Source organism: Heterodontus francisci, chromosome 17, assembly GCF_036365525.1.
Source record: "Heterodontus francisci isolate sHetFra1 chromosome 17, sHetFra1.hap1, whole genome shotgun sequence".
Classification (NCBI taxonomy): Eukaryota; Metazoa; Chordata; class Chondrichthyes; order Heterodontiformes; family Heterodontidae; genus Heterodontus; species Heterodontus francisci.
This window is the reverse complement of record NC_090387.1, coordinates 35778756-36355471: the sequence shown is the minus strand read 5'-3', so window position 1 is coordinate 36355471 and position 576716 is coordinate 35778756. Positions and strand designations below refer to the sequence as shown.

The 576716-nt window shown below is 42.2% G+C and overlaps 8 protein-coding genes and 1 long non-coding RNA gene across 17 annotated transcripts; 2 read left to right on the top strand and 7 right to left on the bottom strand.

The window, feature by feature from the left end:
* Window positions 1-130355: 130355 nt before the first annotated feature.
* LOC137379179 (thyrotropin-releasing hormone receptor-like) lies at window positions 130356-142051 on the bottom strand. Its single transcript, XM_068049891.1, has 2 exons — window positions 141254-142051; window positions 130356-130778 (listed from the first exon to the last, which is right to left on the bottom strand). Exons 1-2 carry the CDS (start codon window positions 142049-142051, stop codon window positions 130356-130358), a joined length of 1221 nt encoding a protein of 406 aa, XP_067905992.1.
* A 27494-nt stretch (window positions 142052-169545) lies between these two features.
* Window positions 169546-194015, bottom strand: map1lc3b (microtubule-associated protein 1 light chain 3 beta). The gene is made up of 4 exons (XM_068049277.1): window positions 193824-194015; window positions 179353-179408; window positions 176417-176523; window positions 169546-172069 (listed from the first exon to the last, which is right to left on the bottom strand). The coding sequence occupies exons 1-4, from the start codon at window positions 193861-193863 to the stop codon at window positions 171895-171897; spliced, it is 378 nt and encodes a 125-aa protein (XP_067905378.1). The 5' UTR covers window positions 193864-194015; the 3' UTR covers window positions 169546-171894.
* Window positions 194016-200107: 6092 nt separating this feature from the next.
* tcf25 (transcription factor 25 (basic helix-loop-helix)) lies at window positions 200108-231063 on the bottom strand. Of its 2 annotated transcripts, none has more exons than XM_068049275.1 (18): window positions 230842-231063; window positions 229583-229786; window positions 228839-228928; window positions 228501-228619; window positions 227786-227851; window positions 227428-227510; window positions 226215-226345; window positions 224264-224363; window positions 222915-223008; window positions 221883-221975; window positions 220564-220669; window positions 218515-218674; window positions 215052-215139; window positions 207884-208042; window positions 206593-206683; window positions 205596-205675; window positions 201174-201246; window positions 200108-200403 (listed from the first exon to the last, which is right to left on the bottom strand). In XM_068049275.1, the coding sequence occupies exons 1-18, from the start codon at window positions 231001-231003 to the stop codon at window positions 200239-200241; spliced, it is 2064 nt and encodes a 687-aa protein (XP_067905376.1). In that variant the 5' UTR covers window positions 231004-231063; the 3' UTR covers window positions 200108-200238. The 2 variants fall into 2 exon arrangements, with proteins under 2 accessions (XP_067905376.1, XP_067905377.1); XM_068049276.1 differs by having other exon boundaries at window positions 228854-228928.
* Window positions 231064-243019: 11956 nt separating this feature from the next.
* Window positions 243020-247762, bottom strand: LOC137378848 (uncharacterized). The gene is made up of 3 exons (XR_010976671.1): window positions 247608-247762; window positions 247086-247170; window positions 243020-244966 (listed from the first exon to the last, which is right to left on the bottom strand). It is a non-coding gene; the product is annotated as an uncharacterized lncRNA (long non-coding RNA).
* A 7429-nt stretch (window positions 247763-255191) lies between these two features.
* On the bottom strand, window positions 255192-350627 carry spire2 (spire-type actin nucleation factor 2). Of its 2 annotated transcripts, none has more exons than XM_068049273.1 (15): window positions 350126-350627; window positions 342437-342480; window positions 310549-310902; window positions 291867-291944; window positions 287215-287379; window positions 283559-283645; window positions 276101-276227; window positions 272265-272440; window positions 270933-271146; window positions 267424-267563; window positions 264169-264306; window positions 263004-263071; window positions 262193-262220; window positions 260580-260695; window positions 255192-258393 (listed from the first exon to the last, which is right to left on the bottom strand). In XM_068049273.1, the coding sequence occupies exons 1-15, from the start codon at window positions 350409-350411 to the stop codon at window positions 258189-258191; spliced, it is 2226 nt and encodes a 741-aa protein (XP_067905374.1). In that variant the 5' UTR covers window positions 350412-350627; the 3' UTR covers window positions 255192-258188. The 2 variants fall into 2 exon arrangements, with proteins under 2 accessions (XP_067905374.1, XP_067905375.1); XM_068049274.1 differs by lacking the exons at window positions 342437-342480; window positions 350126-350627 and adding exons at window positions 337358-338480; window positions 341288-341302.
* Window positions 350628-367942: 17315 nt separating this feature from the next.
* On the top strand, window positions 367943-457056 carry LOC137378842 (Fanconi anemia group A protein-like). Of its 4 annotated transcripts, XM_068049269.1 has the most exons (44): window positions 367943-368241; window positions 368524-368548; window positions 370643-370752; window positions 370895-370988; window positions 373294-373436; window positions 374345-374440; window positions 376861-376934; window positions 378322-378428; window positions 380646-380728; window positions 383040-383073; window positions 386120-386189; window positions 391181-391293; window positions 395016-395092; window positions 399427-399568; window positions 402061-402194; window positions 408107-408217; window positions 408994-409089; window positions 409344-409403; window positions 409816-409904; window positions 411284-411344; window positions 411516-411565; window positions 412844-412920; window positions 414264-414374; window positions 416089-416222; window positions 417409-417479; window positions 418610-418709; window positions 419122-419321; window positions 422399-422489; window positions 423486-423656; window positions 424935-425008; window positions 425653-425781; window positions 426362-426452; window positions 426981-427150; window positions 429231-429336; window positions 433403-433462; window positions 439262-439366; window positions 440603-440715; window positions 442566-442707; window positions 445705-445767; window positions 446773-446878; window positions 447670-447745; window positions 448243-448402; window positions 454893-454982; window positions 456689-457056. In XM_068049269.1, exons 3-44 carry the CDS (start codon window positions 370714-370716, stop codon window positions 456794-456796), a joined length of 4221 nt encoding a protein of 1406 aa, XP_067905370.1. In that variant the 5' UTR covers window positions 367943-368241; window positions 368524-368548; window positions 370643-370713; the 3' UTR covers window positions 456797-457056. The 4 variants fall into 4 exon arrangements, with proteins under 4 accessions (XP_067905370.1, XP_067905368.1, XP_067905367.1 ...); XM_068049267.1 differs by having other exon boundaries at window positions 367943-368548; window positions 414267-414374; XM_068049266.1 differs by having other exon boundaries at window positions 367943-368548.
* Window positions 455595-524164, bottom strand: znf276 (zinc finger protein 276). Of its 3 annotated transcripts, XM_068049271.1 has the most exons (12): window positions 523920-524006; window positions 511048-511150; window positions 509974-510292; window positions 507962-508032; window positions 481419-481973; window positions 468924-469005; window positions 467907-467987; window positions 466504-466593; window positions 465704-465779; window positions 463047-463164; window positions 461812-461911; window positions 455595-459548 (listed from the first exon to the last, which is right to left on the bottom strand). In XM_068049271.1, the coding sequence occupies exons 2-12, from the start codon at window positions 511106-511108 to the stop codon at window positions 459290-459292; spliced, it is 1812 nt and encodes a 603-aa protein (XP_067905372.1). In that variant the 5' UTR covers window positions 511109-511150; window positions 523920-524006; the 3' UTR covers window positions 455595-459289. The 3 variants fall into 3 exon arrangements, with proteins under 3 accessions (XP_067905372.1, XP_067905371.1, XP_067905373.1); XM_068049270.1 differs by lacking the exon at window positions 511048-511150 and having other exon boundaries at window positions 523920-524163; XM_068049272.1 differs by lacking the exons at window positions 455595-459548; window positions 461812-461911; window positions 511048-511150 and adding an exon at window positions 461927-462738 and having other exon boundaries at window positions 523920-524164.
* A 408-nt stretch (window positions 524165-524572) lies between these two features.
* Window positions 524573-530850, top strand: nip7 (NIP7 nucleolar pre-rRNA processing protein). Of its 2 annotated transcripts, XM_068049888.1 has the most exons (6): window positions 524573-524657; window positions 526279-526375; window positions 528806-528892; window positions 529159-529297; window positions 529531-529671; window positions 530159-530850. In XM_068049888.1, exons 2-6 carry the CDS (start codon window positions 526311-526313, stop codon window positions 530276-530278), a joined length of 552 nt encoding a protein of 183 aa, XP_067905989.1. In that variant the 5' UTR covers window positions 524573-524657; window positions 526279-526310; the 3' UTR covers window positions 530279-530850. The 2 variants fall into 2 exon arrangements, with proteins under 2 accessions (XP_067905989.1, XP_067905991.1); XM_068049890.1 differs by lacking the exon at window positions 526279-526375 and having other exon boundaries at window positions 524576-524657.
* Window positions 530851-539478: 8628 nt separating this feature from the next.
* dpep1 (dipeptidase 1) lies at window positions 539479-568551 on the bottom strand. Its single transcript, XM_068049265.1, has 10 exons — window positions 568415-568551; window positions 564485-564611; window positions 561733-561865; window positions 555129-555279; window positions 554613-554682; window positions 553225-553401; window positions 547879-547963; window positions 544907-544982; window positions 543753-543888; window positions 539479-540290 (listed from the first exon to the last, which is right to left on the bottom strand). Exons 1-10 carry the CDS (start codon window positions 568549-568551, stop codon window positions 540129-540131), a joined length of 1254 nt encoding a protein of 417 aa, XP_067905366.1. The 3' UTR covers window positions 539479-540128.
* Between the last annotated feature and the right edge of the window lie 8165 nt (window positions 568552-576716).

The following is a 576716-nucleotide window of genomic DNA, read 5'->3' as shown; positions in this document are numbered from 1 at the left end:
CCCCTTTCCTATCCTGAGTGGCGTGAAACAGGGCTGTGTTTGGGATTTTCTTCTCCCTGCTGCTCTCACACGCATTCAAGTCTTCAGAAGAAGGAATTTTCCTCCACACAAGATCAGGTGGCAGGTTGTTCAACCTTGACCGCCTAAGAGCGAAGACCAAAGTACGGAAAGTCCTCATCAGGGAACTCCTCTTTGCTGACGATGCTGCATTAACATCTCACACTGAAGAGTGTCTGCAGAGTCTCATCGACAGGTTTGCGGCTGCCTGCAACGAATTTGGCTCAACCATCAGCCTCAAGAAAACGAACATCATGGGACAGGACATCAGAAATGCTCCATCCATCAATATCGGCGACCACGCTCTGGAAGTGGTTCAAGCGTTCACCTACCTAGGCTCAACTATCACCAGTAACCTGTCTCTCGATGCAGAAATCAACAAGCGCGTGGGAAAGGCTTCCACTGCTATGTCCAGACTGGCCAATAGAGTGTGGGAAAATGGCGCACTGACACGGAACACAAAAGTCCGAGTGTATTAACCCTGTGTCCTCAGTACCTTGCTCTATGGCAGCGAGGCCTGGACAATGTATGTCAGCCAAGAGCGACGTCTCAATTCATTCCATCTTCACTGCCTCCGGAGAATCCTTGGCATCAGGTGGCAGGACCACATCTCTAACACAGTATTCCTCAAGGCAGCTAACATCCCCAGCTTATACACACTACTGAGTCAGCGGCGCTTGAGATGGCTTGGCCATGTGAGCCGCATGGAAGATGGCAGGATCCCCAAGGACACATTGTACAGCGAGCTCGCCACTGGTATCAGACCTACCAGCCGTCTGTGTCTCCGCTTTAAAGACGTCTGCAAACGCGACATGAAGTCCTGTGACATTGATCACAAGTCGTGGGATTCAATTGCCAGCGATTGCCAGAGCTGGCGGGCAGCCATCAAGGCGGGGCTAAAGTGTGGCGAGTCGAAGAGACTTAGCAGTTGGCAAGAAAAAAGGCAGAAGCGCAAGGGGAGAGCCAACTGTGTAACAGCCCCGACAACCAATTTTTTCTGCAGCACCTGTGGAAGAGTCTGTCACTCTAGTATTGGCCTTTATAGCCACTCCAGGCACTGCTCCACAAACCACTGACCACCTCCAGGCGCTTACCCATTGTCTCCCGAGACAAGGAGGCCAAAGAAGAAAGAAGATATTATTGCCATGGCAGAGGAATTGAATTTTAATGTAAAAACACAGGGTATATTTAAATTTTTTAATATTAAAATATATTTAATTGACTAAGAAACTGACTAGTGTATACCACTGAAATTAATGAATGGTTCTGTATTTTTTTAAAGTCACTTTAAGTTATTTAAAATCAGGTTACTCACAAGTAATGGACTAGACACTCTTATTAAAAGCTCTTATTTCGTGAGAAACCCAATTCCAGCTGTATCAATAGAGCTGCACCAGCCTCTATTTGTAAGTAAATCCTAGGAGATCTGAATCTTGAGACAATACGACACAATGAGTAACCTATTTAGCTTTTGTTGGACAACAAACACTTGTCCCTCTCCACCTTCACTCTGCACCTCACAGCATTGCCACTTTGAACTTAGAATCATAACCTGGTGGCTTTTGCCTCCCTGAGGCGTTTGTGATGATGAAGGATGTTGTGCTGTGGGAGTTTGTTTGGAGTGTCCAGATTCAGACTTTGAGTCTTCCTTTACTTCTGTGAGCCTCAGAAATCCCTTTTGTGGCAGCACTGAAAGGACATGTTCTGCTGAATGGTGCTGCTCTTTTCATGTGTGTCTTCTTAAGCAGTCCCTTGGGATCAAGGATGACCTGCTTCCACTCCGGTTCGATGGGTTCTGAGATGGCTGATAAGTCCAATGCATGATCTGCAGATTCTGTCACATGAGAGGCAGGTGGTACTTGAAAGGTCAGGTCAATGAGTAGTTTGGAGGTTTGTGTGCTCCCTCCGATGCCTCAACTTCACCCCTGCATGATCCTGACGAAGTCCCTCGAGGTGTACGATGGCTTCCATAGTGAGATTTCTGCATCTGGGATGGTCATGTGTCTCAAGTGTGCCAGATTAGTTACCGGCAATGTTTCCCAAAAAAATCATTGTAATACAAGCTTTCAGCTCATATTTCTTCTTACACCACTACTTCCTATGCTCTTTCGAATTTTTCAGCCTGTGATGTTCACCATTGGCTGCTTCTAGGGATATAATATCTTAGCTAGACCCCTACCAGCCTGCAGTTGCAATTAACTGCCAGCTCTTTTCCCATCAAATAGGAACAGTGTGCATTAAGTGGACGTACTGCAATGACTTGTAGGTCTGCAACCTACTGCCGCAGACATCACAGACAAGTCATCTGGCATTGCTCTTCCAATAGGTTACAAGTTACAAAGGAGCTGTCAGCTCTTTCTTTGCTTCTAGGTTTTGAAGAATATTCTGTTGGTTAGCTCAGCTGCATTTTGCTTTTCTGTCCTAAAACAGCATTTAGTCATATTTTAATCTGCAGTGTCACATACCTTTATGTTCCCATGGGAACACTTAGCTTGCTAACTTCCTCACAACATATATACAGACAAATCCTTTGCACAGCTGATGCTTTGCCTCAAGTCTTATGATAGCACGTAGTTGCATTTTACCTTAATCTGCATATTGAATCCTTTCTATCCTCATAGGAACCCTTGACTTGTTAATTTCTGCAAAAGGACTGCCATGCAAAAGCTACATAGGAAAATCCATTGCTTTGCTGACACTTTAGGCTGGAATTTTCCTCCAGGGGCAGGAAACAGAAGTCAGGACCATTTCCGGGTCACAAACCTGCCTCCCGGGAGCAAACATCTAAGTTCATCTGCCTTACCTGTTATACTTCTCGCATTGAAACAAATGCACTTCAGACCACCAGTCCCGCTGTGCTCCGCAACATCTCCCTGCCTGCTCTTCCTCTTAGTCTTACTGGCCTTATTCACTAGTTCCCCCTCATTTATTTCACTTGCTGTCCTACTGCTCTGGTTCCCACGCCCCTGCCACACTAGTTAAACCCTCCCGAGTGACGCTCGCAAACCTTGCAGCCAGGATATTTGTGCCCCTCCAGTTTAGATGCAACCTGTCCTTCTTGTACAGGTCCCATCTGTCCCTGAAGAGATCCCAATGGTCCAGATATCTGAAACCCTCCCTTCTACACCAGCTGTTCAGCCACGTGTTTAGCTGCACTATCTTCCTATTTCTAGCCTCACTGGTACGTGGCACAGGGAGTAATCCCGAGATTACAACCCTAGAGGTCCTGTCTTTTAACTTTCTACCTAACTCCCTAAACTCCCCCTGCAGGACCTCGTCACTCTTTCTGCCTATGTCGTTGGTACCGATGTGTACCACAACCTCTGGCTGTTCGCCCTCCCCCTTCAGAATGCCCCCTGTCTGTTCAGAGACATCCTTGACCCTGGTACTAGGGAGGCAACATACCATCCTGGAGTCTCTTTCACGTCCACAGAAGCGCCTATCTGTGCCCCTGACTATAGAGTCCCCTATAAATATTGCTCTTCTGCGCTTTGTCCCTCCCTGCTGAACAACAGTGCCAGCCGTGGTGCCACTGCTCTGGCTGCTGCTGTTTTCCCCTGATAGGCCATCCCCCCCCCAACAGTATCCAAAACGGTATACTTGTTAGAGAGGGGGATAGCCACAGGGGATTCCTGCACTGACTGCCTGCCCCTTCTAGCGGTCACCCATCTATCTGCCTGCACCTTGGGTGTAACCACTTCTCTAAAACTCCTGTCTATGACGCTTTCTGCCACCTGCATGCTCCTAAGTGCATCCAGTTGCCGCTCCAACCGATCCATGTGGTCTGTGACCATCAATGACCTTCCTTCAATTATAAGGTCAGAAGTGAGGATGTTCGCAGATGATTGCACAATGTTCAGCACCATTCGTGACTCCTCAGATACTGAAGCAGTCCATGTAGAAATGCAGCAAGACTTGGACAATATCCAGGCTTGGGCTGATAAGTGGCAAGTAACATTCACGCCACACAAGTGCCAGGCAATGACCATCTCCAACAAGAGAGAATCTAACCATCTCCCCTTGACATTCAACGGCATTACCATCGCTGAATCCCCCACTATCAACATCCTAAGGCTACCATTGACCAGAAACTGAACTGGAGTAGCCATATAAATACCGTGGCTACAAGAGCAGGTCAGAGGCTAGGAATCCTGAGGCGAGTAACTCATCTTCTGACTCCCAAAAGCCTGTCCACCATCTACAAGGCACAAGTCAGGAGTGTGATGGAATACTCTCCACTTACCTGGATGGATGCAGCTCCAACAACACTCAAGAAGCTCGACACCATCCAGGACAAAGCAGCCCGCTTGATTGGCACCCCATCTACAAACATTCACTCCCTCCACCACCGACGCACAGTGGCAGCAGTGTGTACCATCTACAAGATGCACTGCAACAATGCACCAAGGCTCCTTAGACAGCACCTCCCAAACGCGCGACCTCTACCAACTAGAAGGACAAGGGCAGCAAATACCTGGGAACACCACCACCTTCTCATGGGCAATTAGGGATGGGCAATAAATGCTGACCTGGCCAGTGACACCCACATCCCATGAATGGATAAAAAAAACTCAGTGGGTCCTCGCGCACATTTAGATTGAATGGTACTGGGTGAGAAGGATGGCATTACTGTGCAGGAGGAGGTGGCAGAGGCCGCTGTGGCCAGTTCCCCTCCAAGGAGGGAGGACAGACACAGCCCTGCTCAGCTGGGCACAGATGCAGGGCCTCAGAAGTCACTGGAAAGCAGACTCTACCTGGAACAGCAGCAACAGCTGTGCTCCCACATGTCGGAATTCCCTGAGGCAGTGCAGGGTTACGGACAGAGAATGGAGGAGTCCATTCAGCTCATGTGTGGCACAATGGCTCAGGGCTTTGAGCGCATAAGCTCCTCCATGGAAGCAGTGGCCAACCTCATGGAGAGCCACATGCAGCAGGACGTGGAGTGCATGCAGGATCTGCTCACTGAGGTACAAAGGATGCATTGTTTTTTTATTCTTTCTTGGGATGTTAGTATCGCTGGCAAGGCTTGCATTTGTTGCCCATCCATAATTGCCCTTGAGAAGGTGGTGGTGAGCTGCCTTCTTGAACCGCTGCAGTCCATGTGGTGCAGGTACACCCACAGTGCTGTTAGGGAGGGAGTTCCAGGATTTTGACCTAGTGACAGTGAAGGAATGGTGATATAGTTCCAAGTCAGGATAGTGTGTGGCTTGGAGGGGAACTTGCAGGTGGTGGTGTTCCCGTGCGTCTGCTGCCCTTGTCCTTCTAGTTGGTAGAGGTCGCAGGTTTGAAAGATGCCGTTGAAGGAGCCTTGGCAAGTTGCTGCAGTGCATCTTATAGATAGTACACATTGTGCGTCAGTGATGGAGGGAGTGAGTGTTTAAGGTTGTGGATGGGGTGCCAATCAAGTGGACTGCTTTGTCCTGGATGATGTCGAGCTTCTTGAGTGTTGTTGGAACTGCACTCATCCAGGCAAGTGGAGAGTATTGCATCACACTCACAGGGTGTCTTCATCATTCTCAGCCTCCTTGGCTCCTCGGACAGTGGGAGTGCCTAAGCAGCAGGGCCAAGTGACAGAGGCTGCCTCTGCAATGATGCAAGAGCAGGAGCCTCTGAAGATGCCCCCATTGGCACCTCCATGCCCCTCCACGACGTGTATCTCCACTGCAAGCTGAGACAAGTGAGCATGCTGCCCCCAACTCCTCCAAGGCTACAAGGGGAGCACTGTGTAGAAGTGGCCGAGCGCAGAGGCCACCGCGTTTTGTGAAGCACTGAGTGGGTCCCTGGCGTGTCTTTTTCCTGTAACTGTGCACTGTTTTCCTTTCTGAGCATTATGTAAATTGTGACACGAAGCCACACATATGAGATTCCTTTTATTTATGACAGGGCAAGGGGGATGAGGTGGTGAAGGAAATCAAGGGTTCCTCGATAGTGACAGCAAAACCTCAGGGCAATGTTCACCCTTTATTGGCAATAGGAATTTACATTTACCAGGCTGCATCTTCAATGGAAGCGTTCGCACAGGCACCTCAGTGAATTTCATACCATGCCCTCCATCCTGGGTCAGAGGGGCTCAGTTGAAATGTTCTGACATTCATGACATCCTGATGTGATCTTTGAACCCCGCGCCAGGCCTGGTCACCTCCCTGTGCAACCGGAACACCTCGGTGTTCTGCACCTTCTCCCTCCAATGATCTGTCTCCTTTCAGAGCTTCACCGCCCTCAAGGTTTACATCTCTCTGGAGGGCTATGTTATGAAGAACACAGCATACCACCACAATGAGCAAGACCCTTACAGAAACCCAATGGCCTGTTGAGTGGTGGATCTGGTGAGCAGATGGCTTTGGCTGCATCATCTCTGTGCCTCTGTCTGGAGCTTCCATAGAGGGGTGAGTAGCCATGTTTTCAAGGGATATCAGTGGTCCTATAGGATCCATCTACAGACTTTGAGAGTTGGAGTGAAGCTCTGCGGCAGCCTGGACTACTGGAGGATGAAGGAGTCATGGCAGCTGTCAGGAAAGTGAGCGTGCTCATGGAGGATGCTCTTGTGGTGGCTGACCAGCTGAATGTTGAGGGAGTGGAAGCCTTTCCTGATGAGGAATCTGACTGGCTGGTCAATCAGTGCCTTGTTGGCCACATGGGTGCAATCAATGATGCCCTGCATCAATGAATCAATGAATCCAGTGATGGAGGCAAAACCCTCTGCCCTCTGTGCCTGTGCAGGCTGTGTCTGTCTGGGATTGAATGTAATGTCCAACTCTGGCAAATAAGGCATCAGTGACCTGCGAGATGCAGTGGTGTGCAGCTGTTTGCAAGCTGCCCCCAGTATCTGCACTGATCCTTGGAACCATGTTGGTTCCTGGTTTGGCAACATCTCAATTTTAAAACTTTCATCCTTGTTTTCAAATCCCTTCGTGCACTTTCTCCTCCCTAACTGTGTAACCTCCTCCAACCCTATCACCCTCTGAGATCTCTGTGCTCCGCCGATTTGGGTCTCTTGCACATCCTGATTATAATTGCTTGACCTAGGCCCTAAGCTCTGGAATTCTCTCCTTAAGTATCTCTGCTTCTCTACCCCTCTCTCCCCCTTTTAAAACACTCCTTAAAATCTACTTCTCTTGTCCAAGCTTTTGGTCACCTGTTATAGTACTTCCTTAGGGTGGCTGTGTAAAATTTTGTTTGATAATACTCCTGTGAAACGCCTTGGGACGTTTTCATAGAGTCATAGAGAGATACAGCACTGAAACAGGCCCTTCGGCCCACCGAGTCTGTGCCAACCAACAACCACCCGTTTATACTAATCCTACATTAATCCCATATTCCCTACCACATCCCCACCATTCTCCTACCACCTACCTACACTAGGGGCAATTTACAATGGCCAATTTACCTATCAACCTGCAAGTCTTTGGCTGTGGAAGGAAACTGGAGCACCCGGTGGAAACCCACGCTGTCACAGGGAGAACTTGCAAACTCCACAGAGGCAGTACCCAAAACCGAACCCGGGTCGGTGGAGCTGTGAGGCTGCGGTGCTAACCACTAAGGTGCTATACAAATGCAAGTTTGTTGTATATAGCACATTTATGTTATTCATGTCTTTTTTCTTCATGTCAGACATCTTTTCCCAAATATCTTCCCTAATTGACCGGTTAGTTTCTCCGCCATGTTGGCCTTGCTCTGTGATTATTGACAGGGCACCTTGCAACGTATCGTTGTAGCATGATGTTCTTAATCAGAACCTTGAGCCTCATCGCTGAAATGCGCTTTCCACTGTCTCCTGCACTCAATGGACACATTTACTCTTGCAAAAGATAGATTGAACGTCATAAAACAGTTAAGTACCGATTTCCTCCTTAGCTAATACCTATTTGTGAATGTAATCGAATTGCCTATTCAACTGTGATCCATTTACGATATATTTAATCTCGTGTGGTTCCAATTGGGCAAGGCAGTATGTTTCACCCAGAAATTTATTCCCAGAAATTAAAAGCTACTCCCATTGAACCAAATGAAAATTTTGTTTAATGAAGTTCTCCCTTTACAGTATCAAACACATCTAGCCTCTACCCTCTCATAAGACTGATTTCACTACAACGGCTTTAAAAAAAAACCTTCCAACCATGGGCAACCATTGTGTCAAGACCAGAAAATACTGGAAACATTCAACAGCACTGGGGGAGAAAGAAAGAGTAACATTTTGGAGTTATTTTAGCCAGAGTTCAGATAAAAGGTCATCGACCTGAAACATTAACTCTGGTTCTCATGCTGATGACGTGCTGAGTACTTCCAGCATTTTTTGTTTTTGTTTCAGATTTCCAGCATTTGCAGTATTTTGCTTTTCACCCACTGTGGCTTTGCCAAGGAATAAATTAAACGTATGAGGGAATTTCTAGCCAGTCAAGCATGACTGTGGATCATAGTGTTTAGATGTTTCATCCAAATTCATACTGACATGGCACGCCAGAGTGATATATACATGTCCCTATTAACTGGTAGTGAACTGTCATAAAAGTGAACATAGCACTGTGATGCATGTCACACTTTCTGCTGACATTAAACTTTCTGATAGTGAACAGGTCAAGGATGGAATTGCAGCATTTCAGCTTCTTCAGACTTGTCCTGATTCTGTCTTGTCAACTAGATTTCATCAGTAGTCTTTGGTCCTCAGTATCACACTCCTGCCAGTTATCCTCCTTCATCAGCTGGGCAATTCAGGCAAACAACAACAAATAAACTACAGTGATCAAAACAGTTTGCATAGCTGAAAGGCTCTAAGTTATCAAAAAGCACTGAAAAAGTAATCTCATTAGTAATTAAATATTACTACTTAACATAATAATGGTATGAATTTTCAGCCTTTATGTGCAATCTTAATTTTAATGAATGACCTTCAACATCATAACTATGGCACATGATGCACCAAATTATGGCAGCGTTTAGTGATGTAAATGGTCATCAGTAACACACATGCCTAATGATGCCTAACTCACAGGATGCCTAAATACAAACCCGTTACATTCCTGCTGTCAACTGTCATTTTATAAATGCAAACGGAGACATAGATTAGCACTGAGGAAACATTTCACCAATTAAACAAGCATTGGATGTCATGATTAGAAAGCCACGTGAATTGAGAAGTATTGTGTTCCTTGCCTGCATTGAACTGATAAGTAGAGAGCCATAAATTTCGGATAAGAGACAGCAGTGATATGAGGAAATATCAAGAGCTTGTAGCTGCCTATAAGCACAAGTGCATTTGAATGTTAATTCTTTTGTTCTTTAATATAATGAGGCAAAATCATCTTTTACTTGGTTTTGAAATATTCTTTTTCCTCAATGTTTAATTTCTGGGGAGAGATCATTGACGTTAGGTTGCATTTTGGGGGTTAGGCCGCAGGTCCCGACATCAGGCTTGGGTGGGAATCAGCCAGCTGCACACTATCTTTCGGCGGCTGGCCAATTAACAGTCGGGAGCTGAGGGATTAGAGACAGTGTCGGGCCACGCCGCAGCAGGTGCTGGCACTGTGTTTAAAGGGCTGCCAACACTGAATATAATGGGGACTGCCCGGAAACCTTAAGAGAGGAAGGAAAGCAGCAGCGAGAATGGGAGAAGGAAGACCCTGGGTGGCCCAAAGGCTCAGGGATGTCTCGATGTAAGAGTAAGGTGGAAGGCGGGATGGGAGGAGAAGACCTGCATGACTCACCAAGCCTGAGTGGAGATTGCTGAAAAGATCAACAGCCATAGGGTCACCCCCAAAAAGTGGATCCAGTGCTGCAAGCGTGTCAATTACCTTATTCGGTCTGCCAAAGTGAGTACTCCATACCCCTTTTCCCTTTGGGCTTTGCATGTGGAACGCAAGAGGGTGAACTTGGTAGAGAAGGAATGACCACCCAGTCAGTGGCAATGGCGTCAGGCAGCAGCATATCCTGTCAGAGGCTTGGCTGCATCTTGTTGAGAGGTGCCCGTCTGTGATTGCTGACTCCAGCAAGATGCCTCTAGAGTGGCCACATGCAGGAGCCATTTGTGTGCCCCCATCATTGACAGCTAGGCTGTCACCAGCACAGACATTGTGTTTGTCCTCATGGGTAGACTAACAGTGTGCATCTCTCTGCTTGCAGAAGACACCCCATAACTTCAGGGAACAGGCCAAGCTGGCAGAGAGGTTCCGTTCCTGGCCATCCTGACCCCACCCCTGGAGAAGGAGGCATTCGAACTGGCAGTCCAGCATGGCGACTGCTTCATCACTGATGGTGTGACAGGAGTGCAGACACAAGAGAGTGAGTGACCAAGTGCAAAGGCACAAGGAGCCTCTGGCATACACAAGGCCAAGTGCTCATGTGTCCACCACTGCACACATGGAACTCCACATTGAGTAGTTGGAAGGACACAATGGGAAGCCCATAACCCTTTAATCTACCTATTCTCTCATTCAGGCCAGGCTGAAGAACAGAAAGCTGGAGCAACCAGGACAGCCACCCACGGATGAGTGAGCCTCAGTGGGTGCACCGTCAGATCTTTCCCCCGCACCCTCCACCGGCACAGATATTTGCATGTTCGTGGGTATCTGTTGGCGCTTAGATTCGGGGGCACAAGCTGGTGAGCACATCATAGTCATGCCCAAGTAGCTGTCAGAGGCTGTGACAGTCGAGGCCACTGACAGTTGGAGGACTGTGGGAGGCCAGGACCATGCTGAGCCTTAGGCTAATGGCGTGTCTCTGGAGTCATTGGCAACACAGCAACTGCCGGAGCTGCAGTGTGAGATAGGGAAACATCTGACGGAGCTGCCAGAGGCTATGGACACCCAAGCGCAGACGATGGAGGAGTCCATCCAGGTCTCAAGTGCTGCCACATTTCGGATGGGTGTGCACTTGGCTTCCTCCATCAAGAGATTGGCAACCATTATGGACAGCCAGATCCAGCGAACCACTCAGTTGATGCCGGAGATGCGCGTGAACCTGCATGCCATCACCTTGTCTGTGAGCTCTGTGCAGCAATGGCTGGAAGAGAGGGGGCGCAGTGTCTGGAGTCTCCTCCAGGTCAGCAGGGAGGTACAAGTGTGCCTTGCCTGGGAGGACAGCAGCTGCCTTCTGCATCTGGGGGCTCCTTTCAGGGCGCTGCTGGTGTGGACAGCAGCTCCTCTGCCCTTCTACCAGTGACAGCAGTGCCTTAAGTTACCATGACCACAGACCAGGGTCCCGCACCTGTGCAAGAGCCCCTCAGCATGTAGGGGCTCTCCACACCTCAGACTGCCAGAGGACCACCGCCAAGGTCAACACAAGCCATGGGGCAGCATGGTTAGCATCCTGTCTGTACCTCAGCTGCAAGCACGGGGGAGCATCATGTAGGAGCACACTTTAGAAATTAAGAAGAGCACCTAGCTGCACTTTGGGTTTACGTGTGAATAGAGTATCACACTGTGAAGCCTCGCATATCTTCTGCTGTTTAATAAAGGATTAATGCATTGGTGCCACATCGCCTTCCATTTTTTGCTGTGCTTTGGAACTTTCATTATACCGTGTCTTCATCAAGGGGCTGATGGCAAGGGACCATGCCGTCTATGGTCAATGCTTCACCCTTGCTGCTGTGTGATGTGCACCAGGGTGCAGGGCGCTGGAATGGTAAATGAAGAAGGCGACAGCAGGGTTGCAGAAAGGTAAGGCTCTATTTGTATCAAACTAACAGCTAGTCAGGTCATGTGAAATGTCTGTCGTATTGGCACATCCCAAGCCTCCCATGTACGTATTTCATTGCATCTTGCCTGTGCTCCCTGGGGTCCCTCATCGGGCCTCACCTGGTCATGAGCTCCTCCGCATCCTCATCATCAGAGGAGACATCACGGTCCACAAGATCCTCATTGTGCAACGCCTCCCTCCTCTACAGTGCTAGGTTGTGTAATGCACAGCAAACCACCAGAATATGCGAGACCCTCACTGGGGCATACTGAAAAGCTCCACAGGATCGATCAAGGCAGCTGAATTGCATCTTCAGAAGCCTTATGGCCTGCTCGCTAGTAACTCGCATTATACTGTGGCAGGTGTTGTTTCCTCTCCTCTGCATCCCTGCATGGTTTCCGCACAGGCGTTAATAGCCACGTCCTCAATAGGTAGCCTTTGTTTTCGAGTATCCATCCCTGAAGGTGCATGGGAGACCAGAAAAGCCGAGGCACCTGGCATTGCCAAAGTATGTATGCGTCATGGCTGCTTCCCATCTGAGATGGTCGCAGACCAGTTGGACATTGATGGAATGGAAGTCTTTCCTGTTGGTGAAGGCTGATGGCTAGACTGTGGGAACCTTGATGGCCACATGCATGCAGTTGATCACACCCTGCATCTGGGGGAATCCAGCAATGGCCCTACACCCATTGGTTCTCTTGGCTTGACTGACTGGATTGGTGCAGAAACATACCTGCTTGCCGGCACTCCTGAACAGGGCATTGGTCAACACCTTGATGCATCGATGCACTGCAGAAGGTGAGATCCCACACGTATCTCCAGTGGATCCCTGGAAAGATCTGGAGATCTAGAAGTTCAATGTCACGGTGACCCTCAGCGCCACTAGCATTGGGTGGGCAACACCTCCCATGGGGCTCAGCACCTTCTCTACCATGGTACACAGATCAGTGATGATCTCCATGGAGAGGTGCACTCTCCAGAGCCACTGTCGCACGGAAGTTTGTAGGTAGCCGAGCCTTGGACAGTGGACCCTCTCTGAAGGGTAGCCTCTTCTGCACAAGGAGGCTGCTCTGGTGTCCCTGTGCGCCCTTCTCCTCTGTCCCCACCCCTCCTGTTTGTACTGAGGTTGTTGGATTCCCACTACCTGTGGCTCCCTCCCTCTCTGTTGCTCTGCTCCTCACCAGTCCTGAAGCCTGGGTGAATGAAGCCCACGGCATGTGCCCCCTCTCAGTTTCCAAGACCACTTATGCAAACAGACCCTGACCTCCCCCCGCCCCCCCCCCAACTACTTCCCCTGTGTTTTGTGCTCAAGTGCAAATGCCAAGATGGGACTGTGGTGGCATGCCCCCACAGGGCTGGCACCTTTCCCCCACTCCTGCCTTCCTTTGCCAGTGCCCACGCTGCTGCACCCTCCCTCACACGCCACACAGGCTCTCTCAATAGCTGCCGGATGAAGCCAGCACTGAGCTCCTTCTTGCTTGCCACTTTCTTTAACCAGGCGAGGCTCTGAAGACCCGTGGTTCCCGTGCGCCATTTGTAAAATTAAAAATCCTCTGTGAAATTGCTCTCAATTGGCCAATTAATTGGCTAACTTACCTTCCCGCTGCCTTCACGCGCAATGTCCTCCCATCATGTCGGCTGCTGTCAGGAATATCCAGCAGCAATGTGAAGGCATCAGGCTTTCGCTCCCTTGAAAAATTCTGGCCTTTATTTCAAGGCTTGCGCATTACTCCAGCAGTTCTTTCTAAATTAATGTTGTCTTGGCATTTTCTTAAAGCACACAGCAGCACCTGGGGTTTTTTGTCCAGAGACAGCAGGGCTGAGGCACACTACATTTTCTTCACTCTCGCCTGCATGCCTAATTACAGCTGCTCAGCCTGCCTACTCATTCAATTCCCAATCACCTTCCTGCCTATCCTTATCTGCTCCTCTGAATCCTGATCATTTTCCTGTTTCCCCCTGCCTGCTCAACTGATTTTTTAAAAACTCATTTGTGGGATGTGGGCATCGCTGGCTAGGCCAGCATTTGTTGCCCATCCTTGATTGCCCTTGGACTGAGTGGTTTGCGAGGCCATTTCAGAGGGCATTTAAGAGTCAACCACATTGATGTGGAGTCACATGTAGGCCAGACCAGGTAAGGACAGCAGATTTCCTTCCCTAAAGGACAGGTAGGTTTTTACAACAATCGACGAAACAACAAGCAATGGTTTCATGGCCATCATTAGACTAGATTTTTAATTCCAGATTTATTAATTGAATTCAAATTTCACCATCTGCCATGGTGGGATTCAAACCCATGTCCCCAGAGCATGTCCCTAGTTCCGAAGAAGGGTCACTGACCCGAAACGTTAACTCTGCTTCTCTTTCCACAGATGCTGCCAGACCTGCTGAGTGATTCCAGCATTTCTTGTTTTTGTTTCAGATTTCCAGCATTTCTTGTTTTTGTCCCCAGAGCATCAGCCTGGGCTCTGGATTACTAGTCCAGTGATATTATCACTACCCCACTGCCCCCCATTCCTGATGACCTGTCAGTGTCTGATTGCCAGATTTCCAGTAATCAGACTCATCAAATCCACAGTTCTCAGTTTCCCAAGCTGCACTTCCTTAATCCAGCAGGTACAGGTCCCCCTCGGACCTTAGTATGTGAATGAAAGATGTTCTTTGGTGAACCTACATCACTGATATGCAAAGATCAGCCAGTTCCTAATTTCACAGCCCCATGGAGAGAGAATTCAGTTCAGCTGTTTCAATGGCCTACTAATGGAGACTAGCTGTGGGCCATGTTCCATCTTTCAGTCCTTCCCAGTTGCCTTTGTTTTGGTTGAGGCAGACCCACTGTTAGAACTTGTCAGCTGGTGACCTCCTTCTCTACATTTTCAGCATGTTCAGTCAGTCAATTCAAATTTCATATGTTCCAGGAAGCCATTGTGACTGATGAGGAATGATGCTGCAACAACCCTGGTAAAGGCAATTATCTCTGATTAGAATTCATTAACACAGAGCTGTTACTGTATCTACTCCCCTGTCCCAAGATGATACCTTGGGTTGTAGCTAATTTTCCTTCTGCAGGAAACACTATTGCATTGATAAACTATTTCACAGACTCGTGTTGCTACAGTAGAGACTTTTACATTAATAAATGAAAGCATTGAAGTTGTTGCTCAGCCTTTGAGCTGTATATGTATTTGTTCATTTTGTCACTGACCAGTTCTGAATTCTGATGAAAGTCTAAAGGGCTGTGGGCAAATGTGCAGCTTTTACAGATTACTGTATGGCCTCTTGCAAGCTTTCATTTGATCACTCACTGGCTCTGTGTACTCACAGCAATGACTACCAATGGATGTCAAATTTGATTCTTCATAAGATCTGCTGGTTTCTAACTAACTAAAATTATCCAGTCCTGCACCCAGTCATGGGTGTTGGAGATTATAAAGAATACAGAGCACCATTTCCCTCAGCTCACTTCATGTAGTAAGCTAAATTCTGGGATGTATCTGTGAAGTTCACTCTAAAAAGACTTGGTGCAAGATAATTCATACTTACTACTGCTCCAAGAATCAGTAAGCCTCCGTTATCAAGCAACAGATGAAAGACCCCAACAGCATTTTAACTCAGGCCTAAGTGGAGAAATCTCTGCAGCTTTCCCGCCAGGCTGCAGCAGGTCTGAAGATGTTTGAGAGATGATTGGGTCCTGACAGGTAAGTATTTTTCTTTTGAGTTACAAAACCATGAAATTGATGGCTGGAGCCTCATGACAAAAAAACTCCCTACCTGTCACCCACCCCCACCGTTCCACTCCTCCCTGCAGTCACGGAAAAGCGACAAAACTTAAGACCAATAAAGCAGGAAAAAACTCTGGGGAAAAAGTACTCTGGGAAATTCCTCATCGAACCCCTTTGATCAAAACCAGTCCAGGATACCACGTGGGCCAAATAATACCTATAAAGACATTTACTTTCTATATAATGTCATCTCTGTCCCGGTCCAGCTCCCTCTTGAAGCCATACAGGGAATCAACTCCCACCATAACAGCCAATGTATTCCAAAGGCTCACTACTGTCTGGGAAAAGAAGAACCACCTAATATCCAGCCTATTACTGCTCTTACGTAGTATAAACTCATGTCCCTTGGTCCTCCGCAATCTGTTAAACAGGAATCATTTATCAATAGGCATACAATACAGCCCTTTATTTATTTTAAAGAGCTCTATCATGACACTTCTAAGTCTATGCAGCTCTAAAGTAGATGGACCAAGGTCCTTGAACAAATCTGCATTGCTGAATTTCTTTAAGCTAGGAATCATTCTTGTAGCACTCCCCTGGACTTTTCCAAGGCCACTGTTACGTATCGATATCACAGAATCACAGAATTGTTACAGCACAGAAGGAGGCCATTTGGCCTGTCATGTCTGCACTGGTTCTCCAAAACAGCAGTTTACCTAATGCCACTCCACGGCCTTCTCCCCGTAGCCCTGCACATTCTTCCTTTTCAGATAATAATCCAATTCCCTCTTGAATGCCTCAATTGAACCTGCCTCCACCATACACTCAGGCAGTGCATTCCAGATCCTAACCACTCACTGCATGAAAAAGTTTTTCCTCATGTCGCTATTGCTTCTTTTGTCAATTATCTTAAATCTGTGCCCTCTTCTTCTCTATCCCTCCACCAATGGGAACAGTTTTTCCTATCTACCCTCTCCAGATCTCTCATGATTTTGAATACCTCTATGAAATCTCCTCTCAGTCTTCTCTTCTCAAAGGAAACAGTCCCAACTTCTCCAATCTATCCATGTAACTGAAGTTCCTCATCCCTGGAATCATTCTCATGAACCTTTTCTGCACTCTCTCCAATGCCTTCACGTCTTTCCTAAAGTATCGCACCCAGAACTGGACACAATACTCCAGTTGAGATCGAACCAGTGTTCCATACAAGTTTAACATAATATCCTTGCTTTTGTACTCTATGCCCCTGTTAATGAAGCCTAGGGTACTTAATGCTCTATTAACTGCTCTCTCAACTTGTCCTGCCACCTTCAATGATTTATGCACATATACACATAGGTCCCTCTGCTCCTGCACTCCCTTTAGAATTGTTCATAAAGAGTTAAGAACCAATTGTATGTGTCAGTTCCAGGGTGCCACATTCATTGCTGCATTGCAGTCATGTGATACGTAACACTGCACCAGTCAAAACCAGTTTTAACCAAGCAGTAAGAAGAGCTGTCTGAAAATACACAATGAGCTAAGTATTTCTAAGTCTAAAGTATGATTATTTCTAACTTATGGGAACCAGAAGACATAGTGGCAGCAGGTGTTTCTGAGTAAACCTAAAACATTTTAAGTTAATTCAATACTGAATTAGATGGGGGGAAAATTAACCCAAATTAATGCCAGAAAGAGAGAGAGAGAAAAGACTGTGTACATTGTGCAAAAATGAAATTGCTGCTGCCACAGCAATGAATGCACAGCCACAGCCTATTATGAATTGGGCAGCTGATGATGTTGTAGAGGCATTTGAGACGTTTAAACAAAAATGCAGGCATTAGTGAAGAAGAGAGGGTCAGCTATATACTTCTATAGGCAGGTGATAAAGGATTACATTTGTTTAATAGCTGGGAGCTGAGTGAAGAGGACAGCAGAAACCCATACAAAATTTTTGAAAAATTCAGCACCCATCCCCATCCAAAATCAAATCATCGGATATACCAATGTGAACTTCAAGACCTCAGACAAGAACTAGGTGAGCCTATTGACAATTTTGTAAAAAGATTAAAAAATATAGCCAGAAAATATAAATCTAAGGACACAGCTGAAAGGCTGATAGATCAACTAATTTGGGGTTCTGCACATCCTGAAGTACAAAATGCTCTAATTGGGAAGGACAAGCTCACAATTTCCCAGGCCGTAGACACTGCCAAAGCACAGGAAGCCACTAGCAGACAGATGAGGACATGATTACCCAAGCAGCTAGCCTTCAGTTAAGTCAAGAGAAAGACAGCAGGGTTGATGTAGTGAAACAGAAACAAAAGAATGCACACCAGACAGAGAGAAGACATGCAGGAGCTGTGGATGACCACATGAATTCACAGACAGAAGGAAATGTCCCACATATGGATCAATCTGCAGAGCTTGCGGAAAGACCAATCAGTGGGAAAAGAACAATGGAAGTAAAGAAGGTAATTGCCAGAGTCACAGTGCCTACGGATTGGATAAATGTGATCGTGGTGAGAGAGAGGACAAATGAAAGACTAAGTTGACTGGATTCCTAAGATCTTAATCAAGCAATAAAGAGGAATCACTACCCTATTCCAACACTGGAAGAGATCACACCAGCACTGGAAAGGGAAAATGTTTTCAATAAGCTTGACGCCAGAAATGGCTATTGGAACATGAAGCTGGATGAGGAATCTTTGCCGTTGACAGCATTCAACACACCCTTTGAACAGTACAAGTTCCTGCCCCTACTTTTTGGCCTTAAAGTGAGCCAGGATGTGTTCCAGCAGAAAGTAGACAAGACATGCTGAGGATGTAAAGGAGCAGTCGGCATAGCTGATGATATCCAGATATATGGTGTTGTAAGGCATTTGGATATCTTTTGTATTTTTGTTATGCTGTGAGGTATTTGTTAATAACACCTGCATTTCTGTTCAAAAGTGAACAGAAATGCAGGCGATATTAACAAAAAACGTGGAAGCGAAGGGCATCGGGATGAAGGGAGAAGAATTCTGACTGAAGACATCATCGCTAGGGTTCATATTGGACTTTTTAAAAATAAAAGACAGCGTAACTGAACAAGGACCCTCATATACACGCACAGACAGATAAGTCAGGATATGCCACTGATGTGGTAGCCTGGGCTGTTACAACTTCAAACAGCCTGTCTACAACCACTCTCATGGACATTGGCCTTTTGAAATATGTGTGAATGGTTTCCTTCTTGCCTTATCCAGATGCAGATATCACATCCATGGATGGTATGCACTTAAGAACTCCCCCTGCTGAGGGCTGGATATGACCACATACATAACCAGGGTGGGATTGCTAAGGCACTGAAACCCAATCGGATGACCCAAATCAAAACATTACCTTATATGTAGATGGAAGCCACAGCTCACAAGGACATTGTTGCTGCAGCCGGGCAATGTGACTTGGTCAGTTACAGGAAGTCGTGCAGGAGAAGTCCTGACCACCCGAGAATGAGCTCCTGAATGCAAGTCTACTAAGCAACTGGTGTTGTAAGTATATACTGTTTCTTGGTGAGTTAATAAAGGTGTTCCACATAAAGTGGAAGTTACATCCAAAATCTGTCCCGTGCGATTGATACTCAGTACGGAGTCAGTACCTTAGAGGGAAGTGAGATCCCATTTTTAAAAGTCTTACAAAGCAATACCGTGAATTATATTTTTAGAGAAGAAAACAAGCAAAAGAAGACTCTAAAATCAGTTCAGTTATTCCGAAAAGTCAATTGTTAACCTTTTTTAGTTTAGTAAAATAGTTAATGATTAGAACAGTTATATTGATATAGAGGCATTATGTTTTAAAGAAAGATGGAAGTTATATATTGTATTATTCGTAAAGAGCTAGGAACTAATTAGCTAAGAACTAACTGTTATGCATAAGTGTGTTCCAGGGTGCCACATTCACTGCTGCACTGCAGGCATGTGACACACTGCACTAGTCTAAACTAGTTTTTACCAAGCAGCATGTAGAGCTGTATGGAAATACACTATGAGCTCCAGCATTTTTAAGTCTAAAGTGTGACTTTTCTAACTCATGGGAACCAGAAAACATGACAGCCATTGTATCGCCCAGCAAGTGGGGGGGAACGGACCAAACTGGGCACAGAATGGAGCGGAAGTGCTCATCCCAGGCACCACAAGGAAAGTTTATCCCCCCACCACCACCCCCCTCCCACCTTGTACTCCTCCCATTCCCTTGCCAGACCCTCTCAGAAATTCCTTCTCCATAACTACCTGCAGCCAGCAGCTGCTCCCAGCCCGCTCCTGCCAGAAGTTGAATGGTAGCATGGTGACAGGCAGTTAAAATTGCTCTGCCTCATGTTGCTATCTAACAGATTGGAAACTGACTGGCTGGAAATCCATGGGGAGTTAAAGTGACACCGAGTAATTAGTTTTAGAGCATGGCTGCCCGACCCGAACCCAATGGGACCCGATGACGTGTGTCGGTGTCAGGTTTGGGTCAGGTCGCACTTCCCAGTCCGGCATTTGGGCTTGGGTCAGTTCGGGCTGGGTCGGACACACTCTAACACCACCTCCGGTAAGTGGCTCCAATGTTAATGTACTTTTTGGACTTGAAAGGTTGTTTAGTTACAGTTTTTTTAAGCTTGTGCAGATAAGCAACAAAGTGGAAAAACAGAAGCTAGGTTAACTGATGGTTGGGTCGGGACAGGTCGGGTGCGGGAAAAAATGAAATGACTCGGGCCGGGTCAGGCTCGGGGTCGGATGTTGTTCTGTCGGGCTCAGCTCGGGTTTCATTTGCAGACCCGAACTGGCCTTTAATTGGTTGCTGCTCAGTCCCAGCTTTTTAATTTTCAAAATACCAGGCAATGACCAGCTCAAGCAAGAGAGAATCTAACCGTATTAAAAACAAGAAATGCTGGAACCACTCAGCAGGTCTGGCAGCATCTGTGGAAAGAGAAGCAGAGTTAACGTTTCGGGTCAGTGACCCTTCTTCGGAACTGACAAATATTAAAAATGTCACAGGTTATAAGCAAGTGAGGTGGGGGTGGGGCAAGAGATAACAAAGGAGAAGGTGCAGATTGGACAACGCCACATAGCTGACCAAAAGGTCATGGAGCAAAGGCAAACAATATGTTAATGGTATGTTGAAAGACAAAGCATTAGTACAGAATAGGTGTTAACGGACTGAATATTGAACAGCAGCAAGTGCAAACATGAAAAAAAAGTGGGTAAGCAAACTGAACAAACTAAGATGAAATGAAATAAATGCAAAAAAAAGGTTGTAAAAAATGTAAAAAAGAAAAAAAGAAGAAAAAAGAAAAAACAACTAAAAATGAAAGTAAAATGGGGGGCTGTCATGCTCTGAAATTATTGAACTCAATGTTCAGTCCGGCAGGCTGTAGTATGCCTAATCGGTAGATGAGATGCTGTTCCTTGAGCTTGCGTTGATATTCACTGGAACACTGCAGCAATCCCAGGACAGAGATGTGAGCATGAGAGCAGGGGACAGTGTTGAAATGGCAAGCAACCGGAAGCTCAGGGTCCTGCTTGCGGACCGAGCGGAGGTGTTCCGCAAAACTGTCACCCAGTCTGCGCTTGGTCTCCCCAATGTAGAGGAGACCACATTGTGAGCAGCAAATACAGTATACTACATTGAAAGAAGTACAAGTAAATCGCTGCTTCACCTGAAAGGAGTGTTTGGGGCCTGGGATAGTGAGGAGAGAGGAGGTAAATGGACAGGTATTACACCTCCTGCGATTGCAGGGGAAGGTGCCATGGGATGGGGACGAGGTGGTGGGGGTAATGGAGGAGTGGACCAGGGTGTCGCGGAGGGAACGATCCCTTCGGAATGCTAACAGGGGAAGGGAGGGGAAGATGAGTTTGGTAGTGGCATCACGCTGGAGGTGGCGGAAATGGCGGAGGATGATCCTTTGGATATGGAGGCTGATGGGCTGGAAAGTGATGACAAGGGGAACCCTGTCGCGGTTCTGGGAGGGAGGGGAAGGGCTGAGGGCAGAGGTACGGGAAATGGGCCGGACACAGTTGAGGGCCCTGTCAACCACAGTGGGGGGGAATCCTCGGTTGAGGAAAAAGGAGGTCATACCAGAAACACCGTCATGGAAGGTAGCATCATCAGAGCAGATGCGTCGAAGACAGAGAAACTGGGAGAATGGAATGGAGTCCTTACAGGAGGTAGGGTGTGAAGAAGTGTAGTCGAGGTAGCTGTGGGAGTCGGTGGGCTTATAATGGATATTAGTAGACAACCTATCCCCAGAGATGGAGACAGAGAAGTTGAGGAAGGGAAGGGAAGTGTCAGAGATGGATCATGTAAAGGTGAGAGAAGGGTGGAAATTGGAAGCAAAGTTGATAAAGTTTTCCAGTTCGGGGCGGGAGCAGGAAACAGCACCAATACAGTCATCAATGTACCGGAAAAAAAGTTGGGGGAGGGGGCCTGAGTAGGACTGGAACAAAGAATGCTCGACATATCCCACAAAAAGGCAGGCATAACTAGGACCCATGCGGGTACCCATAGCGACACCTTTGACTTGAAGGAAGTGCATGGAGTTGAAGGAGAAGTTGTTCAATGTGAGAACAAGTTCAGCCAGGCGGAGGAGGGTGGTGGTGGATGGGGACTGGTTGGGCCTCTGTTCCAGGAAGAAGCGGAGAGCCCTCAAACCATCCTGGTGGGGGAAGGAGGTGTAGAGCGATTGGACGTCCATACTGAAGAGGAGGTGGTTGGGACCAGGAAACTGGAAATTGTCAAAATGACGTAGGGCGTCAGAAGAGTCACAGATGTAGGTGGGAAGAGACTGGACCAGAGGAGAAAAGATAGAGTCAAGATAGGAAGAAATAAGTTCAGTGGGGCAGGAGCAGGCTGACACAATGGGTCTGCCGGGACAGTCCCGTTTGTGGATTTTGGGAAGGAGGTAGAAGCGGGCTGTCTGGGGTGGCGGGACTTTGAGGTTGGAAGCTGTAGGGGGAAGATCTCCAGAGAAGATGAGGTCAGTGACAGTCCTTTGGACGGTGGCTTGATGTTCGGTGGTGGGGTCATGGTCCAGAGGGAGGTAAAAAGAAGTGTCTGTGAGTTGGCGTTGAGCTTCTGCAAGGTACAGGTCAGTACGCCATACAACAACAGCACCACCCTTGTCTGCAGGTTTGATGACCATGTCGGGGTTAGACCTGAGAGAACGGAGTGGCTCAAGTTCAGAGGGGGACAGGTTAGTGTGAGTGAGGGGGGCAGAGAAATTGAGATGACCAATGTCTCGCCGACAGTTTTCAATGAAGAGATTAAGAGCGGGTAAGTGGCCAGGGGAAGGGGTCCAGGTAGAGGGAGAACGCTGGAGGCGGGTGAATGGGTATGCTGGTCGGGAGGAGGACTCCTGGTCAAAGAAGTGAGCCCAGAGGCGGAGGCGACGGAAGAAGAGCTCAACATCATGCCGAGCGCGAAATTCATTGAGGTGGGGGCGTAAGGGGATAAAACTGAAACCTTTGCTGAGTATAGAACATTCAGCATCAGAGAGGGGGAGGTCAGAGGGTATAGTGAATACACGGCAAGGGGTCAGATCAGAAGGGGTGAGTCAGAGGGAAGTGAAGCGGAAGGAGGATCTGGAGGAGCATTCGTCCCCATCAGCTGCTGGAGCTTGCGTTCCTTGACACCTGAAAGGAAGAAAAAAACTGTTTTGTTAATGCGTCGGATGAGACGAAAGATGAAATGAAACTGCGGAGTAGAACAGCTTTGAGATAAGGTGAGGCGGTGCTGCTGGAGAGAGAATCTAACCATCTCCCCTTGACATTCAATGGCATTACATATTGCTGAATCCACCACTATCAACATCCTGTTGGTCACCGTTGTCCAGAAACTGAACTGGATCAGCCAGATAAATGCTGTGACTACCAGAGCAGGTCAGAGGCTAGGAATTCTGCTGCGAGTAACTCATCTCCTGTTGCTGCAATGCCTGTCTACCATCTACAAGGCACAAATCAGGAGTGTGATGGAATACTCTCCACATACCTGGATGGGTGCAGCTCCAACAACACTCAAGAAGCTCGACACCATCCAGGACAAAGCAGCCCGCTTGTTTGGCACCCCATCCACCACCTTCAACATTCACTGCCTCCACCACCAATGCACAGTGGCAGCAGCATGTACCATCTAAAGATGCACTGCAGGAACACACCAAGGCTCCTTCGACAGCACCTTCCAAACTCATGACCTCTACCACCTGGAAGATCCAGGGCAGCACATGCATTGGAACATCACCACCAACAAGTTCCTCTCCAAACTACACACCATCCTGACTTGGAACTATATCACCCCATTCCTTCACTGTCACTGGGTCAAAATACTGGAATGCCCTTCCTAACAGCACTGTCAGTGTATCTACACCCCAAGGACTGCAGCGGTTCAAGAAGGCAGCTCACCGCCACCTTCTCAAGGGCAATTAGGGATGGGCAATAAATGTTGGCCTATCCAGCAATGCCCACATCCCATGAACAAATAACTCAAACAATTTATTTTATTCTGAACCGATTTAAACCCAAATCTTACACTCAGTATAAGTGATATTTTAGATACGAGTTTCACTGCATAAATACCAAAATGAAAAGCTTCCATTTTATTCTATAACGCAAATTGTATTTTCAGTCTGCAATGACATAAGTAAGAAAACATGTATTGCTGCAAGAGTGCTATCATGAAATTTGTAATGTAACACTGCTGGTATACTCCTCTGTATAAACAGGAGATTGGTTTTATCCTCTTACTTTGATCAGCATCTAACTAAAGTTAATAACTTAATTATTAAAAGATTTACAGTATTTTATTGATCAGAAATTATGAAAGTACATTTTGGAGAAAAGTCAATGTGAATTTTTTTTTTAATTCATTCATAGGATGTGGGCGTCGCTGGCTAGGCCACCATTTTTGCCCATCGATAATTGCCCATGAGAAGGTGGTGGTGAGCTGCCTTCTTGAACCGCTGCAGTCCATGTGAGGTAGGTATACCCACAGTGCTGTTAGGAAGGGAGTTCCAGGATTTTGACCCAGCGGCAGTGAAGGAACGGCGATATAGTTCCAAGTCAGGATGGTGTGTGACTTGGAGGGGATCTTGTAGGTGGTGGTGTTTCTATGCATTTGCTGCCCTTGTCCTTCTAGTTGGTAGAGGTCACAGGTTTGGAAGGTGTTGTCTAAGGAGCATTGGTGCGTTGCTGCAGTGCATCTTGTAGATGGTACACACTGCTGCCACTGTGCGTCGGTGGTGGAGGGAGTGAATGTTTGTGGATGGAGTGCCAATCAAGCGGGCTGCTTTGTCCTGGATGGTGTCGAACTTCTTGAGTGTTGTTGGAGCTGCACCTATCCAGGCAAGTGGAGAGTATTCCATCACACTCCTGACTTGTGCCTTGTAGATGGTGGACAGGCTTTGGGCAGTCAGGAGGTGAGTTTCTCGCCCCAGGATTCCTAGCCTCTGACCTGTTCTTGTAGCCATGGTATTTATATGGCTACTCCAGTTCCGTTTCTGGTCAATGGTCGCCCCTAGGATGTTGATAATGGGGGATTAAGCGATGGTGATGCCATTGAATGTCAAGGGGAGATGGTTAGATTCTCTCTTGTTGGAGATGGTCATTGCCTGGCACTTGTGTGATGTGAATGTTACTTGCCACTTATCAGCCCAAGCCTGGATATTATCCAGGTCTAGCTGCATTCCTACACAGACTGCTTCAGTATCTGAGGAGTTGTGAATGGTGCTGAACATTGTGCAATCATCAGCGAACATCCCCACTTCTGACCTAATGATTGAAGGAAGGTCATTGATGAAGCAGCTGAAGATGTTTGGGCCTAGGATACTACCCTGAGGAATTCCTGCAGTGATATCCTGGATCTCAGATGATTGACCTCCAACAACCACAACCATTTTCTTTTGTGCTAGGTATGACTCCAACCAGCGGAAAGTATTCCCCCTGATTCCCATTGACTCCAGTTTTGCTAGGGCTCCTTGATGCCATACTCGGTCAAATGCTGCCTTGATGTCACTCTCACCTCACCTCTTGAGTTCAGCTCTTTTGTCCATGTTTGAACCAAGGCTGTAATGAGGTCAGGAGCTGACTGGCCTTGGTGGAACGCAAACTGAGCATCACTGAGCAGGTTATTGCTAAGCAAATGCTGCTTGATGGCACTGTTGATGATATCTTCCATCACTTTACTGATGATTGAGAGTAGGCTGATGGGGCGGTAGTTGGTCAGGTTGGATTTGTCCTGCTTTTTGTGTACAGGACATACCTGGGCAATTTTCCACATTGCAGGGTAGATGCCAGTTCTGTAGCTGTACTGAAACAGCTTGGCTAGGGGCGTGGCAAGTTCTGGAGCACAGGTCTTCAGTACTATTGCCGGAATATTGTCAAGGCCCATAGCTTTTGCAGTATCCAGTGCCTTCAGTCGTTTCTTGATATCACGCGGAGTGAATCGAATTGGCTGAAGTCTGGCATTTGTAATGCTGGGGACTTCAGGAGGAGGCTGAGATGGATCATCAACTCAGCACTTCTGGCTGAAGATTGTTGCAAATGCTTCAGCCTTATCTTTCGCACTGATGTGCTGGACTCCCTCATCATTGAGGATGGGGTTATTTGTGGAGCCACCTCCTCCAGTTAGTTGTTTAATTGTCCACCACTATTCACGGCTGGATGTGGCAGGACTGCAGAGCTTAGATCTGATCCGTTGGTTATGGGATCGCTTAGCTCTGTCTATGGTATGCTGCTTACGCAGTTTGGCATGCAGATAGTCCTGTGTTGTAGCTACACCAGGTTGACACCTCATTTTGAGGTATGCCTGGTGCTGCTCCTGGCATGCCCTCCTGCACTCTTCATTGAACCAGGGTTGGTCTCCTGGCTTGATGGTAATGGTAGAGTGAGGGATATGCCGGGCCATGAGGTTACAGATTGTGGTTGAGTACAATTCTGCTGCTGCTGATGACCCACAGCGCCTCATGGATGCCCAGTTTTGCATTGCTAGATCTGTTTGAAATCTATTCCATTTAGCACGGTGATAGTGCCACACAACACAATGGAGGGTATCCTCAAGGTGAAGGCAGGACTTCGTCTCCACAAGGACTGTGCGGTGGTCACTCCTACCAATACAGCCATGGACAGAAGCATCTGCAGTAGGCAGATTGGTGAGGACGAGGTCAAGTATGTTTTTCCCTCGTGTTGGTTCCTGCACCACCTGCCGCAGACTCAGTCGAGCAGCTATGTCCTTTAGGACTTGGCCAGCTCGGTCAGTGGTGGTGCTACCGAGCCGCTCTTGGTGATGGACATTGAAGTCCCCCACCCAGAGTACATTTTGTGCCCTTGCCGCCCTCAGTGCTTTCTCCAAGTGGTGTTCAACATGGAGGAGTACTGACTCATCAGCTGAGGGAGGGCAGTAGGTGGTAATCAGTAGGTTACCTTGCCCATGTTTGACCCGATGCCATGAGACTTCATGGGGTCTGGAGTCGATGTTGAGAATTCCCAGGGCAACTCCCTCCCTACTGTATACCACTGTGCCACCACCTCTGCTGGGTCTGTGCTACCGGTGGGACAGGACATACCCAGGGATAGTGATTGCAGTGTCAGGGACATTGTCTGTAAGGTATGATTCCGTGAGTATGACTATGTCAGGCTGTTGCTTGACTAGTCTGTGGGACAGCTCTCCCAACTTTGGCACAAGCCCCCAGATGTTAGTAAGGAGGACTTTGCAGGGTCGACAGGGCTGGGTTGCCGTTGTCGTTTCCGGTGCCTAGGTCGATGTTGGGTGGTCCGTCCGGTTTCATTCCTTTTTATTGACTTCGTAGCGGTTAGGTACAATTGAGTGGCTTGCTAGGCCATTTCAGAGGGCATGTAAGAGATAACCACATTGCTGTGGGTCTGGAGTCACATGTCGGCCAGACCAGGTAAGGACAGCAGATTTCCTTCCCTAAAGGATATTAGTGAAGCAGATGGGTTTTTTCAACAATCGACAATGGTTTCATGGCCATCATTAGATGAGCTTTTAATTCCAGATTTATTATATTAAATTCAAATTTCACCTTCTGCTGTGGTGGGATTCGAACCCATGTCCCTAGAGAAATACCCTGGGTCTCTCATTTACTAGTCCAGTGATAATACCACTACGACACCGCCTACCTTGCATCCCTCAACTAATATCACTAAAATAGGTGCTTTTCACCGCTTTGCAGCAGTGACTACACTTTAAAAGGACCTCATTCACTGTGAAGTATTGTGGGATGTCCTGAGGTTGTGGAAGGCACCATTCATATTCAAAATATTTATTTATTGTCAAATATTATTAATTTGTACCTAGCCAACCTGTTGTGTATTTCCTTTGATGATTCAGTAAATTTATCAAGTGATTAACTAAGAGATGCAGGTAAGAAAGGTTTGATCAATGATCTCTGCTGATTTAACTGATCGTAGTTGGAATAATATTGGAATGCAGTGATTGGCCTTTGTGCTCCTGGATTATGAAGGGAATAAGCTAGCCTGTGTTCCCATTTTGCCACTCCTGCCGGCAACCCATTCTGGAAATGCACAACTGGGCATCAGATGAGGCAGCAACATGTGATACTGCCTGTGGCCAAATAGCCTGTTAACATTCAGTCGAATCTAGCCCCTACATTGAGACCTAAATGTGAATAGCAGCCACCTTGCCAAATTAGTAGAAGATGACCAACACTTGTGGAACATGAATCCTTGAAAAGTTAAACAGCTTCGGGAGAGAAGGAGAAGAAATATTAGCAGATAAGAATAAGCAGCTAGTTATTACCTTCATCAAATTTCAATGAGTAACAATGCCTTACCAATAGAAATGAAAAACAAACCAAAAGAAAATATAAACATTTATCCAAAAAGCTCATGTGGAATACAGGAATTTAGCCGTATTAATTATCCAGTAAGGTCACATTTTATGGTTAAAGTATAGGATCAGAATATCTCACTAACTTGAAGAATGTCTGTTTCAGAAGGTTTATGCTTAAACAGTGTAGTTTATCAACATGTCTGTAGAACATGAACAAAAATGATGGAGATTGGTCGAATGTCTGCGCACAGAGAACGGAATCTCGGGGCTTTGTTACTTTTACAATTTATTCATCACACATTTCTTTCTCGAAAAGTTCTTCATTTCTCAGAAATGGGTTAAATTGCATTTCTTCCTCATAAAGTGACAGGTCACATTCTCCTTTCAAAAGAATATGTTTAAATGGCAGAAATCCTAAAGCTTGGGGTAATTGAGTATCAATTCAATCATTGCTCGGAGATGTATTCAGTCTGATTAGGGATGATTTATTCAAGGTCTCCTGTGTCCCTGCCCCTCAATTACAAGTAACAAGTGCTAATTAAACAGACTAATTAGGGAAATGTCACATTCCCCAGACAGTAAGGTCTCAATTACACGCAGCATGCCACCATCTAAATTCCCTGGTAGGCTCCCTCTTGATTAGAGGAGTGCACACTAACTGACATGGGGGAGGGAGCTGTGCTTTTACCTTTGTGAATGATCTGTTATTTACAAGTAGCCAGCAATTACTCCGAGTTTTGTTTTAATATAATCCCATAGAACTATCTTGCAATTGTCAGTCACTACAAACAAAATATATGAACTGGAAACTGATTTTGGAGCATAAAATTGACATTCCAAAAAGTTAGATTTCTACCTTAATGAGATGTTAACTGTTACAGTAGCTGTGTCCAATCGTAGGTATCAATATAAGAAGAGAAAGTTATTGGGTGAGGGCTGTGCCAAAGTTGGAGGTCAGCACAACCAGGAGTCAGTGAGCAAGTGCAATCATTCTATTTAAGAAGATTAAAGCCAATCTACAATGGATAAAGAAAAAAGGAATTGATTTAGATAATTGATCCATACAGAATTTTAGAAATGCTTGGTGCTGTCGTGAGGTGCAGGGTTTTCAGCTCTGGGATCTTGGTCGAATCCAGCCCGGACATAGAGACTGAATGTTGTCATTCTCTTTCTAACAAGTAATGTTCTTCCTAAAATCCTTATAGGAACATATAAAATATGAGCAGGAGTAGGTCATTCAGCCCCTCAAGCCTGCTCCATCATTCAACTAGATCGTGGTTGATCTTCTACTTCAGTGCCATTTTCCTGCACTATCTCCATATCCCTTGATATTAATTTCTAGAAATGTATCGATCTCTGTCTTGAGCATACTCAATGACTGAGCCTCCACAGCCTTCTGATGTACAGAATGCCAAAGATTCACCACCCTCTGAGTGAAGAAATTCCTCCTCATTTCAATCCTAAATGGCCTACTTCTTATTCAGAGACTGTGTCCCCTGATTCTAGACTCACCAGTCAGGAGAAACATCTTTCCTGCATCTACCCTGTCGAGCCCTGTAAGAATTTTGTATGCTTCAATGAGATCACCTCTCGTTCTTCTAAACTCTAGAGAATATAGGCCCAGTCTCTTCAATCTCTCCTGCCATCCCAAGAAACAGTCTGGTGAATCTTCATTGCACTCCCTCTCTGACAAGTATATCCTTCCTTAGGTAAGGAGACCAAAACTGGGCACAATACTCCAGGTGCGGTCTCACCAAGGCTCTAAACAATTGCAGCAAGAGTTCTTTACTCCCGTACTCAAATCCTCTTGTAATAAAGTCCAAAATACCATTTGCCTTTCTAATTGCTTGCTGCACCTGCATGTTAGTTTTCAGTGACTTATGAACAATGACACCCAGGTCCCTTTGGACATCAACACTTACCAATCTCACCATTTAAGAAATACTCAGCATTTCTGTTTTTCTTACCAAAGTGGATAACTTCACATTTTTTCCACATTATATTCCATCTGCCATGTTCTTGCCCACTCACTTCGCCTGTCTAAATCCCCTTGAAGCCTCTTTGGATCCTCCTCGCAACTCATATTTCCAGCTAGTTTTGTGTTATCAGCAAACTTGGAAATATTACATTTGGTCCCCACATCCAAATCATTGATATAGATTATGAATAGTTGGGGCCCAAGCACTGATCCTTGCAGAACCCCACAAGTCACAGCCTGCCAACCTGAGAATGACACGTTTATTTCTACTTTCTGTTTTCTGTCTATTAACCAATTCTCAATCCATGCCAGTATATTACCCCAATCCCTGATTTTGCTTACTAACCTCCTGTGTGGGACTTTATCGAACGACTTCTGAAAATCCAAATGCACCGCATTAACTGGTTTCCCCCTTATCTATTCTGCTAGTTACATCCTTAAACTCTAACAGGTTTTTCAAATATGATTTCTGTTTCATAAATCCATACACTACATCTACTGCATTCCCTCCATCTACCCTTCATGTATACCGATGCTATTTCCTTCCAACCCCTTCTAGATTACCCTGTTCAGATGAAGATTTAAGATTGTGAGTGATTATTGTACATGCGTGTTCCACTGAATCACCAATTAACTGCGTGCTCCTTCTAAACAAAATATCCAGAATAAATCCAGTGAAAGATTAAAGCTAATCATTCCCCTCTACTCCCTTAGAGACTATTAAAATTATACGCTTTTGTGTTGTGTCAAACCTTTTTTAAAAATTAGATATTTGATTGGAGTGCCGCCATGATGATTCAGAGTCTCTGGTGCTCCTGTCTTAGATGGCTTACATGAAGCCCTATGTTTATTGGAGGCATTTATAGCTTTAGTTTTTGCTATACCTAAGCAGATAATGCTTTATTTTAAATAGAAGTCTGTAAATGGAGTTCAGGTACCATGGAACATCCTCAATAAGACATAGCTTCACTGTGTACTTCATCTCTTCAGAGAAAGAAAGCTACCCAATTTAACTGGGGAGAGGGGTTAAAGGAGCAATGTGCACTTCACATGGTCACTGTGAGATATCCTACAACATTCTCAATATGGAATCAGTAGGAAATTCAGTGTATTATTCCTGACACATCTTTCTTGCCTGAAAGTTTATTCTGACATTGGATACACTAGGTCTGGGTAATTCAGCTGCAACCTATTGATGTGCGCTTTCAGCTGAATGAATAGTCTGTCACACTGAAATTTAAACTGGGCCCAGTGATCTGCAAACACCACATGCAGTTCAAGCAGGGAAAAAAAGCAATTTGAAATTGTGGAACATGATTTCAAAAGTTGGACCATAAAAGTACAAATCTAAAACTCATTTATTCCTGTCTCCTGTTTAACATAGGATTTATTGTTTCCTCTCTAAACTCCAGGGTTAGTCTCCAGCATGTCACTGCAAGACAAGATATTAACATGCAATTATCTGGTAGGAACCAGATACATCTTATTGGACTATAGCAGTCTATTCGAGGAAAACTCCTGCACAGTTGCAAATACTTCTAGAGATTTTTCAGGAGAAAACTTTACAGTGTGTTTGGAAAAGAGCAACGTGAGGAATTATTACTGAGATTGTATCTCAAGCAAAAAAGAAATATTAATTAACAATAATAAAATTTACAACTCCACACACATCTCCAGATTTTGACAAGTTGCAGAGATTTTTAGTTAAAGAAGTGAAGTAAGATGCTAAAGAAAAAAATGTTTGTTTCACTCAATACCACTCTGAAACTATCATACAGGTTCAAGCTGCTGTAATAGCTGATGTCTACTACATGACATCCTGCATTAGGATTTCTGATTTGAAAACATAATCTCTTTGCAACTATTTCTAATTCTAATCACATCTTAATTTTTCACAGTTAACTGAGCATAGAAATGAGCCTTCTCATTCAGATCTAATCGAGCAGTGTGAAACTCAAGAGAGAAATCTCACTCAGCAAACCATCTGTTCATTCAATTCCAACGCATATGTTTAGTTTTTATTTTTAGCTTAGTTACAGATCAAATTTGACGTTATGATTTTGTGCGTCAGCCTGACATAAAATTACTGCAATCAATGCCTGACTGCAGCAATTATACATTGAAATAGAAGAAAAATCATTTGTGGCCATTCGTTGTAATTTATTGTTGCATTGGTTGGTGACCCATTTCTGGCGAGGGGAGCCAGCAATGAAGCTCAACTCAGCAACTGAAGGAAGCATTGAAACTGGAGATCTCTGAGACAGACCTTGGAAATTTACACCATAGAAAATTAGCTGTATTGGTTACCTTAATCACTTTGAAATGTTTATTTTTTATGTGTTTGATATAACATGCATGTGGATATAAACTGTCTGTTCTGCAATCAAGATGGCACCTATCAAAATGTAGCAATATTAGCATTTTGCAAAATGTCTAATGAGAATAATCATTTATAAGAAATTGTACAACAGGAAATGCAGATTCTCTGTAAATACATTCATGACTGTATTTATGGTTTCCTTGCATAAAACAAGCCAGCAACTAGATACATAGATTGAGGAAACCAACATTCAGAAGATGAAAATATACAAGATGTGGAAGAACAGAACAGAAAGTGTTGGTACTCAGCACTGAGTCATCTCACAGTGTGAAGGAAGGGATCCTCTAACATGAAACAGTGGTCTCGATAATAACTGCAAGGCAGGAGGGGGCATGGGGATGGGGGAGTACTGGGATTTAGCAAGCAGGAAACTCGGAAGTATCGGTTTCCTGGAGGTCATGCTGAATTTAACAGCAGGACCTGACTGAATTTATTTGGATTGGTGTCCGGGTCACAGCCAGCCAAATTGAAAGGCAGCCAGGAAGCAGAATGGAGGTGAGAAGGACATGGGGGAGGGGGGGGGGGCGGTAGTGGGTAGGGGGAGGTGTTAGACTTCGGAGGTCTGGGGTGCATCAGAAGTTGGGGGAGGAGTTGAACATTGGAGGACAAGGGTGGAGGTGGCAGTTAGAAATGGGAGGAGGGGTAGGAGTTGGACATCAGAGGTCAAGGGGTGGAGAGTTGGACATTGGAGGTCACCGAGGGATGTGTTGGTTATGGGAAAATGGGTGGGAATTAGACATAGGAGGATGGGTGGAGCAGGACATCAGAGGGCAGCCATCATGTTCAAAATCCTGGGGGGCATTCAGCTGATCCAGGGGTCAGATTGCGAGATGGTCGGGAAGCACTCCTACTTCTCCTGGTCCACAAACAGTACTAAAATAGCACTTGTCTATTTCATCAAGCCATTCTCGCCTCCCTTCAGCTGCCCTGGCAAACCTGTGCTGGAGATGTTAACTTTACAAATCAGTGGAATTCAGTTTAAAAAGACTAAATTAACATCTCATAATGACGTTAATTGCTGCCATAAGTACCCGCATGCCTACACTAATTAAGGTCCTAACTGCGACAAGTAGGATACTCACTGCTAACCAAAAGTGTCTCCATTAATCCTGGAAATACATGCATTGGAGCTGGATTATGGTCACAGTCCAAAAATTAATTATTTCAACTACTCGCCCGCCCCTAATAAACCAGTTTTTGAGAGTTAAAAGTCCCCCAGTATCTTTCACTTGAAAATATCATTAAAAATTAGTTAATATCACTATTTTTTCCAGAAATAATTTTACCAAATACTGATTAGGAAATTTGAGGGGAGGATGAGTTACCAGAAGTCATTCCACAGGGGCCGTCTTTGAATTAAATCAAGGACCAGAATTTATGGTCAGCAGCGAAGTGACAACACTCGCCGTTGATCTCGAAGAAGGATGCCCACAAAGATCTCTGTGGTGTGGATTTCACCTTTGCTGATGCTAATTTGAATTTGGCAACAAGTCAAGAGGATCTTCGGGCATCCAGTAATGGCGATGTTATCAAGCAGGCAAACAGCCAATCACATTGAAGAATTCTCACAGACAGCAACCCAGGAAGTAAAATTCACTGATTATCATAAATTTTACAGACAGTGAAATAAAGATTGAGACAAGTGCATTGGGAATTGAAAACTGAAATATCATAAACTTTAAAAAAAATTATGTTAAACTATGGAATTTTTATCATAATGGAAAACAGTTGCATGAATATAAAATTAGTTTTTCAGGGCTGGAGAGGTTGTTCAGTAATAGATATAAACTTGGTATGGTCTTAGAAATCTAGTTACACTTCATTAACAAGGCGTAACCTTTTTGGGGGGTTTTAACAGCGATACTACAGCATAAAAGAGGAAGTTCTTGTCAGTTCAGTGATTTCTAAAAAAATGCCATCTGCAGGGACTCCACACAATGTGGAGGAGCAGGGAATCACTGACAGCAACTTCTGGATTTCTGTGTTTCACTGCACATGTGCGGATACTAGAAGTTGCAGTCGGTTTCATTGAACGCTGACAGTTTTGCCGTCAGAACAACTGCAAAATCCGGTCTGATATATCAGGCAAATGTTGCACTTCAAATTGCCTTAATAATCCCACTGATGTGACCCTCAGAGAGTTCCTGGTGTTTTGAGAGTGACGTCCTTAAGCAGTGTGGAGGCGGCCTAATGGTGGAGGCTGAATATAATCAGCAGTTTGATGGTACAGCCAGTATGACCTTTAAAGAAAGACATTATTAAGCAGGATCTCTCTGGACCCAAATTATAAACTCAAAATGAATGTTCATAAAAATATCAACTTAGATCAAAATCCATTTAAAGGCTGTAGTTCGGGGGCGGACTGGACAGACATCCAGCTGTTGGAAGGCTGGTCCATCCCTTAACAATGCCACTGCGACAGATGCTACTGATTCAGGGCAGAGAGGCACATAGACACTCATTCTGCATTGCATCACGTTGTGGGTGACATTTATAATAGTTTAAATGTATTATAGTGAATATGCCTAAAGTTAAAGCAGAAAAAAACAAATATTGCTTGTTTAAAAGAGGTAAATTTGATAGGATATGATAATGGCCTGGAGTTTGTGGTCAGTGGCAAAGCAAGGGTGCTGGCCACTGACCTCGAAGTAAGTCTCACTGAGAGATCTAGCAATCTGTCTGATAATAATTGCATCTGTATCGCTGTGCAGTGGTACTGCAACAGATTGCAGCATTCTTTACTGGGATATCAGAACGTGGAGCTCAAGTAATGTCATCAGGATCTCCAACAGCCAATCACATTAAAGGATTTTCACAGACACCCCCGCCAAACAGGAAACAAAAGGCACAAAAATAAAATTATTTTTAAAGTTTTTTACATAGAACAATTAAAGATCAGGGTGAAAGTAGAAGCTAAAATACTCTGAAAAAACTTTTCAAAAAAATTTAGCTTAAAATATCATTTTAAAATCATTTAATGGCACTCCGTGATTATAATATTTTTTCAGGGCCTGTTCGATTCATCAAATTTTATTAATCACATTGCTGTTAAAAATCCAATACAGCTGGTTGAACAAGGTGTAACTCTTTATGGATTTCTAACAGTGATGTGGGAGCAGGAAAGTTGCAATTCTCACAGTTCTGTGTGTGCCAGCTCTGGGGGAAGCTACAATAAAGGCCTGCTCAGGTCTGCAAATGAGACCCGACCCGGCACGAGTCCTTCCATTTTTTCCCACGCCCAACCCGACCCCGACCGTCAGTTAACTTACTTTCCGTTTTTCACTTTGTTCCTTACCTGCACAAGCTTAAAATAACTGTAGCAAAACCACCTAATCAGTCAATCAGAAGTAGTGATTAAATGATGTTAAGCTTAGGATCCACACCCACCCACATACATTTTGTGCTCAGTCTGAAGCTCTTAGTGCTAAATAGTATGAGCCCATCTTCTTGGGTCCTGACTCTTTCATCTGTGTTATTAGTCATTCACTGTAGCCTGCACCCATTGTTACACACAACACACTTAGAATTACGGCAGATTGCACCTACAGAAATGATAAGCAATGCTGAGCCTGAAATAATAGCTTGATATCTATCTGTGATATTGATTAAGACCCTCTACCTATTTAATAGTGAGCACTGAGTACTCTAGTCCTTTGGTCCTGTGAATTCAAATTATATGGCTCTTACAGTCATAAATTATGATAAGTGATGACATTTCTATTGAAAAGATGTGAAACCATACAAATGAGTATTTTGAATATACTCGAATACTGGCTCTTACTTCAACGAAAGAAAGAACTTGCATTTATGTAACACCATTCATGACTTCAGGATGTCCCTAAAGCACTTTACAGCAAAATATTTTTGAAGTGTAGTGCAGGAAACGGGACAGTCAAATTGTGCACAGCAAGGTCCCACAAACAGCAATATGATAATGATCTGTTTTGGTCAAGATTGTAAAGTACAAAGGAGATCGTGGTCGGACGGTAAATGGTCCAGACTCCATGCCGGAAAATGCCTCCGGGAGAGGCCCACCACAGACCTCGACGCCGGGAAGGCCTGGCCCCATATTGCCGGCAGCAGCAAGGTGTCATGGCGACCCCCACCCCACTCAGCAACAGGAGCCCAATTAAATGTGTAAATTAATTTAAATTAATTAATTAATTACCGTTGCGTTCCCGCCATCCATCCCCCAGCAATATTGGTGCCAGTGGCCAGCACTCCCATGCCTTCCGATACCCGTCATCACATTGGGCAGTTCACCCCGGCTATTTAAATGAGCCGCCGCACTTAAAAGCACGGCAGGTCTGTGACATTCGGCCCATGCAGGCGGACTGTCATTGTTTACATAATTGACAGCAGAAGTACAAATTTCAGCCAAGTGTTTTATAAAGATTCACCATAACTTCCTTGCTTTGGTATTCTCTGCCTCTATTGATAAAGCTCAGGATCCCATATGCTTTATTAACCATTTTCACAACCTGCCCTGCCACCTTCAATGATGTGTGCACCTATACCCCCAGATCCCTCTGTTCCTACAACCCCTTTTGAGTTGTATCCTTTATTTTATATTGTCGCTCCTTGTTCTTCTGACCTAAATGTATCACTTCACACACGCTGAATTAAATTTCATCTGCCACGTGACCGCCCATTCCACCAGCTTGTCTCTGTCCTCTCGAAATCTGTCACTATCCTCCTCACAGTTCACAATACTTCCAAATATTGAGTCACCTGCAAATTTTGAAATTATGCCCTACACACCCAAATCTATGTCATTGATATAGATCATGAAAGCCAGCGGTCCTCATACTGACCCCTGGGAAAACCCACTATATATCTTCGTCCAGTCCAAAAATCAACTGTTCACCACTACTCTCTGTTTCCTGTCACTCATCCAACTTTGTATCCATGCTGCCACTGTCTCTTTTATTCCATGGGTTTCAGCTTTGCTGACAAGCCTGTTATGTGGCAATTTATCAAACGCCTTTTGGAAGTCCGTATATACCACATGATATCAAGAAAAGACTGAAGGCACTGGATACTGCAAAGACAACAGATCCTGACAACATTCTGGCAATAATACTGAAGACCTGTGCTCCAGAACTTGCCGCACCCCTAGCCAAGCTGTTCCAGAATAGCTACAACACTGGCACCTACTCAGAAATGTGGAAAATTGCCCAGGTACGTCCTGTACACAAAAAGCAGGACAAATCAAACCAGGCCAATTACCGCCCCATCAGCCTACTCTTGATCATGAGTAAAGTGATGGAAGGTATCATTGACAATGCTATCAAGCGGCACTTGCTTAGCAATAACCTACTCAGTGACACTCAGTTTGGGTTCCACCAGAGCCACTCAACTCCTGACCTCATTACAGCCTTGGTTCAAACATGGACAAAAGAGCTGAACTGAAGAGGTGAGGTGAGAGTGACTGCCCTTGACATCAAGGCAGCATTTGGCCGTGTATGGCATCAAGGAGCCCTAGCAAAACTGAAGTTAACGTGAATCAGGGGGAAAATTCTCTGCTGGTTAGAGTCATACCTAACACAAAGGAAGATGGTTGTGGTTGTTGGAGGTCAATCATCTCAGCTCCAGGACATCACTACAGGAGTTCCTCAGGGTAGTGTCCTAGGCCCAACCATCTTCAGTTGCTTCATCAATGACCTTCCTTCAATCATAAGGTCAGTAGTAGGGATGTTCACTGATGATTGCACAATGTTCAGCGCCATTTGCAATACCTCAGATACTGAAGCAGCCCAGGTCAAGATGCAGCAGACCTGGACAATATCCAAGCTTGGGCTGATAAGTGGCAAGTAACATTCACGCCACACAAGTGCCAGGCAATGACCATCTCCAACAAGAGAGAATCTAACCATCTCCCCTTGACATTCAACGGCATTACGATCGCTGAATCCCCCACTATCAACATCCTGGGGTTATCATTGACCAGAATAGCCATATAAATATCGTGGCTACAAGAGCAGGTCAGAGGCTGGGAATCCTGCAGGGAGTAATTCACCTCCTGACTCCCCAAAGCCTGTCCACCATCTACAAGGCACAAGTCAGGAGTGTGATGGAATACTCTCCACTTGCCTGGATGAGTGCCGCTCCAACATCACTCAAGAAGCTCAACACCATCCAGGACAAAGCAGCCCGCTTGATTGGCACCTCATTCACAAACATTCACTCGCTCCACCACCAATGCACAATGGCAGCAGTGTGTACCATCTACAAGATGCACTGCAGCAACACACCAAGGCTACTCAGGCTGCACTTCCAAACCCGCGACCTCTACCATCTAGAAGGACAAGGACAGCAGATGCATGGGAACACCACCACCTGCAAGGTCCCCTCCAAGTCACACACCATCCTGACTTGGAACTTTATCGCCATTCCTTTCACTGTCACTGGGTCAAAATCTTGGAACACCCTTCCTAAAAGCACTGTGGGTATACCTACCCCGCATGGACTGCCGCGGTTCAAGAAGGCAGCTCACCACCACCTTTTCATGGGCAATTAGGGATGGGCAATAAATGCTGATCTGGCCAGTGGCGCCCACATCCTATGGATGAATAAAAAAAAACCACAACAAATGCATTACCCTCATCAGCCCTCTTTGTTACCTCATCAAAAAACTCAATTAAATTAGTTAAACATGATTTGCCCTTAACAAATCCATGCTGGCTTTCCTTAATCCACATTTCTCCAAGTAACTTAATTTTGTTCCTTAAAGCATTCCTACCATTGAGGTTAGACTGATCGACCTGTAGTTTTTTTTATTCATTCCTGGGATGTAAGCGTTGCTGGCTAGGCCAGCATTTATTGCCCATCCCTAATTGCCCTTGAGAAGGTGGTGGTGAGCTGTCTTCTTGAACCGCTGCAGTCCATGTGGGGTACACCCCCAGTGCTGTTAGGAAGGGAGTTCCAGGATTTTGACGCAGCGCCAGTGAAGGAACGGTGATATAGTTCCAAGTCAGGATGGTGTGTGACTTGGAGGGGAAAGCAGGTGATGGCATCTGTGACAGGCAGATTGTTGAGGATGAGGTCAAGTAAATTTACTCTCTAGTTGGTTCCCTCACCACCTGCTGCAGACCCAGTCTAGCAGCTATGTCCTTTAGGACTCAGCCAGCTCGGTCAATAGTGGGGCTACCGAGCCACTCTAGGTGATGGACATTGAAGTGCCCCACCCGGAGTACATTCTGCATCCACGCCACCCTCAGTGCTTCCTCCAAGTGGTGTTCAACGTGGAGGAGTACTGATGCATTAGCTGAGTGGCGGGGGGTGCGGGGGTGCGGTAGGTGGTAATCAGCAGGAGGTTTCCTTGTCTGTGTTTGACCTGATGCTATGAGATGTCATGGAGTCTGGAGTCAAACTTGAGAACTCCCAGGGCAGCTCCTTCCCGACTGTATACCACTGTGCCGCTACCTCTGCCGGGTCTGTCCTGCCGGTGTGACAGGACATATCCGGGATGGAGATGGCGATGTCTGAGACATCGTCTGTAAGATATGATTTGGTGAGTATGACTATGTCAGGCTGTTGCTTGACTAGTCTGTAGGACAGCTCTCCCAACTTTGGTACAAGCCCCCAGATGTTGGTAAGGAGGACTTTGCAGGGTCGACAGGGCTGGGTTTGCTGTTGCCGTTTCCAGTGCCAAGGTTGATGCCGGGTGATCTGTCCGGTTTCATTCCTTATTGACTTCGTAGTGGTTGGATACAACTGAGTGAATTGCTAGTCAACCACATTGCCGTGGGTCTGAAGTCACATGTCGGCCAGACCAGGTAAGGACAGCAGATTGCCTTCCCAAAAGGGTATTAATGAACCAGATGAGTGTTTACAACAATCGACAATGGTTTCATGGCCATCATTAGACTAGCTTTTAATTTCAGATTTTTATTAATTGAATCCAAATTACGCCTTCTACCGTGGTGGGATTCGAACCCATGTCCCCAGAGCTATACCCTGGGTCTCTGGGTTACTAGTCCAGTGACAAAAGCACCACGCCACGGCCTCCCCTAAGTTGGTAGGATTCTACTTACACTCTTTTTTTGGCACCACCTCTGTATCTAAAGAAGATTAGAAGATTATGACCAGTGCCTCTGCAATTTCCACCCTTACTTTCCTCAATATCCTTGGATGCATCTGATCCAGTCATGCTGAATTGACTTTAATAACAGCCAGTCTTTATAATACCTCATCTTTATCAATTTTTAGCCCATCCAGTGTCTCAACAACCTTCTCTTTCACTACAACTTTGATTTTATTCCTTGGTAAAGACAAAAGCAAAGTACTCATTTAGTGCATCAACCATGCCCTCTGCCTCTATGCGTAAATCCCCTTTTTGGTGCCTAATCGCTCCCACTCCTTTTGCCACTCTTTTACTATTTATATGCCTATAGAAGACTTTTGGATTCCCATTTATGTTAGTTGCTAGTCTCGTCTCATACTCTCATTTTGCTTCTCTTATTTCTTTTTTCACTTCCCCTCTGAACTTTCTATTTTCAGCCTGGTTCTCACTTGTATCATCAACCTGACATCTGTCATAGGCACCCTTATTCTGCTTCATCTTACTCTCTATTTCTTTTGTCATCCAGGGAGCTCTAGCTTTGTTTGTCCTACCTTTTCCCTCGTCTCTCAACAGTACCTGAATGATCTCCTCTTTAAAGGTAGCCCATTGTTCCATTATAGTTTTGCCTGTCAATCTATGATTCCAATTTACCTGGGCCAGATTTAATCTCACCCAATTGAATTGGCCCTGATTCAATTAATTATTTTTACCCTGGATTTCTCCTTGTTCTTTTCCATAGCTAACGTAAACCTTGTGATACTATGATCACTATCCCCTAAATGTTCCCCTCCTGACACTTGAACAACCTCATTCCCCAGAACCAGATTCAACAATGCCTCCTTCCTCATTGGACTGGAAAAATACTGCTCTAGAAAATTCTCCTAACACACTTTAGAAACTCTTTCCCATTATAAAATTATCTTGGCATCGTTTAGGCATTTGTTTTGGCTCATAGAAAAAAAAATTAAAATATCTAGGTTTTGTTTTATTATTTAATAGTGTGTAGGTGGTTACAATGCCATACACTATGGGGAGATTATTATGATGGGAGATGTTGAAATATCATAGGGCCGAAGGGCATCACAGCCCAGTATAAATGCGGATGGAGGCTTGAGACTTAATACGTGCAGAATTTGCTTGTCGCTGAACAATGTGGACCCAGAACAACCTGTACACAAAGGACGGAATTTAGTGAGGCCATTTGGAGGTGGAATCAAGGCATGGAGGACGGGAGAATAGCGATGGACACATCCGCCCAGAAATCCGACATCAGTTCTGGACTTAGTCAATGGTGGGAAAGCATCAAGACAGCTCGCCACCCTGATGTAATAGAAGTGCAATTTGAATCGAGGCGAGGCCTCAGTGCCATGAAGAGAAGCCATGAACAGTTTTGGATAGGGGAAGAGTGGGGGGGGAGCGGAGGCTATTGTTGGCCTGCAGTGCTGAGCACTCTGCGCAGGTAGGCTTGGTCTTTGCTGGTCAGCACAGGTGTCCATACAGCTTGGTGAAAGAGTCAGATGGCCATACTATCAGGTAAGAGGGTTGGCTGTCAGTAAGGATGGGCACTGAGGACCATCAGTGCGTAAACTTAGAGGAGTAGCAAAGGCAAAGATGCAACATTGTCTCTGCAAGGACAGCACTCTGGAGGCCTACTGATCCCCTGGCATGGGTCTCATGCACCCTGGCTTTGTGGGCCCCCATAGCATGATACAGCGCCACCCCGAGGGAAGGCCAGGAGGCAAGGGACAGTCTCACACTTAACTGCTTCCAGCCACCATGCTTGCCTCTCAGAGTTAAAACAATAGAAACTTACCATAAAGCATTCAGTCTGTCTCCTCCTTTCTGTTAGGGTTCCGTGCATGGTGCCCAGATCACACATGTGCTCTGGCATGTCAGAGGCGCTTACCAAAGGAGGGCTGAGCCGAGATTGGCAGCTCACGATGGGACAAGGGTGATATCAGCATCTCATATTTAAGACATGAAGGAATAAACATTTTCCACAATGAATGTTAACTTCAAAAATGAATAAACTTTATACCAGAAAACAAATGACAAATTGCAAGCATCCATGAAAATACAAATTTATCTAGGTTTTTTTGACATGTTTTTGAGTGTTTCTACATGGTGTGACCACTCCACTCGCAGCTGGGCTGGAGGCAGGCTGCTGATCAAGTTGCCCCTTGGCCTGGGATGACTTTGGCAGCCGTCCTCTGGCTGCTTGAAGCCTGGAGGGCCCCGGCTGCCTGAGGGTTTCCTGCACAGCTGCAGGACTCTCCTCAGCCATTGCTACTGGAGCTGGGCTCAATGGCAGAGGGGCTGAGGAGCCACTGTCGACATTCAGATCACTCTGAGGGGAGTCCACAGCTGTGGAGGTCAGCCTTTCAAGGCTCACTTGAATCTCCCTGCTGACCAAGAAGGATCAGGAGCTGGAGAAGACTCCAGGGGCCTTGTCCTTCTCTCACTTTGCCACTGCTGTGCTGAGCTCATGGGCAAGGCAACGGTGTTCAGGTCTGTGTACATCTGTGGGATCTGGTTCTCCATGAGGGTCGCCAACCTCTCGATGGAGATTACCATGTACTTACAAACTTGAGACATGGCAACACTTATGGTGTGGATGGGCTCCTCTAACATCCATTCACAGCTGTGCATTGTCTCTGACATCTCTGCCAGATGTTGCCTTACCTCCCTCTGCAACTCCAGCATGCCCTGTGCTATAAACACCACGATCTCATCATCAGCCGGGGGTCAGCATGGGCCTGACCACCCACAGTCCTCCAACTATCAGAGGCCTCAGCTGTCTCAGTCTCAGCCAGCTGCTCGGGCGCGTGTGGTTCTCTCATCAGCTTGTGACCCTCATTCAAAAGGCGAGCAGAAACCCACCAAGGTGAAAGTATCTGCGCTGGTGGAAGGTGCAGGAAAGTCACGAAACAGTGCAGCCTCTGACTGTTTATCCTCAGAGGTTGACAGCTGTCCCTTTTGGATTGATTTTCTTGTGGGTGCCGACCTGCATGAGAGAGGACAAAAGTGTAGGTTAGGCATTGCAGAGCTTGCCATGATATCCATGCATTATGAAGATATCCCGAAGTATGCTGGATGTCAATGGAAGACACTCCTCACTCTCTTGCGTGGAGACACCAGTCTCACCATCCCTGATTGAGCATCTGCCCTGGGTCCCCCCAACTCCAGTATTTCACTTTCAGTTGCTGACAGAGGTTGTATGTCAGCAATACTCTGTCAGTTCATGAGGTCTCCCTGTTGTTATGGGCCCAGACTGAGTGAGACCAGTGGTGTTTAAAAAGTGCAGTGGCAGCGGGAAAGAACGAGACTGAGTGAGACCAGCGGTGTTTAAAAAGTTCAGCAGCAGCGCGCCTGAGTTTTGAAAAAAAAGCCAACAGTGACATCACAGGAGAGCGGCAAGGTGATTGGTTGGTGAGTCACTGCTGTTAGGGAATAGCTCTAAATAGCTGGGTAAGAAAAAAAAAGGGGAAAGTTTTTTTTGTTGAGAAACAAAACCTCTGGTGATAAGGTGAGTACTACTAAAGTGTTTTTTAAAAATTCAGTGTAGCTTATTAAGGACTTTAGATTGTAGTGGGTAGAACAAGGCCCCTAGTGTAATTAGTATTTTTTAAAGGGAGTAACTAATTAATTTAAAGGTAAGTCACGGCAGGAGAGCTCAACCCCATGGTATTCTCCTCCTGCGCTAAGTGGGAAATCAGGGATGCTTCCAGTGTCCATGATGACCATGTGTGCAGGAAGTGTATCCAGCTGCAGCTACTGACTACTCGCATTACGGAACTGGAGCTGCGGGTTGTTTCACTGTGGAGCATCCACAATGCTGAGGACGTCGTGGATAGCACGTTTAGCGAGGTGGTCACACCACAGGTAATGGCTGCACAGGCAGAAAAGGGATGGGTGACCACCAGATGCAGTAGTAGGCGCAGGCAGGTAGTGCAGGAGTCTCCTATGGCCAGCCCCCTCTCAAACAGATATACCGCTTTGGATACTCTTGGGGAGGGATAACCTTCCAGGGGAAAGCAGCAACAGCCAGGTCTGTGGCACCATGGAGGGCTCTGCTGCACAGCAGGGGAGGAAAAGGGGTGGAAGAGGTAGAGTGATAGGGGATTCTATCATAAGGGGTGCAGATAGGCGTTTCTGTGGCCGCAAACGAGACTCCAGGGTGGTATGTTGCCTCCCTGGTGCTAGGGTCGAGGATGTCTCGGAGCGGCTGCAGGACATCCTGAAAGGGGAGGGTGAGCAGCCAGAGGTCATGGTCCATATTGGTACTAATGACATAGGCAGAAAGAGAGATGAGGTCCTGCAAAGTGAATATAGGGAGTTAGGCAGAAGGTTAAAAAGCAGGACCTCTAGGGTTGTAATCTCAGGATTACTCCCTGTGCCACGTGCTAGTGAGGGTAGGAATAGGAGGATAAGGCAAATGAATGCGTGGCTGAAGAGCTGGTGTAGGTGGGAGGGCTTCAGCTACTTGGATCATTGGGATCTCTTCTGGTGCAGAGGTGACCTGTACAAGAGGGACGGGTTGCATCTGAGCTGGAAGGGAACCAATATCCTTGCGGGGAGGTTTGCTAGTACTATTCAGGAGGGTTTAAACTTGTCTGGCAGGGGGGTGGGACCCAAAGTAGTAGTCTCTCCAATGAGATAGTTGAGACAAATGTAGAGGGTAAAGCAAGCAAGTCCAGTAGGCAGGCCTGGCAGGGGCAGGACAGGGAGCGTGGAAGGTCTGGTAGGCTAAACTGCATTTACTTTAATGCAAGAAGCCTTACAGGTAGGCAGATGAACTCAGAGCATGGATCAGTACATGGGATTGTGATATTATAGCTATTACGGAAACATGGTTGAGGGATGGGCAGGACTGGCAGCTCAATGTTCCGGGGTACTGATGCTTCCGGCGTGACAGAGGTGGAGGTAAGAGAGGAGGGGGAGTTGCGCTATTGATTAGGGAGCACATCACGCCAGTACTTAGAGAGGATATCGCGGGGGGGATGTCCAGCGAGGCCAGATGGGTAGAATTTAGAAAGAAGAAAGGGGTGATCGCTTTGATGGGATTATACCATAGGCCCCCCAATAATCAGAGGGAATTGGAGGAGCATATATGTAGGGAAATCACAGATAGGTGTAGGAATTATAGGGTTGTAATAGTAGGTGATTTTAACTTCCCTAATATTGACTGGGACTGCCTGAGCGCTAAGGGATCAGATGGGGAAGAATTTTTTAAGTGTGTCCAGGATAGTTTTCTGAAGCAGTATGTGGATGGCCCTACTAGAGAAGGGGCTACACTCGACCTCCTCTTGGGAAATGAGGCTGGGCAGGTGGTAGATGTGTCAGTGGGGGAGCACTTTGGGACCAGTGACCATAACTCTATTAGCTTCAAGATAGTTCTGGAAAAGGATAGGACTGGTCCTCAGGTTGAAGTCCTAAATTAGGGGAAGGTTAATTTTGATGGCATCAGACAGGAACTCTCAAATGTTGAATGGGAGAGGCTGTTTACAGGTAAAGGGACATCTGGCAAGTGGGAGGCTTTTAAAAGTGAGATAGGAAGAGTTCAGGGCCAGCATGTTCCTGTTAGATGGAAGGGCAAGGCTGGCAAGTTTAGGGAACATTGGTTGACGAGGGATATTGAGGGTCTGGTCAGGACAAAGAAGGAGGCATATGTCAGGTATAGGCAGCTGGGATTGAGCGAGTCCCTCGAGGAGTATAGGGGACGCTTAAGAAGGAAATTAGGAGGGTGAAAAGGGGCCATGAGATTTCCCTGGTGAATAAGATAAAGGAGAATCCTAAAAGATTCTATAAGTTTCTTTTGGGCCTCCTTATCTCGAGAGACAATGGATACGCGCCTGGAGGTGGTCAGTGGTTTGTGAAGCAGCTATAAAGTGTGGCTATAAAGGCCAATTCTGGAGTGACAGGCTCTTCCACAGGTGCTGCAGAGAAATTTGTTTGTTGGGGCTGTTGCACAGTTGGCTCTTCCCTTGCGCCTCTGTCTTTTTTCCTGCCAACTACTAAGTCTCTTCGACTCGCCACAATTTAGCCCTGTCTTTATGGCTGCCCGCCAGCTCTGGCGAATGCTGGCAACTGACTCCCACGACTTGTGATCAATGTCACACGATTTCATGTCGCGTTTGCAGACGTCTTTATAACGGAGACATGGACGGCCGGTGGGTCTGATACCAGTGGCGAGCTCGCTGTACAATGTGTCTTTGGGGATCCTGCCATCTTCCATGCGGCTCACATGGCCAAGCCATCTCAAGCGCCGCTGACTCAGTAGTGTGTATAAGCTGGGGATGTTGGCCGCTTCAAGGACTTCTGTGTTGGAGATATAGTCCTGCCACCTGATGCCAAGTATTCTCCGAAGGCAGCGAAGATGGAATGAATTGAGACGTCGCTCTTGGCTGGCATACGTTGTCCAGGCCTCGCTGCCGTAGAGCAAGGTACTGAGGACACAGGCCTGATACACTCGGACTTTTGTGTTCCGTGTCAGTGCGCCATTTTCCCACACTCTCTTGGCCAGTCTGAACATAGCAGTGGAAGCCTTACCCATGCGCTTGTTGATTTCTGCATCTAGAGACAGGTTACTGGTGATAGTTGAGCCTAGGTAGGTGAACTCTTGAACCACTTCCAGAGCGTGGTCGCCAATATTGATGGATGGAGCATTTCTGACATCCTGCCCCATGATGTTCGTTTTCTTGAGGCTGATGGTTAGGCCAAATTCATTGCAGGCAGACGCAAACCTGTCGATGAGACTCTGCAGGCATTCTTCAGTGTGAGATGTTAAAGCAGCATCGTCAGCAAAGAGGAGTTCTCTGATGAGGACTTTCCGTACTTTGGACTTCGCTCTTAGACGGGCAAGGTTGAACAACCTGCCCCCTGATCTTGTGTGGAGGAAAATTCCTTCTTCAGAGGATTTGAACGCTATAAGTATATTAAGAGTAAAAGGGTAACTAGGGAGAGAGTAGGTCCCCTTAAGGATCAGTGTGGTAAACTATGTGTGGAGCCACAGGGAAATGGGCTTAAATGAATACTTCTCGTCCGTATTTACCATGGAGAAGGTCATGGAAGCTAGTGAGTTCAAGGGAGGGAACAGCGATATCCTGGAGCATATCAACATTACAAAGGAGGAGGTGTTGGAGGTTTTGAAGTGCATTAAGGTGGATAAATCCCCAGGGCCTGACCAGGTGTATCCCAGGATGCTATGGGAAGCAAGGGAGGAGATTGCTGGGGCCCTGGCAGAGATTTCTGTATCATCGTTAGCCACGGGTGAGGGACCAGAAGACTGGAGGATAGCTAATGTTGTGCCTTTATTTAAGAAGGGCAGCAGGGATAAGCCAGGGAACTACAGGCCGGTGAGATTTACATCAGTGGTGGGAAAGTTATTGGAAGGGATTCTGAGAGACAGGATTTATATGCATTTGGAAAGGCATGGTCTGATTAGGGATAGTCAGCATGGCTTTGTGCGTGGGAAATCCTGTCTCACGAATTTGATTGAGTTTTTTGAGGAGGTGACTAAGAGGATTGACGAGGGCAGGGTGATAGACGTTGTCTACATGGACTTTCGCAAGGCCTTTGACAAGGTCCCACATGGTGGGCTGGTCCAGAAGGTTCGAACACATGGGATCCAGGGTGAGCTAGCCAATTGGATACAAAATTGGCTTGGTGATAGGAGGCAGAGGGTGGTAGAGGAGGGTTGTTTTTCAGATTGGAGGCCGGTGACCAATGGTGTGCCGCAGGGATCGGTGCTGGGCCCTCTGTTGTTTGTCATATGTATTAATGACTTGGATGTGAATGTTGGGGGCATGATTAGTAAGTTTGCAGATGACACCAAAATTGGTGGTATAGTGGACAGTGAAGAAGGTTGTCTAAGGTTGCAACAGGATATAGATCAACTGGGAAAGTGGGCAAGGGATTGGCAAATGGAATTTAACGCAGACAAGTGCGAAGTGATGCATTTTGGGAAGTTAAACCAGGGCAGGACATATACAGTGAATGGCAGGGCCCTGGGGAGTGTTGTTGAGCAGAGAGACCTTGGGGTGCAAGTACATAGTTCCCTGAAAGTGGCAACACAGGTAGACAGGGTGATGAAGAAGGCATATGGCATGCTTGCCTTCATCGGCCGAGGCATTGAGTACAAGAGTTGGGATGTCATGTTACAGTTGTACATAACGTTGGTTAGACCGCACTCGGAGTACTGTGTGCAGTTCTGGTCACCGCACTACAGGAAAGATGTGATTAAGCTAGAGAGGGTGCAGAAAAGAATCACAAGGATATTGCTTGGTTTGGAGGGCTTGAGTTGTAAAGAGAGATTGGATAGGCTGGGTCTGTTTTCCCTGGAGCGAAGGAGGCTGAGAGGGGACACAATAGAGGTACATAAAATTATGAGAGGCATAGATAGGGTAAATAGCCAGAGTCTGTTTCCCATGGTAGGGGTGACTAAAACTAGAGGGCATAGATTTAAGGTGAGAGGGAGGAGGTTTAAAGGGCATCAAACGGGTAAATTTTTCACACAAAGAATAGTGAGTATCTGAAATGAGCTACCAGAGGAGGTGGTGGAGGCAGGAACAGTAGCGACATTTAAGAGGCATCTGGACAGGTACTTGAATGAGCAAGGCATAGAGGGATATGGAATTAATGCAGGCAGGTGGGATTAATATAGATAGGCATTATGGTCGGCATGGACGCGGTGGGCCGAAGGGTCTGTTTCTATGTTGTACGCCTCTACGACTCTATGACTCGTCCTGCAAGTGGAACGGGGGAGATAGTCATACTTCACAGGAGAGGTACAGGACAGATGTGCTAGTGGCAGCCCCTCGTCCCCTGCGGTGCTTTCCTATGTGGCTCCTCCCCACCACAACTCTCAGGGGAGGCAATGGGGGTGATCTGTGAAAGAAGGCAGCCTGTGTGCAAGATGCCATCATGTATCTGGCAGGATGTGTTGACACTTAACCCCCTTTGCCAGTGCCTTTGTGGTGCTTCTGTCCTCATGTCGTGCAGCCTCCTGTGTAGTCACATGCAATCCCCCAAAAAAGGAGAACAGTATGTAGCACTCACCATGGCAGACCGAACAAGGTCTTTCTCTGGACCCATGTTCGGGGTGGGGGGGGGGGGGGGGGGTGCGGGGCGGGGGGGTGACCCTGTGGCTGCTGACATCCTCTGCGATCTCCATCCAGGCTTGCTTGGTCAAGCGTGAGGACCATTTCTTGCCATCCCTGAGAAAGAGGACCTCCAATCCTTCCCTTTCAGCCTGGAGGAGAATCTCCAGGGAGGCATCGTTAAACCGTGGGGCCACACAGCGTCTTTCCTGAGCCATCCTCCAGTTTCCTTTACAGGAGTCACTGCAGCACCAGTTAAAGCAACAAACAACAAATGTCTCAAAGGCAGCAATGCAAGCAGAGCTGGTAGGGCTTTAAACATGGTGTCAGCACCTGCTCTGGAGTCATCCGACACTGCATTCAGCATCTCAAGTCCCATCCCGTCACGTGATTGGCTGGGCACCGTGCCTTCATTATTATAATTGGCCACCTGCTGCATGATTGTCACTGGAAGACGTGACGTGAACATTATATCCAGTTCAAACTCTGCACTTGACTCATTCATGCCCATAATTTGCATAACTAAGCCCAGTACTCCATTCTCTCAGCCATTGTGAGGGAAGGTTGGTGAAAATTGTTTCCCTGCTTGTAACTGTCCTTCCTGTAGAGTCATTTAGCTTATCTGCTGCTCCACTATTTGGTCTTAAAATGGCAATTCTACTTCGGCAACACCTGCCTATACCTTAAAGGTGCTTGAGCTCAGAGATGCCAACTGTTGTTAACTAGCACAGAAAATTCTGCCCCTGTAAGTTCAAGGCTTTCCAATTAAGTCACAAGCAACATAGTTTGAAACTGTTTGGCAATGTAATTTTTGCAGATTTTTATGAATAAAGTATATTTTGGAAATAAAAAAAAAACAAGCAACATCATGGGAGCAATATTTATGTAGTGAAATAAGCTGTGGCAAGATCACATTACCATTGTGTGCAGTGCAGTGCATGCAACAGAGTGTATGTGTAATGAAGAGTCAATATGTATGAGACTGCGATAGGGTTTGAGTGAGACAGACGGTGGCATCTCTCTGAAACTGTGGATCAAAACATTAACTTTAAACTCAAACTTTTGAGAGAGACCGAGACATTTATGGAAAAACATTAATGAAGCCATGTAAAAGAAAACTTTGTAAGTATGTTTATATGTGGTGAATTGTGAAATATGTAAGTTTTTCATGTTTTTGTTACTTTTAAAATTATCTTGGGTATTAGAATGAACAACTACTGAAAAGAAATGGCAGATATAATTATTCAAAAATTTGATTGAATGACAGCTAAATTGTATAGGCCCCAAATACAGGCACAGGGTCACCCTAAAAAACAGTGGCAATAAAGTGGCGATGAGACTTGAAAGGAGTGGTAATTCCCCCACTTGGATTTTAACTTGCACTTCACTTGGTATTCACTGGCTGAAGAGAGTTATAGGGCTGGACCTTAAGAGCCCACGGTGAGCTCATAAAATGGCGGCCCCCTCGCACATGCCGCACGTCAAAGAGCTGCCGCAAACTCAAGCGTGGCGACTCATTTCAACAGCTGGAGCAGCCTGACCCCCCAATCACATGGTGGGGGTGGGCTGTTCGTCCCCGGCAATGGCGTCAGCTGCCTATGCGCTGGCGCTGATACCATTTTTAAAGGGCAACTTCCTAATTTAAATTTTTAACCACATACCCCCAAGATTAAATGAATAAATTTCTTCTGACCCTTTCCCACCAGCCCCCAATAACAATAACATTAACTATTTGCCCTTCCCCCATCCTGCAGAACACTTAACTTTTACATCTGACCTTCCCCACCACCTCCCCCCGCCCCCCCACAAAACTGCACAAAGTTTGAAGTTCAACACTTCCCACCATCCCTTACACCCATTATGTGCATTTGACCCCCTCCTCCCCCCACACTGAAAATCTTACCTCCTCCCCCCTCCCCACCAGTGTCGCGCCACCTTTCCCCGGATGGGAATTTGAAGGCACGAGAGTGCCAACTGCCACACCATAGATCACGGTGGGCCCTCAGGATTGCAGGTAAGTCTATGTTAATTCATTCATTTGAATATTTTAATTGAGGTCCCATCGCCCAGAGGCGGGGGGCCACTATGGAGCCTCACGACCACCAGGAGCATCGGATCAGGCCCTCCCGGTGTCGAGGTCCGTGGCAGGCCTCATCCGGGCCCATCTTCAGGACCCACCCGCCACAGAACCCGACGCCAGGGGAGATAACAAGATCCAACCCATAGTATGAGATAGGATGAGGCTGATGGAAGTTTGAATAAGTTGCACTTTTTGCACCTAGAAGAGGAAAGAGTTAAGTGGTTAAAATTGGAGGTAACCAGGGCAAGGATTAAGATTTCAGTACTAGTAAAGGCAGGTGATGTTACAAATTTGGAGAACAATGATCTTGCTCATTGCTAGGATGTAGGGTTTGATGCTTAGTTCAGGGTCAAGTAGGATGATGAGATTGCGTACTGTCAAGTTCAAGGTGACCAAGCAGCTATTGAGGGAATGTAATCAGTTGAAGAAAATTCTTGTTCATTCATGACTTGATGTCAGATATGCAGTTGTCATGCTCATGCAAGGAGCAATTATGAACTTTTTGAAAAATGAACTGATGAATTAACCTTCCAAAAAAATGGACGCACTTTTGCTACCGGACAGGTGACCTTTCCTGTACTGTGAATACACATAGTGACTGCTGGAGACTGAAACCATTATGATGTCCGGGCCAACCTTGAAGAAAGTATTAGAAATGCTAATGGCCATTCCATGTTCATGGCTAATGGCTACCTATTCAACTAGTTGTACTAAGCATGACCTTTGCAGACATAACGTCTCCAGACCCAAACTCTGGATAACAGGTGTGACCAAACACCACTTTAACAAGATGAGCAACATTCAAACACCATTGTCGCAATGGCCACACATTCAGAGATATTGTATGAAAACATCAGGGAAACAACTTTGGTCACCTGACGGGAACCAAGCCTGATAAGATTTTTTTTTTTACAAAGAGAGTTTTCTGTGCAGGCAGCCAGCCATCCAGGAGGCTGAGTGAGTTCTATTCCAGCCAAGAAGGAGACCCTGCCAAATACCATCTTAAAAACTTCCAAAAGACAGAGACGAACAGGTGACTTTTGAAAGCTCCCCATCTGAGAGATTGAAACAGGATCTTCGTCATCAGACTGTAACTGAGATTTAACCAAAGAAGAAGTCCCAGCCAAGCATCCGTCCACTTGAAACTCTCCAAAGCTTGACACCAGTGAACCAGGAGAAAAGGAAGAACAGGCCTGCATCATATAAATTTTCCTCCCGGAAACACCAGACCTAAATGTATGTTATCTTTTAAGCTCTTTCTTTGCTCGTGTGCGTGCATTTGTGCATGTGTCTGTGGGTGAAGTTGTGAATTTTTAGGGTTTTGTTTAATAAACATTTATCCAGAAGTGTAAGCATTTATCTTTCTTTAAACCCGCAAGAAAAATGGTCATTTGTGTTTATTGGCCATTAAAACACTCAAAGTTAAAACATAATTCTAATAAAAATATTGCGGTCAGTTGAGAGGTGAAAAGGGAAACCAACCCTATCATTTCCTACCTGTCTGTAGCATAGTGATGGGCATGGAGTCAAGGGTGGAGAAAAGGGCTGAATTTTTTCAGTTCGTATTGTAAGGCCAATGCAGGTACATTGGGTGTGATCTTCCTGGAGGAGGCTATGAGGGGATAAAGGCCAATAATGAAACATCTGGAGAATAAACACCAATTTAGACTGGTTGGACTGAACAGCCTGTTTAGAGTCATCGAGTCATTTACGGCACAGAAGGAAGCCCCATTTGGCCCATCCAGTCCATCTGTTTTTGTCTTGTAATTTCTATGTAATTGTATGAAGCAATGTTGGGGCAGGAGGAGAAGCCATTGTGGGTGTTCTGGCTATGTTGGAACAGGTAGAAATGGAATTAAGTGAGTGCAGTGCTGTAGAGGTGGATCAAAGAAGATGGTGTGGTCAACCATGTCAAATAGTGCAGAAAGTGAGAAGGACAGGATGGATAGCACAATGTGAGGTCTATTTACAGTCTATTGAAAATGATTACACTTCTGGAAATATCAACTTACAACTTTTATGTGCGTCAAATTGGTTTTTGACATCTCCAATCCTATCTGTAGGTTGAAAAGAAAAACATTAGAGACTAAGGCTGAGTGCAATGATTTTTTTTCCACATCAATGATCGTGTTATTAATGAGTGCAATGATTTTTCTTTTCCTGAATGGTAGGTGATAAATGCCATTTACACAATACTTGATTTCTAAGAAGCCAGAGTAATGAACAATTTTCTGTGACTTTTATTATTCACTTCGAGCAGGTTTGACTCACCATCAAGGTTCTAAAAATTGATTTGATCTTTTGAAAAGGTTTTGAATAGAGGTTCTGTTGGATTATTCAAATGATAGAACACTTTATATTTCTGACCAAACGATCCTAATGTTAACCTAGTAATGCAAGAGTTTCAAAGCTACAATGCAACTGGTTAAAGATGAGAGAAGCTGAAATTGAGCTGATGAAGGGAAATCTAGTAATAAATTTACATTTTTAACAAAATGTTCAGAAGAAGTAAGATTTATGGTTTTGACTGAAGGATAAAACATGGAAGGAGTAAACAAAAACAAGAAATGCTGGATTCACTCAGCAGGTCTGGCAGCATCTGTGGAAAGAGAAGCAGAGTTAACGTTTCGGGTCAGTGACCCTTCTTCGGAACTGACCCGAAACGTTAACTCTGCTTCTCTTTCCACAGATGCTGCCAGACCTGCTGAGTGAATCCAGCATTTCTTGTTTTTGTTTCAGATTTCCAGCATCCGCAGTATTTTGCTTTTATGGAAGGAGTAAAATTGGTTATTGGTGACAGCCCATTTTACACCATGCCCGATTTCCTTTTCCATTGACTTTTGGTGCGTGATATTTTTTCATTGTTTCTCCTTTCTAACAGTGAGTCTGTTTTTCAATGGATAACTAGTCTGGTGCTTTGTCTAAGTCATTCCCCTGAGGCAGAGAAAAGGTTAGAAGGTTAGACGATGGCAGCTGTGCAGCAGTCTCAGGCTCCAGGATTTGAGGGGACTAGCTTTAACCTAACTTGCCAGGTGGGAAAATGGTGGTTTTGGGTCGGCTGCCCATTTTACACAAGCCTGATTTTACTCTTCATTGACTTCAATGGTGCATAAAATCGAGGCAGCGTATGAAACTGTCCAGTACCTGCTCCATTCCTTTTGGTGGGGGTGCTGAGATTAAAATTACCCCCTGATCTCTGTGTGCTCACATCAGATGACCCAGCTTCAGGCTGCAGCTCATCCATTGCTTCAGAGACAGTATGGTCTGCCTGCTTTCTGGCTCATGTGCGGTCAGGTAGGGGGAAGAGAACCTGATAACTGCAGAGGTGGAGCAATCTAGAGAGAGAGCGCCAACACCCACGGATGGTTTCAGCCTTTTTCTATTGGCCTCTCTGCCACATTGTCCATTAGTGTGAAGGTTGTTAACACCAGTGACAGAATTGGCAGGTTGCATGGTGGACAGTATTTCCCTCCTTGTTTGTGCTACCTCTTCAGGGAGGCTATCTATGGAGACTGCCACAGTGCAGCCAAGGGCTTTTACTGCAACAGTCTGAACATTTATGAGGCAGCCTAAGAATGGCAACCAACCTTCAGCTGCTTACTACATGGCCCTGGAGCTGCCATTCACTGCAGAGTTGTCTTGGAGTCTCCAGGAATTAGACGTTAATCTCTAGGACACTGCAGCATGGATTGTCTTTGAACACTTTTGCTTATTAGTGAATAACAATATTGGTGGTGACAAAAAAAAGCTGTTTGACTGCCAGTTGAGATTCATCCAATTGGGTAACAGAGTCTGATTCCTTTCCAATAGGTGTGAGAAGGCAGTGCACCACGAGGATGGATGTGTCTGACGGCCAATGGCAGGAGCGTGGGATGGGGCAATTCGAGGCAGGTAGTCACTGAAAAATGATGGCAGCATTGGAAATTCAACTCCAGGCAAGACTTTCAATACCATGCATCGGCACCTGCAATATGCAGGTTGGGAACTTCCCCAGACTTTGGGTGGCACAGTGGTGCAGTGGTTAGCACCGCAGCCTCACAGCTCCAGCGACCTGGGTTCGATTCTGGGTACTGCCTGTGCGGAGTTTGCAAGTTCTCCCTGTGACTGTGTGGGTTTCCACCAGGTGCTGTGGTTTCCTCCCACAGCCAAAGACTTGCAGGCTGCTAGGTAAATTGGCCGTTGTAAATTGCCCCTAGTGTAGATACGTGATAGGAGAATTGTGGGCATGTGGTAGGGAATATGGGGTTAATGTAGGATTAGTATAAATGGGTGGTTGTTGGTCGGCACAAACTTGGTGGGCTGAAGGGCCTATTTCAGTGCTGCGTGACTCTATGACTTGTTGCCACATTGTGAAAGCTGCTAGGCATATCACCCAAGACTGCAATGATCCCTGCTGAAGCTGAAAGTTGCCCCTATTGAATGTTGCCAAGCCTTCTTTATGGCTTCTGCAAAGATGGTGGAGGAAGTCACTGAGATGCTAATCCACCTTTATCTGTACTGAGAGATTGGGCATTGACATGCTTCAGGGGAGCTATGCCTATGATGGCAGTATTGTGGATAGCTTTCGACATATAAACTTGCCCAGACATTATTCTTGAATGTATTCTGAAATTCTATGCGCATGAAAACTGCACTAAAGAGTTGCAAAAGAGGCATCTTATCCACCTTTCCTGTCGGGAGACAAAGCAGCTAATCACAGGCAGATCTAGAACTGAGAATGCAAAATTGTCTGCTTCCACTATATTTGATTTCCTTATAAATGTTTAAAATTTACACAAATCACAGATACTAATTCTGAAAATGGCATAAGATTGAAAATTGCAATAAGAGAATTGATTGTTCTTTAGAGAACATATAATGGATACATAATTACTACATTTTCATTGTAACATTTTTGTACTACTGAATATAGAAATGGAAATGGCTTTCTCTAGACTACTGTGGCACATGAACTGCCTTTGGTAGGTAAAATCTCTTGGGATTGCAAAAAATAAGGAGGCTTTGGACAAAGCCTTGAATTAAAATTCCGAAGTGCAGCTATTATGAAAATGTAACCTTTCCCAGCTACAACGATAAACGGTGCAGGTGAAGTCGATAGCTACCTTTGTGCGCAGCTGTTCTAATCTTCAGACATACAATGTACCTTAAATCGACTGAAGATGCTCAGTAATAGAGATAAATTCACAGGATTAGACACAAAGGTAAGTCATTTTAAAACAAAAGAGATTTTTTATTTAAAAATGGAACCCTGTGTTGAAATCATTTTAGCTCTCATTCCTGGTCAAATAACCATATCGTGGAAGAGATGAATGTAAACAAAACTGTTCCTGACATTATTGATTTATTGCAATGAATTCACCATGCAAATAACCATGGATGAATAAGCAGCCTATCCCTCCATAGCAGAGTGTCTCATTAACTCATAGAGTCATCACACCTCCTTCTCTTTTTGTTTATGTCATAACTGTAAGAGAAAATGAATAACTGGTTATACAAGAGAAAATTAATAGAAAACGTAAAAGGTTACTGAAAGTACTCAGATTTGAGAAAAAAGAAAGATACCTAATTATAATCAACAATATTATAATTGCATCCTATCACAATTTAAGCTATTGCCTTTCCCTTATAGGAACACTGGGATTGATAGCCTGACACATATATGCTAAGGAGTCAGGTGAATTCATCACCCCCGCATTTAGAAATTACCTGTTTTTTTTATTAATTCTTGGAGACCATAACATCGATGCTCTTGTTCTCCTTGTTGATTGTGGACACAAGAGAGGTAATGTTTGAAGTAACCTTGGTGAGTTGCTGAAGTATAATCAGCAGTTCAAATCATATAGAATTTACAGCATAGAAACTGGCTATTTGGCGCAAAAGGTCTCTGTTGGTATTTGAGCTCCATAAAAATCTCCTCCCATTTCATCCAATTTTCATATTCTTCTATTCCTTTCTCCTTCATGAATTTATCTAGCTTACCCTTAATAACATCATTTTGGAGCATATTTAAAGTTATATGGTTGCAGATGGTGGTGGTGGGTGGGGGAATAATGTTTTACTCTTTCTAAAGCTTTAAAATGGATTTAACATATTTATCAGCTTTAGTCAAGACCATGAGGCTGTTTAGGGAAGGTTCCTGCAGAAAAATGAAGTAAAAGGAAAAGAAATATGGAGGTACAAAAAGAATTCTGTGGATAAGTGACAGTCCTTGATGCTCGGCAAAGTGGATGCATCACAGCATGGGATTGATGCAAGGAAGTTTACTCTCAACAATGGGGCATGGCTGCAATGGGCACAGGTGATGTCAGTGTCCAACAAGACAGCAACACATCAGGAGCCTCTTGCCAGCCCCTCTAATACCAGCTCATATGCCAGAAAGTCTACAGGACCAGGCAGCCCAGCAATGACATCTTGACAATCACACTCAACACAAAACAATCAGAGCACCACACTGCTAAATCCCCCCAAATATTATTCACTTTTTAAATTATGTTAAATAAATTGTTTTTATTTTGAAGTAGTTTCAGAATGGTTAAGATCCATGCCAATACTATTGAAAGCAAAAACTTACAACTGAGTTTTGATTGAGGGCCACACCAGGCTATATGTAGATTGAACTGTCTTTTTCTATTTTGAGGAATCTATGATCAAGCTGCTCAACATTTTGGCCTATAAATTTGGTCATGTAGAATCCATTATGTTCCCTATGGTGGGCAGGAATCACACAAGTACTTCCATCTGGCAGTATGCACCACCCACCCCCAACCATATTGGTAGAGGACGTCATGCTGGTAGGACCTGATTAATGTATGTAAATTAGGGTCCTGCACGTTTTCCATTTTTGATCGCTCCAACCCCTCATCATGTGTCGACCTCTCACAGTAAAACTTGGGGGCCTTCCTGCCAGTTAGCGCCAATCCAGCACTGCTTAAAGGCGTCATGCAGTATTTGCAGGTGAGTTGCTGGTTTTGTACTTTTAATGTGTTGTATCATTCTAGGAAGTTCACTTTTTCTGCACAGAGGGATGTTTTTCTAGTCTTGCACTGTTGTTGCTCTTTATCTCACAAATATCCTGGCTGCAGATATGGCTGCTCTCCTAGGCTGCCTATGAGGCTGGAGGATGAGGGGAAGCAGCAAGGAAGACATGACAGAGCAGGAGAGGCTGCCAGAGGAGAGAGGATGAAGGCACTGAACAGGAGGCAATATCCACAGAGGGTCTTCATGGAGCACTTCTATATCAACTTGACTGAGAAGCAACATATGAGACACCTTCACTTCATCAAGGAAGCTATCACTGAACTATGTCACACACTGCAGTCATAATTCCAGCCTCAAACGAGGGCATGGACAGCACTCCCTGTGGTTGCCAAGATCACCATCAGCTTCAGCATCTATACCACAGGCTCCGTTCAGGCTACAACAGGTGACAACCTCTCATTTCTCGCAGTACACCTATGTATCAGAGCTATCACTGAGGGTCTATACACCAGGAGAAAACACCTACATCTCAGCCATTTAACAGAGGATCGGATGCTGGGATGCTCCATCACAGGTTTGCAGCTTCGCCTTCTTGGAGAGCTTAACTCAGAGAGCACCTTTCTTTTGAATTCTGCAAATAACCTTTCAGGCAATTCTGCTCATTTTAATGTTGGCTCCTTCCCTTCTCATGCTGGAGCAGGTGTTTCACTGCAGACTGGCAACATTTCCCTTGCTAGCAGTGATGGGCTCCCTCGGTAGAGTAGAATCGCTCTGAATAACTAATAACCCCTGGCCTAGGAAAATGAACTAGGATCACAACGGAGTGGGAACAGCAGGCAGAGGTCCCACTTGATCCTCCTTTGGGTGCAAAGCAGCCTGGAGGTGAATCCACCACCCTGTTTACAGTTTGCCAAACTATTTATGGACAGGCATTTGAGTCATCAATAGTATATAGTTCATTTAGAAACAAGGGCAAGATTAAAAAGGAAAAACTGCAAATGCTGGAAATCTGAAATGAAAATAGAAAATTGCTGGAAGTCAGGTTCATCAATATTTGGAAAAGGAAAAGACAGTTTATGCTGGTTAACTTGTGTACCCATCATTTATTTTGGGAATAATGGTAATTTTCATGGTGAAAATGTATTTCCTATCTTAGAAAAGTTAATTTAGCATATTAATATTGCAAGGTTATTCTGAGCACACAAGATACCAGTACACAGAGTTTGTTATTCCTTTTTCTGAAAAAAACAACCTATTACCGTTGGGAACATCAAAGTAAAAGGTAGGATCTTCAAAATTTTCAAACAGAAAAGACAGAATAGTATTATCATCCTGATTCTGTAAAAGTATTTCTATTGTACTCTGTATCTTTGTAAATGTCACACAGTTGTCTGTAGCACAGAAGGTGGAGTCTGATCTTTTCTATGTACCATGAGGACCATTAAGCTAAGCAAGCACCTTTCTGCTACACGCAATTGACCTTTCCACTCGTACTCAACAACAGCTTGCTCTTACTGAAGGGATCACTTTGCTGTGGAATGATCCATTTATCTCCACTATTCTGAAATGAGGAATCAATGTCAAACTCTGTATAGCAGCCTATTGTTCAATTGCTGTTACATAACTGCCAATATAGTCATTTTCCACTTGATAGCATTTCCATAGAGGTCCTAAGGCTTGAATAAAGTCATCTCTCTTTGAATTCTCAAGAAGCGTGACAATAATTTCATTTTATCTGTAAGATGAAGTCAATTTGGATCACTGTGAGCTCAGTAAATTTGTTAACAGTTTGATGAACAGATAATTCTCTCTGAATGACAACACACTGTGACGAGTTTGTTCATAATCAGGGGTGTCTGTCACTTGCATTCATTTATCTTGTTTGGTTGAATTTAATCAGTTCTCATTGAGGCAGTAGGATGGAGCAGCATGTGAGGCAAAGTTATGTTGAGGAAAAAACTGAAGCTATCCCACCTGAGTCCTATCCTGTAACTAGGTTCTTCTCACTTATCATCTCACCCTTGTTGACCTGCACTTACTTTCTGTCCCACTGTTCATTAATTACAAAATGCTCATTCCTTTTCACAATTCTCTTTCTGGCCTTACTTAACCTCCCTCTGTAGCATCATCCTGTCTTGTTGCATCCTTTGCTCCTGGCACTGGCCTGCTGTGTTTCCCTCTGCTCTATTACTGGGAATGAGTCTTCCATCACCATAGTCCAGCACTCTGGAATTCTCTTTTGGAACCACGCTGCCTTGTTACTTCTCTCCTCACTCGTAAAAACCTCCTTAAAACCTATTTCTTCAATCACATTTTCAGTTACAATCCTTAACTCTTCTTTTGCTCTTGTTTAGTTGTCCTTCATTTCCTGCTCCTGTTTAGTTATCCTTCAACCTTCCTCCTTTTTATCAAGTACTTTAGTTGGCAGAATACAAATTGCATTTATTGAAGCATGCTTCTAATAGCCTAGCGATACAGGTTTCTGGAGAAGACGACCGTTTAGCTCATTCCATTTTACTGACTAGAACAGGGCATGTGATTGCAAATAAAAACAGAAAATATTGCTCAGTCAGCATGTGCAAAGAGAAGAGACAGATGATGGCATTTCTGCTGTGTGTTCTTAATCAAAACTGTAGCCTAGGGAATAAACAGGCATTTTAGTAAATTTTAGACCTGTGCTCCAGAACTTGCCGCACTCCTAATCAAGCTGTTCCAGTACAGCTACAACACTGGCATCTACCGGCAATATGGAAAATTGCCCAGGTATGTCCTGTACACAAAAAGCAGGACAAGTCCAACCCGGCCAATTACCGCCCCATCAGTCTACTCTCAATCATCAGTAAAGTGATGGAAGGTGTCATCAACAGTGCCATCAAGCAGCACTTGCTTAGCAATAACCTGCTCAGTGACGCTCAGTTTGGGTTCCGCCAGGGCCACTCAACTCCTGACCTCATTACAGCCTTGGGTCAAACATGGATGAAAGAGATGAACTTAAGAGGTGAGGTTGACTGCCCTTGACATCAAGACAGCATTTGACCGAGTATGGCATCAAGGAGCCCTCGTAAAACTGAAGTCAATGGGAATCAGGGGGAAAACTTTCTGCTGGTTGGAGTCATACCTAGCACAAAGTAAGATGGTTGTGGTTGTTGGAGGTCAATCATCTGAGCTCCAGGACATCACTGCAGGAGTACCTCAGGGTAGTGCCCTATGCCCAACCATCTTCTGCTGCTTCATCAATGACCTTCCTTCAATCTAAAGGTCAGAAGTGGGGATGCTCACTAATGATTGCACAATGTTCAGCACCATTCGCGATTCCTCAGATACAGAAGCAGTCCGTGTAGAAATGCAGCAAGATCTGGACAATATCCAGGCTTGGGCTAATAAGTGGCAAGTAACATTGCGCCACACAAGTGTCAGGCAATGAACATCTCCAACAAGAGAGAATCTAACCATCTCCCCATGATATTCGACGGCATTACCATCGTTGAATCCCCCACTATTAACATCCTAGGAGCTACTATTGACCAGAAACTGAACTAGAGTAGCCATATAAATACCATGGCTACAAGAGCAGGTCAGAGACTAGGAATCCTGCAGTGAGTAACTCACCTCCTGATTCCCCAAAGCCTGTCCACCATCTACAAGGCACAAGTCAGGAGTGTGATGGAATACTCTCCACTTGCCTGGATGGGTGCAGCTCCAACAACACTCAGGAAGCACAACACCATCCAGGACAAAGCAGCCCACTTGATTGGCACCCCATCCACAAACATTCACTCACTCCACCACCGACGCACAGTGGCAGCAATGTGTACCATCTACAAGATGCACTGCAACAACACACCAAGGCTCCTTAGACAGCACCTTCCAAACCTGCAACTTCTACCAACTAGAAGGACAAGGGCAGCAAATGTATGGGAACATCACCACCTGCAAGTTCCCCTCCAAGTCACACACCATCCTGACTTGGAATTGCCATTCCTTCACTGTTGCTGGGTCAATATCCTGGAACTCCCTTCCTAACAGCACTGTGGGTGTACCTACCTCACATGGACTGCAGCGGTTCAAGAAGGCAGCTCACCACCACCTTCTCAAGGGCAATTAGGCATGGGCAATAAATCCTGGCCTAGCCAGCGATGCCCACATCCCATGAATGAATTTTAAATTTTTTTTTAGTAAAGCTGGAAAAGATAGAGAATTATAGGGGGAGGGCAGTGGAAGAGAAACAAAGGATATGCCAACCACAGGGAGGGAGTTACTGCATTAAATGACCTGAAAAATGCTTCATAGAACGTAGTTAGGCAATTTATAAAAACACATCAGTGAGATGATATGAAGGTATAAAAAGGACAAACAAATGTACAAATTGCGAGGAAGATGTGAAAGATGTAGTAGATGTCCACACACAAAAGTGAAAAAATAAGGAAAAATAGAAAAAGACTGAGGAAATAATACAAGCAGCAAATGTAACAAGTCTGCAATTAAAACAGAAAATGCAAGTGAAACATGGTGGGTCCACAATTTGCAAGAAGAGGTTAAAACAGGGTTTTGGTGTTGACAAATGGTTGCTTCAAGTCCTATTGTAAAGCTTGAGTACAGGAAACTAGGCTAACATGTTAGTGCAGTCATAAGGCAGTGCCACAGTGTCAGAGGTGCCAACCTGTCTGCCTCTGATTCAAAGGTTCCTTAAAGATCCCATGGCACAATTCAAAGAAGAGGGGAGTGTCTTCAGTGTATCCTGGCCTCAACCACCACCACAAGAAACAAATGATCTGGTTGATCACTTTGTTGCAGTTTTTGGGATCTTGTTGTGCATAAATTGGCAGTTGTGTTCGCCTCCATAGCAACAGTCACTCCAATGTAATTCATTGTATGTTTAACTCTCTAGGGTGTGAATATGCACTACCAAATAGCTCCCAAGCCATGAAAATAGTGAACATTTCCAGATTTAAAAAAAAAAATTAAATATTTTCATTTTACTTTTTCTTTCTGTTTCTTTTCCCTTTCTGTCTCTGGAAATGTTAATAGTATCAGGCATATTCCCGGCCCCGGGATGGCATACTTGGAGGCGGGGGTGGAGGGGCTGGGAAAATAGGGATAGCCACGTCAGGATGGCTCCCCGACATATTCCCGCTGCCAGGCTGGGAATCAGATTGGCTGCCCCCTCCACAGAGGACAGCCACCAATTACTCTGGTTAAAGCGCTAATTAGAGGTGATTTTGCAGCCTTTCCAGCATTTTGCTGCAGTGGAGCAGCACCCACCCCCACCCCCCCACTGCGCCATATGTGGAAGCCACCAGCTCAAAGGAGGCACCCTCCCTACGGCAGGCCGGTGGACCATTGGAGGCGAAGGCTCCATGCACCAATGACGGGTCCACAAGCATGAAAGACTGCAATCTCGGCCAAGCCCAATCCAGCAGAGCAGTTTCCCCTCCATCCCAGGGACCTGCCAGCCTAGGTTTAGTTTATTTCTTCACTGCTGTGTAGGCCAGTGAGTGTGCCTCCATGTCTTCGACCTGCCTCAGAAGTGCCCACCTCTCCAGGTGGAGCTGCATAGGCTCCTGAGCTGCCGGCCCTCTGATTGGGCCTGTAGAATCGAGAGGCCACCTCCCTGAAGATTGCTGAGCCGGTCTGGCTGCTGGAAAGTGCAGGCTCAGGGACCTCCATTTGGTCCCGACGTAGTGGTCCCGAAGCCCACTGGAAAATCCAGCCCATTAAATATATCAGAAATATAAGATTGGAAAATATTGCAGAAAGCAAATATTAAGATCCAAAGAAAATGAAGAAAAACTTTTAAAAATTAAAAATACTTCTAATGATAGCAAGCATGTTTCCTTTATATTTGGCATCCGCCTAATCATGGTATCTGTGGTAATCATGATCAACGTGCTAATTCAAGAGTTCAATAGCAATTGAGAGTTCAGATTCAGATTCATTATTTTCTTTTATTCCTATTACATGATAGTTAGATTGTTTGAAACAAAAAAAATCATATTTAAAAATATTAACCCTATGTGATGAGTTGAAGAAAACCTCCTTACCAGACTATTGGGAATAGATGTCTCAATGGCTATGGTTCTTCATAATGTTAAGATATCTAACCAGTGAATTTCATACCTCCACTTTGGATAGATAATCTTGAGGTCACATTTGCAGAAAGTTCTATAAGCCAGAAGCACTTTTCACAGAATGAAAATAAATGAGACTCTCCAAGTTATATCATAATCACATCTCTTCATAAACTATGCCCTTGCTATATATATCCTCAGGAGAAATAAAGACTTGCTTAGCTTGAACCAATTCATTTCTCCAGGTACTGTCACTGAAGAGAAAAGAGATAATATTAACAATATAGCAGAAGGAGAAATGTTTAGCTGCCTTTTTAAGCCAAGGAGTAGCTGGAGAGAATGGAGAGGAAAGTGTATAGATAATACCTGCATTTATCAGACGGAAACACTCCCTTGCTTTTCTTGCTACAATGCCCCCCAATGCTCCATTGTAGCAGCAATTGACAGCTGCTTGAATCTTGAGTTAAGGCCTGCCATTGTGTAGTCATTAAACTGCATGAATAAAAGCTGTGCATCCTTGGATATATGGGCCCACATTTTGCCGACAAAATTTTGCTGCTGTTAGAATTGCCTTTGCCCATTTAATATCAACAATATTTTGCGTTGCAGGTTGCTTGAAGTGCAAAATGGAAACAATGTGGCACCCTTTACAGGGCATTTGGGATCTGTGTGAACACAGAAGGCAACTGTGTATCTCTTTAACCAATCAGATTGAAGTATTATGAAATTAACAGAGCAAGGACTGAGAAGGAAGTGTCAGGTGAGCTCATTGTTAAATTAAGTACAGATATAGAAATAAAAAGAGGGAAAGAAAGATTGGATTGAGAGACAGAAAGAGAAAAGAAACAGAAAGAAAGAGTAAAATGAAAATATTTAATTTTTTTTTTTAATCTGCAACAATTAAAATCTGAATGAATGAAACTATACAATTGTAATAATTAATTTTCAGTGCCGGAGAGGTTGACTGGCAGTAATTAACACTTGTCACATCATTAAAAGGATGCTTGGACTTGAAATGACTTAACTTAACATCTACTATGCAAGTAAAGGTACTTCACACCACTCAATGCATTTGAATGGGGAGCTAGACAATGAGATGCCAGTTTTTCAAGATGCTAACAGCAGTATCTCCAACAGCAACTTCTTGACTTCCATGTTTAAATACTCATCTACCCTTGCCTGAAGTTGCTGTAGCATTTCTGTATAAATAATGGAAGTGCCATTAGCCTCGGTGTTATTTTGAAGGCAAAATTTGGGTCATTATAGTTAATTCAATGTGATTCTGTAGTTCTAATCAGATAGCATATGATTTCCAAATCACAGTTATGGATCCTCAAATATGGCTGCCTCCCAGTTTCAACTAGGACAAGGACAATATCTCCAATCTGAGCATAAAAAAAGTGGGGGTAGAAACTGGACCTCATTGAACCCATTTTACAGGCAGAAAGCAGGTGCACTGAGGTCCAATTTTGTGGACCAATGGATTGTGGGCTAAGGATGCCTGAAAGACGCCCAATCTGAAACTGGGCCAGATGATTTTTCAAGCACCCTGGAGGCTGCCTACAGCAGGCGTCAGGCTTCTTATGCAGGTAAATATGTGGCCTAGCAGCTGCTTTAGGACCTCTTGGGAATTTGGTGTTCCGAGGAGTGAATCAGTTGCCAGGCCTACTTTGCTCAGCTTCACCTAATGGGGATGCAGTCTAGGGATCAGCCACTACCAAAAAGGTGAGTTTTAGGTAATTGGTTTTAAATTCATGTGGATCCAGAAGGTGTAGGAGTGCTCCTCCCAGATCCACAGCACTCCTGGCAGCCATGAACGCACCCACCGCACCCCTCCCCCCTCTCCCCCCTACCTCCCTCTGTTCTTCCCTCTAGCTCTCACCTGAAGCCACTGCTAGCAAAGCAGGTGGCCTAAAATCCATTAATTGGTGAGCAGCCTGGGGGGACCGGTGCAGGAGGGGCCGGCAGCTCAGCCAGATTATTCAGATGAGGTCCAAGGACTCGTGAGGGTTTCCCCTGTTTGGTATTTCATTAGAAACAGCAACCAGAGAATTTTCTTCTTGGATGCATTTCTGATGTTGCTGTATGTAAAAATATAGTAACCGCAGGAATTCTGTCCTCCAGATGTTTACCTGGTTCTTTTTGGTTCCTGCAGTGCTCAATATTCCCATTCAAGTACTAATCAAAGCCAACCCTGCTTAACTAGAAGCAAGAGGAGGTATGGGGCAATCCAGCAGTTCACTTGCAAAAGCCAATTTTACAAATGTGTGCTCCTGGCGTAGAGCCTCACCCAGTGGAAGCATAAAGCCGGGAAGTTGTGGGTGCGCTGCCACAATTTTCCACCCATTTCATTTAATACTCACAAAATTGTGAACAGTATGCCTCATGATTTACCGATTATGTACTCGTGGCAAATGAAGCCCTCTGTTGGGAACGCAACTGTGTAAAATTGGCCCCATAATCTCCAAAGCATGAAAATAACAGTACAATAAACCACTGCTTGCATTTATTACTTTAATTAATGGCATAAAATTGCTAATGTATTGCAGAGGTGTAGCTGTCCCAATCTTGTTCCAAACCAATAAAAATAATAATTTGTAAAAATTCCCAAATTTTTGTGGTACAACAGGAAGTGTGTCAAATATGGTTCTTTTAAAATGAATTATGAATTACTTGAAAGTTAGCTGCCAAATTTTTACAGGAAAATTTGTTTAGCTTGGGTTCAATCAACTTGCCAATGCTCATTAAGATTGGATTACCAGATGCAGTACCACTCTGGCCAGTGTGTGATTTTCTGCAACCCTCTGAGAGTTTGATTTTTCCTTTGTTAGGAAATATCAAAATGGTCCAAGAGGCTGACTTCACACAGGGATTAGCAGTTAGTGCAAGATTTCCACTTACTCATAAGTGGTTTTAACAGCATGGAATAGTACAGAGAGAAGACTTTAAAATAAATTGTATATAGATTTTAGATTTACCTGCTTTTTGTTAATTGCATTTAGTTCATTATTTTAAAATATAATACTCTTTATTTTTGCTTGCTTTATTTTTCTTCCAGGGTGTCTAACAGTAAAGGGCATCTAGATATTTCTATTTGTAAGTTACTGTAAAATGGAACTCCTCATGGGGGTTTTATTTTGCATTTTGTTTAAGTGACTGCGATAGACTGTGATAGGGCATCAAAAGTATGGAAGTCAGAAGGAGTGATGTTATTTTATTGGTTAGAGTGTGTGTCTCATACTCTCCAGATTGACTACTTGGCTTTAAACTAGGCATTGGATTCGGACACGACGGAGGCACACCCTGCCCAGTTGACTCTGCAAAACCCTCCTCAGTAACATCTGGGGACTTGTGCCAAATTTGGGAGATCTGTCCCACAGGCTAGTCAAGCAAGAGCTTGACATAGTCATACTCACCGATTCATAACTTACAATGTCCCAGACATCACCATCCCTGGGTATGTCCTGTCCCACAAGGCAGCATCCTGGTATACAGTCAGGAGGGAGTTGCGCTGTGAGTCCTCAATATTGACTCCAACCTCATCAAGTCTCATGGCATCAGGTCTAACATGGGCAAGGAAACCTCCTGCTGATTACCACCTACGGCACTCTGTCACCTGATGAATGACTACTCCTCCATGTTGAACACCACTTGGAAGAAGCACTGAGGGTAGCAAAGGCACAGAATGTACTCTGGGTGGTGGACTTCAATGTCGGTAGTACCATCACTGACTGAGTTGGCTGAATCCTTAAGGATATAACTGCCAGATTGGGCATACGGCAGGTGGTGAGGGAACCAAAACAAGGGAAAAAACCTACTTGGCCTTATCCTCACCAGTCTACCTGTTCAAGATGCATTTGTTCATGACAGTATAATGGAGACAAAAGACATATCTTCACACTGAGGACACCTTCTATTGTGTTGTGTGGCACTATCATTGTGCTGAATTGAACAAATTCAGAACAGATCAAAAGACCTCAAAATTGGACATCTCCAAGGCACTGTGGGTCAGCGGCAATAGAATTCTATTCCAAGGCAATCTAGAACCTCATGACCTGGCATATCCCTCACTGTACCATTACCATTAAGCCAAGTGACTAAGTGTGGAGACTAAACAAAGAACAGGAGGAGGAGACTCTATGAATACCCCCATATCCAATGATGGAAGAGCCCAGAGCATGAGTGCAAAAGAAAAGGCTGAAAAGTTTGCAACCATCTTCAGCCAGAAGTGCCAAGTGGATGATCTATCTCAGCATCTTCCTGAGGTCCCCTCATCACAGATGCCAATCTTCAGCCAATTCAATTCACTTCACACGATATCAAGAAATGGCTGAGCACACTGTATACAGCAAAGGCTATTGGCCTGACAGTGTCCCAGCTGTAGTGCTAATGACCTGTGTTCCAGAACTAGCCGTGCCTTTAGCTGCTCCAGTACAGCTACAACACTGGCATCTACCTGACAAAGTGAGAATTCCCCAGAGATGTCCTGTCCACAAAAAATAGGACAAATCTAATCCAGCTAAATATCATCCCATCAACCTACTCACAACCATCAGCAAAATAATGGAAGGGGTCATTGACAGTGCTATTAAGCGGTACTTACTCAACGATAATCTGCTCATCAATGATCAATTTGTGTTCTGCCAGGAGCACACTGCTCCAGACCTCGTTACAACTTTGGTCCAAACATGGACAAAAGAGCTGAATTGCAGAGGTGAGGTGAGAGTGAGTGTCCATGACATCAAGGCAGCGTTTGACCAAGTGTGGCATCAAGCAGCTGTAGTAAAATTGAAGTCAATGGGAATCGGGGGGAAAACTTTCCAGTGGTTGGATTCATATCCAGCAGAAAGGAAGATGGTTGTGGTTGTTGGAAGCCAACAGACCCAGGACATTGCTGCATGAGTTTTTCAGGGTAATGTCCTAGGCCCAACTATTTTCAGTTGCTTCATCAATGGCCAGCCCCCCCATCATAAGGTCAGAAGTAGATATATTTGCTGATGATTGCACAGTGTTCAGTTCCATTTGCAACTCATCAGATTATGAAGCAGTCCTTTCCCACATGCAACAAGTTTGGGACAATATCCAGGCTTGGGCTGATAGATGGCGAATGACATTCACATCACACAAGTACTAGGCAATGACTACCTCCCCTTGACATTTAATGGCATTTCTGTTACAGCATGCTCTGGATGCCATTTTGGTGAGGCCATTAGCGCAGGCATTAGGAGCGTGCGCCAGAAGTATGCAGAGTAGGTAGATTGTGACATCTTCAGCTTCTAATACTGACTTGACGCTAGCGCTGTCATTTCTGACCTCGCTGCTCCAGCTAATGTCTTCTCTTAAATATGCACAGTTGTACATGTGTTCAGCTGCAGGAAGGACCCCACACCAGCGCTGTAAAAAGATCAAGTTCTTTCAGGTCGCTGACTATTTTCTACTGGTCCTGTCTGACCTTGTAGAGGCGCTGTGAGTTTTCTATTGCTGTTTGAAGTTGATGAAACCGATACGACACTGGATGTGGAGAAGACCGTGAGCTGGATTTTCCCCACAGGCTTTGAGACCCCAATGTCAGGACCAAATGGGGGTACTGAGCCCGCACTTGCCGGGAGTCAGACGGGGGAGGGGGTGCTAATTTCCCAGTGGCGGCCTCCTAATTAGCCACCTCCGCACTCGCCATCCAATTAAGGGCTGTGGGTGGGCTCCTGATGCTACAGGTCCAATCAGAGGGCCAGCAGCTCTAGAGCTTTGGCAGCCCTACCGGCAGAGGTGGGCGCTGCTGAGTCAGGTAGGAGGCCTCGAGAGCACCTCAATATGGAGGCACCCTCGGTGGCATAAATTTAAACTATGAATTCAGAGGGTCAAAGCAGGCAGAGCCCTTGGAGCAGCGGGCAAAACAGGGAGGGGTGGGGGGGCTTGTGAGGGAAGGCAGCGCTGTTGCCGTGGAGGCAGGCATTACCACTGAGGGGCCCCCTCCATCAGCCAAAGAGTGCCCGAATAGGAGCGCCCCCACACCCCCGAGCCAGTTGGGAGGCAACCAGGGTTTACCTGGCAGTTTCTCCACTGGCGGAGGGCCCTTCCACCGTTGGTAAAATGCCAGGGTTGGCCACCTAAGTGATTCAATTAGCCTCTCGGCAGGATGGATGTCCGCCATCTTCCCAGCCACTGGCAAGACGGCACGGCAGCAGGAAAATGACAGGCCCTCCACCCCCACCTTCCTTCACCATTTTGCGGGCCCCTCTCCGCCCAGCCTGGCCCAGAGGGCTGGTAAAAGTGTGTGTATCATCTCTGTTTTATGAAGGAGGTGTTCACGGAAATCTGTCATCTCTTGCAGGCAGACCTGCAGCCTTAGAGCAGGGAAAGGACAGCACTGCCCGTGACTATAAAGGTGACACTGGCCATAAATTTCTTTGTGTTGAGTTCCTTCCAGGTTGGAGCAGATGACATCTCTAACATCTCCCAGTTGCCATCCACTGCTGCAGAAGGGATGTGACTGACTATCTTTATGTCAGGAGAAAGAAGTAGATTTTTTTTGCCTTCTCCCTGACCAGAGAGACACAGGCAAAGAGTGCGTTTGGCTTAGCCAGGATCGCATGGTGATCCCTATGCCCACTTTCAGGCCTTATCCAATTTTTTCCCCTCTTTCTTTCTCTTCTAGTGAGGTTTCTGTTATAAATCTAAAATGGGGCAACATGGCCCCCTCAGTCAACACCACCAACAATTCAACTCATTGCTATTTGTAGGGTTTTGCTGTTTGCGGCACGGTGACACAAAGCTCCAGAAACTTAAAATAATCCATTGCCTCAGAAGCACTTTGAGATGTTTGAGAGAGTGGTGACACCACAACATAACATCATGAGGCCATAATGCACACATGCTGTTCTCTCTGTTATGACATCCTTATGCACCATCATGTTTCCTATCTGATGTCTATGCATGCACATTGATCAATATGGCACAGCAACTCATCCCATGCCAAGAATGTCAGACCCTCAGAGTGCAGGGGATTTACAGGAAGACCAGTGCCACATTACTAGGGCCCTACCAAATTCATGGCCGTGAAATCTCTGGTCCTCTGCGAAATCAGCCATTTTGTGAACTTTACATGTTTAATTCATTGATACAAAGCTCACCTTACTGATTGGTAGATGAGGGAGGGCTTCCCGGGCAGTTTTGAGAGAAGCAGTCTCAAGTATTAGCAGACAAGTGAGAATTCCAGAATGAGCAAATCAAAAACAGCACAACCATTACTGCAGCACATTGAGTGAAAAAATTCAAGTGAAGATGATAGCCATTACAGAGACGTGGTTGCAAAGTGACCATGGCTGCGACCTGAATATTCAAGGGTATTTGACATTTTGGAAGGACAGGAAGCTAGGAAGAGGTGGTGGGGCAGCTCTGTTAATTAGTAGAGTAATGAAGGATGATCTTAGTTCAAAAGATCAAGATGCAGAATCAGTTTGGGTAAAGATAAGAAATAGCAAAGGAAAGAAGTCACTTGTGGGAGTCATTTATAGGTCCCCTAACAGTAGCTACACTGTAGGACAGAGTATACAGGAGGAAATAAATAGGGCGCATAAGAAAGGTACTGCAATAATGATTTTAATCTACATATAGATTGGACAAATCAAATTGGCAAAGGTAGCCTAGAAGGTGAATTCATAGAGTGTATTTGGGACAATTTCTTAGAGCAGTACATTTTAGTGCCAACCAGGGAGCGGGACATCCTAGACCTGGTTATATTCAATGAGACAGGATTAATTAATGGCCTCATAGTAAAGGAGCTTTAGGCAACAGCGATCATAACATGATAGAATTTCACATTCAGTCTGAGAGTGAGAAGTGTGGGTCTAAGACTAGTGTTTTTAACTTAAATAAGGACAATTATAAGGGTATGAAGACAGAGTTGGCCAACGTGCACTGGGAAATTAGGTTAAAAGATAGGACAGTACAGAAACAGTGGAAGACATTAAAGGAGATATTACATTTCTCTCAGCAAAGATAAATTCCAATGAGAAAGAAAGACTTTTGGAGAAGGATGCATTATCTGTGGCTAACTAAGGAAGTTAAAGATAGTACCAAATTGAAAGAAAAAGTGTACAATTCTGCAAAGATTGGTGGAAGATTAGAAGATTGGACAGATTTTAAAAACCAGCAAAGAATGACTAAAAAAGGGAGCAATTAGAGTATGAGAGAAAGCTAGCTATAAATATAAAAACCCATAATCGGAGTTTCTGTACGTATTTAAAAAGGAAAAGAGTAACTCAAATGAGCATTGGTCCTCCAGAGAGTCAGTCTGGAGAATTAATAGCGGGTAACAAGGAAATGGTGGAAGCATTGAACAGATATTTTGTGTCGGTCTTCATTGTAGAAGACACAGAAAACATCTCAAAAATACTTGAAAAACAAGAGGTAAAAGGGAGGGAAGAGCTTAAAACAATCACAATCACCAGGGAAAAGGTACTGGGAAAACTATTGGAACTAAAGGCTGATAAGTCCCCAGGACTTGTGTCTGGCCTGCATCCTCGGTTCTTAAAAGAAGTGGCTGCAGAGATAGTAGATGCAATTGTTGTGATCTTCCAAAATTCCCTAGATTCTGGAAAGGTCCTAGTGGAATGGAAAATAACTAATGTAACACCTCTATTCAAGAAAGGAGGGAGACAGAAAGCAGGAAACTATAGGCCACTTAGTCTAACATCTGTCATAGGGAAATTGCTAGAATCCATTCTTACGGAGGTTATAGCGGGGCATTTAGAAAATCAAAATGCGATCAGGCATAGTCAGCATGGTTTTGTGAAAGGAAAGTCGTGTTTGACTAATTTATTAGAGGTTTTTGAGGAAGTAACAAGCAATGTGGGTAATGGGGAACCTGTGGATGTGGTGTACTTGGATTTCCAAAAGGCAGTCGATAAGGTACCGCATCAAACGTTATTGCATAAAATAAGAGTTCATGGTGTAGGAAGTAGCATATGAGCATGGACAGAGGATTGGTTAGCTAACAGGAAGCAAAGAGTAGGGATAAATGGCTCATTTTTGGGTTGGCAGAATGTGACTAGTGGAGTGCCACAGGGATCAGTGCTAAGGCCTCAACTATTTACAATCTACATCAATGACTTGATGAAGGGGCCAAATTTATTTTTGCTAAATTTGCAGATGACACAAGGATTGTTAGGAAGATAAGTTGTCAAGAGGACATAAAAAATCTGCAAAGGGAAATAGATAGGTTAAGTGAGTGGGCAAAAATTTGGCAGAAGGAGTATAATGTGGGAAAATGTGAACTTGCCCACTTTGGCAGGAAGAATGGAAAAGCAGAACATTAAATGGAGAGACACTGTAGAATTCTGCAGTACAGAGGGATTTGGGTGTCCTGGTACATGGATCACAAAAAGTTTGTATGCAAGTACAGCAAGTGATTAGAAAGGCAAATGGAATGTTGTTGTTTATTGCAAGGGATATTGTTAGCGGGAATGAATCTAGAAGAATCACTCGACACTCAGGTCTGCTCCAATGTCAAACAGTTTATTTAGTTACGCCAGCGGGAAGCAGGTCACTGGGCTGTCCAGATGCCTCTCCACTGAACAAAGGAAAATTATCAATACTTAAACATTTTCAAACAGTTACTCAGCCCATCCTGGCTGGACATGGTCCAATCACAACGATTATAGATCGTATACATTGATTATTAGAGCCAATAGAAGTGGTTGCTAGGCATGGAGGGACTGCACAACCGGCCCATAGACAGATAGGGGATTACTCATGATGTTTTCCATTCCCTCTTATCCATTATCCTTGGTTCTCATGTACGCATACCATCTTATCTTGGCTTCGTTACAGCTGGTACCTTTGTCAGCATTCCACAAGGACATCTGCTTTCCATTTAATGAGTCTTTGTTTGAATTTATGTTACTCAGCTCCTGTGTGGAATGTGGTCAAGTTGGCTAAACCCCATGATGCCTTGCAAACTCTTCATTGTTCACTAAGATTATATGTTACTGGTTACTCAAATAACATTTAAACAGTATGATATTTACTGCAGGTGCCTCTGCGCTTGGGAATACCCTACAACAGATATAGAATATAAAGGTAGGGAAATTTTGCTATAGCTGTATAATCATAGAAAAGAATCATAGAAAGTTTAAGGCACAGAAAGAGGCACTTGGTCCATCGTGTCTGTGCCGGCTGAAAGACGATCCACCTATTCTAATCCCACCTTCCAGCATTTGGTCTGTAGCCCTGCAGATTACGGCACTTGAGGTGCATATCCAGAGTCCTTTTGAATGCGTTGAGGGTTTCTGCCTCAGCTAACCTTACAGGCAGTGAGTTCCAGACACCCACCACCCTCTGGATGAAAAAGTTTTTCCTCATCGCCCCTCTAATTTTTCTACCAATCACTTTAAATCTATGCCCCCTTGTCACTGACCTCTCTGCTAAGGTGAATAGACCTTTCACCTCCATTCTATTCAGGCCCCTCAAAATTTTATACATTTCAATCAGATCTCCTTCTCTGTTCCAAGGAGAACAACCCCAGCCTATCCAATCTTTCCTCATAGCTGCATTTTTCCAGTCCTGGCAACATTCTCATGAATCTCCTCTGTACCATCTCTAGTGCAATTACATCCTTTCTGTAATGAGGTGAAGAGAACTGCACACAGTACTCAAGTTGTGGCCTAACCAATGAGTTATACAGTTCCAGCACAGCCTCCCTGCTCTTATATTCTGAACCTCGCCTAATAAAGGAAAGGATTCCATATGCCTTCTTAAACACCTCATCAACCTGTCCTGCTACCTTCAGGGATCTGTGGACATTCACTCCAAGGTCCCTCACTCCCTCTACACTTCTCAGTATTTTCCCATTAATTGTGCATTCTTTGGCCTTGTTTGACCTCCCAAAGTGCATCACCTCACACTTCTCCAGGCTGAATTCCATTTGCCACTTTTCTACCCATCTGACCAGAGTAGCCGACAGCTATTCTCTGCGCTATCTACCACACAGCTAATCTTTGTGTTGTCTGCAAACTTCTTGATCAGACCCCCTACATTTATGTCCAAATCATTAATATATACCACAAAAAGCAGAGGACCCAATACTGAGCCTTGTGGAACGCCACTGGAAACAGCCCTCCAGTTGCTAAAACAGCCAGCAACAATTACCCTTTGTTTCCTGCCACTGAGCCAATTTTGTATGCTCCTTGCTGCATTTCCCTGGATCCCATGGTTTTTTTTTAACCAGTCTGCCATGTGTGACTTTGTCAAAAGCCTTGCTAAAATCCATGTAGACCACATCAACTGCACTACCCTTCCTTGTTACTTCTTCAAAAAATTCGATCAAGTTGGTCAAACAAGGTCTTCCCTTAACAAATCCATGCTGTCTATCCTTTATTAACCTGTGCCTTTAAACTGGCAAGTCATGCTGCAGCAGTACAGAATCTTAGGCCACACTTGGAATATTGCATACAATTCTGGTCGCCACACTACCAGAAGGATGTGGAGGCTTTGGAGAGGGTACTGTAGAGGTTTACCAGGATGTTGCCTGGTCTGGAGAGCATTAGCTATGAGGAGAGGTTGAATAAACTCGGATTGTTTTCACTGGAACAACGGAGATGGAGGGGCGACATGATAGAGGTTTACAAAGTTATGAGTGGCATGGACAGAGTGGATAGTCAGAAGCTTTTTCCTAGGGGACATAGGTTTAAGGTGCAAGGGACAAAGTTTAGAGGCGATGTGCGAGGCAAGTTTTTTACACAGAGGGTGGTGAGTGCCTAGAACTTGCTGCCAGGGGAGGTGGTGGAAGCAGGTACGATAGCAACATTGAAGAGGCATCTTGACAAATACATGAATAGGATGGGAATAGAGGGATACGGACCCCGGAAGTGCAGAAGGTTTTAGTTTAGACAGGCATCATGATCGACGCAGGCTTGGAGGGCCAAATAGCCTGTTCCTGTGCTGTACTGTTCTTTGTTCTTTGTTCTTTGTTCTTTCTAAGTGACAGTTTATCCTGGCTCTCAGAATAGATTCCATTAATTTGCCCAATACTGAGGTTAGACTGACTGGCCTGTAATTATTTGGTCTATCCTTCGCTCCCTTTTTAAACAGAGGTACGTTAGCAGTTCTCCAATACTCCGGCACCACACATATATCCAGTGAGGACTGGAAAATGATGGTCAGACCTTCTGCTATTTCCTCTCTTGCTTTTTTTTAACAGTCTAGGGTACATTTCATCTGGCCCTGGTTATCAACTTTCAAGGATGCTAATCCCATTAATGCTTCCTCTCTCCCTATGTTTATCACATCCAATACTTCACACTCCTCCTCCTTAACTACAATATCTGCATTGTCCCCCTCTTTTGTGAAGTCAGACGCAAAGTATTCATTAAGAACCATACCATTCCGCCCCTACATAGGTTACCTTTTTGGTCTTTTATGGGCCCTACTCTCTCCTTAGTTACCCTTTACTCTTAATGTATTGATAAAACATCTTTGAATTCACCTTGATTTTGCTTGCCGATATTCCTTCATGCCCTCTCTTTGCTTTCCTAATTTCCTTTTTGATTTCACTCCTCCACTTCCTATAGTCCTCTCGGCTTTCTGTAGTATTGAGTTCTCGGTGTCGGACATAAGCTTTCCTTTTCTGCCTTATCTTACCCTGTAGGCTCCTTGACATCCATGGGGTTCTAGATTTGGCTGTCTCACCCTTTTTATTTGTGGGAACATGTTTACTCTGAACCCTTTGAATCTCCTCTTTGAATGCCTCCCATTGCTCTGACACTGATTTATCTTCAAGTAACTGTTTCCAGTCCACTTTCGCTAAATCACTCCTCAGTTTAGTAAAATTGGCCTTGCCCAAATTGAGAACTCTAACTCCTGTTCTATCTCTGTCCTTTTCCATAGTTATGTTAAAACTGACTGAATTATGATCACTACCACCAAAATGCTCTCCCACTGCCACTCCATCACCTGCCCATCTTCATTTCCTAAAATTAAGTCTAAAACTGCGCCCTCTCTTGTTGAACTTGCTACATTTTGGGCAAAAAAGTTCTCCTAAATGCACCTCAAGAATTCTACTCCCTCAATTCCTTTCACACTAAAATTATCCCAGTTAATATTGGGGTCGTTAAAATCCCCTATTACTGCCCTATTGTTCTTGCACTTCTCAGAGACTCACCTACATATCTGCTCTTCTATCTCCCTTTGACTGTTTGGGGGTCTATAGTACACTCCCAGCAGTGTGATTGCCCTTTTTTGTTCCTTAGCTCAATCCATATATCATCCCTCCTCACAGCTGTAATAGTTTTCTTGACCAAAATTGCCACTCCCCTCCTTTCTTATCCCCCTCCCTATCACATCTGAAAACCTTGTAACCAGGAACGTTGAGCTGCCATTCCTGTCCCTCCTTAAGCCATGTTTCTGTAATAGCTATGATATCATACTGCCATGTGTCTATCTGTGCCCTCAGCTCATCTGCTTTATTTGCTATACTCCTTGCATTGAAATAGGTACCCTTGAGCACTGCCAAACTCTTTTATTTATTTTCAAACATTTGTTTTCTCTGACATCTAGACTCATCCATTAATTTTCTGCCTTCCATTTTAATTTCTGGTTATGTCCCAACTGAGTTTACTCTCAGGTCCCCATCCCCTGCCAAACTAGTTTAAACCCTCCCCAACTAGAAAAACATCCCTCAAGGAACTCAGTCCTGGCTCTGTTCAGGTGCAACCCGTCCAGCCTGAACGGGTCCCATCTCCCCCAGAGTCAGTCCCAATGTCCCAGGAATCTAAAGCCCTCCCTCTTGCACCATCTTTCCAGCCATGCATTCATCTGTCTTATCGTTCTATTTCTATACTCACTTGTGCATGGCACTGGGAGTAATCCAGAGATTACTACTTTTGAGGTCCTGCTTGCTCATTTTCCTACTTAGCACCCTAAATTCTGACTGCAGGACCACATCCCTCTTTCTACCTATGTCATTGGTCCCGATGTGGACCATGACTGCTGGCTGTTCACCCTCCCCCTTCAGGATGCTCTGCAGCCGCTCAGTGACATCCTTGACCCTGGCACCAGGGAGGCAACACACTATCCTGGATTCATGTCTGCGGTCACAGAAATACCTGTCTGTTCCCTGTACCCCACTGTGCAGCTGAGCCACCCGTGGTGCCATGGACTTGGCTCTGGCTGCACTCCCCAGGTGAAGCATCATTTTCCTCAGTATTCAGAACTGAATACCTGTCGGAGAGTGAGATGCACTCAGGGGTCTCCTGCACTACCTGCCTGATTCTTTTTGACTGCCTGGTGGTCACCCATTCCCTTTCTCCCTGCATACTCTTAAGCTATGGGGTGACCACATCTATAAATGTACTATCCACGTAGCTCTCATCCTCATGAATGTACTGCAGTGTCGCCAGCTGCCGCCCAAGTTCCAAAACCTGAAGCTCAAGCTGCTGCAATTGACAACATTTCCTGCGCAAATGGTTCTCCAGGAAACGGAAAGTATCCTGGAGCTCCCACATAGCACACGAGGTGCACTCTCAAGGTTGAAGCACCCCTGTCATTCCTTTATTTATTAGTGGACCCTTTGTTACTGCTAACAAAAGGCCTTAATGAGATCACATCTGGAGTACTCCGTACAGTTTTAGTCTCCTCACTTAAGAAAGGATAAAATTGCATTAGAAGCAGTTCAGAGAGGGTTCACTCATCTGATTCCTGCTATGAAGGGGTTACCTTATGAGGAAAAGTTGAATAGGTTGGACTTGGACCCATTGGAGTTTCGAAGAATGAGAGGTGATCTTATTGAAATATATAAGATCCTGAGGGGACTTGACAGGGTGGATACTGGAAGGATGTTTCCACTTATGGGTGAGACTAGAACTAGAAGCCACAGTTTAAAAATAAGGGTTCTCCCATTTAAGATGGAGATGAGGAGAAATTTTCTCTCAGTGGGTTGTTAGTCTCTAGAATTCACTTCCTCAGAGAGTAGTAGAGTCTGGGTCATTGAATATATTCAAGGCTGAGTTGGATAGATTCTTGATAGACAAGGGAATCGAGTGTTAAAGGGAGCAGTCCTTTGAGAGCACCTTCCAAACCCGCCACCTCTACCAACTAGAAGGACAAGGGCAGCAGATGCATGGGAACACCACCACCTGCAAGTTCCCCTCCAAGCCACACACCATCCTGACTTGGAACTATATCACTGTTCCTTCACTGTCACTGGGTCAAATTCCTGGAACTCCTTTCCTAACAGCACTGTTAGGGTGTCCCAACACCCCAAGGACTGCAGCAGTTCAAGAAGGGAGCTCACCACCACTTTCTCAAGGGCAATTAGGGATGGGCAATAAATGATGGCCCACCTCCCCCGAATGAATGAATAAAAAAATGACAGGAAAGTGGAGTTGAGACCACATTCAGATCAGTCATGTTCTTATTAAATGGCGAAGGAGGCTCAAGGCTAAATGGTCTACTCCTGCTCCTAATTCATAAGTACATATGGATGTATGCTTGTATGTCTGTAATTTGGAAGCCAAAGTCTGCATGCTGATGGTGGACTACTGTTTTGTACAAGCTGCAATATTTCGTTGGATCACACATGGCGGGCAATGGTTCAGTGCAGAGTCCAAAAGCCACCGCAGCAGAAAGAGAACATCTGACACTGCACTGTTGGAAAACAAACACACAAAAAAACAAGCAACAATTTCATTTCTTTTTAAGAAGTTGACAGAGAGCTCCGAAAATCATCCGTTGGTTACAATAGAACTTGTGGGTGCTTTTGCAAGCGCCAAACATACCATTGGGAAAACCTGATCACCCAAAGCTACAGATATTCATTCAACATAATGTGCTAAATGGTGGTTGCTTGCCAAGTGCAAATAAACTATGACAGGACTAAATACCAATGGTTTTTACTAAACATGGTGAAGAGATGAAGTCTCAGATTAACGCGTGTGAGTCTTTTGCATTATTTGTGATGAGTCTACCGATGAGCAAGACAACTATGTGCTGCATGTTTTGTTTGATTTTATGTCTGGTAAGGCGGAAGATGTACAGTCAGGAAAGCTAACAACAATGCTCATAGCCTGCATCCACTTAGAAGCTGTTAATTACACCACAGTTTCCCAACCATTTCAAAATACGGTGCAGATTTCAACATAGTATTTGCTTTCATTAGTGACAATGCAACAAATGGGATTTACAGACATTGTAACCCTTTTAAATGGTGCTCAGGAGGTTCAGTTTGTTGCCAAGAATGCCACACGACTGATGGATTTAATCATTTGGTTGAATCTCAACATGTCACAATAAAGTAATGGATGCACTGTTCTTGGCTGAAGAACAGTCAAAAAAACAACACTCCGATGACGCTGAATTAAATATCTGTGCTCAACAGGTGTTTTCTTACATGGCAACGAAGCTTAAACAATATTACTGCTACAGGGAAGAGACAAACAGTGAAGAAAAAGTGGCTCAGAGGTTTCAACAACCTTCTGCGGCATTCCTGAAAGCTATGTGTATCTTTGACCCGACACAAATACACCTGTTGATGGTGGATTTAAACTCATTTGATGCAGTTCCTGGCTTTGACAAGAACTGGAGGCTGGAGAGGCCTGCTTATAAAAGCATTGCAAAATAAGCAAATTGTACTTTGCCTGTGCTGCAGTTTTGGGACTCTGTGGAATGCAGAATCCCGCACCTTGCAAGGCTAACATGGCTGATAATCCCAACAAATTCTGTGGATGCAGAGAGAGCTGTGTCTAAGCACAAACAGGAGTTCAACGTGCAGAGACAGGGAATGAAGAAAGAGACAGTTGAAGGTTGCTCCATGCTCACATTCAACCACTAACTTCCATGAATATAGGTGCTGCACCTCCCCGAGCCCAAGGTCGCTGCTCACTGCCGCTCCGGGCCCCCCGCCTCTCTCCCCTATCCAGCCAACGGGGCTCCACACCCAGGGGGAGCAGCAGCCAGCGCCGAGGAGTGAGCGGAGCAGGGCGGGCTTTGTGCGGAGCAGCCCTGGGGGACCGGCTAGCAGCAGCGAACTGGCCTGGGTCAGGAGTTTACCCCACAAACTGCACCTGAAAATCTCCTCCGGTGGTGGCGCGGTCTCAGCCACCTGTCCACGGGGCCGTGAGCCCGGCTCAGGAGCTGCAGAGCCACGGAGACAGGTGACCCAGAGCCCGAGCCCTGGGAAGAAGCTGCTGCTGCCCGTCTTTACGGTGAAAATACCCAGCTCCATCCGCACTGGGCTGCGCTCCCCGCCGAAGTGAAGCTGCTTCAAACTCTGCACCTCACACCTGCTGCTGCTGCTTGGAGGCTGGAGCCCACTGGACTTTACACCTAATGTGACTTTGTGTCTGTTTTTACTGAAATTGTATTTATACATTTTATTTGTAGAGCCCTGTTGGCTTCCAGTGTGACCGTGAGCCCGGCCGGTCTGGGAGTCGCGTTTCGAGGGCTCAGAGAGCCAGGGTGCTCCGGGTGAAGGTGGATTCTCTTCATTCGGCACTCATTTGCCTTGAATTATGACCAGGGGATAGCACGGGCTCGATGGGTAGAACGGCGGCGGGTATTCGGGGCTTTTGCTACAACTATTGTGGATGGTGGAGGGTATCTCAGCATACAGTGTGTACTCTACTTGTTAGGGCCCCTGCTCAGGAATATGAGCTATCAACCCCACTGCCTTGTGGGCGTCTCGGGCGAGACGAAGGCTAAGGGAGTAAACCCTAACAGAAAATCCAGAGTGGAGCCCCGAAGGTGGTCATGTGTTACCTGCAGTTCCTGCAGCCAAACTGGTTCCAAACGTCGTGCTCTGCACTCCTTTGGACCCCACTAGGAAGGCCGAGAAGGGGGTTTTGATGCTTGGGCAACTCACAACCTCCATACATTCCGCCCAGGCATGCGCCATGGAGAGGTCACTCTATAGTCGCCTCACAGCAACCAAAACAACATGGAAGGCAGCAGTTACGGGTTTTAATTCCAGCTCAACCGGCGTAGAAATTGGGCGCCACGGATTGCCTTTGGCGGTTGGAGAGGTCGTCGCATCTCATTGGACAGCTACCACCCGCCTGAAACCGGGCAGAAAGGTTCTGTCCCGCCACAGTTCACCTGCTTCAATGGGTGCTTGGAGCTCAGGGTCATTACCTGACAAGTGAACTGTAATACCGCACCAAACAGCATGACAAAAAAGGAAAGAAGGTACCAGCCCTTCGCTTTGCAAGCTGGAACATCAGAATTATGTGTCCTGGCCTGTCGGAAGATCTTACACATATCGACAACTCTCAGAAGACCGCCATCATTAACAACGAGCTTAGTAGACTCGATGTGGACATTGCAGCACTTCAGGAGACACGCCTCCCTGCGAGCGGATAACTAAGAGAGCAAGACTACACCTTCTACTGGCAGGGTAGGGATCCAGAAGAACCAAGACAGCATGGTGTGGGCTTCGCCATCAGAAATTCTTTGCTCAGCATGATAGAGCCACTTACAAATGGCTCTGAACGTATACTGTCCATCCGACTGTTCACAGCTCCTGGTCCAGTACGCCTACTCAGTATCTATGCTCCAACGCTCTGCTTCCCACCTGAAGTTAAAGACCAGTTCTACGAGGAACTCCATAATATCATTAGTAGCATTCCTAATACCGAACATTTGTTCCTGCTGGGGGACTTAAACGCCAGGGTTGGGGCCCACCATGACTCATGGCCCTCCTGCCTTGGGCGCTATGGCATTGGAAGGATGAATGAGAATGGACAGAGACTGCTGGAGATGTGTACCAATCACAATCTCTGCATCACCAACTCGTTCTTTCATACTAAACCCTGTCACCAGATTTCATGGAGACACCCAAGATCACGTCATTGGCACCAGCTGGACCTCATCGTTACAAGGCAAGCCTCCATAAACAGTGTTCAAGTCACACGCAACTTCCACAGAGCGGACTGCGACACCTACCACTCCCTGGTGTGCAGCAAAGTTAGACTCAAACCAAAGAAGCTACATCACTCCAAGCAGAATGGTCGCCCGTGCATCAACACTAAGAGAGTTTCTTACCCACAGCTGTCACAAAAGTTTCTCAATTTGCTTGAAAAAGCCCTTCAAAACATTCCTACAGGGGGTGCAGAGACCAAGTGGGCCCACATCAGAGATGTCTTTATGACTCAGCAATGACCACCTATGGCAAACATGAGAAGCAGAATGCAGACTGGTTTCAATCTCACTTTGAAGAGATAAACCCAGTCTCTGCCAGTCATGGACGAGCTGGACAAACAGCCAACAAAACCGGAGCTCAGTAACGCCACCGATTCTCTAGCCAGCGAAAAAGCACCTGGAAGGGATGGCTGAAATAATTAAGTGTGCCAAGCCTACTATACCCTCAGCACTCCATGAACTGCTTTGCCTGTGCTGGGATGAGGGAGCAGTACCACAGGACAAGCACGATGCCAATATCATCACTCTCTATAAGAACAAGGGTGACCGCGGTAACTGCAACAACTACCGTGGAATCTCCCTGCTCAGCATAGTGGGGAAAGTCTTCGTTCGAATCGCTTTAAACAGGCTCCAGAAGCTGGCTGAGCGTGTCTACCCTGAGGCACAGTGTGGCTTTCGAGCAGAGAGATCCACCATTGATATGCTGTTCTCCCTTCGCCAGCTACAGGAGAAATGCCGCGAACAACAGATGCCCCTCTATGTTGCTTTCATTGATCTCACCAAAGCCTTTGACCACGTCAGCAGACGTGGTTTCTTCAGACTGCTAGAAAAGATCGGATGTCCACCAAAGCTACTAAGTATCATCACCTCATTGCATGACAATATGAAAGGCACAATTCAGCATAGCGGCGCCTCATCAGACCCCTTTCCTATCCTGAGTGGCGTGAAACAGGGCTGTGTTCTCGCACCTACACTGTTTAGGATCTTCTTCTCCCTGCTGCTCTCACATGCGTTCAAGTCTTCAGAAGAAGGAATTTTCTTCCACACAAGATCAGATGGCAGGTTGTTCAACCTTTCCCATCTTAGAGCAAAGACCAAAGTACGGTAAGTTCTCATCAGGGAACTCCTCTTTGCTGATGATGCTGCATTAGTATCCCACACAGAGGAATGTGAGCAGAGACTCATCGACAGGTTTAACGAATTTGGCTTAACCATCAATTTCAAGAAAACAAACATCATGGTACAGGACGTCAGAAATGCTCCATCCATCAATATCGGTGACCACACTCTGGAAGTTGTTCAAGAGTTCACCTACCTGGGCTCAACCATCACCAGTAACCTGTCTCTCGATACAGAAATCAACAAGCGCATGGGAAAGGCATCCTCTGCTATGTCCAGACTGGCCAAGACAGTGTGGAAAAATGGCGCACTGACACAGAACACAAAAGTCCGAGTGTTTCAAGCCTGTGTCCTCAGTACCTTGCTCTACGGCAGCGAGGCCTGGACAACGTATGTCAGCCAAGGGCGACATCTCAATGCATTCCATCTTCGCTGTCTCCAGAGAATCCTTGGCATCAGGTGGCAGGACCGTATCTCCAACGCAGAAGTCCTCGAGGCAGCCAACATCCCCAGCATGTACGCCCTACTGAGCCAGCGGCGCTTGAGATGACTTGGCCATGTGAGCCGCATGGAAGATGGCAGGATCCCCAAGGACACATTGTACAGCGAGCTCGTCACTGGTATCAGACCCCCGGCCGTCCATGTCTCCGCTTTAAAGACGTTTGCAAATTCGACATGAAGTCTTGTGACATTGACCCCAAGTCGTGGGAGCCAGTTGCCAGTGATCACCAGAGCTGGCAGACAGCTATAAAGGCGGGGCTGAAGAGAGGCGAGTCGAAAGAGATTCAGCAGTTGGCAGGAAAAGAGACAGCAGTGTAAGGAGAGAGCCAACTGTGTAACAGCCCCGACAACCAACTTTACCTACAGTGCCTGTGGAAGAGTCTGTCACTCTAGAATTGGCCTTTATAGCCACTCCAGGCACTGCTTCACAAATCACTGATCACCTCAAGGCGCTTATCCATTGTCTCTCGAGACAAGGAGGCCAAAAGGAAGAATGTGACCTGTTTATAGTCAGATTTTTACAACACTTATTAAGTATACAATAAATGCCATTTGAAACCAGAAACCTCCTTTGTCTTTTGTTTTAAATAGATCATTTTCATGGTTTCTTGTGACAGCGTGAAATCCACGATTTAAATACGTGAAATCATGAAATTCACAATTCTTAAAATGTTGTGACTGTGTGTTACGACCAGGTGAGAAAGGTGTCTAGGGGTCTTTTACTGTCTTCACCTAGTCTTATTGTAGCAGGGTTTAATTTTAAACACACTGTGTTTTGAGCTCCCCCTTTGTGAATCCTTGTTCACAGCTTTCCAATTATAAGGAAAAGAAATGAGCACACCAGGTTTTCTTTAGTTTTAAAGAAGAAAAGTGAAATTTATCAAACCTTAAACTTAAACTCTAATTCAGTCAATGCCTATGGATACACGGCGCGCCTATGCTAGCATGCACAGATGATACGCACATGCAAATAGAGACAGAAAAGAGGAGAAAAAATAAATGGAGAGGTTTGCAGTAGTCTCTAAAAGGGGGTTTCTTGTTACTGTTTCTGTGTTTCCAGCTCACCGTAGAGTCCTTGATTGTAGACAGCTCTTATTTTTATTGGGGCCCAGTATTCTTCTTGAACCTTGTTCACTGTAGGAGACTTTTCTTTCTTGGGGTTCATATGTTTCTGAAGCTGGTGAAAGTGAGATAAGAGCAGATAGGAGAGAGGGTGTTCTCAGTCCAGGAGATAACAGCCTTCTCGGTTCAAGAGAAAAGTGTTTTCTGATTTTAAATCTGTGGCAAGTTCAAAAAACCAACAGCCAGCTACTCATGTGACTAAAACTGGTCTGGTCCCTTCTTCTGTGTATTGGGGAAGCAAAGACTGGGTCCCTTTGTTCCAACACTATCTGTCACTATGCAAATGTTTTTTTCTAATCAGGGGCTTGCAATTTTAAGTTTTAATGTTCACGTGACGAAATAATGTTTGCCTCAGTCTTGGCAGGTCGGGGGCTTGCCTGCCACTGTGAAATTTGTTAAATTTGATTGTGAATTTAGTAGGGCCATTGTGGGAAAACAATGCAGTAAGCACACTGACTCAGGACCCAGGCTGCGACATAAAGGCTGGGATTTTGCAGCCAGTGTTGAAGCAATGATGCTCGAATTCACCTTGAAGAAAGCTACCCACAAAGATCTAGCAATCTCTGTGGTGCACACTTTCCTTTTCTTGACAGCCGTTTAAATCCAGACATCCAGTAGCAGTAATGATATCCACAGACAGAATAAGCAGCCAATCACATCGAATTATTTTCACAGACATCAAACTAGGAAGTTAAAAGCACTTTATCCTTTGCTTTTAATTTTAAATTTTCAAATAGAAAAATAAATGATTCTGATTGGATTTAGGTAAAAGCTAAAATATCAACCCAAACAAACTTTTTTTTTAAATATGTGGATTTTTTTTTATCATAATGGAGAAATTTGACATTCCACAAATAGAAATTAGCTTTTCAGAACTACTGAGGGTGTTTAGGAGTAATTATGAAGTTAGTACGCAGTTAAATGCCCAGTTACACCTCACGCAACAAGACATAACTTTTTCAAGGGTTTTTACAGTGTAAGAGTGTATTTGTTCTTGTCAACTCATAGATTTCCCATTGACCGCAGTCTGGGGAGAAGCATAGAATCACTGACAGCAACTTTCCTGTTACTCTGTGCATATGAGGATTCCTGGAGTTGCTGATAGTTTCAGTGGAGCAATGACCCAAATGCCGACACCTTCACTACCATTACCACCACCAAATCTGGACCATCATAATTTTGCAAAAGATTGAGGTACAGTTTCTGGTGAAGGATTACACCTGAAGCCTTAACTTGTTTCCTTTATTACAAATTCTGATACCTCAACTCTACTTGTAGCATTTTCTGTTTTTATTGCAGGTTTATAGCGAGCATCTATTCCAGTTGTAACAAATTATCACTTCAGACTGGAACCTGTGTAAACAGATCATCTGTTATTAAAGACATTCTAAAGTCAATCATACAGGTGCTGGCAAAAGAAATGTCAAACAGTGACAACATTTTTATTTGTTTAAATTCTAGTGCTGAAAATAAATGATCGTGCATGTATTGCTGGCTTCCCTTTTAATCTCATTGTGTTTCTAAAATTTATTTTAATTTTCATGGATTTAAACTGACAAAATAAAAGCAAGTCATTTCAATATAGAGCTCTTCTTCATTGAAAAGCTTATTGTGCTTTTATTTACCAGATTATATTGCATTCCAGCTGAACTAGACTGAAGCATTTTCATTTTCATGAAGCCTACAATATATTAATCAAATTAAATGATTTTTGACTGCAAGGCATCTTTATTTTAGAACTATAACATATCTGCTTTTGGAGGGAATTATTTTTTTGAGAAAAGTATTTAATAATGATTTATTGAGTTTTACCCAGAGTGCCAGTGGTTGCTGTGATAATTATATTGATAAATGCTCAAAAGTGCTACTTTTACATCTTTTTAATTATCATTAAAATGAAACTTTCTTTCCATTGACAAAGTCATTAGGTGGAAGGAAGGGATTCAGCAAAATAATTACTTCCCTCATTGCTAAATATGCTTGTTTATATCATAAGTAGAAGGAGTACTATAAGGAGTAGAATGTCGATTGTGCTTTAAAGTCTTGAGGGCTGACCTTCTAAGGTAGGGTGTATCATCTGATGATCACACTTTTTAAGAAATTCCAGACATTAATTTACTGGACAGAAAACTATTGGCAGTAGGCCCACTATTTCCGAAAAGGCGTGGCCAACAGGTGAGGCTCATTGTTTGGAGCACAAACTCAGAAGGCTACCTCGTACGTCCATTCATGTGCATCACTAATTAGATGACAAGGCATTTGACTATTTTACTAACACTGCCTGGAGTGCCCAATCAGAATTTTCATATGGTCTGTCCATGTTCAAATTACTATCCAGGAGTGAGCACAACCGAGGGAACTCAACTCTAAACCAGAGGAGGACCAGGACCAGTGTGATCTGATTTTGTGATACATCCATGCCTTCAATGTCTACCAAGCCTGAAACACCACACCAACAGAGACACAACTTAACTCAGGTTCATGGGTTAGCAGTCTGGAGACCTACCCTTATATACATCATCTGATTCATTGTTTTTTTGACAAACCAAACAACATCACAAAGAGGAACAACAAACAAGAACAAATAATTGAACTCTCAACATTAATGCCTGGAACCATACCCACCCACTGGGGCTCTGAGTAATGGAAGTATAATCGAGATGGTCCCGCAACATGTGCTGATTACTTCCAAGTCCAAAAGTCACCACTGAGCAAACAACTTTAGTAAAGTCCACAGGATCCAGATTCATGATGCCGTCTAACATTCCCAGATTCCTTACTTCAGTGGAATGTTGGGCTCTTGATAGATGTTAATTTGTCAACACCTTTCAGCCAATGTTGTAAGCCAAGGTCGCATGTCCCCTCTGGCTGAAGCCCTCTTCAATGTTTTTTGCTTAACAAGAGCCGTCAGGGCTTAATCTCTGCAAGTCACCCATCTGCAGCTTCTTTGCACAGTCACTCTTTAGCATCTTTATGTGATGGGAGATGCTTATAGCCGGCAAAAGGAACCATCTGGGTGTAACCTACTGTGACATAGAAGATGCAAAATGGTGGCAGCTATGATAACCAGATCCCAGTGCCAGCTCCTGGAGTCTTATGACATTTATTACCGGATCCGACCAGACAGTCTACATAGGCCTTATGGACCTACCAGCACGAACATCAGACCAATTAGATTGGAGCATGAAATCAAACTCAAGGTACTTGAGTAAACTATGCGTCAATCAAACACTCAACAGTTAGATCATTACGGCCAATTGTATTCAAGCCATCCTGCTCACTGGCCAGTTGCTTTAGCCAACATAAATGGCTGAAATTTTTTCGCGTGCCGCGAATCATGGTGGTGCGCTCTGATCTCAGTAAAATGACTGCCCCCGATGACGTAAAGGGGGTGGCCATTCCATTCCCAGCAATGGCATCCAGCGACTGCGCAGGTGCCGGCACCATTTTTAAAGGGCTTCAAGCCCTTCAGGTGAACTAACATTTTTAAAGATACATTCATTTGACCACACGCTTTATTTGTGGGCCATTCCCACCAAAAAAAAACTTTTTTTCCCACCCTAAATGGGGATCAGAAGGGACGTTCGCCCAGTCCAGATATGTTATTTTACAATTATTATAATTAATTTGATTACATAAATGAAGGTTCCGCTGCCAAGCGGTGGGGGGGAGGGGGGGTTGCACCGAGGCCTCACTACTGCTGGTAAAATGTGGCGGGGCCTTCCCGGCATCAGGGGTCATGGTAGGCCTCTCCCAGAAGAATTTTCTGGGCCTCCCTGCCACAACCCCCAACGTTGGAGGGCTAGTAAAATTCAGCCCAAAATGTTGTTGCCCTGGCAAGACCACATGTAGGCGCGACTCACTGCTATTTAGAACAGATAAGATCATCGCAGCTACAGTAACTTGACAGCTCTCGACTGTGGGAATGATATTGATTGCAAAAGGTGGAACCGGCTCTCATCAACACTAATCGACTAGGGACTACTGCCAAACCAGGCTTCAGCTTTCAGGGAGCCCAACCTGACGCGATAGGTCACCTGAAGAGAGTCATAATTACTCCCGCTTTTACCCACGCCTCATTGAATTTCTTGACTTTGACATTCAGAGCACGAGGCAGAAATCACATCATGTCAACACCCGCCTGCGGCCTAAGTTTTAATTATACAGTTGGATTCCCCTGGTCCGCACCAGTTCTAAGTCAGTGGCCGAGGTTCTTCGCCCGCCCGGAAGCCGACGAGCACCGCAGCTGGGGCGATCCACAGGAAGGGCCCAGTGCACATCCAGAGTCGCCACTGTCCTGTAGGGTGGGGTGTTGTCCAGCTGGGGCACATGCCCAGCCCTGCTTCGCACCCCAGCCCGACTGACCCAGCCCTTAGAGCCAATCTTTATCCTGAAGTTACGGATCTGACTTGCCGACTTCCTTTACCTATGACACAGTTATATAAGGAAAAGGGACTGCTAGCATTTAGCCAATAGCAATTCCATAATGAACCCTGTCTAATAATGTACAGAGTTACTTCTTTAAAGGTCTATTAAAAGTGTTATTACACTGGGCTTTTAGCAATGTGGAGATTTTATGATCCATCTTTTAATTATTTTCTAATGCCAACCACTTTCTAAACATCTGCCTATTTGCAACGTTTTAGGAGTTAAGACTACATACTGATGTCCCCAAGAAGGTCAAAAGATTCCAAAATTGTTATAATGCCAGCTTATATTTATATCACACAGTAAAACATCCCAAGGTGCTGCACATAATCAAAAAACAGCTTGTTGAACATTCATAGATGTGTTAGGGGAGGTGACCGAAGTGGGCAGGATTTTATTTTGGTGATAGGGGTCCCAGTGGCAGCCTGGAAGGCAGGGTGAGAACCCCCTTGGCCCCTCATTGGACCCCCATTGCAATTCCATAGTGGGCAGCCAATTATTTGCCCACCATTGGGGATACTGTTCCTTTAAGGGGTGAGCTCCTGCCTCCAGAGCTGCCTGGATTGCCCCAAAAGAGGGAACCATACCCCCCTCTCCCCCCACCGACACCACCAGAAGGCTGCCAGGCTTTACCTGGCAGCATCTCCATGCAGCAGCAGGCCTCTGAACTTTCAATAAAATTGAAGTGGATACGGGAAGAGGCCCTTAAAATTGGCCTAGGGCAGGAAGACACCCTTTGATATTTTGTTTCCCCCCCTCCCCCTCTCCTGCCTTCATGGGTTTAGGAAGGGAGTTGCAGAGTTTGAGGTATTAATGACTGAAAGTCATGTCACCAAAGGAGGACTGGAAAGAAGGAGGTTAGGGTCATCATCGAGGAATGTGCATGTCAGCATGAAAGGCTAGAGAGAGTCACAGTGGTAGGGAGGGGCAAGATTTCACTGATTGTTAGAAATTACAAGCATCTCTTTGGAATGAGAAATCCTGTGAACCCAGCTGAAAGAGTGATATTATAGTATTAATAATTACTCATTTCCTGCTCCAGAATTATTGTGCATTGAAGTTTCTTCAGTACATAGGATCCGATAATCCTAGGACCACAATCCCAGCTTTTACACAAGGATCGTATCTATGGATGAGCTCTGCTGCTAACTTTGCAGTATTATACAGGGTCAGTGGAACATCACCTCATTTATGTAGGAGCATCAGGAGTCCATGGTGCTACAGGCACATCTTAGGCATTTATTGGACCTGTGATGCTGCAAAATGTGGCCTTATTGTCCCAGGTGAGGTGTCAAACCCTGCCCACGGATATGGTTATTTTGAAGCCACAGCAGTCCTCTTTAAACTAAAAATATAATCTTAAACTTGCATCTTCAGGTGTCCAAGCCACTTTGGTTTGGGATCACTAACATGATCTCCATATTTGCTGTGGAAGATGCTTAATTCCTCTTCTACCTGGAATACAGGCCTCTGGCGAAGTATCAAACTTATGGGCTGAGTTCAGGGAATTTCTAATGTTGGAATTTTAATTGGAAACTCCAGTGGAGCACTTGACATATCTGGGTCACAGTAGATATCTATGGATGTTCCATTAGTCCCCCACCTGCATGTCTGTCAGTACAGCTGAGCTATTCCAAGGCCATAGCAAAGAATTTAAGTCCTAAGACGGATACAAACATACAATCTTCAGATTTAACAACAGAAGTGTTGCCAACACATTGGGATCTTACTGAATTATAGAAGCGTGATTTACATGGTTTAACAAGGCTCTCACTTGTTTCCTCCAGCAGCTTGAGCTGGCTATTTCAAGGGTCCCACCAAAATGGCAGTGACCCAGAAGTTGGCAAGAACACAGGGTGGTAAATGCTGCACTGCCATTTCATCGCACCAACACCCCGTTCCCACTGACTTGGTGGGGTGGGGGGGTGCCGACAGATGACAGTAAAAATCAGCTTCTGGGTTCATAAATCAACAATAAAACAGGCTTTACTGATCCTTATGAATCAACCAAGAAGCACATATAAGAATACTTTTAAATTTTCTCTCTACAACAGCAATAATAGGCTATTGTTCAATCACACATAGAGAACTTTTTAGATAATTGGGAATTACTGCTAATATATTTCCAATCTATGGAGAAGTGACAGTCATAGCAGTGAATTTCAGAGCCAATCTACTCCATGAGGCGTGCTTTGCTGATATTAGTCAGTGTTTGGGAAGTTCAACCAGTAGAGGATGGACTCATATTTGGCATTCAGAGCAGTGCTTGTCTGCACTTTCCCCAAACATGCATACCTCTATCTCTCGCACTTACTAACCATCAATATCCTGGACAGTGTCTCACTCTGCATTGTTAGATGACTGAATTTACACAATGTAAGGAAAAAGTGGTCTATTATATCCCATAAAATATATTAGAGGAAAAGGATCATAAGATCATAAGAACTAGGAGCAGGAGTAGGCCGTCCGGCCCCTCAAGCCTGCTCCACCATTCAATAAGATCATGGCTGATCTTTTCGTGGACTCAGATCCACTTGCCCGCGCTCCCACCGTATCCCTTAATTCCTTTATTGTTCAAAAAGATATCTACCTTAGCTTTAAAGACGTTTAATGAAGAAGCATCAACTACTTCACTGGGCAAGGAATTCCATAGATTAACAACCCTCTGGGTGAAGAAGTTCCTTCTTAATTCAGTCCTAAATCTGCTCCCTCTAATCTTGAGGCTATGCCCTCTTGTCCTAGCTTCACCTGCCAGTGGAAACATCCTCTCTACTTGTATCTTATCTATTCCCTTCATAATTTTATATGTTTCTATAAGATCCCCCCTCATTCTTCTGAATTCCAATGAATATAATCCCAATCTACTCAGTCTCTCCTCATAAGCCAACCCCCTCAACTCCGGAATCAACCTAGTGAACCTCCTCTGCACCCTCTCCAGTGCCAATACATCCTTTCTCAAGTAAGGAGACCAAAACTGCACACAGTACTCCAGGTGCGGCCTCACCAGTACCTTATACAGCTGCAACATAACCTCTCTGCTTTTAAACTCAATCCCTTTAGCAATGAAGGACAAAATTCCATTTGCCTTCCTAATTACTTGCTGTACCTGCAGACCAACCTTCTGCGATTCATGCACAAGAACACCCAGGTCCCTCTGCATAGCAGCATGCTGCAACTTTTTACCATTCAAGTAATAATCCTTTTTACTGTTACTCCTACCGAAATGAATGACTTCACATTTATTAACATCGTATTCCATCTGCCAGACCTTTGCCCACTCACTCAATGTATCTATGTTCCTCTGCAAAGTTTCACAGTCATCTGCACACTTTGCTCTGCCACTCATCTTAGTGTCATCTGTAAACTTTGACACCCTACACGTGGTCCCCAACTCCAAATCATCTATATAAATTGTAAATAATTGCGGTCCCAACACCAATCCCTGAGGCACACCACTAGTGACTGATTGCCAACCAGAATAGCACTCATTTATCCCCACTCTCTGCTTCCTGTTAGTCAACCAATCCTCTATCCATGCTAATACTTTACCCCTAACGCCATGCATCCTTATCTTACGCAGCAGCCTCTTGTGCGGCACCTTGTTGAAGGCCTTTTGGAAATCTAGGTACACCACATCCACTGGGTCCCCATTGTCCACCTTGCTCGTAATGTCTTCATAGAATTCCAAAAGATTTGTCAAGCATGACCTGCCCTTCATGAACCCATGCTGCGTCTGCCCAACGGGACAATTTCTATCGAGATGCCCTGCTATTTCTTCCTTGATAATAGACTCAAGCATCTTCCCCACTACAGAGGTTAAGCTAACCGGTCTATAATTCCCCATCTTTTGTCTACCTCTCTTGTTAAACAGTGGCGTTACATCTGCTGTTTTCCAATCTGCTGGGACTACCCCAGAGTCCAGCGAATTTTGGAAAATTACCGCCAGTGCACCTGCGATTTCTCCCGCCATCTCTTTTAGTACCCTGGGATGCATTCCATCAGTGCCAGGAGACTTATCAATCCTTAGCTCCATTAGCTTGCCCAACACTACCTCTTCCGTAATAATGATTGTTTCCAGGTCCTCACCTACGTTCGTCTCTTTGTCAATTACTGGCATGTTATTAATGTCCTCCACTGTGAAGATCGATACAAAATACCTGTTCAATGCCTCGGCCATTTCATCATATCCCATAACTAAATTCCCTTCTCATCCTCTAAAGGACCAACGTTTACTTTAGCCACTCTTTTTCGTTTTATATATTTATAGAAACTTTTGCTATCTGTCTTTATATTCTGTACTAGTTTTTTCTCATGTTCTATCTTACTTTTCTTTATAGCTCTTTTTGTGGCTTTCTGTTGACCTTTAAAGTTTTCCCAATCTTCTAGTTTCATGCTGTTTTTGGCCACTTTGTATGCCTTCTCTTTCAATTTGATAGCCTCCCTTATTTCCTTAGACACCCATGGCAGATTACCCCTTTTTTTCTAGTCCTTCCTTTTCATTGGAATATACTTTTGCTGAGCACTTTGAAAAATTGCTTTGAAAGTCCTCCACTGCTCGTCAACTGTCCCACCATAAAACCTTTGTTTCCAGTCTACTTTAGCCAAGTCCTCCCTCATTCTATTGTAGTCTCCCTCGTTCAAGCGCAGGACCCTGGTATTGGATTTTATCTTCACACTCTCCATCTGTATTCTAAATTCAACCATACTGTGATCACTCCTTCCAAGAGGACCTCTAACAATGAGGTCATTAATTATTCCTGTCTCATTACACAGGTCTAGATCTAGGATAGCTTGCTCCCTTGTCGGTTCCATTACATACTGTTCAAGAAACATCTGTAATAGCAACATCATCATAGTTCCAAGTACTAATCCAAGCTCTACGTTCATCTGCCTTACCTGTTATACTTCTCGCATTGAAACAAATGCACTTCAGACCACCAGTCCCGCTGTGCTCTGCAACATATCCCTTCCTGCTCTTCCTCTTAGTCTTACTGGCCTTATTTACTAGTTCCCCCTCATTTATTTCACTTGCTGTCCTACTGCTCTGGTTCCCACCCCCCTGCCACACTAGTTTAAACCCTCCTGAGTGACGCTCGCAAACCTCGCAGCCAGGATATTTGTGCCCCTCCAGTTTAGATCCTCAATTATGGGGAGCCCAGCACGGAGTGATCTGGGAACAAAGTGCTTTGTGGGCTGTGTGCTCAAGTCGGGAATTTGTTGCATGTGGGATCTCCCTGATCAGTATTTCTTAAGCTGTAATTCAGATTAACAGTCAGACTCTGATTTAAAATTGTAAAACTGCAAGCTAGTTAAGATACCTAGTTAACAGAAACCATCTGGCAGTGGCAGTTAACTGTCAATCAACTGAAAGTGGTTGCCTGAATAAGTATTAATTACTGTAACTGGAAGCTGACTTAGCAGTTGGAACTTGGGCATGAGTCAAAAGCTCCCTATAAAAGTGGACAGTGTTTGCTACCACACAGAGTGATCTGGAAACCAAGTGCTAAAGTAGGGAATTTGGTGCAGAAGGGGAAGGAGGTTTTACTCTAGTAGCTGGCAAGTGTTCTTCTTTTGTCCCCAAGCTGGGAAACTATAACTTGCTATTACTTTAGCTAACTAAATTAGTAACTAATTGACTAATCAAATAAATAATAAGGTGAGACAGACATGACAGAGATGGTAATAAAAACAAAATACTACAGATGCTGGAAGTCTGAAATAAAAACAAGAAATGCTGGAAATACTCAGCAGGTCTGGTGGTATCTGTGGCGAGAGAAGCAGAGTTAACGTTTCAAGTCAGTGACCCTTCTTCAGAACTGACAAATATTAGAACTATGGGTACCCACATGAGTCCTAGTTATGCCTGTCTTTTTGTGGGATATGTCGAACATTTTTTGTTCCAGTCCTACTCAGGCCCCCTCCCCCAACTCTTTTTCCAGTACATTGATGACTGTATCAGTGCCATTTCCTGCTCCTGCCCCAAAACTGCAAAACTTTATCAACTTTGCTTCCAATTTCCACCCTTCTCTCACCTTCACATGGTCCATCTCCGACACGTCCCTTCTCTTCCTCGACTTCTGGCACAGTGGCGCAGTGGTTAGCACCGCAGCCTCACAGCTCCAGGGACCCGGGTTCGCTTCCGGGTACTGCCTGTGTGGAGTTTGCAAGTTCTCCCTGTGTCTGCGTGGGTTTTCTCCGGGTGCTCCGGTTTCCTCCCACAAGCCAAAAGACTTGCAGGTTGATAGGTAAATTGGCCATTATAAATTGTCACCAGTATAGGTAGGTGGTAGGGAAATATAGGGACAGGTGGGGATGTTTGTTGGGAATATGGGATTAGTGTAGGATTAGTATAAATGGGTGGTTGATGTTCGGCACAGACTCGGTGGGCCGAAGGGCCTGTTTCAGTGCTGTATCTCTAATCTAATCTTCTCTGTCTCCATCTCTGAGGATCGGCTGTCTACTAATATTCATTATAAGCCCACTGACTTCCACAGCTACCTCGACTACGCTTCTTCACACCCTGCCTCCTGTAAGGACTCCATTCCATTCTCCCAGTTTCTCCATCTCCGACGCATCTGCTCTGATGATGCTACCTTCCATGACATTGCTTCTGATATCTTTTCCTTTTTCCTCAACCGAGGATTCCCCCCCACTGTGGTTGACAGGGCCCTCAACCGTGTCCGGCCCATTTCCCGCACTTCTACCATCACCCCTTCCCCTCCCTCCCAGAACCTTGACAGGGTTCCCCTTGTCCTCACTTTCCACCCCATCAGCCTCCATATCCAAAGGATCATCCTCCGCCACTTCCGCCACATCCAGCGTGATGCCACAACCAAACGCATCTTCCCCTCCCTTCCCCTGTCAGCATTCCAATGGGATCGTTCCCTCCACGACACCCTCATCCACTCCTCCATTACCCCCTTCCCACGGCACCTTCTCCTACAATCGCAGGAGGTGTAGTACCGGCCCATTTACCTCCTCTCTCCTCACTATCCCAGGCCCCAAAGTGTCCTTTCGGGTGAAGCAGCGATTTACTTGTACATCTTTCAATTTAGTATACTGTAATTTGCTGCTCACAATGTGGTCTCCTCTACATTGGGGAGACTAAACTCAGATTGGGTGACCGCTTTGCGGAATACTTCCGCTCAGTCTGTAAGCATGACCCCGAGCTTCCAGTTGCTGGCCATTTCAACAACCCCCCCTGCTCTCATGCTCACTTCTCGGTCCTGGGATTGTTGCAATGTTCCAGCGAACATCAACGCAAGCTCGAGGAACAGCATCTCGGACTGAACATTGAATTCAATAATTTCAGAGCATGACGGGCCCCCCATGTTTAGTTATTTTTTCTTTTTTTTCTTTTTCATTTGGTTATTTTATTTTAGGTCTTTTTTATTTGGTTATTTTATTTTAGGTTTTTTAGTGTGTTTAGTTTGTTCCTACTGTGCCTACCCACTGTTTCTGTTCTTTAAAAATTTTTTTAATGTTTGTGCTTGGAGTGCTTTGTGCTTGACAGTCTATTCACACCCTCTCTGTACTAACTCTTTGTCTTTCAGCACAGCATTAACATGCCATTTGCCTTTGCTCCATGACCTCCTAGTTAGTTATTCTCTGTGACCTTGTCCTATCAACACCTCTTTTGTTATCTCTTGCCCCACCCCTGCTTTACTTGCTTAAAATCTTTTATATTTCTAATATTTGTCAGTTCTGCAGAAGGGTCACTGACCTGAAACGTTAACTCTGCTTCTCTCTCCACAGATGCTGCCAGACCTGCTGAGTATTTCCAGCATTTCTTGGTTTTATTTCATGACAGGGATGGTGATGTGCTGTGACTGCAACATGTGGGAATCTGTGGAATGCATTGCAATCCCGAACAACCATATCTGCGGTAAGTGTCTGCAGCTTGAACAACTTTGGTTCAGAGTTGCTGAGCTGGAATCTGAATTGCGGGGAATCAGGGTGATTAGTGTTACCTGGACACTTTGTTCCAGGAGGCAGTCACACCCCTTAGGTTAAGTAGAACTTTAGAGTTGATCAGTGGTCAGGGACAGGAGGGTGTGACTGCAAATTAGGCAGGTTGTGGGGATCCAGCACATGATGATGGAGGAGCCTCTGCCCTTGACTTTGACTAGTAGAGACAAGGTACTTGCTACTTGTGGAGATTAGAACAAGGACTGCAGGGTGGATGAGGAAACTGACCATGGCACCTTGATGCAGGATTCCAAACAAGTGGGAGGAGCAAAACGGAATGTGGTAGTGATAGAGGACAGTATAGTTGGGGGATAGATACAGTTCTCCGATGATGCCACCAGGGGCTCCGAAGGTTGTGTTGCCTGCCCGGTGCCAGAGTTAAGGACATCTCCTCATGGCTGGAGATGAACTTGGAGTGGGAGAGGGAGGATCCAGTTGTTGTGATCCATGTAGGAACCAACAAAATAGGTAGAACTAGGGATGAAGTTCTGCTGCATCTGAGGAGTTGGGGTCCAAACTAAAACAGAGAACTTTAAAGGTGATAATCTCTGGATTGTTTTCTAAACCATGCATCAACTCGCATAGGGGCAAGCAGATTAAAGAATTAAACACGTGACTCAAAGTGTGTTGTGAGAAGAAGGGGTTTTGATTCATGGTGCATTGGCATCAGTACTTGGGAAAGAGGGAGCTGTTCGATTGGGATAGGTTCCCACTTAAACGGGGCTGGGACCAGTATCCTGGCAATTATATAACCAGGGCTGTGGATAGGGTTTTAAAATAACAGGAGGGATGGGTGGGGGTGGGTGGGACAATTCACGTGAAGGTAGATTTAGAAATTCAAAGAGAAAAGTCAGGACAATAGAACTGCGTAGCAATGTGGGTAAAGACAAGCAGAGTGGGACAGGAAGGGACAGAGTTTAATGGTAATAGTGCATCAGTGAATAGGTCCAGGCAAAGAGTGGTAGTAAATAAAAATTAAATGCTCTTTATCTGAATGCAGGAAGCATTTGTAATAAGATAGATGAATTAGTGGCACAAATACAGATAAATGGTTTAGATCTAATCGCCATTGCAGAGACATAGTTACAAGGTGAACAAGATTGAGAAATAAATATTCAAGGGTATACAACAAAATAAAAAGACAGAATGGAAAAGGAGAGGAGTAGCCCTGATAGTAAAGGATGACATAAGGACAGTAGTGAGAAAGGATTTTGTCTCAAAAGATCAGGATTTATAATCTGTATGAGCGGAGATTTGGAATAGCAAGCATCAGAAAATGCTGGTGGGAGTTGTTCATAGGTTCCCGAACAGTAGTTTTATTGTTGGTCAGAGAATTAAGCAAGAAATTGGTGGAGCTTGTAACAAAGGCAATGTAATAATTGTGGGGGACCTTAATCTTCATATAGACAGGATCAAACAAATTGGCAAAGGTGGTTTGGAAGATGTCTTTGTAGAATGCTTTTGTAACAGTGTTCTGGAACAATTCATTCTGGAGCAAACCAGAGACAAAGCTATTTTAGATCTAGTATTGTGCAATGAGGCAGGGTTAATTAGTAATCTTATCATAAAAGTGTTCAGAATACAATTGAATTCCATATTAAGTTTGAAAGCGACATACTCCAGTCCCAAACATTAATCCTGAACTTAAACAAAGCATATTACTTAGGTATGAGGGGAGAGCTGGCTAAGGTTTTTTAGGTAAATAGACTAAAACGTATGATGGTAAGTCAGCAGTGGGAAACATTTAAAGAAACAATTCAAAATGTTCAACAAAAATACATTCCATTAAAAAACAAAAACTCAGCAAGAAAGATTCATCTGTGGCTTACTAAGGAAGCTAAGGGTAGTATTAGATTAAATGAGGAGGCTTTTAATGTTGCAAAGGATAGTAGGAAGCCTAAGACAAAAACAAGAAATGCTGGAATCACTCAGCAGGTCTGGCAGCATCTGTGGAAAGAGAAGCAGAGTTAACGTTTCGGGTCAGTGACACTTCTTCGAAACTGCGCCAGTTCCGAAGAAGAGTCACTGACCCGAAACGTTAACTCTGCTTCTCTTTCCACAAATGCTGCCAGACCTGCTGAGTGATTCCAGCATTTCTTGTTTTTGTTTCAGATTTCCAGCATCCGCAGTATTTTGCTTTTATTGTAGGAAGCCTAAGGATTGGGAGTGTTTTAGAATTGAGCAAAGGGCCACCAAAATGTTGATAAAAAAGGGGAAAAAATAGAATATGAGAGTAAATTGGAATTGGAATAGATTGTAAGAGTTTTTACAAGTATATAAAACGAAGGAGAGTAGTTCAAGTAAACTTTGATCTCTTAGAGGCAGAGACAGGAGAAATTATCATGGGAAATGAGGAAATGGCAGAGACATTGAACAAATATTTTGTGTCTGTCTTCCCAGTAGAAGACACAAGTTAAGTACCAGAAATAGAGGGTAACCTAGGGGCTAGGAGTGAGTAAATTAAGGTAGTTGATATTAGCACAGAAAAAGTACTGGAGGAACTTAAGGGACTAAAATGCAACAAATTTCCAGGACCTGATTACCAACACCCTATGGTTCTTAAAAAAAAAAGGTAGCTACAGAGATAGTGGGTGCGTTGGTTATGATTTTCCAAAATTCCCTAGATTCTGGAATGGTCCCAGCAGAAAGGAAGTTGGCAAATGTATCACCGCTATTCAAGAAAGGAGGGAGAGAGAAAACAAGGAACTACAGGTCAGTTAGCCTGACATCAGACATCGGGAAAGTGCTGGAATCTATTATTGAGGAAGTCTTAACAATGCTCTTAGAAAATAACAGTATAATCAGATAAAGTCAACATGGTTTTAAAAAAGGGAAATTGGGTTTGACAAATTTGTTAGAATTTTTTGAAGCTGTTACTAGTAGGATAGATAAAGGGGAACCAGTAGATGTAGTATACTTGGAATTCCAGAAGGCATTCAATAAGGTGCCGCACAAAAGGTTATTATGCAAGATAAGGGCTCATGGAGTTGGGAGTAATATATCAGCATGGATAGAGAATTGGTTAATGGACAGTAAGCAAAGATTAGGGATAAATGGGGCATTTACAAGTTGGCAGGCAGTCACTCGTGGAGTGCCAAAAGGATCAGTGCTGTGGTCTCAGCTATTTACAATTTATATTAAGGACATAGACGAAGAGACAGGGAGTAACGTATCTAAGTTTGCTGCTGATACAAAGCTTGGTGGAAATGCAAGCTGTGAGGAGGACACAAAGAGGTTGTAAAGAGATATAGACAGGTTGTGAGTGGGCAACAAAGTGGCAGGTGGAGTATAATGTGAGGAAGTGTGAGGTAATTCATGTTGGTAGTAATAATAGAAATGCAGAATATTTTTTAAAAAGCATGAAACTTGTAAATGTTGGTATTCAGAGGGACTTGGGTGTACTTGTACAAGGAACACAGAAAGTTAGCATGCTGGTACATCAAGCAATTAGGAAGGCAAACGGCATGTTGGCCTTTATTGCAAGGGGATTGGAGTATAAGAATAAAGAGTCATAGAGTCATAGAGTTGTACAGCATAGAAACAGGCCCTCCGGCCCACTGTGTCCATGCCGACCAAAAGCCTATCTATACTAATCCCACCAGCCTGCATTAATTCCATATCCCTCTATGCTTTGCTCATTCAAGTACGTGTCCAGATGCCTCTTAAATGTCGCTACTGTTCCTGCCTCACCACTTTCTCAGACAGCTCATTCCAGATACCAACTATTCCTTGTGTGAAAAATTTACCCCTTTGATCCCCTTTAAACCTCCTCCCTCTCACCTTAAATTTATGCCCTCTAGTTTTAGTCACCCCTACCATGAGAAACAGACTCTGGCTATCTACCCTATCTATGCCTCTCATAATTTTATATACCTCTATCATGTCCCCTCTCAGCCTCCTTTGCTCCAGGGAAAACAGACCCAGCCTATCCAATCTCTCTTTATAACTCAAGCCCTCCAAACCAGGCAACATCCTTGTGAATCTTTTCTGCACCCTCTCTAGCTTAATAACATCTTTCCTGTAGTGCGGCGACCAGAACTGCACACAGTACTCCAAGTGCAGCCTAACCAACGTTATGTACAACTGTAACATGACATCCCAACTCTTGTGCTCAATGCCTCAGCCATATGCCTTCTTCATCACCCTGTCTACCTGTGTTGCCACTTTCAGGGAACTATGTACTTGCACCCCAAGGTCTCTCTGCTCAACAACACTCCCCAGGGCCCTGCCATTCACTGTATATGTCCTGCCCTGGTTTAACTTCCCAAAATGCATCACTTCGCACTTGTCTGAGTTAAATTCCATTTGCCACTCCCTTGCCCACTTTCCCAGTTGATCTATATCCTGTTGTAACCTTAGACAACCTTCTTCACTGTCCACTGTACCACCAATTTTGGTGTCATCTGCAAACTTACTAATCATGCGCCTCACATTCACATCCAAGTCATTAATATATATGACAAACAACAGAGAGCCCAGCACCGATCCCTGTGGCACAACACTGGTCACCGGCCTCCAATCTGAAAAACAACCCTCCACTACCACCCTCTGCCTCCTATCACCAAGCCAATTTTGTGTCCAATTTGCTAGCTCACCCTGGATCCCATGTATTCGAACCTTCTGGACCAGCCTACCATGCGGGACCTTGTCAAAGGCCTTGCTAAAGTCCATGTAGACAACATCCATCGCCCAGCCCCCGTCAATCCTCTTGGTCACCTCCTCGAAAAACTCAATCAAATTCATGAGACATGATTTCCCACGCACAAAGCCATGCTGACTATCCCTAATCAGACCATGCCTTTCCAGATGCATATAAATCCTGTCTCTCAGAATCCCTTCCAATAACTTTCCCACCACTGATGCAAGGCTCATCAGTCTGTAGTTCCCTGGCTTATCCCTGCTGCCCTTCTTAAATAAAGGTACAACATTAATTATCCTCCAGTCTTCTGGTACCTCACCCGTGGCTAACGATGATACAACAATCTCTGCCAGGGCCCCAGCAATCTCCTCCCTTGCTTCTCATAGCATCCTAGGATACACCTGGTCAGGCCCTGGGGATTTATCCACCTTAATGCGCTTCAAAACCTCCAACACCTCCTCCTTTGTAATGTTGATATGCTCCAGGATATCAGTGTTCCCTCCCTTGAACTCACTAGCTTCCATGACCTTCTCCACTTTAAATACGGACGAGAAATATTCATTTAAGACCTCGCCCATTTCCCGTGGCTCCACACATAGATTGCCACACTGATCCTTAAGGGGACCTACTCTCTCCCTAGCCAGCCTTTTACTCTTAATATACTTATAGAATCATTTAGGATTCTCCTTTATCTCATCTGCCAGGGAAATCTCATGGCCCCTTTTCGCCCTCCTAATTTCCTTCTTAGGTGGAGTCCTACATCCCCTATATTCCTCGAGGGACTCCCTTGATCCCAGCTGCCTATACCTGACATATGCCTCCTTTGTCCTGACCAGACCCTCAATATCCTTCGTCAACCAAGGTTCCCTAAACTTGCCAGCCTTGCCCTTCCATCTAACTGGAACATGCCGGCCCTGAACTCTTCCTAACTCACTTTTAAAAGCCTCCCACTTGCCAGACGTCTCTTTACCTGTAAACAGCCTCTCCCATTCAACTTTTGAGAGTTCAACTGTCTGATGCCATCGAAATTAACCTTCCCCCAATTTAGGACTTCAACCTGAGGAGCAGTCCTATCCTTTTCCATAACTATCTTGAAGCTAATAGAGTTATGGTCACTGGTCCCAAAGTGCTCCCCCACTGACACATCATCCAACTGCCTCATTTCATAAGAGGAGGTCGAGTGTAGCCCCTTCTCTAGTAGGGCCATCCATATACTGCTTCAGAAAACTATCCTGGACACACTTAACAATTTCTTCCCCATCTGATCCCTTAACGCTAAGGCTAAGAGGTCTTGCTACAATTGTACAAGGCTTTGGAGAGACCACACCTGGAGTACTGTGTGCAGTTTTGGTCTCCATATTTAAGGAAAGACATACTTGCATTGGAGGCAGTACAGCAAAGGTTCACTAAGATTAATTCCTGGGATGAGAGTGTTGTCCTATGATGAGAGGCTGAGTAAATTGGGTCGATATTCTCTGGAGTTTAGAAACATGAGAGTTGATCTCTTTGAAACATACAAAATTCTGAAGGGGCTTGACATGGTAGTCATTGAGAGATTGTTTCTCCTGGCTGGGGAATCTGGAACACAGAGGCACAGTCTCAGGATAAGGGGTCAATCATTTAGGACTGAGATGAGGATCAATTTCTTCAATCAAAGAGTTGTGAATCTATGGAATTCTCTACCCTAGAGATTTGTGGATGCTCCATTGATGAATATATTTAAGACTGAGATGGACAGATTTTTCGTCTCTCAGGGAATCAAGGGATATGGCGGAGCGGGCAGGAAAGTGGAGTTGAAGCCGAAGATCAGCCATGATTGTACTGAATGGCAGAGCAGGCGTGACAGGCCGTATGTTCTACTTCTGCTCCTCTTTCTTATGTTCTTATGGCTAAAGCATTTGCAACCATCTTCAGCCAGAAGTGTCGAGTGGATGATCCATCTCATCTTCTCCCTGAAGTCCCCAACATCACAGATGCCAGTCTCCAGCTGCAACAACAGTCAAGAACCTTCACATCATCCAGGACAAAGCAGCTTCCTTGATTAGTATTCCTTTCACAAAGTTAAACATTCTCACCACCTCCTGCACACAGTGGCAGCAGTGTGTACCATCTACAAGATGCACTGCAGAAACTAGCTAGCCTCCTTTGACAGCAACTTACAAACCCACGACCTCTACCATCCAGAAGGACAAGGGCAACAGACACATGGGAACACCACCACCTGCAAGTTCCCCTCCAAGCCACACACCATCCTGACTTGGAAATATATTGTCATTCCTTCACTGTCGATGGGTCAAGAACCTGGAACTCCCACCCTAAAAGCACCGTGGGTGTACCTACCCCACATGGACTGCAGCGGTTCAAGAAGGCAGCTCACCACCACCTTCTCAAGGGCAATTAGAGATTGGCAATAAATGCAGTCTGGCTGGCAATGCTAACTTCCCATGAATGAATAAAAAAGAAATCCAACTGGGAGTAGTGTGACTAGAAATCTGTAAAAGAAATTTTAAAGAAATTAATGGAATATGTAGCAATTAGTTGTTAGTTAAAACTAACATGATCAATTATGTATATTTTGTTATGCATAGTGGGTTTAAACAATTGAGATATTGATTTGAACAGTTGAGCTTTCAAGTACATCGGATGAAATGTGAATTTAGTATTGATTTAAACATATGATGGATTACCTGGCTGCACTTAAAGCTAGTTTCCCTCCACCAAAAGAAACATACTCTACATATCACCACTGAAAGCCATGTCACCTCCAGATTCAATTTCTCTAATGTGCTCCTTGTCAACTTTCCAACCTGCACCCTCCATAAATTTCAACTCAACCAAAACTCCACCGCCTGCGTTCTGATTGTCATTAAGTCCTGCTCACCCAGCACTCCAGTCCTTGCTGATCGACATTGGCTCCCAGTGCCCTACCAATTCAAATTGTACATCCTGTTCTGTACTTGAAAATTGCTTGAAGTCTCAACCTGCCCACATCCTATTCCGTGCTTTCTGTTTATCCGCCTCTGGCCTTCTGTCTATAGTACTGATGGGCATTTCGGTGACAGTGCAATACATGTGTTGTGATCATTTTAGAAATGGTAAGTAGTTAAAAAAATATATATAATGGCATGCCGGCAACTGCTTTCCACTGATTTCATTGGGAGTGAAAATCGAGCAGTTACTTTAATGAGAGGTCAATCTGGAACACCAAATCTACAGTCAGGTGGCAACTTGAAAATCTCCCCAATGAGGCAAAACCAAATTCAAATTCAAATAATCCACAAATGGTACTACTAAACTCACTGCTTTTCTTTTGGGCCTCCTTATCTCGAGAGACAATGGATACGCGCCTGGAGGTGGTCAGTGGTTTGTGAAGCAGCGCCTGGAGTGGCTATAAAGGCCAATTCTGGAGTGACAGGCTCTTCCACAGGTGCTGCAGAGAAATTTGTTTGTTGGGGCTGTTGCACAGTTGGCTCTCCCCTTGCGCCTCTGTCTTTTTTCCTGCCAACTACTAAGTCTCTTCGACTCGCCACAATTTAGCCCTGTCTTTATGGCTGCCCGCCAGCTCTGGCGAATGCTGGCAACTGACTCCCACGACTTGTGATCAATGTCACACGATTTCATGTCGCGTTTGCAGACGTCTTTATAACGGAGACATGGACGGCCGGTGGGTCTGATACCAGTGGCGAGCTCGCTGTACAATGTGTCTTTGGGGATCCTGCCATCTTCCATGCGGCTCACATGGCCAAGCCATCTCAAGCGCCGCTGACTCAGTAGTGTGTATAAGCTGGGGATGTTGGCCGCTTCAAGGACTTCTGTGTTGGAGATATAGTCCTGCCACCTGATGCCAAGTATTCTCCGAAGGCAGCGAAGATGGAATGAATTGAGACGTCGCTCTTGGCTGGCATACGTTGTCCAGGCCTCACTGCACATTCTACGATATAATGTACTCATTTTTCCTAATGTGGATATGATTTTAGTAAGAGAAAATCAGGCCTGAAAACACAAAGCTCCAAAGTAATCAGAAACAGTTAAAATCCCTTCATGTTATCTACTATCTTGGAAAACTGTAATGTCGTTTGGCCTTTTAAAGTAAATGTTTTGCTTCTGATTCCTGGCATGAAGCCTTACCCACCATGACTGCATAAGCAAATTGCATATGCCCAGCCTGATTTTAATGGGTGGCAGATCCAAGACTGGGCAGCTATAATATTAGTTTATGCACTGCAGTCAGATGAGGCTTCCCACCAGAACAAATACCACCTTATAACTAAAGTTATCCCAAAGTTTGTCTGTTTGCACTTTCATTTCTCAAGTGGGTGTTTTTCCCAGCAAAATCCTGCTGTAAAAATAACCAGCATGTCATGATATATAGTGAGATACAGTAAACAGGAAATTACTGATCTCAATCGAGTGCATTTTCACTCTAAAGGGATCACAAAATTCTAATGTCACAATTTCTAATGGAGAATAAAGTTACAGGATGAAATAGAAGCACTCAAAAATAAAAGCTCCAATGTCCCAAGGGCATCACAGGCAGAACAAGTGACAGCTTGCCGGAGGGTGAAGTCGCACACAAGTTCTGCTGCAGAGGACTCATATGAGCACTGCAGGCTGAGCACAAAGGCTACTACTTAGAGTCATAGAGTCATAGAGAGATACAGCACTGAAACAGGCCCTTCGGCCCACAGAGTCTGTGTCGACCATCAACCATCCATTTATACTAATCCTACATTAATCCCATATTCCCTACCACATCCCCACCTTTCCTCAATTCTCCTACCACCTACCTACATTAGGAGCAATTTACAATGGCCAATTTACCTATCAACCTGCAAGTCTTTGGCTGTGGGAGGAAACCGGAGCACCCGGCTGAAACCCACGCAGACACAGGGACAACTTGCAAACTCCGCACAGGCAGTACCCAGAACCGAACCCAGGTCGCTGGAGCTGTGAGGCTGCTGATACTTCTTTATCCTGTTTTACTTTCCCTTTGCTAGCATTTATGTTCTACAGCAGCCTCTAGAGTACACATTGCAATTGCAAAACACCATCTCAAAACACTACAACATGACACTACCCTTGTCCCCTGCCCTGGCTGCAGGCCAGTTGTGCCCAGTGTCTCACCACGTGCAGATCCTACCTCTATGCTATCCTCGAAATTACGTGCAATGTCAGTATCTGAGCTGGTAGCTGCAAGTGTGAAATCAAGTGACGATGTTTCTTCTTCATTACTGTCTTCTTGCTCCTCCACTGCTGCCGAGCAAAATATCAGTTCTTGGGTATCTGAAAGGAGAAAAGCACAAAGGTAGGGTTGTGGTGAGGGGAGAGGTAGAAAGCAGGAGCTACATGCTTACACCATCAGCAACTTGTAAATCAGAAGAGATTGTGGGATGAAGGGGAAGTGGGACATGAGAAGGAGGATTAGGTATGAGCACAATGTTATTTTCAATGGTTTCAGTCCTGCCGCTGGCCATGGCCTCAATCATGGCTGCTCCAACGATGGTGAGCATCTTCTCCTGCATTAGTGTAGACATGCAGACTCGCCTTTCCCCCGCCAGTTAACCCCTGCTGTCTCTGGTTATGCGCCACCTTATCCTGCAAGAGAGAGGGAAATGTGTCAGCAATTGTGGTGCAATCTGTTTGAGTGATGTGGCTGTCATGGCTGAATAGCTAGCAGTGTGTGCCAGCTGTGAGATGTGGGTGTGAGGCTTGCAGCAGTGCTAAGTGTGTGCAGGTGGAGCTATGAATGTTAGGTATGAATCTTAATTAATAAAAATTGTTGGTAAGTGTCTGACGTGGTTGTGATGCATTGAGCAGTGTGTGAGGTTAGTGTTGCAGTTGGTGGGATATGGAACATACATTCACTGACCTTAATAAAAACAGAAAGTGCTGGAAATACTCAGCAGGTCTGCCAGCATCTGTGGAGAGAGAAAAACTAAACTGAAACGTTAACTTCGCTTCTCTCTCCACAGATGCTGCCTGACCTGCTGAGCATTTCCAGCACTGTCTGTTTTTATTTCCGATTTCCAGAATCTGCAGAATTTTGCTTTTATTTCACTGACCTTGACCACTCATGTGAAGTCATTGAACTTCTTGCAGTACTGCATCCAGGCCTTCGGGGCTTGACCGCTGGCATTAACCTCCAAGGCTAACTCATTCCAATATCTTGTCTGGAGGGCTTCCTGATGGCTTGACCCCTCAGAAATTTTCTTTTAAATTTTCACCTCCATGTTGAGGCACCCTCAGAGTCCCCGACCTACCTCAGCAGCGCCCTCCTCTCCCGGTTGGGCTGCCAGTGCTCTAGAGCTGCCGGCATTCTGATTGGGTCTGCAGCATCAGGTGCCTGTGAGTGCAGAGGCAGCCAATTAGGAGGCTTCTTGTTCCTTCAGATATATAACATCTCTCCTCCTGTCTACCTCCTCCAGCAAGGCCTCCAGTGCAGCATCGGAAAACCTTAGAGCCCACTCTCTGCCATGTTGTGCCATTAATGAGTGTTCCCCACATCAAAATCACTTTTAGAATGAGTTTTAGCCACTTGTTCTAGCCACAAGTTGTCCAGGCTGACTTTAAGTAGTGCAGGCCAGCTTTAACTCATGTTAGCCTCTCACATTTTGTGCCCACTGCTCAAGCATGCAGCCACTCAACAGTGCACTTTAGCTCTGACTGCACATTACAATCATTTAAATCAGCAGGCAGCCGAAGTTTTTGGGCTGCCTTCATCAGAAACAATAGGTGCAGGGTGGTCCTACATCGCGATCCCCTCATCCGCTTTCAGGCCCTGTCCAATTTTGCCCCCAGTAACGCTGCTGTAAGGAACCAACTTCGTCGGGCCAGATGAAGAATTTGTCATACGTCCATTTTATATTGGAAAACTCATCAATGAGGTGGAGCCTGCTGTAAACAGATGAAATCTGGCATAGGATCCATTTCTCATGCACACAATCAGGCTGTACGGCTCATCATATCTCGTGTTAAGTGCCAAATTCCGTTTGCTGCAAAATGTGACTTTGGCCTGTAGGGTTTCTGGTCTAATTGTAGAACTACTTACTGCCACTAGTGAACTCCTGCATTGATTGTGGAGCCTCACAAAATTAGTCTATATGGACTGGATTTTATAAACTCACCGCTGTTCTCGAGCTTCAAAAATGACAGCCCGCCCTTGCCGGCCGCAAGCCAGCAGCAGCTCATTTAAATAGCCGGGGCAGGCCGTCCACCAATCGCGTGGAGGGGGTGGGCTGACTGTCCCCAGCAATGGCGTTCACTGCCTGTGCGCAAGCGCTGATGCCATTTTTAAAGGGTAGTCAGCTCTACCGGCTTATTTTAATATTTAAAGAAATATTCAATAAAATTACATAAATACATTTCTTTTTCCCCTCTCCCCCCCCCCCCCCAACAACAAGTAAATTAACTATTTGCCCTTTTCCCCAAAAACCTTTATCACCTGACCCTCCCCCCCACAAAACTGCACAAAGTACAACCCTTCCCACCATCTCCTACATCCATGATGTTAATCTGATCCCATCCCCCATTCCCCTGCACTGATAAACTTGCCTCCTCCCCCCTCCCCACCAGTGTTGCGCCTCGCTTTCCCGGACGGGGATCGGAAGACGCTGGAGTACCGACCGCTGGACTGAAGTTCACAGCGACAATCAAGATTAAGGGTAAGTACAGATAAATGTAATAATTTTATTTATTTGCATATGCTGATTGTGGTCCCGTTGTGGAGCGGCGGGAGGTGACGCCACGGTGCCTTGCTATCGCCAGGAGGATTGGGCCAGGTCCTGCCAGCATCAAGGTCTGTGGCAGGCCTCACCCGTCGCCATTTTCTGGTCCCCTTGCCACGGATTCCGACATTGAGGGCTCCTTAAAATCCAGCACTACGGCTTCAAAGTTTACAGCAAAGATTCAAAGATGTAACATTCAAGTTGCCGCCCACATAGCTGACATAGCAGCTCAGTCATTACCACTTACTGAGGAGAAAATCATGCTAACTGTAATGTCAGAACAATTTAGAAAATTAGACGATGGCCCCTGACTTGCACCTCAATAAATAAGAAGCACAACTTTATTCAAAGCATACAAGAAAACCAAATGAAAATACAAAATCCTGGAAATACTCAACAGGTCAGGCAGCATCTGTGCAGAGAGAAACAGAGTTAACAAGCTGAATTTTTCCAGCCCCGTAGCATTGGGCTTGGAAAAGGTTGGGGGGGGGGAGGGCGGGAGGAGGCACGTGAAAATAGGTGGGGAACTGCATTGAGATGGCTCCCTGAAGCATTCCTGCCTCTTGGGGAATTTTTCTAGGTGTGGCCTGGAAAATGGATCAGCTGCCCGCTGAACGGAAGCAGGTAACCAAATTTAATGATTAAGGCCCCAGTTAAGGGCAATTTTGCGGCGTCCCTGGCAGAGTGGCCCCTGCCGCATTTGTAGTATGCCAGCTCCATGGAGGCGGCCTTCCTGCAGCAGGCCAGGGAGGGTGCCATTGAAGCCAGGGGCTCCATGTCCTAAAGAGGTGGCTGCCAGTGGGATAGGCCCCAATTGTGGCCCAAATGTTTCTGCCGGAGGGGTTTCCCCTCCTCTCCTAGGGACCTGCTGGCTTGGCCCTTCAGAAATTTTCTTTTAAATTTTTGCCTACGAGGTCACCTCCATGTTGAGGCACCCTCACGGACCATGACTTGCCGCAGCAGTGCCCACCACTCCCGGTAGGGCTGCCAAGGCTCTAGAGCTGCCAGCACTCTGATTGGGCCTGCAGCATCAGGAGCCCGCCCACCATCCTTAATAGGATGCAAGAGCGGAGGTGGCCAATTAGGAGGCCGCCTCTGGGAAGATTGCTCCTGCGGTCTCGTTCCTAGTGAGTGCGGGATTGGGACCCCCATCGCCGACATGTCCTGAATCTCGCAGGGAAATCCAGCCCAATATTTCAAGTCAATGGTCTTTCATCAGAATGAAAATCAAAGTTGGTTCCTAAGTAACATTTTGTACAAAAGCTTATCATTCAAATTATGGAAAGGGTCCTACATAAGTGAGATTAATGAAGCTGAAAATGGAATTGTAATCAAAAAGGGAAAACTGTGAAAAATCAATAATGTGCATTGCAATATTTAAAACCAGTTTCCTACAAAAATTATGTGGCAATTAAAAATATATCTTTTTAATTTTCAACATGCAGTTTCTGTCTATTGCCAAAAAGGTGACACTTATTTCACAACAGGCAAAATGCCATGTCATTCTGGCAGACATTTCGGCCATTAATCGTGTTGACCTGTTACTCTGTACATGAGAGTTTACATCTTCCTTTCATTGTAATTAGGCACTGTATTGCCTGTGAGTCACCTACTGTACTGTCTGCACCACTAGCTAACAGCAAGTAAGTTATTCCGTGCAATGAATAATTGCTAATTAATAAAGGTCACTGCAATACAACATACTGTTCTAACATATCTGTGAGTACAAGGGACAGGCATATTTTAGGATCAACGTGTAGGAAAAGCCTGATGCACAACAGATTAGCTCAATATTCGAGACAGGTTCTGCTGGGCTCAATTCCAGAGTAAGATTACAAATCAGTTTAAGTCCAAATCAGAGGAAATCCTGGCACTTTTATTTCTATTCCAAACCTTTTGCTGCTAATCCTAACGTTGTCGGTGCACTCATGTGGTGTATTTAATGTGAGTTCAAACAAGTCATTTTCAAGCCCAGCAGAGCAATGAATGGAAGGAGCTCAGCAGATGTCAGCTGCTTACTCCCAGTACTGACAGGAAAATCAGAAGATGAGTTAGGCCTCTTGCAGCTCAGTGGCTGCTTCAGGAGTGATGCATGGAAAGTCACGTGACCAAGATGTGCAGGAGGGGAAAATCTGAAGAGGAAACTTAGATAGCTAAAAAAAATGGGATTAGCCTATAATTTTACAACCTAAACCATGCACCCGAACACTATTTGCCTCTTCTTTAACAGCAACAGCTACAGCTACCTATTCCTGTCTTTTGCGTTCTGAACTTTGTGTTCATCAGGGTGAAAGATAACTGCTGAAAAAGGAAGTCAATTCTGCTTATGGTATGCAGTGCTGCAATCAAGCATATGAAAGTCATGAAAAGTATAGGTTGCTGTAGCTCCCTCTACATTGCCCCAGAAATGTTGCTATATCCCAAACTCACAGAAATAATCCCACTAGTTGGACATTTCTCTTTCTCTTATGAGCCATCGTATAAGTTAATCATTTAGCAGCTGTTGTTTTTATTTGTTATCTCAGATACTCTTAGAAAATCCATTTTCAGCATATATTGTAAAATAAACAATGCAAAATTTCACTTGTCATACCACTAATCCATTTACAAATTTTACAGCTGCCATAATAGATTATCTGGTAGTGTATCACATTGCTGTATGTGAGATTTTATTGTGTGCAAATTGGCTGGAATGTTTATCTACATTATAATAGTGACTGCACTTCCAAAATATTTTATTGGCTATGAAGTGCTTTGGAATGTCCTAAGAATGTGAAAGATGCAATATAAATACAAGTTCTTTCTTTTATCAGGCCTCTGCTTTTCAGCACCTATATTCCAATACTTCACTGAGGACTAAAGAGAAATAGGAGTAGGCAACAAGGCAAAAGAAAAAGAAATGAGGGAAAATAGATTATCCTGGATCTTCTGGCTTGAAAATAGCAGATGGGCTGAGACTCAAAATAGAGACCTGCAGCATACCTACCCACGTGGGCCAATAATATTAGATTAGGAGAACTATTGCTGTAAGTTTATGAAGACAAACTATTGAGAAACATGAAATAGGAAATCAAAGAACATCTAGGGAAATCAGAGAAATGTATGTAAAAAAAAAATCATTCTTATTTACATCCAGGAATCTCTAGGGGAACAATGGAAATGTCCCACATCTCTGCATAAAATGAATATGATCATCTCCTCTGAAGCAAAATGGACATCATTGATCCCAACTGAGACTGACATAGTAACAATCACACACTATCCTGACTTGGAAATATATTTCCGTTCCTTGACTGTTGCTGGGTGAAAATCCTGGAACTCCATACCTAACAGCATTCTGGGTGTACTTACACCACACAGACTGCAGCAGTTCAAGAAGGCAGCTCACCACCACTTCTTAAGGGACAGACAATAAATGCTGGCCTTACCAACAACTCCCACAGCCTGTTAGTCATCTGAGCCCATGGTTGGATGACTGCCACAAATTCTCCAGCTACCATTCTGTACTCTTACATTTCATATAAATGCTTTTTTTCTTCTAACCTCAACTGCCGATGCCAGTTCTTTAACATTATTATTATGTAATGACACAGGACCTCACAGAATGCCAAATTGGCTGTGCATAATGAGATGAGATCTCACAAAACATCTTCAGTTGGTAAATTACAAAGGAATGACATATTCCATAACATGTATAGCATAACACATAGCAGGCAGTGACAGTAGTACAGTGTTAACACAACCTCAAAACATGTTCCTGGCTGAGAATGCACCATAAAGCGTGGCAGTATTTGTAATAAATGGAAACCCAGTCATTTATCGTGATGGTTCACTGTTTGCCATATTTGTGTCCTGCTGGTAGACACAGTGACAGGCACTCATTCAGCTACCACTTATATCCCACATGATTCAACCATAAGTGATAACGTTTATTTGACTGGATGATACAGAGGAATAAGTTAGCTGACATGCATTATATCACAGGGGATACCAAAAGTAACCCATGCAAAAGAAACAACAACAACTTGTATTAATTTAAAATGTTCCAAGGTGCTTCACAGAGGTGTTAAACAAAATGTGACACTGAGCCACATAAGGAGATGTAGGGCAGTTGACCAAAAGCTTGGTCAAAGAAGGACATTTTAAGAAACGTCTTAAAGGAGGAAAGCAAGGTAGCGAGGTGCAGAGATTTAGGGAGGGAATTCCACACATTAGGGCTGAGGCATCTGAAGGCATGGTCACCAATAGTAGAGCAATTACAATCGGGATGCTCAAGAGGCCAGAATTAGATGAGGCCACATATCTCATAGGGTTGTGGGGCTGAGGGAGATTGCAGAGATATGGAGGATTGCTTAACTGGGAGTCAGAGTAGTTCAGCGAGCAGGGGTGATAGGTGATCAGGACTTGGTGCGAATTAGAACATGGGCAGCAGAGGTTTGGATGACCTCAAGTTTGCAGATGGTAGAATGTTGGAGACTAGCCAGGAGCACATTATAATAATTGTCTGGAGGTAGATAAGGCATGAAACATAAACATAGAAACAGAAAATAGGAGCAGGAGTAGGCTATTCCGCCCTTCGAGCCTGCTCCGCCATTCATTACGATCATGGCTGATCATCCAACTCAGTAACCTGTTCCCGCTTTCTCCCAATACCCTTTGATCCCTTTAGACCCAAGAGCTATATCTAACTCCTTCTTGAAAACATACAATGTTTTGGCCTCAACTGCTTTCTGCGGTAGCGAATTCCACAGGCTCACCACTCTCTGGGTGAAGAAATTTCTCCTCATCTCAGTCCTGAAAGGTTTACCCCGTACCCTTAGACAATGACCTCTGGTTCTGGACTCCCTCACCATTGAGAACATCCTTCCTGCATCTACCCTGTCAAATCCTGTTAGAATTTTATAGGTTTCTATGAGATCCCCCCTCACTCTTCTGAACTCCAGCGAATATAATCCTAACCGACTCAATCTCTCCTCATACATCAGTCCCGCCATCCCAGGAATCAGACTGGTAAACCTTCGCTGCACTCCTTCTATAGCAAGAACATCCTTCCTCAGATAATGAGACCAAAACTGCACACAATATTCCAGGTGAGGCCTCACCAAGGCCCTGTATAATTGCAGGAAGACATCCCTGCTCCTGTACTCGAATCCTCTCACTATGAAGGCCAACATACCATTTGCCTTTTTTACCGCCTGTTGGACCTGCTTGCTTACCTTCAGCGATTGGTGTACGAGAACACCCAGGTCTCGCAGCATATTCCCCTCTCTCAGTTTATAGCCATTCAGATAATAATCTGCCTTCCTGTTTTTGCTACCAAAGTGGATAGCCTCACATTTATCCACATTATACTGCATCTGCCATGCATTAGCCCACTCACTCAACTTGTCCAAATCACCCTGAAGCCTCTCTGCATCCTCCTCACAGCTCACCCTCCCACCCAGTTTTGTGTCATTTGCAAATTTGGAGATATTACATTTAGTTTCCTCATCTAAATCATTAATGTATATTGTGAATAGCTGGAGTCCTAGCACCGATCCCTGCCATACCCCACTAGTCTCTGCCTCCCATTCGGAAAAAGACCCATTTATCCCTACTCTTTGTTTCCTGTCTGCCAACCAATTTTCTATCCATCGCAATACATTACCCCCAATCCCATGCACTTTAATTTTACACGCTAATCTATTATGTGGGACTTTGTCGAAAGCCTTCTGAAAGTCCAAATAAACCACATCACTGGCTTCCCCTCATCAACTCTACTAGTTACATCCTCGAAGAATTCTAGTAGATTTGTCAAGCATGATTTCCCTTTTGTAAATCCATGCTGACTCTGCCCAATTCTACCACTGTTTTCTAATTGCTCTGCTATAAAATCTTTGATAATGGACTCTAGAATTTTCCCCATTACTGACATCAGGCTGACTGGTCTATAATTCCCTGTTTTCTCTCTGCCTCCCTTTTTAAATAGTGGGGTTACATTAGCTACCCTCCAATCTGTAGGACCTGCTCTAGAGTCTGTAGAATCTATGAAGATGACCACCAATGCATCCATTATTTCTAGGGCCACTTCCTTAAGTACGCTGGGATGCATACCATCAGGCCCTGGGGATTTATCGGCCTTCAATCCCATCAATTTCCCCAACACCAGGGCGGCACAGTGGCGCAGTGCTTAGCACCGCAGCCTCACAGCTCCAGCGACCCGGGTTCAATTCCGGGTACTGCCTGTGTGGAGTTTGCAAGTTCTCCCTGTGTCTGTGTGGGTTTCCTCCGGGTGCTCCGGTTTCCTCCCACACGCCAAAAGACTTGCAGGTTTATAGGTAAATTGGCCATTAGAAATTGCCCCTAGTATAGGTAGGTGGTAGGGAAATATAGGGACAGGTGGGGATGTGGTAGGAATATGGGATTAGTGTAGGATTAGTATAAATGGGTGGTTGATGGTCGGCACAGACTCGGTGGGCCGAAGGGCCTGTTTCAGTGCTGTATCTCTAAAACTAAAAAAAACTAAAACTAAAAACCATTTCTCTACTGATACTGATTTCCTTCAGTTCCTCTCTCTCACTAAGCCCTGTGATCCCCACATTTCTGGTATGATATTTGTGTCCTCCTTTGTGAAGACAGAACCAAAGTACGCATTTAGTTAGTCAGCCATTTATTTGTTCCCCATAAAAAATTCCCGTTTCTGACTGTAAGGGACCTACATTTGTCTTCACCAATCTTTCTCTCTTCACATACCTATGGAACTTTTACAGTCAGTTTTTATGTTCTCCACAAGCTTGCTCTTGTACTCTATTTTCCCCTTCTTAATCAATCCCTTGGTCCTCCTTTGCTGAATTCTAAACTGCTCCCAATCCTCAGGTCTGTTGTATATCCTGGCAAATTTGATTGCTTCTTCCTTGGATCTAATACTATCTCTAATTTCCCTTGTAAGCCATGGCTTGGCTACCTTCCCCATTTTACTTTTGCGCCAGACAGGGATAAACAATTGTTGCAGTTCATCCATGCGCTCTTTAAATGTTTGCCATTGCCTATCCACCGTCATCCCTTTAAGAAACGTTTCCCAATCCATCATAGCCAACTCGCACCTCATACCTTCGTAGTTTCCTTTACCAAGATTCAGGACCCTAGTCTCAGATTCAACTACGTCACTCTCCATCTCGATGAAGAATTCTATCATATTATGGCCACTCATCCCCAAGGGGCCTCGCACCACTAGATTGTCAATTATTCCTCTCTCATTACACAATACCCAGTCTAGGATGGCCCGTTCTCTAGTTGGTTCCTCAGCGTATTGGTCCAGAAAACCATCCCGTCAACACTCCAAGAATTTCTCCTCTATGGTTTTGTGACTAATTTAATTTGTCCAATGTATATGCAGATTAAAGTCACCCATAATTACAGATGTATCTTTATCACATGCGTCTCTAATTTCCTGTTTAATGCCATTCCCAACATCACCACTACAGTTTGGGGGTCTATATACAACCCCCACTAATGTTTTTTGCCCTTTAGTGTTTCTCAGCTCTACCCATACAGATTCCACATCGTCAGAGCTAATATCTTTCCTCACTATTGCGTTAATTTCCTCTTTAACCAGCAATGCAACTCCACCGTCTTTTGCTTTTTCTCTGCCCTTCCTAACTACTGAATACCCCTGGATGTTCATTTCCCATCCCTGGTCACCTTGCAGCCATGTCTCCGTAATCCCGACTATATCATACCCCTTTACATCTATTTGTGCGATTAATTCGTCCAATTTATTGCGAATGCTCCGCGCGTTAAGACAAAAAGCCTTAAGGCTTGTCTTTTTAACATTACTTGTCCCCTTCCCACTATTTTTCACTGTGGCCCTGTTTGATTCTGGCCCTTGATTTCTCTGCCTATCACTTATCTTATTCCCCTTACTGTCTTTTGTTCTTGTCTTTGATCCCCCCTCCTCTGACTCCTTGCAAAAGTTCCCATCCCCCTGCCATTTTAGTTTAAACCCTCCCTAACCACTCTAGCAAATATTCCCCCTGGGACATCAGTCCCAGTCCTGCCCAGGTGTAACCCGTCCAGTTTGTACTGGTCCCACCTCTCCCAGAACCGGTCCCAATGTCCCTGGAATCTAAAACCTCCCCCTCACACCATCAATTCAGCCACATATTCATCCGATATATCCTGCTATTTCTACTCTGACTAGCACGTGGCACTGGTAGTAATCCTGAGATCACTACCTTTGAGGTCCTGCTTTTCAACTTACATCCTAGCTCTCTATATTCTGCTTTTAGGCCCTCATCCCTTTTTTTACCTATGTCATTTGCACCAATGTGTACCACGACCACTGGCTGTTCACCCTCCCCCTTCAGAATGTCCTGTAACCGCTCTGAGACATCCTTGACCCTAGCACCAGGGAGGCAACATACCATCCTGGAGTCTCTTTTGTGGCCACAGAAACACCCATCTATTCCCCTTACAAGTGAATCCCCTATAACTATTGCATTCCCACACTCTTTACTCCTCCCCTGTGCAGCAGAACCAACCGTGCTGCAACGAATTGGGCTGTTGCTGCTTTCCCCTGAGAGGCCATTCCCCCCCAACAGTATCCAAAGCAGTATACCTGTTTTGCAGGGGAATAGCCACAGGACATTACTGAACTGCCTGCCTAGTCCTCTTGCTCTGCCTGGTGGTCACCCATTCCCTTCCTGCCTGTGGAGTCTGAGCCTGCGGTGTGACCACCTCTCTATACGTGCTATCCATGATACTCTCCGCTTCGTGGATGCTCCACAGTGTCCCCAGCCGCCGCTTCAGCTCCAAAACCCGGGCTTCCGGGAGCTGCAGCTGGAGACACTTCCTGCACAGATTCTGGTCCCGGGCATTGGAAATGTCCCCAGCTTCCGACATGGAGCATGAGGAGCACACCACGGCTTTCAGCTCTCCTGCCATGACTTAACCCTTTAAATTAAACCTTTTGGAAGATCTTAATATCAAATATCAAATAATATGAATCAGGGTTTCAACTGCAGAAGAGCTGAGGCAGAGGCAAAGCCGGCTGATGTTACGGAGGTGGAAATAGGCAGTCTTAGTGATGGAGTGGATATGTGTTCAAAGCTCATCTCAGGGTCAAGTATGACACTGAGATTGCGAACAGTCTGGTTCCACCTCAGACAGTTGCCAGGGAGAGGGATGGAGTCGGCGGTGAGGGGGTGGAATTTCTGGTAGGGACTGAAAATAATAGCTTCAGTCTTCTGTTACAACCAAGGTGGGAGGAGTACATTGTCTTTTCTAGTTCCACTTCTCCACAGGTCACAACATATATTTAAATGTTTACCCAGTTACCGATATGGTCAACCATAGACTCGACTCTTTATCTCAGAATAAAATATACCAACCAGGTTCCTTTAATAAACAACAAAATTATCAGTTTATTATAAAACAAGACATAACCAGTAATGAAGCAAAGCATTAACACAGAGTGAAATATAAAAGTTCCCTTGTACCTTAGCCCCTCACACACAGACGTACACACAGACACACATACCGGTTAACCGAAAGAATAGAGATTTTCTCTTTAGAGCTATGTTACAAAAAAAGACAAAAAAGAATACTTTGGCCAAATACTTGCTAATTCTTGAAGAAGAAAAGAGAAGATATGGAAAGAAGTCAGTTGTCCCTTTTTGGTTTGGTGTCCCAAATACGTGTAAACGGCTGTCACTGGGATCTTGCTCGAACAGTTCTTTTCAAGCAACGTTGAAGATCAGTTTGGCACGCTTTCCCGGAGGAATGCATCATCAATTTCTCTCTTGCTTACACTTGTTTATAAGAGTTTCTCAAAGAGATGGAAAAGGCTGAGCTGGCATTTTGTCCTCAGCAGATTGATTTAAAACTCCTGTCAAAAACACTCCACACCCCAACTGACTGTCCAAAGCAAAACCAAAACAATATCTCACAAGTCAAGCTTTATGACCCCTATAAATCTTGACCTGTCACTTCTCTGTAAACATCTCCGCCAAGTCCAAAAGCCACTGCTGAGTACTTATCTGAAGACAGGTGACTTCCAGTAAATGTCGATTATTTATCTTGGCAGATAATCTCCAGTAAATGTTGTTTACAAACCAAGTCCAAAAGCCTTCCGATGACCTTTTTTCAATGATTCCAGTGAAAAAACATCCATGAAATCCTTTTCAGTTTTCCTAAATAAAAAAATGTCCATAATTCTAAAATATATGAGTCCTCAAAAAATACTTACATTTCTGCTCATCCGGTACTTAAAGAGTGAAGAACTAACATAGGGGATTAAAGAATTGTAGCAGGATGAGGATTTTCTATAAATGATATGCCCTGATATACTCACTAACACTCTGACCCTGAAACAGCTCCTGGACTCACTGCCACACCTGTCTCCAACTCGGACATCAGTTTGTCAGTGCTCCAACTGACTCCACCCTATCTTTAAGTCGACTTCATCCCACCATGAGCCTATTGACATTAACTTTGAGCTCTCTCTTAATGTCTCCTTCCTATTCTCTGTATACAACCAGGACATATCTATGCTAATCTTTGCTGTGCCTATGTAACCTGAATTTCCTTGTTGACTATTTTGGCTCTAAACCCGAGCCCATTACTTCTATTGCCCTTTTATTTTTTCTGCTGTGGTTCAGTTGGTAGCACTCTTGCCTTTGAGTCACAAGGTTCCAGGTTCAAGTCCCACTGCAGGGCTTGAGTGCAAAGATCAAGGCTGACTCTCCAGTGCAGTATTGAGGGTGTGCTGCCCTGTTGGAGGTGTTGTCTTTTGGATGAGATGTTAAACCAAGGTCCTGTCTACCCTTGATGTAAAAGATTCCATTGCAGAATTCAAAGAGCAGGGGAGTTATCTCCAGTGTCCTGGCCAATACTTATTCCTCAACAAGATGATCTAGTCATTATCACATTATTGTTTGTGGGACCTTGCAGTGCACAAATTAGCTGCCTCAATTTCTACTTTACAATCGTGACTATACTTCAGCTAAAAGTACTTCATTGGCTGTAAAGCACTTTGAGATGCCCGACAGTTGAGAAAAGCATTATATAAATGCAAATTTGCTCTTTACCCCTCTTCGGCCCTTCTCTCCTGTCTTCTCACCTCCTTTTCACAGACTCATGCCTCCTTTCGTTTCTCCTCTCTTTGGGTGGTTCACCATCCCCCCCCCCTCCACCCACCACCAGTGTTAGCCCCCACCCCATCCCTATGTGAATCCTTCACTATTCCTCTACCTTCCTACTCCATTGCTGCCTTCTCAGGCCTGACACCCTTTTTGAATAAACCACAGCTTTCCTCTGTGCCTCTCTTGGCATTCCTGAAAAACCCCATTGAGGCACTTGTCACTGACTCCTTATGAGTAGCAACCCTAACTGCCCGATCCTCTTGTCTCATTGACTTTCCCACCCAACGCGCCAGCTGGGGGCTAATTTTTGCAAACTCCTTCTTGTCCCAGTCATGCTGCTCCTGCTGAACCTGTGAACTCTGCCAATAATCAGCAATCATCGCTTCTCTTAGCATCTCCCTCCAGAATGTCTGTTCACTTGCCGGTGGGGCTTTTGTCATCCATGACCTTATTGTGGATGATTGCATTGCATTGTGGTCTTGACAGAAAATTGACTCGCAGATGGTACCACCTTCCCCATTACTGATGGCTCCCCACTTGGCTATACATTCCACCACCTGTGATCCTTATTACCAAATCTTATCTCTGTCGCCCTACCCCTCTGGCACCTTCCTTTCCTTCAAGCATCACCTTTTTCCACCTTGCTCTCCTTCTTTAAAATCCATATTTTCTACAACCCATCCAAACCTGAGATCAGGTTTTTCACAGAGATATCCTCCCTACTTTCTTCCTCGATCTCTGCACTGAGCGACTTATCCTCACTGATTTCAACCTCTATCTTAACTCACCTTGCCCTCTCTCCTCTGAGTTCACTGACATCCTGTCCTCCCTCCATATAAACTCACCTACCCTTATTCACAACTACCTCCTTGTCTTTGCCATCTCATGGGACTGCTACATTGCCGTGGCCTCAATCACATACATTACTCTTTACGTCTACCCAATATATATTTTCAAAATGTATGCTGTTACAATGGGAATAGAGAAACATTGTTCTTTATTTTTAAAACAGCATCATCTCTATGAAAAATGATTTATAAATCTGCTAATATTTGCTGCAAGCACATGACTTACTGATGTTAACCAGATAAACACATCATTGTGCCACTCATACTTGATGTCAACCTGTTGAAATGAAGTATAGTTGTTTGGGTTCATTGTCCTTCCCAAATATAGAAGGTTTCTCAAATACATTTTCATGAAGGTGTTGACTTCCTTCACTGCTGTTATTTACATAGTGATTTATGATCTTTACCCTGCACCAGATATAAATTGTGTCTGTTCATTATTACATTATGAAAGGTCATTTAGATTCAGGGCTCCAGCTATTTACAGTCTGAAAGCAGGCAGAACTATTGTCAGAGCTATTATTTTCTTGTTGCCTTAATTCTGTTTCTGTATTTCAACCAATGATTAGACAAGGAATCACTCAAATACCAATCAACTGCACTGAACAGAACTTATTTCAATACAGCCTGAGGAATGAAATAAACAAGATTAAATTTCAGGGAACTAAAGAAAAGCCAAAAAGTAATTTCCAAGTAGAAATTTGTCACCATCAAATGAAATATCTATGCAAAGAATAAAAGTGACAGTGAGTTATTGTGATCATCTGTCTAAGGTCAGAAGGTTCCTGCCTTAAGTGCAGCATGGAATTTACTGGTTATATCAGAGTCATTCACTCAAACCACCCAAGAATATTCTGTTGAATTTAATTTTTATTCATTCATGGGATGTGGGTGTCGCTGGCTAGGTCAGCATTTATTGCCCATCCCGAATTGCCCTTGAGAAGGTGGTGGTGAGTTGCCTTCTTGAACCGCTGCAGTCCATGGGTGTAGGTACACCCACAGTGCTGTTAGGAAGGGAGTTTCAGGATTTTGACCCAGCAACGGTGAAGGAATGGCGATATAATTCCAAGTCAGGATGGTGTGCGGCTTGGAGGGGAACTTGCAGGTGGTCGTGTTCTCATGCATCTGCTGCCCTTGTCCTTCTAGGTGGTAGATGTCGTTGGTTTGGAAGGTACTGTCAAAGGAGCCTTGGTGAGTTGCTGCGGTGCATCTTGTAGATGGTACACACTGCTGCCACTGTGCGTCAGCGGTGGTGGGAGTAAATGTTGAAGGTACTGGATTAGGTGCCAATCAAGCAGACTGCTTTGTTTTCTTTTGTTCTTGGTGACAGTTCAACACCGGCAAAACCTTTTAATGGTGATCGGTCCTGATGCACTAATTTACAAAGTTATTCTTTGCTGCTTAACTATTTTCATACTTTATGGGATATATGCGCACCTGAAACAAATATCAGCAGTTGAGTCCAGTAGCATACAATTTGAGGCCTTTTCTTCATATTGTGGAAATGAATTCAGTGTCAGTAACTGTTATTACCTTGTTCTAAAAAAACAAATCTGCTTTTAGGCTGAAGACTAGGAATTATGTAATTGGCAAACCTTACTATGTCTGTTATCTTAACCTATCACAAGAGTTATCCTCTGTTGTCTGTGCCCTGAAGCCATATTTAATAACCCCCGGTGACATAACCTCACCTGCAGCTGTTATTTGTGAGCCCAGAGAGTGAATGGCTGTTTGACAACAGAGAAAGGGACGGAGACTATTCTCTACTGATATATAGGGCTGAATTTTATTAGCACGTCGCACATTGCGATATGTCGCACATTGCGATATTTCGCACGGGGGCTCATTTGAATGAAGGGCGCCAAGCGGCTGCCCCCGATGACATAGGGGGACGGCTGCTCCGTCCCAGGCAGCCACGTCCAGCACCAATGTGCAGGCGCCAGCACCATTTATAAAGGAATTCAGGCCCTTCACTTTTATTTGCATGCTTAAAGATGCCATTTCGGTAGAAAGTGCAGAAAATTTTAATTTATCTTTGGTTACCCTCTTCCACCTCCCCCCCCCCCTCCCCCCCACTGAGTTCTCATTTCATAAATTGACATTTCCCCCCCAGAAAACCACTTTGAAAAATGCCGATCTTTAACCCCCCCACCTTCAGAACATTTGACCCTCAACCCCTTCCCACCATCCCCACAACCAACCGGAGCGGTTTTCCCCAGTCCCACATCCCTCCCAACCGGAAAAATAAACTCCTCCCCACTCCCCACCAGTGTTTTGCCTTGAATCTCCAAACAGGGAACGGAAGGCACGGGACTTCCAGCCATTGGCCGGAATATCGGTTTGGGACGGCATCCCGATCCAAGGAAGGTAATTAACATGTATTTGCATAAGTTTTATTAGGCAAATGAAGGCCCCGCCACTTGGTGGTGGGGGGGCTGCACCAAGGCCTCGCCTCTGCCAGTAAAATGCGGCAGGGCCTTCTTGGCATCAACGGTTGTGGCGGGCCTCTCCAGGCCCCCCGACCACGACCCCCAACACCAGAGGGCTCATAAAATTCAGCCCATACTATCAGCTGCAACTCAGTTTGTAGCGTTCTTGTCTCTGAGTCAGAAGGTTATGCGATCTAGGACTTGAGAACACAAAGATAGGCTGACACTCCAGTACAGTACTGAGGGAGTGCTGTTTTTTGGATGAGATATTAAACCAAGACTCTGTCTGCTCTCTCATGTTGATGTAAAAGATCCCATGGCACTATTTCAAAGAAGAGCAAGGGAGTTATCCCAGTATCCTGGCCAACATTGATCCCTCAATTAACATCACAAAAAACAGATAATCTGGTCATTGTGGGAACTTGTTGGATTCAAATAGGCTGTTGTGTTTCCCACATTACAACAGTGACTACATTTCAAAAGTACTTCATTGGCTGTAAAGTGCTTTGGGACATCCCGTGATCATGAAAGGCATTATATAAATGCAAGTATTTTTTTTCTTTCTTGCAGCAAGTGTGATTGGACGGTATCAGGAATGGGAAATCTGTTCAACCTAACCAATGGATGCTGGAACCAAGCATAGCACTCTCGCCATTGCCATTCTTAAAGAATGGGAATGAAACTAAATTAGAATCACCAGAACAAACAACATTTGCATGTTTTTATTTTTTAAGACAAAGTAACATGAGATCCTCCTTGTCATACTCAAACATGAAGTTCATGTTACATTACACCCCCAATAGCACAGCATTTAACACAAAATTGCTTTATACTACAGTGGTACAATAAAAATCATTTACAAATCTATAACACATTTGTAGCAAACAACACATCTGGTTAAAACAGTTGTTAATTCTTTTGAAAACTACAGCAAGGTGAGAGTGTGCTAGCAACGTAACGTACCTCAGTTATATAGGATCAAGTCTGAAAAAAGCAAACTAGATGTAAACTATGCAAGATTCAATTCTTTTTAACAATGTATATACAGAATGAATGCAAAGCCCCACTGCAGTTAACTCATTCGTCACGACTAACTCACCAAAGCGCAATGTTTTTGTATCTCGGCTGCTTCTAGGATAAATTGAAAAATATGTAATTAATTAGACAGTCTAGTGACCTATTGGTAATAGTCTTAGCTTCAGTCCTATGCTAAGCAGTTCTCAGCAGCTCACCAGCTCGACTGCCTCATGAAGCATTAGTATTCTGACTCAAAGGGAGCAATAACAAAGATGTTCATCTCAGCTTATAACCAGCGATCAAGGAGCACTGGAAGTAGATGTAGAAGCTTGGACTTCCTGCCATCTGTGTTAAAGGAAGCCATGTATGGACAACAGGCCTTTGTGACAGGAAAATGAAAGCACAAGATTGAAACATCTCACCAGACTTCACAATGTATTTTTGAAGGACTGTGACTGTTCCATGTAGTCAAAATAAATTGTTAAAAACATTTTTACGCATTTATAGCTCGCTCGCTTGCAGACGGAATAGGGTAATAAATAAATGCAGTGAATGCAAGCTGTTTCACTAAACTACGTAATTATGTGAAACATATTTATCCAACCTATCCTATCCTGCCGCGCACACAATGCAAGCTGTATCCTTTTATACTTCCTCCTTAAGGTGGTAACTCCAAAAACAGGAGACATGTCACAGATGCAACCATATTAGTGCCAACACTGTTCCATGTTAAGCTGCTAGATGCAGCCTAGACTAGGCAATTACAGCAGCATGATGCCACTTCTTTAAATGTTACATTATACTTCCTCCGTCAGTTGGTAACAGAAAGAGCTGCAGACATATAGGCTAAAGCTATTCCATGTTAAACTGCTGGATTCGACCTAGACGAGGTAATTACAATAGTATGACTCCAGTGCTTTAAATACTACATTATCGGCCAAACAGATTCTGTACAAACTTTTCATGCAGTAAGACGCAATATCATATATCAAAAGATACTTAGCTGTGATTTATAATAAACAGCTTCATAACAAAAACCATTTACCACTGCATTCAATTTTCTCTGTCAGTATATATGTATGCATGTAACTGAACTGATGATCAGCTTAATACCTCACCTATATGAATGTATTCTGGCACATTGTTATACTGTTGCAAACATTAACTTTGCATTACGAATTGGCACCACTGATATACATCACTATCGAATGGATTTAATTACACAAGATGCTTGCATACAATAAAATAATTAAAAAGTAAATTTCTGAGCAAGTAGCAAGCACCTAAACAAACTGATATCTGAAATATTTCTGTAAATACATGATAAAGTATACAGAATATATACACAGTTACATTTAACATGCTATAAAATCACCTTAATAATCGAGTAAAAATCAAACAATTTATCATTAAACTCGAGTTTTGGTACAGGAACAAAGTAAAATAGGTCACAGTACCAGACAGCATGCCACATGGCATCAGCAATTAGCAGAAAAAGAAGCTCAGGAAAACAGGTATATTCTCAAATTATAAGATTGAAGAGTGGTTTCGAAATCTTGATCATAGCAGCCCGGAATGAATTTCAAACCATTTTCTGAAACTGTAATGTAAAATCATCTATTCTTTGATTGAGCTGCTATTCCAAATGCAACAATAATATTCGAATAAGGATCCAGCAAGAAATATATTTAAGCAGAAATTAAGTATGCTAAGGGACTCAACTTTTGCATGGAAGATTTTAGGAGCTCTTTTTAAAATAAAAATCGGCAGGCCTTTTCTCATGTTCCTGCACTATGCACTTCTAATTTCCAGTGCCTTTTTCCTGGGCTCCTGTAAAGACCGATCTAAACCGATTACTTGTTTCCCTCTAGCTTTTTGTTTCCCTGTGGAGAAATTGCTGGTGACAGCATTCTCTTCACTCTCTATAGCAGCATGGCTGTGATACAGAACCAGTGAGAACATGGATCAAATCAGTGTCCCACCCTCCATTGTATCTATTCTAAATGAGTATATGCATACACTTCCTCATTTCAAATGAAGAAGCAGCAGTGTTGTCAAGGAAGCAGTGAGAAACTGAGAAATCCAGCAATGGACCCTGATAACATAAAAATCAGAGCTTTAATGAGGCCAGTGGAGTTTTTTTTTAATCTTCATTGCAAAATGCAGCCAATTTTAAATTTTTTTTGTAACCTATGGCCCTGACCATTTGGTTCCACACCTGTAACATTAGTCTTCTTCTCTATATAGTGAATTGAGAAAGCTATCCCTCATGGTGTATGTTCCACAATTAAGAAAACTGTGGAGTTCACATGAATGAAGTCACTCGGGTAGAAATTGGTGCCTGTTTTCTGGATGAAAAACAGTGGCCAAAATGACCATTTTACAGAGCTTCGTCCTGTGCCCTAAGGACACCTGAAAAATGAATTATAGCATATTAGCCTTTCATATGCTAATGAAGGGACCTAGGTCTGCTTTCGGATCCCTCGTGGAAATTGGGCTGCCCTGAGTAGAGCATAGGTGTGGTCTAGCCACTAAAACGGTATGTTTAACTGTTTTTTGAAATTCATATGGAACACTGCTGCTGGCCAATGACAGCTATTGTCAACACCGCCAGACCCTGCTAGCCCTCGCTGAGCCCCTCCCCCCACAAAGGGCTGAATGCCCTCAAGGCAAACAGCCCAAAATTCATTTTCTGAAATGAACAAGTTGCCTCTGGAGATGTGACAGGCACTAACAGCTCACCTCAATTATTGTAATAAGGCCTAAGCCCCAATTGGCAGGGGGTGGGGGTGGGGGTGGGGCGACCTTGGACTTCTCAGTTAAGGTGCATGCTGCATGAGTGAAGTAAACACCAAAACCCTGTGTCCAGGCCCATCCCACCAATTTCCTCGGGCCATTTGGGTCAAAATCATAGCCTGCATGAAAGGAGGTGTAACCAGGGGGAGGGGACTTTCAGGTTTGGTGTTTGCTCAACTCTGGCCTGATAATCCTCCAGCAAAGCCAGTACACACAGTGAGAAGAGGTGTAAGAGCCTGCAGGATAGTGGAAATGCTGACCATCAGTTCTAGGATGCAACCTGGACTCCCAGAAATTTGGAAACAATTTTTTTAATTTGGCCCCTTTCTAAAAGGAGTTGATGGGGGACATATACATGTTTTCAGGCAGCACTCCTGTTCCGAGCAGCGGGCTTCCACCGGAATTATTAACATTCCCAACTTGTGGGGTCCCGAGATGTATCCCTACTGGCCCAGGCACTTGCCAGGATATTTTAATGGGCAGGTGGGGGGGCTCCACTGAGCCCAGAATGACTTGCAGGGTTAGGAGTGGAGGGGCCCAGTCAGCCAATCTTGGCACTATACTGGGAACACAGGGCTACAGATTTTCAGGACCACGGTTACTATGGTTTCGGCTGAGCACTGCAATTCCACTCAGGAATTGAAACTGTGTCAGATGATTTGTAATTATGGAAAACAGTCCTAGTGGTCTGCTGAATAAAGTGCTTTCATGGACAATACTTATGTCGTCAAAATGTTCTACATAATCCTTGGTTGATAGCCAGAGACACATTTTCTCTATCTTACCCTATACCATTGTACTTCTGATTCAAACCATCTTAAATAAAGGTCTTATTTTAAACAACACTAAAGTACATCTGGTCTTTTGCTGTAGATTTATTTTCTTCCCTTTTGATGTTGCTAGCTTCCTCCTGTTGAGTTTGCTTTTCACCTTGTTGCTTGCCATTAACTTCAGAGCTCCCATTGATTGTATCTCGCACCACGCTGTAATGAAGAGGAGTTGTGTACAAAGGGCGCTGCTGAGTGTCATGTCGGCTACAATTGCAAAGTTTTTTGAAAGCAGATCTAAATTTCTGAGACATTAGATTATAAATGACAGGATTGATAGCACTGTTGGCGTAAACACACAGTCTGCAGAATAAAAGGAACCAGGCATTCTCGTATTGCTTGTCGATGAAGGAATTAACCACTACAATTGTTCTGTATGGCATCCAGAGTAAGGCAAATAGAATGACCACCACTGCCAGCATCTTAGTGACCTGTAGGGAAGCAAATTCCATACATTGTGTTGAGCCTTTTTAGGTTATCTCGAATAAAATTTATTTTTCCTTCAAGAATATACTTTTTTACAAATCTTCAATTATTTCAACACAATTTGGTGACAAATACCATTAATTTCCTTTTCTAATAAACTGCTTCAAGCAGGATTTGGATGGATTTTATATTTCTGGTCATTGTACTACAATGGGGACACCAAGGTGAGAAATTCGTTTACGTAGCACTGCCTGCCCCCAGAAAATCGGCCTTAGTCTGCATAAAACGGTGCTACGCAGACATATTTCTCCCCACATCCCAACTTTGGAAAGGGTAAAAAGAAAAGCAATAAATTAAAACTGGGGTTTGGGAACCTAATATTCAAGGATAAACTAAGGAAGTTGGAAAAAGAAAGCTCAGGAGAGAATGTTTTTAAGATTCTAAGGGGTACAAATAAACTAAACCTTAACAAATCCTTTGTAATTTTGTAACCTAGGGCATGGACGCCTAGGTGAACAGACAGTTTTGATTTAATTGCTTTATACAGAGAGTGGCAAATTTCATCAAATTTAATCAGTTAAAAGGAGCTTGATTTGCATTTCAGGTCAATTTAATCTCAACAATAACAACTTATATTTAGATAGCACCTTTAATGTAATAAAATATCCCAAGGCGTTTCACGGGAGCGTTATAAAACAAGGTATGAACTGAGCCACATAAGGAGCTATTAGGTCAGAAGACCAAAAGCTTAGTCAAAGAAGTAGGTTTTAAGGTGTGTCTTAAAGGAGGAAAGTGAGGTAAAGAGACAGAGAGGTGTAGGGAGGGAAATTTTTGGCTTAGTGCCTAGGCAGCTGAAAGCATGGCCACCAATGGTAGAGTGATTACAGAGATGGGGAGGGTGTGAGGCCATGAAGGGATTTGAAAGCAAGAATGAGAATTTTAAAATTAACCCTTTGACCGGGAGCCAATGTAGGTCGGAGAGCACAGGGGATAGGGGAATGGGATTTGGTGTGAGTTAAGACACAGGCAGCAGAGTTTGAGATGACCTCAAGTTAACAGATGGTAGAATGTGGGAGACCAGCCTGGAGTGTGTTGGAATAGTCAAGTCTAGAGGTAATGGCCGGAATTTTACGACGCCCCAGCGGGTCAGATGGTGGCATGGGGGCGGCGTAAAATTGAGCAGCAGGCTCCGGGAGGCCTACCCGCCCCAATTCCGCCTCTGGACATGTTTACGAAGGTCAGGCAGGGGGGCAGGGGATTGGAAAGGGTGCCCGATTGAGGGCCGCCCCCACCTCCCAACCCACCCCCGGGATCCAAGACACCCCCTCCCCTCAAACGACTACTCCAGCCTCATCAGGGAAGGACCGATCCCCCTGGTGAGGCATGCCCATACTTACCTTCCCTCCTCGATCCATGGCTTGGCTGCGGTCCCAGCAGTGGCCACCCACTCCCGGTGGATGCGGGACCTCCTCCCTCAAGTGGGTGGAAATCCCGCCTCAGGATAATTAAAGCCTGGGATCCACAAAATACGGCACGGATCCCCAGGCTAGGCGGAAGCGCGTTCACCACCGACTTTCACGTCGGAGTCTGGCTCCCATCCATCCACTGTAAATCTCCGGCCAATGAATGCATGAATGAGGGTTTCAGCAGCAGATGAGCTGAGACAGGGTGATGTTACGGAGGTGGATATAGGCGGCCCTAGTGATGGCGCGAATATGTGGTCGGAGGTCCATTCTGGGTCAAATTTGATACCACAGTTGCAAACAGACAGGTGTAGTCTCAGACTGTTGTCAGGGAGAGGGATGGAGTCAGTAGTTAGGGAATGGAGTTTGGAGTGGGGATCAAAAACAACAGCTTCAGTCTTCCCAATATTTAATTGGAGGAAATTTCTGGTCACCCAGTACCAGATGTCAGATAAGCAGTCTGATAATTTAGCAACAGTAGAGAAGTTGAGAGAGGTGGTGAGGTAGACCTGGGTGAAAACTAATGCTGTGCTTTCAGATGTTGTTGCTGACAGGCACTATGTAGATGAGAAACAGGAGGGGCCCAAGGATAGATCCTAAGAGGACACCAGAGGTAACAGTGTGGGAGCAGGAAGAGAAGCCATTGCAAGTGATTCTCTGGCTCCAATTAGATAGATAAGAATGGACCCAGGTGAGAGCAGTCCCATCCAGCTGGATGACAGTGGAGAGGTGTTGGAGGAGGATGGTGTGGTAAACCATGTCAAAGGCTACAGACAGATTGAGAAGGATGAGGAGGGAAAGTTTACCTTTACCACAAGCACATAGGATGTCATTTGTGACTTTGATAAGAGTTGTTTCGGTACTGTGACAGGGCAGAAACTGATTGGACAGATTCGAACATGGAGTTGCAGGAAAAATGGGAACGGATTTGGGAGGTGACAACATGTTCAAGTACTTTGGAGAGGAAAGAGAGGTTGGGACGGGACAAGGTAGTTTGCAAAGTCAGTGGGGCCAAGGGATGGTTTTTTGAGGAGCAGAGTGATGATGGCAGATTTAAATTAGAGAGGGACAACACCTGTAGAAAGAGAACCGTTAACAATATCAGCTATCATGGGTTCAGGAGGGAAAGTTGGTTGATCAGCAGTTTAGTGGGAATCGGATCGAGGGAGCAGGAGGTGGGTCCCATGTACAAGGCGAGCTCAGAGACCGCATGAGCAGAGATAGGAGAGAAACTAGAGACAGACGTGAGTTCAGGGCTAGGGCAGGAGAGCATTAGTGGAAGGTTGGCCAGGTGGACTAGTGGAAGAGAGGGATGCGACAGAGGCAGCTGATCAGGTGGCCTCGATCTTAGTGACAAAGAAGTCCATTAGCTTTTCACACTTATTGTTGGAGATGAGGATCGAGGGGACAGGGGAGAGGGCTTTAAGCATTATATAAGCAAATATAATTGGGACATCAGACTGAGTCTCCCAATATCTTCAAGCCAGTCTCCTGAGTTCCACCTACACCATCTCTAACTCATCCAGAACTCCACCACCTACATCCTAGTCCATTCAAAGTCTTACTCCCCATTATCCCAGTCTTCAGTAGACTACTTTGTGTCAGTCTGTAGCACTATCAAAGGTGCTGTATTTCAGGTGAAACATTTAACTGCCTGTTCTGGTGAAGGTAAAGGTCCTATGCCCAATTGGAAGAAGAAGAGGGGAGCTTTCCTGGCTGACATTTATCCATCAATCACCACTACCAAAACAGGTAAATTCTCATTTGAATGTGGGACTTTGCTGCACATTATTTTTGAAGAACAGTCACTCTTGTTATGTAGACAATACAACAGCAAAATTGCACATCCCAAGATCTTACAAATAGCAATGAAATAAATGTCAATGTAAATCTGTTTTTGGTGGCGTTGGTTGAGGGACACATGTTGTCCAGGAGACTGGCAGAACTCTTCAGCCCTATTTCAAATAGTGCCATTTCTTTTGTATCCAACTGTAGAGGCTGACAGGGCCTCATTTTAATATCTCCTTCAGCAATGCAACACTCTCTCAGTATTGAGGTGAAATGAGGAATTCAAGGAAACTAGTATTAGTAAAGAAATAGTACTGGAGACATTAATGGTACTCAAAATCAACAAATCCCCTGGATCTGACAGGCTACATCTTAGCGTTTTAAAAAAGGTAGCTGCAGAGATAGTGGTTGCATTAGTTTTGATCTTCCCTAGATTTGAGAACAGTCCTCATGGATTAGCAGATAGCAAATGTAATTCTGCTGTTCAAGAAAGGAGGGAGAGAGAAAATGAGGAACTATAGGCCAGTTAGCCTGACAGTAGTAGTAGTAGGGAAAATGTTAGAATCTATTGTTAAAAACATGGTAACAGGCCACTAAGAAAATCAAGACATGATTGGGCAGAGTCAACCTGGATTTCTGAAGGGAAAATTGTGTTTGACAATCTGTCAGAGCGTTTTGAGTTTGTAACTAAAATGGTGAATATGGGGGAACCAGTGGATATAGTGTGTTTAGAATTTCAAAAAGCATTCGATAATGTGCCACACAAGAGGTTATTACACACAATTAAGGTTCATGGGATTGGAGGCAATATATTAGCATGGATTGAGGCTTGGTTAATGAACAGAAAACAGAGAGTAGGAATAAATAGGTTGTTTTTGGGTGGGCAGGTTGTAACTAGTGGGGTGCCATAAGGATCAGTGCTTGTGCCTCGTCTATTTACGATCTATATCATTGACGTTGATGAGGTGACTGAGAGTAATGTATCCAAATTTGCTGATGATACAAAGTTAAATGGGAAAATAAGTTGCACGGAGGATGCAAAGAGGCTGCAAAAGGATATATACAGGTTAAGTGAGTGGGCAAGAATGCGGCTGATGGAATATAATGTGGAAAAATGTGAAGTTTGTAAGAAAAATAGAAAAGCAGAATATTTATTAAATGGTGAGAATCTTGGAGTTGTTGGAATTCGGAGGGACCTGGGTGTCCTTATACGTGAATCACAGAAAGTTAACATGCAGGTACATCAAGCAAAGGAAAGGAAATGGTACATTAACCTTTATTACAAAGGGATTGGAGTAAAGAGTAAGGAAGTCTTACTGCAATTGTATAGGGCCTTGCTAAGACCACACCTGGAATGCTGTGTACAGTTTTGGTTTCCTTACCTAAGGAAGGATATACTTGCTTCAGAGGGAGTGCACCCAAGGTTCACCAGACCAATTCCTGGGATATGGCAGGATTGTCCGATGAGGAGAGATTGAGTAAACTAGACCTACATTCCCGGGTGTTTAACAGAATAAGAGGTGATCTCATTGAACCATATAACATTTTTCAGTGGATGACAGGTTAGATGCTGGGAGGATGGGCTGGATTTTTAAAGGCTGCTGGCTGCGGGGTCGGGTGCCAGCGCAATTCAAAGACTGCATTCTCAGAGTTCGACACGAGGCCCCACTGCCTCCGGAACGTGAAGCCATTTTTAAAAGGGCGTCGGGAGGGAGGGAATGGCAACACTGCACACCTCCAATTAAGTTCCTGTTGAGCTCATTATGGAGCTCATTAACAGGCTTGTTATCAGCAGTTTGGGATTTTTAAAGGTAGAGAACAGGGAGAACACCATGTGTGGAACACAGCAGATTGCACAAGATGTGAGCACTACGAGGAACCATGAAGCCTATGGGAAGGGATGATTAAAATAATGCTGAGGCACCATAAAGCTCAGCTGCTCCAAAAGTGTCACAGAGTAGCCATTGCTGCAGCTGTGATATTTGCTTTTCTCAGTGGTGAGTGGCAGGAATCTGGAGAGGGACGTGAGCCTGCTGGCATCATTTGGACACCTGGGGTTGGCAGGGGAAGGCCTGGTGAACATACAAAGTCCAGCTGAGGGAATTCAGATGGGAACAGGCTACTCTGACATTGGACAGAGCAGCCAGGATGAGTTTCCTCCTTGTAGATGCAACCTCCTGGACAGCATGAGGCCAGAGGAACATAATGGGGGTTGCAAGGGGAAGAAGGTGCTACCCAACACACCTGAGTCAGCCACCTGCATATGACAGAGCGCCAGTGCCGTAGGAGACTGTGCCTATCCAGGCAGACGGTTTCGGTCCTGTGTGCTCTGATTCACAATGACCTGAGCCCTCACGCTCCCCCATGGCAGTCCCTTACCTGCAGCCATCAAGGTCACCATCGCCCAGAATTTCTATGCAACTGGGTTGTTCAAGGGATCATCTGAGGACCTCAGTGGCATCTTGCAGTCAGCAGTTCATTACGCCAAAAGACAGGTCACGGATGCCATATTCCGGAGGGGTGGGACTACACTCGTCTTGACGCAAATGGGCCTGCACAGACACAGAGGGCATTGGCTTTCGCCTCCATTGCTGGATTCCCCCAGGTGCAGGGCATTATTGATTGCACCCATGTGGCCATCAAGGCACCCAGTGATGGACCAGTGAGAATTGTCAACAGGAAGGGCTTCCACTCCCCCAATATCCAACTGGTCTGAGACTGCAACAAGAGTTTCCTCCACGTGTGCACTCGCTTTCCTGGCAGCTGCCATGACTTCTTCATCCTCTGTCAGGCCAGGTTGCCTTGGATCTTCACTCCATCCCCCAAAATGGCTGATGGATCCAGGAGACAAGGGAAATCCCTTGAAGAGAGGGCTACTCACCCCTCTATGGGAGCCCCAGACAGAGACACAGAGGCGATACAACCAATGCCACCTGCTCAGAAGGACAGCGATTGAGCAGGCCATTGGGCTTTTGAAGATGCATATCTAGTGCCTGGAATGGTCGGGTGGTGTCCTCCAATGACCTCATGCAAGGATCTCGGTCATTGTGGTGGCCTGCTGCGCTCTCTATAGAATGGCCCTCCAGAGAGGTGTGGACCTGGAGGACGGTGAGGCCCTGGAAGGAGACAGCTCATCGGGGGAGGAGCAGGAGGTAAGAGAGGAGGAGGAAGAGGGGATGGAGGAAGATAAGATTCAACAGAGATGCCCCTGCTGCATGACAAGGTGGCCTCCTCCTGTCACTGTCTGGAAAGAGGACCTCCCTCCTCTCCCTCACAGCCTCCAACATGTGATTCAGGTCAGCATCAATGAAGTGAGGGTCTGCCCTGCCCCTACTGTCAGGCCTCCAACTCTCCTGTGACATTTTGCTTCCCTCTGGTGCTGTGGAAAGCAGATCTCTCCCTCTGGACAACATACTAATGACATCAAGGGATATGGGGATAGCGCGGGAAAGTGGTGTTGAGGTCGATGACCAGCCATGATCTAATTGTATAGCAAAGAAGGCACGACGGGCTGAATGGCCCATTCCTGCTCCTATTTCTTATGAAATTCCTGAACTGTGGACTCAAGTCCTAGAGTGGGACTTGAACCATGATCTGATTCAGAGGCAAAAGTGCTATCAGTGTGAGCCGATAGAGGTATTTAGGGAAACTGTTTATTGTATCTGACTTATGCCACAACTGTGCGAATAGTGTTTGTGCCCCTCAAGACACAGGTGAGAAAAGTTTCTTTTCACAGTAGTGACAATCACAACTTAATTGCACTAAAATTCACCCACAAAAATAGGAATTTGACATAAAAAGGAGAACAAAAATGTGCTGTCGACATTACATTTTAGTTCTTGTTGAGCTGGAGATGTCCATCACTGAAGGGTGGTGTATTAATTAAAGCCCAACAAAAAGCTAAAATTCCAAACCCAGGAAGGGCAAATTTCAGATTAACAGCATTAACTTGCACTTATATAGTGCCTATAACATAATAAAATGTCTCAAGGCACTTCGCAGGGACATTATCAAACAAAATGTGACAGTGAGCCACAAAAGGAGGTATTTGGCCAAATCAGCAAAAGCATGGTCAAAGAAGTAGCTATTAAGGAGCATCTTAAAGTAGAAAAGTGAGATAGAGAGGCGGAGAGGTTGAGGGAGGGAATAAAAGAGCTTAGGGCCTTAGCAGTTGAAGGCATGGCCACCCATGATGGAGCAATTTAAATTGGTGATGCTCAAGAAGGTAGAATTAGAGGAGTGCAGATATCTCAGAGGGCTATAGGGCTGGAGGAATTTGAAAGCAAGGATAAGAATTTTAAAATTGAGGCATTGCTTAACTGGGAGCCAACGTAGGTCAGTGAACATAGGGGTGGATGGGACTTGGTGCAAATTAAGACCACAGGCAGCAGAGTTTTGGATTACTTCAAATTTATGGAGGGTAGAATGTGGGAATAATCAAGTATACAGGTATAAAAGACATTAGTGAGGATTTCAGCAGCAGATGAGCTGAGGAAGTGGCAGAGACGGGTGGTCTTACGCAGGTGGAAATAGGCAGTTCTGGTGATGGTGAAGATATATGATCAGAAGGTCATCTCGGGGTCAAATATGACAATAAGTTTGTGCACAGTCTGGTTCAGCCTCAGACTGTACCCAGGGAACAGGATGGACTTGATGGTCAGGAAACAGAGATTGTGGTGGGGAACGAATACAATGGCTTCTGTCTTCCCAATATTTAGTTGGAGGAAATTTCTGTTTATCCGAGTACTGGATGTTGGACAAGCTGTCTAACAAATTCCGAAGAAGGGTCACTGACCCGAAACGTTATCTCTGCTTCTCTTTTCACAGATGCTGCCAGACTTGCTGAGTGGTTCCAGCATTTCTTGTTTTTATAACAAATTTGGAGCCAGTGGAGGGATTGAGAGAGAAACTGGGTATCATCAGAGTACATGTGGAAACTGATGCTGTGCTTTTAGATGAAGTTGCCAAGGGACAGCATGTAAATGAGAAATAGGAGGGGGTCAAGGATAGATCCTTGGAGGACTCCAGAAATAAAGGTGCGGAGCGGGAAGAGAAGCCATTGCAGGTGATTCTCTGATTATTACTGGATAGACAAGACTGGAACCAAGCGAGTGCAGACACACCCAACTAGATGAAAGAGGAGAAGCAATGGAAGAGGAAGGTGTGGTTAACTGTGCCGAAGGCTGCAGACAGGACAAGAAGGATGAGGAGGGATAGTTTATCACTGTCACAGTACCTGAGTAGAGGAAACAGTTAATAATATCAGCTAATATGGGGCACAGGAAAAAAAGTTTGGTGGTCAACAAGGATAGTCGGAATGGGATCAAGGGACAGAAGTTGAGTTTGATGGACGGGTTGAACTTGGAGGAGATGGAATAGGATCTAGAGAAATATGTGAGTTCAGGCCTAGGGCAGTGGATTCATTAGGGGAAGCAGAGGCAGCCGAATGGAAGGTCTCGATCTTTGTGACAAAAAGTCGAAGAGCTCCTCACACTTGTTCTTGGAGGTGTGCGTGGAGGAGGCATTGGAGGGTAGTTTAGGAAGATGGTTTGTGGTGAAAAAGAGAAGCCAGTAATCACCTTTGCATTCCTGGATGATCTTGGAAAAGTGGGCAATTTTAGATTTTTTTTATTCATTCATGGGATGTGGGTGTCACTGGCTAGGACAGCATTTATTACCCATTCCTAATTGCCTTTGAGAAGGTGGTGGTGAGCTGCTTTCTTGAACCACTGCAGTCCATGTGGGGTTGGTACACCAACAGTGCTGTTAGGAAGAGAGTTCCAGGATTTTGACCCAGCAATAGAGAAGGAACGGCGATATAGCTGCAAGTCAGGATGGTGTGTGGCTTGAAGGGGAACTTGCAGCATCTGCTGCCCTTGTCCTTCTAGGTGGTAGATGTCGCGGGTTTGGAAGGTGTTTTATAAGGAGCCTTGGTGCATTAGTGATGGAGACTAGGATCCAATAATGCTTTATGTTTCCAGCCAGATCTGGCGATGGATGGTTAAACCAATTGTCTGCCAAAGACATTCAAACCTGCATCCCTTGGACTTAAGGGAATGGAGAGAAGGGTAAACCGGGAGAATAACTAGGGGGAGAGAGAGAGAGGAATGGTTTTAATAGGGCCAAAGATGGTGGAGAGGGTGTGATTTAGCAGACTGGTAGCTGCAGAAATGCCATGATGAATTGTGGGCCAAAGGCTAGATAGTTGGAAATTGGAAAGTGCAGTGGTAAATGACTTAAGGGAGTGATTTTCTAGGGGTTAATGCAGAATGTAGTGGGATTGGGAACGGAAAAGGGCATATGGAAGTGATCAGAGATTGCCTTATCAGTAATAGTTACAATGGGAATAGCAAGGCCACATGAGATGGTAAGATCAAGGGGGTAGCTGTAAATGGTGGGGTGGGGGGGAGTTAATATGTAGGGGGAGATTTATGGAGGAAAGGAAGGGAGCGAGCTCAGAGAAGCGAAAGCAAGACGAGTTGAGATAGAGGTCGAAATCACAAAGAATGAGAAGCTGTCTTGTACGCAGGCTGAGGGAGGAAAGCAGAGAGATACCTGCTGAGAAACTAGCTGTGATATTGGGTGGGTGTTAGAAAATTAGGATTTTAATTAAGTATGAGGGATGGAACAAGGGGAGATGCTCAAAGGAGGAGAAATTGCCAGAGGTGTAGAGAGATAGGCCAGGGTATGATTTAGAGATAAGTGCTATGCCTTCCGTTGGAATGGGGCGAGCAGTGGAAAGTATAGCCAGGTGGAGAAGCTTCATTCAAGGAAAGTGTTCCTTATTGCGTAATTTGTTGAAGGAAGGAAATTCCTATATAATCGTTACATGAGCTGCTCTTTATTTCTCTTTTTTTTCCCCACTGAACTTCTGATTGTTTTCTTTACTTTGGATCCAGTCTACTTTCACCAGTTTCCCTCCCTCATTAAAATAGTTACCACTACGATACCAATGAGGGTGGTGGAACCGAAAACAATTAATGATTTCAAAAGGAAATTGGATGGGCACTTGAGGGAAATAAACTTGCAGGGCTACAGGGATAGAGCGGGGGTATGGGACTGACTGGATTGCTCTACAGAGAGCTGGCATGGACTCAATGGGCCAAATGGCCTCCTTCTATGCTGTAATGTCTCTATGACTAAAGCCTATGTTATTTCATTTTGTTTTTCCAGACAAATAACAAAATCTGAAGCTGCATCGTGTCAATTTCACTATAACACTACATTACCTGTTTTCTGGACGAGATGGCCCCCTTGCTTGTCCGGCTGGATGATTGTGAACTGTGACTTTCTGTCCCAGGGCGCTCCTTCCAACGCTCCGTTCCTGACTCAACTTGGTTTGGAATAGGACTGAGGAAAAGGACCCGCCCAATCAGACCATACAGCACTGTGGCCACAATCAGGGGAATCACATAAAAGATGGTGAAATCAATGAAGTAGATGGGCAAGTATAGATTCCTGGAGACTTTGTAGCCACACTCAGCATTCTGCCTGCTATTTATGTTGATATCCACCAAGAAAAACCACAGCATGCAATAGAAGGAGGTAATTACCCATAAAAATGCTAGGATTTTCTTGGCTCTGGAGACAGTGCACATGGACTGGGCTTTTATTGGATGGCAGATGGCGATGTATCTTTCCACAGTGAATGCTGTGATGGAACAGGATGATACATTGATGCCCAAGTATTGGAGGTAGGTAATACCCAGGCAGCCTGCATGCCCATAGATCCATTCCTCAATCAGACTGTCAGATATATTGGGTAACCCTGCAGCCACCAGGACCATCAGATCAGCCACGGCAAGACTGACTAGGTAACAGTTGGTTGGGGTTCTCATGTGTCTGGTGGTCAGGACCACCAGGACCACCATAATATTTCCGATGATTCCAGTTCCACAAATTGCCAACACCAACAGCACTGAGGCAGCCTTGTACTCTATGGATTTGTAAATTAAATCAGTCCCAGCAGAAGCTGGATTTGCCAGGGAGATATTAGTGGGGGTCAGAAACCTACTCACGTTTTTCATAGTAGAAAGAAAAGTCTTTCTTTCTCAAGGTTAAGAGGAGATAAAGGGTTTAACTTGGATGATGATGCTTCTGCGGCCCCACTGAGTATTAATATGCTGAAAAATAAACAATTCCCATTACTTATAGTCACAATATATTCTGTTCAATACTCCATTATTAACATACGCACACCATAGCTAAATTGTTCACTTATTTAGCACAAAAGATACAGACTGGTTACTTAACCCTTGATGACTGAAAGACTCTCAAGCTTTGAAAAAGCGTACTCCCATTTTCTTGAAAACATCTTGAAAATTGATGCTTCACAACTACCTAAAGATTGATTTTATTTAAGCAATACTAGCGAACTATTAACATCCAAAGATTAGTTCATTTGTAAAGCTTTTGGAATCTTTTTTAAAACATAATCTTGTTGCATTTTTCTTTTATTGCAAAAATGCTACTTCATTCATCAAGTGGTTAAATACTGTATTAAATGTATCTATTCCATTGCTATATAATACGGTACATCTTCAAATTTACAAACATTCTTCTATTGAGCTCTTTTAACCCTTTGCAATTTTTAACATAATCTTTCCATTCCAGGATCTTTAATATTATTTGAAGTTTCCTATAATATATGATTAGCTAGTAAACTATTACTACGAACATCCATAGTGAGTTATTGCTTGAAAATAGCAACTTTAGCATACAATCACGCATAAGCACCTCACATATAATTAACCGTTAATTGGATTACATTTAAAACAAAAAAAAATTAACGCAGATTAGCTAAAGCTATCCAACATCTTGGATTATCAACTTCCTTTCATGCTGTGAGAAAATGCTAATACATTTGAAAATATTAACCATGCCCTTTTGTAATTGTCTTCCTTTTTGCTTTACGGTCATTACAGTTAACATTTCAATTAAGCAAATAAGAAATGTAATCTAAATAACGAACATGGTCTAGATTTTCAAATTGTAAAATATGTTTACTTTATGTATTTTGAAAGCTTCATTAGTCTTTTATTTACAGTAAGTGCTTTACAATGAATATTTGATTTTTTAGTTTAGTAATAAAAATTCTAATGAGTTTCCTTCTTTTCAAACTTGCATTTTTTTCCAAAATAGTAATTTTCTAAGTAAGTAACATACCTTAAAATAAGATCAACTGCATTGGTAACAGTTGCTTTCTGAGAAGGTTTGTGTGTGTATCCTTGATTTCTGTATCTGATGAGGCAGAGTTCTATGGAGAAAGACTGCAGAGCCCCCTGTAGAAGACTTGTTACAATATTGTAGACAACCAGCTCAGAAGCAGGTTGATATAGTCCCCTTCAATCAGCCACTAGTCACGTGCTTTTGATCTGAATTTATGTTCGTAACCATAGTTACACTGCTTATATGTTCCCATGGTTACACTGCTTATATTCTTAGGTGTAATTCAACAATTTAGTCATCCAATGCCCATCAATTTCAAAACACACTGTCTTTAGAACATTATAGTTACTAAGTCCTTTTTTTCCTTTTGCTACTGTTCTGCAGCTTGTTTTTGAACATATTGTTTAGCTGCAAATTATTATGTATGCATTATATAGTTATCTTGGTAAAATCTTTGAAGATACTTCTATAAAATGCTTTCAGTAAATAGACAACCTGTTGAACTTGTTGAATGTGCAGCTTTGCCTTTTTCCTCGTGTTTTGCAGATAATTACATGGTGCATAGACAGGTAACATTTATCATCCACTATTTTATTTCACAGAACTTAATTAGTTTATAAAATAACTATAAATGGAGTAACAGCAATAAGATCCATCTTTCACCATTGAATAACTCAGTATATATTTTTCTAGCCTTTTTTGAGATCTATTTTGAAAGGACTTTGTGGTGGCATGAATTTCTGTTGTTAAATTCTTTCACAGGTTGTTTAACTCTTTTGAGTACTGCATGCTATTTCTAGCTTTCAAAATATGTGCATGTTTTCTATCATATTGTAATGTATTGTACCTTTCATTATGGTAGCTGCAGTTGAAAGAAATGTTAAATCACAAAAACTGGTTCTCTATCAATATGAATAATTCATTCTAACATTCAATTCTGATCATTCAGAAGCTAATTAAGCCTCCCAGGAAAGTGTCCTCATTCTCCGATGCAGAGTGTCCTAATGAGGAATTCCTGGTGTGCTTCAGCACTATTGTTTTGTTTGTACATGTAACTTAGTCCCAATAAAAATCCTCCCAGTCTTAGTGCATACAAACCCAACACAGATTGGCCTGGGTCGCTCTAAAACAGCAATTCACAGGGCCATGATGAGGATCACTCAGGCTGTCCGCTTCTCTTCCACAGTCTTGTCTGTGCCCGAGTGACCCTGAAGAGGGAGCGTGCAGTGTCTGTGAGAATGCTCCAAGCCTTCCATGAACAGTGAGCGCTGCAAAATGTACATTGTATAACTGACAGATGTAACAAAATACTGATTTAGTTTGGATCTCTGTTAGCTTGATTAGACCTGGTTAAGTTATTGTTAGTAATGTCCTCTTAAAGAGGGTACTTTCGGAATGGATTCTTTGTCTGGTGCCACCTTTATCAGTTTAACTAACAAAGGCAGAACCTACTGGAAACTGGAGTTTAAACAAAACCCTTTATAGGACTGAATAAAACAGAGAGCGGGGAGGAGAACAACAGCTGCAAGATGATCTTCTCTCAAGGAGGGAATTAATGGATTTCATAGTCTGCAAACAGGTTTTTTCTTTTTAATCTCTATTTAATGGGATAAATCTGCTGGTTTTAACCAGGATTTGTCTTCAGTAATTTTATTCTTTTATTAAAATAACATAATGATGCAATGCTTTAAATATCTTATGTTTAATCAATTTAAAATTCAACTTTTCTATTTACTTCTATATTATTCAAATATTACATTCTGAAATTGGACTTTTATACTTGCGATTGCTCCACATTGTTATTTGTTCCTACTCCAAAAGGCCATCGTATACTTACACCACAGATGATTGAAATCAAATCTATTCTTCTGTTATTATTTTTCAGCTGTTGGCTTGTTTCTTACTGACCTTTTGCTGAACAGCACACATTTCACTGGCACACATTCCCCAGAGTTTCCCACTGCATTGGCTGTAATGTCAGTGGCTGACGGATACCAAGCAATAGATGGAAAAGCTTAAATACAGTGAGTGTGCTTGGCCATACATTTCCTTAGTCTAGTCCCCAGTGAACTCGGATCACTTAGTGCAAAAGAAACAAAAATCTGGCCCTAATATAGCAGCTTCTGTTTTTATGATGAAAGGAAGTTCTTCTTGGGACCATGGTAACAAGGAAAAGAAAGCAAACTTTTGTGCATAATCTAAGTAAACTTCAAAGGACATTTCCTACGGTGTACTGCATGAGGTCTGTTGTTCCATTTCTACATTTCACCAAGGCTCAGAAGGCTGCATATGGATTTATATCCAACATGGGTCACTGCACAGAGAATCACATGAACTTGCATCAATCATCATCTGCAATGGTTACGACTGAAAGAAGTTAAAAATATATATATTTGCTGTTTGTTTTATTAGTAATAAGTGAAATATTCAGAAAAAGCTTCATTTATTGTAAACAAAAACAATGAATGAATGTTACTCAGTTGTATTAAATGATTTCTGATTAACACCTGTGCACAATGTCTCACGTCTAGAAGTTAATTTTACTGTTTCAACAATTAAAGTATCACTATGCTCTATTAAAAGAACTGCATTAACCAACCATTCAATTACACTTATCTATCTCTGTGTGAAGGATGTCAGTGAAAGTATTATTACCAGGTGTTAGCCTTGGCTCAGTGGTAGAGCTGTAGCTTCTGAGTCTGAAGATTGTGTGGTTATGTCCCACTTCAGAGACTTGAGCACATAAGTAGCGCAATCCAGTGCAACACTGCTAAAGGTGCTTTCTAATGAATGAAATGTTAAACTGAGGCCCCACCTATCCTTTCAGATGGATGTGAAAGGTGCTATTCAAAGAAGGAGCAGGGAAATTGTCCTGGCCAATATTAATCCCTCAACCAAACAGGTTGGGGGCTAAATTGTTGCCCCTGAAAATAAGTGCAGGGATTGTGATGTGTGCTTTCGCTGTGCCTGACCAAAGCTATGCAGGTAGCACACATCCTTCATGCTGCCTGCTAATTATAATGATTATGGTGTACAGCCCAGCACTGAACATACTGTTGAGTGGTTGCACACCTCAGCAGGCAGCCCTTGTTCATGTGAGGCTAGCATCACTTAAAGCTACTGTACAGAGAGAAACAGAGTTAACATGCCAGGTTGATGACCTTTTATTCTGATTCGCTGTTTCTCTCTCCACAGATGCTGCCTGACCCGATGAGTATATCCAGCATTTTCTGTTTCTATTTCAGATTTGCAGCATTCACAGTATTTTGCTTTTGTATCATTTAAAGCCAGTCCGCACTATTTAAAGCCAGTCTGCACATCACTGGCTGGAAGTGGTTACAGAAGTATTGAAGACCTGCATGAACATATAGAAATGGCACAACAGGCCAGAGAGCATGGCCCAAGGTTCTTGCATGCAACGCTGGAGGTCTTGATACGAGGAGAGAGGTCTTCCCTCAGGGGGCCAGGAGGCCTTCCAGAGAGGTACTGAGAAAGCAGTGGGAACAGGCAGCTGTTGAAGTCAAAGCCAGCAGTCTAACCCATGCATGCAGTGCCAAAAGAAATTCAATGACCTCACACAAGCGGCCAAGGTCAGTGACTGCATCTTCAAATGCCACATCCCACCAACTGCACCACTAACCTCACACACTGCTCAATGCACCGCAGCCCCATCACTCAGCTACCAACAATCTGTGTGAATCGCAACTCATACCTCACATTCATAGTCTCACCTCATCCTCACACACTTAGCACTGCTGCCAGTCGCACAATCACATCTCACAGCTTGCACACACTACCCCTATTCCATGGTAGCAGGCACATCACCTAAACACTGCTCCACACTCACTGGAACTTCCCTCTCTCTTGCAGGACAAGATTTCCCATCATAGGTTACAGCAGCAGCTACCCAGTAGGGAGCAGGCATGGTTATATGTGCTGATCCCCATGGAGGAGACAGTGCTGGTAATAATTGGAGTGGCTGTCACTGATGCAGAGGCCAGTAGCAGGACTAAAACCATCGAGGATGAGGGTATGTTCCAGCCTAATCCATCTTTTCGCATCCCACTTCATCCTCATCCCACAATCTGTTATGATATACAAATTGCAGATGGTGAAACCATGAATCTCTTACTTTCCCTCGTTCCCACACACCAACCCTGCCCTTGTGCTTTCAGATACCCAGGATGTGCCACCTGGCTAGCCAGTGGTGCGGGAGGCTGAAGGTCTGGAGGGAGTACAGACTGAGGAGGAAGAAACGTCGTCACTTGACCCAACAATCGCAGCCACCAGCTCAGATACCTGTATTTTAGAGGATAGGATAAAGGCGGGATCAGCACGTGATGAGACACCGGGCACGAGTGGGCTGCAGCCAGGGCAGAGGAAAAGGATGGCGCATATACCAGCATACCAGAGGGCGAGGTCACACACGAGTTTTGCTGCGGAGGACTCAGATGAGATCTTTAATGGGTCAGCGTACAGTAGAAGTGCTGATGACAATTCATACAGAAATGCTTGGTGCATTGGTAGGACTATCAGAGAGCTTGCTTGTCACTGTCAAGGAGCATGGAGGTGTCCTGCACCATCTTGACACAGGGCTTCGCACAGAACTTGGAGCTCATCCTTTCCAGTGTGGATGTAGTGACCAACTCCATTAGAGCAATTCTGAACCCAGCTGTGATGCAGCATCTGGTGGCAAATGTCTCAACTTCCATTGCAGCACAAACAGAAGCCACCCAACGGCACAGTGGGCGGCACAGTGGCGCAGTGGTTAGCACCGCAGCCTCACAGCTCCAGGGACCCGGGTTCGATTCCGGGTACTGCCTGTGTGGAGTTTGCAAGTTCTCCCTGTGTCTGCGTGGGTTTTCTCCGGGTGCTCCGGTTTCCTCCCACAAGCCAAAAGACTTGCAGGTTGATAGGTAAATTGGCTATTATAAATTGTCACTAGTATAGGTAGGTGGTAGGGAAATATAGGGACAGGTGGGGATGTTTGTTGGGAATATGGGATTAGTGTAGGATTAGTATAAAATGGGTGGTTGATGGTCGGCACAGACTCGGTGGGCCGAAGGGCCTGTTTCAGTGCTGTATCTCTAATCTAATCTAGTCTGAGTGTTGCAGTGGAAATTCTGACTGAGTTCCTGAAATCTCAGCTTCTTGCCATGCACCCTCAGACTGCTGCCATCATGGCTGCAGATACCAGTACTCAAAGAGGCTTGCAGGCTCTCATTGCAGTGCAACTATCTGTCCTCCAACTGATTACTAGGATTGCTGAGGCACCGCCCCGGGGGAGTGGCAGCGGCTCCAACCTGTTGTCCTCTCTCAGGATGACAGCGTTCGTGCTCCCATCCACAGCCACTCCATCAGTGCCTAGACTGCTGCCGCCAATGTCAAGATGGTGCAGTCCGCAGCCAGGCCTTCAAGGACAACAGCTGCTTGTGGATGTGCAGCCTCCTTCATTAAATGACAGCAGCCTTCCACTGGCCATGCTGCAGCCACTTAGGTAGCACTGGGCAGGAGCATGAGGCCAAGCAAAGGCCCGCAAGACAAACTCTAAGGAAATGCACAAGGGTGAATTGCTCACTTTTGTATGGATTATTGGATATTTTGTGCATGGAATGGTTGTTTTGTGGTGGCTTTTATTTGCAGGAATTTGACCAAGATGGTCTGTTGGATAATACAGATCTGGGGTTGCATTCAGGGGAACCAGAGTTGAATTAGGCACTTGCAGAGAGCCCATCTGGAACATGCTAGCTGCCTCCTCCCTTCCTCCTTCTCCTTCTGCTCCTCATTCTCTTCCCCTTCCTCCTGAGGTTGTGATTGAATCCATGGCGGCAAGGTTTGTGCCTTCATGACCACGAATCAAGACACTCACTCTGGAGAGTACTGGAGGGCTCCTCTAGAGGAACCTTTGCTTCAGCAGCCCAATCATCAGCTTGATGAAGTTTCTTGTGGCAGCATGACTCTCATTATATGAGTGCTGTCACGAGTGTTTGGGCTGGGTAGGGAAGTCATCAGTCAGGTCTCAAGTACTTATTGCTGAGCAGCCACCCTCTGGTTTAATGCGGTAGCTGAAAGATGATTAGAACAGTGAACTGGCACAGGATGAAAACATCATGATTGCTGCCAGGATAATGGGCATCCACCAGAATGATGTGCTGGGTTTGGTCACACACCAACTGCACATTGAGCGAATGGTAACCTTTGCAGTTACGGTACATCTCAGCATTGAGATGCAACACCTGCAAAGCCACATGTGTGCAGTCGATGGCTCACTGCGCCATAGAATCATGGAATGGTTACTGCACAGAAGAAGGCTATTCGGTCCTGCGCATCTGTGCCATCTCTCTGCAAGAGCAACTCAGCTAGACCCACTCCTCCACCTTTTCCCTGTAGCTCTGCATTTTTTTTTCTATTCAGATAATTATCCAATTCCCTTTTGAAATCCACGATTGAATGTGCCTCCACCACAGTCTCAGGCAGTACATTCTAATTCTAACCACCTATTCATGTCCTCGTGTCGCCTTTGGTTCTTTTGTCCATGGGAAAACGGGGAGCCCGCTATTCTGGCAAAGCCATGTGCGGGCTCCTCCTGTTTCTCTCTGTTCAGAGAGAAGAGAATGACTTCCCTTCTCCTGGCATAAAGAGCTCAGTCACCTCCTGGATGCAGTGACGGCAAACTGTAAGATGGAACATGGATACCAATCTTACCAGCATCAACTGGAAAGCTTTGGATATCTTTTCCAAGTTCAAACTGTTCCAACAAAGAATGCAGTTATGCTTTACAGACCAAGTAATTACAGAACCAGAAAAACAGTCTGTAAAAATACTAATAGCAGTTGGAAATGAGGGATTGCACAGAAACAAAACCTCTGGATTATCTGAACATGACCAGAAAGATCCTGCAAAGATATGGAAAGTGCTGGAAGATCAGCTCCAATTGCGAGTGAATGTTCCAATTCACCACCTGGAATTGATGCCCTACGAGCAACAGCCACAGGAATCAATAGACCAGTTTTTCACTATATAACGAAGTAAGGGCAACGAATGCGACTTTTCACAATCTGAGCTGTCAGACCGAATAATGTAGTTGGTGATTGTATCAACATCCATTGAAGCATTTCAGACGGACCTCTTAGGGAAAAAGAAAGGTCACAGCATTGATGCACTGCTGGAAGATGGCAGGAAATATGAAGCCATTGTAGCTGGACAACAGCACCTGCAAGTACTAGGGGCAGCCAACAGTATCGGCACCATAACCAGATCGAAAAGAGCAATCAAGCTTTGTGGTAAGTGTGGTCTGTCCCACTCACAGTGAAATTGTCCTGCATTTCGAGACCTGTGCAAGGCGTGCAGTGCAAAAGGACACTGGGCCTGCCTATGCAGGAATTCTGGCTCCAAAGACGTAGCCAAAAGCCACTGTAGCACACATGCCAACAGAAGACAGGTGCAGCAACAGAGCAACAGCAGCAAGGAAAACGCCAGAGACCTGCATGAACGCAAGCCGATACATGAGGTCCGCACACCTAAGACAAGACTCAGAGAGATGTAACTCTCAGACAGAAGACGAACAGACATTCCACATTGTGAACCTGACACATCACATTGATGAAGTACAACAACTGGAAGCTTTCGCCACTATTGACATCATGTGCCCAAAGAAAGCTGGCAAACATACACTCAAGGTCAAGATTGACACCAGAGCTAGTGCAAATATCCAACCAGTCCAAATCCCCAAAGATATGTACTGGAATCTTGGAGATCAATGATACAACCGACAACTGCCAAGTTATCTGCATACAACGGGTCAACCATCCCATGCAGTGGCACATTAACAATGCAATGCAACTATGGCAAGTCGGCATGGAAACCAAAAACGTTCTAACTAGTAGAGACGAGCGGACCAGCAATGGCAGGACTACCAGCGTGTAAGGACGTCAACATCACAACCATCTACAAGAGCACTGCCAAGGGGAAATCTCCAAGGACCAGAACCAGCTTGCAGACTGGTCAGCATCAAATGATGCAGTCTGGAAACCCAGCAACAGCACAACTGTGCCGCGCCTTCACTTCTGCCGTCTAGAGAACTGCCAGCATAACAAAGAGCCAGAACAGACAGGTATCTCCATCAGACCAAGTACTCTTATCCCAACAAGTCCTTGACCTTGAGCCCCAAGCTTTCAGACATGGAGGATGAGGAGAGGTGAAGGACACACAATGTCCTGAAGAGGCAGAGGAGGAATGAGCTGAAGCATTGTCTATTGGCTCTTTGAGATGAGGTGCCAGAACTTTCCAAGAATGACAAGGCCTCAAATGTGGTCATTTTGTATGTTAACAGGCTGAAGGCAGAGCAACAGAAACTGAATCCAGAGAGGGAGAAACTTCAGAAAGAATAGCAACAGATGAGACATTAACTCCCCAAGCAAAAGTTGTCAAACCACTGAGACAATATATGGACTTTTGAGCCTCTATATTTGTAAAGTTCACAATTTCTATCCATGTGTAAATAAGTTTGATGTTATCTAATTTTATATGTTCTTACTTTTAGCATTCAAGACTTATCTTTGGAAAGAAGGGGGATGTTGTGTGATTTCCTTTAAGAGTGCTGTCCCTTTAAGATGCTAATGAGCCAAGTGCCAGGTTGCAGTGATGTGACTACATGCCAGTCTCACTCTGTACCTGTAACACCAAGAGGCAGGTCCTGTAAATAGAAAGCTCTGCACTGTATATACTTGTTAGCTGTTAATAAATCTGTTTGAGATCTTCAATCAACTGAACTCCACACATCTCATTTATGTTACATCAGACAACGTAAAAAAGCTTCTTCTTACAGAAGGATCACGACGCATAGAAGTGGAGGATCATGGTCACCTTCGCATGGCTCTGAGGCTGCAGGTCTGGTCCCAAGAGGAGGCAGAGTTCGATGAGCACCTCCTTGGTTATTCACAGATGCTGAACACACGGCTCCTGGCCTAGGTGGGAGAAGTGCTCCCGGAAGACCCTTGGTCTCTAAGGCCTCCTGCTGAGAGCCCTTCTCATCTTCCAATTCCCCCGTCTGTGAGCAGCTTCCCTGCTTTGCTGCCTTTGCATCATCTCCCTCTCATGCTGCAGCCCAAGGGGGACTGCTACTGTGGCACCACCAAGTGGCAGCAAGTGGTGTGCCCAGAGATCTTGTAGTAGCAATCAACAGTTTCCCCACATTCAGAACCACTCCTGGTAGTCTTCACTAACTTTATGAACTCCTCTGAATACCCAGTACTTCCACAAACTCAAACAGAGCCAGTAGAAATGAATAAGCAACTAACCTGCAAGTTAGATGATGATACCTTCAATTGACACTGGTGGGGGATCCTTCATGCTGCTGAACATGAATTCAACTGTGCGTACTTAAGAGAGGGCGTTAACTAGAGCAGCAAGGTCCAAAATGACAGCTCTGGCGTCAAATCAGCATTAGACTCTGACTGATGCCACAAATTGCTTACTCAGCATAGGTTTGGCACCTAAATAAAAGCAAAATACTGCAGATGCTGGAAATCTGAAATAAAAACAGAAAGTGCTGGAAATACTCAGCAGGTCTGGCAGCAGGTCTGTGGAACACCTCCGCTCAATCCAAAAACATGACCCCGAGCTTCCGGTCACTTGCCATTTCAACACACACCCCTGCTCTCATGCCCACTTCTCAGTCCTGGGCCTGCTGCAGTGTTCAAGTGAACATCAATGCAAGCTCAAGGAACAGCACCTCATTTTCTGATTAGGCGTCCTACCGGACTGAACACTGAGTTCAATAATTTCAGAGCATGACTGGCCCTTTTTATTTTTATTTTATTTTATTTTGCTCCTTTTTTTATTTTGTACCATGTGCCCGCCTACTGTTTTTTTCATGTTTTTGCTATTGGCTAGGGCTGCTCATTATTCTGTCATTAACACTCCCACTGCATTAATGCTTTGTCTCTCTCCACCACCATTAGCACTCTCTCTTTGCTTTTGCCCCATGACCTCCTTGTCAGTTAATCTCTCCAGCCCTATGTCCTATCACACACCTTCCTGTTTGTTCTCTTTTCCACCAACCCTACTTTATTTCCTTAAAACCTATTACATTTCTAACCTTTACCAGTTCTGATGAGAGGTCACCAACCTGAAACATTAATTCTGCTTCTCTGTCCACAGATGCTGCCAGACCTGCTGAGTATTTCCAGCACTTTCTGTTTTTATTTTAGTGATGGCACCTGTCTGTTAGGCCTGAATGAATGCCCTCAGCAGGATGGTGTTGGGCGCAGGCCACGCTGGAAGTGGGCAGAATTGGCGCGGCTTGATTTTGCATCTAAACTGGTATCTGTAGCGCCAAAGTACTGGTACTACGGAGCTGAATTTTGTAGCCATTATTTGGCACTTATCCCATTGCTGTTTGTGGAACTTTGCTCCATGCAAATTGGCTGCTGTGTTTCCTAGATCACAACAATGATTGCGTTTCAAAAGTACTTCATTGTCTGTAAAGCACTTAAGCCCTGAGGTTGTAAAATGCACTATAGAAATAACATTTTTATAGTAAATTCTAGGGATAAACATTTTCCCTATATGTCTCCTGCTTTTTTTTCTGAAATTGTTTTAAAAATAAAATATTTGAAGATTCCTGTATAGAGCTCTATGAGAAATCTATGTTCTGTGCTTAAAATCCAAGCACAAGTGCTCCAATAATGTTTGTGTTCAGTTTTGTCTTTTAATATTAAGGCAAAAAATTCTTGAAGTTGGTTCCCCCTTTTTGTTTGGAATAAATATATAGGTTAAGTGTTTAACTTACAGAAAGTTGGAAGAACATCAGGGTAGAGTAGACTGATATAGAATTACTCCACATAAAAGAGAGCAAATAAAGAGTTGGCTGGTGCCACGTGCATGTTATTGGGTGCAGAGGCCTGAGGCCTACTGCATTCCTAATACTCTGCATCCCCTGAGGTGGCAGGACAATTTACTTAAGTAAGGGTTGCTTCTTATAATGTGCCAGGTGCCTTATCAGCACTGATCCACAGAAAGTCCTGAAGGGAGGCCCAAAAGAAAAAAAACAAATGACTTGTGGCTCTTTTACTGGGTCCAATCAATTTATTGTTGAATCAAATGTTTGGATTCAAATTTTCTTTGAGTTCCAGCTACTTCTCTTTTCCACCATATTGTCCTTTAAAGGTGGAGGTACCTGAGAAGTCCCACATTAATGAAATTTGTTCACTCCAAGTACGTCATGCACTATGTGAGGGGAGTAAAGTTTCAATATTATAATGGCTGCTCTTGCATTATGAGGTAAGGTCAGTTCGTACAGGAAAAGGTGAGGTCCTGGTGCTACAGAGCCAGGATCATAGTATCAGCCAACAAATGTCTGATGGTGGCTGAACAGAGGAGGCCATGAAGAAGTGATGTTCAGAAAAAGTAACTCTGTGCCAGAGGAACATCCTTGCCCTATTTCCTATGTAATGTTTTCGATGTTGATTTCTAGATACTAATGACAACAAGAGCTATGGGGATAGTGAGGAAAAAATGGCATAGAGGTAGATGATCAGCCATGATCTGTTTGAATGGCAGAGCAGGCTCAACGGGCTGAATGGCCTACTCCTGCTCCTATTTCCTATGATCCTGCGTTCGTGACTGCAATAGCAGAAGCTAACGGATAATATTATAGATGGTAAGTCGGCAGTTAAATCAGTCTGGCCATGAGCAGTTAAGCTATGCTATGTCATTGGTCATTACAGATCCTAAATTTGGCCTGAGTATATTGCAAAGCAATACATAACATCTTTGGCACCGTGGCTCAGAATGAATTATCACCATATGGAATATAAGATTTCAAATGCAACCTGCAGCAGGTCCACAATGGGATCCTGAGGGACCTCATGCGGTCTGTAATTTTCTGAACTTTTCTGTTGCTGTTGACTGATTCCACAGTGATTGCATTGTTTTCCTTTGGCTAACTGACAGCGTCTTTCAGAGGTTATTATTGGGTGGATGTGGGGAATGGCAGATCCTGGAAATATGTGAATATTTTCAAAGGGGGAGGAGGGTCTCTCACGCAGAAATTTTTGAAAGCCATTGATTTTATATAAATATAACCATTCATAGTGACAAAAAATTTGATTTAATGACTATTGGAATAACTTCATATCACAGTTATGGAACATAACTGAAATTATTCCTAACATGTTGACCTTGTGCACATACAACTATAATATTATAATATAACAACATAATAATGAGTAATTGATTGTGAGATGCAAAAGAATGCTGTGACACTACAATTTCCATTTAATATTAAAAAACACTTTGAGAAACTGTGTGGGGGAATAATGAATAATTGGCTTTGACAATCTAGAATAGCTTCTCAAACTCCATATTCAGCGCTGCAGTGCTCCTATTATATGGAAGGATGATTGCATGAGATCACAAAACATTAAAAGTGCCTAAAATTTGTTGAACTTTCATTTATTTTTGCTTTTTTGCTCCGCTCTAGAAAGAATGTACATTTATACAATATTGTCTGTCATGCAATTATGTTATAAATTTATTAGTAGTAAAGGAGTGGGTGGCAAACCGTCACCACTCAGAGGAGATTGAAAAAGATGATTGGTTGCTTTTGTGGTAATTACTATGATTCAGACTTCCTTGTAACACTTGTAACTCAAGTTCACTGCAAAAAGGCAGTTTTCTTCAGCAGACCAAGTCTTTTTATGCATGACTTCAATGGGATAGCATGTCACAGGACCAGCAGTTACCTAGTTATTGCATTATAAAGCACCACCTACAATTTCCAAACTGCTCTGAAGTTTACTCTAAAAAGCATTAAATTACTGTCCAATCATTATGTCCCCTGACCAACAGGGAGAATCATATTAGAGCTGGGTGCTAGCCCATATTGTGGGTCCACCTAGGCAGAAATGGGACTTGTGCACTCTCCAACCCTAGGGGTCTCTGGGCCATTGTGTTCCATAACCATTTTGATACAATGTTTATATGTAGGTGAAGTGATGTTGCTGCCCACTAAATGAAGTCAGTGTCAAATACAGAAAGTGGATCGGGCAAGACCTGAACTCTGCACTACAACACTGAATGGAAAATTATTAGTAATGGCAATGCTGAAAAAAAACTTTATTGTCATACGTATCAAACATTAATTGTCTTCTCTTCAAAGTAATTATTATGGTAAGTTTTAGAGATAATGAATTCTATTACTTCCTTGAGTCTGCAAATTTATATCCATTAACACCTCAACAGGGACTGATCTAGATTTCAAGTAACCTTCAACACTTAATTTCTGAACATAGGCAACAACACAAATAAGGGAAACCATCTATGACTGAAAACTTTGATTGAAATAGAAACCTTATAAAAACCTTACCTCGGGGATTCACGGTCTACATCCAGGGAGAAGACTCGGAGGGCGGAATTCCGGAGCGGTAAATATAAAAAACTTACATCGGGGATTCGCGGCCTCCATCCAGGAAGAAGACTCGGAGGGCGGAGTTCCGGAGCATTAAGTACAAAAACCTTACCTCGAGGATTCACGGCCTGCATCTAGGGAGAAGACTCGGAGGGTGGAGTTCCGGAGCGGTAAGTATAAAGACCTTACCTCGGGGATTCGCGGCCTCCATCCAGGAAGAAGACTCGGAGGGAGGAGTTCCGGAGCGTTAAGTATAAAAACCTTACCTCGAGGATTCACGGCCTGCATCCAGGGAGAAGACTCGGAGGGCGGAGTACCGGTGCGGTAAGTATAAAAGACTTACCTCGGGGATTCGCTGCCTGCATCCAGGGAGACGACTCGGAGGGTGGAGTTCCGGAGCGGTAAGTATAAAAGACTTACCTCGGGGATTCACGGCCTACATCCAGGGAGACGACTCGGAGGGCGGAGTTCTGGAGTGGTAAGTATAAAGACCTTACCTCGGGGATTCGCTGCCTGCATCCAGGGAGACAACTCGGAGGGCGGAGTTCCGGAGTGGTAAGTATAAAGACCTTACCTCGGGGATTCGCTGCCTGCATCCAGGGAGAAGACTTGGAGGGCGGAGTTCCGGAGTGGTAAGTATAAAGACCTTACCTCGAGGATTCGCGGCCTGCATCCAGTGAGAAGACTCGGAGGGCGGAGTTCCGGTGCGGTAAGTATAAAAGACTTATCTCGGGGATTCGCGGCCTGCATCCAGGGAGAAGACTCGGAGGGCGGAGTTCCAGTGCGGTAAGTATAAAAAACTTACCCCGGGGATTCGCGGCCTGCATCTAGGGAGAAGACTCGGAGGGCGGAGTTCCGGAGTGGTAAGTATAAAGACCTTACCTCGAGGATTCACGGCCTGTATCCAGGGAGAAGACTCGGAGGGCGGAGTTCCGGAGCGGTAAGTATAAAAAACGTACCTCAGGGATTCACGGCCCGCATCCAGGGAGAAGACTCGGAGGGTGGAGTTCCGGAGCGGTAAGTATAAAAGACTTACCTAGGGGATTCACGGCCTGTATCCAGGGAGAAGACTTGGAGGGTGGAGTTCCGGAGCGGTAAGTATAAAAGACATACCCCGGGGATTCACGGCCTACATCCAGGGAGAAGACTCGGAGGGTGGAGTTCTGGAGCGGTAAGTATAAAAAACTTACTTCGAGGATTCACGGCCTGCATCCAGGGAGAAGACTCGGAGGGCGGAGTTCCGGAGTGGTAAGTATAAAGACCTTACCTCGAGGATTTGCGGCCTGCATCCAGGGAGAAGACATGAAGGGTGGAGTTCTGGAGCGGTAAGTATAAAAGACTTACCTCGGGGATTCGTGGCCTGCATCCAGGGAGAAGACTCGGAGGGCGGAGTTCCGGTGCGGTAAGTATAAAAGACTTACCTCGGGGATTTGAGGCCTGCATCCAGGGAGAAGACTCGGAGGGCGGAGTTCCAGTGCGGTAAGTATAAAAAACTTACCCCGGGAATTCGCGGCCTGCATCCAGGGAGAAGACTCGGAGGGTGGAGTTCCGGAGCAATAAGTATAAAGACCTTACCTCGGGGATTCACGGCCTGCATCCAGGGAGAAGACTCGGAGGGCGGAGTTCCGGGGCGGTAAGTATAAAAAACGTACCTCGGGGATTCGGGGCCTGCATCCAGGGAGAAGACTCGAAGGGTGGAGTTCCGGTGCGGTAAGTATAAAAGACGTACCCCGGGGATTCGCGGCCTGCATCCAGGGAGAAAACTCGGAGGGTGGAGTTCCGGAATGGTAAGTATAAAAAACATACCTCGGGGATTCGCCGCCTGCATCCAGGGAGAAGACTCGGAGGGCAGAGTTCCGGAGCGGTAAGTTACCTCGGGTGGAAAAAAAACTGAAAAAAAACTTTAAAAGTGACGTCACAGGAAAGCTGTGACCTGATTGGCTGTTAGGGAATCTGTACTGAATTTGAAAATAAAACATTGATAAAAATTGATTACAACCCTAATTAGCTAATTAATTAATCAGTAGAGGAGTAACTAAACCAGAGGCAGGAGATTACTGTATTTAGCATTTGAAATTTATAGTAGAAATCTAGCACTAGGGACCATATAGTTAATTGTAACTTAATTCAGCAAGGATTTAATAAGTATTTAATTATTTATTTTAAATTAATTTATTAAGTAGTGCTAGAAATGTCAGTCAGAGGTCCTTGACGCTTCCAGCGTTCCGGACGACTACATCTGCAGGTAGTGTACCCAATTGCAGCTCCTCACAGATCGCATGGATCGGTTGGAGCAGCAATTGGATGCACTTAGAGCATGCAGGTGGCAGAAAGCATCGTAGACAGGAGTTTTAGAGAAGTGGTTACACCCAAGGTGCAGGCAGATAGATGGGGGACTGCTAGAAGGGGCAGGCAGTCAGTGCAGGAATCCCCTGTGGCTATCCCCCTCTCTAACAAGTATACTGTTTTGGATACTGTTGGGGGAGATGGCCTATCAGGGGAAAACAACAACAGCAGCCAGAGCAGTGGCACCACGGCTGGCACTGTTGTTCAGCAGGGAGGGACAAAACACAGAAGAGCAATAGTTATAGGGGACTCTATAGTCAGGGGCACAGATAGGCGCTTCTGTGGACATGAAAGAGACTCCAGGATGGTATATTGCCTCCCTGGTGCCAGGGTCAAGGATGTCTCTGAACGGACAGGGGGCATTCTGAAGGGGGAGGGTGAACAGCCAGGTGTTGTGGTACACATCGGTACCAACGACATAGGCAGGAAGAGTGATGAGGTCCTGCAGGGGGAGTTTAGGGAGTTAGGTCGAAAGTTAAAAGACAGGGTTGTAATCTCGGGATTACTCCCTGTGCCACGTGCCAGTGAGGCTAGAAATAGGAAGACAGTGCTGCTAAACACGTGGCTGAACAGCTGGTGTATGAATTACTAGATTATGCAGCATTTCATCTAACACAAGATCAATTTCTGACTTCTTGACTTTAGTTTTGGCCTACCTGAAAGTGTGTGCTTCCTCTGTTCCCAGGTTTTGCTGAAACGCTAAGAGTGGTGCAGTGAGTCTATAAATCATTAGCATGTAATTTGGCATATTATATGTATTCACTGCAAGAATGGTATAATTTCCAGCACCAGACTTGATTAGGACAGTCTGTTAAAGTAGAAATAAACAGTGTGGTTGTGACATATTTGCTCCAAAAGGTTTTTCAACATTGTTTCAAGTTGTTTTACTGTCTGAACATTTAAAAAAATGCTTCAACTGAAAAATCTAAATATGCTACAAAACTCAATAGTGCCATCTTCTGTCCGGGATTACGATAGTCAAAGTTATTTAATATATTGTGAAGTGTGTTCTTAAGGTTTTAGTGGAAAAAATACATCTGATCTACTTCTATGATCTTCTTATCCTGACAATGATTTTATGCTAAGAAATTCCCTTTGAAAATCAGAACATTAAGACCACTGAAAATACATCAAAGCTAAATCATACACTGAAAATCTTTATAACTCTTCACTTTCTTTCCAAATGCTGTCTTTTGCTGTGTTAAAAATATGAATTTTACTCTCCACAACTTTTGCAGATATTCATTTAGTTGGTGGCTGTTCAGCCCATAGTGTCTGTGCCAGCACTTTGTAAGAGTGATCCAAAGAGCATTCCCCTGCTCTTTCCCCATTGTTCTTTCAGTGTTTCCACATCAAGTAATATGAGAAAGAAAATAACAACCTGGAAAACAATGAGGTTTTGGGTTCTTGCTATTTTCTGCCTAGTTCAAAAATGGCATCATGACTTGTGTGTATAATTAAACAGAAACTGCATCTATATAGCACCTTCAGCATGATCCAAAGCACTTCACAACTAATTAATTATTTTTGAAGGGCAGTCGCTGTTACAATGTAAGCAAATTCAGCAGCCCAAACAGCAAATGAGTGATCAGATTGCATGCATTCAGTGGTGTTGGATGAGGAAGGGATGTGTGCCAGAACAACTCCTGCTTTTCTTCAATTAGTGACACACGATCCATTTTTGAGCAGGGAGGTGAAACACAGTGTTATCTTTCACCCAACAGATGCACCTCAGTACGACACTAAAGTGTCAACTTAGATCATGCACTCAAGTTTGTACCAGGGCTTGAATCTGCAATCTTGTGACTCAGAGGCAAGTGCATTCACTGAGCCAAGCTGACTCTTAAATTACTATCACAAGATCACCAGATATCGACAGATGAGGAAGGTCATTCAGCCTCTCTGAAGACATTCATACGGAAATACCCTTCACTTCCCTCATTGCTGCATCTGATTGTTTCTTAAAAGATTCTGTCAGGCAAACTCCACACCCCCCCCCCCCCCCCCCCGCCCCCCACCTGCCAAGACTGAGGCATCTCATTATTTCACCACATGAACATTAAAACTTAAAATTGCCAGCCCCTGACATGAAAGACATTTGAATAGTAGCAGACAATGTTGGAACAACGGGGACCCAGTCGTTGCTTCCCCAATACACCGAAGAAGTGGTCAGACGAATTTTGGTCACATGACTGACTGGCTGTTGGAGGTTTTGAATTTGAACTTCCAACAGAGGATTGGAACTGAGAAAGCCGTGTGCTCCTGGAACTGAAGCAGAATCTTTCCAGTCCTGCTGGCCTCCATCTCTTTCCCACGGAACTGAATCTTGTGAAAAAACGTGAACCTCAAAAAGAGAAAAGTCTCCTATGTGAACAAGGTTTAAGAAGAACACTGAGCCCTGACGAACAGCAAGACTGCCTACAATTAAGTGAGCTCAAAGCACAGTAAACAAGAAACTCTTATGATATTGCCTCGAACCTCTCTCTACTATATTTTCCACTCCTCTTTTCTATCCCTATTTGCATGTGTACATTGCATGTGCATGCTAGCGCGGGCGCGTCATATATCCGTAGGTGTCAACCATATTAGAGTTTAAGTCTAACTTTTAATAGATTTCACGTTTCTCCTTTAAACCTGAGTGTGTTGGTTTCTTTGCCTTATAATGAAAGCTGAGAACAAGGATTCACAAAAAAGGAAGGAGCTTACAAAACAGTGTGTGTAAAAATAAAACCCTGTTACACTAAGACCAGGCAAAGACAGTAAAAGATCCCTAGATACATTTCTCATCTGGCCATAACAGAAATTTGGGTGCTAGCATCCGGAATTTTACTCGCAGACAAAAGAGTGAAATTGGAAGGGGGAAGCCAAATTGTTCCCAATCATGAAGAGCAAAATATCAGTACAGGTTTTCTTGTGGTTGTGTGTGATTGAATACTAACATGTCTGCAACTGAAACGAGTAGCTCTCCAAGCCAGGGTGAAGTAACTTGGGATAAGTTAAAAGCACTGTCTATGGAGGAGTTGAGGAAAATGGCTGAGCAGTGTGGGATCATTGTACGTGGCAAGGCTAGGAAGTCTGAACTCCTAAGGCTAGTGGCCAACCATTTTTCCCTTGAATCTGAAGAAGCAGTGTTAGAAACAGAATCCGACAGGGCGTTGTTAGCAAAGATACAATTGGAACAAAGGTAACTTGAACTTGAAAAGGAAAAAGAGAGAGGCAGGAGAGGGAGAAAGAGAAAGCCTTCCAAAAGGAACGTGAAGAAAATGGAAGGCTGGAGAGAGAGAGAGAGAAAGAATATTCCAGAAAAAATCCGAAGAGAGAGAGCTGAAGCAGCTTGAGTTCGCTCGGGGGACGACAGAGTAACCCTAGTGAATGTATGGCCCATATGGAGGAGCACATTTCAGGGCTGGGTACGAGTTTGCTAAAACTCGATCAATTATTCCAAAATTCAATGAGGAAGATATTCAAGTCTTTCGAGAAACTGGCAAGGCAGCTAAAATGGCCATCTGAGACCTGGTCTCTTTTAATGCAAACTAACCGGAAAAGCCCACAAGGTTTATTCCTTGGTGCCAGATGAGAGTTCATCAAATTATGAACTGACCAAAAATGCTATCCTCGGGACATATGAATTAGTACCCGCAGCCTATCGCCAAAAATTTAGGACCCTCAAAAAGCAAGTTGGTCAAACTTATCTGGAGTTTGAAAGAAGCAAGCAGCTGGCTTATGACCAGTGGCTGAGGGCTTTAAAAATACAATTCAGCTATGAGACTGTCAGAGAAGTAATCCTGTAAGAGAAATTTTAAAACTCTTTCCCATTCTCAATAAAAACCCTCGTAAAAGTGCAGCAGGTTCGGGGAGCCCAGCAAGCGGCCATTCTGGCCAATGAGTTTGCTTTAATTTATAAGTCAGTTTCCCGGGGAGAACCTTTCCTGATTACCCCCACAAATCCAAAAAGGACAAAGGGTGGGAAGGTGATAGAAGCCAAGGTAGTCCCGGAAGAGAAAGGAAAGCAGAAGACACAGGGGGCCCTCCTCCAGCCAAAAAGGAAGGTACTGTGAGCAAGAGTGAGATCTGGAGATCTGTGTGCTTCCATTGTAATAAGGCAGTTAAGTCTGCACAAATACCTGCAGGTAGAAGTGTTCCAGAGAACAAAGGGGAGAGTAACAAAGACTCCTCCCCCACAGTTAGAAGAAAAGGGAATGACCCATCCCCTGAAGTCAAAAGTCATTGCATGACGTAGAGAGTTCAGGATAGACCTGTGCACTCTCCTGAGGAAAAAAAGAGGAACTGAAAGTAGCCCTGGAACCCAGAAAAGACCATTTTTAATAAGCTTTAAGATTGGTGAATGAATGGAAATGAATGAGAGAAATGCATGTTTTTTCTTTCTGTATCTTATATTTCTTTCAAACCCTGTAATGAAATGCACCGTTTTTCTTCAAATCGCATTTCATTCCAATGCCTTAAGTGTTTTGATGTCTTCATTGTTTCTTGGTAACCAGAACTGAGCACAGTATTCAAGGTGCAGTCGAAAGCATCTGATTTCATCTGACTTGTATTTGAGTTCTTGCAATGTAGTTCAACATTCTACTGACTTTGTTGATTACTGCTTTGCATTCATTGGACTTGTGCAAGTGTCGAGACTATTAAGACTCTTAGGCCTCTGAATTATTTAACAAAGATTGCAGTATTTCTTCATGGACTTTTGCTTAAGATCTATGAAAACAACCAACATCCTGCTAAAACAGAAAACAACAGCAGCTTATATTTATATAGCACCCTAAACATAATAACATATCCCAAGGTTTTTCACAGGAGCATTATAAAACAAAATATGGCACTGAGCTACATAAGGAGATATTAGGTCAGATCCAAAGCGTTTTAAAGGAGGAAAGCGAAGTACAGGCGTGAAGAGGTGTAGCAAGGGCATTCCAGAGTTTTAGGGGCGAGGCAACGGAAAGCACAGCCAGCAATGGTGGAACGATTAAAATCGCAGATGCTCAAGAACCCAGAATTAGATGAGTGCAGATATTTTGGAGGGTTGTGGGCCTGCAGGAGTTTACAGACATAAGAAGGGGAAAAGCCATGGAGGGATTTGAAAACAAGGATGAAAATTTTAAAATCAACACGTTGCTTGACAGGGAGCCAATGTAGGTCAGCAAGCACGGGGGTGATGGGAACAGGACTTGGTGCAAGTTAAGACACAGGCAGCAGAGTTTTGGCAGGCCTCAAATTTATAGATGGTAGAATGTGGGACACCAGCCAGCAGTGTATTGAAAGAGTCAGATCTAGAGGTATCAAAGGCATGAATGTGGGTTTCAACAGCAGATTAGCAGAGACGGGGAAAAGTCAGGCGATGTTACGAAGGTGGGAATACAGTCCTAGTGATGCCGCTGTTACGACCAGGTGAGGAGGGGGTCTCAGGCTCCCCTTTTGCCCCTTCTCTGGTTTGACCGCAACAAGGTTTATTTATTCTTTTCTAACACAGTGAATGAATTTACCACCTCAGTGAGCGCTTGCTCCTGTTCCTGTAATATAATTGCAAAAGAACCAGTCAGACAGGTTTTCTTGAGTTTAAACAAGAATGATGTAAGTTTATTACTCTTAACACTCTAAACCGATTAAAATGACTAAAATACGCTTTGCATTCACGCACACATTCACACGCGAGTCACACACACACACAAATCGACTTGGTTGGAGTAGAGTCCGGAATAAATGAAATTTAAATATATATTTAAATCTCAAGTCCACAGCTGAAGTTGTATTCCTAAAGTCCTCGCTGGGCCACATGCACAATGGTGGGCTTGCTTCTTTCAGGGCTCCTGAAGGCAGAAGAGGGATTCGATTTTTGTCCCCTAGTTGCTGGCTGTGGCGGTCTGTAAGCTTGACGAGCTTTACCAGTTATAGCCGGATCTTCTCTTGATCTTTACTGGGGAGAGAGAGTGGCTTTTCAGTTACTCCTGTCTGTTTTCTGTGTGATAAAGCTTACAGTTGCTCCAGCTGCACAGTCACATGACATTATCAAGCCCCTTTGCTGTTTTAATGAGGTCTTTCTGGAATCTTCTCTGAGATTCAGGGTGCCACACCTCAAGCTGTCCAGTCACACTTGGAGGGGCGGGGTGGGGGGGGAGGGTGGTTGGTACTTTCAAAGTTAATAGGTGTAGAAAGCCCCTGACGACTGTGCTGATAAGGCCATTCCAGTTAATTTAATCACCGAGAGAGCCCCATTGTCCTGATTAGGTTGAGTCAGATGAGTCGTCTCCTATCTGGTCTTTTGGTGTTTCAAATGTAAATTGCAGTGGCCACCTTGGCTTCCAATTTAATTTTTTTTTAAAGTTACGAGTAAGAATTTCCAGTAAAAGCAAAGTTCCAACCGATGAAATTAATATTTCCCATTTGGCATATGGGATTTTCATGACACCACAAACATGTGGTTCGAAGCTCATCTCAGGGTCAAATATGACACCAAGGTTGTGAACAGACTGGAGCATGGACTGAAAACAATGACTTCAGTCTTCCCAATGCTTAATTGAAGGAACAATGAAAACAATGAAATGTAAGGGTCCCAATTATACTCTGTAAACTGCAGTTAAAATCTGCATAAACGCAAAGATATAGATGAGGATGACCATTCAGCCCATTTGCAAACTTATTTATTTTGTTGGATATTTGACTCCTACTACTGTCTCGCCCTTCAATTTCAGAACTCATTCTTACAAATATTCTATAGCTGGGGACAACCCCACACCCTTTTGACTTTTGATGTTTAATACTGTTTGATAATTTGCCATGTTTATCTGGAGATTAGCTTCACTGTCACTGGTCTCTTCACCCATACTTCAGCTAATGGTTCTGCTAAACATGTCATCCAGCAGCATAATGTTTTATTTAAAAATTCATTTAGATAGTGGAGGATTTGAACATAAAATTATGTCCCAGTGCTGGATTATGAAAGCAGCATTGTCCACTAAACTTTATTTATAATTTCTGTACAGAAATTCGACCTTATACAACATATAAATACTTGAAGAAATGAATGCAGGGATATGGGAAATAACAGAGGAGGAGGACTAACTGGATTGCTCTCTGAAAGAGCCATCAGACTCAATGGACTGAATGGCCTCTTCAATGCTGTAACATTCTGAGATTCACATTCTGTGATTATAACAACATGACAAATAAAAAAAATCTGTCCTTATCCAGGCTTTGAAATACCTGAAAGTTAAAATGGATATTGTCCCATAATCTCAATTATAAATTGGCAGTCAGAGATTAAGCGTGGGAATGCAGACCTGATAAAATAATTCTTTATAATCTGGGAGCTAATCTACAGATGCCAATATGCACAGTTTGGCAGTGGTGAGAACAATCTCAATCCCTCTAAATCATGCATGTGAAACAAAGCCCAGTGGAAATTTACAAAAAAAATTACAACATTTTTTGACCATCTTGTGCATTTCAGCTTCAGCACAAACACATTTATATGTTTGTCAATGTGGCCCTTTCCACTTTAATTTATGGAGAATGTGACAAACATCCCACATATTCTCTAATAAACAATAGATGACTTGGGATAATTGTTAAATGTTGGCATACTATCCCATATAGTTACAACCAAGCAGTTTTCCAGTTTGAGACTGCTCATGGAAACTGCTGTCTATTCATGAACACACAGAAAAGGTGTTAGGGAGAATGCACAAATGGCAGGTGCACTGTAACATGCAGTGGATTACTTTCTACTCAAGAATGTAACATTGTCAAGAAACCCCCAAGTAAAAGAGATTACAGTACAAGCATCCATTTGGCTGATCATGGCTCTGCTGCTGTTTGCTAGCTGTTCAACTACAGCTATATGCTCATATCCTATGTTCCTGCATCCATTCTTTACAAATATTTACTCAATTCCCTTTTAAATGTCATAGTTTCTGCCTCAAGTCACACAAAATATTCCACATTCGAATAATCCTGTCGGGGGTGGGCGGGTGGGTGGGACTTGCTTTTGGGGATTACAAAAGATTATCTAGTGGCTCACAACAGAGTTCCCAATACAGTTGTCAATCTGGAAAACGCTTCAACATTTTCTGTTGAAGCTCAATTCTTTTATCTAATTTGATCAGAAGAGGCTTTCCATTCCAAAACTGGGCCAGAGGCCTCTGTACCAGAGTGCATCAAGCTCCATTACAGTCAAGGTTGCTGATCAATGAGCATATCACACAAGGCAAATCTTAGCACATTGGAACTATTACAACAATGTACTCTGTTGACTGATAATTTTCTTTAATCCTGGAGATCTGAATTTATATATATATTTTTTTAAGGTCATTTTAAAAAGACCAGCTAAAAGGATAACTTTGCCAGCAGCTTCAGATGGCTACCAAATTTGCAACACTGTGCCCTACACTGCAATTCTTGTCAGGAGGGAGACGAAACATCTGCTCATGCCCCAGCAAAAACCAATACTCGGGAAGTTTAAAGGACCTACCTGCTCATTTTAGCAAGAGAAATACTGCTAACTGCTATGCTGAATGACTGATTGTCATGTAACAAGCCCTTCTCATCTGTGGTTTTAAGCTTGTGTCTTCCTGCAGCAGAATGAGAAGCAACTGGACTCTTTCACATGCAGACTCAAATTGGGGGGGGGGGGGGGGGGGGGTCCTCTCTCTTCATTCCAGCTTGAAAGCTTTCAAATCCTGCTCGTTGACTGATCATCTCTGCATACTCCGGCTACAATCAGAAACCCGTTGGAGGAAATCAGCCGCATCGCTGTCTCCAAGAGACTCACCAAACCAATCATCTACTTTTTTAAACCAAAAGCCTCAGGACCACCGAATTCAGCTAGAAGCCAGCAACATCACCAAACCCCACAGACTGTATACCCCTTTATTCTAACTCAGCCAATCTACCTTTCCTCACGCTGTAACCTATTTGTGTGTGTTGTCAGGCAAGCCCCCCGCCCCCCCACCTGGCAAGAGCGAGGAAAATTAACTTTGCCACATGAACATTGATTTTAAACTATTGTTGAAGAACTCGCTTTAAACAATTGGAGCCCCTGACTGGAAAGACATTCGCGTATCGCCAGACAGTACGTCAAAGGACGAGGAGGCTATTCCCTGCTCCAATTTAATCCACAATGGACTTTTGATTACCAGATGTTGAAGTGGAAAGGCTAGCATTCCAGGTTAACTGCTAAGATGGCCGAATACACAAACAGATGTGGTCGGACCAGTTTGGTCACATGACTGGCTGATTGTTGGAGTTTTTTGATTTTGAACTCAGAAAGCTGTTTTCTCCTGGACTGAACACCTCCCTCCAGTCTGCTCTCATCAGCTTTGGAAACCATTGAAGACACATGAATCCCAACAGAGAAAAGTCTCTGACAGTGAACAAGGTTTAAGAAGAATACTGAGCCCCAACGAAAAGCAAGACTACTTACAAAAGGGCTACAGTGAGCTCGAAGCACAGCGAGCAAGAAACTCTTCTGATATTGCCTCAAACCTCTCCATTTTATTTTTCCTCTGCTCTTTTTTGTCCCTATTTGCATGTGTTTATCGTGTGTGCATGCTAGCGTGGGCGCAGCGTATAGCTGTAGCCGTTAACTGTATTAGAGCTTAAGTTTAAGGTTTAATAAATTTCACTTCTCTTCTTTAAAGCTAAAAAAGCCTGTTTGTGCTCATTTCGTTGCCTTATAATTAGTGGTGAACAAGGATTCAGCAAAGGGGGAGCTCAAAACAGTGTGTTTAAAAATAAACCCCTGTTAAAATAAGACCAGGGGAAGACAATAAAAGACCCCTCGACACCTTTCTCACCTGATCGTAACTGTGTAAACATCCAGTGTGTGAATGAAAGTTGGCGCATTATTATTAGTTAGGTTTAAGTACAATAAAGTTAACCTCTGCTAACTCAAGAAAACCTGTCCGATTACTTACTTGCTGTGATCATAACAAGAACCAAACACCTACTGAATTGGCCAGTACATCCACTTAAAGAATTAAGCCTGTTGTGGTCAAACAAGGAGGGAAAAAAGGGAAGCCCTTCAACCCCTCCTCACTTGACTAACAGAAAAAACAAGTTCCACATTTTGAAATTATGCAACAGGGACACATCTGATACAGAATTTGAAACCTGGAAGCTAATACAAGTTGCTGGTTAAGATTTAACCAATATTAAAGGACTGGTAACAGAACAATTTAGCACTATGAACATTATAAACTTCTTCATACAGTCGAAGAGTTTAGGAAGAGCCTTTGGATTGTACAAACAAAACTTTCAAAAGAAACTGCATGGTAATCCAGGTCTGACAGCACAAAAATCTAGGGCACTGACCAAACATTACAATAATGTTGGCTGGACCATATGTGGTTACAGTCACATGAAGATAGCACCCCCATCCAGGCAATGATGGCAATTTTTTGTGTATGCAGATATTTGAATAGTTTTAATACCACTTGAAAATTTAGCAAATTAAAGATTTCCTTGATTGCAATAAAAAGGGCACTGCAGTTAATGTGTTTTTAAATCAGAAACAATAGTTACAGATGAGCAGCAGGTTTTACTGTGTATATACAGTTGTATACATATTGCTGAAAAAAGCAAACATTCCATACCTTTCCCATTTATTTTGAAAAGGGCAAATGCATCTTTCCATACAGGCACACATCTCAAAACAGTATCATATACAGTATATTTACAAGTCGTCAGTTCAGGTTGTCAACAGCAGATCTAAAGTAATACAATTTTTAAAAATGTAGTTCTAAATTACAAAATACATAAATCTGCTTTATGTACTCTTGAGAATATACATTAGAAGATCTTTAATGACACGAAAGTATTTCCAGAATTTATGCAAAAGTAAAAAATTAAAATGACAATTAAAAACCTAAAAGGCACTGTTGATCATTTTTGGACTTTAGTTGCATTCTGGTTTCAGTGACTTAATGTCATAGTCAGAGCGGAGTGTACAGTGGAGATGTTAAGTGAAATACTGGTGATAATGGAAAAATCTGCACCAAGTTCCTAAAGACAACATTGCTTCATTGGCTATTAATTCTCATTAATGAGTGACTTCTGTTTTAGGACAGATGTTGGAATGTGGATTAACAGTTGTGAATATTCTGATATATAATACTGCACATTCATCAAACCTATTAGAATTGTCTTGAATAAACTTGCAGTATTACATCAAGAATTCCAGAATGCAGCTGATATCTACCAAATGTCAACAGTGCCAGCAGTAGTTAATTTTACAACTAAAAATGAACAGTGCCAGGCAATATTACCCATAAACCTTATTAACTCTTTCACTGGCTCAGTGCCTGTAACTCTTTACAGTGTGATAATTTGAGGATGCCATAAAGCATTATCTGTAATTATTACTCCCTTCTATTTAATGTATGCAGCAAAAGCATAGCATCAGGAAAGAGACTCCCTCCAATAATAACACATTAACAAATGAAGGTATGCACGACAAGTCATATTTTAAGCTGTAGTCAGCTTCATATTCTTAAACTTCTCGTCCCATTGGTCTTCCAAGAGCTTCAGAACAAGTTTTGTTTAAATACATTTTATAGTACAAGGATAAAAATTAAAAGGTACTTAACATCAAAAAAAAAGAGAAAATCTTTAGATGTACAGATAAGACATGAAAAATTTAAGTTATGACTGGTATTTGAATTTACAATCTGGATGCCTAGTTATACTATGTTTCCTGGCTAATTCCAAATTTATGGTCCAACAGAAATATTGGTATACAGCAGAGAAAGTGTTAACCAACTTATTTTGCAATAAAATCAAGTAAGCAGTAGTTTGAGAACAAGTACACGCCCAAAATAAAAGGCAGGGCTAATTTAATTTCATGACAGGTGAAAGAAAGTTCAAATGAGGATATGAAGATCTTACACACATGGTATGGCATGTTAGGATGCGTATGCATATTTCTAATGTAGACTAGAGTATATTTATGGCTCATTTTTGTACGTTATTTCAAAACTTTTTATTCTGATACTTAGCTATCAGTTTCACAAAAGACATATTCTAGATATATTTAGAATGTAGCCTGCAATTTCTTAATTAGTAAATCCCAGCAAAAGCAGTGATAGCTAACAGATTTGATACATTTATGAAACAGATTAGAAATTAATCTGAAAGTAAACAAAAGGCTGTTCACAAGAGAATGTAATTTTTTTTTTTAAATTGGCCTGGATTGGTGACACTGAATGGAGAAGAATGTTGAGAGATAGGTTTACATTGTAGAATTTCCTGAACACAAATTAAGAAATTGAAGCAGAGGACATTGTAAAATGAAATGATCGTCCTTTCCATTTTAGAACCTGCTATAAGCATTATTTTGTGGCTGCCCCTTTTAGCAGCTCATTCACAAAGAACAGCACTCCTGTTTCACTTTAATGCTGGATGCTTATTACTTCTTACAGTATTTTCACACCCATTTAAATTTCAAACCAAAGACAATATTGAATGTAGGTGGACATATTATAGTGATAGATAAACGTTAGAAACACAGCCTACTCTCCAACAATGGCACTTTAAAAATATGAATTAAGTAGGGTTTAAAATTTTATTTTTAAGATGTAATTTTTGATAATCTCACTCAAAGCAAAATTGTCTGCTTGGTCAATGTTGCTTTAAAAAAAAAAGCAACTTAAACTTAAGAGTTTGTAGCCAATGCAAGATACCTGATGATCTCTGAACACGATTAGAATTTGGCTTAAAATTGCTGCAGATAGCATTTGCAAGAATACAGTAGTCCAGTTTGAGAATCTAAGAAGCCAAAGACTGCAGTTACACTATCAACTTTAATATCCAATTAATTTTATGCATCACCTCTTCTAATTCCTGGCTGAGCTGGGTAAACCACCTTTTGTTTTGCAATGCATTATGTCAGGGGCACTACAGGAACATTGAGGGAGGTATTCCAAACCAGGATTATGGTTACAGTGCAGTGTCCATTCCGAACGTCTCCTGGGATGCATAGACCATGTAGAGAAAACCATCTTCATCCTTCTCACGTTCATAAACCTCAGATATGGGTGTAGAAACACTAACCATGCTGTGGCCATTCACCAACAGGAAAAAGGCCTGATTTGAATTTAGCTGTAGACGTCTCCTATAAAGCACATGTAAAAAAGCAGATTTCAGATTCTTGTAGAAATTAATTAATTCATTTATTTAGCAATTTCTCTTCCAAACATGCCAAAATGCAACCTTAGCATTTGCCCATCAGCAAAATTATAATTTACCCAAATTTTGCAAGTGCCATGAGCTGAAGTCTTGATAATTGAAAGTTCACCTTACAGCAAATTCCAACAACAACTTCAAGTCATAAACCAAGGGAAAAGGCACTGTCTGGCAATATACTAAACCACACACGTGAAAAGGTTTGCGTAAGTTAGTGGATTTCATCAGTTTAGGGTGAAGTCAATTACAGCAGCCCATCTGAGGCAGTAGAATAAAAAAGTCCACCAGTGCTCCCATTCCTGCTAGAAAGCACTCAAATAGACGACTGAGCACAGGATCCGGTTTGGCTAAATTGCTTTCCATGACAAATGTCAAAAGATTTCTAGATAGAGGGCACTGTTTGTGGAAGTCTGAAAATTGATGTCCGTGCAAGGGTTTCACTTGAAGCAGCGAATGGCATTATGGTTTCTAACTACACTTACAAAAATGAGCAGTTAGTACACATCAAGTAATTCCTGAAATTTGGAAGTGTTACTGCACATGTGTGTTCTTTCCCACTATCTCATCTGCTAACCTTTCTCAAATTTTAATCTCTGCTTTGGGGAGAAGGCAGGGAAATGGCACGAAGTGAATTGCTCATTCTGAGAGCTGGTGCAGACATGATGGGCTGAATGGCCTCCTTCTGCGCTGTAATAATTCTATGATTCTTAAATACTCTACCAATACACCATTTAAGTTCAATTCCCCCACAGTGACAAAGGCTAACTACAAGAGAGGGATAAAAAATGTAAAATTAATGTGCAGACACCTTTTTTATAAAATTGTGCTTGGGATGTGGGTGTTGCTGGCTAGGCCAGTATTTATTGCCCATCCATAATTGCCATCGAGAAGGTAGTCCATGTGGTGTTAGCATACAGACAGTGCTGTTAAGGAGGGAGTTCCAGGATTTTGACCCAGCAAAAGTGAAGGAATGGACAATATAGTTCCAGGTCAGAATATGTACCTTGGAGGGGTACTTGCAGGTGATAGTATTCCCATGCGTTTGCTGCCCTTGTCCTTCAAGGTGGTAGAAGTCACGGGTTTGGAAGATGCTGTCGAAGGTGCGTTGGTGAGTTGCTGCAGTGCATCTTGTAAATGGTACACACTGCTGCCACTGTGTGCCGGCAGTGGAGGGAGTGAATGTTGAAGGTGGTGGATGGGGAGCCAATCAAGCGGGCTGCTTTGTCTTGGTGATATCAAACTTCTTTAGTATTGTTGGAGCTGCACTTATCCAGGAAAGGGGACAGTCTGAAGGGGAGTTACTCACCAGAGAATTCCCTGCCTCTGAGCTACTCTTGTAGCCACAGTATTTATATGGCTGGTCCAGTTAAGTTTTTGACCAATGGTGATCCTCAGGATGTTGATGGTGGGGGATTCAGCATGGTAATGCTGTTGAATGTCAAGGGGAGATGATTAGATTCTCTCTTGTTGGAGATGGACATTTCCTGGCACTTATGCTGCGAATGTCACTTGCCTATCAGCCCAAGTCTTGCTGCATGTGGGCACAGACTGCTCCAGTATCCGAGGAGTCACAAATGAGGATGAACACTGCAATCATCAACAAACATCCCCACTTCGAATCTTATGTTGGAGTGAAGGTGATTGATGAAGCAGCTAATGATGGTTGGGCCTAGGACACGACCTTGAGGAACTCCTGCAGCAATGTCCTTGGCTGAGATGATTGGCCTCCAACAACCACAACCATCTTCCTTTGTGCTAGGTATGACTCAAGCCACTGGAGAAATTTCCTCCCGATTCCCACTAACTTCAATTTTGCTAGGGCTCCTTGATGCCACACTCTGTCAAATGTTGCTTTGATGTCAAGGACAGTCACACTCACCTCACGAGTTCAGCTCTTTTGTTCATATTTGGACCAAGGCTGTAATGAGATCTCAAGCCGAGCGGCCCAAACTGAGCATCAGTGAGCAGCTTGTTGCTGATTAACAGCCACTTGAACAGCACTGTCGCCAACACCTTCCATCACTTTGCTGATGACTGAGTAGACTGATAGGGTGGTAACTGGTTGGATTTGTTCTGCTTTATGTTGACAGGACATACCTGGGTAATTTTAACTTTGTCGGGTAAATGCCTGTGTTGTAGCTGTACTGCAACAGCTTGGTTAAGGGCATGGCTAATTCTGGAGCACAAGTCTTCAGTACTACAGCTGGGATGTTGTCAGGGTCGAGAGCCTTTGCTGTATCCAGTGACTTCAGCCTTTCTTGATATCATGTGGAGTGAAATTGAATTGTCTGAAGACTGTCATCTATGATGGTAGGGACGTCAGGAGGGGGCCAAGATGGATCATTTCTGAAGACTATGTTTTTTTTTAAAATTTCTGTACTTCCATAGTGTTATTAGTGAAACAAATAAGTTTAAATTAGAAAAAAGGCATTTGATTCTTTTATTGTTTGCAATGGAATCAATCCTTCATCCCTTTTACATTATCCTTCCAGTACCAATAACAGCATTATTTGATGTCAAAGAAAACAAAACAAATTAAAATTTACACTTCACAGATTGAAAGTTTTGGGCAAGAGGTGCGGGGGAAATGTGAGGAAGAATTTTTTTTTTTTACACAGCGAGTGATAATGACCTGGAACTTTCTGCCCACAAGGGTGGTAGAAGCGGAGACAATCAATGATTTCAAAAGGAAATTGGTCGAGCCCTTGAAGAAAAAAAATTTGCAGGGCTACAGGCACTGACTGGATTGCTCTGCGGAGAGCCAGCATGGGCTCGACGGGCTGAATGGCCTCCATCTATGCCATAAAAGACAATGACTTCCTTACTTTCCAAGGCCAGTCTTGTAAACTGTACTTAATTTCCATCTGTCTAATCATGTTTACCAGCATTTTGTTTAGTTTCTTTTTAAAAAATCTAAAATTTTTGTATGTATTAAAAAATATTCTGGTACTTCTAGCATGAAATAATACTTTAGTATTTAAAAACTGTGCAAAAGGTGTATATAATCAGAAGTTGGGTGTGATTTTTTTTTTTTAATAACTGCGAAATTTATACAATCTGAATTTTCCCCACTGTGCCCACATTTCTGACCAAGCATAAAGCTCAATATAAATTTAATGAAGTCTAATAGGTCAGAAGCCACTCTAAGCATGCAAATGTAAGCAGCTCTCATTCCAATTCTAAAAGCTGATAAAAAAAAAACCCTAGTGGGTAGGGAGGAAATTGTGGTCTCTAAGGTGTCTGGCCCAACAACCTGGCAAGATCTCTGTGCTCCTCCAATTCTGGCCTCTTCCAATTCTGGCCTCTAATGTATTCCAATTTTAGTTGTTCCATCATTGCCTAGACCACAAGCTCTGGAACTCCCTCCCTAAACCTCTCTCTCATCGTCGACCAAGCTGTCCTAATATCTGCTTATGTGGCTCAATAATGTTCTTGTGAAGCACTTTGGAACACTTCACTACTTGAAAGGCAAGCTAATGCATTAATGAGCAGGGTGGTCCTGACTGGACAAGCAACAAAAAGCTTACTATCTGGTCAGATGCATGGTTTTAGCAGGGAAAATTTCAGTCAGACCTTTGCACATACTTGGGTCTTCCCAAGCCTTAACTCTTGCTAAAGTGTGGCCAATCTCTCTGGAATTACTTCTGTGTAAGCACATTAAACAGAAAGTTACTTGCTATCGATACTTATTTCTCAGTAACTTTTTGTTTGGTGGGTCAAAAGTGATGATATTTCAGGAAAAATCAAGACACTTGGCAGAGGAAAAACACTGATGAATCAATCCTACTTAAATCTGCATCAAATGCAATATTCTTTGGACCAAAATGATGGCTGAAAGGGAAAACAGAGATCAAGAATGCGCAATGCCTAAAATGAGTGCCATTCCTCGGCAATGATCATTTCACTTTGAAGAACAAAAGCTTAATGACCTCATTTGTATTTTACACTAATAAAAAAAATTCCCATCTCAAAAAGAACTTGCAAAAAGAAACTTGGATTAAATCTTGGGAGTATTTTAACAAAGCTATTATTTACCATCTTTTGAGCAAGTTGGCATGCAGCAAAGCAGTTCACAGGCCCCAGATAGCACTGTTCATAAATCACTAAGAGGTGTGCAGTAACTTGGAAGCCTGAGCTCAAACTAACATTACAGTCCAAATAATCATATTTTTGTTGATTAAAAATTGTTAGCATTTTGCAGTAACAATCGCAGAACACTTTTGATGGATGAGGCAACAACTCAGTTCTTAAATATGAATTTAAAGTAAAAGCTTACCGTATGATTTTGATCAGTTCACTCATGTTTACATGGTCAGGGACAAGAAACTTGGTCTTGTCCAACACAGGCAATTGCTTTTCTCCCTTATACCTTTCAATTATGACCTGAGAAATGGAAAACAATGTACAATACAGTTCAGTAAATGTGTCTTGTGTAAGCCTCTAAGCCAGAATATCCTGAATTCAAGCCCCATTTCAGAGGTAAAAACAAAAAACGCTGGAAACACTCAGGTCAGGGAGCATCTGTGGAGTGAAGGGTCTATGACCTTTCATCAAAACTGGGAAAAGTGAGAAATGTAATAGGTTTTAACCAAGTGAAAGGGGGGTGGGTAGGAAAAGGGAAGATCTGAGATAGGGAGGAAGGGAGGAGAGATTAAATACCCAAAGAGTTCATGGTGTAAAGCCAGAGAGTGGTAATGAGACAAGAAAGCAAACAAATGGTGTGCAGAGAGGATGTGTGAATGCCAGAATCATGAACAGCTGCCATCCAAAAGCAAACGAAAAAAAGAGAAATACCAAAACTAGCAAAGAAAAAGGAAACAAAAAACAGGGGCAGCAGTTGTGATCTAAAAGATTGAATGCAATGTTGAGTCCAGATGGCTGTAAAGTGCCTAGTCAAAAGAGGAGGTGCTGCGCCTCAAGCTTACATTCAGAGACCTGAGCATGTAACTTAGGCTAACACTCTACTGTGGTAAAGATGTAGCAATACACTGTCGGAGTTACTGTCGTTGGGATCAGACATTAAAACAATGCCCCATCAGCCTTCTCAGGTGTATGTAAAAGATCCTACTGCACTATTTGAAGGATAGCAGGAGAGTTTTCCTGCCAAAAATTAAATCAACCCCTCAACCAAAATTGAGAGAGAGAAACTGGTCATGTATCCAGTGCATAAACTGGCTACCATATTTTCCCACCCAACATCAGTTCCCTCTTACCTGTGTGGGTGGGTAGCCACGCAGCAATCTGGAACGTATCGCACACAACCAACCAAATGCTCCCTTTAAGATGTGCGCATACATGGCTGCGTGGCAATCTTAAAGAGACTGTGCAGTGCTACGAACAACCACAAACAGCAAAACGAAATTAGAGGAACATCGGTGATTATACTTGTTAGAGGCGAGGTGGGGGTTTGAAGGAGATGGTGATGGAGTAACGAAGCCGAGGGTTATGCTTGCTAATAAGAATGATCGTGGCGTGTTGAGCAGTTTTGCAGAGGACATTGTGGCCCAGCCGGATCTAGTCACGATAGCTAAGCCTATTGTGTGACAGATTTGCTTAAGTTTGCACCCCTTAGACTTGAGGGAAAGCTTCTAAAGCTAAGAGTGTGGTTGAGCAGATTGACAGCAGAAATAGTATGGCAAATGGAAGGCCAAATATGCTAGGCAGTTGGGAGTATTAATTTTTTTGCATGGCAGATACAGAAGGAGGTGGAGTGAGGGTCATTAGATACACAAGTGATTGAGACCATGCAAGTGGAGGGGTCACTGAGATGGCAACTTTGAAGGGGTTGCAATGAATATGGGTAGAAGAATTTATATGGAGGGCGAGATTTAGGGAGGGCAAATCAGAGGGCACGCCAATTTGAAATGGAGATGAAAACCACCAGGGATGAGGAACTAGTCAGTACTGAAACTGAGGGAGGATGTTGCAGGGACAAACTCAGGATGGGGAGCATGTAAACAACAAGGATTCTAAAGGAGGGAGAGAAGTGGAACAAGATGAGGTGCTCAAAGGATGTGAGGGCACCAGGAGTACGGGTAAGAGGTTAATTTGTAATTTGTGGTTTGGGTGGGACAGGTGATATATAGACAGGCTGGAAGCCTTCAGTAAGGGGCAAGATGTCACCACCCATGAGACACATTTCATTCAAAGCCATGTCAATGCAATCATCCACAATAAGGTCTTGGATGGTAAGGACCTTGATAATGGGTAAAGGGGAGGGAAATGTAGAAATCAGCAGTAACTGTTGATCCATTGGCACAGTCTGCTGAGGCAGCAGGATGAGAAGGAGGATGATAATAAGAGGATGGAACAGTTGGTGCTACTGCTCATAAGGCGGCTCAACGAATGTACAGACAAACCTTCTATAGAATGCCAAGATATGCAGAAGGTAGCTGTGGGCTTATTCAAGGGAAATTCAAGTTTGGGATGGCAGAACAGCAGTAATGGGTTGGGGTAGGGATGGGAGGGGGGGAAAATGGGGTTGCAGCGGCACAAAGTACCTGAAAGGATTTATCAATTATATATTAAATTACAATTTGTCCCACCTAAGTGGAGTAAAAAATATACCAACACAGCACCAATACCTTTGATTTGACAGTGTTAGATCGAGTATGGCTTTCAGTGTATAAGGTTATCATAAACCTTTTGTATGAAAAAAATTAGTAGGAAAAGATAATGAAACCTGTAAACTCAGAACACCTAAAGAACTTGCATCGTGTCCCTTATTTGCACATCATCTTATTTTCAAAACTGTTATTGACAGTAAACCTGATGAGCCAAATATTCCAGGATTGGCTGCACATCTTGCAAAATTCCTTCTTTTTCTCCCCACCATTCCTTTTTTCCCCATCACCTGGAATAGTGTTGAATTCTGGAGCTCTGCTAGTAGGATGTGATGTGATTTCAGTTCATTTTCGGTTTGTTAGGTTTCTTAGTTTATTGTCATCCCAGGGTCCTTTTCCACTGACAGTTATTTGGGACTGTTAGTAAGTATTTGTGTTTTGGGGATGTCTTGTATTTACAGTGAAACTTGTACAAAGAATTTACTTGACCAAACTGACCAAATGCAAGTTAATGTCACAAACAGCCAATATATGTGCTATATTAAAAACAAATGTTCAATGGCTATTTTACAGAACACTATTTTACAACTTAAAATACTATTTTGGAACAAAAGCCATTTTAGTTTTGAATTCAACCAAAAATACTCACAGGGATTTTGTTGGGATGCTGTTCTCGAATAAGATGCACATCTTCCACTCTCTGCTCTGTAAAATAGCACAGTAATGATTTTAGAACACCAAACTGCAGAAACCTTGAACTGAGATTTATTAATAAAGTCACATTACCCTCCTCCCCATACTTTCTCTAGTCCAGAATAGTTTGGCAATCCACAACAGACCTCCAACAACTCCTTTCTATTCACATGGCCATGGATTTCCTATCTGAGCAAAACCAGAGAATGGGCCAAAAACTAATTATGCAATAATGCAATCCCCTATAGACATACCACAAACAAGATGCCCTAAAGGAAGACCGTCCATACACAACAAGCTACACTCCTATAAACAAAAAAGACCTAGAGTAAAACATCCCCCATAAAAGAGATCCTAACACATGCAAAAAAGCCCGATAGAGAATAAGCCCTCAATACACAGAGAGACTCAAACACACAAAAAAACCACAACTGAGAGCCATGTACACCAAGCAAGTCTCCACCACCCACCCCCCCCCCCCCCACCCCCACATATACACAAATAAATACAAGGTTTCTCACACTCCTCCTGTGCCGTAAATCTCTCAATGTTTCTAAACGTTCATGCCCCCAAACCTGAAAGCTTCAGCTCGTAGGTCTACAAGGAACAAAGAACAGTACAGCACAGGAACAGGCCATTCGGCCCTCCAAGCCTGCGCCGATCTTGATGCCTGCCTAAACTAAAACCTTCTGCGCTTCCAGGGACCGTATCCCTCTATTCCCATCCTATTCACGTATTTGTCAAGATGCCTCTTAAACGTCGCTATCGTACCTGCTTCCATGACCTCCCATGGCAGCAAGTTCAAGGCACTCACCACCCTCTGTGTAAAGAGCTTGCCTCGCACATCCCTTCTAAACTTTGCCCCTCTCACCTTAAGCCTTTGTCCCCTAGTAACTGACTCTTACACCCTGGGAAAAAGCTTCTGACTATCCACTCTGTCCATGCTGCTCATAACTTTGTAAACCTCGATCATGTCACCCCTCCACCTCCGTCGTTCCAGTGAAAACAATCTGAGTTTATCCAACCTCTCCTCATAGCTAATGCCCTCCAGACCAGGCAACATCCTGGCAAGTCTCTTCTGTACCCTCTCCAAAGCCTCCATGTCCTTCTGGTAGTGTGGCGACCAGAATTGCACGCAATATTCTAAGTGTGGCCTAACTAAGGTTCTGTACAGCTGCAGCATGACTTGCCAATTTTTATACTCTATGCCCCGACCGAAGAAGGCAAGCATGGCGTATGCCATCTTGACTACCTTATCCACCTGCGTTGCCACTTTCAGTGACCTGTGGACCTGTACGCCCAGATCTCTCTGCCTGTCAATACTCCTAAGGGTTCTGCCATTTACTGTATACTTCACACCTGCATTATAAAAAGATCATAAGAACTAGGAGCAGGAGTAGGCCGTCCGGCCCCTCGAGCCTGCTCCGCCATTCAATAAGATCATGGCTGATCTTTTCGTGGACTCAGATCCACTTACCCGCGCTCTCACTGTATCCCTTAATTCCTTTATTGTTCAAAAAGATATCTACCTTAGCTTTAAAGACGTTTAATGAAGAAGCGTCAACTACTTCACTGGGCAAGGAATTCCATAGATTAACAACCCTCTGGGTGAAGAAGTTCCTTCTTAATTCAGTCCTAAATCTGCTCCCTCTAATCTTGAGGCTATGCCCTCTTGTCCTAGCTTCACCTGCCAGTGGAAACATCCTCTCTACTTGTATCTTATCTATTCCCTTCATAACTTTATATGTTTCTACAAGATTCCCCCCTCATTCTTCTGAATTCCAATGAATATAATCCCAATCTACTCAGTCTCTCCTCATAAGCCAACCCCCTCAACTCCGGAATCAACCTAGTGAACCTCCTCTGCACCCTCTCCAGTGCCAGTACATCCTTTCTCAAGTAAGCAGACCAAAACTGCACACAGTACTCCAGGTGCGGCCTCACCAGTACCTTATACAGCTTGAACATAACCTCTCTGCTTTTAAACTCAATCCCTTTAGCAATGAAGGACAAAATTCCATTTGCCTTCCTAATTACTTGCTGTACCTGCAGACCAACCTTCTGCGATTCATGCACAAGGACATCCAGGTCCCTCTGCATAGCAGCATGCTGTAACTTTTTACCATTCAAGTAATAATCCTTTTTACTGTTACTCCTACCGAAATGAATGACTTCACATTTATTAACATTGTATTCCATCTGCCAGACCTTTGCCCACTCACTCAATGTATCTATGTTCCTCTGCAAAGTTTCACAGTCATCTGCACACTTTGCTCTGCCACTCATCTTAGTGTCATCTGTAAACTTTGACATCCTACACGTGGTCCCCAACTCCAAATCATCTATATAAATTGTAAATAATTGCGGTCCCAACACCAATCCCTGAAGCACACCACTAGTGACTGATTGCCAACCAGAATAGCACTCATTTATCCCCACTCTCTGCTTCCTAGTCTATCCATGCTAATACTTTACCCCTAACGCCATGCATCCTTATCTTATGCAGCAGCCTCTTGTGCGGCACCTTGTCGAAGGCCTTTTGGAAATCTAGGTACACCACGTCCACTGGGTCCCCATTGTCCACCTTGCTCGTAATGTCATCATAGAATTCCAAAAGATTTGTCAAGCATGACCTGCCCTTCATGAACCCATGCTGCGTCTGCCCAACGGGACAATTTCTATCGAGATGCCCTGCTATTTCTTCCTTGATAATAGACTCAAGCATCTTCCCCACGACAGAGGTTAAGCTAACCGGTCTATAATTCCCCATCTTTTGTCTACCTCCCTTTTCAAACAGTGGCGTCACATCTACAGTTTTCCAATCTGCTGGGACTACCCCAGAGTCCAGTGAATTTTGGAAAATTACCGCCAGTGCACCTGTTATTTCTCCCGCCATCTCTTTTAGTACCCTGGGATGCATTCCAACAGGGCCAGGAGACTTATCAATCCTTAGCTCCATTAGCTTGCCCAACACTACCTCTTCCGTAATAATGATTGTTTCCAGGTCCTCACCTACGTTTGTCTCTTTGTCAATTACTGGCATGTTATTAATGTCCTCCACTGTGAAGACCGATACAAAATACCTGTTCAATGCCTCGGCCATTTCATCATATCCCATAACTAAATTCCCCTTCTCATCCTCTAAAGGACCAAAGTTTACTTTAGCCACTCTTTTTCGTTTTATATATTTATAGAAACTTTTGCTATCTATCTTTATATTCTGTGCTAGTTTTTTCTCATGTTCTATCTTACTTTTCTTTATAGCTCTTTTTGTGGCTTTCTGTTGACCTTTAAAGTTTTCCCAATCTTCTAGTTTCATGCTGTTTTTGGCCACTTTGTATGCCTTCTCTTTCAATTTGATAGCCTCCCTTATTTCCTTAGACACCCATGGTAGATTACCCCTTTTCTTCCAGTCCTTCCTTTTCACTGGAATATACTTTTGCTGAGCACTTTGAAAAATTGCTTTGAAAGTCCTCCACTGCTCGTCAACTGTCCCACCATAAAATCTTTGTATCCAGTCTACTTTAGTCAAGTCCTCCCTCATTCTATTGTAGTCCTTGTTCAAGCGCAGGACCCTGGTATTGGATTTTATCTTCACACTCTTCATCTGTATTCTAAATTCAACCATACTGTGATCACTCCTTCCAAGAGGACCCCTAGCAATGAGGTCATTAATTATTCCTGTCTCATTACACAGGACTAGATCTAGGATAGCTTGCTCCCTCGTCGGTTCCATTACATACTGTTCAAGAAACATCTGTAATAGCAACATCATCATAGTTCCAAGTACTAATCCAAGCTCTACGTTCATCTGCCTTACCTGTTATACTTCGCACATTGAAACAAATGCACTTCAGACCACCAGTCCCGCTGTGCTCTGCAACATATCCCTTCCTGCTCTTCCTCTTAGTCTTACTGGCCTTATTTACTAGTTCCCCCTCATTTATTTCACTTGCTGTCCTACTGCTCTGGTTCCCACCCCCCTGCCACACTAGTTTAAACCCTCCTGAGTGACGCTCGCAAACCTCGCAGCCAGGATATTTGTGCCCCTCCAGTTTAGATGCGACCCGTCCTTCTTGTACAGGTCCCATCTGTCCCTGAAGTGATCCCAATGGTCCAGATATCTGAAACCCTCCCTTCTACACCAGCTGTTCAGCCACGTGTTTAGCTGCACTATCTTCCAATTTCTAGCCTCACTGGCACGTGGCAAACGGAGTAATCCCGAGATTATAACCCTAGAGGTCCTGTCTTTTAACTTTCTACCTACCTCCCTAAACTCCCCCTGCAGGACCTCATCACTCTTCCTGCCTATGTCGTTGGTACCGATGTGTACCACAACCTCTGGCTGTTCACCCTCCCCCTTCAGAATGCCACCTGTCCGTTCAGAGACATCCTTGACCCTGGCACCAGGGAGGCAATATACCATCCTGGAGTCTCTTTCACGTCCACAGAAGCGCCTATCTGTGCCCCTGACTATAGAGTCCCCTATAACAATTGCTCTTCTGCGCTTTGTCCCTCCCTGCTGAACAACAGCGCCAGCCGTGGTGCCACTGCTCTGGCTGCTGCTGTTTTCCCCTGATAGGCCATTCCACCCCCCCCCCCCCCCCCGCAACAGTATCCAAAACGGTATACTTGTTAGAGAGGGGGATAGCCACAGCGGATTCCTGCACTGACTGCCTGCCCCTTCTAGCGGTCACCCATCTATCTGCCTGCACCTTGGGTGAAACCACTTTTCTAAAACTCCTGTCTATGACGCTTTCTGCCACCTGCATGCTCCTAAGTGCACCCAGTTGCCACTCCAACCGATCCATACGGTATGTGAGGAGCTGCAACTGGGTACACTTCCTGCAGATGTAGTCGTCCGAAACGCTGGAAGCATCACGGACCTCCCACATCTCACAGGTGAAGCACTTCACCCCTCTAACTGACATTTCTAGCACTAATTAATAAATTAATTTAAAATACTTATTAAATCCTCACTAAATTGTTATAATTAACTATATGGTCCCTAGTGCTAGATTCCTACTATAAATATTAAATGCTAAATACAGTAATCTCCTCCCTCTGGGTGGTTCACCTCCTGACTTCCCAAAGTCCCTCCACCACCTGCATGGCATGGCACAAGTCAGGAGTGTGATGAAATACATACATTAGCCTGGATGGGTGCAGCTTCTACACTCAAAAAGCTCAAACCATCCAGCATAAAGCAGTCCACTTGATTGGCATCTAATCCACCAGTTTAAACATGCACTCTCTCCACCACCAGCATACCACGGCTGCAGCGCCTACTACCTACAGGATACACTGCAGCAAGTCACCAAGGCTCCTTCAATAGGACCTCCCAAATGCATAACCTGCACCACCTAGGACAGGAGCTGCAGGGGAATATTATCACCTCCAATTTCCCTTCAAGTGACACAGCATTCTGACTTGGATATAGATCAGTGTTTATCGTCACTGGGTTTAAATCCTGGAACACACTACCTCATATCATCACGGAAGCACATTCACCAAATGGGCTGCAGCAGTTCAAGAAAATTCACTGCTGCCTTTTCAGTGGCAACTTGGGACAGACAACAAATACCAGCCTACCAGCAACATCCATATCCCAAAAATGAACTTGAAAGCATGCAACAGCACCTCAAGGAACTGCAATAACATTTTGCCTGTTTTTCCAGCAGAACTTGTGATACAAAACTGTGTACTTTTTCCCCCCCTGTTGACAGAGTAGAGTACATCTTCCAAAGTCTGGTAGCTTAGCAACAGGTTTCATAAAATCACAATGTTCATGCTTTTATTTTTTTTTTAAATTACTATAAAGCAAGTAATTCAACTTGGAGCTGAAAATTTGAATGTCATGTTGGCATTTCCTTTTTCCAAAGCAACAAGCAAAGTGCAGCTTTATACAGAACAAATCCGCAAAAATAAAAAACTTGCATTTATATAGCGCCTGTAATGCAAAGAAAGCATCCAAAAGCAATTCAGAGATGCAAGGAAAAAACAGTTGTCTAGACAAAAGGGAAAAAAATAGAAGCTTGGTCAAAGGGGTAAGTTTTAAGAAGCTGCCTAAAAGGAGGCGAGGTGGCAGAACACTGGAACCTAGGCAGTTGAAAGCATGATCAATGGTGGGGCAAAGGGTGGAACGAGAATGCAAAAGAGGCCAGATTCAAAAAAAACTGGAGATATTTTGGTGGTGAGGGGGGCTGTAACAGGTTAGAGATAGGGAGGGGTGAGGCCTTGGAAGTATTTCAGCACAATGAGAATTTTAAATTTAAGCTAAGAAAGAGGATTAAGGAGGCATTTGGGAGTAAAGGAACCTGGGCTGAATTTTGGCCTCCAGGACGATTCTAGAGCAGTGGGCAGTTTTTGCAAAGGAAAGGTCCAGAAGAACTTGCTGTGATCAATCTAGATCTCATCATGGATGGCTAAGCCACTTGTGGGGCAGGTATGTTCAGGTTTTGTCCTTCGGCTTGAGGAATGAAAATAAGGACCATCATCCAGGGATGTGGGGGGATGGAGACGGCAGGGATGGGAAGAGGCCAGCAGGAAAGAGTGAAAACTTTGCCAGGAACGAGGACAAAGCTAGAAGTAAAATAGTTGAGCAAACCAACAACTGCAGAGGTATCATGGCAAATGGAACTAGGCAGTTGGGAGGTTGAATGTGCAGTTGTAAGGAAAGTTCCTCCCTCCCCAGAGACAAATTCAGAAAGAAAAATCTACGTCTGCTGGAAACGCACAGTAGGTCCATCAACATCTGAAGGGATAACCTAACTCGGCAGACTAGTAATACATTTCCAGTATATTTTTCTTCACTCCCAAAAAAAGTTGGGACCTTTTACATTACCAACATAAGTACAATGGACCATCTTGTCAACTCAACTCTGTGCAGGTGTGTTCGATAACTATATTTTTATGCCAATATAAAACATTGTCAACTTCACTGCCAATGCCAAATTTAAGTTTTCTATTATGAATATAAGGAAGATGGAAGTCACATTTGAGAATGGGCTGAACCTGCCTTTCCTTAAGATACTCTCCTTAAAAGCTAGCTCATTTACCAAGCTTCCGGTCACTGGCCTAATATCTCCTTAAATGGCTCGGTGTCAAATTTTGTTTGATGTTTCTGTGAACTGCCTTGAGACAGGTTATTAGGTTAAAAGCTGCTATACGAATACAAGTTGTGCTTACTAATGTTACACATGTGTAATGAGACAACATTCCAAAGATTATGAAAATATGCTTTATCCCCTTCCCACACCAATTTTCTCTCTTTTCCCCCCAAAAAACTGAATGTGTCAGCCTCTAATACTTTGCCCCAGTAGCTATTATTCACGTGTACGCCTTAAAATCATACATGTTTACAGCATAGAAGGCAGCAATTTGACCAACAATGTCTGAGATGGCTCTTTTCCAGCAATCCAACTCCTGGCAATCTATACCGTAGATTATGGTTTCAATGTATTTTGATATGAAGTCTGCAAAACAGCACACATCATTCTATTTGTGGCCTAACCAATGTTTTGTATAAATTCATTATTTCTTTAATCTTGTACCCATTTTAAAAAGCTATTGGCCATTATGGTTTTATCTACTTGAGCTCATTTTCAGAGAAGTATTTATTTGCTTCCATAGGTTTCTATTTATCCAGATCCTTCAGTAGTTTTTCACCACATATACAACCATTTTGTTTTTTCTTCCAAAAATCATTACCTCACACCTGTATCCACATTAAAATGCATCTGCCAGCTGTTTGCCGGTTCCAGCAATTAATTCTTCCTGAAGTCTCGAGTCCACTTTGACACTTGCCAAAACCCTTTTTGAGATCATCTTCCTCTGTGCCTAATCCAAATCATCTGTATACACACTGGAAAAAAAAAGTGGGACACAGCACTGTGTGGGGACACCACCCCACCCCGAACATCATTTCTAACTCTCTCCAATCTGAGCAACAGCCATTTACCACGTGTTTCCAGTCAATTTTCCTATTCACACTTCCAAATTTCCTTTTACAAATATACATTTGAATTTTTCTAACAAGCTGGGACAAATTAAATATCTTTGAAAATCCATATAAAACACATTTAATGCACTCCCTTTACCTCACCAATCATTTTTACAAACTATTAGCTTTGACAGTGAATACTGGAGGGCTATTTAACGATAAGCCCTTCATTGCTGTGTCACACGCCTTGCCTGCACCTGACAAGCATACAAGTATGCGCCCAGTAGAGGCTACAGCTTAGGCATTGCTAGCACTATAAACACAAAGATCTCAGATTTGTTACCCAACAAAGTCTTATATATATATATCTTTCTTTCTTTTGGGCCTCCTTATCTCGAGAGACAATGGATATGCGCCTGGAGGTGGTCAGTGGTTTGACAAGCAGCGCCTGGAGTGGCTATAAAGGCCAATTCTGGAGTGACAGACTCTTCCACACGTGCTGCAGAGAAATTTGTTTGTCGGGGCTGTTGCACAGTTGGCTCTCCCCTTGCGCCTCTGTCTTTTTTCCTGCCAACTACTAAGTCTCTTCGACTCGCCACTACCACTTCCAGAGCGTGGTCGCCAATATTGATGGATGGAGCATTTCTGACGTCCTGCCCCATGATGTTCGTTTTCTTGAGGCTGATGGTTAGGCCAAATTCATTGCAGGCAGACGCAAACCTGTCGATGTATATATATGGGATTTTAATAGCACCAAAATGCAATAATGCACAAAAAAGTAAAGGTTACCCTGATTTGATTCCGAGATAACATATGTTTGCAACAAATACTAGCATTACTCATGCATTAACATTTGAAATGCCTGGAACATTCTCTTCTCTTTCTCTCTCTTCTCTGTGGCCTCCTTGTCTCGAGAGACAATGGGTAAGCACCTGGAGATGGACAGTGGTTTGTGAAACAGCACCTGGAGTGGCTATAAAGGCCAATTCTAGTGACACTCTTCCACAGGTGCTGCAGATAAAATTGGTTGTCGGGGCTGTTACACAGTTGGCTCACTCCTTGCGCTGTCTTTTTTCCTGCCAACTGTTAAGTCTCTTTGACTCGCCATGCTTTAGCCCTGCCTTTATGGTTGCCCGCCAGCTCTGGCGATCGCTAGCAACTGACTCCCATGACTTGTGATCAATGTCACAGGACTTCATGTCGCGTTTGCAGACATCTTTAAAGCGGAGACATGGACGGCCAGCGGGTCTGGTACCAGTGACGAGCTCGCTGTACAATGTGTCCTTGGGGATCCTGCCATCTTCCATGCGGCTCACAAGGCCAAAGCCATCTCAGCCGCCGCTGGCTTAGTAGGGTGTATATACTGGGGATGTTGGCCGCCTCGAGGACTTCTGTGTTGGAGATATGGTCCTGCCACCTGATGCCAAGGATTCTCCGGAGGCAGCGAAGATGGAATGAATTGAGACGTCACTCTTGGCTGACGTACGTTGTCCAGGCCTGGAACAATACCACTTACTAATGCAGTCAATTACTTATAGCCTGAAGTCATCAATAAAGGCTGCACTTAACCTCCATTCATACTGACTTTTAATTTGTATTCCAGGAAACAAATGTCAGTGTTGGTTGTGTGTGCCTACAATGTTAAATGCGGCTTCCTTACCCTCATTTCATATTTGTAGATGCAAATTTTCATGGTTCAAAAGTCTGCTGCTAGGATATATAGTTTGGATTTAGTAGCATAAATGTAGGGAATCAACTTACACACTCTGCTTCCCAAACTAAGTGCCAACCATACTTCGTAGACTGTAAAGTGCTTTGAGTCTCCTGAGATCATGACAAGTGCTATATAAATTCAAGTTTTTTTTTGTTTTTAACTGGACCAAAAAACGCCACAAGCGACATCTTTTTAAATATGTACAAGCAATAGGTAAGAGCAGAAAGGAAGGGATGGAACTTCAAGAAAAAGTAGTTTGCCTTTTTCAGACTACACACCTTGGTGCAGTATGAATTCAATTTTCAACAACCATGTATGGAGCGATGTATTTACATAGTTGATATTAGGTGGTGGCACAACTGAGCACATGTGCAAACTTGTAGGTGTTTGAAAAAAGTTGGAATACCTTTTCAAATCATTTGTCTAAAGTAATTTTTTTTTCATGCCAGGTACATTTATATCACAGTCATGCATCATTATTAGTGCAAGATCACCTTCAGGCTAGTTGTACGACCAGTAAAAAAAATTGTAAGAATGGTCTATACCCGCATACTTCATTTATACTACAAGCTGATGTTCAAAATGACATGGGGTTTTGATACAGTAGAAACTGTTTCCACTGGGAGAGTCAGTAACTAGAGGACACTGATTTAAGATAATTGGCAAAAGACTGGGCGATGGTGAAATACTTATTTTAGCAAAGAGTTACAATCCGGAATATGCTGAAAGGTCACTGTGAGCAGATTCAATAGTAAGTTTTAAACTGGAATTGGATACATACTTAAAACACAAAAGTGCAGGGTTATGTGGAAAGATCCAGGCAGTGGGGATTAACTGGATAGCTCTTTCAAAAGAGCCAGCACAGGCATGTTGGGCCAAATGCCCTCCTTCTGTGCTGTATCATTGTACTGCCTGACCTTTAGAAGACAATCTTGCAGTAGTGGGTTGCAATCAAAATCTGCATCAGATATATGAGTAATGATGCTGAACTTTCAAAAGTTTTGTTAAAATAAGGTATGGATGTGCTAGGACAATTGAAAGGAACTACAGTTGTTGTTCCTAAAAGAGACAGCACTACTTAACTGATATAGTATTAGTTTTAGGCTTGAAGATGGTGTTGCAGAATTGCCACATGGGCTTAATTGCTTAGACATCCAATTCTGCCATTATATCAGTCAGAGATTTATTCCAAGATAGTTGCACTGAAAGATCTTGTTTTTCTTTTATAGGTTATAATTTTTTAAAAACGTAATTAAGCATGGACGTTTGATGTAATCTTGTTTTCCCAATCAATACAATAGCTATAAAAACCACATACACAAAATCACCAAAACCCCAATTACCCCCTCAAATTAATGTAGAAATATCTTCAAAAATCAAATTCTTACAGGTTATTAACTTTTTTTAAAAATGAGAAGCCTTAAAAATGTACATCACTAAGATCATTTAGCAAATTTAATATCCAAAATGAAATAAATCTCATCATCCAAAAACATTCACTTTAGCAATCGATCCATAAATTTTAAACTACAGTAGCAATAAACTCCCAAGCTTTTTCCAAGAGATAAACTTTGTCATCAATCCTATATATTCCTTTTGGGCCTCCTTATCTCGAGAGACAATGGATACGCGCCTGGAGGTGGTCAGTGGTTTGTGAAGCAGCGCCTGGAGTGGCTATAAAGGCCAATTCTGGAGTGACAGGCTCTTCCACAGGTGCTGCAGAGAAATTTGTTTGTTGGGGCTGTTGCACAGTAGGCTCTCCCCTTGCGCCTCTGTCTTTTTTCCTGCCAACTACTAAGTCTCTTCGACTCGCCACAATTTATCCTATATATTACCATAGAAATATATTGCTTATACTTCAATGTAAAGAACTTTTCCTGCCCACCAGCCAGAGACCACCTACTTCAGTTCTCAAGACATAAGCTGCTTAGTTCTTGGCTCTTACATTCCAGCTGCCACTAGCTTCCTTTTAATTCCTGCTCAGTGGCATCAAGAGACTTTGCAGTTGAATAACAGTAAGCCATATTTCCTGGCAACTCCTTTAAAATTCAACCTGGCTCAGATGAACAAGCTTGACAGGGACTTCAGATGAAACAAGACCAATGTTCGCAAGGCAAGATATGGAATGGTAATATTACCAAGTGAACCCAAGAACAGCAGCTGTGCAACACAAAAATATTGTTGATTCTGCACTTAAATGCGTTTCTACATAAAGGACATCCATTACAATTCATTTCATTTTAAAAATCGTCCAGTTTTTCCCCATCACTTCAAAATTCCTTTTCCCTTTCATAACATGCCTACCAACAACTTGTATTTATATAATGCCTTTAACGTAAGAGCATTTGCGTTTTCCCCAATGACTGGAAAAAATAGCTGGATAAATCAATCGAATTTTTATGTTGCCAAACAACTGAACATAAACACATTCTTGAGGCTGACTAACTGGAAGAGAACTGATCAATTTGAGTGATGCCAATCATCTATTCAGGTCTCATTTATTCTATAATACTGTAGAGGAATCTCTCAGTTTTCCACAACTTTGTTTCACTTTCCCTATATATCCCGCCATTTCTGTTTATCCATCATCTTGGTAGGCCTTGGTAGGTTCATAAATGTGGCAGTGCAGCTTGCTACAACAATGCTATTTACGTCACCTTGTTACTTGTTACTCAACTGCAATACACAGAGGGCAAAAGGTTACTTAAAATACAGCCTTGTGTCGCAATACTTTCCATATATAAAAGATTAAGCTATTGCAATTACAGACACGAGCTTCGACAAGCCAAATTGCTTTTTCTCAGATGCAATACACTTGTTTCACTTAGTTCAAAAGATGAATTTGAAAATCAAGATCAAGCAAAAAGTGTTCTGGTTGTAACATGAAAAATAAAACACTGATAGAAAGGTCAAAGCAAAATTTGAGAATTACAACCGTCAAAAACAATGAGAGAAACGCACGGTTACATCCCTGACCTATTTTCAGGCCTGAAATGAATGACAATCCGGCAGCTCCCCTCCCTCCACCCAGCCCCGGAGACTAAGTGCGAGCTCCGGGTCCGCCCCGGTAAACGAACGGCTCCATCAGCTTGTACTGCAGGAAACCGAACATCCACGGCCCCAGCCAGAGGCCGCAACCTTCTCTACCCTCACAATAACGCAGCGCCGCCCAAAAAGGACCGGGACAGCGGGGCCTCACTTCCCCCCCCCCCCCCCACAATCCCCGGGACAGCGGGGCCTCACACTTCCCCATCCCCCCCCCCCACAATCCCCGGGACAGCGGGGCCTCACTCCCCCCCCCCCCCCCGGGACAGCGGGGCCTCACTCCCCCCCCCCCCCCGGGACAGCGGGGCCTCACTCCCCCCCCCCCCCCGGGACAGCGGGGCCTCACTTCCCCCCCCCCCCCCCCGGGACAGCGGGGCCTCACTTCCCCCCCCCCCACCCCACCCCCGGGACAGCGGGGCCTCACTCCCCCCCCCCCCCCGGGACAGCGGGGCCTCACTCCCCCCCCCCCCCCCGGGACAGCGGGGCCTCACTCCCCCCCCCCCCCGGGACAGCGGGGCCTCACTCCCCCCCCCCCCCCGGGACAGCGGGGCCTCACTCCCCCCCCCCCCCCCCCCGGGACAGCGGGGCCTCACTCCCCCCCCCCTCCCGGGACAGCGGGGCCTCACTCCCCCCCCCCCCGGGACAGCGGGGCCTCACTCCCCCCCCCCTCCCGGGACAGCGGGGCCTCACTCCCCCCCCCCCCGGGACAGCGGGGCCTCACACTCCCCCCCCCACCCATCCCCGGGACAGCGGGGCCTCACTCCCCCCCCCCCCGGGACAGCGGGGCCTCACTTCCCCCCACCCCCCCCACCCCACCCCCGGGACAGCGGGGCCTCACTCCCCCCCCCCCCCCCGGGACAGCGGGGCCTCACTCCCCCCCCCCCCCGGGACAGCGGGGCCTCACTCCCCCCCCCCCCCCCGGGACAGCGGGGCCTCACACTCCCCCCCCCCCCCGGGACCTCACTTCCCCCCCACCCATCCCCGGGACAGCGGGGCCTCACTCCCCCCCCCCCCGGGACAGCGGGGCCTCACTTCCCCCCCCCCCCCACCCCACCCCCGGGACAGCGGGGCCTCACTCCCCCCCCCCCCCGGGACAGCGGGGCCTCACTTTCCCCCCCCCCCCCGGGACAGCGGGGCCTCACTTCCCCCCCCCCCCCCGGGACAGCGGGGCCTCACTTCCCCCCCCACCCATCCCCGGGACAGCGGGGCCTCACTACCCCCACCCATCCCCGGGACAGCGGGGCCTCACTTCCCCCCCACCCATCCCCGGGACAGCGGGGCCTCACTCCCCTCCCCCCCCCCGGGACAGCGGGGCCTCACTTCCCCCCCCACCCATCCCCGGGACAGCGGGGCCTCACTACCCCCACCCATCCCCGGGACAGCGGGGCCTCACTCCCCCCCCACCCATCCCCGGGACAGCGGGGCCTCACTTCACCCCCATCCCCGGGACGGCGGGGCCTCACTACCCCCCACCCCCGGGACGGCGGGGCCTCACTACCCCCACCCATCCCCGGGACAGCGGGGCCTCACTCCCCCCCCACCCATCCCCGGGACAGCGGGGCCTCACTCCCCCCCCACCCATCCCCGGGACAGCGGGGCCTCACTACCCCCCACCCCCGGGACAGCGGGGCCTCACTACCCCCCACCCCCGGGACGGCGGGGCCTCTCTCCCCCGGGCTCGATTAAACAAGACCGCTATTTGCTGGAAGCCAATCCCAGCACCTACCGAAAGTCCTCCTCTGTTTGAAGGATTTTTCTGATGGCATTATTAGCTGCGACTGCCTTATTTATTGATTTCTTTAACGACAGCAACGAGGCCCCAGGGTAGGTTTATAAAAACAAGCCGAACGAACTAGGTTACTCTCCCCGCTCCGCAAACAGCCTTCCTCCGACTATCAGCAAACTGCGCGCACCCAAACTTTACAGCTCATCAACACCGCCCTCCATTCGCTCAGCCTTCGAGTGACGTTCCAATCAGCCAATCACTAACAGGCATCACGACCCGCCTCGTTATATTGATTGACAAGCGTCTTTCACCTGTGAATGGCCAATGCTGGCTTCCATAACTTCTGCAAACATAATTCTACCTGGTAACTCTTCCGATTGGTTACAATGGCACAAGATCTTTGATTAGCGCTTTTTGTCATCAAGTTAGATTGAGTAAATTCGAGGAATCCAGACGTAAACAAGAAGGCGTCGCATGCGGGGCGGAGCTGAGGAGTGAACTGCGGCAGAGTGGCCGCCATACAGGGCGGGGAGCCGGGCGTTGCCGCTTTCCAGATGTTAACTCTGATTTACTATTACTTACCTCCACTCACCTCTTGCATAACTTGTCCCCTAAACCCCCTTACTTTCATTCCACTTTTTAAAAATTGTACAGCTCCCTCCACCTCGTTATTGTGATAAATGGACAATACGTACCAACTATGTACAAGTTCAGCGCATGAATGGAAGAGAGGACATGAAAAGATATGGCAGGTTAAATCAAGGAAACCCCCCAATGTGTTTTATAAATACATAAAGAGTAAGAGGATAACTAAGGAAAGAGTAGGACCAAATAGAGACCAAAAAGATAACATGTGAGGAAGCAGAAGACAGGGGCAGGGCTTTTAATAAGACTGCGTTTGCTGACAACAGGAATCACTGTTTCAATAAATACTTTGCATTTGTTTTCAGAAGGACCGTGTTTAGTGCCCTTGAAAGTGGATAAATCATCAGGTCAAGGTGAAATATATCCCAGGCTGCTAAGGGAAGAAATGGCAGAGGCTCTGAGCATTTTCCAATCCTCTCTAGCGACAGCTGTAGTGGCAGACGGCTGCTAATGTTATATCATTTTTTAAAAAGAGAGGAAGGGATAGTTTGAGTAATTACAGCTAGGAAAATTATTGGATTGAAGGGCAGGTCGTATCTGACTAACAACTGAATTTTTGAGGCAACGAGGGAGCATGAGGGTGGCACAATTGATGTAGTCTACACATTTTAATAAGACTTTTGATAAGGTCCCACCCACATGGCAGACTGGTCAGAACATTAAAAGTTCATAGGATCCACAGGGGAAATGGCAAGTTGGATCCAAAATTGGCTCAGGGACAGGAAGCAAAGTGTTCCAGTGGGTGTTCTGCAGGGGTCCCTTGCTGTTCATGGTATATACCAATCAATTATTTAGCCACGTGTAGGGGGCAATGATTAAGAAGTTTGCAGATGATATGAAAATTGGCCATGTGGTTGATATTCAGGAACAAAGCTGTAGCCTGCAAGAAGATATCAATGGATGGCAGGTGGAAAAAGTGGCAAATGGAATTCAATCTGGAGAAGTGTGAGGTAATGCATTTGGGGAGGATAAAGAAGACAAAGGAATACCAATATATACTCAAGTATAGAGGAACAAAGGGACCTTGGAGTGTATGTCTAAAGATCCTTGAGTGTAGCAGGATAGGTAGATAAGGTGGTCGAGAAGGCATGGGGATACTTTTTATTGGCCGAGGCCTAGAGTACAAGAGCAGAGAGGTTATGCTGGAACAGTATAAAACACTAATGAGATTACAGCTACAGTTCTGGTCACCACATTACGGGAAGGGTGTGATCACACTAGAGAGGGTAAGAGGAGATTTACAGGATTTGCTAGGAATGGAGAATTTGCTATGAGGAAAGATTGGATAGGTTGGATTGTTTTCTTTAGAAGAGGAGGTTGAGGGAGATTTAATTGAGGGGCTTAGATCGTGTGAAGAGACATCAATAACCAGGGGGCACAGATTTAAAGTAATTGGTAGGATTCGAGGAGAGTTGAGTAGTTTTTTCACCCAGAGGGTGGTCAGGGTCTGAAACTCACTGCTTGAAAGGATGGCAGAGGCAGAAACCCTCATCATATTTAAAAAACACTTGGATATGTACTTGAGGTACTGTAACCTACAGGGCTACAGACCAACAACTGGAAAGCTCTTTTTCAGCCGGTGTGAACATTTGGGCTGAAAGACCTCCTGTGTCATACATCTTTCCATGTTTCTATATTTGTGGTATGTTATTAGCCTGTAATACTCCATTACATCTATAACAGTCACTACACTTCACAAAAGTACTTAATTAGCTCTAAAAGCACTTTGTGACGTCCTGATGTGTGAAAAGGATTATAGAAGAGCAAGCTCTTTTTTCTGAACAGAGCTCCATATCTTATAATAACACAATTGTCACCTGTCATAAAATGCACTCCTTTTAAACCTATATTTGCCCACAAAATGGATAACAAATTCTCTGCATAGCTACAGTTGTCTGTTTCAAAGCTACACAGCTTGGAGAAAATCACCCATTATCTATAACCAGCATTATACTACTGCTTATATATTCTGCTATGTGAACGTTATATGCTCATATTTATAATCTCTACTGCAGGCTATCCTACCATTTCACTATATTGGATTGTACACCGATTACTGTTTAATATTGCACAATTTAATAAGACATGAGAAGTAAATTTATTGAATCACAAAGACAACAAAAGACCTACTTGTCCATCTAGTCTGATCCATACATAGGTGAAGCCTTCTAACCCCCACACCTGGGAGAGACAAAAAATATATAAACCCAGACCAATTAATGAGGGAAAAACCTCAAAATTCCTCTCTGAACCCCCATTAGGCAATCAAAACAAATCCAAAAGACTCTGCAACCCTGAATGACCCTACAGGGTCCCTACCTCACATACAAGATGCTCTCCACCCCAGTCAGAAACAGGTCCAGCATTTGTTTGAAAGAATTCAGTAAATCAAAATGTTCACCACATGACCTGGCAACCCTCTCCATGGGTCCACTATTCTCTAGAAAACAAGAACCTAACATCTAAGGTAGACCCCTAGTCCTCCCTAACCTATTTAGTTCAAATAATTTGTCTACACAAACACAATACCTCCATTATGTTTATAAACCTCAATCAAATCACCCAAGTCAAGACTTCTATAAAGTATAGGAACTCAGCTCTTTGAGCCATTACCCATTATGTCAGGAAACCAAAACTGGACACGGTTATCTAACTGAGACCCAAGGTCTTGAATAAGGACAAAAAGGTATGCTTTATTTTATATTGAATGGTCCTGTAGTTACAGGATCCTAGAGCCCTATCTCCTTTAGCTATAGGTTCACAGTATTGGCCATGAACCATTAAAAAGTGGTACACTAAAATGACCAGGTCTCTTTCGCCACTGATTAATTATTTTCCCTCAAGCATGTATGTATAGTCACTGTTTGACCTATCCACATGCACAATACTGCTCTATTCGAAGTTAAACATAATTTGCCAATCACAGGCCCTGATCTCCCAACACACTGATAACTGCTTGTAGGTGTTCAGCATCCTCTACAACCCTAACACATACCTTGGTATAATCTGCAAACTCAACATCTACATATAGATCATGAATGAAACTAGTAAATTGCACAAGTCCTAGCACCAATCTCTGCTGGACACCACTGTTGACTGGTTCTCCAAGCAGCGCCAAATCTTGCCCACAAGCAGCCAATACTCAATCCAGTGCAGCAGATTACCACTAATTCCAGTTTATTCTATCTTGTAGCAAAGCCTCTTACGCAGCACCTTATTAAAAGCTTTCTGAAAGCTCACGTAGACAATGTCTACTGGGTTTCCCTCATCCACTATCCTGGTGAATTCTTCGTAAAACACAATCTCCTTTACCAGGATCATGTTGGGTGTCCCTGATATGGCCTTCTGTAAGTAGCCATATAATGCATCCCACCCATTACTGATGGCAAGCTAATGGGTCAATGGATTTCATCAACATTCCAGTCAAAGGGAACAGTCCCAGATTTCAGTGAGCCATTAAAGATACGAGTAAGGGGCTCATATGGCATTTGCCCCATCTTCTTAAGGACCCTTGGATGGATATCATTCAGCCCGTAGCCCCAGTTATTTCAAGCTTCCCCTTATTATTTCTAAAACAATATGTTGATCTCTTTTACGATTAACAATTTTATTGCTCATGGCACCATTTACTGATTTGAAAAATGTCTTCTTTCCAGTATCACTTGTTATGCTTTGGCAATTGGGAAAAAATATTCCAGTACACAGCATGCAGAGAAAAAGATGCTTTGCAATAACCCACTCAATTCTGAATTTAATTTACTAGCATTCAATCACATTAGATCAATGAAAACAAGTTATGCAACGCCGATGCAACTAATTTGTTGGATGAGTTTGACTTAAAAATGAAAGCCAAGAAAAAAAATCTGAATACTCATTCCTACATAGGTTCTTGGTTCAAATGACAAATCAAATCACAAATTTCATTTTTGAAAAATTATGTCTCATCATATCCACAAATGTCACTTGTCAAGGTGTGAAAGGGCTATTTACATAAAAAATATAGTTAAATCCGATACTAATGAGAATGTAAGACATAAGGATGAAGAATTACTCATTTCAATAATCATTTGATAATGCATTAAATTACTATTGCTGGTTTGTATTCCTTTGGCGAGAGCTCAGTTTAGGCCATCTTGGTTGACAGCTCTTTTTCCTGCTTTTCCTTTTTCTTGAATGTAATCAAGTCACTACATAAAGGCCACTGCTTCCCACTGACCAGTATATCATTAAGAACACAGTATTATTTATGTTTAACATCGAACTAGAAATTCATAGAATATTACAGAGCATACTTTATAATAACCAGTAGAATAAATGTGAAAGCAATCCAGGATACCCAAATAGTTAAAAAAAAATGGTGTTACCTTAAGGAAAGAAAATAGAAAAATGGAGAAATAATTTCACAATTCTAAATAATGAACTCCAACAGAAATAGTAATATATGAAGATAAAATACGTTCATGTGTGCATCGTTAGTAAAACTGAGCAACAGTAAATTAAAACTAAAATAAAAACTGAAAATGCTGGAAATACTCAGGAGGTCAGGCAGCATCTGTGGAGAGAGAAACCACTTCAGGTCGATGACCTTCCCTCAAGTTAAAATAGTATTTTACTCTTTGGACCTCGAGTTGTTTTCACAAATTTATCCTACCGATTATTATGAAGTATGCTCTATCATTTTCTACGAATTCCTAGTTCTATTTTAAACCTAAATAAGTTTCCTTAATTATACACTTGTCAGTGGGAACTCTTGGCCTTTTTATAGTGACTGAGAATCCTTGATTACAGTTCTGACAAAAGGTATTGACCTGAAACGTTAACCCTGTTTCTCTCTCCACAAATGCTGCCTGACCTGCTGAGCACGTTCAATTATTTCAGATTTCCAGCATCTGCAATATTTAGCTTTTTTATTTGTAAATTTTTATTGTTGCTTTAATGTGTTCAGAATGACTTTGACCTTGGTTCTCACACTTCTCCTAGTCTGATATCAATGGATTTAGCTTTTTAAGATTCATTCCTTTATCACACTATCACAAATTTGACTGCTGACTGATCTATGGCTCCACATACTATCAGTAAAAAGTATGCATGCATTCTGCACATTTAGGCAAAGGAGACTTGTCAGTTTGCTCCTCATGCCTTCCAAGTGGAGATGTGGCACCAACTTTGAAAAAAGGAAACGATAGCCTTCAAATACATACCTAAGCAGCTCAGACAATCAGCCTTCTCTGCAAATCAAAACTATGAACTTAATAGTGCAAAGCAAGCACATTGTGGGAAGGCAACTGAGCTGCCTCATGTATAGTAATGGCATTTTCTCATAATGGAGCACTTGTGTAAATTCTAGACCATGTTAACTTCATTTTGCTTAATTACATGCTTAAATTAAGACTGCAGTAAATAAAAAATAGCAGCTGCTCCTGTAATTTAAAGTTTTTGGACACTATCGATTCTCCTTTAATGTTGACAGCATCTTATCTTACTAAGGTTTATAAACCAAAAATGAACTTTTGCCATATAAGAAGTTGCAGCTTATCATTTTTTTGAGTTACTTCTAATTGTTTGAAAATTACTGTAGCTAAAGTGCTTTCTTTCACCTGTGTTAGCACTTTTAAGTAGTCAATAATAATTCAAGGAACTGAATACAATATGATTGCATCTTTTAATAAGTGTTTCTATATCACTTTGGTGCAGCTTTGTTAGCGGTCATAGAATGCACTATTATTACAGTTGAAAATTAAAGTTCACTGAAGATTTAGAGCATGAAATTTTAGTCCCATTCACCATCACCATCTTGATAATCGTCCTGTGGTGGCTCCTGAAAGTGGATATTTGCCAACATATCCCTCATTGCAGCCATGAGTCGGTTTACTCCCTGGTTCAATTCATGTTGGACCTCTGCACCCTCACCTTCCATGTTCTGTCTCCTGTCCTCCTGAAAAACACATTATTCCAGGAATGTATTTTTTGAAAGGGGGAAGGGTGGGGTGTTGGGAGAAGGGGGCATGTGGAGAGAAGAGAAAGAACAAAATTACAAAATCTAGTTAGCAAGTTAGGTCACATAATGCAACTTCAATCCAGCCCAAAATAAATGTATTTATTCTCATTCATTTCTAACAATTTTTGTAAACCTGGTGGTGCTTAGGATCATGCCTAAAAACAGTTTGGCATTGGATTATACTTCATTTGGATGCTGGTATCAAAAGCTTTACAAAAAATAAAAAGTTAAAAACTTGAAAGCCATGACCATCTACTTTCTTGTTGCCAACAACCCTATATGGTATGGACACTGAAAAATAAAATATTTGTTTAACAGCTTTTCCTTTTTCAAACAGAATACTTTCACACCTACACTAAAGAGAGGACTTTGAAGTTTTGGGGTATTGTCCCAAAGAATTTGAAGCCTCAGTCTCTGGTTTAAAACTGTGTATAAATATTGTAGTGGCACTAGAAAAATATTTATACAAAAATGTAAAGAAACAAAGAACTTTCGACAGAATAAAACAATTTCTCTCTTATGTAAGCATTAAGAATTCCTAGGTCAGATAACTGTTCAGAACTTGCTGCACCTGCTTCAACACAGTTATTCATGTAATACAAAAAGGACATACTGTTTCATATATTTTACCATAATGTTCCAGATTTCAACACAGTAAAACTGATTTTTAAAAAACAATCACAACCTCCCTCTTTATTAGCACATACCTGAAGATTAAAATTTGGCAACAAAGACCGAAAGAATAGTGACAAGCTACTTCCATCTGCTGCTCGATTTACCCTGAAAGAAGAAACACTTGCTCAGTAAACTCAATTGTAGTCACAGATGAGAAAGAGGAAGGTAAGCACATTAAAAATTGAGCAAAAGCAAGGACAAATAATGACTGAAAACACACATTTGAATAAAATATCTTTAGGCTTCAATTACAATTAAAACTAACTTTACAATCTCAAAATGAATCACTCTTCCTGCTGCTTAAATCTTCAAACTTAAAAATGCAAAGGCATTTTCATTTAAATACTGTTTCTCACTGGGATCTAAATCACCTTTCTGTAAAAACTACATTGCAACACATTGAACTGCTTTTTGAATGATTGGTGGTCATCCACTTACCCTACCTCAACAGTATTCTAGGTACCAGTGTAAAGAAGTGCTTTCTGACCGTAATCCTGCACTTGCCCTTTACCAGCTTGTACTTAAATCCCATGGTCCTGCTTCAAATAGTGCTCTGCATTAATCCTTTTCTATTTCACTTCATATTAAGTATATTGCTGTAGGACCCCCCTCAATCACATTCATTCAAGGCCAAAAGGTCTGAGATTTGCTAACCTCTCCTCAAAACTCAAGCCCCCAACACTAGGGACCAATTCCATTTCTGGCAATCAGATATTCCCTTTGTGTTTGGTGACTAGAACTGAGTGCAATATTTAAAGTGCAGTCTGACCAAAGCAAGAAGCTTCAGCAGGACTCCTCAGACTAGAACCCTATTGATCTGACAATATAAATTCTGAAAGTGACTCTGTTCTGTTAAAAATTATTTTTAAAAAAAAGAGATTTATAATTAAGCTAAAAGTATATGTTTAATATCAAGAGGACAGTGAGGGCTGGATTGGCAATAGTGTTACAACTTGTCACCTGGTTCGGTCTAGGTTTAGGGCAGAAAATTGACAATTCTCCTTTGATTGGACAAGTCTAGTAGCAGGCACAGCACTTCTGGGTGGGCTAAAACTGCCAAGCTGTTCGACTGTTAGTCAGTGTGTGTGCGTGTCATGCCTGGAGGAGAAGTCAGAAAGAACAGAAGACTAGAACCCAGCTTCGATTTCCAATATCTCTGAAGGATCCTGTGAAGTCCACCGTGAATTCATCTTGTTTCCTGTATTTCAAGAAGGCCTGCTAAATTACTTTCAATGCCGTTTGAAGATAACCAATTTCTGGAAGAATCTAAAGATCCTACCAATTAGTGTGCTTAGAAGGTTGGACTGTGTGCTAGTCTGGAACAACATATCTCATCTGCTGTTTACTTCAAAAAATGAGCAAGTGATCTATTTGTGTTTTTTTGTCTGTCACAGAGCTCTGACCTAAAAATCCTTTTTCACTTTTTCCGGTTAACTTATTTATGTGTAGAAATATATATATGTGTGTGTGAATGAGAGTGTGAAATGACGAAAGTAAAAAGGGCCTTTAAAAATTGGTTTAGAAAAAGAGGACTTTAAAAAAAATTCTCGGATTCTTTTAAAATTTGATCTACATGCTATTGTTTTACTTCATTACTAATTAAGGCTTGTTTTATAATAAACTGTTAATTTTGTCGTTCAGTAAAGAAACCTGGTTAGTGTGTTCTATTCTGGGGGAAAAGTGTATCCTATTGACTGTTTCAACAAGTGGAAAATTTGAAGAATATGTTGTGACTTGTGGGGAAGTAGGATTGAATTAACAGTGCACTCCCACCTTGGTCGTAACAAAATCAACATTCTTTTTACTGTTCTGCAGTGAATGGACATGATAATTATTGAGTCTGCCAGATATTTCAGCCTCTCCTTAGTTGGTTCCACGCTGTTGAGTAACTGTGACCCTTATTTTTTCCTTCCAATGTATAACACATTGTATTTTTTCTGTACTGAATTTCACCTGAATAAATCCGTCCACTTACAGATTCTGTCTCGGTCCTGCTGTAGTGCCGATACAACTGTTCCCTCCCTTCCCCCTAACTTAGCTGAGAATCTGACCAATTTGAATTGCCCTTCTGAAATAAAAACAAAATGCTGGAAATACTTAGCAGGCCAGGCAGCATTTGTGGAGAGAGAAACAGAGTTAATGTTTCAAGTCATCAGAACCCTGAAACCAGGTCATTTTATGTAATTTAGAAACAGCAGGGAGTCCAGCAACAATCCCTCAAATACTCCACTCAGTAAATCTTCCCAATGTGACCTAATTCCCCTGACTAGAGCAGTACCCAGTGTCCTCTTTTACAGTCAATTTTATCCACCTCCAAAATCAGTGACACTTTATTCAAGGCTTTCTCAAAGTTTAGATACACTCGAGTGCTTCCCAGCATCACCTTGTAATGCTACTTACTCAAAAAAGTCAAAAAGGGGAGGATGGGATGGGATGTCCGTCCTCCCCCCCCAAATGCTGGCTGCCATTTACCAAGTTTTCCTCAAACAGGCAGCCTTCATGTTTATTCCATTATTTTGCTGATAATTTATGGCAAACTAATGGTCTTTAGATACCAGAATTTCTTTTGTTACTTTAATAAAAAGATATACAATGGTTGATTTCCAATTGGGACCGCACTTTATATTTATTGACTCCATCAAGGTGATTATGTGCACTTTGTAGATTTTGTTTCTAGTCTCACTCAGCACTATTAGGTATAGGCCACCCATCCCTGTGGATTTTTTGTTTAACTCATCTGGGATCTCCATGCAAGTAATGTCAAAGTTATGAAATGTAATTGTAGCTCCATCTATGTTGGGTGACTTACTATTATCTTCTCACGAGTGCTACCAGAAACTAATCATTTAGTATCTACTAAACTGCTTATACTTAATTCTCAATTTCAACCTCACTTACATTGTCAAGGAATCTCAGTTCTTCTCTGATAACCTTCTTATTCTTCATTTTCTTTTCAGAACCCTGTATTTTTCCCAGTGGTGTCCCCAAGTCCAAAGTTGATCCAGTCTTTCCTCATAACTCATCACTCTGACACCAGGGACCAATCTCACAGCACTTCTTGACTGCCTCTGGGGATTAAGTGTCTCCCTTATGTCTTAGGGACTAGAATAGGTGCTCTCTAGGTGTGGTCGAACCAAAGTACTGCATTATAACCATAGCTTTCTCCAGTGACTACTCGTGATTTGCCTACATAGTTCAGCTGCCTGGTTACTCATTATTCTATAAAGACTAGATATGCTGGGAATCGAACTGACTGAAACCCCGAGATTTTTTCAACTTCTGCGGCACCCACTTATTTTCTTTCTACTTGTAGTAATTTATACTTGTCTGATATAAATTTAATCTGCCACCATTTCAGCCACTTGCACATCTTTGTCAAATGCATTGTGTAATTCTGTGCCACATGTAATTATCATCACCTTTCTACATCCAGTTTAGTATTCACTACAAGTTTGATAAATTTACTTGAAATTCAGGTGCTCCAGGTAAATTAAAGTTAGAAAATCCCAACACCAATCCACGGGGCAGTCAACCCACCATTCTTCCCCAGCTCACCTTCAATAATTAACAAGTGGCCACTACTTCCACCCCATAAGCAATTTCTTTAATCTATGCACAAGTTTCACCTTGAGTCCCCCACTGCTTTTAAACTTATATATCTGCAGATCTTTATCAAAGCCCTTTCCACAGACCACCTGGGACATCAGCTTCTCAAAACAGCCAAGAAGATTGGTTAGGCAGGACTTTTAACTTCTGAATCCATGTTTGATGTTATTTCCTATGTTATTGTGCAAGTAATCCTCAAGTTTACTCCTAAAATGAATACTATCGTTTTGCCCCAGCATTAAAGTGAGGATAATGGGTCTGTAGTTGTCTGGCTCTTTGTCACCCTTTTTTTTTTAAGTAACATTAAGCTCAGCTGTTTCTAATCCAGCAGGACATTCCCAGCATGTAGCTACACCCTCATAGTAACTAGCCAGACCTTAGAAATCTCATTAAATGCCTCTCCGTATCCTGGGTGCATATTAAATTATATTTTTCCACTGAAAAGCCCTGCTGAAATATCACATTTATGATTTTGCTTCTGTGTCGTCCTGTTCATCAGATTAAAGAAACATGTTTATACCACTATTAATTTTATTTCACAAAGTTTTCACTTTCCTTACAGGTGTATGTACTAAACAACCCAGGGAAGAGGTGTACAACCTGCTCCCTGCTTCACATTCTTCATACATTACTAACTAGCTTGTATACTCTATGCTCCAGTAACACAACACAAATCATTTTCTGGATTTCTGTTATCAATATGCTAACTCAATTATTTGTTATGGAAAGATGTGAAAACTGGTACAGTAAGCAAACAAAGCAATTTAACAAAGCATAGTTACAAATCTTAATGTTCATTCGACTGGGAGACAAGTTTTAATTTTTAAAAAAATCCAAATGATTCATACCTTTCAGGTCTAGTATATGTGATGATGCCATCTAGTGGAGGAAGTGGATCATAACCCATCACTGGCTGAGCAGTTACTTCCTTTAAAAAAAAATCAATTTATAATCTGTATATTTATCAACTGTGTCGCAGTGGTTGTTCTTCATACAAAAGTACCCATTAAATGTAATAACTGTCTGACTTAGGGATGGGCAATAAATATGATCTTGCCAGTGTTGCCCACACCGAGAACAAAGTACCTCAATGAGAGTCAATGGTTTTGAAACAATCAACATTCCAGCAACCTGATAGCTTGCCAGCAGTTTGGTTTCTGGACAAATTGTTCAGCTTAGCCAGCCTTAATTAATGCTCTACAAAATTTTAAACCCTCTGCTAATTCACCATTTGGCAATTTGTGAAGAAACTCCTCTTTCTTCCACAGTCCAAAGCCTGGAAGATAATTGGAGTTGATCAGATTTTCATATTCCTTCCTCTATAAGCATCACCTAGACTTAGTCAGGCACTTGCCTTTCTACACAATTATGAACAGAATAATGCCATAAGACAATTACCAATACCTGCTAAAAGTTCTAATTTGAGCTAAGAAACATGAGATTCTGCAATACCACCTGCAGAATAGCAGTGTTTCTACTCTAACTCATTGCATCCCAACACCTCAAAACTATGAAATTCCTTACCTCATTCAGTCTTTCCTTTCTTCTACGATCTATAGGTTTTTTGATTACCTGACCAACCACTTTTAAAACCTAAACTTGGCATCACTTGTTCACTACTTATGACATACCTATTCTTTTCTCCTACCCTTTTCAATTTGGTGGTGTCCTGCAATACGAGCCTTGTCCCTTCACCAATGTTCTTTAAATTTTAAATATATACTACAATACTATTTTTGTGCTCTTGGTAGCCCACTCGTGGGTTGAAGAGTTAAAAATACAATTTAATAAACCAAAGTTCAATGATTTTCAGAGTAAATACAGAATTTATTTAGTATCACTCACAGGTGGAAGTGTTGCAATAGCTTCCTTTATCTCAGACAGAATTATGTGACGACAGATATTCCTGGGAACATTCTGGTATCTAATCTTTCTCCTGGAATGGAAAAAAAAAGACATGCATAATCTCAGACACAAAAGATACTTAAGCTTCATATTCCAGGTTGCGACATGATTAGACTATGATTCTACAAAAGAATAAAGGGTAAGGGCAAGAGATTGGGGCTAAGCAAGTAGTTTTTAAAGAGCTGGTATAGGTATGATGGGTGGAATGGCCTCACTCTATACTGTAAAATTTTGATTCTAAGATGCAGCCATTTACGTCCTGTGGTTAGGAGGCTCCCTGAATTTTACAGAACAGGAGAGGGAAGGAAAGCAAATTATGTACGTCAATGTTATAAATCTAATCTCAGCAGCAGTACTTTTTAGCTAAAAAATAAAACCAAATACTGAATTTCACTTGTTAAAAGCAAGATTGAAGAAACTCGATGGGATAAGAACCTGCAATGTCCTTATTTTTAAAAGTTAAAAGAACATGCCTGATTATTTTTTTTAAAAATTCAGTTCAACATGAAAATAAAGTTTTTCTGGAACTAGAATTAGGAAAAATGGCATTCTGTTGCTGAGCCTCAACTCCCACCAACTTCAGCTGCTCACTATATTTCTAATGTAGCAAGTTAATCTTACTTTCTAAAACTGAACACAGGTCTAGGTTTTTCAAAACCTTCAGTGGATAAAGTTTCTTTTTGTTAATTGATATTTATCTGTATTTTTCTAAAATATATTAATTTCTAACAATTGAAATTCAAAGACAAAGAAAGGTCTCTAAGATAAAATATTAAACATACAATTAGAAAGAGGAACAGTCATGGAAATGGTGCAAACATTTCTCTGTACATGCATAGTTTCTCATGCTTTGACAACGAAAAATGATAGGCTTGACAGACAGCCAGATAGAAGAGTATATAAAATGTGATTGAACATCCGCACACACAGCTGGGACACGATGAGACGAATGCCCCAAAGGAAATTGCTAATCAGAATGACTACCGGCTGATGCACTGTAGACTAAAGTTTACAATAGACACATTAACTGAATTAGACTTGGAGAAATAGTAGTGAATAGCTGTTCATCTGTCCTGCCAGGGTTGGTCAGAACAATATTTTTTGTATTTATTTCTTTATCTCTCATTTAACCACACTGCTTTAGTTACGCAAAAATATATTACCAATAATTATTTTCAGAGTTACAATACAGCTTCAAATTTCAGAAAATGCAGTTTCATGAAGCACCTACTTGCTCTCAGACTCCTGTACAAGTGGGTCTTTTGCATCTACTCGACGTAAAACCTCCTTCACATTCTCTTCCAGCCATGCCATGATTCTTGCTTCTTTCCAGAGCATCCAGTTTCTTCCAATAAACAGTGCTACTAACTGCTTCAATGCACTTGGCTGCCTGAAGCAGGAGTTGGGAGAGTGAAGAGAGGGAGAGACATGAAACTTATCAGAGAAAGTTATCAGTGAATGGTTACAGCTCAGGAGGACATTCGGCCCATCCTGTCCATACCAACGCTCTGCAGGACCAACTCAGCGAATCGCATTCCCCAGCCCCCTCCCCGTAACCCTGCAAATCCTCTCTCTTCAGGTGCTTATCCAATACCCTTTTGAAAGCCACAATTGAAGCCACGTCCACCACACTCTGACAGTGCATTCCAGATCATAACCACTCACAGCCCACAGCGTAAAAACGATCATGCCATCATTGGTTCTTTTGCCAATACCTTAAATCGGCCTCCTCTGGTTCTTGACCCTACCAAGAACAGTTTCTCTCTACCTACTCTGTCCAGACTCCTCATGGTTTTGACCACGATCAAATCTCCTCTCAACCTTCTCTTCTTGAAGGAGAACAACCTCAGATTCTCCAATCTATCCACATACCTGAAGTTCCTCATCCCTGGGGACATTCTCATTAATCTTTTCTGCACCTTTTGAAAGCCTTCACATCCTTTAAGTGCAGTGCCCAGGACTGGACATATTGCTGCAGTTCAATGAAGAGTGCAGGAGTGCATGCCAGGAGCAGCACCAGGCATACCTAAAAATGAGGTGTCAGTCTGGTGAAGCTACAACACAGGACTGCTTACATGCCAAACAGCGGAAGCAGCATGCAATAAACAGGAATAGTGATCCCACAACCAATGGATCAGATCTAAGCTCTGCAGTCCTGCCACATATAGTCGTGCATGGTGGTGGACAATTAAACAACTAACAAGAGGAGGAGGCTCCATAAATATCCCCATGCTCAATGATGGGGGAACCCAGCACATCAGTGCAAAAGACAAGGTTGAAGCATTTGCATCAATCTTCAGCCAGAAGTGCCGAGTGGACGATTCATCTCGGCCTCTTCCTGAGGTTCCCAGAATCACAGATGCCAGTCTTCAGCCAATCCAATTCACTACACGTGATATCAAGAAATGGCTGAAGGCACTGGACACTGCAAAGGCTATGGACCCTGACAACATTCCGGCAATAGTACTGAAGACTTGTGCTCCAGAACTAGCCGCACCCCTAGCCAAGCTGTTCCAGTCCAGTTACAACACTGGCATCTACCTGGCAATGAGAAAAATTGCCCAGGTATGTCCTGTATAAAAAAAGCATCACAAATCTAACCCAGCCAATTACTGCCCTATCAGTCTACTCTCAATCATCAGCAAAGTGGTGGAAAGGGTTGTCGACAGTTCTATCAAGCTATCAATGCTATCATTACTTGCTCAGCAATAACCTGCTCACTAACGCTCAGTTTGGATTCTGCCAGGGCCACTCAGCTCTTGACCTCATGGACAAAACAGCTGAACTCCAGATGTGAGGCGAGAGTGATTGCTCTTGACATCAAGGCAGCATTTGACCAAGTATGGCATTAAGGAGCATGAGCAAAACTGGAGTCAATGGGAATCAAGGGGAAAACTCTCCACTGGTTGGAGTCAGAACCTAGCACAAAGAAAGATGGTTGTGGTTGTTGGAGGTCAATCATCTCAGTTCCAGGACATTACTGCAGGAGTTCCTCACTACACTGTTCCTTATCACTCAGCCAATTTCGTATCCATGCTGCCACTGCCCCTTTTATTCCATGGGCTACAACATTTCTGACAAGCCTAGTATGTGGCAATTTATCAAACACATTTTGGAAGTTTATGTACACCACATCAACCGCATTACCCTCATCAACTCTCTCTGTTACCTCATCAAAAAACTCAATCAAGTTAGTTCAACAAGACTTGCTTTTAACAAATCCATGCTGGCTTTCCTCAATTAATCCACAATTGCCCAAGCAACTGTTAATTTTGTCCCAGATTATCACTTCTAAAAGCTTTCCCACCACTGAGGTTAAATTGACTGGCCTGTAGTTGTTGGATTTATCCTTACACCCTTTATTGAACTAGGGTCTAACATTTGCAATTCTCCAGTTCTCTGGCACCACCACTGTACCTGAGCAGGATTGGAAGATTGGAAGGCACACTACAGCCTGCCGGACTGAACATTGAGTTCAATAATTTCAGAGCATGACAGCCCCCCACTTTACTTTCATTTTTAGTCATTTTTAGTTATTTTTTCTTCCTTTTTTTTGCATTCCTTTTTACATTTTTTACAATCTTTTTTTGCATTTATTTCATTTCATCTTAGTTTGTTCAGTTTGCTTACCCACTGTTTTTTTCAGGTTGTTTTTCTTCAGGTTTGCACTTGCTGATGTTCTATATTCAGTATATTCACACCTAATCTGTACTAATGCTTTGTCTTTCAACACACCATTAACATATTGTTTGCCTTTGCTCCGTGACCTTTTGGTCAGCTATGTGGCCTGGTCCAATCTGCACCTTCTCCTTTGTTATCTCTTGCCCAACCCCCACCTCACTTGTTTATAATCTGTGACTTTTCTAATATTTGTCAGTTCCGAAGAAGGGTCACTGACCCGAAACGTTAACTCTGCTTCTCTTTCCACAGATGCTGCCAGACCTGCTGAGTGAATCCAGCATTTCTTGTTTTTGTTTCAGATTTCCAGCATCCGCAGTATTTTGCTTTTATTATATTGGAAGATTGTGGCAACTTCAAGTATCCTCAAATGTATCCCATCCAATCCTGGTGACTTATCTTTAAGTACAGCCAACCATTCTAATGCTGCCTCCCTCATCAATTGTTAGCCCACCCAGTATCTCAACTACCGCCTCTTTCAATATGACTCCAGCAGCATCTTCCTCGGTAAAGACAGATGCAAAGTACTCATTTAATACAGCCATGCCCTCTGCCTCCATGCATAAATCTCCTATTTGGTCCTTAATTGGCCGCACCCCTCCTCTTACCACACTTTTACTATTTATATGCCTACAAAAGACTTTGGATTCCCTTTCAGGTTAGCTGTCAGTCTCTTCTCAATCTCTCCTTGCCTCTCATTTCCTTACTGAACCTTCTTTAAGCTGTCTGGTTCTCGTTTGTATTAACAACCTGACATCGGTCATATGCACCCTTTTTCTGCTTCATCTTACACTCTATCTTTCATCATCCAGGGAGTTCTGGCTTTGGTTGCCCTACCTTTCCCCTCATGGGAACATGCCTTGAGTGTACCTGAACCATCTCTTCTTTAAAGGCAACCCATTGTTCCGTTACAGTTTTGCTTGCCAATCTTTGATTCCAATTTACCTGAAACAGATCTATTCTCATCCCACTGAAATTGGCCTTCCTCCAATTAAGTATTTTTGCTCTAGATTGCTCCTGGTCCTTTTCCATAGCCAAACTAAACCTTATGATATTATGATCACTGTTCCTTAAATGTTCCCCTAATTACACTTGATACACATGACCCACCCCATTCCCTAGTAACAGATCCAGCAATGCATCCTTTCTCCTTGGACTGGAAACATACTGATTATGAAAATTCTTCTGAACACACTTAAGAAACTCTTGTCCCTCTCTGCCCTTTACGCTATTGCTACCCCAGTCTATATTAGGATAATGCAAGTCCCCCATTATCACAACTCTACATTTTTTGCACCTAACTTTTTTTGCAAATTTGTTCCTCTACACCTTTTCCACTAGCTGGATACCTATAGAATACACCCAGTTGTGTAATGGCATCTCTATTGTTTCTTAGCTCTAACCAAACGGATTCTGTCCCTGACTCCTCCAGAGCATCATCCCTCTCTAGCATTGTAAAATTCTCCTTAACTAATACTGCCGCTCCTCCTCCTTTTCTTCCTTCCCTATCTTTCCTGAATACCTTGTATGGGACAATAATGGAACAAATGAGGGCACAGTTCAGAAAAATAGGGGAGGACAGGGGAATATATAAAATTTAAAACAGTACACTATATGCCACTCTAAGAATCTAGCAGTTAATACAAAAACATGTTTTTCTTTTTATATATCAGGTTTCATGTGTTCTCCATAAATTTCAGTCCATAGAAAATTATTTGTGGCAGTACCTCAATCGTAAATGGCATATTTGCCCAAGAACTATAAGCATCTCAGTCATAACGGCACAGAAGGAGGCCATTCAGCCCATCAAGTCCATACCAATCCAATCAGTCCCATTCCTCGGCTCTATCCCTGTAAGAAATTATCTGTACAGGAATCGAACCCATAACCTTGGCGTTACTAATACCACACTCTAAACAACTGAGCTAACCGACTGCCACACAGCCTGAGTTACATTCCGTGAATCATTAGTACAGGCTAATAAGTAATAATTTTTTCATAGTAGGAACAAACTAAATCAATGCCATACAAACAAATGTGTGTAAAAGTATCTTGGCGATCGCAGTTCTCATTCAATGCACTTGTTCCTTTCACCTTTAGCAGTAATAGTACAGGAAACTGGGCCACATCATGAGTGACTACTGTATTCCAAAAAATAAAGGTCAAAGTTTCACTTTTTTAATAATTCATTCATGGGACATGGGTGACACCGACAAGGCCAGCATTTGTTGCCCAAACCTAAACTGCCCTCGAGAAGGTGGTGGTGAGCCGCCTTCTTGAATTGCTGCAGTCCATGAAGGTATTCCCAGAGTAGTGGTGGGGAGGGAGTTGCAGGATTTTGACCCAGTGACAATGAAGAAACAGCTGATATAGTTCCAAGTCAGGATGGCATGTGACTTGGAGATGTTCCTATACATCTGCTGCCCTTGTTCTAAACTCACCATATAAAGTTGTGTCTTGCCCACTTCAGGCCAAGACCCTATAAACGATATGAGGAGTGGTAATTACTGCCAGTAAACCTCTCTGGCACTAAAAACTATTACATATGCAGGGTCTCTTTCCTTCAGGTTAGAATTGCTGTTTTGAAGATCTTCAAAATGTTATATTATTTTAATTTTATTTTACTTTATCTGTCTCTTTTCCCCCATTTAATCCAATCTTTCTTTCGTACCTTGATTTGACATTGAATTCACCCATTCTAATTTATACTTCCTTCTCAGTCCTCGTGATGTTAATTTCACAATCCTTCAATCCGTTTGGTTAAGGAAATACAGTTGCCTGCCCTGTTCATTAAAGTCCCAGGTGCCTATTTTCCTCACTGCATCATTATCAACTCACATTTTCAGCAATGTGCACAATTAAAGTTTTTTTAAATTTATTGTGTAACAAGGGCAAGCCTAAGTAATGGCAGAGCTGTTAAGGTGCCCTGCCACTGCAAATTATAGCCCATTAAGTGTTTTACACAGATACATAGTATGTACAACACAGAAACAGGCCATTCAGCCCAACAGCTCCATGCCAGTGTTAATGTTCCACCCATGCCTCCCACCAGGCTTCTTCTTTTAATCCATTTAACATATTCTTCTATCTCTTTCTCCCTCATGTGTTTTTCGAGCTTCTCCTTAAATTCATCTATGCTAGTCACCTCAACTAGTTGTAGCGAGTTCCATATTCTAACCACTCTTATGGTAAATAGGTTTCTCTTAAATTTCCTATTGAATACATTCATGACTCTCATATTTATGGCCCCTAATTATAGTCTCCCTCGCAAGTGGAAACAGCTTCTCTATGCCTACCCTATCAAAGCTTTTCATAATTCTGAAAGCCCCCTTCAGTCTTTTCTTGTCTAGAGAAAAGAGCCTGTTGAATCCTTCCTAACAGGTAACTGCTATCATTCTAATAAATCTATTTTGCATCTTCTTCAGTGCCTGTATATCCTTTTTATAATATGGAGACCAGAACTGTATACATTACTCCAAGTATCGTCTAACCAAGATTCAATGTAAGTTTAACAAAACTTCCCTGCTTTTCAATTCTATCCCTCTAGAAATAAACCCCAGTACTTGGCTGTTTTTTTTTTAATGGCCTTATTCATTTGCTTTGCTACTTTTAGTGATTTGTGTAACCCCAGAACCCTCTGCTCCCAGACCCCATTTAGACATATTTTCCAAGGTGTATGTAGCCTGCTTATTCTTCCTCCAAAATGTACCACTTCATACTTATATATACTGAAGTTAATTTGCCAATTAACATGCCCATTCTGCAAGTTTTTTTACATGTATTCCTGTATTTTGCTAGTCCTCCTCTGTATTAACTACACCAATTTGGTGTTGTCTGCAAATTTTGAAAATGTACTTCTTATTCAAGTCCAGTTTTGTTTGCATCTTGCCTTCATTTCAGTTTAATATTTTCAATCTTTTTTTTAGGCTTGCCATTCTTTAAATTTAAACAATGTATGACTATCTCCACAATTCACAACATTTTTTTATCCTGACCAAATAAAGTCAACTCTGCATACTAGGTTGATGAGCTTATGAAAATAAATCTGGAATTAATGTTTTTATTATCAGGACTACAATCTCAAACAAGGATTCTCATTAGAGAACATTAGAGATGTTATCCCATCTTTTACTTCCAGGAATTCGCGGTGCAAAAAATTTGAGCTGAAGGATGAGGAATAAAATCAAACTCATGCGGCACACTGCACGATGCCCCACTCCAGCAAATTTTGGGCCTATGTCTTTGACTTCTAATTCGCTTGAAATTTTCTTTATAGCTCTGAAAATTTAGTAGTTCTTCTGCAGGGGAAAGTTCTATGAACTAAATCCATGTACTCTTAGTAGCAATCATCAAAACTCATTCTGAAGTGTGCTGCTGGGGGGTAGATACTCAACCGTATGCAGTAAGAAATGTGCATACCCCAGCTGATAAATACATGGTGGAAGGAACTATTTCAATCAATTTTATTTTGGTGTAGCAAGTTTGGGGATTAAGGACAAGTATATTTGGACAGTTACACATACTGAACAAAGTGAGCTAGAGTTGTAGTTACAGTCTGTATTGCTAGCAGGTGGACAGCTTCCTTGTTCCAATTTCTGATCGAAAATAATTCTAATCAAGTCATTATCTCACTTGCACAGAATTTATTGAAATTGGTACCTGCAAAAAGTTGTTAACTTTACAATGTAAATCACTCAAGCAGTTTCTTTCATGACACATACCTTATCTGTACTTCAAATCCAAAATACTTGTGTGACAACACTGCCTGGTCTGCCTGCACACCACACTGATCCAGTAATGGCATTAGTACTGGAAAGGAATACAAAGACATGCTCAATGTTTTTGAGGTGAATAAGGGGTGATTTCTGGACATACTTGTTTCAGCTAACAACAGCTATTTTTTAAAAAACTGCTTATTCCTATGGTGGTAATTTATTACTAACTCATCACCAAGAGATTGGATAGAATACCAAATTGGAGATTAACTGTTGGTCTTATGTCACAGAGCCTGTATTTATTGAATAATAACCAAATAATAACCAAAGCTACTAAGTATCATCACCTCATTCCATGACAATATGAAAGGCACAATTCAACATGGTGGCTCCTCATCAGAGCCCTTTCCTATCCTGAGTGGCGTGAAACAGGGCTGTGTTCTCGCACCCACACTTTTTGGGATTTTCTTCTCCCTGCTGCTTTCACATGCGTTCAAGTCCTCTGAAGAAGGAATTTTCCTCCACACAAGATCAGGGGGCAGGTTGTTCAACCTTGCCCGTCTAGGAGTGAAGACCAAAGTACGGAAAGTCCTCATTAGGGAACTCCTCTTTGCTGACGATGCTGCTTTAACATCTCACACTGAAGAGTGCCTGCAGAGTCTCATTGTCAGGTTTGCGGCTGCCTGCAATGAATTTGGCCTAACCATCAGCCTCAAGAAAACGAACATCATGGGGCAGGACGTCAGAAATGCTCCATCCATCAATATTGGCGACCACGCTCTGGAAGTGGTTCAAGAGTTCACCTACCTAGGCTCAACTATCACCAGTAACCTGTCTCGAGATGCAGAAATCAACAAGCGCAAGAGAGTGTGGGAAAATGGCGCACTGACACGGAACACAAAAGTCCGAGTGTATCAGGCCTGTGTCCTCAGTACCTTGCTCTATGGCAGCGAGGCCTGGACAACATATGTCAGCCAAGAGCGACGTCTCAATTCATTCCATCTTCGCTGCCCCCGGAGAATACTTGGCATCAGGTGGCAGGACCGTATCTCCAACACAGAAGTCCTCGAGGCGGCCAACATCCCCAGCTTGTACACACTACTGAGTCAGCGGCGCTTGAGATGGCTTGGCCATGTGAGCCGCATGGAAGATGGCAGGATCCCCAAAGACACATTGTACAGCGAGCTCGCCACTGGTATCAGACCCACCGGCCGTCCATGTCTCCGCTTTAAAAGACGTCTGCAAACGCGACATGAAATCCTGTGACATTAATCACAAGTCGTGGGAGTCAGTTGCCAGCTTTTGCCAGAGCTGGCGGGCAGCCATAAAGACAGGGCTAAAATGTGACGAGTCGAAGAGACTTAATAGTTGGCAGGAAAAAAGACAGAGGCGCAAGGAGAGAGCCAACTGTGCAACAGCCCCGACAAACAAATTTCTCTGCAGCACCTGTGGAAGAGTCTGTCACTCTAGAATTGGCCTTTATAGCCACTCCAGGCGCTGCTTCACAAACCACTGACCACCTCCAGGCGCGTATCCATTGTCTCTCGAGATAAGGAGGCCCAAAAGAACATCACCAAGAGATTGGATATAATACCAAACTGGAGATTAACTGCTGGTCTTACGTCACAGAGCCTGTATTCATTGAATAAATTAAAATCAATCCCTATTATAGTTTTAAATAAACTTATTTAAAAGCAGGACAGTCCAACCTTTAATTGAAAAGGTATTTATTGTTCGGTTTTCATACACAAAGCTGCTTGCCTTTCTTAGTCTATTACCATAACGACATCCAATCACTTCCCAAATCTGTCATTAATTCTGACTGTTTCCCCATAGAGACCAAAAAAGTCCATTCAGCAACAAATGATCGAGTCTGTGCTTTAGCCCAGTTCCCTCAGTTCATAGCCCAGGCAATCTATGAACACAAGTACCATTTCAACTGGACAAACATGAACCAGACCTTCACTGTAACACTGGCCAGCTGATTACCAAGTGCTAAATTAGCACCGAAAACACCAAAAAGAACCACCAAATTTGGGATAGGGCAATTATACTACACCATTTGCATTGATACACATACATTGTATCTGCATCCAAAGAAATCTTGTAGTAACAATGGGGTGGGGAGAGAAATCATCTCAACAAATTTCAAAGTTCTCACCTTGTCAGTTTTCACCTTTTTAACACCATCTCATAGTGCTCAGATTTAATCAGCAATTCTATTCCTCTGGCTTGTGCCAAACAGCCAACAAAGCCCGCTAGCCCTACAACACTGTTGAGCAGCCATCTCATACAAGGGACACAAGGGTGCACAGTACTTTAGTGCATTATAACTCTAACATGCTGCTTTCCAGAGGATATTTGTGTCTGCAATTCTACAATCTTAACCATGATTCCTTGGAAAGATGTGTTTCTCCATTTAGGACGGAGATAAGGAGAAAACTTTTCTCTGAGGAATTCACTTCCTCAAAGAACAGCAAAGGCTGGGTCATTGAATATATTCAACACTGATTTAGATAGATTATTGATAGACAAGGGAGTCAAGTGTTATGGAAGGGGGGTGGGGGTAGACAAGCAAGTGGAGTTGAGGCCACATTCAGATCAGTCATGATCTTATCAAATGGCAGAGCAGGCTTGAGGGGATGAATGGCCTACTCCTGCTCCTAATTTGTATGTTCAGAGTAGACATTTTCACCACAGTCAGTGAGAGCTTCTGAGTTTTAGTTATCTCAAGTTGCTAAAGGTGCTTAAGAACATTAGCAACGTCCCAGGGGTAGGTCTCCAGCTGCTTTGTGTGTCAGGCAGAGGAAAATAGGAGGAAGCGTTCCCTCCCATCACATGAAGCACACTGATACAGAAAAGAATACTCATACATACAACTGTGGAAAAAATTTCATTTAGCACCACCACAAAAAGAAAATCACAAGGAACTCTGGAACTGTAGAGCACAAGTTTCAAACTATTTTTGAAAAATAAATTATCAAGACCAATTTATAGCAAGACACCATACACTCCCATATATCAAATTACACAATGCTGGCGATAAGCATCACACACATCCACAAAATAATTTCTATCAGTTAAGAACATATTCTCATGCCAACTTTACGCAAGTGCATAGTTTTATGTATGTTCAGCACAAATCTTTCTGCTCACCACTTAAAGGACCAATTTGAAGATTGACAGGCATTACATCAGTATTTTCTCACGTCTTCCTTTTGCTTCTTATATAATAAATACAAGCAAGATAAAAAATATTTAAGAGTTTGTAAACAAGAAATAAATCACCATTCTTAATGCATGTATTTTAATTGCCAATTCATGCCTCATCTTCACATTGGTTGGGTAAGAAGTTTATAAAAATGATGGCAGAAAAGATTGGCACTGAACAGGTTCTAAAGAAGATATCTTTAATATATAGCTGTTGAAATTCTCAGTTGAAGCACAAGGTCAGCACTTCACAACTTACCACTTGGAAACTCTATGAGAGCTTTTTGCATCAAATGCTTAGCTCGCTCCTGCTTTTGAGTGCGTTCAGTATCTGATAGATCTTCTCGTTGACTAAGATGGTAATAAGCCAGTGGAACAGAGAATGCAAAATTTGGGAGCTGAGACAGATTTAAATGAAACTGAGAGACAACAGAAAAGGAATAAGATGTTACTGACAAAACTAAGACCAAATATGATACAAACACTCAATAGCATCAATCATGCCGGCAATAGTGCTGAAGACCTGTGCTCCAGAATTGGCCGTGCCCCTAGCCAAGTTGTTCCAGTACAGCTACAACACTGGCATCGACCTGACTGTGGAAAATTACCCAAATATGTCCTCCACACAAAAAGCAGGACATATCCAACCTGGCCAATTACTGCCCCATCAGTCCACTCTCAATCACCAGTAAAGTGATGGAAAGTGTCGTCAAGTGTTTTAAGCGGAACTTACTCAACAATAACCTGCCCACAGACACTCAGTTTGGGTTCTGCCAGGGTCACTCAGCTCCTGACCACATTAAAGCCTTGGTCCAAACATGGACAAAAGAGCTGAACTCAAGATGAGGTGAGAGTGACTGCCCTTGACATCAAGGCAATATTTGACCAAGTGTGGCATCAGGGAACCCTAGCAAAACTGCAGTCAATGGGAATTAGGGGGAAAACTCCACTGGCTGGAGTCATACCTAGAACAAAGGAAGATAGGTGTGGTTGTTGGAGATCAATCATCTTAGTCCCAGGACATCACTACAGGAGATCCTCAGGGTTATGTCCTAGGCCCCTCAATCATCTTCAGTTGCTTCACCTATGAGCTTCCATCCATCATAAGATCAGAAGTGGAGATGTTCGCTGATTGTACAATGTTTAGCACCTTCCACAACTCCTCAGATACTGAAGCAGTCCATATCCATATGCAACAAGACCTGAACAACATTCAGGCTTGGGCTGATAAGTGGCAAGTTACATTTGACCACAAAAGTGCCAGGCAATGACCATCGCCAAAAAGTGAGAATCGAACTTACTACTTATGATTACTGAGTTGGATGATCAGCCATGATCATAATGAATGGCAGAGCAGGCTCAAAAGGCTGAATGGCCTACTTCTGCTCCTATTTTCTATGTTTCTAAGAGCTACAAATCACTGTTGCTATATAACTTACTTTGAAATATATTTTTTCCTTTTGCAAAAATTAACTTGTTGGGAATCACAATACATTATTAATAAAAGTGATTACACATTCACATATAAAAGGAGAAATTAATTATGTTTTCATATTTTTACTGCATGCAACCAAAATTAAAGTTGGATTTTATTTTTTCCTGTAGTCACTTGCACTCCATACTGATCCACTCAATTTTAATTAGGACAATGGACTGTATGCTAAAGATCCTCTAATGCCTTTGCTACTGCATATATTGACCAGCACCACAGCAACAGAACAAGATGCAGAGCTTTCAGTTTCCATTCACCAATACTAAAACATAATGTGAGTGCAAGTCAAATCAGCCACAAAATGTGACTTTTACCAGCTTGTATTAGTTTTGGTGTTGCACTTAGTGCTATTACAGATAATGCAACACTCAAGTTCAAGCTTTGACCTTGCTCTGTTTAAAACCACGTTTCCCTATTCAGTACCATGTTTCTCAAAAGGATTGAGATCTCCACAAAGCACCCCTCTCCTGAACTAGGATAGGGATGAAGGATTGAGAAGAAAAAAACCTAGCCAGTATTCCCATTCCTGATTCCAATGAGTGATTCCTACTGGAAAGTGCATGTATTTTGATAGTTGGTGAAGATCAAACTTGGCTATAATGTCCCACAAATACCTTGCCACTGCTCATATTTGGGTCAATAAACGTAGGGTAACAGGCACCCATTGAATTGCACTTCAGCACAGTCAACATCATCAGGACTGAGGGCGGGGTGAAATAAGCATTGAACACAAAAACATTATTGTTAATTCAGCTGTTTGTATGCAATATAAATTCAAAATTGTAACAAGCAAACCAACCATGGACATGTTCTCACCTCCCATTCCTCGTAGAGTCGTATCAGGAAAGCATATTCCCTTGCTCGCAATGCCAAAAAATCAATAATCAACAAAGCACATAGTGGATCTCTCTCAGGGTCCAGGCTACAGAGACAGACATTATGAATTAGATTGCGCCAGCAGTAAAACAATATTTTTATTGAGCCCGAGTTCCTACTGTATGATTTTCAATTACTTCACAATATTTCCTATTTCCCAAAGTCTTTAGTGTACTTAGTTCACTGGTTTAGTTTGCAAAGCTCTATTTTAAAGAGTAAATTTATCTTTCCATTTTAGTGTCAATGAAATGTATCTGTGTACTCTGGAATAGAGCGATGAAGAGCTCCTTCACAGAAATCATAAAATGGGCTGAACATTCATTTTTTGAGGCCTAACGTAGGTTGAAGGAGATTGGTTCTTTAAAACTGAGCACTGAATTGTTTTCCCCTTTTTACTGTTTGCAAAACTCAATCAACTTCTATTGTTAAAGAGCTTAAGCAAAAGGAACGATAACACATTGTACTTAACTATTAATATTCTATTAAAAACAGGTTTCAAGGTAACAAAAGATGGAATACTGTGGGGGGGCGGGGGAGGTGGGGGGAGACAAGTTCAATCACTCTTTCCATTCAGTTTCCAATCTGTCCAGTTCCAATGACTGAGATGGTACAAAGGATGTTTGTCAATGGGCTTCTGATTGTAGGACTGCTATTAAATTGTAAATAGTTTATTCGCCTCAATTTTGGCCACAGGAGGCTCAAGACCTACTCAGGAAAGAGAGGAAGCAAATTCCATTGACAGCTAGGAGAAAGTGTCTTCAGTTCACCAAAATGTTTATATTTTGAAGTTAAGAGCAAGAAAATCTGCAATTTCTCTCTGCAACGATCTTGTCCAGAGGTTTTACAATTAGAATAGGCAGCTTGGCATGAGAGTGTTTCACATTTGATACACTTATCTGCTCAGGAACTGTGGCAGCATTTTGTTTCATCATGTTGTCACTTAAAAACAGATTTTTAAACTTCACAGTACTTCATAATTTCAACTTTCTTCCCTCTGAAGACATTCCATACAAGTCACTTTAAAAAGTTATTTTTTATTTTGCAGCAATGAAAAGTGGAGGCTTGTGACATAAGCATACAACCTGTACATTTTCACTGCAAAACTAAATTTGGTCAGGCTAGTAACTTGACAGATATTTGTTTCTGCTCAGTCATAGAAGTTAATTTGGTGATTTTTTTTTTCTCGATGAGCATTTCAGCCTCAAAAGTGACAAAGTTATCAACAGGATATGTGCCAACAGGTAATTTCTGATTCTTACCAGCGGATGAGCTTACAAAACTCTAGTGCTGTGCGTGGACAACCCCTTTTTTCCAGAAATATCATATGCTTGTACAGTGCAAGGAAGAACGACCTGTGCATGTACAAAGAGGGGAGAATCTGCATCAGATAAAGGAAATATAAGTAAAAAGTTCTCTCATTTGGGGAGGCGGGAGGAGAAAAAGGTGGACAGTGCCGTAAGCTACATCAATGGAATTAAACTCGAAAGGCATACTTAAGACTGCAAGAAAATGCATGAACAAATAAGTGACTATTTCCTCCAACTCCATTATTGTTGATCATGACTGCAAATTTCCTGGTGTACAAATACTAATACATATTATTCAAAAATGTCAAATTATATTAAAAGAATACTTCAAGGAAGACTCACAAATATCAGTTGGCCTTCCATTTGTACCTGCCAGCTTTTAAGAACAAAAGTGAAATTAAAATTTGCCTTTGATTAAATTATCTAAGCTGTCCAACATACCCAGAGAGCAACAGCCTGTGCCCTGTTCGAGTTCATTTCGCAGCAGCATATGAAAGGGACAAGGTGCTGAATTCAGCACTAAGCTGAAGAATAATTAAAAGATTACAGCAGTATACTGCTTTCTCACCATGTCATGCTTGCACTTTAGTGATGCAGTAATTCATGTCCCTGCTCAACTGTTTGGCTAAACCTCAAGACTAATCCCAATTTGTCTCATCACAAGATCTGCTGTACTTAAAAATTTATGTGCAAGATTGCCAACTGCAGGCAAAGCATTAAGCATAGCCCCTCATGTTGCTAATATGGTAGGCCAATATGAAGGTCATTGATCTGAAACCTTAACTCTGTTGCTCTCTCCACACACGTTGCCTGACATGAGTATTTCCAGCATTTTTAAAGTTTTTATTTTAGGCCAATATTTGTATGTGTTACAAAGAGACTACTACAAAGAACCAATACAGAAAAAGCACAGCTTCTAACAATTCAAGGAGAAGCTCGCTATACAAATATTAAATCTAACGCTTTAACAAGTGTAGTACAAACCTGTTCTCAGCTCGGCAATAATCTAACCGGCTAGTTCCATTGGTCAGGCTAAACACTGGGTGAAATGCACTTTCAAAACAGTACAGTGCTTTTTCTGAATGGAAGAAAGGGAGAAAAAATAATTTACTGATGCATATAATCTTTGGCATATTTGAAAAAACATCCCAACTCTTGTAAGAGATTAGAAAATCTTCCCTATATTTCCATAACGCAATTATGAGGGAACTAAACTTGCAGGTCTATGGGGATAGAGTGGGGGAATGGAACTGACTGGATTGTTCTACAGAGAGCTGGCATGGACTCAATGGGCCGAGTGGCCACCTTCTGCACCATAATGACTCGGATTCTAACAGTGCAACTGAGCACTTCTCCATATATTGATTTAGTTAGTGCCAGCTAGAAAACTCTGATGAGGTATTCAAGATTTATGAAGGTATTGTTTCTACTAATATATGAGACAATAACAAGAGGACATAAATTTATGATCATAAAAAGAATTAAAGGTGAGGTTAGAAGAAATTTCTTTGGAGGGTGGCTAAAATGTGGAATTCTATGACACAAACTGTTGTTGAAACACAGTCCATACATTATTTTCAAAGCAAATTAGATTGTTGCTTGAAAAATAGGCTATTAAAGAGCATGGGGAGTGAGATGTTTACAAAAAAAACACTAGTGCAGACTTGTTGGCTGAATGGCCTGTTTGTGTTGTAACATTTTGCAATTCTACATCAATTTATGTACACTGAGCAACTATATTAAACCCAGCCAATTAATTCACAAGCCTTTAAAGATAGAAATATGATTACCCCAGTTTGCTAATGAACAGTAACTTCAGTCAAGTTTGATTAGACCAAAAATGATCAGCCACAACTTGAAACATCGACAGCATTTACAAATAATTCAATACCTAGAAACATAAGTTTATCCAACACATTGCATTTATGGCAAAGTAACCCCTATGGGAAACTGAAGTACAAGATCCCACAATTAGATTTAGAACTCGACAAATTTATTTAAGTAGCTTGATTGTATCAAGTGGCTGCATAAACCAACAACCAGAAATTAAGTCCTAAAATCCCAAAGGGAGACTAGTTCAAATCCTAGTTTAAACTGCCAATTATGTTTAAGAAAGGAAGCTTTTCTAATTTCAATCAAGTAAGTTGTGAATGGCAGCCAGATATAAATAGGCAGGGACTATCCTATCCTCTTGACTGCAAATCAGACCACAGGTGCGAGATACAAATTTTGTTGGGGGCAAAGGGAGAAAATACTGCTGACTAGTATGAAACTATGCCCTTCAATGGATATGCATTCACAATTCTGTTCTGAAATTACTGCCTGCCTCTTACCAATTAGATCACGTGCCATTTCCTGATCCTCTTGCATCCGACAGATGTCACTTAGTTGCAGTAGTGAGTCGATGTGATGTGGATTCAGACGAAGCAATGCCTAGAATCAGGTAGGAAAGAATCACTTGTGTTGATAGCCACTAACGACTTTGATGATTAAAGTGCCCACCATATGCAACTGTGGCTTAATGACGACTTACGTTTAGTAGAGGATCTAGCTCCTATTCATTTTCGGGAAAGCCGCATGCAGTAAGAAGCACTAGTGAAACAGGGTTTTCGGGGGGGCTTGTTTTCTCCTGCCCTACAAGGAGGTTTCGATGCCCGCACTGTCCACAAGGTGCCACATAAAAGATTATTGCGCAAAGTAGGAGCTCATGGTGTAGGGGTTAACATATCAGCATGGATAGAAGATTGGCTGGCTGGCAGGCAGGCAGAAAACAGAGTATGCATAAATGGGTCCTTTTCCGATTGGCAGGATGTGACATGTGGAGTCCCGCAGGGGTCTGTGCTGGGGCCTCAACTGTTTACAATTTATATCAATGATTTTGATGAGGGGAGCGATGGCATGGTAGCTAAATTTGCAGATGACACAAAGATAGGTAGGAAAATATGTTGTGAAGAGGACATAAGGAGGTTGCAGACTGATATAGATGGGTTGAGTGGGCAAAAATCTGGCAGATGGAGTGTAATGTGGGAAAATGGGAAGTTGTTCACATTGGCAGGAAGAATAAAAAAAGCAGAGTATTACTTAAACGGAGAATGACTGCAAAATTCCGACATGCAGAGGGGTGTAGGTGTTCTAATACAGGAGTCACAAAAGGTTAGTATGCAGGTACAGCAGGTAATAAAGTAGGCTAATGGAATGCTATCCTTTATCAAGAGAGGAATTGAAAATAAATGTAAGGATGTTATGCTAAGTTATACAGGGCATTGGTGAGACCACATCGCGAATACTGTTTGCAGTAGATCCTGAATGGTCTTGACAAAGTGGATGTGGAGAGGACGTTTCCTCTTGTGGGGGAGTCCAGAACTCAGGGCACTGTTTTAAAATTAGGGGACACCCTTTTAAGACAGAGATGAGGAGTAATTTTTTTTCCTCAGAGGGTTGTGCGACTTTGGAACTCTGCCTCAGAAGGTGGTGGGGGCAGGGACATTGAATATTTTTTTTTTTAAGGTCGAGGTAGATAGATTCTGGTTAGGCAAGGGAAATTGGGGGTAGATGGGAATGTGAATTCGAAACACAAACAGATCAGTCATGAGCTTATTGAATAGCGGAGCAGGCTCGAGGGGCCGAATGGCCTTCATCTGCTCCTAACTCGTATGTACGTATGTAAATTTCCATGAAATCAGAATCCAATCAAATAAAGCAACTTCAATTTCTGTTGACCAAGTTTAACAGAAAATCACACTTTTTTAGGCATCGGCTTGGGGGTGGGTGTGAGGGAGATGGAGAGGCTGACTCCAGGGTCTTTGCGATTTTAATGTTCACAGACTGTATTCTGCAAAACTGATATTAACACTTTCACTGCCTTATCTCTAATTTGAAGAGGGATTACAACTTTAATCAATATTTCTGGAAGTCTGCAAATAGATTTTTTTTAATAAAAAGGTAGAATATATAGCTCTTGTTGGTTAGATGCTACTGCTGTAATAGCAGAATTGTGGGCGTACCAATTGGATATTTTTATTAGTAGAGCATAATATTTGTGAAACAACCTATTTGCAAAGAGTTCTTGTGCAACTGGCTAAAAGAATAAGTAGCTTTATCTTATAAAGAATATTTTCGATTTGTTGCTGACTCAACAGTACAACTGTAGATATATACAATGACATCTTTAAAGAAATTTAGAGACTGGTTACAGGCTAATTTTTCCTTTCCTACAAAAATCAGGCAATTTGATTGCCATGTATTTAATTTCTGCTTGTTCGACACAATCTATTAACAGCCTACCAGAATGTTATTTGGGTCCATAGAGTCTACTGCATCCAAGAACTTGAACTGGGTCTGTTGATAATCGCGGCTGTGTTCAAAGGTGAAATACTGAGCTCCTCCCTTTGCCTCTAGCAGCTGCATAGAAATCCCTATAAGTGGCAAAGCAGAAGTTAAGTTCTGGATTGATTCTGATTTTGGACACTAAGGGTAATAATGTGGAGTATCATATTATAGTTAAAAAAGCATTTTTTGGGTGGGGGAGGAAGAGAGGAGGAAAGAGCAAACATTAAAACTATGGGCTGAATTTTCACCTTGGGGGCCAGGACTGTTTTCCAAGCCCGAACCCGCCCCTGGGGGAGCATGGGGCAACAGTCACTGACTTGGAATATTGACCGGGGTTCCCTCTGAATTGGCATGGAGACAGGTCTAATTAAGAGCGGCAGGCAGGCTCTCTAAGCTGGAGGGCCAGAGGTCTTCCAGCTTCAGAGGAGCACCCAGCTGCAATGAATGGTAAGTAACTAAGGCACTTCAACACGCAAGTGCACTCTCAGCCATGCCTTCAAAAATGTAATTAAGAAAAATAGAGAAAGCAGCCAGGCGACCACTGTTTGGGGGGGGGGGGGGGGGGGTGGCGGTTGATGGGGTTGGGGGTGCCTCTTTACAGTGCAGCCTTTGGCTGTAACCTGACTCAAGCAGGGAGGGAGACAGGGAGGGCGGGCTTGTAGGCCTGCCTAAAGCACTGGCACCTGATACTGCAGCTGGATGCCAGCCTTCAGGCAGTTAACCTGCACCTTCCCCATGCCCATCATGTCAGGAAACTGGTGGTTGACTGGAAAATCCCAGTTGGCCTCCTTTTTCCCTACTTAACAAGGTTCTTAATGAGCCTAATTGTCTGCCTGGAGAGAGGGCGGGCTGCCTTCCTGGGCCCCAAAATCATTTCAGGAACGGAGTCGCAAAACTGACACGCTGACTAGCCTCATAATTTTTGGGCCCCGTCCACCTCTGCTCCTGACCTTGGACCTGAAAATTCAGCCCCAAAACAAAGTACTTTCTAAAACCTGCTGGATTGTTTTACCAGTTTCCATTATTGCAGTACTCATATTTCAGTAGCTAGGTAGATATCTATGTTCTTCACTATCTGAACATAGCCAAGTTGAATCAACTCTAAACTGTTGCACCATGCAGCCTCATGTGATAAAACAATATCACCATATAGGTAGCATATATTTACCTGTTTTAGTGTACCGTGGCCAAGTATCTTTTGGTGTTGTGAGCCACATACTCCTGTGCAATGAACGATGCCGCTGCTTTGACCTGATTTGAAAGATTTTAAGTGGAAAAAAAAGTGAAAGCTTCCATTCTTAATACGCTAGTGAAAAACCTTTAGTCAAACAGCATAGAATTAAACAATTCAAGCAGAAATCAAAACTTTAATTTAGAATTTTTCCCCATTAAACAAAAGACACTGAATTAAACACTAAGTAGAAATCAGTTAAAGCAAGATTATATCACATACTATCACAACTTAAATAGGTTGAAAACAATGGCCATCTTTTAGTTCCCAACACCTGCACAACAAACGAGCTAACCTTTGTTCTCCAAGAACTGCTCGCGCCCCAAAATATCTCTTTAGTTCAGTCTCTGGATTCAGATTCCTGCAAGAAATATGTTAATTTATGATAAGCAGGAGATAGAGAAAAGCAAATATTGAATAAAAAAGGAAGACTTGCATTTATATAACGCCTTTCACAATCTCAGGATGTCTCAGAGTGCTTTGCAGCCATTACGTGCTTTTGAAGCATTGTAATATAGGAAACACAGGAGGCAATTTGTACATAGCAAACTTCCACAAACAGCAAAATGATAACAGATAATCCGTTTTAATGATATTAGTTGTGGAATAAATATAGGCCAGGACACCAGGGAGAACTCTCTTCCTCCTCCTCTTCGAATAGTGTCATGGGATCTTTTACAGCCACCTGGGAGAGCAGATGGGGCTTCAGTTTAACGTCATCCAAAAGACAGCACCTCTGACCATGTAGCACTCCCTCAATACTCCACTGCTTTTGTGTTCAAACTTCTAGAGTGGGACTTGAACCCACAACCTCCTGAATTAAATGAGTGCGCTACCACTGAGCCACAGCGTATACATCAATTAAATTAAATAGCTTAACCTCAAGTAGTAATTGTTGCTTTTTCATGACTCAATGTACACAAATTGATGCTACCAATCTATCAAAATGCCAAATGGCCAAAACTGATGTTACCACTCCTACATGATAAAAATTAGATTTTATTGCTCACCTATGTTCAACATACAGCAATGGTCTTGTTTCTGCACTGACGCTGTGAGTTTGGTACTGGAAACCATTGGGCCCCTCAATCTCTTGTAGAATGCTATCAATGTCATCGACAGCACTTTCCTGGAAAGAGGACAAACACTAAGATTTTATAGGACAACTCAACTTTACTTATTGTTAAGAGTGAACAGAAAGGAGGCCTATTCAGGTCTGTCATTGTAAGTTCAAAATCATCTAATTTGATTACTTTTTGCATTATAAGCTAACATTACATTCACTTTCCTTTGTTGATACACTTTACATAAATAGAGAAAACAGAATTGCAAAGTACTGCTTAATCACCATTCGCATCATCACCTGGGCATCAGCAGGAGTATTGTTCCGATTTTTCTTTTTCTTTTTTTTCCGTTTGGGCTTGTTATTTGAATTTGTCTAAGAAGCAAAAAAAATGTGTCTTCAGAAGTATTCAATTAAATAGAAACTAATATTCTTTAACAAATATAAAGCAGCCAGATTTCATGTGTAGCAACCATTTAAACAGTAAAAGGAATAGGTGGATAAGACATTTTGCACTTCATGTGCATCCACCACACTTGTTACAGGTGCGAAACATTCTTTTTTTTAGAAAAAAAGTTAGATTCTTGAGCTGCAGTGGAATTTACAGGCAATTACAATGACCTGAATTTAAAAAGGAAATATATTTAATTTGCTTATTTTGACAACTTCCGAATAGGAAATTACTTAAGTGGTGTCTTTAAAGGTACAAATTGGGTTAAAACATCCCCATCTTTGGAGGACATCATAACCATGTTCCAGAATAAACATGAGCAACACCACTGGAGATCTACCAGTTGTAGTTAAGTTTGGCACAATGGAATGAGACAAAAGCTTTTGTGTTAGAGTCCAACAAGCACAGTGAATTCACTTAGATTTAAGGTATTTTTCTACTAAACAATACGTGTGTACAAAGCAAAAGTTCTACCCCGCAATTCCTTAATAACTCAAGGATGAAGTGCAATGCACAAAAGGCACTGTAAAGTTTGAAATTAGTTGCTAAGCCCCATGCATGAAATACTAAAAGTTTACCTGCAAAATGTCAGATTCATTTTCCAATTTTTCATTTTTCTTTTCTAGTCCTTCATTTTCTATATTCTCTATAGTTTTAATTTGATCATCCTCCCCAGCCAAAGGGACTTTGAGCCTCAAATCTATACCATCTGATTCTTCTGTAGGATATTCCTCATTAGTTGCATTAATTTCTGCATCATTCTCAGCATCAGCTTCACTTGTCTACAGAAATAGAAAATAAAGCAAAAACTTATACAAGGACTCTATTGACCTCCAGATATTACAATTGCCCCTTACATTTCTCATTCTTCAATGGTAAGTGCTTTTCCAAGTACTAGAACTACATATACTGTAATCAGTTTAATCAGAATCACTGGACTCAATGTTTACATTTTCATGTATTTAAAAGAATAATTTGAAATAGCCACTCAAGTACTGAATCCATGGCAATAAATAGTTTCCTAATGATACTCAAAGTACAAGGCTTTTATGGAATATACCAAAATTATACAATAACCCAGCGCAATGTTTTCAATCCCTACTTTCATTATCAGAAACAGGGTAATTCAAGTCAAGCTTACTCTGTGCATGTGGTTACTAGACCTCTCAATAAACAGCGACCACCCCCACTACAGCTGTTTACACCTTCAAATAGGTAAACTTATTATTTTGCAGTTACAGTAAAAAAATACAGACTATCCCAAGTCAGAAAAGGGAGGAATAATACAGTTGTATCATACAGTATAAAAGAAAACTTGACTATGTTAAAGAAAAATGCTCGGTCCCTCCACTGGTCAGGAAAATAAATGATTAGTTCTTGAACGTGCACAATAATTTCTGCAATTTAAAATACAGAAATTATTTATTGGGCAAGACATTAAACATACGCCATGCCCTTTTACTCAGTTGGGCATAAAAAGGTTGCACAGCAATTACAGAATAACATGGAGTTCTCATAGTGCTCTGGTCCATATTCATCCCTTCACTCAAAAGTGAGACCTTACTTTGCAAATGCATTGACCTGCATAACATTCATGACAATGCAAAAGTAATTCATTAATTATAAAGTGCGTTGACGCATCCTGGCATTGTGATAAAGTACAAGTGCCAGTATCCCAACTCCAATCTCGAGACATAAACATTCTCCCAACTTGCCATAACAGCCCCGAGACTCACTGCTTTAAGCTTAAGTTGCAGGGGATTTGTTTTGGTAGTTTTTTTTTGAAGTCAAGATTCACCAAACCCTCCCCCTCCTCCCGGGGCCCCCGCTCCCTCACCAGCTGGTGCAGGTTGCTAGCCGCCGCTTTCTTTTTCTTGTTCCTCCGCTGTTTTCGAAGCGGTGCAGGCTCCAGCGGCCGCTCCTCCTCCTGGTCCACAAGGTGATTGAGCGGCTCCTGTATCCGCTCCCCGCGCAATTTCCGCAGGCTCCGCGATGACATGATACCGGTGCCAGCCGGGGCCTAGGACCTGCACCGCGCCTGCGCCACTTCTCACCGGAAGCCGGTGGCCGGAAGTGGAGTGGCCTGGACGGGGGGGGAAGGAGTTAGGCGGGGCGGGGGAATGGAATTGTTGAAGTGTGTCAGCACCGCAGGAATAGAGTGTCAGTGGCATGATTTATATTTCATGCTTTATCATTACAGATGGTATTGTATTTAGTTTGTTTTGCAAAACTTTATTTTCCCCCTCCCTTACCATTGGTTATCACCCCTGGATGTTTTTGAATCTTTGATAAATTTCCCTCTCCTGTCTCTTTTTTGATATCTTTGTCTGTTATCTGAATTTCAAGTATTTGTAATTTATTCTGCTGTAATTTATCTTGCATTTTACTTTCTGTTTCCACCTGTTTTCTGTGTTATATGTTCAGTAATCCAGTTCTTTTCCTCTTCAATCCACTCATAAAAAATATAAATTGCCCCGAGTAGGTGGTAGGGAAATATATAGGGACCGGTGGGGATGATATTGGAATATGGGATTCGTGTAGGATTAGTATAAATGGGTGGTTGATGGTCGGCACAGACTCGGTGGGCCGAAGGGCCTGTTTCAGTGCTGTATCTCTAAACTAAACTAAACTAAACTAAAACAATGCCAGATAGTGTGGCAACACCATACACTGGTATATTGGGAAGCTTTGATCAGGTTGGGATTTTTAAAATGTTGGTACTCACATTCCCAGAGTTCTCTCGTACCATTTTCACAAGTTGACCCTTATATTTTTCATGTATTGCATTCACAATGAAGCAAAAATATACTTCAATTCTCTTCCACTATATTTCCCTTCTATTAAAATCCCTCTTTATGTTTCTTGAATCACACACCAATTCTTCAACTAACAGATGAATGGTTAGTGGAATTAGATGAGATTACATAGGCAAACTCTTTCAAAAGTTCTGCTAATACCCTGGTAGGAGAACAGTAACAGCTATAAGTCTGATCTTTTTGCCCTCTGTTGCAAAGTGCCTTATCTCTGCTGAGCAAGGCCAAAATTAAGACCTTACAATTCTACGACTCCACCTATGTGCATCAAATGAGCTGGATCACAAGGTGTCCAAACAGATTAAGATTGTCACTTGGCAGATCTGTAGCTTTTTATCAACCCAAAGAGGAGATTGCCAAGGCATTGTGGTTCTTGGTGGATACTGGAGAGAGGATGATCTGGACAAACTTGTTTTTTTTTTAAGTATCACTATTTTGAGTTATTTTCTTCTCTTTGAGTATTTCTTTTAGTGCAACAGGCTTTTAATTTTTATAAGTCAACATCTTTAAAGGGAATAAGGCTGCTATTATGCTGTGCTAATTAGTTTCAGTTACACTGCTGCTTGTATTTCTCTGAGTAAAGGGTAGCAGAGATCTGAGCATATCTTCACAAATGTGGGTGCGGTAGAGATATTAAGAGACCTGGTTAACCTATACTATCATTGTTGAGCAATTTGTGAAAGTGCTCATACGGTTATTGCAGTTAGCTGTGTCTCCACTTAATTCCTCTCCTCTCTGAAGGCAGAAGCATGATAGCTTATGGTTTCGTACATTGAAGCTGGCAAAATCATCTGCGCTAGTATCAGGTACTGTAACAGAACACCATGACAGTGTTGGTACCTGAGTCAGTCAGCAGATGGAGCTCTAGAACGAAAATGGGTTCCTGGTTTTTCAATTACAAAATTTCTCATGGATTTTTCTGTTTTTATATTTTGAAAATTAAATCCAGCTAAAAAATCAAAGGAGGCAAGATTCTCACCTCCTCTGCTCTCTAATCATTGTATGACGTCAGTCATCTCAAACACACACACTGTAATTTTGTCCCTAAACTTCTTGTTCCATCCTTCCCCACTTTCAAAGCCACCACAGAATCTACCCCTTCAATCCTGCCTTTGGCCACCGTTTATAATTTCCCCTCTACTCCAGTCTGTCCCCAAATGCCTCGAGATGTTGTTTTATGTTAAAGGCACTCTATGAATGCAAGTTCGTTACTGTCACCATGTGCTGCTGAAAGAAGCAAAGAACTTAATTTCATGCAACATAAACATAAAGATTTCAGGAAATTGAGGTTGGTAAGCTTGTCAGTATTTACATGGGCAAAAAATCTGTAAAACAAGCAGCCTTCTTGGAAAGCTTAGAGCCAGATGGTTCGTGGAACAGCATTAGCAACGGTAGTTCTGCTCTGGTGGTTTGTGATGAAGCCAAATTTATTGCAAAAAGTTTATGAAACTTACAGGCTTTCATTAGTTAAGTCGGTCTCTGATCCTGGCTTCAGCAATTCTGCCGTGGTGGGAAGCATTGATGTACAGATATTGCAGTCTTCTAAAATAGGGTTCTCAACCTTTTTCCAAGGCTCTATGTTAAATTCTGGACCCTCTATAACACAACACAAGTACTTTTTTCTCTATAAAATGTAGTTATACAATTAAGCATATATGTTTATAATTAGTGTTGTTTAATTAATGTGAAACTTGTTGCTGGTGCTGAGCAACAATTAGGTCAGTTCAGCTTCGGTATTCTCACTAAAGGGGTTTGTAGCCCACAAGTGTGTAGCAAATTGTTCTGTTGTGAGTTCTGGAAAATACCTACTAAATTTGTTGAATAGACCAGCAAGATACGCTACCAGCTGTAATTTGATAATGTCAAAGTCAATTTTTTCTTGAATGGAAGAATGTAGGAGTGCAAACATATCCGCAGTCTCCCCACAGGCAAGAACTTTCCAAACTTACAGGGGGAATTTTCTCAGGGACTCAGAGGCACGTTTGGAGTTGGGGAGGGAGGTGATGTGGGAAAATCGCGGAGAAAAGGGTTGTGCCGATTCCCTGATGTGTTCCTGCCTACTCGTGCTTTTCCTGGAGGCAGCCTCAGTGCGGTAATGGCAATTAATGCTCATCAGCAACCAATTAGCAGCAATTTTTCAGTGTAAATGAGATTTTACTGGTATCACACGGTACCGTCAATGTGTCTGCAACTCGTCGGGTAAGAGGAGACATACGCAGAGAGCGCGGTCAGAGCACCGACAAATAAATTAAATAATTAAATCTATTGTCTTAAGATGCAAATTGGCAAGCCTGCGGTTCTCTGCAGGTAGAGGCTTGCAATTTCCTTCCAATCTCCTGGAGACTGCAGGAAAATTTTTTTAAACATTAGCCAATAATATAAAAACAGATTGTGAGCTTATAAAGAGGAGTAGCTAAAGTAAACAACGTAGGTTTTTTGAGGAAGTGAGGAAGATGATTGATGAAGGAAGGGCAGTGGATGTTATCTATATGGACTTTAGTAAAGCCTTTGACAAGGTCCCTCATGGCAGACTGGTACAAAAGGTGAAGTCACATGGGATCAGAGGTGAGCTGGCAAGATGGATACAGAACTGGCTCAGTCATAGAAGACAGAGGGTAACAGTGGATGGGTGTTTTTCTGAATGGAGGGATGTGACTATTGGTGTTCCGCAGGGATCAGTGCTGGGACCTTTGCTGTTTGTAGTATATATAAATGATTTGGAGGAAAATGTAGCTGGTCTGATTAGTAAGTTTGCGGACGACACAAAGGTTGGTGGAGTTGCGGATAATGATGAGGATTGTCAGAGGATACAGCAGGATATAGATCGGTTGGAGACTTGGGTGGAGAAATGGCAGATGGAGTTTAATCCGGACAAATGTGAGGTAATGCATTTTGGAAGGTCTAATGCAGGTGGGAGGTATACAGTAAATGGCAGAACCCTTAGGAGTATTGACAGGCAGAGAGATCTGGGCGTACAGGTCCACAGGTTACTGAAAGTGGCAACGCAGGTGGATAAGGTAGTCAAGAAGGCATACGGCATGCTTGCCTTCATTGGTCGGGGCATAGAGTATAAAAATTGGCAAGTCATGTTGCAGCTGTACAGAACCTTAGTTAGGCCACACTTAGAATATTGCGTGCAATTCTGGTCGCCACACTACCAGAAGGACGTGGAGGCTTTGGAGAGGGTACAGAGGAGGTTTACCAGGATGTTGCCTGGTCTGGAGGGCATTAGCTATGAGGAGAGGTTGGAAAAACTCGGATTGTTTTCACTGGAACGACGGAGGTGGAGGGGCGACATGATAGAGGTTTACAAAGTTATGAGTGGCATGGACAGAGTGGATAGTCAGAAGCTTTTTCCCAGGGTGGAAGAGTCAGTTACTAGGGAACATAGGTTTAAGGTGCGAGGGGCAAAGGTTAGAGGGGATGTGCGAGGTAAGTTTTTTTACACAGAGGGTGGTGAGTGCCTGGAACCTGCTGCCAGGGGAGGTGGTGGAAGCAGATACGATAGCGACGTTTAAGAGACATCTTGACAAATATATGAATAGGAAGGGAATAGAGGGATATGGGCCCCGGAAGTGCAGAAGGTGTTAGTTTAGGCAGGCATCAAGATCGGCGCAGGCTTGGAGGGCCGAATGGCCTGTTCCTGTGCTGTACTGTTCTTTGTTCTTTGAGGCAGAAGCAGGAGAAATTATCAAGGAAAATGAGGAAATGACAGATTTATATGACAGAGACATTGAACAAATGTTTTGTGTCTGTCTTCAGTAGAAGACACAGGTTACATACCAGAAATAGAGGGTAACCTAGTGGCTAATAAGAGTGAGGAAATAAAGGTAATTGATATCAGCAGAGAAAAAATGCTGGAGAAACATAAGGGGGAGTATTGTGTCCATTTCAGAGCACCATACTTTAAGAGGATGTGAAGGCATTTGAGAGGGTACAGAAAATATTTGTGAGAATTGTTCCGGGGATGAGAGACTTCAGTTACAAGGATAGATTGGAGAAGCTGGGGTTGTTCTTAGAGGAGAAGGTTGAGAGGAGATTTGATCGGGGTGTACAAAATCATCTGGGGTTTGGACCGAGTAGGTAGGGGAAACATGATTTCCATTTTGTAAAGCCATGTTGACTTTACCTGATCATACTATGGTTTTCTAAGCGCATTGTTCCTGTTGATTGAAGGATTGAGAACCAGAGGACACTGATTTGAAGCGATTGGCAAAAGAACCAGAGGCGACATGAGGAAAAACTTTTTTACGCAGTGAGTGGTTAGGATCTGGAATGCACTGCCTGTGAGTGTGGTGGAGACAGATTCATTTGTGGCTTTCAAAAGGGAATTGGATAATTATTTGAATAGAAAAGATTTGCTGGGCTACAAGGAAAAAGCAGGGTAGTGGGACTAGTTGCGATGCTCTGAGAGCTAGCACAGACATGATAGGCTGAACCATTCTATGATTCTATGACTAAAATTCAACAAATTCCGAGTACCCGATAGCCTGCATCCTAGGGGTTTAAAAGAGGTAGCTGGAGAGATAATAGATACGCTAGTTATGATTTTCCAAAATTCCCTACATTCTAAAACAGTCCCAGCAGATTGAAAGTTAGAAAGTGTAACACCGCTCTTCAAGAAAGGAGAGAGAGAAAACAGGTAACTACAGGCCAGTTAGCCTGACATCAATCATCAGGAAAGTGCTGGAATCTAGTATTAGGGAAGTCTTAGCAATGCACTTAGAAAATCATCCTATGATCTGGCAAAGTCAACATGGTTTTACAAAATGAAAATCATGTTTGAAATTTATTAGAGGTTTTTTGAGGATGTAACTATTAGGGTAGATAAAAGGGAACCATTAGATGTAGTATACTTTGTTATGATCAGGTGAGGAGGGGAAGGATAGATTGGTGAAATTAGAGTCCAGAGAAATAAAAGGGATTTACAGTCTGTGAAGGTTGGTGACTTGGCTGGCTTCAGGCTGAATTCTGTGGTCGCGCGACTTTACTTTGGTGGTCCTGAGGCCTCCAGTTTGAAGACGTGGATGGCTGATTCAGTACTTCTTCAGCTTGTGGTTTGAAGATGTGGTCGGCTGATTTGTTGGTTCATCGGCTTCCGATTTGAAGATGTAGTTGGTTGATTCGGTGGTTCTCCGAGAGGCAGCAATGCGGTTGATTTCCTTCAAGGGGGTCTCTGTCTGTTCTTTCCAGAAACTTTTCAAACTCACTAGCTCCACCCTCAGGCGTAATTAAGCATAGTGAACATCGATTGGTGAACAGACTAACACAGATCAAGTAAGTCATTGAACACTACAGTCTGCAGCAGGGAATATGCCTCAGTGGTCACGGTCAGCAGGCTGAATTCGAAGCCTGCAAGGTTTGATTGGTTCATCTCCACCAGTTTAATATTCAGGTTTCCAACTGGTGGATTTAAAAAATCAGCATTCGACATAGCACGTTTTCATGACAACTTGGATTTCCAAAAGCATTTGATAAGGGGCCACACAAAAGGTTAATACACAAGATACAGGCTCATGGAGTTTGGGGTAATATATTAGCATGGATAGAGGATTGGTCAACAGACAGGAAGCAAAGGTTAGGGATAAACGGGGCATTTTCAAGTTGTCATGCTAGGCTCCACCTGCCAAGAATGAGGCATTTTAATTTTGTCATGAATATTGATTTTAAATTGTTACTGGAGAGAAGAAAGGACTTGTTAAACAGATCGGCTGTGGCTGGAAAAGACATTTGCATATTAACAGATGGTGATTGGAAGGACAAAGGACCATTTCCTGACACATTCAATCCACAATGGACCTTTATCACCAGGTATTGTGTGCAAGAGGAGCATTCCAGAAACTGCTAAGATGATGCAATCCGAGAGATGGTCAGACCAGTTAGTTACATGACTATAATAAAAGCAAAATACTGCGGATGCTGGAAATCTGAAACAAAAATCCAGCATTTCTTGTTTTAGTTACATGACTAACCTGCTTGGCAACCTTGGGTTTTCTGAATTGTACAAACAGTTTGAACTGAGAGTGTCTGTTTCCAGCTGGACTGAGAAGATCTCTACTGTCTGCTCCCATCTCTTTCTCACAAGCCTCTGAATGCACTGAAGAAACATGAAACCCAAGAGAGAAAAGTCTCCTACAGCGAACAAGGTTTAAGAAGAATACTGGGCCCCAGTGAAAAGCAAGATCTACCTACAATCAAGGACTGTACAGTGAGCTCGAAAAACCATAACAGAAACTCTTCAGATATTGCCTCAAACTTTTCCACTTTTTTTTCTTCTGTTTTCTGTCTCTATTTGCACGTGTGTATCGCATATGCATGCTAGCATGGCGTGTTGTGTATCCGTAGGCATTAACTGAATTAGAGTTTAGGTTTAATAAATTTAAACTTTTCTTCTTTAAACTTAAGAAAGTATGTTTGTGCTGGTTTTTTTGCCTTATAATTGGAAAGCAGTGAACAAGGATTCACCAAGGGGGAGCTAAAAACACGGTGTGTTTAAAATTAAACCCTGTTACGGTAAGACCAGGTGAAGGCTGAGAGGGACCCCTAGACACCTTTCTGACCTGGTCATAACAGCAGGCTGTGACTAGTAGAGTGCCACGAGCATCAGTGCTGGGACTTCAGCGATTTACAATCTATATTAATGACATAGATGAAGAAACTGAGAGTAATGTATCTCAGTTTGCTGACGATATAAAGTTAGATGGAAATGCAAGCTGTGAGAAGGACACAAAGAGGCTGCAAAGAGATATAGACAGGTTAAGTGAGTGGGTATCAAAGTGACAGATGGAGTATAATGTAGGGAAGTGTAAGGTTATTCTCTTTGGTAGTAAGAATAGAAAAGCAGAATATTTTTTAAATGGCATGAAACTTGTAAATGGTGATGTTCAGAGGGACTTGGGTGTACTTGTACAAGGAACACAGAAAGTTAGCATGCAGGTAAAGCAAGCAATTAGGAAGGCAAATGGCATGTTGGCCTCTACTGCAAGGGGATTGGAGTACAAGAATAAAGACGTCTTGCTACAATTGTACAGGGCATTGGTGAGAACACAACTGGAGTACTGTGTGCAGATTTGGTCTCCATATTTAAGGAAAGACATAGTTGCCTTGGAGGCAGTACAGCAAAGGTTCGCTAGTTGGTCTCTGGGATGAGAGGAATGTCCTCCGATGAGAGTCTAAGTAAATTGTCCAAGTATATTCTCTGGAGTTTAGAAGAATCATAGGTGATCTCATTGAAATATACAAGATTCTGAAGGGGCTTGACAGGGTGGACACTGAGAGTTTGTTTCCCCTGGTTGGGGAATCTAGAACACAGTCTCAGGATAAGGGGCTGATCATTTAGGACTGAGATGAGGAGCAATTTCTTCACTCAAAGGGCTGTGAATCTTTGGAATTCCATACTCCAGAGGGTTGTGGATTCTCCATCATTAAAAATATTTAAATATGAGATATTCAGATTTTTGTTGCCTCAGTGAATCAAGGGATATAAGGAGCCATGATCATATTGAATGGCGGAGCATGCTGAATGGGCCGTATGGTCTACTCCTGTTCCTATTTCTTATGTTCTTAGTTAAGGAGTAGTGCTGGTGGTGAGGAGGTGGCAGCTGTTGCTTCCAGCTGTTTCACTCCTCCATTTTTTCCAGGTCTCTCGTGTCCCATGCACACCAGCAGTGCTTTCACTGCATACACAGTGAAGACTGCTGGCTGGTCTTGCAGTCTCATGCGCTGAGTTGCCTTCCTGCCTCCGCAACCTGCTCGCCGTTCCTAACTGGATGATGATCTCAGAGGCAGCCTGTTAATTGGGAGGGGCACTGCTGTGGGGAACAGGGTTGGGACCTGAGAAATGTACAAACTGCCGAAAATGTTCAAAGTCTGGAAGATTCAGAACACCGTTTCCCTTTTGAATGTGACAATTCTTTCATGCCGGATAAAAAAGTGTTCTCCACCTTGTATAGTTTTATTCAGCTTATTAATTTCACTATCTGTGAAATGTCTGCAAGATAAACCGTTTTAGCCAGTTACTTGTCATCCTTCAGCACCTGGGCAAGTTCAGATTTCTCATCAGCAAAGAAAGTATGTACTGTTCCCTGATAAGAAATATACAGGGTAACATGCTACCTTGAGATATATGCATGAGCATGGAATTGCGCTCTGCATCCACTTCCACACAAAGTACAGCAAAACACCTGGAGTTTGTTACTCTGGATTCAATAAAATTAACTAATGTGAGAAGAGCAAGGAACAATCTAAGGTAGAACTTCTAAATTGGAAGAGGGCTAACTTCCATGGGAGATGAGGGGAGCTAGCCAGGGAAAAAATGGAACCAAAGATTGACAGGATAAACTGTAATGGAACAATGGGTGATCTTTAAGGAGGCACTATTTCATCTACATTCTAACAAGGGCAAAAGGTAAGAGAACCAATTCCAGGGCTCCTTGGATGAGGGAGACGGAGAATATGATGAAACCAAAAAAAGGGTGTATGCTGCATGTCAGGTAAATTCTTCAAGTGAGAGCCAGGCCAAATACAATAAGTTGAGAGGGGAAGTGAAGAGGAAATGCAAATGGCAAAAAGAGAATATGAGAATAGAATGACAGGTAACATAAAAGGGACCCCAAAAACCTTCTACCAGCATGTAAATGGTAAGTGGGTAGTAGGTGCGGTGGGGTGTATTGGAAACAAAGAGGGTGATATATGCTTAGAGGCGTAGGGCAGGGCTAGAATACTTAATGAGTACTTTATATCGATGTTTACTAAGGAAGAGGATGCTGACAAAATATCAGTAGAAGCAGAGATGTTATGGGTAATGGATGAAGAGGAAATTGATAGGTAGGATTCACTGGAAAGGCTGGCTATGCTTAGTGTGGATAAGTCGCCTGGTCTGGATGGCTTGCATCCCAGATTGCAAAAAGAAGTGGGAGTGGAGATAGTGGAAGAGCTTGCCATAGTCTTCCAATCTTCCCTAGATATGGGGGATGAGCCTGAGGATTGGAGAGTGGCAAATGTGACACCTTTATTCCAGAAAGAGTGTAGGGACATTCCTAGCAACTACAGGCTGATCAGTTTAACATCTGTAGTGGGTAAGGTTTTAGAAAAAATTAATCAGGGAAAAAATCACTAGGCACTTGGAGAAGTTTGAGTTAATTAGGGAGAGCCAGCGTAGATTGATAAAAGGCAGATCATGCTTTTTTTGATGAAGTAACAGAGAAGGTTGAAGGAAAAGCAATGGATGTTGTCAAAGCCTTTGACTAAGTACCACATAAAAGGCTGATTAACAAAATTGAGGCTCATGGAACAGGAGGGCCGATGTCAGCTTGGATACAAAAAAATAGCTTAAGGACAGAAAACAGAGAGTCATGGTAAATGGTTTTTCAGACTGGAGGATGGTAGACAGCGCTAAGACCACGGATATATGTAAATGACTTTGATATTGGAATACAGAGTAAAATTTCAGAATTTGCCAATGACACCAAACTTGGAGTCGTGGCAGACAGTGAGGATGATACCAATCAACTGCAACAGGACATAGATAGACTAGCAGAATGGGCAGAAAAGTGGCAGATGGAATTTAATACAGAGAAATGTAAGGTGATGCTTTTAGGCAAAAGGGATAGGGAGAGGCAATATAGACCAAATGGTACAGTTCTAAAGAGTGTACAAAGGGGACCCGGGGTGGGGGTGGGGGGTGGGGGGTTCATGTGTCTAGATCTTTAAAGGTGGCAGGACATATTGAGAGAGGAGTTGGGATCTTAGGGTTCATAAATAGAGGTATTGAGTACAAAAGCAGGGAGATTACACTGAACTTTTTCAAAGCTCTGGCTCAGCCGCAACTAGAGTATTGCATCCAGTTCTGGTCACCACACTAGGAAGGATGTGAGGGTCCTTGAGAGGGTGCAGAGGAGATTTACCAGAATGGTTCCAGGGATGAGGAAATATAGCTATAAGGTTAGGTTGGAGAAGCTGGGGTTGTTCTTCTTGGAGCAAAGGAGATTGAGGGGAGATTTGATAGAGGTGTACAAGATTCCGATAGGTTTGGATAAGTCAGACAAAGAAAAGCTATTCCCATTAGCTAATGGTACAAAGACTTGGTGAGACCACACCTGGAGTATTGTGTGAAGTTTTGGTCTCCTTATCTAAGGAAGGAAATACTTGGCATAGAGGGAGTGCAATGAGGTTCACCAGACTAATCCCTGGGATGGCGGAATTGTCCTATGAGGAGAGATTGCAGAAACTGGGCCTGTATTCTCTAGGGTTTTGAAGAATGAGAGGTGATCTCATTGAAACTTACAAAATTCTTAGAGCGTGACAGGTTAGATGTGGACAGGATGTTTCCTCTGGCTGGTGAATCTAGAACCAGGGGACACAGTCTTAGAATAAGAGGGAGGCTATTTAAGACTGAGATGAGGAGGAATTTCTTTACTTAGAGGGTGGTGAATCTGTGGAATTCTCTACCCCAGAAGGCTGTGGAAGTTCAATCATTGAGCATGTTCAAGATAGAAATCGCTAGATTTCTGAATACTAACGACATTAAAGGATATGGGGATAGTGCAGGAAAAATGGTGTAGGTAGATCATTAGCCATGATCTGTTTGAATGGCTGAGCAGGCTCCACAGGCTGAATGGCCTACTCGTGTTCCTATTACTTATGTTCCTAAGGAGTAGGGGACACAGATTTAAGGTTTTGGGCAAGAGATGCAGCAGGGATATGAGGAAGAACTTTTTTATGTAGCGAATGGTAACTCACTGCCTATGAGGATGGTGGAAGTGGAGATCATGAATGATTTCAAAAGGAAATTGGGTGGGCACTTGAGGGAAATAAACTTACAGGGCTACAGTGATAGAGCTGGGGAATGGGAGTGATTGGATTGCTCTACAGAGAGCTGGCATTGACTTAATGGGCCAAATGGCCTCCTTCTGTGCCATTATGACTCTCTAAGTGTTACTACTATATTGAGAATACTGTGAAGACCTGGTTCAATACCTCGCACAGCAAGTGCCTCTCAGTGTAAAAAAACAATGTGTCCAAATAGTATCAGGTGCAGCTGCTTTTGGTTTTTTGCACACCGGAATGCTTTCAAGTTAAAATTGCAGACCCCAATGCAATTTTTCCAGCTGATGTCATGAAATCATCAAAAATTTTAAAAGATTGCCTGACTTTGTTGTCTTGAGTTCCTTGCAAAACAGTCTTTTATTTCCTTATTCCACACATAACGAACAGAGACAAAGAAATGGGACATTTTTGAAATGCCTGTGGATTTGAGTTGTGGAACAATTCATTGTCATGCACTCAATCAACTCACTGCAAAACTGTCTTCTGACATTAAATAAATCTGGCGTTGACAGTGTTATTTAAAATCGGTATTTTTTCCAGTTCCTCAGCCTTCCGCTCTCCAAATCTTTCCCTTACAATTTCAGTGGTACACAGTGTTATAGCTTCTCAGCAATCATATGTAATTCTTTTGCTTCAGCAATTTTCTGCGCCACTATATAGGTTGAGGTTCCAAGCTTTTTATCAGTGGTACTTGCAGATTTAATTACTGCTTGAGTACTAACCTGTTCCTTAGCTTTTCGCTAAAAAAAACATTGCTTGTCCTTGCATAATTCTTGCTTGGTAATTTGGACGGTTTCAAAGATTCATTGGACAGTACAGGCTGAATTTAATGCGGCTGTTTGGAGTAGGAATGGGGGCACAGGGGGACGGAGAATCGCGTCAGACGTGTCTGCCCGGAAATCCGACATTGTGATGTCAATTCCGGATTTAGTCAGTGGCAGGAAGTCAAGCTGGCATACTGCCCCGACAGGAATGCAATTTAAGTTACTGAACACTTAGTTTTAATACATTAGCATCTAATTCATCAAGATTCAATGGATGGGGGGAGGGCTTAGAATTAAGTGGACGATGGGTGGCCCTCATGTGCCTTTGGATTCCAGGCCATTCAAAGCTGGCGGCACCAAGGTGAGGCCTCAGTGCCACGACAGGTAGGCAGCCATGACCTGCATAGGGGAAGATGGGGGAGGTGAGGCCATTGTCAGCCTACAGTGTGATGCACCCTGCAAGGGGAGATTGTGGTCGCGAGTGGGAGTGCCGGCTGAGCAGTGTCTTGGATGGTCTGAAAGGGGGGGGACTTGCTTTGGGGTGGCTGTATTGGGTGTCCAAACTGTTGGGTTGGATGACCATACTGCTGGATGGGAAGGTCAGCTATCAGCAAGTGTGGGTACTGAGGGCCATCAGGGAGCCTGCTGGGAGAAGTAGCAAAGGCACAGCTGCCAAGGCAGGGTCATCTCTGCATAGACAGTGTCTGGAGCATCAGTGAGCAGGTTGTTGCTGTTCAAGTGGAGCTTGATAGCACAGTCGGTGACACCTTCCATCACTTTACTAATAATCGAGAGTAAACTAACGGCCGTTAATTGTAAGGTATGTTTCCGTGAGTATGACTAGATCAGGCTGTTGCTTGACTAGTCTTTGGGACAGCTCTCCCAATTTTGACACAAGCCCCCAGATGTTAGTAAGGAGGACTTTGCAGGGTCGGCAGGGCTGGGTTTTCCATTGTTGTTTCCGGGCCCTTGGTCGATGCCGGGTCTTCCATCCAGTTTTATTCCTTTTCAACTTTTGTGTAGCAGGTTTTGTACAACTGAATGGCTTGCTAAACCTTTTCAGAGGGAAGTTAGAGAATCAACCACATTACTGTAGATCTGGAGTCACAAGCAGGCCAGACCAAGTAATTATGGCAAATTTCTTGCCCTAAAGAACATTAGTGAACCAGTTGGATTTTACGACGATCAATGGTAGTTTCATGGTCACCATTACTGAGACTAGCTTTCAATTCCATATTTTTATGAACTAATTGAATTTAGTTAAATTTAAATTCCACCAGCTGCCACAGTGGGATTTGAACCAGTGTCCCTTGAGTATTAACCTGGGTCTCTGGATTACTAGTCCAGTGACATTACTACTATGCCACTGTCTTCCCCCATGCCAAGGTCGATGGAAGACAATTCTCATTCTCTTGCGCAGAGACTCCAGTCCCTCCATCAGGTATGGAGCAGCCGCCCTTGGTCCCTGCTAATTCTAGTGCCTCCTCCTCAGCTGTAGAGGGAGGCTGATGATCTGGGATATCTCTGCCGTCTCTCTCCTGTTATGGGCCCTCTTGTCCTGTAGGTGGAAAGAGAGAGTCATACTTTGCAGAGAGATCAGCATTATCGTTCTGCCAATAGTACTGAAGACCTGTGCTCCAGAACTTGCTGTACCCCTAGCCAAGCTGTTGCAGTACAGCTACATCACTGGCATCTACCTGGCAATGTGGAAAATTGCTCAGGTATGTCCTGTACACAAAACGCAGGACAAGCCCAACCCGGCCAATTACCGCCCCATCAGTCTACTCTCGATCATCGGTAAAGCGATGGACGGTGTCGTCAACAGCGCTATCAGGCGGCACTTGCTTAGCAATAACCTGCTCAGTTTGGGTTCCGTTAGGGCCACTCAGCTCCTGACCTCATTACAGCCTTGGTCCAAACATAGACAAAAGAGCTGAACTCAAGAGGTGAGGTGAGAGTGACTGCCCTTGACATCAAGGCAGCATTTGACCAATTATGGCATCAAGGAACCCTAGCAAAACTGGAGTCAAGGGGAATCGGGGGACAATCCTCCACTGGTTGGAGTCATACCTAGCACAAAGAAAGATGGTTGTGGTTGTTGGAGGTCAATCATTTGAGCTCTAGGACATCACAATTACTGCAGGAGTGCCTCAGGGTAGTGTCCTCGGCCCAACTATCTTCAGCTGCTTCATCAATGATCTTCAATTCAACGCAAGGTCAGAAATTAGGATGTTCGCTGATGATTGCAATGTTAAGCACCATTCGTGACTCCTCAGATACTGAAGCAATCCATGTAGAAATGCAGCAAGACCTGGACAATACTCAGGCTTGGGCTGATAAGTGGCAAGTAACATTCGCGCCACATAAGTGCCAGACAATGACTAACTCCAACAAGAGAGAATCTAACCACCTCCTCTTGACATTCAATGGCATTACAATGGCTGAAACCCCCACTATCAACATCCTGGGGATTACCATTGACCAGAAACTGAACTGGAGTAGCCATATAAATACCGTGGCCATAAGAGTAGGTCAGAGGCTAGGAATCCTCATCTCCTGACTCCTCAAAGCCTGACCACCATCTACAAGGCACAAGTCAGGAGTGTGATGGAATACTCTCCGCTAGCCTGGATGCGTGCAACTCCAACAACACTCAAGAAGCTTGACATCATTCAGGACAAAGCAGCCCGCTTGATTGGCACCCCGTCCACAAACATTCACTCCCTCCACCACTGACACACAGTGGCAGCAGTATGTACCATCTACAAGATGCACTACACCAACACACCTTAGACAGCACAATCCAAACCTGTGACCTCTACCACCTAGAAGGACAAGGGCAGCAAACGCATGGGAACACCACCACCTGCATGTTCTCCTCCAAGCCACACACCATCCTGACTTGGAACTATATCACCATTCCTTCACTGTTGCTGGGTCAAAATCCTAGAACTTCCTTCCTAACAGCACTGTGAGTGTACTTACCCCACATGAACTGCAGCGATTCAAGATGGCAGGTCACCAGCACCTGCTGAAGGGCAATTAGGGATGCACAATGAATGGTGGCCTGGTCAGCAATGCCCACATCCCATGAATGAATGAAAAAAAAAGGAGGGCCTTTTCTTGCCATCACTGGGGAAGAGGACCTTCCGCCTTTCCCTTGCAGCTTGGAGGAGAATCTCAAGGGAGCCATCGCTAAACCATGAGTTTTGCCTCTGTCATACTGCGGCTTCTCTGGGGCTCCAGGGGTCACTCCAATACCGCACTCAGCAGTGAACACCAAGCAGCAAATCAGTCCAAGTCAGCAATGCAAGCAGGGCTGGTAGGGCTTTAAATGTGGCAACACCACCTGCTCTAGAGTCATTCGATGCCGTGTTCGTCACCTCACATCCTGCTCCATGATTGGTTGGGCCTCGCACCTCCGTTATGTAAAGTGGCCGCCCTCTGCGTAATTGCGGTGGGCCAGCCACCCACGTGACTAGCAGGAATGACCTACATTTCCAGGGTCCGCCCGGGACCCGCGATATGCTCACTAAATTCAGCCCATTTGTGCATACATTGCACACTGCGGTTGAGGTATATCTCCATTTCCAGTAAAATAAAAACAAAATGTATATAGCTGCCTTCATATTTGCTTTATGAGGTTAATGCTGCGTTTATGTTCTTTTTTTACTCACCCTGCCGCCACCTCGATGTTATTCAACTCAATGTTGAACTTGAGAAATTCTGTATCTTCGCTCTGTGGGTTGTGTTGCTTCGAAGCTGATGGTCACATAAAAAATTTATCCATATCTAGTATTCATTGTGTGCATTTATGATTTTTCCTATTCATTGTCATTTTTCCTATTCTTTGTCATTTTTCCTACTCCCACTGAAAGAGCTGTTTTACACCTTACATAAAGTAAAATTTATTCAGTCCTAAATTATGCACCCATTTACTAACCGTTTACTTGACAGGAAATGAACTGGAGCAACAAGTGCAGTGCTCACTACAGGCTCATTCCGTGCACACTTGTTTGGGCTGGACAAAAATTCCAAGTCCATGTTCTCCATTTCAGAAACAGAACTTTCCTCTTATTTCAATAACACCTTAACACAGCAATGAAAGCCATTGACTTGAATTATCAGTGCAAGTAATGGCGGAAGCAGACGGCACGAGAGAAATGGAGAAATAAACAGCCCTGAGCGACTTTACCCACCTGACTTCATCGCCAAAAAGCCTTTAGTGAGAAAGGCAGTCCTCCTTTTTCCACCTCCCCAACTCCTTCCCAAATAGCCAGCGGTATTGACTCACAGGGCGCAACTGCTCAGATTAAATCAAAACAGAAAGTGCTGGAAATACTCAGCAGGTCTGGCAACATCTGTGGAGAGAGAGAGAGAGAGTTAAAGTTTCAGGTCACGACCAGTTCTGATGAAAGGTCACAGACCTGAAACATTAGCAACTGTGGAGAGAGAAACACAGTTGCCAGACATGCTGAGTACTTCCAACACTTTTGTTTTTATTTCAGATTTCCAGCATCCACACTATTTTTTTATTGCTCAGATTAAAGCCTATTCATCGATCAGAGAAGCACATGGCCAAAATATAAAGCTCCAAGTCAGGGATATGAGGAAAATCATGATTACGCCTTCAGCTATTTTATTAACTCAGGCTAAAAGCAATGAAGGAGAGAATCACAATGAATTCTGATTATTATGGCCCTGCAACAGGGCTAGAGACTGGAAAGTCTTTCTTTCCACCCACTTCCTCCCTTCCCCGCATCCAATGCCACATAGAACATGCACCCCTCCTCTTCTCAAACACCAGCTTATTTAGGGAAAAATCAGTCTCTTTTCCAAAGCACGAGTGGATTCCAATCGACACAGGGGCTCTGCAGCAGGCAAAAGAAAAGGGTTGAAAGAAATGTTTGCACTACTTCAGCCCATGCAACGCCAGATTAACTCCCAGGTTTTCCTGCCCCCACCTCAGGTTTTAATCCCCTGGAAGAGAAGTTATAACTCCCACTATTTTATTTAAGAGTTAAAAGTGGTGAGTGGTTTATGAATGTGAAAGTGAATAGGGCTGGATCAAAAAAAACTGCTGGGACAAACACAGCTGTAAAAGTCAGTGCCACGCAAAGGGAGTTGTCTAACATACAACATGTGTCCAACAATTAGAACCTGAACTGACGAGTCTTCGTATCGCTGAGACTATTCCAATCTACAGGGAGACAACTGATGGTTAAGACTGTTACGAGATTGCTTCTATTTGTTTTGTAAAATATGTTAAGGACTTGTCTTTGAATTATGGACACTGATTCATCAGAAATTTTAAAGAGATTTCTGAATTTTGTGTTTTAAAAAAAAAATTACTAGAAAGTTCCTGGATTTGGCTAGTAAGCAGGTTTTACTGGAAGACACCTGGTCTGTGGATAATTACCCAGCAGGGGGTGTTTTTGACTTGGGGAGATGCTTAGAAAGAAGTGACAGACCACGATTTACATATGTCAGGCGACTTGACTTCTGAAAGGTTTTTAATTTCACTTTGAATTATAACAGACAGTTAAGTTTTGCCTGCCAGAAGAAGACCCAGCTCAGTTCTCTCTTGAAAACCCTGCAAACAGTGTGGCAGTTTCCTAATTCCTCCTGTATTTGAAGAAACCCTGTATGTTTGAAGGAACTTTGCATCGAACGTGTGGGAACTTGTTGCTGCATTCCTGCTGTAAGACGTATTTGGAGCCTCTGTAGCTGTTTCTCTTGGAAAGTCTGCCCAAACTGATCTTCAACATCACCGGAAAAGAAATGATCTAGGAAAATCCTAGCGATAGCTGCCTATACCCATTTGAAATGCCTAACCAAATCAAAGGACATCTTTCCATACCTTCTTTTCAGCCTTAGTGTTTTTTTCCCTTGTTAACCAGTGTGTATGAATATGTGTGTGTGTGTATGTATGTATGTATGTGAGGGGCAAGGGGCTTTAATATTTCAAGTTGTATGTTTTACTTCATTATTGGTTAAAACATGGTTTATAATAAACCGATAATCTTGTTTGTTAAAAGAACCTGGTTGGTGTGTCTTATTCTGGGAAAAATAGAGTATATGATTGTATCGGTAAGTGGGAAAATTTAAACATATGTTGTGACCTGTGGAGAAGTGGGACTAGAATAAACAGTGCACTCCTCCTGCCTCGGTCGTAACTAGACAAACCAACTGAAAAATCCCGGAAATCTTTTCGCAGACCCCTAGGGGACTGCAGACCCCTTGTTCTAAACGGTTGATAAATTCCTCAGTACCTTGCTCTATGGCAGCGAGGCCTGGACAACGTATGCCAGCCAAGAGCGACGTCTCAATTCATTCCATCTTCGCTGCCTCCGGAGAATACTTGGCATCAGGTGGCAGGACCGTATCTCCAACACAGTAGTCCTCGAGGCGGCCAACATCCCCAGCTTATACACACTACTGAGTCAGTGGCGCTTGAGATGGCTTGGCCATGTGAGCCGCATGGAAGATGGCAGGATCCCCAAAGACACATTGTACAGCGAGCTTGCCACTGGTATCAGACCCACCGGCCGTCCACGTCTCCGCTTTAAAGACGTCTGCAAACGCGACATGAAATCCTGTGACATTGATCACAAGTCGTGGGAGTCAGTTGCCAGCGTTCGCCAGAGCTGGCGGGCAGCCATAAAGACAGGGCTAAAATGTGGCGAGTCGAAGAGACTTAGTAGTTGGCAGGAAAAAAGAGAGGCGCAAGGGGAGAGCCAACTGCAACAGCCCCGACAAACAAATTTCTCTGCAGCAGCTGTGGAAGAGCCTGTCACTCTAGAATTGGCCTTTATAGCCACTCCAGGCGCTGCTTCACAAACCACTAACCACCTCCAGGCACGTATCCATTGTCTCTCGAGATGAGGAGGCCCAAAAGAAGGCCTCAATTAGTCACCATTAGAATCTAATCATTTTGATGATACAAGGACGAAGAAAACAAAACAATTAAAAGGATGAGATTAGTGAAAATGTCTTTTCATATTTTGATTCCCTGATCTAACTCGGGATCGATACATATCTTTTGAATATGATTATTCATAAAACAGATTTCTAAACAAGTGGCAAGTCAAAAAGGGACAGCAGAGAGCTTGCAAAAACTGAAATCCAAATCATGTTAAATGAAGGAGGACATCTACAGGAGTTAGTCTACAAGTGTTGAAGCAAAGGTTTGGAAGTACCTCGTTGGGGAGAGCTATGAAGATTTTATTTTATAAAATGGCAGTTGAGAATAGTTAAGTATGGGTGTGAACAGGTGAGCAGGAATCTATAGGATAGATTGTAAAAGTAAAAGGCATATATCAAAGAGGAAGCTATCAGAGAAAGGGATTGATGAAAATCAGTGCTGCCCACCGTAAAAATGTAATGAGACACCAGAAAGAGAGGGAACAGCAAAGAGACACTATAGGAACAAACACAGACATTACTTGGGAGATCTAACAGTTAGAGATAATCATGGTGGAAGAGAAAGGGTGGTATCTGTGGAATGTGATGTGCAGGTGGCAGACTTGAGTTATGCTGCTGCCTGTATCAAGGTTAGCCATAGTGCATGGAAGGAGGAAGTTTTAGTGATGAGGAATGAAGAAGAATTCAGTAAGGTACTTGATCTTAAGGAAATACTGCAAACCTACAATAGGAGTAGAGCAAAAGAAATTTTTGGGGGAACAAAATTACATGTCTATTAATCAAATTATGTAAAGTAGTAGGAAAATAGATTTAAAATATATCTGTGAAGACTCATTTTTCACTAGCAGTAAGGCCTGTATTTTTTTTAAAACTTCCATTCACAGCACAGTGGCGCAGTGGTTAGCACCGCAGCCTCACAGCTCCAGGGACCCGGGTTCGATTCCGGGTACTGCCTGTGTGGAGTTTGCAAGTTCTCCCTGTGTCTGCGTGGGTTTCCTCCGGGTGCTCCGGTTTCCTCCCACAAGCCAAAAAGACTTGCAGGTTGATAGGTAAATTGGCCATTATAAATTGTCACTAGTATAGGTAGGTGGTAGGGAAATATAGGGACAGGTGGGGATGTTTGGTAGGAATATGGGATTAGTGTAGGATTAGTATAAATGGGTGGTTGATGTTCGGCACAGACTCGGTGGGCCGAAGGGCCTGTTTCAGTGCTGTATCTCTAATCTAATCTAATCTAATATTGCTTCAGTAAATCTGTTGTAGTGAAGCGATGGTTGAAGACTGTTAAAACGGCAGTAGGACCACAGTAAACAACAGGAATTGTGCTCTGGGTGCTGGAATATATAGTGTGTTAAATGGATAACATTCATAAATAGGAAATTGTGTATACTGCTTCTACAAGTAAGTATACCTGGATTATTTCAGATAAATAGATGCATATTAAAGAAAGCATGAAGTAAGGACAGGTCAGAAAAGAATTGGGAAGATGATACAGGAAAAACATAGCTCTGTTGTTCTTCAGAATTACTGTATCAAATGTTTTGATCACAAGAATTATTAACTGTAAACAGATATTACCAGTGTTGTAACATTCCTGAATGAGCTAGCTCTGTTTCTGTCCCAATAACAAACTTTTGTCACGAAAGCTAAAAGCTTTGCAAGGTTAACTAGAACATTCTGCTTTTCGGCATTGTTTAATTCAACATTATGTAAAAAATTTCAGAACTGTATTCAAAATCATATTTGTATTTTTGAACTTAACAATTCCATGGTGACAGCATTTGACACTCGAAAACCTGATGGAGTCTCCCAACAAGTTGATGAATGAGTTTCAGTTGTTACTGGCATGCTGCTGGGGGCGCAAATATCGCACTGAAACCCAGAAGTGCCACACGAGTTGCCTTTCAATGCAGGGACATGGCAGCCAGATCTTGCCAATTGCAAGGCTCAAATTGATTTAAGTAGACCTGGAAGACATTATGCCATAATAGTCTGTCGGTGACCATGACTTTCTAGGTGTTGGGGTTAATATCACAAGATTTCATGCTGACTGTTGGTTTGCCTTTAAAGGATTTCACTTGCTCACCTGTTGCGATATCCAGACTGCAGCTTGCAGATGATGATAACTTTGGGAATTCTATGGTCAGATTTGTCCACACATATGTAACTGCACCTTTTGATCAAACATTAATGCACTGTAACTAGAGTGTATAGAGGTACTCTAAGGAGGGTCTGAATAAATACCATTGCTGTCACACTCAATTGTCACACAAGCTTGCCAGCTACACCAAAGGATCCCTGCTCTACAGTACTCCTGTGCACAATACTGTATAGGGCAGTCAGAGTCTAAACTGAAGGACAGATCTACTTGTAGTGGCATGGCATCTCCAATATTGCCGAAATGCAATGATTTCTGGATGTTTTGATCCAACATCTTAGATTTCCATCAATTCTATGTTATTAGCACTGAACACAAAACACTGAAATGATCATAAAAATATATATTGTGGTTCAGGTCAAGAAGAAGTTTGTTTCATTATATCCTTAGGCTTAAAATGGTCAACAATGTCTGCCTTAACTCCTTAGTACCAATCAGTTGTAGAGTTGTGCTTTACTCTTCCACTTCATGCTAGAGCTCCTCACTTTTGCCTCGGTTCGCGCTAGCAGTCATGTCTCCCCTTGGTTGGCACTCTTAGCTGTACCCCAAGTTCAGTCTGGCACCCACAGGTCTCCCTTCAGTTCATGCTGACACTGTTCTCCTTCATCCCACACTTCTCAGTTTATGGCACTAGCCTCCCACTTGCCTCCACCTTGTTCATGTCATTCTGGCGATCTCTCGCTCCTTCTCTCGAGTTAATCCCAGCACACTTCCTCCCCATTCCCTCTCAGTTAATAGTAGGAATCTAATTTCTTTCCCACTTCAAAGCACTACTACCAGCTTCTACTCTCTTCCCTCTGACTTTCATTTCCCCATAACACTCCTTTTTATTTCCAATCCTTTCCCCCTTCCCCTATCCATTGCTCCCTTTCCATTTGCCATATAACCATATAAATTAGACGCGAAAGTAGGCCATTTGGCCCCTCGAGCCTGCTCTGCCATTCAATATGATGTTGGCTGATCTGTTTCTGACTCGAATTCCACACTTCCATCTACTCCCAATAATCCTTGATTACCTTGCTTAAGAATCTAACTACCTCCGCCTTAAAAATATTCAATGACCCCGCATCCACCACCTTCTGAGGCAGAGAATTCCAAAGTCGCACATCCCCGAGAGAGAAAAATTTCTCCTCATCTCTGTCCTAAAAGGGCGACCGCTAATTTTAAAACAGTACGCCCTAGTTCTGGACTCACCCACAAGAGAAAACATCCTCTCCACATCCACCTTGTCAAGACCGTTCAGGATCTTATATACTTCAATTAAGTCTCCCCTCACTCTTCGAAACTCCAGTAAAAACAAGCCCAGTCTGCCCAACCTTTCCTCATAAGACAACCTGCTCAATCCAGGTATCAATCTTGTAAACCTCCTCTGAACTGCCTCCAACACATTCACATCCTTCCTTAAATAAGGAGACCAAAACTGCACACAGTATTCAAGATGTGGTCTCACCAATGCCCTGTATTACTGAAGCATAACAACTTACTTTTATTTTCAATTCCAGTCGTAATAAAGGCTAGCATTCTATTAGCCTTCTTCATTACTTGCTGTACCTGCATACTAATTTTTTGTGACTCATACACCAGAACACCTAGATCCCTCTGCACCTTGAAATTCTGCATTCGTTCTCCATTTAAGTAATACTTTTTTATTCTGCCTACCAAAGTGAACAACTTCACATTTTTCCACATTATACTCCATCTGCCTGATTTTTGCCCACTCCACTCACTCAACCTATCTATATCGGTCTGCAAGCTCCTTATGTCCTCTTCACAACATACTTTCCTATCTTTGTGTCATCTGCAAATTTAGATACCATGCCATTGCTCCCCTCAACTAAAGTCATTGATATAAATTGTAAAAAGTTGAGGTCCCAGCACAGACACCTGCGGGACTCCACTCATAACGTCCTGCCAATCAGAAAGGGATTTCTCCTCAGCAACACCCCTAAGAGAAAATACAAAAACAGAATACTGTGGTTGCTGAATATCTGAAATAAACACAGAAAATGCTGGAAATACTCAGTCGATCAAGTAGCATCTGTGGAGAGAGAAACAGAGTTAATGTTTCAGGGTGATGGTCTTCTGATGAAAGGTCATTCGACCCGAAACATTAACTCTGTTTCTCTCTCCACAGATGATGCCTAACCTATGTCCAGCATTTTGGTTTTTTTCCACCCCTATCAGAATCCTGCTGCTAACTGAAGTGATTCAAGCTGCTTTATACTGTAGGTGGGAATTCCTGTTATCAGAATTCCTATCTGCAGTGGCCAGGCTCAATTCAAGTAACAAGAATGGCATCAAGGGGACAGAGACCCGACCATGCTGCCTTTTGTGAGCAGTGAGTTGTGGCTTGGGGCTTCAAAAAGCTGTCAATGTAAAACTCTGATAGCTGGGATATATGGAAAACAAGTGAACAGCATTAAACACTGACATTCAGGCTCCTGCCCTCACTTCATATTTCAAAAGAACCCCTTTGATGTTTTTAACACCCAACAATAACCTTCATATCCTGCAATGCATGATCGAATATTAAAAATATTACATTTCTGCATTTTTAAAAATGTGTTCATAAAAATTTGCATACTTGACACAAACATGTGATCAATTACATTTCCAGATATTTTCTTATAACTTTGATTTATCAAATATTCTTGACCAACAGAAGTCTCTGGACAGTTTGAATAGTTTTATTTAATCCTGCAGTAAATAGAATTTATATTTACAAGAAAAAATACATACATATACATATCAAATAAATTTTACATTCCATGTTGGACAGCAGGCCTTATATAAAATGTTTATTTATTTTCATATTTTTAGCATGCTGTTTGACTGAAATCCAGTCATTATACACACAACACACATCCCTTCAGTCCAGGGAAACTGTATTGATAATGATAATATAATTGCTTATACTGAAAATCTTTAGCATTGAAACACCGATTTCCTTCTTCATAAGTTCCTTTGGTTAGATACAATTTTTCACTGGAGTGCAATGTCTTAACCAGAAGCTAATAACTTTGACCTACAGCACATGCCTATATGATTTCTGTAATTGCTTTGAATGGACACCTGGATGGGGAATTGCACACATTTGCATGTCTGACGACTTAAACCGTTTTACCTCTAGATATGAGAGGTCTTCAAATCAAAGTTTGGATATTCATTGACAGCCTGTGGGTCCTATCCTGTAGAGCTGTATCCTTAAAAGGTGTGATGTTCTGTTGAGTTGCCATTGCACTAGCTGGTGGCTGCCCTACTGCATGCAATGCTTCCAGCAGAGAGTGGCCACAGTAACCTTGTCAATGAGTCTCAATCAGGAAACCTTCAAGCCCATTAAATTCTACCATCATGCACTGTCTTACTGGATCACCTTCGTTCAACATCTTCAACATGCAAAACGGTTAATAAGGAACATTATGCTAGAGTGGGATCAACAACAGGATTGGTAGCTGCATCAGACCTATATGTTTATACATTTTTAACAGTATATATTGCAGCTGTACTAAAACGTTCCTGACTGGATTTAGTCACTATTGCACTCTTACAGTCTCTATTCAATTATCCAGCCCCTGAAAAGCTCAACTGCCAGTATCAGGCAACTTTATAAACTGTTAAACATGCAATATTCCACATTCATTGAAACCTACTTCTTAATCATTTAAGTTTAAGATCAATGAATTCTACAGCCTATTCACTCTTTGTTCCTGTATCTGTCACTAAAAAAGTCAAGTCACGAGAAGGCAGAGCTTTAAAATAATTCTAGGTTTGCATAACAGCTATGCTTGTAATTTTAATGTCTAATTTTCTCCCGCAGGTTGGAGTTTCCATTCTTCATTAGTCGTTCATTTAGGCAAATTACAGATGGTGAATATCCTGGTAGAACATTGCAAACACGATAGCCTCATCATCGTTTCCCATTATGTGACGCTGCCTGAATGCGGTAAACACACAATTGGCCAAACGAAAAGGGGATCAGCTATGCAGAATGTAAAGAAAAGAAAAAGAACCAAACCCCAATAGTTTGGACTGTGTGTGACATTGGTACTGTGATTTCTGGAATCAGAGACTTTGTAATAGCCCTCGGGAACTTCAGGTTTATCATATTAGTTGAACCTCTCAGGTTTTAATTTGTAACACTCTGAGCTAAATATTTTCTATTTTCAGCATCAATGTTAGAGTCCATTCCACACTCCTGTGAAGCTCTGGAATATCAATACAAAAGATCCAGCGAAGTACTGAGAAGATATACAGGGCAGTACAGCCTTAGCGTTCTACACATTCCTAAAGAGGAACTGTCCCATTTAAAAATACATGGATATGTTACGATACTTTTTCAATAGTTACAAATCATGTATGCACCAGTTTTTATAACTAATATCAGATACCACTGATATATGCTTGTCCAAATATATCTGTGGATTTATGAGGCCATTGCTAATATGAGAAGACAGTGTTTTGAAAAGATTCCTTACTACAACAATGTCCACTAAGTGCAGTGAAAGTGCTACAGCAATATGTACACAATGGACATTGCAGCAGCCAAAGGAAAGTTAAATTTCTTCTGCCCATTAGCTCTGGTAAATTAAGTAACAGGACCAATTCCACTTTGACTTCCCACTGGCCTTGCCTGATCTCACTTCAGATATCACGGGAGTAAGATTCAAAGCTATTTGACTTACACCATTTTCAAAGAGACGCAACTCAGCTAGGAATAAGAAATCACCTTAGGCTGCACTAAAACAGAATGAGCTCTTGGTGCTTTTTGTATTGTGATGAGCCTCAAGCACAACCATGACACAGTACACACAAATAGTGATCCCCAGTGTCTAAGTTGATAGGAAATGATGATCAATACTAGGACATTTATTCAAGAATTGCAATGGGATCCAATTAAAATAAAATCTGTGGTTGAACCCGTTGCATATAATGAGATGTTACACGAGTTTTGAATGCGTAACATCCTGAAAACCTTAAAATTTGTACTCAGTACAGACCATAATGAAGTCTCCAATGTAATAGCAGCAGTTGTTTCAGTAGCAAGGAAGCATAGGAAAATGATTAATAGTGAGGCTTGCAGGAGATTGTAACAAGCAAACAAAAGCTAAGAAAAAAAAGGAAAAATAAATTATTTTAATGAAATCATTCGAAATGAGTGAAAAAATACATTTCCAATTTTGTGCATTCCAACCTGACCTAGCCTCTTGTCCCTGTCAAGATGACTGAGTTTCAAACTCTCAAAATCTGTATATCTCTGCCGCCCCTGCACATCATGCCGTCCCCCCACCCCACCTCCCTCAGCTTTTAGAGCTTGTTGCCAGCAATGGATGGACTTTCAGAATTCACCCACATTTCAAAAATCAAAGGTCAAACCTCCAAGCCCGTGAACTCATTTGAAGTGTCCTCATTTGTGCCTCGATTCTGCAGTATCTGTGAGTCATGCATCAACGTGAAAAGCATTTTACCGAGAAAATGTTAAACCTTTATCACGTGACCTCCTTAAACCCGACTCATTTGTGTCTTTAATCCTCACCACATTTGTCGTGCTTTCTGGAGATCAGATGACATGGGCACTTCTTTGAAGCACTGCATATTGTTCTTTTAGGAACTAACATCAGCACGTGCAGCGTGACTGCGGACAGCTTTGGCTGGCATCATGTAGCGATTATAACAAAATCAGTTCTTGTTCTTACTTTCTTCAGGATCTTGTTGAGCGTGCATACATAGACTGGGCTTTCCTCATAGGGGTATTATTCAGAAGATCCATGCTTTTTCTACTTGAATTGATGACATCAGCAACAAATTTTGCACACTCAGCGCAAACATCTTTGAAGCTACAGCCATGTGTGTAAAGGTGCGGAAATTCCTGTTCTACTGACCGATTACTGAGACTTCTGAGAGACCTGAAACACAAAGGGACCAAAATCAAGATTTGAAGAACCAAGTGCCTAACAGTAGCACTCTTAGTTTAGTTTAGAGATACAGCACTGAAACAGGCCCTTCGGCCTACCGAGTCTGTGCCGACCATCAACCACCCATTTATACTGATCCTACATTAATTCCATATTCCTACCACATCCCCACCTGTCCCTATATTTCCCTACCACCTACCTATACTAGGGGCAATTGCTAATGGCCAATTTACCTATCAACCTGCAAGTCTTTGGCATGTGGGAGGAAACTGGAGCACCCGGAGGAAACCCACGCAGACACAGGGAGAACTTGCAAACTCCACGCAGGCAGTACCCAGAATTGAACCCGGGTCGCTGGACCTGTGAGGCTGCGGTGCTAACCACTGCGCCACCCACAGTGCTTGGAAGACATCTTACTAATACCAAAAGTCTAAAAAATATAAAGACCAAAGGGGGTTATTTGTCAAAGTACTGGAGTCCTTTACACCTTTTAATACTCTTGCCAAGCCTAGCTATCAGAACTATGCTATATTTTAGTAACAACTCAAACTTTTAGCTATTCTTGGTTATAAGCTTTTGAGTTAAATTTATGGTTTTTCTTACAATATTTGAGCAGGAACCGTGATCCAGGGGATGAATAGTATCTAGAAACCTTTGTATTTAGTATTAACTTCAACAGTAATGCACCCCTCCAATCAACTAAAATAAATAAACATTGCTAGATTCTGACCGGAAAGGACTTCTTTCATAGCTTCATGCAAAGTCAGATTGTTTTCTTTACTTTTTCCTATTCACAAATGTATGGGCCAGAGAACATCTTAGATCACAGGGAATTTTTCTCAACTTTTCTCAAGTTTAATGTAATAACAAGATTTCCTGCACATCTAAAAGTAAATCATTCCACCGAGGCAGATCATATAACTTGGATCACCATGTCCATATGCTAAGTAATACCTGTCAAAACTCTGTTGCACATATCATATCCTGCACTGTCCCCACTGACCTACAATGACACCCTGTCCTACAGCCTCAAATTTATCATCTTTTAAACCTTCCATGATTTTGCCCCATCTTTGTGTTCTCCTCTAGTCCTATATTAACCCCCTCGAACCTTTTGTTCCACTGACTCCCACCTCTTTTGTACATCCTCCTTGCCATATCATTGGCAACAGCACCTTCAATTGCCTAGGTCCTGTTCTTTTCTTAAAACTCTCTGCCTTTCTACCAAGTTCTCCTTTCAAAAAAAAACTCCAAGTTTTTGGTCATGCCTCTGAAGTTCTTTCTTGGCTCCATCTATATTTTCCATATGCCTTCTGAGAAGCACCCTAGAACATTTTGAAGTTGTTAACTCTGATATTTTTATTGTGTTGTAGCCTTTCTCCATATTGCACAGTTCTATTATTGGAAAACTCTCAGTTCTAAGACTATCTCTGTGATAAGGAAACTTCATTAGCAAGCACTGCAGATTCTCCACTTCCATGGAGCAAGTTTTGCATGAGTTTGGCCTACACTCTATCTTTAATTGCTGGTATCACACGGGACATTATTACTGTTATTTCACAAAATAACTTTACGCAGTTTGTTCTATTTCCACTTTTTCCAATGGTAGACTCTTTCATCCAGAGGCCCACTGACAAAACTGCTGGAACAATATATTATATGCACTTTTCAAAATAGAACCAGAAATAATTAAAATTCTGTACAGTTACTGTAGCATCCTGCACGTTCTAAAAATTATGCAGATTCTTATAAAGCAGTTATTTTCCATTAATTAACTGTGGTTTAGTATGAAATTAAATTTGCAGCAACTGCATTACAACCACAGGTCCTGCAGTGCAGATATCATCCATATGAATGGTATGAAATATATTGACATTGTCTGATGTTACATACTACAGCGTTAAGTGAAACCATCTACACAAACTGCTTATTCAGCTTAAAGCCAATGGTGAGCAACCTCTGTGACTCCAAGCGGAGTTTCAAATCCCATGTCTAATCCATCCCCAAGATCATCTACTTCCACCTACCTACATAGCATCATCTGCCTTAGTGCTGGCAACTGTGCTAAAACATTAAATGCATTGTTGTTACAGTTATTTACTTAATACCTCAATAAAATGAAGTTCAATCTAAGGAAATCTTAGACATCCATTTTAGCAGCTATTCCAGATACTTACTGAGATTGGAAACATCCTTTGGTCCGAGCTGTTTTTGTCTTACTGGTTCCCTGGATATGCTCAAAACCCACAGTGTAAACCGGTATATGGGCAAATTTCTTGGAGGGAATCTTCATCTGTAGAAAAAAGTAGTTACTTTTCATAGTTCTATTATAGGCATGGCACTGTTTCCATTAACCTCCACATACTCAGCATTTGTGGTGGTCGTAAGAGAAGAAAAATGTTCAGCTGAGATCTTGGGTACTTATAAAAGAGTGATTTTATATGAAAACCAAACAGAATATTCAATGAAGTTCAGTCTTGTCTAATCGGTTAGGAAGGACAGAAAAGTTGCCTAAACCAATTTGGCCTATAACAGCAGCTGCTCAAGCAATTTCTGTGTAAGGAGTGTATGTGGGGACATGATGGCACTTTGTATATATTAGAACAATGCCAAGAGTTTGCTAACATACGCTGTATGAGGACTGTCTCTAATTTAGCTTTTCTGATTTTAGGGCTATGCCCGTTAAAAGGCACATCACCTGCAAAATCGTTAGACTGCTGCACCAATTGTCCCTATTGTGCTACATTTGTCACACAACTATAAATTTTAATCAATTTATAAATGCAAATTCTTTTTCAGAAGCACATTATAAAAACCCCTTTCTTCTATTCTAGAATTATATTTCAGTTCAAACAAGCCTCAACCAAAAACTGAGCAAGATAGCCAAATAAATTTTATTCTCTTTTATTACGTCTGCCCAATGAAAGCAATGACTCTTCCTTTGTCATATTCGCATTTGCAAACCTTTTATAACAATTTGTCCAAAATGTCAAACTTCGACTTTCTACTAGTAAACATTGATTGCAAATCAGTCTACCACTTCCAACCAATCAAATGCACTATTAATGAGTGTCAATGTGTTGAGGGATGTCAGGAATCTGATCATCCTCCTGTTGCTGCCAGTTGTGTAAGGAAGGAGGGAGAATTATCCTGGATAGATACAGATGCAAATACAAATTTTAAAAACCACTCCATAAGCACCAATTAGCCAGTCAGCATGGAGGATCTTGTTTACTGCTACAATCAGTAGTTCTGAAGCAGCTGGAATGAATAATGTCTTTGATGTATTAAATCAACTCATACTCCTGTCCATGTTACTTTGAAATTGATTGTTGACTCTTTATGAAGGCTTGGGGCTGCCTAATGCCTAGACCTCTGCACTCTCACTACACAACAAAAACATGATTATTACTTACTTCCTAATCAGGACCATTGTTCAGGGAAATGGCGCTTGCTATACTTTGTGCATGAACAAACGTTTACTGTCCCTGGGATCTGCACAATGATGATTAGATAACCAAGTAGTGATCCTTACCCAGTGCCACCTGGATCAGGAGATATACTGCTCCTGTTTTGGGGGTACACTGTTTATTCTCTTTTCCCATTAGTTTAGGTCTGTTTATTCCACATAGATATTGCAGTGTCTAACACCAATCTATAAAGTGCCACACATTGTTGAAGCAGAAGGAATTCATCGGAAAATAGGTGCATCAAGATTTCATGGATCAGATTTATATGGTAAAGTGTTAATGGAATTTTTTTATCAAGTAACTTTTGCAACAGCTCTTACCTTTAAACTGCAAGAACCACAGACAGATCTGAAGAGAAAGAAAACAGATGCACTTTTAAATCAATGAAAAGTTTGTTAAAAGTACTAGAAAATACATTATCTAAACTAATAATATTTATGAAATGATAGCACAGATAGTTGGGCTATTTTTCACGTATTTCTTGTAATAATCTTGTCAAGTTTGCTCTAAGTCTGCGGTCAACATGCTCAGCTCAAAAGTGCTGAGAGTTGAAATTAAAAGAGGACATCTTTACTCTGCAGTTATTTGACAAACATTTGGAAAGTTCTAGCATTAGATTCTTTAGACTGTACTTAAAAATAATTCAATCCACAAATATACATTAACGTAGTGTCTTCATCTATTAAGCTGTACTCAAATTTCATAAGAACGATTAGCATTTATAGAACACCTTTAACATGGAGAAACAGCCTCAACTGCTAAAGATGTTTAATGCCTGTAAAATTTTAAAATAAAGCATATATCTTGCAGTTAAGGTCTGGAATATTTTTTCTAAGATGTTTTGCTAAAATCAATGAAATCAAAAATCTTTCTGGGGCGTGACTGTGCTTTTGCTTTTGTGTAACCCACAAAGGTTTCCCGTAAAATACACTGCTCAACTTGTTTCCCTAAATAAAGGAGGGGAATGAGTCTGTCCGTTCCCTTCTTTCCAGGATAGCCTTGGTCCTGAATGACCTGGTGGATTAACTGGAACACTGACAGTACATTTAGACATTTTGATGGAATTGTTAACTAGTATGTCTGCAGTTAAAAAAAATTAAAGAGGAAAACTGTTTTTGTTAGTCAAGTTACCTTTTACAAAACAGACAAGCAGAGGGCCACGAGAACAAGGGGAACTTCACTTTACAGCAGCAGCAAACCTGCATGGTAAAGATCAAAGGTAAGATGTCAGAGCCTCTAAACCAAAAAGATTTAACATACTGCAATATATCAATAAAATAACAGGACTTTGGTTTCAGTATTGTTTACCATTTTCATTTGTGACCCTAAAGTGTGAAGCAGATAAACTAGGACTGCAGGAGAGGCCAGAGTGGGCAAGGGGAAGAAAGAGGAAAACATAGCATTTTGATGTGAAGTATTTAATACTTTTACTTTTTTGAACTCCCAACTACAAATAAACTCATACTAAGTGACGACTCTGGAAAATTTTAAGAACTGGGGGCCTATTTTCCACTTACATAAAGATAAATTCTGTTCTATTACAATACTAACTTCCAAATTTCTCCAGCAAAATAATTTTATACAGAAAGCTAAATATATTCCCAGATGTGTCTGCAATGTCATCACTGGATCCAGATTGGAAGTGTCCCTGTGGTAAACAATGCATTTTGCACCTTGTTTGTTTGGGCATGCGAATCGGCGCCATGTTTTGAAAGTTAAACAAGCTGAGAACGCAGAAATCTAGGGAGGTACAGTGAGAATAAAAGTTTCAAATTCACATCCAAATGAATACAATCCTCACTGTTTGCAATGGATATACTTTCCGATGCGGCTGAGCGAGAGAATTAGTCCAGTTTGCTGGTAATTGCAGAGCAGTTGTTTAGCACAAGATTATTGTTCATAGTTTGGAAACTGCAAAGAACAAAGTCTCAAGTCAATTTAAGACTCCCTCTCCTCATTTTCAGTAATAATTGCAGTTTTAAGCTCAATAGATGTTGCTCCAGTGTACACGTTAACCAGGTTTCTAACTTGTACTTACAGCCTCAGGAAATGCTGGCACACTGCCTGTGTCACTTATGATTGAGATGAGTATCAATGATTGGCAAGGGCAAGACACAAAATTGATGTGCGAAGCTGCAGAGAAGGCCACCTGCCCTGGTCCTAAACCACTAGAGGTGGTGAATAAATGGTTTGGGAGAATGGTTTGGCAGAAAGGAGAGAGAAAAAAAAAAGCCAATGGGGATTGAATAATAAACAACGTCATTATAGAACTGTGAAAAGTGCACAACACACATACCTTTCCCTTTTTCAGGTTGTTGTAGAGATCTTTGCTTTGCAGAAACTTTTCCATTTCAGCTTTGACCAAGACTTTCCGGACATTGATAACTTCCTCTACAGTTAGTGCCAGGCTCTCCACAGGATGACAGAATTCCTCCTGCAAAGAAAAATATTACATACTCCCCTTACTAACCTATCTAGAATTCATAAAGAAGATACACCATGGTTTACAGAAACAGAAAGCATTGGGTATACAACTCACAAGACTAAAGGGTCTGAAAGCTATTGGGGCCATGTCACCCAAAAGTTTACTTTTTAAATGAACGAGTGAATCTCATGCTGCTTCTGGTTCACTCATTTTATGGGTTTACGCAAATAATTTCTAAAATGAGAAAAGTTTGTCTGACGGGGACCTGAAACTACATGAGACAGCTCTGTGCTCTCAGTACACACTTGCCATATTCAGAGGTAGTGATGTAACATCTGGCAAGTTCAATGTGAAGTTAGGGTGGCAAAGCTTAAAAATGAACAGAAACTTTCAAACAAGCAGACATTGTAGAAAATGGTAAATAACTACACAGCAGAAAATGGTGGTAGAGACTGACATCATTCTGATAGGCAGTTGCGGGAGTGGACAGTTGGTGGTCTTGTGCCTGAAAAGACCAATGGCACAGGAGATGAAAAGAAAGATCTGCTCCAAAATAAAGGGAAATTGAAACCTCTGTGGATTGGCCTAATTCTACAGGTGCGTCTCATGATAAATGATTATGGGAATAAAAGAATGTCATTTTCAGAAATAATCCACTGAAAGTAAACTACTGATTTCAGTCTACTCCTGGGGTATAACTGTATACTGAAACTCCTAAGTTCTGCCTTTTACAAATTGCAACTTTTATGAAAATCCAATGGGCTGAATTTTGTTGGTGCGGCAGAATCCCAGTTGAGCCGGAAAGTTGGGTGCAACCCTGCCTCAGCCGTTTGAGGGACCCCCACCGCATCTTTTGGCGCTCAGGCAATTCACTGTCTGGTGCCAGGGCTCCTGTCCCATTAGAAGATGGGAGCCGGCCTTCAAGAGCTGCCGGCAAATCTGGGCTGGCAGCTCTTCAGTCTCAACAGTGCCTCTGGAAGCCGTCACCACTGCTGGGACTGCACCCAATCGGAGAAGCAGCATGGATGCCGCCTCGGACCAAGGTAAATGGGGTTGGGAGTGACCGGAGCCAGATCCTGGCAATGGTGGAGTTGGGAGGGGGGCGCTGGTTGGTGAATGCAGGGAGGTGTTGCCGTAGAGGTGGCCAGTGCCACCAGGGGGCCCTCCATGGGCTGCAGAGTGCCCGATCAGGAGGGCCTTTTCAACCCGAACCTGCAGGAAGATCACCAAGACCTGGCAGTCTTCCCTCATGGTGGAGGGCCTACATGCCATTGGTAAAATGCCACTGGCAAAGGAAGAAACCCTTAATTGGCCACTTCAGGGCCTCAATTGGCCTCTGGGCGTGAGGGCCGTCCGCCACCTTCCCCACCCCTGGCAAACTGCCATGACAATGGGATGGCGATGGGCACACCAATCACTGACCTCCTCCCGATTTTTTGCCCCCCCCCGTCTCCCAGCCCACTCCAGAAGGCCCCATTAAATTCAACCCAATGTCTGCATCCTATTTGCACTATGTCTTTATCCTCTGTGACCCCTGTGCCCACAACCCACTTACCTGTCTATGCTTCAACTTTAAAATCCTTGTAATAAATGTACAAATCTCTCCAGGCCAAATCCTTCTTTACCTCTGCAATCTCATTCAGTCCTATGTTTCTCTTCACATGATTCTGACCTCCTTTGAGTAACCTGTTGTTTTTACTAATTTTTGCTGCAGCGTCTTCAATTCCATTGACCCCATACTCTGCCTAATCCCTTTCACCTTGCTAACTCTCTCCCCTCCTTAAAAAAACTGACTCATTGATCTATGTTTTTGGTTGCCACCCCTAATTTTTCTTCCTTAATTTATTTTGTTTGTTTTTTCTGCCACTGTTTCGCACTTTGGTAAATTTTCTTATATTAAAGGCACCATATGACTTGCAAGCTCTTGTCGTAATATCTCTCGTGACTGTACAGGTCAGCAAGAGTGGCCTTAGGTTCAGATTTGCAGCAGGCTTCCTTGTCTAGATTGACAAAACATTTCAGGAATGTCATTGTGCCCAGAGGTCTGGTCCTTCACAGAAAAGTAGTTGCACTGAAGTCCTGTTCATCAGCTGTAGCATGGCTTGAATGGATACAGCTCAAGTTGCTGTCTCTTAAGGTGATAACACAGCTGCTCCAGTCCCATTCAATGACAGAAGATGTGGGCAGGACCAAATCAACCACCAAAATATGGTACATTGTAGTACAGTGGTAGGGCCATTTCATGACCCAGCATAAAATAGTACAGGACGCATCAATCCCACACCAACCAACAGCCAGGCAGAAAAGCCTGGAAGTACTAGGACAGGCTCAGGAAGACACACATCATAATCTATCGAGAAAGCACTGGGATAAAACATAATGGGCAAATATATTGATCACTTATAGGGCAATAAGTTGATCTCACTTATTTCAAGTGTGTCTAGAGTTTACTTCTAATGGTCGGGATTAAGGTACCAGTAGATCAAAAGAGTCAAAGCAGTTAAGTAATGCTAAGGATAAGATTGGTGAAAGCGCATATTACACATGTTGTTCGCTAAGTGGATGGCTCAGGCATGGAAATGCATGTCTTCACTGGGACAGCCTTGTGTACTACTCTTGCAGTCGGCAAAGGTTTTTCCGCAACAACATCCTCTTGGCTATTGTTAATGTGCTGATCTGGCCTTGTCTGTGGATGGACCTCCTCTCTGGTTAGACTTCTTCAAATGGCAAAGTTATGGAGCAAACAGAAGACAGTGATCTTGAAGACCCTAGCAGATCGACATTGCAAAATGCCTCCTAATCAGTCCAGGAATCTGTAACACCACTTCAAGATGCCAATAATTTATTTTAATGGTAATTAAAATCAGGAGAGTGGATAAATGGACGGCTTATCCAATATTTCCATGTTTACACTATCACCAAAAGTTCAAATGAAGCCCCATTACCTCTACAAATCAAATGCCACCATTAATAAACAACCAGTACAGACAACAGATCTTAAACGTACCAACTGTTCTTGCAATGAAATAGTGGCAGACTGTGTGAATATGGGCACATATTTTGAATCTTTAAAATGTGAAAAGTAGTCAACACAAAGCTTGCCTAGAAGTGAGAACAAGTACTCACCAACCACTGTTGTTTCGAAAAGGTTAAAACAGTCTCTGGAATATCCTTTGCTGGGTAGAGGTTGTCTCCCTCTACCGAACAAGAACGAGTGCTTCGAGCTGCCTGGGAATCCATTGGCCACATCTCCTTACTTTCTCCTCCTAAAAGTATAAACAAGTATTGTGTTTGTAGGAATTTGGTACAATAGAAAGCAAGATGAAAGCCTTTTTATCATCAATTTTCTCTTCTGCCCTCCCCCTTCTCCTTTGAATGTGATGACATCTTTGTGGATGCCCTCTGATACCTATTGTACATAGTCATTTTTCATGTGCAAATCCAGAGTCAGATCAACCACGAAAGATTAACACCCAAGTCCAATATGTCCTCATCCAACATTGACACTACCAGCAGAGTTTGCATGGATAGCAATTAAGGGTGTGAACCTTGGCTGATTTTCTCTTTCCTAACCTGGGGTCCCAAAGTTGGGATAGGGAGGAGAAATCCGAGAATACTCTTGAGCTGTATAGTTCAGCTACTCATCCCTTTAACCAGCCGAGCAATCAGAGCAAAGAGAAGCTATTGAATATGCGCCTTAAAGGATTTTATGACCTATCCAGTTGTTACATAATGCTAGGTACCAATATATAGAACACAAAAACTATGCTGTGGCCTCCGAGCTCAATTTTCTGGCCAAATATTTTTTTTTTTTAAAGTACAAGGTTCTCTCATCATTCACAAGATGTTGATCCATTATTCAGACTGAAAGAGATCCAGCTGCTTAACTCTTACGGCCTCACAACAGCAACTACACTTTGAAAGTACTTCATTGGCTATAAAGTGTTTTGGGACATCCTGAGATAGTGAAAGGTGCTATATAAATGCAAGTCTTTCCTTCTTTATCTGAATGTATTGATAAATTTAGAAGGAAATTTGCAGCTGTGCCGTCAACTGCCAAGGCCCCAAACTCTGGAATTCCCTCCCTAAACCTCTCTTTCCTCCTTTAAGATACACAAAACCAAAACAGGATGATCACTATACCAAAAAAGCTTCTTGCAGACGTACACCAGCTTATTTTCATGAATTTACAATAAATAAAATGTTTAAAGACAAAATGCCTATACAGAAGAAAATCCACCCCAAAATGATCAACTCGAGACTTAATCACTTCATTTATCAGCACTGCTCATGCATATGAAGCACTTTACTAGTTGCTTCCTTGAGGCGATGCAAGTGTTGAAATCAAAACTAGCATGTTGAAGTCAAAGAACTGTTCATTGCAGCTGTGAACTTTTAGGAGCTGTGTGTTTGTTTTGCTTGAGCATCTGTATAAACCTATTACCCGCAACACCCCTTCCCCATTACCACCCACTTTTGCCATTGAATCTGTCCTGCCCTCCACTATATCACAGACCTTCCCTTTTGTTCTCCCCCTTCCTCTTTACTTGCTTAAAACCTGCTACATTTCTAACTTTTCCAGTTCTGATGAAGGGTTTCTCTCTCCACTGATGCTTCCAGACCTGAATAACTCCAGCATTTTCTGTTTTTATTTCAGATTTCCAGCATCTGCAGTATTTTGCTTTTGTAATTATTCTTTATAAGAACAGTCATTAGGCAGAATCTGTGGTGAAAAACAGAGAGTTAACATTTCAGCTCTATGGCCTTTCATCAGAACTGCCAAAAGCTCGAAAGCAATAGGTTTTGAGCAAGTGAAAGGGAGGTGGGGAAGAAGAACAAAAGGGAAGGTCTGTGATAGGGTAGAGGGCAGGAGAGATTACATGGCAAAAGGTTCCAGACAAGCGCTTCCGATACGTTTTCCTTTTTCCTCAACGAAGAATCCGTTTCCCCCCCGCCCCACCATGGTTGATTGGGCCCTCAACTGTGTCCGACCTATTTCATGAACTTCTGCTCTCACCCTTATTCCCAGAACCCTGATCGGGGTCCTCTTGTCCTCACCTTTCACCCCACCAGTCTCCACATTTGGAAGATTATCCTCCGCCATTTCCGCCACCTCCAGCGTGATACCGCCACCAAACACATCTTCCCTCCCCTCCCCTTTCAGCATTCCATAGGGACTGTCCTTTCGTGACACACTGGTCCACTCCTCAGTCACCCCCAACACTGCCCCTCCCCCTTTCCTATGGCACCTTTCCATGCAAGCGCAGGAGATACAACATCTGCCCTTTTACCTCCCCCCTTCTCACTGTCCAGGGCCCCAAGCACTCCTTCCAAGTGAAACAGTGATTTACTGGTACTTCTTTCAATTTCATATACCTTATTCACTGCTCACAATGTGGTCTCCTCTACACTGGGGAGACTAAACACAGACTGGGTGACCGCTTTGTGCATTGCAAGTACGATGCTGAGCTTCCAGTCGCTTGTCATGTTTAATTCTCCACTTTGCTCCCACTCTGACCTTTCTGTCCTTGGCCTGCTACAGTGCTCCAATGAAGCTTAACGCAATCCCAAGGAATGGCACCTCATCTTTTTACTTCTTCCAAACTAGTCACTGGGTTCAATAAAAGCAAAATACTGCGGATGCTGGAAATCTGAAATAAAAACAAGAAATGCTGGAACCACTCAGCAGGTCTGGCAGCATCTGTAAAAAGAGAAGCAGAGTTAACTTTTCGGGTCAGTGACCCTTAATTTTAGATCATAACCTCTGCCCTCATTTTTTTCCTGGTTTTTTTTGCTCCCTCCCCATTTCTTTCTTAATCCCTTTCCTTTGTGTTTGGATAGCTGCCCTCCTGCCATTTACACCTCATCCAGACACATCTTTTGTTCCTTTACTTGGCTTTGTAACATGAAAGCTTTTGTTATTTAATCTCTCCTGCCCTCCACCCTATCACAGACCTTCCCTTTTGTTCTTCCTCCCCCCTTTCACTCGCTCTAAACCAATTACATTTTTACCCTTTGCCAATTCTGATGAAAGGTCATCGACCTGAAACATTAACTGTTTCTCTCTCCACAGATGCTGACAGACCTGCGTATTTCCAGCATTATCTGGTTTTGTTTCAGATTTCCAGCATCTGCAGTATTTTGCTTTTGCAGTAGACAGAATATAGGATTTACAGGTATTAAAATATCAATGTAAAAACTTCAAAAGAAAAGCAGTGCTTCACTTGGCACAAGGTAAAGATTGTTTTTTTCTACAACCCAGAGCCACACTGGTTCTATTCACCGGTCAGTAAGTACCGACCTGCTAAGCTTTATCCAATCCTGTGTCAACTATTTGAGTATTTAGCACTGTACCAGAAAGTCATGAGTTTGAGTCCTCAGGCTGGTTGTCAGGAACTTCTGAGTGTTGGTTAGAAGAATTCCACAATTTATCAGCCAGGGCACTACACTGCATGTTAAACAGTATTGCTGGGGCTGAGAAAAATCTCAAACTGCATTGCTGCACTAGGCAATCACAACAGCAGCAGTCATGGAGAAGCTTGCAGCACTGGTTATTAGTTCTCTCAGCTGATGGGAACATTGCATAATTCGTGAGCAGTCTCAAGGGGAAAAAGGACGAAATCACATTAACTCACCTTTGTACAGAGAGGTAGCTCCAGTTACAGTCTCAGTCTCTGAATTAAGTTTCGCGTCACAGCCCTTTGATGAGAGATAAGCAGATTCGGATCGTGACAGAGCTAGTTCGGTCTGTAACTGGATGAGATCACGTTCTGAGAATGAGCGGTCACGTTTTAGAGGAACTGGGGAGCTGGTAACCCTTCGCATCTCTCCACTTGGTGACTCTTCCTCCTTTTAAAAATAAATAATGCAACAACATTAACATTTCCGAGTATGTGCGTTACTCAAATCTTTAGCTTGCTCACAATCATGGGTAGGCTGAAGCTGACCTTTAAAGGTTAGATATAGTGAAGGGATGGCTAAAGCCTGGCATGTACAATACTATAATCAGTGGGACTTATTAATTAGCACATAGCACTTTCATAAATGATCAGGAAATGGACATCACGGGCAAGGCTGTCATTATTACCCATCCATATTCGCCCGAGTGGCTTACTAGTCCACTTCAGAGGGAAGTTAAGAGTTAACTTTCACTGATAAAAATTCTGAAAATAAAGAACTGCTAAGCTAAATTCAAATTCTCAAACTGCCTTAGTGGCAATTCACATTCTCTGGCTAAATGAGCAGCAACCTGTTTTAATTTAAAAGAATAAAGCAATGGAGTACAATTTAACCTTGTCCCTGTGAAACAGGCCCAAATGATTGCTGATCTATTCTTAAGAATAATTACAATTCCCACCATTTTAAGCGTGAAGTACCAATCTCTCAGTAATATGGTGAAAAATACAGGTAGTCATAACTGATATTGCTACTGTGCCATACAGCCCAATAGTTTTACATTACAATCTTAAACATTCACCTACATCTATTCTTGGCATATCCATCAAAAATGACAATAAATAGGAATGATTAAAGTGACCATGAAGCTGCTGGATTGTTGGAAAAACCAAATGATTCACTAGGGATGGACATCCTTATCCTGGTCTAGAGGTGACTCTAGGTCCACAGCATCGTGGTTAACTCTTAACTGCCCTCTGAACTACTCTGGACTAGTAAGCCACTAGGGAAACTATGGATGGCCAATGATGCCCATTTCCTGAGAATAAGAAAAACCTTCTTGGTCTACATTACTCAGCTACACAGTATACAGTAAGTTAACAGCTGATGAATCTGAATGCTCACTGTTCTAGGGAAAGTCATATAGCAGTCAGTCTTATAGTTTATGCCATCAGGAATGTATCTTGCTTGCAGTACAGGCTTTAACTTTCTCCAAAGATATATCAGTCTTGACATTGATTAGAAACAGTTCAGTTCTCATTCAGTTGAAGTAGATTAGGCTATATTCCTACCTCTGAAATGTTCATTTCATCCATTTCAGCCAATGTCGGGGCTTTAAGTAGTACCCTGGGTCTAGGCCGCTGTGTACTTCCCATGGGCTCAGGAGTTGAGAGATCTATGCATGAAGTAGACTTTAGTTCATCAGAGCAAGCATGCACAAGGCATGGCAATGATCCAAAGGTCACTTCTGCAAAGGCAATGAATTTATATCATGAAGGTAAACAAATTAGCTGACTGAAGCTAGCACAAAGCATTGCTAAATGTAGGACTGATTTTACATCATTTTTTGCTCTTTAGTGAAAAGAATTTTAAAGGTGCTTTGAATTAAATCCAATCACCTTCTTTATTTACAATGATTGCGGTTAGGTCTACTTAATAGTAGGACAATTACGTTAAGTAGAGGTAAGTCACTTTATACCATGAACATATAGCAGTGATATGTTCTGGGCTTGATTGCAGCTGCACATGGACAATTGAGATTTTAAAAACAAGTAAATTCTAACAGACAGAAAAAATAAGCTTTGACTGTTTGATCAAATCCCCCCAAATTCTGATTTAATTCATAAACCTTTTTCATTGCATCATTTTGTTTAGGGATAGAAATAATTGAATTGGCACAAGCTGGGGCTTGATTAAAGAAATGCATTAAGCCAATTGTACTTAACCAAGTTTCCTGCTACTCTACAAGGCTAACAACTTTTGTCTATAGTATGCTCTTGTCCTCTTTCTCAATTCCAGGATGGAATTTTATGCTGGCAGTGGGGGACTTGACATCAGGGGAAACCAACGTCGAGATCTCCGCATCGCCTCTTCTACAGAAGGCCCGCCGAATTTAGTGCCAATCAGGCACTTAACTTGACAGTGGCAGGCCTTCTGTAGGGTTCAGGACTCCATTGTTCAAAGTCCTGGCCTTGCAGAGCTGCCGGCCAATCAGGAGCCGGCAGTTGCAGCGCCATTGCGGAGGAGGTAGCTGCTGCTGTAGCTGCAGCCACCAGACACCAAAGAGTTGCGATGGAACCAGGCTTAAGGTAGGTCAGGGCGGGAGGGGTCTCGTGGGGTGGGGGCTGTGGTGTCAGCCAGGAAGATCAGCCTGACTGCACTGACAGTGGTGCTGAGCAAGTCGGTGCCTCACCTCATCAATGTTTGTAGGCATCAGTATAGCTACACTCAGCCCTGAGGATGTTAACACTGTGTTTGAAGAGGTAGCACTAGGTGACTGACAGTGCACAGCTGAGGTGGAGCAAGTAATGGTGTCAGGAAAGGAGCAGGAACCTGCTGCCCATATGGCTCCTATCAATCACACCTGCAATAAGGATGTGAAATTGGGCAGCTGTGTCAAGCTTAGCTGTAAAACATAATAGAATGGTTGGTACTATATCCTGATACTAGTGAGTGGGAAAGAGATAAAAGTGCTGACTGATGAACACCACATGAACCATTTTTTAAAAATACATAATTGAGAAGGAAAATGGCTGATACTGATACTAAGCCAAGCTGGAAGAAGGTGGAATTTGAATAGTTGAAGAGGAAATGGCCTTGACTGATGCTGGTGGTGTCATCTTTACAGTGGAAGTTGATGGCAGGTGCCCTGGAAGCAGATGTCTCTGTTGCTACATCCCTGTTGAACAAGTCCTGTAGAGGCTATTCAACTCTATCATTGCTAAGTGGCTGTGATGGCATAATGGTGGGTGAGGGCACTCCATCTCTGGTATCATTTCATCTCCTTAGCTTGCTTTCTGTGACAATATTCCTTTGTAATGAAATTATATGACAGAGAGGGCTTTGAAAGCAATCCTCATACCGTGCACTAGAATGGCAGGAATAAAATCAGGATGCACATTTTCACACAAAGTATATACTTCCCCAAAAGACTGTGGATGCTGGGTCAATTGAAATTTTCAAGATCGAGATCAGAAGATTTTTATTAGGTAAGGGTATCATGGTTCAAAGGTGGGTAAATGAAGTAGAGGTGCAAATCAGTCATGATCACACTAAATGGCAGAACAAGCCCAAGGAACATCCCCCACCAGGACAGTTTGAGGGCTCTCCGCTTCTTCCTCGAACAGAGGCCCAACCAGTCCCCATCCACTACCACCCTCCTCCACCTGGCTGAACTTGTTCTCACATTGAACAACTTCTCCTTCAACTCCACTCATTTCCTTCAAGTAAAAGGGGTTGCTATGGGTAACCGCATAGGTCCTTGTTATGCTTGTCTTTTTGTGGGATATGTCCAACATTCCTTATTCCAGTCCTACTCAGGCCCCCTACCCCAACTCTTTTTCCAGTACATTGATGACTGTATTGGTGCCATTTCCTGCTCCCGCCCCGAACTGGAAAACTTAATCAAACTTTGCTTCCAATTTCCACCCTTCTCTCACCTTTACATGGTCTATCTGTGACACTTCCCACCCCTTCCTCGACTTCTTGGTCTCCATCCTTGGGGTTAGGCTGTCTACTAATATTCATTATAAGCCCACTGACTCCCACAGCTACCTCGACTACACTTCTTCACACCCTGCCTCCTATAAGGACTCCATTCCATTCTCCAAATTTCTCCGTCTCTGACGCATCTGCTCTGATGATGCAACCTTCCACGATAGCGCTTTTGATATCTCTTCCTTTTTCCTCAACCGAGGATTCCCCCCAACTGTGGCTGACAGGGCCCTCAACCGTGTCTCGCCCATTTCTCGCACCTCTACCCTCACCCCTTCCCCTCCCTCCCAGAACCACGACAGGGTTCCCCTTGTCCTCACTTTCCACCCCACCAGCCACCAGATCCAAAGAATCATCCTCCGCTATTTCCGCCACCTCCAGCGTGATGCCACTACCAAATGCATCTTCCCCTCCCCTCCCCAATCAACATTCCAAAGGGATCGTTCCCTCCGCGACACTCTGGTCCACTCCTCCATTACCCCGACACCTCGTCCCCTTCCCACAGCATCTTCCCATGCAACCGCAGGAGGTGTAATACCTGCACTTTTACCTCCTCTCTCCTCACTATCCAAGGACCCAAACACTCCTTTCAGGTGGAGCAGTGATTTACTTTCTTTCAATTTAGTATACTGTATTCGCTACTCACAATGCGGTTTCCTCTACACTGGGGAGACCAAATGCAGATTGGGTGACTGCTTTGTGGAACATCTCTGCTCAGTCCGAAAACATGACCCCGAGCTTCCTGTCACTTGCCATTTCAACACCGCTCCCACCCCGCTCTCATGCCCACATCTCTGTCCTGGGCCTGCTGCAGTGTTCCAGTGAACATCAACTGAAGCTCGAGGAACAGCATCTCATTTACCGATTAGGCACACTACAACCTACCGGACTGAACATTGAATTCAATAATTTCAGAGCATGACTTGCCCACTTTTTTACTTTTAGTTTTACTTTTTATTTTTATTTCATTTTATTTTAGTTTGTTTCATCATTCAATTTTTTTTTAACCATGTGCCTGCCCACTGTTTTTTTCATGTTTGTGCTTTTGACTAGGATTTTCATTATTCAGTCATTTAACACCCTCTCTGCACTATGCTTTGTCTTTCACCACACTATTAACACACTCTTTGCCCCATGACCTCCTTTTCATTTATTCTCTGTGACCCTCTGTCCTATTAACACCTTCCCTTTTGTTCTCTTTTGCCCCAACCCACTTTATTTCCTTAAAATCTATTACATTTCTAACCTTTGCCAGTTCTGATGAAAGGTCACTGACCTGAAACGTTAACTTTGCTTCTCTCTCCACAGATGCTGCCACATCTGCTGAGTATTTCCAGCATTTTTGTTTTTATTTAAGCCCGAGGGACTTAATGGCTTACTCCTGTAACCTTTAGGATAACAACTATAAACTCACCTTTGTTCTTATTTCTACCAGCTGTGTGCACCGGTCGAAGCTTTCTTTTCGACTTGATCTCTTCCAGAATTCGCTCATGCAGACTTCGAGGCTTCTGAGGCTTTGGTCCAAGATTCCTTTCAGAGACCTGAGAACAATTAGTCAGAAACTTTTATTTCACCCAGAAGGAACCCTGTTTAAAGCATAGTAATTACAAAAAAGTGAAATTTAAATAATATACAAGATTCGAATCTACGATTCATGTGTAATTTTCATACTTCATGGGGCGAATCAAAATCTCACATTTAACATATTAACCTTGATTTTTTTCTCTTGGAAATGACAGATTTAAAAATCATATTTAAATTTACAAGCTGCTTGCTACTGCACATAGACATCCAGCTGAGATGACATGTTACTGTAGGCCACAGGCTTCTCCACTGTCTTTGTTTCACTTACCTGATCTGTGAGTGAGCAGCATTAACAACGTTGTCTGGCTCCCTCCATACCAGGTTATATTATCTGCATAGTGACAGGTTTCAATTTTCTTCAAACCTCAGAGTGCTATTATGCAAACACAGCTTGGTCTACCTGTGACTCTATACACATGGCAATGTCATTGACTCTGAACTGCCCTCTGAAATGGCCTAGCAAGCCACTCGGTTGTGCCAAACAACTACAGAAATGTTGAAGAATGAAACCAGATGGACCACCTGGCATTGAGCTGGGCACCGGAAACGACAAAGGCACCCCCTGACTAGTCGACCCAGCAAAGTCCTCCTCACTAACACCTGGGAACTTGTGCCAAAATTGGAGAGCTGTCCCACAAACTAGTTAAGCAACAGCCTGACATAGTCACACTTAGCACATCATAACTTATAGTCAATGTTCCAGATTCCTCCATCACCATCCCTGGGTATGCCCGTCCCAACGGCAGGACAGATGCACCAGAGGTGGCAGCACAGTGGTGTACATACAGTCAGATGTGAGTGGCTGGGAGTCCTCAATATTGACTCCAGACTCCATGAAGTCTCATGGCATTAAATCAAATGTGGACAAGGAAACCTCCTGCTGATTTTCACCTACCACCCTCCCTCAGATGATCAGTGATCCTCCAGGTTGAACACCATTTGGAAGAAGCACTGAGGGTAGCAAGGGCACAGAATCTGCTCTGGGCAGGGGACTTCAATGTCTATCACCGAAAGTTGCTCTGTAGCACCACTACTGAACGAGCTGGCTGAGTCCTAAAGGACATCGCTGCCAGACTAGGCCTGCGGCATGTGGTGATAGAACCAAGAGGGAAAAACCTACTAGACTCGTCCTTACCAATCTGTCGCAGATGCATCTGCCCATGACAGAATTGAAAGAATGACCACCGCATAGTCCTTGTGGAGACAGAGTCTCATCTTCACACTGAGGATAGCCTCCATCATGTTGTGTGACACTACCACCATGCTAAATGGGACAGATTCAGATCAGACCTGGCAGCTCAAAACTGGGCATCCATGAGGCACTGTGGACCATCAGCAGCAGCATAATTGTATTCAGCCTCAATCTGTAATCTCATGGCCCGACATACCCTCACTCTACCATTACCATCAATTCAGTATCAACATTGACTCAATGATGAGTGCAGGAGGGCATGCCAGGAACAGCATCAGACATACCTCAAAATGAGGTGCTAACCTGGTGAAGCTACAGCACAGAACTACATGCATGCTCAACGGAAGCAAAGTGATCCCACAACCAATGGATCAGATCAAAGCTCTGCAGTCCTGCCACATCCACTGTTGAATGGTGGGGGACAATTAAATAATTAACTGGAGGAAGAGGCTCCACAAATATCCCCATCATCAATGCAAAAGGAAAGGTTGAAGTATTTGCAACAATTTTCAGCCAGAAATGCCGAGTGGATGATCTGTCTCAGCCTCCTTAAGTCCCCAGCATCATAGATGCCAGTCTTCAGCCAATTCAATTCACTCCACGTGATATCAAGAAACGACTGAAAGTACTGGATACTACAAAGGCTATGGGCCATGACAACATTCCGGCAATAGTATTGAAGACGTGCTCCAGAACTAGCCGCGCTCCTAGCCAAGCTGTTCCAGTACAGCTACAACACTGGTATCTACCCAGCAATGTGGAAAATTGCCCAGGTATGTCCTGTACACAAAAAGGACAATCCAACCGAGCCAATTACCGCCCCATCAGTCTACTCTCGATCCTCAGTAAAGTGATGGAAGGTGCTGTTGACAGTACTACCAAAGGGCACTTAACTCACCAATAACCTACTCATAGATGCTCAGCTTGTGTTCTGCCAGGGTCACTCAGCGCCTGACCTCATTAGAGCCTTGGTCCAAACGTGGACAAAAGAGCTTAATTTAGGAGGTGAGGTGAGAGTGACTGCCCTTGACATCAAGATAGCATTTGACCAAGTGTGGCATCAAGGAACCCTAGCAAAACTGAAGTCAAAGGGAATCAGGGAGAGAACTCTCCAATGGTTTGAGTCATACCCAGCACAAAGGAAGATGGTTGTGGTTATTGGAGGTCAATCATCTCAGCCCTGCTGCAGGGAGTTCCTCAAGGTAGTGTCCTGGGCTCAACCATCTTCAGCTGCTTCATCAATGACCTTCACTCCATCATGAGGTCAGAAGCAGGGATGGTTACTGATGATTGTATGATGTTCAGTTCCATTTGTAACTCCTCAGATAATGAAGAATCCATGCCTGCATGCAAGCTTGGGCTGATAAGTGACAAGTAACATATGTGCCCACAAGTGCCAGGTAATGACCATCTCCAACAAGAAAGAATTTAACCATCCCCTTGACTTTCAACGTATTATCATCACTGAATTCCCCTACCATCAATGTCCTGGGGGTTACCGTTGACCAGCATCTTAACTGGACCAGCCATATAAATACTGTGGCTACAAGGGCAGGTCAGAGGCTGGGAATCCTGTTGTGAGTAACTCACCTCCTGTCTCCCCAATGCCTATCCACCATCTACAAGACACAAGTCAGGAGTGTGATGGAATACTCTCCACTTGCATGGATGTGTGCAGTTCATCACTCGAGAAGCTTGACAGAATCCAGGACAAAGCAGTCCACTTGATTGGTGCCTTATCCACCACCTCAAGGCACAATGGCAGCAGTATATACCATCTTCAAAGTGCACTGCAGCAACTCGCCAAGGTTCCTTCGACAGCAGCTTCCAAACCTGTGACCTCTACCATCTAGAAAGACAAGGGCAGCAGACGCATGGGAACATCACCACTTGCAAGTTCCCCTCCAAGCCACACACAATGGTTCAAGAAGTCGGCTCACCATCACCTTCACAAGAGCAACTCAGGATGGGCAACAAATGCTGGTCCTGCTGGCAACTCTCACATCCCATGAACGAAAAAAAAACATGCAAGCACATGCTGCATCTTGTGTTGAATGTAGTGCCTGGGCACACTCAATCACACACTGGAGATTTGAAAGAAACTGCAGCACTCAGAATGCAGCATCTGCATAACCCTGCTAAGCATCTGCTGACCAGCAGAAGTTTACTAACCCAAGAAGTTGGATTTATCTTGTTAAACAGATGTGAGGTGGTTGTTTCTGGGGCAGTGTGTTGGCTCCTGCTATTGTACTGCAGAAAAATCAATGGAATAAAAACACTGGACCACTTGTATGAATAGGTCAAATGAAAACAAAGCAACTGAGAAGTGAGATTAGTGATTACAATTCTAGTTTCAAATTTCTGTTAATGAGGACAAATTCACCTAAACACACAACAACCAGCGTTGCCTCATATTTACCTAACTTAAACCAATGCAGTTAAACAACCTTATACTTCTAATCTGCAGTACTCCAGAAAGCAGTTAGTCAGATACAAACTCCCTCAAAAGAGCTGAGCTAAGGTGAACAGCATGCAGCTATGAAACTCAAGCTAGTGATCTCTACATTAAAAATAAATTAAGCTACCAGACTATTTCTGATAGAACGCTTTTTCATTAAAGGCTGTTTGAAGGGAACCTTTCTTCTGAGACACTAGGATTAAATTATGCAGGCAACAGCATTTAGATACCCACAATATTTAACATTTGAACTGCCAACAGATCCAAGGAAATGACTGTATCTGTAAACTGGACAGAATTTCAAGCACAGTTATGCTGCAAGAAACATAACACTTTACTAATAAAAGCTACACAAATTTAGGAGCTTTATCGTTGGAACATTTACAGTAAATTATAAAACACTTCAAAAACAATTCTAATTAAAGACAATAACTTAAAGGATATATTTTGCTTGTCCTTACTAGTCTTTCTTCTCCCAATTTTCCCATTTCCTTAAACGTTAATTAGAATTTTTTTCCCCCAATAGAATAAATTCTATTTTATCATTTCCTGCCCTTATTAATTTCAGAGGTGGGAGAACTTTTAACAAAATAGACCTCTCAAGCCTGCTCCCCAACCATTCAAATGACAATGTAAAGATTGGCCCAATTTTGTTTTAATTTAATATTCCTATCCCAACTGACTCCTAATCATCCTTTCCAACTTGATCGAAAATATGTTGACACAATGAAGGATATCTTCAGGGAACAGGAGGCAGCTCATATTTAACTGTTAGATCTAGAATTCTGATATTAACTGTTCAGTTCAATTCAATTCCCATTTTCAGGGACCCATTATTGGATTGCCATAGGACCCCACTGAGTGTCACAATTCTAACAGACTTCCGTCTGTGTGTTTGGGTTTTAAACAGGTGAGGCGAAACTGGTGACTAATTTACAAACACAAACACAAGGAGTTTCTTCAAAGTAATACTCCATAATACTCTGAAGGACTGAGTGCATCACCACACATGTACTGTAGTATAAATGCAAGAATATTTCAAGGCTAATCTATCTGCAATACTCCTACATGGTGTATGTGTATATATATGTGAATATGTATATACACACATATACATGTGTGTGCATATGTCCTTGTGTGTAGTATGTTTCAGCACAATACTGATGTTATAATCACTGACTGATAGTTGGACAGCTCATACCCACTCTAAATCTGATTTCTAACAAAATTATAAATGCACTTCCCAACTTTTAAAAACCTAGAACCATTGTTTAACAATTTAAATATTTGATTAAATTAAAATATTTGATTCCCTTGTCAACAGTTACAGCTCAGCATTTCCTAATCAAAACCAGTAGACTGTGTTTTTAGGTACCACGAAAACATGTTTTTCCCCTCTGACTTTACTTTTCCTCCCCTCCCGAAAGCCCAAATTCTAATACGTTAAATATTATGCACCGCCCCCATATTCTGCTCAGTACCAGTATTTGCAGCGTAGAGATTATGCGTGTTCCATTCAACAGATATGAAACATACAAAAGTCTTGGAGAGATAATGCACTTTGAATCTGATTTGCAGAAAAAAGAATGCCACAACCATCATCAGAAAACCAAATGTACACATACAGCTTGACAGATTTAAACTTATATTTTGTTTGTACAAATACTGAATTTGAGGACAATGCATATATTAGTACAGACTTTATTAGACAAGACATCTGCAGATTTGTCAGTCCCAATGTTAAACTTGGGGAGGGTGCTTGAATTCATTAAAGATTGAATACTGGGCAAGAGATTTTACCGGTGCTCATATTTTAGAATTAATGTACCGCGCAGCAGAGAAAATAAATTAACTGTAACAATTGGATAAATAAAGCACACACTGAGCCACATATGCAGTTGTCTCTATCTAATTATGGATACAGAACACCTACTTAGCTGACATATGGATCAGTTCATCGCTGGCTAATTGCCATGGCAATGAACAAGGATCTGTATCCAAGACCTGTACAAATACTTTTCAATGTTTATGGTGCCTGACATCCAGAGACCAATTTGCATAAGACATCTGAATAGCTCTTTTTCAAGTGCAACATGTAGAATTGAACATGAGCTATGCTCAGGATTTTGACTGGCTTAAGTGGATGCTTTCAGAATGGAGATGTTCAAAAAGATGTTTTCAACATGGTTCTTTAATGGGGAGGGGTCAGAAGCAGATAAAGTACTAAGTTGAGTATGCTTCCTCTCAGAGTGCTGTCCCCTTTAAAAACCAAACTAAAACACACTGGAACAGATTTTTGCAGTAAAAAGAACGGCAAGGCTTTAGTAAATCAGACATCAATTTCTGGCTTGCACACCAACGTAGAAATCCAGAAATTACTGCCCAAGTTACCCTGCTCCTCCAAAAGCTTTGCTACAACCGTATTTCAGCGAGAACTGCAGTACTTACTAGATTCTCACTAAACTTGCCAGAAAAATTTTGTTCTTGTCCATTCAAGTGTAAGTGAATTTTTAATGGCATAATAAGTCTTAACCACTTACAACCTCTCTAGCACCGAAAATTAATTTTTATAAGGTGGCATCTCATTCTTTCAGATTTTAATTATTATTGGAGTTTTTTTTCACTTTTTCTTTCTGTTTCTCCTCTCTCTCTCAATCCAATCTTTCTTTCCTTCTCTTTATTTCACTTTCTCTACAAGATTTGACACTGAATTTAATCTTCAAACTTCCTGGTTTAGTCTCTGCGCATCTCAGTAAGGATTCTTCAATCTGATTGGTGAAGGAGACACACTAATGCTTGCCCTATTCATGTGGGGCCCAGATCCCCTATGGTGAGGGCCATGCTGTTTCTGCCATCAAATAACTATAAGCTTAAGTGAGAAAGTCTGTGGGCAAGTGTATATGCAATGAACAGCTAACACTGTTTGTTTGGCGCTTACAGCAAAATCCAGGCCATTGCAAACAGAGAACAAGATGGATTTATAGGAAACAGTAGCAAGGCCTCAGAACACTGCTTTAGACGTAATGCATGTTCTGCCTGACAACACAATTACGTTTTTCCTAAAACATAACATGACACTTTTCTGCAGTAGAATTCCTTTAAATGTCAAAGCTTTATTAAATGAAAATCACGGACATTAAAAGTCTAAAAAGAATGACAACTCTCATTCTTATGCATGTGATCAGCCTGAGTTGCAGTTACAAGGAGAATAAGGGAACTGTCGGGCAGTTCTAGGGACTTAATTGGCTCCCCATTGAAATGACTTGCATTTAAAGATTACATCTATTCTAACTACCATATTTTCTGGTGGAGATAAAAGCTAATACATAGATAACATTTAGATTGGGATAATTAGCCAATTATATAAAAAGAAACTCTTACCCAAACTTATGTTGTCCTACGAAGGCCTAGCCAATCCCCTGGTAACAACACAGGAAGCAGTAAACTAGAGAAAACAGAAGTCAAAAGCAGGTGGAAAACTGAAAGTGATGTTGGATAGCTAGCTCAGAGGTCCTTGCTAACAGCAATCAGAAGGGATTGAAAAAGAACATGAGGAAGAAACAAAATCCATGGAGGAAAAATACAAATGGAAATGTCTGATAGAAATAGAAAAGCTTGGGAGTAAGAAAAGATCTTACCGGCTTTAAAGGTGGCCGTGATCTTATAAACTCAAGAATGAGTTCATGAGCGTTTTTCTTCACACATGGTGGAATATCACCATCAACCTGCAAACAGAAATGCAATTCTCTTTGTGTTAATCAAATACCCGGTCTACCAATTAGCACCAAAATAAAAAATAGCACAAATAAAAAGGCACAAACAAATCAGCAATGCTGGCTGTTTTTTTTTAAAGCAATCTTGCACAGTTACTCAATTCTTCTTCTCAGTTCTATAAGAATAATTAAACTGTAGGCAAGCATCATACCCCAGTGTCTGTCCCCTCCAGGAGAAGGTTCGTATCGTACTCTGAAGTGTCAATCTATTATTGTTCTATTCCAGAAAGCCAGTTGGTGAAGAATAGTAATGGAGTCAATCTTTACTCAGTCTTACAGTTATTTGAGTGAAACATTACAAATATATACCTTCTAACTCAACTATGCCCCAGTGAGTGTCTCTTTATATCTGCTCAAGTGAAACCCCAATTAATGCCCTCCAACTGTATATAATTAAACAATTGATATACAACTAACATATTTCACCTGTTTGCTTTAAATAGACTGCCACATACAAAAATGGGGAAAGTATTGCATAATTACTATACATCCTCAAATTTCACAGATGCTTTTCAAATTTGAGACTCCGTGGAGAGGGTAAATCGATTAAGAGTGTGCATAAAATCCCATATTGCATTACATGAAAACAATATTTAAGCCCTCTCCAGGATCTGTTCACTTTCAACAGAAGCACATTATAATGGTGAGTCTACAGAATTAATGTATAAAAGGTAAACACATATTGGAAGAAAAGCTGAATCACATCCATATCCATTCCCTCTGCACAGTGCCCATTCTAGAAAGCATGCGGAGGTAGAGAAATATTGTTCAACAAACTAAATTGAACTGAGAACACATATTCACTAGTTAAATACATGTGCATCTTTTATTCTGGTTACTCCAAATTATTTTACCTATCAGTTATAAAGTTCCTGTATTGATAATCTAAAATAAATCCATCTGTCCACACATATCAACTCTCCCCAGAATTCTCCCAGCCCAGCTGCACAAAGCAAAATGCAAACACGTTCACAGAAAAAAAAAACTACAGAAGATGAAGAAAAAGTATAGACTAACTAAAGACAGTAGTTTGATAATTAAATAGTTTTTGGAGGAACTGCAAAAGACACTACCTGTAGTACATTCACCACCAACCTCTTCAATTTTATAGCAATTACAGATGTTTACTTGCAGAAAAAAATTTAAAGAGTGCAACACTGTAAAGGATGGAGTTATAATATGGACAAGGCAAACTTAATAGCAGCACTCAATGAAAATGCAAATTAATGGGGTGCATCTTAGAAAATCAATTTTAGGGGTGAAAGTAGTAGTCAAATGTATAGGACGGAGCTCAACAGACTCCTCAGCATTACTGTAAAGTTCATTTATTTCACTTCTGACACGAAAGTTGGAATATATTCCTTAAATGAAAAATGGCCTTAAGATAATTCCTCAATACTAAATGGGATTTTGTCAGAAAGCTGTTAATAAAATTTGACATGCAAGAGTTCTAATCAAACTTAAAGCCTCAGGAGTTCAAGGTAGAATACAACACTACTTAAAAATAGGAAAGAGTGTCCTCATGAGAGGTGTAAGTTCAGATGGCAGAGGTCAGTGCATGGGCCCTTGTTCACCGATATTATTTACCTGGATATCAAAATCAAATGCAAACTTGTCAAATTTGATTGTATGAAAATAGGGATGGCAACTAAGAGTAAACATTTGCAGAAGTAGTTGCAATGGTCAAAAAAATTTACATCCTAATTATTCTATTCCAGAAAGCCAGTTGGTGAATGATGATTCTAGAGCCAATCTTTGCTCAGTCTTCCATTTATTCATTTAAGTGAAACATTACATGCATACAACTCCTAACTCAACCACCCAGTTTCAATAAGTGTCTCTTTATCTGTCAAGTAAACTCCTAATTAATGCCCTCCACCTGCATGTAATTGAACACAACTGATATGCAATTAACACTAAGTACATAATGAATGAAAAAAAGCTCAGAAGTATGTAAAAGTGCTTCACACACAATTATGTCCTTTGAAATGTGGTGACTGTTGTATAGGTAATTATAACAACCATTTTCGTGCACAGCAGATTGCTCAAGCAGCAATGAGATCAACGACCGTGAATTCCCATTTTTGGTAGCATTAGTTGAGGACACGGACATTGACAGTTGGCCTGGACATGAAAAAACTCAATGCGGTTCTTCATAATGTGTCATATGCACCTGAACCACTGGAACAGGTAAACTGAGCCTTGATTTAACCTCTCTTCCAGAGGACTGCATGATCAACAATGTAGATCCCCTTTGGTAATGCACTGGAGCGTCAGCCCAGAGTGTGGCTTGAAACCACGACCTTCTGATTCAGACAAGAGTAATATCCAGTGAACCAAACAGACATGGTGGAGTCAAATTGAGGGAGAAGAAAAACTACAATGGAACTTTGAATCATGGCACTCTCATCACTTTCAATGTCCAGATAATGTTGGAACTCTAATAAAAAAAATAAACAATGTGGGATTATCTTGTCAGAATAATAGAGTACAAATCTAAAGAGGTTAATCTAAGGCATTACAAAACAGTGGTCAGAATCGTGTTGAATTTCATCAAGGATCTCATGCTACAGAAAATAGGCACATGTATTAGTTTGCAGAGAGTGGGGGAGCAGCAAGATTGATCCCAAGTGTAAAAGGGATGAACGATGAGGAAAGATAAGCACAAATTCAAAAATCTGGGAAGAAGCAATTCAGGAGGGACCTTAAGGTATCTGAGCTATGAGGCGAGATTAAAAACCTTAGGATTGTTTATTCTGAATAACAAAAGTGTCCAAGAGTTGCTATTCAAGATTCTTAAGGGAACAAAGAAAGTGAACCCCGATACTATGCTTCAGATTTCCACAAACCCAAGAACCAGGACATGGGCTCAAGCTTAGAAAAAGGGAAGGTTTGCAAACAATTCAGACTGAACCACTTTATGTAGAGCGTGACTAATATTTGCAATGGACTGCTCAGGCAGCAGTGTAAGTAGCCAGTGTGGAGCCACTTAAGAGAAAAAATTGGACAAATATTTAAAGGCCTGGGTGATTAAAAGGCATTAGTTTTAGGGACAGCTAGAAGTATTGCAGAATTATTTTGGTCTTGTACTCTCCAATGATATAACATGTAATATTTATATATGTTTGTTACATTGTGCATGAGATAAACCTACAATATTATTTCAAATTAAGCCAAGAAATTATCAGGGGACTCAAATGTAAAAAAAAATTGGGAAGAACGTTTTTACTCAAATAATGATAACTGTTCTGTCAAATGGGTTAGTAAAATCCAATAAGATTTGAGACCTTCAAAATGCAGCCCGACATTATAATAGGAGAATCTGGATATTCGAGGGATGAGCTTCAACCGGGTGGATAGTCTTTGTTTATTATTCGTTCATGGGATGTGGGCATCGCTGTCTTAAGTTCCTATGATTTGTTGTTTCTATGTGAATAGTCATGTGACAGGACAAAACATGATTAGATCTAAATAGTAATAAAAATAAGATACTGTTCTACCATTTAAATCTTTTATCTTACCATAACTTTGCGTAGTTTATAGTTGCGTGCTTTAATGTCCTGCATTAACATCTCGAATGGTGTAAGGTGGTATTCTGTTGGCAGGGGGTTATACTGCTTTTCCTGAACTTTTTTTAGTTTTACACCATGGCGGAGATCTCGCATTAGCTGCACCCACAGACGCGCCTGCAAACACAAAGGAAACAATTCACAAACATATTGCAACTCTGAAATATGCGGAATCAACAGCAACGCAAAAGTTACAATAGGGTTATTTTAAAATTTATTAATATGGCACAAAAAGAAAAATCAGTATGAAGGCGACTTGATGTATTGGGGAAAGTCGATACTGGTGCTGGATTCTTCATCAATTCCTGGCTCTGGCTGGCACACAGAGAAAAATGTTACAGTTGGGGGTGTTCAAAGGATGCTATACACACCTAGTCCAATTTAATGAGTATTACAGCATTTTCAAATAATCTTGACTATATAAACTGTTAATAGCTATAAGGAAGAGCGAGGTGGCTCAGATTTGAATATTTGATTATATCTTATTTTTTCCTCACTTAAGCCAAACCAGTTGCTTTTGTTTCTTCAAATGACATTTCTCCAAATGCAAATATAAAGTCTAAACCAGTCACAGACGTACCCTCAGGATAAAATCTCAATAATGCAAATGTATGCCACTGAAAGCAGACCATACCTGGAGTACTGTCTACAGTTTGGTCTCCTTACCTAAGGAAGCATATACTTGCCTTTGAGGGGGTGCAACAAAGGTTCACTAGATTGATTCCTGGAAAGGGAGGGTTGTCCTATGAGGAGAGATTGAGTAGAATGAGTCTATATTCTCTAGTGTATGGATGATCTCATTGAAATGTATACAATTCTTAAAGGGCTTGACAAGGTTGATGCTGAGAGACGGTTTCCCCAGGCTGGAGAGTCTAGAATTAGGGGTCACAATCTCAGGGTAAGGGGTCAGCCATTTAGGACTGAGATGAGAAATACACTCAGCAGGTTAACAACCTTTGGATTTCTCTACTCCAGAGGGCTGTAAATGCTTAGTCACTGAACATATTCAAGACTAAGATCTATAGATTTATGGACACTAAGGGAATCGAGGGATATGGGGATAGTTTGGGAAAATGGAGTTGAGGTAGAAGATTATTCATGATCTTATTGCATGTTGGAGCAGACACTCCTGCTCCTATTCTGTATGTTCTTATAGTAAGGAATAAAAGACTTGTCTCTCCACCTCAGCCATGTTTTTTCAGTTGTATTAAATTTGACAAGTTTCTTTTTTTTTTATTCATGGGATGTGAGTGTCACTGGCTAGGCTAGAATTTGTTGCCCATCCCTAATTGCCCTTGAGGTGGTGGTGGTGATCTGCCTTCTTGAACCGCTGCAGTCCATGTGGTGTAGGTAGACGTACAGTGTTGTTAGGAAGGTAGTTCTAGGATTTTGACCCTACGGTGAAGGAACAGTAATATAGTTCCAAGACAGGATGGCGTGCGGGTTGGAGGGGAACTTGTAAGTGGTGGTGTTCCTGTGCACCTGCTACTTTTGTCCTTCCAGATGGTACAGGTTGTAGGTTTGGAAGGTGCTGTCGAAGGAGGCTTGGCGAGTTGCTGCAGTGCATCTTGTACATGGTACATACTGTTGCCACTACGTTCCAGTGGTGAAGGGAGTTAATATTTAATGTTGTGGATGGAGTTCCAATTAAGTGGGCTGTTTTGTCCTGGATGATGTCAAGCTGAGGCTGAGTAAATTGGACCTATATTCTCTGGAGTTTAGAAAAATGACAGGTGATCTCACTGAAACTTACAAGACTCTGAAGGGGCTCGACAGGGTAGATCCTGAGAGGTTGTTTCTGCTGGCTGGGGAATCTAGAACACAGGGATATAGTCTCAGGATAAGGGAATGATCATTCAGGACTGAGATGAGGAGAATTTCTTCAGTCAAAGGGTTGTGAATGTTTGGAATTCTCTACCCCAGGCAGCGGAAACAGTTTCCCAGCATCAGCCTTGCCAAGGCCTCTAAGAATGGGATACATTTCAAAGAGATTATCTCTCATTCATCTAAACTCTAGAGAATATAGACTCATTCTACTCAAACGCTCCATCGTTGAATATATTTAAGGCTGGACAGACAGTTTTTTGGTCTGTCAGGGAATCGAGGAATATGGGAAGGGGGCAGAAAACTGGAGTTGAAGCTCAAGATCAGCCATGATCACACTGCATTGTAGAGCAGGCTTGATGGGCCATTTGGTCTACTCCTGTCCTAGTTCTTATGTTATGACCTTCTTGAGTTTTGTTGGAGCTGCACTCATCCAGGCAAGTGGAGAGTATTCCATCACACTCTGATTTGTGCCTTTTAGATGGTGGACAGGCCTGGGGAGTCAGGAGGTGAGCTACTCACCAAAGGATTCCTAGCCTTTGACCTGCTCTTATAGCCACAGAATTTAAATTGCTGGTAACGTTCAGTTTCTGATCAATAGTAACCCATAGGATGTTGATGGTAGGGATTCAGTAATGGTAATGCAGTTGAATGTCAAGGGTAGACGGTTTAATTCTGTCTTGTTGGAGATTGTCATTGCCTGGCACTTGTGTGACACAAATGCTACTCGTTACTTATCAGCCCAAGCCTGAATGCTGTCCTGGTCTTGCTGCATGCAGACATGGTCTGCTTTAGTAGCTGAGGAGTTACGAATAGGACTGAACACTGTGCAATCATCAGCAAACATCCCCACTTCAGACCTTATGATGGAGGGAAGGTCATTGATGAATCAGCTGAATATGGTTGGGCCCAGGACACAACCCTGAGGAACTCCTGCAGCAATATCCTTGGGCTGAGATGACTGACCTCCAATGACCACAACCATCTTCCTTTGTGCTGGGTATGACTCCAACCAGTGGAAAGTTTTCCCTAATTCCCACTGACTTCATTTTGGGGGTAGGGTAACTTTATCCTGATAGGCAAGATACCCAAAAGATTTGGTGCAATGCTGGTTTTACACAATGCCTGACTTTACTCTCAATGGAGGGTAATATCTGGTGGGGCTTAAGATCAGTGTTTCCCCTGATCCCATTAGTTTCACAATAGCTGGGATAGGTTAAAATTTCCCCTTTGGTATCAAAGTTATGAAAGGGGAGGCATTTTGGGAGGACTAACAAGACAAGGGAATATACAATGGATGGTAGGACCCTAGGAAGTAGAGGGTCAGAGGGACCTTGGATGTACTTGTCCATAGAGCACTGAAGGCAGCAGCTCAGATAGATAAGGTGGTTAGGAAGGCATATGGGAAACTTGCCTTTAATAGGGCAGGGAGGTTATGATGGAGCTGTATAAAATACTAGTTAGGCCACAGCCGGAGTACCGTCTACAGTTCCGGTCGCCACACTATAGGAAGGATGTGATTGCATTGTAGAGGGTGCAGAGGTGATTCACCAGGACATTGCCTGGGCTGGAGCATTTCAGCTATGAAGAGAGACTGGATAGGCTAGGGTTGTTCTCCTTAGAGCAGTGAAGGCTGAGGGGAGACCTGATAGAGGTATACAAAGTTATGAGGGGCATAGATAGGGTAGATAGGAAGAAACATTTTCCCTTAGTGAGGTGTCAATAACCAGGGGGCATAGATTTAAAGTAAGGGCAGGAGGTTTACAGGGGATTTGAGGAAACATATTTTCACCCAGAGGGTGGTTGGAATCTGGAACACGCTGCCTGAAGGGGTGGTAGAGGCAGGAACCCTCACAACATTTAAATAGTATCTAGATGAGCACTTGAAACACCATAGCACAAAAGGCTATGAGCCAGGGCTGGAAAACGGGATTAGAATAGACAGGTCCTTGATGGCCGGCATGACACGATAGCCAAAGGGCCAGTCTCTGTGCTGTATAACTCTATGACTCCATGACTCTAAGTTAAAAGTCAAGCTGCTTCACCAACCAACTTATACTTTTTATGAACAACATTCTCCGTTACAAAACAGTAATAAAATCACTGAAGTGTACTCACAGGATTTTGTGCATGTAACACGTGTATTGAAAAACATCAGATTTCATCAACTCCTAATAGTGTAGCTGTGCGGAGCACAATTGTGTTTACGTGCAGTTGTAAATTCGGAGTTTATTCAAGATTGTAGTTATGGTTGTGCATGTGATTTGCTTTTGCATTAGGTGGAGAATGTAAACCTGCACGAGCCCTGATTGAATTTTGGAAATTCAGGATATCATGGGATTAACTTTCGAAAACATAATAGGATTTACGTACTAGTCCATTTTTATTTCTTTTTAGAGAAGTGTTTTGTGTATGCATGATAAAACACTTCTTCCTTTAGCTGCTTTTCCGACAGATTTTATTACCAATGGCCATTACACACGATTTAAGCACGGCAAAATTACAGGAGGCTGCCTGATGGGCAAGAGCAACTTTGATCACAGTAACTCAAATGTGGATCTGTCTGATTTTGCTAGGGAAGTTTAGCAACAGAGAACTATTGTATCCAAGATAAACTTTCAGAAAGCTTTTGATTCCTATGCAATAGAGAATTCTTACAAAGTAGTTCACAAGAGGACAATGCCTCATGTGAAAACTCTGATCAAATGAGATGAAAAATCAACCTCTTGAAAGTCTCTTTTGAAAGTACACATTACCAGTCATAAATATACATTTCTCACCCAGTCTGTATGGTTCAGGTTGTCCAATTCTACTAGCGGAACCTGCTGTGGCTCTCCAACCTGCATCTTCTTTAGCATCTGGAAAACAGCAGGAGTTAAAAAACTGACATAACGGAAGGGTGAAATTCAGAGGGACATTGAAGCACAGTGCTATAGATTTTGGACTGTTGGTTAACTCATAGGATTAGACATACACTTACATTGCAAAGGAAATGTAAATGCAGTGAATACACAAAAAATTAATTGGCAGGTTGCCTAAATTCTCCAAAGCATCTCCATTTGATGCTGGACAGTTTTGTCTTAATTGAAAAAATTGAATTGACACCAGTTCCCCCACTCCCCTGAACAGGTCGAATTAACAAATCAACCCCAATTTCAAAATGAAAGATCCAGATTACCAAGATAGCTCAATGCCACATTTGATAGAGACTGAAAGGCTTTCATTCCAGACTACAGGAGCTGAAGTCCAGTAAGTATTAAGGTTAAACCAATCTGGATTCTCTGGATATTTACTTCCCTAATTTTAAACACTAGAGAGATGGGCAAGAGGATAATGAAAAATGTCAGGAGAATGAAAATTTAGTTCCCAAAATCATTACTCCCATTAATACTGTTAGGCAGAACTGTTCCTCTATAATTTCTTCCATTACTGGAGAGTTCAAAGGATTACAGGTTCTACTCTTGTGATTTGTTTGCTTCACACCTCTCGGGAGCAGGGTGGCTCCTGTACGTGAAAAATCAAAAATAATTCAGCAAGTTTCCTCGAGTTTTTCCTCAAGAAATAAAAGACTCAATATGGCAAGTCTATTTTTAGCATTCACAATTATGGCAAGGAAAATAATGGTGAGATTATCATCGTTTTTATTTTAATATAAAGAAAGCCTGGTAAGATCACAACAACATGTAACCAAAGTGGTCTTAGCACATGGTCCTCGACAACGCCAAATGAGACATGATAAAGTGGGATTTTTAAATAAACTAGTACCATTTACTGATGTAATTTCCAGGTTAGATTGAGTCATTATATTCCTACCTCTAAAGAATGTAGTTCTTCTAATCACTTATAACAGTAAAAAAGGTGGGAATTATTATACAAAAAGTAATAACATTGTCAATGCCCCAGTTTACCTGGTACATACCATTCTTCCTCATTACTTCACTGAAAAACAATGTTCATTAAGATCTTGTATACTGGCCAAAACTATTCACTGGAAGAAATAACCAAGAAGGATTTTTGTTCTGTACAAGATAGACTGAAAGAGCTTGGTAGAAAAAAAATTATTGCAAGAGTTTTCTTGAAGACTTCCAAAAAATAATCATCTATATCTAAAGCTTTAAATTAATATAAAACATTCTTGGTATACAGAATTTTTCCCCCTGATAGTGACTTACAAATATTTCAGTTAGGCTAATAATGAGTGACAACATTTTGAAGAGCTAGAAATGTTTTGGCATTTGATTTTAGTTTGCAAATGTTTTCAAATACTCCAGTCCTTACTGTAGACACACAAGACTTTCAAATTCATTGCAGTAAGGAATGTAAAACCCAAAGAACCAAACCACGTGATCACATACTGTGCTGGTTAAAGAGTGACTCTTTAAAAATGTAGGGAGCCGTGGTTTACTAAAGAAGTTGAAGAGCTTGTCAAGAGGAAGAAGAAGGCTTATGTTAGGATGAGATGTGAAGGCTCAGTTAGGGCGCTTGAGAGTTACAAGCTAGCCAGGAAGGATCTAAAGGGAGAGATAAGAAGAGCAAGGAGAGGACACGAGAAGTCATTGGTGGATAGGATCAAAGAAAACCCTAAGGCTTTCTATAGGTATATCAGGAATAAAAGAATGACTAGAGATAGGTTAGGGCCAATCAAGGATAGTAGTGGGAAGTTGTGTGTGGAATCGGAGGAGACAGGGGAAGTGTTAAATGAATAGTTTTCGTTAGTATTTACAGTGGAGAAAGAAAATGTTGTCGAGGAGAATACTGAGATACAGACTACTAGGCTAGATGGGATTGAGGTTCACAAGGAGGAGGTGTTAGCAATTTTGGAAAGTGTGAAAATAGATAAGTCCCCTGGGCCAGATAGGATTTATCCTAGGATTCTCTGGGAAGCCAGGGAGGAGATTGCAGAGCCTTTGACCTTGATCTTTATGTCGTCATTGTCGACAGGAATAGTGCCGGAAGACTGGAGGATAGCAAATGTTGTCCCCTTGTTCAAGAAGGGGAGTAGAGACAGCCCTGGTAATTATAGACCTGTGAGCCTTACTTCGGTTGTGGGTAAAATGTTGGAAAAGGTTATAAGAGATAGGATTTATAATCATCTTGAAAAGAATAAGTTCATTAGAGATAGTCAGCACGGTTTTGTGAAGGGTAGGTCGTGCCTCACAAACCTTATTGAGTTTTTTGACAAGGTGACCAAACAGGTGGATGAGGGCAAAGCCGTGGATGTAGTCTATATGGATTTCAGTAAGGCGTTTGATAAAGTTCCCCACGGTAGGCTATTGCAGAAAATACAGAAGTATGGGATTGAAGGTGAATTAGTGCTTTGGATCAGAAATTGGCTAGCTGAAAGAAGACAGAGGGTGGTGGTTGATGGTAAATGTTCATCCTGGAGTATAGTTTCTAGTGGTGTACCGCAAGGATCTGTTTTGGGGCCACTGCTGTTTGTCATTTTTATAAATGACCTGGATGAGGGTGTAGAAGGGTGGGTTAGTAAATTTGCGGATGACACGAAGGTCGGTGGAGTTGTGGATAGTGCCGAAGGATGTTGTAGGTTACAGAAGGACATAGATAGGCTGCAGAGCTGGGCTGAGAGATGGCAAATGGAGTTTAATGCGGAAAAGTGTGAGGTGATTCACTTCGGAAGGAGTAACAGGATTGCAGAATACTGGGCTAATGGGAAGATTCTTGGTAGTGTAGATGAGCAGAGAGATCTTGGTGTCCAGGTACATAAATCCCTGAAAGTTGCCACCCAGGTTAACAGAGCTGTTAAGAAGGCATATGGTGTGTTAGCTTTTATTAGTAGGGGGATCGAGTTTAGGAGCCACGAGGTCATGCTGCAGCTGTACAGAACTCTGGTGCGGCCGCATCTGGAGTATTGCGTGCAGTTCTGGTCACCGCATTATAGGAAGGATGTGGAAGCTTTGGAAAAGGTGCAGAGGAGATTTACTAGGATGTTGCCTGGTATGGAGGGAAGGTCTTACGAGGAAAGGCTGAGGGACTTGAGGTTGTTTTCGTTAGAGAGAAGGAGGAGAAGAGGTGACTTAATAGAGACATATAAGATAATCAGAGGGCTGGACAGGGTGGACAGTGAGAGCCTTTTTCCTCGGATGGTGATGGCAAACACGAGGGGACATAGCTTTAAGTTGAGGGGTGATAGATATAGGACAGATGTCAGAGGTAGTTTCTTTACACAGAGAGTAGTAGGGGCGTGGAACGCCCTGCCTGCAACAGTAGTAGACTCGCCAACTTTAAGGGCATTTAAGTGGTCATTGGATAGACATATGGATGAAAATGGAATAGTGTAGGTCAGATGGTTTCACAGGTCGGCGCAACATCGAGGGCTGAAGGGCCTGTACTGCGCTGTAATGTTCTATGTTCTATGTTTCCGATGCATAACATTTACTTCAACATTCATATTTCATTGAAGACCATGAATGGACTCTTACTTTATTCTTTATTTTTATATTGTGGTTTTGTTCTTTGCACTAGGAATCAGGAAAAACATTATCCGTTTCAAAAGAACCCAAGCAAGAGTTTTCCTAACATCAGACCTATAATACAAGACTTCCTGTAAAAAAAAAAGCAATCTGTTCACTCTACAAATTCAGTACCCTCTCACCATATGGTGCCCACCCAAAGCTCGGTACCTGAATCCTAATAATTTGTAAATCGGGTACAAGCTTTAAATTATGGACTTGGGCTATGTACAAATGTTATATGTACAGAAAGTAGCTTCATCACTATTCTGACCTTTAGGATCAAGATAATTTTCAGAAATTTTCTTAAGTTCATCTTCTACCATCCTGGCAGTCACATGAGACAGTGATGATGGAGCTGTTGACACTAACTTGATTATAATAAAACTTCATCTTATCTGAAGATCATGTTTGTGCTGTTATACAAGATAGCAGATGCCTAAGAAGTAGTAAATAACCAGAGAAAAAGCAACTCATCTGTCATCTGGTGTTTCTATATTCCACTGTTTGCTAAATGACAAATGGTAGACAGCACTTGAGTGCAATCTAAGTGAACTGTAGGTAAAAATATATTGTCACCCCTTGATGAGTGTATTTTAAATTGAGAACTTTTGAAAGTGAGTTGTTCAGGTGATGAGACAGAAACACTTGAGCAGCTCATGAGAGTCATCTGAATCCTGCAATTTGTCTACAGATTAGAAACTATCCTCTATCTGTAATTACTGTGGGGTTTTTTAATGTAACAGTTGTTGGTGCTCGTGTGGATCCTGACTACTGATGTGTTCCATGCTTACAATTTGCAAGGATGTTCATGCAAAAAGAGCAACATGATTACTGCTGGATTATTGAAAAATCATCTGCTTGCAACTCGTTTTGATTTTCTGCTTGTGTAATGTAATTTTCCTGCACTATTAGAGATTTTACTACCCACATCACACAGTAAGTAGAAAATCTGATTTTTAAGTGCGAATCCCAGAAAACATTTACCAGTCCATATCATAGAACAGTTAATGCGAGAGAAAATTAAAGATGGCCACAGACAAAATACTGCAACATAACTGGCAAAGTCACAGGACCTTATGCTGCAGCTACTGAGCAGCTTATTGACAATCCTAAAAGCAGAAAATAATGTAAAGCTTGTTTATCCCAGTCCAATGCCTGCTGTACCCTATAACATGTGCCAGATTTGTGTTCCATTCTAATTGGCTCCTGCAACATGGAGTCAGTGAGTCTACACTTTTCTTAAGCAAACAGGCATCACGGCAGGATTTTTGAAAGCTCTTCTGTTCGTTTTTACTATTTCACTTGATTATTAGATGCAGGAGTTTCAACAGAGCACTTTATTTATAAACCTGAAATTCACTACAGTAAACTCATTTAGGGTTAGTAACTTTACATGAATCTCACACCAATACAGATCCATATGAAACACTTGCCCGGCCCCAGGTTTCTTTCAATGGCTCCCAAAGATGGCCCTCTCAATGGATGTACTTGAGGACAAAAGCTTTTATCACTGTCAATAGACAGTTACACTACTTTTCAAATTGAGCAGATGGTAGACAATTACTTAAAAAGATGCTTTCCTAAGGTTATGTCAGTTTTTGTGGGAGAGAAATTCAACTTTGTTCCACACATTTTTTAAAGGGTAAAATTAACGACGGGGGATGGATTTTGGGTCAGGAACTCCTGTAACTGATCTGCCCTGCAAGAGCACTGGTCATCATTGGAAGCAGGTGCCTTTTAGGGGTCTTTAGGTGACCATAGGTGTTCTACAATGCCTGTTCTGATGAAGGGTCACTGACCTGAAATGTTAACTCTGCTTCTCTCTCCACAGATGCTGCCAGACCTGCTGAGCATTTCTTGTTTTTATTTCAGAGTTCCAGCATCTGCAGTATTTTGCTTTTATCCTTAAAGTGACCACTGGATGCTGCTCAAGAAATGCCCACAAACCTTTTAAAAGTTACATTTCTGTGGAGCTAGGAGGAGCAGGATGGAGTGTTAACAGCATCTTTCATAACTCTGAAAAGTACCAATATAAGGGCAATAGGTTGAAAGGCAGGATCAGCAAATTTCTACAGAAATACATATCGTACGAATCGTATAACTCACTCAGTGAAACGAGTAAACTCTCTGTGCCGGAAGTTTCTGAGAGGCCCGTTCGATCAGCATCAGCGTGACTGGGCTGAACCTGCCCTCAGATAAATCTGGAGATTCTGTCCCAAGCTCTGGGAACAGGGTAGCTTCTACAGTCCAGGTAGGCCACAAATACCTGAATGTGTGCATCAGCAGTGGTCACTCCAGCCTGAGCCAATCCGTACCTCTAAGGCAGAGTACAGTCCTTCTCTGGGCCACTGATGCCACTTCAGCTAGAGAAGATAATCGACACCACCTACATCTCCCTACCCCCTAACCCCACTCTTCCCCCAGGAACAATTACCCTACTCTAGCGAAGGTGTTGGGTCTTTGCAAAACCTCAAAAGGGCTTATGTGAAGTTTCAATTGATGCAAGCTCTGCTTGTTCAAGGATGCAAGGGGAGAATTTCCTGGGGTAGCCTAGAAACTCCACCCCAAGACACTTCTATGATAATAGCTAAGCCCACACACCACTGCTCCCTCACCTCCTCATTCCCCAGCTGGAATTAAAATGTCCAGGAGTGGAATTTGGCACATATTCACCTCTACCCCCCACCTCCCCACCACTGTGCATGTAAATGTTGCTTACACAATCACCAGCCCAGGAATTTCTATATTTAAAACCTTTTACCTCATTTTTCCCATTAAATATTTAGGGTGTGGAAAGGGAGAAATAAATGCCTGTAATCTGTAGAATTTCAGTGCAAGTTTTATATATAAAGCATGTACAATCAGTTTGGTCATGTGATGAATGTGCACAAAAAATTAAAGGATGTTCCATAATGTGGTCCTCCAGCACTGGATGCGTGTCCCTTTCCAGCACCACTTCCAAGGGTTGGGAGTCTCTGCTGTGCCTCACAGACCAGAAATGAACTGCTAGTTAGTAGACTAAACACTAACTGATTGTCCACTTTACAGTTCTGCAATCTGACTTGATTTAGGTAGTGGAGATTTCAAAGTTGGGCTGCATACACCTGACGTTATTTATTTATATTTCAACAGCAGCAGGTGAGATTTTTCTGGGCAGAGAAATAGCAGTCCCTTCAATATCACAGGCTGCAAACTAAAATCATAGGTTGCATAATATCTCTAGGGAAATCCAGTTGCAGAATGGAATGTAGTTGAACTGTAATGTCAGACTGACTGTGTGCAGGACAGATTAAGCTAATATAGGTGGATTTCTTGTTAGGATTAATGATTTCTTTGATATTTTTAATGCTTATTACACTTGCACTTACCCGCAGACTTTCTATGGGATTTTGCACTGAAACTTAGTGAGATTTAGAAATCCAAAACAGCACCAAGTCCTTTACAGGGGATCAGGGGCCTATGTGAACAGGGCAAGCAATTGTGTAACTCCTTAGCCAATCAGACTGAAGAATCGTTAATGAGCAGTGCAGAGTCTATACCAGGAAGAGTAAGTTAGAATATTGAATTCAATGCCAAATCAGGTACAGAGAGCGAACTAAAAAGAGGGAAAGAAAGGTGGGATTGAGAGAATTAAGAGACAGAAAGAAAAAGTAAAGAAAAATAATTACAACTTTTTCATTTTTTAACTCTCCAATACTTAAAACCTGAAGGAATATTAAAGTTGTTAAAGTTAAGTGAGGTTGTTTGGCAGTAATTAAAGCTTAACACAACATTAAAAGGGCACTTACACTGGAATAGACAAGCCCCAACTTTTTCTGGCGAGTTTAGTCTGTATCTAAGTAAATGCTGCAATTTCACATCATTCAATGTATTTGAATGGTGAGTCAGATGGCAAGATACCATGATCACTCAGCTTTTGGAGAAACAAGGCAGCTTGGACCTCAACTTATGAATGTCCACGTTTAACTGCGCATGTGCAGTCACTGGACATTGCTGTCCGATCTCCATACAAATAACACTGAGCACTCCTGGCATCACTGTTACTTCTACAGCAAAATCCAGCTCCTTATATCTGCTACTTTGCATCTTCCACTAAACCGGATTATCTTCCTGTGGATATTCCCTCTCAACTTGGTACAATGTCACACGTTGAGTTTCTTGGTGCATCTAGAAATCAGAAACTGCAGTAACAAATCAGTCAGCAGACAGCTTTCCCACCTTTCTACAAAACAAGCCTGAAAAATCTGGTCCCGCTGTCCCATCCCCTGTTTGCAGGAGGGCTCAAGAGTATGGATGTCAGTTTAGACATAATGGCAACACTGCTTTCCTATATTAGAGACTAACGCTCTCATAGAAACTTACTCTTTTTAGTGGCTTTAATGTAGCAAACTATCCCAAGGTAATTCACAAAGGGTGCGGTCGGAGAGGGAAGTGGAATGAACATAGAGCAGGAGTTAGGAAAAAATTTCGGAGATGTGATTGAAATTTACATTAACCTGAAAGCAGCCTTGAGTTGTTCACCAACCCCACCTTAGGGAAAGAGTTTTTGGGGATGTTTTTGAAAGTGGGGAGGAGGAGATTTAGTAAAGCAGAGTGGTTTAGTGAGAGAATTGTAGATGCAGGTGTGCGATGATTAAAAGTTCTGCTACAGGTTGTGGATTGGAGAGAGGAGTGTGGCACACAGTAAGGCAGCAGGGAGAGGGCGACGTAGAATGCAAACCTGAGCAAGGTCACAGTGACATAGCTTATGGCAAGATCATGAAGGGATTTGTAAACAAGAATGGGAAATTCAAAGATCAATGCCTTAGGAAATGAGGGAGCCAATAGATGTTAGTGAAGGGTGCTGTGTGACAAGGGAAGGAGGAAGGAAGACTTGGATTTACATAGCACCTTTCACGATCACTGGACATCTCAAAGCGCCTTACAGCTAACTAAGTACTTTTGGAGTGTAGTCACTGTTGTAATGTAGGAAAAGTGGCAGCCAATGTGAGCACAGCGAAATCCCAACAACAGCAGTGTGATAATGACCCGATAATTGTGTTTGTTATGTTGACTGAGGGCTAAATATTGGCCAGGATACTGGGGATAACTTTGAAATAGTTCCATGGGTTCATTTACATCCAACCAAGCAGGCAGTTGGGGACTTGGTTTAACACCTCATTCAAAAGACGGCACCTCCAACAGTCCAGAACTCCCTCAGTACTGCGCTGGAGTGTCAGTGTGGATTTTTGTGCTAAAGCCTTGGAGTGGGACTTGAACCCAGAACCTTGCGACTCAGGGGAGATTGCTACAAACTGAGCCACAGCTGACACTCAAAGGTACGGGATAGGAACCAGGAAATGACAGGTTCAGTGTGTTGGGGTTTGTGCAGGGTGGAGCTCGGGAAACTAGCCAACATTTTTACCACGATGTGTGTGATGATTAATGCCAAACCCTGTGGCGTCAGGGAAATTTGTAAACCAACATTTCTGAAATTTTATTTGCGCAATGTGTAAAATGTTTCACTGACCCAAATACCACTGATTGTTAACACTGTAACCTGTAATCAAAACATTCTAAAGCTATTCTATTGTCAGCTGGTTCAAGTAGCAGTACAACAAATGAAAGTCAAATTCTGTTTGTTTCCAGTGATATTGACCTACCCTGGCACAGCCCCACCTTACACCTATGGGTTGGATAATACGTAACAGCCCAATGGTCTGGGTGCACAGGAATGTAACTAACTCAGTAAACATTCGATGCGGTTTATAGCTTTCCCACCCACCCTACCAATGCTGCACCACCCAGAGTTTCGGCAAATGAAATATTTGATCATGCTTTCTGTTTGTATGCAACTGAGGTAATTTTGTTCAGCTAGACTTCTACTTGTATCTGCTAATATAAATCACTTATAATGCCGACTGGGTTTCTTGTAAGTTAAACAGTCACAAGATTTGTTTAAACATTATAAATGCTGCTCTAACAATATAAGTACAGTGATGAAAGATGCAGCATCTTTGTGGCGACATTAAATTCAATGCCTCGGTAGGGGTGTATAAGGGTGATGCAATGGAGGTGGGGAGGGGGAGTAGAGAATAACTTAAACTTGCATTAAGGGTAATGTAGAGATGTCCAGTAAGTTTGTAGAGCTTTTCAGATCAGATGTTTCATTTTTACTGTCACCTCTTTTCTAAGAGCCTTTAGCTGTCTTGGCTCCAAACTCTAGAACTGACACCGCAAGAATTCTTACTGCTGTCTTGCTTTCAAAAAGCATCCTTAAAATCTATCCTGTGACCACAGAAAAGAGTAACTTTCCCTAACGACTTTTCCGCCACAGCTCAGCATCTGTTTTCACCTCCTCAAAGCGCCTTGAAACATTTACTACATTATAGGTGTCAGATAAATGCAAGCTAAATAGCACAAAAATTAATCCTTTCTGTAGACTACCCTTTACATTGCTGTATTGCTTCCTGGTTTGTTTCTGCACTTAAATTGAACATTGAAAATAAAGTCCTTTTATTTAAAAAAAATCAGTTGATCAGACTGATGTATGATTTTTGATCAAAAGTCAGCATTTTGTGTAGCACTCTTGTTTAATATTTGACCATTGCAACATTTGCTGACAGCTCACACAGGTAAATAGCAAAAGATGGTAGTAGTTGGGCAGGATTTAAGATAAAACTAGTAAGAAAATAGTATGGTGAATGGTATTTACAAGAGCAGTAAGTACATCTACATTATTGATCTGCAGAAACTTGTGTTTCTGGATTATCTATTCCTATTAGCAGATGCTCCATACTCCCCAACTCTCCTCCAACAAATAAACAGCTTTCAGAGGTGTGACCCTGTATACATTAATAGAGCTTGTTACAGAGAGATTTTATTGAACAGGTGAGCTGAAAGACTGAAGTTTGATGCGCTCAAAAGGTGAGAGAATGGGCCCCTAAGCGGAAATTGTGGCATTATGTTTAAGCCAACCTAAATGCAAGAAATGTTGGGCAGGTATGCAAATGGTGTTGCCTTTGGCAGCCAGGTTGGTTATGACGACTGAATGAACACAATAAAATCAGCTTTTGATTATGCAAAGCAGGAAACCACTAAGGTGTAACTGGCATGTGCCTTTTATAGATATTGAAATGAAAAGAATGCACGCAGTCAACATAGTTTTATGGGCGTGCTACATACATTACAGTAAATCCACCACTGGTGCTAGTGTATCACCAGATAACGATCAGGAACAGCAACAAAATCAAATAGCCAAGCCCTAAATTACAATTAGAAATCTGTCATAGGTACACAATGCTCCATCATCTCATGAGCATTAGCTAGAGTATTTGTGCAGGGCAGTACCTAATTTTGTTCCTGCTGTTCTGGTTTGATCTGTTTATTTTGTCTGTTGAACTATAAATACAATGATGGATATTTTTAGGTATCTGCTCAGAATATGACGTGTCCTAATGCTTGAGCAGTAAATTGGAGTCAAGATGGCTACCAGTTCAAATGATTTTCACAGTTCAATTCTCTTTTGTGAATAAAGTCTGACATTTTTGGATAGCCGCCAAACATTTCACTTCCTTGCAAGATTTCAAGTATGTTTGATGTGTGTGATCATGGCAGGACAAACAGGCAAGCAGGTGGAACACAGGACCAGGGATTCGGCATATTACACAAAGGAGTGCCAGGATGTGTGTTCAAAGCATGCCTTGAGCTGATAATCTTAATGATGCCCATCAGTGGGTGGTACTGGGTGAATGTTATATACTCACGGTGGGGTGGGGACAAATAGGTGGGCCAGATCTCTCAGGCTATGCCAGGTGAGTAACAACGGATTAATAGCAGTAGTATTAATGTCAAAGGAGTCGGTCACTTTCTGGTCCTATTGCATTTCGCCTTGAACTCAAGAAATGCCAGGCAGTCTAGAACCATTCCTGTCAACCCATTTACCTAGGTAGCTCCCACATAAATCTTAATCACCCTCATATAAGGCAAAGTGAAGCCTCCCTCTAGTCTCTTCAAAGAACAATGCCCTGACCTGACCAGCTCCATCACCATATAGGCAACTTCCTTGATCAAACCAAATACGGAGAACGATTGTCAAATTATATATCCCACTGCATTTACCGTGTGACTTGATGCAATACATGTGCTCTATTTTCAAGGAAAGCTTTTCTTAAATTATTAAAAATGAAGGAGTCTCACCAGCAGGAATCTTTTTTTTTTAAATCAGAAAACCATGATTAACATTAACAGCCCTTGTTATGGTTCATACATGTATGAATGTTTTTGTTTAAATAGCAAGGCTTTAGGTGTTTGACTTTTTAGGCTTGCTAAACAAAACAGCATGAGGGAGCTGATTACCATTCCTGCTGAATCATCTATCAGTTTATGACCATCTCCATCAACCTTAATTCAGCTCCTAGTCTGCCCCAGTAATTCCTTCAAGAAAGGCTTCCAATTAATTCATCGCCACTTGTTATTTAAGGGGAGGGAAAGAGAATCTTAGGCAGAAATCTAAAAAAATTCTGTTATTTATAATTCCCAGTTAGGCATTTGACTTTTAAAGGGCCCTCTGATAGTTAGCCTACTTCTTTAAAGGGACTGTAACGTGTGTCACAGGCTCTAGTCTAGTTGATTACAATACTATTCTTCACCTCTCAGATCTGACTGACAGAATGCTAACCGCTCTCTTTCGGTCAGTCATAAGGATGATATGATTATCCTGATAGCAAATATACGAGAGCTCTGTAGTCTGCACAGAAAGTCTGCAGTACAAGAGTACTACTGGGGAAGTAGTATTTAATGTAAATCGTGTGAGTGTGTGAGTGTGTGAGTGTGTGAGTGTGTGAGTGTGTGAGTGAGTGAGTGAGTGAGTGAGAGAGACACACACAGAGACAGTTGCTCTCCGACATCTGATACAGCGAAAGGCTGCTAAGATTTAAACCCAATTCGAAGGCTTGTGGTTTGCGGAGGAGAAAGGACAGCACGGTCACTAAAGATTGTCTTATAAACAGAAGACCAGTTGAACGTGCTCAGAAGCAGTGAGCAAAGAGGATGTTGGCTTTGAGAAAGACACTGGGAGATTCAACCCATTGCAACTGGGAGGAGTTTGGGACTTTTAACTGCAAGGATATCTTTTTGCTGAAAACACTGTGTAACATATAAAAGTTTTCGAATGTGTGAATATGTTAATGGAGAACACCTTTCCCTGTAATTTAGTGTATTAGTTAACTATTAAGTACTGTTGAGATAATGTTCATATAATGTTGATTTTTAGTTTAGTTGTTATAGTAAAAGTCTTAAAATGTGAAATCTTGTGTAATTCTTTAAATCGGTCTGGGAAGTTCATATCTCTCGTTGTAAAGTTAACACTCTCTACTAAGGTCGTAACAATGTGAAGTAGTTCTGCCACAAAGACCAATCCCATAATGGAGTAGATTCACCCATAGGCTAATGAGCTTGAATGAAAAGTACCATTCGAACACCAAGAAACCCAGTAGCCAGACTGAGTCAGTATCTTCAAAATAAGAGCTTGCATAGAGTCATAATGACACAGAAGAGGCCATTCGACCCATTGAGTCTATGCCAGCTCCCTGCAGAGCAATCCATTCAGTCCCATTCCCTGACTTTATCCCCATAGCCCTGTAAATTTATTTCCCTCATGTGCCCATTCGATTTCCTTTTGAAATCATTGATCGTCCCCCCTTCTACCACCCTCATAGGCAGCAAGTTCCAGGTCATTACCACTTGCTGTGTAAAAATGTTCTTCCTCACACCCACCCACCACCGCTCCCCCCCACCCCCTCCCCCGGCATCTCTTGCCCAAAACCTTAAATCTGTGTCCCCCAGCCCTTGTAAGTTCAGCAAATGGGAACAGCTTTTCTTTGTCTACCCTATCCAAACCTATCAGAATCTTCTACATCTCGATCAAATCTCCCCTCAAACTCCTTTGCTCCAAGGAGAACAAGCCCAGCTTAGAGTCATAATTATGCAGCACAGAAACAGGCCCTTCACCCCATCGTGTCCGTGCCGGCCATCAAGCACCTATCTATTCTAATCCCATTTTCCAACACTTGGCCCGTAGCTTTGTATGCTATGGCGTTTCAAGTGTTCATCTAAATACTTCTTCAATGTTGTGAGGGTTCCTGCCTCTACCATCTCTTCAGGTAGTGTGTTCCAGATTCCAACCACTCTCTGGGTGAAAATGTTTTTCCTCAAATCACCTCTAAACCTCCTGCTCTTTACCTTAAATCTATGTCCCCTGGTTATTGACACCTCCGCTAAGGGAAAACATTTCTTCCTATCTGACCTATCTATGCCCCTCATAATTTTGTATACCTCAATCAGGTCCCCCCTCAGCCTTCTCTGCTCTAAGGAAAACAACCATAGCCTATCCAGTCTATCTTCATAGCTGAAATGCTCCAGCAACATCCTGGTGAATCTCCTCTACACCCTCTCCAGTGCAATCACATCCTTCCTGTGGTGTGGCGACCAGAACTGTACACAGTACTCCAGCTGTGGCCGAACCTGCATTTTATACAGCTCCATCATAACTTCCCTGCTCTTACATTCTATGCCTCGGCTAATAAAGGCAAGTATCCCATATGCTTTCCTAACCACCTTATCTACCTGTGCTGCTGCCTTCAGTGATCTATGGACAAGTACACCAAGGTCCCTCTGACCCTCTGTACTTCCTAGGGTCCTACCACCCATGATATATTCCATTGCCTTGTTAGACCTCCCAAAATGCATCACCTCACACTTCTCAGGATTAAATTCCATTTGCCACTGCTCTGCCCATCTTACCAGCCCATCTATATCGTTCTGTAATCTAAGGCTTTCTGAACCTAATCTTGTAGTAAAAATTCCCCATTCCTGGAACCATTCTGGTAAATCCCCTCTGCACACGCTCATGGACCCTTACCTCTTTTATGAAGTGCGGTGGTGACCAGAACTGGACGCAATACTATAGTTGTGGCTGAACCAGAGCTTTATAAAATCTCAGTATGACCTCCCTACTTCTATACTCAATACCTCTATTTATGAAGCCCAAGATCCCATATGTTTTGCTAACCACTCTCCTAATATGTCCTGCCACTTTTAAAGATCCATGCACATGAACCCACAGGTCCCACTGTCCCTGTACACTCTTTAGAACTGTACCATTTAGCTTATATTGCTTCTCCCTATCCCTTTTGTCAGAATCCATCACCTCACACTTCTCTGCATTAAATTCCATCTGCCACTTGTGTGCCCATTCTGCTAGCCTATCTATGACTTGTGGCAGTTGATTGGTATCATCCTCACTGTCTGTCACACCTCCAAGCTTGGTATCATCGGCAAATTTTGATGTTTTACTCAGTATTCCAATATCCAAGTCATTCATATATATCAAAATAAACAGTGGTCCTAGCATTGATCTTTGGGGAACACCACTGTCTATCATCCACCAATCTGAAAAACAACCATTTACCACGACTCACTGGTTTCTGTCCTTAAGCCAATTTTATATCCAAGCTGACACTAACCCTCAATTTTGGTGTAAACGTGGAAAAAGCACACTAAACACGTGAAGGTTCCAGTTCAGTGTCTCTTTATTCTACTGACACCAATACACTCATGAAGACTAAATACTTATCTTAAAGAAACAAACTCATTATAGTGGATGACCATTGCTCACGCAACACCACCCCCCACCCCCACCCCAAAGCAGAAGAACCATTGAGAGTTTAACTCTTTGTTTGGAATCAGTACTGTTGCAGACTTGTTTGTTAAACAATGGGATGCAGGAATTCCTCACTTCAGCAGGCGCACAGGTTTGTGATCCTGAACCTTTTTCTCTCAGCCTCTTATCCCCACTCCTCACAAGGGGGTTTTAGACTTAAATACTGTACTTGAAGCACCACAAGACTAAGTTGAGAGCAGGCATGCTCATGGCCCTCCTGTTACTAGTTCCACTTGAACCCAAGAGCCACAAATTACCTCGATATCCAGATCACCAGAGGCCTCTTCAGCATCTCAGGGCTTCTCAATCTCTGGGGCTTCCATGCTCCCTTCTGTGGCCCTTGGTAGCTGGATGCACACCCCAATTCCCCCTTGCCAACACCATTTCCCACAGACCTCAGGCCACTCCGTCTGGCTCTTTCTTCTCCTTCCCACGCTTCTGCCTGCTGCCCATGGCTCTCTGGCTCCACCCCCAAGTCCACCAAAGACACTGCTCCCATCCCTGAAGGGACTTGCAGGCACTGAAAATTGCCCCAAACTGGTGCTCTCCACTGCCACCGCCACCTACTGGCCCGGAGGTGCGCATCCTGAGGAGAATGTCCAATGAACCAGAAGCTTTACGTGAGACCGAACCTCTTCCCAAGAAAATCTCGCAGCAACTGCCCCCTCCACAACCTGGCTCATGGTGGAAGGCTTGACTAGTTTATCATCTGCTCATGGAGGGAGAATGCAGTTACGCTTGGTGGGGTTCCCATTCCTGCTGCCGGTTGGGTCTGTGATTGCTGAGGGCAGCCTTGTTTAAAGTGCCCAACACCGTTGCAATTCCAGCTCCTCTTTGAAGTATCTCTTGGGCGTGATTGACCTTGGGGCTTGCTTTGGAAGTAGGACAGTAAAGATTGGATCTGCACCTGTTGCGTGGCAATCTACTCTGCTTGTCTCTTCAATATGATGCTTACATCTCCATCAGCACCAATGGTTACCTCTCTGATGGTAGCCTCCCTCCAGGTCTTAGTAATCCTGTCCTTTCCCATGATCTGGATAATGTGATCACACATGTCAAAGAAAGGCAGTTGGAGCTTGTTGCAGATAGGTCTCCTCAGCTCCATCTGGAATTTTCATCCCTCACTGTTTCTGCTAAGCACTTTTTCAACTGAGTTTCCCTTGTTGGTTTAAAGCAGGAATCTAGGAGGAAGATTTGATCAAATAGGTTTAACAGTTCAAAGGATACTGAGACTAAGGAGAGAATTTTATGGTCTCCCCTGTGGAAGGTTTGGAGGCAGGGAGTGCATAAAATTGGGTGGGATAGTGGCTGGTGCGGGTGCGGGTGCGGGGGGGGGGGGGGGGGGGGGGAGGTTCCCTCCACCATCCTGCAGCTGGCAAAACTTAGTCTGGGGCAGGAACGCCTGTGAATGGCCTTCTGCCCCGCCGCCAACTGAGATCCAATTAACCCCCAATTATGGGCCTCATCCCGCTGCAATTAACCGTGCAGCGGATGACTCTGTCGCTGCATGGGAAACACAGCATGAAAACCGTGAAGGCTTCTTCTCCGTTCTGGGGGTCGGTGGGGGGAGTGCCTCGTTAAAAGGCACATAGTGCCTGAACAAGGGGCCCAGCAACGGAAAGGGAGCAACCCACTGAGAGCCACCCCCTGACTTGCTCACGACCCCCCTACACATCTCTCCCTCACGACCCCCCCACACCCCGCGAGAGCCCTTGTGCCCTGTCCTACCTCTGGCCTGGGTCTAGCATCGCTCCTGGGCTTCGGGTGGGCGCTCCATCAGTAGAAGAGCTGCCAGCTTCCGTTTGGCTGGCTGTTCTCAGAGGGTGGGACTTCCGGTGCCAGGGTCCTTGATCTCAAGGGATTTCAAGGCCTTGGAGATGTAGCCAAGGCGATATACTAGCATGGTAACAGGGATGAGGGAAAAAAAAGAAAAAGAAAATGGGCAGCACAGTGGCGCAGTGGTTAGCACCGCAGCCTCACAGCTCCAGTGACCCGGGTTCGGTGCTGGGTACTGCCTGTATGGAGTTTGCAAGTTCTCCCCGAGACCGCGTGGGTTTCCTCCAGGTGCTCCGGTTTCCTCCCACATGCCAAAGAGCTGCGGGTTGATAGGTAAGATTGGCCATTGCAAAAAAAAAAATTGCCCCTAGTGTAGAAGAATTGAGGGAAGGTGGGGATGTGAGAGGGAAAATGGGATTAATGTAGGATTACTATAAATGGGTTGTTGATGGTCGGCACAGACTCGGTGGGCCAAAGGGCCTGGTTCGGTGCTGTATCTATGACTCTATGAAGCGCATTTTCCACATGTTGAGACCCCCCATCGCCAGCATAAAATCCTGGCCTACGGCCACTCCTTCAGACTGCTTATAGCTGCGGCAGACTGCTGCTATTGCCGCACACCCTTGTCAGGACTTCAAAGCTCAATTATGGGCTCTTCTGGACATCAATACCTCTCCCTAGTATTCCTCTATGGGCTTTCCCAAACAGATGCTCCATCAAGAACGCTGCCTGCTCACTCTCATTGAGGCCGCTGGACGCCACGACCATCTGCGCCTCCTCGAGCCTACATCAGCCGAATGGTCGCCCACTGTTTACAGTCTCCCTCCAAATCTATCCAGCTTCCTTCCAGTTGGTAAATAGAATATGCGTGAAGGGACACTCCTTCCTTCCTCTGCTGAGCTAAGGAAGGACACAATGGGAGCCTCTTCCTGGTCTCGGCCTAGATGCCCAACTTCTTCCTGCGAAACCTGGACCTCCGTTGGAGCTGCTTTGGCCTTCATCATGGACACAGCCCGTTTCAGTTCCTCAACCATATACTTCATCTCTACCAAGCGCTTTTCCATCTCTTGATTCATGGTTAGACATTGAGAGTTACACGAGATGTTTAGCTACGACAATGGCGGCTGTGATGCCTCTTGGGTACAATTGGCTGCCTCGATCTTGTCAGCTGCACAAAAAAATTTTCTATGGTTTGGTGCCTGTATTGTGGAATCCTGCCAACTGCAGCAAAAATGTAAACACAGGAAAAAGCACACAGAACGCATGATGGTTCCAGCTCAGTGTCTGTGTATTCCACTGACACCAAACATGAACGTATACTCATGAAGACTAAAAACTTATCTTAAAGAAATCTATTAGCCTTACTGCAGAACCTGACAACAAATATACCACCATACTGAAATAAATAACATTTTCATTCCCATGTGAAGCAGCCTGGCCTCCTAAAACAATAAAGTAAAAACTATCTAAAACATCTAGCGTTCTACAGCTTTAAAAGAATTTTGGCCTTACCTCTTTAGCATCTTTGATTTTCATTAGGAAAATCTGTAATTCCAAGGTTTCCACAAACAATGCCCTGCAGACTGCTTGAAAATGTGCATCTGCTTCATTACGATTCATTAAGTGTGCAGCACATGCCTTCATTACTTGTTCAAAAGTCTTCACTGAACGTGGTGCACTATCACCCTCCTCCTCATCATCCTGCCCACTGTACCCCTCATCGGCTGTGCCGTTGCTGCCTTCAGAGTCATTGTTTGCCATCTGGTCGATAAGCTGCTCCAACTGCTGACTCAACTCCCGTTCCTCATTTTCATCCAAGCCCCAATCCAGTGCCCGGTAAATAGCAAATCCCAGGGACTGCACCACCTGGAAGGTAGAAGGAAAAAACATTAGTCAAAGTAATGCAGACCTTATATTAAACCCCCAGGCCAAAAGATATGATATCATAATACAGTACAATGGCAGAGTTGCAGGTGTCTTTTTGAAAAAAAAAGTTACCATTTTGTTGCTTGATTACGCTCCTGTGAAGCACCTTGGGTTGTGCAATAAATGAAAGTTGTGCTTTTCAAACACCTCATGATCAATTGGAGTAATGTAGTTTATTTTACTGATTGCTACAGTGTATGACTATATTTTAATAGTTGCTAAAGGCAAATTGCATAAAGGCGGGGCTAAAGAGTGGCGAGTCGAAAAGACTTAACAGTTGGCAGGAAAAAAGACAGGAGCGCCAGGAGAGAGCCAACTGTGTAACAGCCCCAACAACCAATTTTATCTGCAGCACCTGTGGAAGAGTCTGTCACTCTAGAATTGGCCTTTATAGACACTCCAGGCGCTGCTTCACAAACCACTGACCACCTCCAGGCGCTTACTCATTGTCTCTCGAGACAAGGAGGCCAAATAAGAAGACGACAGTGTGACTATATTTTACTGATGGCTACAGTGTGACTTATATTTTACTGATGGCTACAGTATGACTATATTTTACTGATGGCTACAGTGACTATATTTTACTGATGGCTACAGTATGACTATATTTTACTGATGGCTACAGTGACTATATTTTACTGATGGCTACAGTATGACTATATTTTACTGATTGCTACAGTATGACTATATTTTACTGATTGCTACAGTGACTATATTTTACTGATGGCTACAGTATGACTATATTTTACTGATTGCTACAGTATGACTATATTTTACTGATGGCTACAGTGACTATATTTTACTGATGGCTACAGTATGACTATATTTTACTGATGGCTACAGTGTGACTATATTTTACTGATTGCTACAGTATGACTATATTTTACTGATGGCTACAGTATGACTATATTTTACTGATGGCTACAATGACTATATTTTACTGATGGCTACAGTATGACTATATTTTACTGATGGCTACAATGTATGTCTATATTTTACTGATGGCTACAGTGTGACTATATTTTACTGATTGCTACAGTATGACTATATTTTACTGATGGCTACAATGTATGTCTATATTTTACTGATGGCTACAGTATGACTATATTTTACTGATGGCTACAGTGTGATTATATTTTACTGATGGCTACAGTGTGACTATATTTTACTGATGGCTACAGTGTGATTATATTTTACTGATGGCTACAGTATGACTATATTTTACTAATGGCTACAGTGTGACTATATTTTACTGATTGCTACAGTGTGATTATATTTTACTGATTGCTACAGTGTGACTATATTTTACTGATGGCTACAGTGTGATTATATTTTACTGATGGCTACAGTGTGACTATATTTTACTGATTGCTACAGTGTGATTATATTTTACTGATTGCTACAGTGTGATTATATTTTACTGATTGCTACAGTGTGACTATATTTTACTGATGGCTACAGTGTGATTATATTTTACTGATTGCTACAGTGTGACTATATTTTACTGATGGCTACAGTGTGATTATATTTTACTGATGGCTACAGTGTGATTATATTTTACTGATTGCTACAGTGTGACTATATTTTACTGATTGCTACAGTATGACTATATTTTACTGATGGCTACAGTGACTATATTTTACTGATGGCTACAGTATGACTATATTTTACTGATTGCTACAGTGTATGACTATATTTTACTGATTGCTACAGTGTGACTATATTTTACTGATTGCTACAGTATGACTATATTTTACTGATGGCTACAGTGACTATATTTTACTGATGGCTACAATGACTATATTTTACTGATGGCTACAGTGTATGTCTATATTTTACTGATGGCTACAGTATGACTATATTTTACTGATGGCTACAGTGTGATTATATTTTACTGATGGCTACAGCGTGACTATATTTTACTGATGGCTACAGTGTGATTATATTTTACTGATGGCTACAGTATGACTATATTTTACTGATGGCTACAATGTATGTCTATATTTTACTGATGGCTACAGTATGACTATATTTTACTGATGGCTACAGTGTGATTATATTTTACTGATGGCTACAGTGTGACTATATTTTACTGATGGGTACAGTGTGATTATATTTTACTGATGGCTACAGTATGACTATATTTTACTGATGGCTACAGTGTGACTATATTTTACTGATTGCTACAGTGTGACTATATTTTACTGATTGCTACAGTGTGATTATATCTTACTGATTGCTACAGTGTGACTATATTTTACTGATTGCTACAGTGTGACTATATTTTACTGATGGCTACAGTGTGATTATATTTTACTGATGGCTACAGTGTGACTATATTTTACTGATTGCTACAGTATGACTATATTTTACTGATGGCTACAGTGTGATTATATTTTACTGATTGCTACAGTATGACTATATTTTACTGATTGCTACAGTATGACTATATTTTACTGATGGCTACAGTGTGACTATATTTTACTGATTGCTACAGTGTGATTATATTTTACTGATGGCTACAGTATGACTATATTTTACTGATGGCTACAGTGTGACTATATTTTACTGATGGCTCCAGTGTGACTATATTTTACTGATGGCTCCAGTGTGACTATATTTTACTGATGGCTACAGTGTGACTATATTTTACTGATTGCTACAGTATGACTATATTTTACTGATGGCTACAGTGTGACTATATTTTACTGATGGCTCCAGTGTGACTATATTTTACTGATGGCTACAGTGTGACTATATTTTACTGATGGCTACAGTGTGACTATATTTTACTGATTGCTACAGTGTGATTATATTTTACTGATTGCTACAGTATGACTATATTTTACTGATGGCTACAGTGTGACTATATTTTACTGATTGCTACAGTGTGATTATATTTTACTGATTGCTACAGTGTATGACTATATTTTGCTCATTCGATAAGTGAGAGAATTTCTTGTATCTGAAGTCACATTTACAGTTGTCTTTTTTTCCTCATTTCTGTTTAATGTACACAGTGATATTTCACAGTTATGGCCATTTCACAGTTCATTCCTAAAGTGTCTGGATCACTCAGTACTTTACTATCATCTGAGATGGTTAGCACAAAACATGTATATGAAATTGCCTGCTGTAAATACAATCGAACAGAAACTCTTTAAAAATAAATTCAGCAGCGGCATTCCAGTTCAGACCAAAAACATATATTTAAAAGAGATCACCACTTTGAAGATGCTACTTTGCTTTCATCCACGAAAGTGAGCATGAAATACAAAAACACAGGAATCTCCTTACAATGGATGGGAGGTAATTTGCAAATATTCCTGGAAATAATCACCAACCTGACAAAAGGAAAAGATAACCCCAAAACATCAGCATAAAAGTTGGGTGATTTTTGATGTGCAGGCTGAAATATGAGTGCTTTCCACACTTGGATATACATTTTCTTTACCTTGCTGCTCGCTCAGTCTGCCTGTGCTCTGCAGCACTCCATGTGTTGTTGAGATGGTAAGTGTGTGACCTGCCAAGGCTGACACTAGATCCATAGAAGTATTCTGGGAAGATCTGCCCCTGGTTTCCTCTCTATGTAAATTAACAGCTCATCTCACTTCTGCTCATTCCCCATCTCACAGCTGAGGCTAGGAACTTACCATGTGGGCAACAGGGGTCTCACAAATTTGACTGATGTTAACCCTGCCTACCTGGCAGAAACCAGGCAGGTGGACAAGTAACAATGAACAAGTCACTTACCTGTTCAGAGCTCAACCCATTCCTACCTATTCCAACTTTAACCTGTAGAACTGTGCAGGCAGATAAAATGGCCATCTAAAGCAGGAAGGAGCCTCATGAATTGATGCAAATCAGGGTTTACTGTGTCAGTAGAATCCCAAAGGCATTCACTAGACAAATAATCCAGAGCCCAGGCTAATGCTCTGAGGGTATGGGTTTGAATCCCACCACAGCAGATGGTGAAATTTGAATTCAATTAATAAATCGGGAATTAAAAGCTCGTCCAATGGTGACCATGAAGCCATTGTGGATTATAAAACCCATCTGGTTCACTAATGTCCTTTAGGGAAGGAAATCTGCTGTCCTTACCTGTTCTAGCCTACATGTGAGACTCCAGACCCACAGCAATGTGGTTGACTCTTAAGTGCCCTCTGAAATGGCCTAGCAAGCCACTCAGTTCGAGGGCAATTAGGGATGGGCAATAAACGTTGGCATAGTCAGTGACACCCACATCTCACAAACGAATTTTTTTTAAAAAGGGGCTTCAGTGAGGAAGCTGCCATGGAATTCTTGCCAGGCTGAAGCAGGTTGGCAGTTGGTAGGAAGGATGAAGAAGGCTGGCAGATAAGTTAAATATTTTCTTTGTGAGGCCAGAAGGAGGAGGAGTGCACCTCCAGCTTTCTTTGCCCTTTTGACTCCTACAATCTCTTTTGAAACCCATTTTGCAACCACTTTCCTGCAAGTCGGGAGGTGCCAAAGGGCAGCCTGATCTTCTGCCAACAGCCACTCTGTGCCCACTTCCCACTGGAAATGGGAAGGAAGTGGACCGGTGACAATTAAATGAGACCCAGGTGTTAAAATACCTCAGGCCTGAAATTTATGCCAGCAAGTGGTGTTTCAGGCTCGCACAAAAAACTCAGGGTTAACATCAACCTCCTGATAAAATGAAGCCTTCCACGACAAGCTCACATTTTCAGTTTTCCACTTTTTATTTGTTTTTCCTTTCTTCTTTTCTAGGTTCTTGAGTGAACTCTATTGCTAACTGTTGAGTTTTTAATAAGATTAAGGTTGCTTGACTGAAATGACAACAGCAAATAAGCCTTGCCGACCCTGCAAAGTCCTCCTGACTAACATCTGGGGGCTTGTGCCAAAATTGGGAGTGCTGTCCCACAGACTAGTCAAGTAATAGTCTGACATAGTTATACTCACCGAATCATACCTTACATCCAATGTCCCAAACACCACCATCACCATTCCTAGGTATGTCCTGTCCTACCGGCAGGACAGACTTACCAGAGGTGGCAGCAGTGGTATACAATCGGGAGGGAGTTGCCCTGGGAGTCCCCAACATGGACTCCGGACCCCATGAAGTCTCATGGCACCACTTCAAAGTTGGTCAAGGAAACCTCCTGCTGATTACCACCTACCGTCACTCACCACCCCCACACCCACCCTGCCTGATCAGTACTCCTCCATGGTGAACACACTTGGAAGAAGCACCGAGATGGCAAGGGCACAGAATGTACTCGGGTGGGGGACCTCAATGTCCATCACAGACAGTGGCCCAGCAGCACTACTACTGATCAAGCAGGCTGATTCCTAAAGGACATTGTTGCTAGACTGGGTCTGTGGCAGGTAGTGAGGGAACCAACAAGAGGGAAAAACCGACTTGACCTTGTATTCATCAATCTACCTGTTGCAGATGCATCTGTCCATGATAGTATTGGTAGGAGTCACTACCGCACAAGTCCTGTCGCCACACTAAGGATGCCCTCCATCACCACTGTGCTAAATGGGATAGTTTCAGAACAGATCTGGCAATGCAAAACTGGACATCCATGAGGCACAGTGGACCATCAACAGCAGAATTGTATTCAACCACAATCTGTAACCTCATGATCTGACATATCCCTCACTCTACCATTACCATCAAGCCAAGGGGTCAACCCTGGTTCAATAAAGGATGCAGGAGAGCATGCCAGGAGCAGCTGAATGCACAAGTAAAAATGAGGTATCAAACTGATGACGCTACAACCCAGGACTACTTGCATGCCAAATAGTGGAAGCAGCATGCAATAGACAGAGCTAAGCGATCCCAGAACCAACGGATCAGATCAAAGCTCTGCAGTCCTGCCACATCCAGTCGTGAATGGTGGTGGACAATTAAACAACTAACAGGAGGAGCAGTCTCCACAAATGTCCTCATCCTCAATGATGGGGGAGGCCAGATAAAAGGCAGAAGCTTTAGTGACCATCTTCAGCCAGAAAAGCCAAGTGGATAATCCATCTGGGCGTCCTCCAGAGGTCTCCAGCATCACAGATGCCAGCCTTCAGACAACTCAATTCACTTCACGTGATATCAAGAAATGGCTGAAGGCACTGGATACAGCACTGGCAATGGGCCCTGACAACATCCCGGCTGTAGTACTGAAGACTTGTGCTGCAGAACTAGCTGCGCCCCTAGCCAAGCTGCTCCAATACGGCTGCAACACTGGCATCTACCCAACAATGTGGAAAATTGCCCAGATATGTCCTGTCTACAAAAAGCAGGACAAATTCAATCATGCCAATTAATGCCCCATTAGCCTACTCTCAATCATCAGTAAAGTGATGGAAGGTGTCGTCAACAGTGCTATCAAGCGCCACTTAAACAGCAACAACTTGCTCACTGATGCTCAGTTTGGGTTCCGCCAGGACCAACTGGCTCCAGACCTCATTACAGCCTTGGTCCAAACATGGACAAAGAGCTGAACTCAAGAAGTGAGGTGAGAGTGATTGCCCTTGATATCAAGGCAGCATTTGACCGACTGTGGCATTAAGGAGCCCTAACCAAATTGAAGTCAATGGGAATGAGGGAGAAAACTTTCCGTTGGTTGGAGTCATATCTAACACAAAGGAAGGTGGTTGTGGCTGTTGGAGGCCAATCATTTCAGCGCAAGGACATTGCTGCAGGAGTTTCTCAAGGCCGTGTCCTAGGCCCAATCATCTTCAGCTGCTTCATCAATAACCTTCCATCCATTAGGTCAGAAGCGGGGAAGCTCATTGATGATTGTACGATGTTCAGTACCATTCAGAACTCTTCAAATACTGAAGCAGTTGGTGTCCATATGCAGCAAAACCTGGACAACATTCATGTTTGGGCTGATCAGTGGCAAGTAACATGCATGTCACAGAAGTTCCCCTCCAAGCCACATACATCCTGACTTGCATCTATATTGCCATTCTTTTACAGTCACTTGTAACAAGAGGGTTTTTTTTATTGAAAGCTGAGAATTCTGTATGTTTTTCAAAAACTGAGAAAAAGGATTTTTCTGTGAAGATTGAATGCTGAAACTTGGCGTTTGAACTGAGTGGGACAGACTGCAAGACACCTGTTCCAAGCAGCAGAATAGGGAAATGACAGGCCACATGACTTGATTGTTAGAGTTTCAATTTCATTTTTGCATTGTGAAAGAGCAGTGAGCTAGACAAACAGGGTGTAGTGAAACCTCTGCTTTAACCTGTGTGGAGCAAGTGAAATCTGGCTGGGACCTGCTTGCAAACCAGAGAAAAGACCAGTTTCTGAAAAGGAAGACTTGCATCGCTTGGAAAGAAATCCTACATTTGAGGTGTGGCTTTGGTCTTTCTGGAGAAAAGACCCAGAAAAAGAGGAGTTGCTACCCTCTGTGGAGGAAGACTGCTTTTCAGAAAGGAAGTCCAGCATTTGAAAGGCAGCAGTTTCATATTGCCTCCAGTCTCTCAAGAATCGCTGCCTCAAGAGTAATTCCTGTTGCCTCTTGTGTCAATCTCAATAAAGCTTCTATTGTTAGACTGCTACTTCAAAACACAAGCAGACCTGTTGCTACATCATTTGCTGAAAGACCTGTGTGATGCATGCTGCAGACAAATTGTCTTGAAAGTCTACCCATCACAGACTGTTCAACAGCCTCACCTGAGAGACTTCAAGTGACATCCAACTATTTGACTCTGGGACACCTCACCTTACCGCAAACATCCTACCAGAAAGGGATCAAGTCGATCATTTATTTTTCCTTTTTATTCCTAAGAAATGGCTGTAAACCAAAACATCCTTTTTCCCCAGTTAACTGTTTTTTTAAATGTATGTGTGTGTGCATGAGGGTTAGGAAGAATAAGAAGTTTTAGTCATAAGAGAGATACAGCACTGAAACAGGTCCTTCGGCCCTCCGAGTCTGTGCTGACCAACAACCACCCATTTATACTAATCCTACATTAATCCCACATTCCCTACCACATCCCCACCATTCTCCTACTACCTATCTACACAAGGGGCAATTTACAATGGACAATTTATCTATCAACCTGCAAGTCTTTGGCTGTGGGAGGAAACCGGAGCACCCGGCGGAAACCCACGCAGTCACGGGGAGAACTTGCAAAGTCCGCACAGGCAGTACCCAGAACTGAACCCAGGTCGCTGGAGCTGTGAGGCTGCGGTGCTGACCACTGTGCCGCCCAAATTTTAAAAGAATATTTTCAACATTTAGGAGTTATCTCATATTGTTTAAGACTTAGTTTATTAATAAATATTTAATTTTGTTCTTGTTGAAAGAAACCTGGTTTAGTGTGCTATATTCTGGGGGACAAACAGAGTTTTTAATTTGGCTACTTTCCGATAGGTGAGAAAGTTTACGAATATTCCATGACCTGTGGAGTAGGGGGACTGAATTCACAGTGCATTACTCCAGCCTTGGTCCTCACACACTGGATCAAAATCCTGGAACTCCCTCCCTAACAGTACAGTCCGCCGACCTGCACCAGATGTATTGCAGCCATTCAAGAAAGCAGCTCACCACCACCACCTTCTCAAGGGCAATTAGGAATGTTCAACAAATATTAGCCTTACCAGCAATGCCGACATCACATGAAATGATTTTTATTTTTTAAAAAGGAGACTGAAAGCTGACCCAATCAAAAAAGCAGTTTAGATTACAATTCCTATTTGAGCATTTAAAGTGTCCTCGAAGCTGGCATTTGAGTACCCACTAACTGTCCAAAAGTAGAAAGAAATGGGGCAGGATTCTTAAATGTTTAGGAACCAAAATTCCAAATATTGCCACATAATATTGCTGAACATGAACCAATATTTTTCCACATACTCAAAGAACAAAGAAGAGTACAGCACAGGAACAGGCCATTCGGCCCTCCAAGCCTGCGCCGATCTTGATGCCTGCCTAAACTAACACCTTCTGCACTTCCGGGGACCGCATCCCTTTATTCCCATCCTATTCATGTATTTGTCAAGATGCCTCTTAAACGTCGCTATCGTACCATCTTCCACCACCTCCCACGGCAGCAAGTTCCAGGCACTCACCACCCTCTGTGTAAAGAACTTGCGTCGCACATCCCCTCTAAACTTTGCCCCTTGCACCTTAAACCTATGTCCCCCAGTAATTGACTCTTCCACCCTGGGAAAAAGCTTCTGACTATCCACTCTGTCCATGCCGCTCATAACTTTGTAAACCTCTATCATGTAACCCCTCCACCTCCGTCGTTCCAGCGAAAACAATCCGAGTTTATCCAACCCCTCCTCATAGTTAATGCCCTCCAGACCAGGCAACATCCTAGTAAACCTCTTCTGTACCCTCTCCAAAGCCTCCACGTCCTTCTGGTAGCGTGGTGACCAGAATTGCACGCAATATTCTAAGTGTGGCCTAACTAAAGTTCTGATCAGCTGCAGCATGACTTGCCAATTTTTATACTCTATGCCCCGACCGATGAAGGCAAGCATGCCGTATGCCTTCTTGACTACCTTATCCACCTGCGTTGCCACTTTCAGTGACCTGTGGACCTGTACGCCCTGATCTCTCTGCCTGTCTATACTCCTAAAGGTTCTGCCATTTACTGTATACCTCCCACCTGCCTTAGATCTTCCAAAATGCATTACCTCACATTTGTCCAGATTAAACTCCATCTGCCATTTCTCCGCCCAAGTCTCCAACTGATCTATACCTTACTGTATCCTCTGACAATCCTCATCACTTTCTGTGCTGTAAAACTCTATGACTCTCTGACTATTCGCAACTCCACCAACCTTTGTGTCGTCCGCAAACTTACTAATCAGACCAGCTACATTTTCCTCCAAATCATTTATATATACTACAAACAGCAAAGGTCCCAGCACTGATCCCTGCGGAACACCACTAGTCACAACCCTCCATTCAGAAAAGCACCCTTCCACTGCTACCCTCTGTCTTCTGTGACAGAGCCAGTTCTGTATCCATCTTGCCAGCTCACTCTGATCCCGTGTGACTTCACCTTTTGTACCAGTCTGCCATGAGGGACCTTGTCAAAGGCTTTACTGAAGTCCATACAGATAACATCCACTGCCCTTCCTTCATCAATCATCTTTGTCACTTCCTCAAAAAACTCAATCAAATTAATGAGACACGACCTCCCCTTAACAAAATCATGCTGCCTCTCTCTAATAAATTTGTTTTGTTTCCAAATGGGAGTAAATCCTGTCCCGAAGAATCCTCTCTAATAATTTCCCTACCACTGACGTAAAGCTCACCGGCCTATAATTTCCTGGATTATCCTTGCCACCCTTCTTAAACAAAGGAACAACATTGGCTATTCTCCAGTCCTCTGGGACCTCACCTGCAGCCAATGAGGATGCAAAGATTTCTGTCAAGGCCCCAGCAATTCTTCCCTTGCCTACCCCAGTATTCTGGGGTAGATCCCATCAGGCCCTGGGGACTTATCTACCTTAATGCTTTGCAAGACACCCAACACCTCCTCCTTTTTGATAATGAGATGACAGAGACTCCCTTCCCTAGGCTCATCATCCACCAAGTCCTTTCTCTTTGGTGAATACTGATGCAAAGTACTCATTTAGTACCTCACCCATTTCCTCTGGCTCCACACATAGATTCCCTTCTCTGTCCTTGAGCAGGCCAACCCTTTCCCTAGTTACCCTCTTGCTCTTTATATATGTATAAAAAGCCTTGGGATTATCCTTAATCCTGTTTGCCAATGACTTTTCATGACCCGTTTTAGCCCCCGACTCCTTGCTTAAGGTCCTTTCTACTGTCTTTATATTCCTCAAGGGATTCGTCTGTTCCCAGCCTTCTAGCCCTTATGAATGCTTCCTTTTTCTTTTTGACAAGGCTCACAATATCCCGTGTTATCCAAGGTTCCTGAAACTTGCCAAACTTATCCTTCTTCCTCACAGGAACATGCTGGTCCTGGATTCTAATCAACTGACATGTGAAAGACTCCCACATGTCAGATGTTGATTTACCCACAAACAGCCGCCCCCAATCTAAATTCTTCAGTTCCTGCCTAATATTGTTATAATTAGCCTTCCTCCAATTTAGCAGCTTCACCCGAGGACTACTCTCATCCTTAACCACAAGTACCTTAAAACTTATGGAATTATGGTCAATGTTCCCGAAATGCTCCCCTACTGAAACTTGGACCACCTGGCCGGGCTCATTCCCCAATACCAGGTCCAGTACGGCCCTATCCCTAGTTGGACTATCTACATATTGTTTCAAGAAGCCTTCCTGGATGCTCCTTACAAATTCTGCCCCCTCCTCTACCTCCCGCTGGCTGTTGGGAGGCCTGTAGAAAACGCCCAACATCGTGACTGCACCCTTCCTATTCCTGAGCTCCACCCATATTGCCTCGCTGCATGACCCCTCCGAGGTGTCCTCCCGCAGTACAGCGGTGATATTCTCCTTAACAAGTAATGCAACTCCCCCACCCCTTTTACATCCCCCTCTATCCCGCCTGAAGCTTCTAAATCCTGGAACATTTAGCTGCCAATCCTGTCCTTCCCTCAACCAAGTCTCTATAATAGCAACAACATCATAGTTCCAAGTACTAATCCAAGCTCTACGTTCATCTGCCTTACCTGTTATACTTCTCGCATTGAAACAAATGCACTTCAGACCACCAGTCCCGCTGTGCTCCGCAACATCTCCCTGCCTGCTCTTCCTCTTAGTCTTACTGGCCTTATTTACTAGTTCCCCCTCATTTATTTCACTTGCTGTCCTACTATTCTGGTTCCCACCCCCCTGCCACACTAGTTTAAACCCTCCCGAGTGACGCTAGCAAACCTCGCAGCCAGGATATTTGTGCCCCTCCAGTTTAGATGCAACCCGTACTTCTTGTACAGGTCCCATCTGTCCCTGAAGAGATCCCAATGGTCCAGATATCTGAAACCCTCCCTTCTACACCAGCTGTTCAGCCACGTGTTTAGCTGCACTATCTTCCTATTTCTAGCCTCACTGGCACGTGGCACAGGGAGTAATCCCGAGATTACAACCCTAGAGGTTCTGTCTTTTAACTTTCTACCTAACTCCCTAAACTCCCCCTGCAGGACCTCATCACTCTTCCTGCCTATGTCTTTGGTACCGATGTGTACTACAACATCTGGCTGTTCACCCTCCCCCTTCAGAATGCCTCCTGTCCGTTCAGAGACATCTTTGACCCTGGCACCAGGGAGGCAACATACCATCCTGGAGTCCACAGAAGCGCCTATCTGTGCCCCTGACTATAGAGTCCCCTATAACTATTGCTCTTCTGCGCTTTGTCCCTCCCTGCTGAACAACAGTGCCAGCCATGGTGCCACTGCTCTGGCTGCTGCTGTTTTCCCCTGATAGGCCATCCCCCCAAACAGTATCCAAAACAGTATACTTGTCAGAGAGGGGGATAGCCACAGGGGATTCCTGTACTGACTGCCTGCCCCTTCTAGCAGTCACCCATCTATCTGTCTGCACCTTGGGTGTAACCACTTCTCTAAAACTCCTGTCTATGACGCTTTCTGCCACCTGCATGCTCCAAGTGCATCCAGTTGCTGCTCCAACCGATCCATGCGGTCTGTGAGGAGCTGCAACTGGGTACACTTCCTGCAGATGTAGTCGTCCGGAACGCTGGGAGCATCATGGACCTCCCACATCTCACAGGTGAAGCACTTCACCCCTCTAACTGACATTTCTAGCACTAATTAATAAATTAATTTAAAAGATTTATTAAATCCTTACTAAATTGTTATAATTAACTATATGGTCCCTAGTGCTAGATTCCTACTATAAATATTAAATGCTAAGTAAATACAGTAATCTCCTCCCTCTGGTTTAGTTACTCCTTTTGCTATTTCCAGACCACATTGTTAGGTAACTTGAAAGAAACATTTATGTTTATATATGGAGTGCCTTAAGAGTGAAAGATTTCATCCGCCTGGTATGGACTGCAATCAGCAATTGTTTCTTTTGACCTTACATCAACACTATAGGCTGGATTTTGCAGTCAGCAGTGAAGCAACGGTTGCTTGCCACTGACCTTGACCAAAGCTGCCCACAAAGATCTCGCGATCTCTGTGGCAGGGATTTCCCCTTTCTCGACATCAGTTCAAATCTGGCACCAAGTCAAGGGGATCTCCATGCATCCAGCAACAGTGATGTCATCAAGCATGTAAGTAGCCAATCACATTGAGATATTCTTAAAGCTAGCAAACCCGGAAGTAAAAACCACTCAATCCCCTCACTTTCAATATTTAAATTTTACAGATAGCGAAATAAATGATTGGAGCATACACATGGAATTAAGATAGAAGTTTAAAAATCATAAAACATTAAAGAAATTTAACATGTGGAATTACTCAGTGCCAGTGAGGCTGGTTAGCTGTAATTATGAATTTAGCACCTCATTCAACAAGGTATAATTTTTTCCAAGAGTATTTACAGCAAGACTAAGAACACAACAATAACTTGTATTGCCATAGCACCTTTAATGCAATAAAATGTCCAAGGCACTTTACAGAAGCATTACAAAACAAAATATGACGCCAAGGCACAAAAGGAGATATTAGGTGAGATGACAAAAAGCTTGGCTAAAGAGGTAGGTTTTAATATGTGTCTTACAGAGGGAAGCCAGGTAGAGAGTTGTAGGGAGGGAATTCCAGAGCTTAGGGCCTAGACAACTGAAGGCACAGCCACCAATGTCAGCGCAATTAAAATTGGGGATGCTCAAGAGGCCAGAATTAGGTGAGCACAGACATCTCAGAGGGTTGTAGGGCTGCAGGAGATTAGAGAGATGGGGAGGGGTGAGGCCATGGAGGGATTTGAAAACAAAGAATAGAATTTTAAAATAGGAGCCAATATATGTCAGCGAGCACAGGGATAATAGATGAATGGGACTTGATGCGAGTTAAGACAAGGGCAGCAAAGTTTTGGATGAGCTCAGATTTATAGAGGACAGAATGTGAGAGACCAGCCAGGAGTGAATTGGAATAGTTGAATATAGACAACAAAAGCATGATGAGCGTTTCAGCAACAGACAAGCTAAGGCCAGGGCAAAGTCAGGCAATGTTACAGAAGTGGAAATAGGTGGTCGTAGGGATGGCACGAATTTATGGTCAGTAGCTCATCTCGGAGTCAAATATGACATCAAGGTTGCAAACAGTCTAGTTAGTTAGGCAGTTGCCAGGGAGAGGGATGGAGTCAGTAGCTAGGGAATGGAGTTTGGAGCAGGGACTGAACACAATAGCTTCAGTTTTCTCAATATTTAATTAAGGGTAATTTCTGGACGTCGGATAAGCAGATGAATAATTTGGCAACAGTGGAGGAGTCGAGAGAGGTGGTGGTGAGGTAGAACTGGGTGTCGTCTGCTGACAGTTGCACCATCATTACAACAGCACAATCCAAACAATGTGTGAAGGGAGGCTCTGGACAGTTACCACTCATATTGATATCACCATTGCCAGAAAATAACAATCCAATAACAGTATTGTGGAAGCTTTGGAACAATACAGAACACAGACACTCTGCAGAGAACCGATGCTAATTTTCCTATCAATAAACAATAACCTGGACAAAGCAAGCAAGACTGTATGAAAACGCACACAGAGTTAGTTCAGCTGTTCCAGTAAGCATTTTTGACATGTTGTTTGCTTATTGCAGTAATGTGAAATCACGTCACACTTTGGAACATAGGGACAGGAAGCCCCGAGGCTGTTCCGCCATTTAATTAGATCATAACGAATCTGTACCTCAACTCCATTTACCTGCCTTTGATATTTATCCCTTGATACCGTTACCAAATAAAAAAAAGTGAGAAAATATTGATCTCAGTTTTGAAAACTTCAATTGACCCAGCATCCAAAGCCTTTTGGGGAAGAGAAATCCAGAATTCCACTGCTTTTGTGTGAAAACATCCTTCCTGATTTCATTCTTGGATGGCATAGCTTTAACTTTAAGACCATGCCACTCTGTTCTGGATTTCCCCACCAGAGGAACTAGCTTCTCTGTATCTCCTCGATTGAATTCCTTTATCATTTTAAACACTTCAATTAGATCATCCCTCAACTTCCTACATGCAAGAAAATACAACCTGTCCTCATAATTTAACACTTTAAGCTCTGGTAACATTCTGGTGAATCAGTGCTGTACCCTCTGCAAGGCCAATATATCCTTCCTGACATGCTGAATGCAGTACACCAAATGAGGCCTGACCAAGGTTCTGTACAACTGACTGACTGAATACAACTGTAATGCAACCCCAATAGCCTTTTTGATTGCATTTTGCAACTGCAATGTATTTAGCAGTGAGTGTTTAACAATGGTGTGTGCCTGGAGATGCAAATTCATTGCTTCTCTGCAGTTCCTATCTTGCCATTAAGAAACTATTCTGATTTGTCTTCCTTTGATCCAAAGTGGATGACTTCAGACTTCTGCAAATTGAACTCCACCTGCCACAACCCTATTCACTTAATATGTCTATGTCCCTTTGTAACTTCCTGCCTCAATCTACACAATTTACTGTGGCTTCTAATTTAATGTGCAAGTGAATTATAAGCCATTATCAAAACTCAGTAAGTTCAGCTAATATTACTAATTCATAATTTAACAGACCATCCACACTCAATCTTTTTAAAAAATTTACTCTATGTTGAGTTTTTTTTCTCCTGTTCTTGTAAGGCCATATCAATGGCACACACAGTTATCTGGCAAACACAGCAGGCAAGCGACCCGCTTATAGTCAGCAGCTGACGCTCCAGAAGTGGCTACTTGGAGAGGTGGAAGAAGGGAGTGGGTGAACTAGACTTTCTGTTTTCTCTCCCTTCTTATTGAAAATGTCTGTTCAGCATTTCTCCCACACAGCACAGCCAAGATCTGGAATTTACTATGTGGAGAGCTGCAGTGGAAAATCTGCAACATACTGCTTTGTGACACAGTGGACACTTTTGACACACACCTCACCTCACTGGGACACAGCATACTCATGCCCAGCACTGATCCACCAGACTGCCTGGCCCTACTTAAAAATATTCAGAACCTTACCTAACTGGACAGCTTTCAGTGGATGAACCACTAGCTATTTATTACACTAGGCTTGTGGTTTGCACTCAGAATACAGAACACCATATAGGGTAAATTTCCTAGGGCTTTACTTGTTCTGTCACTGTAACATCAGTGGAAACCCCATTTATGTATTTGAACATGGTTCTCTCGGAACCTCAGTCAGAGTTATAGCACTGGAGCGGAAAAAGCCCCAAGGAAATTCTGGTGCACCTTTACACAGAACTTCAGTTCCGAAGAAGGGTCACTGACCCGAAACGTTAACTCTGCTTCTCTCTCCACAGATGCTGCCAGACCTGCTGAGTATTTCCAGCATTTCTTGTTTTTATTTCAGATTTCCAGCATCCGCAGTATTTTGCTGTTATTATTACGCAACCAAACCAGCTTGTATGACATGAGGCGGAGACATTTTTTTATTCGTTCGTGGGATGTGGGTGTCGCTGGCCAGGCCAGCACTTATTTCCAATGCCTAATTGCCCTCGAGAAGGTGTGGTGAGCTGTCTTCTTGAACCGCTGCAGTCCTTGGGGCGTAGGTACACCAACAGTGCTGTTAGGAAGGGAGTTCCAGGATTTTGACCCAGTGACAGTGAAAGGAATGGCGATATAGTTCCAAGTCAGGATGGTGTGTGACTTGGAGGGGAACTTGCAGGTGGTAGTGTTCCCAATCAACTGCTGCCCTTGTCCATCCAGGTGGTAGAGGTCACGGGTTTGGAAGGTGCCAAGGAGACTTGGTGAGTTGCTGCAGTACATCTTGTACATGGTACACACTGCTGCCACTGTGCATCAGTGGTGAAGGGTGTGAATGTTGAAGGTGGTGGATGGGGTGCCAATCAAGCGGGCTGCTTTGTTCTTACAGTTTCAATGGACAGCAATCTGTTAGAATCGTGCATTTCTTAACTCTGAGTAGTTCTTTTCAATTGCCTGTACTAAAACTAGATAGTCAGCTAGATCTGTTTTATACTGACTTTATAGAGGAAATATAGTAATTTGAGTAGCAGCAGGACTTCAGATGTGCACCAACTAATTAACTGCACCAAGGATGTGATAAAACTAGGTTTTGACTGGTATCTGAAGCAGTTAATAAACTCTCCATTCACCATTCTTCATAAAAGTGTCAGCAGATCTTAATTAAACAAAACAATGAATAGGAGCTGATTGATTTCAGGCAATTTCACTCATTAAGGACTGTGTAAGTCACATGACAGGACCTTGTATTCAACTTCTTTGTTCAAACATGGGTAAAAGAGCTGAACTCCAGAGGTGAGGTTAGAGTGACTGCCCTTGGCATCAAGGCAGCATTTGACTGAGTATGGCATCAAGGAGCCCTAGCAAAACTGAAGTCAATGGGAATTGGGGGAAAACTCTCTGCTGGTTAGAGTTGTCCCAAGCACAAAGGAAGATGGTTGTGGTTGTCATCTCAACCCCAAGACATCACTGCAGGAGTTCCTCAGGGTAGTGTCATCGGCCCAACCATTTTCAACTGCTTCATCAATGACCTTCCCTCTGCTATAAGGTCAGATGTGGGGATGTTCGCTGATGATTGCACAATGTTCAGAAACATTTGCGACTCCTCAGATACTGAAGTAGCCCGGGTCCAGATGTATTAAGACATGGACAACATCCAGGCTTGGGCTGGTAAGTAGCAAGCAACATTTGCACCACACAAGTACCAGGCAATAACCATCTCAAACAAGAGAGAATCCAACCATCTCCCCTTGATGTTCAACTAATTTACATGACAAGACCTTGTATTCAACTTCTTTGTTCAAACATGGACAAAAGAGCTGAACTCCAGAGGTGAAGTGAGAGTGACTGCCCTGAATCATTGAATGCGCCATTAACAATATCCTGGGGGTTACCATTGACCAGAAACTGAACTGGACCAGCCACAGAAATACTTTGGTTACAAAAGCAGGTCAGAGGCTGGGAACTCTGTGGCGAGTAACTCACCTCCTGTCTCCCCAGTGCCTGTCCACCTGACACCTTGTGCCTGATAAGGCACAAGTCAGGAGTGTGATGGAATACTCTCCACTTGCCTGGATGGGTGCAACTCCAACAACACAAGAAGCTCAACACCATCCAGGACAAAGCAGCCCGCTTGATTGGCACCTCATCCACCACCTTCAACATTCACTCCCGGCACGACCGACACACAAAGGCAGCAGTGTGAACCATCTACAAGATGCACTACAGCAACTCACCAAGGCTCCTTCGACAGCAGCTTCCAAACCCGTGACTCCACCACCTAGAAGGACAAGGGCAGCAGATGCATGGGAACACCACCACCTGCAATTTCCCCTCCAAGCCACACAACATCCTGACTTGGAACTATATCGCCGTTCCTTCACTGTCGCTGGGTCAAGATCCTGGAACTTCTTCCTTTCAGGACCTACATCCCAAGACTACAGCGGTTCAAGCAGGCAGCTCACCATCATCTTCTCAAGGGCAATTAAGGATGGGAAATAAATGCTGACTTGCGAGCAACGCCCACATCCCATGAACGAATAAAACAAAAACTGCTTGCTATAGGATAATCTACATTTGCACTGAAGACTCACATAAGAGTACCGGCATGGTACAGAGGAAACCTGAGCAAATTAAAACAAAACTTACTTAATAAGCATACAATACATCAATGACTCTTATGTGTTAGCTAAAAACAATGATTTTGCAAAAAAAGAGAATTAACACAAATTTGTTTGAAAGTTAGTAGCAGATTCAGACCAGAGAATGGTATCAGATTGCCACAATTAAGGGAACTTTGAACCCCTGAAAGGTGACTCACAATCCTTACCTTACTGAATAGGGCTCTCTCTGATAGGGCAACAACTCTCATGACTAGTACTATATAGTCCATATTTGTACAGGAAAAGCCTAGATCAATAAACCAGATCAATAAAACAGAGAATGGGGAAGCAGAATAAGGCCTCCTTTTCCGTATATTTTTTCTTTCTTCCATTTTTATCACTTGACTGATTTCAATTAATGAATCCCTCTGTTGGGAATTGACTATCTAATGGACAGTTAGGACCAGCAGATGAAATAGATAAAAATTAAATGGAATATGTGATTTCAAAGGATGTTTTATAATTTTCAGTTTCCAAATGACAATTGCAGCCTCCTTTCATACGTGCTCTTTTTAAGGTAACTAGAGCAAAAAATTTTTAGTCAGAATTTGACGACTTAAGTGTCGTTCTGTGCTAGATTCTCCTGCAACATTCAGTCACAAGAGTTATACTGCACTGCTACTGAAGATGGGATTAACAAACTGCTCCATTTCTTCCTAGTTCCCCACCACAAAAGTGCTTCAAAGCAAGGTGGGCCTCTTCACCTCCCTCAGTTTTTACTTCCTCCCACTCTTCCCAGCCTTAAGGTATACTCTATTTTGGGTTTTGGTCCTTCATCTAGGTTCCCAATACAAATAATATAGGTCGGGGTCCAACATGTCTGCTCATGGTGCCAATCCTTGTACCCATTGATCACTGCTTTTATTACTCCCATAATCAGACCAATGCAAGCCACTGTAAACTAATAGCACCAAAGGCTTTTAAATTCCTATGTATTTATATCTTTACAACCTCGCAATGAATGTTTTATTGACTTTTTGCACATTTCAAGAATTCTAGCTGAAAAATGCTAATGTGTTACAATATTTCATTAATATATAGAGCAATGTTTGACTACTATGCACTCTGTGTGTATCTGTTAACAGAATACTGCAATAATGCTGTGATAACAACAATGGGATAACATGCTGTAGCTTTTTTTTTAGGGGCTTGGTCATTGATTCAATTCTCTGGCTCTTTGTAACCTGTTAAGAGAAGTCTATGCCCAAAGGCATCGTCAGTAAGAGCTGAACGAAGGGGAATGGGTTGATCTCCACTTACTGAAGGGAAACCTTCAGTGGAAGTGCTGATGGAGTGATATTTGATATGCTTTTTTATCAATAGCACATAGCTTCCGTTCCCTTAGAAGGCTACACAGTTCAATAGTAAGACTGTTAAAAATCTCCAATTCTTGCTGAATGATCCTTTTTTGAAAATTGTTTAAATGGCCAGCAAAAATAGAATGACATACAAAGGGGCTGACTTTTTCTACAGACTTATGAATCCAAAATCTGTTGTCATTTTTTTTTTTAAGCTGTCGGGCATGTTAAGTTGGATCGTTTTCATGAAGTCTTAAGCGTTCAGTTTTACCTAACATTTGAGTCAATGAGAGAGACCATTCTGAATTCTTATTAATGCAGGAATGAGCTCTTGATTTAAGTACTATAAAATCTCCCCTCCAACATGGTACCTCACAGCATTTCAAGTCTTCACTACTTGAAGTACAACTTCAATCTGGTAAAAGGCCACATTTTAAAACTTGCTTAGGCAGCCCATGCACCTACTCCACAGAACTTTGAACAATTTTTAAATTTGATTTAGAGATACAACACTGAAACAGGCCCTTCGGCCCACCGAGTCTGTGCCGACCATTAACCACCCATTTATACTAATCCCATATTCCTACCACATCCTCACCTGTCCCTATATTCCCCTACCACCTACCTATACTAGGGGCAATTTATAATTGCCAATTTACCTATCAACCTGCAAGTCTTTTGGCTGTGGGAGGAAACCGGAGCACCCGGAGGAAACCCACGCAGACACAGGGAGAACTTGCAAACTCCACACAGGCAGTACCCAGAATTGAACCCGGGTCGCTGGAGCTGTGAGGCTGCGGTGCCAACCACTGCGCCACCCCAATGTTAGAACAAAATAGACGCCTGCAACACTTCACTTAATATTGAAAACTGACTGCCAGCAAAAGATCAACTCTACATGTGACTGTCACTACACCTTGATGTTGGTCAATTTGCAGTATAACTCCAGTCCATAGACTGTTTATTGCAGATTGGTACTTCAGTATAACTGCAGCTCACATTCCATCATATTTTGACAGCTGCAGTGCAAGATGGCTAGGCACCAATTACGCAAACAAAAGCAGCAGTAGAGGAAATACCCGAAATGGCAGTCAACCTCTGAAAAAGAATTACAGCCAAACATTTTAGGTGGGTCCTTCCACTGGTTCTGAAAAAGGTTCCCATGTAAAATGATGACCTACGTTTTCTCTTTCAGGTGACTTGGGCCTAGGCTGCATTTCCAATAATTTTTTGCTTTTATTTCAGATTCCTATCATTCAATATTTTTTCTGTTAATCTTTACTGTAGTGTTTGATCGATCAGGGTTTGACTGTATCAGTCTGTAAAGGCCTGCTACCCAACCTGAACCCAACGACATACGTTGGGCTCGGGTCGGGTTGGATCACTCTTCCGGGTCCGACTTTCAGGCTCGGGTCGGGCTGGGTCCGGATCGGACACACACAGTAAATATTGCATTTTGCTCTCCTGGCAAGTGTGAAAAATTGAAAAGCCTACTTGAGCTGGTAGTCTGGGACATCAAGGAGGGAAACTCTGAGTCTGTGCAGTGAGTGAGTGAGCGTCTCTATGATGTCATCACGCTCATGCTGCAGCTTCCTGCAGATTCGGAGTCGGAAGGTAGGTAATGTGAACATTCCGGTGGTCGGGTCAGGTTGGGCGCAGGAAAAAATGGAGGGACTCGGGCCGGGTCCGATGTGGTTCTGTCAAGTTCAGGTCGGGTTTTTTGTTCCTGACCTGAGCAGGCCTTTATCAGTCTGTCCACTTGTGTGTGTTCACTGTGTTTGATTGCTTAAGCTTCTGGGTGGTGCTGCAGAGTAAAAGTGAAACTAAGACACACAGCTAGAAGCTTCTACAGAACACACACACTGGCTGCTCTCCAAGACATTTACTGAAATTGTGTAAGAAGCTTTATAACTAAGTGCTGTAAATAAACCAGTTGGTTATTTAACACAGTGTGATATCTGCATTGTTCTGAGATTAATCAGATATCAAAATTAAATCCAGTAACCTGGCATAAACATAACATTTACTATCTAATGAAATCTTTTACAATGCTTTCTTAAATATTTTTAATAAAGTTTGACCAGATCAGCAGAAATAACCAGTGATATGATGACATTATGATTCATGCCATGGTTTAGATACCATGGAAAAATGTTGCTTTGGGGTTCGTACACAGAGATGATCACATACTGATCAGTAATGCAAGTCATTTTCACAGTACTGAATTTATAAAGTGCTCATTTTCCCACTGTCATTGGCCCCTTTAAAATGTTTAAAATATAAACTTTAAAAAGCTGGTGCTTTCCTATGGTAGAATGGTCACATTGTTCACTGTGATTACTTTGAAAGTAAAGTGCTGTTTCTAGATTAAGATTCATTAATTTGCTAAGGTTGGCTCTGGATAAAAATCCAGTTGGGCCATGGGTTCTGTGTAATAACACTCAATGGGAATGACCAGCTGGAATATTATGCTTTATCGAGGTTTTATTTATTTGGACTGGTTTCACATTTTTGTTAAAGAATCATTCAATATCACAATGTCACTAATGGAAACCATTTATAACCTGCCTCCCTGACTCAACAATGAAGTGAAGGAAGTATTTATCAATGGCTGATCTAGTTAAGTATTCAAGGTTTCCAAAGTAACAGCCAGTCATTTTGATCTAATTCAGGAAGTCTCCAAATTAAAGCTGTATTAATAGCAGTAACTTTAACAGTCAAACTTTTACACAATGCTAAAACAAAACTAATGCAAATAACAAAGAAACTCCAGTTCAGAGATTTAAAGACAACAGCATGCGCACACTGTTACAACCGAGGTGGAGGAGTGCACTGTCTTTTCTAGTTCCGCTTCTCCACAGGTCACAACATATATTTAAATGTTTACCCAGTTACCAATGCAGTCAATCATATGCTCTACTCTTTATCCCAGAATAAAATAAACCGATCAGGTTTCTTTAATATATAACAAAATTATCAGTTTATTATAAAACAAGACTTATCCAGTAATGAAGCAAAGCATTAAAACACAGACTGAAATATGAAAGTTCCTTTATAAAATCCCACACACAAAAAAATAAAGAAATTCTCTCTGCAGAGCTCTGTTACAAATTACAAAATGAAGACACAAAAAGGAATACTTTGCCAAATACTTGCTAATTCTTGAAGAAAAAAGAGATATGGAAGGATGTCAATTGTCCCTTTTGGTCTGGCGTCCAGGTATATGGTGACGGGTCACAGGGATATTTTCAGAAGCAGTTTGTTCTGGGAGATGTCGAGAAATAGTCTAGTAGGCTTTCCAGGAGAACTGTGGCATCAGGAGCTTCTGATATCACATTCTGGTTTTGCAGGGTTTTTTTCAAAGACAAGAAGAAAGAGGAGCTGACACAGTGGATTTCTTGGGGTCTCTTAGAAAGGTGCATTAAAAAAAAGAGCTGTGGGGGAGGGGTTATTCCTTGGCACATTGATGTTCAACTACTTTTCAAACACAGTCCACATCCCAGCTGAACCAAAACAATATCTCAAAAGTGAAACCAAACAGCAGGTCAGAACCTCCTGACGACTATAAATCTTAAGTTCTGATGAAAAGTCACAGACCTGAAACGCTTCTTTGCTTCTCTCTCCACAGATGCTGCCAGACCTGCTGAGTATTTCCAGCACTTTTTGTTTTTGTTTCAGATTTCTAGCATCTGCAGTATTTTGCTTTTATATAAATCTTAACGTCACTTTTCTGTAAACATCTTCCCTAGGTCACTAAGGTTTCTGTTGTTTATTTATCATAAGGCATGTGACACCCAGTAAAGGTTGTTTTCAAACACTACATCTCAGTGTCCTTTCAGTGAACTGTCAACAAAACAAAGACCAGCATCTATGAAATCTTCAGCCTTTCAAAATCGAACCCATTTACACCATTTAAATATGAGTTCTCAAAAATATTTAACACAAAATGGAAGCACTTTCGTAACAACCCTCAACAATTGGGCACCAACTGAGAGTTTAATTGGAGCTTCAATGGATATATAAGGGCTTTTTTGACCAGTCTGCGATGTGGAACAGAGAGCAATGACTTAAGCTTTGAATCATCAGCTGAATTTCATTCATGATATTACTAAGCACTGTTACGACCGAGGCGGGAGGAGTGCACTGTTTATTCTAGTCCCACTACTCCACAGGTCACAACATATATTACATTTTCCGACTTAACAATTCTTCTTCTTTGGCCTCCTTATCTCGAGAGACAATGGATAAGTGCCTGGAGGTGGTCAGTGGTTTGTGAAGCAGCGCCTGGAGTGGCTATAAAGGCCAATTCTAGAGTGACAGGCTCTTCCACAGGTGCTGCAGAGAAATTTGTTTGTCGGGGCTGTTACACAGTTGGCTCTCCCCTTGCGCCTCTGTCTTTTTTCCTGCCAACTACTAAGTCTCTTCGATTCGCCACACTTTAGCCCCGCCTTTATGGCTGACTTAACAATACAGTCATCCATATACTCTATTTTTCCCCAGAATAAAGCACACCAACTCGGTTTCTTTAATACACAACAAAATTATCAGTTTATCATAAAACAAGTCTTAACCAATAATGAAGTAAAACACACACACACACAAATTTAAATATTAAAGCCCCTTATTTATCTTAGCAACCCCCCCCCCCACCCCCCACCACCACCACCACACACACATCCATACACTGGTTAACCGGGAAAAATAAAAAAGGGATTTTTGTTCATAGCGCTGTTACAAAGACAACAACAAAAAAACACTTAGGCGGAATACTTGTCCTTGGTTTTGGATTGGCATCCCAAATGCGTATAGATGGCTGTCACTGGGATCTTCCTAGAACAGTTCTGTCCAGGCGATGTTGAAGATCAGTTTGGATAGGCTTTCCAAGAAATGCAGCTACAGAGGCTTCAGATAGGTCTTACAGCTGAAATGCGGCAACAAGGGTTTCAGTTCCCACACATTCGATACCCAGGGTTTCTTCAAATACAATTGGAAATAGGAAACTGACATGTTATGTGTAGGGTTTCTTTTCAAGAGAGAGAGAGCTGGGTCTTCCTTGGCAGCCAAAAAACAACTGCCTTTTGTAACAGTTCAAATTTAAACTAAAAACGGTCTAGAATCAAGCCTCCTGACCACTATAAATCTTGACCTGTCGCTTCTTTGTAAACATCTCCCCATGTCAAAAACAACTCCTACTGGGTGATTATCCACAAGCAGGTGCCTTCCAGTAAGACTTGTTTACAAGCCAAGTCCTGGAATCTTCTGGTGACTTCTTTAAAAAAAATAATAAAGTTCAGCATCTCTTCAAGATTCCAGATGAATCAATGTCTATAATTCAACTCAAGTCCTTCGAACTTATCTTATAAAAAAAAAACTCTTGTAACAGTACACAATCAAAAGTATGTCATGTTCTTGATCAATCTTCCACCAAAATATTTACAAAGCAGATTGGCATCCCAAAGAATGAAAATTGTGTCTATATCTGGTTCAAACCTCTGTAAATATTTAAAATTTTCTCATTTCTGATTATTGCTAGCTACAAATAAGCTCAATATATGCTGTGCAAGCAGACTATCAATACTGGTCCATCAATATACCATGCTGTATAGCGGCACAGTACATGTTTGTTCCAAGATGACAAGTTCCTGAACTCTTATGGGCCTGTAAGGATTCAGTGCAAGGCTATGCATCTCAATGGAAGGAAGTATGTCAGGAAATTTACTGAGTACTAATCCTGGACAGCTGTTTATAAAGCAGCAAAGGACTAGGAGGAGGTTGTCTGCCTCAAGGAAACACAAAATAGGCTCAGGGTTGGACATAGCTTTTATTCTTGACTCTGCTTGAATTATAATGAAGATAATTTGATGTGGCCCACTCAGTGCTTTGTGTCGCCAGAATGTGTTTCACAGATCCAAAAGGTTGAACACCACTGAACTACTGAATGATCATATTTGTGGAACTCACACATGACAGGATATGTTTGTTAGAATCATCCCAGTAAGCTGAGCATCTTAATACATCAGGAATAAACAATCTGTTTGATATTGTGCATTCGTACCCAAGCATGTTGACCGAAGGGAGGGGCATTCTGCAATCCAATACCCTGCCTTTGTGTGGAACTGTAAGTGTTGCAATGAGTGTTAATTGGATAATTACATAATCATAGGAAAAATAATTACACCAAAATTCTCTATCTAGAAACACAATGGACTGAATTTTACCAGCCCTCCGACTTCGGGGGGTCATGGTGGGGTGGGGGGGGGGAGCGGGGGGGGAGAACCAGAAAATACTTCCAGGAGAGGCCTGCCATGGGCCTCGATGCCAGGAAAGCCCTTTCACATTTTATTGACGGCAGCAAGGCCTCGATGCAGCCTTCCATTTAAATATTAAAATAAATTTAAATACATGCAAAAGCACTTACCTTGGCCTAACGGCCGTCCCACGCTGATATTCCAGCCAATGGCCGGAAGTCCCGCGCTTTCAGATCTCCATTTGGAGATCTGAACCATGACAGAGGTGGGGAGGGGAGGATAAGTGAAATTTTCAGGGTGGGGTGGGGGAAGAGCATGGAAAATGTTCCGATTGGTTGTTGGGATGGTGGGAAGAGGTTGAGATTCAAAACTGCTGAAGTTCAGGGGGGAAAGTTCATAATAGCAAAAAGTGTTTTTTTGGGGCGGCGGGGGGGGTGGTGGGGTGGGGAAGAATAGGTCAATTTCTTTATTGAGGACTCAGTGGGGGGGATGGGAGTGGGGATTCAAAGTTAAATTAAAGTTTTATTGCCATTTTTATAAGAGCAGGACATTTAAAAATTAAAATTTAACTGGAGGGCTTGCAGCCCTTTAAAAATGGTGTGCCCCTGCGTGGTGGTGCCGGATGCTGTTGCCGGGGTTGGAACGTCCGCCCCCTCTACGCCATCGGAGGTGCGCCTTCCGCCCCTCCATGTTAATGAGCCGCTGTGTGAAAACATCTCGTGCGTGCGCCGCGCACTTTTTGAATCTCGCTGCCGTTCTCAGCGACGAACTATTAAAATTCAGCCCAATGGGTTCCACTGGCAAACACTGTTGCACAAGTCCTGATCCTTAATATATCCAGAAAACTCCTTTCTAAGTTCCAACACTTTGTTCTCATGATAACGTTTTGAAATTCTCTTTCAACAAGAAATGTAAAAAAATCCGATCAATGTGTCCATGAGCAAAAGTTGCAGCATTCATCTATGCTGCAATATCATTCCAGTCCATAACAGCAAGTTACTTCATGAGAAGAGCTTGGCCAATTATCATAAAGAAACAATCACTCATATCCATTGTCTTCCAATCATGACTAGGCCGTTGTTGATGCACTACAGGAATTTCAAGCACTTATATATTGGTGAAATATAATGCAGCTACTATATGGGGACAAATGGTTAATACCTTGAATTATATTTCACCTATATATAAATGCCTATAATACACAATATTGATGGATGGAGCATTTCTGACATCCTGCCCCATCCAGGCGCTGCTTCACAAACCACTGACCACCTCCAGGCGCGTATCCATTGTCTCTCGAGATAAGGAGGCCCAAAAGAAAAAAAAAGAATAATACACAATAAGCTTACAGTTGACTGAACACATCTTGTTCAAGCTTGCCTAAATACTAGATGTATCGTATTTACAGTTCCGAAACAGGTCTACTTCTGTGTTCATATTCCACATGAGGCTCTTCCCACCATTCTTCATCTAACCTCATCAACATATCCTTCTATTCCTTTCTCCCCCATGTGCTTATCTAGCTTCCCCTTAAACATTTCGATGCTGGTCACCTCAACTACTGCTGGTGCACTGAGTTCCACATTCTAATCACTCTGGGTAATGAAATTTCAACTGAACTACCTATTGGATTTATAATATAAATATTTAATATATCTTATATTTATGGTCCCTAGTTCTGGTCTCGTCCACAAGTGGAAACATCTTCTCTACATCTACCCTATCAAATCTTTTCGCAAACTTGAAGACTTCTGGCAGGTCACCAACATTCCTGTTAAGCTGTGCCCGTGTGCAGCCACCTGGAAGTTCCCACGCAGATCTCTTGTTCCATATTAAATACCACACCTGGACAGCCGCGCATAAACTTTAAAATTACTGTACATTGAGTAATCTGGCTGCGCACAACAACATTTTTATAGGGAACATTGCAGGTCACCAGACCCCAGCCTGTTCAATCTTCCTGATAGATATAACCACCCCCCAACCCACCCCTGGTATCATTCTAGTAAATCTTCTTTGTACCTTCTCCAGTGCCTTTATAGCTGTTTTACAGACCAGACCTGTTCAGAGTACTCCAAGCGTGGTCTAACCAACTTGCTATACAGGTTTAACATACTTTCTCTGCTTTTCAATTCTAGCCCTCTAGAAATGAACCTCTGTTCTTTGATTTCTTTCATTTTAATGGCCTTATTACCCTGTGTCGCTACCTTTAGTGATTTGTGTATCTGCACTCCCAAATCCCTCTGCTCTTCTACTTCATTTAAACGCCTCCAAGGGTTAATAAAAACAAAAAGTGCTGGAAAATGCTCAGCAGATCTGGCAGCATCTGTGGAGAGTGAAGCAAAGTTAGCGTTTGAGGTCTGTGACCCTTCATCAGAACTGGCAAAGGTTAGAAATGTAATAGGTTTTAAGTAAATGAAATGGGGGTGGGGCAAGAGATAACAAAAGTGAAGGTGTTGATAGGACAGAGGGTCACAGAGAATAACTGATAAGGAGGTCATGGGGCAAAGGCAAAGAGTGTGTTAATGGTGTCGTGAAAGACAAAGCGTTAGTGCAGAGAGGGTGTTAAATGACAGAATAATGAAAGCCCTAGCTAAAAGCACAAACACGAAATAAAACATTGGGCAGGCACATGGTTAGAGGAAATTGAATGATGAAACAAACTAAAATAGAATGAAATAAAAATAATAAAAAGTAAAACTAAAAATAAAAAAGGTTGGGGGGTGGGGGGGCGCAAATCATGTTCTGAAATTATTGAACTCAATGTTCAATCCGGTAGACTGTAGCGTGCCTAATTGGTAAATGATGTGCTGTTCCTCAAGCTTGCGTTGATGTTCACTGAAATACTGCAGCAGGCCCAGGACAGAGATGTGAGCATGAAAGCACGGGTGCGTGTTGAAATGGCAAGCGACTGGAAGCTCGGGGTCATGTTTTCGGACTGAGCGGAGGTGTTCCGCAAAGCGATCACCCAATCTGCGTTTGGTCTCCCCAATGTAGAGGAGACCACATTGTGAGCAGCGAATACAGTATACTACATTGAAAGAAGTACAAGTAAGTCGATGCTTCACCTGAAAGGAGTGTTTGGAGCCTTGGATAGTGAGGAGAGAGGAGGTAAAATTGCCTTCTGAGGAGTTTGTGGCCTCCTTATTCTTCCTACAAAAGTGCAGCACTTCACATTATTCTATATTGAAGTTCATTTGCCAATTACACACCCATCCTGCAAGTTTATTAATGTCTTCCTCTTTTTGGTCACAGTCCTCAAGCTTCACGTTGTTTTATAGCCGACACTTTATGAAAAAGCCTTTACAAATTAATGGAAACTATCTTGGAAATTGAGATGACACTACAAGTTTATTCCCGGCATTACTACCTTACTCTATCTTATCTAACCAGGGAACTTTATTAGGCACAAATCTTCGAATGGCATTTCTGCTTTCCTGAACACCAGAACTGTATCTGTGAGTGTACAGTATTAATTCCCAGTATGGGACACATCAGGATAGCAAAATATCCAATTTGTGCACTGTCCAATGTTTAGAACCCAGCAGCTTGGCACAGCTCAAGATACAGTGTTAAGAAAAAATGCCAATGCAAGGACTTTGCCTTGAATTATGCAAGCTGTCTGCTTGCTATTCACTAACTGGTCTCTTTTTAACCCACTATACTAATTCATACTGTTCTCTACAGAGCTCTTATTATGGCACTGGATTTTGACTTGCGATTGGCAGATATTTACCCGCTATTTCATTGATTTGTTCATCTGTTTTATATACACTTCACAAATTTTAATGTCCCATAGATGCAGAGGTAAGTTAGTTCACAACCAGGTAAGAACTTGATGGTGTCATAAAGAAGAAAATAGAGCCATCCCTCTCTCAACCCCATCAAGCAGCATCAGCTCCACAGAATCATTACAGCACAGAAGGAGGCCATTCGGCCCACTGTATCTGCGCCAACTTTCTGAAAGAGCAATTTATCTAGTACCACTCCCTGCCCTTCTCTCCACAGCCCTGCACATTCTTCCTTTTCAGCCAAACAGAAGGTAATGTCTTGGGGTACATATGTCTGCAGGTTCATGGTTGCAAATTAGGAATCCTCACCCTTCATGTTTGCTTGTTGCTTCTGAGCCCTCTCCTCCTTCATTCTTGGAAAGTCTGCCAGTTAGATGAAATAGCTCTGAGTCTTTCCAAAGAAGAATTGTTTCCTTATTCTATGACTTCCCTTCAATTGACAACTGTCCCTTTTTAGTGTTACCTGCAGCTGTGAATAATTATACAAATGGCCTGAACCATGAAAACTCTTAACATATTACTACTCTCACAAAATTTATAGCAATTCTTAACCACTTAAAGAAAGAACGAATGAGTTTATATACTGATTTTTACATCATTCCAAAGCACTTCACAGCCAATTAAACACTTTTATTGTAATGTTGGTAAATATGGCAGTCAATTTGCCAGATTTCACAAATAGCAATAGGATAAATGAACAGGAAACCTGTTCAACCTTTCTTCATTAATATAAGGTCTTTAGCCCAAAAATGAGTCGAGGGAACCTTCTCTGAACTCCCTCTAAAGCAATTAAATCCTTTTTGAAATGAGACCAAAACTGTACACAGTACTCCAGATGTGGTCTCACCAAGGCCCTGTACAGGTGCAGTAAAACGTCCCTACTTTTATATTCCATTCGCCTTTTGATCCATATAGACTAGTAGGTTTGAGGTTCTGCTATGAATTAGGTGATCTCAGCTAGATTGGCAGTAGGGATGCCACAATTCACTATCCAGTAACTTCTGCCAGAAAATGCACTTGTCGAATGCAGAATTGGGCTGCTATGTGATGCCATTCTACACATGACCAAATAATCATATAACATTCACTACTTGGGCTCACACATGAACACTGGCCACTTGGGTGAGATACTGGAGATCGCCCAGTGCCCACAGAACTATACTCAACAGGAGTCAGTAATTTCAGAAGAGGAGTAGTGCTGCATAGGGCAAAAACAAGAAACAGAAAAATGAGTTTTCCCAAGCCCTTGAATGTCCTAATTACTTTTAAAACGTATATTCTGCTTGTGACACACCTAATAAATATGCATTAAACTGTTCAGTCAAGTAACAGCCATCAAAATAAATTGTTCAGTTTCTACTGCAATCTAAATGACTGATCCATGAAACTGAATATTTCTGTCAAATGAACAAAAGGCAATATGAATCATCTGAATTATTGCAATTGACAGAAACATACCTGTCCTTCTGTACATAGTCGAGGCGAAATCTTTGCCTTTGAATCTAAAATGAGAAAATAAATAGGTTACCAAGAATGCCAAAACTTAGGGGATAGATTTAATCACAACAATTCAAATGAAGTTATACTTTAATACTTGTACTAACGTTTTGTCAACTAGCCAGCCCTTTTGCTAGAACTATAACTTTGCCATGAGCAGGCAAGATGATCTATCTAACTCTCTAGGATCACACAACATTCTCAAATCCATGGCAATCATATTCTGCCTGTTCCACTGCTTTCCTGTGCTTAAAATATGTTAACAGTTATCAAGAATTCCCTGCCTAAAGTGTTGCTCCAGCTCAAGCAGGAGCATTTGAGGAAAAATTTAGCCCATAATGATCCAAAGTAAGCAGAAGAGCAAAAACATGCTGACTTTTAATTTCGGGTCCATGGTAATAAAGTACAAAATGGAACTGGCTTATTTTATACAACTATTTTCTTTGTGGAAAATTAGCATTAAAAGCACAAAATATGAAAGTGCTCAAGCTGATGTAGTTGACTTCTAACTGCCCTCTGTAGTGGCCTAGGAAGTCACCACAACCTTCTCAGGGCAATTAAGAGTGGGCAATAAATGCTAGCCATGCTAGAAATGCCCCCGCTCCAACAATTATTTAAAAAAATTTGAGGACAAAGTTTTCAGTCATTTCACTTAACACTTGATTCACAAAAATAATCAGGTCTTACACAGAAACTAAGTCAAAAAAAATCAGTATAGTCAAATTAGTACAACACATAATTGAGGGAGTTCATTAATGCTATCTATAAAACACAATTAAAAGTAATATCCAAAATTTTAACCTGTGAAGAGATGGATATCCAAATGCAAACCTTTGACTGATTGCTACTTAATCTGCTCGTATACAACGGACTGCCATCATTAGAGACCCTATTGTGATAATTTTTCTGTTCCTGGCAAAAGCCCCACTTAAACTGACAAACAGCTCAAAGCCTGATAAACAATCCTTTGATAGCCTGCACAAATTTCTTATGTGCTTACAAATAGTTCTTTGTATGTGTGCAACTACTTTAAAAGATAAGCTCTGTGCATGTATGTAAATCTTACTTTCATAAAATACAACAAACTGTGCACACGATTTAAAATTATGATGATGGATGTCCACCAATGAAATTTGATACTTTCACATCATTTACTAATTCAAACATCCCACAATAGCTATGAACAACTGACAGCAACATTTCTCCTGTTGACAATTTTAGCAAACAGGTCAGTTTGTGTACAAAATAGGATTTTTCCCTGATCATAGATGCCTCCCAGATGAACTTGAAATATGGATGGACATACAAGAGAAGCAAGAAACTGAATAGCTACAGTATCCATTCCTAAAGAGGGTTGGTGACCTAGATTTGTTACTTGTCATATAAACATGAAAGTCTAGTTAATGAAACACAATATTGATAATTTCACACTTCCCCATTGTGCATCTTGTTTATGCAAGATATGTGAAGTCCATATACTACTATAATAAAACACACACACACGAGAGAGAGAGAGAGAAAACCCAAATAACAAGATAAATGGGAACCTAAAAGTCCTCTGCAGGCATATAAATAGCAAAAGGAGGAGTGGGGCTGATGAGGGACCTAAAAGGGGGTTGACACATGGAGTCAGGGGACATGGCTGAGGTACTAAATGAGTACTTTGTATCTATCTTTACTAAGGAAGAAGATGCTGCCCAAGTGATGATGAAAGAGGAGTTCGTTGATACACTGGATGGACTAAAAATTGTTAAAGAGGTGGTACTAGATAGACTGGCTGTACTTAAAGTTAGTAAGTCACCAGGACTGGATGAGATGCATCTGAGGAGACTGAGAGAAGCAAGGGTGGAAATTGCAGAGCCACTGACCATAATATTCCAATCCTTCTTAGATACAGGGGTAGTGCCAGAGGACTGGAAAATTGCAAATGTTACGCCCTATTTTGAACAAGGATGTAAGGACAAGCTCAGCAACTACAGTTAGTTTAACCTCGGTGGTGGGGAAGCTTTTAGAAACGATAATTCGGGACAAAATTTGGACAAATGTGGATTAATTAAGGAAAGCCAGCATGGATTTGTTAAGGCCAAATCATGTTCAACCAACTTTCTTTAATTTTTTGATGAGGTAATGGAGAGGGTTATGAGGGTAATGCAGTTGATGTGGGTACATGGACTTTCAAAAGGCATTTGAAAAGAGCCACATAACAGGCTTGTCAGCAATTTAGAGCCCATGGAATAAGAGGGACAGTAGCAGCAGTTCAAAAGAGCGGCGGCAGAGTGAGCAGGGCCAGCAGGCAGTTCAAAAGAGCAGCGGTGGAGAGAGAGAGAGAGAGAGAGAGGGAAAGCACGAATGGGACCAGCAGGCAATTCAAAAGCTAGCCAGTCCAGTTGTTGTAATCCACGTGGGTACCAATGACATAGATAGGACTAGGAAAGAGGTTCTGCATAGTGAGTATGAGCAGCTAGGGGCTAAATTACAACAATAACAAGAGTGAAGATCTGGAAAGCTGCACCATACCTGCTGATCATCAGACAGCAGATTTTTTTTAAAAAGGTAATGTCATTGTAAAAGATCCACTGGGAAACAGTGATCATAATACCATTGAATTCCATGTTAAGTTTGAAAGTGACATGCTCCAATCACAAACAAGAATCTTAAACTTAAACAAAGCCAATTACATAGACATGAGGGGAGAACTGGCTAAGGTTAATTGGGTAAACAGACTAAAAGGTATGGCAGTAAATTAACAGTGGGAAACCTTTAAAGAAATAATTCATAACGTTCGACAAAAATATATTCCTGTAAAACAAAAAACTCAGACAGAAAGACCCATCGTGGCTTACTCAGGAAGGTAAGGATCATAGATTAAAAGAAGAGCTTATAATGTTGCAAAAAAAGAGTAGCAAGTCTGAGGGTTGGGAGTGTTTTAGAAACCAGCAAAGTGCCACCAAAAAGTTGATTAAAAAGGGGAAAAAAAAGGAGAGTTAATTAGCCAGTAACATAAAAACAGATTGTATGAGCACTTATAGGTGTATCAAAAGGAAGAGAGTAGCTAAAGTAAATGTTGGTCCCTTAGAAGCAAAGACAGGAGAAATTATCATAGGGAATGAGGAACAGGCAGAGGTACTGAACAAATATTTTGTGTCTGTCTTCAGAGTAGAAGACACAAGTTCCATACCAGAAATAGGTAGTAACCTAGGGGCTAAAAAGTGTGAGGAAATTAAGGAAATTCATAACAGCAAAGAAAAAGTATTGGAGAAACTTAAGGGACTAAAATCTGACAAAACTCCAGGACTGACGGCCTACATCCTAGGGTTCTAAAAGAGATAGCTGCTGAGATAGTGGATGTGCTAGCTGTGATTTTCCAAAATTCCTTAGATTCAGGAACAGCCCCAACAGATTGGAAGTTGGCAAATGTTACACTGCTTTTCAAGAAAGGAGGGAGAGAGAAAACAGGGAACGACAGGCCAGTTAGCCTAACATCAGTCGTTGGGAAAATGCTGGAAACTATTATCAAGGAAATCTTAACAATGCACTGAGAAAAGCATAGTATAATTGGAACAAGTCAACATCGTTTTACTAAAGGGAAATCCTGTTTGACAAATTTGTTCCAGTTTTTTTGAGGATGTAACTAGTAGGGTAGATAAAGGAGAACCAGTAGGTATAGTATACCTGGATTTCCAACAGACGTTGAATAAGGTACCACACAAAAGGTTAATTGGCAAGATAAGAGCTCGGATAGATGATTGGTTAACAGACGGGAAGCAATGAGTGGGCATAAACAAGGCATTTTCAAGTTGGCAGGCAGTAAACAGTGGAGTGCTGCAAGGATCAATGCTGGGGCCTCAGTTATTTACAATCTATATTAACGACGTAGACGAAGAGACAGAGTAATGTATCTAAGTTTGCTGACGATATAAAGCTAGGTGGAAAGGTAAGCTGTGGGGAGGACAGAGAGAGGCTGCAAAGAGATATAGACAGGCTAAGTGAGTGGGCAACAAGATGGCAGATGCAGCATAATGTAGGGAAGTATTCACTTTGGTCATAAGAATAGAAAAGCAGAATATTTTTTAAAAGGTGTACAACTTGTAAGTGTCGATGTTCAAACAGACTTGGGTGTGCTTGTACAAGGAATGCAGCAAGTTAACATGCAGGTACACCAAGCAATTAGGAAGGCATACGGCATGTTGGCCTTTATTGTAAGGGGATTGGAGTACTGGAATAAGGAAGTATTGCTACAATTGTACAGGGTTTTGGTGAGACCACATCTGGAATACTGTGTGCAGTTCAAGTCTCCACATTTAAAAAAGGATATACTTGCATTGCAGGCAGTGCAGCAAAGGTTCACTAGATTGGTCCCTGGGATGAGGGAGTTGTCCTATGATGAGAGACCAAGTAAATTGGGCCTGTATTCTCTGGAGTTTAGAAGTTTAGGTGATCTCATTGAAACATACAAGATTCTAAAGGGGCTGTATAGGGTGGACACTGTGAGATTATTTCTGCTGGTGAGGGTATCTGAAATACTGGGGCACAGTCTCAGGATAAGGGATCGATCATTTAGGACTGGGATGAGGAGAAATTACTTCACCCAAAGGGTTGTGAATCTTTGGAATTCTCTACCCCAGAGGGTTTTGGATGCTCCATTGTTGAATACATTTAAGGCTGGGATAGACAGTTTTTTGGTCTATCAGGGAATCAATGGGTTTGGCGAGCTGGCAGGAAAGTGGAGTTGAATCCGAAGATTAGCCATGATCATTTTGAATGGCGGAGCAGGCTCGATGGGCCACATGGTCTACTCCTGCTCCTATTTTTTGTGTTCTTGTGTCATGGATACAAAATTGGCTGAGTAACAGGAAACAGAGAGTAGTGGTGAGCGGTTGTTTTTCAGATTGAAGGAAGGTATATAGTGGGATTCCCCAGGGGTCGGTACTAGGACCATTGCTTTTCTTGATATATATTAATGACCTAGAGTTGGGCATACAGGGCACAATTTCAAAATTTGCAGATGATACAAAACTTGGAAGTGTTGTGAACTATGAGGAGGATAGCGATAAACTTCAAGAGGACATTGACAATGTCAATGGTGGAACGGGCAGACAAGTAGCAGATGAAATTTAATGCAGAAAAGCATGAAGTGATTCATTTTGGCAGCAAGAATGAGGAGAAGCAATATAAAATAAAGGGTACAGTTCTAAATGGGGTGCAGGAGCAGAGAGACCTCGAGGTTTATATATATAAAAATTATTGAAGGTTGCAGGGCAGGTTGAGAAAGCGGTTAATAAATAATATGGGATCCTGGGATTTATAAATAGGAGCATAGAGCACAAGAAAAAGGAAGTTATGATAAACCTGTATAAAACACTGGTTCAGCCTCAAATGGAGTATTGTGTCCAGTTCTAGGCATCACACTTTAGGAAAGATGTTAAGGCATTAGAGAGGGTGAGGAATAGATTCACAAGAATGATTCCAGGGATGAGGAACTTCAATTATATGGATAGGTTGGAGAAGCTGGGCCTGTTGCTGGAGGAGAGATTTGATACAGGTGTTCAAAATCATGAGGTATCTGGAAAGAGTAAATAGGGACAAACAGTTCCCATTGGCCGAAGGATCCAAAACCAGAGGACACCGATTTAAGGTGACTAGCAAAAGAACCAGAGATGACAGGAGGAAAAGCTTCTTTCACATAGTGAGTGGTTAGGATCTGGTATCTCTGCCCGAAAGTGTGGCGGAGGCAGATTCAATCGAGGCCTTCGAAAGAGAATTGGACAATTATCTGAAGATAAAAAATTTGCAGGGCCACGAGGAAAATGCCAGGGAGTGGGACTAGGTGAGTTGTTCATGCAGAGCATTGGTACAGACATGACAGGCTGAATGGCCTCCTTCTGTGCTGTAACCATTCTATGATTCTATGAACATTGTTCCATTGTAATTGAACTATCCTGTCTTCTCCTTTAAGATGACTGGGCAGAATTTTGAAAATCTCTAACTACTAAATTCACCATAGTTAACTTAATATCAATTAATGCTCAATACATAAATGAGTCATGGATCTTGCAAACCAAAAGTTGGTTCTGCACTGCACCATAAACAATCTAATTTTATCTCCTTTTAAATTCATTATCGGGAGCTGAGGGGAACAAAAACTGCTCTTACAGTGCAATCCCATGTATCAGGTGGCAGGGTAGGGATGAGTGCTGTATGATACCAAAATAAAGTAGATTTGGAGCTGTATGCAATATAATTAAATTTGATTTTGTAATTTTGGAAGGGTAATAATCTACTGATTTTCCTCCCACCTCCCACACTTCGAGGTAATACACCAGCTACAACAAACAAGAGGCAAGCAACCTACGCTCAGTTCTCTGCCAATAGCACGCTGGAACTGGCTATGAGAGAAGCATAGCAGTGTCCCAGGGATTTTCTTTACACCCATGAGCTGTTGTCTCTACTTGGCCAGCAGCACAGTTGACATTGGGAATTCAGCAGAATAGGCAAACCCATTTCGGCAGAGGCAGGGGGAAGTGGGGGGGGGGGGAGGAAGTGTGGAAATAAGTACAGAATTTAGAGGCCAAGTGAACGGTGTCATTCTTTCTCAGTACTTGTTTTCCTGCATGTTAATGGCAAAGGCCTCAAAACAAATGATTGTTAGTGGAGTCCAAAACTACGCTATATCAGAATCACAGAATCATACAATGCAGATCAACATTAACAAATAAATGAAGGGGAACTGCAATCCATTCAAGAAATTCAAATGGCATTCAAAAATATTATGAGGACAATATTACTGGATAATTGCTTCACGATTCCCTTCAAGACAGTTCTTGTAAGAAGTTCTTGTCTGGATCGCATCTGACAAATTTACTTCAGAATAGGTGCCAGTCTAGACAATGACTCTGCTGGAGTATTCTAAAAAGCATCCGTTAAAACATTAAACCAATAAGTTACATTGATGAGGTTAAAACAAATTGATTGCGAATATTCATATCATGTATTATTGCAAAAATATAGTAGGCTAATTAAGGAAATGGACTGGAATACATGATTTTTCATTTATTCTGTGCCAGGAATTTAAAGAATCTAGAGTTTCAAAACCTAAAACATTTTAAATAAAGCATCAACTTCTGAAGAGTTTTGCAACACACCCACAAATAAGTTAACATATTAGAAGTCTATTTGTATCCTGAAATCTATCCAACTACAATCACTCAAGGCTCACAATAGTCTCCACGAAAATTAAGGATATTTACAATAGAAATGTTTATCTTAGACCTTTATATATGGATAGCATGAAGAACAATATTTTGTTTTCACATACGTTGAGATAGTGAAGAATTTTTTTTTATATGGTGGATTTACTTTACCCCTATTGTAAAATTCTGCACTGGCTGTCCATTTCATTTGTGTAATAACTCAGTAATTACCTAGAGCTTAGGCCAACTGCTAATGAAACTACAACCTGAGCTATGTTGTTAGATGGCTAGCTTCTCTGTGGTTGTTGGGACACACAGCTATAATTATGGTATGGTTTGCTTCTCTCTAATTGTGATGATATGGGACAAGGTTAATGTTAAAGTGATAGAACTAGAAACTTATGGGTCAATGTTATCTGGTTACCTGCTGCAGTAACTAAGTGAGCAGACTGCCTCGTACCTGTAACCAGTGGCCTCTTGTCCTCCCCACATAGGGATACGGTGCCATCCCGATGCAGTAGAATGGCTGCCAGCTCCCTAACGCGGCCGATGCGCACCTGTTCCTGCGGCCAGTCTCTGTGTAAGGAGCGGCAGCATTGGTAACACACCGCCCACGCTTGCTCTTCATTGATCGGCTGCTCATAGGCTCTCAGGATCTCATCCAGAGATAAAACCTGCGGCTCCAACACATCGCCGGAGCCGGCTACTGGCTGCTGCGCTTCGCCATCACTGCCCGACCTGGCCATTTCTCCTTCGCTTTCTCATTTCTACTGCCCAACGTTTCTCCAGGTTTCCATAACAGCGAATCCCAGTCTGAGTCCGCAGCTCGACTGTCAATCAGCCGGTACCATGTGATCGCCCAGCTCCGGGCCAGCCTCCCAAACACAGCCAAATGGGAGGAGAGAAGCCAGACGACAAAAAAAAGAGAGAAACCAGGACAGCAGGCTCAGATATGAGTAAAGTGCAGCTTTCGGAAAGTATCCCGTGAACTGGCAACTTGGGGGTTGGGTGCTGGACTGGCGATAATGTTTCTTTATTCCCCCCCCCCCCCAGGCTTTACATTGTTCCGATGTAGGGTCACTGACCCGAAACGTTAACTGTTCTTCCCTTTCCACAGATGCTGCCAGACCTGCTGAGTGGTTCCAGCATTTCTTGTTTTTATTTTACATTGCGTGGGTTGCCGCTAGGTATAAATACTATATATAATACATGCAACATCATCCTTATAATCCACGGCAAAATATACAGCAATATCCTAGCAGCGAAAGTGTTTGTATTTCTAAGGCGAGAATATAACACTGCAAACACCAGGCTCCTTTGATTCCAACAGCCTTTCCCCACAGCCCACACATCTATTATTCATTTATTACACATCCATCTGCAGGATGTACCTCTTACAATCTTAGTTCCTAATCAAGGATGACCAAAACAGTACAAAAGACAAAACATAATATAACGTGGCGATTCGTTGACATTTCATTTAATATTGTTGTTTTGTAATGTCTGATCTATCTGTAACTTGAGAGTTTCGGCCTAATTGAGGAACATTGTACCCATTACTTCCTGAAATAAGTTTTTAAAAATTATCTGATTTTACTTTGAGTAGGGAGATTATCTATTGTTAGTGATAGTTTTCTGACAGCTAGGTGAATATGTACATTACAATGACAATGTGCATCTTCAATGGTGGAAAGTAGAAGCTGGTTTCACGCTGGTTATTTGTTTTGAGGTCCTGGCAATTGGAGTGTAATTGTTTTGTCTTTTTTGTGTTCCAGTGTCCTGACCTTGCTTCATATTTTGTATTACAGAAGGGCAAACGACAGGCCGAGCATCAGCAAGTCTGCTCCACACTGTGTTTATTGGAGGGGATTATTTGTAACCTGTTTAGAAACCCAATCTAGAGCCCAACTGATGAATACTCAGTAGTCTGGTTGCGTCAGATATCCCGATGCTCTCAGAATGTATGCTTTTACCGAATACACAGTTGATGAAAAATATTGTGCTGGTATAGTGCAGCAACTCTTTAAATCTCATTGCAGGATATTTACACCAATGTGCAGTGCCGTTCTCATCTAGCCCATCATTTTGCTATCTGTGAAAGCCATCTTCATCTAGAAGTTGTAGCCCTCGTCTGAATGTGTGCTTCACTTATAATCTACCCAGTATTTCCGTAATAAGATGATTCGAGTTTCACTCTCTTTCCAAAGGTACAGCGGAATGTGTCAAGTCTTGTCGGGAACTGCCTAGGTTAACCAGGCTCTCAACTCAATTGGACCAGCCTGTTTCCTTCTAAAATAAACACTGCGGTGTGGAGCTGAAGAGGGATCTCGTCACCCACGGGTGGTTAACAATCTCAGTATTCAGAGTTATGAAGATTAAAATCCTCAAACGAAGCTAGGCTTCCTATAACTACCACTGAGGGAAGAAGACAAGGTCATCACTCTATTACATCAAGAGATTGGAATTTAAGCCTTCCTATTTCCTAATGAATTCAGAGTTTAACCTGTATTTATTGCATCTTCCTGGCTTTCTTTACGGGTCCTGTCCAAATTCCAATTTTCACATCAGATATGATCACAATTTACTCAATCATGATATGTGCCAAAAATGATACGGTGTTTGCACTGCACGCTAATCTTTAACAGGTACAACGCACATGCCGCTTCCTGAGTTTAAATCGCTTTGAAGACTTCTGACACGATTACATTTGTGTGTATATGAGATGTCGTAATGATCAGAGGGCATGCAAGAGTTTTTGAACTTTACACAGTTTCACATATTATCTTTCAGAAGGGCAACGAATTGCTTCATTACTTTTTGTAAAAATGTCCAATTTTATCTGCTTTGCTGACAAAGCTCCCGACCTATCCTGGCTCCACTTTTCAACCTGAACTCCAAAAGACCCTGCGGTTTTATTTTGCTTCTCCAGTGCAATCTATTCCCAGCTGTCAATCTCTGTTTACAGACTAACTTCACAGTGCGACAGTAATGCTGATATAGAAATGTATCCTTATGTGCTCCATATTCCAATAATTTGCTTCCTTCTCCCCGCACACCCCCAAGTCTCCGAATTAAGATAAATTGTACCCTATGTTATTGCCCTTGTCATGTTGCAGCATTATGTATTATAGTGCTGCATTTTTAAAAAATTCAAATCTGCAGAAATTTGTAAAAGTATTCTTCGCAGCACCATGACTATAAATCGTTCGTGATCAAACCCAGAAATACAACAGAACTACACAATTGGACCATTGCCAACATGAGCGCGGTTAATGACTCAATTAGAATACAAACGCAAAACATCCAGCTGAGAATCTGTCACCGGGGGAAACTGCTATGCTAAACCCTTATGTAACTAAAAACAAACTGCTGTTGGACTCCATTCTGTTATCAGCTACTATATTTTAGAAAGAAAGGCTTGGATTTATATACGCCTTCTTGCAGAAAACTCTCGAAATGCTTCACCAACGATAAAGTGTAACGATTTTTTAAAAATACTCCATTTTGCGTACAAGATCCCACAAACAGCAGAAGGATGAATGGCTACTTCATTTGTTTTTTTTTTGCTTGCGTTGGTGGAGGAAGGAGTATTTGCCAGAACCCCCAAAGAACTCGCTTCTGTTCTTTGGATACCACTATGGCATTTTTAACAGACAAGTTCTCAGTTTGACAAATGCAGCACTGCCTCAGTCGTGCACTGGAGTGCCAGCCTGGATCATGTGGTCAAGCCCAGGAGTGAACCTTGAACTCAGAACCTTCTGACATGGAGGTGCTGTACTACCAACTGAGCCAAGCTGACATTATCAAAGAAACATATGTGGAAGCTATTTGTCTACCTTCAGAGAGGTCAATTGATGTATCTAATCAATCAAAATTTCAATTCCCCACAACTAATACTCTTCAACCTGACTGGCACACAATTTCAGCAAAAACATATATTTATGAGAAAATGCTTACTAGCTTTGGGTGAAATTTCTTTCAGCAAATATTCACACTGACATTTTCTACAATTACCATCTCTACTGAGGTCACTTTTAATTTAAAACTGTTGTGGAAATCTATGTGCCATAATTTTTACAAAAGATTTGAAATTTTGAAAGCAATACGTCAATGCAAATATTTGTTTAAGCTTATTTTCATTCTGCTCAATTTTTACCAGTTATGCATTATTATGTGGGTTGAAGATAACAATCATTAGAAGTAAAGTGTGCGTCTAGGGAAGTCATTAATCAGAGAGATAATAAAATATTTAATTATTGTTAAGAACAGCTATGGTTTTGGGGTTCTTCCAAGCTCCTCATCTCACTCACTCCACCAGATTTTTTTAATTCTTTCATGGGATGTGGGCATTGCTGGCAAGGACAGCACAGGTTGCCCATCCCTAATTGCCTTACTAGGCCATTTTGAGGGCAGTCAAGAGTCAACCACATTGCTGTGGGTCTGGAATCACATGTAGGCCAGACCTGGTAAGGACAGCAGATTTCCTTACCTAAAGGACATTAGTGAAGCAGATGGGTTTTTTACGACAAGCAATGATAGTTTCATAGCACCATTACTGAGACGAGCTTTCAATTTCAGATTTTCTTTTAGTAATTGAATTTAAATTCCACCAGCTGCCATGGTGGGATTTAAACCCATGTCCCCATGAAATTAGCCTGAACCTCTGGATTATTAACCCAGTGACATTACCACTTTGCCATTGTCTCCACTTTGCTCCTGAACTGCTGAGATCTGTCTCCTCACCCAGCAAATGGAACAGATGGAACCTGACCAAGCTCTATTGAGAAAAAGTAAGAGCTCCAACTTGGAATTGGTACAGTAAATAGATTTAATTAAATTAGAAGACTGAAGGTCATGAATGTGTTATGAGAGTCGAATTATATCTTTCAGCATTCCAAAGTTAGTAACTAGGAAAATGTAATGAGAGTTAACCCTTTCCATTCCAACATTTGTGAAGTAACACACAGGATTTTCAAAGTTGATGGACTGAAAGACCTGTTTCTGTTTTGTAAAGTTTTATGATTTCATGGTGTTTTCTGTAGATTTCTAATCTCAGCTATCACGAATTAAACCAAAAAAAAATTAGGAAACAGTTCTTTAATTTTTTTCCCAATATCTATCTTTTCTGTGGGTGGATGAATGATGTGTGACTCCAGAATGGAAGGTAGGGAGGTACAATAATTCCAGGAACAGCTCTGGCTGATGTTATTTTTAGCGTTGTTGGCAAGGTAGCAGGAGAATACAACTCTGTCATAAACAATATAATATTTTTGAGGTTTCTGAAAAGTTACATTTCTACCTGAAGATCTAATGGGAAACAATTCAAAGCCTGTAATGTATTCACTACCTGATGCCAGGTTTGATATTGTGAAGTTCACAGTAAACTTACATTTCATTACCTGTCTGGATACTCCAAGTTGGGAAGCTGGTTTAAGGAACATCAGAACAGGATAGGCCAATTAGTCTTTCAATCCTGTTCCACCATTTAATAAGATCATGGCTGATCCATGAGCTAACTGCATAAATCCATATTTGCCCCATATCCTTAATACCTTTGGTTAACAGAAATCTATCAATCTCAGATTTAAAATTAAAAGTTGACCCAGCATCAGCTGTCACTTGCAGGAGAGAATTCCAAACCTCTACCACTTGGTGTGTAAAAGTGTTTCCTAAGTTCACTCCTGAAAGGCCTGGCTTTAATTTTTGGGCTATGTCCTCTAGATTCCCCAGCCAGTGGAAATAGTTTCCATCTACCCTCAGTTCCCCTTAATATCTTAAAAACTATCAACCTTCAATCTCCTAAATTCCAGAGAATACAATCTTAGTTTGTGTAATCTCTCCTTGTAATTTAACCCTTGGAGTCCACGTGTCATTAAAGTGAATTTACACTGCACTCCCTCCAAGGCCAATATGTCCTTCCTAAGGTGGTACCAGAACTGAGCATAGTATGAGCTGTGGTCTAACTAGGGCTTTGTATATCTGCAGTATAGCTTCTAACCCTTTGTATTCCAGTCCTCTAGATATAAAGGCCAGCACTCCATTAGCCTTTTAGATTTTTTGTACCTGTCTATAACATTTAAATGATCTATGTGCATGGATCCCTAAGTCTCTTTGGACTTCCAGTGCTTCTAGCTTTTCACCAAAAAGACTTGAATTTATATAGTGCCTTTCATGACCACCGGATGTCACAAAGTGCTTTGCAACCAATGAAGTGGAGTCACTGTTGTAATTTAGGAAATGCAGCAGACCATTTGCACAAAGCAAGCTCCCACAAACAGCAATGTGCTAATGACCAGATAATTTTTTTTGTGATGTTGAGTGAGGGATAAATATTGGCCATGACACTGGGAATAACTCCTCTGCTCTTCTTCGAAATATGCCTTGAATCTTTACATGAACCTGAGAGAACAGAAGAGGCCTCAGTTTTACGTCTCACCCAAAAGACGGCACCTCTGGCAGTGCAACACTCCATCAGTACTGCACTGGAGTGTCAGCCTTGATTTTTGTGCATGCAACCTTCTGACTTAGAGGTGAGGGTGCCACAGCTGACAATGTCACCTTTTAAAAAAAAACCCTGATCTATCCTTTTTAGGTCTAAAGTGGGCAACCTCACACTTGCCTACATTGAAATCTATTCGTCACAGATTTTTCCTATTAATATTGTTGTAATTTTATGCTTTCATCTACACTGCTTACAATGCCGCCTATCTTTGTGCCATTGGAAAACTTGGAAATGTGGCTTTTTATCCTATCATCCAAGTCGTTAATAAATATAATGAATAGTTGTGACACAAACACAGATCTCTTTGGCACGCCATTAGTCACATCCTGCCAATTAGACTACCTGTCCATTGTAGATTTTCAAATGAAACACCCAATTTAAAGTGCTCACTTCAAAGTGGTGGCTGGTGCTTGGTCTCTGTTGTGTTATTGAATTCCCAACACAAATGTACCAAACACTCTCAGGATGAATGACAAGTTGAATGAAGGGCTCTTTATTACAAAATAACAGAATTGCAGGACAGCTCTAAGATACACATGCTGACTGTTGACTAACACTTCTCCAACTGTTATATATTACATGTTGGCTTGCATCACTTCCTGTGATGATGTATACCAAACTATTTACATATTCAACAGTGTGTTAACTAGTTCTCAAGCAGTTAAAGCAATATCACAATATCCCCCTTTCCTTGAATGGAAATATCATAAATTATAAGCTGTGTACATAATGAAATAGGATAATTGTGAACAATAATTACACGTGTTGACTCTCAGTCATTAATCAAGTGTCTCAGGTGGTCAGCAGACTCAATGTGATCTTGTAACTGTGAAACTTTGCTGAGATCTGCAATTGTCAATTCTTTTCTCTTGACTCATAGGTTTGAATTGACAATTAGCTTGTACTTGAATGTTGTACGTGTCGCTTTCCTGAACTCCATTCTTAGGACTTGAATGTGAACGTCTTCTTAATGCTACAGGAGTGTCAGGTATAATGTTGTTGGATAACTCTCTCAGCTGACACCTATTCCTTCTGATCATCGCTCCATTCAGGGTGGGTACCTCGTATAACTTTGGCTCATTACAAATCTTGGCACTTAGGCAGGAACCATGTCTTCTCTTGCAGGTGGATCACTCTGACCTTTTGTCCAATCTGTAGAGGAGGTAACTCCATGCCTGCATGCTTGTCATGTATGATTTTCATTTTTTTCTTGTCTTGCCAGTAATTTGTCTTGGACTGATGATCTGATCAAGTGATGACTGGGAAGAATTGTCCTTAATTGCCTTCTGAACATGATCTCTGCCAGGGAAGGTAATCCTGTGTATAGGGGTGTTGCTCATAGGTGCAACATTGCTATTTGGATGTCTTGATTAATTTTGAAATGACTTTACTGTCCGCACCATTCTTTCTGGCAGACCTGGGATAGTGTGATGATAATGTAATAAGATTTACAGCCCACTTTGCACACGTCCTGTACTTTGCACCATTATCTGACACTATCTCCTCTGGGGAACCAAAAAGAATAAAAACAGCTACCGATGTGCTTAATGTATCCCTCAGTTGGCAAACGATGGAAATTTGGAGAAGTAGTCGGTGATGAGTAGAAAGTCATCACCTCTGATGTTAAATATGTCAGTGGCTATTCTTGACCATGGATGTGATGGAACATCATGAGGATGAAGTGACTCTCTGTGTTGTCTTGGTTGATGCTCTTGGCATGCATCACACGTCCTCACTGCTCATTCTGTGTCTTTCTTGATTCCTGACCAATAAACTGTTTCACGTGCAAGTCGTCTTGACTTTTCAAAGCCCATGTGACCTTGATGTTAATGTGTACGGATATCCTGATGAAGTGTTTTTGGAATAAACACTTGTCTACCTTTGAAAAAAACAAAGCATTTACCAAATAGGTATATATGAAATCTGGTGATACCAAATGCCAGTGTTAATGTTTCTCGTTTTTTGTTCAAATAGTTCGCTTGAGAACAAATTTTTGAAACTGAATTACCTTCTTTTAATAGACATGCTCTGAGATCCTTTTGTGAAGCATCTACCTCAAGTTTAGTTTCTTTCCTTGGATCATAATATTACAAACATGCTTCAGCAGAAAGTGACTGTTTTAACAAATCGAATGCGTGATGATCTGTGTGCCACAAGAATGGTGTATCTTTCTTGAAGTTTGCGCAGTGATGATGCTTTCTCAGAGAAATTCAAGATATATGGTACTAAAAAGTTAAATAAACCCAAACATCTTTGTAAATCTTCCTTGTCTTGAGGAGTCAGCATTGATTGTACATCCTCAAACTTTACTGGATCCAGATGTATTCAGTGTCAGAGTAGATTGAGCCAAAAAAGTTAGTGTGGCTCACATTAAAAACACACTTTTTGCTTTTAAACACAAGACCTTCTCTTCTGACTGTCTCCATTAAGATGTGAAGATTCTTGTCATGCTCTTCCTTGGTCTTTCCCATGGCTGCAATGTCATCTGCAATGCAAACACATCCAGGAACACTCTCAGTAATGCAATCCATATGCTGTTGGAACAGGTCTTGACTTACTGACAGACCAAATGGTAACTGTAAAAAGGAATACCTCCAAAATGGTGTTCTAAAAGTTGTTAGTTCCTGTGAATCTTCAGAAAGGTGGACTGACCAGTATTCATGTTTTGTGTCCAACTTCGAGAAAAACTTGGCTCTTACAAACCTTGGATTTAACTGTTCCAAAGTAGAAATTTTGTGAGGACATCTTTTGAGTGCTCGGTTCAATCTTCTAGGATCTAGACATACTCTGATGGTACAACCTTACTTGATTACAGCAGTTATAGAACTACATCAATCAGTACATTGCTGAACACGGTGAATAATCCCTTGTCGTTCCATTGTGTCAAGCTCAGCTTTTAGCTTGCCTTTTTATGTAGACACTGTATTTCAGTGGTGGATCTATGCAGGGAACTGCACTGTCTTTCAGATGAAGAACAGCATCTCCGATAAAACTGCCCACAGTGTCAAATCTGTCCGGGTACTTCTGTTGCAAATCCTGAATAGACTCAATGGGATCACATTTGCCTTGATTGTCTAGCTTTGCTGATCACGTGAACTGTCATGATCCAGAATTCACTGCATTGTAGTAAACCTGCTACTGCTTGACCATTGGTGTCAACTAAATTGACTTGTGGTGACCATGCAGAATTTCCATATCTGCACTTCAACATTAATGTTCCCACCTAGCTGATTGGTGAACCAATATATGCAGTGAGTCTTGTTGGCTGTAACATAGACTCCCACCTCGCTAGGTACATATCCTTTAGTATCCAAAGTGGAAAAATGGCGCTTTCCCCAGTATCTAGCTTGAGTCGTAGCTTGTGCTTGCCACTCTTGTTCGGACTTATGATTTTGACTGTAGTGAAGGCTTCCAATTGTTTGATTGCATCCACGTGGTGTGTGACTGGCACTGCGCGGAAAGCTTGTTCACTTTAGTGCTTTCTTTGCTGTCCAGGTCTTTGCCTACCTCATGGACATGCTTGTGCTTAAACTGGTATTTGGTGAGCTCTTTTTATTCTTGCTACTATGCGGTGTCTGTTTCTTATTGAGCTGTGGCTTCTGACTGGTTCTTCACTGCCTGATTTTCCACACAGTATTTCCCAGTCTCTCTGTAGACCACATGTCTTGCAGGTATCTCTCAATGCAGGACAGCTTCTTAGCTGATGCAGGAGACATACTTGCCACACCACACCATGCCCTGTTGAGATGTCTTGACTACCTCACCTTTGGCGTTGCAGACCAAGCACTTGTATGCATTGCCTGTTGGCAGATATGGCTTCGTACTTCCTGCTGTCCTGGAGGAGACTGTTGGTGTTGTATCCTTTATCCTCATCAAGATGATCTTTCTGGAACGCCTCGATTGGAACCTTCTAGTTCATCGCTGGGTATTTTGTGGTCATGGTGCCAAAACTTCTTGTTTACAAGAATTCTCTTGCCAGAGCTTTCCCCTTTACTTATTTTTTTTTTAATAGCTTTCCTTGAAGGACAAACCAATGCAGGCCTGCTGTGCCTGCAGTGTTGGACCTCTGCCACATACTGAATTTTATGGCTACAGCATGGGCTTTCAGCCTTTGCTGGGGGAGACTCAGCCCATGAACCTCTTTTGATGGGAAAACCACGACACATAATGGCTTTGCAGTACAGCCTCTCTTTTGTTTTTTTGAACCTGATTCTGCTTTTCTTGCTGGCTACTGTTCGAATAAACTACCCCCTTCATTTACTCACACTCTCCTGGAGTACTGATTTTTGAGGATGGTCTTCAAATCTAACCCTATGTTGTGCCGCTGCTGCTTCCTTCAGCAATCTGCAGTGTTTATGGCTTTCCACGGGAGAAACTGTTGTCCTCGATGTCACTGTTGTGATCCACGTCGAACACCGAGTTCCTCTGCATCACTGCTACCCTGTTGTGTTCCGCTGTTATTGAGTTCTCAACACAAATGCACCAAACACTCTGAGGATGAATGGTAAGTTGAATGAAGGATTCTTTATTACAAAATAACAGAATTACAGGGGAGCTCTAAGATACACGTGCTGACTGTTGACTAACACTGCTCCAATTGTGATATCATATTTTGGCTTGCATGTATACTAAACTACTTTGTGACAAAAACCACACCTGCCAAAATGAGACATATTAATTTCGCCATATGGAACATTACTTTTGAACTGGTACTGGACATTGAAATAACTTGTTTAAAAAGACCACAGAACAGTGGCTGAGAACATGGCTGCACATGTGCATTCTAAAAGACAGTTGCATGTAGAGACAATGCGAGTACTCCCTGATTCAATTAGCCAGATGGGCTTTGTCAATAGTGATGATCAAGAGACATTGAATGTGTCGAAGCCAGCATTTCACGCCCCCCCCCCACTTAGCTTGGTGGAATCCACAAACCTCGTAGGTGAGGCTGCGCCAAACAAGGAGCTCGTCATATGACTAATCTGCTGGCCAACCTGGATCTTTTTGAATTGTGCTCACAGAACAGTTTGGAAGAGATTGCAATTGAACTTCAAGAAGAGAGCACTCCCTCTCTCTAAATCTCTCTCTCTCTCGCAAAGTTCCAAGGACCCACAGAAGTAACTTAAGCCTCAAGACAGAAGACCAGCGAAACAAGTTTGAAAGTGTGCACTGGACCCTAATGAGAACGGCATAACTTAACTTCAATCAAAGACTCTACATCCAACTCAAAACCAGCAACTGAATTTCCATCTACTACTTCAAACCTTCCCCCCTGTAATTATTTCTCCTCCTCTGTCTCTATTTGCATGTGCTTTTATCGTGTATGCGTGCTAGCGTGGTTGCGTCACGTATTTTTAGTAGTTTTAACTGAGTTAGAGTTTTAAGGTTAATAAACTTACACCTTTCTTGTTTAAATCTGAGAAAACCTGTCTGGTTGATTTCTTTGCAATCACAATTAGAGAGCAGTGAGCAAGGACTCACTGAGGGGAAGCTAAAAACACTGTGGTTTAAAAGTTAAACCATGCTATGGACAAACCAGGAAAAGGCTGAGAGGGGAGCCCTAGACCCCTTTCTCACCTGGTCGTAACAATTTACATATTCAACGGTATGTTAACTAGTACTCAAACAGTTAAAGCAATATCACAACAGTCTCCACATTACATAGATGGTGTGCTCTATTAGTTCTAAAATGCCATGTCATTTTTAGTGAGGTGACTTATGGAAGTGGAATGTTTCAGTTTAGAGAAAATGAATCTTTGCTGATCATGGCCCATAGCAACATAGCCAACAGGTTTGTTAGCTTCAAGAACAGGTTAGTACATCTGCCAGAAGTTAGGGACTGATTCATTTGTTGTCTATCCAATCTGAAGTAGCAAATTCCCACCTCATGAAGATAAGAAGAGAAAAACAAAATAAAACTATTAATAAAATGTTACAACTAGTCTTGTAAATCAAAGCTGCTTAATCCATCAGAATGTAGAAATTAGTAAAATACTAAAAGAATGATCAATTTTATTTTATTTTAAATTGGCCTTGCATTTTCCTCTTCAAATTCCCCTTGCCAAGACAAATCCTATTCTGGAGGGTGGAGTTCCTCAAGTGCTGTCACTTTGGTATTTGGATTGAAGATGGCACTTTAGTAAGGCAGAAACATTTTGTTTCTCTGCAACTCCCCATCGATCAAGGCAACTGAAAACTTAAGAATATAATTTAGGTGGGTGGATACAACCAAAGTACAGTCAGCACTCAAATACACAACTTTTTGGTCACAAGAAAAGCAAAAGGAATTCATCATTAAAGTCCCATTAGACCTCTTAAGTTTGAGGTCCTGCTTGTAATGAATAAAAGTAAAACATAGAACGAGCCTTGAACAGAGAAATTTTAATCTGGTGGTGGGGGGGGGGTGGGGGGGAGCAACTGTAAGGTTGAATAGGGAAAATCACAAAACATGGAATTCAATGAACAATCAATCCAAGGAAGGGTAAGATATAAACAGTGATTTGCATTACCATGATTGCAAAATGTTTTCAGTTATTTCTGCATGCAGTCGCAGCCTTAGATGCAAACAGTACATAGTGGAAATCTGTATAGAGGTACACAGCTCCATACACAAAAGAAATTTGTATAGACAGTGCTAATCTGTTTAGACAGTAAAAATCTACAGAGAGTGGGAATCTGTATATATAATAAAGATCTACATACTGTAGTGGATGTTAAAATGGAGACTTAGTAAAAGATGAAGATTCAGACTGGTTTAAAAATGAGCTTCCTCACTGTCAATTACCTTTGAGGAAACATTTTATTTTAATTGGTATGTAAGGTTGTAATTGGTATGTGAGGTCATTGCAGTAACAACTGTGTTACATGATCTGTAAATATTTTTGATATATATAATTACACCTCACTTGAGTACATGGCAGGCACTAGCAGAGTGAGTACAAATCAGGATTTAAGCTGATGATTGCCAGTCAAATACATTTAGCTACTTTTTGCAAAATGTTTATTTTAGTTAATTTGCTAACAAATGAGATTCAACAGACAATGAGATGCAATAGGTATCTTACAACAAAAAGTATCATAAGCTACTGTGAATTACAGAATGAACTGCTAATCAGAGCACTTCAGAAGTGGTTTACAAATGGAAGCACACTGTGATAAAAATCACTGCCTTAAGAGCTGGAGTGAATGACTGCAGGGAGGTGGAAGTTCCAATAACATCTCGCCAACTATAATAACAAGGATCTACTTACATAATGGAATAAAAAGTTTTGACAATGCTCATTAATGGAAAAATAAACTGAATTTCACAAAATAAGTGAGGATATAGTTTTCAGATTGATGTGCAGTCTTTATTTCCTCATCAGAACAAGTAGCCAAAAAGCCAGACCTTCCCTAGATTTGCTTGTGTTAGAAATGAGCTTGATATCACCAGACATACCCCACTTGCCTGGATGGGAGCAGCTCAACACCATCCAAGACAAAGTAGCCCACTTGATTGGCATCCCAGTTAACCATCACCACTGTCCTCGCTGGTCTACATCGGCTTCCGATCTCCCAACATCTCAAATTTAAATTTCTCATCCTTCGGTTTAAACCTTTTCATGACGTCACACTGAAGGAGATTGACATTTTAGGAGGGAAACTCGTCTGATGTTAAATTTATCTCACAAACAAAATAGTAGTACATACGTATTGCTTGTGGAATAAATGTAACACATGGTTTCTTCGATTTTTAGAGTTCAGCGCCTGTCAAGTGTTTTAGTGGTCACAGTATCAGTGATTTAGAGGTCAGTGGATTGACTACAATGGAAGACCAGCTGGGACGCATTGCCTGCACATGCTGTTCGTGTGTCCTGGATAATCACATATGCAGGAAGTGCCGCCAGTTGCTCAAGTTCAAGCTCCAAGTATCAGAACTTGAGGAGAGTCAGGAGTCACTGCAGTATGCCCGGGAGTTGAGAGCTTCCTCGAATGTACGTTCCAGGATGTGGTGACCCCACAGCTACAGAAACTGCTGGAGGTGAGGGAATAGGTGACCATGAGACAGGATAGGGAGAAAACACAAACAGTGCAGGAATCCCCCAAGCAAGTGGCACTCGCTAACCGGTTTTCAGGTTCCCAAAAGAAATTGACCAACTATCTGTTTCCATCATTTGCATTGTTCTTGCTTTTTTTGTTTGAAGAAATAGCATCACTTCCTTTCAACTAAAAGGAGAATTCAGATTCATTGCTGAACCTTGCATGAAAAACATTTTGCAAAGAAGGACAATTGAGTGGATACCTTTACAGCATAGAGGAGTACAGCGCAGCACATTACCTAGTTCCAGTCTCAACCTTTAAATCGAGTCTACAGCACAGAAACTGGCCAATCGGCCCAACTAGTCCATGCAACCATTTATGCTCCACACAAGCCTCCTCCCACCCTTCTTCTTCTATTCATACGAGTATACCCTTTTATTACTTTCTTCCTCATGTGCAAATCCAGCTTACCCTTAAAAGCATCTATGCTATTTGCTTCAATTACTCCTTCTGGTAAGGCTCATGGAATTAGGGCCCTAATATTAGCATGGATTGAGGATTGGCTAATGGATGGAAAACAGTGAGTAGAAATAAATGGGTCATTTTCAGGTTGGCAGGTTGCAACTAATTGAGCAGTGCTTTGATCTCAGCTATTTACAATCTATAACGAAGACTCAGATGAGGGGACCAAGTGTAATATATCCAAGTTTGCTGATGATACAAAGCTAGGCCCGAAAGTAAGTTGTGTGGAGGACGCAAAAAGGTTGCAAAAGGATGTAGTGTGGTTAATTGATTAGAGAAGGACGTAGCAGATGAAGTATGATGTTGGGAAATGTGAAATTATCGACGTTGGTGGGAAGAAAGAAAAAGTTGAATATTTTTTGAAAGGTGAGAGACTGGTAAATGCTGTTATTCAGAGGAATTTGGGGTCCTTGTACCTGAATCACAAAGTTAACATGCAGATACAGCAAGCAATTCGGAAGCCTTTATTACAAGGGAGTTGGAGTACAGGAGTAAGGAACTCTTGCTGCAATTATATAGAGCTTTGACGAGACCATATCTGGAGTAATGTATACAGTTTGGGTCTCTTTACCTAAGGAAAGATAGAAAGACATACTTGCCTTGGTGGGAAGGGGGGCGGGGGCGGTGGTCCAATGAAGGTTCACTAGATTGATTCTTGGGATGAGAGGGCGAGCATATGAGGGAAAATTGAGTAGAATGGGCCTATATTCTCTGGAGTTTAGAAAAATGAGAGTTGATCTCATTGAAATGTATTAAATTCTTAAGAGTTTAACAGGGTAGATACTGAAAGGCTATTTCCCTTGGATGGAAAGTCTAGAATGAGTAGTCATAATCTCAGGATAAGGAGTCAACCATTTAGCACAGATGAGGAGAAATTTCTTTACTCAGAGGGTTGTGAATCTTTGGAATTCTCTACCCCAGGGGGCTGTGGATGCTCAGTGGATAAATATATTTAAAACTGAGAGCGATTAGATTTTTGAGCACTAAGGCAATCAAGCGATATAGGGATAGGGCAGGAAAATGGAGTTGATGTAGAAGTTCAGTCATGATCTTATTGAATGGCAGAGCAGGCTCAATGGGCCCGATGGTCTATTTAATTTGTAGCTAGTGATTCATTCTTAGACTCTTTGGATAAAGAAGTTTCTCCTGAATTCCTTGTAGGATTTATTACTGACTAATTTATAGTTATGACCTCTTGATTTGGTGTCTACCATAAATGGAAATCTTTCCTCCACTTCTACCATATCAAACCCTTTGATTATCTTAAAGAGCTCCAACAGGTTACCCCTTAGCCTTCTATTTTCCAGGGAAAAGAGCACCAGTCTGTTCAGCCTTTGATAGTTATAAGCTCTCAGTTCTCGTATCATTCTGCATTCTCAATAATACCTCTATACACTTTATAAAATATGGAGACCAGAAATTGTGCACAGCACTCCCAAAGTGAATTAACTAAGGTTCTATACGAGATTAACATAAATCCTCTGCTTTTCAATTATATTGTTTCAGAAATTAACCACAGTGCTTTGTTCGCTTTTTAAAAATAGCCTTATTAACAGATGTGATTACGTTTAGAGATTTGTTTAGACAAGAGTTACTAGGGTTGTCAATTCCAAGTGATTTAATCGTTAAAAGTTGTGAAAACTGAGCAAAAACATATATTAGTGTTATTTTTCTCTTGATTCAATACATCAGCTAAAAATTCTGGAAGTTAACTTTATTGTCTCCCCTAGTTGGGTGACTATTCCGCCCCTGTATACGGTATAGTACCTTCACAACGGGCAGGCATATTTTCCATGAGTACTACGGTAAGGAAGGGGGATATCTGTTGTTGGATAAAATGAGAGTAAACGATAATCTAAGAGCGAAGTACAAAGAAAGTCCTCATTAGGGAACTCCTCTTTGCTGACGATGCTGCTTTAACATCTCACACTGAAGAGTGCCTGCAGAGTCTCATCGACAGGTTTGCGGCTGCCCTCAATGAATTTGGCCTAACCATCAGCCTCAAGAAAATGAACATCATGGGGCAGGACGTCAGAAATGCTCCATCCATCAATATTGGCGACCACGCTCTGGAAGTGGTTCAAGAGTTCACCTACCTAGGCTCAACTATCACCAGTAACCTGTCTCTACATGCAGAAATCAACAAGCGCATGGGAAAGGCTTCCACTGCTATGTCCAGACTGGCCAAGAGAGTGTGGGAAAATGGCGCACTGACACGGAACACAAAAGTCCGTGTGTATCAAGCCTGTGTCCTCAGTACCTTGCTCTATGGCAGCGAGGCCTGGACAACGTATGTCAGCCAAGAGCGACGTCTCAATTCATTCCATCTTCGCTGCCTCCGGAGAATCCTTGGCATCAGGTGGCAGGACCATAGCTTCAGCACAGAAGTCCTCGAGCGGCCAACATCCCCAGTTTATACACACTACTGAGTCAGCGGCGCTTGAGATGGCTTGGCCATGTGAGCCGCATGGAAGATGGCAGGATCCCCAAAGACACATTGTACAGCGAGCTCGCCACTGGTATCAGACCCACCGGCCGTCCATGTCTCCGCTTTAAAGACGTCTGCAAACGCGACATGAAATCCGGTGACATTGATCACAAGTCGTGGGAGTCAGTTGCTAGCATTCGCCAGAGCTGGTGGACAGCCATAAAGACAGGGCTAAAGTGTGGCGAGTCGAAGAGACTTAGCAGTTGGCAGGAAAAAAGACAGAGGCACAAGGGGAGAGCCAACTGTGTAACAGCCCCGACAATCAAATTTTTCTGCAGCACCTGTGGAACAGCCTGTCACTCTAGAATTGGCCTTTATAGCCACTCCAGGTGCTGCTCCACACACCACTGACCACCTCCAGGCGCTTACCCATTGTCTCTCGAGATAAGGAGGACAAAGAAGAAGAAACGATAATGTAAGCTGTTCTTTATCGTAGAAAAAGAATTTCACACAACTACAGTTGCAACAACATTTAAGTAAACTAAAATTCAACTCACTTATTCTGTTCATTATAAGTTGCTCTCTAAAGTCTGTGATTTGGGAAAAAAATAAGAAATTTACAGTTTCTGTCACTTTACCAAAAGAGTTACAGAATTGGAAACTAACACAAGGACGCAACTGCACGTCAGCTGGTCCTGGGCGGCCTGTCAATCAAACCACATTGACGAATAAACAGCGACTTCCGGAGAATAATCCACCAATCGTATGACAGCGCGGGATGAGCGGAAGGGCGGAAGTACATTTTGTTCACAGGAGAGGGGAAGAAGATGTACAGCAAGTAACAGGGACGGAGATAGGAGTGATAGCAGTATTAGTACTTCATGTAATGTAGTAGTAGGCAAATTATAAGTGCCAGCATTATTCCAGCAAAATGCAGAGAGTAAATTAGTATTAACACGTTATATATTCGTACAATTACAGCAGTGAGTTAGGGTTACCACAGCAGGGGGTCTTAACCAATTAACATATAGGAAGAGCAAAGAGTTAGGTTTAGCAATTCATACAGTTACAACAGAGAGACAAATAACAACAGAGTGAATTTAAAGTAATTATCAATCGCATTGTTATACTAGAATTAAAGCTATTAATTAGTTAAAGCAGAGAGATGGGTTAGGTTTAATGCAGATGCAGTACTGAGAGGTTCACATTGTTTTACAGTAGGGAAGGAATGATGTAGGGAATAACAGGAAAGTAAGCTGTTAAATTAAGGTGGTGTTTGTTTAGATTTTGCATATATAGTTGTGCAGTGACAGTGCTTTTTGTGTGAAAGTGCAGAATGTCAAGTGTTGCCTCTGATTATCTATCTTGTTCCCCTGATGTGACTCAGAGGAAGACACTCTCACAATTGTTGGGTGAGTTTATACTTAATTTAGAATCAATATGGTGCTTTATTTTCAAGCTTGGGCTGAATTAAAGGGACACTATTGTCATTAAACATTGCCTGGTAAAAATTGTTTGGGGAGGCAGAGAGCATTTATCATTTTGCTAAAATCAATTTATATTCTAAGGTAATATGTATCCACTGGTAAACAGTATTACATTAAGTGTTTGTAAATGTGCAAAACAAGCCAGAAGCCTACTAAAAGAGAAAAAAGTCTACAATTGAGCAAATCAGTGACAGATGAAATTCAGTCTAAATAAATGCAAGGTGCTACACAATAGAAAAAAAAATGTCTCAAATATAGTATGGATGGTGTTGAAATTGTTAAAAGTAAAGCAGAAAGAGATCTGGGCGTGATATGAAATTTGAATGTTTAAATGTCAGATCATTTTGAAGTAGGGATAAACAAAGCAGATAGCTTAATTACACTTTTTAGATCAGTTGCGTACAAATCTGAAGCTGTCTTGCTAAAGCTGTACAATGCTTTGGTCAGACTGTACCTTGAGTAATGTGTTTAGTTTTGGCCACTAAAAAATAATGGAAACTTTGAAACTAAAATATGGAAACAGTATGGATAATGGCTAAGGGTTTCAAAGGATTGAGCTTTGAGGAAAGACTGGAGAAACTGGGACTCCAGCATCGAAAGGAAGCAACTGTGATTAGACTATACAGTAGAATATAAGCTGTTGAAAGGTATAGATGAAATTAATCTGGAACACTAGTACAAGGTGTGCGGCGATACTAAAATAAGAAGGCATTTGTTCAAAGCTGTGAAAGGAAACAGATATCAGGAAGAATATTTTTAAATAATGAGTGATAAAACTTGGAATGGTTCTCCTGGTGGAACTGTAGAGGCAGGAACAGTAGACTAATTTCAAGACTCCAAGTTGGATGAGCTAAACTGGCTCGAAGAACCCTTCTTAATTTTTATTCATTTGTGATTTTGTCCTTCAGTATTCATTTGGCCACAGGCAGAATCATGTTCATAGAATTATATTTAAAAAAGTATGGCAAAGAAGGAAGCCATTTGGACCATTGTGTCTGTACCAGCCAAAAAAGTTATGTAATTTAATCTCACTTTCCAGGTCTGTAGCCCTGCGCTTCAAGTGCATATCCAAGTATTTTTTTTCAAATGCGATGAAGGTTTCTGTCTGGACCGCCCTTCCAGCCTCTGGGTGAAAAACATTCTCCTCCACTCCCCTCTAATCCTTCTACCAATTGCTTTAAATCTATGCCTCTTGATCATTGACCTCTCTGCTATGGAAAATAGGTCCTTCCTAACCAAACTTTCAAAGGACAGTGTCCACCTGTCCAATGAAACTGTTTAAATTTAGAAATGAATTAAATTTCAAGTGGTGGAGCTATTTCATTAGGAAAGTTTTTAGTGCTTGGAACAGCCTGCCCTGAAATGCCATGATGTGAATTACAGCAAGTTCTTTCTGCAGAAATATCAGCTACTTAATAAAAGCTCTTCACATTTGTAATGGCAGGAGAGGATGATGTAGTAATGTCACAGGGATTTTGTCAATCTGCCCTCTATATGGGCAAGACATTTTAACACACTCTCTTTGAAGCCACATGCTAAACTGTCAATACAATCATATAAATAGTTTTTACCTAAAATGACAATCAATAATTTACGTGAAATATCTGTCACATATGGTAGACATGGAATTTCTGTACTGATCATATAATCAATCAGAAATTGATAATGGGGAATGCTATGATGGTTTGCTAACATTGACTGAATTGATGCTGCCTTTTGATGAGTCAATTTTTTTTCTCATTATGGTTGTAAATACATTTTTAGAACTAACAATTGAATTGAATTAGAAATGTTTGATCAGGATTAATTTATGGAGTAATTATCTTTCAATAATACCAACAAAGGAATGTAGCCAAAAATGGCCAACTAACCTGGCATTGTTGGGGAATGAAGGGAATATAGGAAAGATAACTGTAGTGCAGTCCTGTCTTGCTCAGTTTTTTAATGTTTTGGAAATTACTGTTTGATTTGTTGAAGTACAATAATTAAGGGAGTTCACAATATCTTTAACTTCTTCAGGTGCAAGACCCCGCAGGAAGAGACAGAGATGCCCTTCAGAGCTTCAACTGAAAGAGACTGTGATTCGGTTTATGAGGCACCATCAGAATCTTGGTGACCTACTCCTTGAGGTAATAGACATGACAAGTCTTAACTAAGCTACTAAATACAGGAATGTGAGCAATGTTGCTCTGCACATGGGAAAGGTGAGTTTCCGATTATAAGAACAGAAATTTCAGTTAGAAATAACTAAAATAATTATTTACTTTATAGGTAAATGGGTCGGCGAGTAGATGTTTATCTAATTGTGGTAAAGTTAACTCTGAGGATCACAATGCCAATGCTCCTGGCGGAGGTTCTTTTATAGGTACGTTTATTACATAATTGCACATGGAATGTTTGTCTTTTTAAGTCTGCATTCAGAATTTCAGTCAGTATTTTTCCTGTGACTGTTTTCCTGCAATGAGGACATGGGTTGCATGGAAAGCCATTTGTTATCAAAAAACTGACCAAATGCACAACAAAATCCCTGCATAAAGTGCAGCATTATATTTACTGCAGCTATGCTGACCTGAAGTTGCTCTTGAAGTTCAGTAAATATGTGCAGTACGATAAACATTGCTGAGATCACTGGAATTCACTCACAGATTAATGCACGAGGAAGGAACAGTTACTATGGATATCAGGACACTAAAACAAAGCATAGTAATTCTAAACCGCAATACCACTACTTATTAGCCAGTTAGAAATAACTGCTTTCCTAATAGCAGAGAAGGCTGAGGGGAGATATGATTGAGGTATACAAAATTATGAGGGACATTGATAGGTTAGATAGGAATAAACTTTTTCCCTTAGCGGAGGGGTCAATAACCAGGGGGCATAGATTTAAGGTAAGGTGCAGGAGGTTTAGAGTGGATTTGAGGAAAATAGTTTTCACCCAGAGGGTGGTTGGAATCTGGAACGCACTGCCTGAAGAGGTGGTAGAGGCAGGAACCCTCACAACATTTAAGAATATTTAGATGAGCACTTGAAACGCCATAGCATACATGGCTATGGGCCAAGTGCTGGGAAATGGGATTAGATGCTTGACGGTTGGCACAGTCATGATGGGCTGAAGGGCCTGTTTCTGTGCTGTATAACTCTGACTCTAGATCCCACTAAAATGAAACTGTGAATCTCTGGTGTAGGGAGCGCTGAAGTTTCACTGTGTTATACTGTGTTGAACATCCCAGTTTAGATTAACAATAAGCTATTGGGAAGAAACCCAAGTATGAATGTAATTCAAAATGAGAATTTAAACCCATGTCTCCCTGTCCAGGATGTAGTGTATCAATGGGTTGCACCACTTGCCTGCTACTCATGTTAATTTGGTGCCACACAAGATGTGTGTGTAAAAGTAATATTGTCTCAGTAAGAAAACCACACTGGTGAAAGGACAAATAAAATGCCTACTTAAAAATGGAAGGTTCAAAATTAAAGCTTTTGTCCATTGATATTCTGGTGTTAGAATAATGTGCAACAAAGGTTCACCAAACTAATTCCTGGGATGGAGGAATTGTCCTATGAGGAAAGATTAAATAGACTGGGCCTTTATTCTCTGCAGTTTGGAAGAATGAAAGGTGATCTCATTTAAGCATACAAAATTCTTACAGGCTTGACAGGGTTGATACAGGAAGGATGTTTCCCCTGGCTGGGGAGTCCAGAACCAGGGGACACAGTCTCAGAATAAGGGGCAGATTGTTCTGGGACTGAGTTGAGGAGGAATTTCTTCACTCAGAGGGTGTTGAATCTTTGGAATTCTCTGTTCCAGAGGTTTGTGGAGGCTCAGATGTTGAGTATGTTCAAGACTGAGACAATAGATTTCTACATATTAAAAACATCAAGGGTTATGAGGATAGTGCAGAAAAATGGTGTTGAATAGAAGATCAGCCATGATCTCCTTGAATGATGGAGTGGGCTTGAGAAGCTGAATGGCCTACTCCTGCTCCTATTTCTTGTGTTTATAGAAGTATTTGATATACTCAATACTTCTGCAGCTACAAGGATGACCCAACTCCAGTCTGCTAGCTGCAACTAAGATTGGGCACTTATTGAAGCAGGACTCAAACCTGTCACCTTGTCACTGAGCATTAGATATTCGAGCCACTGTACAACCCAATTAATTTTACTTTTAGGTAAGGTTGATGACATTCTTGACTGCCATATGAGCATGATAGCATAGTGGTTATGTTACTGGACTAGTAACCAACAGGCCTGAACTGATGATCCAGAGATTTGTTCAAATCCCACCATAGCAGCTGGGAAATTTAAGTTCAATTCAGTAAATAAGTCTGGAATTTAAAAAGCTGGTATTAGCAATGATGACCATGGAACTACCAGATTGTTGTAAACTCGCCTGTTTTGCTAAGGCCTATGGCGAAGGAAACCTGCCATCCTGCTGGTCTATGTGTGACTGCAGGCCCACAGCAAAGTGGTTGACTTTTAACTACCCTCTGAAATGGCCCAGCAAGTCATTCAGTTGTTTAAGAAGGTGGCTCATTCCCACTTTCTCGAGGGTAATTTTGGGATGGACAATAAATGCTGAACTTTCCAGTGATGCCCACATTCCATGAATTAATTAATTTTTAACTCATTTTTTAATGTACTTACTAGCCAGCGTGTTTCTTTTCCAGCTTCAGTTCTACAAGAACAGGCTTTGCAGATGGACCTGCCTGTTGGGCTTTTGTCTGCCAGAGCATCCATGGAGAAAGTTCAACAAGTTATGCAACTTGGGGTTCTGTCCAGACGTACTGTAATATTGGATTCTGTTCAACGTGTAGGTGAATTTCTTTTGATCTCTCTAATATAAGTATGCAAATTGTGGCAGTAAATGCATATTTATCGCAGGACTGGGAAAATATTTTAAATTATTATTTACAGTTGCCAAGTGGTGGATCTGAATTTGCCACTGATTTATCACATCAACTCTTGAATAAACTTACAGTAGTGATTGATTTGAAATAATTCAAGTTTCATTGAAAATACTAGGAAGGGAGGAATGTTTAGATCCTTGCCACTGTTTTGACAAAGGTTAGTTGGTGCCCATTCTCAATGCCTAGAGTCCAGTACCATATTGTCCTCAGTCTAGTGAACATTCTTTGGAACTGCAAGTAGTTTGCTTGGGATGAATGGTATTGTGGATTATCACGGTCTTTTCAAGTCAGGGTCCTGGGTCTGAATCCAACTCTGACTGGGGAAAAAAGTTTTTTAAATCTGTTGGCTATTTGCTTAAATTCATTTCAAGTAGAACAATCACCAGTTTGTGATGTTCCTTCATTACAAAACTGGCCCTGATTTGACATTATTTGACAATCTTATTCAAGAGGACACAGGCTGGCTGGTTTGGGAAATGGAAATATTACACTGGTGAACTAGGAGGTGACTCGCTGAGGCTGGGAACTGTGACACATTATCAAATCAGAGTAGAGGGAGCACAACGGAAACTTGAATTAAGACATTTTTTTAAAAAAAGGAATGCTCATAATAATTGAATGGAAAAGGAAACAGTTTATTGATTTTGTTTTTTGAATGAAGAATAAATAATCTAGGATAGTAGAAACTTAGTAATATCCGTAAAATAAAAGAATAAAATAGATATTCTGTAACAGAACACAACTGAAGAATGCCAATTTTCATTTTTTGGTTATGTCACTGTACACTAAGATGACATCATTATTATTCCAGGATATGCTTGCCTGTTTACTTCAGAGTATGCAAGAACTGTTGTCCTCCAGCATGCTCAGCCGACTGCAATTCAGTGAAGAGATTTGGAAAGCAAAGGTGAGGAGAAAGGTTGAGTGTGGCATAATTACGGGGGTCACAACTAAAGCTGCATCTCTGTTGGGAATGCAAATGTGTCAGTGATGAATTTGAGATAATTTACTTAGACTGCAGTAGAAACATAAACTGATTCTTGGAGAAAATATCAAATTTGTCGAACTATATTTAATCCAGGCTAAATTCCATTGTAGTGTTCCTGACACATGACAGCATGATAGTGTAACAGAATTTATAATGCATATTTCAAGAAGCATTTATATTTTCATTTATATTATATTTATGAAGGGTTAAGAGAAAAGTTTAATTCTTTAGATCGCTTTTGTTGGCCTTAAACAAAAAAACCAAGAAGATTAAGGTTTTGCAGGCTGGCCTAAGTGAGGATTGATTCTTTGTCCAGTTGATCGGTGCATAAAGTGTCCTCCTCGTAAAGTCCTCAGTTGCATAGCTATTTCTTGACTTAAAAGAGATAACTACAGATAGCAATTTATTGTAATTAGTAGAATACTTTGTGCTGAAAATTCACAATTTTCTCTGGCTCTGTATTTTATTGCAATAATCTCGATACTTGGGGCTTTCCAGTTCTTCCATTAAAATAGAATGTAAAACAGCACTGCACAAACTGGTGATGTTTTGGTATTCAGTTGTTCACAGTGCTCTGTGAGTTTTTAGTTCCATTTCAAAGAATTCTGTATAATGTAGTCTTGTCACATTTCTAAAATGCTCTTTTAAGGACAGAAGAGGTTCTGTGACATGCCTAAACATTACAATTTTTAGAACTAAATATATTCATCATAATTTTCTAGCCTGCTGCATTCATTCTATGTTCCTACTCTTCAAAAGGTTTCCCTATGAGAAAAATGGCAGGCTGAGCATAATAATTTTGGCTGGGGTTGTATTCAGAAGAAATGCCTGTGCCTGAGAGCTAGTGATAGCACAAGCTGCAAAGCCACTTACAGTAGCATTGAGCAGCTGGAGTAAATACCTCAAGATTAAATACAGTAAGCAGTTTGGTCAGGATGCAGGATTGCATAGTATGTTCTGTGATCAAAAGTTTGCTCAGCATGAAATGAGGTGCAGTTATGCTGATCAGTCGTCTCATTTTGCTAGTGGTTTTGTTTGGTATGTGTGCCTCACTTTCTATTGCAATTTGTGTTTAATTAAAACATACAATGGACTAAGCTTAAAATCTGTCTTTTGTACTCTGATATATTCCCTATTTCAATGCCACCTTCTAGCTACCAGTTCCCTGTTAATTTATATTGAGAAATAAAGTTTCTAAAACTTTATCTTTCTATCTTATTGTCTGTGGATAGAATTATAAGTAAGTATTCATTTTTTTTATTACATGTATCTTTGGGTTACTGCTGTTGATTTCTGTTATAAAGCTGGGCCTTGTAACATGATTATGTTTTAAAAATCGCAAAATGTTTTCAAAATTGTGATTTTTAAAAGCTCATGATGGTGTCAGGTGACCTCACCTCCACTCTGTGAAAGATTACCAGGATAACAGAGAAGACAGATCAAAGACTTTCTTCTGAAAAGCAGAGACTGCAGGGCTAACACCTGAACAATGGGTTTTGCCCTCCCAGACTTTCGGTTTGTAAAACAAGGAGTCATAACAGTAAATGTACCAGGTAGCTGTTAGCACCTGGGAACAATGGGAAAGGCTCAAGTGGCTTTGTGAAACCAGACTTCTGGACTTTGCATTTTTGGAACAACACAATGAGCTTCTGAATCCAGATAAATTTCACAGACTTTCTGAAGGCAAACAGGCTGTAAGGGAAGAAACAGATGGTTGTGGCCTCGAGAGAGAGGAAACAGCTGCTCTCGGAAGCTGTTACAGTAAAAGGCTGCAAAGACTTGAACCTGTTTTGAAAGTTGAAGCTTGCGGAGAGGTAGAAAACCAGCAGGATCACTAGGAAATGCCTTAGTCATGGACGTCGAAGTGGGAAATGCTTAGAGAAGTGAGCGGAGAACATTGATTTTTGAAATAGTCTGGGAGATCCAACTCATTGCAACTGAGAGGAATTTAGGACTTAACTACAAAGGATTTCATCAACAAAGAGGACTGTGTTAACATATAAGTGTGGTGTGACGTTTTCAAGTATTTTTAATAAGAAAATGCCTGCCTTTTGCATTTTGAGTTATCAGTTGCATACAAAGTATGATTCAGTTAATTGGGGATTTCTTTTAGTTTAGTTGTTAAAAGTCTTAAAACATTAAATCTTGTGTAATTCTTGAAATTGGTCTGGGGGTTCAAATCTCCAAATTTTTCATGTTAACAATCTCACTGAGGTCATAGCAATTTACGTGCTAGTTGATGGTTTACCTGACACCGTATACATGGTACATTCTCATGATAAGTGCTGTATTCTGATGGCTGCTGCTGATAGAGACAATATAATTTTTCTTTGATATAGGAATTGCCCACACTGGAAGTTGTTTGGCATTTGCACAAGGCGAACATTGTGCGCCTTGACGAGCTGGTTGCAAGGTATGTCCATTAAAGAAATAAATAGCGTTCCGTCTCCCATTAACAATGATTGGCAGCATGGTGGTAATGCTGCTGAGTGACTGGCTGTTTTGTGAAGTCATGTAGATCATTTCCAGGTGGGGCTGTAGAAAGAAAATTGAGTTGCAATACAGAACTGAACATAGAACAACTTTAGGGGTGGAAGGACATTGTGCTATTCTACATACCCTTCCTTTTGTGGCGGGTCGTTACTCTTTTCCCTTTAAATTATCCTGTGCTGCGCTCCATCTTATTTTACCATAACTTGCTAACTCCCCACAGCAACCACATCCAATTTATGCTGATCATTCATCTAATTTTGTTAGCGGTTGCTCTTTTTTATGATCCTAATATTTCATTACATCAGCAAAGTTGTTGCCGTTCAGTTTTGTAAAATTAACCAGTTTTTTGTGTGTATATATTTTGTATTAAATGTTCTGGTTTCATCACACACAACATGGCATGAATAAAAGTACTGATGCTCTTGTTGGATATGTTGTATTAAGTTAACCACACCTCAGATTGATGTTAACACTGTATATTCCAGTCCATACGTTTTCCCACATAATCAAAGTGCATTGCTGTCTTGAGCTGGCAGCTGTTTCAGGTTGCATCAAATTATTATTCTTAATCTGTGTAGGAAAGATGTAGGTATTTGGTGCTGACACATTTTATCAAATTATTTCTTGAATTGATCATATTCAGGAATCATAGAAAGTCTGAACGTTTTGTCTTTGTTCAAATAGACGATCTCTAAAATTCTTTTTATTTACTGATATATCCAGCTTCATAATAAAACTTTCTACATTTTAATGTAGAGAATCATTGTTCCCATTTTTGCCAATAAATGTCTCCGATCTTGTTCTAAACTTTCTAATTTTCCTGTTTGCCCTCCCCACCTCTTTGTCAACAGTACATGCACCAAGTATTTTTTAAAAAGTATTACTGCTGTAATTTTTTGATACCAATATTGGGACTTCGCTTTAAAGAGACCCCATTTTGTCACTGACTCTTGGCTTCAACTTCTCGAGACACTTACTCCAGTGACAGTACTGTAATCCAGAAGCGGCAGCAGCCAGGGCTGGAGCAATGAGAAGTAACTGCAATGATGCATGAAACTGGGGAATATGGCCAGGCAGTTTTAGTAATGGGGGAGGAGAACAAGATACTGTCATTATGATATACCACAGCTTTTTTGCTCTTTTTAAAAAAAACCCCATTGCATATCGTATAGTGTTAAAAAAAAAAAAATTGCAGTGGATCTTTTTATTCAAAGCTACCAGAGAACGTAAACTTTATAATCTGATGTTTAAAACCATACTTGCGAGCTTACTGCAGAAGAAACCCTGATTTTCTGCTTTGTGAATAGTAACCCTGATGCAACTGCTGTGGTACGCTGGCTCTTCAATGATCTGTGCCTCCTCTGTGTGGGAACTGAGCATCAGCATGAAGATATAGAGAGGCAGATACTATCAGGTAGGGGGAATGGTTGAAATGCTAAAACATGTATTGTGTAAATTAATTAAAGGAAAAAAAATACTTCTATACTGAAATGAAGTTGGTCAACTTAAGTGCCCTTTGCTATATTAGGTCGGTGTTTTAATCATTTGTGTGCTTGTCTCAGCCTACTGACTATGCCCTGCCACTGTAAGCATTTTGTTACCATAACTTGTATCCACTGGATCAGTAATGTCATGTGGCATCTTCTCAGAAGTACTGACTGTTGTGATTATAGTGGGAGGTGCCAGTCTACATTGTGGATATCTTAAAAAAAAAATCACCTCTTCACATTGTGCTAATGCTGCAGTAGTGTGGCTATTTGAATGTGTTGCTTCCTGTAAAAGCTCTAAGTCTGTCATTTTGAATTTTTTTTTTTACATTTTCTTCTATATTACAAGTGATACTTTACAGTCCTCACTTATTGCATGAAATGAATACTTGCTGTTTGCAGATTGATGTGGGTGAAGTGCTGCATTTTGTTGTGAAGCTCTGAAATTAGAAAAACATTGGTCTGAACAACAACAAAATCATTGGCTTGAAATGCCCTTGAGCTATTTGGCATAATTACAGCATTAAAGTGGAATTGTGCCATTTTAACAAGGAAATTCATGCACAACTTGCTTACATTGGTTATACACCAAAACCTCACTTGATGGTTTGCTCTACCTCAGTTATATCAACCAAACCCTCTATTGTTCATTTGCATGGGCCAGAGCTACGTAAAAGAACAACACATGCAAGTGTCCTGCATTTATATTTGCTGCAGAAACAGATGTAAATGTCAACATAATTTCTGCAGGAAATTCTAGGCCATTGACCCAGTTTTTTTGGATGGCTAATGGATATGATTTTAATTCAGTTCATTACCTTTTTGCTCAGGTGATGAGTTTGCTAACTGCAGCCTGGGTTCTGGACAAGGCACCTTCATCCACCATGAAAAAGATCTCTTGGCAGATCAACTTGGCAGATTAGTGGTCACAAGTGTTTTGGGGGTTGTATTATTTTACTGACCTATTGTCTTAGTTCCAGAGTGTGAGATTCTGTTTCTGTTCATCTGTGTTGTAATAATGTAGTTCAAAAACACATCAAGATACGATTCATTAACTTTCATATAAGTTAATAAGAAAGCAAGAATATAACCTGTAATTGTAGTAAATGAATAACAGTAAAGGCTGGCAATATACAGCAGGGCTGTTCAGGCAAAACATGTACCGCTCACACATTTCCCTATCTTTTTTCTCTTCAGATGCTCTATATTTCCTGCATTTTCTGTTTATTTCTGATTTCAAGTATTTGTTAACCTCCATAAGGGTAATATTTCTGATTGCCTGTTTCTCAGTTGTAGTGACTTTTATTTGTAGTTCCTAGGATGTGGGTATTGTTGGCCAGGCCAGCATTTTTTGCCCATCCCTAATTGCCCTTGAGAAGGTGGTGGTGAGCTGCCTTCTTGAATCGCTGCGGTCCATCTGGTGCGGGTACCCGCACAGTACTATTAGGAAGGAAGTTCCAGGTTTTGGACCCAATGACAGTGAAGGAATGGCGATTTAGTTCCAAGTCAGGATTGTATGTGGTTTGGAGGGGAACTTGAGGATGGTGATGTTCCAATGTGCCTGCTTCACTTTTAGGTGGCAGAGGGTGTGGGTTTGGAAGGTGCTGTCGAAGGAGGCTTGGTGAGTTGCTGCAGTGCATCTTGTAAATGGTACACAGTGCTGCCACTATACACTGGCAGTGGAGAGAGTGAATGGTGGTGGATGGGATGCTGATCAAGCAGGCTGCTTTGTCCGGGGTGGTGTTGAGCTTCTTGAGTGTTGTTGGAGCTGCACCCATTCAGGCAAGTGGAGAGTTTTCCATCACCTGCTGACTTGTGCCTTGTAGATGGTGGACAGGCATTGGGGAGTCAGGAGGGGAGTTACTTCTGCAGAATTCCCAGCCTCTGACCTTCTCTTGTAGCCACAGTATTTATATGGCTGGTCCAGCTAAGTTTCTGATCCATGGTAACACCCCAGGATGTTGATGGTGGAAATTCAGTGATGGTAATGCCGTTGAACATCAAGGGGAGATGGTTGAATTCTCTCTTCTTGTTGATGGTCATTGTCTGGCACTTATATGGCACAAATGTTACTTGCTATTTAATACCAATATTAAGTATTAATACTTAATACTATTTAATACTAAATATTATTATCTTTTCAGATATTGTGACCGTGTTAGTAAGAAATGGATTTCAGGAACGGAATGTTGTGGAATCGGATCCTAAGGTGAAGCACTTTTCACAGGTGAGGATGATTTAGATGCTACTCCTTTAACAGGACCCAGAGTTACTATTTGAGGTCTTCAGGGTTTGTACATTTGCACCCTTTTAAATCCAGAATGTGAACATTAGGAGAATGAATTCAGCCTCCACTCAATAGAAGTGCAGAGTACACCTGAAAACATGGTGTTAACCTTGTATCCTTCCAGTACCACAACCATGGCCAAAATCTTTTTAAAATGCATGCTTTTAAAGGGATGTGTTCAGTTCTTTGTCACACTATTGACCTTTAGATGAATGCATAAACCGCAGGAGCTTCACTCTTCTGGTTTAGGTTGAAACCCGTTCTTTGTTACAATCTTGAAAACAAGCTTCAAATTATCAACTCCAAACAAAACGCTTACTTAAGTTTCTGAGGACTCTGTGTATCAAAGATAGTTTGAACAACAGCAGAAGCGAAGGGAGCTAAAGCTGAATAATTTATACAATGTTACGAACTTCCAAAGTGAATAATATATGTAATGTATGAAATATTCTTTAATGCCTTTTTATCTTTGTTTCTGAAGCTTTGTACTAGCTAGAATTGGCCAGTGTCAATAACATTCAATGTTCAGCTGTAAAGGGAGGTGCTGCTGGAAGGCAGACCGGGTTAATTAAGTCACTTTGCTCCACAAAATTCAAATACTCAATGTCCTCTAAAGCTTTATCATTGCATTTATACAGGAAAAAAAAATTGCTAGAGGTTGCTTACAAATTGGAATGAGGGGTCAGCTGTTTAGGACTGAGATGAGTAGAAATGTATTCATTCAGAGGATTGTGAATCTTTGAAATCCTCTACCCCAGAGGGCTGTGGATGCTCTGTCGTTGAATATATTCAGGACAGAGAGCAATAGATTTTTGGACATTAAGGGAATCTAGGGATATGGGGATAGGGCACGAAAGTGGAGTTGATGTAGAAGAGGGATTCTCAGCCAGGCATCCGTGACCCCTAAGGGGTCAGTGAAAACGTTTCAATGGGTCTGCCAATTGGCATCTTTCAAAAATAAAATCTTTTTAAAAATCCCATTATGCAATTTAAAAATTTTACTGCTGTATTTCTGACATGCACATTTCATGAAATCGCACACTCCCAGCTGAGCGAGAATCATAAGATGGCAGAGAGACGTTTTAAAAAGAAAATGTGCTGCTGCCATCACTCCGGATGTTGGAGGAGAGGAAATCCCACCAGCTCTCCTCCCCTAGATCCAGTAGTGACTGTTGGCAGCAAGTTCTTTTCCTCCTGCCTGCCATGTTTAAATTGGATAAGCAACAGATCAGTGGGGTCTGATGTCCATCTTGAGGACGAATGAGCTGAGAATTAAGAGTGTTCACGAATGGTTGGCTGACTTGATGTTTTGCTCTTTACGCAGTTGACCACTGCTTGTCCGTGGCAGCTGTTTACTGTGCCGAGCGTGGCACAGGTGGCTGATCAAACTGCCCGCTACAACCGCTGCCAGGAGCTGACATTTCCAAGTCTGTATCCCAGGCCTATCACTCATGTGAGGTGTGGACAGTGATGGAAGTTGACTTTTTTTATATATAAAATACATTATTTTGCATTGGAAAGTGAGCCAGGAGCTTAAATGTACATAGTTTATAGTGATCCATCTGATCTTCTGTTGGGGGCTTTTGCTGTGTGTGAATTTGCTGCTGTTTCTACCACATGACAGGAGCCACTCCTACCAGCAATATGTTTCACATTAAAACAAAAATCATAAATATATATCTTTAATTGTACAACTAAATTTATTCTGAAATACTTGTGTTACAGGGGTTGGCAGAATTTTTATAACATGGGAGGGGGGCCTCAGAAACAAAAGGGTTGAGAATGTCTGCTGTAGATCAGCCATGATCTTATTGAATGTCGGAGCATGTTTGAGGGGCCACTTGACCTACTCCTGTTCCTATTTCTTATGTTAAAAGAGAAAATATGACCTGCGGGAGATTCTTGAAAAAAGGTAAACTTTTGTTTTCTCGTTGTAGATATTTTAAATGGGTAACATTTGTATCTGAATACTAACTTCAAAAGAAATCACTTTGGTACCCATGACATAGTGCAGTAGTGTCTGGACTAACAATCCTTCACTTCTCAGGGTTGAGACTGCTGAAGTAGAAGCCATATTAAGGAAGAATGTCCTATTTACTTTGTTCCCGCACTGAAACTTAATTAAGCACAAGACAAAAATCATGATCAAGAATAATGCCTTCAGCAGGATAGCTGTAAATCTTTGGAATGGTTTATATTTTGAAATGATACTGCTTTACTGAAATGGTATTATTCTCCTCCTTACTAATAGATCTGTTTTGCAGTGTTGGACAAAATGATTCCATGTAAGTAGAATTCATTATCTATACACATATTGTGGCTTTAGAATAGGCAGCAATTAAATGACTGCTATAATGTTTGAGGTAAAATATGTTGTCTCTGTGGTTGTAGTCAACTGTTCATGATACGCCTAACAAGGCTGTTTGTTTGAAAATTGCAATAAAGAGAAAGATGACCATGAGATAGACTGTGTGGTCATGCCAAAATTCAGAGGTTTCTGTAAAATTCTGGTCTTGTACTTTCAAATGCACAGAATCCCTGTTACTTGAATGGTTCAGAGCAGCTTGTGGTGACCAAGCAAACTGCCATGTTCAAGCACTCCTCATTCAGTTTGGCAGTTCTGAAATGAGGTTTCCTCCACGCAAGTCTCATAAATGATCTTTCTAGACCACTATACAACTTCTATATACCAAGCTCATCCCAAATTTTGGATTAGCAGATTTTCTCTTGTACTCAAAACCTCCATTCAGCTTTCTAATAATCTGGTCATAGTTTTTCATTCAACCATAGCACTGATTCACATTCCAAAGTTTTTATTTTTTGCATGAGCTATATTGCCCTATCTCTAAAGAAGTACTGGTCTGTATAGTTATAGTCTGCTGGTATAGCATTTATTTTCAACAGTCAAAAAATACTTTTTTCTGTATAGTATATATACATTGCTCACAATTCTCCCTGCTGAGGGTATTTATGGTCTGATGATGGATGAAGAATTGTGATGCTAGTTAGATCATTTAAAAATTGTACTTGAGGGAAAGCTGCAAGTAAAATAATCCTCCTTTTGTTGTCACGTAGCTATTATACACCAATTCCTAAGAGCATCTTTCCTGTAAACAGTCTTTCATGATCAAAATCACAAATTACATCATCTATGACTGACGGTGGGACATTTTCCCTCCTTCTTTGACGATCTGTATCTTTTGACCTGGTCAACCACATCTACTTCCTCCAATATCTCTTCTCCATTCATGGAATCAATGAAATTTGCGCCACAGAAGGAGGCCATTTGACCCACAGGGCTGCATTTTATTCTGGCAACAAAGGCTCCAGCAGCAGGATGGAAGGTTGAAGGGGGAGGGGGATGTGGGAAAGATTTGCCTCGGCCATCTGTCGGACTCTCGTAGCCATTTAAAGGCAGGCGGTCAATTAACAGCCTGCCATTGGGGCGCTGTCCCTTTTAAGGGACAAGCTCCCGCATCCAGAGCTGCTGGCCAATCGGAAGGCTGGCAGCTGGCCATGGCTAGTACTGCAGAAGGCTCTGCAGCACCAAAGAATGGAGGAGACCCTGGGACAGGTAAGTGGGGTTAGTGTCGCTGGGGCCATTCAGGCAGACCCCGGCAACGGGGTGGGTATTGGTGAGGGTGGGGATGTCTTCCCAGAGGGGCGCAGTGATCACAGCTAGGGGGTCCCTCCAGGCACCCTGGATTGCCTCCAAAGGAGGACCCCCTGCCCGACCCCATTACGAGGCCGCCAGGCTTCACCTTCAGCACAATTGAGGCGGAGGCAGGAAGAGGCCCTTAACTAGCCAATAATTGGCCACAAGGACTTCAATTGGCCTGGCGCGGGAAGGTCGTCCTCTGCTTTCCCTGCCTCGGACAAAATGGCAGGGGGTCCACGCAATGTTGGGAACATGCCCCCTACCAATTTGTTTGCCCTCCCCCATCCCACCCTGTCTCCCTGCCCTCCTCCAAGGGCAGAACAAAATTGAGCCCATTCTGTCTGTACCCAGCCTAATCCCACTTTGAAGGTCTGTAACATTATACGTTACGGCACTTGAAGTGCTTATCCAAGTGTTTTTTAAATGCGATGAGTGTTTCTGTCTTTACCACCTTTTTCAGACAGTGAGTTCCAGAACCCCTACCACCTTTGGGTGAAAAGATTTTTCTTCAACTGCCTTCTGATCCTTCTACCAATCCTACAGTTACAGCTCAGTTTGACTGCCCTCACTTGCTTCCACTCTTATCTATTGAATCGTAGCCAGAGCATCTCCAGCAATTGCTTTTCTTTCTGCCCCTGCATCATTACATCTAGAGTCCCCCAAGTCTAGATCGTCCTCATCTCCGAGCTTCATCTTGGCAAGATCATCCATGTGCACACTAGTGGCACCCAACTCTATCATTCCAATACTTGTCTCACTCCCTTTGCTATCTGTGCTTTCAGGTTGCATTTCCAAATATCCAGTCTTGGATGAGCTGCTGTTTCCTCTATTTAAGCAGTGAGAAGAAGTAAGCCAATACCTTTGGCCTCTACCACAAACTCCACCTCTGCCGCTGATTCCTCAGTGCCCTATTCAACTCCAAGCGGAGCTTCCAACCCTTATCCTCAATCACAAAAGTTGTCTAATTTCCCTCTGTAACATGGTCTGCCTCCACCCCTGCCTCAGCCCGTTTGTTGCTGAAACTTTCATCCATTCCTTTGTAACCTCAAAGACTTGACTATTCCAGTGCTCTGCTGGCCAGACTTGCATCTTCCATGATCTGTAAAGTCAGCTCATCCAAATATCTGCGGCCTGTATTCTATCCTGCATCATCCCACTCAACGCATCACTCCTGTCCTTGCTGACACACGTTGGCTCCTGGTCCTTCAAAATCTCCACTTTAAAATTCTCATCCTCGTGTTTAAATCCATTCATGGCCCCATCTGTCACCTGCAGCTTACAATTCTCCTTCAGCACTCACTGTTCTTCTAACTCTTGCCTTTTATACATCACCTCCTTCACCTCAGTATTGGCAGCAATTCCTTCAACTATCTAGGTGCCGCCCGCTGGAATTTCCTCCCTAAGCCCTCTTCCTGTCCATCTCCCTCTTCTCCTTTAAGACCCTTCTTGAAGTCCACCTCTTTGACCAAGGTTTTGGTCACCAATCCTAATATTGTTTTCTTTGGTTCAGTGTCTGTTGTCTACTTACACTGTTGTGAGCTACCTTGGGGTGTTTTACTGGATTGAAGTTATTGTTGTTGATGCTATCTTGAGTTATTGTCTTTATTTACTGTGAAAGTCTATTTCATCCCCCATGTTCAGGATGAGTTGTTATTGCCTTTCCTATCTTCCAGGGTTACTGGATAATGTGCGTAATGAAAGAGAAAAGGAAGACTGTACAGGACAGAAAGCAACTCAATTCTGGTATGTGTAAAAGTCTACAAATTTTCTAATTTGTTCATGACATGGTTGGTACCAGTAGAAGATGACTCCAAGTTGCAGGCTTCATGGTTCCAAGTATAACATACTTTTACAAAGTTTATTTCCATTTTTTTGTTCCTCCAATTTCCTTGGCTTTCCTCTCCTGAATGTGTTGACTGCCTTGCCGAGGTAAGGGTCAATGGACAGTGATTTGAGGTTTTGTCTGGCTGTCCAGAATTCATGTGTGAGGTGAGTGCTGGCTGACTAGCTGTCAACAGAGGACATCACGTGAAGCTGATCCTGTTCTGTCCTGATATCCACATATATAGACCCTCTAGCAGAGGCCATAGAATTGTAGACTAGAGTGGGAGCACTGGTTGAGGTCAACCTCCCTAACCCAGGGCACTGCACTCAATGGTATTGTCTCTAGTGCAGCCCAGCTGAGTCAGCACGTATTAGGGATTGAAATTTGAACTTTCCTGGCTTGGATAGCTCAGATGGGGAGGTCCTTTACCTCTTGGCCATTGGAACAACGCCCAAGTTAATTTTCAACTAAACTCACCTTTTTGACCATTAAATGCTAAGTCACAAAACAACTAAAATCTGTTTATCCGCAATCAGCTCTAATGTATCGTGCATGCAGACAGGCTGCTTCTATGTGTGACATTGGTATATGCATAACGATAATGGAAATGTAATCTAAGTGGAACACACAGCAGGAATTGCTACTGGTGGTAGAATAAGTGAAGAACTGAGCCATCCAGGCTAGGCATGCTCCACATTTGATTCCTGAACTGTGCAGTCAGTAGATCTGAACCAAGCCTGGAGTTGGTGTAATGTAACAGGCTTCTCACTGCTCTAGGAGTCAGCCAGACTTCTCATTGGTCTAATTGCTGATCAGTAACCCAGACTGGAAATTTGTTCCGAGGAAGGGTCACTGACCCGAAGCGTTGGCTCTGCTTCTCTTTCTACAGATGCTGCCAGACCTGCTGAGTGAATCCAGCATTTCTTGTTTTTGTTGGAAATTTGTTTGTGTACGTTTGTTGAGAACACTATCTGGTTCAACTGCAATGCCTCCGTGGCTAAATAATCTGTTGATACCCATGCTTTAGACTCACAATTGAATAATTGCCACTTGGAAAAGGTGTTGGAACTGCCAGTACCTAAGGGTCGGTGCAACTGCATGAGTCAGCATCTTTGGACGACGAGGAGAAAAGGAGCAAAAATCATTTTGTAATCAATTAAAGCCACCTTTTATTCAGAAATCATGGATAGAATGTTGCAAGTTACCTGAAGTATTGATGTGGATTTATGTCTTCCTCCACATCTTCAATGCATTTCCTTATTCAGCAGTGTTGAGGGCAAGTCTGCCTAAAGGCATTGATATTTATGGGATAGCTATCATTGTGAGCTTGACCTTATGATAATGCTACTTAACGCATGGATGGACAGGTTGTTGGAAGTTCTGTTTAATATGTACATACTGTGTGCTGATGGTGTCCGATCTTTACTAGTGTTAATGAGATCTGTGCTTTGGCTTATGCAACAAAAAATTCCTGACGTATAGTCTTCATTCATGCACCAAACGTGTTTGAATGCATTGTTCAGTCACTAATACAGTTGGTTGCAGCTCTGGCATGGGACAAAGGACAATTTATGGTCAGATTAAAATTTGGATTGATTCATCCTTGTGTTGCAGTTTTTGAATAATTGATTTCATTGTTCATTAAAAAGCAAACTTGTGAATTTAGACCAATGGTTCAAAATGCATCATTCCTATAGACAATCAACAGCAGGGGAGTTTGACCTGAAGAAAATGTCTTTTTTTGTGTTTCGCTTTGTACGTGATTTTAAACATTGTCATACCTGTTGGGATATCTGGCTTTATTGAATCACCAGTTCATCCATTGTCCTTGCTGACTTTGTATGAGGTATGTTTACTGTCAAGAAATGTGAGATCTGTGGGTCACTGCAGATAAAGATGTTCTTTCCGTCTTTTATGTAGTGGGATGTATGCATGAGGTTTACTTGAAATCATGTAGGAAACTTACATTTAACAGCAGGAGTTGCTGTTTGAAATTGGCCTGGTCCAAGATGCGATTGAAATTTCCCAGAACAGTTGAGACATTTAATTAGTTAGAAACTTGTCTCTGTCCAGTTCTTCCTGAAGTTCCATTACATGACTACGCTATTTTTAACCTGAACAATGCATTGTGCAGTTACAAGAAGTAAATAAGATCATGTGATGAAATGAATTTGCCATTCCAAATCTGAACTTTCTTCAGTGCCCATGAATATTCATGGTCTGCATTTTACAATGTACATAAACAATGGTGGTCCATCCGCACGTCTATTCGGTATGGCATCTCATTTAAATGGCCAGGGCAGACCGTTTATCCCAGTGACGTGGAGGGGGCGGGCGGTGCAACAGCCTTTGCGCAGGCGCCGATGCCATTTTTAAAGGGCTTCGAGCCCTTTCATTTAATTTCAATATTTAAAGAAATAGGTGCCAAAAAAGTTTTAAGACATTTAAATTGCCCCTCTTGCACCCCTCCAATAACCATGCAATGTATTACTTACCCTCTCCCCCTGCCAAAACACTTCCCCTGCCCACCTGACCTTCCCCCACCCCCATCCCCCCACTACATAAACTTTAAACTCTCACCTGTCTCACCATCCCCTAAACCAATGAGATTAGTTTGACCCCGCTCCCCCTGCTTCAGGCATTGAAAAACTTACCTGCTGCCCCCTCCCCACCAGTATTACGCCTCGGTTCCCTGGACGGGGACCCGAAGGCGCAGGAGTGCCGGCCACTGGCAACAATATCACAGCGGGACGGAAGTCAGAGGCGAAGAGGTAATTAATTCCTTTATTTATATTTATTTACATATGTAAATTTTGCTCCTGTTGCTGAACGGCAGCGGGTGGCGGGGCCGCCACGAGGCCTCGCCGCCACTGGCAATATCGGGCTCCCCCCACAACGACCCCTGGCGGGGGGGGTTAAATTCAGCCCCATATTTCTTAGTAAGAATAATTGACCTATTAGCTGTATATATGAAGGCATGCATGAATGTATAGCTGTATAACTGAATTCTTTTATATTTCATATCTATCTAATTGTAAATAGATAGTTGAATTGTACTACTCTAAGTACACTTAGTATCTATTGATTTAAAGAGTGGGTTGTCGTATAGCATGAAACTGCTAAATCTTTTTTTCTTTGGCCTCCTTGTCTCGGGAGACAATGGGTAAGCGCCTGGAGGTGGTCAGTGGTGTGTGGAGCAGCGCCTGGAGTGGCTATAAAGGCCGATTCTAGAGTGACAGGCTCTTCCACAGGTGCTGCAGAAAAATTTGATTGTCGGGGCTGTTACACAGTTGGCTCTTCCCTTGCGCCTCTGTCTTTTTTCCTGCCAACTGCTAAGTCTCTTCGACTCGCCACACTTTAGCCCCGCCTTTATGGCTGCCCGCCAGTTCTGGCGAACACTGGCAACTGACTCCCACGACTTGTGATCAATGTCACAGGATTTCATGTCGCGTTTGCAAACGTCTTTAAAGCGGAGACATGGACGGCCGATGGGTCTGATACCAGTGGCGAGCTCGCTGTACAATGTGTCCTTGGGGATCCTGCCATCTTCCATGCAGCTCACATGGCCAAGCCATCTCGAGTGCCACTGACTCCGTAGTATGTATATGCTGGGGATGTTGGCCACCTCGAGGACTTCTGTGTTGGAGATACGGTCCTGCCACCTGATGCCAAGTATTCTCCGGAGGCAGCGAAGATGGAATGAATTGAGACGTCGCTCTTGGCTGACATACGTTGTCCAGGCCTCGCTGCCATAGAGCAAGGTACTGAGGACACAGGCTTGATACACTCGGACTTTTGTGTTCTGTGTCAGTGCGCCATTTTCCCACACTCTCTTGGCCAGTCTGGACATAGCAGTGGAAGCCTTTCCCATGCGCTTGTTGATTTCTGCATCTAGAGACAGGTTACTGGTGATAGTTGAGCCTAGGTAGGTGATCTCTTGAATCACCTCCAGAGCGTGGTCGCCAATATTGATGGATGGAGCATTTCTGACATCCTGCCCCATGATGATCATTTTCTTGAGGCTGATGGTTAGGCCAAATTCATTGCAGGCAGCCGCAAACCTGACGATGAGACTCTGCAGGCACTCTTCAGTGTGAGATGTTAAAGCAGCATCGTCAGCAAAGAGGACCTTCCATACTTTGGACTTCGCTCTTAGACGGGAAAGGTTGAACAACCTGCCCCCTGATCTTGTGTGGAGGAAAATTCCTTCTTCAGAGGACTTGAACGCATGTGAAAGCAGTAGGGTGAAGAAAATCCCAAAAAGTGTGGGTGCGAGAACACAGCCCTGTTTCACGCCACTCAGGATAGGAAAGGGGTCTGATGAGGAGCCACCATGTTGAATTGTGCTTTTCATATTGTCATGGAATGAGGTGATGATACTTAGTAGCTTTGGTGGGCATCCAATCTTTTCTAGTAGTCTGAAGAGACCACGTCTGCTGACGAGGTCAAAGGCTTTGGTGAGATCAATGAAAGCAACGTAGAGGGGCATCTGTTGTTCGCGGCATTTCTCCTGTATCTGACGAAGGGAGAACAGCATGTCAACGGTCGATCTCTCTGCACGAAAGCCACACTGTGCCTCAGGGTAGACGCGCTCGGCCAGCTTCTGGAGCCTGTTTAGAGCGACTCGAGCAAAGACTTTCCCCACTATGCTATCTAATAAACAGATTATTCTGAAAATACACTTTGAGTGCAGGGAGAAAAGTCTGTTTATAGTAAATTGGAGAGTGAAGAGCCAATCTAATCCATTTCAACATCTTGATCTGCCTTGTGTTGAAATTTGAAATGCTTGGTAGTGCTTCAGCAAATTTTTTTTAACTAAATTTTTGGTAGGGAAATTGGAAATCAAAAATTCTAAACTATGACGATATGTTTCTTTTTTAATAATTTATACTGATCCTGTTTCTTACAGGCTGGGTGTGTTTGACGAGGCATTATTCCACAGTGCCATCTCTCTGGATTCTTTAAAGCAATTCTTCTACCACACACTGACACAGATCCTCACCTACAATCCTGTGCTTGAAGGTAAAAACTGCAACAAACAGCAGAGACATTTTAGACCACACTAGCTTTTAGATTCCCTCTTAAATTATAATATCTGTGTGTGTATGTTATGAACTTGGACCAACTCAGACTCCATTCTTTTTGTGCTTCTTTTTAAAAAAAAAAAATGTTGCTTTGTTTTCCCTTATACAACTAATGAACGGTAGTAAGCCTTTCGCAGATATTTTTTTCAATTTCTTCTGTTAAATTGTTCCAGCCTTTATTCAGGAGGGTAGGTCTGCTCATGAACATCTCCATTAGCAATATTAATAATGTTCTTTGGTTGCTAGCATGTTAATGTTCCAATTATTAAGAAGGAAGTGATTTTGCATACTGGCTGCCACCTGCATTGCTGTAGAATTTGTTCCATTTATATTGTGGCAGTTGTTTTAAAATTGCAAACCATGACTTTTTGGCTGGGGCAGCCACTTAGCTAGTCTTTCGGAATGGCCAGGAGCATTTCAGTCATTTCAGAGCTGTGTCAACTTAAAATTTCCGTATTATTACTGCATGTTTTAAGATATTTGGCAAAAGAAAAATTCTTGTTTTCACTCCATTCCTCCAATCAGGGATAACAACAACTTGCATTTACGTAGCATTTTAACTTGCCACACATTCAAGATGTTGGCTAGAAAGGTTGGTTAAAGTGGGAGCTTTGTGGGAGCTGAATTCAGATCAGTAAAGATACAGTGAAAAACTTGTAGCCTTCAGCTGCAGCTGTATATGTTAATTCAGCATCCTCACCCTCAGTTTCTGTAACATTTAGCTCTTTTATGATATTACTACAATCACTCACTGTCACAAAAGGTTTTAGTTTTGTACTAAAATCTTGGACTTCTGTGTGTTTCCAAAAGAAACTGAATAAAGGGATTTTGCACAGTGAAAGACACCTGCAACATAATTGGAATTCCTACAATGTTTTGAAAGGCAGTTCAGAACAAGAGTTGAACTTTATGGGTGTTTTGAAAGTAAGTTAAACTTGTAAAAGGACAGGAAAGTCGGCAGTTTCAAGGAAACCGCAGGGGTTTGACCTTTCTTCAGAGCTGCTTTTGAACCTGTGTCTGGACATGTGACCATGTTCAGGAATATTCTTTTTTTCACTTTGGACCCTTTAAAAAGCCTGTGAATTGGACAAAGGGCAGGCATTTGAAATCTTTGCTTGACCTGCCAGTAGCATGAGAGAAAAGACCAAGAAAAGTGCTACCTCTCCCGGTAAAGGAGACTCTCATCTCTTGAAAAGAAATTCTGCATTTGAAAGGTAGCAGATACCTGTTGCCTCCAGTTTCTGATTAATTTCTGCATCCAGTGAGATTCCTGCTGCCTCCTGTGTGCTAAGAAATCCTGAAATATGAAGAATTCTTCTATTGCTCGACTGCTGCTTCAAAACTCCAAGCAGACCTGATGCTACACCGCTGATGGAAGACCTATGTGACTCCCGCTGCAGTTTAATTGCCGTGAACACCTACCCATTACAGACTGTTCATCAACTTCGCCTGGAGAGACTTTGAGTGGCATCTGACTATTCGACTCTGGGACACCTCGCCATACCGAAAACATCCGACCAGAACACGACCTTAATTATTTTTATTATTCCTTCTGTTCCTAAGAAACAGTGTCTCAAAAATTCTTTCCCCCGGTTAACTGGTTTCTTTTTGAATGTATGTGTGTGTGCCTGAAGATTAAGGGATTTTTTCATGTCTAGATTTATCTCGTTGTAGTTAAGACCTATTATTTATTTTCTAATAGTTAATGATGTTGTTGTTGTTTAAAGAAACCTGGTTTGGGGTAAAGGCCTGCTCAGGTCACGAAAAAAAAACCCAAACCCAACAGAAGCACATCAGTCCACAACCGTTCCCTCGATTTTTTTTTTTTTTTTTTTCCCCCCATGCCCAACCTGACCCGACCCGACCACCGGAATGTTCCCTTTACCTACCTTGCGACTCTGAATCTGTAGGAAGCTGTAGCATGAGCGTGATGATGTCATAGAGACATATGTCGTCGGGTTCGTGTTGGGTAGCAGGCCTTTAGTTTGGGGTGCTTTATTCTGGGGGAAGAATACTGTGTTTGTTTTGGCTATTCTTTGGTAGGTGGGAAACTTTATTTGATATGCTATGACCTGTGGAGTGAATGAACAGTGCATTATTCCTGCATTGGTCGTAACACTAACTGTAGCAAAAATAGTTTAAAATGCACAAAATAGAATAAGTTAAATAATATTCAAATTGATCATAATCTATACTGTGTAATTTTTTTAATTCTCTTGTGCAATTTAATTGATTAGTGTTACGTCCGAGGTGGGAGGAGTGCACTGTTAATTCAGTCCCACTTCTCCACAGGTCACAACATATTAAATTTTCCCACTTACTGAAACAGTCAATCAGATACACTGGGCTGAATTTTACCAGCCCTTCGCCGCCTTGGGTTGTGGTGGGGAGGCCTGTAAAATGCTAGCAGGAATGGCCCTCCATGACTCACGATGCTGAGAAAGCCCCGCCAGATATTGGCGGTGGCGGCGAGGCCTCGGTGTGGGCTCCCCACCGCCATGTGGCGAGGCCGTCGTTAAAATATTGAAATGAGCCACATTAAAATGCAAATGAACTTTCCTGCCGCTGGTGGCTGTGCCATGGTGATTTTACGGCCAAGCAGCCGTCCGTTGGAGTTCCGAAACCAGACACCGGTGGGGAGGGGGCGAGGAATACAATTATCAGGACGGTTGGGGGCGGGGGGGGTGGTGGTAGCGGGGAAAACTGTTCCAATTGGATGTGGGAATGGTGGGAAGGGGTTGAGGGTCAAAGATACTGAAGATCAAGGGAGAAAGTTCAGAAATTCAAAAAGGGTATTTTTGGGAGGATAGTCAATTTGTGTTTCGGACTCAGTGGAGGATGGGATACGGGATTCAGTGTTACATTAAACGTTTATTAATTTTTTAAAGCTCATCGGCACCTTTTAAAAAATGTAAATATATCCTGAAGGGCTTGAAGCACTTTAAAAATGGTGCCTGCGCGGTGGCGCTGGACGCCATTGCGAGGGAAGCAGCAGCCTCGCCCTCTACATTATTGGGGCGGCCGCTCCACCCCTCCATTTAAAATCAGCCCCCGCACGTAATATCGCGGGGTCTGTGCGGTGGCACCTCCGTGTCGGAAGACCGCCGCTTTCACAGCGCACCGCCGTCTCTTTCGAATGCTATGCGGTAACTTCTGGTAATATGTATTTGGGTGCCAGACAGGATAGAAACAAACTCCTTTGTGACGCTACCTGAGGTGAATAGCCCAATACCACTTAGCATTTAGCTAATGTATAAAGAATGGGAATCTGACTGAGAAATCCACAGAGGACTGTCAGCAGCTGTATACTATGTACCTAAGCCAGAGTCATCGCCTTCAAAAGAAAACTAAAAGGAAGAAAAGGGCCATTAAAAGGAGTGCAGAATAAATTCTGGTGACCACATGTTTCTGCTGTTCTTAACCCGGTGACTGTATTGATGGTACAATGTCACAAGATCTTGAGTCACTTGTCTGATTATCGCAAAAGCTTAGTTGATTGAAGGCCTCTTCTTCTTTTGCGTCTATAGAGAAATTATGAAAAAAGCCTGCAGTCTTTTCCTGGGCTCCTTGCTTAATGTCCTAAAAAGATTGAATAGAAATAACAATTCAATCGGGAGAAAATATTGTATATAATTTTAACATATTTTCTTCTCTTCACAGCATCTGATGCCATTCGCATGCAGGGAGAGTGGTGCTTTTCCAAAACAAAGCCCATTCTAATAACCTTATACAGAAAGGTAATTGACTGATATGAAATATAATTACATTTCTAAGCAACTGCATTTATTTCAATGCACGAATTAAATAGTCTTTCAATTGTGAGGCATTCCTTTGGTCATATGAGAAGAAAACCTTAAGGAAGAATACGTTCTGGTACTGTTGTGACTGTTACGATCTTGGTGAGACCGTTAATGTTATTAAAATACGTGATATGAACTCCCCAGACCAAATTAAAGAATCACACAATAAGATTTTACATTTTAAGACTTTTATTATAACAACTAAGCTAAAAGAAATCCCCATTAACTAAATTGCTATTTTTAAAGTTGCTAATACCTCAAATTACAGGGAAAGGTATTTTATTCACTTATTAAAACACTTGGAAGAACCTCACACCATGCTTAGACGTTGCACTGTCCTCCTTTTATGTTTAAGTCCCAAACTCCTACCAGTTGCAATGGGTTGGATCTCCCAGATCTTTCTCAAAGTTGATGGCCTCTTTGCTCACTTCTTTGAGCACTTTCGACCAGACGTCCATGAATAAGGTGATCTGTGGTAGTCCAGTCCGTCTTTTACTTCTCCACAAACTTCAACTTTAAAACTGATTCAGGTCTTTGCAGCCTTTCACTGTATCAGTCTTCTGATAGCAGGTGTTTCCCCACCGCGTCCCCCCCCCCCCCCCCACCCTCTCTGCCACCGCTGATCTTCCTTACAGCCTGTTTGCTTTCTGAAAATCTGTTGAATTTATCTCGAATCAAAAATCAACAGCCAATTGTCTTTTTCCAAAATGCAGAACCCATAAGTCTGGTTACAGCAGAGTCACCCAGGCTTTCTGTTGTTTCCAGGTGTTAGCAGCTGCCATTTATTTACATTCTCAAAGTCACTGACTCCTTGTTTACGATCTGAAAGTTTGAGAGGCTAAAACCCATTGTTCCTCAGGTTTTACATCTTTGCCTTCTGCTTTTCAAAGGGGTCTTGGATCTGGGATCTTTGTTGTCCTGGTAACAAAGATTCCTGTCTTGTTTTTCAGCAGAATTGATGAGATGACATGACTACTCTGACTCCATCATTACACTACATTAAAAATCACAGTAGTTAAAACATAATCATGTTATAAAGTCCAGCATTCATAATAGGGATAGAATCTCAAGTCTATGCTGACTGAATTCTCCACAATTGTCACTCTCTAGTTGAGTGATTTCAATTTAGTGAAACACATTGTTGTTTTGCTCTTTCTTGGAACAAATGTTTGATTACATTTTTCACTAAATTAAAGTCTCACAACTAAAGAGTGCTGTTTTATTGACAGTTTACCCCGAGACTTGGGGCTCGGAACACACGACTGTTCATTTAACTCCCTTCCTCAAAATATGCTGATTTTATAAAGTTTGTTAATATAATTTGAAAGGTAATTGTCTTTTGCCATTTCAACATAATTGATATTTTATATGTATGATCAACACTTATAGATAAAGAATACATTATAGAGATATTTCATATAGTTAAAAAATTACTTTAGTGTGCTTGACATTACTCCAAGTCTCACAAAGCATTGCTAAAGTGCAACCTAAAACTAATGAACGCATTCCATTCTGCAAAATTTACTGACTAACAATTGAACTCTGAATGATCCCAGGCTAATTTTTTGACTTGTAGTTATTTTATAAATTCAGGTCTGCTGGTGATCCCTTCTTGATATCAATGGTGCCAAGTGCTCCTGTAAGGGGTGTAGGACCTGCTGACAAGTTGTAGAAGACTCACTGCTCACGTGATAGCATAACTCGGGGGTCTAAGAATAGAACTCCTTTGACCTGAACCTGATAGTCATGTCTTTTGCCCATGACGCCACATGTCTCCAAACCTTTTGAATGGTAACACGGGGCCAGATAGAAATTCATCAAGCTGTTTTATTTCACAATATGTGAGCATATAAAGAAAGAGTTATGATTAATTAAATCAGTATAACTTGTCTTTGAGTAATAATACAAAACAATGCACTGGGGTTCAAGTGAGGGGAAATTTATAAATCTAAAGAGAAACTTCAAGGCCACTGAGCAGTGCAGTGTTTTGGGTAAAGATGAGCAGAGTGTGACAGGAAGAGACAAAAGGTTTGATGGTAATAGCGTATCAATGGATAAGGCCAAATCTGTTAATATCAATTGAAATTAAAGGCACTTTATCTGAATGCATGAAGCATTTTTAACAAGGTAGACAAGTTAATGGCACAAACAGAAATAAATGGGTTGGATCTAGTAGCCGTTACAGAAATGTGGTTGTATGGTGACCAAAGTTAGGAACTAAACATTCCAGGGTACTGACTAAAGCTCTGCTCCAACCAGGCTAACTCCTGGGATGTGGGAATTGCCCTTTGAGGAGAGATTGAGCATACTAGGCCTATATTCCTTGGAGTTTAGAAGAATGAGAGGTGATTTCATTGAAACATTTTAAATTATTAAGGGGCTTGACAGGGTAGATGCTAGGAGGATTTTTCCCCTGGCTGGGAAGTCTAGAACTCGGGATTGCAGTCTCAGAATAAGGGGTCGGCCATTTAGGACTGAGATGAGGAGAAATTTCTTTGCTCAAAAGGTTATGAATCTTTGGAATTATTTACCCCAGAGAGCTGTGGATTCTTAGTCATTGATATTCAAGACCGAGTTCAATAGATTTTTGGGTACCAAGTGAATTAAGGAATTTGGAGATAGGGTGGGAAATTGGGGTAGTAGATCAGCCATGATCATACTGAATGGTACAGCAGGCTTGAACGGCTGAAGCAAAATAACTTAACTGCCCTCCTAAATTCTATCCTTGTGTCCCTGGTGAAAGTTTGCCCTTGTAGCTTTCTGGGTTTTTTTCCAAACCTGATTGACGACCAGTGCCTCCGCCTTTTATCTCCTTCAGTTCACTGCCAGAGGGTAGAACTTATCCCAGACAATGCTCAGCAAGCACCTGGGACCAGGAACCACTGACATGTGAGCATGAGAGGTTTATTGACTGCTGAGATATGCTAACAAATTGCGTATTATTTACAGACTTTGGGAAAACAATTTCCAAGTTTAGCTCATCATTTTATTTGCTTTCCATCTTGGTACCCTTTTTTAAAACAAAAACTGTGAATAGATGTTGCTATAAAGTACAACTCTTTAAAGTAATTTTTTTCTAAATCCTTCCTCTTTTTAAAAAAAAAAGTCAAAAAATCACAAAACTCGACACATTTAGACTTTATGACCTTACACAGAGCTCCACCTTAGCAGCAAAATCATATATTAAACACTACATTGATATCCAATTTATTGTAGGTGATGATCTATTGGCATTATATTTCAGTGAACAGATTAGAGACAAATAGACCGACCCCATGTGCACAACTGTGATGATATGATTCTGCTTGCAAATTCCAGTTGTTTTTGGGAGAGGGACGCGAGGAGCAGCACTTCTGTGCAGTCAAATGTGCCAAAAGAGAAAGCATTAACAATATATTATGGAATTTCTTGATCCTGAATTTAAAACGGGTTTTTAAAAAAATCTTAAATTAATAATAATGCTGGATTAAAAGTCAAAATGGACCTAAACTTGGTCAGTTTAATTTAGACTGGGCCGTACGGCAGGCCTGAGGCACTAGGCCCACTTTAGTATTTTTGTGACAGGTACTGATCTTGGAGAAAAAGTTGTAGTGAGTGAAATCTTTGAGCCAAATCTTTAACCTGCAGTGAAGGCTCTGCCTCAGTAATTTCAGTGTTTTAGATTTGTGTTCAAATCAAAGTCTGGGATTAATTCAGGTCAAAATGATGCAGAAAATCTGAGCCAGTATTGACTTATCCTTATTTTTACATTCGCTATTGCTGTTTTTTTAGATCTGGTGTGAGTAATGAAGTCCACTACTTCCATTACATCAAGAGGGTTAATTGGAATAACTGTCACGGCTGAAAAATAAATCGGTCGTCTCTTAATTCTTTTCCTCTGTCTTTTGCATTTACATTACTGCTCCCATTGAATTTGTTTTTCTCCTTAGCTGTACAGTGGCCAATTGCTTACCAGTGCATTGCCACATGACTGCACAAACTAGTTCAGTATCTTTAATCCTCCAGTGCTCCCGAAACCTGGCAAGGCTGCAGTAATCAGCATGTTTAGTTGTCTGGTTACAATATATCATGGACTGCATCTGAAACTTCCCTTTTTTCTATTTTCTAATACATATTCCATTTCTTTTTCCCTGCACCGCAACAACCCCCCCACCACTCCTTTCCCAGTGCTATGAACTCTTGTAAAATTGAAATTTTCCTTGACTTCTTAAACTACGTTTTAATCTTTTTAGATTAATAATATGCTTTATTTGTCTCATCTCTCTGTGCAGCTGTTCATACTATTCAGCGCAGAGGAGCTGATTACTCATTTTCGGCAAGTCCTGGAGACTCACGAGGTTAACTGGCAGAATGTACTATCCTGTGCTTCCACACTGTTGGTCTGCCAACCACAGACCCAGAAACATTTGAAAGGTATAAAATTGGCTTGGATAAGGGGCTGGTGACATAAATTGGTTTTACACGTTACAACATATTACATCATACCTGTGTATCTTCCCTGGCCTTGCTCATGATTAGACTGAGGAAGTGGTATGTGTGTCAGCTATGCTTTTTCTTTAAACAGGCTGAGAGGTTTGGAGCAAAAAGGAACAAGTATTTTTTGGAGAATTTTTTTTTTTAGAGGTTACAGCGAACCAGCCCAAGAGGAAATAAGAACAGTCACTTTATTTCAATGATGCCTATTTTGTGTTCAATAAGCTGGGGCATTGAGGTTACCAACCTGAGGTTTTTGATGTATTATTGGTCAATCTCTTGTGGCGTTGCATATGTTAAGTCAGAGAATGTAGTTATTACTTTGTGTGTCTCTATTTGTGTTGCTCTTTCTCTTCTGTTCCTGTCACTTTCTCTTCTCTTCCTGTCACTTTCTCTTCTCTGATGCTTTCCCCCTTAATTTTCTTCCTTGTGTATAGGTGATTAGCATTGACCTCTTCTAACTGTCAAATGGAGATAATTAGTTGACTTCAAAATTTAACTGCTTTTTGAAAGGCTGTGTTTGCTGACAACGCAACCTGTCGGTGGTGCAGTACATGTGCAAATGTAGGCTCACCAACACAAACATCACTGTCTGCAACATGTCAGGCAGCTGTTACGATCAGGTGAGAAAGAGGACTTGGGGTTCCCTCTCAGCCTTTGCCTGGTTTAACTGTAATGGGATTTAATTTTAAAACACCCTGTTTTTAGCTCCCCCCGCAGTGAATCCTTGTTCACTGTTTTCCAATTGCAAGGCAAAGAAATCAAATCAGACAGGTTTTCTTAGATTTAAACAAGAAAGGTGGAAGTTTATTAATCTTAAACTCTAATTCGGTTAACGACTGAATATGCGACGCGACTATGCTAGCATGCATACGCGATAAACACACACACACACACACACACACACACACACACAGGAAAAGTAGAAAGAATAAAGGGGGAAAGTTTGAGGCAATAGCTGGGTTGTAATTACAGTCCTTTGAGTTAAATGTGGAGTCTTTGGTTGCCGGTAAATCTTGCTGCTCGTTGGAGCCCAGTGCGTGCTTTAACTTGTTTTGATGTAGGAGTCTTTTCTCTCTTGAGATTTAAGCGACTTTAGTGGGTCTAGAAAGCGAGAGAGGGCCAGCCAGGAGAGAGGCTGTCTTGTTCCAGGTTCAGTTACAATCTGCAGTCTGTCTTCAAACTGTCCTGTGTGTGGTTCAAAAGGCCTCGGCCAGCAGGTTAGTCATGTGACCAGCTGGTTTAACCACTCCTGCGTTTGTGGATTCTCCATCTAAGCAAACACTGGAATGTGAGCTTTCTTACACCTTCAATGCCTAGTGATCAAAATCCATTTGGGTTAATTGGACCAGGGAGTAGTTGCTTTGTCTCTCCAAGCACTTCGTATGCAAATACCCTCCAGCCAAATGTCTGGTGATCTCTTTAAATAAGTCATTTCTTCACTCCAGCAACAGTTTAATATTAATGTTCATATAGTGAAATTAATGTGCCTCTTTCTTGGCAGGTTGGGGTTTTCATGACACAGCTTTTTTTAAATTCATTTATGGGATGTGGGTGTCACTGGCTCGGCCAGCATTTATTGCGCATCCCTAATTGTCCTTGAGAAGATAGTGGTAAGCTGCCTTCTTGAACCGCTGCAGTCCATGTGGGGTAGTTACACCCACAGTGCTTTTGTGGGAGCTTATTGTGTGCAAATTGGCTGCCATGGTTCCTATATTACAACAGTGATTATACTTCAAAAGTACATAATTTGCTGTAAAGTGCTTTGGGACATCCTGAGTAAAGCTTGGCTTGGGAATAAAATTAAAACCCGACCCGACCACAGCCAACCCGACATGAGCCCGAGCCCTTTAAATTTTTTTGCTCTCCACCCGACACGAATATCCTTCATCTGTTTCAGCAGCAGGCTATTCCTGCAGCTGGAGTTGTGGGAATCATGGGTAAGCCTGATCCCGTGACTTCCCGGAAGCAGTGTCCAGCCCGACCCGAACCCGACACATGTAGTCGGATCTAGTCGGGTTCAGGTCGAGGAGCCAGGCTTTAATCCTGAGGTTGTGAAATGAGCTATGTACATGCACACCTTTCTTCTTTCTTCCCTAATCTCTTTTAACTACTCTTATTCCATGCCTCTTTCTATGGAGAGGGTGATCAGTTGGTTGGCGACTTCTCTTTTCGTGAGACCACTGCATTTTGTATTTAGTGAAGAGACTCCCTTGTTATGGGCGAGTCAGATGAAATTGCTGTTTTGATGTCATCAGTTGAGGTCCTGTCCGCACTGTGCCTTGAATCTCAGGAAGAGAACTGAACGGCATATTTTAGTGGCTAAAAGATTCAAATGTCCCACAGTAGCAAGAAGCAAGTAGGTTAATTACTAATGATTAATTTTATCAGGTCAGATTTTCAATGTGCAACAATTTCTCATGTCTTTCCAGAACTGCTGGCTAGGTTGCTGATAAATTCCTTTGAGAATTACGAGTTGGAGAGTATAATCACTGCGTTCCTGCTTGCACGCCAAGCTGCACTGGAGGGACCAGCAGTTTTCATCAGCTATTCTGAATGGTTCAAGGTAAAGCTAGACATTTGGACAAAAATAGTACTAGAACCTACTTCACTGCCTTGTCTTTAAGTAGGTCCCTCTCACTTCTACAGGAGCAATATGACAATCCTGACTATTGTACTGATTTTAAACATTGCAAAATAAGTACTGGGGATATAATCTGATTCGGTCAGGCTGGAAACTTTTGAAATAATTATTGACATTCTTTGAGAGAATCTCAGTTGGCATCTTATGAGTTCCTATAATAGCTGAATCACGAACAGCTCTGAGCACTTTTTGAACAGAGGGGGAGGTGATAGACACAAGTGTGTAAGGTAGCCTTATTGGGAAAAAACAATTGCGGACTTAGTTCGGGCAAATCAATTTGAGACAAGTACCTCACGCTCCCCCTCTATCCCACAGACCTGAACTAGCAACCCTGACAAACAGCTCTTTCCAACAGGCTTTGCACTGTTCTGGACTTTGCCTATTTGCCTAGTTTGAGGGATAACTCCCCTACTCTTCACCCAAATAGTGCTATGGGGTCTTTTGTGTCTACCTGATGTCGTAGACAGAGCCTCGGTTTAACATCTCATCCAAAGGAAGTGTTTAATTTGCACGTTCAGAGGTGTGCCCAAGCTTTTGACATTCATGGGCCATTTGGATGGATACCACAGAGCCTTGCAGTCACATATAAACTTTGTCATTGTTGCCATTAATTTGCAAATACCTGAAGCTGCTGATAGTAGCAAATCATGGTGTTCTGATTTAGGACTTTTCACCAGTATGGGAAAGTACTTTCCAAACCTCCAGACCCATACAATTGCAACAAAATAAACCCTACAAGTAAGAAATGTGATTGTAAATAGAACCAAGTTGCTTGGGCTTTGTGTGCCAAATAGCCAAGGAGTGCACATTGTTTGTGGCCCATTGCTCATAGCTTGGCATCCCTGGTTTAAAGCCATGCAGTGCAGGAATCAAAACTTTAGATATCAATGATCAAAGTTTAGATGAATGCAGAAAGCATGAAGATCAAAGTTATTGCATCATAACCACAGCCATGTCAATATTGGACATGGTTTCCTAGCATCAGATAAGAAACATGCTACCGCTGGACAAGTTATCTCATCCATGAATATACTGGCAGCCCAATTACAGCAGGATGAAATAAATTGCTTGTAGCACCTCAGCAGTTAATAGGCGTGCAATCCAGCATTTGTAGATAGTCTCAACTGATAAAAGAAGTTGTGCACCAAAAGGCCCCTCCACTGTTTAAGAACTTGTTTGCTTTCAATTTGATTAACACAGGTAAACATACGGATGACATGGGCAGCAAACAGGTATTATGGAAAAAACAGGAAAGAAGGTTATGACAGTACTTCCCAATTAAACATTTTAAATGAACTGTCACAAATTAGATGACTGCTGCTATGAACTGAAATATGCTGGAACTTTCTGATCCACCTATAATTGATTATATATTAAATTTGGTACATCAAGTGTACATGTCATTGGAAATACATTAACTACCTGCAGTATTTGTTACTCTTGTTGAAGGTGCTCAGATAGGTATGATTAATGTTAAAAGTTATTATGTCACATAACTTTCAATATAAAATGACAATATTAAGTACTCTTGAGATTGCACAATCTGTAAAGCGGCCAAAATGCTTTCTGATTTTTTTCATCCATTTTCTCAACTGAAATTTCTAATATCTAAAATAAGGATTTAAACATTTCTTTTAAATCAAAAATTAAACATTTCACTACATCATGATTAATATTGTCCACTGAACTCCCTTGTGTCTTTCAATGCCCAAGTTTTTACATGGTTTCCACCTTTCCCAAAAGGCTGGACATTTTGCCAGAGCTGTGCCTATAAACTGACATTGGATCTCCTGGCCAAGTATGTGCAGTGTTCCTAATTTCTCAAGATACATCATTATAATTTCAGCAACTGGACTGATTTTTATATACTTCCTAGACTCAGTTGGTTTTCTTTAAATAATTTAAAAAAATAACAAATTTTATTTGGCAGAATTTATGTCAAGTGTGTTTTCTTTTTCTCACAGACATGCACAGTCCCTTTTTAAGTTTAGAAAACTTTTGTTTTATGTTCTATAACCTTTTAAAATGGTGAAATAAGCGAAGGAAAAGTGAAAAATGACAGAGAAAAAGGGAAAGAAAGATTCCTAGCTATCTTCATTTATTGCTTCAGTTTTCAAAAAACAGTGTTCCTGACAACGCAGAGCATGCTCAGAGAGATTGTTGATGTCATCAATGCATCCGAACGTTTTCCAGTTTGCCAGTATGGGTCTGTACATGCGTGCGTCAACATCACCACATAATAACGTCTGACGTAATGACGTTGAGTGTTACTTTAATGCTCAATGGCCACGATCGCCACTACCATTTCCTCCAACAGTACCCCGCTCCTTCCTGCAGTCGGCTCCTCAATTGCCGCTTCTCTTCCTGCTCCATCCAGCCATTCTCTCCCGCGCCTGCCTGCTTGAGACTACTCCCTGCTCCATCCCATTGCTTCATTCCCGCCTCGATGCAACAGCTCGCTCGCCCCCACCCCCCACTTCTATCAGTGGCGAGGCGAGGAGCAAGCAGCAGAAGGGAACAGCAAGCAGACGGGCCTTGGTGAGAACTGCAGGATGGAGTGGTGAGCAGTCGGGAGCAGCGCGATGGAGTGGCGAGAAGGCGGGAGTGGGAAACTGCGGCGATTGAGTCGGCGATTGAAGGAGGGAGCAGGGAACAGAGGCAGCGATCGCAGGGGGGAGCAGGGAACAGAGGCAGCGATTGCAGGAGGGAGCAGGGAACAGAGGCGGCGATTGCAGGAGGGAGCAGGGAACAGAGGCGGCGATCGCAGGAGGAAGCAGGGAACAGAGGCAGCGATCGCAGGAGGGAGCAGGGAACAGAGGCAGCAATCGCAGGAGGAAGTAGGGAACCGAAGTGGTGATTGTGGGATGGAGCAGGGAACAGAAGCGACGATCGCAGGAGGGAGCAGAGAACAGAGGCAGGAGGGAACGAAGTACTATTGGAGGCAGAGTATGGAGGCAGTGATCGCGGCCATTGAAGGGTGAGGTGGGGAGGGGTGGTGGTTGGAATTCAGTTCGTTTCTTGTGTGTCAAATTGAGCAGTGCCATCTTTATTACTAGTAACCAACATTCACTCCCTTCACTGCCGACGCACCGTGACAGCAGTGTGTATTATCTACAAGATGCACTGCAGCAACCTACCAAGGCTCCTTAGACAGCACCTTCCAAATGTGCAACCTCTACCATCTAGAAAGACAAGGGCAGCAAATGCCTGGGAACATCACCACCTGCAAGTTCCCTACCAAGCCGCACACCATCCTGACTTGGAACTACATCGCTGTTCCTTCACTGTTGCTGGGTCAAAATCCTGGAACTCCCTTCCTAACAGCACTCTCTGAGGTCAGAGAACAACGCAAGTCCTGGGTGACCACTTTCTGCCCTCCATGCGGCTGCATTGCTCCTGACCCTTGAGAACATCTTGCATTGCCAGCAATGCTCACACTCCATGACAAAAAAAAACTTTTTAGCCTTTGCTTCTATGCTACAGATTTTGTTTATAGTACTGTAAGTGCTTAGGCTAAATTTTTATACCATTCCCTAGATCTGTTGTTCATATATGGAAACAAGATGACGTTCCCTTTCTCTCACATTTGTTCTACTACTAAAAGGGTTAAAAGAAGGGAATGCTAAGATAGATTGACTTTTTAATCGTCTTAAAGCAATGTAACAATCACAAATAAATCTTTGAGAAGCGGAGGTCCAAGACTGCCGGTTTATCTAAATACTTAACAACTAAAACCCTACTGATGAGATAATTCTGTTTAAGAACAGTGCAGCAGTGAATGCTGGTTGGATGGACAGTGGTGCTTTCTCGCGACTCATGGATTTATCTTTGAAATTTATCCTTTGAGTGAACAAGTTGCTGCTACCAGATCTACAAGCCTATTTATGACAGTAATTCAAGCAACTCCATAATTAAGTAGGAATTACTTGACCGGATTCAATCGCGGTTATGAGATGAAATCTGAGTTTCAATTTAAATATGTAATTGAAGAGTACTGAGATAATCTGTGCTCATGCTGTTTCCATAGTACCTGCCATCGTGCATTTCAGATCCCCGTGTTAATTAAATTGAAGGCCAAACAAATTCTTCAACAGTGGAACGACTTGTATGTACGTTTTCTTTAACCTGCAGCAATTGTCTACCATTGCTGGATTACATGCCTATTAACCTCTGATTTGCTACATGCAATATATTACATCCTGTTCCAATTGAGCTGCCAGCACCATGGATGAGATAACCTATCCTGGGATTAACAGACCTCTAACTGATGCTAGAAAATCATGTCCAGTGTTGATTTAGCTGGCTTCTAGCCAGTTAGACAGAGGGCAGTTATTTTAATGAATTTTGCTAGGTCATTTTTTTATGCTGTTCTTTCCCCATTTATACATCTCACCAATTCCAGCTTGCATCCTTATTTTTAGAGGGACGCTGTGTTTCTTTGAATGATGTATACTTAGTACAGAACGATTGATATAATGGTACTTTTCATCCAAAGCTCGGATTCTCTGCCTGCTGTAATGACTTGCTCCATTTTCTCTACTTTGTCACCACTACCCTCAGTGTGTGTAGAAGACCAAAAGTGCAACTGGGGCTTGATTATGTGTCCCAGCTGTGGTGCTTGTGACAGCCATTTGTTTAACTTGTTATGTTCCATCGTTGAAAGAATACCTGGAAACAGCATTTCACAAGTCAAATTGTTCAAATCTTCTTAATCAGGAGATCATTTAACTTATTGTGCAACGCTCCAAAGCTATTCCACGCACTGGCATAAAGGTGGTGCAGGACTCTTGGTTGGCTTGGAGCGACAGGATCTGTTTTTTCTCTGATAAGGATTCCCTTCTATATGATCATCCAGGAAATGATCAAATTGATTAAACAAAGGTAAAGCAGCTTGAGGCATTAGTGCATGTAAATCCGTGCCTCCTGATGGGGATAGTAATCTCTGTTATCTTACTACTGGGCTAATCAGTGACTTTTAAGGGCAGGAAGGGTAGAGAAGGAAAGGCTGAAAACAAATGTAAATCCTGAGGGCCGTTGACTGCCAACTTTTTGTATTAAACATGACACATACTGTAAATCGTAGTACTGCAGTACCTCGCCCAAGTGCTGTTCATCATGTGCGAGGCTTTACTAGTGAGTGTCAGGGGTAGGCAGCTCTATCATGGAGGGTATTCCCGACAAGCCTGCCCCTGCCCTTTCCTGATCCCTGCACATGTCTGTATTCCAGCAGGAATCACTGGATATCCATCGGTGAGAAACCTGGCTGATTTTCACTCTTCCCACCCCTGGCATGTTGATGTGGCTGTGATCAGTTAAGTCGACACAGATTGGGAATCAAACCTGGGGGACATCCTCATTGCGTGACTTGGTTCTATACCAGCTGGTGCTTTTACATAGTAATTTATTAGGGAGTTCTAGAGGGTGCTGTGTTTTGAACTTCTAAAATTGACCATTTCAGGGTTCCCTTAACCCTTCCTACACCTCCAGCCAGTTACATATATAACATTTTAAATTGGCTGATTTTTACTTGAAAACTGACACCTAATTAAGGTGTATTATTAATTTGTATACAGATTGAAGTACCTTATTTTGAAGTATGATTATATTAATCAGTCAAAGTCATGTATTATATTGTACAGTTGTATTAGATTTTTAATGGTTGCTGTTGACCTACACATTATACTATCTACAGTTTGTAGCAGAATTCCAACCATACAATACTGGAGGATCAAATGGATCCTTAAGGATCTTTTAACATCTCTCTGATACAAAATTGGATCATCTGCAGAACAAAAATGTAATTCCCAAAAGTCTATTCTTTTTCCCTTTATTAGAGCTCCTTCGGGTCTGCAAGCGGTTACCATGGCAGCAGTAAGAAGTCTCTAATTTTCTTACTGAAATTCTTGACAGATCTGGTGCCATTTGAAACTGCACAGTACTTGAAGGTAAGAACATTATATGTGATCGGGTAGCAGCAGCAGCTAGCCTGCAGTCTGATACTAGTATTGATAAGTTCTTTGTCCATTTATCTGTATACTCTGCTGAGGAATACTGAGACCAAGGAAAGCAGTTTCACTTGAAATGAATGTGGTTAACAATTTTTTTTTGCTGCCTAAATTACTAAATGTTAAATCAGGGGTTAAGCAAAATTGCTGACTGTCTTTGTGTACTACTGAATACATTTCTGCTCCATCCAGACTAATTCCTGGGATGGAGGGATTACCCTATGAGGACAGATTGAGTGAGTGAGGCCTAAATTCCCCAGAGTTCAGAAGAATGAGAGGTGATCTCATTGAAACATATAAAATTCTTATAGGGCTTTACAGGGTAGACACTTGGGAGGATGTTTTCCCTGTTTGGGCATCCTAGATGTAGGGATTACTGTCTCAGAATGAGGGGTTGTCCATTTAGGATGGAGATAAGGAGACATTTCTTCATTCAAAGTGTTATGAATCTTTGGAAATCTCACCCGCAGAGGACTCTGGATGCTCGGTCGTTAAGTATATTCAAGACAGAGTTTGATAGATTTTTGGATACTAATGGAATTAGATATGGGAATAATGTGGGAAAGTGTAGCAAGGTGGAAGATCAGCCATGATCTTATTGAATAGCGGAATAGGCTAGAGGGGCTGAATGACTTAATCTTTCTCCTATTTCATATGTTCTTCTAGTGCTCTGTTGTAATAGAATGATACTATGCAACGCTGTCTGTCCTGTACAGGTTCATATCTTATATCCTCCGTATGTGGCATCAAAGTATCGTCTTGTGCTTTTGGAATATATCTCTCTGGCTAAAACTCGACTTGCAGATCTCCAGGTTGGTGAGGAAGCCAAATCCTTTGAACTGTAGGGGAGCTTAACAAGATAGAGATGCAAGTTTTGTTTGGTTTCACATAGTAAACAGGTGGTATTGGACATTATTTACATTGCATCAGTTTCCCTAACATTAGCAAAAGTGAATAATAATAAGACTGCTGGTATACGTAATTAACGGCAGTAAAAATAATTCTCACCGCGACTAACCATCAAATTTTTTCATTTTGTTCGAACACTACACATTTCTATTTCTAGGTGTCAATTGAGGAGTTGGGCCTGTATGAGGATCTGTCAACAGTTCATAGCCCCCCTAAGGTCAGTGCAGAAATAGGCAGAGACAGGTTTCTTTCACACAGGTGTCTATGTCAGCGTGTGTGTGTTAAAGCTGAGAAACCATCCAATTGTGTTGTTCACTTTTAGCTAATGCATTTGTTTCTTATTCTCTGAAAATTGCTTGCTGCAGACCTGAAATCTAGCATTGTATCCGCTGTGAATGCTAGAAATTTGAGATACAAGTGTAGAATTTAATTGGACAGTGGACACGATCTTTCAAAGACTGTATTGACACCCTGCAAAGTTTATATGGAGGATAATTAATTCATTCATGGGGAAAAATTTGTTTGTTACACCAAATAGATCTGAGTGATTTTGAGGTAACAATCGCATATCTGAAAGGAAATATTCCGCTTTGGAGTGTGATTAATTTTGTTTAAATCTCTTTCCGTAGCCCCAGTGTCAAGCCCTGCAGGATGTTGAGAAAGCTATTCTAATATTTGAAAACAGTGGAAAGATCCCAGCCAGTGTAATGGAAGCAAGGTACAGCATGCTTAGTTTCCAAGTAGTGAGATCTATTTGGGGAATTGTTTTATACATTTATACTACAAAAGTGTGTATAAAAAAAAAGTTAGAATTCTTCAAACTCATCTCGACCATGACACCCACCTGCTGCTCCATAGACTCCATTCACACTAACCTGCTGACCACACACCTTCCCTTCCTGGCCCCCATGCTTACTGACATTGTCAATAGTTCCCTCTTCTCAGGTGCTGTCCTCCATCTTTACAAATTGTCATCATCTATTCGAGCCCCTCAACCCAAAAAAAAAATTCTCTTCTTACAAACTGCTGCCGCATCTGAAAACTCCCTTTCCTTTTCAAAATCTTTGAATTTCCCAAAGTTGCCCGTCTCTACCTGTACCATTGCACAAAAACATTCTAACCAAAGTCACATGCAACACCCCCCTGACTGTGGCCAGGATGCATTATTCCTCCTTTATTTCTCTGCAGCCTTTGACGTAGTTGTCATATCACCCCTGTCCAATGCCTCGCCTCCCTTGGAACTGCCTTCACTTGGTTCCACTCTTAGCTATCAATGTCAGAGTGTCTCCAGCAATGTCCCACCCCCTACACTACTAACCCTGGAATCCCATAATTATCCCCTTCCTTTTCCTTGGTGACATTTGCAGTCATGATGTCAGCTTCCACATGTACACTGATAGTGCCCAGCTCTATGTCTGAACCCCTCCACTGCCTCTGTGCTGGCCGACTGTTTGTCCAACATGCAGTTTTGGATAAGTTGCAATTTCCTCCGTTTAAATGTTGGGAAAACTGATACTATTGTCTTCAGCTCCCATCAGAAGATTATGACATCATTGTATTTAATATCACTCCTGTGGATGTTGGAACAGCAGAGAATTTGAACTCAGATTTTGAAAAGCTGGTATTAATTTAAAGAAAAAAAGTAATCATGAAGCTGTCTGCTTGTTATAAAAACCCAACTGGCTCATTCATTTCTTTAAGGGAAGGAAAGCTCCCGTCCTGACCTGGTCTGGCCTACATACGACTCCAGTCCCAGACTAATGTCGTTGAGTCTTGACTGCCCTCTGAAGTGGCCAAGCAAGCCATTCAGTTGTATCAAGTTGCTATTGGGGCAATAAGAAGTAGGCATTAATTTCTGGCCTTGCCAACAACATCCCAAGAATGAATGATAAAGAAAATATAAAACTGCTTTTCAAGTACTTTATTTTTGTTCCTTATTCAGAATTTGGGATATCCAACTTTGAAAGCCTTCTTCATCAAAAAAACAATATTTTATTTTTCATCATTAAAACAAACTGATTTTGCAATAGGCAAATAAACCGTTGTTCTAATTTCAGATGAGCAATAAGTGTACATTTTCTTTTTCTTTATCCCTAGCATTTTCCGAAGACCATATTACTTGACAAGGTTTTTGCCTGCTCTGCTTACCCCTCATGTGGTTCGTATTTCTTGTATTTTAATGTTAAAGGTTGAACTGTGATGTTATATAAAATGTATTGTGAGAAATATGGCATAATAATAATGCAGAATTGATGTATCTTGTTTGATGAAATGAAATGCCTAATGGTTCAGTGTCGATGGCAGTGACTTGCTGTATTGTCACTTACAGCTGCCTGGCTCCCAGGATTCACGCATGGTCTTTATTGACTCCCTGAAAAAGTAAGTGACCACTTCAAACCTATAAGTAATGCAAGAATCTAGATTAGAATATTCAAAGGGACGAAGCAGATAGTGATAAGAACACTGTTTCCTCAACTGCTGAATAAAACTACTTTTGCTTTGAGTCCAAAGCGCAAAACTGTCCATAATTCGGTATTAAATTGCAGCCTCATCTGGGTGCCATCATGATAGCTGGTGTGGAAATTTCACATTTGGGGAGTAGGGGCCCTTATGTGATATTGGGACTAAAGCATAGAGTTTAACCAAAGTAAAAGAAACTCTGTGCCTATCTCAGATGTTGTACAAAGGACTTAATATTACCTTTTATCTCCATATACCTTGGATAACTCAATTGCTTTAGAATAGGAGAGACAAAATGGCCTGGAAGGAAATTATAAAGGACATGGGACAAAGATTATGGAGATAATGGAGACGATTAGGAATGTAGAATTGCAGAAAAGACACGGCAGGCTGAATCAGTTGGAGCCAGCTGGCTACATTGAGTTAATTTGAGTCCACAGCACAGAAACAAGCCATTTGGCCCAACTAGTCTGTACTGGCACTTATGCTCCACACGAGTCTTCTCCCACTTCTCTTCATCTAAACCTATCAGCATATCCTTCTGTTCCTTTCTCCCTTGTGCTTATCTAATTTCTCCATAAATGCATCTATGCTATTTGTCTCAACTACTCCTTGTGGTTGCAAATTTCACATTCTAACCGCTCGCTGGTTAAAAAAAAAAAGTTTCTCCTGAATTTGTTATTGGATTTATTCGTGACTATCAAACCAGCAAATGGCTGTCACTGGTTCATTCCTCAGGGCAATGCCTTGACCAGAGTCAAGCTGCCTGAATTAAATTTATAACAAAGCCTGGCAGTTAACTGTCAGTCACTGTAAACTGGTGCATTCTCCATGCAATGCCTCTACCAATCAGAGTTCACTTGTCAACCAATCAGCACTTTCTTCTCATGTAGTATAAGTTGTTGTTTTGCCTTACATTGGTTATTCTTGCCGATTGTCCTGATGAGTGCAAGACGAAAAACTTTGACATGTCTCTATTTCAATGATACAAGAGTATTATGCCAACTGCTGATACTGTTTATTATTTACAAAGCTATTAGTTTGATCTCATGGTGCAACAAGCACTGCTGTAATCATTTTGTATTATTTAATCAGGTGATGGTAGGTTTATGACTCTTAATTCCAGTTTCTTCATATTTTGGCCCTAGGCTATCATGTCCTGTTGTAGTTGATGGTGATCACTTTTGTTTCCACCAGGGCAGACAAAATACCAGATAATATGTACTCAAGCTATGTTCATGCATGTGAAAGAGAAAAACAGCGTCTGCTTGAAGGTTAGAACTTTATTGTACATGTGTGTATATTGTATATAAAATGTATTTTGAGCCTTTACATGGTGCTGTGATGGTCATGTTATATTACCTGTCAATGTCAATAAAGCTGAACTAACATTACCTGTCTTCCCCACTGTACTGCACCTGAAGTCCTTCTTTCACTGAATATGGATTAATAAAAGTTGCCATACTGATAATTCCTGTTGCTCCCTTTATCTCCTTTTGGTCCCAATCCCATGTTTCCCTGATAAAGACTCTTGATTGCAACCTGATACGACTGGGACTGCTCTGTTTCTAAAGCATGGGGCAATCAAATCTATCTCATAATACCCAATCAAACCTCCCCATTCCTGACTTCGAAAAGCCCCACATACCATTCCTCCCTCTGACATTGCTGCCTCCTCCCTCTGACTTGCAACTTCATTTGTACCAACATTAATGGACTGGGCCTGCATTGCTTTCTATCATGCAGTGCTTACAATATACATCAGCCAATGACCTGCAATGAAAGCAGTGAACTGCACCCCCTCCCCACCCCCACCAACTCAATGGGACATCATTCCATTCTCTTCTCCAACCCCCACCAAGCAGCATTTTCCTACCTTCCCCAGCCATTTCTCAGATGTCCCAACCATTTTTATCACAGGCATGCACGTGCTGCTCTCTCATTCATAACACCCTTGCACATTTGTCATCCTCATAAACAGCATTTCAAAATTAGACCACAACCCCACAAAGCATCACATTCCAATTCCAGCACCCCACACCTTCCCCACTAAGCAGCATTTCAATGTCAGGAGGACAACAAGGAGGGGGATAAGAGAAAGAGTAGGGACAGTGAAAGGGGAGAAAGGGAAGAGAAGGGTAATATTACAATGACCCCAATTCCTACTTCACCTTTTGAACTACTGACTCAAACTTACATTCTCGCTTCTTCTCCTCTTTCTCCCCCTCCACTCCCTCCCTTACCGCTCTCCCTTCTCTCTCCATTCCTTTTACTCCTCCCTCCTGCCTTATCTCCTGCTCACTCTCCTGCTAATTCTGCACTCTACTCTCTCTCCCTCCTCCCCCTTCTCTTCCTCCCCTCACTGCTGCACCCTAACTAAATGCAAACTTTACAAATAAAAAGTCTCTAACTAAAGGCACCAAATATTTATTATGTGCAAATAAAACCATTCATAAGTATGTGTGTATGTACTTTGTAAAATCCCATGCTAGTATGTTGATGGCTTTTTTCATAGTAAATGAAGCTTTGTTAGTTTTGTTAGAAATTCAAACTGTAAATTTGATATTAAATAACTTGGCACAAAACATAGATCTTTATCAGTTTCTTGTTTTAAAAGCAGGTGTTTCTATGTCTGAGGAAATGCAGCATCCGATGGAACCGATTAGGGTTCTGACGACTGCTCTCGAAGAGCTAAGGAAAGTGGCTACTAATCCAAGCAGTATTGGTGGTAGGAGTGGCATTTTATAGAATAACAATGGTCATGAACAGTCAAGATTGAGAAGCTAAGTGAAGTCGGTGGGGCCAATTTTTTCAAATTCCAAGCCTGTGTGTATCAGTTTTCAAGGCTAATAATATCTGTAATTTTAAGAGAGCATTGGATGAGCATTTACAACCAAATAAATTGAGGGATAAAGGTAGCAAATTGTGTATTATGTGTTTGAACTCTGAGATCGACCAGATGGACTAAAATGGTCTTTTCCAGTTCTATACGTTTTTAGGGATATTCTCCAATCTTTTGGTATGTCCCTGAACAATTTTGGATTGCACTTTAACGTGTTGGGATGACTTGTGTGTTCCCACAACCTTGAGTTATGCTGGCAGGAATGTAACTCCTGGTAAGATCACCCTACCCAGAGCAGTCACAAGGTATGAACAGTTCACTGGTCCTGGGAGGATGTTGAGTTAGGCTAATGAGTTGTCCACATAAAAATGTCTTTCGTTATGGAGACAATCCAGAAACAAGATGATTATGTTACAGAGGTAAGGCAAGACTATGAAGAAGAAAGAACTTGCATGTATGTAACACTCTTCACAATCTTGGGACATTCCAAAGTGCTTTACAGCTAATTAAATACTTCTGACATGTAGTAGGCACTGTTATAATGTAGGAAACATGGCAATCAATTTGCAAACAGCAAGGTCCCACAAACAGCAAGTGATAATAACCAGATCGTCTGTTTTTCACATATGTCGATTTGAGGGATACATATTGTCCGGGACACTGGGGGGATCTCCCCGGATCATCTTTGAAATAGTGCCTTGGGATCTTTTCTATCCACCTGACAGGGCAGACGGAGCCCCATCTAAAAGATTGAACCTCTGACAGTGCAGCATGTGTATGTTAACCTAGATTGTGCATTCTACTTTTTGGAATGGGACTTAGGTGTCACCAGTGGCTCAGTTGGTAGCACTCTTGCCTCTGAGTCAGAAGGTTGTGGGTTGAAGTCCCGCTCCAGAAACACGAGCATAAAAACCTAGGCTGACAATCCAGTGCTGTACTGTCAGAGGTGCCGTCTTCCCGATGAGACTGAGGCAGACCGAGCCGAAATCGATGAGAAATGGCGGACAGGCCCTCTCAGTGGACATGAAAGACCCTGTGGCACTATTTTGACAAAGAGCTGGGGAGTTCTCCCTGGTGTCCTGGTCAATATTTATCCCTCAATCAACATTACAAACAAATTATCTGCTCACAATCACATTGCTGTTTGTGGGAGCTTGCTATGTGCAAATTGGCTGCCACATTTCCTATGTTACAACAGTCCCTTCATTGGCTGTAAAGCGCTTTGGGATTTCCTGAGGTTATAAAAGTCGTTATATAAATGCAAGTCATTCTTGAACAAACAACCTTCTGATTGAAAGGTGAGAGTGCTACCCACTGAATTAAAGCTGACACCATGGATATCTTGCTGTGGACAGAAAGCACTGGAATTTATATCGGGATATAAAGGAGGTCATTTTCCAGGACAAAGGTATTTTTAAAAAAAACTGATTGTAAAACCTACCCATATTCATTCTCCCACATTACTATTAATTATGCTGGATAGATCATAAATTACTTAAATTGTGTGAAATTGGATCTTTTTTTTATTGTGTCTTCACTTGAGCTGAAAGTACAGTGATCTTCACATTTGTTAGTGCTAATCATAGGAATTCTTTTATAGTTGTTTCTGCTCAGATTGCTGTAATCTCTGGTCAACTGAAAGCCATGATAGATGATGATGATGATTGCACTGCAATGGATAAACCAATCCAATTAGATACTGCCGTACATAAATTGGGTCCTGTAGACTTAGAGGTGAGTGTTATTTTGGATCTGTTATTGAACTAATGGTTGAAGTGATGAAAACAAACAGTGCTGGAAAAAGAAAACAGAGTACAGAGAAGATTCACGAGAATGGTTCCAGGGATGAGGAATTTCAGTTATGAAGATAGATTGGAGAAGTTAGGACTGTTTTGCTTGGAGGAGAGAAGGCTGAGAGGTGATTTGATAGAGGTATTCAAAATCATGAGGGGTCTGGACAGAGTAGGTAGAGAGAAACTTTTCCCACTCGTGAAAGGATCGAGAACGAGAGGGCACAGATTTAAAATATTTGGTAAGAGAAGCAAAAGTGACAGGAGGAAGATATTTTTCATGCAGAGAGTGGTTAAGGTCTAGAATGCACTGCCTGAGAACGTGGTGGAGGCAGGTTCAATTGAAGCATTCAAAAGGGAATTAGACAGTTACATGAAAAGGAAGAATGTGCAGGGTTATGGGGAGAAGGCAGGGGAATGGAACTGAGTGAATTGCTCTTTCAGAGAGCCAGTGCAGCCACGATGGGCCGAATGGCTTCCTTCTGTACTGTAACGATTCTGTGATTTCTGTGATCTTCCAAATATAGAGAAGTAGAGTTCAGCAGACTATCTTGGACCCTGAACACAAAACAGTTACAAAGTTCACAAGCCTGGAAGAAGATGAGAAGATATTTTCCTATAGGATAGCACATGTGGAACAGACTGTCAGATAATATTGTTAACTCTATGTCAGTTCAAACATTTTAAGAAGGAACTGGATCACTACCTGTTGAGAAAGTGAATTGAACAGTATAGAGGTATTGAATGGTTCCTTTTGATTCACATGTGAGTTAGGAAGAGGGTGGAAGGATTTTGGGTGAGTGACAAAGGAAAAAGAGTCCTATTTGAGAGTGTCTTGCTTGGACTGTGGATTGAGCAGCTTGATGTACCCAACGGCCTGTTGTCATTTTAAATTTGATCCTTTTCCTTGCAAATTATGTTGTGTCCTTATTTTCACTAAGTTTTTCACTGCATTTTGAATCTTTACGATTATGGAAATCTATATAACTAAGGGTGAAAATACTGACTATTTCTGCAGTCATACGACTACCTAATTGTTGTAATGTGTGTTTCTAACAGATGCCAGCACAGCTTTGGAAAGGAGATTATTTATTTCAGGCTGTGCTGTAACTATGTGTTTGTATTTGTAGATCAGAGATCTGCTGTTGAAGAGCTTTTGTCAGATATTTCTGACAGCTTCAAACTTCAACCCACCACAGAGGTAAGACACTGCTGTGAATTAAGCAGCAATGAGTAGAGATAAAAGAAGGGAAAACACCTCTTCTATTCTCATCAGGAACCGATATTCCTCTTTTCATCTAACAGTTACTAAAAGCGCTGAAAAGTAGTAGAAGGCCTAAATGTTGTTCACTGTGTAGTTATTTAGAAAAGTTATTTAGAAATGTAAATATGTGCTTGTGTAGAGATTTGAAAAAAAAAGTCCACGTCTAACTTTGTTTCAGACAGAATCAGTTTTGTTTTAGCTGAATGTAAAAAGCCTACTTCTGAACAATGTCTTGCTTATTTTAATTTGCTAATACAATCTGATTCCTTTGCATTCTATTTAATTATAAAAAATAGTTGATGCTTTCCTGTTGACTTCCTCTCCCCCAGATTAGGCAGTGTCCTAGCCCAGAAGACACCCATTCCTTAGATATCTGCTACTCTAACAAACTGCCAGAAGGCGTCTTGTGTTGCCTGTGTAGCCATGGCTCAGTGGTGGTGCACTCTCATGAACCAAAGTTGTGGGTTCAAGTTCTATTCCAGAGACTTGAGCACATAATCTGGGCTGATGCTCCAGTGCAATGCCAAGGGAGTAAGAGGTGTTGTCTTTCAGATAAGATGTTAAACTAAGGCCCTATTTGCCCCCTGAGGTGGTTTTAAAAGATCCCATAGCATTATTTCAAACCAAAGGAGGGGGAGTTCTCCCTAGTGTTATTTATTCCTTGATCAATTCCACTTTAAAAAAAAAACTATCTGGTCATTATCCTTGCTGTGTGCAAACAGTGGCTACACTTCAAAATGGACAGGAGAAATTGCATCGCCTTGTAATCATCCCTGGTTATCTATTGTTCTCTCATGTAATACTCTATACTCAGAGACAAATACTTTGAGGTAAAAAGAAATAAACTACAAATGCTGTAAATGTGAAATAAAAATTACAAATTTCCGGAAATATATAATGGATATGTCAGCTTCTGAAAAGAGAAAAATGGTTTAACGTTTTGGGTAAATCATGAGAGTTGTTGCATAGGGTTCTACCCAAAACAATTTAGCATATCACTTTTCAGATGCTGACCTTTTTATTTCTGTCTCTTGTACATATTAGTTACATATGTTTTGTTTTTACAGACAAAGTGAATGGGCCTCTTTGTTTGTGAAAATGTTGTGCGGTCACAGAAGACTTTTACATGCAGTTCTTACCCGAGTCCTGCATCTGACCAGTCACCAGGTAAGAGAGCAGCACTTTGTGTGCACCAAAAGAGTTCTGAAGTGTTTAATAAAAGGAAACTAAAAGGGGTCTATGTTCTTTTTGGAGCTGGCAATGGGACTTTCTCTTAATGTAACAGCTAATTCACAAAGTGCAGACCTTCAGACAGTGAGAAATATCCAAGTAAAGAATAATAGAATACTATTTAGGTTAATATTTAATTTCTAACAGACAAAATGAAAGAGCTTACTGTCTGACCTATTTTAGAGCTGTTATTTCCCTTGTAGCAGTTAAATAACCTGTTGGCCACTGATGCTTATTCAGACTTCAAAATTTACTCTCTCAATAATTTGACACAACAATTGTAATTATCTTCTCATTCTGTCATGGAGATGTTTTTTGCACAATTAAAATCCATGCATTTTTTTTTAAGGGTTCTTCTCTTGCTGATATCCACATTTTAGGACTGGCTGCTTTCACAGTTCACCTACACATCTTGCAGATCTCTCTTTCACTGGTGAACTCCAGTGTACATTTACCACAGTCTGCCAATAAAGAAGGAGTTTCCTTTGCTGAGTACCTAAACCAGTTCCTCACCTGTCGGACTGGAGAATCTTCAACATTTTGTATGAGGTAAATGAAGAACGTATGTTGTGCAGAAACAGACCGGGTTTAAAGGGTTAAGCACAAAATCAATGAAGGAGGAATGTAAACATATGAAAATTGACAAGACAAGAAGTAATAAATGCAAATTTCCAGTGGAAATACAGTGTAAATGTCAGAATCAGAGAGATAGTGATGGCTACAAACACCACCAGTCCAAAGTTCCTATGAGATAAAGTAAGCAAACGAATGTTGGTCTTTTTAGCAAAATGTACAACCTATAAATCAAAAAAGATGATTTATAACATTATATATATCATCAGAGAGAACATACCTGGCAGAACCAGCTGCGTCTCTAGGCAGAACTTGCCCCTCTAGCCAGTACAGCTACATCATTGGCATCTACCCCACAAAGTAGAAAATTGTCCCAAGTATGTTTTGTTCACAAAAACTAAGACAAAACCAATCCAGCCAAGGAATCATCAACAGTGCTATCAAGCAGCATTTACTCACCAATAACTTGCTCAGTTTTGGTTCTGCCAGGGCCATTCAGCTCCAGAGCTCATTGCACTCTTGGTTCAAAGATGGACAAAGGAACTAAATTCTAGAGGTGAAGTGAGAGTGGTTGTCCTAGACATCAAGGCAGCATTTGATCAAGTATGGCATCAAGGAGCCCAAGTAAAATTTGAAGTCAGTGGGAATTGGGGAAAACTCTCCAGTGACTGGAGTCATACCTAGCACTGAGGAAGATGCCGTGATTATTGGAGGCCAAACATTTTAGCCCCAGGATATTGCTGAAGGAATTCTTCACGGCAGCGTCCTAGGTCTGACCATCTTCAGCTGCTTCATCAATGACCTTTGCTCCTTCAAAAGGACAGAAGTGGGGATGTTTGCTGATGATTGCACAATGTTCAGCACCATTCGTAACCCCTCAGATAATGAAGCAGCAACAACAGTAACAGTGCTTCTAATATAGTAATACATCCCAAGATGCTTCACATAAGTGTTATCAAACAAATTACTACACCGAGCCACATAAGAGATATTAGAGCAGATGACCTCATGCTTAGTTAAAGAGGTAAGCTTAAGAAGCGTCCTAAAGGAGAAAAGAGAAGTAGAGAGGTAGAAATGTTTAGGGGGGGTCATTCCAGAGCTTAGGGCCTTGACAGCTGAAGCAATGGCCGCCAGTGGTAGTGTGATTAAAATCAGAGAGGCTCAAGAGGCCAGAATCAGAGCAGCACAGATATCTCGGAGGGTTGTAGGGCTGGAGGAGATTATACAGATAGTAAGGGGTGAGAACGTGGAAGGATTGGAGAATAAGGTTGGGAATTTTAAAATGGAGGCGTTGCTTAACCAGGAGCCAGTGTAGGGGTGATAGGTGAATGTGACTTGGTGCGGGTTAGGACATGGGCAACAGAGTTTTTGAGGAACTCAAGTTTATGGAGTGCCGGCCAGGAATATTTTGGAATAGTCTGTTCTAGAGATAACAAAAACATGGATGAAAGTTTCAGCAACAGATGAGCTGAGGCAGGGGCGGAGTCGTGATGTTATGGAGGTGGAAGAAGGCATGTCTTGGTGATGTTGTGGATGTGTGATTGGAAGTTCATCTCGGGGTCAAATATGGCATCAAAGTTGCTAAGAGTCTGATTCAGCTTCAGGCAGTTGCCAGGGAGCAGGATGGAGTCAGTGGCTAGGGAACAGAGTTGGTGGTGGGGACCAGAAACAATGTGGTGTGCACTATCTACAAGATACATTGCAGCAAATCACCAAGGCTTCTTTAGTGGTGCCTCCCAACCTCTCAACCTCTACCACCGAAAAGGACAAAGGCAACCAGTGCATGAGAACATTACCCATCTCCAAGATCCTCTCCAGTCACACACCATCATGACGTGGAAATGACATTCCTTGGTTGTCGCTGGACCAAAATCCAAAAACACCACTCTGGATGTACTTTCAGCACGTGGACTGCAGCGGTTCACCACTGCCTTCTCATGGGAAATTAGGGATGGGTATTGATAAATGCTGGCCTTGCCAGCGACACCCACATCCCATAAATGAATAAATAGAAAAGAATGTTGTTTATTTGTATTCTACTTTAAAAGGGATATTATGTTCTAAAAGATTTAGCAGGGGCTACAAAGAAAGGACGCAGAACTTAGAGGACTGAGCTATGAAGAACAATTATATATCCTCACTTGTTTTTTTGTAAAGATTAAGGGGCAGCTTGCTGCAGATTTAACTGTTTAGCTCCTGTTTAACTGTTTTAAAAATAAAAGTATGTGAAGAGCCCCCAGATCATTTTTTAAACTTGCCTAATTTTGATCTAAATGTTTGGAGGCTGTTCCTGTCTGTGTTATTTGAATAATTGGCGTTTTAACTGCAGAGAGGGGAGCAGTGTGCATGACTGTAAGCATATAATAAAGCATGCTGCTGGGCAGGAGAATTGCAGCTGGAGCAGACAGTATAAATAAACTACTGACAAAGTGATGGTGGAGCTGACCTCAGCTAGGTAGCTGCAGTATAAATGCACAGCCAAATGCACAGGATTTGAGAACTAGAGACAAAAATTCATGATGGCGAACTGAAGGAAATGGGCACACCAGGGAGAATTTATTTAGAAAGAGAATGATTGACATATGGAAGACACTGCCAGTGGTTGTCCACGAAACTAATGGACTTCAGAAGAGATCTGAAAGAGTTACTTGTTCAGTTTTTAACTAATGGAGAGATCTGACTAGCATGGAAGGACAGGCAGACTCAATGGACAAAATACATTACTGTGGTACCAAGATTTTATATGAGGAAAAATTGTAACATTCCTATTGCATTGTTAGTTACTGCAAGTTCTGATGTATTGATCATACTGATGTGTAAATCAATGCTTTATTTCAATCCTAGCTGAAAAATATTAATGGCAGCAGTTCATAAATCATTCCCTTCCCTTATTTTGAAAGTTATAAAAAGCTGTGTGAAAGTGCATCATATGCATCAGATTTTATGATACCTACCCTTGCCTTACCACTCTGCACAATCTGCGTGTGTGCGTGTGAAAACTATTTGGGTACATGTCCCTTTTATAATCTCTTAATACTTCTTTTTTCTGACAGGTTTTGTACAGCAGCAGTTGCTTATGCAGTCTGCTCATCATCATCAATTGATATTAGAAAACAGTCTGTTCCTTCTGGGTTCGTGCAAAAGGTGAATTATTTTGTGAACAAGTATATGCTGTACTTAGTCCTTTGATCTACTTTACAAGTCAATGACTGCCTTCCTTTGGAAATCTGGTACGCAGTTAATTTTGATTGTACATAGTTTAAAAGGGATTAATCATGATGAGATCAAATTGCTGCATTGTCTCAGCCGGACCCTAACATCTGACCATTGCCACGGCTACTTCTAGTAACTCTTACTGAGGTGAAAACATTGACCTAGATTTTGAGGTCAGCAGTGAAAGACCTACACTTACAGCTGCCCACAGATTTCGCGTGGGCTTTTGAGTGGCAGCTTATAGTTACTAGAGACCCTTTTCAGTCCGGTGTCCTCTACAAGGGGATCTGTGGCGTGTGTGAGCTGGGCAATCGACAGTGAGGCTCTTCAGCCAATCAGATTGAAGAATTGTCACTGAGCTATGCAAAGTCTAAACCAGGAATTATAAATTGGAATAGTTAATTCAATGTAAAATCATGTACAGAAAGTGATACAAAATGAGGGAAAGAAAGATGGGATTAAGAGAGAGGGATTAAAAGACAAAGAATAAGTTTTTGAAAATGTTTAATTTTCATTTTTTAAATATCCAGCAATAATTAAGTTCTGGAGAAATGAGACAACCAGGTTGTTTGGCAGTAGTTAAGACTTACCAACTTGTTAAAAATTCACTTACACCTGAATGCACCAGACTTAACTTTCTCTGCTCGTGAGTAACTAGCAGGAAAGTACATAAACGTCATGCCCTCCATATATTTTGATGCCGAATCTATCCAAGAGGTACCAGTACAGTGAAGCTTGTGGAGGAGCAGAGCAACTTGGACAGCAGTTTCCAGATTTCCGGGTTTAACTGCACATGTCTGCATGCAAGAAGTTGCTGTTTGATTTGCTCCATAATAATGATGAGTGCTAATAGCCTCATCATTATTCTAACTGTAAAATCTGGGCTATCTAATCACAGCAGTGTTGTTTACTTTTTTTGTCTTTTAGCTGCTGTACATAATTCCACGACTAATTCCAGAGGCTCGGCAAGAAAAGGGAGACATAGTGGAACCTACGTGGAATAATCTTGTTGGACTTCATTTAAATTGGACCACTGCAGCTCTTTCAGTATTTAAACACCATACGTTCAAGGAGCTTGTGAGGTTGAAAGACTTCCAGGTAACTGAATATGCAGCTCTCCAGACTAAGTTTGATTGGAGATATTGGATTAATGGGTAAAACGGCCTTGATCTGCAGTTGAATCCACATCCATCTGTAGGTTGAACTGTGATGTTTTAAACTGAACATATACAGGAGTTTAAATTTATCGTGGGTGGTAATGTAAAGCAGGTGATAGCAAATCATAATAGTCTGCTTTTGCACTCTAACCTATCTACTTCAATCAAAAAGACCATCGGACAGAGTGTAAAGCAGGCGCCCAATTCATTTTCGCTTCTTGAGCAGCCCTGATTTTAATCGCTCCACCATTGGTGGCCATGATTTCAGCTGGCTAGGCCCTAAGTTCTCGAATTCCCTCCCTTCATCTCTCCACCTCCCTACCTTGCTTTCCTCCTTTAAGACACTCCTTAAAACCTACCGGCACAGGGGCAGCACAGTGGCGCAGTGGTTAGCACCGCAACCTCACAGCTCCAGCGACCCGGGTTCAATTCTGGGTACTGCCTGTGTGGAGTTTGCAAGTTCTCCCTGTGTCTGCGTGGGTTTTCGCCGGGTGCTCCGGTTTCCTCCCACAGCCAAAGACTTGCAGTTTGATAGGTAAGTTGGCCATTATAAATTGCCCCTAGTATAGGTAGGGACAGGTGGGGATGTGGTAGGAATATGGGGTTAGTATAAATGGGTGGTTGATGGTTGGCACAGACTCGGTGGGCCGAAGGGCCTGTTTCAGTGCTGTATCTCTAAATAAATAAATACCTCTTTGATCAGCTATTGGTCATTTCAGCTAATATCTCCTTATGTGGCTTGGTATCATATTTTTTATAATGCTCCTGTGAAGGATCTTGGGATGTTTTATTAAGTTGAAGGTGCTATATAGATATAAGTTGTTATCACACATTTAGTGCTTCAGACTAAGACTAATTTATGCGTCTCGGTTTTATGATGCCTGCAGTATTATTACCACATTATTGAGCAAAGTGACTTTTGAGAAAATTTACTTAGCAGTATTAGGGAAGAAAGTTCAGTCAACTTCAGAAGATGGTAAAAGGGCAGAGTCTCATCAGTCACCTGATTAAAGCTTTGTTACAGGTGGTATTTTTCATGTGTTTCTGGACTGCTGATCAAATTGGTCTTTGTTTACTCTATACCTCCCCAATAAAATGGGTTGAGAAGTTCAAAATTTAGTCTGTGTAGATACATATTATATATCAAGAAGTTAGATGTATATATTATTGAGTTTAAAAGTCCTACTCAACTCTTTGGACTCATTCTCTCCTTTTCTAGTTAACGTTCCATGATTGGTTGATGTCTGAACTGGCCATCCAACCACACAAAGATATTCTATCTGACCTAGACAGGTAAATATCCTCATTGACTGTAAAGTATACTTGGAAGATGTTTTCTTTCTCCCCATTATTCTGAATACCAAATAGCTGAATTGATATCAGTTGTAGGAGAGAAATGAAAAATAACACTGTGGGCCAGAAATTCATCTCGGTCGATGGTGCAAAACAGACGGTATTGGATGTGCTGCCCATTCTACACAGCGTCTGATAATTAATTCCATTGACTGCAATGGAGCTGAATGTCAAGCACACTGTGTATAATGGACAGCCAATCTAAAGCCCAGTTTGTGCCACCACCCGAGATGAATTCTCATCCCTGTGCGTTTTGTTTAGGACCAAAGAGCGCAATAGTATGTCTCCACCTTTATTAGAGTTCTACTCATTCTTGTAGCCTTATTCATTGTTATGCCTAATTTTACAGTGATCAAGAGATTTTAAACATCACCCACTTCCAGCTTGCAAATAATTTCTGGTGTTCTGTCAATTACTAAAGTGATCTTTTTCTTCCAGAATATGGTACATGTAAGAATTACATTGACATGTTAGAAAATGATAATTGCTGTATTTGATTTGTCCTGTGATAGTTACCTGTCAAGTACAGTGGATTTATTTGAATGTATTTGAAATTACGAATTGTTCTAATGCTTCAATTACAGACAAGATTATCAGCACTGGGCCTGTTACCAACTTTATCTGCCATCTCCCATTTCTGCAGGAGGATGTGGAGGGGATTTAGTGACTGCATGTAGGATTATTATTCATGCATTAATGGATTTTAATAAAAGGTAAATTTCCAAAATATTGTTGAAGCGATTGCACTACATTCACAATATGGTATTGCTATATGCAGTTACAACCTTTTCCTTTTCAATTTCTCCCTTACCCTCATTCCCTCCAAAAACTTGGCTACAGGCAAACCCTCATTGTCAAGTGGCACTGTCCCCTAAGGTGCAAAAATTACTATCTTCGAGCTAGCAAAAAACTGCAGATGCTGAAAATCAAACAAAAACAGAAAATGTTAGAAATACTCAGCAGGTCAGGCAGCATCTGTGGAGAGAGAAACAGAGTTAACATTTCAGGTCAATGACTTTTCATCAGAACATTCAGGAGTCAAAGAGGAAACTCCCATAAATGTTTCTCTCTCTATTTGATCCAAGAGAGCTTTTATTTGATATATGGAAGAGACAGACAGTAAGAGGCCAGCAAGTCTGTCCCATTCAGCTGTGTTGAAACTAGGCAACATGACTCCCAGTATTTCTACCTGTCAATCTCCTGGGAAAGTCAAAAACAGATTTTTTAAAATCCTAAGGACTTGGAAATAGGATGTATTCTCATTGCTGATTTTAGTTTTATGGTTATTTCCAGAGCTAAGGTGCAATATTGCAAAGAGTCTGACTGCTCAGAACTTCCTTCATTCAGTAGATCGTGCTATGAAAACATTATTTGTCGACTGCAGGTAACGCACTTAAAGTCTATGTTCTTGTGGAAGATCCCACAAAATAAACACTGATGATTAGTTGAAATTCAATTCTAATTCAGTACAGTCCTAAAATGTAATCACATATTTTACTTTTAATTGACTTAATTTATAGCATTAATCTTGTGTTACATGTACTGTTTGTTTCTGAGGTAACTTTTTGTTGTGTGCTTAATTCACTTTTTAGGTAAGTGGGCTGGGATTATTGCCCTTTGCCCAGAGCTTCCTTAGAAAATGAGATAAAAATTGCTGATTAAAGCCAAAGATAGAATGTAGTTATTGCACTCGGGCCTCCTCAATCATAATATGCATTCTGCATTTTACAGTTTATCAACTGTCCGCTATTTCCCATATTTCATAAATCCGTTAACAATACTTCCAAAAAAAAATTAGGCAGTAATTTGAATCTGATCTTATGTTTTTAGAAGTTAAGCTTTTAGTATTTTTAGAAAACATTTGGAAGAGATCCTTCTATTAGGATGTTAAGTTTGTTTTAATTGATTACAGGAGATGGTGTTTGATCTGCAAAAAGAATGGACAAAGGCACTCGGTAAAGGTCCATCACTTGAAAGTGGCCATTTTCTCCTGGATGTGTTTCAAGACAGACTGTCAAGGCTGGGCTCATCAATCTTGAGCAAGGAGTTAGAGCACCAGATTGAATTGCAAGTATTTATCAGGTAAGAGCAAGAAAGAAAATTATGGAGAAAAAGCAATTGTAGAGTAATCAATGTTAATGTTACAGAATGTTTTAATAAAATACTGGAATTGCAAGAAAATGTTTTACATGCTATCCTATAATGAAACACACAATTATATAGGATACAAAAATTAAGAAGACTTACTGATTATACTTAATAATAAAAGACTAAAGACAAAATTGGAAGATTCCAGAGTAGGAAGAGTGAAAAATATGAGACTCCTAACTCTCCAGGGTATTCCTAACTAAACCAAATATTTGTACTTGCTTTTTTAACCAGTTATTTCTTGCTTTGAAGATGCAATATGTGGTTTTCTTCTGACAAATGTAAATATTTACTAAATAAAACTTCTTTAAATGACCAAATATTATTCACATAAACATCACAATACAATGATCACAAACTCATACTTGTGCTGATTGTTACTGACTCAAGTCTTACTCCCCATTCCTGTTAACGGTTCAGTACCTTAGCCAGACTTCAACAAATAATTTTATATTACTTTTTAAATCCATTTAGTCTTCTATATCTTGTTTTAAAAATTAAAGTAGAAATTATAGATTACAATGCTGAGACCCATATCTGGGTTCAGAAGTTCTTAACTGCTTGAGAGTCACTTTTCTTGGTTTGTCTCACCAGCCTCGCAGTCACATCCTACAACCTTGACTATCTGGGAATTTCTACATGTGGGAGGTTTTGGGTGTATCCTCTTCGTTTAAAGGACTTTTTGTCCTTTCAATTATTTTCCTCGTGTTCTCCTAAGGTGCTCACTTGGTGCTGGATATAGTGCTACAGATGCCAGCTGATCTCTAGTACCCCGAAAAGATGATTCTTTGCACCTGAGCCCAGACAGGAAGTGTCAACAGCTGTTCAATTGTGGAAGTATCACAGCAGAGATCTGGTCTTTACCAGGCATTGACACATGTGTACGTTGCAGTATAGGGCATTCAGTAGCAAATCAGGGCTGAATTTTATCAGCACGCTGCGCTGTGAAGTCGGCGGCCTTCCGACACAGAAGTGTCGCCACAGAGTCCCCCACGATATTACGCGTGGGGGCTCATTTAAATGAAGGAGGCGGAGTGGCCAGCCCGATGATGTAGAGGGGGTGGCCGCCAAGTCCCTGGCAACGGGGTCCGGCCCCACCGTGTAGGTGCCGGCGCCATTTTTAAAGGGCTTTGAGCCCTTCAGGAGAAATTTAAATATTTAAAGGTGCCGGTTTGATAAATTTCAATAAGAGTTTAATTTAACTTTGAATCTCCTCTCACCCCCCCCCCCCCACACTGCGTACTCAACATATAAATTGACCTATTCCACCCCCCCCCCCAAAAAAACACATTTTGAAATTCCCAACTCCACCCCCCCCCCCCCCCAAATTTCAGCATCATTGACCCTCAACCCCTTCCCACCATCTCCACAACCAATAGGAATAGCTTTTCCCACTCGCCCACCCCCCCTCCATGATAATTTTATTCCTCCCCCGCCCCACCAGTGTCTTGTCTTGGAGCTCCGTATGGAGTTTCGAAGGCGCGCGAGTTGTGGCAGATGGCCGTAAAATTCGCGTGGAACGGCCGGCAGCAGGTAAGTTCATTTGCAAACTTATTACCCTCATTTACATATTTTAATGATGGGGGCCGCACCGACGCCTCGCCACTGACGCCGCTAATATCCGGTGGGGCCTTCTCGGCGTCAGTCCTACCAGCATTTTACTGACCTCCCCGCCACAACCCACGGCGTCGAGGGGCTGGTAAAATCTAACCCTAGGAGTGGGAAACCTGCTTTATTTTTCCTTCCAGAATGCGGGGGCACTGAGATCAACAATTGCCCCAGCTGAGAGAAGCTACCTATACAAACACTCAGATCACATCTGGAACCATTCGCATCAGCGTTGTCCAGTTGGAGACTGGGCAACAAAATTTACCAGCTGTGACATTGAGAAAACTGCTGTTTTATATTTACATATCTATATCATATAATAACCTTAATGTAAGGAATGGTGCAAGCTGTTGATTTCAGTATTGTCTTTCATATAAGTTTTTGCCTCTTTTTTTGGCATGGTCAGAATTCTAGTGACACTTCCTCCTAGTTTGCTGTTCAGAATTCGCAAAGACAAACTAAAGACAACTTTGGAAAGTGAGGCATTCTTTCACTTTATAAATACAGATCTGGTAAGTCTGATGTTGGGAATTACCTTGTAATGAGGTAATGCTCATCAATTATGCTAACTAATTAATATACACATACTTAGACCCAAGGGACTGTTCATCTGATAAGTCCAGTTGATGGTAAACAGTGGAAATGTGTTTATTAGGAATCATTTATTGATGGAAGATTCTCTGTTTAGGTCCCAGTCAGTTTTGGTGTTTTAATCTGTATGGATAGAAGTATTTTATTTCTATCAGGGGATCCTAATGAATGGGATTCAGTTGTAGTTATTGAGGTAAAGACTTCCAGTCTTTGGGGTAGAAATTGGTCATTGTTGCACCTGTGTTCCAGATGGAAAAGGGGGCGACAGTGACCAATTTTGCAGCATTCTGCACTATACCCCAAAGGCACCTGAACAAACGCCAGATGCCATCATGGTCTCAGGTGATTTTTAGGCATTCATATGCTGATAAGGGACCCAATACCTGTTTTAGAAACTTTCTGAAGAATTGGGCTGTGCTGAGAGTAGATATGGCCTAGCAACCAGCAACAATTTAAAAATGTAGGTACAGTTTTTTTAAAGAATTAATGTCGAACCAGGAGAAACGAGAATATTAATTGGATCAGCATGTGCTGAAGTCATTCAGCACCTATTTTAAAGTCATACATTCTGTCCTTATTTTTATTTAATTTTTATTTTATTTACAGTTAAATAGCGAAACCTTGGGATCTTTTGGAAACAGAGCAGTAGAGTTGGTTGAAGTATACAAATTTCTCTACAGTGCAGATTGTGGAGTTGGGAGACACAAAACTGTTGCACTCAATGAGCTGAATTTTGTGGAGCCAGTGAGGGCCCTGATGCCGGGCCCAAAAGGTGAGCGGAATTCCGCCTCGGCCCTTTGGAGCCACCTCCCCCCCCCGCCACCCCCGGTGCAATTAATGGCACTTAATTGCCCAATGCCGGGGTCCCCGTCCCTTTAAGGCTGGGGATCCCGCCTCCAAGAGCTGCCGGCTAATCAGAGGGCTGGCAGCTCAGTAGTATCAGCAGCACCACTGGGAGTGGTGGCCACTCCTGGTGCTACACCTGGCCCAGGGCTGGAGTCCTGGACCCCAGGTATGGCAGAGTCACCAGGGCCAGTTCCGCAGACCCTGGCAACAGCACGGGGGGTGTCTGGTGCTCGCAGAGGGGTGGCCTTTGCCGTTGGGGGCCCTCTGTGGACCACAGATTACCCACAGAGCAGGTCGACCCCAAGCCCGCAGGGAAGCTGCCTTATTTTACTGGGCGACCTCCCCATGTGTCAGAGGCATCCCCGCTGCTGGTGTAATTCCAGCAGTGACAGGAAAAAGTCCTTTAAGTCGCTATTAATTGGCCACATAAGATCCTCAATTGGCCTCTGGGCAAGAAGGACGTCTTTGGCCTTTCCCACCCCCAACTTAATCGCAGGCCAACGGTAAGACGTCGGGCATTTATGGGCCCCACCCGCCCCCCATCCTGTCTCCTGAGGCCAATAAAATTCTGCCTAGTGATGCAATGTGACAAGTTTACATGGGCAGTTTCCATTATGAATGTGAACATAGGAATTTATAATCTCTAAAGTTAACAGGAATTGTGTGGAAATATCATTTTTAATATGTTATTAAATCGTGAGCTAGCTGGTCACATGTTTTGCAATTAAAGTTGTGGCTCCCTTATTACATTGATTGAAGTTGCTCTGGGATGCATTTGACTCCAATCAATGCTGTCAATCCTCCCTGACAATTACATCACCAGGGCAACTGAATACAGGGAAACTTGGCATGAGGAGTTAAGTAATTTGTCTCATTTAAGTTTTAAGGATTTTGAATTTATTTTTTAAATGTACCTACAACAATAAGTCCGAGGAGCTCATAAACATCTTTGTCACTAAGGTCGAAACCGTTCGATCAGCTGTCTCTGCCATGTCCTTCCCTTTCCGCTAGCCCACTGGGCCACTCTTGCTCTAAAGTTCCCACCTGTCCTAGCCCTGAACTCGCATCTTTATTTAGTTTCTCTCTTATCTTCCCTCATACTCTCCCCAAGCTCATCTTGTCCATGCGACCCACCTCCTGCTCTCTTGACCCTTTTCCCCCTAAACTGTTGACCACTCAACTTCCCCTCCTGCTCCCCATGTTAGCCGATATTGTTAATGGTTTTCTCTCTTCTGGTGTTGTGCCTCTCTCCTTTAAATCTGTCGTCATCACCTCCTCCTCAAAAATAAAAACACCCTTTGTCCCCACTGTCCTTGCAAACTACCCCATCCTGTCTCAAATCTACCTTTCCTGTCCAAAGTCCTTGAATGTGTTGCCTCCCAAATCCATTCCCATCTTTCCTGGAACTCCATGTTTTAATCCCTGCAATTGGGTTTCCGGCCCTGCCACAGTACAAAAACAGCTCTTACCAAAGTCACAAATGACATCCTATATGACTGTGACAAAGGTAAATTTTCGCTCCTTCCGAAGAAAGGTCACTGACCCGAAACGTTAACTCTGCTTCTCTTTCCACAGATGCTGCCAGACCTGCTGAGTGGTTCCAGCATTTCTTGTTTTTATTTTCCCTCCTTGTTCTTCTCAACCTGTCTGCAGCCTTTGACACGGTTGACCAGCTGAGAGGGACTGCACTCACCTGGTTCCATTCTTATCTATCTAATCATAGCCAGAGAATTACTTGCAATGGCTTCTCTTCCTGCTTCCGCACCATTACCTCTGGTATCCCCCAAAGATCTATCCTTTGTCCCTCCTATTTCTCATCTACATGCTCTCCCTTGACGACGACATGCAAAAGGACAACATTAGTTAGTATGCTGGCAACTTCCAACTCTACCTCATCACCACCTCTCTCAACTCCTGCACTGTAGCTAAATTATCAGACTGCTTATCCAGTACTAGATGAGCAGAAATTTCCTCCAATTAAATATTGGGAAGACTGAAGCCATTGTTTTTAATCCCCGCTCCAAACCCCATTCCCAAGCTACCGATTCCATCCCTCTCCCTGGCAACAGTGAGACTAAACCAGTCTTGGTGTCATATTTGACCCCGAGATGAACTTCCAACCACATATTTGAGCCATCACTAAGACTGTCTATTTCCACCTCCGTAACATCACCTGATTTCACTCTGCCTCAGTTCATTTGCTGAAACCCTCATTCATACCTTCATTACCTCTAGATTTGACTATTCCAGTGCACTCCTGGCTGGCCTCCCATATTCTACTCTAAGTTTGAGGTCATCCGAAACTCTGCTGCCCGTGCCCTAACTCCAACCAAGCACTGTTCACCTATCACCCCTGTGCTCACCGACCTATATTGGCTTCCGGTCTAGAAAAGTCTTGATTTTCTACAAGTCCCTCTATGGCCTCGCCCCTTCTGTAATCTCCTCCAGCCCCAGGACCCTGCGCTCATCTAATTCTTCCCCGATTTTAATCGCTCCACCATTGGTGGCTGTGCCTTCAGTTGCCTAGGCCCAAACTCTGGAATACCCTCCCTATATCTCTCTGCCTCTCCCCCTTGCTTTCCTCCTTTAAAGCAGACCTTAAAACCTGCCTCTTTGACCAAGCCTTTGGCCATCTCACTTAATCTCTCCTTATGTGGTTTTTATATTTTGTTTTATAATGCTCCTGTGAAGTGCCTTGGGATGTTTTATTATGTTAAAGGTGCTATCTAAATCTAAGTTGTTGTATATTTGAACAAAAAGTACAAACCCTCAGACTTTTCTTACCTTTCAAATAAATTGGTTAGTTCTAGCAATTACATTAATTCTATCCAAAAATAATGAATACGTATGTACAAGTAGAGTAGGGCTGAGTGACATTTAACTGAAGATATGCAACTTTTAAAAAAAAATTGCATCTTATTTATGAAAATGATGGTAATATATGTATAGTTATGGTAATTTGTCGAATACCTTTTATGGTGGACTACTAATCCAATGCAATCTGCATTGCAGTTTTGTCAAGAATTTGTAGGATCCAGGTTATGGGAGTAATAAATATAGCTTTCATACTAAGCCTTTGTTTGTTTTAATTCCCATTGATTGAGGACTCTAAACTGTTATCTTTTCTTTATTTATTTACAGCGGAACGACCGTTCCAAGGAATTTGTGATTCCCTTTAGCATTACCTTGCACTTCTTCAGAGTAAGGAATCCAGTTTTGATCATTACTCTCTTGTTCAGTATGAGTGAAATGTGTGCTGCACAACATAATAATACACAGTAGGAGCAAATTGCAAGGCCATTGCATAATATTACTTTCTGATAACTTGATTAAAATTGATATTGGATGTGGCCATTGCTAACAGGGTCTCATTTATTGCCCACCCCGAGCTACCCAATAAAGTTACAAGGGTTAAAGATACAATTGAGTGCCTTGCTGGGCCACTTCAGAGGGCAATTAAAAAGCAACCACATTGGTGTGGGACGGAAGTCACAGGCCAGACTAGGTAAGGATAATAGGTTTCATTCATTCAAGGACATTAGCGAACCAGTTGGGTTTTTACAGCAATCTGATAGCTTCATGGTCACCTTTTGTTTCATAGTTTTTTTTATTTCTAGATTTCGTTTTCACTGCACATTTTCTGCTGTTCCAACATCCATTGGAGTGATATTAAACACAATCATGTCAGTCTGCAAGGCACGATATCTTGAAAGCTATGATCTCACTAGTATGGACGGCTGCTGCCTCCCTGGTCTTTAGCCCTTGGTACACTAATGCTGTTTGCTTGTTCACTCTTCTAATTGCTCTCTCTTTATAGGCATTCAATATTGAACACATTAAAAATGTCATATGAACCCCGAGATTGTGTAGTTGTTTAAAGATACAGCCCTTCGGCCCACCGAGTCTGTGCCGACCAAGAACCACCCATTTATACCAACCCTACAGTAATCCCATATTCCCTACCACCTACCTACACTAGGGGCAATTTACAATGGCCAATTTACCTATCACCTGCAAGTCTTTGGCTGTGGGAGGAAACCGGAGCACCCGGCAGAAACCCACACGGTCACAGGGAGAACTTGCAAACTCCGTACAGGCAGTACCCAGAATTGAACCCGGGTCCCTGAAGCTGTGAGGCTGCGGTACTAACCACTGCGCCGCCCCAAGTTATATCTAAACATTTACTCATTTTTATAATCTGGTAGTTAATCTCTTGCAGTGCTCAGGGACAGAAAAATATATGTCTCGCTATTCTTGTAACTGTTTATCTGATTGGCTGCTGCTCTGTAATTCTTTCTGTCTTCCTCTCACCATTTGTCTTTCATTCTGTAACAATTTTTTTCTTTTTCTCTCTCTGCCATGCTTATATTAACCCTTTGTGGTCTCTGTATTTCTTTGCTTATCCACAATGTTTTCTCAATTTCTCTTTGTTTCTCCTTAACCTTTTTATGCTGTATTAATGGCATTTATTATTAATCATTAATGCCTTATTTAACCTATTCTCCTATATGCCTGTTAAAAGTTTTTCTTTTCTTTTCAACTAAGTCAGAATTCTGGATTCAAACTCAATTCCATATTAACTATAGAAATCATATTGTGTGTTCTTGTAGCTGTAGTGTTTGAAATTGCAATTGCATTGTGTACTCTAGAGATTGCTGTAGGACACACGTGCTAGCAAAGTGAAACTAAGACAAAATAAAGAAGCCTTTATGTTCAGCTGCTGCATTCTTTGTCTCTTTTCCTCATATATCCTATACCAAACTCGGCTAAACCTCACTCATGTCCTGAGGACATCACAGTAGCTAAGGAGGTAACAGGGGTCATGGACACAGGTGGGAGGCAGTAAGCTTTGGGGTCGGGGAGGAACGTTCAGTAACTCGTACTCATGAACCCACCCTGACACTTGCAAGAATTCCATTTTGCACTTTTACAAAAACATTCGTGCATATAAACATGTTCACACTCAAACATAAATTCACGCAAAGCTATTATCACGCTTGCAGATACATTGAGACCCATGTTTGTACATTTCTAAAATCTTTTTTTCCTTGCACAGAAATGTTTGCTGTCTTCAGAAACCCTCCGTTCTTCTGCTCTTCTCTATATGCAAGTGCTAAGAATTTGACAGTGGTGTTAAATGGGATGGGGGTGGTTGTTGAGATGGACAACACAACCAGTGACCTACAAAAGGGGTTAGATAAAATCTGCAACTGGGAAATCAGTAGCAGATGAAATTTGATGTAGCTCATTGCAAAGTGCTGCATATTGGTTGGATGATGAAAGAATTAAAGCTTGGGCAGAAAGGGATATGAATGTGATAGCAGATTTGGCATTTAATATATCAGAACACAGTGCAGTAGTAATTAACAAAGTGAATAGAGTGCCTATTTGTATTTCTAGGTCAGTTAAGTATAAGTTAGAATATTATTAATTATATTACAGAGCGGTCACCAGTCTAAGGGAAGCATTCAGGACATGGTGCGGATGTAGAGAAGAGCCAGAAGACTAATCCCTAGCGTCAAAGGGTTAGTTACGAGGAAGAGCTGGGGAAACTCTGCTGCCTTGAAAGCAGGAGACTGAAAAAGGGTTGTTTCCCTCTTGCAGAAGTATCTAGGTTATTAAAAGGCGTTGATGAGGTTATACTAGTGTTCAATTTCATGATGTGTTAAAGTATGAGAACAAAGGGGCAATGCCTGAGAAGTGGTAAAAGTGAAGTTCAGGGCAAACAAAAATTTTAGACTTACTTGAGAGTAAGATGATGTGATGGGAGGAATACAAGTCTTTTATTTTGGATAGATAAGCTAAGTTGAATAAGTCTTGTGAAGAAGAATTGGCAGCATTTCCTGGCAGTAGGAAGAGCAGACAACAGTTCAGATCAAACTGCTGCAACAAAATAAATGGGTTGGGGCTTTGTTGCATGAAAGAAAAAAAGGGGAGGAAAACTAAAGATAACCAGTAGCAAAATAAATATTTAGCTTATTCGTTCTTGTGAGGATGTAAATGGAACATGGTTAGCAGGAGGGGCCCATAGCATCACATGCTTGACATAATTAGTTCATGTTATCATATGATTAGCATAAATCCCTCAGCAATCACAGGCTTGCTGCAGTGTTACAATATCAGATATACAACACAATATAAGCACTGACATAACTTTCAATGGGAGTTTTTTGTTTTCATGAGTAAAATTCAGTAACTCAAATGTATGTTTCCGAAGAAGGGTCACTGACCCGAAACGTTAACTCTGCTTCCCTTTTCACAGATGCTGCTAGACCTGCTGAGTATTTCCAGCATTTCTTGTTTTTATTTCAGATTTCCAGCATCCGCAGTATTTTGCTTTTATATTATGTATGTTTCCATAGTTGCTTGAGTCAAGTCCTTAGTAAGAATAAAGAATCCCATCTGTAAGAGGCATAGCAACACAACTTGAACAGCAACTTTTGGACATCTGCCTTTAACTGTCTCTGAAAGACGAAACTTTGAAAGAATATCGGGAATGTAGGACCAATCTGAAACGAGGAATTAAGAGGGCTAAAAGGGGTCATGAAATATCTTTAGCAAACAGGGTTAAGGAAAATCCCAAAGCCTTTTATTCATATATAAGGAGCAAGAGGGTAACTAGAGAAAGGATTGGCCCACTCAAGGACAAAGGAGGAAAGTTATGCGTGGAGTCAGAGAAAATGGGTGAGATTCTAAACGAGTACTTTGCATCGGTATTCACCGAGGAGAGGGACATGAAGGATGTTGAGGTTAGGGACAGATGTTTGATTACTCTAGGTCAAGTCGGCATAAGGAGGGAGGAAGTGTTGGGTATTCTAAAAGGCATTAAGGTGGACAAGTCCCCAGGTCCAGATGGGATCTATCCCAGGTTACTGAGGGAAGCGAGAGAGGAAATAGCTGGGGCCTTAACAGATATCTTTGCAGCATCCTTAAACACGGGTGAGGTCCCGGAGGACTGGAGAATTGCTAATGTTGTTCCCTTGTTTAAGAAGGGTAGCAGGGAAAATCCAGGTAATTATAGACCTGTGAGCCTGACGTCAGTGATAGGGAAGCTGCTGGAGAAGATACTGAGGGATAGGATCTATTCCCATTTGGAAGAAAATGGGCTTATCAGTGATAGGCAACATGGTTTTGTGCAGGGAAGGTCATGTCTTACCAACTTAATAGAATTCTTTGAGGAAGTCACAAAGTTGATTGATGAGGGAAGGGCTGTAGATGTCATATACATGGACTTCAGTAAGGCGTTTGATAAGGTTCCCCATGGTAGGCTGATGGAGAAAGTGAAGTCGCATGGGGTCCAGGGTGTACTAGCCAGATGGATAAAGAACTGGCTGGGCAACAGGAGACAGAGAGGAAGGGATTTTCTCAAAATGGAGAAGTGTGACCAGTGGTGTTCCACAGAGATCCGTGCTGGGACCACTGTTGTTTGTGATATACATAAATGATTTGGAGGAAAGTATAGGTGGTCTGATTAGCAAGTTTGCAGACGACACTAAGATTGGTGGAGTAGCAGATAGTGAAGGGGACTGTCGGAGAATACAGCAAAATATAGATAGATTGGAGAGTTGGGCAGAGAAATGGCAGATGGAGTTCAATCAGGGCAAATGCGAGGTGATGCATTTTGGAAGATCCAATTCAAGAGTGAACTATATAGTAAATGGAAAAGTCCTGGGGAAAATTGATGTACAGAGAGATTTGGGTGTTCAGGTCCATTGTTCCCTGAAGGTGGCAGCGCAGGTCAATAGAGTGGTCAAGAAGGCATACGGCATGCTTTCCTTCATCGGACGGAGTATTGAGTACAAGAGTTGGCAGGTCATGTTACAGTTGTGTAAAACTTTGGTTCGGCCACATTTGGAATACTGCGTGCAGTTCTGGTCGCCACATTACCAAAAGGATGTAGATGCTTTGGAGAGGGTGCAGAGGAGGTTCACCAGGATGTTGCCTGGTATGGAGGGTGCTAGCTATGAAGAGAGGTTGAGTAGATTAGGATTATTTTCATTAGAAAGACGGAGGTTGAGGAGGGACCTGATTGAGGTGTACAAAATCATGAGAGGTATAGCCAGGGTTGATAGCAAGAAGCTTTTTCCCAGAGTGGGGGATTCAATTACTAGGGGTCACGAGTTCAAAGTGAGAGGGGAAAAGTTTAGGGGGGATATGTGTGGAAAGTTCTTTACGCAGAGGGTGGTGGGTGCCTGGAACGCGTTGCCAGCGGAGGTGGTGGACGCGGGCACGATAGCGTCTTTTAAGATGTATCTAGACAGATACATGAATGGGCAGGAAGCAAAGAGATACAGACCCTTAGAAAATAGGCGACAGGTTTAGATAGAGGATCTGGATCGGCGCAGGCTTGGAGGGCTGAAGGGCCTGTTCCTGTGCTGTAATTTTCTTTGCCCTCGTCTGATATTGCTGTACCATTTCAGCATAAAAAATAAAGAGCAGCATTAGCCTCCCCATTATTTTGACAGCAAAATCTAGGCCATTGTTAATGTCATCATTACATGTGGTCATACAGGTCAAACTGTACTTGTGCAAACAGTTTCTATGCATGGGATGAGATACGTCAAATATCTATGTGGTGTACCTTTGCCTTTAAACTGCATGTATATTCCCATCTTAATTTAAAACTCCTTCTCTTTCCCTTGTTGATTGCTGCTGTGGAAATGAGCAGGGATACTAAAAAGACCTGAAGTCAGATATAAAAACAAAGTGCTGGAAATACTCAGCTGTTCAGGCAGCATCTGTGGAGAAAGAAGCAGAGTTATACGTTTCAGGTCTGTGACCTATCATCAGAAATCAGATCTTTAAGTTATCTTTAAGTTACTTGCCTATATCCTGATTCCTGTGTGAAAGAGACCTCGGTACTTAGTGCCCTGGCCAAGGCCACCCCAAAATAAAAAATACTGCCACCCTATAAGGAAATGCTTTTATATTTATATTTTGAAATTAATTTAATGGGCATTGGTGTTATAATTAAAATGTAACAAGTTCTTTATGTTTCAGGGTTTGCTTAATGCTTGTGGCGACTGTGAAGAACCAGATTGTGTTGTTGCTGGAATCCTGAACGATGGCAGAGCACGTTGTCCTCTGCTCCTGTTATCTGCAACGGTAAAGACAGCTGTATATGTTGTAATATTTGTGTGCAAACAATGCTGTTCTCTATTTGTTTGTGTTTGACTCAGCGATGACTTGTCTGTCATTTTCCATGAGTTCAGAAATTCGTCCTATGGGGGATAGATCGTGAAGTCTCAGGCCATTACATTCAATCAAAGGGCTTTTATTATCATAACCTAATTAGCCATTAATTAGCTACTATATGTTTACATATCTACTGTATGTTAGAATATCTGAGCAATGTCAAAATAAAATTGTGATTATAAACTTACATGGTCAAGTGATAACGTGTGCATTATAATTGCTCACCCAGCTATATTTATTTGAATATATGCCTAAATAACTGTTACAAACTCTTTATAAAGTTCCTAGAGATGTGATGAGCCCCTGACTGTGATTATGGTACAAATTATGGTACAGGAAAACTCCTTCAACAGTTGGTGTAATCATCAGTATGTGAAGAGGGTGCTTTGAATTCACATTTAAAATTTGGTTTGTTCCCTTTGGAGATTTCTTGGGAAATATAATTGTATTGTATATAATTCATTACACTTCATAATTTTACATAATCTGAAATGTCTTGATTGCACAAACACCATATAAGTGGCTAACCTTGGGTATAACTCGCACATCTTGTTAAAAACTAAAAATAATTTGATTGTTTCAAATATTGTGGCTGAGACATACCAGAGTATGTTAGAAATGGAGAATTGTTACAACTCCCAACAATAATCTTTCTCACTTTTATGTGGGGAGGGGGGGGGGGGGTCGAGTGCAAAAAGGAAAGTTAAGCCAAAAAGAGTTAACTATAAAACAGTCTAATTTCTCTGTTCAAATCTATTAAATTATTTCAGAATACTGTATATACTGACTTCAGATGACCTGTATAGCCAAATAAAAAGTAACTGCAGTTTCAGGAGATTTAGAAGCTTGTTTAGTTGCTAAACATTATTTGTTGTGTTTATAAAAATGAATAATTCAGGAAATTCTCATTCAAAGATCCAAACAGTTGCCTTTACGATTCATAGTTATTTAGCATGTTTAATCTTTTCCCACCACCTAAATTTAACTGCTGTCTACTGGGAATCTATTTGAATCTACCATGATTTGCCTTTTAGTTAAAAAGTGGTACTTTGTTTATCTCAGAAAAGTTCTGAACATGAAACAACTAAACCTTAACTCTATTGTTAATTATGGTTAACGTCAATCTGTTGTATCTTGTTCCTGAAGTTTTGGTGGCTGAGATTGGAGCCGGTGCTGATCACACAGTGGAAACGGTTCAGTGACACTTCACTTCCCAGAGAACTAGAAAGGATGGTAGATAACCAGTGCTGGGCAAACAGGTAATCCAGGAAAAAGGCGGCTAAATCATGATTGCTTGAGAAAGGAAGGCCAAGTTAGGACACGACAGGTTTATTTATGGAGTGAAACCCAACACTCTCTCTTCCTGTAACTTCATTTCTGTGGAGCTAAATGCAGATCCTACTTAGAGATGCAATATACGATAGTTACTCTATTATAACATGCAACACACTCCTTCAGTCCTGTCAGAAATAAAACAGTTTTTCTGTGACTCTTAATGCATTTTCTTTTTTTCCTTTCATGGGGTTGTAGTCCCCTGTGAGGATGCTTTACCCTTTCAGGAATTCCCACCCTGGAACATTGCTTTTACTACAATGTATTTACAGATCACATCTATAATTGTTCTCACTTTCCACTGTAGATTAGAGCATATTGTTATTGCATCATTGATAATTAGACAGTAGACACCAACATAATGTCTATTTAAAGAACATTAGATGTAAAACATTGGCTAATACAGTTAGTGTTTGAGTAGTTATTGATTAAAGATATTGATGTGCAAGGAACCATTAAGTTACTAAGAAAAGGCTGCTTGAGGTTAGGTGAAAGTCTAAATGAGAAATTGGAATGCTGACCGTAAAGGAAGCTGCTGAACCGTAATCACCAATAAACATTCTGTGGAGATACATGTTTCAAAGTCTGGTAAAGAATTTAAGCTTTTACTCATGGACTCCGTTACTAGCCCATGGGAATTCATTATTTTTAATCAAAATTACAGTGTGTTTAAAAATGCACACAGTGTAAAATCACCCATTTCTTTATTAAAGTGTTCATTATGGAATTATTAAACACCCTTGAAATAGCTGTCATTAGCAAAACAAATCGCCTTCAATATAAACAGGGACGGATTTACCTCATTCTAGCCAAGGAACCCTAAGAACTGGGCCTGGGCGCCATTCAGAAATGATAAATTTGAGAGTGTAATGAAGCTCCTCTTCTCTTGATTAACTAACATGCACAAAACAGAGTAAATATGGAGTCAAGACTTGCTGACAAAAAGCTGATTCAAGATAACATCAATTTATTGCTTTTCTCCAAAAGCTTAGTAAGTTTATCAGTGACTTGCTGACCCATACAGGCTATAAGGGTCATAGGTTTGGTCCCCAGTCAGTCTTTATATTATATGGAGCAACTGTGTAGGGGTTGTTAAAATTGGTTTCAGCACTCCTGGATTGGGGGAAGGGATTAAATTAGGCAGGGCTCCAGTTTCTTACCCCTGATTGAAATGTAGATGTTGGGTGAGGTAACTATCAGAGATGACTGTGCTGCTCCCTAGTGTCAAATTGGCTACATGCACTCATTGCCAACACTGAATAATAAAGCACAAAAGCAAAATACAGAGGATGCTGGAAATCTGAATTTAAAAACAGAAAGTACTGGAAACACTCAGCACCTCTGGCAGCATTTGGAGTACTTGGGGAAAGTACTGTAACTGCAAGCCGTGAGATTAGAGCTCAGTGAGGAGCCTACATCTTCAGGACAGGCAGGGCAAAAACTGCAATAAAAAATAGCCATCCATTTAATAATTCTGCAAATGAAAAATCTACTTGAATTCAAGTTGTCCAATAAGATTTGTTTTGGTTGATTATCTCTAACCTTGCATTTTGGAAATACATTGCATTGTTACCTTCCTGTGATTCCACAGTCAATAAGTTTAATTGGAAGCTTTTTTTTATTGTCAGATAATTTTTGGGAGTACATGAATAAAACAAATTGATGCGCAAAGTAACCGGTTTGAGCTTGTTCTTAGTGGCTCCCTGCTGCTGCAGGTTGAAACACAAGACTTAATGAAGAGAGATTTATATATTTAGGTTTTCTTAAATTGTTGCAGGTTACTTTCAGGAAAGATGGAACGTCCTCCACCTGATATTCCCTGGATTCTTGGTGCTTTTTTATACTTTACTCTGCGAAGAAATACTGGGCTGAGGTTTCTTCAGACAATAATGGGAAAGATCTGTGCTGAAAATGAGCTGGTAACTGTGTTCTTATTATCTCATTTTCTTTCAACCTTACAGTATACACCTCTTCAGTAGGTTTCACATATATGCTGAACACACTCGGCACCACCTCCAACAATCAAACGGCGAATATCAGGACCTGGATAAGCCAACATTTCATCCAGTAAAACCAAAGCTATCTTTTTTTGACTTTTGTCAGGTCTCTGTCAACCTTCATGCCTGCATCCTAGGGTCTTTAAAAGAAGTGGTTGCAGAGATAGTGGATACATTGAAAGTGATCTTCCAAAATTCCCTAGATTCTGGAACAGTCCCAGCGGATTGGAAAACCACAAATGTACAGCCCTTAGTCAAGAAAGGAAGGAGACAGAAAGCAGGAAATTATAGATCAATTAGCCTAACATCTGTAATTGGGAAAATGTTGGAGTCCATCATTAAGGAAGTAGTAGCAGGACATTTAGAAAATCATAATACAGTCAAGCAGAGTCAACATGGTTTTATAAAAGGGAAATCGTGTTTGACAAATTTATTAGAGTTTGTTGAAGATGTAACGAACAGGGTGGATAAAGGGGAGCCAGTAGATGTAGTGTATTTGGATTTCCGAAAGGAATTTGATAAGGTGCCACATAAAAGGTTATTGCACAAGAGCTCATGGTGTTAGGCATAATATATTCGCATGGATAGAAGATTGGCTAACTAACAGGAAACGGAGAGTCAGGATTAATGGGTCATTGTCAGGTTGGCAAATTGTAACTTGTGGAGTGCTACAGGGATCAGTGCTGGGGGCCTTAACTATTCACGATCTATATTAATGTCTTGGATAAAGGAATTGAGTGGATTGTAGCCACATTTGCCAACTATACATAGAAACATAGAAAATAGGAGCAGGAGTAGGCCATTCGGCCCTTTGAGCCGCCTCCGCCATTCAAAAAAGATCATGGCTGATCGTCTAATTCAATACCCTGTTCCTGCTATTAAAAAATAGATGGGAAAGCGAGTTGTGAGGAGGATACAAAGAGTCTGCAAAGTGATATAGATAGGTTAAGTGAGTGGGCAAAACTTTGGCAGATGGAGTATAATGTGGGAAAATGTGAGGTGGTCCACTTTGGTGGCAAGAATAGAAAAGCAAAATATTATTTAAATGGAGAGAGACTACAAAATGTTGTGGTACAGAGGGATCTGGGTGTCCTCATATATGAATCACAAAAGGTTAGCATGTAGGTACGGCAAGTAATTAAGGCCAAATGGAATGTTGGCCTTTATTGCAATGAGGATGGAATATGAAAGTAGAGAAATCTTGCTACAACTGTACAGGGTGTTGATGAGATTACACCTAGAACACTGTGTTCTTTGGTCTCCTTATTTAAGGAGGGATATACTTGCATTGGAAGCAGTTCAGAGAAGGTTCGTTGGGTTGATTCTTGGGATGTAGAGTTTGTGTTATGAGGAAAGATTGAACAGGTTGGGCCTATACTCATTGGAGTTTAAAAGAATGAGAGGTGATCTTATTAAAACACATAAGATTCTAAGGGGACTTGACAGGGTAGACTCTGAGAGGATGTTTCCTCTCATGGGGGAATCTCGAACTAGGGGGCACAGTTTCAGAATGAGGGGTCTCCCATTTAAGATGGAGATGAGGAGGAATTTCTTCTGTCACAGGTTGTTAATCTTTGGAATTCTCTTGCCCAGAGAGCAGTGGAGGCTGAGTCATTGAATATATTCAAGGCTGAGTTGGACAGATTTTTGATCTACCAGAGAGTCGAGGGTTATGGGGGGCAGGCAGGAAAGAGGAGTTAATCCGATCAGCCATGATCTTATTGAATGGAAGGGTAGACTCAAGAGCCCAAATGGCCTACCTCTGCTCCTATTTCTTATGTTCTTATTCCACCATAGGACTGAGTTGTATAGTCCAAAACCTTTGCCTGCTGCTCAACTCCAAGTTCCTACAGATCTACTCTGTTAAATGAAATAATGACTCCCCATCATTGCCTGTCTCCACTCTACCTTTCCCACTTAAATCACTGTCTGTGCCTTCATCACCATAAGGCTCGACTTCTAACACTGTCCTTTTTTGCTCAACCCTCCACAAACTTCAACCCATTCAAAATGCTATTTCCTCATCTTCAAAAAGCTCTAATAGTTTCTGATCACCCTGTCTGATTTTACAAACCTCCTCAAAGCCCTTCTCTTTGACCACCTTTGGTCCTGACCTTAGCCCTTTCCAATTTTCACATTCCTCTTCCTGCTCGATACTGACTGTTTTGCCCTGTAATGCTGAATGCTTTGAAATATCTTTCTGCATGTGAAGATGCATATTGTTGTTGAGGGCACTAAAGGAGTAGAAAGGAGATTTTAAAATGTGAAAGCAAAAGGTGCAACAGTTTATATCATCAGCTCAGAGGTGATTCCTTCACTGTGGTCTTGCAAATCAGACGCACCTTATTTGGTCTACTTGTTCTTTGTTTTCCTTTAACATTTTCATTTTTTTCCTCTTGGTGGTTTCCATTATTTTTAGATCATATAAGTTGGTTTGAAATGTTATTACAAACAAGCCATGGTCTTTTTTAATGTTCTGGGAAAATATGAAAATCACACAGAAATCTACTGCTCCTTCATGGCTGTTCAGAACTGAGCATTTTGTGTTATATATCATATTCAATATTCCAAAGCCCAGCAATCGTATACCTTGATAATTAATACCTAAGATGCAGTTGGCTTGTATCTGAGTGTAATAATAGGAGTAAGGCATGTCTGATGTGCAAGATCACAGTGAAAGTATCACCTTCAAGCTTTTGATATAAGCTTGTGCATCTTTTGCTTTCACATTTTGAAAGCTTCTCCTTTCCAGTCTTGTAGTTGTGCTCTATGGTAAAGATTTATGTATTAGTTTATGCAATAGTTTTGAATTTGACAACAATGAAAAACATTGACCCAATTTAGACTATCGCATGAAATTATATTGTGTAGAACCTCGAGGTTCATGAAAATTTGTCCATAATTCACTCTCTATTTCAGCTCCAGTTTTCTGTGCTGTATCTCAGTTTGATGGATTTGATCGCATCCCTATTGCAATCAAAGGTAAATATGGGTTGTTTCATCGCTACAAAAGTTTACTTCTGGTCCTGATTGAAGCCAAAGATGCTTTACTTATTTTACTCTTCATTGCTCGTAATGTTGCCAGGCGTCCACATCCCATTCATATGAACAGCAAACAGTGCCCGTGTACAGTTTTCTGTTAATGGTTTTTGCACATGGACTTCCGAGAATTTACACCTCGTGGGTGACTTTTTTTTTATAGTGAAATATACACATGTTTTACTGTCCATAGGGAAACCATTACTCTCTTATAGGAGCACAATAACTTTTGCGATACAGCATATCCTCATAAAGCAAACTTCTTTCCATGCTTGAAATAAGGAAAGAAAGTCAGTACTTGAAATTGCTATTTAACACATCTGTAGAGTTATAATATAACTGGAAAGTGTAATGTCTGAGTGAGAAATACATATGTACATTTATTTAGATTAGATTAGAGATACAGCACTGAAACGGGCCCTTCGGCCCACCGAGTCTGTGCCGAACATCAACCACCCGTTTATACTAATCCTACATTCCCAACAAACATCCCCAACTGTCCCTATATTTCCCTACCACCTACCTATACTGGTGACAATTTATAATGGCCAATTTACCTATCAACCTGCAAGTCTTTTGGCTTGTGGGAGGAAACCAGAGCACCCGGAGGAAACCCACGCAAACACAGGGAGAACTTGCAAACTCCACACAGGCAGTACCCGGAATCGAACCCGGGTCCCTGGAGCTGTGAGGCTGCGGTGCTAACCACTGCGCCACTGTGCCGCCCATTTAGCTGAGGACCACTTGTTGAACTCGCCTGTAACTTTGGGAGCTCTGTGATCTTGAAGTATTTCACTCTTTTAACCATTATACATCTTTTCTGTGAAAATAAATAATCCTAAAATAAAAAAAATAAATAGGTGATCTGTCATTTGCTTTGAAACTGCTTGAATCTGGTTCTCCAATGTTATTGGGAGTGTGACAATTTCATTGCTTTTATTTTAAAAGGAAGCCTCAGGCTTAACTGTTGCATTAAAAACATGTGCTGATGTGATTGTGGTTTTGGAAGAGCAGAACAAATCCTGGCTTAATATATTTTTGGTGGCAAACAAGGGTAAGTTGAATCACCTTGTTCTAATTCATTTCAGCTTGTCAAATACTGTTCAGCTACTGTCTGAATCATACATCTCTTGCATGTTGCCCCAAAACTGAAGATGTGCCAAATAAGTGTTGATCCCTCCATTTCTTTTAACACTATTACTACAACATTAATATAACATCTTTAATGTAGTAAAATGTGCCAAGGTGCTTCACAGGAGCATTATCAAACAATGTTTGACACTGAGCTATTAAGACAAAAAGGTAGATTATAAGGTGTGCCTTAAAGGTAGGGAGGGTTAGAGTGAGAATGCCAGGCCTTGGGGTCTAGCAGTGTTGGAGGGCTGGAGGAAGGAGATTGGGAGGGGCAAGGCCTTGAAGGGATTTGAAAACAAGGATAAGAATTTTAGAATCGAGGCGTTACCAGACTGGGAGCTAATGTAGGTCAGTGAGTACAGGGGGTAATGGGTGAATGGGATTTGGTATGATTCAGGATATTACTATCAGCCAAGGTGGTAAATAGAAGAATGAGCTGAATAAAATCAGTTTCATCTCTAAGTGCCATATCAGAAAGCAGGGGGGAGCCTGCTAAACACATTCTAAAGTTTCAGTAACAAGTGTGATTGCAGTGGATGTTTTATTGTCTAATGCATGATTAATAATTATTTGAATCTATTGTAATCATTTCCAAAGGACAGTAAGTTATGCTAACATATTTATTTGTCTGTATGTGTGTGGTCACAAGATATCTGAATATAAGCCCCTCACTGTGCTTTTTTTCCCCCTCCCCTCCCCACAACGCAACAGATCGTGGGCCACACCAGATCCTGTACAGCATGATCTCTGATATGGAAATTAAACTTCTTCCTGTTGCATTCTTCAGGTATAAATGTAACTTCAAAAAAATTAAGACTGTTTCATCAATAGCTTACATTTAAGAAATGTTATTCCTGCGTGGGGTGAGTTAGAGATGTAAGTGGCAGCAAAAAGCTTGATTTAAATGTTTTCCCAAGTGGTTTCTGAGGGCTGAGAATTTTAAATTGAATTTTATTTTGCAATTGCTGTACAAGTGAAATAAATGTGAATTTACAGCTGTTGTGTAAATGTACCTTTATACGCACCCAGCAGTATTTATCCATTGATGACTGACATCAGCCAATGAAGCATCAAAATGCACAGTGCAATGTTCTTTTCTGACCTGGACTGTGAAACAAGAAAAGTTTTCTTGAAGCCCTTTAAAGGATACTGTATACAAATTGATTTCTAACATGTTGCATACTTTATGTAGGAAATCAGAACATTGATTCTGATTTGTATTGTGCATATTTGTAATGCACAATAATTTTTTTAAGTCTTCAACATTTCTCAATTTTCCAATAGCCTTATTCCTGGTCTGGATCCAAAGCTGCTTTCTTCCATCATCAAACATGCAGATTTCCTGTCAGTAGCCATCACTCTGTATACTGCAATGGTCAAGCTCTTCCTTGATGGAGAAGATATCTTAGCCCCAGATCCATGTCATTTGCAAAGCTCCAAGCAGGTAAACATGGTTAATGCAGAACTTAGATGATTAACAGGAAATGTTCAATCCCTTTCTCACTAGTTGCTGTTTTCTAATTTGACTTGAGTGTACAAGCTTTTTTTAAAATTTGCTTTAGTTTGTTTCTACTTTCATTAAAAGAAAATATCTGCTTGTTATACTGTTCAACACTGTGATGAAAACCACACCTGCCAAGAATGAGGCATATTCATTTTGTCATATGGAACATTAATTTTAAACTCTTACTGGATTGAAAACTTGGCTGCAGCTGCATTCTAACAGGACAATGGCTGGGCACCTCCCGGGTCCCCGCCTCCCCCCTAAGGTTGTGTGCTCTCTTCTCCTGCAAGGAGAGAAAGCAGAGTTATGAGTGTTAGTAATGGCTTGTGTGGATAGCAGGGAAGGACAACATTTGTGGAAGGTGACTGTGAGGCCTGTGCATGTGAGGGCACTAGGATGAGGGTGAGTGTTGGCTGCTCAGATGAAGATGTGAGGTGCCTGGAGAGAGAAATGAGTGAAGCTGCAAGGTTTGTTGTCCTGAGGAGAAGTGTGTGGGAAAGTGCTGAGAAAGTCAGAGTGTGGGGCTTGGCATCTGAACCTCACCTTTCCAGCCCTCCTGTGGTCCTGGATCCTTTTGGTTCACTCTCTCCAGGTTGGCAGGACCACACTTCTGCTGCTGACTTCCTTGGGATACTTCCATCCGCACTGATCAGCTGACTGCAGGACCTCTAGGTATGAGAGAGACTCAGGGAACAGCCTTTCCAGGTCTCCTCTCCATTCCTGTGTTAGCTGTAGTCTCAAAAATCCATGTGCTGGTGAGCCCTTGTAACCCATGCCAGGTTCTCTTTAATTAGAAATCTTTCCTTTGACAGATCCAGCATTTCATCCTGCCTGCCTGCTCTGGTTGGAGACCCCAGAAGTGCGATACTAATGCCCCTGCTCAGTTAAAGAGCAATGACAAAGCCTGTTGTAGAATCCAACAGGTTCCCGATTCGTTAATATTCCTTGGCCAAATGGTGGAAAGTTTAAAATTTCACCCCATATCTGCACAGCCAGCATCAAGTTCTGACTTTGGAATAGGTTTTATTTTCATTTTAACTGTTTCAGTTGAGATCAGCATTAACTGTTGATGATGCTTCAGTTGATGCTAACTGCAATCGGCCTATCGCTGCTTTTTGACAATGGCAGCAACCAGATTCAAGACTTCCACATCCTGTCATTGATTCATTCTGACTGGAGCACACAATTGGGTGCCTGACTTATGTCTCACCCTTGTGTGGATCTCTACAGTATGTAGACCAGTTTCGCTGTGGATAATGCACTGTCTTCGCATTTTTAGTCGTTCAAGGGATGTGCATGTCAGGGCAAGGCCTACATTTATTGCCAATCCCTTGAGTTGGTGGTAATGAGCCACCTTCTTGAATACAACTGAGTGACTTGCTAGGCCATTTCATAGGGAAGTTAAGAAGTCATCTACATTGCTGTGAGCCTGAGTCTCTTAAAGGCCAAACCGGGTAGAGATGGATGATTTCCTTCCCTAAAGGACATTATATCAGATGGGTTTTTACAACAATCTGGTAGTTTCATGGTCACCATTACTGATACTAGCTTTTTATTCCAGAATGTATTTAATTAATTGAATTTAAATTCTGCTGCTACTATGGTGAGATTTGAACTCAGATCATTAGACCTGGTCTCTGGATTAATGGTGCTGTAACGTAACGATGATGCTAACATACCTTGGGTCCCAAGTTCAATCTAACCCTTGTTTACTGACAGCTATAAGTGTCTTGAGTGAAATGAGTTTGCCTATTGTGGGCAGAATTTTGTGAGGCTTTTTGGAGTGGAAATGGAAGCGTGGGGGGCCTGGAAATCCGACGTTGTGACGTTGGTTCGAGATTTAGTCAGCAGTGGGAAAGTTCCAAGGCAGTGTTGCCATCCCAACTGTCATTTGAATTGCTGAATAGATACTCATTCAGTTGCATGCTAATGTATTGTGTGACTCAATAGGGGGCTTGGAATTAAGTGAATGGCGGGCGGCCCTCACGTGCCTTTGGATTCCTGGCTATTGAAAGGTTATGCACTGCAAAGGGGAAGGGGGAGCAGAGCAGAGGCCATTGTCAGCTGTGCACTCTGCATAGTTGGGCTTGGTCTCGGGTGTCTGTACAGAGTGACCATACTACTGGGTGCTGGGCTGGCTCTCAGCAGGGATGGGCACTGAGAGCCATTGGCATGTAAGCTGAGAGGGGTAGCAAAGGCAAAGCTGCCAAGGCCACTTTGTCACAGCAAGGACAGCGTTCTGGAGGCCTACGGATCAGCTGGCATGGATTTCATTCGCCCTGTCTTTGTGGACCCCGTGGCATGATGCAGTGCTGCCGATAGACAGTCAGGAGGCAGCTGAGCCTGTCCATGAAGCTTCACAACAAGAGTGACAGCAGCCAGCCGTGCCAAGAAGGGTCTATCTGTGCCAGAGAGAGTACCGGACCTGCTTCAGCTACTTCTAAACATCCGAGCAGCAGTGTCATGGAGGCAGTCACCGACGTGTGCGCCATGCTGCAGGACAAGTTGCGACCTATGGAATTTGGTGTTCAGCCTATGCCAGTGGCCCTGAAGATCACCATGTCACTCAACTTTTACACATCTGACTCTTTCCAGGGATCCACTGGGATATGCGTGGGGTCTGCCAGGCAGCAGCCCACTGCTGCATCAAGGAGGTGACCAATGCCCTTTTCAAGAGGGCTGGCGACTATGTGCGCTTCTGGACCGACCCTGAGTCAGGCTGAGAGGGCCATCGAATTCAAGGCCATCGCTGGATTCCCCCAGGTGCAAGGTGTGATGGCCACATGCGTGCAAACCGCCAAGGCTCCAACGGACCAGCTAGCTGCCTTCATCAACAGAAAGGGCTTTCAATCAATCAACGTTCAACTGGTCTGTGACCATCAAAAGCGTTTCCTGCAGGTGTGTACCCGCTTCCCGGGAAGCAATCATGATGTCGAAATACTTTGACAATCCCAGGTGCCACAGTTTTTCAGGGCCCCTGCTCTCCTTCAGGGATGGATTCTCAGGGACAAGGGCTACCCATTGAAGACATGGCTGCTAATGCCTGTGAGGAACCCTTGCACTGCACCAGAGGAGAGGTACAATACTTGCCACGGCCCATCCGAGCGACCATCAAGCAGGCCACAGGGCTGTTGAAGATTAAGTTCCAGTGCCTGGTTCGATCGATGGAGCCCTGCAGTCCCAGCTATGGTCAACCTCTCCTCCTCCCTTTCAAGGCTCACTTGAACCTCCCTACTCACAATTCTCACCAGAGAAAGACGAGGAACTGGAGAAGACTCCACGCACCTCTGAGAATTATGAGTCCCCTCAGCCCCTCTGCCAATGAGCCCAGCTCCAGTAGCCGCTATGCTTGAGGAGAGTCCTGCAGCTGTGCAGGAAACCATCAGGCAGTCAGGGCCCTCCAGGCCTCAGGCAGCTAGAGGATGGTCGCTGAAATCATCAAAGGTCAACGGGCAGCCTGATCAGCAACCTGCCTCCAGCCCAGCTGCTAGCACAGGGGTCACACCTCATAGAAACACTCGTAACTCCTTCTCTTGCTTTGCCACTGCTGTGTTATGCTCATGGCCAAGGCAATGGTGTGCAGGTCTGTGCTCATCAGTGGGATCTGGCTCTTCTTGAGAGCAACCGACCTCTTCAGGCAGGAAGCCGTATGCTCTCATGCCTGAGACATGGCAGTACTCATGGCATGGTTGGACTCTTCCATCATCTGTGCACAGCCTCTGGCATCTCTGCCAGATGTTGCCTTACCTCTCTCTGCAACTCCAGCATGCCCTGTGCTGTCGAAACCAGAGGCTCGTCATCAGCCTGGGACTGAGCATGTGCCTGGCCACCCACAGTCCTCCAACTGTCGATGGTCTTGGCTGTCACAGCCTCAGCCAGCTGCTCGGGCACGTGTGTGATATTCTCACCAGCTTGTGACCTTGATTCTTAGGCTGAGCGGAAACCCACCAAGGTGAAAGTATCTGTGCTGGTGGAAGGTGCAAGAGAGTCATGTGATGGTGCTATCTCTGTCTGCTGCTCAGAGGTTGACGGCTGTCCCCCTTCAGTTGAAGCTTCCTGCGGATGCCGATGTGCAGGACAGAACACAAACATCTGTGGGTGTAGGCTGTGCGGATCTTGTTGTGCCAACCATGCGTGATGTGGATCTACAGAAGTGTGGTGGATGTAGAATGAAGACAATCCTCATTCTCTTGTGCTGAGACTCCAGTCTCACCATCGCTTTTGAGCTGCCACCCTGGATCCCTGCTAGCTCCTGTGCTGCCTCCTCTGTCAACGACAGAGGAGGCAGCACATCTGGAATTCCTCCGCCGGTCTGTGAAGTCTCCCTGTTTTTATGGGCCTGCTTGTCCTGCAAGTGGAAAGAGAGAAATAGTAAGAGCTTGCAGGCAGAACGAGAGTTCTGCTAGTGGCAGCCTCTCATCCCTTGCTGGGGTTTCCTGCATGGCTTCTCCCCACGTCGGCTCTCGGGGAACGTAATGAGGATGAGCTGTGAAAAAGCTGGCCTGTGGCAGAGATGTCGCCATACATCTGGAAGGATGTGGTGATGCCTACCCCCATTTGTCAATGCCTTTGTGGTGTTACGACCAGGTGAGAGGGGTTCCCTCTCAGCCTTTGCCTGGTTTAACTTTAAAACACCGTATTTTTAGCTGCCCTTCAGTGAATCCTTGTTCACTGCTCCAATTATAAGGCAAAGAAATCAGACAGGTTTCCTTAGATTTAAACAAGAAAGGTGGAAGTTTATTAATCTTAAACTCTAATCCGGTTAACGACTACGAATATGCGACGCGACCACACTCGCTTGCACATGCGATAAACACACACGCAGATAGAGCCAGAAAAAGTAGAGGGAATAAAGGTGAAAAGTTTGAGGCAATATCTGGTAGGTACAGTCTTTTAAGTTCAATGTGGAGTTTTTGGTTGCCAGTCAGTCCTGCTGTTCGTTGGAGCCCAGTTCATGCTTCACCTTGTTTCGATGTTGGAGCCTTTTCTCTCGAGGTTTACGTGTCTTCCGTGGGCCCGGTGGCTTGGGGAGAAAGTGAGGCTTCTTTGCTCCAGCTTCAGTTTCAACAGCCTCCTGAATTCAAACTGTCCTGTGGCTAGTTCAAAAAAAACCTGGACCAGCCCGTTAGTCATGTGACCAGCTGGTTTAACCAGTCCTGGCTCTGTGGATTACATCATCTTAGCAGGGCCTGGAATGTGCGTCCTTACACCTTCAATGTCCGGTGATCAAAATCCTTTTGGGTTAATTGGAGCAGGGAATAGCCCTTTGTCTCCACAAGCAGTCTCTCTTAGTATGCAAATATCCTTCCAGCCCATGTCTGGTGATCTTCAAAGAAGTCATTTCTTCACTCCAGCAACAGTTTAAAATCAATGTTCATATGACAAAATTAATATGGCTCATTTTTGGCAGGTGGAGTTCTGCATGACAATGGTCACTCCCTCCCCATGCTGCACTGCCTCCCACGTAGCCACATACAAATCCCAAAGAGAAGAGCGGTGTGGAGCACTCACCTCGGCAGAACGAAGGAGATAGTTGATTCTGCACTGCACCCATTTTTGATGGGGGGGGGGTAGGGGGCTTGCTTAGTCAAGCAGGAGGACTACTTCCCATCCCTGGGGAAAAGGACCTCCCGCCTTTCCTTTGCAGCCTGAAGAGAATCTCCAGGGAGGCACTGCTAAACCGTGGGGTCACCCAATGTCTTGCCTTTGCTATCGTGCACCATCCTTCTCCACTGGGGGGGCAGGGGGTAGGAGTCCAGGAGTTACAACACTGGGTCCAGTAGCTATCCAGAATCAGTAAATCTCTCAAAGGCTGCAATGCAAGCAGGACTGGCTGGGCTTTAAATATGGTGCCAGCGCTTGCTCTGAAGTCATCTGATGCTGCAGTCAATGTCTCCAAGCCTGCCCCCGTCGTGTGATTGGACGGGCCCCACGTCTCCATTATGATGAGTGGCTGCCCGTCGCATAATCGCAGTCTGCCAGCCACATTCCACAGGCAGCGACGTCATCCATTTGAGTCCACTGCCAGGACCTGCAACGTGAACACTAAATTCAGCCCATAATATGGCACTAAATTGGGAATCTCACTCAAGAGGCAGTAACTACTGCAGATACACAAAAATGTATTGGGGTACAAGTAGCAAACACCCTGGAGAATTTTTTAAATGCCAACTATATTCCAAAGCAATCAAGTGTGGCTTCTGCTGTGAATTATTTTGTCACTATGTAGTCAGGTGCTCACCTCTTGACAAAAGCATCGTTTCTTTTTTGGCAACAGGAGTTTTCATGAGTGCCAAAGTGAAGGAGCTATTTTATTTCACTTGATAACAAAATGTTGTCATTCAGCAAAGGAAGTATGAGGGGAAAAATTTGAATAACATCACTAGTTTTAATGTTATGAATAATTAATAAGCTTTGCTTCTGTTGCCAGCCTGACCCTTTGGGATTAATAACACGAGGGCGTCAGTTCCTCCTTCGTACAATTCCATGGTGCCCTGCTCGGACAATTTCACAGAACAAGGTAAGAGCTTCTGACAAGATTAATTGTAGCGTAAGAGATAATTTCATGGTTAGTCACTCAAACTCTCCTCTTTACTTGATACTTTGTGTATGTACTTTTATTTCACTTGATTATTACCATTTATTTTATCTTAAATAGTCTCGCAAAACTTTTGCATCTTTGAGAATGCAAGGTACCTGTTTTCTTCCTGCTTGTTCTATGCTAACAATGTGATGTTACAAACTTGGACCAATTGGATCTGAGAATAGCATTCAGAAATAAACAGCTAACAACCATGACAATTACACGCCAAAAACAGGAAAGAAAAAGCCCAAATAACTTCTCCATTTTTAAAATGTAGATCAAAGGTTATGTTAAGTTTACTAAACATTTAAAAGTTGAAGTTCTAACTTAAAATTTGACTAAGACCAGCCTGCAAAAATGGATTATAGAAGAACCCTGTGCAAACCTGGTTAAATGTTTGTGGCTTACTCCATTCCAGTTTTCTTTAGATTTGCTCATGCAAAATTTAATAAATCAACTAAAATAAAAATGCAGGTGTAGTGATGGAACACAAGTTTTTAATTTGCTCAAAGTACCCAGAACTTATGAGTATCAAAGCACAAAGGAAAATTAGGCATTTAATAAGCAGATTAAAAACTGTTATGCTACCTTGCATAAATAGCCACTTGACTTGCATTTATATAGAACATTCACATCCCAAAGCACCTGAATACACCATTATCTTGAAATGATGAAGGTTGTTATGTAGTGAAGTGCAACAGCAAAATCTCACATAGCAATGAGACAAATGATCAATTCAATTTTTTTTCAGCAGTGTTACGCAGGAAAGATAAGTCTGAATATTGGCCAAGGCACTAAAAGCACCTCTTCTGATCTTGTCAGGAAATATTTTACTGTCCACCCAAACCACAACAAGCTGAATCTGCCTTGGTTTAATGTGTGATCCAAAGAACAGCACATTTAAAAATGCAGTGCTTCCCCTATCGAGAGCACTGGAGTATCAGCCTAGATTATAGATTTTCAGACTGGAATGCCTGGTTTTATGAGCACACTTTCGAGCTGATTTTCCTGTCATTTATGCCTGGAGAATATTTACTTCTCTGGTACAAAGCAGAGGAAAAGCAGGTAGAGGCTGGGTCTCTACCACCTTTTATTCCAAGGTGCGGTGGATCGCCTGCATCTTTAATAGATATAAGGATAAAGCTAGTTGTTTACGTGAGGTGTGGGGGGAATGTTCCTTCCTGTTTATTTTTCTCTGTTCCAAAGGCAGCTCAGTCCCCAGTGCCTCTCTGGTTCAGGGGAGAGGGGCAGGCACAAACAAAGGCTCTAAAGATATGTCTCTTATTCCCTATCAGCTGCAGACCAGGGTCTGGTACTGGGGATCTTCTGGTTGCTGTTTCTGGACAGGAGGCAGAAGGCCCTGACTGATGTAGCTATTGCTGCTGCTGCCATGAAGCCATGACTAGTCATCACCAGCAGTATACTGATAGTTGCACAAGGTTTCCCACAGCTTTAAAAACTACTGGCTTGAATTTTACAAGGCTCTGCCGCTAACATATTAAAGGCAAGCATGAATAGTAGTTAAAATATTGTTATCCTCATTTTTCTCGCTGGCACCTAGTAACCACACTCATGTTGTAACATGCAGTTTACCAAACAGTGTAAGATTTAATGAAAAGTAATTGTTTTTTTATTCCTTTTAGTTACAGGCTGCTTGTAAGGACATTGACCCAGAGCTGAAAGCTGCACTTAACCATCATCTGCAGCTCTGCAATGGTGATGGACTATATTCTGAACCCACTATTCCATAAAGAATGAGACTGACTGATTTTAAATTTAGAATGTTTGCAGTATTACAAGGTTGCTCTGCAAGGTGCTGAAAATGAGTAACCACTGGAAGGATATATATTTCAGCAGTTATACAAAAGCATAAAGCTCTCAATATTTACTTGCCTTGACAATCACAACAAGTCCAAGCCTAAAACGCGCCTCGTATTTTCTGGATTGTAAACTGAATGACCTGTAGATTTGCATGACTTGCCAATATCATTTTTTAAATGGTAAAATATCATCAGTTGTCACTCTACATGATTTCACAGTTTAATGAGCCCACAAAAGCACTGCAGAATTTTCTTGAGCTTTATTAAAATAGTGAACTCATTTTGGCCTTATTTTGAAATATGCAGAGAATCTATTCTAAGTACTTTGTGCAATAACATTAACTGATTAAAAAGTGCTTGGCTGCTTTATTAAACGCTGCCTCTTCTTGAACACAGTGGGCAGTTTCAACACTCCAGCCACATTATTCTTGTAAAACTAAAAGTCAATCTTGCAACTGCAACTTCATTAACTAGGCTGTTGTATAACAAACTTGTGAAAAATAAGGTACCAGTAGTAACTGGTAGTACAGTCTGAAGAACTGTCATTAAGTGTAATTTAATGAACAGGATCTGATTTTTTGCCAGTTGTGAAAATCTGAGGTAGAGTAACTGACTTGAGGATAATTTTACCTTGTTTGATTATGTACTGATTCAGTTCCTGGTGGGATTTAAAATTGCAACATATTACAGATATTATTTTAAGAAACTTCAAGCAATAAGGAAGTAGTGTAATCAACATTTTAATATATAAAACTATTAGTGGTCTTATCATTAACCTGGCTGGTACCGTCTATATAATTAGTCAGATCTTGTCCTACAGAAATTTGTTTTAGTTACTGTAATAACAATCGTTTGTATATATTTTTGGTCTTCAGTTTTAGTCAGATGGTTGCTGGCTAAAAAAATTGGTTGTTAAGCACATACCTGTTGGAGACAGTAATAAAGTATTGTAATGGTTTAATGGTAAATTATCCATATCTTCCTAAAATACTGTGAAGTCACAAATTTTCAAGATTTCTAGAACATCTCCCTAGTTGTCTTGGAAGTGGTTTAGTTCAGACAGGCAAACTTAGTGCTACAGAAGGTAGCGCCACGAACTGCTAATTGTATTTTCCGGATATTACAAATTAGTCCACTGCTAATTTATTTTTTCTATAAATTGTTCTATAGAATTTTTCAGTTGATAGATTGTCTCCATTAGAATGTAGCAGCATTAAATTATGCTCATTACCACTAAGTGTTATTGTGACTATAAGAGAGGCTCCATATATTAGATGTCTACAAATTAAATATATAAGTAACCTCCAGATTAGTTACATATATAACCACCTGAGGTTGCACAAACACTGCAGAAACATATTTGCTAAGACTGCATTAATTGGCAAGTTTTTTGCAGATGTGAAATGGTTGTATGAAACTACATTGTATTTGTCTTTAGATTCATGAAAAAAAATCAATGTGTTAGAAAATACCACTACAAATCTAGAGGTCAGGGAGGTTCAGGTTGTTTTAGTTTGGATCGGTGGTTTTTGCAGAATTGTGCTGACAAAATTGTTTCAGCTTACATTCAATGGTATAAAATTCAGTCTCATAGGAATTTTCATGCGAGGGGGAAATAAACAATTAAACACCACAATAACTAAGTGGCCCAAGCCTGAATGTCCAAACTTCTATGAAATGTAACTATGGGAGTCATGCAACTGGGCCAGTAACTGAAAACCAAAAGATATACTCTACATTTGAAGAGAGTTTAGATTCAGCTGTGCTTAGCAGTTTTGGATACAAGTGTCCACATTCAAAAACAGGTAGAGCTATGATTCTTTTTAATATTCCCTCCTCCCTTTAAAATTCACTGGTTATAGTTTGATGTATTTGAGAGCTTCCACCCACTGTAAAACATAAGAACCCCAATACTCAGTAACCTAAGAAAATAGTCTTTATTCATACTTAAATTGCATTCAGTGAAGGACCATCAGCAGCATCTGGCCAAACTACCTCACTGTACTCTCATACATCTAAAGCTATATCACTGTAAATCTATATCACCAATACTAAAATGTCTTTGTTCATCCCATTCAATCATCACATCCTTGTCAGTTTAACAGTGCTTACTGGCTACACAAGATTAGATATCAATATACATTTCAAGGTTTCATAACACATTGAAGTATTTGGCAAATTTTGTCACGATGAACAGGAATGCAAGTAAGCTTGATATTTAAAAGGAAAGCAGCGTAACCGAGAAGTATCTTCAATATTTTTATGTAATTAAACCTTTGTTTGCTTCTTGCCAAACAAGAAAAGTGTTGCACTGATTCATCATAATCCTCTGTTCCGATGAAGAGCTTGCTGCCACTGAAGACAAAAGGTGCAAATGTATATATCCCATTCTTTTGACTCTGCTAGTAGTTGAGTAGCTGTACATTAACTGGGTTCCCACTCAATGAATGTCTCCATGCTTAGTTGGTTTGGTTCTGTTTCAACACACTCAGCTGGTTTGTTTTTATCTGGGTTCTGCGTTAAAGGATGAACCATGGAAATATGAACATTCAAATTGTGGGCCTTCTCAAACCGCTTCCCACATTGGTCACAAGCAAAATCAAGTTCAGTTTCTGGCTTGTGCTTAGTCATATGGTATTTCAGGGATGCCCTCTGTCTACATTGGAAACCACAAATTTCACACCTATAGGTTGGAAAAAAAGGAAACCAAATTAGCCTCCCAAAAAGAAATGTAGACTGGTGTTCAAATAATGTCACCACGAGTCCTGCTAGAAACTTACTATCCTCGGTCCCCTCCTCTTAATAGTAGTAGCTGCTCCATGGTGATGAGAGTTAGGAGTATGAGCATCAGGTTCTATATTGTAGTGTCTTTCACACCCTAAAAATGGCCCCAAGAACATCATCGCTAAGGAATTACTTTTGAAGTGGAGTCACTGTCGCAACATAGACAAGCGGAGCAGCCAATTTGAGTAAAGATCCCACAAATAGCAATGAGCTAAATAACAAGATAATCTGTTTTAGTGGTGGTGGCTGAGAACTAAAGGTTGTCCACGATGCCAGTTTCTCCCACAGCGTGCTATGTGATCTTTTACGTTTACTTAAGAGGGCGTTTCATCTGAAAGACACTTCTAACAGTGCAGTACTGCTCTGAAGTGTCAGCTTCATGCTCATATTTCTGGTGTGAGGCTCAATGGCATGGCCTAACTCAATCAAGAATGTTATCCCCGAGATGAGCTAAGGCTGATAATTATTACTTGTCTCTCTAAGCTCCTGCCAACATAAAATCTTGTACGAATAAAAAATTGCTCCAATTCAATATAAGCAAAACTGAGGCAATCCTTTTATTCTAATTAGTCTCCCAATTTTCCACCATGGGCAAAGCCTGGTATCCCAGAACTTTGATGTATCATTTGATCTGGAGCTTAATTTTGTTTCCTATATAATTTCAGTCATCAAGACTACCATCTTTCACCTGCAAAACACTGCCCAACTTTGGCTGTACTCTTTTCGCACCCCACCAGCATAATCCATGCCTCTCGTGCCTCAAGGTTCAATTCTCTAATGCTCTCCAAGCCTCTTCCCTGCTTCCTCCCTTCAGTCTTGTCCAATCTGTCAACCACTTGCTACATCTGGCCAACTGTGAATCCAAATCTGGCTAATTGCATGTCTGATTAGTTGGGCATATACTCCTCACTGCATATACTTCAATATTTTTGTGCAACTTTTAGTAAAATAGTAAGATGAAAAGCAGTGTGTTAGTGTTTTTTGATCGTTGAATGGTTTACTTCCTTGGTAACTGAATGGTGGTGGGTATTTTGAGCTAAATCTACACAATATAAATAATCTACTCTAACGAATTAGTGCATGTGGCTACAATGGTATCACTGTAGCTACTGTGGTTGGTCAGCAATTTCTATGAGATAACACTGTTCCATCAAATGCAACTCATTCAAAATGCTACTAACCACAACGTTATCTGCTCCAAGCCCCTCGTGTAGCCCAGTACTCACTGCTCAGTGCCCTTCCTATTAGTTTCAAAATCCTTGTCTTTACCTTAAACTCTGTAGTCTCACCACATCAGTTACCTTCTTCAGTTATATATCAATGTTCACCCTTAGTTCCTCTGAAACTGGTTTACTCATTGTTCTCCATCTTCTATGCTCCTGCTGTCTAGAACCCCTTTCCTAAATCTTTCCACCTTATCTCCTCCCTTTCTGCTTTCAAAATCTTTTTACCACCTTTTCAGCCTCCTTCCCCAATTCCTCTCACTCGCTGTTGTGATACATAGAACATGAGAGAAAGGCAAAATTTTCTGTGGCATGGCAAAATTTAATTTCAGTAACTGACAAATTTGTAAATGGGGGAATTGCCTTCAAGTTTTCAAAAAGACATCTACTATATGCAGGCCCTACCAAATGGAGCTGGGTCTTAGAAATGTTTCCCATGAATATAAGTAGTTTCTGTTCTCCAGACTCCCCAAAAGAATGGTCATTTGTGCAAATAACAAGTGTTAATGAACCATCAATGGCAAATTCATGGGTGGGAAGAGGCAAGTGGGAAAAATCAGTGATTCTCTCTTGCTTAAAGTATTGAAATTTTTATGTTCCTTATGCTTTCTGATGGATTACATTCATTGTTCAATGCAGTGGGAGATGGATTACCTAACATTTTCTTTGCTGCAACGTCACCTACTGAGTTTACAAAATCTATCCCACCAAAATATCAGCACAATATTAACATTTTAACATCTACTCTAACAAGTATAATCTTGTCTCCTCTACCCAAGATCATCCTTTCAGGTATTGATTTGCTGACATCAGTCTTGAACTTGCCCTTTTACCAGTTTTTGCCTTGTCTTGTTATCTAATTATTTTCCAAGTTTATGTGTAAAAAGACAAGAAAAATAAAACTCAAGTTTAACATTCTGAATTTCACTGGTTATTTACTGTAGAGGTTTTGCTCCAGAATGTCGCATTTGGTGAACTGATAGGTGCTTCTTCTGTTTGAAAGTTTGTCCACATTCATCACAAATGTAGTTTCTTTCTTCTGCAAAGTAAAAAAACACGTTCTTAGTATAGATTTGATACCATAACAGAATGTAACAAGCAAAGTTCTCAGGTGAATGCTTAATTTCGTAAAAATAAAAAGGAAGATGCAAAATGTACCAATATTTAAAGATATCAGAACACTTCATCAATTGACTTCAATTTCCACAATAGCTGTACAATGGAAGTGGGCTTATTCTATGCATTTAAGATCATGTATCATATGTATTGACTTGTATTTATACAACATCTTTAATGCAGGAAACATTTCAAGTCCTTTCAAAGATTGGAGAGACATTGTAGAGTGGAGTAATAGGTGAGATGCCATACTTGTGGAATTGATCTCATCTATCTTTATTTCACAGATGAGGGATGTGATTAAGGAGGCCATTTGGCCCATTTAATCAACCCAGCCATAGAAACCTACAATTTCCCCTTCACATTATCAACTGCCTCTTGACTTCAGAGTTGCCTCCACTACCCAACTCAGAAGATCCTTTTGGGTACTGATCACTCTGTGTGAAGATCATCTGCTGACAGCCCTTTTACTAGTTTATACCTATTTCTGTTATTGAATCATTTTCCAAGTTTATGTGTAGAAATACAAGAAAAATGAAACTACAGTATAAGTTGGTTAACTCTCCCAACATATGCAGTGTAAGATTCTCACATTTATGATGGTAACATAAAGACACTCAAGAAGATAGTTTCAACTCACAGCTAAAAGACTACATGCACCTGGAATTTCCACTGTAAGCAGAAGCAATCATTTCTCTAGCAGTTCTGACAATCTTCCCCCAAAATTGCACCGGGAGATCGAGACAACCCCTGTGGAATTTCTATTGTATAAGCTTTAACATATGGATAGTAACAAACTCATTTTAACTACAGTGCATCAATAATCTGTTGAACGTGGTACTAGACCCAACCAGAGGCTCAGCTGGCATTTAAATGGACAGTTTTTAACCGGTTTCTAGCCCACTAATATATGCAACAGCAAAGAAAACATTTTGACTTTCCTGGAATACCCTCCAGATCGCAGAACATTCACTAGTGACTGAGGTATGATAGCATTATATAAGCTTTTGGATTATATTGCCACTATATTTCCTATCGTTGATAGGTCACTTACTTACCTGTGTGAATGAGTTTTACATGGCGCTGCAGATAGCGATCGATCAGAAACACCTTGTTACATCCTGGATGGGGACAAGGTCGCTCACGCACCTCTTCATGATGTTCCTTTATATGTTTCTAAAAACAAACATTGGTTTACTTGTTAGAAATTTGGGACTCTTAATTAGGTTAATGTTTCATCCATCGGTCATAGGTTTGGAATATGCCCATGACAGTAAAAGCAATTCAGCCGTTCGTGTCTCGCTTATTAAATTCAACATACTGTTTTGCTGCTATCTTTGAGCCAAATATGTTGTGGATATGATCAAAGAGGATAGGCATATGTTATTACATCATATGACATTAGGGTGGTCGTCATGCATTTCTGCTTTAATATTAATACCTTCACCATAAATCCTTCTGCAAGAATATTAATTTAAGCAGTTACTAACAATGATGCCACTAAAAAATGATTCCAGAATTTTACTGTTCAATAAATGATTGCTAGGTTTGCCTATATAACAAAGTGTTATGTAAATGAAAATCATTTTCTTTTCATCTGTGAATAATGAGGAATTACAGACCAAATACCATACAGGAGATTTAAAAAAAAATCTTGTGTCAAATAGATATCTTTGGCCAAAAGACCTAAAAGCACCAAGTTTAAAATGCAGTAATAAATAAAATATTGCTGATTTTGACTGAAGGGCCTAGAGACTTGGTAAATTAATTATATATTTATTCTCTATTTCTGTTACATGAAAAAAGTGAGAGTACAATCTGTAGAAGGACTAGTGGGGTTTATTCTACTAATGATATTTTTCACATATGGAGTAATGACACGATGTCAGCAAAGGTGCGCAATTGATTTCATAACATCAAACACGCATATTTGCAACAAGTCATTAAGGGACCTTTCCTATACCTGATATCAGACAGTGCCATTTGCATTGTTTCTGTATGGCTGAGTAACTCTGACATACCAAACTTCAGCTTCCTCCTTTAAGACACTCCTTAAAACCTACCTCTTCAACCAAGCTTTTGGTCATCTGATCTAATATCTCCTTATGTTGCTCGGTGTCATATTTTGTTTTATAATGCATCTGTGAAGTGCCCTAGGATGTTTCATTATGTTAAAGGCACTATATAAATATAAGTTGCTGTTGTTGCCCTAGTTTAGCAAGTAGAAAGACTGTTTATGCAAAGTCCTCACTGTAATATTTGCATATGTTACAGGAAAACTTCCCATCAGTTGCTACTTAACTAAGATTTGTACTATGCAAATTCTGTTAAAGATTCATTTATGGAAAAGACCAGAGGAGATCATAAAAGCCAAGATGGCTAGAACAGCAACATCTGCTAGGTTACATGTCGCAATGTGCTTAGTCATTCTTGCTCCCAGCAATTCCCACGTAAATGAGCCAAGAGTCTTGACGAATCAGTATGATCCATTGAGTTCTGCTTTGAAGACTTTTTCCAGCAAGGATAAACACCCCCTCTGAATTCTGTCTCTCCTGGCCCAGAAGAACAATCTATTTTGAAAGCACAATGCTCATGAAATGTAGAGAACAATGAACTACAGCATGATTTCTTAGTTTACAGTTTGTTCTTGTGATCCATCAGGCTCAAGAGGAACATGTAGAGTGAACTGTAAATTCAATTCTTTGTGTGTCAACTGTGGCTCAGTGGATAGCATTCTTGCCTCTGAGTCACAAAGTTCCAGGTTCAAATCCCACTCAAGGCTGTTGGAGGTGCTGTCTATCGGATAAAACTTTAAACCAAGCTGCCATCTGACTGCTTAGGTTGATATAAAAGGTCCCATGGCACTATTATGAAGAAGAGCAGGGATGTTATCCCTGGTGCCCTGACCAATATTTATCCCTCAATCAACATCACATTAACAAATTATCTGATCATTATCACACTGCTGTTTGTGGGAGTTTGCTGTGTGTAAATTGGCTGCCACATTTCCTACATTACAACAGTGACTACACTTCAAAAGTACTTCATTGGCTGTAAAGTGCTTTGAGATGTCCAGTGGTCGTGAAAAGTGCTATATAAATATGTCTTTTTTCTCTTTCTAAAGTACTTTTAGTAGTGTTATCTCCAACAATGCACTCACAATGGTTCTGAACCTGACTACTTTGGGGTAGAGTTCCCTCTAAAACTGGCCTGTAATTTCTCTCCTTATCCTATTAAAATATTGTTTTAAACTGAAAGGGAAAGAATTTTTTTGATCTGCGCGTGCATCAATACACCGATTTTTAATTTAAAAAATGTTCCATGAAGTCCACTTTCTTACAAAAGGGGTAGTTTCACAAACAAAAATTAAAACCTACTTTAACTTCAAATTAATAATTACTAATTAAAGATAAAACAATGCTCTTTTACAGTTCTTACATTTAGTACCAGTAGTACTCTAGTCCCACAGCACATTTAGTCTGTGAGAAGTTGTTGAACTGAGGGGTCCAGGACCTCATATTATAAATCATGCTGGCCAGTATGGATTTTCAAATTCATTAAATGATTGTTTTTAAACACTGGATTAAGTACTGCACTGGAGTGTTCAGATCCTAGCTTAAAACTGCAGTATGCCACCAAGTGAGCAAAGTTGACACTCAAAAAGCCTGAGGTTTTAAAATCTGCACTGACCAATTAGTCTTGGGCATAATTTTACCTTCAGTCCATCAGCTCCTCGGTAAACAGCGCAGCAGCCCTTGTATTGACATCGATACATAGTGGGAAAATCTTCTCTGAAAATCATCAAGTGTCACACAAATTATGTATCTAATAACCATATTAAATAATGTCTACATCTCTTGTATTCCAAATAATTACCAACAGCGGTCAGAATTGACTTGGGGTCTTTACCACATTTTTGTTTCAGTAGCTTTTATTTCATGCTATATAATGAATAATTTTTTTTATCAGGTAAGCATTATACTGAAATAATCCTGAAACTATTAGTTAGCTTTCTGTTTATATTGGCTGCAAGTATTACAAACCGGAGTTTAGCAAATATTTGAAGCCTCTTTCTTGATTTTTCTTATTTTCTTCATCAATACACGATCCTGTAATTAACCAAGCAGTAGGAAAATGGGGGTAAACCCCAAAAGACAGAAAACTAGATAGTTTGAAGATAAATATTTATAGCATATGACTCAACAATGAACAACCTCAAAGCATGTTTCAGAATTATTAACTCTACATTCATGTTACTGTAACAGACTAAAAAAACTAAAACCTTGAAGAGAATTAATACAATTTTATTGAACGCTATAAATTACTTGAAACAAATCAACTTCTAGCCTAATCAAACCACAGCCCAACCAAATTACAAAAGTGTCTTTCAAGTTGCACCATAAGACATGTGCTTTTGGTACCTACAAACTAGATATTCACATAGAACATGTACCCAGTATTGAAATAGAAAATCGTTTAGCCGCCTTCAGTCTCCAGAAGAATTACCATTAGTACCTTTCAGAATTTGACTTTGGTTTTCGTCCACGCTTTTGTCCAGGCGTTTTCTGCACATCCTTATAGTCGTATTTCTTATTCGGTACCTTACTGAAAAGAAACAACCATCTAATTCAGCAACCTAACAGTTTCTTTTTAACTATTCCAAACTGAGCTAGAAAATGTTTTAAATCGAACAAAAAGCTGATGCTATAAACACTGTCATTTGTGTAACATCTGCATTTTTACATAAAACAAAGTCTTCAACTCTAAATCTGAAAGTTGCATGGTGTCAGAAATGATCAGTGAAGTGTTATCTTCAGCGCATGAGAAAATCAAGTCAGTAACTGTTGACAAGGACCGACCATGATGTTGCACCTTCAATTTATACTTTGAAGGTAGCAAGGCTCAGTCACAAACATTCAGCATCTTGTTTTGATAAGCATATTCAATTTATACTGCCTGTGGCAAAAATTAATGGAAAATCTGTTACAGGAGTGGAAATGCTTAAAAAATCTTAGCCCAATTGATATTATTGCCAACTTCAGTTTCTTACAAAGACTAGTTATGTAATACAGTATTTGTAGTTTCATTTGTCAGCTTCTGAAGAAAATCTATCACCTGCTCCAGTACAGTCCAAAGAATGCGTTCTGTTGACCCTACTGACCTTTTCCAATTTTAAAATATTCTTATGCTGTTTAAACATCAGGACATAAAAACTATAAGCTCTAACACATTTAAAGATTGAATTTCACTTTAATATAGACTTAACCAAATTACAAAAGATGTAAGCTATAGGAAAATAAATCCAGAAATTATTATACTTCTATAATGTAACTTTTTAGCATTGCTCCATATGGTATCACAGATTTAACTTTTGAAGAAACTATTTTCCTTAATTTAGGATTTTACATGGTAGAATCGCAATATTGTAATTCAATCAACAATATGCCAAATAAAACATTTATTATTTATGAGCAGATTGTCACCATTTTTATGAGTGGGCTCAGTGTGTTCCTACCCTCCTGCAGCAAGACTCCACCTTCTAGGCAATATTTGAAATGGTGACATCTACACTAATTATTGCAATTACTGAGAGCCAGAACCATTATGGAAGGCAAGGACAGCTGAATTGGAAAATTATACTGTAATGACCCAGTAAATCAATGATAAATACAGCTTTTTTAAGATTAGCTAAATAAAACTAATGGCCAAGTTGATGGCTATATCAAAACTATTGGAATATTGAGAAATTGTTTGAACAGGTTAAAAACACTTTGGCCCAAATTATCAGTTATAATCAAGTATAACTACAATAATCCATAGAGAAATACTATCTCAGAGCTGCTATGTTCAAACTGAAGCTAGTTTGTTCCAGTAAAAGATAGAGCTCAGTGAAATGTGCTAGGTTCGCTAGGACTCACTTCTCCCAATATGGCTGAAAAGACTCATCTGAAGAGCCATTCTTAGCTTTTTCTTCCCCATCATCTTCACTTGACAAATACCTATAAAAACAAAATTAGTAAGATTTGCTATCGCCACTGAAATAGTATAGTTGACAGGATAAAGGAAAGATAACAATGCAATGTGCCACACTCCCCTCAATGTTTAGTGTATGGCCTCACTTCCACATGCTGTTTCAACTGGTTGCCCAAAATGAGAACCTGTCTATCAACATAGAAACAAAGAAAAATAGCAACAGGAGTAGGCCATTCGGCCCTTTGATCCAAACTATTTCAGACAGCAAGCAGCCTTATCACTGGAACTTGCAGCCTTCTGATCATTGCTCAATTTACTGGGTTGCAGAATAGGGCAGCTCTAATTATCGAAATTACGTGAACGAAAGAGAACGGCTATAAGCAATGGGGAGGAAGGCCAAGGTACAGAAAATCAAACAAGTTTTTAAAGTGCAGCAGTTTGAGGTTTCTGAAGTCAGAGAACAGGAATGGTACAGTATAAACAAAAAGAGTATGAGGACATAAAATGGGACAAAATGAAATTAAAGCATTTGAAATCAAACCACAGTTGTATTAAAGTAATAAGGAAAATAAGCACAATCATAGCACCTATCAGATTTTAATCAATTGTATAGAATTTGCTCCATTATGGTAATACTGGTATACCATATTGGGTGACTTAAGAGCTCTAATTTGAGTCCGATTTTTAGGCTTGAATTGTCAGAGCACTGCAATTTATACAATGTCTTAAATGCAAAACTTTGAAACATTAATGAAAAAGTGCAATTTATACACAATTATGTTAATCAATCAAAAATTGTCCAAATTCTAGCAATCTCAGCACACTAAATCACAACATTTCTGGAGTTTGTGCCCAATTGCAACAAATCAAAGTTAAATCTGAGGGCTTGCTTGAAATATTTCAATTAAACATTGATCTACCATAAATATTAACAGATAGCACTAACTGTAATGAAGACCTACCTGTTAGAGAGATCGCTGGACTCTAACCCATCTGCAACATCATCCATAATGGAACATGATGCTTTGTTGCAGTTAATACGATCTACTCCATGGGAGATGAAAAAAAATTACAGTGATAGGAAAGGTAGTCAATGACCATAGAACAGTATTAAATCAGCACAAAACATTTCCCAGATATGAATTTTGTAATGGAGCAATCAAGAACCAACAAGGCAACGTCTTCTCCCTCTTCTTTAATTACAATGTTAAACTTAGTAATACTTTCTCTACATGTTGTGATTTCTAGAAATCACAGCAGCTATCTTGAGGCCTATTCATATTTAAAACAGGTAGATGTCTTACTGTACTTCCTAGGCCACAATGTTCAAACAAGGTACTATAATACTGTGATTCCTGCAGCCAGTAGCACCTAGTTGTATTTAAGAAACTGATATCAAAATTAAAGATGTGTATTCTCTCAGGTACTTTCTTACAAGATATGATGATGTACAAAGCCATTCTTGAGACAATTCACTTCTACCATTTTAGCACAGATGATTTGACAGGGATAACATTACAATATCGGGCAATTAAAAGAAATTCCTGTTTACATTTCTGAATATTCTACCAATGCAGCTTTATACTTTTGAGGGGATCTCTTCACTTCTAAAAGGAAGCTTATCTTTGCAGAGGTTGACATTTGTTCAGCAATAATGGACTGAATTTAGTGAGCCTGCTTGGAGTAGGAATGGAGGCGTGGGGGCCATTTGGATTTGGTCAGCGGCGGGAAAGCACCTAGGCAGTGTTGCCGCTCCGACACGACAAGACTGCCATTTGAATTGCTGAACAGTTAGTTTTAATATGTTTGCACGCAATTTATTGTGATTCAATGGGGGGGGGGGGGGGGCAGCCTCACGTGCCTTTGGATCCCCAGCTGTTGAAAGCTGGCAGTACCGAGGCAAGGCCACAATGTTCAAACAAGGTACTATAATACTATGATTCCTGCAGCCAGTAGCACCTAGTTGTATTTAAGAAACTGATATCAAAATTAAAGATGTGTATTCTCTCAGGTACTTTCTTACAAGATATGATGTACAAAGCCATTCTTGAGACAATTCACTTCGACCATTTTAGCACAGATGATTTGACAGGAAGGCAGCCATGAACAGTACTGAATATGGGAAGAGGGGGGAGTGGAGGCCATTGTTGGCTGCCAGTGCTGTGCGCTCTGCACGGGTGATCTTGGTCTCGGGTGGTCAGCACGGGTGATCATGGTGTCGGACGGTCAGCAAAGGTGGTCATACAACTGGGTGAAAGGGTTGGCTGTCAGTAAGGGTGGCCACTGAGGACTATCAGTGCATTAGCCGAGAGGAGTAGCAAAGGCAAAGATGCCAGGGCAACATTGTCTCTGCAAGGAAAATGCTCTGGAGGCCTACAGATCACCTGGCATGGGTCTCATCCATCCTGTCTTTGTGGACCCCCGTAGCGTGATACAGCGCCACCCCGAGGGAAGTCCAGGAGGCAAGAGACAGTCTCACACATAACTGCTTCCAGCCACCATGCTTGCCTCTCAGAGTTAAAGCAATAGAAACTTACCTTAAAGCATTCAGTCTGTCTCTTCCTTTCTGTTAGGATTCTATGCATGGTGCCCAGATCACACATGTGCTCTGGTACATCAGAGACGCTTACCAAAGGGGGGGCCAAGAATAGACTACCAGTCCACTATGGCAGAAGGGTGAAGTCAGCATCTCATAATTAAGGCATGAAGGAATAAACATTTTCCACAATGAATGTTTTCTTCAAAAATGAACAAACCTTACAGCAGAATACAAATGGAAAATTGCAAGCACCCATGAAACCCCAAGTGTGTCTATGTGTTTTTTTTATACTGGTTTTCAAGTGCTTCTATGCGGTATTACCCCTGCACTAGCAGCTGGGCTACAGGAAGGCTGCTGATCAAGTTGCCCCTTGGCCTGGGATGACTTTGGTGGCCGTCCTCTGGCTGCCTGAGGGTTTCCTGCACAGGGCAGGACTCTCCTTGGGCATCGCGGTTACTGGAGCTGGGCTCAATGGCAAGAGGGGCTGAGGAGCCGCTGTCCACACTCAGAGTGCCCTGAGGGGAGCCCCCAGATGTGGAGGTCAGCCTCTCCTCTCTTTCAAGGCTCACTTGAACCTCCCTGCTCAACAGGAAAAGCCAAGGAGCTAGAGACGATCCATTCACCTTGCCCTTCTCTTGCCTTACCACTGCCGAATTGAGCTCCCGGCCAAGGCAATGGTGTGCAGGTCTGTATGCATCTGTGGGATCTGGCTCTCCATAAGAGTCACCAATCTCTTGATGGAGGAAGCCATTTGCTCACATGCCTGAAACATGGCAGCACTCATGGCATGGATGGACTCCTCCATCATCTGCTCACAGTTGCACTTGGGCTCTGCCATCTCTGCCAGGTGTTGCCTTACCTCTGTGCAATTCTAGCATGCCCTGTGCTCTTGACACCAGAGTCTTGTCACCAGCCCAGGGCTTAGCATGGGCCTTGCCACCCAAAATCCACCAATTATCACACCCTCGCCACTCTCAGCCTCAGCCAGCTGCACGGGCACATGTGCGGTACTCTCATCAGCTTGTGACCCTGAGTCTAAAGCAGAGCGCAAACCCACTGAGGTGTTATCTGATTTTGTTATCTGTAGCTTAATTTGTTTCCTGATTAATTGCAGCCACTCCAATTTGCCAGCAATTCGTAAGTGACTTAATAAATCTAATTTTGTTCGTACAGGACTTAACCAAGTAAGGCAAAAACAGGACTCTGGATAGTAAATTTTAGAAAGTTTATTAAAGGAAAAAGGTATACTTAACAAACTTAGGACAATGATTTTTGCAGCTTCAGCTGGTTGTGCAGTCCATTGAAGTGTAGGTCAGGATTCGCTCCATCAGGACTGTGTCTCGGACTCAAACCCACTTGCGGAGATTGACATGTGGTACTTGTCTATAGAATCTTCAGAATTTGGCTAGCAACAAAACCATATGAAACCCTGGTTTTTAACCCCTGGATGACTATCTCATCATGTCAGAGTCAGGCTATTGTTAATTTAATAATTGGCTCTAGCTGTTGCTAGGTAAATTTGATTAGTTCTTAATCACATCTTCCTCTAGCGGCCACCTGGCCTCAGTATCACAGACAAGAATACAATGGAGTTGTTTCACACTCTCTCTTAATCTGATTTTGAACAACTTCTCTATTCGCGAAGACAGATTCTGCAAGGTCATGATGTACTATTCCATGTCCTTTTATCAAGGATCCAAAAGATTCCATTGTTTGGACAGTCTTGGCTCAACTGCACTTTCTCACACAGACACAGAGATTTATAGTTATTAAACTTAAAGTATAAATGAAAACCCGCTGTGATAACTGATTTATTAATTATAACTCAATCAAGGTTCATTACTTTTTCATGACGAGTTACTACTTAATAGTTAATACAGGATACAAAATGGCTTTTGTCACGTTTGTATTAAAATGGCTTCCTTGATCTTGTTAGTTATTATAGTGGATACAGTCTAAAAATTGTCAAGCTAAACTAAAATCTAACTACCCAGGCCAACCTACAACTCCCCAGTTTGAGGGTGAAATATATTGGCAATATATTGATCCCTCACTACTTTTCATGATCACTTAATTCTTTTGAGGTATAGAGCTGTTCTCCATCTTAGATCAGAGGTATGCTTTTGCAACCTTCTAGTGAGTACTCTCAAGGAGCAGATGATAAAAATAATGACAACTGTACCAATACAAAGATAGTTCTGAGCCAGGGGTGTTCGTTTGCATTAACTACTGTTTGCCATCAGTGGCTTTTTTCATTTCCTCGTTTCTCTCTTCTCAATCTGTACCAGGTATACAGCTGGATTTAACTTGTCTATAATAGGAAATGGCCTTTTCCATTTTGGATCAAACACATCTTCCTTTTTTCTGTAGTTAAGCATTATGACTAAGTATCTAACCCGGTACTTATAATGTCTTACTTTTGTGTCAAAATACTTCTTAATTCTCTTTTTCGAAACTCCCAAGTTCTTTGCCACATACTGATTTACCAGGGCTGTATGTTCCACCATCTGCTCCAACCATTTAGAACTGCATGGTTTCTGAGTCATTGCTGTCAGTGTTAAATGGCTTGGAGTTCTCATGAATCTCCCTGTTACTGCCTCAGAGGGAGAAATTCCTGTTGTTCTATGAGGTGTTGATCTTATAGCCATGAGGCATAGTGGCAACATATTAGCCTATTGAATGGGGTGATCTGTACGCAACTTTTTCCACATTGTTTTCAAAGTTCTGTTCCCCGTTTCCATCACCCCAGAAGACTGTGGATGATGACTGATATGTAATTTGTGCGTGACTCACAATAATTGTTGCATTTGAGTAAAAATGTTTCCTGTAAAATGTGAGTCTTGGTCGCTGTCAACCTGTACTTGTAGTCCCCACCTACAGATTACCTTACCCATTAATATCCCTTAGCTTTTTGCAGAAGCGATTCTAAAGCTACAGTTTAATATATCATCAATAAATCATAAATTTAAAGGATTCTCCAGCTCTCCCTTTACCTGTATACAACTTGCGGAGGTAGTTCTTACCAGGTATTGCTATTCCCAAGCCCTTAATTTTCCCAATGCAAATTGTTATCCCTTTTATTTTAATATTACTCATTTTGACCATTACCAGTGTGTTTAATTCCATCCTGTTTATTTTGAAGTCAGTTTCTCTATGGAGTATGTGTCAGTGCCTTGATGATTTAAAAATGTGGTCTCACTCTACTAGCCACATTAACCACTTCATACCATGCTGTTTGTAAAGTAGTCGCACATATCTGAGACACGTTCTTCAGTGACTCTCACCAAATGTTTCTGCATCTGCACTCTTACATCGGTATCCCAATATCATGCCACACATTCTTGACTCTCAGGTGATCTCATCAAAAGAGGGCTGTCTATCTCAATACCTTTGCTTATCTCCCCGTATGGCCCTAATGCCTGGGGTAGAATACCAAATTCTCATTCTTCAAAAAAAAACATGGGCAAGGACACAAGCATCTCCAAAAGAAAACTGTAAACTTGCTGGTCTCAGCTACACTTTCTTTTCACTAGAATGTACATCAATACCAGATTAATATATTCCATTGAATTACATCCATGGCAGGTTATTCCAATTTCCATTTGGTGCTATTTTTCCTGTCTCTATCTTCAATTCTAAGTGGGGCATTCCATTAACTACCATTCTCTCTCATTCATGGGCCCTGGAAAACTTTACAGTCCATTCTCATAATATCTTTAAAACAGAAATCAAAAATACCCATTTGATTCCAGGCATTAACACATTTTGTTTGTTCTTTAGATGACGTTTTAGTTTCTCAAAAGTAACTTACTAAATTACGCTGGACTTTTTACATCTCAATTATCCCAAAATTAAATAACAATGTTGTTGGGCTGATAGGTTTTCTTAATATTCAATTTATTTCCCCCCCACAAAAAACTTTTTTTTTATATTCATAGAAACCACCCAGACTCTGTATGTGTGTGTGTGTTTTTGTGTCTTTTTTCATTAGCTTTTTTTATAAATTAAAATTTTGTTTATCTCTTGTTCTCCAGCACTTTGTCTTGAAAGATTTTCAAAACTGCTGGGTTTCTTATGGCATCATCAATATTCATGTGGAACTGGGATCCATTGTTACCTATTTGAAACGAAAAAAAACAAAAAAATCCATTGGAGCTTTGGTTAGGAGCCCAATGGGTTAATATGTTCAAACATATCTGCCAATTTAGAAACTTAAAACTTCAGAATGTCTGATATATAAATTTACACTCAGCAATACAAATGTTGTGTGGTGAATTAAATGAAAAAAACTGTCAGCTGAAAGGGTTAATTGCTCTGCTTATCTGCAGAGTGCGGAGGGGTGTGCATGGAGCAAAACATTCTTAGATGCATGCAATTCGGGGATAGGCACCTACATGTTGCACCACGGACACTTGACAAAATTATTGACTTAGCCGTGGACACGGGGGCAATTAATCTGTATATAAAGTGTATAGTCAACCTAATGCCATCAAAACACAGTCCGATATAAAAAGCATTTCTTCTTATTTAGTGAGATACCTGGCATTGTTTTTGCTTGCACCAGTAGTCAACGCCTGCCCGCACACTTGATGTAGCGATGCAAAGAATCCAGATAGATGTCCAACTGTCAGGTGTGATATTGATCTTTCTCTCCCCTCTCACTCTCTCTCTGTCAATCCCTACCCCCTCTCGGTGTCCATCTCTCACCCCTCTCTCTCTCTCCCCCATGTCCCTCTTCTTCTCCTCTCTCTCTCTCGCCCCCCCACCCACTTTCTTCCCCTCGCTGTCTCACCCCTCTCTCCCCTCTGTCCCTCTATCTTTCGCTTCCTCCCCCTCTCCCCTCCCCTTCTGTCCTCACTCTCTCTCTCCCCCCTCTCCCTGCTCACTCTTTTGCCCTCTTCGCCCCCATCTCTCTGACAGTTGCAGAGAGTGGGAACTCTCCCCAAAGCAGCTTTCTGATTGGTCAGTTTGAAAAAAAAAATTCACAGCCGTCAGTTTCAGTTTCACAACTGACAGGAGCGGGAACAGTGGCTTCCAAACTCAGGACAAGTTCATGTTTCTCGGCTGGCTTGTTAAAAGAAAATATCTGAACCTACCAGAAAAACCCAAACTTGTCCTGAGCTCGGAAGCGCTATTCCCCCTCCCAGCATCTGTCAGCTGTGAAACTGAAACTGAAAGGTGTGAATTTTTGAAAGTCATACTTGTCTGGAAAGAAGAAGCCAATTCCTGAAATTGCCAGTCACAGACCTCAAAACTTTTACCACGGACACGTTGTTGACTCCTGATGCAATTGCGTCACTTTACGTAACTTTTTTCTGAAAAAGTTTTCTCAATTGGAAAAGAACCAAACCCGATTTTAAACTGTTTTATTTTAATTTTTTCTTTCTTTTCTCCTCCAACATTCTATAAATTTTAATCCTTGGGAACTGAAAACAACAAAAATCATTAGTAACAATATCAACTTTGAAAGAAAACATTCTGTTGCATCCTTCATTATTCTAAAACCAAAGAGAATTTGGGGGACACCAGTTTCTTAAAGAGACATCACTGTGACCTTGCAAACTTTAACAGAATCTTTAAATTCAATTAAATCGGAAAAGACATCATTTTGGAATAGAATTCAATTGTTCCCAAACGTTTGTAAGAGTTTTTTCAAAATTTACTTTTCTTCTGATACAACCAGGATAATTAATTAACCAGAATCAATTCCCAATTCACATGATCGAACATTTAAAATTTTAAACTGCCAAGCTTTAGAATTGCAAGTGTTATTGTCTGGAATTAAAGACTCCCACATACAAATTGACGTAATAACTAGAATGTCACCATGGCCACGAAAGAAATTCTAGTTTTCACACCTTAACAGTTTAGTTAATCTGAATACTCCCAATTTAATTCAAACCAATACTTATGAACTAAATAGCACATATTCGAAGAAAAGATAAATTACAACATTCTCCTGTTGTCCTTCAGGCATCTTTTCAAATAACTGTGATAAAACTAAACAAGAAACAAAACTAAAGAAAATGTTAGCTTTCACAGTCAAACAAAACCGTCAACATTTTACAGCAGAAAACGGAGACAGAATCCTCTGTCTCCTCTATTTATCCTTCTTTCTCCCTTAAACTAAATTTCAATTTCTGATGTTTGCTATTTAACCCCATTTGATAGAAATAGTAATATGTATCATTACTTTGATTTTTCTAGCAGTCTTTTGAAAAGTTCAAACTGGATTTCTGTCAGACTTCTGCTTCAAGGCTGAAGTTTTATTTCTTACTACGCAAACCAGTGTTTTTGCAAAAGTAGCTCCTTAAAAGGGCAACACATTTTAAATTAAAGATGCTGGTGTAATTCTGTTCTTATATTTTGATTGCCTCAATGATCGAATTCGTACTGTTTCACACAAAGATATACATAGATAGGACCAGTGATAAACTTATGCTTTCAACAACAGCCAGACGACAAAGGGTTCAAGATTTGAAGTTCTGCAAACCAGAACACAGGCATACACAAATACAAGCAGATTTTCTCACAGCAGTTCTAAAATCTTGCTGTGGGCTTTTTAGCTGATGTCTTTTCCCCTTAGCCATTCTCCTTCCAACTCTGCTCCATTATTCTCCCAAATTATAGCAGAAATACAGAGGACCTTTACTTGAGTTCAACATTTCCTTAGGGGAATGTATTACTACGGGAGTAACATCAGTGACATACAATGGTGCTATGGGGTGGGGGGGTCTCTTGTTTCAATCCTAGCTAGCGACGGTGGAGGATCTGACCATTCCCAGTCGATTGCACACCCCTCTGGGTCTATTTGCACATCTGGGGCCATACCTCCCCATGCAACAGCAGTGACTAAGGGCTTGCTGCCTTCCTGTCTTTGCTTCTCACTCATATATCTTTAACTGACATTTGGAGTGATCTTCCTCAGAGTGTCGATCATAGACATACTCCTTAAAGGCATCCCATTCGTCTTCCAACTCTAGCTTAAGGGTTTTTTCTCTTGTCTACGCTCAGCAAGTTCCTGCTTTAGCTGTTGTGCTTCAGCAACGACTGCTCCAGCAGTCCTGTCAGCATCTCTCTCCAGGTCGTGAACCCGGAGTTGCCAACCGAGCAAATCTTATTTGCTTTGCTTCTTTAAGGCCTCTAACATCTGGGAATTTTGGTCTCTCTTTTTCTAGCAGCTGCATTAGCTCTTTAATCCTTATTTTGGATGACATTATCATTCTTTGTAGCACAAACGTATGCGCTGTATGCCAGAAGGTCTCTTGCCTTCGCTGGCTTCCAATTCTTACTATCAACTTTCCCTTGAATGAAAGTGATAATGCCCTCCAATAGGACCTTATCTCCCTTCGTCAAACATACTGCCTGTAGTGTCTGAACATCTGCGTTGAACATTTTCTCCAACCTTTCTTCGTACTGAGAGGAAATGGATAACATTTTGACGTTGGTCTAAGTCACCATGAAATTGCATGCACACCCTTCCAGAACACACTAATCCACTTTTCACTAACCAAATGCCCAGTTTTTTGTCGTGTCCTGTCATTGTCGCCAATTTATGTCATTTTTTAAAATCTGTAACTTTATTCATTTCTTGATTAATTTCAGTCACTCCAATTTGCCAGCAATTCATAAGTGACTTGATAAATCTACTTTGTTCGTATAAGACTTAACCAATTGAGGCAAAAACAGGATTCTTTGGATAGTAAATTTTAGAAAGTTTATTAAAGGAAAAAGGTATACTTAACAAACTTAGGACAATGATTTTACAGCTTCAGCCAGCTGTGCAGTCCATTGAAGCGTAGGTCAGGATTCACTCTCTCAGGTCTCCGTCTCGGACTCGAACCCACTTGCGGAGATTGACATGTGGTTCTTGTCTAGAGAGTCTTCAGAATTTGGCTAGCAACAAAACCTTAGGGAACCCTGGTTTTTAACCCCTGGATGGCAATCACACCATGTCAGAGTCAGGCTGTTGTTAATTTAATAATTGGCTCTAGCTGTTGCTAGGTAAATTTGATTGATTCTTAATCAGGTCTTCCTCTAGCAGCCACCTGGCTTCAGTATCCCAGACAGGAATACAATGGAATTGTTTCACATTGTCTCTTAATCCGATTTTGAACAACTTCTCTATTCGCTAAGACAGACTCTATAAAGCCATGATGTACTATCCCATGTGCCTTTATCAGGGATTCAAAAAATTCCATTGTTTGGACAGTCTTGGCTGAACAGCACTCTCACATAGACACAGAGATTTATAGTAATTAAACTTGAAGTTTAAATGAGAACCCACTCTAATATGATTATTGATCAATTAATTATAACAATCAAGGTTCATTATTTTTTCATGACTGATTTCTACTTCGTAGTTAATACAGGATACAAAATGACTTCTTTAGTCACATATTAGCATTAAAGTGGCTTCCTTGATCTTGTTAGTTATTACAGTGGATACAGTATAAAAATTGTTAAGTTAAACTAACATCTAACCACCCAGACTGACCGACAACTACCTGGTTTGAGGGTGAAATATATTGGCAATATATTGATCCCTCACTACTTTTCATGATCACTTAGGTTTTTTGAAGCACAAGAGCTGTTCTCCAGCTCAGATCAGAGGTATGCTTTTGCAAACCCACTGAAGTGAAAGTATCAGCGCAGGTGGAAATTGCAGGAGAGTCATGGGATGGTGCATCCTCTGACTGCTCATCCTCAGAGGTTGACTGCTGTCCCCCTTTGGATTGAGTCTCCTGCGGATGCCGACCTGCATGAGAGAACACAAACATATGCATTGCAGATCTTGTCATGATATCCATGCGTTATGAAAATCTCCAGAAGTGTGCTGGATGTCGATGGAAGACAATCCTCACTCTCTTGCATGGAGACTCCAGACCCAGCGTCCGCCCTGGGTCCCCACCAGCTCCCGTGCTTTACTCTCAGCTACTGAGAGAGGTCATATGTCAGCAATACCTCTGCCAATCCATGAGGTCTCCCTGTTATTATGGACCCACTTGTCCTGCAAGTGGAAACAGGGAAATAGTCATACTTCACAGGACAGATGTGCTAGTGGCAGCCCCGCGTCCCCACGGTGCTTTCCTATATGGCTCTCCCCACCGCAACTCTCAGGGGAGGCAATGGGGGTGATCTGTGAAAGAATGCAACCTGTGTCCAAGATGTCACCATGCATCTGGCAGGATGTGTTGGTGCCTAATCCCCTTTGCCAGTACCTTTGTGCAGCCTTTCTTCCCAATGTTGTGCAGCCTCCCACATAGCCACATGCAATCCCTCAAAAAAGAGAACGATATGCAGCACTCACCATGGCAGACTGAATGAGGTTGTTGACTCTCTTCCTGAACTGGACCCATGTTCAGGGGTGACCCCACGGCTGCTTACCTATTCTGCGATCTCCATCCAGGCTTGCTTGGTCAGGTAGGAGGACCTCTTCTTGCCATCGCTGCGGAAGAGGACCTCCCGCCTTTCCCTTGCAGCCTGGAGGAGAATCTCAAGGGCAGCATCACTGAACCGTGGGGCCACCCGATGTCTTGCCTGAGCAATACTGTGCTTTCCTTAACAGAAGGACTGGGAGGACCAGGAGTCACTGCAGGACCAGTTTCTGCAGCAAACAGCAAAGGACTCAAAGGCAGCAATGAAAGCAGGGCTTGAAATATGGCGCCAGCACCTGCTCCAAAGTCATTTAACGCTGCATTTGGCACCTCAAATCCCACCCCCATCACGTAATTGGCTGGGCCCCATGCCTCCATTATTATAATTGGCTGCCGGAAGCCACAGCGCGAACATGAAATCCAGCCCAATTCTAAATTTCTAAAAGTTCAACATGCAGCAAATGTTTCACAAGCACCCAGAGAGAGAAGCTTCCAACTACAGTCAACAAATTTACAAAGTACGTCATTCCCAGATTTTAGGTCAATGTACCCTTGTCGAAATTTGTTTCACTGCTCCATTTACTTTTAATTTCTCCTGCTACTTAAAAACCTTGTGCACTCTTGGGTTACCGTCTTTGTAAGTTTTGGGTTGCCTTTGGCTGCCCTTTCCAAATGTAACTGTAATCCACTATACTCCCTTTATCTTTACACAGATGTCCTCAAAAAAAGTCTAGCACAACCTGCCCTTTATAAATCCATACTGATTGTCCCTAATTAGTCCTCTCCTTTTAAGGGTTCACTAATCCTCGCCTGTACTGTGGACCTGATAACCCCAATTTTACAAGATTCTATTAGCACCTTTGTTCCTTGCACTCCCCAAGATGATAACAGATCACTTCTTATTCCTTAGTCATCCTAAATCAGAGTCTGTCTTCTTATTCCTTAGTCATCCTAAAACAGAGTCTGTCTGGAATGTGCTAGCAATAAAAAACCCATTTCTTCGCTTCTTCTTCTTTGGCCTCCTTGTCTCGGGAGACATTTCGATGGTATCCATATTTAATAAGGCTCTAATAAGGTCAATGATCACAGTACATGAGATGTATGCATTAAATGCAACCTATACTAGAAATTTTCAATGAAATATTGAAAGACATAACATTTCACATTATTCAGTTGTTCTGCTATTCAGATTTATTTTTATTCTGATAGTTTGAGAGAAGAGGTGTCTTAAATTATACTGTAGTAGAACACTCTGAACTGAATCTCCATCTTTCTCAAAATAAGAAGTGAGATTTCCAATTTAAAAAGAAATCTGAATGTTCACAACACTGCTGATTTGTCCTCCCTATTACATAGCAAGAATAACACCTCGTCTGAAAACCAGCACCTCAAAGGTGCAGCAGTCCCACCGTCTGCACTGAAGTGTTACCTAGATCAGGGGTTTTCAACCTTTTTGCTTCTAAGAACCCCATTGTGTTATAAAAACTTCAATTTCAATTGTGTAGTATAAAAATTATTTAACATTAAAACATATTTCTTACCTTTTGAATTTAATACTCGGGTGGCATCCTGTAACTGAACTATTTCCCAAAAGCACTCAGTACTATGAGGATCTAAACGCAAAAACATGTCCTTGCTCAACAGCCATTCTGAGTTGTCCACATCTACTGGCTGTGAAGTAACTCCACTGTATATACAAGGCTGAGGGTCGGATGACCGAAGCGACACTGGGACTGGTTGAAGCTTAGATATAGAACCACCCTCGCCATTTTCAGTACCTGTTCCATTATGAAGTGGTAAAGATAATGTGCTTCCCACAATTTCCTCTTTCTTTGAATCGTTATTTATGTTGTATGGGCACTGTCCCTCGTTCAGTGCAATGCTGTGATTTGAATGCACATCCAGGATGTAACTGTGTCCCTCCAGACACCCCCATACAGCTCCAACTACTCCACGATACTCTGCAGATAAGACACTCTGTACATTTGGTGGGGACCCACAGCTGCTGCCATGATGGTGAGCCCAAGTGACCAAAACTTGCAGACATTGTGGGCTTGCACTTACGACACTGTCATTTAACATCCGTTTAAAATCATCTAAAATTAAAAGAAATAATAAAACAATCTGTAGCACAATGCAATTAGAAACAGATTTCACAATAACACAATTTAATTATTGTGGTACATTGAGTTAGATGTTCAAACGTTTTTTGTAATATCCTACTAATTCTAATTGTACAAATAAAAATGTAAAATGGATAGTGCTCCTAATGATGTCAAATGCCATGTATGAAGAAGATACCAGGAAATATGAGCAAATTCCAATTCATTCAGGTGTCATTTTCATCAATTATGCAGCTAATAAACTAGTGATTTTCACAGGAATAAAGTCAGCAGACCTTTGTTGAACAGGACCTAAACAGACTCAAATATATATGCAATGTCGTACCATGCTCACAAATATGTAGCATGCTCATTCAACCTACCAAGAAAATTATTTCATTGTTGGCTTTTAAAACTGAATCAATTAATAAAGAAGCTACTCTGTTGATAATGGTTTTGCATTGAGCTCAAAAGATGTTTAATCAGTATTAATAACATTTTTATATCAAAAAACAAATGACAGACAGCACACTGAGGGGGAAGCCTGATTGTCAAATTAAATGTATAAGGGAACACGGCACCAAAATCCGGTACAACACAACCATCCATTTAATTTTCTAATAAAAACAGAGGTCTTTTAAATTTCAACAGAGTAATTATTTTTAGAAATGATGCAGGATGTCTCTAGTATACAGTACTAAAATAGAAGATTTCTTAGACTTTCTCAATCTAAAAAACAATTAAAATGACAATGTAATAATTAAGCAAACTTAAATGATACTATTTTAATAAAGGAGCCAAACAATAATTGGATATGTCCTTTCACTAAATAATGAAACCTATTTATTTCTTCAATTATTTATTTTATTTAGAAATACAGCACTGAAACAGGCCCTTCGACCCACCGAGTCTGTGCCGACCATCAACCACCCCTTTATACTAATCCTACACTAATCCCATTTTCCTACCACATCCCCACCTTCCCTATATTCCCCTACCACCTACCTATACTAGGGGCAATTTATAAGGGGCAATTTACCTATCAACCTGCAAGTCTTTGGCTGTGGGAGGAAACAGGAGCACCCGGCAAAAGCCCACGCAGTCACAGGGAGAACTTGCAAACTCCGCACAGGCAGTACCCGGAATTGAACCCGGGTCGCTGGAGCTGTGAGGCTGCGGTGCTAACCACTGCGCCACCCTAAATGAACTATAAAACCAACATGTTAGAAACAGTAATGTTTATTTTTAGAAGTAGCTTAATCCTTGAATAAAATCTCAATGATTAGCTCTGTCTACACACTAAATTTGATACAAAATGCTCAAAAGATTTTTCAAGTTACTCAGATAGCAGTAAACCAACATCTTAAGATTTAGGATCATAGGAAATAGGAGCAGGAGTAGGCCATTCAGCCTGTCGAGATGCTCCACAATTCAAACAGATCATAGTTGATCAACTACCTCTACGCCATTTTTCCTCACTATCCCCATATCCCTTGATAACATTAGTATCCAGATATCTATCGATTTCTGTCTTGAACATGCTCAATGATTGAGCTTCCACAGCCCTCTAGGGTAGAGAATTCCATACATTCACCACCCTGAGTGAAGAAATTCTTCCTCATCTCACCTTATTCTGAGACTGTGTCCCCTGGTTCTAGACTCACCAGCCAGAGGTAACATCCTATCCACATCTACCCTCTCATACCTTGTAAGAATTTTGTAAGTTTCAATGAGATCACTTCTCATTCTTTGAAACTCTGGAGAATACAGGCCCAGTTTCTGCAATCTCTCCTCATAGGACAACCCCGCCATCCCAGGGATTAGTCTGGTGAACCTCCGGTGCACTCCCTCTATGGCAAGTATATCCTTCCTTAGATAAGGAGACCAAAACTGTACACGCCAGCTGCGGTCTCAGGAAGGCTTTATACAATTGCAGCAAGACATCTTTAAACCTGTACTCTCATCCCCTTGCAATGAAGGCCAACATACCATTTGCCTTCCTAATTGCTTGCTGCACCTGCATACTAGCTTTTAGTGACTCATGAACAAGGACACCCGGGTCCCTTTAGACATCACAGCCCAACCTCTCACCATTTAAGAAATACTCTGCCTTTGTGTTTTTTAAAAAAAACCAAACTTCACACTTACTCATATTATATTCCATCTGCCATATTATATTCTTGCCCATTCACTTAGCCTGTCCAAATCCCCTTGAAGCCTTCTTGCATCCTCCTCACAACTTACATTCCTATTTAGTTTTGTGTCATCAGCAAATTTGGAAATATTACATTTGGTCCCCACATGCAAATCATTTATATATATGGTTGTTGGAGGTCAATCATCTGAGCTCCAGGACATCATTTCAGGAGTTCCTCAGGGTAGTGTCCTAGGCCCAACCATCTTCAGCTGCTTCATCAATGACCTTCCTTCAATCATAAGGTCAGAAGTGGGGATGTTCGCTGATGATTGCACAATGTTCAGCACCATTCGTGACTCCTCAGATACTGAAGCAATCCGTGTTGAAATGCAGCAAGACTAGGACAATATCCAGGCTTGGGATGGTAAGTGGCAAGTAACATTTGCGCCACACAAGTGCCAGGCAATGACCATCTCCAACAAGAGAGAATCTAACCATCTCCCCTTGACATTCAATGGCATTACCATTGCTGAATCCCCCACTATCAACATCCTAGGGGCTACCATTGACCAGAAACTGAACTGGAGTCGCCATATAAATCCCGTGGCTACAAGAGCAGGTCAGAGGCTAGGAATCCTGAGGCGAGTAACTCACCTCCTGACTCCCCAAAGCCTGTCCACCATCTACAAGTCACAAGTCAGGAGTGTGATGGAATACTCTCCACTTGCCTGGATGGGTGCAGCTCCAACAACACTCAAGAAGCTCGACACCATCCAGGACAAAGCAGCCCGCTTGATTGGCACCCCATCTACAAACATTCACTCCCTCCACCACCGACGCACAGTGGCAGCAGTGTGTACCATCTACAAGATGCACTGCAGCAACGCACCAAGGCTCCTTAGACAGCACCTTCCAAACCAGCGACCTCTACCAACTCGAAGGACAAGGGCAGCAAATGCATGGGAACACCACCACCTGCAAGTTCCCCTCCAAGTCACACACCATCCTGACTTGAAACTATATCGCCGTTCCTTCACTGTCGCTGGGTCAAAATCCTGGAACTCCCTTCCTAACAGCACTGTGGGTGTACCTACCCCACATGGACTGCAGCAGTTCAAGAAGGCAGCTCACCATCACCTTCTCAAGGGCAATTAGGGATGGGCAACAAATGCTGGCCTGGCTAGCGACGCCCACATCCCATGAATGAATAAAAAAAATATAGATTATGAACAGCTGTGGCCCAAACACTGATCCTTGTGATATCCCACTAGTAACAGCCTGCCATCCTGAGAATGATCCATTTATTCCTACTCTCTGCTTTCTGTCTGTTAACCAATTTTCAATTCATAGCAGTATATTACGCCCAATCCCATGTGCTCTAATTTTGTTTATTAACCTCCGGTGTGGGACCTTATCAAAAGCCTTCTGAAAATTCAAGTACACCACATTCACTGGCTCTCCTTTATCTATGCTACAAGTAACATCCTCAAAAAAACTTCAACAGGTTTATCAAACACTATTTCCCTTTCATAAATCCATGTTGATTCTGCCCAATCATATCATTATTTTCCAAGTGTCCAGTTATCTCATCCTTTATAATAGATTCTAACATTTTCCCTACTAGTGATGTCAAATTAACAGGCCTGTAGTTCTCTGTTTTCTCTCTCACTCCCTTCTTAAATAGTGGGTTATATTTGCTACTTTCCAGTCTGCAGGGACCCTTCCAGAATCTATAGAATTGTGAAAGATTACCACCAATGCATCTACAGCTACCTCCTTTAATACTCTGGGATGGAGCTGAACTGGTCCAGGGAATTTATTAACGTTCAATCCAATAAATTTTTCGAGTACTACCTCTTTAATGATACTAATTTCTTTCAGTTCCTCAATTTTACAAGTCCCTTGGTTCCCTCGTATTTCTGGGAGATTTTCTGTGTCTTCCACCGCAAAGAGAGATACAAAGTAATTGTTTAGTCTCTCCACCATTTCCTCATTCTCCACCACAAACTCTTGCAATGGACCAACATTCATCCTTGCTAATCTTTTCCTTTTCACATACCTAAAGAAGCTTTTACAGTTAGCCTTTCTGTTTCTAGCTAGCTTGCATTAATAATCTCTTTTCCCTTTATCAGTTTGTTGGTTCTCCTTTAATGGATTCCGAATTGTTCCCAATCCTTGAGCTTACCACTTTTTCTGACGACCTTATGACTTCCTTTGACCTAATCCAATCTTTAACGTCTTTTGTTAGCCACAGTTGATTTACCTTTCCTATTGGGTTTTTGCATCTTAGAGGAATGTTTATTTGTTGTAAACCGTGTAATACTTCTTTAAATACTAGCCATTACCTGTCTACCGTCAATTCTTTTAATGTATTTTCCTAATCCACCATAGCCAACTTGCCACTCATACCTTCAAAGTTTCCTTTGTTCAGATTTAAGACCCTAGTTTCAGAATGAACTATATCTCTTTCAAATGTAATATAAAATTCTATCATACTGTGGTCACTATTTCCTAACGGCTCCTTTACAGCAAGGTTATTAATTAGCCCTTTCTCATTATAGAAACATGCTGCTCCAGAAATCCATCTCATACACAATTCAGGAGTTCATCCTCCACAGCATTAATGCTAATTAGGTTTACCAAATCTATATGTAGATTCAAGTCGCCCATTAGGGGCGGCACAGTGGTTAGCACCGCAGTCTCACAGCTCCAGCGACCCGGGTTCAATTCCGGGTACTGCCTGTGTGGAGTTTGCAAGTTCTCCCTGTGTCTGCATGGGTTTTCTCCAGGTGCTCCGGTTTCCTCCCACAGCCAAAAGACTTGCAGGTTGGTAGGTAAATTGGCCATTATAAATTGCCCCTAGTATAGGTAGGTGGTAGGGAAATATAGGGACAGGTGGGGATGTGGTAGGAATGTGGGGTTAGTGTAGGATTAGTATAAATGGGTGGTTGATGTTCGGCACAGCCTCGGTGGGCCGAAGGGCCTGTTTCAGTGCTGTATCTCTAAACTAAACTAAACATTATTACTGTATTGCCCATGCTACATGCTGCTCTAATTTCCTGATTTATACCATGCCCAACATTACCACTACAGTTTGGTCGCCTATAAACAACTCCCACCAATGTTTTCTGCCCCTTGCTGTTTCTTAACTCTATCCTGAAGGGGGAGGGTGAACAGTCAGAGGTCGTGGTACACATTGGTACCAAGGACATAGACAGAAAGAGGGATGAGGTCCTGCAACAAGAATTTAGGGAGCTAGGTAGCAGATTAAAAAGCAGGACCTCAAAGGTTGTAATCTCTGGATTATTCCCGGTGCCACGTGCTAGTGAGGAAAGGAATAGGAGGATAGAGTAGATGAATGCATGGCTGAGGAGATGGTGCAGGAGGGAGGGCTTTAGTTTCCTGGATCACTGGGTCTGTTTCTGGCAAAGGTGGGACCTGGACAAGTTGGATGGGTTGCACCTGAACCGGAACGGGACCAACATCCTTGCTGGGAGGTTTGCTAGTGCTGTTGGGGGGGAGGGGGGTTTAAACCAATTTGGCAGGGGGGTGGGATATAGAGTAGAGGTACAGTAGGGGGTGATGCACAGTCAAATATCGAAGAGAAACTGAGTCAGTCTGGAAAGCAGAGCAAATATAGACCTGTTAAGGCACAAGTGAAAAATGCAAGGCTGGACTGCATCTATTTTAATGCAAGGAGTGTTACTAGTAAGGCAGATGAATTGAGGGCATTGATTATCACATGGTATTATGATATTATTGCTATCACAGAGACATGGTTGAGGGAGGGGCAGGACTGGCAGCTCAATATTCCAGGGTATAGAATCTTCAGGCGTGACAGGGGAGGGGGTAAAAGAGGAGGTGGCATTGCACTGTTGATCAAGGAGTCAATTACTGCAGTAAGGAGGGATGATATCTTAGAAGGCTCCTCAAATGAGGTCATATGGGTAGAACTTAAACAAAAAGGGGGCAATCACTTGGCTGGGAGTGTACTACAGACCTCCAAACAGTTGGGGAGAGATAGAGGAGCAGATATGTAGGAAAATCTCAGAGAGGTGTAAAAATAATAGGGTAAGAATAGTAGGGGATTTCAACTTCCCCAATATCAACTAGGATAGTCTCAGTGTAAAAGGCTTAAAGGGGGCGGAATTCTTAAAATGCATGCAGGAGAGCTTTTTGAGCCAGTACGTAGAAGGTTCTACAAGAGAAGGGTCAGTACTGGACCTAATCCTAGGGAATGAAGCCAGACAAGTCGTACAAGTGTCAGTGGGGGAGCATTTCAGAGATAGTGACCATAACTCTCAGATTTAAGGTATTTATGGAAAAGGATAAAGGCAGATCAGAAATAAAGGGACTGAATTGGGGGAAGGCTGATTTTAATATGATAAAAAAGGATCTGGCTAACGTGGACTGGGAGCAGCTACTTGTAGGAAAGTCTACATCAGACCAGTGGGAGTCATTCAAAGAGGAAATAGTGAGAGTTCAGAGCCAACATGTACCGTTAAGGTGAAGGCTAGGACCAACAAGTCCAGGGAACCCTGGATGTCAAGGTATATAGAGGATTGGATCAGGAGAAAAGAAAAAGGATGCTTATGGCAGATTCAGAGTGCTGAAAATAGCGGAGGCACTAGAGGTACATAGAAAGTGTAGGGAGGTACTTAAAAAAGTAATTAGGAGAGAGAAGAGGGGACATAAAAAAACAATGGTGGGCAAGATAAAGGAAAATCCTGAGGTGTTTTATAAGTATATTAAGGGCAAGAGGATAACCAGGGAAAGAATAGGGCCCATTAGGGATCAAAGTGGCAATCTGTGTATGGAGCCGGAGGACATAGGTGAGGTTTTAAATGATTACTTTTCATCTGTGTTCACTATGGAGAAGGACGATGTAGGTGTAGAGATTAGGGAGGGGGATTGTGATATACTTGAACATATTAGCATTGACATGGAGGAAGTATTAGCTGTTTTAGTGGGCTTAAAAGTTGATAAATCCCCAGGCCCAGATGAGATGCATCCCAGGCTATGTGAGGCAAGGGAGGAGATTGTAGGGGCTCTGACACAAATTTTCAAATCTTCTCTGGCCGCAGGAAAGGTACCAGAGGATTGGAGGACAGCGAATGTGGTACCATTATTCAAGAAGGGTATCAGGGATAAACCAGGTAATTACAGGCCAGTGGTTGGGAAACTGTCGGAAAAAATTCTGAGGGACAGGATTAATCTCCACTTGGAGAGGCAGGGATTAATCAGGGATAGTCAGCATGGCTTTGTCAGGGGAGGATTGTGTCTAAATAACTTGATTGAATTTTTCGAGGCGGTGACTAGATGTGTAGGTGATGGTAAAGCAGTTGATGTAGTCTACATGGACTTCAGTAAGGCTTTTGATAAGGTCCCGCATGGGAGATTGGTTAAGAAGGTAAGAGCCCAATGGATCCAGGGCAATTTGGCAAATTGGATCCAAAACTGGCTTAGTGGCAGGAGGCAGAGGGTAATGGTCGAGGGTTGTTCTTGCGAGTGGAGGCCTGTGACCAGTGGTGTACCACAGGGATCGGTGCTGGCTCCCCTGCTGTTTGTAGTGTGCATTAATGATTTAGACATGAATACAGGAGGTATGATCAGTAAGTTCGCAGATGACATGAAAATTGGTGTTGTAAATAGTGAGGAGGAAAGCCTTAGATTACAGGACAATATAGATGGGCTGGTAAAATGGGCGGAGCTGTGGCAAATGGAATTTAATCCTGAGAAGTGTGAGGTGATGCATTTTGGGAGGACTAACAAGGCAAGGGAATATACAATGGATGGAAGGACCCTAGGAAGTACAGAGGGTCAGAGGGACCTTGGTGTACTTGTCCATAGATCACTGAAGGCAGCAGCACAGGTAGATAAGGTGGTTAGGAAGGCATATGGGATACTTGCTTTATTAGCCGAGGCATAGAATACAACAGCAGTGAGGTTATGATGGAGCTGTATAAAATGCTAGTCAGGCCACAGCTGGAGTACTGTGTACAGTTCTGGGCACCACACTATAGGAAGGATGTGATTGCACTGGAGAGGGTGCAGAGGAGATTCACCAGGATGTTGCCTGGGCTGGAGCATTTCAGCTAAGAAGAGAGACTGGATAGGCTAGGGTTGTTTTCCTTAGAGCAGAGAAGGCTGAGGGGAGATATGATTGAGGTATACAAAATTATGAGGGGCATTGATAGGTTCGATAGGAAGAAACCTTTTCCCTTAGTGGAGGGGTCAATAACCGGGGGCATAGATTTAAGGAAGGGGCAGGAGGTTTAGAGGGGATTTGAGGAAAAAAAATTTCACCCAAAGGGTGGTTAGAATCTGGAGCGCACTGCCTGAAGAGGTGGTAGAGGCAGGAACCCTCACAACATTTAAGAAGTATTTAGATGAGCATTGAAACGCCATAGCGTACAAGGCTACGGGCCAGGTGCTGGAAAATTGGATTAGAATAGTTAGGTGCTTGATGGCGGGCACAGACACGATGGGCCGAAGGGCCTGTTTCTGTGCTGTATGACTCTATGACTGTGCCCAAACTGATTCTACATCTTGCTCCTTTGATCCAAGATCCTCTTTCACTCATGTGCTGATCTCGTCCCTTATTAACAGCACTACCTCCGCCTCCTTTTCCCCTTTGCCTATCCTTCCTAAATGGCAAATATCCAGTTTCCAGTCCTGGTCACCCTGTAATCACGACTCTGTAATGGCAATTAAATTATACCTATTTACCTCTATTTGTGCCTTCAAATAATCTACTTTGTTGTGAATGCTGCTTGCATTCAGATAGCGTGCCCCGAACGTTGTCTTAAATTATTCCTCATTCTGATCCTATTTGATGTTTGCTTTCGTCTCGTCTGCCTTCTAATTTCGCTTACTACTTTTCTACTTCCTGTTACCAGTTTTTCTTCCCTCCAATCGGAGTTCCCTCTTAGGTTCTCAACCCCCACCAATTTAGTTTAAACCCAGCAGTGGCAAATCTCTCTGCGAGGATGTTCGTTCCGATCCTTCTAAGGTGCAACCTGTCCATCTTGTACAGGTCCCACCTACCCTAGAACAGGTCCCAATGCCTCAGAAGTCTGATGCCCTTCCTCCTGCACCAAATCTCCAGCCACGTGTTCAATCGCTTAATCCTCCTATTTCTATGCTCACTTGCACGTGGCATTGGGAGTAATCCTGAGATTGCATTTACAATTTTCAAATGCAATTAAATTTTTGAAATAATCTTACACCCTACACAACTGGACAGTAAGGTCCATGCAACCTGGAATTGTTGCAAGAATATAAGAAACATGAAGAGCAGGCCATACAGCTCATCGGGCCTGCTCTGCCATTTAACAAAATCATGGCTGAACTTTACATCAACTCTGTTTTCCCACCATATGCCCCCATATCCCTTGATTCCCTTAGTGCCCAAAAATCTATCGATCTCTGTCTTATCAACTGAGCATCCACAGCCCCTGGAGTAGAGAATTCCAAAGATTCACAACCCTCAGTGAGTAAAGCTCTCATCTCGGTCCTAAATGGTCAACTCCTTATCCTGAGACTCTGACCCCCTATCCAGGAGAAATAGCCTCTCAGCATCTATCCTGTCAAAACCCCCAAGAATGTTATATGTTTCAATTAAATCACTTCTCATTCTTCTAAACTCTAGAGAATATAGGCCTATTCTACTCAATCTCTCATATCCCAGGAATCAATCTAGTGAACCTTTGTAGCAGCTCCTCTAAGGCAAGTATATCCTTTGTTAGGGAAAGAGATTAAAACTATGCATAATACTCTAGGTGTGTTCTCACCAAAGCCCTATATAAATGCAGCAAGACTTCTTTATTCTTATATGCTAACCCCCTTACAATAAATGCCAACATACCATTTGCCTTCCTAATTACTTGCTGGACCTACACATTAACTGTGATTTTTGTACAAGGATCTTCGAATTCCTCTGCATATCAAAATTGACCAGGTTCTCACCTTTTAAAAAATATTCTGCTTTTCCATTCTTCCTACTGTTACAAGAGGTTTTATTTTTGTACTAAAATCTTAGAATTCTGCGTGTTTTAAAAACTGAAAAAAGGATTTTCAGTGGACTTGGACACCTGCAAATAGCTGAAATTTTTGGATGTTGACTTTGAAGACAAGAATAGGAAAAGCAAGCAGTTTTTCAAGGAAGCCAGCCAGGGGTCTGACCTCCTCAAAGCAACACTTTGAAGGACAGAGGAGACACTGTGTCTGGTCACGTGATTGGCTCAGGAAGGCTTTTTGCTTTCACTTGGGACTTTTAAAAACCAGTGAGTTGGACAAACAGCAGGCATTTGAAACACAGACCTGCTTGCCTGGAGACTCGAGAAAAAGACCTCTCTCTGTAAAGGAAACCTGCATCTCTTGAAAAGAAATCCTGCATTTGAAAGGTGGCAGATTCCTATTGCCTCCTGTCTGAAGGATTCCTGCATCCAGTGTGGTTCTTGTTGCCTCCTGTGTTTTGGGAAATCCTGGAACCTGAAGCGTGCTCTGCTGCCGTGTTGCTGCTGTGAGTCCTGAGCAGATCTGTTGCTACATCCCTGCTGAAAGACCTATGTGACGCCTGCTGTAGTTGAAATGCCTTGAACGCCTACCCATCAAAGACCTCATCTGGACAGACTTTGAGTGGCATCTGACTATTCGACTCTGGGACACCTCACCCAACTGAAGATTTCCTACCAGAATTTACTTTTATTATTCCTTCTATTCCTAAGAAACAGCTTTAAACCAACATCCTTTTCCCCTGGTTAATCGTCTTTTTTTTAATGTATGTGTGTGTGCATGAGGGCTAAGGAAGTAAGGAGCTTTTCATATACACAGATTTGTCTCATTAGTAGTTAAGACTTATTATTTCTTTTCTAATAAATAGTTAATGCTGTTGTTTAAAGAAACCTGGTTTGGTGCGCTTTATTCTGGGGGACAAATCACGTTTCTAATTGACTATTCTTCGGTAGGTGGGAGAAGTTATTGATATGTTGTGACCTGTGGAGAAATGGGACTGAATTAACAGTGCATTTCTCCCGCCTTGGTTGTAACACTACCAAAGTGGATAATTTCACACTTCCCTACATTACACTCCATCTGCCACCTTCTTGTCCAATCACTAAACCGATCTATATCCCTTTGCAGCCTTTTTGTGTCCTCCTCACGACTTACTTTCCCATCAAGATTTGCATTATCAGCAAACTCGGATATATTACTCTTGGTCCTATCATGTAAGTCATAGGTATAGATTGCAGGTACCTGAAGTCCAAGCACCTGCACCCTGCTAGTTACACCCTGCTATCCCGAAAATGGCCCATTTATTCCTACTCTCTAGCTTTCTGTCTGTTAACCAATTCTCAATCATGCTAATATCTTCTTCTTCTTTGGCCTCCTTGTCTCGAGAGACAATGGGTAAGCACCTGGAGCTGGTCAGTGGTTTGTGAAGCAGCGCCTGGAGTGGCTATAAAGCCAATTCTAGAGTGACAGACTCTTCCACAGGTGCTGCAGATAAAATTGGTTGTCGGGGCTGTTACACAGTTGGCTCTCCCCTTGTGCTTCTGTCTTTTTTCCTGCCAACTGCTAAGTCTCTTTAACTCGCCACACTTTAGCCCCGCCTTTATGGCTGCCCGCCAGCTCTGGCGATCACTGGCAACTGACCCCAAGTCTTGTGATCAATGTCACAGGACTTCATGTCGTGTTTGCAGACGTTTTTAAAGCGCAGACATGGACGGCCAGTGGGCCTGATACCAGTGACAAGCTCGCTGTACAATGTGTCCATGGGGATCCTGCCATCTTCCAAGCGGCTCACATGACCAAGCCATCTCAAGCGCCGCTGACTCAGTGGGGTGTATATGCTGGGGATGTTGGCCGCCTCGAGGACTTCTGTGTTGGAGATACGGTCCTGCCACCTAATGCCAAGGATTCTCCGGAGGCAGCGAAGATGGAATGAATTGAGACGTCGCTCTTGGCTGATATACGTTAATATATGCTAATATATTACCTCCAATTCCATGAGCCATAATCTTATGCAACTACCTTGTGTGGCATCTTATCAAATGCCTTCTGGAAATCTAAATAGACTGCATCCATAGGTTCACCATTATCCATCCTGCTAGTTACACCCACAAAAAAACTCTTAATAGATTTGTCAAACACGATTTCCCTTTCATAAAACTGTGTTGATTCAGCCTAATCATTTTCCAAGTGTCCGATTAACACATACTTCATAACAGATTCCAGCATATCCCCTAGTCAGGCTAGCTGGCCTATAGCTTCCTGTTTTCTCTCTCCCTCCTCTCTTGAGCAGTGAGATTAGATTTGCTGCCTCCCAATCCAAAGGATTCTTGAATCTCGGGAATTCTGGAAGATCAAAACTAGTGCACTCACTATCTCTGCAGCTCCCTCTTTTAAAACCCTTGTGTGTAGGCCATCAGGTCCAGGGGATTTGTTGTCTATCACTCCCATTAATTTCTCCAATACATTTTATTTACTAATATTAACTACTTTAAGTTCCTCACTCTTATTAGATCCTTGGCTCTCCATAATTTCCATAATGTTCTGTGTTTTCTACTGGTGAAGATAGATACAAAATATTTGTTTAATGTCTGCTATTTTCTAATTCCCCATTATAGTTTTTCCTGTCTCTACTTCCAAGGGACCCATGTTCTTTCGCTAATCACTTCGTTACGTACCTGTAAAATCTCTTGCAATCTGTTTTCATGTTTCTTGCTAGTTTACTCTCATATTTTATTTCTTGCTCTTCATCGCTTTCTTGGTCATCTTTTGCTGATTTTTAAAACCCTCCCAAGCCCCAGGCTTACTACTCTTTTGTAAGATTGTATGGTTCTTTTAATCTAGTACTATCCTTAACTTCTCTAGTTAGACATAGCTGTACCATGTTTTCAGTAGAGTTTTATTTTTCAAGGGAATGTATATTCTTTGAGAATTATCTCTTTAAATATTTGCCATTGCTTACCTACCAACATACTTATTAATCTAATTTCTCAAACTACCTCAGCCAACTCGCTCCTCATACCTATGTAATTGGCTTTGTTTAAATTTAAGGCCCTAACTTCAGACTTAACCATACCAGTCTCAAACGCAATATGAAATTCTATTATATTATGATCACTCTTCCCCAGAGGATCCATTACTATAAGGTTACTAATTAACTGTCGCATGAGACAATACCAGATCTAAAATATTGATTCCTTGACATACAGTTGTAGAAAACTGTCTCAATTGCAGCCATGCACTTGTCCTCCAAACTACTTTTGACAATTCTTTATGAAGATTCAAGTCCCCAATGATTATTGCATTACCCTTATTACATGCTCCTCTAATTTCCAAATTTCTACTGTTGTCACGGTCTTGTTTTTTTTCTCCTCGCAAATATTGTGTGCGCCTTTACAACTGTGAAAAGATCAGTGCACCTTTAAGACAGAAAATTCCGGAAACTCAGTCTGCCAGAGTGCATTCTGGTTGCCAAGCAACAGCAGCAAGAGAGAGGTCACGTGATTCAATGTTGCAATTTGACTTTTGAAAACTAGCTGGCACAGACTGGTTTGAGCAGAGAGGTCTGTCACGATTTGAACTGAAGGAGCTGTGTTATTTCGCTCCCAAAATTCTACAAAGCAAAGCTGTGCTTTCTCTCACAAAATTCTACCAAACAACAAGCCAAATTAATTCCCCAAGAAAATAAGAAAAGCTTTTCTTCCTTAACAAAGTATTGGTATTGCTATGTTCATCACTGAAGGGACAGTTAATGCTACAACAACCGAACTGCTAAATTCCTATCTCTGAAGGACCTTTTTTTTCTCCATCGGACCACTGTGAAGACTTCAAGCAACCCTGGACTGTTTCTCTGACTCCATTCATCAGGAACATAACTTGCAAAGACTTTATTTTTATTTTTTCAGTCAGCTATTTGAAAACTGAATTACTGTTAATTTTAGTATTTGTATGTGACTGCAGGAGTTAGATTTTTAAATAATAAGTTATCAGGTCAAAAAGACATAGGTTTCTCTTAGTAGTGTTTAGGAATTTTAGTTTTTTTTAAATAGTTAATCTGTTGATATCTAAAGGTATCTGGTTTGGTTCGCTTCATTCGGGGGTTACTAGAGTGTTCAATTTGGTTGCTTTTTCCGATTTGGAAAGCTTAAAGAAATATGCTGTGACCTGGGGAGTGACCGGACTAAATTAACAGTGCATTGCTTCCACCGGGATCAGAATCACAATTTTAAATTGTGGGGCTTTGACCTGCATGGTCATACCATATTTTAATTGGGGGCTTGTCTGAGAGCGAATCATATTTAATTAGGCAGCTCGCGTCTGGGATTAGAATCAGATTAATTTGGAGGGCTCGCATTTGTAATAAAATTAATTGCTTATCTCTGGGATAACATCCAAATTGGGTCTTGCGCCTGCCATCATATTAATTGCTCTCGCATCTGGGATCTTATCAATTGGAAACTCGATTGTTGGGATCTAAATCCAATGCCAATTACGAAAAATAAAAGGAACCAGGATTCTTGTATAATAAGGTACAGTCTATGCCATTGTAATGGCATTAGCAGTTGCAGCAGAGTTTTTGGGAAAGCAGAATGTTTCCCTCAGTAACTTGATAATTTTAACTAAGAATAAACTAAAAGAAATGGCAGCAAAATTGCAGTTTGAATTAAAATCAGGTGCCAAAAAAGCAGAGATAATTGACATCATCGCCCAACATCTGGAATTAGAAGCAGCAGAAGAAGGGGAATACAAGGAACAGGAAGGTAGTAGGTCAGAAAGTGATGCAGTAGTATAGGCTAGGATTCAGTTAGAAACGAAAAAACTTGAGGCTGAAAAAGAATTAAGAAAACTTGAACTTCAGAGAGAAAGTGAGAGAGAGGAAATTTAGGCTAAAAGAGATGGAACTAAGACAAAGGGGTAGTCTGAATTCAGGGAATATTCAGGTCAGGAAGAATCTGAATTCAGCTCAGGACCCAGTGAGAAGTTGTTAACATTTATATAGGCTCTTCCTAAGTTCAAGGAAAGGGACGTAGAGGCATTTTTCATATCGTTTGAAAAAATAGCCAAACAGGAAAGTTGGACACTGCTTATTCAAAGCAGGTTGGTAGGCAGAGCTCATGAAGCTTATGCCATGCTTCCTGAAGAGGCTTCTGCAGATTATGAGATGGCAAAAAAGGCTATTCTCACTGCATATGAGTTAGTCCCTGAAGCTTGTCAGAAGTTTTGGAACTTAGAGATTGGCTGGGCAGACATTTGTAGAATTTGAGAGGGTGAAGCAAATTAATTTTGACCGTTGTATACAGGCATTAAAGATGGAAACCACATATGAGAACCTTTGAGAATTGATTCTCTTAGAAGAGTTTAAAAACACCATTCCTTCAGTAGTGAGAACTCATGTAGATAACCTGAAAGTTTTGAAAGCTAGGCAAGCAGTGGAAATTGCTGATGATTTTGAGCTTATGAAATAGCCAAAACCTTTTGTCCATCACCCCCATAAACCTGTGAAGGATAGAAAGTGGGAGAGTGAAAGGAAGGCAAGTAGCTGGGGACAAGAAGGAAAAGCTGGGAATGCCCCAGGATCACCTCTTCAGGTCAGAAAGGAAGGTGCTGAGGGTAGAAGTGAGGTTCGCAAGCCGCAGTGTGATCATTGCCACAAAACTGGTCATTTTCATTTAGAATGCAAGGTAAATGCAAAGACTTGTTGGGGTATGCAAAGCCAGTGCAGAGGAAAAGACTCTGACTGAGAGTACAGCAGACCAGACTACAGCTTTAACGACAGTTGTAAAACCAGATACTAAAACTAAAAGCAGTGTTGAGGTTAAGAATAAAATACCCAAAAGTTATAATGAATTATGTCAAAGGACAGAGTAACTCCATACCCTGTAAGTGAGGCAGGAAAACCTATCATTATACTCAGGGATACAGGAACAACCCAAACGCTCTTGCTGGGGAAAGATATAACGTTTCCACCTGAGAGCACCTTGAACTCTAAAGTTTTAGTTAATGGAATTGGTAGGGAGCATATACCTTTATATAAAATATGCCTAGAGAGTGACTTAATATCTGGGATAGTAACTGTAGGAATTATCCACAGTTTGCCAGTAGAGGGACTTGATCTACTCCTATGAAATGATTTGGCTGGATCAAAAGTATCAGTTTCTCCTATAATTACAGAGGAACCAAGTGTAATTAAGGAAACGGAGCAATTACAGGAACAAGTTCTGGGAATATTTCCTGCGTGGGCAGTCACCCAAGCAATGGCTAAACAGGATCCATTGTCTGAGGTAAAAGGGGCACCACAAACAGATAGCCAAGTATCTGAAACCTTATTTGGGGATTTTAGATAATCCAAATGAGATGTTTAACAGATTGTCTATCATTGCAGCACAGCAAGCTGATCCAGAAATATACCAAATGGCACAGAAGGTTCTGACAGAAGCTGAGGGAAAAGGAGTTCCGGAAGGCTATCATTTGGTAAACAGGGTTTTGAGGAGGAAATGGAGAAGGCCTCATAGACCTACAGATGACGATTGGACAGTTGTTGAACAGATAGTGGTACCACCTAACTATCGCCAGGGATTATTAAGGTTAGCACATGACATTCCTTTTGCAGGACATAGGGGAATTCGGAAGACCTAATCACGGATAAGCCAACATTATTACTGGCCAGGTCTTACAAAGGATGTGAGACAATTTTGTAGGTCATGCCATGCCTGTCAAACGGTGGGAAAACCAGAACCTACCATAAAACTGGCACCACTAGTTCCCATACCAGTGATTGAGGAACCACTTAGCAGGGTATTAGTAAACTGTGCAAGACCCTTGCCAAAAACAAAAGTGGGACATCAATACATACTTACAATCATGGATATGGCTACTCAATTTCCAGAGGCCAATCCTTTGAGGACAATTACTGCTAGGGTACTGGTATAAAAGTTAACCCAATTCTTTACAAGGTATGGATTACCACTTGACGTTCAATCAGATCAAGGTTCTAATTTCACATCTAAGATATTTCAAGATGTCATGGGCAATTTGGGGATTAGACATTTGAAATCTTCAGCATATCACCCACAGTCACAGGGAGCTTTAGAGAGATTCCACCAAACTCTTAAAATGATGATTAGAACATACTGTCATGAATATCCACATAATTGGGATAAAGGACTAGACTTTCTTTTATTTGCCACCAGAGACTCACCGAATGAGTCGACAGGCTTCAGTCCTTTCGGATTGGTTTCCAGACATGAAGTAAGGGGTCCTCTAAGACTCATAAAAGACAGATTCTTGGAACAAAAGAATGAATCTTCGATACTGGACTATGTATCTGTGTTCCGGAAAAGGCTCACGAAAGCTTACGGTGTGGCTCAGGAACACCTTAAAGCATCCCAAGCCAATATGAAAAAATGGGCAGACAAGAATGCAAAAGTCTGTGATTTTCAACTGGGGGATGAAGTATTAGTGTTGTTACCGTTACAGGGGGAACCATTAAAAGCACGGTTCAGTGGCCCATATAGAGCAATCAAAAGAGTGGGTAAGGTAGATTACTTGATTGACACCCTGATCGCCAGAAGAAGAACCGGTTGTGTCACATCAATATGCTAAAGCAATATTATCGCAGACAGGAGGATAAACCAGTACAGGTATGTCAGGTAATCAGGACTGTTGAGAAGGAAAAGGATAGTGAGGATGAGGCAGAAGTAGGCCTAGAAAATTCTCAAATTGAACCTCCAACTATCAGATTAGCGAATACAGAATGGCTAGGAAAATTGGGCAACATGCTTTTGCACTTAGAGGCAAAACAACGTGAAGACCTAACCAGGCTTTTCACAACATTTAAAAGAGTTTGTAGCGATAAGCCGGGATGTACAACCTTAGCCACACATGATGTGGATCTAGGAGGGCCCGTTCCTTTAAAACAACATCCTTACTGCTTGAGTCTGGATAAACAGGCCCAAGTGAAAGCAGAGATCCAGTACATGCTGGAAAACAATTTGATCGAACCTTGCCAAAGTAGCTGGAGTTCACCAGTAGTTCTAGTACCTAAACCTGACGGGTGAACCCGATTTTGTATAGACTATAGAAAAGTCAATGAAGTAACGAAGGCAGACTCCTACCCAATTCCACATTTAGAAGACTGCATCAACAGTGCTAGGTTTCTTACCAAGATTGACTTGTTAAAGGGATACTGGCAAGTTCCTTTGACTCCTCGAGCCAAAGAGATATCAGCTTTTGTAACACCTGGTGGTCTTTATCAGTAGCGGGCGTTGCCATTTGGGCGAAAAAAATGCCCCAGCAACTTTTCTAAGGTTAATGAATCAGGTGGTAGCCAGTGTGTAGTGTATCTTGATCATGTACTAATATATAGTAACACTTGGCAAGAACACTTAAACCAGCTAAAAATTCTGATTAAAAAGTTACGAGCCGTGAACTTAGTGATAAATTTAGAAAAAAGCGAATTCGGAAAAGCAAGAGAACTTACCTCGGCACATAGTGGGGCAAGGACAGATATTGCCCAAAACAGCAAAGGTACAAACTTTAATGGAGTTCCCTATCCCTAATTCTAAATGGAAAATAACGAGGTTTTTAGGGATGTGCGGTTTTTACCAGAAATTTGGACGAAATTTTAGTACTGTGGCTGCTCTGTTAACTGACTTGTTACAAAAAGGAAAAATAAAGTGGTATGGTCAGATGAATACCAGGCAGCTTTTGAAAAACTAAAGGCAATCCTAATTAATGAATGAGTGTTGGCTGCTCCAAATTTCACTAAACCCTTTAAAATAGCGATTGATGCTAGCGACCTGGGGGTGGTGCAGTCCTATTGCAAGATGACACATCGGGCATAGAGAAACCAGTAGGGTATTTTTCCAGAAACCTAAATTGCCATCAAAAAAAAGTATTCCATTGTGGAAAAAGAAACATTGTGACTTTTACTGGCTCTCAAACATTTTGAGGTATATGTCTGCCAGGACTATAAAGAAGTACTAATATACACTGACCATAACCCATTAACATTTATGGAAAAATTTAAAAACCGAAATGCTAGAATCTTTAGATGGAGTCTGTTGTTACAGCCTTATCATCTAAGGGTTGCACATATTTCAGGGGAAAATAATGTTATCGCTGACACTTTGTCACAGATTTAACCATGTTAACTGATGTAGATGGCGATGGTATCAAGAAAATGATGTAAATTATTAGTCGAGTGAATGATGTGTAAATGCAGGAAAAAAAATTAATGTTTTTCCAATTTATATTTTTTGCATTGTAAAAAAACGCATTTTCGGAATGGCGTTTCATTTCGCCAAGGGCGGAGGTGTCACGGTCTTGTTTTTTTCTCCTCGGATATATTGTGTGTTCATTTAAGACTGTAAAAAGATCAGTGCACCTTTAAGACAGGAATTTCCGGAGACTCAGTCTGCCAGAGTGAATTCTGGTTGCCAAGCAACAGCAGTAAGAGAGACGTCACATGATTCAATGTTGCAATTTGACTTTTGAAAACTGCTGGCACAGACTGGTTTAAGCATAGAGAGCACTCTGATACGATCTGAACTGAGTTACTTCTCTCTCAAAATTCTACAAAGTGATGCTGTGTTTTCTCTCTCACGATTCCACCAAACAACAAGCCAAATTAATTCCCCAAGAAAATAAGAAAAGCTTTTCTTTCTTAACAAAATATTGATATTGCTGTGTTCATCACTGAAGGGACAGTTAATGCTACAACAGCCGAACTGCTAAATTCCTATCTTTGAAGGACTTTTTTTCCCCCATCAGACCACTGTGAAGACTTCAAACGACCTTGGACTGTTTCTACATTGGAAGACTCCATTCGTCGGGAACGAAACTTGCAAAGACTTTATTTTTTCAGTCAACTATTTAAAAAATGAATTACTGTTAATTTTAGTATATGTATGTGAATGTGGGAGTTAGATTTTTAAATAAGTTATAAGGTCTTATCTTAGTGGTGTTTAAGATTTTTAGTTTTTTAAATAAATAGTTAATTTGTTGATATCCAAAGATACCTGGTTTGGTCCGCTTCATTCGGGGGTTACTAGAGTGTTCAATTTGGCTGCTTTATCCGATTTGGAAAGCTTAAAGAAATATGCTGCGACCTGTGGAGCGACGAGACTGAATTAACAGTGCGTTGCTTCCACCGTGATCAGAATCACATATTTAAATTGGGGGGCTTTGTCCTGCATGGTCGTAACACTGTCCCAGCAGTACGATTACCATTAAGGGGCCTATTAACTACTCAAACCAATGTTTTCTGTTCTTTGTTAACTCTGCGCATACTGATTCTACATCTTGATCTTCTGAATTAACATCCTTTCTCCCTCCTGTCTTTATCTCATCCTTTATCATCAGGGCTGCCCTACCTCCTTTTCCAATTTGCCTATCCTTTTTAAAAATCAAATACCCTGGTTCCCAACTTCAGCCACCCTGTAATGAGTGATAATCAAACCAATTTATTAATATTTGTGCCATTAATTCTTGTTATGAACGCTCTGTGCGTTCAGATATAGAGCCTGTAATTTTTCCCCGATGTGGCTATAGTTGCTCATTCTTAAACAGAATCACAGAATTGTTACAGCACAGAAGGCAGCCATTCAGCCCATCGTGTCTGCACTGGCTCTTTGAATGGGTAATACACTTAGTCCCACACCCTCACCTTCTCCCCGTAACCTTACATATTCTTCCTTTTCAGGTAATAGTCTAATTCCCTTTTGAATGCCTCACTTGAACCTGCTCACCACCACACTCAAGAAGTGCATTCCAGACCTTAACCACTCGCTGGGTGAACAATTTTTTTCTCACGTCACCATTGCTTCCATTGCCAATTAGCTTAAATCTGTCCCCTCTCGTTTTTGATCCTTTCACGAGTGGAAACAGTTTCTCCCTAACTACTCTGTCCAGACTCTTCATGATTTTTAATATCTTTATCAAATCACCTCTCAGTCTTATCTTTTCCAAGGAAAACAGTCCTAACTTCTCTGATCTACCTTCATAATAGAAGTTCCTCATCCCTGGAACCATTCTCGTGAATCTTTTCTGCACTCTCACCAATGCCTTCACATCTTTCCTAAAGTGCAGTGCCCAGATGTGGACGCAATACTCCAGCTGAAGCTGAACTAGTGTCTTATACAAGTTCAACATAACTTCCTTGCTCTTGTACTCTATGCCCCTAATAATAAAGCCGAGGATACTGTATGCTTTATTAATCACACACTCATCCTGTCCTGCCACCTTCAATGACATAGACACATATACATCCAGGCCCCCTGCTCCTGAACCCACCTTTAGAGTTGTACCCTATATTCTATATTGTCTCTCCATGTTCTTCTTACCAAAATGAATCACTTCACATTTCCCCACTGTTACGACTGCTCAGGACAAAGCCCCAAATCAAAATATATGATTCTGATTGCGGTGGGAGCAGTGCAGTGTCAATTCAGTCCCGTCATTCCACATATTGCATTATATATCTTTAAGCTTTCCAGATCGGAGAAAGCAGCAGCCAAATTGAAACAATCTAGTAACCCCCGAATGAACTGAACCAAACCAGGTATCTTTAGATATAAACATATTAACTGTTTATTTAAAAAAAAACTAAAATCTTAAACACTACCAAGAGTTATCAATATCTAAAGACCTTATAACTTCTTATCCAAAAAAAACTAACTCCCGCATTCGCATACATATAATCAAACTAGTAGTAGTTTGGTTTTTAATTAGTTGCTCGAAAAAATAGAAAACAATAAAGTCTTTGCAGATTACGCTTCCGACAAATGGTCTTCAAATTTCCCACAGTCCACATTCACTTGCAGTCTTCCAAGGTCCGATGAATCTGAAGATCTTTCCAAAGATAGGAATTCAGCAATTCAGTTCAGCAGTTCTAGTATTAAACTCTTCTTTTTCAGTGATGAACACAGTAGATCAATAATTTGTTGTTTCTTTAAGAAATTAATCTGGCTTGAAGCTTCTTTAGAATTTTGAGAGTGTATAAATAAATAGGGTTTAAATAGACTGAGAGAAAGCTCTCCTATTTCCTTCATGTGTCCGGACAGTCTGTTAACTGTCTGTCTCTGCCAGCCAGTTTCAAAGTCAAAATGGATATATCTGAAGTCCTGTTCTCCTTCTCTGTATGGTTGTTTGCCGGGCAACCAGAATGCACTTTGGCTTACAGTCCCTGGAGCTTGCAGCCTTAAAGAAGTACTGATCTTTTACAGTCTTAAAGGCACACCGCAATATTTCCCGAGAAAAAAAAGGATTGTGACATCGTATTGAACTTTGTATGCCACTTGTCCGCCCATTCCACCAACTTGTCTATGTCCTTTTGAAGTTCTACACTATCCTACTCACAGTTCACAATGTTCACAAGTTTCGTATCATCTGCAAATTTTGAAATTGTGCTCTCTACACCAAGGTCGAGGTTATTAATATATATCAGGAAGAGCAAGGGTCCCAACACTGACCCCTGGGGAACTCCACTACAAACGTTCCTCCAGCCCGAAAAATATCCATTCATCACTACTCTCGGTTTCCTGTCACGTAGCCAATTTTATATCCATGTTGCGACTGTCCCTTTTATTCTATGACCTATGACTTTGCTCACAAGTCTGTTGTGCAGCACCATATCAAATGCCTTTTGGAAGTCCATGTGCACCATATCAACAGAATCGCCCTCATCAATCCTCTCTGTTACCTCTTCAAAAAATCTCCAGCAGGTTAGTCAAACACAATTTTCCCTTAACATATCCGTGCTGACTTTCCTTAATAACCTCACATTTGTCCATGTACCTATTAATTTTGTCCCAAATTATCGTTTCTAGAAGTTTCACCACCACCGAAGTGAAACTGACTGGCCTGTACTTGTTGGGCTTATCTTTACATCCTTTTTTGAACAAAAGTGTCACATTTGCAATTCTCCAGTCCTCTAGCACCACCTCTGAGCCTAAGAAAGACTGAAAAATGACGGCCAGTGCCTCCACAATTTCCACTCTCAATTCCCTCAGTATCCTTGGATGCATCTCATCCGGTCCAGGTGCTTTATCGACTTTAAGAATAGACAGCCTATCTAATACCTCCTCCTTATCAATTTTAAATCCTTCCAATGCATTAATTACCTCCTCTTTCACTGTGGCCTGGGTAGCATTTTTTTCCTTGATAAAGACAGATGCAAAGTATTCAATTAATACCTCAGCTATTCCCCCTGCCTCCATGTGTATTCAGCCCTACTACTCCTTTTACCACCCTTTTACTATTTATATGCCTATAGAGGACTTTGGGATCCCCTTTTATGTTAGACGCCAGTCTTTTTTCATACCTTCTCTTTGCTTCTCTTATTTGTTTTTGCAATTCCCCTCTGAACCTTCTATATTCAGCCTCATTCTCCATTGTATTATCCACATGACATCTGTCGTAAGCACAATTTTTCTTCTTCATCTTTATCTCTTTTATCATCCAGGGTGCTCTGGATTTGTTTGCCCCACCTTTCCCCTTCATGAGAATATACCTGGACTCTGCCCGAACTATCTCTTCTTTGAAGGTAGCCCATTGTTCAGCTACTGTTTTTTTGCTAACCTTTGATTCAAATTTATTCGGCCCAGATCCATTCTTACCCTGTTGAAGATGGCTTTCCACCCAGTTAATTATTCTTATTCTGGAATGTTCTTTGTTCTTTTCAATAGCTAACCTAAACCTTATGATACAATGATCACTGTCCCCTAAATGTTCTCGTACTGGTATTTGATCCATCTGGCCCACCTCATTCCCATGAACCAGGTCTAGCAGTGCCTCCTTTCTCACTGGACTGGAAACATACTGCTGTAGAAAATTTTCCTGAACACATTCTAGGAATTCTTTCCCCTCTCTGCCCTTTACACTACTCTTATCCCAGTCTATATTCGAATAATTAAAGTCCACAATTATAACTACCTCATAATTCTTGCAATTCTCTGTAATTTCCTTGCAAATTTGTTCCTCTACATCCTTTCCACTGGTTGTTGGCCTATAGACAACACTGAGCAATGTAATTGCACCTTTTTTGTTCCTTAGCTCAAGCCAAATAGATTCTGTCCTTCACCCCTCTGGGACAACCTCTCTCTCCTGCACTGTAATGCTCTCCTTAATCAATACTGCCACTCCTCCCCCTTTTCTTCCTTTCCTATCTTTCTTGAATACCTAGTATCCAGGATACTAGGTCCTGCCCTTCTTTGAGCCAGGTCTCCATTATAGTCACAACATCATATTTCCACGTGTCAATCTGCGCCTGTAACGCACTAATCTTATTAACCACACTCCGTGCATTCACATACATGCACATTAACCCTATTTAAACTTTATTACTTCCTCCTTTACTCTGCCCCCACCTAATAACTTACTATTCCCTACTCTAGTGCTATCTATCTCTTCCACTTTTCTGTGAACCTTTGTAGTACTGTCTAACACTCACACCTTATGCACCTTATTCCTTTTTTCTACTTCTAAAAGCTGGTGTCCATCCCCTGCCCATTTAGTTTAAACCCTCCACATTTAGTTTTAAACACTCTACCCCTTCTTGATACAATCTACTTGATTTTACCCAGCTACTCTGCTCTACTGCCTTGACTTTTCTTTTTAGACTTATAAATTTACCCTCTTCTGAACCCTCCCTCTCTGTTATTAGTTTAAAGCAGTTGATAGCATGCAATATTATCCATGTTTGCCTGAGCTTTGCCTGTAACTGTACAAGCAGCTTTAGTGATAGCAGATCAATTTTGGCAAGGTGTATAAACTCATTCCAGTGACCTTGGCAGGTGGTAACTGCTTAAATTCTTTTTCTCAGGGAGACTGATACTTCTTCTCACAAGGTACATTCATTTTGCACATCAAAATATTTGGAGAAACAGGTCATCAACCTGAAACATTAACTCGGTTTCTGTCTCTACAGATACTGCCTGATTTGCTGAGGGTTTCCAGCATTTTCTGTTTTTATTTCAGATTTCCAGCATCTGCAGTTTCTTGCTTTTGTTTGGAGAATCTGCCCTAGGTTCTGTAAACAAAGATTGCTCACAGTTCCCAGCACACCCAGAGCTAGGGGTGGTAGTTGGAAGAGAAAAAGATGTCATTATGAGATTTTTTTTAAATGGCAAGAAATTATTTATTTTTGCTAAAAACCTGATGAAATTAGCTGTGTAGGATGAAACATCAACCAAAAAAATACATCTCTTTTAAATTACTGGAATTGTATTAACATTCATGAAAAGCTGGACAGAACCAGAGCATACATCCTCTGCTTTTTGAAGTATGATTGGAGGAGGGAAAGCAGGTTGGAGATGACAACTCAAATTATTAAGAAACATTCAGCAAACGTAAGACTTTTGATCATAAGTAATATATGCCAATTCATTGTGCCAAATCTACAAGCAATGTTACTCATCTGGAAATACATTTTTGTCCAATGGTGGATACAGGCAGAATCTAAAAATAAAATTTAATCTGGGATTTCAATGGGGTAGCTAAAGGGAATCTATATCCTTTGGTGGGGAAATCCAGAACAAGAGGACATAATTTTAAAATTAGAGCCATACCATTCAGGAGTAAAATGGGTAAGCACTTTTTCACAAAAAGACTAGCACAAATGTGGAACTCTCTTCCCTAAAAGGCTGTGAATGTTGGGTGAATTGACACTTTCAAGACTAAGATTGATAGATTTTTGTTAGATAAGGGTGGTCAAGGGATATTGGGATGTTGCACTATGTTAAATGTGCTACATAAATGCAAGTTGTTGTTCATACAAGTAAAACAGTTCTATGCACAGTAAATTGAAGTACAGCTGTTACCATGATTCACTTACCAGAGATAGAATTGTCTAATGGAGATTGTGAAAGTGATTGCATTGATGATGACTTTATTGCTGCAACACATCTACAACGATAAAATAAAAAAGAGGCATTATATCCAACTTAGATTGAAAACATAGACACTACTCATGTAAAACAAAAAGATATGGAACAGCCAGCTTGGAAAATATGAAGATCTGTTTACTTCATAGATGGACTTTCCTATAGCACTCTGCCACAGTTTGGAGCTGGACTGCCATGGCAAAACCCAGTTCAATCTGTAATACATCTAGCTTTTTGCATTTGAGCAGCCTGACAATTGTTCGAAGATACATGAATGTACAATGTGTATACTGAGCTGAAGTGTTCACATTCAGGGTTACAAAAAAAGGAATGCTTTCTCATGGCTTCAATTTGCTGTAATACAACTTTACATAATTTCTGTAATCTAATTATAATCTGAGCAACAACTTGCATTTATATAGTGCCTTTAACACAGATAACATTCCAAGGTGCTTCACAGAGGGGAAAAACTAGTTTTGAGAAACCTTTTAAAGACAGAGAGAGAGAAGCAGCATGTGGCTCTGCCAACTGATGAAGTGGATGGAATAGGGGAAGGTGCTGAAAAAAAGAGGAAAGAATGCACGAGACCAAAGTGCCAAGACCGAAAGGGAGGGGCAAGAGAAAGTTGCAGACACAAATTGGGGCAAAGCCATGAAGGAATTTGTAACCGAGGACGAGGATTTTGAATTTGATGCATTGGGGATCAGTGAGTCAATAGAAGAGAGCGAAAATGAGAATGATGGACAGGCTGAACATGGTAACAAGATTGTACTAATTTGGATGAGGAAGGACATTTTTCCATTTTAATTCATCCATCCTAAGAGATCCTAAAATTCAACTGTTCTTAATTATGTTAAACTGAGGCCCCATCCACTCTCTCAGGTGGGTGTAAAAGATCCCATGGCACTATTCAAATGGCCAATTCAGTGTCCAGGCCAACATTGGTCCCTCAACCAACACTACTAAAATAGATTATTTAGGCATTTATTTCATAGCTGAGAACAAATTGGTGCCGAGTCTCCCTACACTGCACAGTGACTGCACTTCAAAAGTACTTCATTGGCTGTGAAATGTTACAGCACATCCTGAGGTCATGAAAGGCACCAAGAGAACTCTCACGCTCTTTGAGTAGCGTCATGGAATCTTTTATATACATTTGAGACAGCAGACAGGGCTTTGGTTTAACATCTTATCTGAAAGATGGCACCCACACTAGTGCAGCATTCCCTTAGCACTGCAATGAAGTGTCAACTTAAATTATGTGCTCAAGTCTCTTGCCTGAGTCAAAAGGTTGTAGTTTCAGAGTGCTACTACTGAGCCAAGGCTTACATAAATTAAAAGCAATAATGGTCCCTGCATCAATCCCTGGAGTATCCCCACTCCAAAGTAACTCCAACATACTTTTTTCCCTATCATTCAGGGTATTCCTTATTCATTGCAAGGGTTTTTCCCAAATCCCCAAAACTTTGAAATTAATAATCTTTTGTGTATAATGTCAAATGTATTTTAGAAATCTAGGTATACCATGTTGTATGGCTTTCCACAGTTTACTTATATGTCACTTCCTCCAAGAAATGGAGAAGGTTGGCCAGGCAGGATCTTCCCTTCAGAATCTATCCAAAAGAAATAATGCAAAGGAAGGCCCAAATTCTCGTCCCCCAAACATATCTTCGGTTGATATTCAAGGACAGCAACATTAGAGTTTCAACTTTGCAAAAGACCTCCAAGATATTGCCCAATATCATGATAGACAGAGACTTCATTGCCACCCATAGATCATCAGCCAACTGATGACAATGTTGGGCTAGAATTGTTAAATAATATTCTTGGATAATTTTAATATTGCATTTTTACTTTTTGTTTACAACAGGTATTGGGCTTATTGCATATATAATAAACAATGTAAATTTGGTAACATTAGACAGTAGAGTACAGTAATCTTTCAATCAGTGATTTGAAGTACCTGCCAGCCTCTTGTCCACGCTGTACAGAAGCTACTGGTGAAGTATTCACTCTTTGAATGTAGTTTCTCAAGATACTCCGACACTTATAAAACTGAGCATGACAGTTCCTACAGATATATTGTGGCAAAGTGGGATCCTGCCTCACCACAACACCAACTAACTTCTGAAAATCAGCACAGAAAGTCTGTTGTGCTCTGCGCTGCCTCTCTGGATTCGCCTCAATCAGAGGAACTTTTGCAAAAACATTACGTAGACTCCTGGAGGAAAACTTTCCATGGCAGAGACGGCAGTAGCTGGTGGTCACAACAAGAGGTGTAGCTAATAAGAAATGGGATACAAATATACAAGTCAACTACTTTGTCAGTGACATTAATTATGCTGGGAATCGAATATTCAAGTTTCTTTTATGCATTTCACTTAGCACTACATTTAGGATAAAAACCAATAAACGTTTGTGAAATTTAACGTGCAGCCGTTTAATTGTTAGTCCAAGGAAAACTCTTTAAAATTGTGAGCTCTGTTTTTAAAAAAAAGTTATTTAATTGTGAAGATATAACATTTAGAAATAAAATGAAGATAATTGATCTTGCTGGTGGTGTAGCATGATTGGAAACTGGCACAGCACATCAAGACTGATTGGATAAAGGACCTCAACTAATTCCTAACTGCGCTTCCACCGAGAGAAGGAATGAAAAATATCATGAGATACATGTAATTCTCTGTCTAATTATAGAACAGCAGCACCAGAGGCTGAAAGAGAGAAAGGGAAGTTAAGTTAAATATATTTTATGGATAACTCAATTGTGCCTATCCTTGCTGTTCAGATGGATAAGCAAGTTGATTGAGAGGAAGTATTTGTATTGAACCTATCTTAATATTTACAATTTGTAATTACACAGAAAAGATTTATTAACAAAGAGAATGTAATCATGTAATTTATAAAACACTAATTACTTGGCAATGATTTTCAGAGCTCATTATTTTAATGAATAATCCCAAATAGGATTTAAAGAACATGAAGCTTTCATAAAGCAGGGTTTTACATTTTACACATTCTTCAATGATTTACTTACAGTCTAAATTTTCCCCAATATGTTTTGTTGTTCCCATCTCCCTCAGATTCAGCATTAGCATTGTAAAGATATCACTTTTGTTGCATTATAATACAAGGCATACCTTGAAAATCAGAGTTTAAACTACATGTTACTTTTTCAAGTGACTCAATTTTTATTTTAGATACTTTGCTTTAGTGTATAATATACTGTACCATACTTCATTTACATAATATATTCTTGGCAGTATCGCACACGAATGTAAACAACTTGTATTGGAAAAACTCTTGAGTAACACTCAAAAATAGAGTACTATGGAAATCATACTAAAAGCAATTGATATACGAGAAAAGATATGCAAAATACACAAGTCAATGGAAATTAAAAATGTGTCAGGTGGCAAATTTATTCATAGAATGCATAACTTAAGGTAACTGCACCATCAGGTGAAGAACATGTTATTTCAACTCAATCAGTTTTGTAATCCGGTGTAAAACTAGAACTGTTCAGTTTGCAAACAAGGACATTTTAAATCACAGAATTGTGACAGCACAGAAGGCGGCCATTCAGCCCGTTATGTCTGCGCTGGCTTTCCAAAGGAACATTTTATCTGGTGCTACTCCCTGGCCTTCTCCCCGTAGCCCTGCACATTCTTCCTTTTCAGATAACAATCCAATTCCCTCTTGAATGCCTCAATTGAACCTGCCTCCATCACACTCTCAGGCAGTGCATTCCAAATCCTAACCAGTCGCTGTGTGAAGACGTTTTTCCTCATGTCGCCATTGCTTCTTTTGCCAATTATCATATATAAGTGCCCTCTTGTTCTTGATCTTGATCTTTCTACCAATGGGAACAGTTTTTCCCTATCTACTCTGTCCAGACCCCTCATGATTTTGGAAACCTCAATCAAATCTCCTCTCAACCTTCTCTTTTCCAAATAAAACAGTCCCAAATTCTCCAATCTGAGTAACTGAACTTCCTCATTCCTGGAACCATTCTCGTGAAACATTTCTGCACTCTCGCCAAGGCCTTCACATCTTTCCTAAAGCGTGGTACCCAGAACTGGACGCATTACTGCAGTTGAGGCCGAATCAGTGTTCTGGACAAGTTTAATATAACTTCCTTGCTTTTGTACTCTAGGCCCATATTAATAAAGCCTAGGATACTGTATAATTTATTAACCGCTGTCTTAACCTGTCCAGCCACCTTCAATGATTTATGCACATACAAACCCAGGTGCCTCTGCTCATGCACCCCCTTTAGAATTATACCCTTTACTTAATATTGTCTCTCAGCATTCTTCTGACCAAAATGAATCACCACACTTTGCTACATTAAATTTCATCTGCCACCTGTCCGCCCATTCCACCCGTCTATGTCCTTTTGAAGTTCTACACTATCTCCTCACAGTTCACAATGCTTCCAAGTTTCGTATTAGATGCAAATTTTGAAATTGTGCAGTGTACACCAAGGTCTAGGTCATTAATATATATCAGGAAGAGTGAGGGTCCTAACACCGACCCCTGAAAAACATCCATTAACCACTAATTTGTTTCCTGCCACACACCCAATTTTGTATCCATGTTGCTACTTTCCCTTTTATTCCATGAGCTGTAACTTTTCTCACAAGTCTATTTTGTGGCACTTTATCAAATACCTTTTGGACGTTCACATATACCACATCAACCCTCTCTGTTACCTCATCAAAAACGCCCATCAAGTTACTTCAAAATGATTTTCCCTTAACAAATCCAGGCTGGCTTTCCTTAATTAACCCGCATTTGCCAAAGTGACTATTAATTTTGTCCCGCATTATCGTTTCTAGAAGCTTCCCCACCATTGAGGTTAAACTGACTGGCCTGTAGTTGCTGGACTTATCTTTACCTTTTTTGAACAAGGGTGTAACATTTGCAATTCTCCAGTACTGTGGCACAACCCCCAAGTCTATGGAAGACTGGAAAATGATGGCCAGTGCCTCTGCAATTTCCATTCTCAGTTCCCTCAGTATGCATCGCATCTGGTCCCGATGCCTTATGCCTCATCAACAATAAATACGGACATCCTATCCAATACCACCTCCTTATCAATTCTAAACCTTTCAAGTGCCTGAATTACCTCCTCTTTAATCATGACTGCGCAGCATCCTATTCCTTGGTAAAGACAGTTGCAAAATATTCATTTAAATACCTCAACCATGCTGCCTGCCTCCATGCGTATATCCCCTTTTTGGTTCCTAATCAGCCCTACTCCTCCTTTTACCATCCTTTTACTATTTATATTCCTATAGAAGACTTTTGCATTCTCTTTTATGTTAGCTGCCAATCTCTTCTCATATTCGCTATCTTGTCTTATTTACATTTTCACTTCCTTTCTGAATCTTCTATATTCAGCTGGTTCAGTTGTATTATCCACCTGACATCTGTCATAAGCATACTTTTTTTCTTCATCTTAATCTCTATCTCTATTGACATCCAGGGAGCTCTGGATTTGTTTGACCTACCTTTCTCCTTCGTGGGAATATACCTTGACTGTTTCCGAACTCTCTCTTCTTTAAAAGGCAGCCCATTGTTCAGTTACATCTCTCCCACTAGTTGGTGGCCTAGAGATTACACTGAGCAATGTAATTGCACCTTCTTTGTTCTTTAACTCGAGCCAAATAGATTCTGTCCTTGATCCCTTCCAGGACATCCTCTCTCTCCAGCATTGCAATGTTCTCCTTAATCAATTCTGCCACCCCTCCCCCCTCCCTAAACACCTGTATCCAGGAATTTTATTTTATTTAGAGATACTATTTAATATCCAGTCCTACCCATTCAGCCAGGTCTCTGTTATAGCCAAACGTCATATTTCCATATGGCAATCTGCCCCTGTAACTCACCAATCTTATTTACCACACTCCGTGCATTGTCAAACATGCATATGCATACATGACGTTATTACTTTCTCCCTTACTCTGAACGCACCTACTAACTTACTATTTCCTACTCTGTGTTATCGGTCTCTCCCAGTATTCTGTGCACCTTGCTATTCCTCTCTGATATTGCATCCTGGTTTCCAAACCCCTATCGAGTTAGTTTAAGCCCTCTCCAATAGCACTAGCAAATCGCCCCGCAAGGAAATTGGTCCCGGCTTTCTTTAGGTGCAACCTGCCAGGCCTGTACAGGTCCCATCTCCCCCAGAGCAGGTCCCAATGTCTCAGGAATCCAAAGACCCCCCTCCCTCCTGCACCATCTTTCCATCCATACATTCATCTGCTTTATCCTCCTATTTGTATATTTACCTGCACGTGGTACTAGGAGTAATCTGGAGATTGCTGATTTTGAGGTCCTCCTTGCTGATTTCCTACCTAGCTCCTGACATTCTTGACCCTGGCACCAGGAAGGCAACACACCATTGTGGATTCACATCTGCAGCCACTGAAACACCTGTCTATTCCCCTATCGAATCCCCCTATCACTACTGCTCTTCCAGTCTTCTTTTTGTCCCCCCCCCCCATCCCCCCCCACACCCTGTGCAGCACAGCCAACCATGGTGCTACAGACTTGGTTCACCTGGGGAGTACAGCTAGAGCCATCACTTTCATCAGTATTCAGAACTGAATACTGGTTGGAGAGCGAGATGCACTCTGGGGACTCCTGCACTACCTGCCTGTTTCTTCTTGACTGTCTGGTGGCCACCCATTCCCCCTCTGCCTGCATACCCTTAAGCTGCGGGTGACCACATTTATAAATATGCTATCTACAAAGTTCTCAACCTCATAGATGCACCACAGTGACACCAGCTGCTGCTCAAGCTCCGAAACCCAGAGCTTGAGCTGTTGCTACTGACGATACCTCCTGCACATATGGTTATCCAGGACACTTCCCGTGTCCTGGAGTTCCCACAGGAAGTGCACTCTGGAGGTCGGAGCAGCCCTGCCTCTCCTCTATCTATTAAACAACCTTACTACTGCTAATAAATCTTACTACTTAAAAATAAAAGAGAAATCATTCACTGATTGTGGTAAACCCAGAGTTTTATGTTATTTCTCCAATGCCAATCCCAATTATCACATCAAATTCCAGGGTGGGTTTGATTACTCCATATGCAGAGAATCATAACCTAGTTCTGTCTGTTGTAAAATAGAGGGTTCAGTCTCTTCAATCTTGTTGAATAAACGTACAATAAAGGTACCACAAGTATAATCTAAATTAGACCTTGAAAATAGTTAAATGTATGAGAATAAAGAAATATTTCTTTTTGGATGCAAATTGTATCTTCAAATTTAAGAATTACTTCACTTTTTCAAACTCATTATTTAATAATCACACTGAAATACTCCTGCACCATGCCATGAACTCCAACCTGTTGAAAATTCTGCCACATTTATCATGTTCCACTTGCTCATTAGCATTATCCTAACTAACCATGTACACTGTTTGCTGGTCCTCCAACATATTGGCCTGGAGTTTGTGGTAAAAATAACAGCGAGGCTATCAGCGCTCACTGTTATTAAACAGTAAGTCAGACGTCAACTTCTGGCAACCGCACATGCGCAGTTAAACGCGGAAATCAGGAAGTTGCTGTCTGAGTTGCCTTGCTCCTCCAGAAGCTGTGTTATAACAGTATCTCACAGAGAGGTTCAGCATTGTGAAGTTGGGGTTCTGCATGATAGATACTCACGAAACATGCCATAAGTTAGGGCTTGCCAATTCCAGTGTAAATTCTTAACGGCATAGAGTCTCATTCCTTCAGATTTTATTTATTGTTGGAAATTTAAAAAAATTATAAACTTTAAATATTTTTATACTTTATATTTCTGTCTCTTTTATCTCCCTCTCTTAACCCCATCTTTCTTTCCTTCTCTTTAATTCACTTTCTGTAGATTAACTATTGGATTAACTATTCTAACTGATAATTCCTGGTTGAAACTCTGCACATCTCCGTGAGGATTCTTCAGTCTGATACACACTTTATTACCCAGAGCCCCTGTAGAGGGTGCCATGCTGTTTTGGACATATAATCATTGCAAGTTCCAATGCAAAAGCCCATAGCAAATCTGTAGGCATGTGCAAGTATAATGAATGACCAGCACTGCTCGTTCGCCGCTGAGCTAAAAAAAATCCAGGCCATTGTTCTCATTTATAAATCACTCCATCACTTCACTCTACCCAATCTCTGTAATTTCCTTCAGTCCTGTATTTCCTCCAGAATGCTCATTCCTCCAATTCTGTGCCTTTTAACTCCCTTCACACCAATTCTAAAAGGGGTACAGAAACAATGACACCTGGGAATTCACATAAATAAATCTTTGAACAAGTTGATAAAACTGTTTAAAACAAAAAAGCATATGTGATTCTTAACTTTCTAAATAGAGGCATTGAATACAAAAGCAATTAAGTTATGTTAAATCCTTTACAAAATCACAGGCTTCTGCTGGAGTGCTGTGTCCAATTCTGAGCACCACACTTTAGGAAGGGTGCCAAGGCCTTGGAAAGGGTGCAGAGGAGATTTACTAAAATGCTATCAGGGATGAGGGACTTCAGTTATGTGCAGAAAATAGAAAAGCTGGGATTATTTCCCCTTAGAGCACAGAAGGTTAAGGGGAGATTTACAAGAAGTGTCTAAAATACGAGGGGTTTTGATAGAGTAAATAAAAAACTGTTTCCACAGGCAGGAGGGTCGGTAACCAGAGGACAAAGTTTTAAAATAATTGGCAAAAGAGCTAGAGAGATGAAGAGTTTTTTTTTTAAACGCAGTGAGTTATGATGTTCTGGAATGCACTGCCTGAAAAGATAGTGGAAGCAAATTCTGAAGAGCATTGGTATTTTACTTGAAAAGGGAAAAAATGCATGATGATGGGGAAAGGGCTGGGAACTAATTGGATAGTTCTTTCAAAGAGCTGGCATGGGCACACTGGGATCGAATGACCTCCTTCTGTGCAGTTTGATTCTACTGGTGACAGCTTCTTACTACCTTTCTTTTACGTTGAATTCCTTCACTACACCTCTCTCCACCATTCGAAGCCTCAAGACCTATCTTTTTAAACAAGCTTTCAAATGCCCTGTTCCTCCCCCCGCCCCCCCCACCACTCATCTCTTCTTTCAGCTTGGCCTTTATTTTATTTACACCTATTTGTGAAACTGGGATTATTGCATACAGGGAAAAGCAACAAGAATGATTTGTATTATATTGTCCTCCTCATGCAAGAGGATATCTCAGAATGCATTACAGGGAGACAGGTGAAGATTGAGCATGCTATAAGGAATTGAGAGAGTAGACTGAATGCACAATTGGAAAGAGAGTTTGTTTTGTTAGAATTTCATGGGACCATGGCCAGAAATCCCACTAAACATATTTACTATCTACTCCTGTGGTTTTCAAACTTTTCTGTATAGGGGTCCTTGAAAGAATGGACATATTCTCAGAACTCATCCTGACTTCTGATAGCATGGAGTTGCTTCATGTAGCTGACACCATTCTTTTTTTTGTTATACAGTAGAAATGTTGTGGAATTTAACAGATACAGAAATATGATGATTTCACAGACCCTTTAAGACTCTCTCACAGACAGCTATGATGCAGCAAGGAACTTCAGTTTGGAAACCTATCTAGTCTGACATACAGCCATTATCCAGCTGAAGACCTAGAGCAGTCAGACTGGTTAGAGTCATTAATCTTTTCAGCAGCACCAGTCTATATTTAGGTTTATGCATTTAGCATTCTGGATAGTATTAGATTTCATTTATATATCAGACCAAAATATTCTCAGTATCAATTAAAAGCCAATTATCAAGCAGAAGTATTTTGGTTGGTGGAATTTTTACATTACTAGGCCCTGTATGCATATTCACAGGGGTTCATCTCTTGCTGTAATATCAGTGGAACTCAGAGAAACAGTGATAACTCCCAAAGAATTTCAGGGCCATTTAATTTTCAAATGTGTTATTGTGTTTTGTTTTAAACTATAATAAATACAATACCAAGAAAGTTTCTGGAATTTAGCTATTTAATTACTAATGAAGCAAGGTCAACTGGCTGAGAATTTTTTTTAAGTATGTGGAGTACCTGGAACATTCAACAACACTGTACTGGAACACCATCACCCTGACCTCCCAGGGAAAATGCACCATGTAGCAGATAAAAACTGCTTGTCTAAATGTTTCCATTTGCATCCAAAGTACATTTCAGATTTATTGTGGCAAATTAGATTATGCAATATTATTTGTCTACTGATGGCAAATCAAAAAGAATGTGTTGCAAGACATGTTATCCAAGTAACATTAGTGACAGGCCAAATGGAAGACCCATCAAAGGTGTATAAAAAAAGCCCAAAATTGGAAAAGAATGTGATTGTCAGCAGGGAAAAAGAAGCACTTTCCACTTAAAATATTTCCTTGCCCAAATATAGGGTCTGTTACAAAATTTATAAAAATCAAAAAAGTTTGCAAAGGGAGAAATTCCAGACATTTCACTGAGCTGGAATTTTACCGTATTGGGTCTCTTGATCAGAAACGAGCAGCTCATTAGCATGTTTAGTCAGTGGTAACACTGCAGTTGAACAGGTATCGTCATCCAGTACCGCATTTCACTGAACAAAATGCGAGCCAGAGAAGACAGGCCCACCATGTGTACCAGTGAAGCCACTCTATCAGCTGGGAGACTTGACTTGGTTGATCATCAGCATCAGTCATTCTCAATTGAAAGATCTGAAATTTCTCTGCTTGGGTAGGAGAAATTGTGAACAATCTTGGACACAACACACTTCCCATCCTTTTCAGGGGAATGATTTTCAAATATTAGGTGCTAAAGTCAATTTTTACAAACTAGTGAATACTTTCTGCAAAAATTGCTGCATTTAATAAACCTCAAAATAAATTATTACAGAAAATAAAAGCTGCAATCTAATTATTTGTCGGTGGAAGTTTGTCTACAAGGGGATACCAAGGGTTCAAAGCCAGATTTCTGTCCATTTCATTTGCATTTTTGAACTTTTTAGCATTTGCATTACTTATTAGTGTGTTCTGTGTACTCATAAAGCTGTTCCACAATGGTAGCACTAGCATCGTATTTCTCTATACTAATAAAGCTGTTTTACAGTGGCAACACTTTCCTTTAGGGACCTAACACTGTCTTTCATAAATTAATACAAGGAATTTGCAGAACTCTGTTCACACTTAAAGGGGGACCCCCACATGAAAAGTTCTGAAAACCACGGTGCTATAGTATTTATTTCTGATTCAATTATTTAAACACCTACTGATCCAAATGCAAAAGGGGCTTGATCAAGCAGACCTGTAACAAATTTGAATCCATTATAATTATGGTGATTTAGAAGATATGTAGATCACACATTTGAGGTTTTTAAAAATATATTGAACAGTGAAGGGAAATGTAAAAGAAAATGTAAAATTCAGAGAATGGATGGCTTGAGTTGACAAGAAAGGATAGAGGAGGCTGCAACGGTATGGAAGTGCATGTCTGTGGAGAGGCTTGTAGGTTAGGACAAGGACTTTGATTAATGCATTGGAGGCTGGGGCACTAATGAAGGTTGATGAGCACAGAATTAACGGGGGTGCAAAACATGGGGAATAGAATTTTAGACAAGCAACAGTTTATCTAGCTTGTAGCTTGAGCGGCCAGCAAATTGAGCATTGGAACAGTCCAGCCCAGAGGTGAAAGTAGTGGATGAGGGTTTTAGGTGTCAGCCTTGGTTCAGTGGTAGAACTCTCACTTCCGAGTCAGTAGGTCACTGAGGGAGTGGTGCGCTTTGGAGGTGCCGACTTTCAAATGAGACATCAGAGGCCCTGTGTGCCATCTCAGATGGACATACAAGATCCCATAGTAATATTGAATGAAAAGTAGAGGGGTTTCCCTTGGCCCACTGGCCAATATTTATCCCTCAACACACATCACTAAAGAAACATATTATCTGATCATTTATCACGTAGCTGTTTGTGGAACGTGTGCAAATTGGCTGCTACGTTTCCTGACATAAGTTTTATACACTTCAGAAGTACTTCATTGGCTATGAAGCACTTTGGGAGGCTGTGAAGGGTATTATATAATTGCAAGTTCTTTCTTCTTTTAGTGCTAGTGGAAACAAGGTGGGACAGTGGGAGCAAAGTTGGGGAGACGGAAACCTGCAGCATTGGTGGTGGCTACAGCGTGTGGTTATTTTTATATTCATTCATGGGAAGTGGGCGTCACTGGCTAGGCCAGCATTTATTGCCCATCCCAATGTCCTTGAGAAAGTGGTGGTGAGCTGCCTTCTGGAACTGCCACAGTCCTTAGGGTGTAGGTACACCAACAGTGCAGTTAGGAAGGGAGTTCCAGGATTTTGACCCAGCAACAGTGATGGAACGGCGATATAGTTCCAAATCAGGAGTGTGGCTTGGAGGGGAACTTGCAAATGGTGGTGTTCCCGTGCATCTTTTGCCCTTGTCCTTCTAGGTGGTAGAGGTCGCGGGTTTGGAAGATACTGCAGAAGGAGCTTTGGTGAGTTGCTGCTGTGCATCTTGTAGATGGTACACACTGCTGCCACTGTGTGTCAGTGGTGAAGTGAGTGAATGTTGAAGGTGGCGGATGGGGTGCCAATCAAACGGGCTGTTATGTCTTGGATGATGTCGAGCTTCTTGAGTGTTGTTGGAGCTGCACCCATTCAGGCAAGTGAAGCGTATTCCATCACACTCATGACTTGTGCCTTGTAGATGGTAGACAGGCATTGGGGAGACAGCAGGTGAGTTACTTGCTGCAGAATTCCCAGCCTCTGTCCTGCTCTTGTAGCCACAGCATTTATGTGGCTGGTCCAGTTCAGTTTCTGCTCAATGGTCATCCCCAGGATGTTGTTAGTGGTGGATTCAGCAATAGTAATGCCATTGAATATCAAGGGGAGATGGTTAGATTCTCTCTTGTTTGAGATGGTCATTGCCTGGCACTTGTGTGGTGCAAATGTTACTTGCCACTGATCAGCCCAAGCCTGGATGTTGTTCAGGTCTTGCTGCATTTCTACATAGACTGCTTCAGTATCTGAGGAGTTGCGAATAATGCTGAACCTTGTGCAATCATCAACGAACATCCCCAGTTCTGACCTTATGATGAAGCAGCTGAAGATGGTTGGCCTAGGACACCAACCTGAGGAACTCCTGCAATTATGTCCTGGGACTGAGATAATTGACCTCCAACAACCATAACCATCTTTCTTTGTGCTAGGTATGACTCCAACCAGCAGAGAGCTTTCCCCCCGATTCCCACTGACTCCAGTTTTGCTAGGGTTCCTTGATGCCATACTATATCAAATGCTGCCTTGATGTCACGCTCACCTCTGGAGTTCAGCTGTTTTGTCCATGTTTGTACCAAAGCTGTAATGAGGTCAGGAACCGTGGCTCTGGTGGAACCCAAACTGAACGTCAGTGAGCAGGCTATTGCTGAGCAAGTGCCTCTTGATAGCACTGTCAACAATCTCTTCCATAACTTACTGATGATTGAGAGTAGACTGATGGGGCAGTAATTGGCCGGGTTGGACTTGTCCTGCTCTTTGTGCACAGGACATATCTGGGCAATTTTCTATATTGTTGGGTAGATGCCAGTGTTGTAGCTGTACTGCAACAGCTTGGCTAGGGGCATGGCAAGTTCTGGAGCACGGCTAGTTCTGGAGCACAAGTCTTCAGTACTATTGACAGAATGTTGTCAGGGCCCATAGCCTTTGCAGTATCCAGTGTTTCAGCCGTTTCTTGATATCACGTGGAGTGAATCTGATTGGCTGAAGACTGGTATCTGTGATGCGGGAGACCTCAGGAGGAGGCCGAGATGGATCAGCCACTCAGCACTTCTGGCTGAAGATGGATGCAAATGCTTCATCCTTGTATTTTGCACTGATGTGCTGGGCTTCCCCATCATTGAGGATGGGTATATTTGTAGAGCCACCTCCCTCTAATGATGTTCAGCCCAGAATTGAACAGGACAATGAATTTGCGTACTATGAGTGTCAATCTGACTGAGATAGTAACCGTCTGTGTGTGTGGAGCTAAGTGCAACGAAGACCAAAGAATCTCTTTTAATGTATGATGCTTTCAAAAAACAACAGGATATGGAGACTTGAAGACAGAACATAAAAGGAAGCCTATTAAGGAGGAACATTTTGGATAAGCTAACTTTGGGAAGGAATGCATGAAAAATTTTCATGAAAGAATCTGGAAGTAAAATCAAAGCTTTGAAAGGATGAAATAAAAGATTAAAGCAAGCATGAATAACTAAAAACATTATGGAAGGCACTAAAAAGAACTATAAATAGTTTGCAAAATGCTAAGAGGAAACACAAGCAATACATAGCTGTCAACATAAAGAACAGTAAAGTCTTCAAATTCTTCCATAGCAAGTCAAGGATACAAAAGGATGCAATACCACTAAGAAATGACAATGGAAGATAGTGACTGAGGACAAGAAGGTTGCTGAACTATTAAACCACTACTTTGCAACCATGATCATAAATGAAACAGGGAGAGAAATATCAAAAAGTAAGGTACAGTTTAACAGACAAATGTGGACACAAGACCTTCAAAATCTTAAGGGAAGACCCATTGAGAAAATTGCCCTAAAGCAAAGAGTTCCCAGGATTCAGGTATTTTTTATGCCAGATTTATGAACGAATTGTGAATCCCCTCAGCAATATTTGCCAGTGCTCAATGGACTCAGATCATATACCAGAAAATTGGACAGTAGCATATCTGACTTCTATTTTTAAAAAGAGGATGAACCGTCAAATTATAGAGCATTACCGTGGGAAATTGTTTTTGACATGATGATAAAGTGATCTTGAGTGACAGGAATTAATCGCAGAAAACTAGTATGGTTTTTGCAATTGCAGAAATCTAGTTTTTTTTTGTATTTGCAGATTGTGCTTAATTTATTGAATTTCTTTGAGGAATTTAAGGATTTAGTGGATAGAAATGATACCGTAGATGTTGTATACCTGGATTTCAGAGACAGTTGACACTCCCCCACATAAATGACTACTGTGCAAGGCTCTGCCAATGAGACAGCAATGTGTAGAACTAGATTAGAATTTGGCCATCTAGTTAACAGCAGGAAATTGTGCTGTGTGGGGGCAGTACTGGTTAGTGGTGTGCCATAGGAGTCAGTGTTTATAAGTGATTTGGAGAATAAAATCATATCAGAAGTGTCTAAATTTACAGATGACGCCACACTGGGAGCAGTGGCAAATAATGATCAATGTGCACTAATCTAAATAGAGAAGTGACAGATTAAATTAACAGATTTATGAGATTTGGCAGAAAAGCATATGACTCCAAACCCTTCAATCATAAATACTTATCAAGTCTCAATAACACATAAATCCTAGGGTACCTAGTTCCCTTAATTTGGGAACGAATTCAGTAGATCTCGTCTCTGTGGTACCTTTCACATCTTCAATACATTCCCTAAGCTTCACAGTTAACTTTTGAAGTCTAGTTATTACGTTGTAAGCCAATTTGGACACAGCAAGGCCCCACAAACTGCACGAGATAAGTGACCAGTGAATGTGACAAGTTTAGGTTGCAGGCAGACTGTCAGGGTTGTAGGAGAACTCCCCTGCTGTTCTTCAAACGGTGCCACAGGATCTTTCGCATCTACCTGAAACGGCAGATAGCGCCTGGGTTTAATGTCTGATCAGAAAGGCGCCACCTCTGACAATACTGCACTGAAGTACGAACCCCAGAGTAAACCCGAGTTCCTGCAGTAAAGAAGATGGTATTCTCATACGAGTACTAACTGAGTCAAAGTGACAGGCTTTGGATAATCCCAGCCAAAACAGTTGCAGCTTTAAAAGGACGACGAGTGATTGCAATTCAAGGAGAAGCGATGGCGCCTGGGTGGAAGCGAAACGCAGCGGCTCAGCCGCCGGGGTAACTGACCTGATTCCATACCGGGACCGGGAGCTCGGGGTCCCGGCCGCTCGGTGCGAACCCACCGCTGCCGCTGAACCTCTGACAGCCTTTCCATCTTTTGCGCCATTGCCACCGACACGAAGCGGCCGCGTTTGTTCCGCTTCATTTCTTCTAAAGTAAAAAGTTTTAAATTTAAAACATTTGAAAAAATAAATCCCACACCCGGTCGAACAGTAAACGGGCGGAAAGGGACCAGCAGGAATAACCCTCCCTACAACACATCAATACCGAGAAAACAGTTCCGAGGGTGGGTGCGGGAACCATAAAAAAAACACATTCTGGACACAACGATGCCCCAATATATTATTAACAGCTTGCTTAATGTTGACATTTTAGTTTTTATTCAACGGGAAGCTCATTTCTCACAGCTAATGTGTCCGGTGCAATTTATAATTCAATGCTGCATCCCTGCCATCCCGATCAGCTCCAGAGAAATTAAAACATAAAAGCTTTCCACTGTTTGAAAACACCAATATTTAGCACCGTTGTTTTAAATTAAAGATGCTATTTTTTCCCAAGGTAATTAACTGGGGTAAAGTTATTTTCTAAAGGATTTGGGTAACTAGGTGCGGGCCGGGCCCTGTGATTGCCTTGGTTACAGCCGCGTTCCAGTTCCGGTTCCGGGTCAGCTGAGCGCGTGTTGCTGGAGATGCGGCCGCTGACGGAGGAGGAGACGCGGCTCTTGTTCGAGAAACTAGCCAAATAGTAAGGATGGGGGAAGATGTCGGTTTATTGTGTTGGAATAGCCGGTTCTCCAGAGGGGTGCTGTGGTTGCCTGAGTCTCTCTTGGTGTCTGTCTGGCTCAGGGTTGGTGGAGGAGGAAAGGGGGTAAAAGGCGACTCAGAGAATCCAGACTTACAGTTGGAAAGAGGGGGAGGGGCAGGTAATCATCAGTGTAGTGTGTTTCATATATGTAGAAATCATGGTGGAGCCTGTTGCCCTACTCAGAAGTTGTTTTTGGAGATTTGGCAACGTGGCTGAAGCTTGCACTTTCAGCACTGAGGTACTTTGGTTCACGTTACACTTCATGTTAGGGAGCAAGGCAGCTATGGTTGGGATTGATGCACATTGCTGGACAGAGTAGAGGGAGTTATGCTGCATCTAACCACAGTACCTGATCTAGTGTTTAATTTTGGGAGTCTTTAAACGAAAGATTTTCTGTTCCAATATATGCTTGTAGATGTGGTTACCCCTCAGCTTAAGAGTACAGAGGGAGGGAATGGGTGGACAGCAGACAGTCAAGAAGAAACAGCCAGGTAGTGCAGGAATCCCCTGAGTGCATCTCACTTTCCAACCAGTATTCAGTTCTGGATACTGATTAAAGTGATCAATTGGGGAGTGCAGCCAGAGTCAAGTCCATGGCACCACAGTTGGCTGAGCTGCACAGTGGGGGCACAGAGAAGAGCAATAGTGATTGGGGATTCGATAATTAGGGGAATAGACAGGTGTTTCTGCGGCTGCAGACGTAAATCCAGGATGGCATGTTGCCAGGATCAAGCATGTCACTAAATGGCTGTGGAACACCCTTGGCGGGGGTGGGTTAGGGGGTGCAGGGAGGGAGAGGGTGACTCGCCAGCAGTCGTGGTCCTGCAGTCAGAATTTAGGGAACTAGGCAGGATGTAAGCAAGAAGGACCTCAAAAATAGTGATCTCTGGATTACTCCTAATATCACATGCATTTAAGTATAGAAATAGGAGGATAAAGCAGATTGGAAAATGGTGCAGGAGGGAAGGCTTCAGATATCTTGACATTGGGACCTGCTCTGAGGGAGTTGGGACCTGCACAGGCCGGACAGGTTGCACCGAAACAGCCAGGACTAATTTCCTTGACAAGCGATTTGCTAGTGCTATCGGGGAGGGTTTAAACTAACTTGGCAGGGGTGTGGGAACCAGGAGGTAATATCAGAGAGGAATAGCAAGGTGCACAAAATAATGGGAGAGACAGATAACACTAGAGTAGGAAATAGTAAGTTATTAGGTGAGTTCAGAGTCAGGCAGAAAGTACTAAAGTCGTGTATGGATATGCATGTATGTGAATGCATGGAGTGTGGTAAATAAGATTGGAGAGTTACAGGGGCAGATTGCCATATGGAAATATGATGATGTGGCTATAACAGAGACCTGGCTCAAAGGGTAGGACTGTGTATTAAATATTCTTGGAAATATTCAAGAAAGATAGGAAAGGGGGAGGGGTGGCAGAATTGATTAAGGAGAACATTGCAATTCTGGAAAGAGAGGATGCCCTAGAGGGGTTAAGGACAGAATTTATTTGGCTTGGGCTAAGGTACAAAAATAGGTGTAGTTACATTACTCGTTGTAATCTATAGGTCACCAACAGTGGGAAAGATGTAACTGAACAATGGGCTGCCTTTTAAAGAAGAGAGTGTCGGGAATAGTCAAGGTGTATTCCCACAAAGGGGAAAGGTACGTCAAACAAATCCAGAGCCCGCTGGATAACGAAAGAGATGGAGATTAAAATGAAGAGAAAGTATGCTTATGACAGATGTCAGGTGGATAATACAACTGAACCAGGCTGAAGATAGAAGATTCAGAGGGGAAGTGAAAAAGCAAATAAGAGAAGCAAAGAGAGAGTATAAAAAGAGACTGGCATCTAATATAAAGGGAATGCAGTAGTCTTCTATCGGCATATAAATAGTAAAAGGAGATGTGGGGCTGATTAGGGATCAAAAAGGGGATATACGCAAGGAGGCAGGTGGCGTCGCTGAGATATTAATAAAGGTATTAAATTTGCATTTGTCTTTTGCCAAGGAAGAAGTTGCTGCGCAGTTCACAGTGAAAGAGGTAATTCAGACACTTGAAGGGTTTAGAATTGATAAGGAGGATAGGCTGTCTGTACTTAAAGTTGATAAGATACCAGGACCAGATGAGATGCATCCAAGGATACTGAGGGAACTGAGAGTGGAAATTGCAGAGGCACTGGCCATAATTTTTCAGTCTTAGTCGGGTGACACTTTTGTTCAAAAAAGGGTGCAAAGATGAGCACAGCAACTACAGGCCAGTCAGTTTAAACGCAATGGTGGGGAAACGATAATTCAGGACTGAATTAATGGTCACTTTGGCAAATGTGGGTTAATAAAGGAAAGCCGGCATGGATTTGTTAAGGGCAAATCGTGTTTAAGTAACTTGACAGAGTTTTTTGATGTGGTAACAGAGAGGGTTGATGAGGGTAATGCTGTTTTTGTGGTGTATGTGGACTTCCAAAAGATATTTCATAAAGTGCTGCACAACAGGCTTGTGAGCAAAGTTATAGCTCGTGGAATAAAAGGAACAGTAGCAACATGGATATGAAATTGGCTGAGTGACAGGAAACAGAGAGTAGTGGTTAATGAATGCTTTTTGGACTGGAAGAGGTTTGTATTGGAGTTCTCCAGGAGTCAGTGTTAGGATCTTGCTCTTCCTGATATTTATTAATGACCTAGACCTTGGAGTACAGGGCACAATTTCAAAGTTTGCAGATGATATGAAACGTGGAAGCATTGTGAACTGTGAAGAGGATAGTGTAGAACTTTGAAAGGACATGGACAGGTTGGTGGAATGGGCAGATAAGTAGCAGATGAAATTTAATGCATAGAAGTGCAAAGTGATTTCATCTTGTTAGGAGAGACAATATAAAATAAAGGGTACAATTCTAAACGGGGTGCAGGAGCAGAGGGACCTGGGTGTATATGTGAATAAATCATTGAAGGTGGCAGGACAGGTTGAGAGCGCGGTTAACAAAGCATATAGCATCATAGGCTTTATTAATGGGGCACAGAGTACAAAAGCAAGGAAGTTATGTTAAACTTGTGCTGAACACTGGTTCAACCTCACCTGGAGTATTGCATCCATTTCTGGATGCCACACTTCAGGAAAGATGTGAAGGCATTAGAGGGGGTGCAAAAAGAATTTACAAGAATGGTTCCAGGGATGAGGAACTTCAGTTACATAGATTGATTGGAGAAGTTGGGACTGTATTTCTTGGAGAAGAGATGGTTGAGAGGAAATTTGATAGAAGTATTCAAAATCATGAGGGATCTGGACTGAATAGACAGGGACAAACTGTTTCCATTGATGGAAGGATCGAGAACAAGAGGGCACAGATTTAAGTTAATTGGCAAAAGAAGCAATGGCGACATGAGGAAAAACTTTTTCATGCAGCGAGTGGTTAGGACCTGGAATGCACTGCCTGAGTGTGTGGTGGAGGCAAGTTCAATTGAGGCATTCAAGAGGGAATTGGATTGTTATCTGAAAAGGAAGAATGTGCAGGGCTACCAGGAGAAGGCCGTGGCGTGGCACTAGGTAAATTGCTTCTTCGGAGAGCTGGCACAGACACGATGGGCCAACTGGTCTCCTCCTGTGCTGTAACAATTCTGTGAACATCAACTCATCTTGATGCGCAGAAAACTTCATTTAAAAAGTCATGATAGAAATGTGTTGAATGCTGTTAGAATATTCTCCCCCTGTGTCAGAAGTAATTTGGTGACTTGTGTTTCTAGAGTGTGGGAGTCTTCCAAAGTTACTGAACCTTGTATTAAATACTTAAGTATTGACATAAAATTGTGCAATATTGTTTTGTTTGCCTTTTTTTAAATCTTCCCCAGCATGCAGTATTAAGGGTTTTATTTAGCATGGTTCCATAGGTCCTAAATTTTTCATAGTCATAGTGAGCAGTCTTGCAAGTTATTGATCATTTTAGTCATTTTTACTGGACAGTTGCATTTCTGTGCTTAGTACTGGCTATTGTGTGGTCACCTTTGAAGTACTATTTGGGAAATAGAACACTAACTTTGGAACACAAAAGTAAGAAAGCATTTTAAATTCTGCCCTCATTTTATAATGTTTGATTATTTTCAGTATTGGAGAGAATATTAAGTTATTGGTGGATCGTCCCGATGGAACCTATTGCTTCCGTTTACACAACGATCGTGTTTATTATGTCAGGTAAGAAGTGCAACAAATTTTTAATCCTATGCCCCTGGCTTTGAGAGAGGGAGAGATTTCAGCTGAACTATGTTGGGGGTTGGGGAGATGAGGAAAGAATCCTTTTGAGGACGAGGGGAGGGTTAAAGAATCTAAGTATTTTTATACCGAAGAGTAGAATGCATAATGGCTATGATTAAGAGTTTTTAATAAGGTTATTTGTACAGTACTATCTGGAAAGGACATTGTTATAAAATATCTGAAATTTATTTTGCTGTCTGTTGTAGTGAGAAAATCCTGAGATTGGCAACAAATATTTCTCGAGATAAACTGGTTTCGTTAGGAACCTGCTTTGGAAAATTCACCAAAACTTTAAAGTTTCGACTTCATATTACAGCGCTCGACTATCTTGCTCCTTATGCTAAGGTAGGTGATGTGGTGTTCTAATAACTAGTAGGAGCAGCACTATTAATGGGAATATAATGCAATTTTAGTATGGACAATTTAAACTGTACTTAATGAATATTAGAATGTTGAATATTTGAAAATTGCTTTGTCTTATTTCCATAATACTTTGAATTGGGTTTTTTAAATGATACGGTGCAGAACCACATTCCTCATTGTTCAGATATACACGGTAATTTTTTTTAAAATTTCAGTACAAAGTGTGGGTGAAACCTGGAACAGAGCAATCTTTCCTGTATGGAAACCATATATTGAAATCTGGTTTGGGTCGAATTACAGAAAACACAACTCAATACCAAGGCGTAGTGGTATACTCCATGGCTGACATTCCGTTGGTAAGAGTAAGAATTGTTTGGCCCTCAATAACTATTGAAATATAACTAAAACCATTCTATTGGAGGAGGAAAAATAGACAAACACTGACCACGATATATCAGGGCTTACTTTTAAAGTTTTACTATTTTAACAGATGCAATGACGTTTAACACTAGTGTAATTTTGTACTGATCGAAGATTTGCTTCACAGTGGTTATAAATACAGCTGCTGTATCACATTTAAACCTAAAACTAGTTTCTTTTTAGTTTACATTTTTTCTGATCATTTCTGTCTCCAAGTTAAAGGGGCTGAGTAAAGTAATTTTTCTCAGTGCTTAATTATTTTTGCAGCACTAATCAACTTATATAGCTTATGACTCGATTGTTGTCATCTGTTGTTTATCCTTAGTTTCTGGTTTTCTAGCAGCAATAGGAATCTGCTAAACTAAGTTGAGGTTAAATTATATAATGCACAGCATTTGAAATGTTCTTGAATTATTTCTGAAGGGCTTTGGAGTTGCTGCAAAGTCGACTCAGGATTGCCGGAGAGTAGACCCTATGGCAATTGTTGTATTTCACCAGGCTGATGTTGGCGAGTATATTCGGCACGAGGACACTCTGACATAACTCATCTTGTCAATCGCATAAAGAGACTGTCGTTCTCAAGCTAAGAAGGTTATCAACAAGCATCACTCTTTACTAACCAGGTTCCTCTGTCATCCTCACAAGGAAATGCATAGCAGCTAATTTTGGTCGAGAAATGAAATGAATTCAACTAACTTTCATCTGAATTGTTAACATTTAATAGCAATGTACTTCCATGTTGATATCTTTTTGTAAATCTAGCAGGTTGTTAGTTCAGAACTGTTAAACGTTATACACAGGAGCACTTTCATTTGGAAAATGTTACTTGTAATTGAACCGGTTCCTTTTTGGCCTTTTTTTACTTGTTTAGTTTTAAATTATATTTAAATTTCAGATAATGGGGTAATTTAATAGATCTGGCTTTTGAAAACCCTAAAATCCAATCTGTTTAAAAGGAATACGGTCCTGGTGAGAAACAAGATAGAATTGTCATCAGGCATTTCTGTTGCATGTATATATACATGCGCGTCATTCATTCACAGTTAATTTGCGTATTTTAATTGGAAAGGATTGAAGACTATTTTGGTATATTTCAATAAATGTAGTTAAAGAAAGACTGTTTTCTCTACCGTTTCTGATCAGTTCTTTAAATGTATTCACTTTTAAAGTAGATGTCTTTTTCTAGATTATTAGCCGTTCTGTTCGCTGCTTTTTTGTTTTTACAATTTAGACATGATGTCCAAATGATTGAAGGAAGTAACTAAATCTAGTCAGATCCAGTGGAGCAGGTGAACTGGATTTTTTACTTTTTCTAGCTTTTATAGGTCTTATCTGTAGTTATGCCTTGGAGTTAATGGGTTTGTGTATTTGTCCTCTTCAACAGCAAATGAAACATGCTCTCATTGAGTGCTTCAAACTGGCCTTTATGGGAGTCCCAGTGTTCGGAATAATTCTTATTGAGAAATGTAAGATCATCCATTCTAAAAAAAAAAACAGGTCTGTGATACTGATACTTTGGTTTAACATTGCCTTTCAGCTGGGATTTGAAAATTGAGCTACATGAATATTCAAATAACAATGGATATTATTTATATATTTAAAGCTCTGTTGTACTCAGTTCATTTCATGTCTACAAAACCTTCTATCCTGTGGTCGCATTTGACATACTTGTATCAACTTTTTTTCATCATTAATTCCTCTCAGCATTTATAATGGGAACTACATATGTGGACTTGTCAGACTATAGTGTTTCAGTTTTGCATATAACAGTTCCTTAGCTTTTACTGATGAAACTTCTATGCTCTAACCAACTTTACTTCCCAAATTGATGTCAGATTTGTTAATATGAATTGCTATAATACAAATTTTATTCCTATATGCGCTCCTGATCAACTTATTCCATTACACATTTACAGCTGCTCATTTATAATGAAAACTTATTCAAACTCATTACACTGTAATGATGCCTTCCTGCCAATGAGGCACTATGGCAACACCTCTTGCAAAGATTCTGTAATTACAGCGTAAAGAAGTTGTTCCACCATTGGCAGCCCTGTCTTCAGCTGCATTGGCCTTAAGCTCTGGTATTCTCCCCTAGGTCTTTCTAAGACACTCGTTAAAACCTGCTTCTTTGACCAAGTGGCTTAGTGTCAAATTTGTTGATGTTCCTGTGAAGTGCCTTGGACGTCTTCTTTAAAGGTATTACATAAATGGGCATTGTTGAGTTATTATATATGTGGACAAAGAAGTTTATAATAAAAATAAACTGAAGTTCAACTTTAAAATGGGAACTGATACTACACCTTCCATTCCTTGTACAATTATCCTCCACCCTCTTAGGTTTAGCATCCATTTTGGGACTTAGTGATGCTTAAATTTGGCTTGATGAACTGTTTTACATCAAACAGTTTGGATTATATTAGAGGATATGAACATTACCAACTTCCCAACGGACTCCACACAAATTACTCAGTGAATGAATTGACCCGCTCTTGTTGAAGCAAAAACTGTCAACATTTAAAAATAGGTTGGAGAAGTGATTGAAGGAAAGGAGAATGAAGAGTGGTATAAGGGATTAGGACTACAACTAGTTGAATGGAAGTACCAAATGGCCTGTTTCTGTGTTGTCATTTTCGTTATTAACATTTGTTTATTCACTTTAGAATCATAGCACTTAAGTAGAATATGCAAATAATTAAAGTTAATTGATGAAATATGTGACAAGTTTAAAATGTTCAGTTATATCACAGTAATTCGTCAACTGTTTGCTATTATAAATTTACAGCTGATATCAGTGTTTGACATTGTTATAAATTAGTCAAATTAATTTACGAATAGACTCCTTAGATAGCTGAGAAATTAACATTAGTCTACTGAATGGAATAAAATCTACATGCTTGTAGTTATCAACGTTCATACAATTTTATAAAATCTCAACCTCTTGTGCTGGCATGGTTGAACTGGCCGCCTTGCATTCTGAGATATCAGAGGGATGAAACGTCGACTGCAGATGTACTACCCATTTCTCCTGGATCCTCTGTACCTGGGTAAATTCTCCTTCTGCATTGGTAGCTGTGTCTGAATTAGCTGGCTTAAATCTTGCCTTCCTTTGTTTAAAGGAGACTTGTACTTAATCAGACTATATAAACACTCATCTGCCAATCATAGTTTTTCAAAGTTGGAGATGCTCTTTTGATTTTAGAGGCACCTGTCTACATATACTAGCTAATGTACTGTTACCTTGCACTACTTAGACTAAGGACTAAGCATTGAAAATTGAAATCTGAATGTTCATATTGAAAGCACTATCATATATAATTTACAAAGAAACCAAAATTCTATTAACCAAGCTGAATGACGTGTTAGAAAATTTCACCTAATACCACCACCACCACCCCACTCTTCTCCCTCCCTCCCCCCCCCACTGCTGGTACCCTGAAAATCTCCAAATAAATGATGTACGTCTTTGCTAACAAAGGAGATGCACATATCTAGACGTCTTTGTCACCTGCGATGAGCAATCTCCAGACCTGTGGTCTTGATGGCTTGTCTTCTATGTCTAGTAAGGAATGATTTGTTTGTATAAGACTTCACACTGTAATTTCCGTTAGCCGTTGCCTTAATATTCAGCCTGGATACTGACTTCACTTCAGAACACACTTAATGCATTTCTTTGGGCATTTCTCCTACAAGGGCCACAAAGAATTTGGAAAGAAGTGTCTAAAACTTGGTGTAATTGTTAATGTCTGTGTCTTCCTCAGCAGCCTTTTTAAAGTTTAAAAAAAACACTTGAAAATAATTAACTCAAAAAAGTTTTAAAGTTTATTATCCAACTTGTTTTAAATGATTTGGAAAAGCAAACACATTAACACTGCTATAACCTAAAGAAAGATATACTTGCAATTATTACACGGATAGAATTATACTGCTTTATGCTGGGATATTCTCTATACACCTTGGTGATTCCCTTTAGCTGATAGTGGAGGCTTTAGCCTATTGAGAAACTGCAGTCACTCAGTAAAAATATTAATGAAGTTACTCAAATATGCAAAATACTATTATATAGATACACATAACATTTCACTATTTCTAGAATGTTTTAAGACCTCATTTTGCATCTATGATAGATTGGCAGGCTGCTGGGAAAAATGATGGGCAAATTTTTTTGTGTTTTCACTGATTTGATTCGTTAAATTTGATTATTTTTATAGTTAAATTTTCCTGAATCCTGATAGTTACAGAGCTTTGATTTATATATGTTTTTTAAACTTCAACCAATCAAAAACTGTGACAGGGAGGTGTGATGTGACAAACACAAAACATGTACTATATGACCATTGTTAATAACAGATTACTTGCATCTAACTATTGTAACCACAATCTTCAAATTTACAGATAATGCCTAAATAGGGGGAGGTGCAAAGAATGGGGAAAGGCTGCCAGATTCAAGAGGTTTTGGATCTCTCGGCTAACAGAATCAGATGTCAGATGTATTTCAGGAAGGAAAAATACAAAATAGTCAGTGTTGGAAGCATAGCACCAGACTAGGGAAGAATGTTTTCCATGAAACAGTTGCACAGTTTACAGTTCAGGATAAAAGATCCATGGTCCCATGACTTCATCCCACTCATCTCATCCAGCCTTACATCTCAGTAATTTGTTCCTTTGATTCTGGCCTCTTGTATATCCCCACCACCCCACAATTGATGAAAATCTCTCCCTAATTCCTCTTGCTATTTATTTCCAAACCTTTAAAAGCCGATTGCTTTTGGTGATCTCTCCTACTACTTGTCCTTTCCTTGATGTGCAATAGGATGCTTTCTAGTTAAAGTTGCTTATATAAATGCAAGTTGATATGTGTCAGCTTATTGTGGATAAATCTATGGAACTGCAGTAAAAGAGAAGGTAAAAATAAGGGGCTAGGTTGAAAAGCAATATGAAAGTTAATTACTAATGTGATAATGGCCCAATTGTAGTACTGCGTCCAGTTCTGGTCACATAAAATAGGATGTTATTACCCTTAAGAGGATCCAGAGACAAGTAGCAAAGATGAGTCAAGAATCAGCAATTAAATTTCACTGGAGAAGGGGTTTGAACATTAGAACAGAAGAAATAGGAGCAGGAGTAAATGATACAGCCCCTCGAGTCTGCCCCACCATTCAATATGATCATGGTTGATCTTGGATTTCCACTCCACATTCCCACCCATTCCCCATATCCCTTGATTCCCTGAGAGACCAAAAATCTGCCTATCCCTGCCTTAAATATATTCAACGATGGAGCACCCGCAACACTCTGGGACGGAGAATTCGAAAGATTCACAAGTCTTTGAAGAAATTTCTCCTCACCTCAGTCCTAAAGGATTGTTCCCTTATCCTGAGGCTGTGCCCCTGTGTTTGAGATTCCTCAACCAAGTGGAAACCACCTGTCAAGCCTCTTCAGAATCTTGTAAATTTCAATGTGGTCACCTCTCATTCTTCTGAACGCCAGAGAATAAAGGCACAATTTACTCAGTGCCTTATCATAGGACAAACCTCTCGACCCAGGGACCAATCTAGTTGACCTTTACTGTACTGTCTCCCAGGCAAGTATATCCTTAAATATGGAGACCAAAACTGCATGCAGTGGGCTAAATTTTGTGCCCACCTCGGGGCTCCCGGTGCCAAGCTGAAATAGTTGGGGGGGGGGGGGGGGGTGGGGGCGGTGGTGGGAATCCTGCCTTGACCAGCTGAAGCCCACCTGGAGCAATTCGACAGCACTGGGCCAATTAACAGCCTGGCGACAGGATCCCTGTCCCTTTAAAAACAGGGATCCCACCTCCAAGAGCTGTCAGCCAATTAGAGGGCAGCAGCTCAGTAGTATTAGTGCCAGCAGGAGCGGTGGCTACTGTCGGTATTGCAAGAGGCCTTGGACTCAGGCCCAACGTTGAAGTCCAGATCCAAGGTAAGGGAGGTGGGGTTGCCGGGCCAGAATGGCAGGCCCGGGAGAGGGGGGGTTCATCTTGGTGCAGGTTGTCCCAGCGGCCACTGATTGCCCACCGAGGAGGGCTCCCAACACGCCTGCAGGGAGGACACCTTGTTTTACTTTGTGACCTCCCCGTGTGGCGGGCTCCCACCTGCAGCTGGTTAAATCCCAGCAGCAGCAGGAAGATGCGCTTAAGTGGTCCTTGGTAGGTCACTTAAGGACCTCAATTGACCTCTGGGGGCAGGCTGGAGTCAGCCTTTCCCATCCCTGACAAAATTGCATTGTGATGGGGAGGCGACAGGCCCCCCGCCCCCCCACCTCCGAACCTGTCTCAGGGAGGGGGGGGCCCATAAAATTCAGTTGAGTATTATAGGTGTGGTCTCACCAACAAAGCCCTATGCAATCGTAGCAAGACTTCTTTATTCTTGTACTCCATACCCATTGCAATAAAGGCTAACACGCCAATTGCCTTCCTAATTGCTTGCTGCACCTGGATACTAACTTTGTGTTCCTTGCACGAGCAACCCAAGTCTCTATGAACATCAACATTTACAAGTTACACACCTTTTTAAAAAATACTCTGCTCTTCTATTCCTATGACAAAAGAGAATAACCTCACACTTCCCTACATTATATACCTTGTTGCCCACTCACTTAACCTGTATATGTTCTGTGCCCTCCTCACAGCGTGTATTTCTACCTACCTTTGTCCCATCAGCAAACTTATATACATTACTCTCTGTCTCTTCGTCTTAAGTCATTCATATAGATTGTAACTAGCCGAGGCCCCAGCATTGATTCTTGCAAAACTCCACTAGTCACAGCCTTCCAACTTGAAAATGACCCATTTATGCCTACTCTTGTTTTCTGTCAACCAATCCTTTATCCATGCTAATATATTATCCCCAGCTCCATGAGCCCTTATCTTGCCTATTAACTTTTTCTGTAGCATCTTATCAAATGCCTTTTTGGAAATCCAGGTATATTACATCTACTGATCACTCTTTATCTACCCTGCTGGTTACATCCTCAAAAAATTCTTTAAAATTTGTTAAATATTATTTCTCTTTCGTAAAACCATATTGGCTTTGCCTGATCATACTATGCTTTTCTAATTGCATTGTTAAGACCGCCTTAGTAATAGATTCCAGCACTTTCCCGGCAACTGATGTCAGGGTAACTGGCCTGTAGTTCCCTCTTTTCTCTCCTTTTTTGAATAGCAGTGTTGCATTTGCGAGGTGTTGAGGTGTTCTAATTAAAGATTATGAAGTAGATGGTCAAAAATCCAACTAAACCACTTGTATTTAAGGAAATGAATGCTGAGCGAGAGAAAGAAACAGATGGAATGGAATTGGGGGACAGAATTGAAGGCACTTTTGAAGAGTAAGTTACTAGTAGGCATTTAAAAGCAGGAAGAGAGGCCATATGGTGGAGAGATTTTGCAAAATATTCTCTCAGGAGTATGGTTGAAAGAACAGCTGCCAAAGGGCCAGTGAAGGACCTAAGGAGTCTGGATGGGCTTATTGGCTTCTTGCAAAAAATTATTGTCTTCTAATTTTTCCAATATTTCTAATGTAATTATATTAGCGATATATAAAATACAAGTATTGTAGTGCAATATTTTAACCACATGAGGGCTCTACATTGCTTTTGTGAACCCACAAGTAATTCCTGGCAGCACTGTAGACAGAACAAATTTTTACAATCTGTTCCCGAGGTAGTGAGGAATCAAACTGTGGCACATGTGCAGGAAGTGATATCACTGGGGACCGGCGCATGCATAGGAATCTTGCATCAAGTCTTCAAAACAAAAACACGCCATTCCACCAAACGGGTCTATGCTGGCGTTTATGCTGCATGCGAGCTTTCTCCCACCCCTCTTCATCTAACCCTATTAGCATACCTTTCCATTCTTTTCTCCCATGTGCATATATCTAGCTCCCCCTTAAATGCATCAATGTTATTTGCAGAGCACCAGCCCATTCTATCTTGATCTTGGCCTCCTTATCTCAAGAGACAATGGGTAAGCGCCTGGAGGTGGTCAGTGGTGTGTGGAGCAGCGCCTGGAGTGGCTATAAAGGCCAATTCTAGAGTGACGGGCTCTTCCACAGGTGCTGCAGAAAAATTTGTTTGTCAGTGCTGTTATACAGTTGGCTCTCCCCTTGTGCTTCTGTCTTTTTTCCTGCCAACTGCTACACTTTAGCTCCGCCTTTATGGCTGCCCGCCAGGGCAGTAGTAGCTTGCCGTGATTCTATCTTCCCTGATGGTTATAACCTCTCAGTTTTGCTTTCATCCTTGTGAATGCTTTTTGCACTTTCACCAATGTCTACATCCTTATAATATGGAGACCAGAACCATTCACAGGACTCCAAATATGGTTTAACCAAGAATCCATACACGTTTAACATGACTTCTCTGTTTTACAACTCTATCCCTCTAGAAATAAAGCCCAGTGCTTGGTTAGCTTTTTTAAATGGCCTTATTAGCCTGTGTTGCTACTTTTAGTGATTTGTGTATCTGTACCCCCTTTGGGGTACAGATGTCCAAGATCAGATGTCCACCAAAGCTATTAAGTATCATCACCTCATTCCATGACAATACGAAAGGCACAATTCAGCATAGTGGCGCCTCATCAGACCCCTTTCCTATCCTGAGTGGTGTGAAACAGGGCTGTGTTCTCGCACCTACACTGGGATTTTCTTCTCCCTGCCGCTCTCACGTGCGTTCAAGTCTTCAGAAGAAGGAATTTTCCTCCACACAAGATCAGGTGGCAGGTTGTTCAACCTTGCCCGTCTAAGAGCGAAGACCAAAGTACGGAAAGTCCTCATCAGGGAACTCCTCTTTGCTGACGATGCTGCATTAACATCTCACACTGAAGAGTGTCTGCAGAGTCTCATCGACAGGCAACGAATTTGGCCTAACCATCAGCCTCAAGAAAACGAACATCATGGGACAGGACGTCAGAAATGCTACATCCGTCAATATCGGCGACCACGCTCTGGAAGTGGTTCAAGAGTTCACCTACCTAGGCTCAACTATCACCAGTAACCTGTCTCTCGATGCAGAAATCAACAAGCGCATGGGAAAGGCTTCCACTGCAATGTCCAGACTGGCCAAGAGAGTGTGGGAAAATGGCGCACTGACACGGAACACAAACGTCCGCGTGTATCAAGCCTGTGTCCTCAGTACCTTGCTCTACGGCAGCGAGGCCTGGACAACGTATGTCAGCCAAGAGCGACGTCTCAGTTCATTCCATCTTCGCTGCCTCCGAAGAATCCTTGGCATCAGGTGGCAGGACCGCATCTCCAACACAGAAGTCCTTGAGGCGGCCAACATCCCCAGCTTATACACACTACTGAGTCAGTGGCGCTTGAGATGGCTTGGCCATGTGAGCTGCATGGAAGATGGCAGGATCCTCAAGGACACATTGTACAGCAAGCTTGTCACTGGTATCAGACCCACTGGCCGTCGATGTCTCAGCTTTAAAGACGTCTGCAAATGCGACATGAAGTGCTGTGACATTGATCACAAGTTGTGGGAGTCAGTTGCCAGCGATTGCCAGAGCTGGCGGGCAGGCCTAAAGGCGGGGCTAAAGTGTGGCGAGTCGAAGAGACTTAGCAGTTGGCAGGAAAAAAGACAGAAGCGCAAGGGGAGAGCCAACTGTGTAACAGCCCCGACAACCAATTTTTTCTGCAGCACCTGTGGAAGAGTCTGTTACTCTAGAATTGGCCTTTATAGCAACTCCAGGCACTGCTCCACAAACCACTGACCACCTCCAGGCGCTTACCCATTGTCTCCCGAGACAAGGAGGCCAAAGAAGAAGAAGAAGACCCCCTTTGATCCCTTTGCCGCTCTGCCCCATTTAGACTTATTATCCAAGCAGTATGTGGCCTCTTTAATCTTCCCACCAGAATACACCACCTCACACTTGTCTATATTGAAATTCATTTACCATTTACATGCCCATTCTGCAAGTTTAATAATGTCTCCCTGCATTTTGTTGCATTCTTCCTTTGTATCAACTACAAAGATATAAGATTAAAGTACGAGATTCAGGACAGAGAATGGGGAAGCTTTTGATACAGAGTCTGTGGAATACATTTCTGGAGTTAAGTGATTAAAGCAAAGACCAGGTCAATATTTAAGAATAGATCATGTAGGTGGTTGAAGAAAAGGGGAATATTGGAGTATTAACATGTATTGGTTGGTTCAAACAGCCAGTTTGAATGTTGTCATTCTTACATAATTCTATGAGTCCTCAAATAATTCTGCCTCCTAAACAATATATAGTTCCTAACCTGTACACAGGCACATACACAACTCTAAATATACCACTGTATTCATCTGTATTAACTGTGTGACAACACTATGCTATGATTTTACAAAATATATGTCATGCTGCTGCTGTACCTTTATCACTATTTATATCCTACACCAATAAATGGTGTGCTAGGTAAGCTAATGTGATGAGTGTAGGCAATAGCACCAGTGGGGTTCCATTATTGTTTTGATAGCCATAGCCAGTTCTGCATTGATTCTGAACCTGCTCATAAGGAATGGGCTCATCATTTCCAGCAAGGTTGGATTTAACCTATAAAACAAACAGGAACATATATGTTAACTCATGCAGTCCATTATCATGTAGAACTTGTTAAAGGTTAATTCCAACCCAACGTGGTAATGGCAAACATTTTTGAAATAATATTATATGGCAGTAAAATACAGAGGCTGAACATGTACCTTCAATGGTATTGACAAATATATGTTGATATTCCATTATGTTATGGACTGTTCCATAGATTATATGCATAACCAATTAAAAAACATATGAGTGATAAATATTTAGCATTAATATTTAAAGTAAGACTTGGAGTGCTGCAAATGAGTTAACTTGCTTAAAAGCTCTTGTCCATACTCAAGTGTTATGCTTTGAGACATTGACGAGCTGAAAGATTAGCCATTGGAACTGGTCCTACCCAATCAAAAACTATTGTTATGAGGGGACTACCTCTAAAATGGATGATGGGACTCAGAGAAAAAGTAAGTACATTGCTTTAAAGAAAATTTAAAATAGGGTACTAAAATTAGAGATAAAATAAAACTAAAGTCAATATCTAAATAGAATAGGGAAATGAGAATAGGAGAAAGGAAGCCACAGTGAGTAGAAGTAAAAAGTTTAATTTTAACTGTTTTATTTCAAATTGTTTCAAATTGCTTATTTTAGTTTCATAGGCTCTGCAGTCCTAGCACATCCAATCATGAACGGTGGTGAATAATTAAACAGCTAAACAGAGGAGGATGTTCCAAAAACATCCATATCCTCAATAATGACAAAGCCAAGTGCATTAGTGCAAAGGATAAGGCTGAAGCATTTGTAATTATCTTCAGCCAAAAGGGGCGAGTGGATGATCATCTCAGCCTCCTCCTGAGGTCCCCAGCATCATAGATGCCAGCCTTCAGCCAATTCAATTCACTCCACATGAAATCAAGAAACAGCTAAGGGCACTGGATACAATAAAAGCTATGGGCCCTGATAACATCCTGGCTGTAGTACTGAAGACTTGTGCTCAGAACTAGCTGCGCCCTTAGCTATGCAGTTCCAGTACAGCTACAACACTGGCATCTACCTAACAATGTGGAAAATTGCCAGGTATGTCCTGTCCACAAAAAGCAGGACAAATCCAATCTGGCCAATTACCACCCCATCCACATACTTTCAATCATCAGCAAAGTGATGGAAGGTGTCGTCCACAGTGCTATCAAGCAGCACTTACTCAGCAACAACCTGCTCACTGATGCTCCGTTTGGGTTCTACCAGGGCCACTCTGCTCCAGACTTATTATAGTGTTATGAAAGTGCTTCTGTTTTTGTTAAAAAATTTTTTGAGGAATTCATAGTCAAACTGAAGAAATGTTTGACCAGTTTTTTTACAAGAAGGTCATCAAGAGGACACCACATTCACTCCCTCCACCACCGACACACAGTGGCAGCGGTGTGTACCATTCTACAAGATGCACTGCAGCAACTCACCAAAGCTCCTTTGACAGCATCTTCCAAACCCACAACCTCTACCACCTAGACGGACAAGGGCAGCAGACGCAAGGGAACACAATCACCTGTAAGTTCCCCTCCAAGCCACGCACCATCCTGACTTGGAACTATATCGCCGTTCCTTCACTGTCACTGGGTCAAAATCCTGGAGCACTGTGGGTGTACCTATACCACATGGATTTCAGCGGTTCAAGTAGGGATGCAGGGGCGGCACAGTGGTGCAGTGTTTACCACCACAGCCTCACAGCTCCAGCAACCCGGGTTCAATTCTGGGTACTGCCTGTGTGGAGTTTGCAAGTTCCTCCCACATGCCAAAGACTTGCAGGTTGAAAGGTAAATTGGCCATTATAAATTGCCCCTAGTATAGGTAGGTGGTAGGGAAATATAGGGACAGGTGGGGATGTGGTCGTAATATGGGATTAGTGTAGGATTAGTATAAATGGGTGGTTGATGGTCGGCACAGACTCGGTGGGCCGAAGGGCCTGTTTCAGTGCTGTATCTCTAAATAAACAAATAAAAAAAAAAATAGGCAGCTCACCACCACCTTCTCCAGGGCAATTAGGGATGGTAAATAAATGCTAGCCATGCCAGTGAAGCTCACATCCCAATAAAAATTAATCCCAATCCCATTAAACATTCACTCCACCACCACTGGCGCCGCAGAGCTGTAGTGTGTACCATTTACAAGATGCATTGCAGCAATTCACCATGGCTTCTTTGACAGCACCTCTGAAACCTGTGACCTCTACCACCTAGAAGGCCAAAGGCAGCTGGAGCACAGGCAACACCACTACCTGAAAGTTCTCTGCCAAAGCATACACTGTCCTGGAACTGGAACTATATCTCCATTTTTTCCATTATCACTGGATCAAATTCCCTGAACTTCCTACCTAGTGGCACTGTGTGAGTTCATTCACACGCAAACTGCACAACACCACCTTCACAAGGGCAATTAGGGATGGGCAATAACTGCTGACCTTGCTTTCAGCAGGGCGTCATGCTCAAAGTGAGAGCAGGATTGATACATTCAATCTTAAGAAACAAGGCCCTCTTTCGTAGTTGTTAAAGATCCCATAGCATTATTTGAAGATAAATAAGAAACTCATCTTTCCTCAGCCAACACCACTAAAAATAAATTAGTTTAGCTGCTGCTAAATGTATCTTGCTGCCTGAAAGATGGATGCTACTTTTACCTACATGTGAGTGTAAGAGAAAAGGCTGAAATGTTTGTATTTTCAGCCAAACTGCATGAATGAGTCTAACTGACCTCTTCCCAAGGTTCTCATCATCATAGATACCAATGTCCACCCAATCTGGTTCATTACACATAACATTAAGATGTTAAGTGCCCTCGCCACGTCAAAGCATTTGGGGCCTAACAACATCCTAACTGTAGTATTGAAGACCTCTGCATCTGAGATAGCTACTTTTCTAGACAAACTGGTTCAGTTAATTTATGATAGTAGTACCTGCTCTACAATCTGGACTACAGCTCAATTATATCCTAATCACAAACAAGAATGTAACCTTGCCATATACCACTTGTTACGATCCCGTTAGGGACTGTTAACTTTTAAAAAGAGAAAGTTGAATTCCCAGTTATTACTGAAAGAATTACACCACAAGATTTCACATTTTAAACAAAAATATTTACTGTATAAGAGTTAAACAAAGCAAAACACTACTAACTAACCACTGTCTAAAATAGCAGCTGAGGTGAAAATTGTATTTTTGCTGGTGTATGGTTTTGTGGGTGAGATTCAGCCCACTGACACAACCGATGAATGCAGCTGCACCAAAGATGGCAACAAAACAATTGCAGAGTTTGCACATTATTTTTGGTTTTCTAGCTCCAGTTTTAAGTGGACTCGGTGTGGGGCCAATGTGTTAAGCCTAATGTTGAGCTGGCCAACATGAGAATCGGGCCATTTTAACAATAAGCTTCTCTAAATAAAGGCAATAAACACATTTTTTGATTTGGCATAAGTTAGGTAACCCTCACCTGCTCCACTTGTTGAAAGACCCGTATAAAGTTTTCTCCAAGAGCTGCTTTCACCTCCTTGTCAGTCCATTTTCTCCTCAGTAGTTCAGCTACTAAGTCTGGATAGAAGGACACATCATCCAAACCTGCAGGAACACTTCAAAATGGAAAATGGAAACTGTAACCAGGTTACTTGATGGCGAGGCAGTCCAATACTGTCCTTACCTACTGTCCACACACATGCGCATTTTCCAGCAGCGGTTGCAAACAAAGACTCTGGTTGATTTGTTTCCCCTACCTAACCTGGGGACTCGGAGGTCACCTGTAATGTCCCTACTGCTTACCACAGCTTGTGAAATTGGATTGTACTCTGTATGTCTCAATATCACGCCAGGATGTGATCTCCCCCGCCAAGCTGTAAGGGTGCTGTAAGCTCATTAATTCAATATTTACATTTTCCAACTATATATTCAGGCGTTTTAATGATAGAAAGGGACTTCTTATTTTCTTCTTGCCTCAGGGACAAGCAGTTTACACATTGCCAAACATACTGTCAGACACAGGCTAATCATTCCTGGTTCCATTCCAGGAACATTCAAATGGCAGAAACCAATGTTACTCTAATATCTTGACAATTCCCTTTTGAATAGGGCAGATGCCATTTTACATTAGACTTTTCTACACGTTTAATAGCTAAAGCATTAGAATTGCATCATAAATTAAGATAAGTTCAAAAGTTTTAAGATAAAAAGAGAACTATCAAAGCTGTAATATAAAATAAAAACAGAAAAAACAACAAATTTTAAGTGAAGAATGCTGACAAAGTGTCTCAGCTGAGACATCAAATGCAATTTCGTCCACTGTTTATTTTCAGTTCTCCACGTTTTTATTTCAGCCTTCTTTGCCAATTATCATTATATATTCAATATTCTATTTATTTCCAAGATCATACTTGTCGAAAACGGAGATATTATACACTTTTCAGCAGGAGTACTTTTACATGCTACTGTGAAAATCTATATTATAACGCAGGTTTATTTTTCAGCCAGCTCAAATCAATTCTGCAATCAATCTATAAAGTTTTGATATGCAATAGATAAGATTTTTCTAAGCAAATGCAAATAAATCACAGATTAGACAGAAAAATAGACAGCTAGTTAGATATTGAGTATTACCTGGACACACCATCATAATCTCCACCAAATCCTACAGTCTGGAAACCAGCAATCTTTTTGATGTAGTCAAAATGATCTAGAGAAATGATTTGAAAAACATGAATTTTTTCAATCAGGTTTGAATGCCATTATGCTAAGCATATTTGTTAATTTCAAAATCATGAAAAAGCTGATGTGTTAAAACCTCCAGCTGGAAATTGGTGGTAGAACCTCTGGAACTCTCTACCTAACAGATGGGAGCACAAGGACAGCAGCCTTTAAAGAAGGCGGCTTGCCACCACTTTCAAGGGCAATTAGGGATGGGCAATAAATGTTGATCTTGTCAGCAACATCTCCATCCTGTGAGCAACCATGTGCCGCTGCCTTCAATGATCTATGGACAAGTACGCCAAGGTCCCTCTGACCCTCTGTACTTCCTAGGGTCCTATCATCCATTGTATATTCCCTTGCCTTGTTAGTCCTCCCAAAATGCATCACCTCACACTTCTCAGGATTAAATTCCATTTGCCACTGCTCCACCCATCTTACCAGCCCATCCTGTAATCTAAGGCTTTCCTCCTCACTATTTACAACACCACCAATTTTCGTGTCATCTGCGAACCTACTGATCATACCTCCTATATTCACGTCTAAATCATTAATGTACACTACAAACAGCAAGGGCCCCTCACTGATCCCTGTGGTACACCACTGGTCACAGGCTTCCAATCGCATAAACAATCCTTGACCATCACCCTCTGCCTCCTGCCACTAAGCCAATTTTGGATCCAAAATTGGAGACCAAAACTGCACACAGTATTCGAAATGTGGTCTCACCAATGCCCTGTATAACTGAAGCAATTGAGTTGGAGAGGACTATGCAGAGTCTGCAGTACCTCACAACAGAGGAATACTAGATGGAAGGAGGACAACTGAAGGAACAACAACACCTGGAGGATACTTGGGAGCTCCTAGAAGCCATTTTCAGGGATATTGCCAATAACCTGGGAGGATGTGCTCTTAGCTGTGAATGTGCCAGATCAAGCAAATGTAGAAATTGGGTTGAAATTAGAAAAAATAAATAGAAATGTAGCAAAAAAACTCTGCAGCCAAATACAGAAAAACAGCAAATAACTTTATTACTGTTACCAGGAAAACAGTTTACCACAAAACTGTGTTCAATGCTTGCAAAGACTTATTGATCAATAATTTAAAGTAAAACTCTATCATGTGTATCATTGAGGAATACTATAATAATTACAACAGAAAATGGGATAAAATATTAGAGTTTTAGTCTTTATTTGCTTAAAGCTCAATCAGTTCCAATATCTATATCATGCAGTTTTGAAATATTTTAATTTACAATAGATCATTTTTTGCAGGGCAAAATTGGACTTAATCATGCCTGTTAAAATTCAAAAAGGCACATTTATGTTGGTGACCTGAAGCAATCCCTTTCAGGACAGCTGGTTAGGTTTCAGAAGAACCCAAAAAACTCAGCATGTTTGGCCGAATTTGAAAATGAGATCGTGAAACAGGTATTAGGCTCTATGTTAGAATGTGTAAGAGGCCTAATGACTCTTTCAAACAAACAGTCACCATGTATACCTATTTGTCAGCTGAGTTAATATGGTGTGGGATGTACTTTAGACATGGTTTGGGCATGGGGCACAGTGCTGCAAAATTTGGGTCTTTTGCCCTGCTCTGTGCCTTGAAAACAGACACGACAGGGTCAAATTTCATGTCCACGAAATTGTCTTCTGCACCACTGTGCTTCTGTGGTCTCACACAAAAACAACATTGGTTCCTGCTGTTCAGGAAGTGGCATTGTTAGCCCAAAGATATTGTAATTTTGAGATAAGCACCCATGAAAAAGTAACTTAGCTGTGAAAAGCTGCATTAGAGGAGTTATGTCCAGTATGAGATTTAGATTTTTTTTTTAAATAATAGATTGAAGAGCTCTTTGTTTTCTCTTTTTTGTTTCCTTTTCACCTTTTTCATTCAATTTTCAGCAGCACTCTTAATTTGAGCTAGGTTCCCCATTGAAATAAATAGGAAACTTGATACAGTGCGTCACTTTCCCTAGTCATATATTGCAGCTGTTCACAAAGTGGAGACTCCAAAGTGCAGACTTAGTCCACAACATGGTAACAGCTAAAGAACAGAAGGTAACAGAGAAATTTCATTGAAAATTAATAGTGTTCTGGGGATATAGTGGGCTAGATTCATCTGGAGAACTGTGTACAGTTCTGGACAGCATATCTTAGGTATGTTATATTGGCCTTGAAAGGAATGCAGCACAGATTCACCAGAATGCTACCAGGGCTCCAAGGGTTAAATTATGATGAGAGATTACATAAATTAGGCTTCTACTCCCTGGAATATAGAAGGTTAAGGAGTGATTTGGTTGAGGTTTTTAGAATTTTGAATGGAATCGATAGGATAGTTCAAGAGAAACCTTTTTGGCCGGTGGGAGAGTCTAGGATTAAACAACATAACTTTAGAATCAGAGACACACCATGCAGCTGAGAAGTTAGGAAACACTTTTTCACATAAGGGGTGGTAGAAGTGTGGAGCTCTCTCCCACAAAAAGAAGTAGATGCTAATCCAATTAATCATTTTAAATTTGAGATGGATAGATTTTTGCTGGCCAAGAGTATTAAGAGATAAGGAAGACAAGGTGGATCAATGGAGTTGGATACAGATCAACCATGATCTCATTGAATGGCAGAAAAGCTTGGAGAGGCTGAATGGTCAACTTCTGTTTCTTTATCCTCCACGACAGCCATCACTGAGGCTGCTGGTTGTCCTGAGGGAGTGATCTGTGGATTCCACTGCACCAGAGGGAACTGAGATGTTACAGGGGAGCTGGAAGTCTGGTAACTGGGGCAGGACAGCTTCTCATCTGAACGTATCAAAAAAGTTCTCTTTTACAATAGCAGGAATTTGTTTTTGAAAACAATTTGACTTGAGAGCACAATGCAAATACTGACCTGCCACATCTGAAAGATTAGCTGTAGCCTTGCAGGTAACATATTCATTGTAGAAGTTCACCATCACAATGCCTTTCTTCTCACTCTGTAAAGTGAATCCATTCATAGAAATGATTCAATAGGCTGATTGATAATTTATAGACAAGAAGACAGCTGATATATATATAGACTTCAAGACATGCGCAATTTCATATTCCAGAATTGTTTCAAATACACAAAGCCCAGTCAAATATTGGTCTGAATTTTCACCATGGAGATGGGAAACAGGAGCTGGGTCTGTTTTTGAATCCGAAACCCGCCTCTGTGGGGGGGCAACTGATTAAAGTTCAAATTTCTGTGTGGAGAAGCCCTTAATTGGTATGGAGATGGGAACATTTCTGTCCACCAGTGGGGCCGGGAACAGACGCGGGTCGGATCAAGAAGGGGACTCATTTAGACTCCCTCGGCAGCCATCACTGAGGCTGCTGGTTGTCCTGAGAGAGTGAGCTGCAGCTTGTTCAAAGCCTTTCACAGTACCAGAGTGAAGTGAGATGTCACACGGGAGCTGGAGGCCTGTCACCCAGAACAGGACAGCCCTCGTTTAATCGATGCTGACCTGGATCTAATGCTGGAGGCCATAAGGGAGAGGTGGGAGGTCCTCTTCCCGAGGCTGGCAGGAGAAGGCCACCTCTTAGTTCAGCGTTATCTCCCTCCGCCTCCTCTTTCTGCTTCTCTCACCACCTGCTCCTGCTCCTCCCCTCGATGAGCAGTCTCCTTCCAGGGCCTCATTGTCCTCAAAGCACACACCTCTCTGGAGAACCATGTTATGGAGAGTACAGCCAACCACCACAATGACCGAGACCCTTGTAGAAGGATATTGGAGGGCACCACCCGACCTGTCCCAGCACCAGAATCGCATCTTCAGAAGCCCGATGGCCTACTCAATGACTGTCCTGCTGAGCAGGTGGCACTGGCTATATCGCCTTTGTGCCTCTGTCTGGGGCTCCTGTACAGGGCTCAGTAGCCATCTCTTCAAGGGGTATCCCTTGGTCCCTAGGATCCATCCACTCACTTTGGGGATTGGAGTGAAGATCTGACACACCCTGAACAAGCAGAGGATGAAGAGTCATGACAGCTGCTAGGAAAGTGAGCACATACATGGAGGAAGCTCTTGCTGTGGTCACAGACCAGTTGGACATTGAGGGAGTGGAAGCCCTTCCTGTTGATGGATCTGACTGGCTGGTGACTGGGTGCCTTGATGGCCACATGGATGCAATCAATGATGCCCTACACCTGGGGGAGTCCAGCAATGGAGGGCCTCTGCCCCTGCAAGGCTGTGTCTGTCGTTAAATGAATGTACTGTCCAGCTCTGGCAAAGAGGGCATCGGTGACCAGCAAGATGCAGTGATGCGCACCTGTTTTAGAGACGCCACGAAGATCCACAGCTGTTCCTTGGAAGGAGCCAGAAGCAAAGAAATTCAAGGCTACAGTGACGGGCACTGGCAGGGACATGGCGACCAGTGCTGTGAGGTACGAGGTCTTGACAATGAGGGCACAGATGTCTGTGACCATCTGTCTGGAGAGTCAGTCTCCCGTGGCACTGCTGCTTGGTAATTTCCAGGTAGCTTTGCCTTCAGTGGTCAATTCAGTGGTTGAGGGTTTGGCCTCCGTTGCCTTCCTACCCTTCTTTCCTCTCCTGTGCCCTCCTGATGCCTGGGGTTCTGCCCTTCCTGTGGAAGATGTTGCCCCTTCATTGCCACGGGGCCCAAAATCTGAGTCGTGCCCCATTGCCAGCTGGAGCCTTCCTTCTAGGCAGGTGGCCACCCAATTGTCCTTGGCAGCCTTTCCCCCTGCTCTTCTGCCCTGTGATACCGAGGGGTGGTGACCCCATTCAAAGCATTGAGTACCCACTCACCCTGTCACCTGCACAGTACCAAGGGCACCCCTTACCAAGTGCCCAGTCCCTCTTTGCCCTGCTGACCCTCTTATGGGGCTGGGGTGATGCTCTGAGACAGCTATGACTACCTTTCCACTCTGTACCCACCTCCCTTCAGATGATCAGTTTCTGAAGGCTCAGGTAATTTGTTTGGCCCTTTAAAAATTTGAATCTTAAAACTTCACAAGTTCTTTAACGAGCTTTTAAATAGCTTCAATTGGCCTCAATTGGGAGGAGAGCAGGATTCCTGTTCCATCCTCCCCCATCCCTGGTGATTATTGCTGGCTCTGGGATCGGTGTCTTGAAATTGACACGTACCTGGCGCCAGTATTTTCAGGCCCCCCCACCTCTGTTCCCGCCTTCAGAGGCCCCGAAAATTCAGCCCATTTTGTTGGCTATTTTTTGAATGAATATGATTGTGCCAAGTATAGGCCAAAGTATTTACATGCAGGGATAAAGAGAATCAATGGGCCAGTTATGCATGGGCAGTGTTTAGTGCCTTGTGATGGCAAACTGTAGGAACCATTGACAATGGTATTTAAGCAAGCCAACTGCGTGCTGTTTTAGCAGCAGAGGTGGCCAGATTTGGCTAACTGAAGGTGAGGGGCAATCTACAAAGAAATAAATTGCATTAAGAATTCATCATCACAGGGTCAAAAACCTGGAACTTCCTACCTAACATCATTGATGGAGCACCTTCACCACTAGGACTGCAGCAGTTAAAGAAGGCAGCTCACTACCACCTTCTCAAAGGTATCTAAGGATGGGCAATAAATGTTGGCCTTTTTGTGATGGCCACATCCCGAGAATGAATTTTTTAAAAAGATGGTGAATGTGTTCCGTGAAATGTGAAGTTAGGATTTTTTGTATATATCCAGAGAATGGACAATTTCATGTATTTTATTTTCCAGAGTGGAACTCTGTATTCTTAGGTGTCAGCTGTGGCTCAGTAGGTCGCGCTATCTCTGAATCAGTAGATTGTGGGTTTGAGCCTCACTCCAGAGACTTGAACACAAATATCTAGGCTAACACTGCAGGGCTGTACCAGAGGAGCTGTCTTCCAATGAGATACTAAACCGAGGCACTGTCTGCTCTCTCAGGTGGACGTAAAAGATCCCATGGCGCTGTTTTGAGAAAAGCAAGGGAGTTACCCTGATGTTCTGCCCAATATTTATTCCTCAATCAACATCACTAAAAACAGACTATCTGGTAATTATCACATTTCTGTTTATGGAATCTTGCTGTGCACAAATTGGCTGTCATGTTTCCTACGTTACAACAGTGACTTCAAAAGTACTTTGTTCCCTGTAAAGTGCCTTGTGATGTCCTGAGGTTGTGAGAGATGCGATATAAATGCAAGTCTTTCTTTCTTGCTTTTTGGGTCTTTTCACACCACAAACATTTGGTTGAAGACAGGTAGGCGACTTTCTCCCAGGCCTTCAATAATGTCGCTGTGAAACTTGTGCTGTGAACTGTGCAGGTGCACCCTGTGGCAAGTCTCATTCTGAGTTTCATATCGCCTTTGTGGGGAAGTACCTGACCTCCACTTTGCATCTGCTTACAGTGGTATACGATCAGGAGCTTAGCATGTTTTAGCTTAAGGTCACCACCCATACCACTACCATTCAGTAACCAGACACAATTGTCTCTTCATTTAAATCAAATAAGAAACATATTTAATATCAACATTAAAATTGCACAAGTATATTCTCTGTTGTAATGTAATTTTTTGCAAATTGCCCCTCAGCTTCACTCAGCCTAATCTTTGCTGTTAAAGAGCAGAGGAACAGCACTAGACCATTCAACCCCTGTTCTGCCATTCAATTAGATCATGGCTGATCTGTACTTCAATTCCATTTTAATGAGGCCAGCGAGCTGTGGACACCTGCTGAGCCTCTCCCAGGCAGCTTGCCAGCAAACAGGAGGATGGATTGGAGGGAGTCTCCAGTCAGGGAGGGGAGGGTGACTGGGACATTGGGAGGGGGAGTTGAGGCAGCAGCGAGGACAGAAGATGAGATGGCAGTAGAAAGGGATTTTGAGGTGGTGGTAGACTGAGGGTAGAGGTCATGATAGTGAGGGGCGTCAAGACAGTGGTAGAGAGGAGGTTTGAGGCAGTGACAGCGAGGAGAGGTCTTGGCTGCAGTATAAAGGAGGATCGAGGTAGCAGCAGAGAGGAAGGTCAAGGCAGCATCAGAAAGGGAGGTTCAAGGGAGCAGTAGAAGGGATTGTTCAAGGTATGAGAGTTAGGAGGGTTGGAGGGTGTTGAGCCAATGATAGAGATAGAGATGGTGGAGGTAGAGGTTATGAGGACGACGGGGGGGGGGGGGTCAAGACACCAGTAGACAGAGGGGGTCGAGGCAACTCTGGGGGAGGTCAAGGCAGTAGTAGGTAGGTGGGTTGAGGTGGTGGTAGTGAGGGAGGGTAATGGCGATGATAGAGGGAAGGTTGCAGCAATGGTAGAGAGATGATTAAGGCAGCGGTTGAAGTGGGTGATCAAGGCGGCAGTCGTCAGGGGTCTGAGTTGGCGGTAAACAGTTGGGACCCAAGGTGGTGTTAGAGTGGAGGGTTGTGGCAGTAGAGGGGGGCGGAGGCAGTGGTAGTGGGGTCGCCAACAGTAGAGGGGCTGTTAAAGTGGTGGTAGAGTTGAGGAATCAGGGTGAGCAGTGGCCAGCAGTGACGTGTGAGTTTTATTGTGGGGTTGGAAGGAACACTGCGGCTCCTGCTGACTCCACAATGAGGTAAGTGAATTTTACAAAATTACTTTCTAGTAGAACCTGCAGAAATACCTATAAGGCGCTGGTTAGGCTGCATATAAACCTGAAATTTCTGAATGCAGCTGCAGTGGTAGAATCGCACTCCGACTTAAAATCCAGGTCATGGTTCTCAGGTCTTCTTTGACTGTCCTCTTACTGATGTGGTACTGAAAGAATTTTTGACTGTTATGTTTTATCTATGCTATTTTTCCCCCAGGTCTTTTTGGCCCTCTAATCACCCTTAGAACTCAGCACAGCTCAGATTGGGAACTTGAGAGGAGTAGGTTCTGGACTTATTCCCATGAAAAAGTAAACTTACTCTCACCACACCTACTGCATGGCTTTGAGTGCTACTGCTCCATCACTCAGTATCACTGCACCAACCAAACATTCTCGATATATATTCACTCATTAATAAAAAGCATGACCTCTACAGAGGTTGTATATATATATATATATATAGATAGATAGATGTTTAAGTAAATAAATGAATATTTGCAAAAACACTTGTAAAACTTTCTGCACACTTGTATCTGATATTCAATGGGAATTTCTATCATGATTATTGTGCCATTTTACAAATACATTTTTCTAAATATGCAACAGAATCCTTCAAAATCTTCACACAATCTGATCAAAAACAGAAGTTATGCATGAATTTATAACTGGAATTCTTACCACTTTCCTCAGAATTTCATCTGGTACATTGCGCTTATGTTTACATAGGGCATAGGCAGATGAGTGGCTATATATGACAGGAGCCTTTGAAATTTGCAATGCATCATTCATTGTCTTGACTGAAGTATGTGCTAAATCGATGATCATTCCCAGGCGATTCATTTCTAAGATGATTTTCTTAGATTCAATGAGAAAGAATAACAATTCCATCATTTTACTCAAAGTACAGTGAATCTCATTTATCAGGTTAGCTTTGAGATAATTTCATTTTGACCACTTGCAGTACTTCACTATCTTAATTCCCAGTCTTACCATCCGCCACCAAACTGTTTAATGTTTATTTCACTGAATTGTTAACTCAATAACTTCCTCAGTATTACTCTGTTAAAGACTGCTGCTCCAATGATTAACAAATAATGAAGAAAATTATATAAATTGGTTTATTTACAAATGACTTAAATTAAGGATTGTATAATGGTATCATTTCCATAACTCTACTGCATGCCCAGTACTTCAAGATTGTCGGATTTTTCAGTTATTGTTACTCTAAGAGCACTATCAGCACAAAGACTCTCGCATTTCAAGGAAAAGGTCCACCACCAACTTCTTGGGGCAACTAGGGGCAGGTCTTGCCAGCGTTGTCCACTTCCCAAGAACAAATTTAAAAAGTGAATATTTTGAAAGTTGAAAATGTTTTTCAGTATTCTAGGAATTAAACAGCAAGATTTACAGAATTTCTGCAAATGATCCTGTATTGCCCACATATGAACATGATTGCTTGCCTCGCTGGGTATACCAAAACATTCCTACATTGCAGTGTTTACAGATAGCTCTAAAAGAAATTACTATCTAAAATCCACATGAATCATTTTGCAAAACTGCATTCTGACATGACTGCCAGGAGTGTATGTCAGAAATTTGGGGTACACCTCTCCCACACAACATTCTGTCCATTCATTTTAATACTTGAAAAATCCAGGGGGGCACCCACCCAAATTCCCAACATGTGCTCCTGGTAGAAGAGGCTCTTTGCCAGCAATGTGATTCCATAAAATTGCTGCTATGTGTTTGACAGAATTCTACGCCTTTTTGCAGGCAGAAGAGTCTGAAAAGCCATGTGTCATTTTGGTCATAATAATGTCACAAACAGTGATGCAATGATGTATTTCAAGGAAATTGACATCCACATCCGGACTTGCAGGAAATGATGAGAGAAGTTTTCCAAACACATTTTCATCGAAGACTTTGACCCTTGAAGTTTTGGAAAATTCATTCAATGTATAGATTTGGTTAGTTTATAGAAGCCTTACACTCATAGAAAAAATGCATTGATCAACACATTGAGATTTGAAATTAAGCACCCTTCAGCATTAGTGGCATACACTAACCTTTCCATACTCAGACAGTCCGTTACTCTCAGGTGGGTCAGCTCCAGTGTCCACAAGCCAGTTATCCACCCTGAAAGATTTGAAAAATTGGGTTCTTATCTCTTGAACATGGATTCTACTGGAGCTCAGTCTGATGTGCTGAAAGTTTCCTGTGTTTGTTAGCCGCAAGGGAAATGAGTCTGTCAGTCTTAATCAGTCATTTGTCATAGCTTCAGGTGGGTTTGAGCCAATAGCACAAAACTGACAATTGGCATTATAGCAGTACTTAATGAACACATGTCTGTGAGCCTCCAGGGCGGGAATCAGACCTCCATAAATAATTAATCTGAGACTCAACTGCAAGTCCGACAGAAATGGATCTGAGCTAACAATCAAGCTGAAGTGCTGCCATGTTCCATTCTGCCTTGCCAACACCACCATTGGAACTTCTATGAAAATATATCAAGAGCTCAACATAGAACATATATAGATGATCTTCTAAGCAAACAGAAAAGAAGTGTCCTAACTTTGTCTTACCATGGTGTGTTACAGCTATGTGTGAGGGTCATGTACCGCACGCCCAGCTGATAGAAGAGGCGTAGTGTAGCCATGCTGCTGTCTATGGAGTGTCCGCCCTCCACACCAATTAAACTGGCCACTTTACCATTTTGGAAAGCTGTATTTATCTCTGTATTAGAAAGGAATTATAGGTTATATCCAAATCATTCACTTGGATTCAGATTGAGGTGACTTAGTACATTTATAATTGGCAAACAGATTTCAAGAGATTTATACTTTTAACATTTTATTTTCACCATTTTATTTAATTTCAAAACCTACTTTAGTATTCGGGAAATATGTATTAATTGAAAAGCGGAAGCACCTCTTGTTGAACAGCTTTCTATCTTTCAGGTAATAATTCCTCTTCAAACACCTAAACAGAGTTACATTTTGCTCTGTTCAAGAGCGGAAAACTGACCATAAAGAAAAAGGAATGTAATATCACCAGAACTTCGATCTGAAAGGTTAACTGTTTCTCTCGCCACAGATGCTGCCACAGATTTCCAGCATCCGCAGTATTTTGCTTTTGCACTCGTCGGCTTTTTAAATCCATATTTAGTCCTTCCCTTGGATTTCTTATTTCTTCAAGAGTTGGTTAATGAATATTAGCAAACACAGAGAAAAAGACAATTTTTGATTTTAAATCCCCCTTAAGGTCGTTAATGAAGAATTTGTTCAGCATTCCGTATTTTACTCCTTTTCAGGACTGGAGTTGGTGGAAGGAACGGGTGGGGATTTTCACATAGATAGTGCTATTGAGAAATGGCAAGTGCACTGCTTCCGACTTTCTGTTTAGCCACACACTATATGTGAGGACCAACAGGTGGCATGGAGCTTCAGAAAATTCCATTCTGTGAGATTAAGGAAGGGAAAGATATTGAATTTCACTTTAGCAATGCAATACAATAAATGAATATTACATATGAGTTTTTTTTAACCTTGAAGTATGTGTTCAGAGGGTAAGTGGCAGGTGCATTGCAGTGGAGCAAGAGGAGGAGGGAGGAGAGGTTGGCTTGGGAATGTAGGGAGCAAAGAAGGCTTGCAATTGGTATTAGCCCCACTCCATCGCATCAAAGTCAGCTACCTGGGCATAGTGGAGGAACAGTGCATGAGGGGGCAAAGGTTCACCAAGAAAGTTGTGACTAAAATGTGTCTCCTGAGCCTTGAAGACCTGCAGTTATAGCCACACATTAGCTAAGCTCCTCCAGTGTTGGGAATGTTCACCACTGTTCTTAACTTTTAATGTCACAGGAATCTTCCAAAAATTCACGAGTGATCATCACAGGAGTCAATCGCTTTGTTTCTCTTTTAAACACCTGAGCCCGAGATTACAATGTTAACAATTTCATGGCACAGACCACTCATACTGGTAGTGTTGAGGGTCTGGAAAATAGGTGCTATGAGGTAGGTCGGAAGTGCCATTGGGGGAGGGGTGGGATTTATGGTGAGTTATTAAAGGATTGCTACTTGCCATTAAAGAAGAGTGTGCTGTTGCATATTTTGAGAAAGAATTTGTGGATATCTCTATGGATAATAAAATGTCATTGTAATTTACAATAAACTATCTCTCCCACCCTACCAACTTTTTGTTTTTGTGTTTTAGCCACATAAAAACAAGGCACTAAAGATAACTAATGTTGAAGTATGTGTCAGACATTTGATCCTGCTCACTGCATTGTGAGATATCTGTTTCCATTATTGTGACCTCTGATCACCTAATAAGCCTCCAAAAGATGTTAGACTGTCGATATACTTCCCTCTAAAGTTGACACTGGTATCCACAGTATCACTGTGTGAAGGACAGCTGGGAAGACCTACATCATTACTGATTGTCTGAATCACACTCTGTTCACCAAGCATGATCTTTGCTGTTATTTTGATGCTACAAGAGCCCAAGTGGAAATCTTGCTTTCTCACAATATTAAAGAGATTCGCAGTAATCTGATTGAGTTTTTAAAACCTGGTTTGAATCTAGGCTCTGCATGATATCAAACACCTGGAGGAGTCCAAACAGCCCTTGGTTTTAATTCATTCAGGAGTCAGATTGATCAGTTTAACTTCGGTGGTGGGGAAACTTCTAGAACAAATAATTTGAGATAAAATTAATAGTCACATAGACAAATATGGGTTAATTAAGGAAAGCCAGCATGGATTACTTAAGGGAAAATCATGATTAACTAACATGCTGGAGTTTTTTGAGGAGGTAACAGAGAGGGTTGATGAGGACAATGCTGTTGATGTGGTGTTCATGGACTTTCAAAAGGCATTTGATACAGTGCCACACAACAGACTTGTGAGCAAGGTTATAGCTCATGGAATAAAAGGGATGGTAATAACATGAATACGGAATTGACTGAGTGACAGGAAACAAAGAGTATTGGTCAATCGATGTTTTTTTGGGCTGGAGGAAGATTTGTAGTGGAGTTCCCCAGGAGTCAGTGTTGGAACCCTTGCTTTTCCTGATATATATCAATGACCTAGACCTTGGTGTACAGGGCACAATTTCAAAGTTTACAGATGATATGAAACTTGGAAGCATTGTGAACTGTGAGGAGACAGTAGCACTTCAAAAGGACATAGACAAGTTGGTGGAATGGGCAGACAGGTGGCAGATGAAGTTCAATGCAAAGAAATGTGAAGTGATTCATTTTGGTAGGAAGAACATGGAGAGACGATATAAAATAAAGGGTACAACTCTGAAGGGGGTGCAGGAGTAGAGGGACCAGGTGTATATGTGCATAAGTCATTGAAGGTGGCAGGACAGGCTGAGAGCGTGGTTAATAAAGCATACAGTGTCCTGGCTTTATTAATAGGGGCATAGAGTACGAGCAAGGAGGTTATGTTGAACGTGTATATAGAACACTAGTTTGGCCTCAGCTGAAGTATCACAATCAGATCAGCCATGATCTTATTGAATAGTGGAGCAGGCTCACAAGGTCAAGTGGCCTACTCCAGCTCTTAGTTCGTATGTTCGTATTGTGTCCAGTTCTGGGCGCTGCACTTTAGGAAAGAGGGCATTGGAGAGAGTACAGAGAAGATTCACGAGAATGGTTCCAGGGATGAGGAACTTCAATTATGAAGATAGATTGGAGAAGCTAAGACTGTTTTCCTTGGAGAAGGGAAGGCCGAGAGGTGATTTGATAGAGGTATTCAAAATCATGAGGGGTCTGGACAGAGTAGATAGAGAGAAACTGTTCCCACTCGTGAAAGGATTGAGAATGAGAGGACGCAGAATTAAAGTATTTTGTAAGGGAAGCAAAAGTGACATGAGGAAAAACTTTTTCACACAACTGGAATGCACTGCTGAAGAGTGTGGTGGAGGCAGGGTCAATTGAAGCATTCAAAAGGGTATTAGACTGTTATATGAAAAGGAAAAATGTGCAGGGTTATGGGGAGAAGGTGGGGGAATGGAACTGAGGGAATTGCTCTTTCGGAGAGCAGGTGTGGACACAATAGGCTGAATGGCCTCCTTCTGCACTGTAACAATTCTGTGATGCAAACGTGGGAATATAGCTGTAAATACAAGCTGCAAAGTCCAAATCTGACCTGATGGGAAGTAGCATACTTCAACCGTTAGGAAGGCATGTGGTCTAAAATTTATCAGGGTTCTAGCAGTTTCCTGCTAAGACCCGCTGATGTTTCCAGAAATTTCTGATTTGCCTGGCAGAGCATGGAACTTCCATCAATGCTTAAAAGGCAAACAACAACAAGGGGTGGGGGAGGGGGGAGCAAAGCAGCAAGGTGTCATGTGCCATCTAATGTACCATGCACAATTTGCACCTGAAAAGACCTTAATATCAGGTAACCATTGATAATCATGCCCAAGGAGTTCCTGCCCCTTTAGTTCAATCAGCGGCTGCCATATCTGAGTGTGCTGAGTGAGTTGTGGCATATCAGCAGCCAGAAGAGTAACACAGGCTCTAACAATAGGGCCATATCACCTAATTCCCCGTCAAAGGAAAGAATGAAAAAATGTAAACATTGTCTCCCTTCCACAGATGTGGGGCTGGAGGTTGCTGGGCCATTATTCTGCAAGACTGGGTGGCTGCAGATTCTTTTGGCCATCATGGGCGGACAGGCACCAGAGAATGCCCAAAGTGGTACCTGTGCAAGCAATGAAATGCTCTCCCGCTGACCTGGTCAGCTGTACTGGGATCAATACTGGAAGACTCTTTGGACTTCCAGCAACAACATTTGTATTGCTTAGCTTACACTGCGAGAACATGCAGTTTTAAGGTGCTTCCTGAGAATGAGCACCACATTGGCCAAGCATGTTGGTATGCTGAAGGCTGCTGCACTGAAGGCAGATCATGTTTCACTAATCTAATGAAATTTTTTGATGAAGTAGAGAGAAGGTTGATGAAGGGAATGTGTGGATGTTGTTTATATGAATTTCAAGAAAGCATTTGATAAAGTACCACGTAAAAGGCTGGTTAACAAAACTGAAACTTATGGAATAGGACGGTAAGTGTCCAATTGAATAAAAAATTGGCTTAAGGACAGAAAACAGCGAGTCGTAGTCAATGGTTGTTTTTTAGACTGGAGGATGATAGAGAGTGGTATTCCCCAAGGGTCAGTGCTGGGACCACTGCTTTTATTGCAATATATAAATGACTTGGATCTTGTAATACAAAGCAGAATCTCAAAATTTGCCGATGACACCAAACATGGAGGTGTGGCCAACAGTGAGGATGATATGAACCGCCTGCAACAGGACATAGATAGGCTCGCAGAATGGGCAGAGAGGTGCCAGATGTTATGTAATACTGGAAAGCGTGAGGTGATGCACTTTGGCAGAAGGAATAGGGAGAGACAATATAGAAACATCGAAAAATAGGAGCAGGAGTAGGCCATTTGGCCCTTCGAGCCATTCAATATGATCATGGCTGATCACCCAAACTCAGTACCTTGTTCCTGCTTTCTCCCCGTATCCCTTGATCCCCTTAGCCCTAAGAACTATATCTAACTCTTTCTTGAATATATTTAATGATTTGGCCTCAACTGCTTTCTGTGGTAGAGAATTCCACAGGCTCACCACTCTCTGGGTGAAGAAATTCCTCCTCATCTCAGTCCTAAATGGCTTATCCCTTATCCTTAGACTGTGACCTCTGGTCCTGGACTCCCCTGCCATCGGGAACATCCTGCATCTAGTCTGTCCAGTCTTTTTGGAATTTTGTAGGTTTCCATGAGATCCCCTCTTATTCTTCTAAACTCTAGCAAATACAAGTCTAATCGACCCAATCTCTCGTCATATGTCAGTCCTGCCATTCCAGGAATCAGTCTGGTGAACCTTCTCTGCACTCCCTCCATAGCAAGAACATCCTTCCTCAGATAAGGAGACCAAAACTGCACACAATACTCCAGATGTGGTCTCACCAAGGCCTTGTATAATTGAAGCAAGACATCCTTGCTCCTGTACTCAAATCCTCTCGCTATAAAGGCCAACATACCATTTGCCTTCTTAACTGCCTGCTGTATCTGCATGCTTACTTTCAGCGACTGGTGTACAAAGACACCCAGGTCTCCCTGCACCTCCCCCTTTCCCAATCTATCGCCGTTCAGATAATAATCTGCCATTCTGTTTTTGCCACCAAAGTGGATAACCTCACATTTATCCACATTATACTGCATCTGCCATGTATTTGCCCACTCACTTACAATATATACTCAATGGCATAGTTCTAAAGTGTGTGCAGGCAGAGGGAGCTGGGGGTGCATGTGCATCGATCTTTGAGGGTGGCAGGACATATTGAGAGAGTAGTTAGTAAAGCATATGGAATCTTGAGCTTCAAAAATAGAGGCATTGAGTAGAAAAGGAGGGAAGTTATGCTGAACCTTTATAAAGATCTGGTTAGGCCCCAACTGGAGTACTGCATCCAGTTCTGGTCACCACACTTCAGGAAGGATCCTTGAGAGCGTACAGTGGAGATTTACCAGAATGGTTCCAGGGATGGGGAACTTTAGTTACAAGGTTAGGTTGGAAAAACTGGGTTGTTCTCCTTAGAATAAAAGAGGTTGAGGGGAGATTAAATAGAAATGTCCAAGATTATGACAGGCTTAGATAAGTTAGACAAGGAAAAGCTGTTCCAATTAACTAATGGTACAAGGACTAAGGGATAAAGATTGAAGGTTTTGGGCAAGAGATGCAGGGGCAGTATGAGGAAGAACTTTTTTACGCAGTGGGTGGTAATGACCTGGAACTTGCTGTCCACAAGGATGGTGGAAACGGAGACAATCAATGACTTCAAGAGGCAATTGGAATGGCCAATTGAAGGAAATAGTCTTGCAGGGCTACGGGGATCGAGCGGGGAAGTGGGCCTGACTGGATAGCTCTGTGGAGAGACGGCATGGACTCCACAGGCCAAATAGCCTCATTCTGTGCTATAAATGACTCTATGACTCCATGAATTTGTGCTGGTGATGCACTATTTACTGCTGGCGAGTTTCCAAAGATGTCCATCAGAGGATGTGGTAAGCAATAGTGTTTAACACAGCTTAAGTAGGCCACAAGGCAAACAAACGCAATGTCAGCACATTAAATGGAAGTGTTGATAACAAACATTAGAAATGGATTACTTACCTTTGCTTGAAGATACATACTGGAAGGTTTGAGGGTACATTTGACACATTCTGTGTATGACATCTATCTGCTCCAGGGTTTGCCTCACAGCATCCTTGTACTGGGTGCTACATGGTGTAAAAGCCGCCCAAAACTGTAAGAACAGATTAGAACTTTACCGAACTGAAACTTGCAAGAATCAAATTTATACTTTGGTTATGAGTGAGTAATGTCAATAATATAATTAGGATATTCAGCTCTTTTCAGGATTTGGAAGAAACAAGCTATATGGGTTGAATGGCCTTTTCTCACTCCATTACATCATATGTTCTATACTCGTACAGAGAATGATGCTCCATTTGCTTCTGTGTAGTGTTTCATGAGTGACAACAGTTTGTAAGATGGATGGCCAGGGTGTTTGCATTGGAGTCATCAAAGGCTGAGGTGAAATTCATTTGAGTGATCCTAATATAATTGAAGAACCCACTTCAGCTACTTTTCTCCCATAATTCCAAGGGCAGCCAGGTCTAGGCCTGAAGATCCCTCATGTGCTGGCATTAGAGGGGATTGGAAGGGGCTAGCCTTATTATAACCATCCTGATCTGATAGTGGGCAAGGACTCAAGTGGTGTAATGGCTGACATGAAAGCAAGCCATATTAGCTCCAAATATATTCTGGAATTCTTGTGAAAACATCCTCCTAAGGTTGTCCTGCAAGGCATCTATTGAAGCAGTCATAGCTGCCACACCAGAAGTCACTACTATCCTCAGAAACTTCTCACACCTTGCAGTTACTGCCTGGACTGCTACATATTCAAGGATGTTCTACATGGCCTAACATACGTCCTGCACAGTGCTGCAGATGCAGATAGTGAACTCCTCCCAACCTACCACATTTCCATCACATGTATGGTAACTATCTCCATTATCATTTTTCATTTGCAGAATTGGCCTGAGATCAGAGCCCCTTAGATCCACAGCTTGTTCATGAAATTACCCTTGAGAGGGTAAAGAAAGGAAATTAGCTTTAGAAGGGTGAACTATCATTTGTCACTTTGCAGATACTGCAGGTCAGTAATGCACCAGCTATACATTTGAACATCTGGAAATAGCAACAATCCAGTGTACTATACCTTGTCCCTGTGCTTACCAATCTGTTCTTGGCAGCTTACCTCTTACTTTCCCATCTCCCACTGCCTCTGCTGTGTGTCTTCTGAGGGCTTGCACTGCTTTCTCCTCATGTGCACTTAATTCCTATTTTGCCTGATCTTACCCCTATGGATGACCTTTAGTGCTGATTGTGGCCAATCTTTTCCTTTGCAAGCAGAAAAACACAAGAAAGCGAAATTTGGTTAGCAACTACAATTTCTTTAACCCAGATGTCTGCATCCATACCATGGTGATATTACACTTTGGTGCAGGCTGGTTTTAATAATTTCTTATTTGATACTCACACTACAACTCTTATGTCAGGCTGTGAGAGAATACAAGTGGTGGGAAAGAGGTGTGTGAGGAGTTCATGAGGTTTCTTGTGAGTATTAAAATTTGACATTCACCATTTATTTACTCTGTGAGGTTTAGGGTAGGTATGAAGGTGAGTCATGGCTCTATCATTCTTATAGGAGGTACATGGGGACTTGTGCCATTACTTATCATGGCCAATCTTGTGAGGCCACTAAATCTTTTCTGACACTGTGTTACTGTACATGGGATGGTGGAGGTAGCACTGACTGCCTCTGTCACTTACCTTTATAACACCTGCCCCACTCTTTTACAGGGATAACTTTTCTTAAATCAAAAGAACTCAGAGATTCTAGCCAATTACACTTCAGTTCAGGTGAAACTTCAGCTATTCACTCACCTGCCTTCTCACTCTGCTGGCATCTTGCCACATCCTTCCAATAACCTTTATATATATTTACATGGAAATAAGTACGAGCAAATTCAAATGCCATTGCTACAAATTCTAGTCAAATTCTCAAAAAATCCAAAGAGAGATGTAGGACTATTTTTTTCTCATCACAAATGGTTGATGGCTTCTAAGGTAAGTTATTGTCCTCCTAACTCAAGCATCATTAATTCTAGCCATGACTAGTGTTTGCATTTGCTTATACTTATTGGCCAAATTACATTAGTTACTTTTTTGTTGCATCTCTGTGAAGCATTGTGGAATGATCTTCTTTGTTAAAGGAGCTATATAAATGCAAGTTGTTGTCATTTTCAGGCTGTTAATTGCAATGATACATGGCAACAGAATGCACATCTTGAGCTAGTGGGACATGAAGAAAAAATGTTCTGGCTCCAGAAATGCTCTTCATGTCAACTGATAATTGATGATAGAAATGTCCAAGGCTTTGTTGTTTGGAGGTGCACACAGAAAATAGCTACTTTTGGATAACTTGGCCTGAATAGAAAGCATTATGGGTGAATCTGAGAATTTTCAGCCCCATCATTTATAAAATGTCACCATGATGCTTAAATGTGATTTCAGCCTTAGCAAAAAATGTTTGACTGTTCTCCATTCTCCCTGCTTGGCATAAAGTCAGTGCTTCTTTAAAATTAATGTTAGTAATACATAGAAGCTACATCTTGGAAACAGGCCATTCACCCCAACTAGTCCAAATTGGCGATTACTCTCAATGTGAGCAAACAGTTTTAATCACATTTACCCACCTTGTTCCCCTATCCCTTCAATTGCTTTCATCCACCTAGCTAATCTAATCTTGAATGTTGAATATCAGTATGAAAATCAATTAATAAGCAAACATGTTTACCTGCCCTCCTACCAGACCAGCTTTCAGCTTCGGGATGTTGGTATGCGTCCCATTCAGTGTGTTCAGATCCACCTTGCTCAGTTGGTTGTGGTAACGTAGCAGAAGTTGCCAAGGGAGATCATTGTGTCTGATTATAGAAAAAATGGTCTCAATGGTCAAATGTTAAGATGGATTGTGACACATTAGATTGTAAATACATTTCCCTAGAATTTCTCGTAAATCGGGAAGCGCACAAAATTATTTAATTTCCAGATAATTTTGAAAAAAAAATTAATTCTATTGAGGTGTTGAACACCTCTTCAGTACTTAAAGAATTCAGCATTGAGAATGAACCATGACTCCTATTGTGCAAGCAACATTTCCTTTCCATTGAAATTCAGGTATAAATTGAAATAAAGATGGAAATTTTAACATGGAGGAGTGTGTGGGTTTAGGTGCAGGTAGTGGGGGGGGGGGGGGGGGGTGGGGGGTGGGGTGGTGGTTAAAGCTGGGAAAAGTGCAAGCATCAGGAAATTCATCAATATGCATGTTTAACTTGGGTGCATTAGGTTGGTTATGCACAGCTCCCTCTGGAAAAGCGGGTTGCCTATTAACATAAGATAATTGCTCAATTGAGGCAGTATCTCAACTTTAGCGTCACTTCCATGGGCTTCCTGAAACTTGCCATTGGAAACAAAGTGAGAGCACAATTACAATTGAGGGGGCTGATTAAAATTCATTTAAATACTGCGAAAAATACCCAGTATTCAAAGCTGCTTTTTTACCTATTAGTGAGGAAGGGTTTTGGTCATAGGCCTGAAACATTAACTCTGCTTCTCTCTCCATAGACGCTGCCAGACCTACTGAGTATTTCCAGCATTTTCTGTTTTTATTTCAGATTTCCAGCATCTGCAGTATTTTGCTTTTGTGTTACTGTACTCACCTTTCCTGACCTTCCTAGGTCATTGAAGTGCTTGCTGCACTGGATCCAGAAGCATGGCACTGTGACCTCCTGGGTAGCTCCATCCACACCTTTTTTGTGGCAGCAACAGATTTCTTCCTCCCATTACTAGGGAAGAGTATCTGACTCCAGCTCCTCACAGCCCCCAGCAATACATCAAGGGAGGCATCAATACAGCAGGGTGCAGCCTTTGACTGTCCTGAATCCATTGTCAAAGTTATGGAGGAATTGTTACTCTGTGCCCAGTCTCACATAGCCCATTAACAAAACAAGAAAACTAAGGCCACTGGGATGAAAGGGGCATGATCGTCATGAGAAAATGACAAACCTTTTATCATTTGTTTAGAAACAAGCAGCACAAACATATAAATTGCATCAAACCATATATTGTGTCTCTTGTGTCTAATGTCACTTTAATAAAATTGCAACTTTTCTGGCTTTCTTCCTCCCAAATGAAAAAGTCTATCAAACTCTTTCTCATGAAGAGAGTTTACCTTTTAAACAAGTGTTGCCAGAGGAGCTCTTTGTTGAATATTCCTTAAAATATGTACAGTATGCATTTTGATAAATATTGGCCAAAGTAATGAGGTAAGCTATAAAGAACATGCTACACTGAGAACAGCACTTCAGCTGATTGTAGCTACACATCTAATTTAGAGACAAATCTTCCAAAGGAGCTAATTTGGCTCCATCACAGTTATGATTTGTTGGGGGGGGAAGGTGATTTTTGTGTTGAGCATTATCGAGGTGGAGTGTATGCGATGACCACCTGTGGAAATCAGCACGGAATCCAACCAATTATGTTCCCGGATCCTCATTATAATATGGCTGGCAAGATGCCATCATGAAAGGCATTCCCCAATAAGCAGCTTGCTGATCTGGAGGTGGGAACGCGAGCAGGATGCTTTTGTAGGGCCTGGAGCAGCAGCATAAAGGGAAGGGGGTATAAGCAACATTGTTAAAAAGAAGCGGCATTTTGGAGCAGCAAGCAAAATGTGCGCAGACGTCACGGCACCAACTGCGATACATTTGAAAGCCTATAACATACAATCCCCACAAAAATTCCATTAAAATGTCTCCATGTCTCCCAAAGCAGAATCCAGGTGCCCTGACTGCAGCTGAAGATCCTTTGAATTATTGCTGGAAATGGCCATTGCCTGATTTGTACTATCCATGGTTAGTGAGTGGCAGCAGGAACTGGTGGTAATCAGACAGACCAAGCCAAAAATAGCACTGGGGTCTTAACTGTGTCTGTTGACCCCAATTTATCTATATGCATGAGCCTCTTGTCGGTTTCTGACAAGAGCTCTGGCCAACTGGCCAACAGTCTTGAAGTCAAATCAGAATGGACAGCAACGCAGCAATAAGTTGGTGCGATTACCCACCACCTCATATTGGTCCTGCTACCAGCCAATTCTTACACATCATAGAAGCTGGACGTGACATGAAAATGGCCTATGTAGCCAGTCCTTCAGCAAGCATTCATTCAACATTGGGGAAACCGAACTTTGCCTCTTAGCATTCCAGGAACCATGAAAACCTTACATTGACACAATGAGTGAATCTTTCAATATACTAGTCAAGAGGCAGCTAATGAAGCCATCAGACCACACAATAGGCATGTGTCTGTCCAGTTAAAGGATCTGTCTCGTCCCCTGTGACCAAACTACGGAATTGTAAATGATATCCACAGGCTAATGACCTTTATGTGCCTGGAAATGCCCCACATTCCTTGGAAATGCTAATACCAGCGAAACCTACTTGATACAATAACCAGGATATTCCCCATTGAAACCACCTTAATATGTTAATGGACTATTCATGAAGCAGAATATGAGATTATTAAAATATGTAAGAAGACACATATTTGGGGTGGGGTTTGCAGCAATCATTGTCATGGGTGTGATTTTCATTCTTTTTGGTAGTTTAAGAAAAGAAACATGTGTTTTAGCAGTAGTATTAGCAGCAGTACAGAAGCATCAGCTTTTTAGAAGTAGCAATTCCAGGAATAACAGCATGAGTACAGCTCAGAAGGTGTTTGTGGGTTTGATATTGATCTTTGTACGTTTATTAGTACTACACTAAACTATTAAAAGAACCTTGACCATTTTCTTCCCCTGGACACGTTCAGGTTGAACCTTAGAGTTAGGAGTTTAAGAGAGGAGGTGTGGGTTCACCTACCTACAGCCCCAAGCTCTCTGCCGAGACCAAAAATATTTATTTATTTATTTTGAGATACAGCACTGAAACAGGCCCACTGAATCTGTGCTGACCATCAACCAGCCATTTATACTAATCCTACACTAATCCCATATTCCTACCACATCCCCACCTGTCCCTATATTTCCCTACTACCTACCAATACTAGGGACAATTTATAATGGCCAATTTACCTACCAACCTGCAAGTCTTTTGGCTGTGGGAGGAAACTGGAGCACCTGGAGAAAACCCACGCAGACACAGGGAGAATTTGCAAACTCCACACAGGCAGTACCCAGAATTGAACCCGGGTCACTGGAGCTGTGAGGCTGCGGTGCTAACCACTGCGCCACCCTTCCCAATGGGCAAGTTTGCTTCCGTAGCCAAGCATGTCGTTTGCATTAAGCATTATGTTTTTCACTGTAAAATTCAGCCAGTGTGGTGTGCATTTCCGTTTTATACACCACAACTTCTCTAAACACATTTGAGAGCAGACAGAGGTTAAACATTGGAACCTCTCCTATCAACGTACTGACTGTTGATTATAGGTGAGGAGATTCTATGGTGTAACTACTGGTACTGGAATATTCCTTTACCAATTTTCAAGTACCTATATCAAGACAAAATGACAACTTGGGTCATATGACCAAGAATTTTCTTGAAAGCTGTGGACAGCTAAACGAATGTCATCGTCTTCACGTGTGATTTCACTGGAAGGTCAGCTTGAAGACATTTGAGGAAGTTAACATGTGACATTTTTATAATTTTACATAAAAATTTATTTGACTCACCCATCTATTAGAGGAGTTTCTTTCATGAGTTTCTCTGCCCGCTGTCTATACTGATCTGCAGAACAGAGTGTATAAACACACAAAATGTAAAGAAAAATCCACATCTTCTTTATCACTGATATCTGTGGCTGAGGCATAACTTTTGTTGAACTTCCTGCTTTCTTCCTCTCATTTTATATCAGAGATACGATGAACTTTAGCCTCTATGCTTTTATTTTTATTATCCCTTGGCACTGTCATTAGAAATACTCAGCTACTGATAGCTACTCAGGGTGAGAGGTGCCATCAGGAAGTGAGAAAACTAGGAATCTTCCAGGTCAGGTTCTTTCTCTTGAGATTTTTGGCACTAAAATGATTGAGCAAATTTGTGTCTCAGAGCATTAAGCTGCTTATGCGCTGTTATTGCACGAAATATAAGATTCCTAGATCTTTTTGGACATTTTGAGAATCTACATAAGGTTCATTTACAAAAGGATGCATTACTGGCACTTTTTGCAATTACCTGCACCACGAGTTCACAACCTTTGGAGTTGGAATCTACTATTCTCTTTGTTATTGTGGAGAATGTGCGTGACATGTCTATACCTTGCAAAATTGCTCCTGTACCTTTTTCACTCTCCTTCTCAGTGATACTCCCAGAGTTCAGCATTTGGCATCTAATCTCCTTTAGGGAAGGAAATCTGCTGTCCTTACCTGGTCCGGCCTACATGTGACTCCAGACCCACAGGAATGTGGTTGACTCTTAAATGCCCTTTGAAATGGCCTAGTAAGCCACTCAGTTATATCAAACTGCTACAAAGTCAATAAATAATGAAACCGAACGGACCACGTGGCATTAACCTAGGCACCGGAAACGACAACAGCAAACCCAGCCCTGTCGACCCTGCAAAGTCCTCCTTACTAACATCTGGGGGCTTTTGCCAAAGTTGGGAGAGCTGTCCCACAGACTAGTCAAGCAGCAGCCTGATATTGTCATACTCACGGAATCATACCTGATAGACAATGTCCCCGACACTGCCATCACCATCCCCTTGTATGTCCTGTCCCACCGGCAGGACAGACCCACCAGAGATGGCGGCACAGTGGTATACAGTCGGAAGGGAGTTGCCCTGGGAGACCTCAACATTGAATCTGGACCCCATGAGGTCTCATGGCATCAGGTCAAACATGGGCAAGGAAACCTCCTGCCGATTACCACCTACCGCCCTCCCTCAGCTGATGATTCAATACTCCACCACTTGGAGGAAGCACTGAGGGTGGCAAGGGTGCAGAATGTACTCTGGGTGGGGGACTTCAATGTCCATCACCAAGATTGGCTCGGTAGCACCATTACTGACCGAGCTGGCCAAGTTCTAAAGGACATAGCTGCTAGACTGGGTCTGCGGCAGGTGGTGCGCGACCAACAAGAGGGAAAAACATACTTGCCCTCATCCTCACCAATATGCCTGACGCAGATGCATCTGTCCATGACAGTATTGGTAGGAGTGACCACTGCACAGTCCTTGTGGCGACGAAGTCCCGTCTTCAAATTGAGGATACCCTCCATCGTGTTGTTTTGCACTACCACCGTGCCAAATGGGAGAGATTTCGAACAAATCTAGTAACGCAAAACTGGGCATCCATGAGGTGCTGTGGGCCATCAGCAACAGCAGAATTGTACTCAACCGCAATCTGTAACCTCATGACACGGCATATCCCCCACTCTACCATTACCATCAAGCTGGGGGATCAACCCTGGTTCAATGAGAGTGCAGGAGGACATCCCAGGAGCAGCACCAGTCATACCTCAAAATGAGGTGTCAACCTGGTGAAGCTACAACCCACGCTTATATGCCAAATGGCGTAAGCAGCATGAGATAGACAGAGCAAAGTGATCCCACAACAACGGATCAGATCTAAGCTCTGCAGTCCTACCACATCCAGTTGGGAATGGTGGTGGACAATTAAACAACTAACTGCAGCAGGTGACTCCACAAATATCCCCATCCTCAATGATGGGGGAGTCCAGCACATCAGTGCAAAAGATAAGGCTGAAGCATTTGCAACAATTTTCAGTCAGAAGTGCCGAGTGGATGATCCATCTCAGCCTCCTCCTGAAGTCCCCAGCAGTACAAATGCCAGTCTTCAGCCAATTCGATTCCCTCCGCTTGATATCAAGAAACAACTGAATGCACTGGATAGTGCAAAGACTATGGGCCCTGACAACATTCCGGCAATAGTACTGAAGACCTGTGCTCCAGAACTTGCTGCACCCCTAGCCAAGCTGTTCCAGTACAGTAACAACACTGGTATCTACCCGGCAATGTGGAAAATTGCCCAGGTATGTCCTGTATACAAAAGCAGGACAAATCCAACCCGGCCAATTACAGGCCCATCAGTCTACTCTTGATCATCAGTAAAGTGATGGAAGGTGTCGTCGACAGTGCTATCAAGCGGCACTTGATTAGCAATAATCTGCCCAGTGACGTTCAGTTTGGGTTCTGCCAGGCCCCCTCAGCTCCTGACCTCATTACAGCCTTGGTTCAAACATAGACGAAAGAGCTGAACTCCAGAGGTGAGGTGAGAGTGACTGCCCTTGGGACTAAGGCAGAATTTGACCAAGTATGGCATCAAGGAGTCCTAGCAAAACTGGAGTCAATGGGAATCGAGGAAAACTCTCCGCTGGTTGGAATCATACCTAGCACAAAGGATGATGGTTGTGGTTTTTGGAGGTCAATCATCTCAGCTTCAGGACATCACTGCAGGAGTTCATCAGGGTAGTGTCCTAGGCCCAACCATCTTCAGCTGCTTCATCAATGACCTTCCTTCAATCATAAGGTCAGAACTGGGGATGTTTGCTGATGATTGCACAATGTTCAGCACCATTTGCGACTCCTCAGATATTGAAGCAGTCCGTATAGAAATGCAGCAAGACCTGGACAATAACCAGGCTTGGGCTGATAAGTGGCAAGTAACATTCGTGTGCCACAAGTGCCAGGCTGTGACCATCTCCAACAAGAGAGAATCTAACATCTCCCCTTGACATTCAATGGCATTACGATCACTGAATCCCCCACTATCAACATCCAGGGGGTTACCAGTGACCAGAAACTGAACTGGAGTAGCCATATAAATACCATGGCTACAAGAGTAGGTCAGAGGCTAGGAATCCTGAGGCAGGTAACTCACCTCCTGACTCCCCAAAGCCTGTTCACCATCTACAAGGCACAAGTCAGGAGTGTGATGGAATACTCTCCACTTGCCTAGATGGGTGCAGCTCCAACAACACTCAAGAAGCTCAACACCATTCAGGACAAAGCAGCTTTCTTGATTGACACCCCATCCACCACCTTCACTACCGATGCACAGTGGCAGCAGTGTGTACCATCTACAAGATGCACTGCAGCAACACACCAAGGCTCCTTCGACAGCACTTTCCGAACCTGTGACTTTGCTCTTTGCGTGAAGGCCCTTGGAAGCAAAAGGCAGGAATATGAATTAGTCATGACAAAGTCACAAACTTGACATCACCATCATCAATCTTCACATAGTTCAGCCATTGATGAAATAAAGTCAGCATGTGTGTCAGAGGTATTTTGAATTCAGTCACCAGCTATCTGCAAGCTCCCTGTCTCTCCATCTCTGATTGAGAGGGATGCAGATGTGCCACTTATTTTCATGGCCTCCTCCTCTGTATCTGTGAGTTGTACAAATTGTTGTGGGACACCTCCGGTTCCCTACTTCTTCCTTGCATTTTGTTCTCTTTTCTCCCACATGGGGTGAAAGAACAGATCTGTAAGGGAATAAAGATCAGGTATTCACCTGATGGATGTAGTGTATTTAGGGAAGGCGTTTTTTTCAGATGTATCACATTACATATGGACAGGGCAACCATGGATGGCTACGTGGGAAAGGCGAGGAAATGCAAAGAAAATGAAGGGTACTGCTGAAACTTGAGTGGGTCTGAGAAGTGATGTGATGGTGTATGCTTTGCAAGATAGAGTGGGGGTGGGGAGAGGAATTGTTGAAACCACATGATGTAAAGGAATCAACAGATGTATTTACTTCTCCTAACCTGGTTAGGTCATATACCACTTCCTGCACTGAATACAAGACAATGCTCCTGCTGCTCACCTCCTCAGCTACCTCCAATCACGCCTTCTTGGTGACAGTCGTAGATTTTTTCATCCCATGCTGGGGTAAGGTATGCCCCTCCATTCCTGGCTTCAGCCAGCAGTAATTCAAGGAAAGCATTACTGAATCTGGGCTGTGCCCTTAATCTTTGTGAATCCATCCTAAACAGCTCCTGGCTCCACCAAATTCCATTTCTGTACTGGCCCTTTAGACAGTGGACTTCAGATCACATCATACAGGTGCACCTCACACCCACTCTGTAGCTTGGAAACATGAAACTCAGAAGGAAAAGTATAACAATTACATCAAGTCGAAATTTGAGAATATGGCCCGCTAACTTTACTGCTGGGTTTCACCCAGGCAATCCCTCCTCCTGCTCGGCAAACTGCCTTTGCAATAATATTGGAGCACTGTAGATTACTTAAAAATAATCAACCCTCACAAAACCCATGATATACAATCTTTTACAGAGCTTTGACTCATGCATAAAAGAAATTTGTTTTTCGCATGAGTTATGTTTCTTATCTGGAAAGCACCCAATACCTGTGAGAATTGCTTAGTGTAGAATTCGCTACTTCAATTTAGTAGAAAGTGGAAGGAAGCATCTTTGCACAAGTCACAAAATACAGACCACATTGTTAGTGTGTTGTTTCTCTCACCAATATCTGCCATTGCACCAGACTCGTCTCTGATAAGAGGATCTAAAATGTTTAGGAAAAGTAGCTACCCTTTGCTTCTTTATCACTTGTCAAATGTTAATTTTCAGTTCTTGATGTTTTAAAGGGAACTGAATTTCTTTCAGCTCAATCTGAGGCCTGTGCCAATACTGACCTTGAGCTGGATACCATTTTGTACATGAAAGCAGCAGGAGAAATTTGCCTTCTGGCTTTCGATCCTTTCTTGTGGGGAATGCCAGTTCTGGTTTGGGCTTTGGGTTAGTGGTGAGGCATTACTTTTACCCGCCCTTCTAATTCTGACACTAATCTGGACTGGTCCTCATCAGGTATTTGGTAAAACTGTTGTCTTCTAGTTTACCACCAAAGGGAGAGAAGGAGTTCAAAGAACCATTATTCAAGAAGGGTAGTAGGGAAAAACCAGGTAATTACAGACCAGTGAGTCTAACATCAGTGATAGGGAAACTATTGGAAAAAGTTCTGAGGGACAGGATTAATCTCCACTTGGAGAGGCAGGGATTAATCAAGGATAGTCAGCATGGCTTTGTCAGGGGGAGATCATGTATAACAAATTTGATTGAATTTTTTGTGTAGATGAGGGTAAAGCAGTTGATGTCGTCTACTTGGACTTCAGTAAGGCTTTTGATAAGGTCCCATATGGGAGATTGTTCAAGAAGGTAAGAGCCCATGGGTCCAGGGCAATTTGGCAAATTGGATCCAAAATTGGCTTAGCGGCAGGAGGCAGAGGGTGATGGTCGAGGGTTGTTTTTGCAATCGGAAGCCTGTGACCAGTGGTGTACCACAGGGATCGGTGCTGGAACCCTTGCTGTTTGTAGTGTACATTAATGATTTAGACGTGAATATATGAGGTATGATCAGTAAGGTCGCAGATGACACGAAAATTGGTGGTGTCGTAAATAGTGAGGAGGAAAGCCTTAGATTACAGGACGATATAGATGGGCTGGTAAGATGGGCAGAGCAACGGCAAATGGAATTTAATCCTGAGAAGTGTGTGGTGAGCACTTTGGGAGGACTAACAAGGCAAGGGAATATGTAGGACCATACATAGTAAGTACAGAGGGTCAGAGGGACCTTGGTGTACTTGTCCATAGATCACTGATGGCAGTGGCACAGGTAGATAAGGTGGTTATGAAGACATATGGGATACTTGCCTTTATTAGCTGAGGCATAGAATATAAGAGCAGGGAGGTTATGATGGAGCTGTATAAAACGCTAGTTAGGCCACAGCTGGAGTACTGTGTACAGTTCTGGTCAACGCACTATAGGAAGGATGTGATTGCACTGGAGAGGGTGCAGAGGAGATTCACCAGGATGTTGCCTGGGCTGGAGCATTTCAGCTATGAAGAGAAGCTGGATAGGCTAGGGTTGTTTTCCTTAGAGCAGAGAAGACTGAGGGGGGACATGATTGAGGTATTCAAAATTATGAGGGGCATTGACAGGATAGATAGGAAGAAACTTTTTCCTTTAGCTGAGGTGTCAATAACAAGGCGGCATAGATTTAAGGTAAGGGGCAGGAGGTTTAGAGGGGATTTGAGGAAATTGTTTTTCACTCAGAGGGTGGTTGGAATCTGGAACACACTGCCTGAAGAGGTGGTAGAGGCAGGAACCCTCACAACATTTAAGAAGTATTTAGATGAGCACTTGAAACGCCATAGCATACAAGACCACGGGCCAAGTGCTGGAAAATGGGATTGGAATGGATAGTCTTGATGGCCGGTGCGGACATGATGGGCCGAAGGGCCTGTTTCTGTGCTGTATAACTCTATGAATCTATGACAAGAAGCTTCATAAAATCGTGGTCCAGCCTTTATGGAGAAAGGTAACAGAGCCTCTGAGTACCACGTCCAGTGCCCTCCAAACTGCCACACAGTGCATGAAGAGGTTTAACAATGTCACAAGACGAGCCAAAGTGAGTGAAGTTACTATTCCCCCTGTACATCCTGTAGGAATGATTCATGAATGACTCACAGGTACAGCAGGGAAGGCAAATACTTACTGATATCAATAGGTGAATTCAGTTTCATGGGCAATGCTGATTCTCGAGCTGTCTGTAGCGCTTGAAGTGGTTGACTGCACTATCCTCTTCCACCATCTCTCCACTGTCGTACAGCTGGGTGGGGCTGCCCTTGCCTGGTTCCATTGTTATTTATCCAGCCAGAGAATCATCTACAATGGCTTCGCTTCTCACTACTGCACTATTACCTCTGGTGTTCCCCAGGGGTCTATCCTTGGCCCCTACATCTACATGCTACCCCTCTGCAACATCATCCAAAACAGAGCATCAGTTTCCTCTGACAAGACCCAGCCCTACCTCACCACCACCTTTATCGCCCTTCCACTGTTTCTAAATGGTCAGACTGCTTGCCTGACATCCAGTACTGGAGGTGTAGAATTTTTCTTCAATTAAATATTGGGAAGACTGAAGCCAATGTGTTTGGTCCCCATCACAAACTTCTCTAGCTATCCTCTTCCTAGCAACTGTCTGACGCTGAATCAGACTGTTCACAGCCTTGACCCCGAGATGAGCCTCCGACCGCATTTCCACGCTGTCACCAAGATCGCCCATTTCCAGCTCTGTAACATCACTCAACTCTGCCCTAGCCTCAGCTCATCTGCTGCTGAAACCCTTACACATGCCTTTGTTAGCTCTAGACTTGACTATTCCAACTCACTCTTCGCCAGCCTCGCACATTCAATTCTCCGTAAATTTGAGGTCATATAAAACTCTGCTGCCCGTGTCTGAATCAAGTCCCATTCACCCATCGTCCTTGTGCTTGGTGACCTACATCCAATAAAATCCAAGCTCAGCTTGACTTCACTTGTATTTTCCAAAGCTGTAATGAAACATGTGTCAGTAGTATTTTTACAGGCTGAAAAATATCACTTGGTTTTCAAGTCTAGCTGCACATTAATGTTTTGCACATATGGGGATTTCCTTGTTGTACACCTATCAGTTGGGTTTTCGGTTTGGCACAATAAAAAAATAAATCAAACTGAACTTCTAAAGCTGGTGAATAAGGTTGGTGAACTACAAGCACAAATAGCCGTGTGGGAATATGATGTAGTGGCAATAACGGTAATGTGGCTTAAAAATGGTGAGGACTGGGCACTTAATATTCAAGGAGAAAAAGTGTTCAGAAAAGATAGGGAAGAAAAAAATGGTGGTGGGGTGGCAGTACTGATTAGGGAAGACACTGTCGTGTTGGAAAGAGAGGATGTCCTTGAGGGGGCAAGGACACAATCCATTTGGTTACAGTTGAGAAGCAAAAAGGGTATTATCATGCTATTGGGGTATTCCATAGATCTCCAAATAGTGATAGAGAGAGATAGAGAAGCAGATCTGCAGGAAAATGACACAGATGTGCAAGAACTATATTGGGTGATTTTTATTACCCAAATATCGATTGGGATAATGTTAAAGTAAAGGGAAAGGGGGGGGAGGAATTTCTGAAAAGTGTTAGGAGAACTTTCCTTGACCAGTATGTTCTTGGTCT

Bases quoted from the DNA above. Each gene is read 5' to 3' on its own strand.
- LOC137379179 (XM_068049891.1), bottom strand. From the start codon at position 142,051: ATGAAAAACGTGAGTAGGTTTCTGACCCCCACTAATATCTCCCTGGCA. The intron at 130,779-141,253 runs GTAATGTAGTGT...GCTTCCCTACAG, and splicing joins CCATCTCGTCCAGAAAACAG to GTCACTAAGATGCTGGCAGT.
- map1lc3b (XM_068049277.1), bottom strand. From the start codon at position 193,863: ATGCCATCAGAAAAATCCTTCAAACAGAGGAGGACTTTCG. The intron at 179,409-193,823 runs GTAGGTGCTGGG...GCTATTTTACAG, and splicing joins CAAACAGAGGAGGACTTTCG to AGCAGAGAGTGGAAGATGTG. The intron at 172,070-176,416 runs GTAAGCTTTTAC...TGTGCTTTATAG, and splicing joins GAACTGATCAAAATCATACG to GAGACGTCTACAGCTAAATT.
- tcf25 (XM_068049275.1), bottom strand. From the start codon at position 231,003: ATGTCATCGCGGAGCCTGCGGAAATTGCGCGGGGAGCGGATACAGGAG. The intron at 227,511-227,785 runs GTTAGCTCGTTT...CTTTCAAATCAG, and splicing joins GCAGTTCTTGGAGAACAAAG to GTCAAAGCAGCGGCATCGTT. The intron at 215,140-218,514 runs GTAAGTTGTGAA...ATTCCTTTCCAG, and splicing joins TCTCATAGAGTTTCCAAGTG to TACTAATGCCATTACTGGAT.
- spire2 (XM_068049273.1), bottom strand. From the start codon at position 350,411: ATGGCCAGGTCGGGCAGTGATGGCGAAGCGCAGCAGCCAGTAGCCGGC. The intron at 271,147-272,264 runs GTAGGAATATAG...TATTTTTAAAAG, and splicing joins ATGAAATGAACATTTCAGAG to GAGGAAGAGTCACCAAGTGG. The intron at 258,394-260,579 runs GTAAGTATCTGG...TTTGTGTTTCAG, and splicing joins AAAGGATGTTTCCAATCTCA to GTCTCTCAGAAGTCTCAGTA.
- LOC137378842 (XM_068049266.1), top strand. From the start codon at position 368,473: ATGTCAAGTGTTGCCTCTGATTATCTATCTTGTTCCCCTGATGTGACT. The intron at 370,753-370,894 runs GTAATAGACATG...TTTACTTTATAG, and splicing joins TTGGTGACCTACTCCTTGAG to GTAAATGGGTCGGCGAGTAG. The intron at 378,429-380,645 runs GTAGGGGGAATG...TTATCTTTTCAG, and splicing joins AGAGAGGCAGATACTATCAG to ATATTGTGACCGTGTTAGTA.
- znf276 (XM_068049270.1), bottom strand. From the start codon at position 524,058: ATGAAGCGGAACAAACGCGGCCGCTTCGTGTCGGTGGCAATGGCGCAA. The intron at 481,974-507,961 runs GTAAGTGAATCA...TTTTAATTTTAG, and splicing joins ATTAGACAATTCTATCTCTG to ATGATTTTAAACGGATGTTA. The intron at 467,988-468,923 runs GTAGGTCTTCAT...TTGTTTTTATAG, and splicing joins TCCAGCGATCTCTCTAACAG to GTATTTGTCAAGTGAAGATG.
- nip7 (XM_068049888.1), top strand. From the start codon at position 526,311: ATGGGCTGCCTTTTAAAGAAGAGAGTGTCGGGAATAGTCAAGGTGTAT. The intron at 526,376-528,805 runs GTACGTCAAACA...GATTATTTTCAG, and splicing joins TATTCCCACAAAGGGGAAAG to TATTGGAGAGAATATTAAGT. The intron at 529,298-529,530 runs GTAGGTGATGTG...TTAAAATTTCAG, and splicing joins ATCTTGCTCCTTATGCTAAG to TACAAAGTGTGGGTGAAACC.
- dpep1 (XM_068049265.1), bottom strand. From the start codon at position 568,551: ATGCCTCAGCCACAGATATCAGTGATAAAGAAGATGTGGATTTTTCTT. The intron at 561,866-564,484 runs GTAAACATGTTT...CTGTTCTTACAG, and splicing joins CTGGTCTGGTAGGAGGGCAG to TTTTGGGCGGCTTTTACACC. The intron at 543,889-544,906 runs GTAATACTCAAT...TCCATTTTGAAG, and splicing joins GATTATGATGGTGTGTCCAG to TGTTCCTGCAGGTTTGGATG.